The 545,787-nt window shown below is 43.4% G+C and overlaps 2 protein-coding genes, 2 long non-coding RNA genes, 1 other non-coding gene and 2 pseudogenes across 17 annotated transcripts; 3 read left to right on the forward strand and 4 right to left on the reverse strand.

Moving 5' to 3' along the window:
* Positions 1 to 18,828: 18,828 nt before the first annotated feature.
* On the forward strand, positions 18,829 to 18,901 carry TRNAE-CUC (transfer RNA glutamic acid (anticodon CUC)). Its single transcript has one exon. It is a non-coding gene; the product is annotated as a tRNA-Glu (tRNA).
* Positions 18,902 to 28,232: 9,331 nt separating this feature from the next.
* Positions 28,233 to 28,777, reverse strand: LOC101322844 (lipopolysaccharide-induced tumor necrosis factor-alpha factor homolog pseudogene; annotated as a pseudogene).
* Positions 28,778 to 40,666: 11,889 nt separating this feature from the next.
* On the forward strand, positions 40,667 to 183,141 carry ZNF462 (zinc finger protein 462). Of its 10 annotated transcripts, none has more exons than XR_004527057.2 (14): positions 40,667 to 41,287; positions 96,807 to 97,056; positions 98,246 to 103,827; positions 104,633 to 104,797; positions 106,381 to 106,667; positions 110,448 to 110,566; positions 114,938 to 115,132; positions 145,842 to 146,109; positions 148,030 to 148,166; positions 157,795 to 158,018; positions 174,419 to 174,551; positions 179,159 to 179,282; positions 179,565 to 179,710; positions 180,379 to 180,511. XR_004527057.2 is itself a non-coding variant. In XM_033858360.2 (14 exons), the coding sequence occupies exons 3-14, from the start codon at positions 96,834 to 96,836 to the stop codon at positions 180,584 to 180,586; spliced, it is 7,665 nt and encodes a 2,554-aa protein (XP_033714251.1). In that variant the 5' UTR covers positions 40,669 to 41,287; positions 41,929 to 41,972; positions 96,807 to 96,833; the 3' UTR covers positions 180,587 to 183,141. The 10 variants fall into 10 exon arrangements, 9 of the variants coding, with proteins under 9 accessions (XP_033714254.1, XP_033714251.1, XP_033714248.1 ...); XM_033858360.2 differs by lacking the exon at positions 179,565 to 179,710 and adding an exon at positions 41,929 to 41,972 and having other exon boundaries at positions 40,669 to 41,287; positions 180,379 to 183,141; XM_033858357.2 differs by lacking the exon at positions 179,565 to 179,710 and having other exon boundaries at positions 40,669 to 41,287; positions 180,379 to 183,141.
* Positions 97,560 to 97,641, reverse strand: LOC117312839 (small nucleolar RNA SNORA70; annotated as a pseudogene).
* On the reverse strand, positions 176,115 to 180,430 carry LOC117312656 (uncharacterized). The gene is made up of 2 exons (XR_004527058.1): positions 180,352 to 180,430; positions 176,115 to 177,294 (listed from the first exon to the last, which is right to left on the reverse strand). It is a non-coding gene; the product is annotated as an uncharacterized lncRNA (long non-coding RNA).
* Positions 183,142 to 207,228: 24,087 nt separating the features above from the next.
* Positions 207,229 to 406,646, reverse strand: LOC117312783 (uncharacterized). Of its 3 annotated transcripts, none has more exons than XR_012332618.1 (4): positions 406,542 to 406,646; positions 380,534 to 380,648; positions 377,559 to 377,631; positions 207,229 to 207,300 (listed from the first exon to the last, which is right to left on the reverse strand). It is a non-coding gene; the product is annotated as an uncharacterized lncRNA (long non-coding RNA). The 3 variants fall into 3 exon arrangements; XR_004527230.2 differs by lacking the exon at positions 207,229 to 207,300 and adding an exon at positions 357,271 to 357,853; XR_012332619.1 differs by lacking the exon at positions 207,229 to 207,300 and adding an exon at positions 372,741 to 372,894.
* Positions 406,647 to 406,656: 10 nt separating this feature from the next.
* Positions 406,657 to 450,811, forward strand: RAD23B (RAD23 homolog B, nucleotide excision repair protein). Of its 2 annotated transcripts, XM_019949008.3 has the most exons (11): positions 406,657 to 406,797; positions 407,191 to 407,359; positions 420,257 to 420,338; positions 423,207 to 423,286; positions 426,189 to 426,463; positions 431,310 to 431,365; positions 437,752 to 437,879; positions 441,137 to 441,269; positions 443,114 to 443,241; positions 444,800 to 444,970; positions 449,894 to 450,811. In XM_019949008.3, the coding sequence occupies exons 2-11, from the start codon at positions 407,294 to 407,296 to the stop codon at positions 450,005 to 450,007; spliced, it is 1,233 nt and encodes a 410-aa protein (XP_019804567.1). In that variant the 5' UTR covers positions 406,657 to 406,797; positions 407,191 to 407,293; the 3' UTR covers positions 450,008 to 450,811. The 2 variants fall into 2 exon arrangements, with proteins under 2 accessions (XP_019804567.1, XP_004324491.2); XM_004324443.4 differs by lacking the exon at positions 406,657 to 406,797 and having other exon boundaries at positions 406,916 to 407,359.
* The last annotated feature ends 94,976 nt before the right edge of the window (positions 450,812 to 545,787 follow it).

A 545,787-nucleotide genomic window follows, 5' to 3' on the forward strand; every position in this document is an offset into this window, starting at 1 on the left:
GGTTAAGACTCCGCCCTTCCACTGCAGGAGGTACGGGTTTGCTCCCTGGTCAGGGAACTAAGATCCCACATGCTGTGTGGCATGGCCAAAAAAAAAAAAAAAAATCACTTTTGGAATGGTGGATGAGTGGCTGAGAAGGTAAGATGGCCATCCTTCCTCCAAGACATTAATGAGAACTTCAAAAGAAGGAAACTAACCTTTGTTTGATGTCAATCATACGCCAGAAACTGTACCAAGGGCTGAACAGGCATTTCCTTATTTAATCTCATAAAATCCTAAGAGGAGGCTATTATTAACCTCACTATCCAGACAAAGGAACTAAGACTCAGTGAGGACAACTAACTTGCACAAAGTCACAAAAGTTGTGTAGAGTCAATACTCAAAACAGGGTCCATCTGACTTGAAAGGACATGCTCACTCATTTCCCTCCCTCACTCAAATCAGCATAGTGGTAATGGACACGGGCTCTGAAACTAAACTACTGGATTCCTACCCACCTCCATCCATCCTTGACCTGTCTTAGGATGGGGGCAAGTGAAACTGTGCCTCAGATCTCTCAGTAAAATGAGAGTTATTTAGAACCTATTCCAAAAAGCTGTTAGGAGGATTGAATTTAAATATGTGAAGTGCTTAGAAAAATTCCTAATACAACTTAAGCACCACACCATTCCCTTTGGTATATTCCATTGGCATTCCTGGGCTTGAGAAGTACCAGAAACTGAGATATGTTCTCAAGGTCCAGATGTCTTCAGTTGGAACTGAATCAAGGTCTCCTTGCAAACCCTATTTGCTCCAATAATGAGATTTGGAGCAATCCTATTTTGTGGCTCATTCAGCGTGCAGAGTTTTACATAACTCAGATGATCTGCTTGTCTTTTCTCCAGCCTCTGTTGATGAGCAATCTGAGAAAGAAATCGGTAGCCAATGAGGTACATACATACATACGTATATGCATAGAAGCAAAAAACGCATCACAACTATTGATATTATTATCCCCACATGGCTCTGGAGGCTATGGTCCATGAGCAGATGACTGATGCTCTGAAGAGGGAAAAAGCATTTGCCTAGATCTGGTTATCAGCACACAACAGTATTTTCAAACTAGAAAAAAATGTGTTCTAAATGTTGAAGAAATGTAAGGAAATCCAAGAGAATATACTTACCCAAGGAAACAAGCTGAATGTCTGTTAGCACAGACATTTTAGAATGAGAGTGGACCAAATACTGAAGAAGTAGAAGAAGGAATAAAATAGGCTATCAGAGTCATCTTCAGTACTGGCCCTAGGAAGATAAACTAAGTAACCTAATAGGTGTTTTCCATCTTTGAATTCTATGACTAGAATAACAATGAAAGTGTTAGCTCAGAATTGGGATGCTACAGCCAACTCAGGTCTGCAGAAAGAAGCTTTTATATTACCTACCCACACTGCGTCTGGCTTAAACTAGTGCTGATTGATTGCTATTTCTGTAAGTGCTCACCCACCATAACCATGTTTTTACACACTGTGTGCAATCCTCATGCTCACATGCATACAATTATAGCTTCAGATACACGAGCATTTGTGTATAGATAGAGTTTGAAAGGTAATGTTCATCCCTGATGCCTTGGTTCTGTTTTACATTCAATACACAGAGAATGAAAGCATATTTCTTTTAGAAGGGAAAGAAAAGTAGTAGTTTGGAATTTATGGGTCAAATATTAATTCCCTGAATATTTCAGTAAATGAGTATTATACTTGTAACTTGCAATGTTTATCAAAAAATGGTAGTGTCTGTTGGGAAAAAGAGGCCGGCGGGAAGGGAAAGCTGTAACTTCCTTCAGACTTCATTATCAACATCACTTGGCCTACCTATTAAAATTATGATGATTATGTCTTTAAAGGTAAAAATATGCTTATACTGATCACATTAATTTTCTTATGGTGGTAATGAGTTTGAACAACAAGGTAAAAATACTAAAATTAAATAACCACTAACGGTCTTGCAAAGGTTATTAAAAATAGAAGATTTCTCCAGATGGTCTAGAAATTATGCCCGTTAAATAACATATGGGTCAAATTCCATGATCTTAAAGTCAATAAAAGTATATATTTTTTGTTATACTACTTTTTAGGATATTACATGAATAGTTTAAACATAATATTAAATGAACAGATCTTATGATATAAAATGAATAGATTATTACCTGGGGCTTTCTTATCTTTTGCAAATAGGTATTTGTTGAAATGGAATCTGACCCACACGAACAAATTTATTTTTATGGATGTGAATCTGATATGGCAGAAACCCTTTCAAATTTCCATGTCACATGTTCTGTCCATTACTAAACACTTTCAAGAATATATTCTAAGTGCATGTAAAAGTTATTTCCATTGAATAAGGTGTTAAATTCTATATGAATCTCAAAAGGTGGTAAATTATTATAAAATACGAACTCAAACTGTTGCATTTAAAGACACTCATTGTAAAATATATGGGTGCATGGAAAAATACCTGAACAACTATTTCAGCATTTCATTCTAATTTAATTAAGCTTAGAATCCTTCAGTTGCAGGAGATGATTATCGCCTATTCAGCCTTTTTGTTTTTCCTTCTCCCATTGTAGTCTAGGGACATTAAAAATTACTTTCTTGCTTCGAGTCTCCCACCTTGGATTTTTCCTCTAGGTGCTTGAGTTTACAAAAAAAGTCCTAGGGCCCTATTATGTGGAGACTCTCATTGTACATTCACAACCAGGTAGGTACCTCTTCTGTAGGTACCAGCCGGATGCTGTGTTTAGAGTCTGTGCAACCCTCATTCATTCATACATTCTTTTTTCAGCTAATAGGTATTCATTGTGCCAGACCCCGTTCTGAGTGTTTCATGTGGCTAAAGACAGAATAACACTCAAGTAAGGAACAGAGAAGAAATCCTTCATTCTTGAAGCAAGGCACTGATTATACAGTGCTTCCTTTGTTAACAATAATTGCTTGTTACCTTACAACGCTATCCTTTAATTAGAAATGCCAATACAGGAAAATGTTAACTAGGTCTCACACCTATTATCAAATGTAAGATATGTCAAAATCACAAGTAGTTGTAGAAATGCACACTCCTAATAATGATGAGAATAATATAATAATAATAGTAACATCTACCACTTATTAGTGCTTCACACATTCTTGACACCATGACAAACACTTTACATTTAACCACTAGACAGTCAATTCTCTTAGGGCAGGAAACACGTATGTGTTTTGTTCGTGGCTACATCTCCAATGTCAGGCAAATTGTAAATATTCAAAGCATACTTTTGTCAAAGGAGCGAAAAGATGAATGAATGAATCTATTACCTCATTAAATTCCTGAGCGACAGGTATATTACCTATCTTTACAAATGCGTAAACTTAGGTACTCATGAGAGAGATGCAGTATGCGTGGCAAAACTAGGATTTAACTCCAGTTCTGATTTACTCCAACGTCTGAGGTTATAACTACTCTGCAGAATGTCTCCTGGTATTATGGGTCCTAAGTTTCACTTTCTCATTTAATTAAACATACTCTTGATTAAAATAAGCATATAATCCTCTTTCATTTGATATATCGTTTTGATCACCTACTATGTTTCTCATTTTTTCATCCCATCCCTCTATAAACACTAATTCAGACTTTATTCAGAACACCTATAATTAACTTTCAAAACAAATGTGTCTTAAAACAAGTCTTCTCCCTTCCACCCCCCAAATTCAATGTTCACATTACCAAAAGGCAGAGAGCCTTGAAGGGATGCACATATGGTTTCAGTAACCCAAATCACTCTTCTTTGTATTGAAACCTGGTGTAGTGAGAGTAACTCAAGCACTGGGTAAGGCCAACCTGGGCTCAAGTCCTCCTCGCTCCACTACTTCACCAGCTGTGTGACCTTCTCAGTTTGACTACGCAAGCCTCAACTCTTTGAATGTAAAATGGGAACAATTAGAGGAAATAATGGTATACTATCTGCTGAGCTCCTAGTACAGTGTGACATATGAGAGGCTCAATAAATATCAGATTCCTTCAGAGAACATGTTAAAAGGATGCAAACAACTGGAACAACCAGAAGCAGACAGAAAACACTGGCATGTAGTGGTTATGCCCCTTCTGGAGAAAAATACCAAGGAGGAAGGCAGAAGAGCTGGCCTGGGTGACTCTGCTGCTGGTCCTGACTTATTGATGGGTCAAAGGTATGCTCTTCTCCAGGAAAGATGCTCAGAGGGATGGCCCTGCAGGATGAAGTGTGGAAAGGGAGAACTGCTCCCTGACGCAGAACCTGAGCTTTACTCTTTTGGAGAGGTCAATGTCATCTCCCGTAGGGGAAGTCTTTGGGGTAGAAGCTGGTGGAAGGTCTAAGGTGTGGGACTAGACAGCTCTGAGATTCAATCCAGCAGTTATATACTATAACTCTAACCTCTGACCAATTTCCAAAAGTAATTTGAATGATCTCAAATAGCCTGTAAGTTCAGCAATGCAGAACTCCCCAGTGTTGAGGGAAAGAGGGGAAAAATGGAAATTCACATCACCCAGAATGCAGAAGCTCTAAGGCTGGTGAGATTACTTTAAACAGAACTGGGAAGCACAGCCAGACAGATTTCAGAAAGGGCACTGCTCTCTCCCTCTCGCCAGCACCCCAAAAAGAAGGCCTTCTGCGCTCACTATGTCTTCCTAAATATATGTGAATGCAGCCTCAGATAGAATATTCTAAAAGCACGCAGGAAAAGTAACCTACCAAATTTCACATTGAAAAGAGAAGGCTCTGCTCTCTGGCTTGGCAAAGAACATCAACAGTATACTGAATATCTGCCTTTTACTGGACAGAGATACAAAAACAAATAAGAAAAGGCTTCTGGGGCTTCCCTGGTGGCGCAGTGGTTGAGAATCTGCCTGCCAATGCAGGCGACACAGGTTCAAGCCCTGGTCTGGGAAGATCCCACATGCTGCAGAGCAACTAAGCCCGTGAGCCACAACTACTGAGCCTCCGCTCTAGAGCCTGCAAACCACAACTACTGAGCCCACGAGCCACAACTACTGAAGCCCATGCACCTAGAGCCCATGCTCTGCAACAAGAGAAGCCACCGCATTGAGAAGCCCACGCACAGCAACGAAGAGTAGCCCCTGCTCGCCGCAACTAGAGAAAGCCGTGTGCAGCAACGAAGACCCAACACAGCCAAAAATGAAAAAATGAAATAAATAAATTTTTTTTTAATGTGCTATGGGAAAACAAAGATTCAAAATAAGAAACTAGAAGAAAATTCCATGGAGAAAGTGTGTTTTAAATTAAGCTTTAAAGAATAAGCAGGATTTATAATAAAGAAGAAAAACACACAGAAAATAACCTCCCTAAAAAAAAAAATGGACAAAGGCCAGGGACAAGCAATTTCCTACAAAATGCAATGTAAATGACCAAAAAAATTTTTTAAAAAGAGATTAATCTCACTAACCCTCAAAAAATTTACATGAAAGTAATGCAAAATTATTTTTCATCTATCAGATTGGCAAACATTTCGTAAATGATAATATTCAGTATTGGCACAAATAGGGATACTGTGTGTGTAGTTCTTATGAGAGATCAAGCAATCTATATCAAGGTCCTTAAAAGGATAAACACAATCTAACCCAGTAAATCTAAATCTATTCAAAGGGGAAAAAAAATCAGAGAGACACATAAAGACATATATCAAGGCATTATTTATAAAAATAAAATATTAGAAACCACTCAAATGTTCAATAATATCTGTATAATAAAATATGATGCATCCATTAAGTATATTTTAGAAGAATATTAATGACATTGGAAATCTTTCCATATACATTAAAAAAGAAGGGTTCTAAATATATATGTATGTATACATAAAATATGTGTATGTGCTTTTAAGTAAAGACTAGAAGGTATATATAAAGATATAATTCTATTTCTGGATTATGGAATTATGTGATTTGATTTTATACTTAGTAACCTAGGTAATAGTCCAAAGTTTTAATCAGAAAAATAATGTTATTTAAAAACAAATTTTTAATGAGTTGGATTTAGATAAGTGGAGAAGTGAAAATGACATTTTAGGCCAAAGAATAATGTGAGTAAAGACAAAAAGACAAATGTGAAAGGCACTTTTGGAAAAGATAGAGTAGAACAGTAAGGAATATAGTTGTAAGTGAGACTGGAAAAGTGGTTGGAATTGGATTACTGAAGACCTTGACTGCTATGCTCATGAATTAGTAATACAAGTAGTGAAGATCTTTAAACAGTGTGATTGTGTGATCACACTGGTTTGTAGAAAGGCTATTTAAATGACAAATTGGGGGATGGAGGATGGAGGATGGATCAAAGGACGAAAACTAGAAGAAGAGAGATTGTTTCTATATATTCTAACCTGGCAGTGGCCTCCAAAATTTTAGACCATGACCCACACAGTAAGAAATACATTTCAGAAAAAAAAAAGAAATACATTTCATACTGTGACCCAGTACACTCATACACACACACAAGTATCCTTAACTATGACTAAAACAAAGGTTTCATGAAAAGGTCACACCCTCACCTTGTGGAATCTACTCTACTGCTTTCTCTTCTGTTTTGTCCTATTCCTTTCCACTCTATAACATTACATTTTATTTTTTTAAATGCTGGTCGCAACCCACAAAAATGATTTCATGACTTACAATGCGACAACGCTACTCTGGGAGAAATCCAAGTCTCCCTTACCTCTCCCCAGCTCCACTCCCGGGGAGGAGACCAAGCTCCAGTCATGGGTTAAGACCAAGAACCCACAGCTGGGCCGTGATACAAGGAGCTGGAACTCTGCAGAGAAAGAGACAAGAGAGAAACAGTTTTTGACCCCGTGTTGAGAAATATTTGAGGGGATCTCGCTATTTGACCTCCCCTTCTTCCTTGGAATGAATGCTTCTCTGTCCTGTAAATCACTTCCCCTAGAGCCAGTGAGATAAGAAGGCTTGGGCCTTGTCCTCACCCGCTGCCAACCTACTCCACCCACAGAAGGCCAACGGAAAACTCAGCTTAGCCCAGGAGAAAGGAGCCTGGGCAGATGAGCAGTCAGCCCAGACACAAGCAATTCTTCCAGCTGGCATGTCATCCAACCCGATTCCTAACATAGGAATTTGGAACAAAAGCCCAAGCCAACAGAAAAATATAGTAAATCGGTAGGCTGCTGTTGGTATAACTTTCCTTTGGACACAAGTTCATAGGCAGCGACTACGGATGGAAGCTGTGTTTTCATCTATCCCGACAGAGAAAGATTCAACTATCTTAGTGAGAGATGATTCAGGCCTTACCCAGGAACAGAGGGGATGACAAGTGGAAGGGAAATCCAGTAAACATCTCTGTGACATTATCAGCTGGATTTGAAGCCCAGGTAGATTGAGGAGGGGAGGAATGACAGAAAGGGGGGTGTGGGGGGCAGGGGGTGGTGAATATGGCAGGGAATAGCTCCCAGGTTTTCAATTTGGGAGACTGGGATGGAAACTGGGTGTATTCTGACATTAACAAGGATAGAAATATGGGAAGAAGAGGAGGCTTTATGGAGGAAGTAATTAGGTGTATTTTGGTAGAGGTTCATGTCGGGGAAAATTCGAAGCAAAGGGACAAAGATATTATATTCTCCTCTCCTGAAGTATTCCTATTTTTTATGGAAGGAGGCAGAAAATAAGCCAATTCATTATTACACATTCCTGGATTCAGAGTGAGCTAAGATACCCCCACTTCACATGTCAAATGCAAACAGCAATACTCAGACACTTAACCAAGTTTTCTTGTTACCTTTTCACTTACAAAGCTCACAACAACTGGGAAATACAAGGGTTATCACTTGCAGTTTGTAGATGAAAAGCCTAGACACAAAGATTTGAAGAGGCTTGCCTGAAATCACATTTAGTTCCGGCAGTCTTTACCACTGCCTGTTCTACCCTGCAGCCCCCTCTTATTGAACAGTGAGTCTAAATTTGATCATGAGAAGAGAGGGGAAGGTGCCAGCTGAGAAGGCCTAAGTGGAAGAGTCATCTCTAAAAGGAATTTGGAATATTCCAGAAGACAGGAGTGAAAGACATGCCTTACTCGGATCGTAAGATAGAATAAAATTGTGGAACACAAAATCTAGGCCATTAGAAAACATTTTCATAATTTGATGCTAGTTATGTTATGAAATACAGCCCCAATGAAATCACTCTTACAGCTTTACAATCACTCAGAAAAAAATCATTTCAGAAAGAGAAGAATAGTAAGAGAATTAAAATGTTTTTTGCTTTTGAACACTCTTGTATTTTTCTTAGGCAGAAGAAATTTTCAACCATTTTGGAAGCGTGTCAATTGACGTAAGTCATATATGTTTTAGCTATTTCAGGAAGGTTAGTGTGGATGAATGATGTTTTTATTAACAATTTGTTTAATCTTTTTGATGTAAAACAGCTGAGTCAGACTTTGCCGGTAGACCAGTGCTGGGGAGAAAGGAGAACTTTGGATTCAGGGAAGTTAGGATTCTAAGTCTGGTTCTACCACATACTAGTTTGCTGACTGCAATTGGACAAGTTGTAGCAGAATTCATCTGAGCCTCAGTTTCATCATCTGGTAACTAAAAATAACAATACCCACCTTACATATTGATGTAAGAATTAAAAGAAATAAAAATGCATACAAAGCCTTCAGTCCAATGCTTGACACACCAGAAGTTCAAGGAAGAGTCGCTATGATGATGAAAAAGAATGAAGAAAAAAACAATACTATATGCCAGCTTTGAAAAGATGTAGTAATTTTTTAGGTCACTGGGGTAAAATTCTTTCTGGAAGTTTCAATCTTTTAATAAAACACAATCAATACTTGCAAAATATATGTTTGGTTCTAACACTCACAGTTTGGGTAAGCATGAAAAAGACACCTTGTCTTCTTTGGCTCAGATTTTGCAAAACACCAGGATAAAAACACTTACTTCTGACCTTTCCAGAAATATAGTGAATATTTGCTTTTCAAAGATCAGACGGGGTTAGAAGTTAGAACAGAAGTTCTGTTAGAACAGAAGTCAGTCCAGCTCTTCTCTTCAGATAAACACATACCCACTCATAATCATGCATAGAAAACCAAACCCAACCATTTCAGGCAGATAAGAGGTAAGCCTTTTTGGTCTAGGTTTTCAGAAAGGAAATGTGGCCATACTTCCTTTCTAGAGAACCCATTAAGGTATTTATCAACCTACACTATTGGGAAATTTTTCCTTAAAAATAAACAGAATGTCTATCTTTCCAGTGTATTTCCTCATGTTCTAGCCTTAGCAGAGTTCATGTGCAATGGGTTACCACCTTCTCAATAGTACCTCTTTAAATATTGGAGGATTTATAACAGCTTCCTCTCACTCTCTTCCAGGATAAGTCATCCTGGTGCCTTTAACCTCTGCAGACCTTACTGGAATGCCCTGATTCTATTCAAGGGCTTGGCACCCCATGGATCTTAATAAAATACTCTGGACAAACTGGCTAACGGGTTGACTTTTGCCATAGATCTTATTTCCCAAACTTCTAAACATGCCTGTAGCTTTCCTGTCCAAGTTCAAATATAGTATAACACATCACAAGTGCTGAGAAGCAGGAAGTCCATCACTGGATCTGGCACTGCAGTCCTGAGTGGAAAATACCATTTGTTTCCTTGAAAATCTATCCTTGGTAACTGGCCAATAGGGGAGCAAAGGGTTAATACAGCCATGGAAGGGCCTCTCCAGCCTACCAGCTCTCAGAGGACAGGGAAGGGTGGTAGGGACTGGAATTCCTGGTACTACTGAACAGGAAGTTGGAGAAAAGGTCTAAAGGTCTAATGGCCTCCTAATTAAGAGCTTCTACTCCACAACAAGTTTATAATCAGGAGTTGTCGTACAGGAAGAAAAGGAAAGGACGACAGCAAATGGGAAAGTCACTTTTGCATTGAGAATTGGCCAGCCTAGAGGATGGAAGGCAGAAGGCCTTTCCAACATGTTAAGAGCCAAAAGAGTACCTTTTAGTGTTTGTTTTGATTATATTTGCCTGTAACCCAGCAACTGGACCCAGATGCCAGGAGCCCAAAGAGAACACTGCTGATGACTGGTGTATGGAAAGAAAAAGAAATCCTTTTGTTTTCTTACTTCTATGGTTCTTCTCAAGGTGAGTGAAAAGGGCTAGTAAGGACCTTTTGAAACTGTTTAGAACCCTTACTCATTTTTCTAACAACAGCTGGGATGATTTATAATACCACATGTTCTCATTGGTGGTTTCCTCTTTTTTATTTCTGAAGACAAGACACAAGTGGGAAATGTGAATCCTGAGCCAGAGTTAAGCTCATCTTTTAAAGCAACCGAATGAATTTTCCAGTTACCATTCTCCCCCCTCCCCCACAACCCATCTTGAGGCTTTCCTCCCTGAATCACTGAGTTCCCCACCGTACAAGGGTGATCATGGCTCAGTGTCACTCGAAACTTTTGGATTTCGAGAGCTCCATGTTGCTCAAGATTCCAAGTTGCTTTTGCTTAATACATTCCCTTTCTCTCACTGAGAGAAACAAAAGTAGTATATTTAATGTATGAAACTCATTAGAGCTATTATAAAATCACACCCAAATTATCTGAGACAAAATTACATTATTTCAATAGCTATATAGAAAAAGGAGAAAACAAAACTAGGTCATTCTTGATAATCTTTGCCACTAGGTAAGTCTTCTTTCTTCAAGCTAAATCCCTCCTCTTTCAGCATTTAATTTCTCTTGTTCTTAACTCCATGGAAATAGGGAAGAGTATGTGTGTGTGTGTGTGTGTGTGTGTGTGGTGGTGGTTATGGTGGTTTTATTTTAATTTAACCATCATCACTCAGGCATTTGAAGATAAGTATTACACAGATGCAGACGTAGAGAAAGGACTTGAGGACATGGGGAGGGGGAAGGGTAAGCTGGGACGAAGTGAGAGAGTGGCATGGACATATATACACTACCAAAAGTAAGACAGATAGCTAGTGGGAAGCAGCCGCATAGCACAGGGAGATCAGCTCCATGCTTTGTGACCACCTAGAGGGGTCGGATAGGGAGGGTGGGAGGGAGACGCCAGAGGGAGGAGATATGGGGATATATGTATATGTATAGCTGATTCACTTTGTTACAAAGTAGAAACTAACACACCATTGTAAAGCAATTATACTCCAATAAAGATGTTTAAAAAAAAAAGAAGATAAGTATTCATACAATCCTTAACCTATTCTTTTCTAGATGAATTAATCCGAATTCCTATGATTTCACCCTCCCCGCCGGGTCTTATTTGATATGGTAGAAAATAACTTTGAATTAAAATATTTTATTGTTTCTTAGTAAATTCAAAGACTCCTAGAATTTCCCATGATATGTTGATTTAAATGGAGAAAAGACAAGTAAATTTCATTTTGCTGGCTAATTTGGTGAATGGGGTTTTTTGATTAATCAAATATCCTCCATATATCAATATGCAAAAATTGTGAAATATATCTAATACTAAAATTATGTGCAACAAAAACTTAACCACTCTGATGATTCAGCTGGCATTTACAAATCCTGCATTACTTCAAAAGCTGTTTTTGAGAGTCCATTATGCAACTTCACATTGGTAACCTGAAATCAGTTGTGATGGGAGTACTTACACCACAGTAAGCAGTAAATTCTACAAAAAGACCCAATTGTTAAATATTTAGTAGTGTACCATTGGCTTCTAGGTCACTATTACAAACATAATGACCAACTACCTATAAAATTCTAATTCAAAAATCTATACCCTCGGGCTTCCCTGGTGGCGCAGTGGTTGAGAGTCCGCCTGCCGATGCAGGGGACCCGGGTTCGTGCCCCGGTCCGGGAAGATCCCACGTGCCACGGAGCGGCTAGGCCCGTGAGCCATGGCCGCTGAGCCTGCGCGTCCGGAGCCTGTGCTCCGCAACGGGAGAGGCCACAACAGGGAGAGGCCCGCGTACCGCAAAAATAAATAAATAAATTAATTAATGAACAAAAATCTATACCCTCAAATATGCTGCAACAAAGTAGAATAAATAGAGACTAAATGAATAACCAAAGTCTGCAAGTTTTGCTCATGCAAAAATGCAACCTGATTTTAATTATCATTAGTAAGCATTTTCTAAAATTTTAAAACAAACAAGTTTCCTCATTAAATGTGAGCAAAACAATTACACATGCTGAAATGACAATGTTTTAAATCCGATTAAAAAGGTTAAAGGAGCTTTACAATGTAAAGAATCCTTGAAAATCAGTAAGGAAATTTCACAAAGTAATACATACGGATACTAATTTTGAAAAAAATGTACATATTGTAATAGAGAAATATTTTTTTAAATAAGATTCTCTTTTATCTATAAGATTGGCAAAGCTTAACTTCTTTCTTTTCTTTTTTTAAGTTTTTGGCCGCACTGCACGGCATGTGGGATCTTAGTTCCCCGACCAGGGATCTAACCCACGTCTCCTGCATTGGAAGGCAGAGTCTTAACCACTGGACCGCCGGGGAAGTCCCAAAAGCTTAATTTCTTTTTTTTTTTTTTTGCGGTACGCAGGCCCCTCACTGTTGTGGCCTCTCCCGTTGCGGAGCACAGGCTCCGGACGCGCAGGCTCAGCGGCCATGGCTCACGGGCCCAGCTGCTCCGCGGCACGTGGGATCCTCCCGGACCGGGGCACGAATCCATGTGCCTTGCATCGGCAGGCGGCCTCTCAACCACTGCACCACCAGGGAAGCCCCCGAAAGCTTAATTTCTTAATAAAAACATCCAATGTTGGTGCAAGTATAGAGAAACAAACATTCCTACACAGCTAGTGAGATCGTAAAATATCAAAATTTTCTGGTGAAGTTAACAATGTGTACGAAAAGCCTTAGAAATATGTATACTCTACAACCCAGAAACCCTCTCTCCAGAACTGTATCCTAAGAAAATAACCCGAATTTTGAAACAACTAATTATTCAACAGCATTAGATTGCTAAAGTAAATTAGATTATTAAACTAATAATTAAAACAGTTTTCCATTAAACAGTTATGTTGCATTGAGTAGCTCATACAGCATTTCACATTTATGCAAACAAGGTAAAGGTCAAGTAGTTAAGTCTGACAGCAACAATTTTAGGGAGCTAAGTTCAGGGCACATCTGAGACCCACACAGAGCCAAAAATTAATATAATCCATCTTACCTAATGTTGGGCTGCACCCCGCAGGCCTATAAGGCCTGCACTTGCCCAGCTTTAAGACTGAAGAAAGAGCCCAGAGTCAGCAACAGAGACATCAATGGTTTAGCGGCTGGGGCCGGGGCTTACATGTCTGAAGAAAGGTCCCGGAAAAACACTCCACCATAAGCGGCAGACCGCGGGCAGGACAGGGCGGTAGGCTTCGCCGCGGGGGGAGGGGAGGGGAGGCAGATTGCCAGTTATGGGGGAATTGACCTCAGGTGGGCTCGTTAGTTACCACGGGAAACAGCAGAGGGGCACGCCTCTCACCGCCCCTTTGATAAGAACAATCACTAGCTGGGGCGGGGGTGAGTACGTAGGAAGGTCAGTTCTGTGAGTAGGGTGTAGGCGAAGCAGACGCTGGTTGGGCAGGGGAGGTACAGAGAGCAAGAGAACAGCCATCTTGAGTGGCCTGACCATACAACTAAGAGCCTTCATTATCAAAAAACAAAACAAATCATAATAGTGTTGCTCTGTTTTCTAAGGCTGGAAACCATGCTCTGGGTCTTAAGCGTTCTGAATTCTATTCTTCACACTATATACAGTCTTTCCTTCTACAACGTTTCCAATAAACAGTAGGTTCATCACCCTTGTAACATGTTTTTATTAAGCGGTTTTGTTTTTAGTTGTTTTTTTTTTTTTTTTTTTTTGCGGTACGCTGGCCTCTCACTGTTGTGGCCTCTCCCGTTGCGGAGCACAGGCTCGGGACGCGCAGGCTCCGCGGCCATGGCTCATGGGCCCAGCCGCTCCGCGGCATGCGGGATCCTCCCGGACCGGGGCACAAACCCGGGTCCCCTGCATCAGCAGGCGGACTCCCAACCACTGCGCCACCAGGGGAGCCCCATTAAGCGTGTTCATAGATATCGCCATGACCCCAGATCGTGCTATCACCGTCCCGCTCATCACTTCAGTAGCCTTCTAACTGGTCTATATTTCCCTTGCCCCTCCACAGTGCAGCACCAGACACCACTCTTAAATACTCATCCCTTAATACGGCCTCCATGGTCAAGTTTACATAATTGGCTCCTAAACACCTCTCCAACTTCCTCCACCTTTCACTCCAGTCCAGCATCCTTCAGCTTCTTCAGGGCACGATGCACAGGCTCTTTGCAGAAGCTGCTACCAGCGCAGCTAATGGGCTTCTCACTGTCCTCCCCACCCACTATCATCTCTATCCCCCTTAATTCTTTTTTTTTTCATCTTTTTTTCAAATCTGACTTAGTTGGGTGTTGTTTGTTTTTTTCCTTCTCAAAGAAACCTTCCATGACCTCTCCAAATATTTGAGGCTCACCTAACCTTTCCTTATGGGCCCCTGCTGTCCCACCTGTGTGGGAATTACTGGAATTTGTCCCTCTTCCAGATGCCAGCAGGAAATAGCCGGCAGAGCTCTGGCTGGCTCGTTCAGGCATCACTCACCCCTTGGCCTGGTGCTTTCAGGTAAGGCCTAACCTGAACAGCTGCGGTGGTCCTGTCCTCCTTAACAAGGATGGCAGCTGCAATTTCACAGTTTTCACGTGCAGTCATTTTTCCTTCTACTTGCCCAGCCTCTCCCACTCTACTCACTAGAATGTAAGTTCCAGAAGGTCAGTGACGGTTGTCTGGATTTGCTCACGATTGTATTCCCTCTGTCTTGCACATTGCCTAACACAGAACAAGCACTTAATAGGTATTTACAAATCAATGGAAGGAGTCTAATTTTCCTTTTTGTCATTGTTATTATTCTTTCTTCTCACCCTTTCCACTGTTGTTAATCCACACACAAAGACCATTGAAACCTACCCAGGAGGCTCCATAAGTGACTTTTTACACCAAAATTACACCAGAAATGAGAATAACTTAAGATCCTCAAAAAAAAAGAGGAGGGAACCACCATTTTCACAAGAGATCCAGCACATGTGTTATCATTATTCAGTTTCTTCATTTTTAACATGTATTTAATTTTTGGTTTTTTCTGCATTTTTAATGTACAGTGAAGGGTGGGATATTTAGGAAATGAAAGAATCAAGAAGATCTCAGTCTAGCTTGGCAAATAATTTTAAAGCATTTCTAAACTACCAAAAAAAGGGATGAGGAAGACTTACAAGAGAAATGACTAGGTCAAAATCCCACTAAGGAAAGGAAGAGCCTAAAAAGTAAAGTTTAGCAGTCAATGACCACTTGTACTTAAGATTGACTAGGGTTTGTATAAGGCTGAAATCCAGTTTTAATTCTGGCAGATCTCAAAGAAATATCAGACTTCACTGTTTTGGTAAATATGAAAAAAAAAACTGGATTTCAGCTTTAAGCAAAGAATTAAAAGAAGACAACTACATGTTTATAATTTTTAGATAGATATTTTATAATTTTCTAAATAATTTCTCAGATTAGAAATGAAGCAATAATCCGTTAAGACAGGTGGAGAAAATATAAGACAATGAACACCTATTGGTTTATGTAGAGAAAAAGAAAGAATGAGACTCCAGGGACACCTCTGGCAGTCCAGTGGTTAAGATTCTGTGCTCCCAATGCAGGGGGCACGGATTCAATCCCTGGTCAGGGAACTAAGATCCCGCATGCCTCACGGTGTGGCCCAAAAGGAAAGGACTCCATGCCTTGGGTTAATTGGATAGATGCAAAATTGGTATTATTGTCTTTCTCTCTTGATTTTCTAAAAGTAGAATATTGGTGGGTGGAAATGTTTAGGAAGAAGGGCCAGTTCAGGATTGGAAGAGGAATTTTGACTCCTTTTTGCTTCTAAGTCTAAATCCTACTGGAAAAACAATGTACCTGGGGAAAATTGGAATGCTTACAGAAAATATAATCAAAGTAGGAAGAAAAAAACCCCACTGTGTTGGTCTAAAGTGCTTTTAGATAGGTATATAAACTTATAAAATCAATTTAACTTAAACATTCCAACAGATATTCCTCCGTGAATCAAGAAATGTGAATAACAGGCAAGTTTTGGAGATTAATAATGAGAGTGAAAAACAAGTCTTTTGTCTGATTAAACAAGTTACAGCGCATATTCTATACTTTCAGAGTCAACTTAAGATCATGTAGTATTTGAGTGAGAGGGAGATAGGAGATCTTGTAGACCAACATACCCTGATTTATAGCTGGCTTATTACATCATTCACAGTATATGTGTTGGGTGCCTTTTCGTGCCAAAAACTGTGGTGGGTGCTGGGGATTCAACAGGGGACAAATCAAAACCCTGACCTCAAAGAGCTCATGTTCTAGTTGGGAGAGAAGGATCATGTACAAATAAAGAATTGTGTAATAGGTCAGATGGTGCTAACAGAGATGGACAGTGTATGTATGTATAGGTATGTATTTATGTGTGAAGTGGATGTGATAGAGTGGTGGGGAAAATCATCTCAATAAGGTGACATTTGAGTAGAGATCTTGGTGAAGAGAATGTGTCCCTGAGGATACATGATTGCAGAAAATTCCAGGGAGAGGGAACAGCAAGTACCAAGAATCAAGTAAGAGAGAGGAGGCCAGTGTGGCTGAAGCAGCCTGAGCAAGAAAGAGGGTAGTAAAAATTACAGCCAAAAGGGTAGTGGAGACAAGGTCATGATGATCCAATATACTTTGGATTTTATTCTGTATGAGTTGGGGTACCACAGCATATCAGTCACTAGATCTGACAATGTTTTAAAAGGGCCACTCAAAATAAACTTTAAGAGGTCAAGGGTAGAAGCAGAGAGGTTGGTCAGAAGGCTATTGAAATCATCCAGTCAAGAGATGATGGTGCCTTGGCCCAGGTTAGCAGTAGAAGAGGTAAGGGATGGCTACATTAAGGACATATTTTGAAGTGGAAGGATAGGGTTTGATGATGGATACCATACTGTGTGAGACAGTAATGAGTTAAACATGATTTAGGAGTTTTGGGAAATATGGAACTGCCATTTACCGCCGGAGAGAACAGGGTGAAGTGGAAATCAAGGATTCAGTTCTGAAGTATTAAGTTTGATGCCTATTAGACATCCAAGCAGAGATGTTGAATATGCACTTGGACATCAGTGTTCTGGAGTGCAGAGGAGAGGTTTAGGCAAAGATGTAAGTTTCGGAGTCACCATATATTTATGGTACTTGAAACACACAACTGGGTGAAAGTACATTGGGATTAAATAGCCAATAGTTTAAATAGCCAAGGGAGGGAGTCTAGAGACTGAGCTTAGATCCCTCCAACCAATAGAAGTAGGAAAATGAAGAGGGTCAGGCAAAGGAGACTGAGAGGTTATGGCTTGTGAGACTGGAAGAGAATCAAGAGGGCGATCTCACAGGTCAACTGAAGAACATGTTCAAGGAGAAAGCAATCTGCTGATAGAAAGATTGAGACCATTGAGAGCTGAGATTTGACTTGAGGTCTTGGTTAGATTTTCTTCTAACTTCCGTGCTTTTTCCATAACACCACCTTCCCTCTGCTCCACTGTTATCTTACCTGAGCTACAGATAGGATTCTTTCTCACTCTGGGAGTTGCTAATATAATCAAGTTCACTGACAGTTCAATAGAAATGGTGAAGGAGGAGGTGTTTCCCCAAAAGTAGACCCTGAGACAAGGATTTGAGAGAAGACAATAGGTGTATTAATGAGCATGTCATTGTTATGGGCAACTGGTTCAGTTGAATGGGGACCTTCTGAGGAAGCATGCACAATATGCTTCAGCATTGTCAAGAGGGTCAAACTGGGGTAGTTATTCATAGACTCATTGATTGAAAATTGCATTTCTTGGGTTGCCCTGTGTATGTCCTGTGGTGCTAGCAGAAGTCCCTAGGCAGGGAAACAGAAGCATGGGTACTTGCGGTAGAAAACTGTTTGCATGCCCAAGAAATGCCCATCACAGCTGCAGGTAAACCCTGAGGTGGGCCGAGGGAATATGGGCATTTGTTGTTGAGGACAGTGCAAATGTGATGGTGGTCACATTGGTCACAGCACCTAGTAGTAGATTGTCTGGACTTTGTTTCTTCTTAGACTGTGAACTAAGTCTTGTGCAAATGGTCAAGTGGTTTTTTTTCTTAAGCACTTGCTAGATTGGGGGAATATATGCTGTGGGTGAGAGATTATTCTTTAACAATATTTATCACATATTTTGAGTAATAAAATATAGCTTGATTAACATAAGAAGGCATAACACTCTGCTCGTGTTTTTGTATCTAGAAATAACTGGAAAATCTTCAAGTTTCAGCTGTATAGAAAATGACAGAAAGAAAATTATTAAAATATAAACATTTTAAATAGCATTCTTTCTTCTTTTTATTTTAAAACTTCTTATTTTGATCCACCTAGTACCAAAAAAGATTTCATCTAGCTAAAATAAATATTAATACTTTTTAATGTTTTAATAGTGCACATGTCTATGTGAATATCTCATTAAAGTGAAATTATTCATAAGTTTGTCCAGTGAACTACTACCATATCTCAAGAAGCTGTATTTCTCCCCTGATAAGCAATGGGCCTTTATTAAAGAGATGATAGATACATATCTTAGTAAGGTTTCTTAACTTTCTACAGAGAGCTTATCCACACAGATATGCCTGTAATTTGCAACACAGACCATCTGAAGTCCAGGTTCTCATTCAAGAGCTCAGCTATTCCAAACAAATAAAAAACGTGGTGGCAAGAATTCCCTGGTGGTCCAGTGGTTAGGACTTGGTGCTCTCACTGCCAGGGCCCCAGGTTCAATCCCTGGTTGGGGAACTAAGATCCCGCAAGCCATGTGGTGCGGCCAAAAAAAAACAAACAAACATGGTGGCAAGCAACGATATTAATAGGGGATTGGCTGAAGCACAAGTAGTATATCCTTTTCTCTAGGTTCTCTGGGTTATCCTGGAGGAGGTCAGACCATGAGAAACATGTCAATATAAAGGACATTACTTTTGCTTTTCTAGAACTACTTTCAACCAATCAGGATTTGACATTGTCCCTCTAGCCTGTTGAGAGGCTACAGATGAATCCACATAAGTAATGGCTCTCTTAAGTGTTTAGAAAATGAAAACGAACAAAAAACTAAAAACTTGTTTTGCCTTTATCTGCTGAACGCCACGTCACTGATCATGTGTTTTACCTGTTTGGACCTTCCCCAAACACACGTGGAAGCCTATGCCACGCATGTCTGTATGCTATCTGAGCACATATAACAATCTGTTTCTCTTACTATGTAGGTCAGATACTAACTTAGCTATGTGACTTCATCCCTGATTGAACAATAATAACAAAGGAGGATTGATTAATGAATCTATACCAACTTGGAAGTGGTCATTAGTAGCACAGTTCAAAACTCCCTCCTTTGCCTTGATCTTTCAAAGAAATCACAAAAACATTGGGCTTTGTGGATTGAGAATTCTGTAAAGCTGGGAAAGATATCTAATAAAATGGAAAACAATATCAAGACTGAAAAAACGTTGGGTAGTCTGAAATGATAAACCAATTTTAAAGATTGTACTTAATAGGGATAACAATAAAGTCTTGATTTAAGAATTAAAAAGTTTGTTTCACAAGTAAAATGAAGGAGAAAACCAAGACCTGGATAGACTAATACTTGTTAAAATTAAAAAAAAAGAAGTGAGGGGGCGCTGAGTGGTATTAACGTGACTTAATATAAGTAAATAACATGATTGCAATCAAAAGCTAGAGACACTAGTGCAAATATTAATTGAAGTTGACATTTAAGTAAAAGTCAGCTAAATCTCCTCTGTACTACCATAGCATTAACTTCATTGTTTTGGTTCAAAACCCTGTCTTTTAAAGACAGTATCAGGTACATATCCGGAGAAAGAAAATTGAGATGGAGAGGCTCTGGAAATATAGCAACAGTTGAAAGAACTGAGGATATTCAATGTGGAACAACAACAAAAAATTCAGTGAGAGGTGCAATGTTTATTGGAAGGGGTGAAGGATGGATTGTTTTCAGACTTTTGGAGGGCTCCCTGGTAGAAGAGCAGGTGACATTCTGCACTCCTCCAAATAGAAAAAGCAAGAGTATAAACTGTGTGAGGGTAGAAACCATGTCTTAAACATTTTTGCATTTGTGGTAAGTCCAATTACACTGGAGGTGTTATTTGATGCTCATTGAGGTATGTAACTGATGCTCCAGGAAGACAGATGCCAACATTATATAGGGAAGAACTGTATAAGACGTGAAACAAGAGTCTTTCAATATATTGAGTGTCTTATCATTGGAAAGGTCCCAACTGTGAAGACAGTAGGGTGTAGTGGTTCAAATTAAGAACATAGGCTCTGGGATGAGGCTGACCTGGGTTCAAATTTCAGCTCCGTGAATTAGGTGTGTGACCTCAGACAAATTACTTAACCTCTTGTGGTCTTAGTTTCTGCCCATAAATTATGAATAATGGTAACTAGCTTTCAGTTTTGGTGTGATGTTCAAGTTGAGAGAATGTTTGTGAAGAGTTAGGACAGTGTCAGGAACAATAGTAAACATTCAATAAATCATAATTATTATGTTGGCAGAAATTGTTTTACAGTCTTCCAAAAATGTTGTGGAAGGGATTCTTGCATTGGATGAGAAGTTGAATAAATGATCCCTTGGTCTTGCTCAATTCAAAAATTCTCTGATTCTGTGATTTTTCAGCACTATTCTTTTTTATATCCTTAGCATTTTACAAATGTCTCTGGAATTGCACTTATCTCACTAAACTGAAAGCATTAAATTAAAGCAAACCTCAATCTCCTTAGTAGAAAGGATGATCTCTTCTTCATCTTCACACCTCCAAGTACCTTGCACACTGGCTGACGTAGAGTCAATAACACTATATTCATTGTATAAATGAATGAATGATCAAACAATTAAATATTTAATTTATCTCAAAACATAGACCATATCTGCCATCTTTCAATGAAAATTTTAAGTACAAATGCTTGATACAATCTGCTTGATCAAGGTATGCTTCCTGTAACCCCAGCTAAGAAAAGCAAATGATAAAAACTGTAATTTACTTATCTCTAACCTCAGCCATTTAAGAAACCAGCACGGGCTTCCCTGGTGGCGCAGTGGTTGAGAGTCCGCCTGCTGATGCAGGGGACACGGGTTTCTGCCCCGGTCCGGGAAGATCCCACATGCTGCGGAGCGACTGGGCCTGTGAGCCATGGCCTCTGAGCCTGCGCGTCCCGCCACGGGAGAGGCCACAACAGTGAGAGGCCCGCGTACCGCAAAAAAAAAAAAGAAACCAACACTTACTTGTTGAGCACCCAGGTGTTTTTCATACATAATCTCATTTGATCTGTTCATGCAACTATGAAGTAAGTATTATTTTACCTAATTTGTAGATAAAGAAATTGAGTCTCTAAGAACTTAAAAATATTCAAGTCACACAGCTATTAGGTGATAAATATGGGATTTGAACCTCAGTCTGTTTTATCCAAATACTAAGCTGTCCCTTTTTAAATATTTTTAATTGCAAAAGCAACATGATACGTGTTTATTTTGAAAAATTTGAGCAGTTAGAAATGCACAGACTAAAATACTGAAGCCCCCTTATAGATAATTTTTCTCCCCCTATTCCCTGCATTAATATTCTCCAATCTATAAGAAATCATCTGTGAAAGCATCCTATTACATGCTGTTCTATGCATTTGAATGCTTATATGGTAAAATATACAAACATAAGATTTCTAAGATAAATATAATGTATAATGTAATAATGTAATATTAAAATTAGCTTTAAAAATAAATATGGCAACTTTTTTCATTTCATGATATACCTTGAAGTTCTTGCCATGTCAATACAAACAGATCTATCTTAATTGTGATGAAAACATAAAAACTTGTTAATAGTGCAAATTTACATGCTATAATTTATGAAATAATTCTACCATTGTTGGGCATTTAAGTAGCTTCAGATTTCTTCTATTAGAAATAATATTACAATAAATACCTTTGTGCACATATGCAAATATTTCTATAGGTTGGATTCTTAGAAGTATAGTTTTTGGGTCAGAAAGTATGAATATTTTTAATTTTCATAGATATCACCCTATTGTCCACCAAACCACTGTACAGGTTTACATTTCCACAAACTTAGCACTTGTATATACACATCAACACTGAATAGTATCAATTTTCAAAATATATTGATGATCTGATGAATGATTTTATTCACTTTCATATTATTTTATTATATTAATTTATCATTATATTTTACCATTATTATAACTTTCACTTCCATACTTATTATAGATAAGATGTCTTTTTAATATGCATTTTGCCCTTTTCATATGCCTTCTGTGCCTGATGATATCCTATGTTCATTTGAAAAATATAGATTGTCTTTTTCTTATTGAATCATTGGAACTCTTTATAAATTAATTTATCTTTTGTTATATATGTGGTAAATATCTTCTCCACGTCTATCGTTTGTCTTTTAACTTTCTTCACTTACAGAATTTACTATGTAGATTAACTGGTCAATCTATGTCGTTTTTTTTTTTTAACTTTTCATTTATGTGATTGGGATCTTCTATCCCCATCACATTTTCTACTTGGTATAGTGACATCCTCTGCGAGTCATCTACCAAGTAGCTCTCTGATCACTTCTCCCTTGCTAACAGAATCCTACTTTTACTTGGGGTCAGCAATGTGCCCATTCCCAGAGGATGAATCATCCATCTTTGGTCTAAACCAGTCATGGCAATCCAAATGGTTGTGACTTTTGCTACGCTCACATTCCCTGGCACCCTTGCCACCAAGACTGACCATATTACCTAGTATTACATAATGTGTGATAGGGAAATTATGATACTTTTTACTCCTTGATACAAGTAAAGCCCCTTTGCTTCTGCTCTCCTTTCTTCCTATTTTCACGGCTGATGAGCAGGAATGACACCTGACTGGGATAACCATAATGTGGCCATGAGGCCACAAATATGAAGAGGAAAAGGCAAGAACTTGAGATGATGGGGCAGAAGGAAGAAAACTGCCTAGGTCCTTGAAGACGTTATTGGGCCACTGAACATACCAGTCAGTCAACTGCTTTCTTCCACATTCCCTTTTTAGCAAAAAAGGTTTAAACCTCGATTAATTCAGTATCCTCTAACTGAAGCTGAATTCATCCAAATCCATTTAGATATTACTGGAGTACGGGAAAACGATTGATTTTTGTATGTTTCCCTACAGAATTCTGAGTTCTACTAATTTTTAAGAGGTTTGTTTGAGAGTTCCTAATTTGCAATTGCAAATAATGACAGTTTGCAAAACTGTCATTATTTCTAATGACATATTTCTAATACTTATTCTTACTATTTCTTTTTTTTTTTTTTTTTTTTTTTTTTTTTTTTGCGGTACGCGGGCCTCTCACTGTTGTGGCCTCTCCCGTTGCGGAGCACAGGCTCGGGACGCGCAGGCTCCGCGGCCATGGCTCATGGGCCCAGCCGCTCCGCGGCATGTGGGATCCTCCCGGACCGGGGCACGAACCCGTGTCCCCTGCATCGGCAGGCGGACTCTCAACCACTGCGCCACCAGGGAAGCCCCTTACTATTTCTTGAATTATTTCAAAAGCTGAGACCTTAGTGAAATGTTGAATTGTATACGTGGATAAGAGGTATTTTCCTTTTCAATTCTTGACCTTAATGGGAATGCTTCTCATATTTCAGTAGCAAGATTCTGCTGTATTTTTTTGAAACATAACCTGATAATAATTTTTAAAAATACTATTCTAGTCATGGATTAATAAAAATTCAATTTTGTTTTTCTTTTTTAAAATCAGAAATAGGTATTAAATTTTATCAACTACAGTTTGGCATCTATCAAGTTTATCACATCGTAATTCTACTGTGTTCAGTTAATGTAATGCATTATTATCAATAGATATCCTGGTTTTGAGCATCCTTGCTTTTCTAGGATAACCTTGTTTACTCATGGTGAGTCCTTTCTTTCATATGCTGTTGGATTTTATATAAAACATTTTATACTGGAACTTTGCATCTATATTTACAAGTCATATTCTTATAAAATTTGATGTATTTGGTTTTCTTTGCTGGATTGTGGGCTGACAGAGTAACACTAGACACAAAGAATGAGTATAAACTCTTTAAATAACCTAGGACTTTTACTTTTATGTTTAAAATTTCTGCATATAATGAGTTTAAAGATAAATACATACATATATTTTATAAACAGGAATTATCAGTTTCTATAAGGTGTACTAGAATTTACCTAGTACTCTAGTGTGGGGTTTGGGGATTTAGCTATGTTTTTCTTTTCATGTGATAATTGGTCATATTTCTTTTCTTCTTCCTTTTGAGTCAATTTTCATTACTATATAGATTTTTGGAAAATTAGCCTTTTCACCTGAAAATTTTAATTTTATTGATACAACATTCTTTTTTTTTTTTGGCTGCACAGTGAGGCATGCGGGATCTTAGTTCCCCAACCAGGAATTGAAACCGTGCCCCCTGCAGTGGAAGCATGGAGTCCTAACCACTGGACTGCCAGGGAATTCCCTATAATATTCTTATAACTTTAAAATCTCTTCTGTGTCTGTAGTTATATCTCTTTCCTTATCTTAATATTATGCATTTGTGTTTTGTTTTTCATCTGACTTATCTGATTTTTTGTTGATAGTTTAATTGGTAAAGTTTACTTGTTAATTTTCATAGAATTCTGCTTTAGCACTCAATGCTTTCTACTTAAAAAATTATTTTTAGCTCTTTCAATTGAGTATTTGTGGATTTTAAATATTTTGTTTTCTAACTAATACATTTAGTGATATTAATTTCTATTTGACTACAACGGGGTCATATCACGTAAGTTTCGATATCTTGTATTCTCTCTATTTTTGCTATTTAAAATAGTCTATATTTCAGTTTGGTTTTCTTTTTAACCAAAAGTTATTATGAAAGTTTTATAGTATATAGTTTGTGTATGTGTATGTTTCGGTCCTTTGGAGTTTATTTATAGTTTTATTGCATTCTGATCTGTATTCTGCTTTCAATATTTATTGAGTTTTTAGAGCTTTTATTTTTTTGGCTGAATGACTGGCCAATTTTTGTAAATGTTCTATGGGTACTGGAAAAGAATATCAGGAACACAGTTCTATACATATATCTATGACCAAGTTTAATGAATACGTATTCAATTCCTCTATATCCTTTTGTATTTGGGGGCCACTTAATTTGTCATTTTTGTTGAGGCATGTCAAAAATCTACAATTATCATTATAGTTTTGTAAACTTTTTTTGTAGATATGACAGATTATACTTCATATATTTTAAAGCTGTATTATCAGGTACAAAAAATGGTAAATTATTCCTTTTAACAACTAAAATTTTTTTTCAATTTAGTATTTTTGGTCTTGAATTTTATTTTGTCTACTTTTACCATGTTTCCTCCTTCTTTCTTTTTGATAGTACTTACCTGATTTCTGATTACTCCTTTTGATTTTCAAAAATTTCTGGTCACTTACTTTTATTTATGACCTATTTAAATAGCTGTTTGCCTTTTCTGTTTCTTAGACTGTCATGTTGTTTAACACTTCTTTCCACAAACTGACAGATTCTGTGACCCTGAGATTAAAAAAAGGATATAGAGGAATTGTACAAACCATTTAATAAATTTGATTAAAGTTTATTTCTTTGGTTTATTTGTATGAGAGTTTCTATATCTTAATAGAGAAACTTCATCCATTAACATTTATTCTGCAAATGGACATGAATATATTAACCAAACAGCTTTATTTCTGACATCTTATTTCTAACATTGCCTTTGTGTCTTCTCTTTTCATTTCTTCTTGTTTGTTTATACCTTTTTTCTTATATTTTTCTTTTACTGCATTAATTGAATTTTCTTGTTCCTCTTTGCTTTACGAATTTTGAAGTCACTGCTCTATTACCTTAACTGATTTTTTTTGGTCTTTTTAAAAAAATTTTACTGAAGTACAGTTGATTAACTGATTTCTTTTTTTTTTTAATATTTATTTATTTGGTTGCATCAGGTCTTAGTTGTGGCAGGTGGGCTTCTTAGTTGCGGCTTGAGGGCTCCTTAGTTGTGGCTTGCGGCACGTATGTGGTATCTAGTTCCCTAACCAGGGCTCGAACCCGTGTCCCCTGCATTGGCAGGCGGACTCTTAACCACTGCACCATCAGGGAAGTCCCGATTAACTGATTTCTTAGTGAGATGAAACAAAGTTGAATGGTGAAGAGTAGTGTAAGAGGTTAGACTCAGAGTACTGAACCTAACTATATTAAGGAAAAAGCTGATGTAAAGTTTTGAATGAATTTTTAATCCACTAATGTGCCTATAATTTTGTGAAATGATAAAGCCACCATTTGGGGGCATGAGCTAGACAGTAACCTGTGTACTTCTTGAGGGAATTTGGACTGAGTTATGTATAGAGAAATTTCACTCAAATATTTAATAAAATCTAAACAATTCTGTGATCTTTTTCAGTTTAAAGGGGTAAACCTGATAATAAAAGAGTATATAAGAACCAAGAATAAAACTGACACACATCTCCTAATGTAGACAGATAAATGGAAACAAATGGATAGTCTAGAACATTATGTCACTACATACAAAATTGTAGTGTAGCAATAAAGGTGACCTTTCAATTACTTGGGTAAAGGAAGGATGCTTTTTTATTTTTTCAGAGTGAACAGAAGACTTTATTTTGAAAAGCAGATAACACCAAAGTACTATGTAGTATCCATAGTCATTGCAAAAAATATTACTGGAACTTTCGAAACATCAAATGAATAAGCCGAATCAATGGGTTATGACTATAATTTTCAACCAATATACAGACTTTCGATCAAGGCCTAGGCTTGATTTCTACATAATATTATTCACATGCATTCCCTGTGCCTATTTAGTATCAAAACAGGAGCTCTTGAAAGTTGAGCCCAGCTTTGTCTTGATTTCAAAGATGACACAGCAGCGAACCAAGAACTCTGACTTGCTGCTTCAGTCCTAGAAATCATGTCTTCAGATGTTATACAACAAATTGATTTCTGAAAATAAAATCCAGACTTCAGATGCCTTTGAAACAGCCAGGTCCCCGCACTTTTCAGCACCGTGGTACTCAGACGTGCTCAAACACGCTTTCCTTTGCCTTTCCAAATATCCACCAGGAACCCAAAAGGGGACCCTCTTTAAGAGTTCCATTATGGAGGTCTTTAGGAACCACACTAAACCCAAGGGAAGGCAGTGGATGAAATTATGCCCATGACTTTTTCTGTTAAGGCAAAAAAAAAAAAGTGAGAGTGCATTGGCAAATGGGAAAATGATACCAGTCATACGGATAAGGAAAACGGTTCTATAAATCCCTCCTTTCAAAATTATGTTCAAAGGTGTTTAAGACCAAAAGGAGGTCACAAAAACTGTTAATACAAACAATTCCTCTACCAAAAATAAAAGCCCTTCGTAGAAAGTGGCTGAGGATCTGGTCCAAAGAAGGCGGATCAGCGTAAAGATCCAGCCTTCTATTCCTAGCCTGCGTTTATGACCTCATGGCTTTGTGTCTGATGGGTGTGAATAACCCCTCCCTGTACTTAAAAACGAATTAAGAAATTAAAGTGAATTTGTGTGCTATTTAAAAGCCTGCAGTTGCAGAATCTGAGCGCCAAGCCCTTAGACTGTAAGGCAAGATTTTTGTCATCAGAAGTGGAAACAGATGGCTATGACGGTAGGCACTAAAGGTTGGTTCAGCCGTACTGGGGCCAGAACAGCTTCAAAAATAAGGCAATCTGGGACTTCTCAGTTTGAGACCACCAAGAGAAAGGCCCACTGAGGCAAAAAAAAAAAAAGCCAGCCAGTGGCAAATCACCAGAAGATACTCAGACAGGACAATGGTCACAGCTGGATGGGGTGACTTGGGGTCACAGACGGGGAGGCAGGAAACCCTTGAACCAGCGCTCAAGGAGAATGTCTTTGCATGTCCTGTGCACGACACCAAGCAGCAATTTCTGGGGTTCGGAGGTGTGTTATTTTTGCGATATTTCCCTCCCAAAAGAAGACACGAAGGTAGACACCCTGGAGAGGTGAGCCCACCAAAATGGAGCCTTCACCAGGGGCGGGGCTGGGTGAGAGTCGGAAAGGCCTTCCTGCAGCACACCGCTCCCTTAAGGTCTGACTGAGTCCTACAAACGCTTGTAGGTGCCCAGGAGAGCTTTGCAGTTGGGACAGTAGTGGTCCACATCCTGCAGGGCGTCCACACAGAAAGGGATGAAGCAGCAGCCCGCCATGCACCCCAACAGGCACAGGTTCCGGCAGGAGAGCCAGGTGAGGGCGCCGGCATTATAGGACAGCTGAGTCATGATCATCTTGTTGCAGGAAGGACAACACATCTGGACCGGGCGGTCGAAAAAGGAGATGGGCTGCTGCACGCGAACTGTCTGCACAGCAGTTGCATTGGCATTGGGGACAGGCACTGGCTGGGTGTAGTACACAGGCGGATTCATGCCCTTCCCATCCGGGCCCATCATGAGCCCCGTGGCCGGCCCAGGCATGGGTGCTGGAAGTGTGGGGTAATAACTGTTAACAGAAACTGTCTCTTCATAAGACGGGGGCGCGGTCGGCACCGAGGAAGGTCCCGCAGCTGCCTGGTAGGATCCTGGAGCAGACATTTTTACCGCCGCCTCCGCAGCCAGTCGAGCCGGGAGGTCTCAGGAAGGATGCTTTTTAAGTAATGCTGAGACGATTTAGTTAATGATTTGGAAAACAATTAAGTTTAAACCCTGCCTCATATCACATATTAAAAAATAAATTGTACATAGTTTGTAGAGTTAAATGTGAAAATAAAAATCTTGGAATTAGTAAAAACACAACAAATCGTGTAAATGAATAGTTGTCCTATTAGGGGGCTTGAAAGTATAAACTATACCAATGATAGAAAGCATAGAGAAAATGATCAATAAATTTAAACATAAAAATTTTAACTTTTAAGTATCAAAAAGCATTATTATTAAAGTTAAAAGTAAATAAAAACTAAGAAAAATATTTTATTACATATTAGGAGTTAATATTCTTAATCTATAAAGTGAGCATCACAAGTCAATGTAAAGATACACACACAAAATTCACATACACAAAAAAATAAGCAAAGAACATAGACTATCAAACCACAAAGGGAGAAATACAGACAAGAAACAGAGAATAATATTAATTCTCTCTGTGTTTTGGGACTAGATATTCTTTTATTTTTCTGTATTTGCTAAATAATCAGGAAATATATCTAGAGATAGATAGATAAATGGAAAAAACATATTCCTATGTCATCTTGGGAGTTTAATACGTGACAATGAGAAAGATGATGCTATCTGGAATCAGAAGTCCTGAGTTCAAGTCCAAGCACTTGTTGAATGATCTTGGGCAAAGTCACTGGACTGCTTTGAGCCTTGGTTTCTCCAAATATAAAACAGAAGAAATAATCTTCATGTCATAAACTGCTGTGAAGAATAGATTTTAAAAATGTACATGGGAAAGGCTTTGTGAGATCATTTACAGATGTCAGAGATTCCTATTTCTGATCCAGTGCGTTAAGGCTTTTCCCAGCCTCCGACAAAATCTGTGCATCTTCTCTTACAAATACCATATCCCTTTGCCTGATGAGGGTTTATGTTCCTGAGTTGTTGTTCAGGTGACAGTTCACCTGTGATGCCTTGGATTTTGCAGTCTCCTCAGTGGATGGGACAGGAGCATCTACTAGATCCTGACTATAGTCAAATGGAACTGTAGTAACAAGCACTATTGCTTTTCTTCTTCCATGTTATATGCTTTATCATTCAGTTCTAGTATACACAGAGTTAATTTGATAACCAAGTTGACACTATAATTCCATGTTCATGATATTTAAAAAGTCCTTACTAATTTCAAATTCAGGGCTCTGTTGTAAGTCAAATGAGAGCACCAGCCTATCTCTCTTCTCAATCATAGGACTAATTCCTTTGTGAATGCTGCATGATATAGAGTGAACACAAAAGGGCCAGAACAATGAACTTTTCTTCTTTCACATGATCCCTGATAAGTAGAATAGCACTATGTTTCTCCATTTATATCTCTATATGAAATAAAAGCAGAATTATAATTTTCCGGGTGAAAGAAACCTTACGCCACCTTTGTTTTTTCTTTCCTGGTCCTAAGCCTATAAAAACCATTTTAGAGTGAAAGATGAAAAGAAAAAGGTGAAGGAAAACCCTAAACATTCCCAAGGAGCAGAAGATGTTGATATATGAAGATCACAATTAGCTGTTTGGCTAATCCTCTGGGCTAGAAAAAAAGATGAAATGAACTGAAAGTCATCAAAATAATTTACAGACAGCATAAAAATTATTTACTGGTTGACTAAGCCGTTAATTATTGTTGGTCATGTAAAGTACAGTTTCTCATTTCTGGGAACCTTAGAAAGGAAGGGAGAGAGGGAGGAGGAAGAGAAGGAGGGAAGGAAAAAAGAAGGTAACTGAGTTTTTGGTTTACTACCAGCTCAAGGAAATCTCTTTTGCTAGAAGAGTGGAAATTGCCATGAAGAGGAACTGGGTAGGTCTGGATCTTCAATACCTTAGTCTGTAATTCTGGGCAAAAGATCACTTTTCCTTGAGACCATTTTCTCATCTGGAATAGATCAGTGGTTTTCAAATTGTGCTCCAACAGAACAGTGCTGATCCGGAAGCTAGACCAATGAACAACGGTGATCTCTATACAATTCACAGAAAAATGAAGTAAAATAAAATGCTCTGCATTTGCTGTAGTTTCCTTATTTACATCTATTATAACAATTCCTGCATTGTATGGATTCTTCTGAGCCTATACAACCATTTCTTGGATTTGAGATATCAATAAAAATTTTTTCTCGATTTTAAGATTTTCTTTCCTACTTTTAGAAAACCTTTGTAATGAGAACTTACTGTATAGCTCAGGGAACTCTACTCAGTGCTCTGTGGTGACCTAAATGAGAAGGAAATCCAAAAAAGGGAGGGGATATATGTACACGTATAGCTGATTCACTTTGCTGTACAGTAGAAACTAACACAACATTGTAAAGCAACTATACTACAATAAAAATTAATTAAAAAAAAAACCAAAAAAAATCCTTTGGCCCTACTGCCACATGCCTGGTGACTGAGTTTTAGAAAATGACAAAGTGAACTAACAGAAATAAGTAGTAATAGGAGAACTTAGATACAATTAGTCATACTTAGGTTTTTTATTTTAAATGATCACTGTTGATTTTAAAGATTTGTTTAAATATAATGAATTTCTTTTGTTATGTGTACATATTCTGGTTTTGATTTCCTGGACTAGATACCTAACTTTTTGTTTTTTTAAATAATTTTACTTATTTATTTGTAAGTTTTGGCTGTGTTGGGGCTTCGTTGCTGCACTGGGGCTTTCTCTAGTTGCAGCAAGCAGGGTCTACTCTTCATGCATGGGCTTCTCATTGCCGTGGCTTCTCTTGCTGCAGAACACAGGCTCTAGGCGCACGGGCTTCAGTAGTTGCGGCTCACAGGCTCTAAAGCTCAGGCTCAGTAGTTGTGGCGCACAGACTTAGTTGCTCTGTGACATGTGGGATCTTCCCAGACCAGGGCTTGAAGACGTGTCCCCTGCACTGGCAGGTGGATTCTTAACCACTGGGCCACTAGAGAAGTCCGATACCTAACTCTTGACTTCAAATTTAGGGCTCTTCACCTCACCTATGCCACCTCACAGTAAAGCTATAAGAACATAGAACAGGGACTTCCCTGGTGGTCCAGTGGTTAAGAATCCATGCTTCTAATGCAGGGACACAGGTTCAATCCCTGGCGGGGGAACTGAGATCCCACATGTCGTGCCCTGTGACCAAAAAAAAAGAAAAGAAAAGAAAAGAAAAAGGACATAGATCACAATATTAGCTAGCAGTTACAGATTTTCATGTTCCTTATATACATTTTTTAAAAAGCCTCATAACCACAACACTGTAAATCAAATACACTCCAATAAAAATTAATTTTAAAAAATCCTCAGCAATCCTATAAGTACTTAATTATACTTCTTTTACAGATGTGGAAACTGATGCATGGAGCCCAAGGTCATCACTCATAAGAGCACGAGCTGGAAACTAGTAAGTAGATGTTCGTTGTTAGAGCTGGATTTGTCTTTATTATAAACATTGAATCAATAAATACTCACTTAAAATATGCACCCTGAAAAACATCAGAAAGATACTAAAAAATAAACTTGTTCTGCATTCCAGACACTTAAAAGAACATGTAGGGCTTCCCTGGTGGCACAGTGGTTGAGAGTCCGCCTGCCGATGCAGGGGACACGGGTTCGTGCCCCGGTCCGGGAGGATCCCACATGCCGCGCGGCGACTGGGCCCGTGAGACATGGCCGCTGAGCCTGCGCGTCCGGAGCCTGTGCTCTGCAGCGGGAGAGGCCACAACAGTGAGAGGCCCGCGTACCGAAAACAAAAAACATGTAGCCAATAAGTAACTTTTGTGACACACTGTTTTTAGCAACTTGCTGGGAAAGCACACAGGAGAGAGTATAAATAGACTCTCCTGAAAGGGCAACTCACATGAAATCTACAAGGGGTCAGTCATGGGTGATGGTTGGTGGATGCAAAGTCAAGTTAACCTTGGTGCTGGAAGTTATTACCCAAAATCTGTACTAGAAGCATTGAACTCTGGGTAAAGGCTGTTTGGGGAATCGAATGTATGCAAGGATTTCAAGGTGTGTGCATTTTCAATAATGATTAATAAAACCGCACAGTTAAAATTTTTGTTTTTTACAAATTAGACAAACATTTGGTTTGGTCAGTCTTTATGATACAAAAGAAATCTTGTGCTAGCAAAGCTTATTTGGGAGTTCTAAATCTTTTTCTCTCTAATTGCAAAAGAGAGAGATTCATTGTACAAATGTTTAAAAATCTAAGAAGCCACAGTGGAAAAAAATATATAATGTACCCGTAATTACATCACCTAGAAAAAATTACATCACCTGGAAAAAACTACCGTTAACACTTTGATTATACTTTTAAAATTATCTTTCAATGCCTAGATGCACACATACCTGTTTACAAATATGAGACAGTGTTATACATATTGTTTTGAAATCGATTTTTCCCCTTATCAAAAAATCATGTAAATATTTCACTCTCATTTAATATTTCTTACAGAATTTGATAGCTATATAACTTCCTATTACATAGATGAATATAATTTCTTTAACCAATCACTTGTTGTGGGGTATTAATGCCACAAGGAACTCCCTTGTACAAAAGTTTTTGGTGACAGTTATTAATATTTCCTAAGTCAATTTTTAAAAGTTAAATTCCTGGGGGGCTTCCCTGGTGGCGCAGTGGTTGAGAGTCCGCCTGCCGAGGCAGGGGCACGGATTCGTGCCCCGGTCTGGGAAGATCCCACATGCCGCGGAGCGGTTAGGCCCGTGAGCCATGGCCGCTAAGCCTGCACGCCCAGAGCCTGTGCTCCTCAACGGGAGAGGCCACAACAGTGAGAGGCCCGCGTACCGCCAAAAAAAAAAAAAAAATTAAATTCCTGGGTTAAAGACTTCTAATACATCCAGAAAGACTGAAACTTTTCGTATTTCCACTAACAGAGAACTAGAGGGTCTATTTTTCCATATCTTCAACAACTGAGAATTATATATACTCTTAACAATTGCGAAATATAAATATACATATAGCTACATATACAGTATATATTTCTGCTAATTTTTTAGGTGTAAAAGAGTATCAGAGCTTTCATTCACATATTTGATGAAGATAACCTTTTTTCATATGGGCCAAAAGAAAATTTCCTTTGGTAGTATTTGGCAATATTTTTGAGATTGTATGGAATTCTAGATTTCAAAACATAACAGTAAAAATTGGGAGAACTGGACTTTAGTCTTCTTTACACTATTAGTGTCAGAAGACCTTAGGTTAAATCATTCAATCTCTTTGGCCCTAAATTTCCTTTTGTATATAAAATGTACTCAAAATACTCACTCAAATCTTCCTGTTGTCCCTGTAAAAAGCAAATTAAATTATCTTTGTGAAAAACAGATACTGTGACACAGTTTTATTAGCAATATTAATAAGATCTTCAAGACATATTTATAATTACCAGACACATAAAAGTGGGTTCTATCATTTAACGTTAAAATGTTTTGAAATACTAAAACAAATATTTGACAGTTCAGTTAAAACAGTCAACTCCATGGTGTGTGTATATATGTATATATACGTGTATATATATATATATACGTGTATGTATATATATACATATATACGTGTATATATGTATATACGTGGTTTATATACTTATATAACTTATATAGATCACTTATAAGTTCTACATTTCTTAAAATTTTAATAAGTCAATTTACTATTGACACGCTGGTATATTTCCTTTGAAAGTGATTTCTGAGTGTGTGCATTATGAAAAAATAATCAGTGATCTTCACTTTATGTCTAGGTCTTTTACCTAGCATGAGGCCATTTTTCTATTTAATTACAAAAAATCTTTGTAAATAATTTTAAGCTGCCTGATATGTCATAGTGGAGATTTATTATTGACTAACCATTCCTCTTCTCCTAATCACAAGTTATTTTCAATTGTTTACTTTACCTCTATCATTTTTTTTGTGTAAATCTTTTCTACCATTTTTGACTGTTTCCTTAGGGTAGATTCTAAGAGGAGGAATTAAGGGAACAAAAAGTGTGAACATTTTAAGACTTTAAATATATATTGTTAAATCGTACTTAAAAGGCTTGTGCTAATGTTTAATTCCTCTAAGTATATATAATGAAAAGGCTTACTTTGGGGCTGTGCTAGCCACCACTAGACCATACAATTTTTTCTTAGTTTTTAAATTATAAAAGTGATTCCTGTTTGTACACACAAAAATAACTCAAACTTTCTTTTTCACCTTTCTCACTCCTTACCGTTAAGAGTTTGGCATGTATAATATCAGACTAGTTTTTTAATCCAAAATCTTTTTTCTTTATTCTAATTTTAATAATATATTTATTTTGATGTGTATTATAATTTTATATATTAATAGCCCATCGGACTTGTGATTTCATTAGTCATATTACTTTTGATGGAGCTAAGATTTTTTTTACGTTCATTTAGAAATAATATATTTTAAGTAAATAACAGCACAAGTAGTATGGAAGCATGTCAAAAAAAAAAAAAGAAATCTTGAAGGTGATATCAGAATGATAATAACTTTAGGAAACTGCCTGGAAGCATAGCTTGTAGAGCTGACTGCCTTTGACCAGCTCTGTGTTCCTGACTAGGTCACATCCCCTCTCTGGGCTTCAGTTTGAATGCAAGTAGTAGGAATCTGGAAATACTGGTCTGTCTGCTAGACGGGATACCTCAAAAAATAGACAATCCTTCAGGTGAGTCTTTCTTATGAATTTTGGTTAATCTAATCATAGTTGATCTAACACAGCTCTTTCTTCCTAAAAAGATCTTCTCTAGTTAGAATTTCACGCTAAATTATGAGTTAAGGCAAGACACTGGCTTTAAATTATTTTAACACAATATTACTTCCTACTAACTCTGTAGTATGAACAAAAATGTTCAAATTAATCATAGCCTCCTTATTGGCCAAAGTCCTGTATTGCTTTTGAGTGAGTAAAAATCTAAAGTTCTATATAAATCCAAATAATGGCATTTTAAAGCTAGTGGTTCCTGCAGTAGATGAGGCATTTAGACTTTGACTCATCTTCTCTTATTCATCTTTGTATCCCTGGTATTCAGCTGAGTATGGCATATTGTAGATGCTAAACAAATATTCAATGGTTAATGGACATTCCACATGAATGGTCCATTATAACAGGAACTAGTTTGATAGAACTGTAAATTTAACTTCTACCTATGGGCAAAAGACTTAAAAAAATTTTTTTTTTAGAACATTGCTATTGAAACATCTTCTTTGGTACCCAAAGGTATGCACAGAAAGATTCACACAGGGGAAGTTTAATATAAGTTATCGCAATTTCTCTTCCTTTGGGAGCTGTTCAGAATCATGAATTATCCACGTTTGTCTTCTTTCAGTCACTTCTCCCTAGGTGTGGATACTAGTCAACTAGTTACATATGTTTAGGTTTGGGTTTATGAAAATATATTGATTTTTCGGTAAGGGATCAGAAAGAAGGTGTGTTAGTGACTTCACTTTTTTGATATCTGGAGAGTCCATAATTATCCAATTTGAAGTCTTAAAAAAAAACTTTTCAAGGACTAGTCATTTCCAACAACAGTAAAAGATCTCAATAATTCAAAATAAATAGCCCATTGAAAATAACTGAAATAGTAAAAAGACTATATTGGATGGCATGGGAAATTAGTTTTACATGGGAAGGAAAATACCACCAAGTTCAAGAGGTGTGTGGTCAAATGTTTAAAGCCGGAATAATTAAGACTTCTGAAAAAGCCATACTCTCTATTCATCTACTCCTTGTTTTGCTAAAATCATCAGCCTGAACAGTTTTCCAACTGGAATTTAGAAAGTGGGATTATAAACTGGAAATTTTTTTTTGCATAGTTTTCAGGAAGCAGGACTTTTCCTTTTTTATATGATATAATGTAAATATTGAAACCATGACATTAAAACATCTATTCACTCTTGTTTCAGTTGAAATTCTATCTTTTTAATGTAGCCTCTGGACCAACTCTTCCTTCTTTCCATGATTCCTTCCTGTAGGGGATAGAAGTCCCCTTTCCCCCCATAAACACTTTTGAGAGGTCTGGGCACTTTCCTTTCCTAACCTTTAAAAACCAAAATGATTTATAGACTATCCCTATCCTGCTAGAGTTGGGCAAGAAAGTGGATCATATTTGCATGGGTCACTCTGATTATAGGACTCCACTGTTTCTTGAACTAAAATTGCAAGATTTATTATTCTATTAATGCTCATAAAGTCACTCTTTTGATGAGCCATAATTTCCCTTTATGAGGAGTCTGTATGCCAGTCACCCATGATAAGGGAGAAGAAAGTCCAGACTTCCCACGTACTCATACTTCCTGGAACATTAACAAAGTCTTGAAATCCCATATGACTCCAGGGGAATAATGGCATAGGGTACAGTAACAAAAGGCAAATTTCACAAAGCCAATGTGTCCCCACGAGACTTGCCTCACATTGTTGCCTGTGTACAAAACCTAAGCTTTTCCATTTTAATTAAAATTTTTAGAAATTAACCCTCCTGGTGGAGAAGATAACCCAACGAGGCTTGTATTATCTTTGTGAATATTCTTAGGGAATGAAACAGCAGGAGGTGTGAACTTTCTCCTGTATATCTTAATGGTCCGCTAATGGCAAAGCATAATTACAGTTACTTAAGCGCCAAGTTTGTCAAGGTTTTCACTAAAACCTTCAGCCACACACTTTCCTTGAGTGACCTAGCTTTTATTTATCCAAATGCCTTCTTATCATTTGAAAGAAAGCTACCCTCTATAAAAAAAAGCAGGCAAACAAAAAGCACACTCCCCCACCATGTTTATTTCTTTCATGTTAATTTCTTTCAATTATCTTAGATGGATAGTTAAGACACGTGTGACTTCAAAAAAAGTCGAAAAATTTGTGTATGGCATCGTTAACTGAAATTTTAGTCCTCCACATTAAAAAAGCAGGGCAATGCGGGAGTTTTGCAGTAGTTTGCTTCACGGCTTTGGTAAGTCAATTTGCTTCTAAACCAGAAGATGGTCTTCTAAAGACTATCCTGTATTTGGAATGGAAACTCGGCCATTGTACCTTTCGCCCAAAGCACCCACTTGAGAAGCCCGAAAGCCACCTATCTCCCCCATCGGTCTCTGGATCTCCTCGCTGCCTTTGTCCCTTCTAGACGTGGAGGCTTGGAGAGGAGGTTTAGTTTCCAAGGATTGGAGCGTTTGAAGGGCGGGGCCATCTCCAAGTCCATCTCCCCTTTTTGTCCTCTTCTCCTGGGACGGGAGGGAGGAGCCAGGTCCCCCCGCGGCCGGTTCGGGAGCTATCACGGTCGCTCGAGGTGAGTCCGAAAGGGCGGCAGCCCGTTTAATTGCAGCGCAAGGTTAATTTCTTGAGTTCACCGCAGTCGGTCCGCCAGCCGCTTCCCCGGTCTTTGCCAAGTGGGTTTATGAGGTCTGAGGCGTGTTGGGGCGCGCTCACGTTCTCGCGAAAGGCTCCTCCCCAGGGCTCATTCCGCGACTGCGGGAAGCCCTTTGGTGCCCCAGGAGTCTTGGGTTTCCTCTGACCTCGTCGCTTCCTCCTCCCTCCGCACCGCCGGGTTCCCCGCGCCCCTGCCCCCCTGCCCCCGGGGAAGGGCGGCCCCCATCTTAGGACTTCCGACCCAAGCCAACCAGAAGGAACCTTCACGTCGATGAAGATTTTATCACAGCCTCCAAAACCCAGCAGTAATAGAAGCTTTCAACCTGAAATACGATTGTTACTTTCCCGGTGCAGAGCTTGACAGAAAAAGTCAGCTTTTTATTAAAGACAAAGAGGTAAATTATCAGCCGGGGCAGTGAAGGGACGGCGGAGACCTGGCGTGCTTCCTCTCGGTGCCACGAGGAATTTATGGGGGAGCGGCGGCCAGGGCTCAGACACCCCTGGGGTCCCGGGGGTGGGGTGGGGGAGGAGCTCGGGGCAGAAGGACTATCCCCAAGTCCTTCCAGGCACCTGGACTGGGAGTCCTCCCAAGTCTGTTCAAAACCAGGGTCATTTCAGTCCTGAACAGCCTTACCGTCCTCCTCTCTCCTTTCTTCTTTCTCTTCTTGCTTTGACTACTGTTTCCCTTTCGCCTCTGAGCTTTCTCCTCTTGGTTCTCCTCTCCCTACTTTTTCTCTTCCCTCTCCTCGCTTTGCCTCTCCCTCCCCCTCCTTTCTCCTCCACCGCACGCGTAGAGTGTCATTTATTTATTTATTTATCACCCCCGCCATCAACACCCTTTTAGGGCTCCCAAGCTTTTCAATGTGAGTGGGAGGAGAAAAGGGCAGGAAGTGTTGACTGGAAGGGGGTGAAATCGTGTCTCTGGGTGAGAGATTCTGCCCCGGAATAAACGATTGGGGAAAAGCTTGGAAAAGGATTCCGATCTGTTTATAAAACCCCGCTGTCTGGTGGGAACCAACTCCGCGCGCGTCTCCTCCTCCCCTTCATTGTGTGGGTTTACAGGGATATCTTCCCGGACTGTTGTTGGGTTTGCGGGGGAGGTAGTGAGTATTACAGAGGACAGTCTTGCCCTGGATCCTCCCCACCGCGCCTTCTCCACCGGATGCGCGCTCCCCAATGCAAAGGAATCCAGCAACATCCCCCAATTCAGACGCGGACAAAAGAAACTTTAATTAAGGTCTCTGCCCCGCGCGCTGCGTGTTTCTCTCTCCCGAGGCTGTTGATGTCCAGCTCGAGGATGCGAGAAATAGAAATGGTACAAGCAGCCCATGCCCTTGAACTTCAATTGCTTCTGACTTGCTATATTGATTTTTTTATACTGTAGGCACCACCCCCGCCCCCTCCCCACCATCAGATTAAAGCCTTAGGAGACATTAGACCTAGTGAGAGAGGAGGGTAAACCCACTCCTTTGCAAAATAAACAGTTCAGAACGATTTGTGGGAAATTACACTAAATAAAAATTCAAGGTGTGAAAGCTTCATCTTGGCTCTCTTGTCTTCAACACCATGACACCTTATCATTAGGAGCTCTGATTGTTACTTTCCGAGCTTTTGGATGATCAGCCAGAAAGTGCAAGCAACGCGGGGCTGGAGAGTGTAAAGTTATTTAAGTAGGCTTTTTTTTTTCCCCCGTTTTGGTGCGCCGTCAAAACACTTCACAAGTTAGGAAAAGAAAGTGGTGGTTCCGAGGCTCAGAATGATGGGTTCTTTCCTCCCTCAACCTTCCCTTACCATATCAGAAAAGAAATAAAATGCACAACGAGCCTTTATTTCGGAGGAGAAGACTTCAAAATACGTGTCAGTAATGGACAATTTGAGCTTTTCACTGGAGATACACCGCAAGCTGGAAAGGGATTAAAAAGCCCCACGTGGTTGATCTGGGTTTAGACTTGCAACCTCTAGTTCCCAATGTGTGTTCTTTGCAAAGATTGGCCTCTAGATGGATGCGTGTGAGGGACTCTCTGGGGCCGGGGCTCGGCGCCTCGGGCAGGGCTGATGGTGGGAGCGCTATGAGCGACCGGGCAGGGTCCTCACTGGGGGCTTCCTCTGCCGGCCGGGGCGGCCGGGCGCCTCCGGGACGCGAGCGCGCACGCCTCAGCCCGGCCGCCGCGCTCCTCGCACCGCCTTCTCCGCAGGTCTTTATTCATCTCATCTGCCTCTTCCCCTTCTCCTCCTCCTTTGCCTCCTTCTCCTCCTCTTCCTCCTCCTCCTCCACCACCACCTCGTCCTCCGCCACCGCCTCCTCTCGCGTCTCACTGGCCTGGCTCTGTGTTGCTCTGAGTGACAAAGACAATGTCCCAGCCTTAACTTTGCAACCACCTTGCCTCCTTCTGGGGTTCAGCGCGGGGGGGGGGGGGGCGGGCGGGGGGGAGGGGGGACAGCAACCGCAGCCTCAGCATCTCCTCCACCTTCTCCTGCTCTTCTCAGCTCTTGGATAATTCTTCCTTCCCCCCCCCTCCAGCCCTTTCCTCATTTCTTTCTTTCTTTCTTTCTTTTTTTCTTTCTCTCTCCTGCGCGTTGTTGTTGTTATTAGAAAGGCTTCGCGCACCCCCTGGTGCTCCGGCGTTTTGTGTGGCAGGAGAAGATTGTCTGCCTTCTCTCTTTCTGTCTTGCTTTCTCTCTCCCTCTGGTTGCTCATTATTCAGAGAGAGACACAGAGGGAGGGAGAGGGAGAGAGAGAGAGCGCGCGAGGGAAAGGGAGAGGAGAGAGAAGAGGAGAGAGAGAGAGGGAGAGAGTGAGAGGGAGAGGGAGGGAGGGAGAGAGAGGGAGAGGGAGAGAGACGGATATCTCAGGTCATCTGCAGCTGCAGCGAGTCTGAAGAGCCGAGGAAGGCAGGGAAGATGGCGATCCTCCATTGCTGAGACCCGGCAGAAGCACATGAGACTCCCAAACAACTTCCACAACAATAACCCGAGCAGGAAGAGGAGAAAGAGAAAAAGGATAAGGAGGCGGTGGGGCTGGAGAACCCGAAACACCTCCCGGCGCCGGGACGCTTCTTCAGTAAGTTACTGCAATTAACCAGCACCTCGGGGTGGTCCGAGTGCTGCGGGGAGGAGAGCACGGGGTGGTGGAGGCACAAACGCGCTCATTCATTCGGCCAAGGAGGGTTGGTGGAGCGGGGAGGAGAGGAAGTCCCCTGCATGGACTGGCTGTTGGAAGAGAAGAAGCGAGAGAGAAGAGGGGGGGGGGAAGGAGGAGGAGGAGGGAGAGAGAGCTGGAGGGGGAGGAGGAAGAGGAGGAGGAGGAGAAGCGAGGGAGGAAGAGGAGGAGAAGGTGGTGGTGGCGGTGGCGGTGGCGGTGGAGGTGGCTGTGCTTTTCCTGCTGGCTGCTCCTTCTGCCGGGGGGGAGCGGAGCGCTGTGGCTTAATTAATTTCGTGTAGTTCTATGGAGAGAAGAGAAAATAAAAGATGAGTGAGGAGAGAGCTGGAGCCTTAGGACGGATGCTCCTGGTGTGGGCACAGGAGTAAGGGACAGAGAGGGGGGCGGAGGGCGGGAGTCGGGGAGACCTGAGCCGAGAGCCAGAGGGAAAGAGCGAGGGGCAGAGGAGGGAGCGCTCCCGGCCGCCCCGACCTGAGCGGGTTGACCTCTTTCTTTCTCTGTCCCTCTCCTTCCTTTCCCCCTCTCTGTCTGCTTGTCCCCAGCCCGATGGCAAAGCCGTGCGGATTGGCACCCCCCTCTTCCTCAGGTATTTGGCTCGCTCTCTTCTCTCCCCGAAGTTGGGATGCGGGGTCGGGATGTGTCGGGGGGCGGCGGCGGCGGCTGCCGGTGCTGCCGGTGAGCAGATAGGCGAGGAGCGGGGGGCGCCGGCCGGCTGGGGGGCGCAGGTTCAGGAGCAGCTAGGAGCTGTCTCCAGGCTGGGGGTTCAGAAGCGTCTGGTGGAGGAGGACAACGGTTTCTGGAGAGGAGAAGCCATTACACACGCTTGGCTCTCCTCGGAGGACGGGAGAAAAGACCCCAAGCAGGGGCCTGGGGGTCGCCTGACTCCTGGTGCAGTTCCCAGGGGTCTGTCCTCCTTCCAGGCGCGAGGGGAAGCCGCAGCCGCCCACCAGAGGAGCAGCCCCTCTCTTTCCCTTTCTTTATCTCCCTGTCCTCCATTTGCAAGCTGTCTGCTTTGGTTCCAGTCCAGACTCCAAAACACAAAGCTTCTTCTCACGTTCATTCTCCAGGCTTTTCACCATTCCTGGAGGAACCCTCATTTTCTTTTCATTGTAGCTTCTAACCTACAGAGAGGGAGGGAGGCTGCCTGGAGTTCCTTTTATATTCCTCCCCTACTGAAAAAAAAAAAAGTTTCATTTTTAAGCACGCGTCTGGGATGGGAAAAGACCAACCAGTTGGGGCTTTCTCCCAGGGCTCCCGGGGGGCTGTGTCTGAGTGTCTGTGTTGGCTGTTTGGTTTGCTTTGGTTTTGTTTCTGGAGGTGGCTTGCAGGATTTTTGAGGAAGTAACTAGTTTGGTTGAGAGCTGGGAACTGAGTCAGGTAAGCCCGTGTCATGTTGTAACTCCACCAGAAAATGGAGGAGAGCGGGTTTCCAGGAGACAAAGCTGAGAAGTGTTTATAAAATTATGGATGTCTCCATTTTGAAGCTCTGTTGGTGATGGCTGGAGGAGGAGGCCTGCCAGCCTTCTCCTTCTCCCTTTCCAGGGGGTGAATCTTGTGGTGGCTCCTCACTATCTGTTCATTATGCAAGGAAATGAGGGGCTTGGAAGGGCTGCTCGCATTTTCCTCCCACCTAAGGAGTGCTTTCACAAGTTATGGAGGCGTTTGTTGCCAATTTAAAGTAAACTTTTGGAATTTTTTTTCTCTCCTTTTGAGTGGACCTGAGGGTTTTGACCTCCTTCGGGAAAGGCAAGGAAAACCTTAAACATTTTTCCACTGAGGTCTTCACACAACTTTAAGCTGCTCCAGGTCTCCTGCAAGTCGCCAGGAAATGTGATTTCCTCATTGTGAAGATGGTGGTGGCCCTGAGCTGAGATTTTTGGAGTTCTGGGGCTTGGTTATCATCATGTTTTGATGCATTGCAAGACTTTATTGTCTGGTTGGGGTTGATTTCTGCAAAACAACAGCAGCAACAGCAAATCCTGCAAGATCTCAGAGGAACTCTAAGACTGGCTGACACCAGTTTCTTGAAGGTCTACATTTCTTTTCAAGATGCTCCATTTGTGTATTAGGCCTTCTTTTAGTTCCTTTGTTTTCCCTCTTCCCTTCCATTCTGCTGTTTTTCTCTGTGTTCTCAAGTATTGTTAAGTCTTCAGAAATGTCAGATGTCTTCTTAACAATGTCACTATGGAAACAAAATTTTAAAGTATTATGTCAGTTGAGAAAACCTTCTGTCCAGGTAGCTTCACCTTTCTAATTGGGAGGAATTTATTAGTCTTAGAGGAAGACATTTTGTGAGGATGATTTGAAGAAAGGACCCAAACCTACCCAGTCCACACACACTGATTGGAGTTCTTCACAGATTAGTTCTAGAGAATGTATGTAATTGATCCAAGTAAAGAACTAAATCCTGAAATGCTTGAGGAATTTATAAAAGCCAACCATGAAGATGTTGCTTTTCCATTAGGTAAGGTAGCCATCTTGAGGATGAGGGAAGATGTTGGAAGAATTTTAGACGGACTCTTGAAGATAGGTGAGGAAGGCTCCACAGTGGAATGAAAACTTGGAGGAGATTCAGAACCAATTAATAATATATTGTAAGGAGGCTGATTGGACCTCGTTTTCAACTAAGGAGAAATATAGCAAGGTACCAGCTTCAACAGAAATAAGGAACACATTGGTGAGCGACTTATACCAGCTTTTTTCTTGCTTTGCTTTCTCATTATGTGTCAGATTTGTGTGTGTGTAAAGTTCTTTATGTCCACAGTATTTTTGGTGCAGATTGAGGTGGTTTTTAGATTCCAGATGTAATTATATTCTGTTGAGTAACTGGGAGCAGTGTCATTCAGTAAATGCTCAGTGCTGTATATGACAACATCACATTTTTCAAACCAAACTGTTGTGTCATTAATTGAGGGTTATTGTTCTTCTGACGGGTGTGAAAGGAGAGGAGAAATACATGGTTTTTTTAGCTAATAATTGTCCATGGTCAATGGAGTAAAACCCTGTTTTTGCAGACGAAGATGTGTGGTTTTCAAGATTTGCATTTGATGTGTATGCTCATTTAAAAATACTTCTCTTCAGAGCTCTGCTTCTTTATTAAAAATCTAGGGCTTTCCAAGAGCACTTAAAAAATCTTACTTGGAATCATACCTTTCATTATTCATTTATTGAATGTTACTCTTTGATACCATTACTTTTGCTCTTAAGTAGAATGTCAGCAGTGTTATATTTAAAATTACTAATGCATGGATGTATTTGCTACATATTCAAACTCGGAAGTTCAAATGCAATGGGATAAAAAGAGTTATTTGGGGAAGTAATTACCAGATAGTTTTGCATCTAATTAACCATATATGTCTATGTAAACATAAGTACATTATAGTTGATCTTGAAGCAAACCTACATGATGTCTTTGTTGTTGATGTTGATACCAGGAAATCTGGTTAATTACTTCTTTCAGTAGGGAAAAAAGCTGACACACTGGTTGCCAGTCCAGCAACCAGGTTTTTTGACTCATAGTTTTTACTTTGCAACCAGATATTCAGCCTTAGAGCTGAGGTTTTCTGGAGGGAAAAAATTAGGTATCTAAGAGGCATTTTGGAGTTTGAGAATGTGTTCTAACTGGTTACCTAAGAGACACATCCATCTCTGATGCTCTTCACCAACATGAAAAGTACCATTATATTCAAGACATGGTTTCTTGCATTTTTCTAGATATATGCATTTGAAATGGGACAAGTATTTAGGATAAACCACTATGAGAGAAATAAAAAGTGTCCAATGGAACCTTCTCATTTGATGTCAAAGCTCAGAGATCCTTTTTGTTTTTGAGACGTCAAGTTGATGAGGCTCGTTAGGCAAGTTTTTACCTAATTTGTTCTAATATATCACAGAGAGAAATCATTCTGGAGAAGTATATGTGAGCTGTGATGCACACTGCCATAAAGAACATTCTTGTGGTCTTCGGATTCCATAATCCTTCTCACATTAGATTTATGTCCATCTAATTCATTGATCACATTCCTCCAGGACTTGTTTTTTTCCTTACTCTTTGGAGTTGGAGACAACTTTTAGATGAAATAATTATTTTGCATATATATGTGTATATATATATATATTTTAAAAATTTTCTTTCTAATGAGTCTTCTGGAAGACAGTAGGGGAAAAAAGAAATCCAACTGTACTAATGGAGTTTAAAGTACTTGTGGTCAGTTTTCCTGAAAGGAAAGAATGGTAAAGTTGCCTTGGGAAAGAGTCCCGTTTTCAGTGTGATGGAGTTTAATAGGGTCTAGTCTATCTTGGATTCTTTCCTGGTATTGAGGTTTCTTGGTTAAGGTAACCTTACTTATCTTCTTTGTGGTATGTCCTTTATCAGACTTATAGTTCACTGCCTCATGGGACAGAACACTGACAAAGCTGCTTTGAATGTTTCAAGTTGATGGCTGGGGAATAGAGAGGCTATTTCACAATGAATGCCACACTCACAAATTAGGAAATACATAAATAATGAACTAAGATTGGAAAGGACCTGACATGGGTGTATGATTGGATATTGGTATATGGAAACTAAGAAATTCAGAAGAAGTGGGGGAAATATTTCCAGTGTCTATTACTAAGATCTAGTGAGCTGGAAAAAAAAAAATCAAGTGTCCATGAGAGTGTGTGTGTGTGTGTGTGTGTGTGTGTGTGTGTGTGTGTGTGTATGTGAAAGCAAGCATCTTTTGAAGTTCACATACTTAGGAAGTTGGTGGCTTTGAGGGAAACATTAGCTGGGTGTTGGTGACCTATTAATTGATTATGAGCAAACAGAGAGGAAAGTAGATAATGTTAGAAGAAAATTCCTCTTCTTGTGTGATACGCCAAGACATCTGGCAGATGTTATGTTGGGCCCTAAGGAATGGACAGTTTAATTTTAGCCCTAGCAAGGAAATGGGAAGTTCTAAGCTCTTTTAATAGCACAAGTCTTAGTTTGGGGAAGGTTGCTTAAAAAAATAAGAGAGGAAAAGAAAAGAGGCATTGATTGTATTATGAAAGAACTCCGGGGAACATTGGAATTAAGCTGAGATTTTGGGGGTTATGGACAAATACATTATTTCCCAAGTAGAAATTAACATAAAAATCATTTAAAAATTGACTACTTGGTAACACCCTAAGTGATGAATATTAAGTGTCTGACAGTCACCTTTCAGAACTTTTCATTGAGAAGCTAGTTTTTTTGTGCCTTAGAGAGATCATCTCCTTCACATCTGCCCTTCCCCCTGCATTGTACTGAGGAGGAAACTGGCAGAGAGACGTGAGGTGACTTGCACAGGTCAGAGAGTTCATTTGTAATAAAGCCAGGCCTAGAACTTAGGTCGGCTGACTCCCAGTCCAGTGCCCTTTCCACTGCCCTACTGCCCATGATTGTAGCGGTTTGTGAAACACCAACTCTCCTCTCCAGAGTGCAAGGCTGTCTGAGAAACCCTGAAATCCCACGCTAGTGGGGCAGGAGTATTGATTTTTGGTAGCTGAGTGTAGCATGTTGGGGAGCCTGGGGCCGAGCACGGTCATTCATAGAAGTGATACGCGCCAGAGGCCAATTCTGTTCGTGGGACTTTTAGCTCTTGGGTCTGTAGCTGTGATTTTCTTCTAATTGTCCTCCTCTCTGTAGTTCTGTCATCCAGGGCTGGGGAGTCCTTTTCAAATGCCCTTCTTTGGAAGTTTGTCTGGGTCTACTGCAACTTACCAGAGTGCCCACAATTGGACTCCGAGGATCTGTTTTGCAACCTGGTACAGATTTCAGTTGGCTTCTTGCAGAGATGCCATTTTGTAATACTGATGAATGGCCAAGAGAGTGAAATCCAGTCTAAAACGATGACTGGTGGCTTCCCAGTGTTCCAGACTCATCCAAAAATGTGCCCTCTATGTATCTTCTTGAGGCCCAGTTCTCTCTTGCAGACCCATGGCTAGCTATTTCCCATGCCCCAGTAGACATGAAGTCATCCTTAAAATGCGTTTGAACAGCACGTGCAACATTTAACCATGAGAGAGGGATGGGACAGTACTTGAAGAAGGGTGATGACAGGTTTCCATTTCTGATTCCTCTTAGACAAGTGAGAGTAACTTTGTAAAGAAGAAGAGTGATGTTTGGAAGTTTCCACATTTTCTAAGCTTCTTCCAAACGAAAGCATAAATTCTTAATCCAGGAGGCAGTCTGGAGAAGGTAGGGCTGGATGTGGACTTCTGGCAGAAACACAGTTAACGCTATAAACAGTTGGACCTCAGTGTGGCATTCCTCCAGATGAGTTGACTGTCGAAAATAAAATGTTCCAGAAGAACTGGGAGAACAGGAAAGAAGTTAAAACAGCATGGTTTGCATGCCAGTACTGATGAAGAAAAAAAAAAAAAATAGGGGGGGCATTGGAGAGAAGATAATCCTAAATGGAACTGTCTCTGGGATTTATAAAACCTAGGAGGAGAAGTTTGCAAGTGAAGGAAAATGGATTTTTATGAATTTAGGTTGCATTGACAGTTTATTAGGAAGCTCTTTTGAATCTTTTGTCCCCTTGAACTTTGTATCTGGAGAACTGCACACACTGAGCAATTTACATTTTCTGCTCAGAAATGCTATTGTAAAATATATCTACTTTCTAAGGGATCCTGTCCTTATCAGTTGGTGTATACATAGGGTTTGTAGTCTTGGGATTTGTGGCTCCAACACCAAGTTGGATTTTTCAGGGCTTGGAAGGACAAGAGGCAGAGGAGTAGTGTGGGCTGAGAGGTTACCCATATGGTTCACCTGCAAGTGCATTGTCTTTTAATTTTGGTGAGCACGTGACTTGGTGTCTTCAAAGCTTTCTTGCCTAATTCGTAGCCGGAGAGGGTTTTTTTCTTGCGTTATTCTTGGAGGGAAGGTTTCTTTTTGTGCCAGGTCGTGGGTATTTTGGTATTGATTTCCTTGCTTTCATGTGTTTGCTTGTTTAGTTCACTGCGTGTTGCTTCTGAATATTAAGAAAGCACTTCTGCCGGCTCTGTCCACAGCTTACCCCCAACTTCATTGAGAGAGCAGAGCCTGCTCCAGAGGGTGAAGGGAAGGTGGGGAGGTCCTTATTTGTTCAAAAAATAAATCCTTGAAGACTGCTTAATTCAGAAAGTTACTTGCCAGGCTTTCGAGTAGACTTTTCACAAAGACCATGCAAGGAGAGATGGGGAAAATTCCACAGGCAACCAGTGGGTCCTGATGAAAATGTGTTAGGATCACTTAGTAGGAAATTAAGCATTTGTCCGAGATGAGTAGGCAAGGCTTATCTTTGGATTCAGATTGGTTTGAGTACAAAAGGAGCTCGAGGCCCCGGCGAGACAACTGTGTCAGAAGTACTGAAGCCCAGGATTTGTGGAGCAGCTTAGCTGCCACACAGCCTGGCTGGGGAAGGCCAGTTCGCTCCCTAAGCCCTCGTCTGGCCAGTCGAACCACAACACGAGCGAAGACCTTCACATTTTGGAATTCTTCTCCTCCCTGTTGAGATTTAAGAAGGGAGAGTCACTGTCCTTCAGTTTTGCTCATGTCAGCTGAGTGCTTTTCTCTTGAGCTGGTAAAGCCAGAGAGGGTGGGGGAAAGGCAGGGTGCTGATCTCCTTTGAGGGAACATTCTCCCTTTTAACGGGACAAATGTGCCTATACCATTGTACTTATTAGGCAGAAAATAATTGTTAGGGGCACAATGTGGGATACTTGAAAGATGTTTGCTACACAGAGGTTCCAATACTCACCTGCAGATTAAGAAATGGGTTTCTAAACCATCTCATTTCTATTGCTAATGAAAAGCTTTGGAAGGCACCTGTGAATCAGTGCTCCAGCTGCTATCATGGTAGGGGAAGTTAGGCCTTGAAAGGATACACGGATTAGCCCATCAGAAAAGCAAACAGTAGCATTTTTCAGCACAAGTAGAAAATAGGGTTGTTAAGCTAACAGAAAAGTAAGCTAAAGCATTGACATAATTACGTGGTGGAAACTTGCTGGGATGGAGAGACTGCTCGGATGGGAGAAGGAAGAGGAGAAGAGAGGCAGGAGAATGATCGACAAGTCAGAAGAGAAGAGGTCTGTCCACTGGGAAGAGCCTACAGGAAGAAAGGCGTTGCTTTTAAGAAAACAATAAAGCAAGTGAAAAAAGACCTTGTAATTTAGTACCTATTGCATGTGAAATATGAAGACCAGTGTTCAGACCCACATTCTTTGGTCAGTTCTTATTGTAAAACATAGAATTGGGCTTGGGAGACAATTTATGTGACTTTGGGGTTACAAATACGGCGTTGCTGCTGAAGGGCAGATGGAAACTTGCAGGAGCTGATTAAGTAAGTAGAGTTAGGTGGAGATTTTCCTGGAAAAGGAGCAAAGTAGAGAATAGAGCACAGCAGAAAGTAGTTGCATTATTAATGGGCAGAACATGTGATAGTCCTTGCTAAGGTTATCCATAGAGCTTCTCTACCTGCGCCCTGGGTGTTAGAAGAAGTGAGGAACAAAGATGTGCTTACTTCGGAGGGGAAAGGCATAGACCGTGATGACTACCTGTGTCCAGTTTGGAATTAAGCCATTTGCTGGAGCCCTGCATCACAGGCTGGTCTGTCAATCCAATCTTGGCATTTTAAAATCAAAAATAAGGCCACCGTGGTCCAGAACGTTTAGCTATTCTAATCTGTAATTACATCATCCCTCTGTGTGACCAGTTAGTCAGCAATCCCACATCAATTACCCAACCCAGATTGGACCTGATCTGGGGGTCCTACACGTGGGGTAAAATTTGAACACTGGGTTATCGGCTGAAGATGGCCAAAACATAGATACCAGCTAGATATTATGTAAAGATTTCAATAACAAGTACTTATCACGCAGAATCTTTTCTCTTCAATGGTTTCTAACTTAAATGGTCTTCACTGAAGACTGTTAATTAGTATTTCATAATGATAACTGGCAAAGGGATCTGGGTGGAAGAGACCATTTTCATTTGAATGTCAAAGTTCAGCTACAAGAACTTCTCCCCCTCGGGGGAAGGATGGACTGGGACTTTGGGGTTAGTAGATGCAAACTATTACAGTTAGAATGGATAAGCAATGAGGTCCTACTGTATAGCACAGGGAACTATATCCAATTTCCTGGGATAAACCATAATGGAAAAGAATATAAAAAAGAATGTAAATATGTATGTAACTGAGTCGCTTCGCTGCACAGCAGAAATTAACACAACATTGTAAATCAACTATACTTCAATAAAAAAAAACTTCTCCCCCTCTTCTGCTGTCAACTGAGTATCGTCCCTTCTGATGTTGGGTAAGAAGACCTTCCATAAGGAGATTAAATATGATTGCTTCATCAAAAAATTCTGCCAACTCCTCTATAGAGTGGGAATATCACATAAACCGTTAACAGAACGCTATTTCCCTTCTTGGAGTGACTCATAGTTAATATTAATACTAGGTAACATTTGTTTAACATTTAATATGAACCAGGGACTTTTCCTACGGTAGAGAAAGCTGAAGTCGGGGAAGTAATTTACCCAAGTTTCATGGAGCTGTGTAATGGGGGAGCCAGGATGCACACATGGGGGGACCACCTCCTGGCTCTCAGCTTCTGGGAACTGGCCCTGGCTATTATTTAGTTTGCTAATAGCTTATGTTTCGGATGGTTTGTCTCTTCCAGTTGCTTATGCCAGGAGTCTATCCTGGTGTTCTGGAAGGAACTCTGAGCTTAATGGAAAATTAATTGTAATATATTAGTTGATATGAGAGATATAACTTATTGTAATAGCTTGACAAAGTGTGTTTAACTAAAGAGTGCCCTTTCTTTGTTCTTCTGAGTTACAGAGGAGATGGTAAAAAAGAAAAGCCCAAGAGACCATGTAGGGGGAAATTTAGAGAATAAATTAAAAAAGAAATTGTACTGTATCAATTTCAGTAGTGTAACGTAGTTATACACGTGGCTGTTTAAAAGGCGCTCCTCCCTGTTACAAGCAGAAAGATAATGCTGTATGACTTTTTTTTTTTAAGTAGAGAAGGTGTCTTAACTTTTTCTCTTCTTAGGGCCCCTTTTGAAAGTCTGAGTGCCCTGTACTGGCTCTGGTTACTGCAAACAGGAGAAATGTTTTCAAAAGCCACGGAGACATATTTGAAAATTAGGTCCACTGTCTTAAGGGTCGTTGTTGGAAAATAGTGCAGATGCGCTTCAAAGCATGGGTGCTAGTATCTTCCACGCCCTTAGTGATCACCATGTGCTCTATTTAGATCATGGAGACATGATGGATGTTTTGGTTTTATTTGCCCCTCCCTGAAACATCACAGTACAGTAAGGAAGCTGTTGTTCAGGTATGACCACAAATGCCCTTAATAGAGTAACAGGCTGTACTAAGGGCCGTGGAGCAGGTCCAGATATCCCTCAGATATCCAGGGCAGTAGCTTTTCTGTAGGACAGGCGGTTGGTGTTAATTGCTGAGTAGACTCTTTAACCTTGAAGCAACTGGTGGTGGTTTTATAAAAATCTTAACTTTGCCATGGTCTGTTCAGGTGATCATCTGTCCCTAGACAGACTCATACCCAAAACCTGGGTAGGAGGATAAGCGTGTGTCCTGTGTCTAAAGCGTCCTAGAGGAGGTCACAGAGTCACCCACTTTTACCCATCATCCGTATCATTATCTACCAAACTTATAAGAACCATTGTTTTCTTAGATAAAGTCCTTTAATGGGAAAACGGCTCAGAAAAAAATAACTACATAGTTGAAGAGAGTAATACTGAACTGTACCAAAGCGTGCAGTCCTGCGGGTGGAATTTCTAATTTTATTCATTTATTTATTTATGGCCACACCTTGTGGCATGCGGGATCTTAGTTCCCCAACCAGGGATCAAACCCATGCCCCCTGCAGTGGAAGCACGGAGTCTTTTTTTTTTTTTTTAATTTAAATATTTATTTATTTATTTGCCTCTGCCAGGTCTTAGTTGCGGCATCTTTAGTGGTGGCATGCAGGATCTAGTTCCCTGACCGGGGATCGAACCCTGTCCCCTGCGTTGGGAGTGCGGAGTCTTTAACCATTGGACCACCAGGAAAGTCCCATGGAATTTCTCATTTTAGAGCCACAGGGACTGTCTTTGGCCTGAGCTATAGTGCCCAGCCATCTAAGATGCTCCCTCAGACCAGCCTGTCTCAGACACCAGTCCTTTACATGTTTCTTCTTCTTTTTTTTTTTTTTTGTGGTACGCGGGCCCCTCACTGTTGTGGCCTCTCCTGTGGCAGAGCACAGGCCCAGCGGCCATGGCTCACGGGCCCAGCCGCTCCGCGGCACGTGGGATCCTCCCGGACCGGGGCACGAACCCGCGCCCCCTATATCTGCAGGCGGACTCCCAACCACTGCGCCACCAGGGAAGCCCCTTCAGTCTTCTTAAATTTTTGAAGAGAAGTCTACCCGGGCTACCCTCGGGAGCACTGCAGAAAGTGAAGGTGAATTGGGTCAGTGTCTCTTTGTGGGTGCAGTGACGTCCACTTGGGAACAGGACATTGAATTTGAGAACACACTCAACATGAGAGCCAGGGACGGGAGGGAGCTTTAGAGCATGTCGGAGGAGGTAAATGTGTAAAGTTTATGTATTTAGGCCTGGTGGAGGAATCCTCTATTATCCTGAGAAGAAAATCACCGCTCCCAAGACAGATTGCATTAAAATGTGAAAAAGCACATTATATAGATCACATAAAATAGCACCCGTTTAAGAAAGCAGAATCGTATCCTTACGCTTGCGTGGAAGTTCTCCTCATTCTTTCCATCTTCTGCCGTGGCTTTGCCTCTCATTAGTAATTTTGGGAGGCTGAGCAGTGAAGGGGGATTGAAGAACAGATTTCAGATGCCCCTGAAATTTCTCCCCACCCCTTGGCGGACTCACGTGAATCCCTCACCCAGTGTTTCTCTGACCAGTGGCTGTAGCTTGTTAATAATGAGTGAACATCACCCATAGGTCCTGAACTGAGCAAGTGTTAAATGTTATGTGATTATTAAGGGAAAAACAAGATAATCGAGTCAGTGGGTTTAATTAGATTGTGATTGCCCAATTGCTGCTTCATGATAATTATATTCATAACCCCATTTCTAGACGTCAACTACAATTAATAAAATTGACCCCAGCACAGGTAAGTGTTAGCGATCTTCTCTGAAGCAGCTTCTGAACAGTGAATTTCCGATGTTCCCAGTACGTTCCTCCTGGTCCTTTGTCCCTTCTTGCCAACTTCCCATCATCTTTTTCCCCATTTTAGTAAAAAAGTTGGTGGCAACATCATCTTGTCTGTGACCACACACATATTATATGGCTCGTATTGATGTCTACAGAAAAATAAATTTTCAAGTTTTTGAGTCAAATATATCTGAAAAACATTAATAAGTCAGCACATGGGAATCTTGAAGCATAAAAAATTGAAAATTGGCTAGATTTTTTCTCAGCCCATGATACCTGTTCAGTAGATTTAATGTGATTCATTTGAATAGATCTTTACTTTATAAGGCATAGTCTTAAAATGAAAAAGAGAGTCATCTGTGTTTAAGATGCTGCCTTATCAGCATGATCATTAAGGTCTGAGGAGTACAGAGCGAGGGCTTTTAACTTTATAGGATCCCCCTTCTTGTCCAAATTCCTGACATTTGCCGCTAGTGTATTCCAAGAGAAAAAGAACATATCACTGCTGGGGGACATCCTTTACTGTTATCTCTTAAATGAAGTCAATGATTTCTAGGAAGTATAAACAACCTGTATCAGAAGTGGGTATGTCAGTGTGACACTGTGAATCACTGGGCCAGATTGTCACTTGGCAGCCTTCCCTTTCTGACATGCAGTTATATGGGAAAGTAACGCAATTAAAATCTGCACACCATGGCGGAACTTCATTGCATTGAACTGTTTGAACAATTAGGAACTCGGCTGCCATGTCTATGGGTATATGGGTATATGGGGGTATGTGTATGTATTTATGTAGAAGTATGTAAATATATTTTACATAGCTAGATAGGCAGACAGACAGGATATTCTTGCTGGGGAGAAGGCATTTACTTTTCCTGAAGAATCAGGAATGCAAATTTCTCAGAATTTCTGTGTGAGCATGCAGTTCTTTGTGCTTGGGTCTTTAAGGAAATGGTGTGTAGTGGGTGGAGCACTCTTTGGGTGTTGCGCAAGCACCGGATGAAATTTTTCTCTGTTCCTTCCTAGCTGTGTGACCTTGAATAAGTCACTTAACCTCTCTGTTCCCTTGATTTCCTACCCAATAAAATGGAGATAATAATATGAATCTGTAGAACTGACATAAAGGCTAAAAAGTATTATGTGTAGGGCTTCCCTGGTGGCGCAGTGGTTGAGAGTCTGACTGCCGATGCAGGGGACACGGGTTCGTGCCCCGGTCCGGGAAGATCCCACATGCTGCAGAGCGGCTGCGCCTGTGAACCATGGCTGCTGAGCCTGCGCGTCCGGAGCCTGTGCTCCACAACGGGAGAGGCCCCAACAGTGAGAGGCCCGCGTACCGCAAAAAAAAAAAAAAAAAAAAGGTATTATGTGTATAGGGGTTCTGGTTCATAATGGGCACTGGAAAAATGATAGTGTCTTTCTTCCTCAGGGATAGAGAAACTGAGGTAGAGGTCTGCTCTGAGGGCTTTACCAGGTGTGAATTGTCTTGTCCTTCGTCTTAGACTCTGTGTTTGGATTAGTTTTGTGCCATGTCTGTCTTATGTGATGAGTAGTCCTCGTTGCTGTTGTCCATTCACAGGTAGACTTTTCCAGATTGTGAGCCTCTGGTCTGGCTGGCTATGGACTCCGCAGCACTCTACATCTGCATGTGCGTTCAGTAGGGATTTGTAAACCACCCAAGAATGATGCCATGTCCTCTTGGAGAAGTGCACTTACTATCCCACCTTGCAGAAATATTCCCTGCAGTGGTGTGGGAACAATTTTTAATCAGTGAGAACTTCTTCAAGCATTTTCGAAGAACGATGTCATTTTTGTTCCTCTTGTTTGGCATCATTCTGGCAAAAATGCTTTGTCTAAGAACACTGTATTTGTTCAGTGAAAATACTGGCCTGTGCTGTTCCACATAAATGTTGGTTGCCTCTTTATGACTTCACTACGATAGGTAGCTCTGAGCCAGCTTGAGGGCTGTCCTGTGTCCTTGCTTTGAATTGCTTTGGTCTTCTCTGTGCAAATGTTTATTTTAATAATACATGTCCACTTGGTCTTACTAATGTACTGTAATATCAGATGCTTAGAGATCTCAGGGGTAAGGAGGCTAATTTTAGAGTGCCTTCAGGGTAGGTGATATTTCAAAATGTGGACGGGTGTTGATAGGGCCTAACAGGACTTAACTAGCCTGGTCTGTGCCGAGTCAGAAGAACATTCATTGGTGCCTCCTGACAGCGTGCTGGTGATGGTGGTGGCAGAGATGGAGAACATGTAAGTGGTTCTTGGGTAGCACAGCAGTGATTTTTTTCACCTTTCAAAGCAGATTCCCCATGACGCCTTATTTATTTATTTATTTTTACATTTTGAACATTTCCAGAGAGACAAGGGTGGCGGTGGAATTTTTTTTTAATTCTTAAAAAAATGTATAGTCGCCACTTAAAATTGTGTGCAGCGATACTTGAGGAGGAGAGGAAAAAGTAACCAGGTATTTATTTACTGTGTTCCGCTCTCTAGGATGCTCTCAAATGAGAGACTTTTTTAAAAAAATAAATTTATTTATTTTATTTATTTATTTTTCGCTGCATCGGGTCTTCGTTGCTGGGGAGAGCTTTCTCTAGTTGCGGCGAGCGGGAGCTACTCTTCGTTGCGGTGTGCGGGCTTCTCGTTGCGGTGGCTTCTGTTGTTGCAGAACATGGGCTCAGTAGTTGTGGCTCGTCTTCAGTAGTAGTGGCTCGCGGGCTTCAGTAGTAGTGGCTCGTGGGCTCTAGAGCCCAGGCTCAGTAGTTGTGGCACACGGGCTCAGTAGTTGTGGCTCATGGGCTCTAGAGTGCAGGCTCAGTAGTTGTGGCACACGGGCTTAGTTGCTCCATGGCATGTGGGATCTTCCCGGACCAGGGCTCGAACCCATGTCCCCTGCATTGGCAGGCAGATTCTCAACCACTGCGCCACCATGGAAGCCCCTCAAATGAGAGAGTTTTGGTGTCAAAGGGTGGACGCCAAAATGAAAGAAATGGAGGTTTAAGCTGTGGGTGTGGTCTTGGTTATAATAATATGGAATGCCCTCAGTAAAATAAAAAGTGTGGGAAAAGAGGAGGGGCTGAAACTAGAACTTCCTAGCTGCCAGAAAAGCTCTGGGAGTGGAAAGATTTTTCCATTTTCCTTGAGACCTCAGGGGGTGTTAGATTTGGGGATGCCACCTTCACCTGTGTTCAGTTCTTTCCAAGTTGCAGAATCCTTACTTATCTGTGACAACCAGGTTGTAGTAAAGTGATTGGCTTCACTTGGGGTCAAGTTCCTAATTTGCTCCTGACCTCCAGTTTATCTTTAGAGTGAAATCCCCTCTCTGGTGAAGGCTCAGAGGCATAATGTATGTAAAACACCCAGCACCCTGCCAGGTACTAGATGAATGGCTGCCTCTGCAGTTCATCTGCAATGATCAGTTACTGGCCATCCACTGCCTCTTGTGCAGGTGGCTTGCTCCTTGACATTTAGCCGCCGCCTGGCTTTGCGCTCCTAGTTAGTAGCTGTGGGATGACGATAGAGTTGGAAAGAATTTAGTGTCTTCACTCTCATAAAATGTGCTTTATAGATGCTGTTATATTTAAGAAATGTGTGCCCATTCATCTCCATTCATCAAACATTTATTGAGGGCCCTCTGAGCCCCTGGCACGCCTGCAGTGTGTCTAGGTGGTCGAACCCAGGGGAGGTGGGATCGCTCTACCAGTTAGGTTCTTTGTTTTGGTAATTGGAGTGATTATGTTGGAGATGGCTGTCCTTAACCACATTTAAATGAGCCAGAGGGTGGTGAACCCTTGGCTGGAGGCAGTGGGCCACGGATTCCTATTTAGATGCGTGTATTTCTGTGTCTTTGTGTGTATATATTTACAGTATAACTTGCGAACCATGTAGTTAATGCTGCTGGGGTGCGGAATCTGGCAGATCATTTAAATATTTACTGTTGGTGTGAAGTCGAGTTTCCAGTTATTTTTAGGTCATTTTCATCTTAGCAACCCCGTTGGAGATGAACCAGACACACTGCTGTAAACTGTCCCCACATTTGATAGAATTCAATAAAGTCAAGTTGAATGGTTTGGTCCCAAGAGGCAAACAGACCATCTGGTTAGCAGAAGGGTTAGGTTGAGTATTGCATGGCTGCTGAGAGGGCCACAAACCAGCCCCGACCGACACACTGGTAATATGTCCAGTTGCTGAATGCATTAAGCATTGAAATGGTGCTTTCAAGTCTGCCGAGCCAGCAGTTCTGTTACCACCGCTGTGACGCAGGAGATAATTCAGCTGGGCAAGCGGCAGCATGGGGGTGGATCCACAGTACAGGATGTGTAATGTCAACATGAAGGATTGGAGCTGGCAGAAGGAAGGGAAGCACTCATTTCATGCCAGTGCAGGAAGCCTACAGAGATGCTTCCCCCCCACCCCCACCCCCGCTTTGCATCTTGTCCTCTTCTGGAGCTTTCCCATGATGTGCTAAATGATTACCTTGTGCATGGTCCATGGCAAAACTTCGGCTGATTTTCTTTCTGCCTCTTTTGGAACCTGTCAGCATAAATGGAGTGAACCATATTTCCCACACATGTAGGGCGGGCAAAGGGAGGAGTTAGTGGCCCAGCCTGGGAGGAGGAGAAAGGGCTTCGTTAGGCTGGAGCATCTTTGCGCTTGAGATGGAATCCCATTGTACGTCCCTTTGTGTCCAGCTTTGAGACCGGCCATCCGTTCAAAGGCTGCAATCATCTCGGAACATTGTGCTGCAGCTGTAGTCAGGAGGAAGCTGCAGAATGGTTCCAGTGATTCTGCAGAAGCTCGGCAATTACATAATTGCTGTGTAACTGGAGAGAGCCATCAGGGTTGTCTAGTTCTTCTGGAAAGAAAGCTACAATTCGAAGGGGAGATTGTTTTCCCTCGTTAAACCTGAAAGCTGATGAGCGAGTAGGTCAAGCCACTAGGCTGGAATGGGGTCCTCTCGCGGGCCTGAGAGGGCACGAAATTCACAAGTACACTTGGCTGGACACTCAGTGGACTTCGCGGCTGTGTTAAAGGGGGAGAGAGAGAGAGAGGAAGTCACTGACTCTTGGAAAAGTGGATTCTCATATCAGCTGAACTTGTTTCTAGTATCTGGGACTCCGTTCTGTATGCATCTGAAGCATGGGGTATTCCAATCTTCCGTTCCTAGGAATGGGACCAGCGGAGTTGCACTTGATCACCAAGAGCCCTCTCAATTTCTGCTGCCTGCTCGGAAGGATTTCACAGCCTCTCCTGAATGAATACTCCCGGATGCAGATCAGCAGAAGCACCGTGAGGCCTGGCTCTCATCAGCTCTTCCTAAATGCTGCAACCCTGTGGTTGTCAGCCCCTGGTGCAGCGCCTCAGCAGCCCGGGGGCTGGAGCAGACTGGACAGTTTGTCTGGGAAGACCTCACAGCACAGGAATGAATTCCTTCTTTCAGCCACCTTACCACTTGTTCTCCCCAGTGGAGAAAATTTTGAGGTGGAGTCGGGTAGATGCAGGCACGAGGGTTGCATTAAACCAGTCGGAAGCCCAGGCTCCAGATTTCATCAGATACGGAGCAGTCACCTAAAATTAGCCACACCTCCTAACCCAAGGGAGGGCTTTATGTTTATTTATGTTAAGTAGCTCTAAATTTCACCAAGCCTGCCTTTCTGGGCTCAGTTTTGTGGGGCTGGTGAGTAGAAAGAGTGGTTGTCAGAGGCCCAGTTTTATTAATGGCAGAAGTTGGGCCTTTCATAACTGTGGTACTCATCTGCATTTTTCTGTGTAAATGTGTGGTCAGAACTTCTGTATACGGGAAAATTATATATGGTGTCTCCTTTGTGAATTAAAAAGGAGGAGCCAGCAGGCAATATTAGGACTTGGACTTCCAAAATGGATTAGGTCCACAGATTCCTAGACCTTGTAGACCTCTGCTTTACTCTGTACCCGCTGGGTTTAATGCTGAGGTTGACGGATGCAAAGAGTTCCTTTGAGAGGTTCGATTCCTCTGAAACGTTACTGGTGGGTTTTCAAGGAGCCAGCCTGTTGCAGCCCCGAGCTAGTATTTTGGAGTAGTCTGGAAGGGTATAGGATGACGCTTGGTGACCCTTGCCTGCGTCATTCCAGGCAGGCCTTGGCATGCTCCAGCAGATGAGTAAGGGCAAGGGCAATTGGCAGGAGGACCCGCTGAGTTCATCTTGCTTCGTATCTCAGGAACTGTCCTGACCTTTTTCCATCATCAGTGTTCGGGCACTTTGAGGGCCTCTCACCGCTGTGGCCTCTCCCGCCGCGGAGCACAGGCTCCGGACGCGCAGGCTCAGCGGCCACGGCTCACGGGCCCAGCCGCTCCGCGGCATGTGGGATCCTCCCGGACTGGGGCACGAACCCGCGTCCCCTGCATCGACAGGCAGACTCTCAACCACTGCGCCACCAGGGAAGCCCTGGACCCTCTTTGAAGGGTCCTGGAGATTGTATTGGGGGCAGCGTGCTCTCATATCGGGAAGGAACACTTGACTCTAACGCAGAGACCGCATCGAAGGGAACCCTTTGCTATCAGGATTGGGAGGCCCGTGAAGACCTTGGCAGTGAGGGCCATGGTATGTAGTGGAAAGAACATAGACCTCAGAGCCAGAGAGTAGCTGTGTGACCTTGAGTGGATGATTTAATCTCTGATCCTCAATTTCCTGATCTGGAAAAAAAACTCCACTTTGTAAACTTCTTGTGGGGAATAAATAAGATCACAAATGTGAATCTCTGGTGCAGAGCCTGATATGCTGTGGGCGCATAAAAAATACGAATTCCCCTTTCTCCCATCCTTCAGTTTTTATAAAACAGTTATTACAGGCAGGGCACTGTTAAACAGTGACTATCTGATTAGGAGTCCGAATACACTTGAGTCCACTTGAAATCCCTGGGAGGGGGCTCCTTGAAGCATGTCCTGGTGGGACTGATAAACATTTAACTTCTTGGCTTTAGGGGCTGAGCAGTATCTTTTATTATATGGTGACTTTTAAGAGCCAGTGTGCTCCTCAATGAAACACGACCCCAAAATCTGGGAAAGGGGAAGAAAAGTACCTTAACCTCTGTATGCAGTATCTTGAGCGTTCTGTAATGGATTATTTATTAAGTACCTTAGATGAGGTTCTGGTGTTTTTGTTTTGACTATGGTTATACAACGAACTCCCTGAAAACAGAAACCTGATGTTTCCCAAGAATAGCCCTGATGGGAGAGATTGGGGTGTCCAGAATGCAAAAGACTGCACAATATGGATGACTCTTACAGGCTTTTCTTTGACCTCTAGCCCAGCGTGCCATTCCTTAGGTTGGTGCTCAAGGAAGCCTTGTTGACTGTTTTCAGGGGAAAAGACCTTACTTAGTTAAAATTTAGCCAAATCAACTTGGAAGGCCAACCACTGGTTTGGCTCATGTCAGTTACTGAATGGAACTAGCTGGAAGCTGTGGAAAGGCAGGTGTGGGGTTTCCCTTGTTCATCTCTGTATGTCAGTGTCTTGCTGAGTGCCTGGGGCAGATGTACATAATCAATAAGTATGGGTTGAGTTAGTTAATCAAGTCTAGCACTTTTTAAAAGGGCATGTTGCTCCTGAATATCTGTTCCCCAAACACACCTAGATTTCTGAAATCAAACATCTCTGAAATCAGACATTTCCGAAATCAAAACTCTCTTAGTTCCTTTTAAGCGCTGGCGGCTACTGCAACCCTCCTAGGCGTCTAATCCAGCATTCAACTTTAGTTAAGTGGAGATTTGGCACTGACATTTTCATTGAAAGATGAGAGTTAGTATTAATCAAAGGAAACTGCCCAACTCTACAATCTATATTCAATATGGTTTGGAAGTAAGAATGTCTAGATTGCAGTCTAGGTTGAAGAAGCCAAGGAGAGTTTGATTGTTGGTAGTTTCTGAAGAATGCTAATTTGAGCACGACCGTTTACCGGCAGGATGACTCTTCAGGCCATTGTAAAGTTAGATTTTGTAGAGCTGAGTCTGAAACACTGGAGAGGGAACATTCAGACTCAGCAGTACTCAAGGATTCAAGGCCGGTGGTTCTGGAGGAAACTCATGCGTAGTTTTATATGACAAAAGAAGACACGTATTTTCCCAAGACTTTATTCGGCTTATCAAGTCTAAATGGATCATGGCGTGTATTTCATGGTGGTACGGAAGCTCAAGGAATACAGACAAGTTACAGAGAGAAAAGATGAGTATGTAGTGTTTCCCATCAGTTGAACAGAATTGGAAGAACGAAGCAGTGGAGCCGGGACACTAGTCATGCGCTTGGAAGATGGTCAAGCAGTTTCAGAAAACATGTTTCCTCACCTTTGCCTTTGGTTCTCGAACATCTCAGTGGAATGATTTAGACTGTTGAAAGTCTAGGGTGTGCAGAAGACCTTCTAGGTATGAGGTGACTGCAGCGTTAAAGAAACCCATGGATCCTGTTAGTTCCAACCTCACTGAAGGACATATTCTGAAGAGCCAGCTCATTAAGCGAGCTTTTGAAGGGTGTGCGCTGCAGAGCAGTTTCCTGTTATTTGGTTAATGGTTGACCTAGTTCTGTTGCCATATGCTTCCTGGAACGCATTCTAATATAAAGTATGTGTTAAAGCGAGACTAGGAGAATAGCAGGAAAGTCAAAGCCTTTCTGAAGCCGGGACCATGTGAACGTTAGCCTAGTGAGGGCAGAAGAGCGTTATGGACAGAAGATGAAAAGACTTTTCTCTTCATGGTCCTGTTTACTCATTCCAATTTTAATCTTCACATTGCATCCCAGCCGATTCTCAGGAGTTGCATTTTCCCAGGGTACCTTGTACAGAAGGCCTGCATCTGTGTCCTTAGTTATTTCTTGTGTGGGCTAAGCTAAGCTTGACGTTGAAGTACCCTGAGTACAGTTACTACTTCAAGGAAAGATGCTATTCGATGTGGCCGAGAACAGGTGATTTTGTTTTTGTATTATTATTTTTGTATTGCCAACAAGGGATTAGTCAATCTTTCGGTCTGAAATCTGGATGGAATCCAGGGTCTAAGCTCCTTTGATATATTTATCATTTTACCTGGGATCAGCAGCCTTGGCTTGTTCATTTAGGTGGATAAGGGAGCCCACACAACCACGGGGGCTGCTGAGCAAACTTTGCACCAGACACGGTGTTTGTTTTAACAGCTTCAGAATGTGAAGAATCTGTGGGTCTCGTATGCTAATCGCTGGATATTTGGGTGGTGGTGGAGGAGGCTCTTCTGTTCTCTTCATTGCTCAGAAAGCAAATGTTTGAGGAACCACAAGTATGGGGAATCAGGTGCGATGGGGTGGACAGTTCCTTTCGAATTTGTTTTTTTTTTTTAAATCACCCTAACTGTGGTATAGGGTAGTGATTCCTCACCTGGGCGGACCTTCAGAATCACTCTGAGAACTTGGAAACAAAAAGAAGGTTATTAAAAACCGATTTTTAGCTTCTACTATGGGAGAGGGATTTAGCAGGTCTGGGGTGGGACCCTGTAATGTGTGTTCTTAGAAGTCAGGTTTAGGAACCACTGGTCTTGGAAATTCAGTATCATTAGGCTGGCAAGGGGGAAAGGAACAGCTGCTTGTGCTTTACTGTCTCACATGCAGGAAAGCAGGAAAAGGAAAAGAGGTGCTGTCAGAACTTGATATTTGTAGCTGCTAATAATTTGAGCTACGGAATAGGCTTTCGTCTTTTCTTCCCTAGGAATTCAGTACCTCCAGGGCACCTTAAGGGTACAGTACACCAAGTGATACAGGTTTGGGAAGTGTCATCTTAGTGGCAGGCTACTTACTGTGCTTCACCACCACCACCATCCCCCAGTGCCCCGTCCCCTCCCTCCCACCATGGAGGCCATGTTAGCAGAATATCTGTCATTCATCAATTCAATAGGATGCAGGGTTTTTTTTCATATTATACCTTTGGCAGAAACAAAGGGATGTGACATTGTGTTGATTTCTATCTACAAAGAGATTGCTACTGACCAACCCAATTAGCGTCTGGGTTTTTTTTTCTATTAACAATAAAGAGATGCACTTGTTGACCGAGGACTTGCCCCATATGGCCGCCTGCCTGTCCTGTTTTGAAGCTGTTCCTTCTGATGTTGGGCCACAGCTCACTGACCCATTTGTGAATCAGAATGACCTTGACTACAGGATCACCCTGATCTGGGGTCTAATAAGGTGCCTGATAAGTGATAGATCTTGAGTGCTCGGTTAGTGAACGAATGAATGAATGAACCAGCTAAGTAAACATTGCCCCCAAGAGATAAGATGTGGCTTGGAGGGAAGAAGATTCCGTTTCAAAGCGATGTTGTGTGGTCAGTGTAACCTTTTTAGGATATTTTCTGCATTAATCTCAGCAGAAAGGAAGATGACCCTGTTGCAAAATTTGATAGATCAGACACTTTGGCTTCCTGAGAAAAAGCAGGGCAATTATTATTTTTTTCTTTTTAAAAATTTTATTGAAATATAGTTGATTGACTATATTTGTTGTGTTAATTTCTGCTGTAGAGCAAAGCGACTCAGTTATACATATATATATTCTTTTTCATATTCTTTTCCATTATGGTTTATCACGGGATATTGAATATAGTTCCCTGTGCTCTACAGCAGGACCTCGTTGCTCAGGGAAATTCTTTCTTTTTTTACGTGTTGTTTGTCCCCAAAACAACAATCACCACTACTGCCACGAAAAACCCTCCACACATAAAAGAGTGGGTACAGAACAAATATTGTTAAGGATGTTTGATGTCCTTCCTCCATTCTTCCTGCAAACTTTAAAGGTCCCATAGGGAGTGAGAAGAATGTTGTTTTAGAAGCAGCAGAGAAGAAACAGTTGAATAGAAAGAAGAAAGTTGAGGAAATGTCTCTTCTTGACAGTCATTTGTTAGGAACCGAAAACAGTGGTCGTGGCCTCAGAACTCATGGTCATGTCCTTGGCATGCTTAGAAGCTCCAAGAATGGAAGAAAGTCTCTTCAAAGTTATTTTGAGGAGTTGGACACTACCTGCCAGGCTTCTACCGCTTACCCAAGTTAAGAGGTTGAAGTACCTCCAAGGCTTTAAGTAGCAGCGGAACATGTGATCTTGTTAACCCCGAGATGTTGCTGAGCAGTGACTCAGATCACTGTGGCAAGCGATCCTGGCCTGTTCCAGCTGCCCCAGCAGAAATCAGCATGAGGTCACCTTTTAGGCATATGGTACAGAGCTCATGCCCCCATCAGGACTTTAGATCCAGGACAACTTGAATCGGCTCTCCTGCACGTGGGACCGATGTTGAGGACCGCTTGGTGCTCTGGACCTATCTGATTCCTAACCATTTCCAGTTCTTTCCTCCATCCCGTACCCCCTCCCCTCACATACATCACCTGGAGAGAAGGGGAAGGTGCCAGAGAGAGTCATGAGTCCTCATAATGCTTTGCTCTTTGGATGTTTCCTCATCGAGATAGACGGAGGCTTGTGTTTTCCCCAGGAGAAGGTAAAGTATGCTCAAGGTCGCCTAACAAACATGTGATGCCTGTTTGGAATCAAGTAACAGACTTGAACCGTTTGTCTCTTACTAAATGATAATCAAGAGGTGCCTCATACCCAAGAAGCTGGTGTGTTGGCTTTCGCAGGAGAGAAGGGAGCCGTGTCACGACTCGTGGAACATCTCTGATTTCGTACAAAAGACAGATGGGGGTGTGGGGTGGCAAGAAGGTGGCTCAAGTGGTTGCCTCCCTTGAAACTTTCTCTGCTTTTTCCTGACTCCACTATGTTTCTGTAAATCTGGGATTATTTTGAAGCTCGAAACGTCTTTCTGTTCAGCTGAGTGAATGTGTGCCTGTTTCGAAAGTTGATAATGACTCAAGGGTATCCAGCTCTCAGGATTCAAGCCACTGCATGTTGGCAATGATACTGGATCCCAGTTTTATAAATAAAATGCCGGGGTGCCGCCTGCAGGATCCAGACATAGTCTGTGAGCACATTCTAAATCTTGACCCATGGGTACACAGCTGGTGTCAACTACAAAAAACAGAAGGAGCCAGGGTCCAAAAGGGAAGGAGTTCCTATCTTCTGCAGTGAATGTCAAGTCACTGGTGATATTCAAAGAAATGACCTCTCAGGCTAGAAGGGACCTATGAAATCATCCTGGCTAACCCCTTCATTTTGCATCTCTGGAAAGGCTATGGTGATTTGTCCAAAGTCCACAATGTAAGAAGTTAGTTAAGAAGCCTGAGATGGAATTTCAGTTTCCTGTCTTGGCCATCTATGCTTATTCCACTACAACAGTGCTGGCAAATAGCTTCTAGTTCTTGTGTCAATTTTGATTGATTGGTGGAGACGGTCCGGAGCCCCGCTTGGAAGGGTCTGTGCCTTGTCTAGGCGTGTTGGGAAAGAGTGTGGAGATGAAGCGTTAAAGGAGAAGGCTGCGGGAGAGGGGAAATCCTTGGTTGGGAACTACTTCCCCATAGTTGCAATTATGTGTTTTAAAGTCACAGACTCCCTCCCTCCCAAACGCCTTGGTGTTCATGAGGTCTTCCTGTTTCCAAATGGTTTAAACCAAAGGAGAGGGTATTTAGTTGGGAGGAAACTCACTCATGGAGCAGCTTTTCCAAGTGACTTATCCAAGGTAACTAGGTTGTTAAGTAGCACTTTGAAGCAATGATAGGGTTTTCACTGTGGTTTTTATCAAGTAGCCTGAAGAGTTCTCCTTCTGCTTGGTTCATATAGTTTAACCCTGGTACTGGTGAGGGGTCACTCAGCTCCCTGTTTCACTGCCGCCTTCTTATTTGTTCTTACATGTTGTCCACAGTTGGCCTTTCATTGCCCACCTACTTGAAGGGACCTCCCAGAACATCTACATTAAATCCCTTCCCTCTGTAGACGGTTCAGAAAGGTTGTAAACTTGCCCAGGGTCATACAGCTAAGTTGGAGAATACAGCCAAGCTAGATCCCTATATCCTGACCATCACTGCTTCAAGATATTACCTTAGAGGTTTCCTACCTGTTACTTGTGATTTTCAAACTACAAGGAACCTTGGAGGCCATTTATTTAATCTCAGTTTTTGGAAATGAGAGTGAAATTGAAAACGAGATCAAGGACTTGCCCAAGGTAACTAAGTTGTTAAATAGCACAAAAACCCTCTAGATCTTGAGGAGCAAAGCCAAACCCATAGTGTAAATTTTTTTCTGTACCATCTCTCTTTTCTCTTTTTTAATGAGAAAAATGAACTGTTTATCACAAAATCCACAGGGGTCATGATTGCCTTGCCTCATCTTAGAATCTATAAATGTTATATAGTTAGAATGATGAAACCGTGATTCAAGAGGACTTTTGCGAGTTATTCTTACGTAGTTTACATAGTAAATTTAGAAGGAAAAACTTTGGTCCTAAATTTCCTTGTGATGTGACCCTCACAAGGTTTTAAATATAATTTTAGAACCCTTTCTGCTTCCAAAGATAAGCTGTCATAAGGACCCAGGGTGGGTATAAATGTGCCTGGCAATTTAAGGAGCGCTGTGAATTTGTGATTGTCAAACACAGCGCTTGGTTTTCCCGGCGTATGAACAAAGCGTGTGTGATAATACTTTGCCCTGAATCCGGTCAGTGTTTGGCGGGGAGGGAGCTCTGTTTCACATGCAGAGCGGTCTGTTAACATATAATTTGAGATGAATGCTGTTGATAACAACATAGCAAGGACTCTGTGATTTCCCATGCAGGTGCATCCATTGGCCCTTCTTGGCTGGTCTGGAAAACAGAATTGAGGCTGTCCTGTATTTTAGCATTTCAGCAGCCAATAGCTCCTCTTAAGAAATGCCACAGACGTCTGTTCCCATGGGCCGCTCCACATCTATCCCTCTTGCCACCATGTTAGCCGGTGAGGAGGGAGAGCCATCTAGCTTTCTAAGAACTCTTGGTATTCAAAAGAGTGTTGACTCAACCTTAACAAGTAGGCAAGGCAGCCCACCTTGGTGCTTTCGCCCTTCGCTGGAACATTTCCTTTTGAAGCACCACTGCTTTTAGAATCATCAATAGAAAACGTTTCTTCTGCTTCTGGAACCACCATCTAACCTTGAGCCTTTGTTTTGGAAGATAATGGTCTAATTTCTGCACAAACCTGGGGAACACTCCACTCTTAATTTCTTTCCCTCCCAGTCAGTTGTTTCAGCAAAATGATCCCCTTTCACTTTAACAAAAAGATTCTCTTGGAGCTTAAAATATTCCGGATATGCTTTAACTTGCCTTGGGGTCATAGCACACGTCTTCCAGGACTGATAAGTCTTGTCAGTTGCCCCAGGGTGAGAACTTTAATAGGCAAATTGCACACACCTGGTTTTGCAAAATTTTGGCCTAATGGGGAACCTAGGTGGAAGTCAGTACTTCCACTCCTTAGTACACACCCTTCCTCTGCACCCCTTTTAAAACAGAGGCCTCAGAAATTGCAGCCTTGCTGCCATTTATCTTGTAAAACTTGCCTCTTTGCTCCCCTGTTGGGATCTTTAACGAGCTCAGGCCAGCTCAGGTTGTTGTTGCTGTTGCCGATCCTGCTTCTTCTGTCTTTTGAATTTGAAGGTCATGCCAGTGATGGATGTGGTGTATGTATGGGGGGGAGTCTGGTTAAAAGGGAACAGGGCTGGCAAACTCTCTTTGTCAGATTATGCAGCCCTTGCTCTGCTCTTTGATTTGTGGCAGCTCTTGGTGTTTGCACAGCCTTTCCCGGCCCAGACTTCTCTTGGTTAGTTGAAGACAGACAGCCTGGTACCCCGATTTTAAAGGCTGGACACTGGATTGACCTGTCTTTCACCCTTATTCATTCATTTGGTCATTCGTTCAAACATTTATTGAGCGTTTGTGCTAAACTTTGGAGATTGACAGAAAGACCAGATCCTGTCTTCTAGAAGCGCATAATCTAGTGTTTCTATCTCCCATGGTTGGCAGGTGTAATGCACTGCCACACCTCCTAGGATGCACTGTAATGCGTATTCTTTGGCTTCTGTGTTCTAATTGCTGAAGATCAACTCCCCCAAGTAAAGCTGTCGGACGTCTTTCTTGTCATCCACTCTTTCAGACACGTCAGGGTACCCAGGTGATCAGGATGCAGGACCATTTCCTTAAGAAGCTGCAAGTGGTACTGATGTATAGGTATATTCAGACCAGTGAACGGGCATCACCCTTCCCTCGAATGCTTTATGCTCTAGACTAGATTCCACATTGATCATGTCCCTTCTGCCATCCTTCTAATATGCCTGCAGGATTCTTAGACCAGGCTTTTTCTGCAGTGTGCAACCTATATATACGTCATTGCTTGACATTCTACTAAAAGTTGATAAAATCTGGTGATGGCTCGTAGCTCTTTAGGCAATAAAAACTATGTATAAGGCTTCCCTGGCTCTGACTAGGCCATGGCTGACCTTATTCTCCAAATCTGTTGTCAGTCTGTGTTCCACCATCATTTGCATGTATGTACCTCAGAAATTCCAGTCATCACCCCAGCAACGCCTGAAGTTCCTCTTTCAGGAACACTGGTGATCTTCCAGTCTCTTGGTTTGGAAGAGTCTCCCAAACATCTTTTGGAAAATTTGTTCATCTACTTCTAGAGTCCCTTTTCGAGCATATAAAAAGCTAGCACACTGCACAGGACATGAAACCTTTCAATCAGGTATCATATCTGTCTTCCACGGTTCTCTCTCTGTGTCCATAAACCATGGTTATACATTGTTTTCTTACGTGGTTAGGCTAACCACCGTTGGTGATGGGAAACAGTCGAGGCTTGTCGCCACTCACACGGCCACGCTTTGGCTTACCTTCATTGTACGGGTGAATGTCTTAGGTTGGCCCCGTGTGTCCAGGTCAGAGGGCATGTGCTTTGCTATGGAATCCCAGAGGTCACTCCCTGCCTTTGTCCTCGACACCAAAGCTCATGTCACTTGCATCATGCTGTGACATGAAACAATATTGCATCGTAGGGAGTGCATAATGGGCTGTGTTGTCCAATTATCATGAGATTACCAAATACTTTTGCCTGGAAACTTGCCAGCAAGAGTGAACAAAGAGATGCCCCAAGCCACTTTTTCATCTTTATTCCTGAAGACTAAATGGCATTCCTAATACCCTCTGTACCTTTCTGGTTGAGTAAAAGGATAAGGCAGGCTTTTTTCTTTTTTTTGGACAAAGAATATGGCTAGTACAGGAAATCAAGATTTTTTTAAAGCTAATTTGATGAGAATTGGTAAAAAGTCAGAAGGTGGAACAGAGAATACACCGACTAGAAAAGGAGATGATGGATTTCTAGGAAATGAGAGGTTGATATATTTATAGTAATGAAGAAGAGTTCTTCCTGGAATAAAAGTACTGAAGAAGTAACAAAAAGAGGCAAAGAAAAAGCATTTTCCTAGCACACAAACTATGAAGCCCACGCTTTTTGTTACTGGAAATTCTGACATTTCTTGAATTCTCCCACTTTCTTGATTTTTAAAATCTAACAATTTCGTTCCAAAGTCATCTTTATCCATCTCTGTGCTTTCGCTCTCCCTGAGTTGTCTGTGTCCTCGGAAAGTTAAAAACAAGTGGTATCTTTTTTTTTCTCGTCTCTCCTGGCAGAGGCCTACAACGGGCTGCCTTTCCCCTTCTCGGTGGAAAGAATGGAAACAGAGTACGCGGCCAGCGGAGCTCCATACGGATTGACATTCCTTGCTTCTGCTTTTGAAGTTAAGATGGTCACGAGAGAGAAAAATATTTTCGGTTCCAAGCCTAAGAAAAGGACATTCCTTTCCGTCTTGGCACTCTGTTTTTCATGGTGTTGATTTCTCTCCGAATCATCTTCAGTCCCATTAATAAATCACATCTGAAGATGAAATCACTTGTGTAAGTTCTTTTCCTCGCCACACCCTTGATTATAGAGAAGGTGACGTTTTCTTAGATTTATCTATAGTAGCTTTAGGATATATTTTCCTGGCATTTTTTTTTTTTTTTGCCCTGGATGAGTTCCCATTGTTGATCAAGCACATTCAAGAGAGTTTTCCAGAGCCCTGAGAGACCCATCCATGCATTCTGTTCTGTTAAACAAGGGGAAAAAATTTTGTTTGCACCTTGCTGTAGAGAAGGAAATCTCAGAGGAATCGTTTTCCTTTCAGGAAGATTGGGGTTTGTAGGTTGAATTCCACATTATACAAATTCTCTGAAGACAAAGAAGCTATGCGATCAACAATCTTTCTTCAAAATACATTTCTCTGTTGAAAGAGGAGGGGATTCCATTTGAGGCTGTTGATTAAGACATGAAGATGAGGTCTGAAATTGGTGGTGGCTCAAGGTCGCTGGTAGAACGAATGGACCGTTTGAAAATTATTAGCAGCTGGTTTAATAGAGTTGTAACAACTACAGCTGTGTGAGAAAATCCACACACAAGGTATTTGGAATGTCCCCTTTGAGGTCCTTTCCTATTGTTCTAGAATAATCCTGGCATCCATTTAACAAAAGCACAACTTGGACAGAAGATTATGTAGCTTTATGCATGAGCGTGTAATACAGGCTTTATTTGCTTTAGGTTTTGGATCATCTTTGTATTTTTATTTTTTTTTAAATGCTGGCATCGTGACGCCTCTCACACAACCTGCATATCCCCATGTCCCACCTGCTAAACCATGACTTCAGAGGCTCACGATGTTTGAGAATTTTAATGGCTTGTCAATGGAGTTCTCTTTCTTTTCACCTAACATTTTTTATTAAAAATTTTTAATCATATCAAAGGATTTATGGGGTTTAATTTGCCAAACTCCAAGGCAGTGAAGAAGACAAAAGAAGAGATGTTGTACTTTCTACAACAACCCTTTTCTTAAAACACAATGTTGGTTTCTGGATTTATGCAACCTAATGGAATAATTTGCTTAGATCTTGGCCTTCCTTCATAGCTGGAGGCAGGCGCACGCGCACACACATGTACGTATGTGTGTGTGCGTATGTAAAAAAAATTATTTTTTTTTTTTGCGGTATGCGGGCCTCTCACTGTTGTGGCCTCTCCCGTTGCAGAGCACAGGCTCCGGATGCTCAGGCCCAGCGGCCATGGCCCACTGGCCCAGCCGCTCCACAGCATGTGGGATCCTCCCGGACCAGGGCACGACCCCACGTCCCCTGCATCGGCAGGCAGACTCAACCACTGTGCCACCAGGGAAGCCCATATATAAAAATCTGGTCTGCAAAGAAATATGCCTGTTTCCTCCGTGTATCATCTGTACCTTGCTAACCCAGAAACTTGACAGGGAAGAGAAATGCAGAGAGCATTCCACCCGTTCATGAATTCCACAGCCATGAGTCACCCTGGCCCCAGGCTTCTCGCCTCTTTGCCTCATCCTATCCCTGCTCTCAAAGTCAGAGGTCTGGATCTCCAGTTCCTAACTCTGGAACTGGGCAAAAAGGTAGGAGATGACACAACGAACATAAAGCAAGAGATCTATTCCTTATCTCAGGGCAAATTTCCAAAATACGCTACCAACGCACAAGAGTATGGAAGTCAGGCTTAGATAATTCCCTGCCTTACGTTGATTTGCAAAACTCTTTGTAAATGAGACCTAGGGCTTTCAGTACACATTATGTAAATTTGTTCTCCACCACAACTCCCTGAAGCAGATGTGCTGTCTCTGATCCACAAAGGTCAAGTGACTTCCCCAAAGTCACAGCTGGTTGAAAGCCAGGACAAAATCCCAAACCTTGCCTTCTGACCGGTCCTTTCCAGGACACCATGGATGACTCACCCATGAATGACAAATGCTTTGTTGGCTTTTAAAGGAAGTTGGGGATATTCAGGAGACATTCTCTAACCTTGTGAGGATGTCTCATTGTGGAAGGAAGTCACCATGTTCTTCATAGAATAGTCCTTCTCGGAGCCAGTGGCCCAGATGGCCTGCTATGGCTTATGTAGGATGGATTTTAGTGATGATTAAAGACATGGTAAGATAGCAGATGCCCATTGAAATAGTAAACGGTCCTGTCAGAAGAGTTTTCCTTTGCCTTTGCTTCACTCAGAAGAGATGTATCCCAACTCATTCCCAAACTAATGTGTTTCATTAGGCGCTGATGGAGAAGGGGAAGGGATGTGTAAATGGTACTCAGGGCAGGCACTATATTTTCTAAGGGCCAGATGACATACTCTGTTTGTTTTCTAATCTTTACCATTATTGTTCAGTGGATCCAATTTTGTTGCTGTTCTTATTTAGCAGATGAGAAAACAGAGGCCCAGACAGGTTAAGTAACTGGCAGGTGGTCACATCCGTGTTAGGTGTCAATGCAGCGATGTGAACTCAGGTCAGCTGTGCTCTTTCCATTGTGCAATGCTGCCTACAGACCTCTCTGAGATTGTTGAGAAACGTGATACTGGTGTTTCTGGAAGACAGAGAAGTCCATGAAAATAATGGCTGAGAATTATTGGTGATCGACAGCGTGCCCAAATAATTTTTATGTATTATCTCATTTAATCCTTACTATAATCCTATGAAATAGGCGGGGAAATAGAGGCATAGAAAGGTTATACAATTTACTAAGACCAGGCAATTAGTAAGTGGATACAAACTCAGGCAAGTGGGCTCTGAGCCCATGCTCTTAACTACCATTCTGGGTGCTGCTAGGCAGGCTAATTGCCAGGTTCAAAATAGCCCTCGTTGGCCGAAGGTGTTTTTCAGCTGATCAGCTCTGGGGCTGGTGCATTAGAAAGCCAACTTGACAATGTAGGTAGAGAGATTGTGCTTTAAGAGACCTTTGCATCTCTATTCGTATAGAAGATATCAAGATATTATTTCAATAATCCATGAAACTTAATGTGACAGACTCTCCTTGAGTGGGAGAGATCCCTAACTGGTCAGTCTTAAGGAAAGTGTAAAGACATTGCAGGGCTGTAAGCCAGGGAACTGATGTGATTAGATTAGCATTTAAAAATCTCTCACTCCAGATGTTCAGCTGCAGTAGAGACTACCTCAAGGTAAATTCCAGTGAAAACTCAATTGAATAAGTACTTTGTGTTCAGAGGGATCCTTGAAGGTTGTCTAAGTTTACATTGTCCAATACAGTAGCCCTGAGCCATTTTGAGCATTTGAAATGTGCCTGGTCCGAATGGAGATGTCGCTGCAAGTCTCAGACTGAATTTTGAGACTCAGGAGAAGAAGAATGTAAAATATCTCATGAATGTGTTTCTGTATTTGTTATATGTTGAAATAATACTTCTGGCTATATTAGGCTAAATAGGCTATATTATTGAAATTAATTACACCTGTTTCTGGCTGCTAAAAAATTTAAAATTACTACATCCATGGCTTGCATTATATTTCTTTCTGATAGTACAGGTCTGGGTAATTTCCTTGCTATCTCGTTACATAGAAAATACGTAAGAATACCATTATCATAGGTTGATGGTGTATCTCTGAGAACCATCCGGTTAAGTATTCCAACCTAAAGACTGTTGCTTCTTGGGTGATATTCTACGCCTTCACTGGCACTGTTCTTTTTAAAAATGCAGTTAAAAGTATAATTTCTCATTGATCACTGAAGAACTAACTGTTCTTGACATATGTTTAAAAAAATGAGCTTGGGGCTTCCCTGGTGGTGCAGTGGTTGAGAGTCTGCCTGCCGATGCAGGGGACATGGGTTCGTGCCCCGGTCCGGGAAGATCCCACGTGCCGCGGAGCGGCTGGGCCCGTGAGCCGTGGCCGCTGAGCCTGCAGGTCCGGAGCCTGTGCTCTGCAACGGGAGAGGCCACAACAGTGAGAGGCCCGCGTACCGCAAAAAAAAAAAAAAAAAAATGGAGCTTGGACCACATCTCATCAGTTACTCTAAATGGGTCAGAAAGTGGTGGTGACCTGGTGATTAGATCAATCCACAGAGCATTGGCTTTTGTCATTTCTCCCTTCTCCGTACTGTGTAGGCTTGACCACCTTCTCCTCACCTCCAGTACATCTTCCTGGTCCAGACCTACTTTGTCTCATCCCTGGACCATCTCAGCAGCTGCTTGAGCAGCTTGTATCTGCCCCACCCCCTTCCTCCCCTCCTCCCACCCCCAGAAGTCCTTCATAGTGCTGCCAGAATAATCTTGAGAGGACACAGCTTCATTATATCACATTCCCCTGATTAAGGATGATAAGAGTTCCCTGTTGCTCTCCCAGTGAAGGGAGGGAGGGAGGGAGGGAGGGAGGGAGGGAGGCATCTGACATTTGAGGCTCCATCGATGTTATCTTATTTCATCCCTATGAGATGGATATTTTTAGTCCCATTATACAGGTGAGGAAGCAGTTCTGTATCTTGCCTGAGGTTAGGTGGTAGGCAATAAAGCTAGATCCTAACTGCTAGGGTGAGATCCTATTATCTTTCTTTGCTCAAACCTAGGCTAGTTCCACTGACCCAGCTGGCTGCCTAGCTTTCAAGAACATTCATTATCAGACCCACAGACCCACCATGTCCTTTGCTTTCCCAGCTGTTCTCATCATCTTTGTACTTGGAAACTGTACCGTAACAATCCACGCTTCATTATAAAGTGTTTATAATTCTTCAGTCTCTAATTTTTTTTTCTGTTAGTCTTGTCCCGGCTATGTTTTAACTTCCACGAGAAAGAGCATGCCTTATACCTGCCTTTTGTCCGCCCCTGTGTTTCTTTCCGTTTTATTTTTATTTTTTTTTGACCAGGTCTAGAACCACACCAGCTACCTAGTAGGCACTCAGGTGTTCAATAAATGGATGGTGTTGGCACATGGTAGCTGGTCAATAAATATGTGTGTTGGACTCAGTTGAAAATGATTTTTCTTTTAAATGAGGGCAGAGAGCTCCAGGTCAGTGACTCCCTTTTCACTCGTCTAGATATGTGATGTAATGGCCTTTGCAATGACAGGATACTTCTAAGCCAGACTTTACCTCATTAAGTCTCAGATTTCCCACCTTATCTCAGCTGTGGGATGAGGTGGTCATGACTGGTGTCCCATGTATCTCCAGGGGCGTAATGGATTATGTTGCTTCTAATATTTCCCGGAGGGACATTTAAGATGTACCTCTTTTGAGGTATAAGATAAATGGTGCAGTCCCTGGAGGACAGTCTTTGTCTTCCTTGGGCTTCATGAACATTAAATGGAATGGTCAGTCAATGGGGTCCACTGATGGATTGATTAAAGTTTGTGTTCAAATGTGTGTTCCAGCTGAACCTTGCTTTCTCAAATTGTATGGGACACAACTGCTCCTGTCTGAAGTTCGTGGAGAAAACTAGCAAAGCGTTGACACCTGGTGCATTTGCTAATAGGCAGTTCGTGTTCTGTGGTCAGTCTTGGCTGTGCCGCTTTTGTTAGCGTGCCCACATTATTATGTGGACACATATTAAGTATTTACACACCAAAGTGATCACGCACCCACACGTTCCCTAAAATGTGGGCTGACTTGTTGGACCTGGGGATTTTTTTTTAAGGGAGACTGTTTAGCTTGTTCACTTATTTCTCTGAAAACACTCAAACGTTTAAAAATCATTTCCGGCTCGTAAAACCAACATACTAATAACAAATATACAAACATTATAGAAGTTGGAATTCAGGGAAAGTGAAAGTTCTTTTAACTCCACCCCCAGAGAAAACTTCACCGTGGAGGGTTTGGGGAATATATTTTCTTATTGTTTTCCTATATTTGTATAATATTATTATTATTATGACCATTATTATTTAACTAGCAACAGACCATGAATTCTGTTGTGCAGCCTTTTTTTTTTTTAACATCTTTATTGGAGTATAATTGCTTTACATGTGCAGCTCCCTTTTCACTTATTTATGCCTGTTAAGGAACACTTCCCCCAAGAATTCCTTAAGGAGAAGCACAGGTTTTGTGATGCAGGCGAAGGAGCTGAATGCCTGGGGTTCTTAGCTTTGGAGACAAGAGAGCTTTGCCTATGCTGTGCTCAACCTTGGCCATCAATGACCTCATTTCTCTTTAATATGTGGGTCTTCAAGGACTTATATTTTTTGAGTAATTCCATAGAAATAAACTTTTTGGAGACCAGTTCTTTTCAATCCCGACATTTCTCATCCCTCCAATACACCAGCCTCCTGGAATACAGCAATGTTTTATGAGTGAAAATGGTATTTTGTAAGGACACTCTTCTTTGTCTGAAATTTCATTGCCAGAGGCAGGGACAGTATAAGGCGCATAGTAACGTGCACAAGGATGTGAGAGAGGGAGGATGCAGGTAGAAACATATCATTAAGTTCCAAAATCTCCAAATCAACCAGGAAGTCTTAAGACAAGGGCAGCATTGAGATTAGGAAGGAGATGATTTAAGCTTGAGAATACAGAGGGAAATAGGCCAGCAGAAGGGTCCTGCTGATCTACCTTAGAGTAGCCTCCAGCCACAAGCCAGGCCCCTAACTCATGGCCATGGGGTACTGAAGCTAAAGCGTTTCTCTAATTCTTTTTTTTTTTTTGCGGTACGCGGGCCTCTCACTGCTGTGGCCTCTCCCGTTGCGGAGCACAGGCTCCGGACGCGCAGGCTCAGCGGCCATGGCTCACGGGCCCAGCCGCTCCGCGGCATGTGGGATCTTCCCGGACCTGGGCATGAACCCGTGTCCCCTGCTTCGGCAGGCGGACTCTCAACCACTGCGCCACCAGGGAAGCGCGCGTTTCTCTAATTCTGATCCTTAGCTCCTACATGAACATTCCCCCCACCGCTGCCGGGCACACAGATACATATAGGCACAAACATGCAGCCCATTGGCTCAGCCTGATTCCTTATTTCCTAGCTACCGAGACCCACTTTCCCCTACATATGTACATTTCTCAAAAAGGATGCATGTTACAATCAAAGTTTACATTGTGTGCTTGGGGTTTTTTTACCTTGAAAATCTATTAAAGTATGTCATAACAAATTTGTTTTCAGCGGGAGGAAGAAGAATATGTGGGTTCCAGACACTGGCTGGGGCTGAGGTCGAACCAAACACAGACCCTGGTGCCGGAGAACTCACACTGCAGTGTGAGGAGACAGGCAATTAGGCAGACAGTGCTGTGTGGAAAATGCTTGGGAGCTTGAGGAGCACCTAGGAAGGGTCTCAACCCAGCCCTGGAGTGCCGGACAGGGTTTTCTGGAGAAAGTGGTTCTCAGCTGCGGGTGATTCTGCCCCCAGTGTCTCCAGTGAGAGCGGCGGAAACACTTTGGTGGTTGCTACAGGGGATGATGAGGGAGGGAGATGCTACTGGATTCTATTGGGCACAGGCCGGGCGTGCTGCCAAGCATCCTACAGGGCCCGGGACAGCCCTCCCACAACAAACATCTGGCCCCGATGTCAGTGGTGCTGAGGTTGAGAAACCCTGGTGTAAAGTCAGAGTGAAGGATGAATGCAGATTGGTGGTTCTGGTGGAGAGAATCATAGGTATCCAGGGAAGAGAGTTATTTCAAGGAAAAAGTGGGCTGTGGTGGAGAATGGTGCAGAAGTTATGGTTAAGTTAAATAAGGAGAAAAAGTATTCTTTCATTGGTCCGAAGAACGTCGTTCCTGACCATGGTGTGTTTGTTTTAGCCAAATGGTAGTTACAAATGCCAGATGTAGAGGCCTGAGGGAGAAGTAAGGAGCATGAAAGCAGCTTGTCTGTGAAGAGGGGGAATTAATGGTAATTATGGCAGTTATGGTTAAGGCTTCCTACAATGTCAAATGCTGTATGTTCATTATCCAGATTATACCACCCAGCAACCCTATGAAATGTGGATTTCTTTGTATGGCTGAGGAAATAGAGATTTGGAGAATTTAAATATGTCAAGAATTCATATAGCTCATAAGGCATAGAGTAGGGATTCAACCCTAGGTGGCTTTGACTGTACCTATATTGTTTTTCCAGGGGAGAAGATAGGTCAGAGGGACATGGTGTGTGCGTGCGCGCGCACGTGTACGTGTGCGTGTGTGTGCACGTGTACGTGTACGTGTGTGCGCGCGCGCACGTGTACGTGTGCGTGTGCGCGTTGGGCGGGGTGGGCGGGGGCTGGGGAGTTCTTCCTGGATAGGAGAGTTTAAGATGGGAATGATTTAGCTGGTAGAGCGAAATTGAAAATGCAGGCCATGTGGGCTCCCAGGTGAGGCAGGAGAGCATTGATCAGGAGCCCAGGTCTCCGCTAAAAGGGAGTGGAGCACGCCTTCCATTGTGGCAAGAGAAGAGGGAAAGGATGGGTACCCGCAGGGTTGAGGAAGGGAAAGGCAGACAGAAGATGGAAACCTCTTCCTCTTCTCAGTTAGACACGGTGAAGAATGGAAGACAGGTAAACATCAGACTACTGGGTAAGTTTGAAACCGTGAATTTGCAGGGATACCAATCTCAGAGTAGGGAGAACACTGATTTACACGGATCCAAGGTTGAGATTTTTCCAGATGGTTATGAGGGAAAGACATTGGGTCGGGCTTCTTAATTTAATTATTTCAGGAGGTCATTCTCACAGTTTTCCTCCTTGCTTGAATTCCTTTGAGGAGGAGATAGAGTAAAGCTTTTTTTCCACAGAACTAAAAGACTTTTCAATGCATGGGTGGAGCAGCTTGTGTTGCTTGAGACGATTATATGCAGATAAAATCAGTTAAAAATTATCTTCCTGGGCTTCCCTGGTGGCGCAGTGGTTGAGAGTCCGCCTGCCGATGCAGGGGACACAGGTTCGTGCCACGGTCCGGGAAGATCCCACGTGCCGCGGAGCGGTTGGGCCCGTGAGCCATGGTCGTTGGGCCTGCGCCTGCGCGTCCGGAGCCTGTGCTCCGCAAGGGGCGAGGCCACAACAGTGAGAGGCCCGCGTACCACAAAAAAAAAAAAAAAAAAAAAATTATCTTCCTGACCTTAAGGCTGGAGTTCCTAAAATCACTGCATAGAGATCATCTGAGGCTATTGCCTTAAGGAGTCATTAAAGAGTCTTAAATTGGGTAGAAAATGGAACGCCAGGGCTGGCAGGAGAGTCAACATACTTGGTGAACGGAGGTGCAAACCACTGATAACAATACCGTGCCATATCACTCCAGTGCTTTACATTTGATGGTTGTTTTAAAGTTAAAGTAATAACGTCTTGTTAAAAAATTTTAAATCATTAAGTAGAAAGTGAAAGTGTTGTTCACCTGGGCCCACACCCAGGTGAATTACCTTATAAAGTTTAGAGACTCTTTTCAAATTGTTATTTCTCTTTATTTTCTTGTACAAATACATGGGCTAGGATTTCTGCAGTACTAAGTAATAGTGATGACCCTTGTCCGGTTTTTGATTTGAATTTTTATAATGTGTTAAGCATGCTGCTGATTTATATATATATATATATATATATATAGTTAAAACATTTTTATTAGAAATGGTTCTGGAATTTAATCAAATGCTGTCTAGCCTCTCTGTGTTATCAAATCATTTTTTTCTCCTTTGACTTCCTAATGTAGTAGAATACAGATTTTCTTTTCTTTCTTTTTTTTTTTTTTTTGCCGTACGCAGGCCTCGCACTGCTGTGGCCTCTCCCGTTGCGGAGCACAGGCTCCAGACGTGCAGGCTTAGCGGCCATGGCTCACGGGCCCAGCCGCTCCGTGGCACGTGGGATCTTCCCGAACCGGGGCACGAACCCGTGTCCCCTGCATCGGCAGGCGGACTCTCAACCACTGCGCCACCAGGGAAGCCCATCTTTCTTTTCAGTTTTTTTTTTTTTTTTTTGGCCGCTCCATGTGGCTTGCGGGATCTTTCTTAGTTCCTTGACCAGGGATTGAACCTGGGCCCTCGGCAGTGAAAGAAAGTGCAGAGTCCTAACCACTGGACCACCAGGGCATTCCCTAAATTTTCTGGTACTGAAATACTGCTTTCCTGCAGTGAACCCCACTTCATCATGGAGTGATATTCCTTTAATGTGCACCTGGATTTTATTGTGAATTTTTGCCTCAATATTTAAGTGCATTGGTCTGCTTTTATTATTTTTGTATTACTATTTATTGTTTGGGGCGTAAGCTTTGATATATGTGCTACACTATAATGTGTTTGGAAATATACTGGTGAAAGTCTTACACTTCAGACTTTGGACCAATTTAAAAAGCATTCTGATATACTGAATTTTTGAAGTCTCTTCTCTGGTTGGGTTGGCTCCTTTTCTTGGATTAATTTTGGTAGTATATGTGTTTCTAGACAATCATCTATGTATGACGTTTAGGTTTACAAATATAACTATGAGTTGTACAAAGTAATTTTAAAATTCTATTTTCCTTTACATCCGTGGATATTTTCTGCTTCTTAGTTATATTTGTGTTTTGCCTTCCTCCTCTCTATTTTCTTGTTAGGCTAGATAGTGGTTTTTATTTAATTTTACATAGAATTACATTTTCAAAAACTAAGTGGTTCCTCAGGCAGTTTTATTGTTTTTTGATTTTTTGAGTCCCGATTTTCGATCGTAATAAAATTCTTTCTTCGTCTTTTCCTCCTTTTTCTTTTCATTGAGTTAGATGTTTCATTCATTTAGTATTATTTCTTGATTTATAAGAAGTATTACTATTTCTTGTTTATAATTTTCATAGAGCTATGAAATTTCCTCTAAGTACAGCTTTTGCTAAATTCCACATTTTACATACATAAGATTTTTAAAGTCACATTCTGTAGTTGAGTCTTTCTGTTTATCCGAACTTGTTTAGAATAATGTTAAAAAAAAATTCCAAGTGTTGGAAGATTTTGTTTTCCTTTTTCCTCTAGATATGCTGCTGTGTAAGTAGAAATGATAGACTACTTTTTTCTATTTGTAGTTTATAATCTCTTAATTCTGGCGTTAGAGATGCTTGTAAACCTCCATGGGCATTTGAAAATCTTTGTAAATGTCTCATACTTGCTTGAAATGAAAATGTGCTTCCTGTTTCCAGGATACAGAATTTGAAATGTGTCTCTTAATTCTGTTATTTCTATCCTTAGTTGCCTTTTTCCATTTAACATATTAAATACTTATGTCTATCTCTTCTTGTATTGCCTTTTTTTTTCTTTTCTTTCTCCAATTGGTGCTGTGGGGGGGGGCAGAAATAGTCACGATCAGTCTTCATTGTGGATTGTAAGTTTTTACATTATTAAATGTTCATCTTTATTTATTTATTTATTTTGGCCGTGCCTTGCGGCGTGCGGGTTCTTAGTTCCCCGACCAGGAACTGAACCTGGGCCCCCTGCAGTGGAAGCTCAGGGTCCTAACCACTGGACATCCAGGGAATTCCCTAAATGTTCATCATTAAAACTTTTCAAAATATAATTTATTTTCCTTTACATTTGTGGAAATTTTTTATTTTTGCTTTTGCAAAAATTTAAAGATAAGCTTACAGGCTTTTTTATCTTGAATTAACCATGAGTAAAATTTATCAAGATCCCTACTTTTCTTGATATACTTTTACCATATTATTACTTTAAAGATTTTGTGTCATTTTACGGTGTATCTCTTGTAGACAAAGTGCAATTAGAGTTCATTTTTGAATCTAGTCTGGGAATATTTTCCATAGTAGTTTATTGATTTAACATATACACTTGACTAATTAATTTTTTGCACGTACTTGTATATGTCTATACACTTTTCCTTTGTTCTCTGTTTTTCACTATGTGGGCTGTGTTTGATCAAAAAAAAGATTAAAAACTAGTCTTTTTATTACTAATTAAAATTTTAGCTTTAATACCTCTATTTAGTAACTTCAGAAAGAATACTATCAAGTATTCATATTTGTCCTTCTGTGAGAGTTGAGAATTTTCTTCCACTTACATTTATCCTCTAATGCCAACCACCCCCACCTCTTTCTTTTTAACTTGTTCATTTTATAAAATGTATTTATTGAAGTATAGTTGATTGACAATGTGGTGTTAATTTCTGCTGTACAGTGATTCCATTATACTTATATATGCAGTCTTTTTGATATTCTTTTCCATGATGGCTTATTGCAAGGTATTGAATACAGTTCTCTGTGCTATACAGTAGGACCTTGTTAGTTATGTATTCTATATATAATGGTTTACATCTGCTAATCCCAACTCCCAATCCATCCCTCCCACCTCTTTATTTTTGTTGTTATGCTTGAGGATTTTCCCAATTCTATATAATTTTATTATTATATGGAATAATCTATTGTATTATAATTGTTCCCTTTAAGGGATTGTAATTTTGTTTTGTAATTATTATAAATTGATCAATCTTTGTTCTAAATGTAAGTGGATTCTGTGTTCACATCCTCTCTTTACCTCTAAATTCCCCATTCTTGAGATCTCGATTTTGAACTTTCTCTTGGTTGGATATATTACATCACTGAATAGATTTTGAAGAAGAGTCAGTAAGTGCAGCATTCCCTGACTGTGCTGATTGGAAAATGTGTTATTACTTTTATACATGGTTGTGAATTCAGTTGGGAAATGAATACTCCCATCTTGCTCTCTCTTTCTCAAGCCTCTGTAGACATCCGTTCACTCTTCTTTATCATTGAATGTTACTGGGAAGAAGTTTGTGGCTGTCTGACTTTCCCCCCCTGCAATTGACTAATTTTTAAATATCTTGATTTTGTAGTCATCAGTGTTTATCCTTGGAAACTGTACCTTTACCGAGATGTCTCAATTTTGATGATTCTGTTACTTTTCCCTGGAACATCAGATATTCCTTTATTTCGGGGAAGTTATTTTCCATCACAGATTTGAGCATATTTTGTTTTGCCCTGTTTCGTTTTACTGTCTACTCGAGAATACCTTTTATCTGTATGTTGGATCTCTGTTTTCAAACTCTCTTACCTGTCATGTTCTCTACTTGCTTTCATCTACTTGTCCTTTTCCTCTGCATTTTGTGCAGTTTTTTTGAAGACTGTTTTCCGCATCATCAACTTTGATTCTGGTTTGTGGATTTTACCTCTTATTACTTTAATATATTTATCGGTTCTGCAGTGATAATTATTTTTGTTGTCAGTTTCTTTCTTCAACTGCCAGCATCTCTTTTATCTCATGCTGATGTCTTATCATCTTATCTTTGATCTCTTCTTTTATAGTATCTCTGTTAATTGTTGTATATAATATTCTTCTGTGCCCTGTTCTTTCAAAATATATTGTTCATTGGTCTTTTCCATGCCATGTTTCTTTCTGTCACTTTTTTTGGCCTCAGTTCACTTTTTCTAACTTACTCATCTTCAGTTAGGACATGACTCTGAGAACTTTCTCTTGGCCCCCAGGTAGTGAGGATGATATCTCTCTAAATCTCCTCCTTAAATCCTGCTTAATTCTGCTTTCAGAACCTGAGTTTGGGTGTGGATGGACTGCCTTTCTTCTGTAGCCTTCAGCAATCTGCAAGGGTCCTGGTTAGATGCCTAGGTAGGACACAGTTGATGAATCTTATCTCTGAACTCTGTGATTCTAAGTTTTAAGTCCTGCTTTAGATTTGAGGGTCCCATAGATCTACTGGTTTGGTGTGACCAGTTTTTTTTTTCTTTGTTTATATTTTCCTCTTTCTTTTCCTTCACCCAAGACTTCGTTTGCAGTTTGAGACAATTAGCCACCATTTTTTCTGGAAGTCCCTTGGTTAGCTTAAAGCACATATCCGTGTTCTGAGGGATTTCCAAACACTTCTGTGTTTTCAGACGTTGATCCTTACAGTGGGTTTAACTCAGCACTGCAGCTTTAGTGTGGTAATCAAATAACCACTCCAAGTTTGAATGTTTTCTAATAAGATTTTGTTTTATTATGAAAGCCTTCTGTCATACAAGAGGCTTGGGTCCTGAGGATTTACCCAACTCTTAGTATTTTCTGTATAAAATACTCCACTTCTTTCCTTTGTGTATTGCCACATCCCACTTTAGAAATATCAAGGACACCATGTCATGAACCGTTCTTAAATTATTAAGGGAGATGAATATCAGTATCAGCATTGTCTTGGCCACAGTATTCATTCTTTCACAGATATTAACTCTGTCTTTTAAGGGTGTGCTCTTATTAGCTTCTGATGCTGGGTTCTGCAACTTAGTATTTTCCCATTAATTGTTAAATAAGTGAAATATTTGCAAACATTAGTCTTCTCCTAGGCTCTTTAAAGACTGCATAGCTATTATCGTATTCATTCAATCAACAGGGCTTATAAGTAGGGCTCCCAGTGCGATGGAGAAGGGAACTCAGCATTCCAGCTGCTGGTCTCAGGGACTAGAGGGAAGATTTGAGCTTGATCTTAAAACTGGAGTGAGCATGAGGATCCCCTTGAGGGCTTGTTAAAATACAGATTGCGTGCGGGGCCCTACCCCCAGGGTTTCTGATTCACAGAGTCTGGAGCGGAACCTGAGAAATTGCATTCCTAATGAATTCTTGGCCGGTGCTGCTGGTCTAGGGATCTCTCTTTGAGAATCATTTTCTTAAAGGATGGGAATTATGTGGATCTTCAAAACGTAGGTAAAAGTATTCTACACTGAGGAAAACGTGGACAAACATGGAGATCTCAGCATCCTCCTGATTTCTAAGTCATTCTTTTTTTTAAAAAAAAAACTTATTTATTTAATTTATTTTTGGCTCTGTTGGGTCTTTATTGTTGCACGCGGGCTTTTTCTAGTTGCGGTGAGCGGGGGCTACTCTTCGTGCGGTGTGGTGGCTTCTCTTGTTGCGGAGCGCGGGCTCTAGGCTCGCAGGCTTCAGTAGTTGCGGCATGTGGGCTGAGTAGTTGTGGCTCACGGGCTCTAGAGCGCAGGCTCAGTAGTTGTGGCGCACGGGCTTAGTTGCTCCACGGCATGTGGGATCTTCCCGGACCAGGGCTCGAACCCATGTCCCCTGCACTGGCAGGTGGATTCTTAAGCGCTGCGCCACCAGGGAAGCCCTCTGAGTCATTCTTTTCATTATGGTAAGGGACTCTTTCCTAAGAGACCCATATGGGGGGAATATTTAAAAAGTTAAAGATGATTACTGGCCTTTCGGATGCATTTAGTTTTTCATATCCAACAAATGGATGTAGATATCTACTAGGAATATAGATAAATAAGGGATAAATATATAATATAGTATAATATAAATGTATTAGTAAACGTGGTGACATATTCTAAGTTGTGGTTGGTTTCAGGATATGACGTGTAATTTGAAATGGAATCTGGTGTCCACGGTATTCTGAAATTATTGGTCCGAGCCACTGACTGGCTGTGTCACAAGGAGACAGGTTCATTTTAAATGAACTGACCCTGATGTTTCCAGACACCCCTAAGGCTCATTCAGCCAGCCTCTTCAGCCACTTTGTTGGCAGAGCACATTTTCCATAAGAAACAAGACGAAGCTTCTCATGGGGTAGATTTGGTGGGTATAAAGCTACTACATAACCTTGTTCTGATTCCATGAGGGTGGATTCTGAGGAAAGACGATTCGGTGTTATGGATCTCGTTCTTCTGTGTATACCTTTGTCAGCAACTTTCAGTCTCCCACATGTGTTTCTGAAGCAGGAGCACACTGCCTCTGTGCCTAAGAAGATCTTTGAACAGCCAGACTGCAGATGATGGAGTTTGCACCCTTTCAGTTAACCTCCTGAGTATAGAATTCTGAGCAGAGGAGGAGACACTGGGGGTTATTCTGGAATCTGCCTCCTCAGTGAAGAAAGACTCTTGTTTGTGAGAATATATGGGGCGTGGACTTCAAGTGTGAATAACTACTAATGAACTGAATAACATTTTTAGAGTGTTTTTACTGCCGATTTCCTTTCTCTAATTATGGAATTCAACAGATTTTTTTTTTTTCCTGCTTCAGAGAGTATGTTCCAGAAGCCTTGGGCAGGTTATTTTTCCTGAGACCTTCGGTTTCACTAACTGAAAAATGAAGATATTGGGCCCCATTGGACGACATGGTCTTTGAGATCTCCTCTCTAGTGGGCACGAATGAGCTTACAGATAGTTAACTTTTAGGAGTGAAGTCTTCTGTTTGAGTTAAAGAAGGCACAGGTAATTTATTGTTTCAATATTTTTTAGGGAAGCCAAGGAGAGAGAACTCTGTTCCTACCTAATTTCTTTATACTTTCCTCTACTGAAAAGGTTTATACAGTTTTGAGCTATCGGGGAGAATTGTTCCTCAGCCTTTCCAGAATCTTTGCAAACAAGAATTGAAAGGTTTTTTTGTGGAGGGAAGGCAACCAGATAAGTCTCAAGTGTAGCCCCAGGTGATGATTCCAAGTGTCACATCAGTTTAGGGGAGCTTAGCAGTGTTATAAATATGTGGGTAGAATGATGCTGCCAGAGTACCTTCTGCTTGGATGGTGAGGAAAAGCAAGGTGGCCACTTCCTCACGGATCAAGGACAGGTGGGGACGTGGAATTCCTAATATCCCAGGAGTCAGCCAAGTGCTGTGATGTGGCTTCATGAACTTTATGAGCTGAGTGGGAGCAGTGGGATATAGTGCTAAGTTTTGTTTTGTTTTTCTGGTCATGGAGCCTCTCTGGAATTGCTTAGGTTCCTATATGTTTACTTTGGGTTGGTACCACTGGTTAATTTTCTCCTGGAAAGCAGGCATGCGCACACTCATTCATCCCACAGATCTTGTCAGGGCCAGACCCGTGCTGGGCCCTGGGGATGTAAGAACCAAAAGGAGCACGGTACTCATCCTTTGAAGAGTGATTTTGAGTAGCCTGGGGCCCCGTCACTTTGAGAGAAGATAATTTTGTATGTTGGCGAGGAGAAAATGTGCATGACGTTTTTCATAGAAATTTTAGTTGGAGGCCACGTGCTAACTGTAGGACTTGACCATTTTTAATGATGTGGATCCCTCACCCACAGAGCCCACAGGGTCATCATCAGTGCAAGGGGCTTATCACTAAGGACAGATGGACCAGTTATATTCCTTAATCTTGGATTTTTCTTGAAAAGTTTATAGTAAAATACCCAAATCAGAAAAATAAAACTAAAACTCTCATGATGTCAAAGGACAGGAAGGCTACTAAGATCATTTTGAACCATGGAACCATAGAATCTTTGAGCTGGAAGAGAACTTGCTGATCATCTAGTCCTGAGATTCCCCAGCCAGGACCACATGAAAGGCTTATAAAGGCAGGTGGCTTACAGGCAGAGACTGAAAATACCTAGAGACCACTTGTGACAGGGTTTCCATCCTCCACACTCTTGTCATTTTGGACCAGATCCTTCTTCCTTATGGGGGTTTTCCTGTGCGTCGTAGGATGTTTAGCAGCATCCCTGGCCTCTACGCATTAGATACCAGTAGCACCGCTCCCCCCGCCCCCACCCAGTTGTGAGAACCAAAAGTGTCTCCAGATATCCCTGGGCTGGGGTCTGTGGGGGTAAGATTGCCCCTGGTTGGGACCACTGCTCTGTGACAACATAAGGTTAGTAGAAGAGTCTAACTCTCATAACCAATCTTTTTATGTTTGATTGGAATCTTATCACTCACAAGCTCTGCTTCATTCATTCATTTGTTCATTCATTCAGCACATTTGCTGAGTACCCATTGTGTGAACTGTCCCCAGTGCTGAAGATACCAGTGTAAATAGACAGGTGTGGGCTTGCTATCAGGGTGCCTGTGTTCTAGCAGAGGGAGATGGAGCACAAACAAACAGGTATCATAGCAACAGTGAAGGAACTTAAAAGGCAGCGTCATGTGGTAAGAGAAAGTCAGCATGGTCAGAGCTGTGGATAGGGGCTCGATTTCATGGGGATGGGGAGGGCGGGCTAATATTAGATGGAGTTGTGAGAAAGCCCCTTGGAGGATAGAACCTTTGAGCCCAGAATTGCATGAGGAGGAGTCAGCCGTGATGAAACTAGGCATTTATTTGTCTCTGAATAATAATAAAAAGTGAGAGATGAATTAAGTCAGAAAAAAATCTTTCAAAATACGAGAAGAAAATTTTGTAAAACACTCCTTTGTACAAAAGGTTGACTGGCATAATCTAATCTCTTCATTTAGTGAAATGATCCAAGTAAAGGCTTCGAAAGACTTGTTCAAGGTGAAGGTGGCAGGCGGAGCCATCACACCTGCTGGGAATAAATTATTTTACTTGCTGGAGAGGCATTTCTGGATCCTTGTCTTTTTTTTTTTTTTTGAGCAGCCCCATAGTGAATAAGCTGAAAGACCTAAGTTTGTTGGGCAAAGTGAGATTTTCATTAAGGATTTATGGAACGTGGGGCTTGGCCAAGTACCTGAGCCACTGTAGTGTTTTCACATGGTGATAAATCCCACTGTTGTGTTGGCAGACAAATGTCTTAACTTTCTGCTAAGAAGTTCTTGAGGCGCAGTGATTTTTAGGAGTAAACTTACTTGCTGAGAGTAGATTGGAGACTGCAAGAGAAAAGGAATTCTTTAGCTATCATGTAAAATAAAATATTCCTAATTCTTGGGTATCTGCCAGTTCCATACATAAGAACATAGGGTGTTTTTCCTGTTTTCTTGGAACGGGGTAGGAGAACCAATGGAGCTCAGTGGGCAGTGCCTTCTGCTATAGGTGGAGGCCAAGAGGAGAAAAAAAAAAAAATCACAATCTTCTTGAATAGGAGGACTTCACAGTGGTCATGATTCCTGATTCACACAAGCCCAGCCATTGTTTACCTTTCCAGAAAGCAGTCTGCTTAGGGCTTTCAGCCTGAGGGGGTAGTTAGATCAGGAACCATGGAGTGGCTATATTTTGTCAAATATAAGAAATTGAACTGGAAAGGTTACTGCATCAGGGCCTTGTGTGCCACAGATATAGGCAGACTCGGGACAATTCTCATTTAAAGGAAGTGACTTGTCTGAATTTTCTGAGCACAGCGTGAGCACAAGGCAAAGAACAAATCTCAGAGGGATTAGATTGGGACTTTTGTGGGCTTTTCCTCAAATAAGAGAGGTTCTTCTGGCAAAACTTTCTTATACTTTCACCAGCCCTGGATCCTTTCGTTTTGCTTTTTGTTTTTTTTTTTCCTCTCAGAAGGTAATAGAGAGCAAGGTGAGTTGTTCGAATGGTTTCTGGATTCATTCACTAAAACTGTAGAATTTAGACGTGGTGGGGTTGGCCAGACCTTCTGTGCCGGGCACAGATCTGGCTGTGAAGACATGCCCAAGGCCTGTGGTCAGCGAAGCCTTCAGACGCACAGAGGAGCTACTCAACGCGTGGTTTGGTCTTTCACGATATGGAAGATGCCTTTGACTGCAGCTTCTGCTTACTCTGCGTCTTAATCAGTTCTGTAATGAAGACCCAGCAGCATATCTGCAACTTCCCTTTAATTTTACAATTTTTATAATGAGAGTTCTTGTAGTGTGAAAAGTGTCTGTGGAAACCCAGCCAGCATGCTGAAGAGTCTACAAAGGAATACAGCGATTTTCTGTCTCTGCCGTTGGGGTGAGGTTTGGCTCTAGAGGAGAGAAATCGGGTCCCTCTTGATCTCCAGGCTCGGGCAAGAATGGCTTCAGAGTTTCCAAGGAATTTCCTGATGGACCCATGACATTTCAGAGAATGCATTCGACCCTAAGAGTGGTTTTCGCTCATTTGGAAGAACAAAATGAGCTGGGATCTCATTTGTCATGGTTGCCTTTTGAGAATTTTAGCATGTGGAGGCGTCTTCATTTTGTTTTGTTTCTCAAGGAGAATATTGTCAGGACGCTTCTCAGAATTGGACTTATCTGGTGAACTGCAGGTTCCCCTTCGCAGACAATGAAGTCTAAAGCTCCTGAGATACCACCCTGCTTCCTCCCTTTCTTTTCTAGTCCCTTCTCTCCTCTTTTATCTCCTTATTCAAATCACACGCTTCCTTTTCTAAGGACAGGAGAGCTGGCAGGCTGCCTATTGGCCGGTTGGCCTCAATTAGCCTTATATCATTGCAAAGGAATGCATGAATTCTCCAGAAGGTATGTACTATCTCTTTCTGTATTAGACACTCACTACCTGCTTTCATAACAGGTCACTCAGCCAGAATGGCCTCTTGTTTACATATCTGATATTTTGTTGGTCATTTGGATTAGATCATCTCATTTTAATAATGATCCCCGAGGTTATCTGTTATGAAATATTACTCCAACATGCTCTGTAAAACTTGAAAACTTGATTCAGGAAAACAAAGCTAAAATAAGAGAACCTGAAGGCTAGCATCCTTGGCCGCAAGGTGACTGGGGTTATTAATCTGCAGATTGCCTGCTTCAGACTCTGTCCCAGAGATGGAACAGAGGCCACACATGGGCATTGGCAGGACTCAGGCTCGCGTGGTATTTCTCTGCTACTATTTAAATTCAGTCTCATCTTGGGGGTTACATATGTGATTGCAAATTAATCCTTTCTCTTCTGAAAATTTGGTTTTGAAGAACAGCTGTGTCTCCCTTCTGAATTCCTTAATTATTTATCCTCCCTGATATGTTAAACCTTTCATTAGTGTGGTGAATTGCCAAGAGTACACAGAACTGCTTAGATCATGTAGCAAACAGTATAAACATTGGATAGGACATTTGAAGACACCACATGGTGAGCCAGGATCTATAGTTGTACCAAATGTTGTGGGATCAATGTAGGTATCTTGTTGTTGGAAGTTCTTTGTTGGTTTATTTTGTTGGCTTATTTTTTTTTAATCACTGTAACATGGGAAGAGTATGTATGTCATTTGTACTTATTCAGAAGTGTTCTAACAGAAGTGTTAAATCTGGAGGGCACATGCCCCTATCTGAGTTCAAATTAAATCAAGAAAATGAATTATTTCATATATACGTACACGTATGTACGTATATACGTATGTGCAGAGGACAGGCACCCTGTGATACATGTGTTTGCATATATATGCATGCCTGTGTGTGCATATCTACAGTCTGTATTTGCATTTGTAAGTGTGATTCCGTAACTACTGTTCCTTTTCCTGAAAGGAGATTTCTACCTCTATTTCTTGATCCAGTCCTGTTTGGAAAGATGCTTTAAATGATTTTTAAATTAGAACTCCCACTTCGACCATGACAAGAGTAAATGATAAGCAGTGATGTACAACACGTCTTGTTGCTAAAAGTGGATTAGTTAGTGATTTTTTTTTTCCCCTCATTTTTCATCCTAAGCATGAAAATTCTTCTTTCCTCCCAAACCACGTTCCTGGGGCTTGAAATAAGAGATGTTAACTTCCCAACACACCCCGCAGCTCTTTGACCTCATCATAGCAACAGTTTCCGATCTCAAATACATTTGTAGAATGATCTTTAAGTTCCTGATTTTTCTGTCTTTCTAGCTGAACGGTGCCGAAGTTTATGCATTCCACTAACTGATAACTGGTTTTTCCAATCATGGGAAAGGAAAGTAAGAAAAGCACAGACAATAGGTGCTCACTAAAGCCTTTTCTTAGAATTGTGATTCAAGAGAACGGAGGAGTTCAGTGTCTTACAAATGAAACTAGGTTTCTGGAGTGGACATAGGAAAAGCATCTTACGGTGTTTCTGGTTCTATTTCTCAAAGGCTTTGAAGCTTATAATTAGTTGCTCTTGAATCCCTGTGGCTGTGGTGCTTCACAGCTTTATTTCTGGTCTGCAGTCCTTCAGTCAGAGAACAGGGTAGGTCCAGGCAACGCCTGCACCTTTTCATTTGGACACTTCCCGGAGACAGTTGGGATTTTGACTTGAAGACCGTGTTCGTGCTCCATGCAATCCTGGAGAACAGTGCTCGCCGAGGTGACCCAGGTGAGGGTTGTGGTGGCAGGATTGTAGGAGTGCCCTCAAACACCCAGGGCGCCTCCCTTCTCCCCTCCTGTCTGGGCAGTGAGTGGGGAGGACACATGATGAACCTGTGGATTGTCCCCTTTCACCTTCACAGGAGGAAAATGGAGGCATAATGGGTCTCTGAAATTGTGAACACAGAAAGTGGGTGGGCAGACGGTAGGAATTAAAATTGGTGGGTTTTTTTAAGTTGAAGTGTAGTTGATTTACAGCGCTGTGTTACTTTCTGTGTTTTTAATTTATTTTTTAATTTTTTAATTTTTTGGCCACACCGCATGGCATGTGGGATCTTAAGTTCCCGGACCAGGGGTTGAACCTGCGCCCCCTGCAGTGGAAGTGCAGAGTCCTAACCACTGGACCGCCAGGGAATTAATTCCCTGTGTTACTTTCTGAAGTATAGCAAAGTGATTCAATTATATATATAGATCTACTTATCTGTCTTTTTTTAGATTCTTTTCCGTCATAGTTTATTACAAGATATTGAACATAGTTCCCTGTGCTATACAGTAGGACCTTGCCATCTTTTTTTTATATATAGTAGTTTGATTCTGTTAATCCCAAACTCCTAATTTATCCCTCCCTCCCCCTTCCCTCTTTGGTAACCATAAGTTTGTTTCCTATGTCGGGGAGTCTGTTTCTGTTTTGAAAATAGGTTCAAAATTGGTGTTTTTAAGATTGAGGAAGAGCAGCTGGTGGCCATTCTCTCCCTTTCCCCCTTCTCAGCTGTATATTCCCAATCCTTAACAAGATCTCTGGATTTTCTTTAAATATGTCTTCAAGAGTTTGTCCAATATGGAAAGTTGGGTTTGGGGTTTCCCATCAAAACCCCACCTCTTGAAAACTCTATAGACTTATCCATGTAAATTGCACAGACCAACACGTGGCAATCCGTAGTGCAGAGTCGTGGATAATTAGTATGGTCAATTAGTATGGTCGTCTAGAGGTTTCACATTAGGAGGACTAATCACATTAGGTGCTAGCTTATTTGGGAACGAATCCATTTTTCACCTGCCTGCCAAGGCCTCATCATGGGTGGTGGTGTGAGTCTAGTCGTCCGATGCCTGTTTGACCTTGAGGGGCCTGGAGATATTGCATTGGGAGTAGGAGATGGGGCCGGTGGGGGGGGGGGGACACGCTTGTTTGATTTGTAGATTCATCTCATGACCTTTTGAAATAGCATTTCTTTCAGTTAGTTCAGAAGCTTCCTCTTCGGCTTTTGATTTTGCTGATTTGGTCAGTGGGAAAAAAAAAAATACTGCTAATCTCATTATCGCAGTAGAATTTTTAAATAAAGTAAATAGATAGGAGATCAAGGCTTTTAACTTGAAATCGTCATTTGGTAGCAGCTCAGTGTCTGGTGTAGCCTTTTAGGGTTGCTGTTCTTTCTCGGTTGATGAAACAGTCAAATATGCAAGAGAGTATTTCTCATCTTTGTTCCCATCTTTGTTGTTGGTTTCTCAGAGGATTACCATCTGCTGCAAAAACATCCTCGAGCTGATGGATGGGTCATCCTCAGGTCCAGCTTTCTTTGTCTCTCTCCTCCCCTGTTCCGTCTCCGCCTCCCTCCTCTCACTTTTCGCCCATGTGTGCGTCCTCAGTCTCATAAACACGTCAAGTTTCTGTGTCTTTGATTGTTTAGGCCATGCAGGCAATTTCTGTTTCCTTCTGTCAGCGTCTCCAGGAGCAATGTGTGCACAAAGACAAAATGGCTTTCAGAGGAGGCCACATCCTCATCTGAGGACTCAGTGCAGACATCCAGTTGAAGGCCACTCGGTGGTAACCAGACACTGGTTCTCTCGGCAGCCTGGAGATTAACCTCTTCTAAGGCTCTGTGCTATTTTTGAGGTAGAGTCTGCAACAACATTAAAGCTAGAACCTATTAGGAAATCACTTTCATCATCTCTTCTTTTTCCAAATCAGTGGCTTTTTTTTTTTTTCCTGATCTCCTAACCCTTTAATCTCCTTTGTAGCAGAGCAAGGAGACCGTTGGTTTGTTTGCATCCAGCGAAGTTTGAATCCTTCCTTGCTAAGAGCTTCGGAAGACACCAAGATATTAGAGAACCGTGCAGAGAGATGAATTTCATCTCGGGGTGGATGACTTAATGCCAAAGGTGCCCTGCTTTCCTTGGGCAGAACTGTCATTTTTTTGGTGGATGTTGTGCGAACTAGGCTCAAACTTTCCAAAAGACACACAGCAGAAAGCCTTTTGTTGCATTATTTCTAAAGGCTTGAAGTTTTGAAGGGAAGAGATTTTGTTTTGCTCTCGGCTACACAATGGAGCTTTCAGAGAACCTCTTTTAAAAGGAATAGCTACAGCCTTTGTGTTGAAGGGTGTGCCTGTTGGCAGGGTCCGCTGATGCAGACAGACTGGCTGGTGATTAACAAAGGTCATTAGACTTTGGAATCTGGCAAGCAGAGTCGGATGGTATGTCTTCTGTGTGTGGAAGGACGACTCCCAAGAAGCCAAGGCATTCTGGAGGTTCCCCCCTCCAGCCCACCCCCAAAGGCAGCTGGAGAACAGGGTCTGGTCCAGGAACGTCCTGCGGTAACCAGGGCTGTGCTGGGATGAACGGACTAGCCCATCAGGCATGGGATAAAAGAACCTTCGGAGATCCTGGTGAATGACATTTGAGGAGGAGAGAGGTGCTGCTTTTTCGGGAAGGAGTGAAAACAGTTCCTCCTTTGTTGGGAGGAGGAGGGCAGAGGAGGGGCCCAGGCTGCTCCTCTCCTGTTGCCTCGGCCCGGCAGCCTGGCAGCATCCATCCCAGAGAAGCCATGTTGTGCTCAGAAGGGAGGCTCTGAGCTAAAATGGCCGCTCCTGAAGCTCAGAGGACTAGGGCAGCTTAGTGAGACTTAGAGCTCCAGTGACGCAGGAGCTCCTATCTCTTGAAAGTGTGATAAACACATTCAGCAGAGCTGTGGCTTGTTTGGCTGAGATGAAAGGACTAAGCTGGGGGGATGGGGAGCGCACACTGGATGATCTGCCTTTTTGCCGTGAAGTGTTCTAAATGCAGGAGTCGTCTGCACTATGGAAAAATTTGTGTTCAGGTCTAATGGGCTGTGCGAAAAGGAGAAGTGGGGTGGGGCCTCGGTGACGGCTGTAATTTGATCCAGAGCTGATAGCAACCTCTTCCACACAATTTGGGTTGGTGCTGAGACACAAAAGCTGGTGTGGCTGGGAATATGGAGGCTGAGTTAGCCGACAGGGACTCTGGTGCACAGTTCAGGGTTTATTGAAAAAAAGGAGAAATTGCTGGGTGAAAGGGGAGAAGGTAAATCTCTGTGTGTCTCACTCTGCAAGCTCAGGCTGTCCAGAGCTGGACTTGCCAGGAGTTATTTTCACAGGAGCATTCTTTCAGAGAAAATCCTCCTGCCATAGCTCCTTTCACTGCATTGACAGATTTCTCCACAGTATTCTTCCTGCAGAAATCATTGATCTTTTACAATAAAAGTATAGAAAGTTGCTGTACGATCAAAGTATCGAAAGATTTGGCTTGTGGCTTTTGTTCTTGGACATCTGGTTCTAGATTACAGTGACTCAGTAGAGTTTGCTATGAGCTCAGTGAAGTAACTCAGTCATTAAGATAATAACTGGGTATCTCAACTTAAGATAGGAAGGCGTATGCCTTCTCATACATTTTTAACTTCTTAATGGTGGGCCGCTCCATTGAGTTCGTGTGAAGCTATCTGTATCTTTCAATCACACAGTAAATAGCAGGACAGAGGCAGCCGGGCAAGTTTTACTTTATTCTGAATCAGGTTCACTGCTTGTTATGGCCAAGTATGCACTCCACATTTGTAAAGGGGAGAAGTAGAAAAAGGGAAAGTCCTGCCTTAGAAGCCCTTCTTCCAAACCACGTGCATTTCTGTTGCCTTAGTGTAAATCGAGGTACCGAGGTGCAACCTGAAACTAGAAACTGGATTGTCATCTAAAGTTGGTTGTTTAAGAATCTCTTGAGAAATATTTTATGACCTAATTAGATTGGAGAAGCTGTTAGGTTATAATTGGTAGGTAGTAAAAAGCAAATAACCATTTAGCTCATGAAAAAAAAAAAATAAACCGTTTAAAGAAGGGAAGAAGGAGGTGTACCGCAATATCAGTTAAGAGAGTAGAAGAATAAAAAGATACAATAAAAGCGCTTCCTACTGCCACTCAGAGATTCAGTACTGTTTCACCATTTGGTGATAAAACATCAATGTTTTACAGTATTAAAACAGCTAATGAAGAGTGAAGTTTGTCCTTTCTTCTGTTTGGCCCCCTCTTTACTTCTGAGAAGATTCTGGTTCAAAAATAAAACTGGTCCCAGCCGGAATCAAAGTCAGTATTAACCTACCAAGAAATCTGAATTCAGTCAAGAAATTCAGAAACTACTAAAACTTTTGAAGTATTAGGGGTTTCTTTGGCACATAGCACTTGCAGATACATCAAGCTAGAAAAAGTTTACCTGGTTTTTCCCCCCTTCTTTGAAGTTAGGAAGTCAAGGACACCATCCCTGTTATGTCTGATTTCCTTTCTTTGGCCAGTGTTCCATCTGGCAAAGTCCAGTGAGAGGAAATGGCCGATATTGGAATTTCTTCCATCAATGGACTTGTAGCCCCAGCAGCCTGGGGTACGCGATGAGCGCAGGCCTTAAGGTGTTTCGTCTGCCTTCTGCCACCGCAGGTTCCTAATGTGAGAGGGTAGACCCAGATGATGGAGGTGCTTCAGTGCGATGGCTGTGACTTTAGAGCCCCGTCTTACGAAGATCTCAAGGCGCATATCCAGGATGTCCACACGGCATTTCTGCAGCCGACGGACGTTGCCGAAGACAATGCGAACGAGCCGCGCTCTGGGTCCATGAATGCCAGTAACCAGACAGAGGTGGAGTTTTCGTCTATAAAGGATGAATTTGTGATTGCAGAGGACTTATCAGGTAAATCTGTCCTGGGCTCGGCATATCTGATGTATTTCACTGCCCTCATCTATTTTGAGCCTGTAGCCGTGGTTCTTTTTTTTTGGACAGGAGAGTAGGACTTATTGGTGGGCGTGAGTAAGGAGGGGACGGTGCCAAGGCTCTCCTGAGTGCAGGGTCCGCCGCTTGCCCAGAGGGCCAGGATTACGGATGTATTTGACCTCACAGCCATCTGGGATGAGCTGCTTTTCTGCCACCTTGTTTTCAAATTCATCTGCATTAAACTTAGTAAATGCCCACTTCTTGGAGATGTGGCTCTTCTGGTGGCCAGGGAACTTGAACTTGGCCCTGTGGAGGGCCTTAATCACATGCTCCTTGTTCTGCAGCCTGGTGCGGATGGACCTTATGACTTGGCCAGCGTGGACCCTGGCCACTGTGCCCTGGGGCTTTTCAAAGGCACCGCACATACCTGTCTGGAGCCTAGATTGGGCACAACATGCCAGTCATGAATGTCCACTGGAAAGGGCTGTCTGCAAGGTCCCTTAAGGCAACCAGTACAGGCAGCAGGCTGCATACAGTACCGAGGAGTCTGTAGCCGTGGTTCCTGACATGCATGGTTCCCACAGAGTTTCTTGCTCTCTGCGAGCCTCTTTTTTTTTTTTGGCCATGCTGCAAGGCTTGTGGGATCTTTAAAGGTTCCCCGACCAGGGATTGAACCTGGGCCACGGCAGTGGAAAAACGCTGAGTCCTAACCACTGGACCGCCAGGGAATTCCCACTTGTGAGCCATTTTTGTGGTTTGGGCATCACGTTTCTCTTCTTGAGTAGCCCAGGTTATTGTTCTTTCAGCTTCCTCTGTTTCTTAGCTTCCCTTCAGTTTGGAGCACAGGGTAGTATCTTGGAAAGTTCTAGAATGAATATTGCAGTCTGTGAAACTTGCATTTTCATAGCTCTGTGGCACATGAATCGAGATGTGGAGACTCTTGCACCTGAAGCCAAGCACTGCCTTCCGTCCGTGAGAAGCAACGTGTTTATGTTCGTTAACGCTTCGTTAATACTCTTCAGGGCCTCATCTTGAGATGTTAGGCTTTTTGAATGTGATGTTTATTAATGAAGGATAATTGAGAAGAAAATGGATTTGCATGATTGAATTTCTTGACTCGCTTTTGCTATGCTTTTCTCTTCCCACTTACCTTATGCCTTCTCTTTAGGTCAAAATGCAACTGCATTGGGGACCGGAAGTTACTATGGCCATAGTCCAGGATATTACGGTCAGCATATTGCCTCTAATCCCAAACCAACAAGCAAGTTTTTTCAATGCAAGTTTTGCGTACGCTACTTCAGGTCAAAAAACCTCCTCATTGAACACACTAGGAAGGTCCACGGAGCTCAAGCTGAAGGGAGTTCAGCGGGACCTCCTGTTCCAGGATCCTTAAATTATAATATCATGATGCACGAGGGATTCGGAAAGGTCTTCTCTTGCCAGTTTTGCACATACAAGTCACCAAGGAGGGCAAGAATAATTAAGCATCAGAAGATGTATCACAAAAACAATTTGAAGGAGACCACTGCTCCTCCCCCTGCCCCTGCTCCGATGCCAGACCCAGTGGTCCCACCCGTGTCCCTGCAGGACCCCTGCAAGGAGCTGCCGGCGGAGGTCGTGGAGCGCAGCATCCTAGAATCTATGGTCAAGCCTCTGACCAAGTCTCGAGGCAACTTTTGCTGTGAGTGGTGCAGCTATCAGACCCCCCGCCGGGAACGCTGGTGTGACCACATGATGAAGAAACACCGCAGCATGGTCAAGATCCTGTCCAGTCTCAGGCAGCAGCAAGAAGGGACTAATCTGCCTGATGTGCAGAACAAGAACGCTCCCAGCCCCACTTCTAACTCCACCTATCTGTCTGTGAATGCTGCCAGCCGGGAGCTACCCAACACTAACGTCTCCACCTTCAGGGGCTCCATCGGCAACTCCATCATGAGACCCAATTCTTCTTCCGCTTCCAAGTTTTCGCCCATGTCTTACCCTCAGATGAAGCCGAAGTCACCTCACAATTCTGGCCTCGTCAGCTTGGCGGAGAGATCCCGTTACGGAATGACTGACATGACCAATTCTTCTGCCGACCTGGAAACTAACAGCATGCTGAATGACTCTAGTTCCGACGAAGAGTTAAATGAAATAGACAGTGAGAATGGCTTAACTGCTCTGGATCATCAGACAGCAGGCATGTCCGCGGAGCAGCTGATGGGCTCAGAGGGCAACAAATTATTGGAGACCAAGGGGATCCCATTTAGAAGATTCATGAACAGGTTCCAGTGCCCCTTTTGTCCGTTCCTCACCATGCATCGACGTAGCATCTCCCGTCACATAGAAAACATCCACTTATCCGGAAAGACAGCCGTCTACAAATGTGATGAATGTCCATTTACTTGCAAGAGCTCGTTAAAACTTGGGGCTCACAAACAGTGTCACACGGGTACAACGTCAGACTGGGATGCTGTGAATTCCCAGAGTGAAAGCATCGCTTCTCCGCTGCACGAAGGTGTCGTGTCTTACGAGAGCTCGAGCATCAATGGGAGAAAGTCGGGGGTCGTGCTGGAGCCCCTGCAGCAGCAACAGCCGCCCCCGCCGCCCCCGCCGCCCCCGCCTCCGTCACAGCCTCAGCCGCCGCAGCTGCAGCCGCCCCATCAGGTGCCGCCCCCGCCCCCGCCGCCCGCGCAGGCCCCGCCCCTGCACCCCTACAAGTGCACCATGTGTAATTACTCCACCACGACTCTGAAAGGGCTGAGGGTGCATCAGCAGCACAAACACTCCTTCTGCGACAACTTGCCAAAATTCGAGGGGCAGCCCTCCAGCCTGCCAGCGGACGGCGAGACAGACAGCCACCCCTCTTCCAGCAACACTGTGAAGAAAAGTCAGACCTCAATTCTTGGGCTGTCCTCCAAGAACAATTTTGTAGCTAAGGCCTCTAGGAAACTCGCTAATGACTTTCCTCTCGACTTATCGCCCGTGAAGAAGAGGACCCGGATTGACGAGATCGCAAGCAACCTGCAGAGCAGAATTAACCAAACCAAACAGCAGGAAGATGCGGTGATCAACGTGGAGGATGACGAGGAGGAGGAGGAAGACAACGAGGTGGAGATCGAGGTGGAGCTGGACCGGGAAGAAGAGCCACCGGAGCCCATCCTGGAGGTGCCCACGTCCTTCTCAGCGCAGCAGATCTGGGCGAGAGATGCCCCTGAGCCCCAGAAGGAGCCCAGCTTCAGAACCGTCACCCACGATTACAATGCCACCAACGGGGCTGAGATAGAGCTCACCCTTTCTGAAGATGAAGAGGATTATTATGGCTCCTCCACGAACATGAAAGATCACCAGGTTTCCAGCGCTGCTCTGCTCAACACCCAGACTCCTATCTACGGAACTGAGCACGGTAATGAAAATGCGGACTTTAGCGACTCGGGAAGGCTTTATTATTGCAAACACTGTGACTTTAACAACAAATCTGCCCGGAGCGTCAGCACCCACTACCAGCGCATGCACCCGTACATTAAATTCAGCTTCAGGTACATCTTGGACCCCAACGATCACAGCGCAGTGTACAGGTGCCTGGAATGCTACATCGATTACACCAACTTCGAAGACCTGCAGCAGCATTACGGCGAACACCACCCAGAAGCCATGAACGTCCTCAACTTCGACCACTCGGACCTGATCTACCGGTGTCGGTTTTGTTCCTACACGAGCCCCAACGTCCGAAGCCTGATGCCGCACTACCAGAGAATGCACCCCACCGTCAAGATTAACAATGCGATGATATTTTCGAGCTACGTGGTGGAGCAGCAGGAGGGGCCGAACACGGAGTCCCAGACGCTGAGGGAGATCCTGAATTCGGCTCCCAAGAACATGGCCGCGTCCGCTGCCGTGGCCCGTGGCGGCGGGGTGCCAGCTCCGTTCCCTAAGAACACCCCTTCCAAGACCTTTCCTCCAGAATGTGAAAATCAGAAGGACCCCTCGGTCAGCACCGTCGTCGTGTACGATTGTGACGTTTGCTCCTTCGCGAGCCCCAACATGCACTCTGTGTTGGTTCATTATCAGAAGAAACACCCGGAAGAAAAGGCCTCCTACTTTAGGATCCAGAAAACCATGCGAATGGTGTCTGTGGACAGGGGCTCTGCCCTTTCTCGGTTGTCATTTGAGGTGGGTGCTCCAGTGTCTCCCAAAATATCCGCCATGGGTTCCCCACCCCCCCCACCGCCCCCGCCACCAGACCTCGGTACCGAGCTTTACTACTGCAAACACTGCTCCTACAGCAATCGGTCAGTTGTGGGAGTCCTTGTCCACTACCAGAAAAGACACCCAGAGATAAAGGTTACCGCCAAATATATCAGACAGGCTCCTCCCACAGCCGCAATGACGCGAGGGGCCGATGGGCCCCAAGGCTCCCCCCGGGCACCGGCCCCCAGGCAGCAGCTCAGCCGGAGCGGCTCCGAGAGAGACGGCCCTCCCGCGGAGAGTGAGATGTTCTTCTGCCAGCACTGTGATTACGGGAACCGCACGGTCAAAGGTGTCCTCATCCATTATCAGAAGAAGCACCGAGACTTCAAGGCCAACGCGGACGTGATCCGGCAGCACACGGCCACCATCCGAAGCCTCTGCGACCGTAACCAGAAAAAGCCTGCCGGTTGCGTGCTGGTCCCCCCCTCGAACGTGGAGCGGGACAGAACGAAACTCCGGGCGCTCAAGTGTCGTCAGTGCTCGTACACCTCCCCCTACTTTTACGCACTGAGGAAGCATATCAAGAAAGACCACCCTGCCCTGAAGGCCACGGTCACGTCCATCATGCGGTGGGCATTTCTAGATGGCTTGATAGAAGCTGGCTACCACTGCGAGTGGTGCATCTATTCCCACACAGATCCCAACGGTTTGCTCCTCCATTACCAGAGGAGGCATCCCGAGCATTACGTTGATTATACGTACATGGCCACCAAGCTCTGGGCTGGGCCAGACCCATCCCCTCCCTCTCTCACGATGCCAGCTGAAGCCAAAACGTACAGATGCCGAGACTGTGTTTTTGAGGCCGTCTCCATCTGGGACATCACCAATCACTACCAAGCGTTCCACCCCTGGGCCATGAATGGGGACGAGTCCGTGCTGCTGGATATCATCAAGGAGAAAGATGCTGTCGAGAATCCCATCCCTGCGCCTGAAGAGCTCGTGGGCCCCGTGAATTGTGAAAACAGTATGCCGGCCCCACTGCCCGAGCAGGAAGCTGACTGCCCCGAGGACGCCAGGCTTTCCCCAGAGAAGAGCCTCCAGCTAGCGTCAGCCAACCCCGCCATCTCCTCCACCCCGTACCAGTGCACCGTGTGCCAGTCTGAGTATAACAACCTGCACGGCCTTCTGACCCATTACGGGAAGAAGCACCCAGGCATGAAAGTGAAGGCTGCTGACTTTGCCCAGGATATCGACATCAACCCGGGCGCTGTCTACAAATGCAGGCATTGCCCCTACATCAACACCCGCATCCACGGCGTCCTGACCCACTACCAGAAGCGACACCCGTCCATCAAGGTGACTGCCGAGGACTTCGTGCACGACGTGGAGCAGTCCGCCGACATAGCCCAGAACGACGTGGAGGAGACGAGCAGGATCTTCAAGCAAGGGTACGGCGCCTACCGCTGCAAACTGTGTCCCTACACGCACGGCACTTTGGAGAAGCTCAAAATCCACTACGAGAAGTATCACAACCAGCCTGAGTTCGATGTCTTTTCCCAGTCTCCCCCGAAGCTGCCCGTGACCCTCGAGCCCGAGATAACCACTGAAGTGAGCCCCTCCCAAGTCTCCGTGACCGAGGACGAGGTGGGAGAGGAGCCCGTGTCCACGTCTCACTTCGCTACCTCGCACCTGGTGTCTCACACTGTGTTCCGGTGCCAGCTCTGCAAGTACTTCTGCTCCACGCGGAAGGGCATAGCCCGGCACTACCGCATCAAGCACAACAACGTACGCGCCCAGCCTGAGGGCAAGAACAACCTCTTCAAGTGCGCCCTGTGTGCCTACACCAACCCCATCCGCAAAGGGCTGGCTGCCCACTACCAGAAGCGCCACGACATCGACGCCTACTACACCCACTGCCTGGCGGCCTCCAGGACCATCAGCGACAAGCCCAACAAGGTGATCATCCCGTCGCCGCCCAAGGACGACTCCCCGCAGCTCAGCGAGGAGCTCCGGCGCGCCGTGGAGAAGAAGAAGTGCTCCCTGTGCCCCTTCCAGTCCTTCAGCAAGAAGGGCATCGTGTCCCACTACATGAAGCGTCACCCGGGGGTGTTCCCCAAGAAGCAGCACGCCAGCAAGTTGGGGGGCTACTTCACCGCCGTCTACGCCGACGAGCACGAGAAGCCGGTGCTGATGGAAGAGGAGGAGAGAGGCGGCTTCGAGAAAGCCGAGGTGGAGGGGAGCGAAGGGCAGGAAATCGAGTGGCTCCCGTTCCGCTGCATCAAGTGCTTCAAGCTGTCCTTCAGCACGGCGGAGCTGCTGTGCATGCATTACACGGACCACCACAGCCGGGACCTCAAGAGGGACTTCGTCATCCTGGGCGGCGGCCCCCGCCCGCAGAGCTCCGCCTACCAGTGCAAGCACTGCGATAGCAAACTGCAAAGCACGGCGGAGCTGACCTCACACTTGAGCATTCACAATGAGGAATTCCAGAAGCGTGCCAAACGTCAGGAGAGGAGGAAACAGCTTTTGAGCAAGCAGAAATATGCAGATGGTGCTTTTGCAGATTTCAAACAAGAGAGGGTAAGGATATGTTTTGCTTTCCCTTCCCCCAGGAGGCCTCTCATCACTGGTGCCCACATGCACGTCTTCGCTGCCAGCCAAACCGCTACGGGCTTCCTAGTGACTTAGCCTGCCAGAGAGCTCAATAAGTCAATTAAACATTTCGAGCTTGATTATCCCCCACCCCCCGCGTTCTACGCTCACCCTTCTCCCCGGCCCCCTCCCTCCCGCCCCTCCCAAGGTTCCCCAGGGGAGGGTCGGGTGGCCTTTCTGTATTTCTCTCTGCCAAGTAGCCTTATCCGAGGCCTAGTTACAGGACAGCGCTCGCTCTCTTTCCCAGGGCAGTTGCGGGCCGTCTCTTGGTATCGTTAGCGCTTCTCAGCCATGTCTTGGTTTGCAGTGTCGGCTACAGGAACCTAACGTCTCCAGGAGTAGAGTTTTTTTTTTTTTCCTTCTTTTTTTTTTCTTTTTTGGTCAAGAAGTTCGCTAATGGCGTAGCTATGCGACGTTTCACCTGTGTAGTTGAAAAATCGGTTTGAAAACCAGATAACTTGGTGGCAGTGACCATGAGACTTCAGCACCGAGATCTTCTCTCCTCACAAGTCATAACCTGTTTGGGTTCTGGAGACTCCTCCCGCGCGCGCGCAGTGGGCAGCGCGCCTCGCCCCTGACGAATCTGTTGTGTAAAACTGCTCGCCGTGTTAGCTCCCTTGGTTTTTAACCTGCTAATCTGCTTTAACGTAAAATCTGCTAGTAAGCTGCAAGAATAAATGCCGGCGTTGAGGGAGGGCTCGGAGTACTGATGGCTACCACTGTATTTTACCAGCCTTTTGGTCACTTAGAAGAGGTGCCAAAGATCAAGGAGAGGAAGGTGGTGGGCTACAAATGTAAATTCTGTGTGGAAGTGCATCCGACGCTCCGGGCCATCTGCAACCACCTGCGCAAGCACGTCCAGTACGGCAGTGTCCCGGCCGTGTCAGCCGCCGTGAAGGTGAGCACTGGGAAGGTCTGGATGAGGAGTCTTGTGTGTGAGCCCTTCGAGTTCCTAATTCACGCCGTTGCTCAGAGCCGCTCAGGAAAGGGCGACCCCACATGTGGGCGTTCCTGAGTTATGCTGGGATCGGTCTGGCTTGTTTTGATTTCTTTACAGGTTGGATCCTCCTCATCTTCCGTGTTTCGACCCGGTTGCGTTTCGATCTGGTTCCCTTCCACGCGGATAGTCTGGTGGAAACAGAAGATCCGGGCCTCTCGGTACAGGAGGCCTTGGGTCTCCCTTCTATGCTGCGTTTAGTGCCGTTAGGTGTTCGCTTTTGCAAGCGGCCCGGGCTCTTGAGAGGAGTCCAGTGGGTTCTGTTCCCATCCTCTTCTGCGCCTCCCACTGCCTGACTTCTTGCTGTTCTCATCTGGCGACGGTGCAGAGAGCCCGGGAGAATCTGTCTTTTACTTCTTATCCTGGGTCCCCGGAGGAGCGTTCAGAAACGTTAAATCTAAAACTGAAAGCCTCCAGGTCACAGTTGGCCCTGTGAGCCCTTTGACCTGATTTGTCTCCTCCATCCCCTCTCCCTCTGTGTTACTGGCGAGCACCTTCTCTCTGCCCCCGACCAGTATTAGGCCACCTGGTTTGAAGATCATAACCCTAAAATGAGCCACTGTTTCAGTGACCAAGCTGCCATCCCTGCCTTCCAGGGTATTGCTAACCACTTAGTGTTGAGCAGAGAAGTCAGTTCAGGGCTCTGCTCTCTCTCTCTCTCTGGATACGTGAATGCATTTCTGTCATCGGCCCTTCTTGCTCTTGAGTCCTGTTTTGCCAATGTGGCATATGGAGGCGAAGCTTCCGCTCTTCCCATTGAAGACTGAAGCCTTGTGGCTGGCGGCACAGCAGTGAGTGGCACGGGGACAGCATCAGTCAGCTTCTTGCCCGCCACCAGGGTGTGTCCCAGCCTTGCGTCCCATAATTGCTCAAGGGAGACAGCGGCTCTTCCCGTGTAATCGGTAATCCGAAGGAGCCCCCCCAAGCCAGGCTAGGCTGCTTCTTAATTTTTTGAATTGATTGTACAGCAACCTTCGGTCAAGGGGTGATGTCACCGCCTGTGAGATGGGGATGAGCGTGGTGGCAGAGAGCTGGATCTTCCAGTTTCCTTCATTTCCCGAGGGTGCTCCAAGGCTCCCAAGTGCCCATACCGCACCATTCTCCTTTTTCCCCTTCCTTTCTCTGAGCCATAACCCTAACCTGCGTTATATCAGTTTCGGTAGGATCCCAATTTGAATTTTCTCTTTAAGATAGAAGGTAAGTGAGTGAACTGTCTTCAAAGTGGGAGAGCCGCTCCCTCAGCTTTCCCAGACAGTAGCAACCTGTGTCCGGATATGTTGCCCTCACGTCACCACCACTGCATGAAGGATGGCAGTTGGGTTTGCCCTCCCTCTAGGGGGAGCTGGAGAGGCAGGGGAGGAAGCCTGAACAGGAAATGCTTAACAGGAGTTTGGGAGAATGAAGGGAGAGGAGGAGAGCTGGGAGCAATGATGATGGATATTTATTTTGTTGGTGGGGCATGTGTGTGTGTGTGGTTCTCTTAGCAGGAGGCTGAAGACCCTTCCCACTTGTTCCTGGATGGACTGGAAGCAGCCAAAGATGCCAGTGGCGCCCTGGCGGACCGGGTGGATGGTGAACACTGCTTGCTTGATGGAATGTTGGAGGATGAAACCCGGCCGGGGGGATACCATTGTAGTCAATGTGACAGAGTCCTGATGTCCATGCAGGGGCTGCGTTCTCATGAGAGGAGCCATCTGGCCCTGGCCATGTTTACCCGCGAGGACAAGTACAGCTGCCAGTATTGCTCCTTTGTTTCTGCTTTCAGGCACAAGTAAGTGTTCACCGAGTGGGTGCAAGTGGTAACTGGAGGAGGTGGAAGGCGGGAGCGCTTGGAGGCGTCTGAAGGCCCCGCTCATGGTTCAGGCCTGCCGTTCAGTTGGCTGTGTTACCTTGAGCCTCTGTCGCCCCACCTGTCAAATGGGGCTGAGAACAGGAGATTGTTTGCCTGACATCAGATTTGGCGAAATCGGGCATTTAGAAAAAAAATTGAAGTATAGTTAATTTACAAGGTTGTGTTAGTTTTAAGCGTACGGCAGAGTGATTCAGTTATACACACGCGCACACACACACACACACACACACACACACACAAACACAATACATACACGCATTCTTTTTCAGACTCTTTTCCGTTACAGGTTATTACAAAATATCGAGTATAGTTCCCTGTGCTGTACGGTAGGTCCTTGTTGTTTACCTATTTTATATAAAGTCGTGCAGCGGTCCCCAACCTTTTTGGCACCAGGGACCAGTTTCTTGGAAGACGGTTTTTTCCACGGGGCAGGGGGGTCGGTTCAGACGGTAATGTGAGCGATGGGGAGCGGCGGATAAAGCTCGCTTCACTCGCTCCCCCGCCACTCACTTTCTGCTGTGCGGCCTGCTTGGGGGACCCGTGAAGTAGTGTGTATCTGTTAATCCCAAACTCCTAATTTGGTCTCCCTGGCCCCCGCTATCCCCTTTGGTAACCGTAAGTTTGTTTTCTATGTCTGTAAGTCTATTTCCGTTTTGTAAATAAGTGCATCTGTATCATTTTTTTTAGATTCCACATGCAAGTGATATCATATGGTGTTTGTCTTTCTGTGTCTGACTTACTTCACTAAGTATGATCATCTCTAGTTGCATCCCTGTTGCAGCAAGTGACATTATTTCATTCTTTTTTATGACCTAGTGATATTCCATTGTGTATATGTGCCACATCTTCTTTATCCATTCATCTGTCGATCGACACTTAGGTTGCTTCCATGTCCTGGCTATTGTAAATAGTGCTGCTATGAACATTGGGATGCATGTATCTCTTTGAATTAGAGTTTTCTAAATTGGGCATTTTCTTAAATGATAATTTTGGAGGTGTTGCTCTGACTTACACAAGGCAAGACCAGAGAGTAGATGCGTTTACTGGTGCATCTGTCGAACATTCATCCAGAACCTAGTCATCATTTGAGGAAGTAAAGTTCCATTTGGGAAATTTTAAGCAGCTAAGGAGGTAAAATTAGGACTTTTTAACCCATATGACCAAAGGGTCATTGCTTGGCATTTTTAAAAAGACCTGGAATGGTAAAGAAGTTTATCGATGCCAGAGAGATGCTTGAGGCGCAGGGTGGGTTGAGGAGACGGAGCTTCCTGCTACCCGGCACAGCTCTGAAATTGAAAATTTGGGTTTTTGTGTGAGGCTTTTCGGGGCGATAGGAAGAGGTATGGTTCTGAGAAGAAACAACCTTTTGTTGCCTTTCTCTCGCAACTGTATGAGAGAGAAATTTTTCAATAACGTGTTCTACAGTCTTGGATGAAGGTGACTGATGGTGAGACTGACACGCTGTTTATTTTTATCATAATTGAAAATAAGTGATGGGCTGTTTGCTTCTTAAAAAAGATAAAGTGCTAGTTAGTGTCTGTTGAAAGGCAGGAAGAGGTGATGCTTCCACAGAGGTTAGGATGGGTTGCAAACTCTTTTATGATTATACAGAGCCTAGTGTCCAATCTTTGTCATCAGATTCGTGCCCTGGCCTCCAACTTGTGTAGTTCTCATCCGTTCGATGAGTATTTGTCGGACAGCAACTCGCAACGTTTTCTGACACACACAACCTCAATAAATCGTTGTGAATAAATGAATATGCCCTGTTGTTGAGGCTTTGGGGGAATATAAACATGAATAGGACATGGTCGGTGATCTCAGGGAACTTAGGGTCTAGTCGGGTTGTAAGTAAAGCAAGCACGCAAATGACTTGGCAAAACAAGGCACATGTCTTTAAAAAAAAAATATATCGATAAAATGCAGTGAAGTTTCAAAGAAGGGAGGTGGTACATCTACTTTGGAAGAATCGGGAAGGTTTTATGGAACAGGGAGCACTGGAGCCAAGTCTTAAAGTAGGAAGACAGGACCTGCCAAGTTTGGAAAGAACATGCAATGTGGAGGAAACGATGAGAGAGTAGGGCCCTGAGGAAGAGATCGATGCTTAGGAGGGACCAGTTGGCGGTCCAGTTGGACTAATTTTTAAGTGATATGTAAAGGAATAGTAGAAGGTAAAGTCTGAATACCTGAGTGGAGACTGCATTTGGGGGGTCTTTGAATGCAGAATTAGTGCTTTGTAATATACATTACTGGTAAAAGGAAGACTCTGAAACGAGTAAAGGCATCTTAATCACTAACATTTTTGAGCCTCACTGTGTGCCAGGCACTGTGCTACGTGCCTTCAAGTATTACCTCATTTTATTCTCAGAACAGCCCTATGAGGTATGGTCCCATTATCATCTCCCTTTCCTGGATAAGGGAAGTGAGGCCTTTTGATGTAGAGGGGTTATGGAACTTGCCCAAGGCCACTCGGCTTATGAGTAATAGCTAGCATTTGATCTCAGGCAGTCTGACTCCATCGCTTGTGCTTCTGAGTTGGAAAAAAGATGGGGGAGACCAATTAGGAGGCAGTGATAGTAGCTGATCCACGAAGTTAGAATGGAACTTTGGGAACAGTTGAGGGAAGGAGGATCTTCATGTCTTGGGAAAATTGGCTTACTGGAGGGGAAGAGGGACAGAGTACAGTACAAATGGCACGGAGGTTTCCAGGCCGGTTGACTGACAGCTTGGAAGTGTTCTTTCTACAAAGAAGGGAATGAAGAAGAGAATTTGTTTGGGATTTTAAAAAACTGACGCGTTTGTTTCAGGCTGGTTGAGTTTAAGATAGCTGAAGGACCTTCAGCGGGAGGTGTCCTTAGGCAGTGTGGAAAGGGCTGCTTTGGGGCTTGGGAGAACATTATATATTTAAATGGTAAGCAGTACTGTTCCCATATGAGTTATTTAGAATGGAATCTAGTTCTCCGGGGCATTGATACAAATTCAATTAGAACATCTTCCCACACCTCGTTTGGTAGATTTATTATTTTTTTAGAGTAGTAATTATTATGAAATACTGGGAAATTATAATTAAATCATTTCTTTATAAGTTGCTTCTGGAATACGGATGTACAGCAAACATGGTTTTATCAGAAGGCATGGCCAGCCTTTGGATCACATGATTTCCTGTAAACACACCTGCAGTGGACCTCCATATTTAGAAAGACCTTGAAAATAGCCCATTGCAAGTGCCCTGCTCAAGTGTTCACAGCGGAATTAAGGTTTAAGAAGGAAGTCAGCCTTTTTTACATGCAAAATTTCTCTAATTCCCTTTTTTTTTTTTTATGGTATAAGTTCAAGGACTCTTTGATAGGCACCTCATTGACTTTTCAGAAAACTTAAATTTGTCCATATTTTACCTTTTCCTTTTAGATGCCCTCTTCTACTTCACAGTGCTTTAGAGAAGGGAAAATAAGTCTACCAAGACCTGTTTCCATTGCCATGTCTCTCAAGCCAAAAAAAATTTTGATCTCTTCTTTCCTTTAGCTTCTCCAACTCTTGCCAGTTTGCGTTTGTTTGTTTCTTCCCTCCTGTAAGCACCATCCTTGGAAAGTAACAAAATGACTTTGAACCGCTTAGAAATGGGATTTCTGGAAAAGGGCAATGAGAAAATGTTGGATGCAATTTTTAATATTGTCATTTCCTTTTCTCTTCTTCTGCATCAAGTTTGGATCGCCATATGCAAACCCACCACGGACACCATAAACCATTCCGATGCAAGCTCTGCTCCTTCAAGTCCTCCTACAACAGCCGGCTGAAGACACACATCCTCAAAGCTCATGCTGGTGAGTTGGTGTTCGCGGTGCACTGGTTCCCTGAGTTTGAAATTTAATAGTCTTCAGTGAGTGAAATTTTTAAGTCTCTTGCTCCATACACATGAGAATAAGGTCCTCTTGAGATGGTTGTGTATTCAGTTTTATTTTGATCTAATTAAAAAAATAAAAGAATGGCCCAAAGGCAAAATAATACCAAGTACCATGTCACGCATGTCATAGTTGATTCGTGCAGCTAACACATACCTACTGACAGATTCTTGCTACTCACAGGTTCTGTTTTCTAGAGAAATTTCTAAATTACCTGGACTTTCTAATGGAAATGCAAGAATTGGTACATCTCCTGAAGATAATTTCCAACTAAAATAAAGTGATAGTCTTGGGGACGTTCAAAGGGACACAGAGACCTCAGGATGTGTGAGATATCTCATGAGATGCCCTTAGATGCATTTCCACATCCCAGATAAGAAATGACCGTGGGACATGAGTGTCCAGGAGTTGTGTTGATCTCCATCACTCTATCATCCCATCTCATCGTGCTCGTCTCATGAACATCCCTTACGCACCAGTCTCTGTACTAATAAGCCTGGTATGTTCATCATCTCATTTAATCTTCAAGGCAGTCCCAAAGGGTAGATGTTGTCACCCTCAGTGTCGGATGAAGCCACAGAGACTCAAAACCCAGTGTCCTGCTCAAGGCCACAGAGCCCATTCACTAAGAATTTGACTCCAAAACAAAAGCCTACATCCTTGTCACTCACAGGATGCTGCCTCCCTCTCTCTTCTGCTCTTTTCTACTTGGCATGTGATGGAGGATGCCCACAGGTGGCTAATCAGAACTCAACGAAGAGAGGAAAGAGGCATGAGTAAGAAAGGCAGTGTGGCAGGGTCTGGGCGGCCTCCTCCCAGGATGTCCCCAGTCCTCTGAGGAGCCCGACTCCGCAGCAGCCTGTGGCCCTCTCAGAGGTGTTGTCAGCCTTTGAGGAACTTACAACAAGCAAAGGAAAATTGGGAAACCAATAGCTTTAGAATAGCTAGCGATACTGTCAGAGATTCTTCTAGAGATCCCGTCTCCCTGCTGAGTTTCCTCAGCTAAGGTGTTTAGAATTCTAGTTGAATTCTAGTTTAAAATTTTTCAATCAACTAGAATTCTTCTGTCTCATTTATTTGCTTCCCTTCCCTTATTAGCTTCCCTTCCCTTATTAGCTTCTTATTAACTGCCCAGAACCCGAGTCCTTCACTTTGGTCGTGTCCTCATCCCCTGTGGAAATACAGCCATGTCTCTACTGTTTCCTGAAGGTTGGGTCCCGTTGAACTGGCTTAATGGAGTAAAACTACGGAAGCCTTCAGGATGCCTTAAGCCCACTGGGGGTGGGGGAGGGGATGGCAGATTAGCTATATGGGCTCTTCTCTATCTGTTAGTATTTTTATATCTTCCAGAACATTTTACTAAAGTCCATGGAGTAAGAGGCTTCGGGGTTCAAACCACTCTTTTCTAACTGGTGTATATTGTAAATTATTCACTCGGGACACTGTCCTGGGGAGTTTTCCCCATAGATCTCAGCCTTGTCAAAAACACTTTACCAGTGGGAGTTGGGTAAGTGATTTGGCCTGTGGGAAAGACTTTAAAAAAGTGCCACAGGCTACACACGGACTCCAGGGCATTGAGCTGAAGTGTATATTCTTGGAGCTGACCAAGCAGACTGGTCTTCTGTGCTCGCTGGTTTGCAGGAAGGAAGCATCCAGAGAGAGAGGGTGGGAGCATCGTAATCCAGTTGTACACACACCTTGAACCGTTGGTGTCTATGACTTGGTCTTAGCTACAGAGAGTGGCTTGGCTTGGAGAAAGCCAAATCATTTTCCAGAAGACTCTTGACTCGTCTGTTCTAGATGGAGTGTTTTATTTTATTTTATAGGGTAAAAGGTAGTGTGTACTAACCAGATACCTGGATTTGAGTTCTCTCTCAGGTTATGCTACTTATAACCACCCACCAAGGTTCGTATAGCCAGGTTTGCACTGAAAAACTGAGAAATGGAATAAGGAGAGCAGTAGTGTACAATATGACATATATTTATTATTTCAGTAAACACCATTATTCATACCCAGCATTATCCTGTAGCTAACAGGTCATGGTCTGAGGGGTGTGGAATTGACTGGTGTTCTCGTTTGGGTCCTCTGACTTCTTTGTGCTTCTCTTCTGCTTTGGGCTATAGTATGTTGCCTCATTCAAGGTTTTGTGTGGGTCTCTTCAAGGCTTTCTTGGAAATGCACACTTTGGGGGTCATCAGTGGTGAAAAGGAGGCATGAATGCGGGACTTCAGATGCTGGTCTCACTTCACATGAAACCACTTAGTAATTTTCGGGGTGGCAGGAAAGTAACCATCTCAGCAGGGTAAAAGCAAGAGTGGAGGTTTAGGGCTTCCCTGGTGGCGCAGTGGTTGGGAGTCCGCCTGCCGATGCAGGGGACGTGGGTTTGTGCCCTGGTCTGGGAAGATCCCACATGCAAAAAAAAAAAAAAGGGTGGAGGTTTACTAGCTCATTCTCGCTCTGCTTTAGTGAGCATTTGTCTATAGCACATCAGCGCTGTCCTCAGTTCATATTCACTGGTCCACAAAACCTTCGTTACTAACAATCCTTTCTTCTCTTATTCCTCTCCTTCCTTTCCCTCGTCTCTGGTTTTTAAGTTTCACTTGAAAATAAATTTTAAAAATACATGTTCATTAGAAAAAAATTGAAAATGAAAGAAGAAATACAGTCAAGGCATTCATAATCTTATTATCTGAAGACCACTGTTGTTAATATTTGATAATATTTCCTTTCAACCATTTCCTCTATAATTATTTTCCATAGTCATGATTATAATTTAATCTAAAATGTATTATGCTTTTCTGTTTATTTTTCTGAGTTTCAGTATTTTAGTTTTCTATGAATTGCCAACTCTTGGAGAATTTATTTTCATGAATAGTAATTTATCAAGAAGATATACCCACATTTACTTAATCACTTCCCAGTGGTTGGAAATTTAGGTTGTTTCGCCCCTTTTTCAAGCATAAATAATGTATATTTCTAAACAGAGATTTCTAAGTATTCAAGGGTATTTCCTTAATATAAATTCTCAGAAGTGGAATTATTGAGTTGCAGGCATGAACTTTCTAAGCTTATTGTTATAAAAAGCAAAATTGCTTTCCGAGTTGATCGTACCAGAGTTTGTCTGTCCAGCGACATAAGGATGCCCATTTCACACCCTTCTTAAATTGCAATTCATGTAAAAGCTGACTTAGGGCAAAGATAAATCATACTCTCATTTAACTTGATCACAGTGATCTGTGCTGTATTTCAGTGGTATAAAAACAATTAAAAGGACAATACTTTGTAGAAAACAAACTTATGGTTACCAAGGGGGCGGGAGGGGGAGGGAGGGATAAATCGGGAGATTGGGATTGAAATATACACACTACTATGTATAAAATAGACAACTAATAAGAACCTACTGTTTAGGTATTGTACAGGGAACTCTACTCGCTACTCGGTGATGGCCTATATGGGAAAAGCATCTAAAAGAGAGTTCGTACATGTACATGTTTAACTGACTCACTTTGCTGTACAGCAGGAACTAACACAACAGTGTAAATCAACTATACTCCAATAAAAATTAACGAAAGAAAAATACTTATTTTTACTTACATGTCCTTTTTATTGAAAAATATTGGAGCTAAATGCAGACACACGTTTATATATATAAACACACCTCTCTCAGTTAAAGAAATGACTTTCACCCATTTCTGTGCTATTGATCAGATAGGGAAATGGAGTTTTGTGCTGAGGTTCGTGAACTGGTCCCAAAAAACCCCACAGGTAGGATGTATGGAATCCAGGAGGCCTAGAGTCAGCAAGGAAGTAAATTATGAGGATAGCACAGCAGTTTGCACTGAGTGACTTCGTGCTCGGAAAGCCACCGATCGACCCTTGGAATAAGGATGGAGTGTATTATTTTCTGTGGATGATACGAAGGCTGGAATGAAAACTGACATCGTCATTTGTAGTACAGAGAGGGAGGGAGACAGACGGGAAGCCTTTGCCGAGGGAGCTACCTAGACATTTGGTTTCACGCTCTGCTGGGGAATCTACCGTAGGCTCATCCCTGTAAACAACGCATGAGATGGCAAAGGGACCAGGTCACTCGATGACGGAGCTCCTAAAAGAGTTCCGATCCTCCAGGAGCCCTGTGGTCGTGGCAGTGGGCAGGGGGTTGGTCTGGGAGGGTCCTCAGACCGTGCAGCTTGGGACGGGCTCTCTGGAGTCACTGACCCTGTTGTTCTGTCTCCCACCCGCCTCGTCCCCTGTCCCCTCCCTCTCCCCTGCCGCCGACCGTCTCCCTCCAGGTGAGCACGCCTACAAGTGTTCTTGGTGCGCCTTTTCCACCATGACCATCAGCCAGCTGAAGGAACACTCCCTCAAGGTCCACGGAAAAGCCCTGACCCTCCCCAGGCCGAGGATTGTCAGTCTCCTCTCCTCGCACGCCCACCACTCCTCCTCCCAGAAAGCCACCCCGGCCGAAGAAGTGGAAGATTCCAACGGTAAAACCGGGCTTCCGAGCCGCCATCAGTCATGGGTGGGGGGAGGTGGGCTGGGGTTAACGGCCCATCCTTCTTTCTAGAGGAAAATCTGACACGAAAACGTGGCGGTTCAAGTGAAGGAAGAAACGGGAAAAGGTTGGAACAGTATAGACATTGGAGTTGGAGGGTGAAGTGAACTCGGTGAGCATCTGTTTGGTGCTGAGGCCAGACGCCCCTGCACTGGTGTGCCCGCTGCTTGTGAAAAGAGCACGTGTGTGATGGGTTCGTGTTGGATTCTTCCGCCGTGGTTGTGAGCAAGGAGGAGGATGAATACCAGGCAGATTTCTTTCTTCGTTGACTTTTTTACTTATTGATATCCTGTCTTGTCCTAAAAAATACGTGTGCTGTGAAGTGTTCGGGGTGCCAGATGTGTACGTTAAGGACAGAATTCAGAGGGACTGGAATGGGCGAGTGGGTGGGGGCATGTGTCTGATGGGGTCACAAGATAATTTAGGGGTAACGTAGTGATTTCTGTTAATGGCTGAAGGATGTCGAGGAAGCGTCATTTGGAAGGAGGGTGTAACTGCCCACTTTTGGAAGCTTCAGACTAAAGCTGGGAAGCCCTGGAAGGGGTCTCCTCGCTGGCAGTGTAACTAAAGCTGTAGGAGAGAGAGAACGAGAGCGAGAGATGGCGGGTGTGGCAGAGCGAGCAAAGGACGGCTTGTTGTTTCGATCCGCCCAAGAAACAGAAGGGTGTTGATTACTCAGCTCACCTCAGATGACTGCAGAATCTCGTGCTTCGGAGAGGAGGGAGTCTGGAGAGTCTTAGTGATGTAGAAGACCTGAGAGCTGCTCTCTTCCGTGAGCCTCTCGTGCTAGAATCCCTTCTGCGGCATCTCTGGTAACCAGTTATCTACCCCCTAGCCTGAATACTTCCCAGGTCACGGAATGGACTGTTTCCCAAGGTCTGCTGCTAGGTCCTTGAGAGGAACTTAGTGGGCTGGCAAGAAAGTTCAGGGGCTCTTTGGAACAAAGGCTTGGCTTTGAATCTTACTTCTCTCAATGCCAGTTGTGTCTTCCTGGGCAATCTTAGCTTCCTAGACTCACATGACAAATTGGATAATGATACCTACTTCATGATGGCCTTGAGAGATTAATGAGAAAAGGTACATGTGTAAAATGCCTAACACAACACCTGACACATGTAGGTATTTAATAAATGGTCATGTTATTCAGCACTTTACATCCTTTGATTGCAGTTTTGGTTTTTGAGACCATTTATGACACGTATGAATTTGGGGTTGTTTTTAATGTAAGGGTTTAAAAAGATAGAATCCTCAGGTAACCTGAAGATCTGACAGCCCAACATGTCCATGTGGGCTGGTTATCCAAATAGCAAAAGAGTAAATGAGGAATCTTCATTCACAAGGTCTGGGCGAAGACAAGTGGGAGGAAAAGAAAAGGTAAGTCCTGGGATTAAAAGCTGTCGTTGCTGAGTTGTAGAACTTGGTGGCCTTTCCTTTGCATATCAGTAAACACCAGCTTAGACACAATAACTCCTTGCCGGTATTCCTGTCTTGAAGGACTTCTGTTTAACAATGAAGGCTTGTTGTAATGAATGAAGCGAGCGCGCTGTCTCCTCAGCTGTTGTGTGGCAGTTGAGCCTGTGTTTGTTGTTGTTTTCCAGGAAAACTTCAGAGTCTCAGAGTGAGGGGTGGAGAGGAGATGGGGGGAGCACATGTGAAAGGCCACAGAAGATGTCCCCTTTGCACCTTGAGATTCTGTTCTTTGTAAGAGATTGGTATATTGCAACAAAAGGCAAAATAGAATTTGATGTAAATTGTAAGGTCTTGTTTCACATGATTGTCAATGAATTGCTTTCATCTGAAATGGAAGCTATGCTTGTGGAACCATTTGGGTGAAATTGATACATCCAAACACCATTCCCAGCAAAGGCTTTTCCTGGGACATTTCTCTCCATGTTGTACCTTCTTTTCCCTTTGTCCTCCCCCCCCCCCGCCCCCCTTGGAAGGTGGGTCTTAGTCTCAGGACAAGGGAATCCCGCAGACTACTCACTGCATGGCTTGCCTCCCTCTGTGTAGGCTGAAGAAGAGTTCAGTCAACTTCCTGAGTCTGTACTTTCTGCCAGTAGGTGTGCAACGCACAGAAGAATCATAAATGGATACAGTGCCATTCTGGCCACCCAGCAGCTTAAAATCAAATGTTTAGAGGGTATTATCAGCATGGTATTGGACTAACCGCAGCCCTAAGCCTGAAGCCTAACCTTTTTGGGGCTGATTTCAGGTTCTTGGAAGCTAGACTAGGTTAGGACCTTGGGAGGAGGGTGGTCGCAGAGACATGATGATAATGATATTGAGTAACTCTCTGCATAACACCGATAGTCTGTTCAGCCCCAGGGAGGTAATTTGGCAACATATAAAAGTGTTTACCTTTCTTCTTCTAAAGAAAGAACACAATGAATGTGAAAGCTCTGGGTGACAACTCGTTAGTGAGGCCTACACAGAACTCATTGGACCTGTGCTGTTTTTAATGTATATAAATAACCTGGGTCAGTGGGTCCACAGTGATTTGTTTAATTCGGGTGAGGTAAACCCAAAGGTTTAAGGTGGGGTAAACAGAAAAAAGGCATCAAATGGGCTGTTCTCATGAATGGATAGAGTAGAAAGAAAAATTAATAGTGTGTCCGTTCAAAAGATACTTTCTTGAATCCTTCTGCTGTAGGTCTTGCAAGGTTTTGGATGCCCAAGAATGATGGAAGAGGTTGAAAATGGGAAGGCTGTCTGCTAGGGAGCTGAGTGGTGGATTCCTAGAAGTGGCTACATCTGGGGGACGAAAAAACAGCTGTGGGGCTAGACAGTAGCCTGTAAATCACGCCTTGAATGGTGTTTGAAACACGCATGTGAAATCCAGTTGCACATTTTAATAGGGGGAAGCTGTAGGGCCATTGGCCCTCAGTTAAGGTTTCCCACACTGCAGATGCCAGGACGCTCTGAACACAAGAACCGAAAATGTGTTGCAGGCCTCGGGGGGAGTAGAGATCTATAAAGCCAGGGAAATCACCAGCGTGTCCTTGGCTTTCTGATCCCCTAGTGTGGGATGTGAATAAAACGACTGGACACGCTCGCTGCTGTGTGCAGTGGTCAAATGCTTGCAGTCTTGCGGGCGAGCCAGTGTTCTCCGGCAGAAGGAAACGGGCTGAACAGGAAGGTTCTTCCCTAGCTGCTCTCCCTCGCAGTGCAGAGGGGAGCCCTATGAGGAAGGGAGGCTGGGAAGGCAGATGTGAGAAGGTGGAGGGGTGATTTCGCTCCCACTGCCTGGCCTCACACCTGTTCTGGACATAAACAGAGCTCTTAGGCTCTGGGCTATCAGTCTTGACATGTCTCACCAGCACGTGGATCCTCTATATGTCCTTCATGATTGGCGGTTGGAAAGAAAAGCAGTGCTGATTCCGTGTATAAGATAATGGGAAATGACACTTAATTGCTGTTCTAAACAGTGCATTAAGGGGAAATCATAAGGTTGTCAACAAGAGGAAGTGCTCTGCTGTGTTTGTGTTTACTGGGTTCTTTCTGCCATATAAAATAGAGGACTGGGTTTTTTCAGGCTTTCTCCGAGTCTGTGCTTTCAGTACAGAAAAACACACATATACGTACATCTATAAAACAAGAAAGAAACTAGAGCAGTGTCGTTTCATTATGAGATTTGTTTAGGCCTGAGTAGCTCCACAGTGCCTGGGCAGTGGATGTGTAATTTAAAATTCAGCTCTATCCTTAGTAAGAAGTCAGGCCACTGGTGACGTTCCATCTTTTTCCTCCCTCGAATTTCCCCTAAAGAATAGCTGATTTTATTTCTTGTCTCTGTCCAGTTATGCTGTACAGAATGGCCTGTTTTAGGGAAGTAGCTAGCGTGGTACGCTTAAAACAAAAATCGGACACGAAGAGCAGGTGCAAAAAATAAATAAGGTGTGTGAGAATTAGATAGTTTTTCAGTCTGTGCCCTATGGCAGCCTAGGGAAAACACCAAGAACTTTCGGTCATGAAATCCTTCCCCTTGTAAGATAGATCTCATTGTAGCCCACCCAGCAGAGAAGTCTTTGCTAGTATGAATTGGTAGAAAAATGTAAGGAGCTTTGTGATTTTTTTTTTTTTTTTTTTAAGAGAAGAATTTTCTGTTACAACTTCTCATTCGGCTTCTCGGTTCTAATCTCTAGAATAATATTTGATAAGCACTATTTTTATCAAGGCATCTCTCATCAGAAAACCACAGGCACTTCTCATGTCAAAATCCAAGTCCTCTGCGTTGCATTCAGAGTTCACCACTCAGTCCCACATTCTCCATCCTGAGTGGTCTCTCCGACAAATACTTACGTTTCCAGCCATCTCTGTACTTGCTGTCCCCAGCATCTTCCGCCTTCATTTGCACTTCCATGCATCTGAAGAAGCTCTGCTGGGAGCTTGGAAGGATTTCTTCCTTGTCTGCTTCTGTCTACCAGTCTCTGAGTTTAACTTCTTCTAAAGACTGACGTGTACCAGCCCCAGCCCTACTCTGATTTCTCGTCGATTGATGACCTTCTTGGTGTTCATTTGTACTTTTGGATATGCTGTTGGTTCTGTCCCCTAATTTTCCAGTGGGAATAGTTAGGTAGATACTTATGAAATACTGACTTCTCGTAACTGACCAACGATTTCTTGGAGGCATCACAGTTTTCAGTTCAGTTAATTGTACCGAGTCTCCTAGCCTGTCTGACTAACTCCACAGGACCAAGCTGTACAGCGGTAAGTTAATTTCATTTCCATTTAAGAGGCAAGTTCAAAAGACAGACGATCCAAAGATGAAACCTTAGGGATTGCTCTAAGAGAAGCTTTCTGACACATCAGTCTGCCAGGAGGAAACGATCTTCCTTGACCAAAGAGTGTTTCCAACTTTATCATTGTTCCCTGGATAACGAGACCTTCTGTACAGAAGTGGGAAACTGAAGTTTGAGACAGGGTGTAAGCCTTTCCAGTACTCAGGAGGAGACAGGAAGTGTGGTGGCACTGGGGAGATGGGCATTACCAGTGTGGTTACCTGGTAGCAGAGCGCCTTGGAGCAAGCGCACATAATCATTTGACCCTGGAGTGGACTAGCTTGTTCTCTGCGTCTGTGTCAAAAAACATACAGTGTGGGCTTCCCTGGTGGCGCAGTGGTTGAGAGTCCGCCTGCCGACGCAGGGGACACGGGTTCGTGCCCCGGTCCGGGAAGATCCCACATGCCGCGGAGCGGCTGGGCCCATGAGCCATGGCCGCTGAGCCTGCGCGTCCGGAGCCTGTGCTCCACAACAAGAGAGGCCGCAACAGTGAGAGGCCCGCGTACTGCAAAAAACAAAACAAAACAAAACAAAAACCATACAGTGTTTGGTTGCTGTTAAATCCAGTTCGGAGAAGCTGTAGAGTGAAACTGACCCACAAAACTCATAGATTAGTAAAAATCTTTTACTCTCCCTGAAAATTTTGCCCACCAGCCTTTTAACATAATATATGGGTTAGAGGAGACTTGTAGTGGTTAATTTCTACAAGCCATAAATCAAGGATTGGCACACTTTTTCTGTAAAGGGCCAGATCAAAAATACTTTCAGCTTTGTGGGCCATAGAGTCTCTGGTAGAACCAGTTAACAGTGCCACTGTAATGTGAAAGCAGCCGTAGACAATATGTAAACAGATGGACGTGGCTGTGTTCCAATAAAACTTTATGTGCAAAAGCAGGGGAGGCTGGATTTGGCCCATGGATTGCATGTTGCTGAACCCTGCCATACATGACTGGTGGGAAAAATTACAGCAATACCCATGAAATTAATCCTGTCTTTAATAAATGTCATTATAGACCTTTATATTTAACATATAGACTATTTCTAGATGTCACTTAAAATATAACTTGACCTAAATATATTCTTTGTTTCATATATGAAATGTAGGGCATTAAGTAGAGCTTTAAAACTGTTATTGTGTGAATTACACTTATGCTTGAAAGAAAATCTTCTCTAAGAATTGTATTGAGTCTGGCGCCAAACTATCAATTCATTTAACCTTGACTGCAGCAATACTTGACACTTAAAAATTAAGATCTGAGATGCCTCCTTTTTGAAGAGAAGCTTTTCAGATTTCTAAATAGGTCAGACATAAAATTCAACCTTTAAGAGGATCCAGTTAGTTGCTAGGGCATCAGACCCTTCCACACAGGTTCCAGTTGCAGTCGGATTTCTCTTGGGGTGAAAGAAAGAAGAGTGGTTTCTTTAAAAATGACTCCTGAGTGAATAATTGTGAAATACAAAGATCTACGTCGTTTATAGCACGTGGGATACAAGGCATAATTTCAGTGGCTTGGCCGTCATTAATTAATTTTTAATTTATTTTTGGCTGCGTTGGGTCTTTGTTGCTGTGTGCGGGCTTTCTCTGGTTGCGGTGAGCGGGGCCTACTCTTCGTCGCGCTGCATGGGCTTCTCATTGCGGTGGCTTCTCTTGTTGCAGAGCATGGGCTCTAGGCGCACAGGCTTCCGTAGTTGTGGCACGTGGGCTCAGTAATTGTGGCCCGCAGGCTCTAGAGCGCAGGCTCAGTAGTTGTGGCACACGAGCTTAGTTGCTCCGCGGCATGTGGGATCTTCCCGGACCAGGGCTCGAACCCGTGTCCCCTGCATTGGCAGGAGGATTCTTAACCACTGTGCCACCAGGGAAGCCCTTGGCCGTTATTGTTTAATAGGTTCTGCTGGTCTCAAAATTATCTGGCCAGAGAATACTAACCTTCCCTTTTTTGACTTCAGAATTTCTACATTAAAATCTGATCTAGAGTTTATTTTAGTGCTTATTATGAGGAGTGGCATTTCTCCTATAAAGACTTAAGAATTCTGTAACTCCAGTGGTGCAAAGTGGTACAGATGATTCCGCATCTTCTATTAGACATCCAAAAGTCTTCAGCGGTTAAATTATAGACCTTGCCCTCATCAGCAAATAGGGAGCCTCCGAAATTATCACTACCCTGTAGTCGAATATCATGTGATAGACCCTTCCCAAGAAACCCACCTGCCTGAGATTTCTGTGACTTTCTGAATTCGCCACAGTTTCATGTGCCAAGGATTGAAAAACATTTCAAATATAAGCTTTCCATGTCCTGGGAACTCAGTCAACTCGCCCATCTCCCTCTTCCCATGCCAAGAAAAACATTTGTTCCTCAGAAGTACAAGCATATACTACCCAACTCATTCAGAGCTAGTTCCTAGCAACACCAGAATTTGCTTCATAATTCCGCAGCTGACTTTTGCATGTCTTGGTTGGAGGTTACCTTAAAGTCCTCCAGAACCTCAGTTGTGGGAAGTATCTAAAAGGAAGAAGAAATTTACTTTATTCTTTGGCAGAAAATATATTCAATTGTTAGGCAAATCATCTAAAATTATCTCGGGTTTTTTCCGAAAGGAAGATTTTTTGTCTTATCATTGCCCACCTTGATTTTTTTTTTCCCCTGGAACCAGAGCTAGATATTTTAGTGCAATTTTATTGAATATAAAATCCCTTAAACTCTTTTGAGACTTCTTATGATTCATAGGTCCTCTCCTCTCTTCCAAATACTGTTCTGCACTAGAGGATTTTATACAAGCAGAGGGAAGGGTATTGGATCTGGGAGGACTAGTGTGTGTGAGCCGTGATTCAGAGGTAGATATCCTGGGGCAGCTTTGCTGGAGCAGAGGGTATGTCCCGGGCAAGATGGCCATGTGAAAAAGAATTGTTTTTAAGAGCCGAGATGAGAAGTTGCCAGAAATAACCTTCTTGAAGCAGCTATTATTTATTTTTTAAAATAAATTATGTGAGTTTTGGTGGTGTGGCCCAGCATGTCCAAATGATGTACACATTTTCTTAATTCATTCATAATCCTAAATAATATCCTATTGAAAAATTCCAGTGGTGGTACTTAATCAAAAACGGCAAGATAAAGACCGGCCAGACTGACGTGAAAGGTTCAGGTAAGTTGGGTCTGCTTGCCTTTTACTGAAGTCAGTCCCTTGCTGTTTATGCCCAGGAAGGGACGTGTTCCTGCCAGAGTGCTCCTCTGTTTTGTAAGTAGTTTCATAGTCGTCAGGGTCAACCCAAAAGAGGTGTTTGGCTAAGAGTACAGGGCCCAGCTAAGGTTTTATTTACCTGTACACTGCTCTTGGAGAAGTCATTCCAGGGCTACGCTCTCCAGCTTCCTCGGGGACACAAAATATTCTTACCTGCCTCATGGAAGCCACCTCCTATGTCATCTCTTACGTTCATGTGCTGTGAGCCCTCCACCAGAGCTGTTGTGATTGCCCCATCGGGCAACACAGGATGACCTTCTCAACCTTTCCCGGAGTCCTTGATTTTTAGCACTCCTAGTTATTTTTTTCTCCATGACCAGTTTGAAAGTCATCCATTCTGGGTTATTATAAGGTTTCTTGGCTGTCGTCTCTTGGTTTAATTCTGAAGTGGTAAAATTAATCATAATTTTTATTTACTTCGGCTGACTGCCTTAAATTTGCCATCAGATTCAATATGTCTGATGAATCAGAATTACAAATTATTATTAGTCTCATTTTACAGAGAAGGAAACTGAGACTGAAATGATGAGTCCCAAAGTCATAAAACATATATGTGGTGGACCTTGTCTGAACCCAAAGCTTATGCCCTTAACCTTTGTGCCATTTCATCAGAGAGTCGCAGCAGAAACACACATGCATAAATGAGCCAGAGTGGAGAAGATGAAACCTATTCTTACATGTCTGGGGGCCCTGGAATCTTCCAAAGGAAAATAAAGCCAAATTTTATTGTTGATTGACAGTTAGAGCTTAAGTTAATAAATACGTAGAGTTAATTAGAAGAGCAGAATATAACAAGTGAGAAATTTTGCAGTTGGATTTTATTGGCTGCAGCCATGGAGAAGAGAAGGAATTGATGAATCCTGGAGGGCTTCTTGGAAGAGGTGGGACTCAGGCTGGGCCTTGAAGGGCGAGTAGGATTTTTTTATGGGCAGATCGAAGTCTATTCCAGGTGGGAGGAGTATCAGAAGTGACCAAACTTAAAGAAGGGTTCCTGGGATGGCAAGAAGACCAGTCTGGCTAGAGTGGAGGGTGTGTAGGGAAGTTATTGGGAGGATAGTTGGCGAGATGAGGGGAGGTAGAACCAAACTGTAGGGGTAATTAACACCAGGGAGACGTCTTTTCATTGTTAAGAAGCTGGGCTAAACAAGGAAGACCAGCAGCGAGGTCCCTGTCCCCTTTGGCAGTGGGAGGGTACTTTTGAGCTATGGGTGCCTGATGTTGATACCTGTAAGTGTTCAAGAATGAATGTGCATTAAAACTAGTCATGGGAGGTACTTATCCCTTTTGAAGATGTCTGCATAGATTTTTCCTCCTGACGACAAGAGTAATACCTACTTAGGATTAAAGAACAGCTTTATGGCAGTAGTGAGGGCCACCCATAATGCCAGCCTCTTTAATAACAGTCTGCTGTAGAATCATCTAGATGTTTCTTCTTTGCATATACAGACAGGCTCTGTTTTGTTATTTTAATTTTTTTCTAAGACTGGGACCACAGTATACAAACGACTTTTTTTTCATGTTTTTGTCTTTACTTGGAAGATTCTATCACTATTTGACTCACCATAGTTTTAAAATGTGAGGGTCCATATCTCAAAACAAACCAACAAAAATGATTCCCCTTCAAATCATAAACATTGAGTACTTAAAGGCTTCAAGAATTTTTGTGTGAATGTGATATATGTGTTTAAGATGGGAGTCTCAGAATTATATAAGGCCTCTGAGGTTTCGCCAATCAAAATTTCACTCATTTATTTCACCTTAAAGGCTCATTCACCTTCTAAAAAATTATTTAAGTAAAGTCTCTCTTCCTACTGCTTAAGACTTAATACATTTGAAATACTGGCAAATGGTCCATAGTTAAATGACAAAATCAAGATTACAGACTGTCTAGACTGTTCAGAGTAATGAGCTGAAAATGAGATTTTGTTAGGGAATAAATATAAAACATGTTGGGTAGCTTCTGACCTTTGTATTCACTTCCATTACTAGACTTGCCAAATATTCTTATAATTGTCGGTTATCATATCTGTCTCCACAACTAAACTGTGTGCTCTCTGAGGTCAAGGACTATTTCAGAGTCTTAGCACTTGGCAGGCCATTCAATAAATATTTCTTGATGTGAATTAGGGTGGCAGAATAAACCACACACAAGGAAAACAGACAGACAAAACAGTAGTTTATGTGTGAAAAAGCCTGGGAATTTTAGTGACTGCGAGCTCAGCTGTGTCACACGATGTTTGGAAAAAGCCAGTGGAATTGTGCTGTGTGCACCATGATGTTGCACGTTTCCTTGGTCACACCTCCCTCCTCCAGCTAACTAGCTTTGCCCCCTACCGCCCCCCATGGCAGCTCCATCTCCCTCTCAACTCTCTGTGACCGAAGCGACTAATCCCTTTCCTCCAAGCGGCCAAGAAGAAGAGTGGGTGCAGTCCTTACTTGCTGCTACCTGTTGAGAACATTTTTGCTTCCTTCACTTTTCAAGTGTCTGCTCTCTGCTTATTTCCTTCTTATCTTCTGGAATGTTCCTTCAGCTTCCTCAGTGAACTCAGTGCCAGGCTCACAGCCTGCCTTTTTACCTCAGCCATGACCGTCGTGCTCTGGAATTTCAGTATACTAGACTCAGTGGTCATGACTCAGTGAATGTTTGGTTTCTTCAGCTAGAGAGATTCACGTCTTCCTGACTGTGTTCCGCCACCCTTCATCTGTGGCTGGACTCACCGTAGGCACTCTACTTCCAGCATCTCAAACCTGTAAATTCTCTCTGACCACTACCGATCCTTGTCTAGCCAACCCAGATCCTAGGCCTAGCCATTTCAAAGGGGCTTTCTCCTGCATCCTCGTGTCTCTGCCTCCTTTGTCCTTCTCTGGTTTCAACCCGCCAGACCCCAACGCTGAATAACCCTCACCTTGTACTTCCTCTGATTTCCACCGGTCTTCCTGGCTCTAATCTCAAGCTTTCCCAATCTGTTTTCAAGGTTATCTCTATTAACCACAAATCTGATTTACTTTTTTTTATATTGAAGTATGATTGGTTTACAAGGTTGTGTTAATTTCTGCTGTACAGCAGAGTGATTCACTTATGCATAGATATACATTGTTTTTTAATATTCTTTTCCACTATGGTTTATCACAGGATATTGAATATAGTTCCCTTTGCTGTGCAGTAGGACCTTGTTTATCTGTTCTGTATATAACAGCTTACATCTGCTGACCCCAACCTCCCACTCTGTCCCTCCCCCAACCCCCTGCCCCTTGGCAACCACAGGTCCATTCTCTATGTCTGTGAATCTGTTTCTATTTTGTAGATAAGTTCATTTGTGTTATATTTTATTTTATTTTTTAATTTTTTTTTTTTTGTACTTTTTGGCCACACTGTGCATGGCATGTGGGATCTTATTTCCTCAACCGGAGATTGAACCTCCGTCTCCTGCATTAGAAGCACAGAGTTTTAACCACTAGACTGCCAGGGAGGTCCCTGTGTCGTGTTTTATCTTCCACATATAAGTGATTTGGTATTTGTCTTTCTCTTTCTGACTTACTTCACTTAGTTTGATAATCTCTAGGTCCATCCATGTTGCTGCAAATGGCATTATTTCATTCTTTTTTTATGGCTGAGTAATATTCCATTGTATAAATATACCACATCTTCTTTATCCATTCCTCTGTTGATGGACATTTAGGTTGCTTCCATGTCTTGGCTATTGTGGATAGTGCTGCTGTGAACATAAGGGTGCATGTATCTTTTTGAAATTATCAATTTTTTTTTTTTTTTTTTTTGTGGTATGCGGGCCTCTCACTGTTGTGGCCTCTCCCGTTGCAGAGCACAGGCTCCGGACGCACAGGCTCAGGGGCCATGGCTCACGGGCCCAGCCGCTCTGCGGCATGTGGGATCTTCCTGGACCGGGGCACGAACCCATGTCCCCCACATCGGCAGGCGGACTCTCAACCACTGTGCCACCAGGGAAGCCCCTATCAATTTATTTTTAAAAATAAATCTGAGCTTATTCCGATTTATCCCTCTATAACATCAGTTGACTTATAAGTTTTCCAAGGTACTTTCTTGAGTGAAAGAGACAGGCATGGGGTCACAACCAAGTTGGTAGAAGTTGCGGATAGCTGCAGTGTTTACCTTGTCTGTCCCAAAGCTAAGAGTGAATAAATGGAGTGAGGAGCTAGAGTTAATAGCTGTGGTGTCACAAATTATTATATTGTACTTGTGAATTGTGATTTTCCTGTTACTCTGATTTAACAGTATTTTAAAATGTTGCCCATGGGGAAGTTTTTAATTAGGAATACAGAGAAGGAAAGATGGAGAAATCCACATCTAACTTGCACGCAAACAAGAATAATGCCACCAGTGTGTCTGTTAGAAGGAACAATTGTGATAACTCAATTAAAGGCAGGCAGTAAAGTGTAAGTAAACTTCCCAACTAACACATTAAAATCAGTAATTTCTATATATTGTTAATAATAAAATAAGACCATTTTTGCTGATACATTTACAGTATACTTTTGCATCTTGGTTATGTTACCTATATAATGAAAGACTGGAAAAAAACGATTGTCTAAAAAATGATTAAGTTCAGTGCTAAAATACAGGATAGAATTTTTTTTCTCTTCCTTTTTCTTCAGTGGCTTTATTATTATGTGCCTCTATCCCAGTACTTTTCACTACATTTCTGCCTTCTCTAATTTTCTGGGATATTATCTAAATCACAGTCTCCCTAGGGAAGAACGTAGGCTACATAGATGTCCACCCACTGTGTGTTGCCAGGGCAGAAAAGAGTGTTTGAGAACTACGGGATGGAAGGGTGGTAGTTCTGTGTTAAGTCAAGGGCAGGTTTAAGATTTTATTTATTTATTTAATTAACATTTTCTAAATGGCGAGATGGCAAGAACAGTGTATGAGAAAACAGCTTTCATAATATACTGAGTAAATTGGTGGTGTTTATACTAATCATCATCATCCCAGTAAAAGGAGGTGACCGTGCTTGAGCTGGTGACGTAAAGCCATATACGTTAAGCAGCACGGAGACCGGCCCCACCCCCGCAGCCCCAGACTCTCCCTGTGGACCAGGTGGAGCATCTCTCCTGCGACCCCTGGGCTTCCTGTCTCCCGAAGCGGTGTGAAGGTGATTAACAGCAACAGGTCAGCAGCATGTGAGACACGAGAGGTCCTGCTCCAGGACGTCTGGTGGCCGTGGCTCCCCTCAGGCACTCCCCCAACTCAGGACGATTTTTTTCCAGTGTAATTTTAGGGTCGCACTGCAGTACTGGTGCGGAGCGTGACTCTCCCTGTGTATCGCTGGGTGCGTTTTGATTGAGCAGATGCCAGGAGGACCCATTTTAACCCAGCTGGAGCTAGTGAAAATGAGGAATGAATGATCTTTCCAAAACCAGTTATTTGTACAGATCATCTTTCCTTAAGAGTCTGCTCGGGGATGTTGGACACCTGAGTTTGAGGTCCAAATCCAGGAAGTACCACCCACATTGGAAGCCGTGGACCATCCAGCATGTGCAGCCTCAGGCAGAGGGCCTGACTGCCTCCGTCTCACACGTGTGGGCTGAGATAAATCATTGACCTTCCACGATTTCTTATACGTAAGACAATAATGATGCCTACTTTTTGGGGTTATTTTGTGGATAAAATGAGATAGCATATGAAAATGCTTTCACATTCTAAAGTACTGTAGAAATCTTAGTATTAAAGTAGCATAGTAAAAGCAAATTTCTTGTCAATTTATGATAATTTGTCAACAACCAGAGATTGATGAGGATTTTTTTTTTTTTTAATGGAAAAGGAAAAATACTTTCACATCTTGCCTTGGAAGCTGAATGAAATCTCTCAACATCATGAATTGTTTCTTGGGAGTCTAAAATAATTCAGTGTTTGCAAAGTGGTGCTTAATCAGGAGTCCTGTTGATTTAAATTTCTTTAGACTTTGGGGCTTGATGGAACCCACCTACACAAGAAACTCCCTTGCACTTGATGTCCTGATCAGTGGGTGCAATGCAGTGATAAGTCCCAAAGTTAAACATTCTTATTATTGGCATTAATCAGTATATATTTTAAATTAATGATAACTGTCATTTATTGCGTGTCTGTTAATACTTTACGAATACTCGTTTAATCCACACAACAGTTCCATAAAATAGGAACTTCCGTAACCAGCTTCCTGCTGTTTTTGGAAGGAGGAAAATAGCCTTAAGAAAGGTCACAGTTACTACCTGGCAGGGTTGGAGGAGGGTGGAGTCGGCCTAACTCCACAGCTCTGTCTACGATGTCACACAGTCTCCCTAAATCTTCGTTCTCAGATGTGTTATTGTTCCCTTGGAGAGTCTAGAAAAGGGAGCGCTATGAACCCTGGGAGAGTGCTCTGTGTTTTGAATATTAAAACCATTCTTGGGTAAGAACTTCTGCAGTATTTCCTGCAGTTGCAATCTTAGCCTCCAGATCTCTTGAAAAGAACCAATACTTCCAACTTATTCTTCCTCACCACTCGTTCTCTTCTCAAACTGCTAGAGTCGGTGTTCTGCCTTCAGCGTTTTATTGAAACCACTCATGAAGTGACCTGCTGGCCAACCCCAGAGACATTCTCTCTGGGAAGGAGTCGTTCCTCCCTTGTTTACACCTGCTGCCGCCTCCTCTCCTCCCCGCCCTCTCTGGAATCCTTTGCAGTGTGGCTTTGGCTCCAGCGTGCTAATGGAATGGCTCTTACAGAGGTGGACAGCAACTCCGGACAAACAAGTCCACGGCCTCTGCTCCTGCCTCATCCTTCTTTTTTTGTCCGTGGCATTTAAAACTGCTGACCTTCCTCCCGGGGAAGCTCTCCTCCCGTGGTTTGGGTCCTGCTGTATGTTTCAGGCTCTCCGCTGGCCTCTCTGATGATACCATCTCTTTACCCTGTTTTCGCTGACAGCTGCCATCATGTAGACCCCAGTCTGGTCCTCAGTCCTCTCCTCTGCGCTCTCCCCCTTCACGGACACACGGAACCAACTCTCACTTTTCTGAGGATGCCACCAAAATCTCCAGGTCCAGCCATAATCAGGTTAAGCCCCAGACCGTCTTTTCCATCTGCTCTTTATTTTCTCCACCTGGGTGTGTCCCACTCAGCCTCCACCGCAGAGGTTCTAAAATGGAACTCATTAACTTCCTCCCGGGCCTGCCCCTCTGCCAGGGCTCTTGGTACCCAGCTAGAATCCACTGCGTATCCGGGTCTCCTTGGACCCACATCCCATCCGTTGCCTACTCAGTCCTGTGGTTTCCGTCTCCTTACTTCCTTTCACACCCACCCCTCCCCTCCTCTCCCCTCCCCGTCTCTTACCCGAGCCATTACCATAGCCACCCCACCTGCACACTGCTCCCTTCAGTCCACTCTAAGCAAGGTTGAGAGTCCTATCATTCTCCTGTTCGAGAACCTCTAGCAGCTCTACCTGGCCTATTAAAAAAAAATTCCCACTCGGCATTCTCCGTGCCCATCCCCCAGCTGCCCCTCCCTTCCTCTGCTTCCCCATGTCCAGACCCTGCTTGTCCTTCAAAGCCAGGTGCACGTTTCGCTTCCATGGTGTTTCCTGTGATGCCAGACATGAGTCAGCTCTCCCTCCTCTGAAACCCCACAGTGCCGTGGCCGACCTCGCCGGGGGACGCGTGGTCCGTTCTGCCAACTCCACGATATTACCAGAAAGGGAGCTCATCAGGGACAGGGTTTTTGTCCTGCCCACGGCCCATCTTTCTATTCTAAACACCTGGCATATTATATGCTGGACATCACTTTCTAGAGTAGATGTCCTGTAAATGTAAAATGAAAGTTGTGTTCTGTAGATAATCGTGACAGTGGTTTAAAGCAGTAAGTCAAGATTTGGATTTTTTTTTTCTGACCCCAGACCCACAGTGTCTTGCAGGCTCTCCGCTCACAACAGGTAGAAATGCCCGTGGGCGTTGGCTCTGTTCCTTGAGCACGCACTTATTTTCATATGTGTTTCAGTAATGTCCCCTAAGAACCAGAGAACCCTCGAAGTGTGAGCTCTGATGGTCTTGGTATCTGTCAAATACCTAACATATAGTAGATATAATATTTGTTATGACGAAACAAACCATTTATAAAACACTAATGAATCCAGGAGAATATTGAATCACTTTACAAGATAATATTTTGACCATTGAGTTGAGTCTGAGTCCAAGAAATATGTATTAAGTGTCCTTGGGTTGACACATGGGTGTTAAAATTAAGGAGTACAATACAGATTTAGAAACCTTTTGGATGTTGCTGAGATGCTGTATTTGAACAACAGACCACAAGATCTTGGCTGGCGCCTACATCTTTTTGGTGTTTGCAAACGTGTGGACATACCACTTGGTTTCCTGTGCTTCCTTGGTATTTTCTTGCACATGAAGGGTTGGTAGGGAGCAGAAAAGGCAGCCTCCTGGGTTTCCAGTTTTCCTTCCCATAGGTAGTAGGATCATCATCTATTCCAGATGTAAATGTAATGTGTTCAGTTGAAACAGTAGGAACTGAATTTCAAATGAACAATTCCAACCTGCTAGTAAAATCCAGAGGGGAAGAGTTACCACATTGGTGTTTTCTACTTGACAACACAAAGCATGGAGTCACAGGCAGCTGCTGCTGTCCCCCATCAATAAGGAACGTGCTGCTGCTTGGTTTTCTCTCATGGTGGGAATGCATTTATGCCAAGCTGCCTTCCCTATCTGAGAGACGGGGCAGGGCTCTGGGTGCAATCGATAGACCTAGAAAAGGTACAGATGCGAAGCCTTTATCTCACCTGGTTCCTGCTTCAGACCCTCCAGTGGCTGTCTGCTCTGCCTTCATAGTAGATTGAAGCTCAGCATGGAAAGCTGATATTTGGGCCCCTCTTTCTCTCGGGGTCACTCCTCACCCCTTCTTCCTGCTGCATTCTGCGCTGCAGCTGTCCTGGAGGCCCTGTCTGCACAGGGTCCTGCTCTCACCCTCCAGGCCTTTCTAGTCCTCCTTCCTGGAATGTCCTCCTCCACTTATTTTCACCTGACCTCCTCTTTATTCCATTCACTTGGCTAATTCCTACTCATCCTTGAAAACTTGAATCTTCCTAACTCTTCCTGCCTGGCTAAGGGACCTGCTTTCTGTTCACACCTTTGGGCACTCTTTAGTTCAGAGCTGATCGTACTCTATTGTAACTGTCTGACTTTCCATCCCCCCCAAGACCATCCGCTTCTGTTTTTGTTGTTGAACTATAGTTGATTTACAGTGTTGTGTTAATTTCTGCTGTATGGCAAAGTGATTTAGTTCCATATGTATAGACACATTCTTTTTCTTATTCTTTTCCATTGTGGTTTATCCCAGGATATTGAATATAGCTCCCTGTGCTATAGAACCTTGTTGTTTATCCATTCTGTATGTAATGGTTTGCATCTGCTAATCCCAAGCTCCCCGTCCATGCTTCTCCCACCCCACCCCCCTTGGCAACCACAAGTCTGTTCTCTATGTCTGTGAGTCTGTTTCTGTTTCGTAGATAAGTTCATTTATGTCATATTTTAGATTCCACATATAAGGACCATCAGCTTGTTGAAGGCAGAGGCCATTATTTTTTTTTAAAAGGGCATATCATATTTTTTAAAAAATTATTTATTTATTTGCCTGTGCCGGGTCTTTGTTGCGACACGCGGGATCTTTGGTTGTGGCGTGCAGAATCTTTTAGTTGCGGCATGCGGGCTCTAGTTGTGGCATGCAGGATCTAGTTCCCTGACCAGGGATTGAACCCGGGCCCCCTGCTCTGTGAGTGTGGAGTCTTAAACACTGGACCACCAGGGAAGTCCCAGCAGAAGCCATCATTTTATTTTGAGTCCCCAGAGCGTGGCAGATTACCTTGCACACATAGGCACTCAAATGAGCTATTTAAGTGAATGAATCTAGTCTTAAGTGCTGCTGTTCTTGGTGCTGCACACTGGCCACGACCCTCAGGAGGCCGAGACGCGTGCTGGTTCAATGGCAGGACTGCCTTTTGTCACAGACCCTTAACATTTTTCATACTGAGTCTTGGGCAGACACTCCGTGCCCAGCTGAGCCGGAAGTCCCCAAGAAAACTTAGATGCCCTCATTGGTTATGAAATAAAATCCAGACATCCATGCAAGTTAAGAAGTTTGAGACAGACCCCTCACAGATAGTGGGGAGAACCAACCAATCGACCAATACCTACGTACTGTAGATCAGGTGGTTAGAAGTACAATCGAGAGAAAGAAAACAAGGTAACGGAGAAAAGGGCAGCGGCGGCAGTGTCAGGTAGGGGCCTTTGGGAGAGCATCATTAATAATGGGGATGATCACACCCGCCAGTCGGTTACCCAGAGACCTTGCTCAAAGCTGGAGGTGATGTTGAAAAGCCTTTAAGAGGAAATAGACCCCGGAATGGTTGCCAAGAAAGCTTCTAAACTTTGGGAGTTAAATTTGCTCTGATGTGCCTTCTCGTAGCAAGTTGATTTGTGACCATTCTGTGTGCCTCGTTATCTAACAAAATGGGGGTGACTTGGGGTATTATTGGGGTCGAGCCCTGCCTCTGAGCTGAATCCAAGCCCCTCGATCAGTCCCCTCCCCACGGCAGCCATCCTCACCCACAGAGTAAGCCAGCCGGTTGTTGCCAGAAGGGGCAGTGCAGTTGGCTTTGCCCAGAATCAATCAGTCACAAACGAGCTGCCGAACACCTGCCATGTGCCTGGAGCTGGGGTGAATGTCAGTTACATCTGTTTAGAGCAGTGTAAGAGATGCTCATTCCACTCCGTCCTGCAGTCCGGCGAAGGAGATCAAATTCTTTCGTCTATAGAAAACACTCCGTAAACACTAAAAGGCAGTTTGTCGTTTAGTGCAAAATATATGATGTAGATTTTCATTGCTGTGGAACTGAGGCCCTTAAAGCACCCCCACCCCCACCCCGTGCCAGACGCTGTACTTTACACACTGCTCTCCTGTTTGCACTGCACCCTGTGAAGTCGTGGGTATCACTGTCTCCGTTTTATGAATGAGGACCCAGAGGACTGCTTAATTGAGAGTCCCCAAGGGTTACGAGGAGGCTCACATGCACGCTCCGGGGCGCTGAGAAGTTGCCTGTTTTCCAGGTGCTCCCTTGGTTTCCCCATCTGTAAAATGGGAAGTAACACATCTCATGTCATAAGGTCATGGTGAAGATCAGTGAGAGACTTGTGCAAAAGCACCTGACATACCTGATGACCTAGAGCTGCTAAGCCAGTGAAAGGTGAGCCTGGATTTGACTGCCTGATCCTTCTGCTTCTTGGAGGTTTACACCCTACACCTGAGCCCAGCATCACTAGCAATATTCCTGCCGGGGAGTTTGGAGTGGGTGCAAGAGTGTCTGTCCGAAGAGAAGAACCTACTGCTTTAATGTTATTAAAAATACAGCTTTACCCGGAGCCAGGATTTTCTTCCACTGCATGGGAAGAGGTGAAAAGAAAAGGGAAAAAACGGGTAAGAAACCCACTGGGTGTGTTGGTTCAGAGACTCCTGCTGCTGGGGGACAATTTTAGAATAACCGTGCGCTTTGAAGTGCGGCTGCGCGTTCCTGTTCTTGATCCGCCATCATTAGCCTCACCCGATTTCCATACCGTCACTTAGAGCTCGACATGTATCTAAATATATACGCTTCTCCTCAGATGTGTTCTTTCCTCTTGCTACGCTGAGCTTTTGAGAAATCTCTGCATCGTTCCCTGTGCGGGCTCTCCCTGTACTGTTTGTTGCCAGCTGGACACTGTGACCGCCTTCTTGAAGTCTGTAGGTATCTTCCCTCCGGTCAGGCCTTGAGGAGGAAGCAGGGCGGCCTTGCCCATGGCCCATAAGCTCTGAATACCATGTGAAGTTGCTAGCGAGCGCTCGACTGTTGCGGCCAAGTCACTGATGTAAAAGAGGCTTTTGTACTCCACGTTGTTGGGTGGATTTTCCGTGTGGTAAAGACATCTATACGATCTAAACGAACAGCAGGAAGCATTACTTCCTCATCACACAATTCCAAAGAGTCGCAGGTGAATTATGCATTTGGTATTGCGAGAGTGTCTCAATGAACACTGGCAGATGCCGCCCAGAGTTTCCTCCTGAACAACATTAGAAAAGGGCTCCTTCGCCTGCGTTCATTTGCTTTGCGGCAAATTTCCAGCCGGTTTCAAGGAGGGTTTTTAAGAACACACACTTTGAGTTACAAATACCATTTAGTACAGAAGGAATACCTGTGATATTTGCTAATGGCTGTGGCAGAAAAAGAACGTGTTTTCGAAACTGGGGCATGCAGGAGCCCCGGGTTCTGTTCCTGTTTCTCCACTGACTGGCTGGGTGACGTGAAGCCATCTCTGCTTTTCTGAGCCACCACCAGTCCTTTTGCAAAATGAATAGCCTTACACTACATATCTGGGAGGAGAGTGCATCCATGATGGAGGAAAATTGGTAAAACATTTCATACGGTGAGGATGCAATGCTAAAAATCTGAAAGTAATCCATGAATACCTTCTGGATTGCAGAGGCCTCTATTTTCGTGGCCTTAGGTGTTGACTATAGCAAAGTCATGGTGCATTTAAATACATGGTACCGTTACACCTGTGCATTTCACGAACATCTGTGCCTACCACAGATCTGTGCCTACCAGTGGGTACGAAAAAGGAGAGAGAGTTTCATAGTGATTCATCCAAAGTGGCTCCCAGGTGTCCTGATATCATCTGTTTTAAAGTTTAGACTTTTTGCTGATTTAGGGTGAAAGCCAGAAATTATGCCTGTGACTTCTTGGGATGGTCATGGATCATGAATTTCCTGCCATTCAAATTCTCAAATGTTTCAGAAGCCATTCTCCAAGTAATCAGAAAAGACCCAGGCTTGTTTCAGTAAAAGTGGATCACTGTTTCAGTGGGGCGGCTCTATTAACCACAGTGTTCAGTGTTCAAGGAGAGAGTGACATTTGGTTCATTGGATTTTCCTGTTAAATCTGGGTTTTGCAGAGCACTTTTTCCAGTTTGAACTCTTTTTGGATCTTTATAACACGTTCATTGAGCACCTCTTTGGGGCCAGGCCCTGAACTAAGTCCTGGGAGATAATGAACTTAAAACAAGTTATGGGTGGGTAGTTGGATGGATGGATGCGTGGATCCTGCTTGCAAAGAGATCATAGTCTGGTGGAGGCAAAATAAATTAACCTGCATGCAGCGTGAGTACTAGCAGGAAAGCCTGAAGGGGGAGTTAAATAAGTGTATCTAGAAAGATCAGGGAGGATCTTCATAGTGACAGTAAATTTGAACTGAGTTCAGTTTTGAAAGATGAGTTTGCCAGGCTGAGAAGTCGAAGGAGGATATTGCAAGAATGTACAAAGAAGCAGCGAAAACACACAGAGTGAATGTTAGGAACTTTCCTTGCGGCAGTAGCACTGAGTGGGAGCAGTGTGGGTGTGGAGTGTGGTAGGTCTGGGAAGATGAAGGTGGGCCAGGGTACTGATGTTCAGAGTTTGGACATTTTTCTTGTAAGAAGGCTTGAGTACCTTGATCATACTTGCTTTTAGAAAAGAAAGGGATCTTGGGGGAGAAGAAACTTGAAGATAGAAAGCCAGTTAGGAATGTCCTGCAATGCAGGTTCACACAAGCAACCACAGGGGTCTGAACAGAAGCAGTGGCTGTGGAACCGTGAGTGGGTCACAGGTACGGGCTTTTTGGGAGGTTGAACCGATAGGGCTTTTTCATTCAATGTATAGAATGAAAGAGAAATGAATCGAGGATTTGTTCTGATTTTATTGACTGGATGGGTGGTGATGCCACTGGGGGAAAATGATACAGAGAAACAAATGGGCTTGTCCCTGATTATAGGACCTAGCGAATTGCAAGTCCAGGAATTCTCTTTTGTTTTAGGTCAGACTTGCCTGGATTCCCCCGAAAATACAGAGAAAACGAGAACATGAAGCTTCATGCCAAATAAGGCCTTTGAGAGACCCTTTCAGTGAATTTAAGGATGGTGGGATGCTAAATCTCAGCCCCTTTTCGTTTTTTTGCTGTTTTTGTCATTTTGAAGACTAACTTTTTGTTTTGTTTTGTTTTCCCTGATCATATTTCAAGGTTTTGTTTTTACTCATCAGAATGACAGGAAGTTTTCAGTGCGTGTTTCCTTCAAGTTTGGCCTCAACCTTATTTTCAGGATTAGGCATTTGTTTTTCCGTTTGTCTCCATGACAACCAAGCCCAGAATTCCTATATATAGTCATCCAGTGCCCATTGTCCCCCCTGGCCATTGTATCATAATCTTGTACATCCAGGCCAGAGAACTCTACTGATGATAGAAGACAAGGAGGTGCCGGAGTCCTTGGCCTGGAGGTTTTCAAGGCATAATCAAAAGAAGGAAATAAAGTAACGTGGCTGCCTTTAGAGATTTCTGTTCCCCTTTAGACGCTATCCAGGAGGAGTTGAAATGGCCTGTGTTCCAAAGCTTAGTTTCTAATATAGTTTTCCTTTGGAATGGCCCCGTGTTCTATCTGGAGAACCTTTTTGAGAGTCTTCAAAGGAAATACGTGGACAGTTGAATTGGTGATTTGAAGTCGGTCATGTTCTGGATGCCACATTCTGCTCCCTGTTAATAGCAAGAAGTGAACAGCAGGTATCTTGAGAAGGAAATTGAGTTTCAAAGAAATTCAGATAGAACCTAAGAAATCTTTAAAAATAAGTAAACCTCTTGAATCTGTGAATCATCTTGACAGCTCTGTGCTACAAACAGTTCTTATAACTTCAAACAGAGAGATAGACAGAGGTACAGGATTGAATTTAAGATAGTTGTTCACAAATTCAATCCAGGAACCGTTTTCTTAAGTACTTTTTTGAATGAAAGGACCATGAGTCTCTGGCTGTGAAAGCACGTAAGATACTATTGCTGTCCATCTAAAATGTAAGCCCCACGAGGGCAGGGATCCTTGCTGGGTTTTTTCACTGATGTATCCCAAGTGCCTAGAAGTGCCCGGTACACAGAAGCCTCTCAATAAGTATTTTCTGAATTAATATAAAATAGGGTCAAACATATAGATAGATACAGTTGAAACTTACTTGATATAATCAAGACCTAGTTTCTCAGTGATATTTGCAAATTTCTTAATGCAGGGAATCCTTTTAAAAATGCTTTAAGCATTTTATTTTCACTTAAAAATGCATTCATTCACCAGGATTGTGCTGTAGGTTTCAAGCTTATGTATTTGAGTCTGGGTCTTGTGATTGGAGTTCCCCATTTTCTCTCTTGCATAAATTGTAATCACCTATACTACTTCCAGTTTCAGTTTCTTTTAAGTGGCATGATAATTTAGACATTTGTGGAACAGTCTTAGAGCAGAGTCCTTCTAGACTTTTATGTTCTCCTCAATCTTTTATCTTGCCAAAACGTAATTTGATAGTAATTTTTTTTAGCAGCTTGACTTTCTCAAATCTTTTCCAAGCACTTAATGTAGCTTTCATAGAAATGGCAACTTTTATACCCATCTTTCATCATTTTAGGTAATATTAATTAAATTGAATAAGCTCAGTAACAAATATAAATATAACAGGTACAAAGAAGTTTGGGAGAAAATAAAACTGATTTTTGTTAGCATTAACTCAACTGCTGGAAGCAGAAGTGGATGGGGCTGCTGCAGAGTGCTCCAGCAACCAGCCTGGACCCTGTTGCCATGGGATGTTTTAAGGTTAAAGGCATAGAGAGATAAGGCCAAGTTTGGCGGTGGAGGTTGCTTAAGAGAACATATGTAAGTGTAAGCTGAAGTATAATAAGATCCAGATGAAAATCACTGTGTGTGTGTGTTGACAAAGCACAGAGGAGAGCAGGGTTCTGTCTGGATTGTTGGGGGAAAGCCTCACAGAGTAGGTGACATTTCAGCTGGGTTTTGAAGGATGGGTAGGGATTTGCCGGGCATAAAGAAGAGGAAGAACATCAGGGAGCCCTTGATCAAGAATTCCCAATGATGAGATATGTAGACAGTGCAAGGAGTTGGGAATTAGCCAAAAGTGAGGCTGGAAACACAGGCTGAGACCAGACTGTGGAGCTGTATGTACCAAGGAGTAGGCTTTATCCTTGAGCCCTGAGGCATAATCATATCATACTCGTGTAAGTGATATACGTTATATGTCTATGACATGTATGCTGGCCAAACTAGAGCAGATCTTGGAGGAAGGAAGACCAGCTAGGAGGTTGTTAAGAGTTGCCCGTATGGGATCTGAGGACGTGAATGAACAGTGGGAAAGGTAGGCAGGGCCCTGGAGGAGGAATATGATTGGAGGTAAGAAATGCCGTGCGTCTCTGGGATGTGGTACCTGGTGAAATGTGCCGCCACAGGAAACATCTGACAGCCTGAAGGAGGATTCCCACAGTTTGAGCGTGAACGAAGTGGTGAGCCACGGACTCACATTCAGAACGCCAGCGGAGATGCGTGAGCAAAGATGGTGGCCATGTGCAGCATGTTGAGTTTAAGGCGTCCACCAGACAGAGTTTTTCGGCTTTAGCTGAAGACTCAGATCATGTCTAAGCTCACTGATAAGCAGGAGGATTCTCTATCTCGTCACCACCAGATACCTGGGTTGCTGTCACGTCCATGGAAATACTTGGACCCTTTTTGTCCTTTGCCTGAGTTTCTTAGCCATTGTATGATAGGAGTTGATGCCATTCCAAAAGCTTCCTGCCTGTTAACTAAAGTATGTCTTTAGCTGCTCTCTTGTCATCGTTGGTGTGCCCTTCTCAATTTTTCTAGGAACAGTGGGCAGTATTTCCAGCATATTTGGGTCCCAACCCAACCCCTATACTTTGGGCATTTACCATATTTGTTGTTAAATTATCTACAGGTAATATTCTGTTTCTGGTTTCTTATACTACAAACCTTCAGTTGCCAAATCACCTGCTTTTCTGAAGATAATTACAACCTGTGCATCATTTTGAACTCTATGCTATTGTAGGACTTGAAGATTTTCAGTCCTTCCTTATGCGATCTCCCTCACCCTCCGATGTACACATTTTTCTGCTCAGATTCATCCTCTGATCTTTATTTCTTTTCTCTGTAGGAATTAAGTCACTTTTGTTGTTGTTGTGATAAGAATGTAGTTGTTTAATTTCTATTTATGACTTAAGGTGGAGGTGTGGTGAATTGAACATTTCGGTAGCTTCACGTCTGGTAGTGATTTCATTAATTAACACACTAGCTAATACTAATTACGTTTATTAATGGAATTCAAGGTTCTCTTGACGTCCTCCCTCCATCTCCCTCACTCCTACTTCCATCAGTCACCAAGTACTGCTGGTACTGCTGATTTTGTCTTCTTCTCCACTAGGTCTTTGGAGATAAGGTGGCTCCATTGAGACTTATTTTTTCTTTGCAGTGTATCACCGTCAGTTATTTACACGTCTGTCTGAGACAGTGAGTTGCTTGAGGGCAGGGACCACGTCCTGCTGTTCCAGAACAGGGTCACCCATTGACTTAGATGTTCAATAAATGTTTGCTGAATGAATGGGTGTCATTTAACCGTTTGCTCTCCTGGCCGCCTCTAAAATTTGCTTGCCTAAAATCCTTTTGTCTTTTATTTTCTCCTGGTACTAGATTTGCCCTGACCAAAGAGCCTCCCTCCCAAGCCTGCATGAAAATCTAGCTCAAATATAATTAACTGTGGTCGCTGGCACCAAGGTACTGCTGCCACTTTTTCACGTTCACTCACACCCTCTCTGCGGAGCTGCAGAAAATTGAGAATTGATCCTCCCGTACAGCTTCCTTTTCAGATCACTCAGCGCATAAGGGAGCTGTCCTCTCTGCTGCTCCCACAATTTACTGCCCAATTGATTCTTACTCTTCCCTGTGTCTTCCTTAATCTTGCAATAGTTAAACTCTCCTGGTACTGTTCAGTTTTTCTCTTTGCCCCTTTTATTCCTGCAGTCAGTGGAGTTAAGTGTGTTAGACACAGAGCAGGCGTATATCTTCATAACAGCCAGCTACTCTGTGTTTCTCCTAGTAGATCAGGGCTCCTAGAAGGCATCCCTCGCACCTTCTTCTTTTTTGTTTTTGGCTGTGCCGTGTGGCTTGTGGGATCTTAGTTCCCTGACCAGGGATTGAACCCGGGCCCCCAGCAGTGAGAGCACCGAGTCCTAACCACTGGACCGCCAGGAGATTCCTTCCTCGCACCTTCTTTGACTTTGAGTCCCTAGAGCCTGCCTGTGGCCTGACACGAAGAGGGTGTCGAATATTTTGTTGGATCAGAATGTTCACGAGGACTTCATTCTGTCATGTTTATTGTTCTTCCAGAGTTCACTTATTTGTCGTTTGCTATAAAATAGATTTCCAGTGATTATTTCTGTGCTGGCTAATCTCTGGAGAAAAAAGAAAAGAAAACAAAACAAAACGCTTTAAATGGATACTTGCCTGGGTTTGGCTGGAATTCTGGGGGTCTGGAATGAGAGCCAGAAATTTCCCATTTCTCCAGGAACCTGACTGAATGAGAGGGGTGGGTAGGAGGTCTCATCTGGAACTCAGCCCTTCCCCGGTTTGAAATCCTGAGCTGTCCAAGAGCCCCCGGGAAACACCCATCTCCCGTTTGTATTCGTGTACCTTTCTTTCCCAGCCAGATCCCCCCTGAGGAATGTTAGAGCGTTATCTTTCTAGGGCAGTTTATCCAGCATCTGACTTAAGCATGCCATTCGGGCAGGCGCATCTCCAGTTCTGGGTATTTGCAGTGCTTACCTGCGTAGCGTGCTTATAGAGGTGTCCCCTGGGTGGTCCCTTTTTTTTGTTTTTATAAAGCATTTGAAACGTTGGATATTCTTTTTCTTTCCCAGGAATCTTACTTTGTTGATTCTTTTTTCCCATGTGCTCTGAAATGCTGGTTTTAGTGTTTTCTTTGGTATTCAGTTTAATATTATTTTCTCTTTGTGACCATTTCTACCTAGTCTGATGTTACTTTCTCAGCTATTTCACCCTTGCTGCCATCTCTCTCTCTCTCTTCTCTGCTGTGTGTTTCTCGCTGATGGAACACTCAGATATTCTTTCATGTTCTTCTGACTTGCATCAGGGGACCCTGGAGGTCAACCCATTGAGTCAGATGCCTGATAGACAAGTTTCAGATTTTAGAGTCAGAGAGATCTTTGTTCCAATCCTACCTCTGCCTCTCGGTAGCTGTGTGGCCAGCCATTCTCAGCCCCAGCCATCTCATCAGTAAAATTGGCATGAGAACCTATGTCGTACACCGTAGTGGTGAGAATTCGTTGTTGGCTGTTCAGTAACTTACAAAGCCCCACCTGGATGCGCTGTGACCATCCATTCTACAGTTCTGTTATGATCTTGCTTTTATAAAATCATTTTCCTATTATAGAAAGTTTACAAAATGGATAGCTCCATATAACTTAGCTAAATTTATTTTATAACTGCAATTATAAATCATAATTTAATTTCCAAAACTTTGCACATAAATAAAGTCACAAGTCAGAGACTGACACTCTTTTCTGAGACTGCACGTCTCAGGGGTGGGTTAAGAATGGATGGACCAATGCCCTCTTTGCTGTTGGCTCCATCGTAGATATTCTGGGCCAAAGAGGCGGTAAAGATGTCACTTGTACTCCTGTGCTTTAGCTGCTGTATGTTCCCGTGACCACAGGTCGGGCTCTGCAAGCACAGAGTGTTTTTCCTTTCCTTTTCTTAAGCTTGGAATGAAAGAAAAGAGTCTTAATGATGATTTTTAACTTATGTGACATGCCCTTCACTGCTAAGAATCTGTTTGTCTTTCTAACCTGGGCACAAAAGCATCCTCTTCTGCTCTTCTTTCTGGCTATGCCTCGTGAACAAACTGGGATTTTATGTAGCTCAGCAAATGGGCTTTTTTAGGATCAGTGGAATCAGACACACTCACGTCTTTGTCACTTTAGTGCCTGAAGTGCTAAAACTGTACATTATTCACAAACTCCAAGTGAGAGCGAGGAAGAGTGTGTCTTGGCACCAGAGAGGACAGTAAAGCTCTCAGAAGACCCAGAAAGTTATCACTTGGGCATTATTTCAAGTGTATCCTAAGTGGTGGGATTTGCTTCTTTCTGTAAGTAAACCTGTCCATCTGATTTTAACCAGGAAGGAAGGATTTTATGACACGGATACATACAGGTGTTCTCTTCACACTGCCATTTGTGAAGGCTGATGAGCTGTCCTTTCTTGGAATGCTTTCTCCACGACTTCTAGCATTTTTATTTCAAGTTTCATATCACATAGAAATACCCGTGTTAAAATTGAGGATATGTTTTTTGAGATGGGTGGAATGATATGCCATAGACCCTAGAAACAAGAAAACTGTGTTGAGTCAGACTCCTCCCCCTTTGGGGAGTTTACCCAAGGGAGCCTTACGTGTGCTCTAGGCTGGGGGGGGGCAGAAGGTAGGGGAGACGGATTGACCTGGTTTGTCTTCTGATTAGGAGCCAGTTTGTAATTTTGTTATAAAGGGACTGGAGCTGTCCAGTGCCTTGTGTCCGAGTCTTAGAGGCCGTGGTGGCTGCTTGTTGAGAAATAGGCTGTTCCTTTGTTTCGGTCTCTGGGGAGATTTGTGGATGGTCAACTGGTCAGGGCAGTCGGACCTGCCTTCGGCCTGCTGGTCCCAGGATTTCTTTCCTGTAGAGCTGAGAGCAAACCAGGACCAGCACTGGCGAGAGGGCAGGGCTGGCCGGGGCACTGGCGTGGCAGTGCTTTTCCAGCAGCTCAAGTCCCAGTTAACAGGAGAGGCGGGCAGAGCACGCGTTGTGCTTCATTGTGCGTGTGTCTGAAGCAGAAACTAGTCTTGAGAGCTTAACCAGAAAACATCTCAAACAGTCCATGAAATGGTAAGCAAACCTGCTGTTGAAAGAAAGAATGAGAAGTTGACAGTTGCATTATTGTGATCCTGAGTGGGTTCATCGGCTAGGCTAGGGTCGAGGAAGAAGGAAAACGGAGATTAAAAGAATCGGCTGAAATGATTTCAGTTGTGTTAATGTCTTTCTTCCTTTGTCTTCAGTTTACACCTGGTAATGAACCCATGGAGGCTCGGAGATATTGTTCGAGTTCCCTTTTGTTTTATTTGTGTGTGTGTGTATGTGTGTGTGGCAGGTTTGTTCACAGTTTCCAAAGGGGTTTTTTCCTCCATCCTGAGGAATATGAATTGAGGAGGGGAGGAGGAAACAGGAAGGGGAGGAATTTTAGTATTTCGAAGACAAGAGGTGACCCCACAATAAGGGAAGTGCTCTGAGGCCGATGGGATGGATGGTCCCAGTCTCATCAAATATGGGTTTTACAGAGTCCCCGCGTGTCCCGCCTGGGGAAATCACACTTTGGAAAATTAGGTGTCCATCAAATCAGGAGGAGGCTGGTACAGTTTCTGTCCCGTTTCCCCCCTGCTTTTTGAAAGGCTTAAGAAAAGAGTCCTTTGTTTTCTTTTCAAGGAAAGTTACACTGAAATTCATCTGTGTGGGATTCACAGACTCCCATTTGTGTCATTCATGGGCAGCCGTAGGTTATATAGGACAATGGTGGTGATAACGTTGGTGAATTCCTGACCTCAACATTCAGAGCTGCGTGTTGGGAAAAGGTTCAAGACCTTTTTTTCTTTTCACTTGCTCGCTCTTTTTTTTAAAAAAATTCTTATTTAAGGAAGAAACTGAGATTTTCCCACCTCCCGTCTACATTAGATTTCCCCACCACATGACATTGGGCGTCACAGGCTTAAGATTTGTGCCTGTCACTTCCAGCATTTTCCTCCGAATTGCAAACTTTCAAATACCTTTTCAGGGAAACTTGTTTGGAATTTCATTTTAATGGGATTTATGAATAAATCTCCATCTTAATGCTGACTAAGCTTTAAACATCCATTCCTGGAGAACACTATTGGATTTTTATATTTTAAAATTTAAATCACTTGACAGTGAAGGCATAAAACACTTTATATTTGTGAGTGCCATGTGCGTGAGCATTTCTGTTAAAGGCTTTTTTCCCCCCGGTTGGCTTGAATAATTCTGGGCTGCAGAAGAGGAGATACTGCATCTTCTACTTGCCTTTCTCATGTGGATGCCTGTGTACATTGTGCGGGTTTGTTTATCTCACCTACAAGGATGGGGATTCTGTGGCAGCCTGTTGCCACGCTGCAGTTTCCTTTAAAAAAAGTTTACTTTCTTCCTTCACTTGGAAACCTTTAACCTCAGAATTTTATTTTTAAATGCTGTGAACCCTCAAAGTCAGATTAAAAGAAGTGACGCTTCCTCCCTACCTGCCTTTCCCCAGAGATGCGTTGTAGAATGTAAACGAAGATGAAAGCTGGGATCATAGTCAACCCCTTTAAAAAAATGCTCAAAACTAGGGCTTCCCTGGTGGCGCAGTGGTTGAGAGTCCGCCTGCCGATGCAGGGGACACAGGTTCGTGCCCCGGTCTGGGAGGATCCCACATGCCGCGGAGCGGCTGGGCCCGTGAACCATGGCCGCTGAGCCTGCGTGACCGGAGCCTGTGCTCCGCAACGGGAGAGGCCACAACAGTGAGAGGTCCGCGTACCGCAAAAAAAAAAAAAAAAAACTCAAAACTAATGTTGGCGGTTTTCAGGTGTCAAACCTCCACTGTGTTCTTTGTGTCTGGTGTCATCTTCCCCCATCTGTCCACAGACTCATCCTACTCCGAGCCTCCAGATGTGCAGCAGCAGTTGAACCACTATCAATCCGCTGCTCTGGCGAGAAACAACAGCCGTGTCAGCCCCGTGCCTCTTTCTGGAGCCGCGGGGGGCACTGAGCAGAAGACGGAAGCTGTTCTTCACTGCGAATTCTGTGAATTCTCCTCTGGCTACATCCAGAGCATCAGGCGCCATTACAGGGACAAGCACGGTGGGAAGAAGCTCTTCAAGTGCAAAGACTGCTCCTTTTACACAGGCTTTAAGTAAGTGGCATGAAGAACAGCCTTGAAAAACAAGGTGGCAGCACCCGCTTCACCCCTCACCATACTCTTCCCTTTCACTCTCCTATCTGGAGCTCATGGGAGGCCCTGCCTGTGGGATGAAGAAGGGGTTGTTGGGTCCAGTCTTCACAAGAGGAGGCTAGTTCCAGAAGACTGTTCTGGGGGTTTGGGGAAGAGATGAAGAGCTGTATCAGAACAAATGAGTTTAAAAATCAGAGAAAATGGGTGCCCAAGGAGTGTGAGATCATGGCAAAGGATTTCCCTGACCCAGTATGTGAAACAGTGAGTGTTTTCCCTTTGGAAAACCACACCCTCACCCTCACCTTTTATTTTATTTGTCTTTGGGGGAAAAAAAATATCTTCTTGGGAGCAAAGTCAAAGTCAAGAGACAACACCGGCAGTCGTGACGCCCCTGCTACCCTTGTATAGATTTCTTATTTCTTAAGATCATGTTATTGAAAGACACCCAGAGAACCAAGACTCCACACTGGGAAGCCTAAACTTGAACAATCACAGAGAGATTGTTCCCATCTAGAAAAATATAATCCGGAGTCACCTTTGCTCCTGTGTATGAGAAAGATTGGAATGCTTCCTGTCATTTAATCTAAACCCCTGTGACTTCGTCTCATCCTGGGAGATACTGTTCAGGTTCATGGTTACGAGTGTAGAATATGGAGCCTGACTACCTGGGTTTGAACTCCAGCTTTGCCACTTACTGGCTGTATGACTTTGGACAAGTTACTAAGCCTCTCTGTGTCTCTGGTTCCTTATCTGTTAAAAAAAAAAAAAAAAAAGGACAATAATAGTACCTACCTTGTAGGGCGCTTGTGAGGAGTAAATGAAGCCGTAAAGTGCTTAGCGTAGTGCTTGGAGCAAAGGAAACACTAATAAGTGTTATTGTATCATAGATAGACAGCTTTTATAATAATATGAAATGCTATAGTACACATATAAAGCTATTATCTGCTCCTGCTGCCGTCAGGGCCTGGGCTTTAGGTCACTCCAGTATTTCAATACACACTCCACACAGAGAGGCTGGTGAGTAGACTTCATGCCCCCCCAAAAAACATGAACTGATAGAAAAACAAGTCTCTTTTCCACCAACATCTTAGTTGCTTGGATTTAATGGAAAATGTGTTACATCTCTGACTATTAATGTGGTTCAGTTGTTCTTTAGATAAATATGTATGTGACCTTAGAAGTGAGAGAAGGCAAAAAGGACCCAGATAACAAGGGCCCACTGACAGGTGTACATGTTTCCCCAGAGAGAGGCACTCGGGTTAATAAGAAGGGGACCTTGCCCGTTAAACTCTTGGTTTCATCCATTTTTATGAGACATTTAAGGCTTTGTAAATTTTGAAGTTTTGAAAAGGATGGAGTGGGGAGGCAGTGGTACCCTCCGCCTCCGAGCTGGTACAACAGCTCTGAGTTTCCTTTACGTGGTCACCAACCGTCCTGACTTCCTAACCAGCCTGCCCTCCCCTGTTCCCTGGGAAGAGTCACCGAGGCAGCTGATAAATCTTCCCAGCTTCAAAACAGTCCCTCTCCTTCTGAGCTTGATGAGAAATATATTCTCGTAGGGATTTTGTTTTATATTTTGTTTTAAGTTTAACAGGCAACTTCCAATTCTCAAGAATAAACTCAGGAGTCTATTTCTTTCTTTTCAAACTCAGCCCTGCCTGAGCCCAGCCAGGTAGCAAAATTTCCAAAAAGAAGTTACCGCTGCATGACAGTGCTTAGTTATTGCACGAGGGACCAGGGCACTTGTGGTCAGCAAACATGATGAACCACTGTAGTTTTGGCCCCCGGGTGGAGTGTCTCTGTAGTAGGGTTGCTGGCAGGGGGTGTGAGTGAGATGCTCCTTGGTTGCACTCATCGCCTCTCTCCCCACCTCCCTCCCAGATCTGCTTTTACTATGCACGTGGAAGCCGGGCATTCGGCGGTCCCCGAGGAGGGCCCCAAAGATCTTCGCTGTCCTCTCTGCCTCTATCACACCAAATACAAACGCAACATGATTGACCACATCGTGCTGCACCGAGGTAACCTTCCAAGCTCGGTTTTCTTGTGCGGGGCGGGGGAGGGCGGCTCGGGTGGCGTTAGAGGGAAGCCGTCTCAAGGTGGAAGCGGCACCTTTGCCTGGTCCCTTGCTCCCCACCGTATCTCCCCTCAAGAAATCACAGCGATCACCCTAGTGACAGCCAACAGGGTAAAAACATCTTCCAGCTGAGAGGATTTCCTTCACGTGGAGGGAGGCAAAGGTGATGGATTCTGCAGTGAACAGTTCTGCGGGGCTTCCCCCTGAGAGGGAGTTTTATATCCTGAGTCCTCCGCTCTCACGGCCTTGCTAAGGAAGGAGTGAATGAGAAGCAGAGTGGGTGGGTGAGGGCAAGGAGCTCTGTGGCTGTAAGCAGTTCTTTGGACGAACACCAAAATGATGATTTCCGAAGCAGAACGCGGAATTTCCCTTGAACTGGATGGAGAGAGAAAATTCTTAAAACTGAAAGTGGCCTGATATATGTTAGAAACCCCATAGGCTTTGCGTTTAAATTCTAGATTTAAAGCCTCCTGTGTTTAACCTCCCTCTCCTCCGTAAAAAGAGGTGACGAGTTATGCCTCTGAGGTGACGTATTGAGTGTCTAGTGTGTTCCGTGTGGGTGCATCCTGGGTGTTCCGTAACCGTCGGCTCCTCTGCTAAGCTGGGGTACGTCTTTTAGGTCCTCTTTGTTTTTTCTTTGACTGGAGTTTACTGCTGGCCAATTCAAACAGTTAAACAACAGGCCCGTCTGCACTGGAAGGAAAAATATGTTTATGTAAAACCTACTTTATCCGGAAGAGATTCAAGCCAGAGGTGGATGGAAAAAGATGGCTAGAGTACCCGTTGCCAGTCTCTCTTGCTATTTCCACCTACTGACCTTTCCATCTCTCCTTCCTTCCTCCCTGCCTCCCTCCCTCTCTCCCTCCCTTCTTTTCTTCCTCTTCCTGCCTCTCTTCCTTCCTTTACCTCTAACCTGGGAAAGCTTTTAGGTATTTGCCGAAAATACCGGAAAAAGACTCGAAGGCAGCAAGTGTCTTCTGCTGCCCTGCTGAGATGTTACTCTGAAATGCTGGGCATCGCAGGGGGCGGGGGGAGGGGGCATTTTCCAAGTTGCCAGCATTTCCGCAGAGCCGCTGCCTTTGGCCGGCACGTTTTGTGACATGTCACCCACATCTGCTGCAAACTCCGTGGACGCCTCAACCTTCAGCACCCTCAGGTCCCCCTCCTCCCCGGGCAGGCTTATGAGACGTGACATGCCTGCTGGCGAGGACGTCCGCCTGCAAGCTAGGGAAAGCCACGCAGGAGCGTTTAGGCAGGAATTCCTGGCCCGACTGCCCCCTCCTGGTGTGCCTCCTCAGCCACCTGGCTTCCGGTCCCCCGGCCCATGTGTGTGTCGCTGGCTCTGTGCCCGCACTGCTTGGGGCGAGGCCAGGCGTCGTGCTGCTGTAGAACAGACAGCATCGGTGAGACCCCACTCTGGCGGTGGATTCTCTCTCTTTTCCATGTTGCTGCCTGGTGGGATCAGAGCCTTGATGCCTAATGCGCTTGATGACTTTCCTTCCCTGAGCTGAGAATTCAAGAAACGGAGGCAGAGGGAGAGAAGCGCATAATGCCTGGAGCATGCCACACCTGACGTGGCGCTTCTCACACACGCTTACTTCATCGTCCAGCCACAGTGGGAGGGACAGTACTGTGACCCGTAGTCCTGTTATATGTACGTGAAGCTTGAAGCTGGAAAAAACTTTTTCTTCGATGTAGTGTAGTTATTTACGATCGTTTCACAAAGGATTTAAGGTATCTTAAAAATAGTTGTGCAGAACTGTAGGATTAAAAACAAATGAGAAGGGCTTCCCTGGTGGCGCAGTGGTTGAGAGTCCGCCTGCCGATGCAGGGGACACGGGTTGGTGCCCCGGTCCGGGGAGATCCCACGTGCCGCGGAGCGGCTGGGCCCATGGTCCATGGCCGCTGAGCCTGCGCGTCTGCAGCCTGTGCTCCTCAACGGGAGAGGCCACAACAGTGAGAGGCCCGCGTACCGCAAAAACAAACAAACAAAAAAAGAAACAAATGAGAAGATTGGGGCAAATGCAGGATAAGGAGAAGGCAGTTGAAAGTCACGTCAAGTATGAAAAAGCTCACCTAGAGTCTGGGTACTCGGTGTCCGCCATGAGGTGCTGTGCGTTTGTTAGCAGTGGGCTGCAGTCGTGGCCCTGGGACTGCGGCCCACGGTAGGAGAGACAAAAACGGAATCAACTGGATTTAGAGTGTTTGTTAGACTCTTGAAATTTTGTTCAGGAATCTGAGATGCTGGAACCTGAAAGGAGTTTCTCTGCTGGGTTCTCCTGAGGGGACCGTGTAGGGTGTAGTGCATACTGTCCCCACCCTGAATCCAGTGCTGAGTCCCTTGAGCCCACAAGGGCTGAAGTAGTTTAACCAAAGTCATCCAGCCGGTGAGCAGGGAAGCTGTGTGTCAATGCAGTCCTCTGACCCCATGACCCATCCATCATATTGCCTGTCGCTGGTTACTTACAGTCTCTTCTCTTTATTTATAGAGATGATTTATTTTAAAAGAGGCATCAGAGTATATAGATATTGTCCTCATTGGGGTCAGAAAGTACACAACCTGGAATGAACATGAGCATTTGAGGGTTGGTGGTAATAATGACAACATCCATGGCAACAGCAATGGTTACTATTACTGAGAGCTTATTAGGTACCAGGTGCTGTGCTAAGTGCTTTCCAGTGAGTCATTTTATGGAATTTTCACAAAACCCTAAGTGGTAGGAATTACTGTTATCCCTCACAACAACAGAAAAAACAGGTTCAGAAAGACTGAGCATCTTACCTAAGGTCAGATGACTAATAAGCAACCCAGCTGGGATCTGAACCCAGGCTTGTCTGACCCCCAGCCCATGCCTTTACCCACCAGGCGTCACTGTCTCATCCTTGGGGAGGTGGTTGGTGTCACTCTGTTGAGCGTTCTAGTGGCTGTGGCATTCGGGTCTGAGGATGGCGTGGTCTGGAGGCTGCAGGTCAGAGACGAGGACCACTGAGCTGCAGGGGGCAGGGTGCTTCCGGACAGCGTATCTGCCATCTGCATCCTGGCCTGGCTTTGGTGGCCATCCCAACTCAAAATGGCAGCTCAGTGGGAAGCTGGTCTCGACAAGTCAAGAGACAGGGCTGGGTGTCTGCCTGGCAATTTCGAGTTGGGGCTGATCTCAAAGTAACCAGATGTGGCTCTTCCTCCACCTGTGCTTTCCTTACTCTGTGGATGAATAAACATCTTTGGTCTCTAAAGCCTGCAGTATGAGATCTTTCTGAGACCGTAGTTAATTAAAATACGTGGAATGAAAGGCAAGAAAAGCAACTTCTGAACTGGCCCTGAGACTGCGCTGCTGTTTGCAGGACTGGAGTCTCCTTAGCTTTTTGTTCAGACAAATGGCTGTATTTACATAGGGAGGAAGGGAAAGAGAATCCGTTTCACTCCTGGGAAATCTGAATGAGAAATAACCATGGAATTACGTTGGCTGTGGCAAAAGAGAGCAAGCATACTGTTTGTCCATGCATTCAGCAAACATTCATTATTTGCTTGTTTCATGCCACGCCGTGCTGCGTTCTTTGGGTTAAGATGGGATACACGAGACCCAGTCTGCCTCTTCAAGGAGGTGAAGCGTGTGCATAAGTCCATATAAGATAATGAGTGATCAGTGTCTAGGAGATTCCCAGTGGCAGATATATTTCTGTTTGGGGTAGAAAAAGGTGGTAGAGGGGGTAGCTTTCAAACTGATCCATGATAACATTTCAGCAGGCAGAGAAGACTTAAGGTGGGTGTGTATTCGTTATCTGGGGGACTTAACAAAAGTGCATCCTCTTTCTGTTTTGGAGCCCGGAAGTCTGAAATCCAGGTGTTCATAGGGCTGGGCCCCTCCTCAAGTCACTAGGAGAGAATCCTTCCTTGTCTCTTCCCGGCTTCTGCTGGCTCCCGACTTCCCTGGGCTTCCCTTGCCTTGTGGCTGCATCATCACTCCAGTCTCTGCCTCATCTGCACATGGTCTTCTGTGTGTGTGTGTGTGTGTGTGTGTGCATGCGTGCGTGCGCGTGTGTCGGTGTGCCCTTTCCTCTTCTTATAAGAGCACTGGATTTAGGACCCACTCTAACCCAATATGATCTCCTCTGGACCTTGTCTTGACTAACATTGCAAAGACCTCATGTCCCAATAAGGTCACATTCTGAGGGGCCAGGTGGACATAAATTTCTGGGAGCACCGTTTGACTCACTACAGAGTGGAAGGAGAATTTTAACAAACCAGTCAGGTGAGTGGAAGCAAGACGTGTTTACAGAGTGGTATCAGACTGTTCTGAAGAGAATAGGAGACACGCCTAGGAAAGTATATTCCGGCCAAATTGAGGAGGGTTTGGGTACCAGCACAGGGGTAGAACGTTACTCTGTAGGTAGTTGGGAAGCTGCGGTACTGATGAGACACCTGTGGATTCTAATGTAGCAAAGATTGAAGCCAAGGATTATAGACCCATCTCTTGGAGGAGCTGTGAACTTAGGTCAGATCAACATTTGGTGAGGTTGACCATGATCGGACCAATTTAACTGGAGAAAAATTAAGCCCTGAGACTTCTGTTTCAAGGAGAAAGTTGGTGGTAGGAGGTTTGGTGGGTTTTCATTCATGCCACAGACACACACTGAACACCCATCCTGTGCTAGTGTTGCTTTAAGCTCTAGGGATACAGCCGGGAAGAGTCAGGCCAGGTCTGGGCACGAAGGAGCTTGAGCTTTAGTGGCAAGAGAGACAGTGAACAAAGGAGTAAACAGTTTCGGGAGTATGTTTCCACTGAGCTCTTTTTTTTTAAAAATAAATTTATTTATTTTTGGCTGCATTGGGTCTTCGTTGCTGTGCACGGGCTTCTCTAGTTGCAGTGAGCCGGGGCTACTCTTCATTGTGGTGCACGGGCTTCTCATTGCGGTGGCTTCTCTTGCTGCGGAGCACGGGCTCTAGGCGCGCGGGCTTCAGTAGTTGTGGCTCGCGGGCTCTAGAGCGCAGGCTCAGTAGTTGTGGCACACGGGCTTAGCTGCTCCGTGGCACGTGGGATCTTCCCAGAGCAGGGCTCGGACCTTGTGTCCCCTGCACTGGCAGGCAGATTCTTAACCACTGCCCCACCAGGGTAGTCCCTCCACTGAGCTCTCGTCACCATTGGAAGCACAATGCCTCATGCATCGCTTTGCCTAGACGTCCCTTGTATATGTACAGCAAACCTGGGTATAAAAAGCTGGGCACAGATTGAATTATAGGCACGAAACAGTTCTGCCAAATATTTACATTATAATTATGAAGCTCTGTAATCACCGAGACTGGTCTCCGGTTGGCTGGTTAACCTCTCTGTTTCCCAGCCTGTAACCTCAGTACGTACACAGATGCTGAGTACAACTGACCCCTGCAGGTAGGTGTCTTTTTGGAACTGAACTAATCTCCCCTAATTGATCTGATCAGTATCATTTTTCTTGAGAAAAAAAAAAATCTACGGTGAGATTGATAGTCTTTCGTTTTATTCAGTGAGATTACACGTTCCGTTCCTCCCCATCACGTGCTTTGGCCTGTTAGAATTAGAGGTGCAGTTCCCAGCTCTGTCTGGCTTGAGGGTGGTAGCCTGGCTGATGGCAAAACTTCTTACGGGAGCTGTTGTGCTTATGTTTCTGCGTGTCTGTTTATGGTTATATTTGGGGATGGTGGCTTTCTAGTTCTCAGCCTTTGTCAGTTGTTTGGCGCTGAGAGGGTAACAGGTGGGTCTTTGGTTTGGCCCAGAGAGGGTCTCGGCCCTCTACCATGGTAACCTGCATTCAGAGTTTGTTGGAGTGAATGACTTCCAGATCTCCCCCAGCTTCCTGTAGGCCTGGCACGTTGTGGGGAGGAAACCCATGTGTGTTGTGGGCTCCCTTTCGGGAAGGATTTTTCCTTGGTGATTCTGGGCTCCACAGTGATGTGGGTTTTCGCTGTTTTGAGCAGAAGTGACCCCCTCACCCCCGCCTCGGTAGTGGCGATCTTGCAGATTTTTCCACCCGGCACACGCTTCCGGGCTCTTGGTGAACTTTAGCACCCACGTGCTACAGTGTGGCGTTGCTCCGGGCTGGAGCCTCTTGGCTTTTCTGTCCAGCTGCGGTGCCAAGCCATCTTTTGAGTGTGAGGAGATGAGAGACACGATCTATCTTGTAGTCAGACTGGTGAAGTCATAATATTTTTGCAACCAGAGCTGGAAGCTGAGTCACAATGAGTGTGATTCAGGCCTTGATTTCTTACCCAAGGTAATTTCGAGAGGTGTGAAGTCAGGAAAAGACCCACAGTTGTCGCTGCCCCCGTAGAAAAAGCCCCAAGCGCTGAGCTTCTGTAGCCAAGACAGGGCTCAGGCCCCACCTGGAAACATTCCAGTCTCCCACTTCAGGACCTTCACTGGCCTCCACCGTGAATAACCTTATTGAGAAAACGCTATCGGTCCTTCACCTGCTTTTTAGAGTCTGTCTTGTTTTATATCTTGGTCATGTTAACCATGTTTGTAGAAAGGAAAAAAAAGATAACTTTTTTCTAAAATTAACATCCATATAACTAAGAGACTTGGGACATACTGTAGTTAATGTCTTAGTTTGGAAATGGGAAGTCTTACCTTTCAGGATAAGTCAGCAGGGAAATGACCTTCTATGAAATCCAGAAGATATTTGAAAGAAATACAGATAGAAATGGTTGCCTTAGACACCGATAGCTTTTGTGATTTTGAACTATTAGGAATAAAAGCTTAGCAGTGCATGGCAAACAGACTGGATGTGCCCAGAGAGCTCTTTTCAGGAGGAACAGAGGAGGGTGCGGGTAAAGGTCAGCGGACCCAGGCTCCCAGGTCACAACTTTGTGCTGAACTAGAGGAGCGACTTCGAGGAAGTAGCTTAACTGGTCCGTTCTCGGCTTTCACTGGAGATAATCAAACTGACTTTGCAGGGCGTTGTGAGAATAAAAAGTAGCTGAGAGGATCGAACACCTAACCGTGCTTGAAACATAGTGAGCCCTTAATAAACGGGAGCAGCCGTTCCCATTCATTGTTGTTGTTTCACCTCCAAGGTATTATTCTGGGTGCTCCTGACTTTGTGCATAATGCATTTAGACACACAGTGAAATAGGAAACTGCAAAGAAGACTAACCAAAGTGGCAGAGGAGTTGGAAAGGAGACCTATTAAAAAAACACAGGCTTGAAAGAAGTGATTATTTATGGGGGAGAAGGGAAGACTGGAGGGCGACCGAATGTCTTCAAGGTGTTGAGGCGTCGTTATGTGGAAAATTATAGCCAGCTGTTCTCCATCTCCACGGAGGTCGACAGAACCGGGGCCGACGGGACAGGCCAGAGCCGAAGAAGGAAAGGGGAAGCAGTAGAAATGACAAAATATAAATCAGGAGCAAACACAGAGAGCATGGGGTGGGGGGAGGGTGCGAGTCCCAACACTTCCCATGAACTCCTGAGCTGCAGGGTGGAACCGGTCCCCTCGCTTCAGCCTGCCCCCCGTCTCTTGCCGTGGGCGCCAGCTTGCTCGTAGCTCATGGCCACGCCTGTCTAACCCAGGGCAGCTGGACTGAATAGTTGGCACTTGACCTGGAGCGGTGTCTCAGTCGGGGTCCATCTTGCTTCTTCAGGGTGCAGCTGTCTGGAGGCATTTTCCGTCGGCGTGACTGGGGGGGAGGAGGTGCTGCTGGCCTTGGTGGGCGGGGGCCTGGGGTGCCGATGATACACATGCCGCACTGCACGGGAAAGCCTCCCACAGCAAAGCATTATCTGGCATCAGAACATCAGTAGTGCTGCTGTTGAGCAAACCTGGATTAGAGGAATAGAACATCACAGGCTGGGCTTTCTTAAGGCTCATTAGTTTACGCCAAAGCATTTTTTCCCTCCATTTACACCAAACCGTGGAACTGAATGGTTAGAAGACTGTTACAGCATTTACTATTCTAAGAAAATGTGTGGATTCCATTATAATCATGTGTTTCTTAGCTGTCTGCTCTACTGTGGTTTAAAAATATTTATATTTCTAAATAAGCGACTGACTCTTTGTACAGGGAAAATAACATATGCATTAGAGCTCCAGGGAGTGTGGTGCAGACACCACCTTCCACGCTTCCTCTGCCCAGATTCTTGCTGGCCAATTAATCGCTGCATTCAAGGGCTCCCACGGCAGGGACTGCCCTGCACTGAGAATGTGCTGGTTGAGAGAAAGACAGGGCTTCAGGTGGGAAAATTCCCCAGGGGCCAAACACAGGCCAGCAACAAAGGGAGGCCTCCCAGAGTGAGCGGCTTCACACAACATCTTGATGCTCTGGAAATGTTGCCACTCGGTGACTCTGAGGGTACAGCACACTTTCCTGACTTACTAATACATTGCTCTTTCTAAATAATATATGTTGTGTGTGTCCATCTGTAAACTTTCAGAGTCTTCTGAAATTCAGACACAGCATGAAAGCACACGCTATATTTGATCCTTGCATAAATAGCACAGATTTTAATTTTATCCCAGTTACGGATATCTGGCGCGTGTGCCGAAACTCTGGGCAGACTGGTGTGAAATTTAACTTGAGCAGCTAAACACAAGGGTGAGAGAGCACAAAATAAACAAGCACACACACTTCCAGCCCTACAGCATTTGGTATGTGAATGGGAAAAGCACCCAAATCCTCTCTCTCTTTTATTTTCTCCCTTGTGACAGTCAGATTACAGATTGTCTGTAAAGGCACAAATCCTCCACATCTCCCACGCCACCCCTTTCTCCCCCGGAAGGCTGCCTGCAACCGTTTCATCTGCCCGAGTTCTTCCGAGGTGCAGTTGGAGTTTCAGTGAATGAAAGTGTCCAGGATGCTTTGTTTTCAGATTTGAACTTAGATTAGAGATTCCCTTGGTTTCCAGAAAAGGAAAACAGTCTCCTTGAGAACATCTTGGAAGGGGAAACAGGAATGGAATTGGAAACGATGGGAAATAACAGACTTGCGGTTTGGTAGATGGGCATGGGGATCTCGGTTTGGGCAATTGCAGAGTTTGTGACCCCTAGAGAGTTACTTAAAAGCTCAGTTCCTTGCTTTACTAATTTGTAAAAATGGGAATAACTCCAGCCTAATAGAGTAGCTAGGGAGGTACACAGTGGTGGCACATAGGTGCTCCGAAAATGTCATTTTCCTTCCCCCTTAAAGACACCTGTGACATCCGTAAGTCCAGCCTAAATGCCACGTGCTGAGGAAGTAGGATGCGCTGTTGCTGCTGATAATCACTCATGTTGGTACAAATTCTGTTCTTCTCTCCTCCTTTAATCATCTCCATTCAGGAATTCGCCAACACCTTTCAGCCTGCCCACCCCTGTTTATAGGCCATTCTGGGTATTAAGTACACAGAGAGCTTTTGACCTTAGAAACACCTGTGTGTCCCAGCGGACTGTGTTGATTTGGGGGGTTGGAGGAGGGACGGTGGGCATGTGCATGCAGTTCACGGACCTGGAGCCATGAGAAGTAGCAACAGTGGATGGGTGAGTCTCTCCTTGTACTCCCGAGAGAGGACATCTGCCTTCCATCAGTAAAAATTCCCATCTTTATATTCAATTTGTTTCCACAGAAGAGCGCGTTGTCCCCATTGAAGTATGCCGATCCAAACTGTCAAAATACTTGCAGGGAGTAGTTTTCCGCTGTGATAAGTGTACCTTCACCTGCTCCAGTGACGAGAGCCTCCAGCAACACATAGAAAAGCACAATGAACTGAAACCTTACAAATGCCAGCTCTGCTACTATGAGACCAAGCACACGGAGGAACTGGACAGCCACCTTCGGGATGAGCATAAGGTACGGGCCTGGCCTCCCTCCTCCCACCCCCGCCCCCAGCACACCTGGGGGAGGGGCTGGGCCAAATTTAGCCACACCCATTGTGTGCAAGACAGAGACACGCGCCAAAGTAATGTTTAAAATGAGGTTCAGTTTATTCTTTTATAAAAGAACTGTAAGGTCGTTTTAGAAAAGTGGAACACGTAGGTGGGGGAGAGAGAACCACCTGTAATGCTACCCCCACATCCAACTGCTTAACATTTTTGGTCTCTTCTATGCCCACTTTCCTTTGTTTTATTTAATTATGATTCTACCTTACATGAAAGAGCATATCTTTCCTTTCTTGTTCTTCACTTACCCTAACTGGAGTATTTTTCCATGTTATTTTTTATTTTTTTGCGGTACGCGGGCCTCTCACTGCTGTGGCCTCTCCCGTTGCGGAGCACAGGCTCCGGACGCGCAGGCTCAGCGGCCATGGCTCACGGGCCCAGCCGCTCCGCGGCATGTGGGATCCTCCCGGACCGGGGCATGAACCCGCGTCCCCTGCATCTGCAGGTGGACTCTCAACCACTGCGCCACCAGGGAAGCCCTTCGTATTATTTTAAATGTACTATCACGAGAGTTGATGAACTTTTTCCATAAAGGGCTAGATCGTAATAGTTCAGGCTTTGCAGGCTAGATGGTCTCAGTGGCAGATACTCAGCTCTGCCCTTGTAGCAAGAAAGCAGCCCTAGACAAGACAAAAATGAATGGTCATGGCTGTGTTCCAATAAAACTTTATTTACAAAATTAGGCGACAGGCTGTGGACCCTTAGTTGCTGGCCCCTATTCTATCTGGTGGCTCTGCCGGTGTGTCCCTCAGTCATGTGGGTTGTTTCTGATATATTGCTGACTACAAAAATTTTCCAAGGCTTTGCTATTCATGTCTGAACATTGTAAGGACTGTGCAGTATGTGTTTTATTTGTGGAGGGAACAGATTCGTATAGGACATAAAATAAGGGGTTTATGAAAAAGAATTCTCTTCCAAAAGTCTGCTGATCAGAGGGTAAAGTCATCCCAGATGGCTTCCTCACTTCTCTGAGGACTTGTGTGGCGCATCAGGAGTTGAGACAGTTGTTTCTGGTTTTGTATATTGTCCAGAGTGTGGGGAGTGGGGGGGGGTGGCAGGGATGATCAGTATTTGTTTCATGAAAAGAGCCTATTGAAATGTTTTCTAATTAACCAACAAATCCAAAACATCTAGTGCGTGTTTACCTAAGGCACAATGAGAAGCACTTTTGATACTGTTTCCTTTTTTCCTTGCTCTGTGTACTGTCAGTGGAAATAACAGCTTCTCTTTTCTGGACTTACAAACCCAAGTTATAAAGATTCCTGTCTGAGTCATCTGCACCAAGGGTTAGAATTTTTCTGTGGGGTGTTGAGAGAGAAGGCTGAGCTTATCACCCATCTACAGTTTAATAGTTTGATGCTAACTTTTCTGCTTTGGAATGCCTTCATTTTCTAAGTGTCTCCCCAAAAATGAAAGCAGAGAAGAAAAGCCTGAATTACCTCACTTAAAAACTTCCAATACCCTTTCTTATCCAAACTTCCTGGGCATTTCTGCCCCCAAACTGAAAGGAAAATCACTTATCTATCTCAAGCTAAGCTTTCTACAGTTATGCACACGTGTCTTATTTATGTAACCACCTCGGATCTTTTCATTGTAGTGTTGAAGCCGTCAGACTGGTATTTTGGGACTGAGCAAACCAGGAAGGTAGATTCTTCCCCAGTGGTTGCACAGTAGCTGTGAGTCACTGGAGAATTCCAGAGAAGGCTAGAAACCATACCAGATGTGAAAGCAGGCAGAAACGTGGGGCTTTGGAATATGCATCAAGCAAACGGGTTACTCAGGAAACTAGGAGCCCAGTTTAGGACTTTTGGAGCCAGACAGACCTAGGTTTGAATTTTGTCTCCACCATTTACTGTACAGCAGGTTACTTCAATTTCTCTGTCTGTTTCCTGATTTCTAAATGGGAACCAGTATACTCTTCTCAGAAGTTGTGTAAGATTAAATGAAGTCCTGGTATTTCCCACACTTTGAGAGCCGCGTCTCAGTCTATTTGTGAATTGAACTGTGCTCAAATACAACAGCAACCTATCAGAAAGGCGGTTGTGTCCCTAAAGACCTAAAATGGACTATAAAGTCACTAACTCTACTTTGCATTTTAGACATGGTCTTCGATATGTTATATTTTCATTATGCCGTGTTCGATTCTTTAATCTTACTGCCTCTCATGGTTGACCAGCTTATTAAGTCCAGCAAGCACCTAATTGAGGCTAAAGAATGGCCACTCTCAGCACGGCTGATGATTTGCATCTTTGTCTCAATCGTTGTGAAGTTTGAGGCTCGTGCTTATTAACTGTTCCTTCTTTTCTAAATGATGAATACAAAATGCAATTTGAATTTTTGAAATAATTATCCAAACACTACTTTATAAACATAGACAGCAGTGCTGCTGAAAGTGAATTTTTGACTGATAGGCAGTGACAATAATTATAAACGGTCATTCGTTGGGGTGAAGGATATACAACAGCCTGATTTCAGCATTCATGATAAAGGGTGTAGGAGTATCAATAAACAGTGTACTAAAGAGAAGTTTGCTAGTGATTGAAATACAAAAGTCAAGAACCATGAGGCAAGAACAAGAAATTAAAGCCATAAGAATTGGAAAGGAAGGAATAAACCTGCTTTTGTTCACAGACAGTGTGATCTTTGTAGGTAGAAAATCCTAAATAATCTATTTTAAAAGATACTAGAATATTAGTGAGTTTAGCAGAATTGAAGGATGTAAGATCAATATACAAATGCCAGTTATATTTCTGTATACTAGTAATGGATAGTCTGAAAAAATGAAATTTTAAGAAGATCAGTTTCATTTATAATATCAAAAAGAATAAAAATGCTTAAGAATAAACAAGAACTGTGAAAGCCATATGCTGAAAACTACAAAATGTTGTTGAGAGAAATAAAAGAACTAAGTTGATGCAGTATATACCATGCTCATGGATTAGCAGACTCAATATTGGTAATGCTTCCCAAACTGATCTACAGATTCAGTGTAATCTATCAAAATCTCAGTAGGCTTTTTTCTTTGGTAGAAATTGACAGACTGATGCTAAAATGTATATGGAAATGCAAGGGACCTAGAATAGCCTGAACAGTATGAAAAAAGAACAAAATTGGAAGACTCACCCACCCTTCCTTATTTCAAAACTTTTACTGTAAAGCTACAGTAATCCAGAAAGTGTGGTATTGGTATAAGGACAGATGTATGGATCAGTGGTGCAGAAGAAAAAGTCCAGAAATAAACCCTAATATATGTGGCCGGTTGATGTTCATCAGAGGTGCCAAGGGAATAAGGAAAAGATAGCTTTTCAACAAATAGTGCTGTTACCATTGGATTTCCATATGCAAAATAGTGGTTGTTGACGCTTACGTCACTCAAATTTCTCTTGGGAAAAAATTCTTAGGTATGACACAATAGCTGTGAACATTAAAAGAAAAAAGATCAATAAATCAGATGTCATCAAAATTAAATTGTTGCTCTTCAGAAGACACCATTAAGAAAATGAAAAGGCGAGCAGCCGATCGGAAGCAAATATTTGCAAAATAACTAACAAAGGACTTTAACCAAAATATATAAAGAACTTTTACAACTCAGTAGTAAGAAGATTGACAATTTAATTAAAAATGAGAAAAAGATCTGAACAGACACTTTACCCATGAGGATATACAAAAGGCAAATGATCACATGAAAAGGTGCTTAATAGGACTCATCATTAAGGAAATGCAAATGAAGACAATTAAATGCAAATTAGGTAGTAAGCCATCACTACCTCTCCACTAGAGTGGCTGAAATTAAGAAGACCAATAGCACCGAAGTGTTGGCCAGGATGTGGAGAAACTGGAAATCTCACACAGGGCTGAATGCAGTGTACAATGATGGCACATCTACTTCGGAGCATTTGGGCAATTTGTTTAAAAGGTAAACATACACTTTACCATTTGATCCAGCAAGTCTACTCCCACATAAAGTGGTTGCGTAAACAAAGTGTGCCATATCCATACAATGGAATACTACTTATCAATAAAAGCAATTAGCTACTGGTAACATGTAACAATATGGCTAAATAGCAGAATCATCATGTTAAGTGGACAGAAGCCAGACACAAAAGACTGCATATTGTATGGTTTCTAGGAAAGGCAGAACTGAGGAGACAAAGCAGGTCCGAAGTTGCTTCAGGCTGGAGGTTTGGAGCAGGGATTGCTTGCAGAGGGTATGAGGGTATTTCTTAGAGTAATAGAAGAAGATTGTGGAGGGTTGTACAAATGCATACATTTACTAAAACTCATTGAAATGTTCATTTAAAATGGATTAATTTTATGGTAAGTAAGTTACATCTTAATACCTAAAAGATGCAAGTTCCCCAGGACCTGACACATGGTAGGTCCTCAGTAAATGTTAATTTTCTGCAGTCTTTTCTTATAAGGTTGATCCTGAGAACAGACAGATCTATAAAGATGCAGAGATCCAGAGGAACGTGTAAACTGCCAAAAATAAAATGTGCCATAGACTTAGCAGTTGGTTCTAAACTAAGGTTTTCTGTTTTCTAGCGAAACAATGTGTTGTGTGCGTTGCTCATTACATTCTTCCACAAATAGCTTTAGGTGATTTTGTGTGGTGGAGAGAATCTATACAAGAAATTAAAAGACACTGTAGGATGTATTTTCAGTCAAAGGATTTCATCATTAAACAGAAGTGGATATTCAAAACTGGACTCCTGAATTCTGCCTGCAAAGCTTGTAAACCTCAGGAATGTCTCTGAAGATGTCAGACTGTATCATTCATGGACTAGACAGAACACTGGTTCAGCAGGAAGCATCCTTGAAGTCAAATAAACCATTCTGCTGAAGAACCAAATTCACAAGTGCCCTGGATTTATACTGCTGTGTTTATCCTCAGAAGCCAAGGTGAAGTAAAATGGGTGACAATCAGCACATTCATTTTTTTCTCTTTATTTGTTTTAGCACCTTCATTTTTTTAGGTGACACAGAATCTTGTCTTCCTAGATCTTTATCTTTGGACCAGTGAACAAGGAATCACTTGTAAATCTCTTGGAATCTAAAGTAAACAGTACAGGCTATTTGAACTTTTAGTTTTTCATCCTTCAACTCCCTGTCTTTTTTCTATCTCACTAGGTCTTCTAGAGGCGGACTATTCTGTTCTTTCAGTCCCTCCCTCTCTCTCTCTCCCTCTCTCTCTCTCTCTCTCTCTCTCTCTCTCTCACACACACACACACACACACACACACAGAATGAAATCATATGTCAGTAGTGCCATTTATCAGCAATGCTGGTGCAAGATGAAGAGGTAACGTTTCTAGGAACCTTGAAGTCATGAAAAAAACCAAACCTCGCACTTCTCACATTTGGAAAAACACACATATTTTTTTCTTTGAAGAAAGTTTAAGTATATGCAATACCTTGTTAGCGTTCTTTATGGTTCTGAAGTCTCTTTGCTAGTTTAAGGAACATAAAAATATATTATCTCTAACTTGCTTTGCTCGTAAAATTGTCATGTTCGCTGTATTAAATTTAGAAGGATAGTCTATTCAGCCAATACACATTCACTAATTGAATTTACTTTGAAATGTTTTTAATTTTTTATACAAATGGAGCCTCAGGCAGCTGAACTCTAAGGAACTCGTATCTCTTTCTTTTTGTCAGTTTAGGGGAAGCAGCAGAACATTCAGCTCAGGAGGAATTGCCAACATTTGAGTTATTCCAATAAAATTGTTCCGCTTTCTGGACTAGTGAAATCCGCAGTGGCAAAAAAGTCACATAGAATATTTGTTTCCAGCAAAGGGAATGAGAAGAAATAAAACAAAGAACCTTCCCCAACTCCAAATCATAAAATACACCTTTGGCCATGGTCTTTTTGGACTGCGTTTAATTTCTGAACTAAGTACTGGCATCTCTAGCTTTATGAACTCTGTAGGTTCCTGCACGCTGAAGGTTTTTCCAGAAGATTATGTCATTTCATCTGTGCTCTCCCTCATGTTAGTTGCTTCTTGATTTGTCAGCCGTGGACCTGCTTCTATCATGTATTTTGGAAGACAAACCGGAGGTAGATGAGCAAGAGGTGTGGTCATATTCAGAGGGATGTGCCTGGCAGAACCTTAGAAGATATTTCTCAAGTAGACATTTGAAGATGTTCTTTGCCTATAACCTTTGAAACTCTCCACTAACCTCTCCAGCCAAAATGAATGGCCTCGGCTCCCAGGCTTCCAGAGAGCTCTCCTCCTTCCTCTGTTAAGGCACGTATTTCATGCTGCCTCAACTTGCACTTAACTCTTAACAAGGCTCTGTCTTGCCCCTGGATGCAACAGTCTTAAAATGGAAACCACATTATTTACCTCTCTTTTCTTCCCAAATCTAACCATAGTGCCCTGCATACAATAAAGTCTCCAGTAGCTGGTTGCTAAGTAAATAAATAAGTGAAAGCACTTTTCAAATAAGAAATTATACGTATCCTGTTTGTTCAAATAAGCAAAACATGACAGCAGCATCAGCACCTTTGCCTCTGGATTTCGAGTTCAGGAGATTGGCAGCAGCTCAGTTGGCCGACAGCAAAGTTGTTTGACTTTAATGATGCCTTTCACTTGGCTATCTTGAGTACTTGTGACTGGGGCTGTGCTGAGATTCTCAAAATGATTGATTTTGTCTGGACTTTTGCTAAGTCAGGTCTGGCAGGAGCATGTTTTCTGTTCTAACTCAATGATGGCAAAAGAAAGTAGATAGTCTCCTTGACTTCCGTGCCCCATACCCTTCTGGAACTTTACCATCCTTTATTCTTACTGTTCTTAGAAAGGTTTTTATTTTGAAGAAAATATTCTCAAAAGATTCTACTGCTTTATCCCACCAAATTTTGGATCGAATATTATTGTCACAGTACTTTTTTCTTCCTTCTTGTGTTCAGCCAGTATCCCATGGATAATGTTTCCATATTTTGTAAGCAAATTTACATTTCGACAGATGATCTGCATTCTAATGAGGAAAGCTGGAGCTATGTCATCTGAAGATGTGAGTTCTAATCCTGGCTTTATCACTTAACTTGCTTTGTGTCCTGTTTTCCTCATCTACAAATACGGAAGATAACGCATATCTTACAGAATGATCATAAGGGTTAAAGTGATACATGGAAAAACTACTGGGTTAATTTTTAGCATATAGTAGATTATTTGGTCAGCATTGAAACAAAATATTTTAGAAAATGTCCAATTTTATTCTCATTAGCAAGCAGATTTGTATCATGGCATGCAATATTATGAAGTTCTTTATACTTTATGATCGCCTGTGGGATTTTAATGTTACTGGTAGATTCAAGTAGCATGTATTGTGTGTCAACTAGATGACTGGCCTTACACTCTGCGCTGAGCCTGTAAAACTAAATAAGAAACAGTTGCTACCCTGCAAGAGTTCATAAGCAAGCAGATGAGATCGCCTTAAACAGAGAATCACAACCAGCGTGTTAAGTGCTGCATAAAGATGTCTATAAAATAGGAGGGCAGCATAATGCAAAGCAAGTATGGTGTCCTGGCTCACCTTCCATAGAACTTTAATACACTGAGCCGAATATCTTTTCTAGAAGCTTTTAATAAGAGCTCTGATAGAAATGCTCTTAGCAGAGAATTTAAGACTTCTACCTGCGTCTTTGACCACCTTCCTGTAAGAATTCATAGAGACAGTGCTTTGCTGACCCTTTCTCCCACTGATTCCTTTCCCTCATTCCCATTCTGACTTTCAGAGACAGGCAAAGAGGATGTGCTGGGCAAACCACCTGATATCATAAGTCAGGGGTGGGCAGACTCTGGCCCATGGACCAAATCTGGCCCACTGCCTGTTTTTATATGGCCCGCCAGCTAAGAATGGTTTTGACAATTTTAAATGGTTGAAAAAAATCAAAAGAGTAATATTTCATGACATGTGAAATTATACAGAATTCAAATTTCAGTGTCCCTGAATATAGTTTTATTGGAACACAGCCATGCTCGTCCATTTCCGTATTATCTGTGGCTGCTTTCAAGCTACACAATAATTGAGTAGTTGTGACAGACCATATGGTCCAGAAAGCCTAAAAAACTCGCTAACTGGCCCTTCACAGAAAAAGTTTGCCTGCCTGGGCCATGAGTCCTTTAAAATCTTTGCAGTACCACACATGGTCAGTTTGTGACTGAGATGGGCACTTCGGATGTAAGAGACAGTTTTTCCATGTTCTCTGCTGTCACTTCTTCTAGAAGTAAAAAGTTCTCTTGGCCTTTCTTTTTAACATGAACATGCACTATTAGGTGATGTGAACATCCTGGTTGGGGGGGTCTCTTTTTAAAGGTACAAGTGTTAAGTCAGTAGGAGGGGGACTCTGGAAACATTACGTGGATTTGTCTTCATCACCATCTCCCCCAGTTAATGTTTGCTAAGTAATCTGAAGACGGGGGTGTCCAACTTCATTCTTTCCGTAACAAGCAAGGTTATATCAGTCTTTCCTGCAAGGCTGGGTCTGCCCCCCAGGGCAGTACGAAAATGCATGTGCAACTTGCTTATATTTGTAAATCACGTAACACTCCTTCCCTTAGAATAAGACTCGAGTATGGAAATTCTTTCATATGCTAGGGACAGACAGAAACCATTTTGCTGAATGGTTAAAAAGCAACAAACAAAAAGACAGGTGTCGTGGTGAAGCTTGAACACTAAGCATGAGCCTTGAAGGGTTTACAGCATCTCTGCTTCAGTGTTAAGGGGTAAAGTTTTTGCTGGTCTTCGGCAGTTCATCTCATCTCCTTACTGGACAACTTTTCACACAACTCTGAGTTAGCGGCCTTTACGGGGGACTTTCAATTCCTGGGCATTCACAGATAACTTTCACGAGATGTAAGGATCTGCACATAGTTTTACAGTCTGAGTGATTGTGTGTTTGAACAGTCTACCCTTTAAAAACTTGGATGGCTTCTTTTGCCTTCAGAAGGCTCTAAGGAGCCAGGTTCTAGAACTCAAACTCAGCCTTGCTGTCTTTCTCCCTCTGTTGTGGGCTTTTGTGAAACAAGGTGATAAACTGCTTCTCATCTCTAAAGAAGAAAGTGAATGTCCCTCCATATGTCCTCTGTCTCATTAAGAAGTTGGTCGGATACCCACCAGTTTCGAGATCCAGAAAGTAATCACTACAAGTATGATCATTTTAGAAGCAAACTTAGAAATATATTGGAACTTTAATATAAAATCTGTATACCATTTGACTTTGACCCTGTAATTTCATGTCTGAGTATTTAGCCTATAAAATTAAAACTAAATATAAAAGAAAGGTTTATATACAATAAGGCTTATTACTGCATTCTTTTCTATTTTTAATTAAAAAATTTATTTTAAATTGGAGTATAGTTGAATTACAATGTTGTGTTAGTTTCAGGTGTGTAGCAAAGTGATTCAGTTATATATGTACATATATCCATTCTTTTTCAGATTCTTTTCCCATATAGGTTATTATAGAGTTCCGTGTGCTATACAGTATGTCATTGTTGATTATCTGTTTTATATATAGTAGTGTGTATATGTTAATCCCAAACTCCTAATTCATCCCTCCCCCCACCTTTTCCCTTTGGTAACCATAAGTGTGTTTTCAAAATCTGTGAGTCTATTTCTGTTTTGTAAATAAGTTCATTTGTATCATTTTCTAGATTCCACATGTAAGTGATGTCATATGACATTTGTCTTTCTCTGTTTTACTTACTTCACTTAGTACGATAATCTCTCGGTCCGTCCATGTTGCTGCAATTGGCATTATTTCATTCTTTTTTATGGCTGAGTAATATTCCATTTTGTGTGTGTGTGTGTGTGTGTGTGTGTGTGTGTGTGTGTGTGTGTACACACATACCACATCTTTTAATTAATTTATTTATTTATTTATTTAGGCTCCGCTGAGTCTTAGTTGCTGTACACAGGATCTTCATTGCAGCATGTGGGATCTTTAGTTGAGGCATGCGGGCTTCTTAGTTGCGGCACGTGGACTCTTAGTTGTGGCATGCATGCAGTATCTAGTTCCCTGACCAGGGATCAAACCTGGGCCCCCTGCATTGGGAGCACTGAGTTTTACCCACTGGCCCACCAGGGAAGTCCCTATACCACATCTTCTTTATCCATTCATCTGTCGTTGGACATCTAGATTGTTTCCATGTCTTGGCTATTGTAAATAGTGCTGCACTGAATATTAGGGTGAATGTATCTTTTCGAATTATAGTTTTCTCTGGGTATATGCCCAGGAGTGGGATTGCTGACTCATACAATAGTTCTATTTTTAGCTTTTAAAGGACCCGCCATACTGTTCTCCATAGTGGTTGTACCAGTTTACATTCCTACCAACAGTGTAGGAGGATTCCCTTTTCTCCACACCCTCTCCAGCATTTATTGTTGGTTATTATATTTATTTAATATAATATTATATTATTATTTGATTATTTGATGATGGCCATTCTCACTGGTGTGAGGTAATTCGTCATTGTGGCTTTGATTTGCATTTCTCTAATAACTAGTGAATTTGAGTATCTTTTCATGTGTTTTTTGGCCATCTGCATGTCTTCTTTGGAGAAATGTCTATTTAGATCTTCTGCCCATTTTTTGATTGGGTTGTTTGTTTTTTTTTGTTACTGAGCTGCATGAGCTGTTTGTATACTTTGGAGATTAATCCCTTGTCAGTTGCTTCATTTGCAGATATTTTCTCCCATTCTGTGGGTTGTCTTTTTGTTTTGTTTATGGTTTCCTTTGCTGTGCAAAAGCTTTTAAGTTTAATTAGGTCTCATTTGTTTCTGTTTTTATTTTCATTACTCTAGGAGACGGATCCAAAAAGATATTGCTGCGATTTATGTCAAAGTGTGTTCTGCCTGTTTTTTCCTCTAAGAGTTTTACAGTATCCAGTCTTAAATTTTGGTCTTTAATCCATTTTGAGTTTATTTTTTTTGTGTGGTGTTAGAGAATCTTTACATGTAGCTGTGCAGTATTGAAGAGACTGTCTTTTCTCCATCATATGTTCTTGTCTCCTTTGTTGTAGATTAATTGACCATAGGTGTGTGTGTTTATTTCTGAGCTTTCTATCCTGTTCCATTGATCTATATTTCTATTTTTATGCCAGAACAAAAATGTGTTTTGATAACTGTAGCTTTGTACTATAGTTTGAAGTCAGGGAGTGTAATTCTTCCAGCTCCATTTTTCTTTCTCAGGATTGTTTTGGCTATTCAGGTGGGGTCTTTTGTGTTTCCATACAAATTAAAAAAATTTTTTGTTCTAGTTCTGTGCCATTGGTAATTTGATAGGGATTGCACTGAATCTGTAGATTGCCTTGAGTAGTATAGTCATTTTGACAATACTGATTCTTCCAATCCAAGAATGTGGTATATCTTTCCATCTGTTTGTGTCATCTTCAGTTTTTCATCAGTGTCTTATAGTTTTCAGAGTACAGGTCTTTTGTCTCTTTAGGTAGGTTTATTCCTAGGTATTTTATTCTTTTTTGATGTGCTGGTAAGTGAAATTGTTTCCTTAATTTCTTTTTCTGATCTTTCAGAAAAAAGATCTAGTGTATAGATCACTATACACATTTCTAGTGTATAGAAATGCTAGATTTCTGTGTATTAATTTTGTATCCTGAAATTTTACCGAATTCATTGATGAGCTCTAGTAGTTACCGTTAGCATCTTTATGACTTTCTATGTATAGTATCATGTCTTCTGCAAACAGTGACAGTTTTACTTCTCCTTTTCTAATTTGGATTCCTTTTATTTATTTTTCTTCCCTGATTGCCATGGCTAAAACTAAACATGAAAGAAAGGTTTGTATATAATAAGGCTTATTGTTGCATTTTTAATAGTGAAAAGCCAGAAATAACCAAAGGTAGACTCACATGGGAAGAGTCAAGTAAACTATAATATATCTACTTAACGAAGGATTATGTGGTGATTAAAAATGGATGTATAGGGCTTCCCTGGTGGCGCAGTGGTTGAGAGTCCGCCTGCCGATGCAGGGGATACGGGTTCGTGACCCGGTCCAGGAAGATCCCACATGCCATAGAACGGCTGGGCCCGTGAGCCATGGCCGCTGAGCCTGTGCGTCCGGAGCCTGTGCTCCACAATGGGAGAGGCCACAACAGTGAGAGGCCCGCGTACCGCAAAAAAAAAAAAAAAAAAAAAAAAGGATGTATACAGAGATTGATATTTATGCCGTACTATGCATCGAAAAGCAGCACTGTAAATCACCTGTGAATAGAGAACAGGAATACAGAAATGTAACTACTTGTTCACAGGTATTATGTATAGGTCGTTGGATTTTATTTTTTTTATTTTTTTAATATCTTTATTGGAGTATAATTGCTTTACAGTGGTGTGTTAGTTTCTGCTTTATAACAAAGTGACTCAGTTATACATATACATATGTTCCCATATCTCTTCCCTCTTGGGTCTCCCTCCCTCCCACCCTCCCTATCCCACCCTCCCTATCCCACCCCTCTAGGTAGTCACAAACCACCTAGCTGATATCCCTGTGCTGTGCGGCTACTTCCCACTAGCTATCTATTTTACGTTTGGTAGTGGATATATGTCCATGCCACTCTCTCACTTTGTCACAGCTTACCCTTCCCCCTCCCCATATCCTCAAGTCCATGCTCTAGTAGGTCTGTGTCTTTATTCCCGTCTTACCCCTAGGTTCTTCATGTAGGTCGTTGGATTTTAAATGAGTTTTTTCTGTTTTCTAGTTTTTCTTTGTAAACATTTATAGTACAGAAAAATATAATAAATGAAAATGCAGACACCCAGTATCCAAGAGGTGAGAACCATGCCTGCTCTAATCTGGACACTGCACTGGCCAGTGTAGATCTGGCTGTGAATAAGCTGCAGGGTGTTTGTCTTCATGGAGTCTGCAGTTCTGTTGGGCAGGTGGGCCAGAAACAGTTAATTTCTGAGGGTTTTTTTAATCGCACCATTGTTGATTTACAGTGTTTGTTAGTTTCGGATGTACAGCAAAGTGATTCAGTTCTACATACATATATAGGTTATTACAAGGTATTGAATCTAGTCCCCTCGGCTGTACAGTCACTGAGTTATGAAAGGGGAGGGGAGGGTGCTGTGGTAGCCTAGGGCAAGGATATTTAACCTAGGAGGTGTTGAGGGAAGGTCCCCCAGATACAGTGACATTGGAGCGATGCTGGAAGGCTGAGGAGACGACACACCATGTGAGCGAGGCAGGCTTGAGAGAATTTCACACAGAGGACATAGCCTCTGCGGAGAGAGGCACAAAGTCAAGAGCTTGGCCTGTTCCAGAGACCTCAATAAGCTCAGGGTGGTGGGAGCAAAGGGCAGTCAGTGTGAGGGCAGGGTGGGCCAGGGGGTAAGATGATAGTCGGGGGGACATGTAAAGCCCAGTAAGAAATTGGGGTTTCATCCTCAGGGCAAGTGGAGTCTGACATGAGCAGATATAATTTTTAAAAAAAAAATCACTCAGTCAGACCACCCTGGAGGTTAGATGCAAGAGGTGGTGAGAATGGACGCTGGGAAGTCGGCAGGGAGGGAGGGAAGGGGCTTGCACTAATACAGGAAAGAGACGGTGGCTCAGAAGTGCAGCAAGGAGTCTTCCTTTTGTATGAAGATTAACCCTGGATTGCTGGTTTCGAGATTTAAAGTATAGTAAGAACTCAACCCTATAAAGAGTTTTTAATTTAAAATCCTCTAATTACATAGCAAAATTTTTCATTTTTATTTTTAAACAAAGATTTTAGAAATCTTCAGGACAGATAAATCCTCGGTGAGCCCCGGGTGAACGTTATACCATGAAAATGTCATGTACTCATAAAATTGTGCAGAATCCAAAATGCTAACAGTTTTCCTGTAAAAGGAAAAGAAACAGGAAGGAGGAAAAGAAAAAATAACATTTGGTTTGGTGACAGATCTCCTTCTGTCACTGTGAGTTCCTTGATAGGCACAGGGCCTGGCATACAGCAGGGCCCCTGGGAGTCCTGAATGAATGAATGAATGCAAACTGCTGGATTAAAGATGTTTGAGGATTGTTTTTTGGCCTTTCTTGGTTTCGTTTCTTTTTGTTTGCTGGCAATGCCCACCTCTCCTGCCCCTTCTACATGCTTATAGTTGCCCTGGCTGAAGCGGGGAGAAAGCTATTGGAAAAGGCTGCCTTTTAAAGTACTGATCATTTCAAAATATTGTTTCTTTGCATATTTTGAAATTAGGCCAGTTGGAATCTTGCCTCCTTTTCCTGAAAAAAACTGGCAACCCAGAAAACTTTTATTCACATATTTGTCATAAATGCTATTTGATTAAAATGTAGACTTTGTGGTGAAACATAACTTCATAAATATGCACTTACCACACTTACATGTGCTTCCAAAAGCCAAAATCGGAAAAGGCCACATTCCCAGAAGGGGAAGGAAACCACAATTTGGTGAACTGTTTATTGTGTTTCGGATACTATGCTGGCCCCCTTTTACAAACAAGGACACTGAGGACACTTATGTTCGGTAATTTGCCCGGAGTCTCATGGTTCACGGCGAACCCGAAACTTGCGCTCAGGTCTGTGTTATAAATTTTTAAAAATCTGCATAGGTCGGTAGGAGTGAGGATAGTAAATAGATAAAGCCCTAATTGGGAAGGTACTTTGTTCAGAAGTCCTTTGCCGGCTGATACCGTGAACTCAGAGAGGAAGAAAGATTCCAACTTGACTTCCTCCTCTTCGCCTTAGGCTATTCGTTTTTAAAACTTTTCTTCATGAGCAGAACAGGAATTCGCCTTCTCTGAGGGTTTAGTGCTGAGAGGGACGAAGAGGTCTTTTCCACCCTCATGCTGAGTTGTTTTCCAAGTCAACTGATTTCATGGATTTCATTCAGTGGATTGTTTCTCTTGCTTTAAGAGAGCTTTCATCCCGAGGGTTCTTGCTCCTTTTCAACGCGGCCGACCCCCAACATGATGTGATGGGGGCGGTGTTAAGCTTTTTCACAGCACTGTCTGTTGGCCCTGATGCTCTGAGGCTCTTTCTCTCGCATTTGTCACAGTTGATGATGATGTTTCCATCTGCCAGGCATATGGAATTGGTGGTGCTCAGCACATCTTTGTTCCAGGCTGGTCCCAGGGAATATTTTGGAACTGTCTTGTAAATTCTCCCTGTCCTCTCCTGCGCCCTCATTACTCTCTCTCTCTCCTGTAGCAGCTATGGAAATCTGCCTTGGAGTCTCAGTAATGAAGTCTGTCTTCCCTCCTCAACTAAACTCTGAGCCTCTGGAGGCTAGAACCGGGTCTTATTTATCTCCATGGGCCCCTTCCCTGGTCCCCACGGGGGAAGCACGGAACCCATCACTGTATTGGTTTGAGTCGTTTTGTTGGCTAGACTCCTGTGCTGTCGTTGCTGGTAATTCTACACATGCAACTGAAGAAGTTCTGAAAATAGATTAATTGAAGAGGTTGCATCTTGTACTACCATTGACATGAGAACCCCAAACAGAATGTCCTTACAGAGTTTTCTCAGGGTGGATTTTTATTTCTCTTGGATGATATTTTGAAGACAGTTTGGATTCCCACATTATCCTAACCACGTTTTATGTAAACAAAAATCAGCCATAGTTAACACTTTAAAAGGGTTTTTAGGGATTTGTCATCCAGATTTTTCTCAGATAATCCCCAGCTGTGATGAATAGGCTGTGGTCAGCTTCAGAAACAGTAGTAACACTAAACAGTACCAATATTATTGTCTTATATCTAAACCAGAGTTAGGAATCGAATAGCTGTCGTTTGGTCAAAGCTAGGACAGCCCATAGCCCTCCAGCTTGATAGGCTCATGGTGGAAATGTTGTGACTGCTAGTCTTCAAGTTACTTACAGTCACTTCACCTCCAGAAACATAACTTCATAAATATGCGTGTATGACACTTCTAATACATGTTTCCAAAAGCCAAAATCAGAAAAGGCCACATTCCCAGAAGGGGGAAGGAAACCACAATTTGGGTAGTTTACAGAAGGTACATCCTTGGATTCAACTCCAGAAATGTTTAGTGGACACCTGTTCTACACCCCGGGCTTCACGATGCTTTTGATTTTCTGCTGACGGTAGCTCACGCTTCTTACTGAATTTGGTAAGGAAGGTCCAGTGAAAATGAATGTGGAAGTAAACGGCAGGTACACCTCTGAGAGAGTCAGCGTGAAGAAAGGACCTCTTAGGCACTGGGGTTATCTGGTCCTGGCTCTAAAAGCACACCCACAGGAAAATGACGGCGGGAAGTTCTGTCCTCCGGGGAGAACCGCATTCAGTTGCGGTTTGTGATTCCACTGTCTGTTTGGGCCTGTTTCAGGTAAGCCGTAACTTTGAGCTGGTTGGACGAGTTAACTTGGATCAGCTGGAACAGATGAAGGAGAAGATGGAGAGCTCCAGCAGTGACGAGGAGGACAAGGAAGAAGAAATGAACAGCAAGGCTGACGGCAGAGGTAGGTCCCTCCCCTGCCCCCTGAGCCCCAGCTGGCACCCAGCCCGGCTGTGCTGAGATACAAGGGGAGGCAGAAGGTTGTTGTAGGGGCAACAGAAGGAATGGACTGACTTAAGAAACACACCAGGGGCTGTGTTCTGTAAACTAGTACCAGCTCTAGAAACTCCCAGGAAGTACATTCGGTAAAAAATACGTGGCGATGATTGGTTTTTTATTCAGGAAAACTGGTATCTTGGGAATCTGCAGAGTAAGGACAGACAGCAAGATGGATGGTCCTGTAAAAGCTACTGAGGAATGTAAATGAGCTTCCAATTGAACGCTTATTTCAAATTGCTTCTGCTGGGCTGGGGGGAGCTGCAGGGGGCTTGAGTTCTCTCCATGTGTCCTGCACGGTCCTCCTCTTACCCCCTTGCTACTGCTTTTGCTGTGTAAAGAGAGAGAGAGAGAGACCAGGGGCTTTTATTTGGCTGTGTTTACAGGGAAAGGTTTTGTGGTATTTTTGTATGAGTTTCTGTGAGTCTATCATTATTTTCAAAGTGAAGTTTTTCAAAGTATATTTAGTTGTAGACATACGTTTACATGATCTAGAGTTGGTATTCTATATTGCTCAACATAGAATCTTGTGGAAAACCCAAGACTCTACATAAAGGATATAGGTTGGGATATCTTACTTTAGTTATTGCAGATTTATCAAAAGCACATGGATAACCTAGACCTGAGAAATAAATGTGATAGACATCATCGCAGTGATGAGAAGAAGGGTACTAGTTGCCATTACTGAGCATCCTGATGTGCCAGGCCCGGCGCTCGTGGGTTTTATACCTTTTATCCTTAACGTTCCATAATGTTAGAGGCTCTGTAGTTGGTCTGCCTGGATTTGGCTCCCAGTCGCGCTACTTGTTGGTTATATGACTTTGGGTAAATTATTTTCTCTCTTTATGCATTCATCATCCTAATAACAGTGTCACTTCCTAGGGTTGCGTAAATCTTAAATGAGATAGCAGACAAACGTTAGTCCTAGAACATAGTAACCAGCTAATAATAATGATAAAACCCTGCAATGTAGATGGTATTATTGCCATTTTTACAAATGGGGAAACAAAGGCCCGGGATACTTAAGAGCTTGTTCAAAGTTTAAAAAAAAAACCACTGGAGGTTGAGTCTAAGTCTTCTGGCTCCAAAGGCAAAACGTCTTTTACACTACACACCATCTCCCCTACCCTTTGGACAGCGGGGTGATCCTCATTGAAGGGAAGCTGCCCCTGAATTCTGTCAGTCCAGTGGCCCTTAGGGCCTCACTCTAAGGGGCACTTTTGCGGAATTTCTTGGCTTTTCTTGCTTGGTCAGTCTGCAAGCCTAAGAAAGCCGACTTGGTGGCCGTTCCCCCTGCGGTTCTCCCTGTTCTTCTTCCTGACTTGCCCTGACTTCCAGCCCCATCCCCTTGCCCACCATCTTTTACCTCTGCCGTAGTAGGAGACCACAGGTTTGCTGAGTGGGGATCCAGTTTGGCTCCTGAACCCCCATGCCCGCGGGAAATGGATAAATAGAACACCCACGCCATATAGACTGATTGCCCTTGTCATGTTACAACTTTTATTAGGAGGGGCTGCAGTAATCTGTTTCTTACAAGGAAAATGGCTGTGATCTGAGAAGCATGGTTTTTAAATTTTCTTTTCCTTTATTTATTTTTTTTTAGCATTTCACAAATATGTTCTTAGTGATGAATTCTTTAGCGTCTGTGCACTGTTTCCAGAGTTCTCTGGAAGAGGATGCTTGTGACAGAGGGTACACGGGCTCCTTTTCTTCATGGTGCTCTGTGCCCTACCGTTCCTCTCCAGGAAATGAATTAGTCCTCGTTGGGTACCATGACGTTTTAATCTCTAGAGCCGAGCACACATGATTTTACAGGTTGTAAGTACTGCAGAGGCAAGAACCCCCTTTAGTCCTCCCCTCCCCTGTGACGCCTCTAAACTAAATGGCAGTTGGCTGTGAGAGCACCAAGCACGTTCCCTTGCCCAGCCTGGCCGCCCCCTCGCATGGGCACTGTGGCATCAGACCAGCTCTGTTTGCCTAGAAAGAACTTCATGGTGTCTGATCGCCTGTCCCTGGGAAGTTTAGCATCCACATTCACGAGCCTTAACAGCATGGGGGAAAAAATCTTGGGGTGGAGAAGCCTGTATTCCTCTCTCAGCGGGTGGGGGAATTACATGAGTCACTTCTAGTAACGTTAATGGGAATTACCAGCCAAAACCTTCCCGTACCCCTCGACCGATCCTTGAAAGAACAGCCTCCTTTGTTTCGTTGCCTTTGAATCAATTTTCCACCATCAGGTGTATTCTTGCCAACCAGAAGAACCGGCACACAATAGCCTCGGGGCGTTTTTGCCAGACGTCCTGTCTTCCAGGAGTGGAGAGGGGAGGTGGCTTTAGCGCAGCTCTCTCGGGCTAATGGAGAGCCATTTGATGTGTGACAGGTAATGACTGGCCTCCTCCTTTGAGGATGAAACAGCATGAGCCCTCGGAAAGAATAGGTGGCTGGTTTCATGTTGCCTAAGGGTAAGCGAGTGCGTGTGCCAGGGGCAGGCCCCGCGTTGGCAGTGTGGGTGCTCATCGGGCGCTCAGTCGGGGGGCTCACATCCTTGGAGCCACCCCGTTCCCAGCGTCCTTTCCCAGCACGAGAACCAGGGAGGGGACTGACTGTGGCCACATTGCAGGTCCTGCCTCAGAAGGCAGCTCAGAGGGAATCTGAAAGAGGAGAAACCAGGCGTGAAGAAATCAACATGAACCCAAGCAGGACCCTCCCCACCCCCTCTCATTATGCAGCTGGGAGGAGTTAGGAAGGCATTCTGCTGATTTCTTGCCCAAGATAATCCCTGCTAAGGAATTAATGCGCAGGGCAGATGGTGCTGTCTCATTTCCAATGAAAAGAATCAAGGAAGGTAGTCTGTGCAATTATTTTTAATGGCTTGTGTGGTGATCTTCTTAATTTGTGAGAAAATGTTTCATCTTTTGTTAAAACTGGCCCCATTCACAGAGCTTTTTGTGCTGAAGGTGAAGGCAGCGTAGAGACACCTAGCCTGTTAACGTCATCCTGAGGATTTTTATCAGACGGAGTGTTTCAACCAGGAGCCATCCTCCTGTAACATCTTGTAGGTACAGACACACAGCGGTCAGATACGCAGAGATGATCAACACGTCCCCGTGTGCTGCCCTCACTGCAGCGTGGCTGCAGAGCCGTCTAGGTCCTGCTATTTATTATGCACGTAAAGATCTGGCCCTCTGTGGTATGATCAAAGACGTGTGGGCTTGGGGCTCAGGATAGCACAAAGGCCATATAAGCTCTCGTCTTTGAGTTTGCCAGGAGGCGTGGCCTCTAAACAATTAGCCAGCCAGTCCATGTTTATCAGACCACTCACGTGTGCCCAGGGCCGTGGAGGAAATAAAACGACAGTCAACATTTGATGTTAACAACAGAGCTATCCAGAAACGTGTGCATATCCCCATGTTCAAGAATACACCAATTGGACTTCTCCGGTGGCTCAGCGGTTAAGAATCCGCCTGCCAACGCACGGACACGGGTTCAAGCCCTGGTCTGGGAAGATCCCACATGCCACGGAGCAACTAAGCCCGTGCACCACAACTACTGAGACTGTCCTCTAGAGCCCGCAAGCCACAACTACTGAAGCCCGTGCGCCACAACTACTGAAGCCCATACGCCTAGAGCCCATGCTCCGCAACAAGAGAAGCGACCGCAATGAGAAGCCCGCACACTGCAACGAAGAGTAGCCCCTGCTCGCCACAACTAGAGAAAGCCTGCATGCGGCAACAAAGACCCAACACAGCCCTTCCCCCCCAAAAAAAAAAAAAAAAAAAATATATATATATATATATATATACACACACACACACACACACACACACATACCGATTGAGGCATAGATGCCGGGCAGCTGGCCAGGAGCCCTTACTAGCTGAGGACACGCTTTCACATTCCAGACTCCCTGATGCCCGGGACTCACTCCTGCTAGGTTCTTTGCTTACAGATCTCATTCAGTGCTCACAGTCACCCTGGGAGGTGTTGATTCTGATATCCATGGCAGATGACCACCAGTCGTGAGTCCTCGGCCTTCCTTGGAATGTGTCGAAGCCTCGAGGTCTTACCACGCTTTTCCTGATCTGGTGCTTTTTTAGTGAGTGGAGATAAACTTGTGTCAAATAGAAAATGAATACATGCTAAACTTGAGGCACTGATACAGAGCATCACAGAAGGGAGAGATGTGATAGGGAAAAAAATGCTCAGATGCCATTGGAATGAACAGAATGGGTTCTTCAGGCAAGACAGACCCAGGTTATTTGTGATGGAAGCAACTGGGAGGTGAGGAGAAGTGAGGACACCTGGGGCTCGGGAACCACAGGAACAGTTCTTGAGAGAGTTTCAAGAAATATCCTTTGGTGAAAAGCCAGTAGGAGTAAGAGTAAGGAATCTGGAAATTGGTTTCACTGAATGGCTTTGGGACGGAAGGTAGGAGACGAGGTTTCCTAATGGATGTTGACTTCTCTTCTGCCCGCTCCCCGGCACACAGGTAACACTTCTGCTTTCTCCTCACAGATCTGATGAGATTTTCTGACCGTGGGGCTGCTATCAACACTGAGAAGCGTTTTCCATGTGAATTTTGCGGACGGGCGTTTTCCCAGGGCTCTGAGTGGGAAAGGCACGTGCTGAGACACGGCATGTAAGTCCCATGAAGGCCTTCGCCCATCGTGCGAGGTGGTGGTTTCTCCTGACAGTACATAGACCCCTCTGTGTCACACTTCCGGGCATGGGAGGAGAGGCAGTGGTAACGAACTGGGTCTCTACCTTTCCGCTGGTTTTTAAATGGTCACCCAGACACAAGGCAAAGGAGGAAAGATCATCTTTACGAATGACAGAGCCCGCTCCAGCCCTCGTGTAGAAGTGTAGCGCTCTCTCCAGCCCGTGTCCCTTCAGCTTTCATTAGCATGACGTTCTCTGATAGAGCGTGGACCGGGGTCCAAAGATCTGGCTTCTGTTCCTGCCTCTGTGATGACTCATTCCCTGAGTGGCCTTGAACCTTCCCACGCACCTCTTGGTGCCTTCAATGCTCTGCCTCGGGGACAGAGCCCGCTTCTGCCTGCCTCCCAGGTAGGTGGGAGCATACCTGTAGAGCACTCATAAGATCCTTGAACATGAAATTGTCCCCTAGATAAGGCACTTAGAGCCCAGCAGACGCTGGGAGAACCTAGGAGTTGGTCCTTCCAGCAGAAAATGCCCAGAAACGTGAAGCATCTAAACTTCAGAGACTGTAACTAAGCTCCCCAGGACATGGGTCCCATCTTCAGGTTTTTGCTTTTTGTTGTTTCTATGATTTGTTTCTGGACCTATCCATTAAATCTTTAATACCTGAGTTGCTCGTTTAGTCCGAATAAATATAGCAAATCTCCAAGCTTCTAGGTTCCTCTGATGGGTCTGAGCTTAAGGCAGTTCTTGCTATGACCGCTTATGATTTATATTGTTCCCAGTACAGGAGGGAACATAAAATAATTATGTTGATCTGGAATCAAAGCATGGTATAATCAAAACATAGTATGATAATGGATATTTTTATAGGTTCAACTTTTTGTTAAGATGCCAGAAATATATGGCCTAAGCATAACAGGTAGCAAGGATAAGTCACTCACAGTTCAGTCATACTTGTAAGACCCCAAGGCCTTTTTAGGATCAGAGAAATAAGGACATGAATGTTTTTTGTTTAACTAGAAAAAAATATATATATATATACTCACCCTTCACTACCATGAATGTTTTTCCAGGGCGTTGAATGACACCAAGCTGGTGAGCCAAGAAGAAATCCACCTGAAAGATAGCATGGAGGACAGTATTAAGGTGCCCTCTATAGAGGAGAAGGAAGATGACGAAGCAATCGGGATAGACTTTTCCCTAAAGAATGAACCAGTAGCCATCTGTGTAGTAGCTGCTGACAAATCTCTCCTGGAGAATGCAGAGGCCAAAAAAGAATAAGCGTTTGGTGAAATTCTTAATCACCTCTTACTTGAACCGTGATGAAAAAAAGTGGGAGGGCCAGCTTGGGCTGAGAAGGGGGGGACAGAAAAGAAGACAGAACAAAGCTGCTTTTTAGGACTGAACAATCTATTTTCAAAGCACTGGTACCTGTGTGAGTGAGTATGTAAATTAAAGTTATTTAAATGGTTGGAATATGTGGCTCCTTTTCCATCACTACATCTTTCCTTCCGGATCTTCATCGTGGAAGTTTCAGTTGTTGCGGAATACGAAGCACCTCCCTTGCACACGTGTGCGCTATGGTGGTCTTGGACAGTATGTGGAAACAGAAGCTCCGTGACAGTAGAAGACTTCTCTTAGGGGAACAACTTTTTGACGCACAACTTTTGGTGCGTTTTTCTAGTTTTAATACGTTAAGCTTTTTCAAGACCTAACTGCAGCCGCTTTGGGAAAAAACAAACAAAAAAACAAAAAACAAAACAAAAAAACTGCTTTGCATAAAACAGTCACCTGTTTCCTAGTACCTCAAACTTAACCAAGGGAATTCTCTGCATTTGTCAGTACTACCTGTCGTCATTGTGGTTAAATGTAGAGAGAACTGCTGGGCAAGATGGTGAATGGAGAAAAAAAAAAAAGAGTTTTAAAGAAAGGAACACAAATTGTGCTTAAAATCCCCACGTGGGTTTTATTTCTTAAAATACTGTGATTTTTTTAATTATTTTAGTAAAAAACAAAACAAAAAAAAGAAACAGACTTTAATTATTAGATAAATGTTTGTGGATTATCCTTTATTCCAGGTAAGCTGTTTATTAGTGTTCAACTATAATTTAGAATTTGGTAGATTTCATGTGAGCTAATTTTAAGGTGACTGTGGAGTTTTGTTTGCCACACGTTTATCTTCTATCAGTTTGAGTGTTACAAACACAGCACAATTCAGTTTTTCATATAAATTGTTTTTTTTGTGTGTGTTGTTGTTTTGATTTGGGGGCAAGGGAGATTTAGTTTTTTGTGAATAGGAACGTTTTTATTTTAAACATGGAAGTAACAAAGAACTTTTTTTTTTTTTTTTTAATTTAACTAAAGAACCAAACTTTTCGGCACAGCTATGCAGCTTGTGGGCCAGACGAGGAAGTCCTCTTCACCCTTTTGTTGCTGTCAAATTTTACACATTATCTGTCTCACACAAATAATTCCTGTTAGGATGGGCTGGCTTTTGTGTGTGATTTTAAATCTGTGTTCTGTTTTTGTTTGCATTGTGTTTTTTGGGGGCGGGGGGATTCTCATTTATTTTGCGGGACAAGGGGATGTGCTCGAATCCCATCCCTTTGGTGAGAGTGTTCACGAAATACTTATATCCTACAGGGAGCCTGGAGAACTACTTTTTTTTTTTCTTTAATCTAGCTGCCAGCTGCTCTGTTTCCCCATATTAGCTTTTTCAGGAGGGAGCAGCTTAGACTAAATCTAAGTCTACATTTATAATACGTTCTGATTGATTGTGAACAAAGGGTTTCATTCCAAAAAGTAGAACTTTCCTTGAATCTTAGGTTTTAGAAGCCTGTGTGCGTGTGAGCTTGGATGTGTGCGTGAGCATGTGTGTGTGTGTATGTGTGTGAGTCCTTTGGTTTTCATGTTTTGTTTTTTTTTTTTTACTTGGAAGGGTTGGGGGGTGGGGGAGAAAGGGAAGGGGAATTGCTGAGATGACAGTGTCCCACACAGCTTCAAATAAAATCCATGGAAAGATATTGCATTTGTGGAATAAGTGCTTACTTGAAAAGCATGTTGTTCTTTTACTTTCTTGCTGTTAAGAATTTTTATTTGTAGGGCGTTTGTTTTAGTTTTTTTTTTTTAGGGATGGGGGCCATCATGTGGAAACCAGAAAAAGGGAAAGTGTGAACTATCTAGACAAAGATTCATTTTGTGTCCATATTTGTTTTTAATTGGCCTCATTTCAAATGTACTAAACAGTTCCATACCTGGATTGGGTGTTTGTAATGGTTACCAAAAAACAAACAAAAAAAAAAAAAGAAAAAAAAGAAAGAAAAAAAGAAAAAAAAAAGAAAATATTTGTGACATGCTTTTATCACTACTTTATTTTTCAAATAACATGTAAATATTGTAATCCATTGGATTTTGTTTTGCTAACCTGTTAATAAAAATATGGGACCATTATCCTTTTAACAAGGCTAGAATGTCATTTTTTTTTTTCTTTTTTCAAACATATACCTGATATTTTGTGGCCGCACATTTTGGATGCATTATTATAATTCTGTTGACTGTAATGACATAGAATTTACAACTTTTTTTGTTTAATTTATACAGAGGACATTTTTTTTCAGAGCTTGAGAGAAGAAAATAAATAGCAAAATGATAACCTATTGACTCCAATAAAATCAGTATTTCCCAGTACTTGATAAAAGATAGGGAGATCCTGAGTTCTTGAAGCCAAGGGGTTTAAAAAACAACAAAAAACACACAAGTAGGTTATTCAAAGTTGTTTGCAACATACATTTTGTAATGAAATGTGAGAAATTAATAAAGAATTTTTTTCACATGTGTCTATGTGCATCTGTTGTAAATCATTTACAGATATGACTACAGATATGAAATGTAGAAATTATATAGCATTGCCTTTCAATGCATGTACGTGAGAGATATTTCAAGCCATTAAATCTAAACCGTTACGAAAAGCAAAGGTAAATTTAAGGTGAGGTGTGAGCTGGAATTTTAAAATGTTAATATTTCTCCATCAGCTATTTATAACCAACTGGGGGAATTTTATGGAGGGAATGAATGTTTTCCATCAAAAATGTTAAAGTGGTGTGTGAAGCTTCAGAAGGAGGAAATGCCAGTGACTGAACATCATCTGGGAACCCTGAACCCGTGAGCACAGTTATTTTCCTCTAACTGCAAGTCACAGCCACTGCCACAAACTATCTTACTATGCATCCTGCACCGGTAATTACCATCATTAACTTATTCTTTGAGCTACCCTGTTATAAATCAAAGGGAAAATTAATAGTCATGAAACCTGGAAGAAGGGTAAATTAAAATCAACAGCACTGATTTTTTTTGTCTTTTTTTTTTAAACATCTTTATTGGAGTATAATTGCTTTACAATGGTGTGTTCTGCTTTGTTATCAGCTATACATATACATATGTCCCCATATCTCTTCCCTCTGGCATCTCCCTCCCTCCCACCTTCCCTATCCCACCCCTCTAGGTGGTCACAAAGCACCAAGCTGATCTCCCTGTGCTATGCGGCTGCTTCCCACTAGCCATCTATTTTATGTTTGGTAGTGGATATATGTCCATGCCACTCTCTCATTTTGTCACAGCTTACCCTTCCCCCTCCCCATATCCTCAAGTCCATGCTCTAGTAGGTCTGCGTCTTTATTCCTGTCTTACCCCTAGGTTCTTCATGACATTTTTTTTTCTAGATTCCATATATATGTGTTAGCATACGGTATTTGTTTTTCTCTTTCTGACTTACTTCACTCTGTATGACAGTCTCTAGGTCCATCCACCGCACTACAAATAACTCAGTTTCGTTCCTTTTTATGGCTGAGTAATATTCCATTGTATAAATGTGCCACATCTTCTTTATCCGTTCATCTGTTGATGGACACTTAGGTTGCTTCCATGTCCTGGCTATTGTAAATAGAGCTGCAATGGACATTTTGGTACATGACTCTTTTTGAATTATGGTTTTCTCAGGGTATATGCCCAGTAGTGAGATTGCTGGGTCGTATGGTAGTTCTATTTTTTGTTTATTAAGGAACCTCCATACTGTTCTCCATAGTGGCTGTATCAATTTACATTCCCACCAACAGTGCAAGGGTTCCCTTTTCTCTACACCCTTTCCAGCATTTATTGTTTGTACATTTTTTGGTGATGGCCATTCTGACCGGTGTGAGATGATATCTCATTGTAGTTTTGATTTGCGTTTCTCTAATGATTAATGATGTTGAGCATCCTTTCATGTGTCTGTTGGCAATCTGTATATCTTCTTTGGAGAAATGTCTATTTAGGTCTTCCGCCCATTTTTGGATTGGGTTGTTTGTTTTTTTGATGTTGAGCTGCATGAGCTACTTGTAAATATTGGAGATTAATCCTTTGTCAGTTGCTTCATTTGCAAATATTTTCTCCCATTCTGAGGGTTGTCTTTTGGTCTTGTTTATGGTTTCCTTTGCTGTGCAAAAGCTTTGAAGTTTCATTAGGTCCCATTTGTTTATTTTTGTTTTTATTTCTATTTCTCTAGGAGGTGGGTCAAAAAGGATTTTTTTGTCTTTTAATATGATCTTTTTAGTGAAGAATTCAAACTACTTTAGCTTTTTAAAATTATTTGACCAGGCAAGTATTACTGTCAGAAACTAGCTCAAATCAAAATTATCATGTAACCAGTTAAACTTATTGCATTCGAATATTCAATTTCTGCCAATCCATAATCTAATCATTTCAAAATATTTTTTTAAACATCTTTACTGGACTATAATTACAGCACTGATTTTTAAGCTCAAAGCCGATTTATACTGTCTGCCTTCACCAGTGTTAAGAATGGCTTACATCCAGAGCCCATTCTGAAAATTTGATTCTCACACGTCCTTGTTTTTATCTCCTTCACAAAAGAAAGATGTTAAGAGACTTACAGAGTGTATAAAACACAATTAGAGCAAACAAAATTAGGTAAATCAAGACCTAAAGGGAAAATGACTGAATAGCAAAATCATAGTAGAGAATTGGCAAAAATGCATTCCATGAGACCATGCATAAGCTACATACTTGGCTCTGAGCTTGCCGGGAGGCATGGCAAAACAACGGCTCAGTCAAGAATCACATTCTTAGTAACTTTTTATTATTGAATGTTCAAGAGACATTCCACCTTTTCTAGAACTGCAGGTTAAGAAGTTTCTTCTGTGTGTTTTCCTAAAGGAAAGTGATGTAATCGACTTGTCCATTATAAAACATAGCTATTCCTCTCTCATGGCCTCCATCAAATATTTAATGAACAGTGTTTTTATTGCGTTCATGTCTAATCCATACTCCCACTTGGTTTTATGTAGAGGAAGTAGAATATACTGATAAATTAGTCATGGTAGGCGCTGCAACAAGGCAACTCCTTAGCACCATAGAGGTTTAATTCTTCCACAGATTGGCAGTGAGGGTCAGTGGGAATGCCCTTTCATCTAGTGGCTCAGGAATCCAAGCTCCTCCATCTGACGTTGCTGTCATCTTAACACATGAATCCTAGGGTCATTGCTGAGAGCTTGGAGGTGATCTACCCACTCAAATGCCTCATCCAGGAAGTAGCACACATCACTTCGAGTCTTGCTTCATGGGCTAGACCTGGTCATACCATCCCACCAACCCACAAGGGGCTGGAAAGTGTGTGGTCTTGTCTACCAATGTGCCCAGGAAGGACTCATGAGCTGGCAACCTCTACCACAACCAGGAACTTACAGAAGTGTTTCCTTGGAAACAGAAGGGGAGATAGAAACCCTCTATTTAGAAAGCACAGGATGCCGGTCCCATCCCCCATGCACGTCACCAATATTTTTGAGCAAATGTTTGGTGCTAGCCACCAGGTAACAACAAACAGACATGGCTCTTGTCTTCCAAGAGCTCACGAATGGTGAGGACAGATGCAACGTGGGAGAAGTGACTACCCCTGAAGATGCTGGGGCTTGCTGGACCGTCAGGCTCCTGTTGTGAAGGCTTTGCCCCCACCTCTGGGTTGCTGCTGGCAACTCTGGGGAAAGGCAGCCTTGACTGAGTATGTCTTCTGTGTCTAAAAGCACACATTTGTTTTAGGGAGGCATAGGAGAAATCGGTTACTCATATACATTTAGTGAGTCTTCAGCCCGAAGCATAACAAAAATTACTACAGGATGTGCTCTTTCCTTGCAGCTATCCAAATCTCAGGGCCAAGGGGTCTGACAGGGGACAACACTAGGTCATAAGGACCGTAAGATGCTTCGAAGTGCTGTGCTCATCATTTCCTGGAAATAGGGTTTTTTTCCCCAAACACCCTGCCCTGTACATGCCACTCCCTCTGCCTTCAGTATTGAACTCCTTTTCTTTACCGGAAATGACCTGTCCCTTTAAGAGTCAGCCTAAGTGTAACTTCTGACATGAAGCCTTCCCTGACTTCCTACATGTCATAGGTGGTCACCCTATTTACCACCCATCCCCCGTCTTAATAAACATTTATTGAAGATTCTTCGCTTCTCTTCCCCACCCCCACTCCGACTCCGACTTGAGTCTCAGACACACTGCTGTCAGATGCAGCTAGCCTTTTTAAATTCAAATATATTCCTGTTGATACCAAGTGTTAGTTCCCATCTGATTTGGCATCAATGTTACATTTTCCTTCAGAGCTTGAGATTGCTTTTTAAAATATCTAAGTAAAAATATGCAGCTCGGTAGATGAAAAATGTCTTTGTCTGAAACTCTCGGCTCTCTGGGAAAGCATCAGAGAACTGACACCAACAGTCCCCCTCAAGAGCTCACTTTGGCCATCCTCCTCCTCCTACTCTCTTGTCCAGAAGTGAACAGGAAATGGATGGGGAGGTCCACTGGCTCTGAAGATTAGGCATCAATGGTGGCCAGCCACGGGATGGGGGAGCAGAAGCCAGAACTGGCGACGGTGGCGGCAGGGATGTGTGGCAGTGACAAGTGGGTAGATGACTGGATCAAGATGCACCCTGGCGAGAGCAGGCAGGCAAGGGGGGGCTCGGGAGGCAGGTTCGAGGAAAGACTTTTTTTCGGAGTTCGAGTGATGTGGACATGTTCATTACACTGGAGCGAAGGAGTAATGGCAGCTGCAGAGTAACTGACAAGCTCATTCATGTTGGGATCCAGGGCACAGTAGAGGAACTGGCTTTGCAAAGAAGAGCGGCTCTTTCTCCCCTGAGAGGGGAAGTAAGAGGAAAGGGAATGTGCTCTCTGTGCCTTTGCAGGCGGGAGGTGCAGGGGGCACTGAGTTCATTCTGTAGAACCTCGGCTTCCAGGTGGAATCCAGAGTGAGAGATGGGGGCGAGTCAGCAGAGAGCTTAAAGATTTGCAACTGCTGCTGAGGGCCAGATAGAAGAGAGCTGAGTGGAGGGAGGCTGAACAGGACTGGAAGCAGTTATTATGTTCTCCATATGACAGAAAAAGCTTACTCAGAGGATCCGGGGAAACAGATCTTTTACTAGAACTTCCCTTACGATACCCACCCCTCTCACCCCAAGACACACAGACAAACCACCACCACCGCCACCACTACCTAGTAAAGAAAGGAAATGGAGAAAGAGAGAGAGTCAGCTCTTGGAATCAGAAGGGACACTTCCTTTCTCCGCCTACTTAATTATCCGGCTTTTTGAATTAGGGGTGGAAAGCAAACTTGCCTTATTTCTATTCACCATTGCTCTCTTGAGTTTGCTCCCATTCATGAAGCAGCTTAGTTTGGTTTAGCTAACTGCATGCATGACTTCCAAAAACCACATCACACTGTGGGAGGAATGCAGCCTCTAGCAAAGCTACAGCGGCTTCACCACATTGTTTAAAGAGAGAAGCAGCGGCAGCGCCAGGGCCTCTGAAATCCATTTAAGATGTGTGAAAACATGAGATTGAAACGCTGACCTCTCCCTGAAGCTGAAAGAACCTACTCCAGGGGACTGTTTGGAAAACTGCGGCTGCAGGTCCGGGCCCATCCGAGACTCCGCAGGCCCCTGGCTCCCAGGGGCCCGTCCAGCCGGGAAGCCCTGCCTCTGTGTCCTCTGTCCCGCACAGGGCATCAGCCTGAAGGCTACTGGGCATTTTGGAAGGGGAGACGTTGCTTAAGGAACGGTCATGGAGGCCAGAAGAGGAGGGGGTCGTCAAAGGGCAAAGAGAGGAAAGGAGGGAAACCTTATCTAAATCGCCTGGGTCCAGGTCTATGGCCGCCCACTGCCTTTTCAGATTCAGGTCAGGGAGGAGACTCTACCCAGATGGGCTTTCTGATGCTAACCCAGGTGCCAAATCGTTTGAGGCATCTCAAGGCAGGAGCTTGGCCACAGAACTTGAAATTTGATTAACATGACTGAATTTTCATTCTGCGAAATGAAAATTCACAGAATTTTGTCACAGAAAATAGCGGATAAATATAGCACAGCTGGTTAAGAGTGGAATCTCCTCCTCCCTGTCTCAAACTCCGGCAACTTCTTCAGCTGTCCACGGGTCCTTGGGCCCCCTTGCTGCCTGTGCCAGCATGCAGGGTGTTGCCTCTGTTTCAAGCGTGCAGAGGTATCGCTCTTCAGCCTCCCCTCAGGTCAAGACCTACTATTACCGAGTCCCCAGCTGATTTTCGCCCAACTGGATGTTTGATCCAACACTGTTATGCTAATCATCATAAGGGTCACATCCTTTAATCTTTTTTTCATTGAAGTACAGTTGATTTACAAAGTTGTGTCAATCTGTGCTGTACAGCAAAGTGACTCGGTTACACACATATAGACATTCTTTTCCATTACGGTTTATCACAGGATATTGACTATAGTTCCCTGTGCCGTACAGTAGGACCTTGTTGTTTATCCATCCTCTATATAATAGTTTACATCCGCTAACCCCGAACTCCCACTCCATCCCTCCCCCACCCACCTCCCCCTAGGGTCACATCCTGCAGGGAACTTTTCCTTGTATTAGTATCATCATATCGCCTGCGGCGCTCCAGCCCTATCCTTCAGCTCTATCAGCTTCTTTTCCTCTTTTGCTGGATGACGAAGCCCATTCAGGGCCAGGTCTCCTCCCTCCCTCTCTGCAGGGTTTAGGGTTTGGGACTCGGGTTGCTGGTCCTCCTGCTGGCTCTTACTCCTCTCTGTAACTAACCCAGGGGCCACCTCAGGTGCACCGAACAGGCAGACTTCCGCTCACAGGGATCTCACTGCTGCCTTTGCCAACACACCCTTTCTTAAGGCCGGATGCCACAAGCCCAGTTTTCCCTGCTTAATTAAACACCTCCTCTGCCGAATTCCCTACCCTGGAGTTAGGGGCCATCACGGATTGGGCCAGTTATACCATCTCTTTCACTGCCATCAGAACTTAATTGTGCAACACCCCCTTGAGGGGGTCCATCCACTGAAGTCCCTAACTGTGCACTCCCTTCTTATGTTTTTGGGGTATCAGGGACACTGGGAGAGCACCAGCACAGACAACTACCATTTGGCCAGACCCCTGACTGATCATGACAGATCCCTGTCTCGTCATAACATCCTAACAAAAAATGGGGGTGACTACAAGCACCCCGAAGGACTCCCCGTTAGGATGCATAGCTAGTTGGAGTGAATTTAGACAAGGTGGTTTAAGAAAAGAGAAATTAATTTTCTTTTGCAATACTGCATGGCCCCAATACAAACGAGGGGACCAAGAGATCTGGCCAGAAAATGGGTCACTGAATTACAATACCATCTTGCAGCTGGACCTGTTTTGTAAGAGGGAAGGTAAATGGGGGTAAGTTCCATATATCCAAATGTTCGTGACCCTGTTCCAAGATCCAGGAAATAAAAACAAAAGCAAAATAGAAATAAAAGCAAAAATAAACAAATGGGACCTAATCAAACTTACCAGCTTTTACACAGCAAAGGAAACCATAAACAAAAAGAAAAGACAACCTATGGACTGGGAGAAAATATTTGCAAATGATGCAACCGACAAGGGCTAGATTTCCAAAATATACAAACAGCTCATACAACTCAATAACAAAAAAAGCAAACAACCCAATCAAAAATTGGCAGAAGACCTAAACAGACATTTCTCCAAAGATGACATATAGATGGCCAACAGGCACATGAAAACACGCTCACCATCGCTAATCATTAGAGAAATGCAAATCAAAACCACAAAGAGGTATCACCTCACACTGGTCAGAATGGCCATCATTAAAAAGTCTAGGGCTTCCCTGGTGGCTCAGTGGTTAAGAATCCTCCTACCAACTCAGGGGACACGGGTTCGAGCCCTGGTCCGGGAAGATACCACATGCCGCAGAGCAACTAAGCCCGCGAGACACAACTACTGAAGCCTGTGCACCTAGAGCCTGTGCTCCACAACAAGAGAAGCCACCGCAATGAGAAGCCCGCGCACAGCAACAAAGACGCAACGCAGCCAAAAAAAAAAAAAAATGTCTAAAAATAACAAACGTTGGAGAGGGTGTGGAGAAAAGGGAACCCTCTTGCACTGTGGGTGGGAATGTAAATTGGTGTAGCCACTATGGAAAACAGTATGGAGGTTTCTTACAAAACTAAAAATAGAGTTACCATATGATCCAGCAATCCCACTCCTGGGCATATACCCAGAAAGAACTAAAATTTGAAAAGATACATGCACCCCTATGTTCACTGCAGCACTATTTACAATAGCCAAGACATGGAAACAACCTAAATGTCCATCAACAGAATGGATAAAGAAGATGTGGCACATATATATAACGGACTATATTTCTCAGCCATTAAGAAGAATGAAATAATGCCATTTGCAGCAACATGGATGGACCTAGAGATTATCATACTAAGCAAAGTAAGTCAGAAAGAGAACGACAAATACCATATCACTTATATATGGAATCTAAAATACGACATAAATGAACATATCTATGAAACAGAAACAGACTCACAGACATAGAGAACAGACTTGTGGTTGCCAAGGGCCGAGGGGGAGGGAAGGACTGGGAGTTTGGGGTGAGCAGAGGCAAACTATTATGAATAGGATGGACAGACGACAAGGTCTTGCTGTAGAGCACAGGGAACTATATTCAATATCCTATGATGAACCATAATGGAAAAGAGTATGAAAAAGAATATATATATGAATGACTGGGTCTCTTTGCTGTACAGCAGAAACTAACACATTGTAAATCAACTATACTTCAATAAAATTTTTAAAAACAAAATAAAAAACTCCTGCCAGGTATACCTGGCTCACATCCCTTAAAAGTACCTTCTTCTCCTACAGGAGCCCCACAAGCACCCCGAAGGACTCCCCATTAGGATGCATAGCTAATTGGAGTAAATTTAGACAAGATGGCTTAAGAAAAGAGAAATTAATTTTCTTTTGCAATACTGCATGGCCCCAGTACAAACTAGGGGGCCAGGAGATCTGGCCATCTGATTTTAGATGATACCCTTGTGTGGACCTCTTGAGGTCCACAACCTCGAACTCCTACCCTCCCCAATTCTGAGGGGAGACAGTCTTCCAGACCGTCTACCCCTAGCGCCCCATCTGGGCTGCTGGAAATACCACCACTTATCCCTCCAGCCCTGTCCTGTATCCTCCGTTACCAGAGGTGAGTCCTGCCAGTACTACACGAAGCAGGGCTACCTGCAAACCTCCCAAAAGCAAACTGTGTCCCTTAAGGGAAGTGCCAGCCGGCGATGGAGGAACAACAGAGGCCACGCCCCTTTTCCAGGGCTGGCCTAGCTACTTGCAAAGAGCAATCTGGATGTTCTTCCGAGGACTCCAGTTGGACCCCTTTGTGGAAGGGATTCACCAAGCTGACGATGTCCTATGAACTTACTCGGGGGGACCCATAGGTCCTCCTCCTACTGCTGCACCTTTGAAGAGAAAAGCCGGATCCTTGGGGCAGCCCGGGCACATGGCAATGAAATGGCAGCCCAAAATCAAGGACATATAATCTACCTTACAGGAGGGGATGCAATCCCTGACCAGGAGCCCCACTGGGACTGCCAACAGGGAGGTAGAGGGCTCGAACACAAGAACCACATGATAACTTGCCTCACAGAAGGCATGAAAAGGCGTGTTGTTAAGCCTGTTAATTATGACAAAGTCAGAGAAGTAACACAGGGAACAGGTGAGAATCCAGCCCTCTTCCAGGACTGCCCGGTGGAAGTCTTTAGAAAGTATACAATTTTAATCCTGACACCCCCGAAAGGCAAGTCCTCGTAAATATCCATTATATCACTCAATCTGCCCCAGACATTAGGAGAAAATTACAGAAGGCCGCTATGGGACCCCAACCTCCCATGAATCAGCTCATGGACTTGGTCTTTGGAGTATTTAATGATAGAGATAGAGTTGAGGAAGCACAGAGGATCTGGGGGCAACAATGCAGGGCACAATTACTAGCTGCAGCCCTATCTCCTGCACCTCAGGGTTACCCTCCCCGACTTCGCCACCCCCCATCCCCTGCCTTGCAAAAGCCCATGGCAGGGGCGGGATCTAGAAAATCTGGAATAGAGACACTGCCCCACCAAAAAGGGACCTATTTTAATGCAGCCAGGAGGGCCACTGGAAGAACGAATGCCCCTTGTATGGAAAAGTCCACCCGGACCCTGCTCGATATGAGAGGGCCACTGGAAGCAGGACTGCCCCCAGTCCTGACGGGGACTTAGGGCTCCCAAGACGATGATGGCTGAGAGGACTGACGGGGCCCGGGACCCTGTCTGTCTCCCAAAGGACACCTGGACACCTGGTCATTTCCCCTGAGGAGCCTCGGGTAACCCTTGACGTGGCAGCTAGGAAAGCTACTTCTTTTTTTTTTTTTTTTTTTTACTAGATACAGAGCCACCTATGCTTTCTGATTTCCCCGGACTCTTGTCCTCCCAATCCCATATAGAAATAGGGATGGATGGACGGATGGCCCAAAGCCAAATGATTCACCACACCCCTCAGCTGCTTACTAGGAAGTTTTACCTTTGCACACCAGTTCCTGTTCATGCCTGCGTGCCCCATCCCCTTGTTGGGAAGGGATTTTCTCACCAAATTCCAGACAATAGTTCAATTTGGAGACCACCTCCGAGAGGGCACGCACCAGGAGAAACAGCTGCTCTTGGCCGTGGGAGCCTCTGCCTCAGTAACACATCAGAGGAAGCCTCCCTGCCTCACCATAGTGTTTCCCAAGTGAACCCTGCTGTCTAGGATACTGAGGTTCCTGGCAGAGCTACCAATGGACCCCAGTTCAGATTTCATTAAAACCCAATGCTGATTACCCGTGGAAAAAACAGTATCCCTTGAGGCCCGAGGCCCCACGGGGTATCCAGCCTTTCATAACCAAGCTTAAAATATGGGCTGTTACGACCCTGCCAATTTCCGTGTAATATCCCCATTCTCCCCATAGAAAAACAAAGTATACAGAATACAGGTTTGTTCAAGACCTGAGGGCAGTTAATGAGGCAGTGGTCCCAGTTCACCCAAGAGTCCCTGACCCATACACCATACTGACCCAAGTTCCAGAAAACACAAACTGGTCCACAGTGTGAGACCTAAAGGATGCCTTCTTTTGTATTCCCCTGCACCCAGACTCCCAGTTATCTCTTTGCCTTTGAGTGGACAGATCCAGGCACCCAGAGCACCTCCCACCTAACCTGGACCGAGCGGCCCTAAGGCTTTGGGGCTAGCCCCAACCTGTTTGGGAATGCATTAGCAAAGGAGTTAAGAGAATGACAGTTGGTTAATGGATCTCTCCTACAGTGTGTGGACAACCACCTAATTTCCATTCCCACTAGGGAAAACTCAGATAAAAACACCACTCAGGTCCTCAGCTTCCTAGGGGAATGAGGATATCAAGTCTCTCCTCACAAGGACCAAATTTCCACCCAACAGGTTAAGTGCCTGTGATACGTGCTCACGACTGGGACGAGGACTCCAGTACAGGACCGAAGGAAGCCACTGTAACCCTCCAACCAACCGCCCTGGATACCTGGATTCAGGCTCATAGCAAAGCCTTTCTATGAGACCCTAAAAGGAGGCGACCATGAACCCCTTAACTGGGATGAAGATTGCCAACAAGCGTTTCTAGCTCTGAAACAAAAATTAGGGATCACCCCTGCATTAGGTCTCCCTAACTTAGAAAAATCCTTTACCTTCTATATAGCTGAGAGACAAGGGGTAGCCCTGGGTGTCCTCACCCAAAAACTCAGGGACCTCACTAAACTAACAGCTTATTCCTCAAAACAACTTGATCAGGTGGCCACTGGATGGCCAGGAAGTCTTACGGCAGTGGCCGCCACTGCTCCACTAATGGAAGAGTCCAATAAGTTCACCCTGGGACAATCATTGGAAGTCCTAACTCCTCACCAGGCACAAGGAGTCCTGGAAGCAAAGGGACACCAAATGGCTGACAGGTGGATGACTGCTTAAATACCAAGCCCTCCTACTTAACGTCCCAGGTGTAACTCTTAAGGTTTGCCAAGACCTGAACCCAGCTACTCTAATGCCAAACCCCCCACCCCAAGGGTCCCTTGTTCACTCCTGCGTGGAGACTATTGAAGAAGGTTACTCCAGTAGACCTGACCTCAAGGATGAGCCCCTGCCGGATCCCGATGTAGAACGATTTACCGAGGGAAGCAGTTTCATACGTGAAGGGGTAAGAAAGGCTGGCTATGCCTTAGTCAGCCTGCAGACCACTACTGAGTCTGGAGCTCTGCCCTCTCACACTTCCGCCCAAAAGGCCGAGTTGATTGCCTTGGCCAGAGCTGTTCAGCTGGAAAAGGGATTAAGAATCAATATTTATACTGATTCCAAGTATGGATTCCTAGTGCTACAAGCCCATGCTGCCATATGGAAAGAAAGGGGACTATTAACAGCCAAAAGGTCCCCTATAAAACACCAGGCAGAAATTCTAGAACTCTTAGAAGCAGTCCGGCTTCCAAAGGAGGTTGCAGGGGTCACCAAAAGGGCAACAAGTCCCTTACAAGGGGAAATGCCCTGGCCACAAAGGCCGCTAAGATGGCAACTCAACAACAGCTTGTCCTACAAGACCGGACAGCCCACCCTTCCCAACGGTGCCACCTTATACACCTGAAGAACTCGAGTGGGCTAAACGAGGGGGACTGGAAAGAGACCTCTCAGGGCGGCTGACAAAAGATAACAAGCTTCTCATTCCTGGGGCCAAGCAATGCAAAGTAATTAAGCACTTCCACGAATGCTTCCACTTAGGGCAGGACTCTCCTTATTCAAACTGGTTACTCAGGTGTTCCTGGGTAAGGGACTGTCCCAAATTGTTAAAAATATCACCAGGGCTTGCAAGTTTTGTGCCTGCAATGCTCCAGGAAGCCACCCCATACCTCCACCCCTAACTTGGCCCATACAACACCGGGGAACCTATCCAGGGGAATATTCCTGGGCTTGACCCAAACACCCCCACGTAGCAGATGAAAATACCCATTGGCATTCATAGACACCTTTATAGGGTGGATAGAAGCTTTTCCTACCTACTAGGACTGAAAAGGCAACAGAAGCATCCAAATTTCTGCTTAAAGAGATAATTCTGAGATTTCAGTTACCAAAAAGCTCACAGAGTGATAACAGACCTTCCTTCACCACCAAGCTGACCCACCAGGCTTCCCCAGCTCTGGGTATTTACTGCTTCCACTCTTCCTAACTGCTTCCACTCTTCCTAGAGGACCCAGTCCTCAGACAAAGTAGAAAAAGCAAATCACTTTCTAAAAAGAACACTTGCTAAGCTGTGCCAAGAGACCTCAGAAACCGGCGTCTCCCTCCTCCCCGTAGCCCTTCTAAGGACCAGGATGGCCCCAAAGGGAATTTTAAACTTAGCCCGTTCGAAATGACCTATAGGAGGCTGCTCTTGACCTCAGATCTCTGTTTGATGAGGAAACCCACCAGTGGTCTCCCACCTTGTTAGCTTGAACCAAGTTCAAAGGGCCCTCCAAGAACACGGAAACAAAGTGCTGCCCACCCCCCCCCCCCACAACAAAAGAAAATGTCGAGGAGTCCATCCAGTCAGGGGATTTTGTCCTACTAAAAACTTGGAAGGAAGGGTCCCCTGAGGACCAGCTACAACCAAAATGGAAGGGACCGTACCAAGTGTTACTAAGTACCCCAACTGCTGTCAAGCTACTGAGAATTACTAGTTGGGTACATCTGCCTAGATTAAAACCTGTATCTTATGAGTCCCAACAGGAACCAGAAGAGAGCTACTCCTGCGAGCCAGTGGAAGACTTCAGACACCTGTTCAAGACAACAGATAAGTGGCTTCATATGGCTGTGATGTGTTGGCCTACTCATCCTTGTGTTTCTGACTATCATGCTCTTATTCTGCCCCTTTTCAGAGCCCCCTCCCCCTGGTAAACATCCGCTTTGCCCCTGCTGGGTCTAAGAGAAAAAATACAGTAATAGCCATGATACTACTAGTAGGACTTCTGATGATGGTCTTGGCTCGGGGGAATGGGGAAATCAGGCTTTAGTAAACATATCTACAATAGTCACCTGGGGAGAAAAACTGCTTAATTGTTGGGTCTGCCACAAAAACCCTGGCTTACAACAATCATTACAGATACAAACAGGTACATACAACAAGAGCTTGACCAATTCAAACACATGGCATCCCCTCCTCCCTCCCCATACGAGCATGATGGACAATACTCCTGTTAGGCCCACTACCTTGCCTAAGTTTAACTCTTTTTAAAAATATGACTTAAAACTTTTCCATTAATAATGACTACTTTTGTCATCCAGAAAACCAGTCATGCTTCCAACCTCTAATGGTTCTCTTGGCTATAGTGAGCCTTTTTGGAATAACCCCTGGCCACCCAATGGTAACATCGCCATAGCGTTTTGGAACCTGGACCCAAACTGAATTCCCATGAATGCCTCCACTCCGTGTGCTTACAGAAATCCAGGTTGAGGGTGCCTACAGGATAGAGATGGAATGCACCAAAAATTGGGCTAAAGATTGTCTGGCCCTGTGGAAGCGGTGGGTAAAACCCTCTTAATTCACTGTCTCATCTAAGCTGAGGGCATGGAATACTCCCGACCTAACTATTTTGCATATTCTAATGGGCCCCTGTCCCTGCATTGTGTTTATAACTTGTCCCTTCCATGGGTCCGGACAGTTGCTTCCTTGTTAAATTCTTCTGTTCCCAGATCTCTTATTGCACCTTCAGGATATGTCTGGATATGTGGCACTCCCCAGAACGAGGGCCCAAAGACAAGTGCACCCCAGGGTAATATGTCCCCTATATAAATCTTATCTTTATATCAATAATGTGTGGCATGAGAGAGCCTATACATTAGGACATTTGGTCCCATTCACAGCACAATACATAATAATACTCAATATTATCCCAGGAAGGCCACTGGATTAATATTGGCAGGAATAGGACTGGCAGGGGGATGGACGGCTCCATGGGGAGGCTTTGCCTACCATTAAATAACCCGAGAAAATCTAACCAACACTTTAGAGAGCCTAGCCCTGACCACTGGAAATGTCCCAAATAGACTTTTTGACTTCTTTAAACTCACTGGCCAGTGTGGTTATGGAAAATAGATTGGCCTTGGATTACTTGCTGGCCAAGCAGGGTGGCGTTTGTGAGGTCATAGACAAAACTTTTGTACCTATGTTAATAATTTGGGCCGAATCGATAGACATCAAAAAGATTTATGAAGAGGCATCCCGGTTACACTGCTACAACCGGGGGTCAGCCCCTAAGGCCATCTGGTCCCAGGTGCCTCCAAAGCCTCGGGGCTTACTGAGGTCATCGCGCTGAGGACTCAGAATAGAAATGCTCTGCTCACTTGTGAGCCTCTCTCCCTCTCTCCCTCACTGATTGGCTGTGTCCAGTGCTCAGCACTGTGTCTGGAAAAAAGGAGGTTGATTCAGTCAGGATGCTTTGTGCTGCAAGTAATAGAAAATCCCAGTGCTAACTCCAACGGGTTTACAGCCATGAGGAAATGTATAATTTCACAAAAATCGGAAGTCCAGATACAGGGTGGGAAACAGGTACAGTAGGAAAAGCAGCTCAATGACGTCGTCTAGGGTTCAGTTCTGATTCTTTTCTCTGACCACCATCGGTATCAGCTCCACCCGAAAGCTGGTTCCCCTTGTGGTCACAGCATGGCTTTCAATGCTACATACTTTATTGTTTGCATGTAAAAGGGAAATTTCTTCCCAACCATAGTCTATAAAAGTTTCTTGTAATCTCATTGGGCCAACATAGCTTGGCCCACACATATAGCCCTGGACCTTTGCCAGGTAATCACCATCATCTGATTGTCTCAGACTAATCGTGGTTTCCATCTGGAATAGGAATGGGGTGGGGAACAAATCTGGGTTCAATGAGGAAGGAGGAAAGGGGAACTAGATGTTGGCTATGCAACCAGCAGTACTCTTTCCATAGGTGCTGAATAATTATTTGGTGGATGATATAATAAAAACAAGAGCATGGGGCTTCCCTGGTAGCACAGTGGTTGAGAGTCTGCCTGCCAATGCAGGGTTCGTGCCCCGGTCCGGGAAGATCCCACGTGCCGCGGAGCGGCTGGGCCCGTGAGCCATGGCCGCTGAGCCTGCGCGTCCGGAGCCTGTGCTCCGCAACGGGAGAGGTCACCACAGTGAGAGGCCCACGTACCACAAAAACAAAACAAAACAAAACAAACAAACAAGAGCATGGCCTGATGCTCCCTGGTGTTGTCCCAATGCAGAACAAAGTCAGAGTGGCCGAGGCTCTTGTGGTGTCTCTCTCCGCATTGGAATGTCCTCGGTTTCGGGAAACTTTTGTTGATCTAGGCACCACTGGGTCCTTACCAGTCTGATGCTTCTTTTTTTTTCCCTAAAGATTTATTTATTTATTTGGGCTGTGCAGGGTCTTAGTTGCGGCACGCAGGATCTTCGTTACGGCATGCGGACTTCGCAGTTGTGGCATCCCCGACCAGGGATCGAACCCAGGCCCCCTGCATTGGGAGTGCAGAGTCTTACCCACTGGACCACCAGGGAAGTCCCACCAGTCTGATGTTTCTACTCCTCAGCCATCCTCTTGCTCAGAGAGGATACTAGTAAACTTGCCCAGACACATGAAAACATTTCAAGAGTTTAGCAGGCGGAATCCATATCTCCCCATCTTAGACCGTTTCCTTAACTCTAGCAAGGTATTTAGCAGACCTGCTGCTCACTTTCCTTATAACCCAACCTTTTCAGTACTCATTAGTTTTCAAGAACCAGAAGTCTCTCTTTGGAGACAATTAAAGAATTATAGTCTTTCTTCCCAAGCCTGTGTCCTATAATCTATCCAATCCACTTCTCGGGGAGAAGGTAGGGGCAGATGGTAATAAGGGTCTTTGGGACCTGATGGGTCTGTCTTAGAACACCACCTCCACCACTGACTCAGAAGGGGACCACTGGGAAACCACATACCCTCCCTAAGTCTTTTTCTCCTTTTCTGTGAAATAGGGTCTTTATAAATAAAGTACTGTCTCCCCTACCCCAAAGAACGGGCTTCTGAAAACTGCCAGAGTGGGACAATTTGTCTGTTTGTTTATTTTGGGCCATGCCATGTGGCATGTGGGATCTTAGTTTCTCAACCAGGGATTGAACCTGTGCCCCCTGCATTGGGAGCGTGAAGTCTTAACCACTGGACCGCCAGGGGAGTCCCCAATGTAGGAGAATTTGGGTTTGAAGAAATTAAGACCGTACAGAGAATTGGGAGAAAGTGGGGGGCAACATCAGCAATAAGCCTATGAAAGGTTTCAAGGGGACTTCCCTGGTGGCGCAGTGGTTAAGAATCCACCTGCCAATGCAGGGGACACAGGTTCGAGCCCTGGTCCGGGAAGATCTCACATGCCACGGAGCAACTAAGCCCTTGCGTCACAACTACTGAGCCTGCGCTCTAGAGCCCGCGAGCCACAGCTACTGAGCCCACGTGCCACAACCACTGAAACCCGCGCACCTACAGCCCGTGCTCCGCAACAAGAGAAGCCACCGCAATGAGAAGCCCACGCATCGCAACAAAGAGTAGCCCCCGCTTGCCACAACTAGAGAAAGCCCGCACACAGCAGTGAAGATCCAACACAGCCAACAATAAACAAATAAATAAATAAAAATAAATTTTAAAAAAAGGTCTCATGAATATATATTTTATGAATATATATTTTTAATTTTTCCTAACATAGAGCTTAAAAAAAGACAAGATGGCAGTGACATTTAACACATATTAAAACATGAATAACAAGTGCTATCCGATTAACTTCTATTTACCATCCCTTGCTTGTCAGAACATTTTCAACATCTCCCACCCCTTAGTTTATAGGAAAATGCTGGCAAGTCAGATTGTAGGTCAGCAGATGAAGAGGCGTTTGTTGGCTCGCTTGCTCTCGACTTCAGGTCTCCATCCTACGCTCATCGTATTTCTGTTGGTTTGCTTGGGCATTGTTTTTCTCCCATTCCCCAGAGACCCAGGCTCAAGGCACCAGAAAGAACACACCTCATGCACCGTCTGTCTACACTGGGCCTGCTCCTCCCCTGGGGCTCCCAGTCTCAGGGAAACACTACCGCTTAACCAGTCACCCAAGGAGAAATCCGGGCACTGAGTCCTCCCTCACACTAGCTCCTTGGGTCCAGCTGTCTGCTGCACAGAACCCCGAGTCCATCTCCCTCTGGCCATACTCACTCCAGGTGCTATAGCTTAGCTTTCATCACTTATCAAGACCACTACAAGCACTTCTTATCTGCTTTCCTCCAGTCCAACCAGGCTACGCAAGGCAGCCAGAATGGAGGCAGATCTAATTCTGTCACTCCCTTTCTTCAAGCCTCTCAAGACCCTCTAGCTCCATCCTCCCAGGCCCCACAGCCTCCAGTCATAAAGAACATCCGGCAGCTCCCCACCCCCAAATTATTCCTCATACTCTGTGGATTCCCCACGCGGCTCCAATTGCTTGGAACATTTCCCTCTACCCCAACCTAGCTAACCCGTCTTTGCCCTTTAATACTCAGCTCAGATTTAACCCCTCTGCCTAAGTTTTTCATTCCATAAAATGAGCATAATAATAGGACCTACCTCATAGGTCCTTGGAAGGAATAAATGAGTTCTTCCATATAAAGCAAGAAGAATTGTGCCTGGTAGTTGGATAAATGTGAGCTATTATTATCCTTTCCAGGTAGCCTGAACCCTGAACCATACTCCCCAGATTAGGTGCTTCCGTATTGTCCCACACTTCCCTCATCACAACCCTTCACAAACTGAACTCAGATGGAATCACTAGACTTTGCATTCCTTGAGAGCCTACCCAGGGTCATATTTATCTCTGGCTGTGCTCAGAGTAGGGCCAGGAGCACTGAAGGGCCACAGTGAATGTTAGTTGAATGAATAAAGATTCAAAGCAAGAAGCCCTTTTACCACTGCCTGGAAGCCATCCCAGATGAGTTACAGAAACTCCCTCTCCTGGGAATTCCCTGGCAGTCCAGTGGTTAGGACTCCGCAGTTCCACTGCAGGGGGCACGGGTTCGATCCCTGGTCGGGGAACTAAGATCCCGCATGCCAAGCAGAGTGGCCAAAAAAAAACCCAAAAAACAAAAAAACTGCCTCTCCCCAGGCTTCTGACAAAACATCCTGGATGTCTGGGCTTCTGTCCCAGCACTCACTGACCAGAGACAACCCCGACAACTGGTGGTATTTGTGGCATGATAGGCGGGGTGACTCCACTTAAAAAAGGGAAAAAAAACAAAAAACACATGAAGAGGAAAATAACTTAGTCATCACTGTCAACCCTGGCAAATAAACAGTGCTATTACACACTCCAGAACTCAAGGAGCGACACGTAATTAGGCACAGGTTCAATCAGCAGCGTGAGGCAGCTTAGGTGGGGGCGCCAGGGTATGAGTGGCTCATTTGCACTCAGAAGAGATGGGGATGTTGATTTTCATGCAAACACTGTCTCTAAGATTCCCAATTAAATGCGCACATGAATGTGTTTAACGCCCTACCTAGGAGAAAGGCTTTTTCTGAGAAAAGGAGCAGGGAGGTGGTGTGGATGTTTCTGAGTTGGCAGCAGATTTATTAGGGCTTTACTTGTTTTCTGATTTTAAAAGTAATATATTTTCATTGCAAACACCTTTGGAAAATATAGAGAATAAAGAAGAAAATAAAAATCTATAATAATCTTATCACACACTTGATCCTATCACGACTTTGATTTCCTCTATTTACATTCAGTAACTCGGGAAGTGCTCTCATCCACTCCCAGGGCTTTAAATGCTGTCTTTATGCACATGATTCTCAAATTGTATCTCCAGCCTCCTCCTCTCCGCCAAGCTCCAGACTAGATGTCGAGAGATGCAGGCCTGTGGGTATTTAAAAGCATCAGAAACTCAATGTGGCCACAATAAATCTCTTGTTTTCTACCCTCTCCTTGCAGATTTCCTTCTTGGATCTTCCCCATATTAGTAAATGCCACTGTTATCCACCCAGTTGCTCAAGCCAAAAACTAGAAGACATCATGCTCTAAACTTCACGTACATTTTATCCACTGTCGAGTCTTAACTTTACCTCCAAAAAAACATCCCAATTTCCTATACATCCTCCATCTCTACTGCCATCCCCCAAATGCCAGAGTCCAATATTTGTTGCCTGGAATAGAATTTCTCTATTCTTTGTACAGCAGTCAGAATATCTGGTTATTTTCTTAAACCTGATACCTAAAAGTAGAATTGCAAAACATAAATAATTTAAGGTCTTGATTATATATGTATCCAAGTCGATTTACAGAAATCATCTCCTAATAGTCCCCACACCAACAGTATCTGAGTGTCAGCATTCTGAGACAGCATCCCCAGTTGTATCACACACCTGGCCAAGCGCAAGCCTAGATCTACATTACCGGTTTACATTTCTATCTCTGCTACTGACTGAAGCAATGATCACTTCTTTGATCATCTCATATCTATATGCAAGTATGAATTTTCAATCTTTGCCATAAATGAATCAAAAATATCATTACATTTTTTTACTCATAATTGAACTTCGTATCTATCTGGAACCCCCATGTTGTCTAGTGGCAGAAAACTCAAATCTATTTAATTCTGAATAAACTCAATCACTTAGGGGTTTTCTCTGTCACCACAAGTTTAAACTCAGTCAGTTTGGATTTTTTCTACCTCTTCCTTCAGCTCATGACCTGAAGCTTATCTAAGTTGATAGAGATAGCTGGAGAGGGAGGGGCTTTACAGTATCCTAGCCCCAGACTGAAAGAGGGGAGGGGGATCTAGTTGACAGCTGTCATCTGTCCTTGCTGGAATCTACTAAGAACTTTTTGTTTTGTGGTCTTCGAGATGTCCCCTGCCCACCATAAACTTTAGGTGTCAGTTGGTCCAAGCAGCCCAGGTCTGACTCTCTATTAACCATTGCTGAGCCCTCTTGGGGATGCAGGGAACTTTCAGGCACTTCTCCATGGCAGTGGGGGGCCATGCTTGGGCTGTCCTGCTGTCATTCCACCTCCACGTCAGTCCCCCCGTGCTGCCTCTCTTGGGTTGCATTTGGGGAGTTCTCACCAGGCCCTTACTGCAGGCTTTCTAAGCCTATCCAAGCATTCTATCAGCTCCGGGCCTGGGATTAAGCTCAGGGAGGAGAGGATTAGTGTGGTAAACGTGGAGATACACTGCTGCCCAGATCCCTTGTCACAGAAGGACTTGCAGCCCAGCTGCAGAGAGTGAGTGCAGTCAGCAGATGGTCTCCAGCTGTCAGCTCCTCTGAGATGCAGACAGCCACCTCTCTCAAGGTCATGCCCTTCCCAGAGCATCTTGTATTGATGACTGAGTAAGGTGGAGGTATAAAGGTCCAGCCATTCCACCCAATCCCAGAGTACCTGGGTGAGTAATATTTGCTCCAAGGTTTTGTCAGGCTTCCATCCCAGTTCAACTTCTCCCTCGGCCCAGTGCTGCTTTCTTTCCCTTTCTTTCTTTGATGTTAATTCCCAATCAGCATTTTGCACTCCGGACTTCATCTCGGAGTTCCCTTGCAGAGAACGCATCCTGGAATGATTGCTAAACTGAGCCACATTTAGGGGTCCCTCTCAGAAATACTCACTGCTACTCTGTTGCTTCTCCTAGGACCCCTGGGTCTCAGTACAGCCCCTGGAATCTCTATAGACTCTATACAACTAGATCATTCATTAACTTTTAAAATGTTTTAACATATTTTTATTTTATATATTTCTTTGCATTTTTATATTTTTTATTTATCATCACATACTCTCCCCAAATCTATTGTAAACATCATAGCATATGGCTTTTGGCGTAAGAAAAGCCAAGCTTTTGAAACTCAGAAACCTTTTCTATCAACCTGTTTTCTTTGCCAGGACTCTGAAAAGACTCTTTGAAACTCAAGATTGAGAATTGATGCCTTTGTTCTCTTTTGTTTGGCTATAGCCTCCCTTCCTTGAGGCAATGAGCTTTGCCTGCCTGAGCTGCTGCCTGAAATGATAGAAAGTTCCCATGGTATATTAGAAATGTGGAGGTGGCTGTGTGTGGAATATGGAAAATACTTGGGCTAACTCAAAATCTTATGCTAGCTTATACCATAGCCTCTAAACGCCAGTAAAAACGGGTGAAGCTCAAGTCTGCGCTGGTTCTGAAACCCAGACATGGGAGGTGAAGCCATAGGGAGGTGAGGTGAGACCTCCCTAAAATCATAACTGTCACTACGTAACGCTAAAAGATGTTACCAAGAAGCTGGAAATAAATTTTCTCCTCAAAAAGAGATGCAAAGTCATCTGAAATAGATGGAGTAGCACATAAAAGAGTAGGGCTCTCTTATATTTCAGTAGATATTCCTTTAGGAAATGGACTTAGAAATGTTAAAGCAATATCAAGATAAAGAATCCCAGAAGCAGATGTGGACAGTCCTATTGGAAAGTCCTTACCTATGGTGTAGGTTGACGAATGAAAAGTTGTTCATTCTGTTACAGTGGTGGCCCTCAGTGAGCACACACTGTTCAGTCCCTCCCCTAGAATCTGGGCTGGTCCTGTGACATACACAACCAACAGACTGCAGAGGAAGTGACGTTGTGCCAGTTTGGGGCATAAGGCTTGAGAAGACCTATCAGCTTCCACCTTTGTGCTCTTAGGAGCTCTGACTCCCCGTGTTAGAAGGCTGCCAACACTGCTGGAGAGAACGTATGGAAAAGCCACATGGAGAGAGAGGTCCTGACATTATATGGAAAGGGAGGAGGCCCAGTCATCCCAGCATCCCAGCTGAGCTCCCCCCGCCGCACTGCCCTGCCAACTAAAAAGTGCCACATGAATGACCTCCAGTCAGACCTGTAGAAGAACTGTCCAGCTGAGCCCAGCCCATTTTGAAGACGTATGAGAAACAATATAACACTTTCTGTTTTAAGCCGCTAAGTTCTGTGGTGGTTATCAAATATTCAATTCACCCTGCTCTGTGCTAATTCCTGGATCACCCAACAACTTTCCAACCCATCCCTGACCCTGAGCTCCTACCCTGCCATGCAGTTCTGACTTAAGGGAAAGAAGGCATAGTAAAAGGCTGGTGAGAGCTTTCTTCCTGGCTTGCAGACAGTTGACTTCTCACTGTGTCCTCACATGGCCTTTCCTGAATGTGTGCGTGCAGAGAGAGAACAAGTTCTCTAATGTCGCTTCTTATAAGGACACTAATCCTATCGGAGCAGAGTCCTGCCCTTATGATTTCATTTAACCTTAATCAACTCCTTATAGGCCGTATCTCCAAATACAGTCACACTGTGGATTAGGGTTTCAACATATGACTTTTGGGGAGACACACATGCAGTCCATAACAATGAGTAAAGATACAGATCCGTTAGGAAGCAGAGGGGAAGAGAGTGGAAGAAGTTCCTGCTTAGTGGCTGTTTATTTTCTGTGACCTAGGATACAAGATTGTCTGTTGATGATGAGTGGGATCTGGAGAGAGTGGAGGCCAGAGGAAAGGCACAAAGCTTTAGAACAGAGCAAGGAAGGAGGAGGAAGGACAGTGGAAGCCTTGGCAGGGAGGAGTGTGAGTTCTGCTGCAGGTGACGGCATAGATGTGAAATGAAGCTAACCCAGAGCGTGGCAAAGCACTTTCATTTGGGAGTCATCAATAGTTCAGGAGCAATCAGTGGTTCTGGAGCAGGAACACAGGGAAAAGAACAGTGAATTTATCCCAGGTAGGAGAGGAGTGTGTATGTCTGGGGTTGGAGATGGAAATGAGGGGGTTGAATGCCCGTGGGATGCAGGCTAGGTTAGGAAAGGAGCAAAAATGAGATGGGATCAGAAACTTTGGGATAAAAGTAAAGAGAAGGCTTAGGAGTATCTGCAAAATAGCCTCTCGTTTCACAAGAACACATGAAGGTTAATGGTTCTATTTGCATCTAAACCTGACAAAGCTGGGTTTGGTAGCCGCTTGATCCCCTTTCATACTTTGTGCCTCTCTCTCCTAGGATGGACTGCCTAGCTTGCACGCTCATCTGTTGGATCATTTTTGTTACAAAGCCACAGAGATAATGGGAGATTTGTATGAAACTGTATTTATAAAGATAAGCTCAAGAAAGAACGATTCTTGAGCATTTCACCAAATCAAAGAGACACATTTCCTTAGCAGAGGGAGATGATTAGTTGAGGTATTTGTGATATAACCATTACACACTGGTGGTGGGAGAATTCTCCCGGACTGTCCCCAGTCACTCCCATAGCCCTGGCATAGTTTAGAGGCCGCCAGCTCAGCCCCCCTAGATATGTGATCTTGGGCAATTAAACCAACTTTCCTGAGCCTATTTCCTCACCTTGAAAATAACTTCCCTTCCAGGGCTGTCATGTGGCAGAATGAGACAATGGATATGAAATCGTGTGAGGTTTAGTCTTTAATTGCTTGGTTGAAGTAAGTGCCCAGCCGTCCCAGGTTTCTCTGAGGCTGATTTTTTTTAAGAGCAGACTTACCTGGAAGATGATCTGGGAGAGGCTTACTCACTGCTTTAAATGAAGCTCCTTCAGGTCCCATTCAGGTCCACTAAGGAAAAATGAAAGACGGTTGAGTCCATGAAGCTCGCCGCCCATGTCAGAAGCAGCTCCTAGATCTACGGCCATGGTTCTCAAGCCTTAGCATGCTTCACCATCACCTGGAAGGCTTGTTAAAATACAGATGGCCACACCCCCCTCCAGAATTTCTCCATCAGCAGTTCCAGGCTGGGGCCCAAGAATTTCCATATCTAACAAGTTTCCAGGTGTTGCTCCTTTGGCCCAGCAGCTCACACTTCGAGAATCATCACTGATCTAAAAGAGCTACAGCCCTGAGACCTGGCCCCTTTTCGCAGAGAAGCCAGCTCTGCTTCCTGTTAGCAGAGGAAGACATTCTGCATTTCACAGATTAGTAAGGACCTTTTCCCCTCTTTCCCAATCAGTGGTCAGAAGTGAAAGTCACTGGCTCTCGGTGATTAAACTTGAGAGCTGGCTTGGCCAGTGGTCCAGGGAAGAGCGTTTAACCACACACCTAAATGAATGGGTTTGATCAATAATTAAGTGAGCTGTTCCTGGCATGATTGTGATGGTGAGGCCGTGGTCAAGCCGCCCGGTGAAGGAGGTGATTAGGTGCGGTTTTGCTTGTTCATGCTGGGTTCAAAAGGGCTTCTGGGAGTTAGAAACTGAGTCAGACAGAATTTATTATTATTTTATAATTTTTAAAGAAGGAAACCAGCACTACTGAGAGGTACTGGTGAAGGAAATATAAAGTGTTGCTAAGTGTTGGCTTCTTAACCGCCTTCTCCTACTTGGGAATTGCCAGACTTGTAAAATTGAGTCCAACTCCCACAAAAGAGACGAAAAATGCCAGGCACTTGCCTCCCAGGCCCTCCTTGCGTTTAGAGGACCTGATGGAGACTCTGCCCTTTGGTGCACTAACTTCAGACTCCACCAGAAGTTAAGGACCCAAGAAGCAGGCATCATCAAGAACCCACCTGTCAACAGGCAGGACAACAACACTGAGTTTCTAGAAGCATCCGGAGCAGCAGTCCAAGAGACCTCACAGGCATGCAGGCGGTTTCAGGTTTGCGAGCTGTGGTATTTAATGCCCAAGGAAGGCTACACTGGTGCCTTCACCAGGCCAGTGCTGGGCCTAGTTGGGTAATGCTATTCCTGGCTTTTGGGTTTGGGGGGCTTTTTGTTTTGTTTTTGTTGTTTTCTAACTTTTGTTCACAGTTGAGAACCCTGTGCAACTCGGAATATGTTCCAAATAAACTCTTAAATCAAAAAACCTAGTTCTGAGTTCTGCTTTTTTGTTTTTTTGGTCATTTTGAACAAATCTTTTAGCCTCTCCAGGCCATAATTTCTTAAGCTGAAAACAGGGAAGACTAATTTCTACATAAAGGAAGAAGGGGAATCAAATGAAATAAATATGCGAAAATGCTCTGAAAACCACACTGTACTATAAAAATGTCAGTTACTACATGTATATAAATATGGACTAATACCCATGGCCTCTGTATAACAGAGGCTATAATTTGGCCCTTCCTCAAAATTAGTGAGCCTTTTCCTTCTCTATGCTCATCAGTATCTCAAAGCATATCTACTTAAAGTGTTTTCACAATGAATTTTAATTAGATTTACTAATCTATCCCATTGGAGTATGAGTTCCTCAAGGGTAGAGTCTAATTAGACCTTTTATTTTCCTCTCATGTCTACTGGTACATAGTAGGTTCATAGTAATTGTCAGTTGGATAAAAAAATAAAAGAATTTGCTGGGGCCTCCGTGAGTGGACCAGGAAGTTTCTAGCTCAGATGCAACTCTCACTTTCTTCCTTTGCAACACTTTTTGAATCTGTGGCAAAAGGCCCCGATGGACAAAGGGAGCGATCTGATGGAATATGCTCGTGGCGAAGCTCCTACAGGTGCAAGTGATGGACACGGTGGTGGAAATGCGTCTTAATTGGTAGCGTGAAAAACATTTCCCAGGTGCTAGATTGGGTTGTAAATGCCATCTGTCCTGCCACAGAGGATTAGAGGGAAGAATGCCTTTCTCTGGGTTCTGGGGATAGTGTAGGCATCAAGATGAGTGTTGATATTAACTTGTCTGTGCTCCGCCTGGATAATTGCAGGCAAGGGAAACTGTCTAGGGTTTCTATCTTGAAATCAAATGGATTGATGCGGTGGCAGGTCTCCTGTTCCCAGGTGTTTGGTTACATTTGTTAAAGGGAATTCTAGGAAGAATTAGAATTCAACAATTTTTGGCCTCTCCTGGGAGGTTCTAGGTCAATACACTCCATACTATTTGATGTTTGATCCTCCAAAGGCAGAAGAAATGAAGCTTACTTCTTCACTCTGGCCCTGTCTTCTCTTAGACATCCTCTTTAATTCGGTTATTAACTCCATAATTACTGAGTTCCCATGAAGGGGCCAAGCCCTGGGTTGGGTCCTGGGGACACCAAGGAAGAGATGACATTTTTTTCTGAACTCAGGAAATTCACTGTCTTGGATAGGAGGTGGGGAGGGTGTCAGACACATAAACAACATAATGTAGTAGACGATATAATAGATATACAAAGAATTCTAGAAAGAGAGGGAGAGAGAGAGGGATATATACATACATTCATATATGATCCCTCATGGCACATTAGCTAAAAGATCCCTGGAACTTTCAGCTACTTTGGCCAATAAATCTTTTTGGCTAAGCTAGTTTGCTCTTGGTTTCAGGCATTTAAAATTCAATGAGTTCCAATAATACGGGAATCACAGAAGCCGTTGTGTTAAAGCCACATTTGAGCTGAAGTTTCTCACCTCAAGGAGGGCTGGGTGCGCTAGAGAGAATGTTACGTGCACCGCCATGAAAGAACAAGGCCTGTCTTGGGAATGTTGAGATATCTGATACAACTGCATTTTCATCACACCACCCAGATGATTCTACACATGCACAAGAACCCCCGCTTTAAGGAGTACCCAACCATTCGTATCTGAAGAATCCCAACTTTGATGCTTCATTAAAGCAGATTTTCCCAAAACTTCATACGCGTTACTCATCACACTCACCCTATGGAAATGTGCTTAAAAAAAGTTAACCCTATATCCTTGGCTTTTTTCTGGGGGAGGGGCAGCATTATATAATACATTCACGAACATTAAGATGCTAATGCCCCTTTGCCTCATTCACGTGTAAACCCCATGTCTTACACTGCATAAAGTAAAACTCAGTGAGGAACAGCGGCCCCATCTTCAGTAATAGTCATAAAGTAGTGACATCCACTTACTGTGTAACTTCTCTGTGTCCTGCTCTATGCTGAGCGCCCATATGCTTGACCCAATTCTGTTTTCAAAACAACCCTCTGATAGGCATGGTCATCCCCATTTTAGAGCTGAAGAAACTGAGGCCTCAGGTAGTTGAAATAATTTGCCTGCAGCTAATGGAAGTCAGGATAGGAATCCAGGTGTTTCCTTTCTGCCACACTTACCCCTCTGCCTCTCCAATTCCCTTATTCCCTAGCTCCAAAACCCACCCTCAGTGTTTCCTTCTTGGGGGAGTGAGTTTCTGGCCCTCTCAGCTTCTGCCGTGGGAGGTGAGCTTCTGGCAAGGAAGTCGGGGGAAGGGCGGGAATGGCTGTCAGGGAGGCGGACAGTAGTGGCCGCCCCTCCGAGCCACGTGGGACACGGCAGAAGATGCTGGAGGTGTTTACTCCTGAGGGGAGGAAGGGCATGACGACTCTCTCCAAACATCCTAAGTCACTCACTTGAGTGTTTTAAGAGGTAAACCTAGGACGGTGGCGGAGAGTTCAATAATAATCTTCTAACACCAGCGATCAAGAGGAGGGGCTGAACAGCGGGGAGGTGACCCAAGGTGTTCAGACGCAGACTGGAAGGTGGCAGTTCGTGGGGAAGAGGAAGCTCTCTGGTCTCAGACAGACCAGCTGGTTGATCCAGCTCTCCCACAGCTGAGCTCTGCAACCTAGGACAGATGATTGAAACTTCCTGTCTCCTTCCTCATTATAAATTAATATCTTAATAATATCTATTCTGCAGGCTTGTGAGAATTAGAGGTAATACATATTCAGAGCTGCCATAGAGCAATGGAAATAATAATACTACAATGGTTGCCAGAGATGGGACATCTCTCTTAGCACCACTGTTTTAGATTCAAGAATCCAACAGGAAGGGCAGAGCATTGAAATGTATTACCTGTAGAGATCCCACCAGGGTAAAGAGGTCTTTTTTAACCATAACTTCCCAAAATGTGGAGCTAGAACAGCACTGATTGGAGGGTGGGGGTAGTATTTTACAGGAACTTTTTTCTTTCTGCATGTTGTGTTGTGGGAGGGGCCGGAGAGGTTCCCATATTATGTACATTTCATCTCCAACGAGAGATCAGGTTACTCTGACGTAACCGCAGGGAGCCCGTTATTTACCCTCGATCCCTATAAAGTTCTCACTACTGAGTTTACAGTTGGTGGATTGTTCATTCCACATACTATAATTGCTTCATTAGAGGCTTCAGATGGTTCACTGTGTTGGCAACTTCCTGCAAAACTGTCTGCACAATCAGGGCCAGGCACATGCCACTTGAGTCATCAGGAATTGAAGCATTTGCCTGTTTGTGTGTGTGTATTTGTTTTCAAAAGGCAGCATATTACACGGGATTTAATCCTGAGGCTAGGTGCGACCCCGCCCGCTGGGGGGCAGCACAGGGGCAAACAGATCTCTCAGGGATCTCAGCCACTACGGTGTGTAAGTTACCATCCATTTATTAATGACTCCCTGATTTCTAGCTCCAGCCCCCGTGTCTCTCAGGAACGTCAGAACCAGATAGACAAATACCTCAAGATAGCCCCCACCCTTACTTGGATTATCCCATAGGTATCTCCAACTCAACATCCTTGATACTGACTTTCTGATGACCACTGTATCCTCACCCCGAACTCTGTATCCTCTCCTGTTCCCCATCTCAGTAGATGACATCACCATCCATGCAGTAGCAACATCTCTGCTCATCATCCACGTGGCCTCCATTTCCCTCGTGCTTACACCCAGTCACCAAGCCCAATGAATTCTTCCTTCCGTTTGCTCTCATTGGGGCCACTCCCTCATTTCCATGGTCACTTCCACTGTTTGGCCTAAACTTCCACTATTTCTTCCGCAGATACAACAGCCTCTTCTATGTGAGCTCCCTCCAGGCCACAGGAGCGGAGTCATCTTTTAAAAACTCAAGTCTGATAACATCACCACCATGTTTAAAGCCCTTCAAAAACTTTCCAGTGTCCTTAGGGGAAAAATCTTAACTGAACATGTTACACCTGGTTATACCTTTTTCTTAGCACTTTGTATACTTTCCTCTTCTTTTAAAAAAAAAATCCTTATTTCTCAGAACCCTCCTTACTCCCTGATGTCAGGAGCTGTCTTTCTTATTCACCACTGATTAACCCCAAGATTAGCAGACTGCCAGCCACAGAGAAGGAGCTGAGGAACTATCCATTGACCTGTGGCCATGAAAGAACAAGAAGGGATTCCTGTTAGCTGGCTTTTCACCCCTATTCCAAGATGACTTCAGGGGTGGAGAGAGGAATACTTCAAAAATCAAATGGGCAAAACCTAACAAATCTGCCACCCCAACGATGGGACGTAAGGTCCCTTACACATGTGCTTCTCCAGCCTCAGCTCCCCCAGATCCTACCCTTTTCTCCAACCTCCATCACAGGTCTGTGCTCAGTGCCAGAAATTTTCTCTGTTCCCCAAACACCCTGCCTTGTTCATTACCATCAGTGCCTTTGCATATAAAGTTCCTCTGACAAGAAGGCCTTTTCCCACCTTCCTTTCCTGGGAAAATTGGATTCCCCCTTGAAAAGTGATTTCAGTGACCACTTCTGTGGCTCCCCAGGTAAAGACGCTGCTCCTCCCTTGTCTTAGTCTGCTTAGGCTACCATAAAAGAATGCAACAGACTGGGAGGCTTAAGCAGCAGATATTTAATCCTCACAGTTCTGGAGGCTGGGAAATCCAAGATCAAGGTGCCTGCATGGTCGGGCTCTGGTGAGAACCCTCTTCCTGGCTTGCCTTTTTGCTGTGTCCAAACATGGTGAGGAGAGATCAAGTTCTCTGGGATCTCTTCTTAGAAGGGCACTAATCCCACCATGAGGGCCCCATCCTCACCACCTCATTTAACCCTAATTACCTCCCAAAGGGCCCACCTATAAATACCATCACACTGGAGGGCTGCGGTGGCTAGGGCTTCAGCATATGAATTTGGGGGGACACAAACATTCAGTCTATAATATCCTTCTATCCTACCTTCACATTTTACTATGTAATCATTATAAGGGCTATTAATATTCAAAACTTGCTGTAGACTTCATATTCTTTATTTCATTTAATTCTCACAACTATACCAAGAGGGTGGTAATTTTGTCCCCATTTTAGAAACGAAAAAATAGTTTCCAAGTGCCCAAAGTTACACAACAACCCAGTGGTGACCGCAAGCCTGGAATCAGGGGCTCCTGACACCACAGCCAGGGTTTAACCACTCTCCCGTACTGCCTAAACCAGAACTTGGTGAATGTCCAGGCAGACAATATTTTGGACTTGCTGGGCCATACACTCTTTGTCACAACTATTCAGCCCTGCCACTGTATGCAAAAGCAGCCACAGACAGTACATACGTGAATAGACATGGCTATGTTCCAATAAAACGTGATTTATGGACTCCAGAATTTGAATTTCATATGGTTTTCAATGTGTCACAAAATGTTCTTCTTTGGATTTTTTTCCCAACCACTTAAAAACATAAAAACCATTCCCAGCTCACAGGCTGTAAAAAACCACCTCGCCTGCTGATCCCTGGCCTAAACGACTACGACTTTAATAGTAAATATTTTTCTGAGAAGGGAGACGTTTCTCTTCTCCAGTACCTCCTGACCCGTCAGATTCCTTCCATGTCTCCAAAAGCCCTCTTAACATTTCCTACCGCAGGGTGTTTTAGCATCAGGGCTGCTCCCTCTCCTCCCTCAGGTGCCTGCCCACACACGCCTTTCTCAGCGAGGTCGTCTCTGGCTGCCCTGTCTAAAGCTGTCGCAGCCCCCTGTCCCTCCGTACCTCTTTTATCCCGCTTTATCTCTCTCCGTAGCACTTACCACCATCTACCCAAGCACACGCCCTGTTTATTGTCTTACCCCCATTAGAACGTGAGCTACGTGAAGGCGGGGCAGGCTGCTCTGTTCACAGCTGGAAACCCAGAACCTAGTAGGGGATGTAACCCATAGTAAAAGCTAAAGAAATATTTAATCAATCTATTCATGCAACTAAAGTCATTCACGAACATCCAGCACAGAACGGATTCTCAAAAATAAAAGCGTGGACGAACAGACAGAGGAGGTATGTACCCAGTTTCTCCTGGGATCTTCCATTTGGGGTTGGTGGGAAATCTCGTTTTCCATAGAGTTTGCACAGGGGGGAAAGCAGGCCCTTGCTTTTCCTCTGGCCTCGCTGTGAAGCACTGATCTGTGCTGAGATTTCTTGGAGGCGTGAACTCCTGACCCTGCTCCTTCTGGAATGCCAGGCTGGAGGCTCTCAGAGAGGAAGCAGGAGGTGACTGGGGCCTGGGCGTCAGCCCCAGACGGCAGCAGCAGATGGAGCCGGGGACAGCTGGAGAGGAAGGCCTGGGATCCCGGCGGAGGAGGGAAAAGGTGTGTGCCAGGGCTCCCGGGCCACTGGCAGAGGAGGACGGGCTTCTTGTTGGGTTAATTGAGGTAATTTTTGCTGCCACCTTTCGGATAGTGATAAAATTCTCCTACCAGCCACTGACGGTATCTCTGATGCCTGCCTTGTTCCACTGTACAGAGACAGCGCTCTAAATTTAGCCCCAGTTATTTAGCTATTCCTTAAAACTCTGTCACTTAAAAAATAATTATAGGATTTCTCTGAAAGACTGTAATACATGGAGTGCACAAATTCCAGGTATAACTTGGAGATCCAGCTGGGATCACCAAATAAAACTGAGAGCAGTGGCCTAATTCGAGCAGTCCATGTGGCAGCTAGAGAGACCTTGTTCCTTAGGCCCCTCTCCTTAATCTGTATTTTGAGCTAAAAGCTCAAAGGAACCAAAAGAAACTAAAAGAAGTGGTCTCAAGCCCGATGTACAGACCCTGGGGAAAGCCCGGTTTTCCTTCTGCTTTTGGCAGAGCCGGGAAGGCCGCCCGGGCCCCCAGAAGGTCAGACGTGCTCTCCCTGAGCGCAGAGGAAGTCAGGCTGAGCCCTGCTCTGTCTATCCACTCGGTCAAGAGCCTGACATAGTTGACCTCTAGGAGAGAAGGGGTTTGTTCTTCTCTTAAAAAAAAGGAAAAAGAAAATTCTTTTGGATTTTCTGTGATTGTAAACTGCAGAAACCAAAGTCAGTCTCTCAAAGGAAAAATGATGCCCAGGAGGAAAAGAACTGGTCCCTCTAGGAAGTGAAGACCCCACTCAGCAGAGCCCTGGTGGACATAAAAGCCACAGGGAGATGAAGAATTCTGCTTCCGATTCATTCCACAGATGGTACTGTGTTCCCACTTTGGTACAGTCCCTGGGGGACTCACAGCAAATCAAAGGAACAAGGGCGATCTATTCAGCCTAAAACCTTCAGTAGATGCTACAGAAGAAGGATCCAGGAGGGGCAGAGAGGGCCCAGGGAGTAATGCCTATAGGGAAGTAGCTGGGCCCAGAAGCAGGGAACTGGGGACGAGGATGGCGCTGCCCTGCTGGTGAGCACTGATGTCTGTGGATTTCCCACCTAAATCAGGCTTTTCAAGGATGGTTCATCATGGCTTTCCAGGAGGAGTAAAGGGCTCTCTGGCTACATATATTTCCCTAGGATGCTGGGTAGAGGCTAGGGTCCAGGGCTGTAACTAACCCTTCCAAGGTTAACCCCGGCACACCTGGTGGCTTGGAGCACATCCAGCACTAAGACAGCCAGTTGGTCCAGTTGGAAGGGATCATCTGGGCTTTTCACTCCAAGCTCTGTGTTTGTCAGAGTCGCTGACTCAAGCCCAGAGCAGATAAGTGACTTGTCTCAGGCCACAGAGCAAAGCTGCGGCCATGTCGTGAGAAGGAGCCAGCTCTCCGTGTCTCAGTCCAGGGCTACCATGTGTAAAGCAACTCCTGGGCTAGTGGAAAGCACTGGCTTTGAAGCCAGATGTTCTTAGACTAGAATCCAGACCCTGACACACAGGTGCAGATAGGTCTCTCAAAGCTGCTGTTTTCCTCTCTGTATAGTGGGGATGGTCATCCCTGCTGGGCTTCCTGCCCTGTGTGGCTCTCAGAATCGAATGATCCAACCGGAGGGAAAGTGCTCTGTAAACTGTAAAGAGCTGAGCGGATACTGCCCATTGTCACAGTTCCTCATCCGTGACTCAGATTCCAAAGGGGCCCATCCCGCCGACTTCAGCCCTAAACAGAACAGCGTGATATGGACAGGAATGGTGGCCAGGTGACTGTGTAGTCAGCGCAGCAGAAGGCAGGCCCTGCATCATCCTGCTGTCCATCCCTCCCTCTGCCCGCTTCGTCTCCCCCAGATGGGCCTGGCTGGGGGGAGCTGCAAAGCTGTCCACCTTCCCCGTGGCTCTGAGGCCCCGGCTGGGCAAAAGCCAGGAGGCAGATCTTGGGCATCTGACCGATTCTTTCCTGCCAGTGTGAACATCTCAACTCTCAGCCTCTCCTCCTGACGTCCCGAGGGACATGCAGAGGACCCTGTCCCTGGACGATCTGTCTCTCATGAAACCAGAGGTTACCCTGTATTCTGAAAGCGGTACCAGCACCCCCAGTCCTTTGGAGGGCTAAGACTGGGATGGCTGCTAGTTGGTGACGGGCCTCCAGATCTCCCAGCGCTGACCACTGCTGCCACTGAGACCAGAACCACCGGTCCCACTTTGAGGCCGCTTGGGGAGGGGATGACTGCAGAAATCTCAGGACCCTCCATAATCACAAACCCCGTGAGTGCCTGAGGGAGCAGAGGGGAGACTTGTGCTGCCCCTGAAGACAGCCCTCCTAACCAGTGGCCTCCTCTGAGTGCAACGTCCTGCATGAAATAAGGCACAAAATGAATATTTGCTGAGCGCCTACCTGGAATTCTCTAGGTACAATCACACCGGTCCTTCAACACCTGCTGACTAAGAAACTACTACTCGTGCTTTACAAAGGAGGAAATAAGAGTCCAAAAAGGTTGGGAAATATGCCGAAGGTCATGCAGCTAACAGCAACATTAACATTCGCAACGATGAGGGCTTTGAACAAGACAAACACATTCGGGGCGTCTTCTCACCAGGACCCCACAGTAACCCTGAGGTGGTGATTAGCTCGCTGTCTTCCAGATGAGAAGGCTGCAACAGAAGCAGACCCAGTCACACAGATGGCGAGGGGCAGATCCACCGTCAAATCCAGATCCCACTGCCCGGTCTCCCGCACACGTGGGCGGCCGCTGGATTTAGACACATGGCTCCGGACGCTCAGCCCAGCGTACGTGCCTCCAGCTATTAGGAATTCTCTCCGCAGAATCACGAAGGGAGCTTTTTCAGACGAGGTTCTCAGGCCCCACCCTGAAGATTCGGGCTCAGCAGGTGTGGGCAGCGCCCGTGGCTGTGTTTACACACGCACTCAGGCGCTCCCAGTACTCCCAACGCTGCCTCCCTGTCAGAGTCAGCCTCCACCCTCAACTTCTGTCCTCACCACAACTGCCGCTGTCCTTGCCCCCGTGGCCGACAGCCTCCCTTCACTGTAAACCCAGGGGCCACTCGGAGGCGCTCACCTCCATCCACCTGTCAGGGGCAGCCCGCATCACGACCACTCCTCCTTCGCGAAACTCTCCCCACAGCCTCCCTTCGCTCATGGGTTTCCTCCCGTCACTCTGGCCTCTCCTTCTTGGCCTCTCGCGGACTTCTGCGCCTCCTTCTCTCCGTTTCACCTGGCTGTTCCCGGAACTCTGCACTCAACCATCTTCTTTGGCCATTTTCTTTGCCCTGGGTGACCTCACCCACCCCGTGGCCTCAGTTACTGCCTCTGTGTGGATGGCGCACATCCCTGCCCAGACCTCCCCTAGAGCCCCAGTGCTGGAGGCCCAAATGCCTCTGGATCTTGTCCACCCGGCCGGCCCACCTCAAACATGGCGGCACGCCCGTAAGGGAACACGCCATCTTCACCTCCGCGAAGGGCTCTTCGTGGGTCACTGAAGGCATGAAACTGGTGGTGCGTAGGGGGGGGATACAGTCCCCAACTCCTCCTGTGTCCTGAGATTGCCAAGGTGTAGAGATTCGAGCTTCTAAATCTGAGAAGCACGCCAGCTCTCCCGCTGCATGGCCACCGGCCCACTTCTTCCTCTCTTCGGGGCCCTGCTGCGTTACTCTGGTGCCTTCCTGACCAGACTCTCATCCACCCAACCCACGCTCCACCCAGAGCCTATCAATCAGGCCATGCTACTTCCCTACTAAAACCCATTAAGTATTTCCCTCTGACCGTCAGCACAAAACCCAAGCCTTTTATCTCCCTTCCAAAGCACTTCCTGTGGGTCCAGGCTTTCCTTTCCAGCCACGTCTCCCCCAGCTGCCCACCAAACAGCGCTATCTACGCTCCGGGCACTTAGGCTTGAGCACGGTGCTGGGAAAGCTTCCAGGTATTTTGCTATCTTTGCACTGCTCGTCCCTCTGGTAGGGAGACTATCTCCTTCTCTACGTTTATCCTTCAAGTCTCCCTCAGGAGGCACCTCCTCCAGAAGCCCCCTCTGCCCGCGGGCTTTAGGTGGGCGCCCCTCTCTCACCTGCCACAGCAGCTGCTGCTTACCTCTCTCCCAGCACTGACCACCGATCCTGAACCATCACTGCCTGTTCTCCTCTCCCACCGGAATGCAAGCAACGTCTTGTTGCCTTCAACTTCCGTTTTCCAGGGCCCACCCAGAACCGTGCCCGTGGCACTTAGTCAATGTCTGTGGACTAATATGATGAAAACAGTATCACGCACCAAACATTTATTGAGGACTCAGACTGCCAGGCACCATGCTAGGTACATGCATTGTATCATTTAACCCATACAACAACGCTAGATGGTAACTGATTCTTACTCCCATTTTGCAGGTGAGGAAACTGAGGCACGGGGATATTAAGCAATTTGCCCAGGGTCACACGTTTAGTCAGTGACAGAGTGGAGACCAGGGCCCACAGCCCAAGTAATGAGGGAAGAAATGTGTGAGGAAACTTATTCCAGGAGGTCGAGTGACCACAGCTTCTGCCCGAAATTAGGGAGGGACCACATTCCAGTGGGGACAGTGACCGTGCGATCCTGTGTAAAAGTCACTGGGAAATGAACTCTGAATTCAGCACGGCAAACGGAAGACCACTAGCTCCTTAAAATTAACCCGCCATCCCACAACTCTGAGGGCCTGAAGTAACCATATTCCCAAGCGAAACGAGGGGACAGAGGTTTCCCTCATCAGCCTCCCTGCTCGCCAGCCCCACTCAGTCCTCTTCGGGCCCCCTGTCCACTGAGCGGTCCCCAGCAGCACGCTGCTTCCCTGGCAGCCGGAAGAAGCACAAACCCCATCGTTCCCTTCAATCACCCCAGATTCCAGGCTACGCTAGGCACACAAGAGGGCAGAAAGTGGTTTGAAATCTGTGTGCGGGAGATGTCGGAAAGGTTGGCGAGAGCAATTTTTGTTTCCCGTCATTCCTTTGTATAATGTTGTACCCTTCTGACAAGTCCGCATAATACAGCTTAACTTCACCAATTGCTGACTTAAAAGAAAACAGTGAAGACCTATCTTTAATGTCAAAAGAACAATGGGCAACCTTCCAGAGGAGGAAAATGACTTGCTCTGAAAGAGCTGGAGAAGAAAAGTGCAAAATGTTCCCAGCTTAACGTGAGGGGGGAAGAAAGTCAGCAGCTGTGTGCTGGCACGTCGGCTCCCCGGCTGCAAGCCCAGGGCGGCCTCCACCAGCCTCCTCTGACAGTCAGGCCCACAGGCTGAGGAGGAAGCCTCCGAGCTTGAGAGGGGACAGACGGTGGCTGTTTACTGCTCGGGAACGTTGAGCCAGCGGCACTCAGCCCAGGTGTGTCTGCGCGTAGATGTATACATGGATGTAGAGCTCTCCTTTCGAAGACAAGGAACCCCTGAAAGTGTGTGTGGAACCCCCTGGGAACCTCAGCCACTGGTTCTCCATCTTCTGCTGGAGATTTCTGTTTGTACCTCACTCTCCCCACGAGTAGCCACTCTCCACTGGGCACTGCGATTCTGACCAACCTTGCCATCTAAACACTATTTAAATGATTTTAACTCTTCAGGCTTTTCCCCGTGAGATAGGGAGCATCTCAGGCTGCCTCTCCAGGTTCAGATTCCATCCCTGCCACCTCATTTCTGATACTTCAGCCACATCAACCTTCTTGGAAGGTCCTGACTGTGCAGTTTTGTGCTTCTGTTCTATGCCCCCAGTGCCTTTGCACATGCTGTTCCCTTTGTCTGAAATGCCCCCTGGAAAGTCCTACTCGTCCTTTAAGGCTTAGATCAAGAATTTCCTCCTTCTGGAATCCTGTCTGACTTCTCCAGTGAGTTTGCCACTCTCCTCTTTTGAGCCGTGGGCTACCTCTATCAGAGGAGACATTACTATATATGAAATTTATCAGTTTACATGATTTCTCCTCTATTAGGTGAAAATTGTCTCAGGAGCAGGGACTTTGGCTTATTCATAGACATATACACATATACATATGAATTCACATGTACAGGGACCTAGCTCAGGGACTGGCCATACAGTATGCATTCAATAAAATGCTTGTAGGTTAGAGGGTCTAAAACTCAGCTTCTCAGTGCTGGCTGCAAATTAGAATTACCTGAGGAATTAAAAACAAAACAAAACAATGACAGCATCCACGTCACCTTGGAACTCCAGACCACCTGAATCAGAAACTCTGGGGATAGGGCTCAGCCACTGGGGCTTTTATGAGCCCGCTAGGTGATTCCGATATGTTTCCTTTGTCTAGAAACTTATGGTTAAATGACATATTTAATCCCCGCCCCCCAACACGTATGATACATGGTGGTGAAGAAAGACAAAGATAGCTACAATGAAGAGCTCCCTCTTAGAAACAGAGAGAGGGGAAAGCAACATCCTGTGGTCACAAGGTGTGGCATTCACACCAATGCATGTGTGGACGGGGATAACAGCACAGTGGACGCCTTTGCCCTGCGATGGAGGCCGACCAGCCTGGCCTCCTCTGCTTCTCCCTGAACTGCCTTGTCTATTGGCCCTGTGGCCACAGCTAGAGGGCCACGGGGTGGCTTCCCTTCTCAGGGCTGCTGACTTCCTCCTAGAGAGTTCATGGGGCTGGAAATGCCCTGGGAGGTTATCATTCGTCAGGCTTTGTGTTTTTCAGGCGTTTCAATTTTCCAAAACTTTAATAAGCTCTTGGGTGATCTGCATCCAGTCAAATGCAAAGTCAGAATTATGGGTCCCTGAATCTAGACCACTGTCTGAAGGTTCCAGTCCCTTAGTAGCAGGCCCTCCGGTTCGATCCATCTTGCTAATGATACACTGGGATGGGGATGCAGAGAGGCAAGGCTAAAATTCCTTTTGCTTCCTGGCTGCATCTCAGAGGATAGTTTTTTATGCTGTGGAAGAAAGAAGACATTGTAGAGTGCTGAAATATCATTCTACCTCTAGGTTCCAATCTTTTCTCCCTGTGTCTTTTTAGCCTCCCTCACTTCACTTATGCCAAGTTTAGCTTGGGATAGACAGTTCAGCTTTTCCAACCCACCGCACTCCTCTCTGCCCTCCTGGACAGCTGATCGAGACAGGGTGGGCTCTGTTTCCTTCCCACTCAGCTTGCTTCATCCTTACAGGATGCTACTGAAGGCTTTATGAAGTAGCCAATCCTCTCCAATAGAATTCTTTTTTCTATCTCTAAAACACAGTTTGAGTCTCAAGATAGTACATGTGACAGTTCAACCCAGCTGCTATGTAAGACATGACTGGGATTTCCAACTTTCCAGCCAAGAATAGAGGAATTCTTGGTGCTCTGCATGCTACTACGATCCAGCCAGTTCTACTTTTTAGGATTTCACTTATAAAACCCCACTTTCAGAAGGCAATGTTACAATTATTAGGACCTACTCCATAGTAAGTGAAAGAAACCCACCTTAAGATGGCTTAAGCAAAAAAGGGGAATACACTGGCTCACCCAAATGGGCAGTCCAAGGTTTCTGCTCTCTTTAGATGCGGTTGTATCTGAGGCATGAAATTATGCCATCAATCTACTCTCTCCTGTTCTCTCAAAATCTCAGCTCTGTCTTCCTTTGTATTGATTTCACTCTCTCCCAGTAGCCCCAACAAAAAGAAAGTACCACTTTTCTAATAGTTCCAGAGGCCTATTGCTGACTCTCATTAGCCCAAAGTGGGTCACATGCCCATCCCTAAACCAATCACTGTGGCTAGAGGATGCAAGACAACGATTGAGCATGTGCCCAAACTTGAAGCCAACAAATGAAAGTTAGCCCAACCTAAAACACATGGTCTGAGCATCAGAAAGATGTGTTCCCAAGAGAAAAGTCTGGTTCTGTTAGCAGAGGAGATGGTAGGTGGGCAAACCACAGAAGTTCACTTTAAGGACCATGACTGTTTGTGCTGGCTGCTGTGGCCCCAGAGCTCAGTACAATGCCTGCCACACAGGGCACGCTCTATCAATGTTTGAATGAGTGAATAAATAAGTGAATGAATTCAGAGACTAACTCTATATCCCAATTACTCTATGGGGAAGCCCAACGGAAAGAAGAGCTCTTCAAAAGCTTTCATGAGTTCTAGTGTATAGCCTAATTTTTTTCCTTTTTCTTTTTATTTATTTATTGGCTGTGTTGGGTCTTTGTTGCTGCGCATGGGCTTTCTCTAGTTGCGGCGAGAGGGGGCTACTCTTTGTTGCGGTGCGTGGGCTTCTCATTGAGGTGGCTTCTCTTGTTGTGGAGCGCGGGTTCTAGGCACGCGGGCTCAGTAGTTGTGGCACGCGGGCTCGGTAGTAGTGGCTCACGGGCTCTAGAGCGCAGGCTCAGTAGTTGTGGCGCACGGGCTTGGTTGCTCCGCGGCATGTGGGATCTTCCCCGACCAGGGCTCAAACCCGTGTCCCCTGCATTGGCAGGCAGATTCTTAACCACTGCGCCACCAGGGAAGTTCCAGCCTAATTTTAATGACCCCTGGATTTGCCTAATTGGAGATATAATCCTTTTCTCCCCACAGGGATCCTTTTTCCCAACATTGTCACCAGAAGGGAAACCTGGCAATATTTCCCCAAATTAAAAAATACAACAAATTTCTCTGAAGCAGCAAAGTTATATATTCATTCTTTCTTTAAGCCATTCATTCTACAAACATTTATTAAGCACCTCATATATCAGATACTATGCTAGGTACTAGGATATAGGTATAAAAGATCATAATCTCTTACTTTAAGAAGCTCAAGCCTAACAGAGAGACCAAGAAGTGATCAAAAAAATGGAGGCAGCTTATGGAGTAAAAGATTCCAGGCTTTGGAGTCCGAGCCAGCTCCACCACTGAATTCTGGTTCCGCCACTTGATTACCACACAACATCAAGAGAGTTACTAACCTCCTCAAGCCTCGTTTTTCCTTATCAGTAAAATCAGTTATAATAATATCACCAACCTCATAGAGCTGTCGTGTGAATTAAATGATAATATATATATGAACAGTGTGTAGCTAGAGCCTGGTACAAATGGTAGCAATTCTGTCTGAGGCTGTTGAAGACAAGAGGAAAGAGCAAGTCGTCCTCTGGGAGTCAGAGAAGGTCTGATGGAAGAGATGAGATTTGAGCTGGTCTCCGGGATGAGCAGCAGATCACGATGTAGAGTGTCTAAAGGGAGTGCATTCTAACAGAGGGACAGTTTATTTAAAGCTTTGAAAACCCAAGGAAAATTGGTACGTTTACAGAGCAGCAAATATTTCTAGATGCCTTGCGTGTTGGTGGGATAGTGATGGGAGTGGAAAGGTATGAAACACCAACATTCGGGGAAAGAACAAGGACTCTGGGACTTCTCTGTCTGACAGGAGTATAGGGCACCCGGGAACCCCTGACCAATAACCATAAATCATTGGCGCCCCAGGTAAGTGGGTGTCGGAACAGCCATTATCTCTCCTGTACGCACATCATGATGGTGTCTTTCAGACGGGCAGAGAAGTTGAGGGTCCATTTACAGTTCCTTTCAAATGATTCGCAATAAATCACAGTATTTATTATTCACAAGCTGGTTCCAACGAAGCAGGGATTGTGAGTTGGGGGTGGAGGAGGAGGGCGTGGTTTGACTCCTAAGGGAAAGGTTGGGGGGTTTAATGAGATAATATCCATGAAGCACTTAGTCTCCCAGAGGCGATAATGCGGCAGCTCCTGCTCAGGGACTGGGAGATCTGGGGAGATACTGTTTCTAAGTAGAGACGCTAGACTGAGGAACGCTAGACAGAATGGAGGGGCAAAGCCTTGCTCCTTAAGTAATTTCCCTCATCAGCATCATGGCCAGAACCATCCACTGCAGCAGAAACAAAGAAATGCCAGTTAGGGGAGTGAGGTCCAGACACTCAGGCCTCCATGGCACCAGGGAAGAGCCCACCGTCCCCACCATGACCCGTATCGGGCCCACATCACACGGGCCGCCTGGGCACCAGAGCCTCAGGCACAGCCTTGGTCCTGAGCCTTTCTCTCACCCAGCTTCTGCCCCCTTTCCCAACCTAACTCAGACTGCCAGTTGTGAGGGAGGAAAGGGGTCCAGGATCCAGAATTCCTATTTCCTGAGTAGCTGCTACTGATGTCATAGGCCCCTCACGGGCACGTACCACAGAAAGAACATCCACACTTTGCTACCACCAGGACGGGTGGGGGAGGGCTGGGCTACGTTCTGAGAGGTGAGGTCATTACTCACCCTCTCACCCTGCTGAGTGCCTCCTTTCCCCCGGATCGTTCCCTCACTCCTAACCAGCATTACACACAGGCCTGGGAGAAGCCCCGGTCCCATGAATGAAGCATTCTGGAGAGTGTCCAAAAGGATGAAACAGTAAAGGAAAGTATCCACAAAGAAGACAGAACTTTAATTCTCCTTATCTCCTCACCCTAAGCCTGCCCCTCTTCCCCGTGACCCACTTTTATGTCCCTGGTGACTCTACTTGCACATGATCCAGTTTAGAATTCCTTCTCCTTATACATTTATATTAGTCAGGATGAAACTAACTGCTGTCACAGACGAACTCCAAAATTTCAGAGGCTTAACTTCGTAAAAGCATTTAAAAAAAAATGTGTGGTCAAGGGACTTCCCTGGTGGTTCAGTGGCTAAGACTTTGCCTTCCAATGCAGGGGGTGCAGGTTCCATCTCTGGTCGGGGAGCTAAGATCCCACATGCCTCGTAGCCAGAAAAAACCAAAACATAAAGCAGAAGCAATACTGTAACAAATTCAGTAAAGACTTTAAAAAATGGTCCACATCAAAAAAATATATATATAAATACAAAAATATATACGTAAAAAATAAATAAATAAAAATTCATGGTCAATGTGTGTGTTTTTCTTCGATCATGGGAAGTGGGGCAGGGGGCGTGGAGAGAGAATGCTATGGACTCAGCGTTTGTGTCCCCCTCCCCCAGATTCATACGCTGAAGCTCTGATGGTATTGGGAGGTGGGCCATTGGGAGGCAATTAGGTCATGAGGGTGGAGCCCTCAGGAGCTGGATTAATGTCATTAGAAAAGAGACACAAGAGAGACAGTCTCTCGCTTCACCATGTGAGGACACAGCATGAAGGTGTCAGTCTTCAGACAAGGAAGAAGGCCCTCACTGGGAACTGAACTGGCCGGCACCTTGATCTTGGACTTCCTAGCCTCCAGCTCTAGGAGAAGTGAATTTTTGTTGTTTAAGCCACCCGGTCTACTGTATTTGTGTTATAGCTGCCCGAGCCAACTAAGACAGAGGGGCTTGTGTTCCCTGAAGGAATTCAAGGTAACAGGCTCTGCCATCTTCAACGGGGCGGTGGCGGGGGGGGGCTTTCAATCTCACCCTGCGTGTCAGCATCCAGTTTGCAAAGGGGGAAGAGCATGAGGGATCAGGCTTCTGGGGGCCAGGCCTTGAAGGAAATGCCTCACATTCCCTGACTAGAAGCCCGTCCCGTCCCGTCCCGTGGCCCCAGGTAAGTGCTTCAGAAGCAGGAACGGGAGTTGCCAGGTTTGCTGAGCAGCTTGCCAGTTGCCGTGATGCGGACCTGCAAGGTCCAGGTCAGGGAAGGTTCTGTGAGAGAGCAGAGACGAGGTGCTGGGAGGAGGGCAGCAGCACCTGCAGATCCCAGTGAAACCAGTGGAAAAGCACATATATACGTGAGGAAGACTGGATGCTCTGGCTCTGGAAGCGCTGCTAGCAGGACCTGGATAAGCTGGAGAGCTGGACACGGGGCTGAGGTCGCAGAGGCCCAGGGCCACAGGGAAACACATGCACTGACAGCTCTGGGCAGAAACGGCCATCGGGAACACCAGCCACACAGACAGTGGGACAAGCTTCGGGAGAAATACAGGAATTCATTTAGCTCCTTTTTGCATATTCTAAGTCTTTGAGGAAGATGACAGACACGTGGGAGGAGAAGAGGTCTGTGAGCAAGATACAAAAATCCTCTACGACTGAGGAAAGGTGGCATGGAGGTTGGTAAGTAATATTACTGGGGTTAAGAAAAGAGCAGCGGGATTGCCTTGAAGAAGGAGGAGATGCAGAAGGAAAGAGTCGGATGATATTCCGGACAGGGGAGGGGGGAGGGGGAAGGGGAGGGGAGGGAAGGGGAGGGGAGGGGGAGGGGGAGGGGAGGGGGAGGGGAGGGGGAGGGGGAGGGGAGGGGAGGGGAGGGGGAGGGGAGGGGAGGGGAGGGGGAGGGGAGGGGAGGGGAGGGGAGGGGGAGGGGGAGGGGAGGGGAGGGGAGGGGAGGGGAGGGGAGGGGAGGGGGAGGGGAGGGGAGGGGAGGGGGAGGGGAGGGGAGGGGAGGGGAGGGGGAGGGGAGGGGAGGGGCCCAACCCCACTGCTAGTCCTGAGGTGGAGGGTGTGAGAGGGTGACCGCCCTTCCTGAGAGGGTCCTGAAGGACACAGTGGGTCAGGCGCAACCAGGTCCCAGTTCAGATGATGTAGGCGGAGGGTACACAGCAGGAAGCCTGGAGGAATGGCAGGAGTCTTCCAGAGCCCCAGGGCAGGGGCACCCAAGGTGGGAATGGCTTGCACCTGGGCCAGAGTTGACCTGGGTGGAACTTTGAGAAAATGGGAGAGGGCAGCTGATCAGATGGACTGTGAGCCCTATTTTAGGATCAGTGCATTTTACTCTAGGTAAATTATACTCTAATTTATAAAAAATGGAATAAAACCCCATAAGGGCAATTTAAAAAGTGATGTAAATTACATAGGAAAGTATCAACTATTTCCCCCAAATGAAGAGGCTTGTGTCACATACACATTTTTTAAGGCACGGAGTATGAAGAAGATAAAATTACTTTAAAAAATGGACATAAATAGCTAATGTGAGCAATAATGAAGATTTAAGAAAGACCAAAGACGCAAAGAAACAAGTTATCCTGCTGTTGTTTTACTCACATTAGGCTTATCTGAGCCAGCAGGTGTTTCAGCTCAGGTTGGAAATGCCTGACAGCGAAGTAGAAAGTCCGTTTCATTGGGAAAGGAGAAGGATGGATTCCACTTTAAAGGTTAAAATTTCGATCTGGGAGCTATAACAGCACTGTCAAATAATTATCATTGTTATTTTTACAAATCTATTTCACTTTAAAACAAGTTGGGAAATTTCTGACTTAGTTTAAATGAGACCTCAATTCTCCCAGGCCTGATCGCCACCTGAGGCAGGGACTCCCGCTGGAAGAGTGCTGTGCTGAGTCATTCAAATGGCAGCTCCCACTGAGAGAAATAACAGAGCCAGAACCTCACAGCAGAGCTGCTGAACAGTAGCAGAGGGAGCAAGGAGGAAGCCGATCTTTCCAGGCAGATCTGAATGCTTCTTTTTCACAGGATCTTAGTCAATATTTATCTAGCTATTCAAAGAGTTTTAACTAATCATTTATCTTTTTCCTTTTTGTCATATTTCTCTGCCTCTTTGGTTTACACTGAACTTGGACAACAAAAGGAAGCCCTAGCTTCTTTATTTCAGACCTCAAGATATCAGAAATAAAACGTCTGGCTGAGGTATAACCAAATTGTGAAACTCAGACAGTTGGTGCAAGACCTATGAAAAATAAGGCTTATGCCCCCTCCTTCTGGGTGTTGATTTATAGAGTAGTAAGGTTTATTAGCTAGATTTATTTTTCTAGAGTCTTTTTTTTTTTTCTCATGGTACCATTTTCAGGGGTTACTAACCCAGTCCTTCTCTGACATACAACTTTCTTTGACTTTGGGCATTAGAATAGCTTCCCTGGGAGAAGAAATCTTGTTTGCCATTTTGAAGTACAGTGGGATACACAGTGGATGTTGCCTTTAGAGGAATCAGTCCCGCCTTGCATTTCTGTAATTATTAAGAGACGTGGAGGAGCCACGCCCCTGATGGGGGACACTGACATGCCTGATCAAAGTCCCTGGAGGACAAGAAGCCAGGGGACAAGAAGTCAAAGTCAAGTTCTCCAGGAAACACTCAGACAAGGCGATTTGTGCGCAGCTGTTTTCTTGGGAAGGAAGTGAAAGAAGCAGGGTTGGGTAGAGATGACGGGGAAGTTGAACTGGGATGCAGTTCCAATGGGCCCCAGGGGAGCTCTGAAGCCAGGTGACTCTTCAGAGATGTCCAAAGTTGAGCTGACAGGGCTGGGCCTTTGTATCCCACACTGACCAGTGATTGGATGGAGGCCGTCCTCGGGGAGAAGCTACCTTGGGAGAGGCAGCTCCCTTCCGCTAAGGACCATTCCCACAGACAGTCAGCAGGCAACACTCCCGGCATCTCGGGGTGAGTGCCTCAGTTCTGAAGGGGGGACCCAAGTGGCACATCACAGCATGCATTGAGGGGCCACTCTTTATGGATATGAAGTTTACCGCCGAAGCCTTTCTTGGACTCTAAGTGACTCCTCTGTTATTTGCGCGTGGATTTACCACGTGCACAACCCTGCCACACCCATCGTCTGGTTTCATAAAACATGATAGAGTGCGAGAAGGGAAAGGAGTACGATCCAGTCCAACCTCGTTTTATAAATGGAGAAATTGAGGCCAAGAGAGTAGGAATAATGTAGTCAAGGCGGTAAAGTGTAGTCATAGCAGAGCTAGAACTGGAACGCTGGTCTTCTGACGTCCAACACCCAACCTCTTTCCACTGCCCATACCTGCTGCCTCTGCCTCCATTTTATTCTCACAGTGGCCCTAGAGCACAGGCAGGAAAGGTATCATATATATGTGATAAATATATACAGTGACAGCAAAGCTCACACAGCCAGAAAGTAGAAATAGTCCAACCCAAGCTTATTTGAGGATCAAAAGGGTGCTCAGTCAACCTCACCACACTGGGGGCCTTTCCCAAGGGCCCCACCTCTATTCAGTTCAGCTCAATGATCATTTGTTGAGCATCTAGACACTGTGCTAGGCCCTGATGATACAAAGATTAATTAGACACTACATCAGCTTTCAATAAGTTCACCCCACTTAAATGGAAAAAAAATAGAAAAGTATACATCAGTTCAGGGTCACTCTGTACATGTTCTGATAGAACTAAACAATGCCATTAGGGTACAAAGGAGAACCCCAACTCAGCCTGAGGGCTTCCTGGAGGAGGCAAATGTGTTCACATTTGAACGAGAGACCCTCATTCTCCCTGCACATCCCCACCTGATCTTCCCCAGCTGCGGGCCAGGGGGAGGGGTGCGGCTCCATCATCTGCTTAGTGACTGGAGCTGGGGGCGGTGCCCAAAGAGGGGGCCAAAGTCAGAATCTCCTCCTCCTTCACCCCACCTCCAACAACCCATCTGCCATGGAGGGTTAATGAGGTTTCTCATCTCTCTCCCATTCCCATCTTTGCCTCGGTTTTGATATGACAACTTCTTAACTGGATGTAGAAAACCATCTCCCGTCTGGTTCTCTGCCCCCAATTGTTCCTTGCCCTTTCTGCCTGTGCCATCTTTATATAGGGCAAATATGACTCTGCCTTTCCCTGTTAAAAATCCTCCTGTGATCCTACACGGCTTTCTCCTGATATGAAGGTCTTGACACTTCTATGGCTTTAGATACTGCTCATGTGCCTGGAAAAGCAGGCATTAATTGAACCCTCTTCTTTACCTTGCAAACTCCTACTCTTTCTTTAAAACTCAGCTCAGACAACCATCTCCTCCAGGAAGCCTTCCCTGATGTCCCAGTCTGATGTAGGTGTCCCCACTGCACACTGTCAGCCCTTACCACACAGTTCTGGACTCACTGCTACAGCTGCATGTCTTTCTCACAAAGCTGTGAGCTCCTAGAAGGTAGGAGCTCATTTGCTCTGTATTCCAAGCACCTGGCACATGAAAGCTATCTAGTAATTGAGGAAGAGAGGCAATTTCAGGGAGCAGAAATAGCTTGAGCAAAGGCATGGTGGAGCACAACAATGGTGCTTTTGGGGGTTCTGTATGGCAGAAAGTATCATGACAATGTAAACAGGGGACAGCATACTTTTCCTGTAAAGGACCAGATAGTAAATATTTTAGGCTTTGCAGGCCAAGAGGCAAGATTGAAGATACTGTGCTGGAACTTGTGTAACCCTTTAACATGTAACTGTTCAGAAATATAAAAACCATTCTTAGCTTGTGGTCTGATCTGTGAGTGGCAGTTTTGGCTCATGAATTGTGGTTTGTCAACCATCGCCACTAAGGCTGAGTAGATAAGGTCCACAGTGAGGGAAAAGGCTGGAGAGGTAAGCGGACCCCTGACTGTGGAGAGCTAAAATGGTGGGTGGATGATCTGGTACTTGATTCTATAATCAAAGGCGAGCTATCAAAGGGTTTTAGACAGGGGAGTGAGATGGTCTGATTTGTATTTTATAAAGGTTAAGTTGGCTGCAGTGGAAGGGGCTCTGTTCAACTGGGCAAATCCACCCGGCCAGTCACCACCTTCTGACTCCAGCACGCAGGCATCTCAGATGGATCCGGACATCATCTCTTTTCCCAAGTGAGGAATTCCTGGAAAGAGATGGCCCCCAAGGCTATTATCTCTAATAACTTCCAGCACGAACTAGGGGCCTTGAGTTTGGTGGAACATTCCCAGGGGACAACTTTCCTCCTCCCTTCCCAGAAAAATAAATCGGGTCATTTAGAACCAATGGGACAGGACCCACCAAGAACATTCGCCGTGGATGTGCAGACCCACTGCTGCCTAAGTTTCTTCATGACAATGGTTATTTATCTGATCTTGACTTCCACACTGATCCAACTCCTACACTTAGTTCCAAAACAGGTCTTAAATCACTCAGGAGCCAAGCCAAGCCAGGCTGAAAGAGGAAGTAACCTTGGCCGCACACTCTACAGACATCAAAACAAAGACGGTAAAATCAGATGAAATCACCCTCAAACAATGAAAGCAAGATGCTGGCATCTTCTTCAGGGACTGGCCCAAATTAAGACTGTAACATCCATGGATAAGACAGGCGACTGAGTCAGAAGGCTTTCCAGGGGGAGATCTTAGTAGCTAATCAGACAATGACGATTACTGGATATTACAAACTTAAAATCAAATGGGTATCTGCTTTTGGACGCCTGTTTTGACTTAGGAGGCCAACTTCAGAGTGATTAACTAACACAGCCTTCTCGAGCGACCACACCCACTTTTACTGCCTATATTAATTTTCCTCTACACACTTCCCTCCAAGAAAGCAACCTTGAACCTGACTCAACTAACCAGCCGAGGTCGTGGTAAGTATACTTCACTATTGTCTTTCTGGTTCTACATTCTTACTCAATTTCCTTGGAGAGGAAATGTGTTTTCGTGCTGGTGTGAGATCCAAACTGTTAGCTCCAGGCTACAGTGAAACCAAATTAGTCATTTAAATGCTGAGTCTTCAGTGCAGCAACTCTGCCCCTCCCATCCCTCTACATTTTATTCAGGTAAAGTGTTTTCCTTGGGTTCTACAAAACTCCTCTGCAGGTGACGTTACTAAGGAAGGACGTAGGTCAGACTTCCCCAAGGTTACCTAGAGAGTTTTTGGTTTTATGAATTCTATTTAGAATCAAGCTAATATGGATCAAATAACTTGAGATTGGACTTCAAAAGTTTTAAAATTATCTTAAGAAAGCCATCAAGGGCTTCCCTGGTGGCGCAGGGGTTGAGAGTCCGCCTGCCGATGCAAGAGACACGGGTTTGTGCCCCGGTCTGGGAAGATCCCACATGCCGCGGAGCGGCTGGGCCCGTGAGCCATGGCCGCTGAGCCTGCGCGTCCGGAGCCTGTGCTCCACAACGGGAGAGGCCACAACACTGAGAGGCCCGCATACCGCAAAAAAAAAAAAAAAAAAAAAATTATCTTAAGAAAGCCATCAGAAGTACCTCCAATTCCCCCAGAATAACCTGCTCAGTATTCTGATGGCCTAATATTTTAGATGAAAAATCACAGGTTTCTAGGTCCCTAAGGATCTTATAGTCTAGGCCCTCATGTTTTAACATCTAATAGCAAACTTTTAAATGGCTATCCTGGGGTTGAGAATGTGATTGAGAGTTTGAATGAAATGGAATCTGTGTAAGATGCTGTGACTATAGCAAATTATCCTACCAAACCCATGGTTACTTTGTGACCTGCAGAGAATTCATTTACTTTCTGCTGTAGCAAAAATCCTTCTGTTCCTCTTTGAGGAGAGGACCTTGGCTGACAGGACATGTTTAGCCAGGGAGTCCTCGGAATCACAGGGCTCTGGGAGTTAGAGGTATTATAGGACATTTGTAACGGATTATTTCTGAATTGCTGAACCACTTAGTGACCTATTTTGAGGTTATCCGGTTAAGACCAGGGCACTATCTGATAGAAAGAAGAAGCTCCAGGAGTAACAGTAACCCAGACATCCCCACCAGCACTACCACCAGCCTCTCAAATCTTCTGAGAACTGGGGAAGGCCTGGTATTAGACTTCTGCCTATTAGACCAGGTATTAGAATCTGCCTTCACAAAATTCTACTAAGTCCTTATTTTCGACACGGAGGCCAGCTTTGAGGGCCTGGGGTTATACTATATTAGGGCAAAAACGAAGAGGAAAGCCTACGACTCTCACTATCAAAGGACTTTAGATACAAGAGACCAGGTGCACAATTCACAAATCAGAACTACCAGCCTTCAAATAAGCCATCATATGTGAGTTTGGGGAATATGGTGTAGAGGATCACTGGCACGGCAGTTCAAAGGGGGAACTGGGTTGGGGACATCCCTGGCGGTCCAGTGGTGAAGAATCCGCCTTCCAATGCAGGGGACGTGTGTTCGATCCCTGGCTGGGGAACTAAGGTCCCACGTGCCGTGGGGCAACTAAGCCCGCACACCGCAACTACTGAGCCTGCATGCTTCAATTAGAGAGAGAAAACCCGCACGCCACAACTAGAGAGAAGCCCACGCATCGCAACAAAGCCCATGCGACGCAGTGAAATATCCCGCACGCCGCAACTAAGACCCAACGCAGCCAACAACCTCCAGCTTGCACATCCACTAGCCATACAAGCAATGAACCAACACGCAGGAAATACACCAGTGGTAACAATCTCTTTGCCCACTATGCCAGGCTTAGTTCACCATCCAAAGTCAACCAGATTATAGGAGAGAAGTCATTTTTAGTATGTGAGTTCTCCACCAGAATTTGCCAAATGAAGGGGAAATTCTGAAAGTAACTCACTGCGAGAAGGCCCTAAGCTAGCATAAGTGCAATAAAACTTCAAAGTAGAGATTGTGCATGGACGCTTCCTGTGCCCTAAATGAGCTAAGTGGCAAATATCTCAAGTTCCTCTTGCTGAGTTCTTGGCTTCTGCGTGGCAGACTCAACTGTGTTTGGCTATCCAGGGGCAGTTCTCCTAACCAGATCTCTGGATAATCAATTATTCCATAGAATCGTCATGACTTTCCCTGGGCCACTCATTTCCTGCACTTAGAACACATGCAAGGGTTAGGGAGTTAGGGAGTGGTCTCTCAGTGGTCAGCTCTTTTGGGCTTTCTGGGTAACCCCTAGCTCTGCAGGGCACTAGTTCCCCTTCAGATGGCTCTAAGGGACCCAAGCTATGGTCCCTTAGCTTGGGACCCTACTGTGAATGAGAGTCAGAACCAAGAGCTCTGCTGGACTAAGGCACTGACCACAGCCCCACACACTGGCCAGGGCAGAAGAGCCCATTACGTGAGTGGGGTCATCACTTAGCTTTGCAACTTTGCCTTCCCGCTGAATGAGCGCCATCAACACCCAACCTGTGATTCTAGACCTTTTGCATCACAAAAATCCAGTCACTCCTTGAGGGCTACACCTTCCAGCTACACCACCACACACTCATAAACTCCCAGAGATTCTTGGGTGTGGGAAGGAAGCTAAACTTTGCAGCTGAACAGGTTCACTCAAGTGCCCTTGAGCTTGACGTAGAGGGAGTGGACTCACCTTGGACACATCATTAACATGAGAAGGTAGGCAGAGAGCAGGAAGTTCTGCTGAGTACAATAACGGCAAACGTTGGTCAAGTGTTGACCACACGGCAGACACTGGTCTAAGCACTTTGCAAGTGTGATGAAGTCATTTAAGCCTCCCAGCAATGAGTCAAGGCGCGTACTGTTTTTGTTTCTAATTTACAAATAATAAAAGTGAAGTACAAAGAAGTGAAGGAATTTGCAGGTAGTAAGTGGCCCACTGGAGAGTCGATGCCAGGCTGCAGGCTCCTGCGGCCCTGCTTCTGGCCACACAGCCCCTGCTAGGACCATATTTCACATTCTATCATCTCCCAGGTACCCTAGAGATTTACTAGCCCCATTTTATAAATAAGAAGGTGAGTTTCAGAGAGGTTAACTAATTTTTCCAAAAATCACATAGTAGCCAAGCAGGGAGTTCAGTCCCTGCCTCCAAGGCCCACACTTCCCCCCCGTACAACACACTCAACTGGTTCATTTTCCGGAAGTTTTGAAACCTATGCGGAAGAGAAAAAAAGGGAGGAGGTGGGAGAGAAACTCAGAGGAAGAAAAAAAATGGATATTTAAGGAACAATGAAATTAATGAAATATTTATTTTACACGCATGTTATGGATCTGAAGTTATATCATGTGGGGTTTGGAAAATAAAAATATATTATGTGTTACTTGGTTTGCAAATAAAATGTCCATGTCTCATTCAGTTAATCACACTAAAGCCTAGGAAAGGATTGAAACAAACTAGGACAATTAAAAAATTGTCCTATTAAATGAAATTAATAAAAATTAAAAAACAAAAAATAAGACCCTTAGGGGATTCAAAAAAATAAGAGCATGTTTTCCGCTAATTTAAAAAAATTGTCATGGTTTTTCTCCTCTTTGGTTTCACAGGGCTCTGCAGCAGTTGCACACAATTAGCAGTTAACCATTTGGGAGAAAGTATTTTGGCCCAACGATGCAGCCTCACCCACAAAGCGGGGCGCACTCCAGAGAGCGGCCGCCATCCATCCACCAGGCTCGGCTTTTAGACTCGGCTTTTAGAGCCACCCCACGGGGAAGGGCAATTGTTCCTCATGGTCCCAAGGGAAGACATCAGTTTGGCTGTGACAGTCCCCGAATTGCAGGCATGATTGTTCCAGGGGAAGTATTATAGGACCAACAAAAAGAAATCTGTGCTGTATTATTTTGTAGGTTCCAACTGGTTGGGTATAAAACAAAACAAAAAAGAAATTACATACTTGATGTGAAATTAGAGCATTTAACATTTCTATTTCTTTTAGACATTTTAATCTATTCCTCCATGAGGATAGCTAACGACTGTCTAAAAAGCTTTTGCCACTTTTCTAGCACATTCTAAGATGCCTATTTTCTTTTGCTGGTCCTTCCAACAAAACCATGTTCATTTTGTTCTTAGGATTTATTTCCAAGGATACAGTTCTTAGAGTAATTTAGGAATTATCCAAAGAATTATTAAAGGATTTGAGAGTTTTAATATAGCAGTATTAGTTTATACTAAGGGATCCTTCAAGAAAAATTTTTGAATGTCTGGTGGTGAGAAAAATCTTAGAAAAAATATCAAAGCCAAGGGCTTCAAAATGATTAATAATAAAGGAGATGAAGAGAGGTAACGTAATTGTCATAAAAGAAGTTTTCTCATATATAAATGTATACATAGGCATGTTACATTTACATCAGGCAAATCCCCTTGATGGTGTTGTGCTAATATTTTTCCTCAAATACATTATATTTTCCCATCATCATGAAGCGGTCCATGATGTGTAAGCTGATCTGCCAGGAAGGATAATGTGTTTGTTCGTGAATGCCTTTTCTATTTACAGTTCTAGTCCTAAAGCTAATTAAGTTCTCCTTTGATTGCAGGCTTAATAATAAGAACTATTTGGGTTTCAAAAGTCATATTTAATATCAGAAAACCAGTCCTTTAAGTGTTTCCTTGTGTTGGCTAGTGCTGAATGAGCCAGATGGTCTTAACTAAACAATCACCCTTGAGCAGAGAAGAGTGCACCAAAGCACAATCAGTGGCTTTGCCGGTGTTTCCGCTCCTCACCGTGCACAGCAACGTGTGTCTTCATCCATAATGTAAGAGGTGCATCATCTTCTTTACTCACATATCACCCCAATGATGAGTAGAAAATAGAAATTCTCCTCTGTGCAGCATTTCTATAATTTGTGGGGAAGTGTGGTGAAAGCTACGTATTCGGGAGTAAGAATGCGAAAGTCATGCTCAAGTGCAAGACGGGGCTCCTAACTTGCCTTCTGAGGTGATGGGTCTGTGAAGGTGGCCCACCTGTTCTTTCACTGGGCTCCAGGGCATGATTTGGAGACAGCATCTGGGGCGGAGCTGAACTATGGAAGAGGGAAAGGATGGTGACCAGTCCATTGGTACAAAAGGATAGAAAAGTAGGACCCCCTCGTGGCTGGGCAACAGAAAAGGAACCAAGGAAGAGGGAGATGTGTGAACTTAGAATTCCAAGCCCAAGGCTGTTTAAGGTGGGGTGCAAGCCCTCTTCTCTGCTCCTTACACAGTCTCCAGTCCACATTACTCACCAATGCTGTTGTACAAGTTAATTCCACAGGGGAGCACATGAAAGAGAACAGGGAAGAACTGATGTCCTGCTTACATTCTCAATACAAATAGTGATACCAACCCTCAAACCTACAGGCTCACAAAAGAGTGAAAAATTGTGGTGTGCTGCTTTCTAGAAGTGAATGGTGGAGTACTGACCCCTCCTTCCTACGTAACTCAAGTGGAGGATCTATTTTACAGTGAAAGTGTTAGAAGTTTAAAAATATTATAAATTTGTCTGAATGCACAGAATGTACATCACCGAGACTGAACCCTAATGTAAACCATGTGTTCTGGGTGCTAGTGATGCAGCCGTGTAGGTTCATCAGATGTGCCCCTCTGGTGGGGATGCTGACAATGGGGCCGGCTGTGCATGTGGGGAGCAGGGGGTACATGGGAAACCTGCTCAATTTTGCTGTGAACCTAAAAGTGCTCTAAAGTCCCTTTACCCTGTTTGATTTTTTTCATTCCATTTATCACTAAATGAATGGCTATTTTTTTTTCTTATCATTCACCATTATCCGATTTATTTATCTCTCTCTCATTAGGATTTAGGGGATGAACTTTGTCTTCTTTACCACTGTTTTTCCAGCTCTTCGAACGTATCTGGTATTTAGTAGATGCTCAATAAATATGTGTTGAACAAACAATAGTAAGACGATAAATATGCAGGATCTAAATAATAAATAAATAAATAAATATGCAGGATCCCAAATGAATGATCTTTGGTAGAATTCAACAATTCGGTAGGCATATGACCACAACCAAATCACTTCACATCTCTGGGACTCATTTTCCCATGTGTCCAAGAAAGGGTTCTTCCTAAATCAGCAGTGAGCAATCCTTAGCCTCAAGAAATGCACATGGCCTACCTCGTTACACACTGGATCTAAGTTGTGTGTTAATTTATGAAAACTAATATCATCTTTGATCTAATTTAAGCATGAAGTGAGAAACTAGAAATGTGCTTCCTTGCTGCAATTTCTCCAATATTAACATAGAAATTAACATTTTAGTGACTGAAAAGCCATGCAAAGATTTTTAATTGGCATTTTTCTATTTAATAAGCAGGTAACTTAAGTTATTAGAATACACATTTCTCCACAGGAATCAATAAAGCTTTTTTTTTTTTTTCCTTTTGACTTATAGAAAATTTGTGTATAGTTTCTCTTCCATCAGTTGGTCCCGATGCAAAAGAAAAAGGTTGCTGATACTGGGTAGACAATCTCTAACTCTTTTAGAGAGAAATGACTAGGGTTTATCAAAGTCAACGTATAGGTGGTATGTAGGCAATCAATCTCAGTCTATAGTAATTCCATTCTATAGCTAGAAATCAGGGGCTCATAACTAAATCTCCTGAATACTAGTGCTGACTACATTTTGTTAACTGTAAGGTAATGTAGAACACTGGTAAATGGTGAAAAAAAAAGGTAAAATGGTAAAATGAATCACCAGCTTCCCCGACATTAGTTGATTATATTTAGGGCGATAGGAAATGGGCAATGGAGGCGGTTGGCAGGGACTCGCTTCTTTGTTCTTATTCCATCTTTGAAGACTCACTCTTGCTCTGTGAAATTTCTTTATGGATTCTGAACTTCATGTGTAATTAAATCTCCAAAGAATTGAATGACAATTGGCAAGCTGCCACTTTAGAGAATATAATCGATTTGACAGCACATTTCCAATTGCTCTCCCCGCTTCCACACTTTTCCTCTTCCAACTCCTAATGAACACGACCAGCACGACACTCTACCCGAAGCCGAGCTCTGATCATGTTGCCCTCCTGCTCAGAAACCTATGAAGTCTCCCCAATACCTGGGAAATCCAACCTGAAGTTTTAGCACAGCCTTTAATGCCTCCTGTAATCACAGAAAGAATGCTCTCCTCAAACTTCATCAGGCCCTGAACGGATCCTCGATTTTTCCTCTCCCCACTGACTGAATGGCCCTCTCTGCACCCACCCCCATTTCCCAGAAATTCATTGCAGTGCCCTCCTTTTCTGAAAAGCTTCCTATAGACCTATACTCACACATGGGGGTATTTCCTGTCTCTCAGATTGATGTTGAATCATTCTGCCTTTTTTTTTTTTTTTTTTTTTTTGCGGTACGTGGGCCTCTCACTGCTGTGGCCTCTCCCGTTGCAGAGCACAGGCTCCGGACGCACAGGCTCAGTGGCCATGGCTCACGGGCCCAGCCGCCCCGCGGCATGTGGGATCTTCCCGGACCGGGGCACGAACCCGTGTCCCCTGCATTGGCAGGCGGACTCTCAACCACTGCGCCACCAGGGAAGCCCCATTCTGCCTTTTAATAGATTTAATTATTTGTATCTTAGGACCCTTTCAAAACTATAAACTTCTAAAACCAAGTCTCATTCATCATTCTTTCCACTACTCCAAACTGCTTCTTTCCTTTGGAGGAGCAGCTAAACCACTTGATGATCGTGTGTCTGTCTCCTTGAAATGGGAGGCATTCAACTGGTGCTGTCACTGCTTTTTAACATAGAGGTAGCCCTTAATTTTGTCTCTTGTCACCTATTAAAGAAGGACTGTGTGTCACAATGATAACACCCCTCCCTCTCTTCCCCACCCCTTAATGAGACCAGTGCGTCATAAGAATGCTCAGTAAAGACCAGCTTCATCAGCCCATCCTCCTTAGCAAATGATGTGCAGCTCAGAGAGGGCTGGAGGGAATCCCCTTCTTCTTGGCACCTGTATTAGTTTCCTGTGGCTGCTGTCACAAATGAACACAAACTGGGTGCTTGAAAAAACAAAAATGTATTCTCTCACACTTCAGAAGGCCAAAAGTCCAAAATCAAGGCATCTACATGTTCTGTCTGAAGGCCGGAGGGAAGTCCTTCCTTGCCTCTGCCTAGCTTCTGGTGTTGCCAGCAATCCTTAGCATTCCTGGCCTTGTAGATGCGTCACTTCACCCCTCCCTCTTCACATGGTGTTCTCCCTACACATCTCCTGTCTCAGTGTCTCTTCTTTTTTATAAGGACACCGGTCATATTGGATTAAAACTAATCATCTTAACTTGATTACATCTGCAGTGACCCTATTTCCAAATAAGTTCACATTCACAGGTACTAGGGGTTAGGACTTGAACATATCTTTTCAGGGGACATAATGCTACCTACAACGGCATCCAAAACTCTCCCGGTGAAGCTTACTACTCACACAGAATTACATAAGGTCATTGTCCGTACACTGCAGAGGAGATTAAACTTCTGACTCTCCACTCTCCGTGAGAGACAACAGTGACACCAAAACTCTTGAAGAAGAAACAATGATTCCTTTTTTTAAAAAATTGAGCTACAATTTTAAATTATTATTTTTAGTTGTGGTAAAACATATATAACATAAAATTTACCATTTTAACCATTTTCTAGCGTATGGTTCAGTGGCATTAAGGGTATTCACACTGTTGTACACCATCACCACCATCTCCCTTCAGACCTCTTGTCCTGCAAAACTAAAACTCTGTCCCCTTTAAACACTAACTCTCCTTCCCTTCCCCCATGATGGCTCCTGTAAATATGGAATTTATCATGAACAGCAAACAACTGAGTTGCTCTAACACAAGGTGTTTATTATATTTTATATTATACACATATATGTTGATCATAAGTGAAAACAATGGTGCTAGTGAGAAAGTCTCTATTATGGAAAGGCGTAAGAAGCTAGTCTGGGGCAACCAAGAGGAGTTTTACACTCTTTGTCCCAGAATGTGACTCAATTCCCTCGTTTGACTGATGAAATTATTGCCTAAGCAAAAGTGACTAGGGCCCCTTGAGGATGTTTGACATAAATCCTCATGGGAAGGTGCTACCGGCCCCATTTGAAAGTGCATTCAAATCAACGCTACAAACATTTGTTCACAGCTCTTACCTATGCCAGACACTACTCAAAGCACTGGGGCACAGAAATAAATAACACATCCCAGCTCTCAAGAACTCAAGTCCATAGTAGATACAGATATTTAATACCAGGAAATATCTGGTATTTTTTTTTCTTTTTTAACATATAGCCTACTTTCTAGCCTTAAAATAGTTTTTGAAAGGATGCCACAATCGGCGCAGTGGTTGGGAGTCCACCTGCCGATGCGGGGGACGCCGGTTTGTGCCCCGGTCCGGGAGGATTCCACATGCCGCGAAGCGGCTGGGCCCGTGAGCCATGGCTGCTGGGCCTGCGTGTCCAGAGCTTGTGCTCTGCAACGGGAGAGGCCACAACAGTGAGAGGCCCGCATACTGCAAAAAAAAAAAAAAAAAGGATGCCACAATCTTCCATTGGTCAACTTCTTCCTCTTCTTTACTCCTCCACTGAGTCTGTCCCTGATCCCTGGTATTCTACCTTTTAAATATTTTTCAAGGGGAATCAGCTTTGCAAGGAAGGATGAAGTGCTTGTGGGTGTCAAAGAGACACTAGAAAATGCAGATCTAAAGTTCAGGAGAGCTCTGTGTTGGAAAGAAAATTTGAAAGCGATTGGCTGGAAGTGGCCAGAGAACATCTGGTGAATACTGTTCCCCGAGCGTGCCACATCTGGTGCTTCTGCAGCTTGTCCTGGCCTAAGAAGTAATTGTGTTCCGTCATGAAAGTATATTGCCCAAAAGAATGTAGAACACCCTTTTCTAGGAAGATCTTAGACATCCTGAATTTATTCTTTCTCTGCCTATTCTTTTTTCTTTTCTTTTTCTTTTTTTTAATTTTTGGCGGTATGCGGGCCTCTCACTGTTGTGGCCTCTCCTGCTGCGGAGCACAGGCTCCGGACGCACAGGCTCAGTGGCCATGGCTCACAGGCCTAGCCGCTCCGTGGCATGTGGGATCTTCCCGGACCGGGGCACGAACCCGTGTCCCTTGCATCGGCAGGTGGACTCTCAACCACTGCGCCACCAGGGAAGCCCCTCTCTGCCTATTCTTAAATGTTAGTATTCTGTCCTGGGTCTTTCTTATGATCACTTTGTACTAGCTCCCTGGACCATCTCATATAATCCTGTGGCTTTAATTATCATATATAATCTGATGACTCCAAAATTTAAGTTACCAACACAGACTTCATTCCTCAACTTTAGAAGCACAGATCCAATTGCCTACAGACATTTTCACTTAGATGTTCTATTAGCATATTCCTTGAGCATGTCTAAAAGTTACCTATCGCTCACTGCCAAATCTCTTCATCCCATGCCATGGAGTATGTGCACACACCTGTGTATGTGTGCATTGTTTTATCTTGGTGTATTGCAGTAACATCCATCCATTTTTTTCACTCTCTCCATCAGTGAGACATGGCAGGGAGAGCAACATAAATCAGAGCCTCAACACTGTCAATGTTTCTGGAATTAGACTATCTGCTATTCAGGAATATGTAAGAACATATTAAGGATTAACGGGGCAATCTCCAATTCCTGTGCCCTTTATGTTGTGTTCCATATTTTAGTACTGCACCAGAAATCAGGCATCAGATCAATATTCCATACTCCAAACCCAGGATTATCAGAGCTGTTTCCTCATGAGTCAGTGATTTTTAGTCCTTAATTTAACTAATGGATTTTTGCAACTCTCTATGGCTAATGAGAAGAGAGAGTGAAAAATTGTCTTTATGGTCTGTGGGATTTTAAATAGGGAATCAATTTGATTCCCTATTACTTTTCAATGCTGGATGAAAGAAAAGAGGACATGAATTACCTGGAAGGGCTAATTTATTTGGATGATGAACTTGTTTCTGCTAAGATCTTGGTGGAATGTGCTACCGGAGGTTGTGGACTTTGCAAGAAAAGTACACCAAATGTTGCTCTTTGATGATTATTATTTCTGTTTGATCTCAGTGTCACAAGAAATATATTAGCCAATTGACTCTATCCCTCCAATTACGGAAATTTGAAGATATTCCTGGAGTTCAATGGCAGTGGAGGAGATTTTGAGAAACTATTCCAGAATTACAAAACCATAAATGAGCTATCAGGTCAAGAACCCAGAAGCAATGATGTCCAGAGCCCTGGAATCTGCACCATTAGAAGGGACAACTATCACCAGACCTTCATGTCCCGGATGGATCATTTGAGCTTAGCGGGTACAGGGTTTTCTTTGGGGATGATAAAAACGTTTTGGGACTAGATGGAGGAGCTGGTTGTACAACATTGTGAATGTACTGTCACTGAACTGCTCACTTTTTATACTACAGTATTAAGTGGTTAATAGAATGTTATATACCATTATACATATTATATAATATTTTACACATATTCTATAATAGTATGTATAGTATAAAGTGGTTAATTATATGTTGTATGAATTTCACCTCACTTACAGTTTTAGAAAATTGTCAGTTGATAATAGTTAAACTCTCTTCCTCCCACGACTTCCTATTTCTTTTGCAATAAATTCCAAATTTATCACCCTGTGCTATAGGACTCTACAAATCTGGACCGGCCTACTTCTCTCACCTCTCTCTTTACGCCTACTGTTGCTTCCTATACACCAGCCTTTTGGTTTCTTAAACACTCCAAGTTTGTTTCCACCCCAGGGCCTTGGCACTTGCTGTTCCCTCTTCCCAGAATGCCCTCCCTTAGCTCCGTGCAGGACCATCATTTTCTCAACAAACAGGTCTCTGCTTAAAAGCACTTCCTTAGAGAACCCTTCCTGGATGATCATATCTAAACTAGTCTCTCCTCAAGCATTATTATACCACTTGGTTTGTTTCCTTTAGAGCACTTACACCATATGAGATTATTTTAAAATTCACTGTCACTTGTTTAATATCTGTTTCTCTACATGAGAAAGTAAATTTCATGAGAAGAGGAATTTTGTAGATTTTGCCCATTATTCCATCCTCACTGCCTGGCACACAAAGGCATCAAAGATTATTTGCTGCATAACAGGTTGAAAGGAAGGAGGGGTGGAGGGGAGGAAGGAGAGAGGGAGGAATGAATGATGACATGAAGGGAGGAAGACTGTTAAGTCATATCTAGGTTCGGTTGGACCAGAATTCTGTGATTGATTAGCAATGTCTGCTATGAGTGTAGAACAGCATAGAAGCATCACGAAGGCAGTGGTATGCTGATAAAGGTCTAATAACTAGTTCTGGGAACTGGAGCTAGGGGCGGGAGGCAGTGTCCTGATTTGTAGCATTTACCAGTTTACGTGGTGTAAACATTCCAACCGTGGCTGATTTCAAGCAAACTGTAAGTTGTGAACTGGAATAAATGATGTGTATTTGCTGTCCATGAGATAGTCCTATACCTGCCTTTTACAGACAGAGAACCTGAAATCCAGAGAAGAAGAAAAAAAAAAACTGGATCAAGATTACACAGCAAGGGGCTTCCCTGGTGGCGCAGTGGTTGAGAGTCCGCCTGCCGATGCAGGGGACACGGGTTCGTGCCCCGGTCCAGGAAGATCCCACATGCCGCGGAGCAGCTGGGCCCGTGAGCCATGGCCGCTGAGTCTGCACGTCCGGAGCCTGTGCTCCGCAACGGGAGAGGCCACAACAGTGAGAGGCCCACGTACAGCAAAATAAATAAATAAATAAAAGAATATACATAAGCAAAAGAGATAATATCTCTGAAATATTTTTGAGTAATTACATCTAACACTTGGGTTGGATTTGCTTCAAATAAAAATTACAGAAACTCCCCCCATTATGGCATGGAAGCTTGCTATAATGACAAAACATGTTCTCTTGGTTGCTGAAATTGATTTCTCCATTAGCAACTTTATTAGTGCTTCTTCCACCCAGCAATGCTTGTCTGTAAGATGGAAAGGTTCACAGATTTAGAAGAAGGAGGAGGGGGAGAAGGAGAAGACAAATGGAGACTTGGTTGTGCATGGCTGCATCTGCCCTTTGAATGAGGATGGATGTGTGGGAAAACGTGCAGTGTAGGAAGGATTTAACTCAACGTCATTAACTTGAGTGGACTCTGGTTACTTGTGCAATTTGCTTCAAGATCAGCAGTTAGAGGCTTCATCTAGAACCAGAGTCTTTTTTCCTTTTTAAGGTTCTATTGCATGCAAGTTTAAACTTGCATGCAAGTTTAAGGTTCTATTACATGCAAATCTGGGCAGGGCTTCCCTGGTGGCGCAGTGGTTGAGAGTCCGCCTGCCGATGCAGGGGACACGGGTTTGTGCCCCAGTCCGGGAAGATCCCACATGCTGCGGAGCGGCTGGGCCCATGAGCCATGGCCTGGCTGAGCCTATGCGTCCGGAGCCTGTGCTCTGCAACGGAAGAGGCCACAACGGTGAGAGGCCCGCGTACCGCAAAAAAAAAAAAAAAAAAAAAAAAAGGAAGTTGTAAATTGTTATACAATTCACCATTATGAACTATAGAAAAAATAAGAAAAGAGAAGAAAAACACAAATAAAATGTCATATTTGCTTATAATGTTGTGTTTGCTTAACAAGTCAGATTTGCTTATAATTTTTATCATGCCTTTATGTAGCATTACATTTACATCGGGATTAAACTAGACATCATGCTTAATAACTTGCCTATCCTCACTTAATTATGAACAATGGTTTTCCCATATCAGTTGACATCAATGCCATCATCAATTCTTTGGCTGCTTATTATGTTGTATGGGTGTACAAATAATTATTTAACCAATCCCATTATTGGTCATTTTGGTGTTTTCAGTACTGTGCAAACCCACAGAATCACTTTGAAAGAAATTAGCCTGATCCTGAAAAGACAGACCTTAAACAAGTGGAAAGAACAGATTACAGCTGAAATAAGCTTTGGAACTCCATTCTTCCAAGCTTATGGCACTCTTTCTAATTGCAGTCTAAGTGAGAGAAGGGCTAAGGGAATTTCTGCAGCTGCCAAAAATTCTGCAAGAATTTTCTTCTTTTTAATGCCATAGACCAAGGGTCAGCCAAATCTAGCCCCCCACCTGTTTTTGTACGGCCTGAGAGCTAAGAATGGTTTTACATTTTTAAATGATTGAAAAAAATCAGAAGAAGAATATTTCATGACACATGTAAATTATATGAAATTCAAATTTCAGTGTCTATAAATAAAAATTTTTTTCACCTCACATAGTTACCAAAGTTTTATTGGAGCACAGCCATGCTCATTCATTTACGTATTGCCTGTGGCTGTTTTGTGCTACAATGGTAGGGTTTAGTAGTTGCAACAAGTATCTTACAGCCCATAGTGCCTAAAATATGGCCCTCTATATAATTTGCCAATGCCCGCCAGGGGCTATTTTCCACTCAAAATTAGAATTTCTCATACCTACCTAGTCATTAAAATCTGGGGTTTTATAATAATTTCTAGGCTTGGAGAAACCTTGGGCTTGTAGACCCACTCTGTCACTGATGAACTTATATGACTAATTTTTCTTCTCCAAGCCTCAGTTTCCCAATCTGTAAAATAGGCAAGTTGAACTAGATCTCTAAGGTGCTTCATTTATTTATTCATTTGACAAGTATGTCCTTAGTGTCTACTACATACTGGGCTCCAGACAAACTCTGAAGTGTGCTGATAACGTTTGTGACATGGGACAATATTACGTGATTTTCACTGAAATGTAAATTCTTACTGACAAAGAAAGGAAATGCAAGGAAATCTACCAGTAAGAAGCTCAGAAGGGTTCCTAGCAGTAGATGCAAGCAAACGACTTCTCCCCTGAAATTGTATCTAGAATCCTAAGGGATTCCAAATTCAATAAGTTCTTCTGCAAGAGACTTTAAAGAGAAAAAGGTATATCTTGTGCCAGTACTTTCTCCTCTCTTAACCTTTCAACCACTCCAAGCTGCCAGGAGAGACTTTCCTTAAAATACAATCATAAGATGGCACAGCTCAAAGGGACCACTTCATTTGATGGAGAGGAGCTATCACACACCTCTTTTTCCTAAAAGTTTCAGATCTTTGTGACTTTCTGATTTAATAACCACTAACTGAGCTCCTGCTCTTATGCACATCTGTGGCTTGAGGTGTGCTGTGTCTGGGGGGAAATCCTGATGTGACTTCAAAGACTAAAGTAGTTAAAACTTCTTTAGCTCTTGTATCCAAATGGGGCTTCTCAGTGGACACCAGCTCAGGTTGACTTTCTCTCATAGCCCACCAGGCTGACCTTTTCTAGAATTCTCAGGCGTTGTTAACCAAAGACCCTTTGAGGCCATGAATGCATTTTTATATTTTTAAATATGATAATAATAATACAGCTAATATTTATTGAACATCTATGTTCTAAGCTCTGTGATAAATACGTTATATGCATTTTGCATTCAATCCTCATAATAACCCCAAAAGTAAATATTACTAGTCTATTTTCCAACAAAGAAACCAGGTTCAAGGAACCTAAGTAACTTGCTTAAAGGCACTAAATCAGCTTGAGATACACCAGACCCAGAACCCAAATCTGTCTGACTCTGAAGTCCTTGCTCTTAATACTACACTGTATTACAGTTTTACTACCCCTTTTCCTTTGAATGCAAACCCTCCCAATTTCTTCCAGTTGCATCCACTTTCCACAATTTGATTCCATTTAATTCAACTGACATTTAAGTTTCTACTCTATGTTCCAATAAACAGCCCCTATCTAGTTACTTTGAACAATTTTCTACTAAGCCTTTTCATGTTCATGCCTTGATTAAAAACAGCTAGTTTGGGCTTCCCTGGTGGCGCAGTGGTTGAGAGTCCGCCTGCCGATGCAGGGGACACGGATTCGTGCCCCGGTCCGGAAAGATCCCACATGCCGCGGAGCGGCTGGGCCTGTAAGCCATGGCCGCTGAGCCTGCGCGTCCAGAGCCTGTGCTCCGCAACGGGAGAGGCCACAACAGTGAGAGGTCCGTGTACCGCAAAAAAAAAAAAAAAAAAAAAAAACATCTAGTTTGCAATAGTCACACAAAAGATCTCCTCTGATCTAGTGTCCCACATCCACCAGACTGTGCTGCTTAACATCAGAGGCTCTCTTAACTTAGCTCTATCTGCAAAGCTTAGCACATTGCAGGTGTACTCAACAAGGAAACCATGGGGAAAGTCACATCCTTGAGCCCCTCCTGATGGCTCCTGGACCTCCCACAGCCCCTGCTGAGGGTTCAGCCTTAGGCAACCATGTTTTATGACCTGATCCTCTCTTATTTATTTACTTGTTTTGACCTAGATAACAGAAATTGATTCCTCACAGTTCTGAAGGCAGGGAAAGTCCAGGATCAAGGGGCTGGCCAATTCAGTTCCTAGTGAGTACCCTCTTCCTGGTTTTCAGACAGCAGTCTTCTCTCTCCTCACATGTCAGACAGAAAGATCATCTCCCTCATGTCTCTATGATCCTCTCTTTCTTAGCACCTGACACAAGAAAAGCCAATCCGTGCCAACAATTTATGAGTTCATCTAGTTGCTAAAATAGGGACAAACATTGCTGATCAGAGCCTGAAAAATTCAAACCAGGAAATGCAGAGAGATTCACCCAATTGGAAACAGAAGCCAAAGCTAAAAATTCCAAAGAGGGAAAGTACTAGGTGCCATGAATGTGACAAAGGTATGAATAGAACAAATAAATGAGGTAGAAGGAGACATGCAGAGCAGGGGGTTACAGAGTTGGTAGGTAGAAGCAATTGCCCTTAGTGTATCTGGGCCAGGTGGATAATGACAGCAACGATCCTTGCAGCCTTGAATTCTCAATGAGTTTCCAGACAGTTTCCATGTTGGAAACAATTCTTGATTTCCTGAGTCTTTCTTGACATATGTATGTTTTCATTGAATTTACATTTCTGGAAGTAGCTGAAGTGCGTTATGATACTTTGGAACCCCAGGAGCCTAAGTAACACAGGAAACATAAAAAACTATTGATTGTCTCTTTGGTGGGGCTGGTGGTGGACTCTGGGAGGGCTCATGCCGGGTAGTACTTCCCAGGGCTTCTGCTGCTGGTGTTCTTGTCCCCAGGGTGAGACACAGCCATCCCCAGCCTCTGCGGGAGACCCTCCAACACTTGTAGCAGTGTTGTGGGCTATTTTATCTTTTATTCTGCTCGAAGATTATGGAATGCGAGAGCTCAAAGCAGGAAGCAGCCCTGAACCAAGATGGCGGAGTAGAAGGACATGCTCTCACTCCCTCTTGTGAGAACACCAGAATCACAACTAGCTGCTGGACAATCATTGACAGGAAGACATTGGAACTCACCAAAAAAGATACCCCACATCCAAAGAAAAATGAGAAGCCACAATGAGACGGTAGGAGGAGTGCAATCACAGTAAAAGCAAATCCCTTAACTGTTGGGTGAGTGACTCACAGACTGGAGAACACTTATACCACAGAAGTCCACCCACTGGAGTGAAGGTTCTGAGCCCCACGTCAGGCTTCCCAACCTGGGGGTCCGGCAACAGGAGGAGGAATTCCTAGAGAATCAGACTTTGTAGGCTAGTGGGATTTGATTGCAGGACTTCGACAGGACTGGGGGTAACAGAGACTCCACTCTTGGAGGGCACACACAAAGTGGTGTGTGCATCGGGACCCAGGGGAAGGAGCAGTGACCCCAGGGGAGACTGAACCAGACCTACCTGCTAGTGTTGGAGGGTCTCCTGCAGAGGCAGGCGGTGGCTGTGGCTTGCGGTGGGGACGGGGACACTGGCGGCAGAGGTTCTGGGAGGTACTCCTTGGCATGAGCCCTCCCAGAGTCTGCCATTGGCCCCACCAAGGAGCCCAGGTAGGCTCCAGTGTTCAGTTGCCTCAGGCCAAATAACCAAAAGGGAGAGAACCCAGCCCCACCCATCAGCAGTCAAGCAGATTAAAGTTTTACCGAGCTCTGCCCACCAGAGCAACAGTCAGCTCTACCCACCACCAGTCCCTCCCATCAGGAAACTTGCACAAGCCTCTTAGATAGCCTCATCCACCAGAGGGCAGACAGCAGAAGCAAGAACTACAATCCTGCAGCCTCTGGAACAAAAACCACATTCTCAGAAAGATAGACAAGATGAAAAGCCAGAGGGATATGTACCAGATGAAGGAACAAGATAAAGCCCCAGAAAAACAACTAAATGAAGTGGAGATAGGCAACCTTACAAAAAAAGAATTCAGAATAATGATAGTGAACATGGTCCAGGACCTCGGAAAAAGAATAGAAGCAAAGATCGAGAAGATGCAAGAAATGTTTAACAAAAACCTAGAAGAATTAAAGAACAAACAAACAGAGGTGAACAATACAATAACTGAAATGAAAAATACACTAGAAGGAATCAATAGCAGAATAGCTGAGGCAGAAGAACGGATAAGTGACCTGGAAGACAGAATGGTGGAATTCACTGCTGTGGAACAGAATAAAGAAAAAAAAATGAAAAGAAATGAAGACAGCCTAAGAGACCTCTGGGACAACATTAAACGCAACAACATTTGCATTATAGGGGTCCCAGAAGGAGAAGAGAGAGAGAAAGGACCAGAGAAAATATTTGAAGAGATTATAGTCGAAAACTTCCCTAACATGGGAAGGAAATAGCCACTCAAGTCCAGGAAGCACAGAGAGTCACATACAGGATAAACCCAAGGAGAAACATGCAGAGACACATTGTAATCAAATTGGCAAAATTAAAGACAAAGAAAAATTATTGAAAGTAGCAAGGGAAAAACGACAAATAACATAAAAGGGAACTCCCACAAGGTTAACAGCTGATTTCTCAGCAGAAACTCTAACAGCCAGAGGGAGTGGCATGATATACTTAAAGTGATGAAAGGGAAGAACCTACAACCAAGATTACTCTAGCCGGCAAGGATCTCATTCAGATTCGATGGAGAAATCAAACGCTTTACAGACAAGCAAAAGCTAAGAGAATTCAGCACCACCAAACCAGCTCTACAACAAATGCTAAAGGAACTTCTCTAAGTGGGAAACACAAGAGAAGAAAAGGACCTACAAAAACAAACCCAAAACAACTAAGAAAATGGTCATAGGAACATACATATCGATAATTACCTTAAACGTGAATGCATTAAATGCTCCAACCAAAAGACACAGGCTTGCTGAATGTATACAAAAACAAGACCCATATATATGCTGTCTACAAGAGACCCACTTCAGACCTAGGGACACATACAGACTGAAAATGAGGAGATGGGAAAAGATATTTCACGCAAATGGAAATCAGAAGAAAGCTGGAGTAGCAATACTCATATCAGATAAAATAGACTTTGAAATAAAGAATGTTACAAGAGACAATGAAGGACAATGAAGGACAAGAGACAATGAATGTTACAAGAGACAATGAAGGGATCAATCCAAGAAGATATAACAATTATAAATATATATGCACCCAACATAGGAGCACCTCAATACATAAGGCACTGCTAACAGCTATAAAAGAGGAAATCGACAGTAACACAATAATACTGGGGGACTTTAACACCTCACTTATACCAATGGACAGATTATCCAAAATGAAAATAAATAAGGAAACAGAAGCTTTAAATGACACAATAGATCAGATAGATTTAGTTGATATTTATAGGACATTCCATCCCAAAACAGCAGATTACACTTTCTTCTCAAGTGCACATGGAACATTCTCCAGGATAGATCACATCTTGGGTCACAAATCAAGCCTCAGTAAATTTAAGAAAACTGAAATCATATCAAGCATCTTTTCCTACCACAACACTGTGAGATTAGAAATCACTTACAGGGAGAAAAACGTAAAAAACACAAACACATGGAGGCTAAACAATATGTTACTAAATAACCAAGAGATCACTGAAGAAATCAAAGAGGAAATAAAAAAATATCTAGAGACAGATGACAACAAATACAGGACAATCCAAAACCTATGGAATGCAGCAAAAGCAGTTCTAAGAGGGAAGTTTATAGCAATACAATCCCACCTCAAGAAACAAGAAAAATCTCAAATAAACATCTAACCTTACACCAAAAGGAACTAGAGAAAGAACAACAAACAAAACCCAGAGTTAGTAGCAGGAAAGAAATCATAAAGATCAGAGCAGAGATAAATGAACTAGAAACAAATATCAATAAAACTAAAAGTTGGTTCTTTGAGAAGATAAACAAAATTGAGAAACCATTAGCCAGACTCATCAAGAAAAAGAGAGAGAGGACTCAAATCAATAAAATTAGAAATGAAAAAGGAGAAGTTACAACAGACACTGCAGAAATACAAAGCAACCTAAGAAACTACCACAAGCAACTCTATGCCAATCAAATGGACAACTTGGAAGGAACAGACAAATTCTTAGAAAGGCATAACCTTCCAAGACAGAACCAGGAAGAAATAGAAAATATGAACAGACCAATCACAAGTAATGAAATTGAAACTGTGATTAAAAATCTTCCAACAAACAAAAGTCCAGGACCAGATGGCTTCACAGGTGAATTCTATCAAACATTCAGAGAAGAGCTAACACCCATCCTTTTCAAACCTTCCAAAAAATTGCAGAGGAAGGAACACTCCCAAACTCATTCTATGAGGCCACCATCACCCTGATACCAAAAGCAGACAACGATACTACAAAAAAAGAAAATTACAGAACAATATCACTGATGAATATAGATGCAAAAATCCTCAACAAAATACTAGCAAACAAAATCCAACAACACATGGAAAGGGTCATACACCATGATCAAGTGGGATTTATCCCAGGGATGCAAGGATTCTTCAATATATGCAAATCAATCAATGTGATACACCATATTAACAATTTAAAGAAGAAAAACCATATGATCATCTCAATAGAGGCAGAAAAAGCTTTTGACAAAATTCAACACCAATTTATGATAAAAACTCTCCAGAAAGTGGGCATAGAGGGAACCTACCTCAACATAATAAAGGCCATATACGACAAATCCACAGCAAACATCATTCTCAATGGTGAAAAACTGAAAGTATTTCCTCTAAGATCAAGAAGAAGACAAGGATATCCACTCTCACCACTATTATTCAACATAGTTTTGGAAGTCCTAGCCACGGCAATCAGAGAAGAAAAGGAAATAAAAGGAATACAAATTGGAAAAGAAGAAATAAAAGTGTCACTGTTTGCAGATGCCATGATACTATACATAGAGAATCCTAAAGACGCCACCAGAAAACTACTAGGGCTAATCAATGAATTTGGTAAAGTTGCAGGATACAAAATTAATGCACAGAAGTCTCTTGCATTCCTATACACTAATGATGAAAAATCTGAAAGAGAAATTAAGGAAACACTCCCATTTACCACTGCAACAAAAAGAATAAAATACCTAGGAATAAACCTACCGAGGGAGACAAAAGACCTGTATGCAGAAAACCGTAAGACACTGATGAAAGAAATTAAAGATGATACCAACAGATGGAGAGATATACCATGTTCTTGGATTGGAAGAATCAACATTGTGAAAATGACTATACTACCCAAAGCAGTCTACAGATTCAATGCAATCCCTATCAAATTACCAATGGCATTTTTTACAGAACTAGAACAAAAATTCTTAAAATTTGTATGGAGACACAAAAGACCCCAAATAGCCAAAACAGTCTTGAGGGAAAAAAACAGAGTTGGAGGAATCAGACTCCCTGACTTCAGACTATACTACAAAGCTACAGTAATGAAGACAATATGGTACTGGCACAAAAACAGAAACATAGATCAATGGAACAAGATAGAAAGCCCAGAGATAAACCCATGCACCTATGGTCAACTAATCTATGACAAAGGAGGGAAGGATATATAATGGAGAAAAGACAGTCTCTTCTACAAGTGGTGCTAGGAACACTGGACAGCTACATGTAAAAGAATGAAATTAGAACACTCCCTAACACCATACACAAAAATAAACTCAAAATGGATTCAAGACATAAATCACAGCAAGATCTTTTTTGATCCACCTCCTAGAGTAATGGAAATGAAAACAAAAATAAGCAAATGAGACCTAATGAAACTTAAAAGCTTTTGCACAGTAAAGGAAACCATAAACAAGACGAAAAGACAACCCTCATAATGGGAGAAAACATTTGCAAACAAATCAACAGACAAAGGGTTAATCTCCAAAATATATAAACAGCTCATGCAGCTCAATATTAAAAAAAACAAACAACCCAATCAAAAAATGGGCAGAAGACTTAAATAGACATTTCTCCAAAGAAGACATACAGATGGCCAAGAAGCACATGAAAAGCTGCTCAACATCACTAATTATTAGAGAAATGCAAGTCAAAACTACAATGAGGTATCACCTCACACCAGTTAGAATGGGCATCATCAGAAAATCTACAAACAACAAATGCTGGAGAGGGTGTGGAAAAAAGGGAACCCTCTTGCACTGTTGGTGGGAATGTAAATTGATACAGCCACTATGGAGAACAGTATGCACATTCCTTAAAGAACTAAAAATAGAACTATCATATGACCCAGCAATCCCACTACTGGGCATATCCCCAGAGAAAAACATTATTCAAAAAGACGCATGCACCCCAATGTTCATTGCAGCACTATTTACAATAGCCAGGTCATGGAAGCAACCTAAATGCCCATCGAGAGACGAATGGATAAAGAAGATGTGGTACATATATACAATGGAATACTACTCAGCCATAAAAAGGAACGAAATTGGGTCATTTGTAGAGACGTGGATGGATCTAGAGACTGTCATACAGAGTGAAGTAAGTCAGAAAGAGAAAAACACATATCGTATATTAATGCATATTTGTGGAACCTAGAAAAACGGTACAGATGAACCGGTTTGCAGGGCAGAAATTGAGACACAGATGTAGAAAACAAAGGTAGGGACACCAAGTGGGGAAAGCCACGGGGGTGGTGGTGGTGTGATGAATTGGGCTTTTGGGATTGACATGTATACACTGATGTGTATAAAATTGATGACTAATAAGAACCTGCTGTATAAAAAATTAAATAAAATTAAATTAAAAAACAAAAACAAAAGCTATTGATTGACTGGCTCTCTGAAAGACTGAATGATGGGCCTTCAGTAGTTCTCTGTAGTTACTTATATTGGTCTTTGTAGGGACGTGGATTTTTTTCCTACCTGAATGTGTAATTGACACTAGAACCCTTGGGCATCAGGCAACCTAAAAAGCTTGTATGTTACCTACGGGACTTCTAGCACAAACCATCTTCAGTTCTGCAACAAGATCATGAAGGGCCTTATGTGCCAGGTTAAGGAGCTCGGATTCCATCTTGTTACCATAGCAGATGCCAAGAAGAAAATAAATATCCGCTGGAAAAACGGAGTCCTGATACCAACAACTTCTTTATTAACAATTATTGGGCTGAGGCCTGTTCCCAGGTTTGCCACGTCAAACTTTGGCCCTTATTACTATCAATACCTGGTATGATAGGAAGGCAAGGCTGATACCATTTCAGCAAAACATCAATCTCAAGATAAGGATGAACCTCTGTCAGCTGCAGTTGCCCTCAGGGGGTTGATATCCTTTGCAGTTGGACAAGATTTCATTTCCCTGGTTGTGTGCCTGTTCTTTTTAAAGGCTAGCAAATAACTGCTCCAAGGCTTACAGTATCCTCTATCCCTGACTGCTTGTGCTAGAAATATGTGAAATAGGAGGTGACCACCTTTGTGAAGGGTGATAGGACTCTGCAAAGTGAGGGTTTGTCACCAGAGAACTCTAAGAATAGCTCTACCCTAAGAAAAGGCTGTTTCATGTGATCCTTTCGGAGTTTCCAGCAGGGATAGCTACTCAAGTTTATCTGTTATGTTGACTCTATCAGAAACAATTTGCCCTCCCTCCCTGAAATGCTGTGTAGAGAACTGCTAACTTTTGACCATGCTCAGTGGACAGAGTGCTATTTTCAATTAATAATGTCTGCCAGGTACACAGGAGGGGAAAGAGGCAGCATGAGTGCTATGAGCTAGAGTCAAGCATGGGTTCCTCCAAATGAATAATCATTTCTTGCCTCTGTGATGATACAAGTCTGAGTCATCTAAAGTTAAAATGTTTGAGTCTTTCAAGGGCAGTTTATTAGTTTCCTCAGTTTTTCAATGATGGGAAGAAGAAGTGAGAGAAAGGGATTATTGTTCCTATATTTAGTTAACCTACAGTAATGTCTTGACCTTGTAAGAAATAACTGAATCTTTTCCCACCTACAATGCCAAAATTTTCCATTTACTGGCCATGTGACCTTCAAAAATATGTCTTAACCAGCATCTCACTTTCAATAATGGATAGGTCAACCATACAGAAAATCATAAGGAGATGTTGGACCTGGACTATCCTTTAGATCAGATGGATCTAATAGACATATACAAAACATTCCACTCAACAGCAGCAAAATATACATTCTTCTCAAGTGCGTACAGAATATTCTCCAGGATAGATCATATGATAGCAAATGATCTTAGCAAATTTAAGACTGAAATCATACCTAGTATCTTTTTCGACCCCTATAGTATGAAACTAGAAATCAATAAAAGGAAGAAAGCTGGGCAATTCACAAATATGTGGAAATTAAACAGCATACTCCTGAACAACCAATGGGTCAAAGAAGAAATTTTAAAAGGAAATAAAAAAATATCTTGAAACAAATGAAAATGGAAATACAACGAATCAAAACCTATGGGATGCTGCAAAAGCAGTTCTGAGGGACAGGTTTATAGGAATAAATGCCTACATTAAAAATACTCAAATAAAGAACTTCACTTTATACTCAGGGAACTAAAAAAACAAGAACATACTAAGCCCAAAGTTAGCAGAAGAAAGGAAATAACAAGGATCAGAGCAAAAATAAATGAAAAAAAAAAAGACCAAAAAAAAAAAAACTATAGAAAAGATCAACAAAACTAAGAACTGGTTTTTTGAAGAGATAAACAAAGTTTACAAACCTTTAGCTAGACTAGGAAAAGAGAGAAGACTCATATAAGCAAAGTCAGAAATGAAATAGGAGACAATACAGATGATACCACAGAAATACATAAGAGACTGCTATGAATAATTTATATGCTCACAAACTGGATAACCTAGAAGAAATGGATAAACACCTAAGATTGACAACCTACCAAGACTGAATCATGAAGAAATAGAAATGTTAATAGACCAATAATGAAAAAAGATGAAATCAGTTATCAAAAATCTCCCAACAAAGAAAAGCCCATGACCAGATGGTTCCCCTAGTGAATTCTACCAAACATATAAAGAATCAATGCCAAGTCTTCTCAAACTCTTTCAAAAAATTGAAGAAGAAGGAATACTCCCTCATAAACATTTTACAAGGCCAGCATTACACTGATACCAAAGACAGATAAGGACACTAAAAGAAAACTGCAGACCAATATCTCTGATAAATAAGATGCAAACATTCTCAATAAAATATTAGCAAACCAAATTTAACAACACATTAAAATGATCATACACCATGGTCAAGTGGGACATACTCCTGGGATGCAAAGATGGTTCAACAAATGCAAATTAACAAATATGATATACACAATAGAATGAAGATAAAAATCACATGATCATCTCAATAGATACAGAAAAAGCATCTGACAAAACACAACATCCTTCCAAATAAAAACTCTCAACAAATTTGATATAGAAGGAACATATCTCAACATGAAAAAGGCTATCTATGACAAGCCCACAGCTAACATCATACTCAATGGTTAAAGTTTTAAAGATTTTCCTGTAAGAACAGGAACATGACAAGGCTACCCACTCTCACCACTCCTATGCAACACAGTATTGGAAGTCCTAGCCGGGATAATTGGGCAACAAAGAGAAATAAAAGGCATCCACGTAGGAAAGGAAGAAGTAAAATTGTCTTTGCACATGATATGATCTTATATATAGAAAATCCTAAACACTCCACCAAAATACTGTTAGAACTAACCAATGAATTCAGAAAAGTTGTAGGACAAAAAATCAGCATATAGAAACAGTTGTGTTTCTATATACTACCAACAAAATGTCTGGAAAAAAAATCCCATTTGAAATAACATCAAAAACAATAAAATACTTATGAATAAATTTTACCAAAGAGATGAAAGATTTGTACACTGAAAACTATAAGACTTTGATGAAATAAATTGAAGAAAACTCAAATAAATGAAAAGATAGCCTGAGTTCATGGACCAGAAGAATCATTATTGTTAAAATCTCCATACTACCCAAAGCCATCTATAAATTTTGTGCAATCTCTATCAAAACTCAAAGGGTATTTTTTACAGAAATAGAAAAAACAATCTTGAAATGTGTATGGAACCACAAAAGATGCCAAATAGCCAAAGCAATCCTGATAAGGAAGAGCAAAGCCAGAGGCATCATCCGTCCTGATTTCAAACTATACTACAAAGCTATAGTAATGAAAACAGCATGGTACTGGCATAAAAATAAACACATCACCAACAGAACAGATTCAAGAGCTCAGAAATAACCTTCACATATACAATCAACTAATATTTGACAAGGGAGTCCAGAATACTCAATGGGAAAGAATAGTCTCTTCAATAAATGGTTCTGGGAAAAGTGGATAATCACATGCAGAAGAATTAAATTGTACCCTATCTTACACCACTCAAAAAATTAACCTGAAATGGATTAATGACTTAAATGTAAGACCCAAAACTGTAAAACTGTATATAGGGAAAAAGTTCCTTGACATTAGTCTTGGCAAGGATTTTTTTGGATATGACACCAAAAGCAAAAAAACAAATAAAACTATAAAACCTTTAGAAAAAAAAAGAGAAAATCTTCATAAGGTAGATAGAGATAGACAAAGTTCTTAGATATGACACCAAAAGCATGACCCATAGAAGGAAAAATGAATAAGTTGAACTTTATCAAAATTAAAAACTTGTTCTGTAAAATATCCAATTAGGATGAAAAGGCAAGCTACGAGTGGGAGAACATATTGGCAAACTACGTATCTGACAAAGGACTACTATCTAGAACACTCAAAACTCAACGTTAAAACAACAAATAATCAATTAGAAAATTGGAAAGGTACATGAAGAGACATTTCACTGAAGAGGATAGACAGATGGAAAATAAGCACATGAAAAGATGTTCAACATTGTTAGCCATTAGGAAATACAAATAAAACTACAATGAGATATCACTACATACCTATCAGAATAGCTAAAATAAAAAATTGGTGACACCACCAAATGCTGGTAAAAATGTGAAGAATTGCTGGTGTGAATGTAAAGTGGTCCAGCCTCTGTGGATAATTTTGGCAGTTTTTTAAAATAATAAAAACCTGCAACTACCATATGACCCAAGAATTATCCTCATGGGCATTTATCCCAGAGAAATGAAGACTTACATTGACACGAAAACTGTACATGAATGTTTAAAGCAGCTTTATTCATAATAGCCCAAAGCTAGAAACGATCCAGATGTCCTTCAGTGGGTGAATGGTTAATTGTGGTATATTCGTACCGTGGAATACTGCTCAGAAACAATATTTTTTAAAAAAATGTCAATACATGCTACAGTCTGGATGAATCGCCAGACAATTATGCTAAGTGGAAAAGCCAACTTAAAAGGTTATGTATTATATTATTCCACTTATATAACATTCTTGAAATGACAAAATTATAGAAACAGAGAACAGATTAGTGGTTTCTAGGAGTCAAGAGTAATTTCACAGTTCAAGAAAGCAAGGCTCTGAAGGGGTCACAACTGAACTCTGTTCTTTGGCCACCCATTGGTCAGTTTTTCCTCAGGAATGGGAAACATTTCCTCATGCTTCAGCTTGGTCATCAGATTGGTGGGATGGAAACACCTGTGCCCACCAAGTACCAGATCACCAGATCGTCCTTTGCACTAAGGCTCCCAAAGAAGGGGATGGGTGCAGAGAACCATGAGGGACTATGAAATATGTCCTGAAAAAGATTCTCTACAGAACTGAACAATAAGGCAGTCAGGACAAAAGATGGTTGAGAAGGAACATGGCTTCAAAGAGGTAAATCTAAACGAAAAGGAAAAAACAGGAACTCTTTGGAGGCAATTTCTGTAGCTGAAAGGTTTAGAGAGCAGTACTTGAATAATGGGAGGAAGGGAATTCAAGTTCCATTTCAGTTTCTTTGGTGCAAGAAAGAAGTCCTCGTGGACCAAGGAAACCATAGACTTCTTAGACACTGAAGTCTCCAGAGCAAAAAAAGTCTCAACTTCTTTTTTTATTAAGGCAAGAAGAGCCCATGGGATCCCACCCAAATCAGGGACTACAAGGCTTTGAGAGAGCTCCGTGTGTGTGTGTGTGTAAGAGACAATGTGTTCACCTGTCTTGGTAACCTGGTAGGTTAGAATTGATAAGCAAGACAGTGACCATGCTATACCCAGGAAAGGAATAGAGACCAGTGCCACCTAACAAAGTGGATATCAGTTTAAAGGTACACAGGTATTAAAAATGGATGGCAGATTGGCTCAAATCCAGGAAACAGGAGGTAACTTTTAAGAAAAGAGTAGTCAGAAATAAGAAGGTGCTCACCTTATGTACAAGCACTGTGGACACTTTGGTCTACCCTGTATAAATAACCCATAATAGCAGTATAATTTCAAAAAAGGATATATTTGCTGACAGCATCATTGGAACAGAGGGCGTGGTGTATCCAGGCAGAAGGAGCACACTGGTACAGGGGGTCCGAGGGTCTTTCACGTTGGACTGGCTCTCAGCTCCCCTAGAAAGGTACTGTCCTGCGGCAAACTGTCAGCTTCAGCTTCAAGAGGGAACATCTCTAAACCTGAGCCCCCTTATGGAATTAGCACCCTTGTAAGAAGAGATGCAAGAAGGCTTGCTTCTCTTTCTGCTCTCTGCCATGTAAGGGCGTAATGAGAAGATGGCCATCTACAAGCCACGAAGCACCACATGTGCCAGCACCTTGATCCCGGACTTGCTAGCCTCCAGAACTGTGAGAAATAAATGTTTGCTGTTTAAGCCACCCAGGCTACAGTAATTCGTTATAGCAATCCCAGCTGACTGAGACATATGCCTAGTCTGTAAGGCTGAAACACAAATGATCAAAAAAATCTCAATTTTGTTAAAATATAAAGATCAATAATAAATCATCTATTTCAATGCAAAATAAAACTGTGAGAAATGGGTATGCTATCTGTGCAGTTTGGGATAGTTACTGTAGATGGATTTCAGATTTGACTCTGAGCTTCCTGGCAGCCAAGGCAAAAAGGTAAGTATGTTGGATTACTTAGTTCTCACTATCTGGAAGGAGAAAGTGTACCAATTCTTTTTTTTTTTTTTTTTTTTGCATTACGCAGGCCTCTCACTGTTGTGGCCTCTCCCATTGCGGAACACAGGCTCCGGACGCGCAGGCTCAGCGGCCATGGCTCACGGGCCTAGCCGCTCCACGGCATGTGGGATCTTCCCGGACCGAGGCACGAACCCGTGTCCCCTGCATCGGCAGGCGAACTCTCAACCACTGCGCCACCAGGGAAGCCCAGAAAGTGTACCAATTCTTAAATTCTGAAACAAAGCTATTATAGTGAATACTGTGATAGCTTCAGAATAGTTCTACAGCAAATGCAGAAATGTTTTTAGGATGACTGTTCCTTGTATCTGCCCTCAATAAAGACTGAGGGCAAGATATTAAAACATAACTCTAAACCTCTTGATCATTAGGAAGCTGATATCGTTATCAAGGGTAATAGGGTCCAGTAGTTTTTGGTGGTCCAGCTGCATACAGGGACAGAATCAAACATGAACCAAAGGAACGTATTCCCACCATTAGCCATATCCAGCCCTAGACATACATCAGGAATAGCCTATGAATCAGAATCGGGGGGGCGGGGCCTGGAAATAGCACTTTCTCTGAAGTTTCTCCTAGTAATGCTGATATGAAGCCACATTTAAGAGCCACTGACAAACTACCTTAGCAGAGGAATTAAGCAACACACAACCACGGGTCAGATCCTCCCAAAAGGACCACGAAGCATTTACTGTCGGTAGCTAACTTTTATAAAAATGTAAAGAAACCATCCGTCAGCCCAGATAATTTGAAAACTCCCCCACCTGCATTTGATGAGTCCTGGCACCACCCCCTTTCCACAGTCTTTCAAACATGAGATGAGATGTTTAGGCAGTGCTACCCTCGGAAACAGAATTTTGGCATTGGAAGGGTCATGCTCTTTCATGCCTCAAGCTCTTCAGTCATGTTGCTTCCCCTGATACCTCCTTTCCCTGCTCACCCCGCCCATTCCCATCCCCCACCTTGCCAACTCCTACTCATCCTTGTGACCTCCGTTTAAATGTCACTCTGTACAGGCAGTCTTCCCTGGACACATCCCTGGACAACGCTGCCTGCCATCAGCTCCTTCTTGACCCTCCCAAGGACTGTCAGCTCCTGTGCAGTAGTGTCTTTGCCACCCTACTGTAAGCTCTACAAGGCAGATTCTCTTTGGTCTTCTTCACCCTGTATCGCTGGTTCTCGGCATAAAGCCTGGTGCATCACAGACGTCCAGTAAATATCTGTGGAGTGGATGAACGAACATCTAGCCTGCCGTATTGTATAGATACAGAACCTGAGGACCAGAGAGGCACTGATCCAGAGTTCAGCTGAGCGTCAGTCACAGAGCCAGGACCAGGAATAATGAAGATGATGAAAATGCACTGACCCTTTACTAAGTTCCTGGCACTGAGCTAAGTGCTATTCATCCATTATTTAGGTCAATCCTCATCAAATGACTATGAGGCAGTTCCTAAAACCAGATGCCATCCTGGCTTTTCTCTCCCACACTCTCTCAGCTGCTCCCTCATCAAGTTCTGCCAGCCCTACTCACCAAATAATGAGAATCTGACATCTTCTCTTTATCTCCACCATAGCCCAAACCACTGTGACTGATTACCCAGACTACTGCCACAGCCACAAACTGAGCTCCCTGCTTCTACTCTTGCCCTACCCACAGATTTATCCTCCACCAGCTGCCAGAGAGATATTGCTGTTGCCAGAGAGGCCATGCCATTCCTCTGCTTAAAACCCTCTGGCTTTCCGTCCCGTGGTAATGAAATATAAGTTCCTTACCTTGGCCTGTGAGACTCAAGGAGATCTGGGCCCTGCTGGCTTTCTGACCTCCTCTACCACCTTCCTCACCTCTTGCTACTCTCAGCCACACTGGGCACCTTTCAGACCTCCAGCTCCCTGACTTGATCAAACATGTACCTAGCTCTGGGCTTTGCCCAGGGTGTCCCATCCACCTGAAGCTCTCCTGCTCTCTCGCTGCTGAACTTCAGGTCTTGGCATAGCTGGCTCATTCTTGTCATTCTGATCTCATTCAAATGTCACCTTTTCAGAGAGGTCACCCCTAACTCACCCCAATCTGAAGTAGTCTGCTTAGTCATCACATTATACTGTTTGTTTTTCTTTATAATACTCATCACTATATAAAATTTTCTTGCATAATTCTTTATTAGCCATCTGCTTCCTTCACTGTTGTATTGGGCCCCGGAGTTATCATCAGCCCCTAAGACCCCATCTATCTCTAGAACAGTACTTGTTCACTGCTTAGCACAAACTTTTTGAATTCATGAATCAATGCCCATTTTTCAGATGAGAAAACCGAGGCTCAGAGAAATCAAGTGAGCTGCCCAAGATCACACACTTATGAAATGGCAGGAGTGGGATCAACCACATGCAGCCTCTCTTCAGAAACTTCACTCAACCCTAAAATCCAAATTCTCTAGCTTTGAGCGCAGTTCCCAACTCCCTCCACCGTTCTGGATTCTTAGAAGGGAAGGACTGTGTGGTTTTTTCCTCCTGGATGGCCGAGACCCCCAGATGAATCGGACTTAAAGAAAGCATCCTTGGGGCTTCCCTGGTGGCGCAGTGGTTGAGAGTCTGCCTGCCGATACAAGGGATGCAGGTTCGTGCCCCGGTCCGGGAAGATCCCACATGCCGTGGAGCGGCTGGGCCCGTGAGCCATGGCCGCTGAGCCTGTGCGTCCGGAGCCTGTGCTCCGCAACAGGAGAGGCCACAACAGTGAGAGGCCCGCGTACCACAAAAAAAAAAAAAAAAAAAAAAAGAAAGCATCCTTCTCAGCGTGGCCTTGGGGAGGTGTGGTGCCAGGGTTCCATCAGCCACTCCCTGCTGCCCAACCCATATGTGAAGACATTTTTGCAGCCTCTGCTCTGCCACCCAGGGAAATAGTCCTCATACGACCCCATTCCTGGGCCTCAGATGGTAAGAACCAATTCTTTCAAAAATGTGATACCTCCTGCCTGCTTTCTGGAATTTAGGAGAAGGTTCTAGCATAATCTGGTACAGGCCACTCATCTTAGAGCAGTTTGGTACAACTGTGGCCTTGAAAAGACATGTATGTGAGATGTCAGAAGCCACTCGGCCACACCCAGAGCACCCCAGTCCCTGCTGGGCCATCACCCACGGGTCAGCCTTGCCCACTTTTGGAGAGGTCTCGGAAGTCCCAGGGCCACAGTCCAGAAAGCATCCAGAGAAAGGCAGCTTTGCCACAAAGCCAAAGGAACCCATGCGTGGGCTGCCGGAGAGACCAAGGTTGCCTGCAGGAGCCGATTCTGCTCATTCTCAGGTAGAAGAGAATGTCCACCTACCCTCCGTCTGCCCCTGAGGCTGAAGGCACCACCTACGAGTCCCATAGCGGGTGCTCTGTGGATGACCTGAGGCCCAGCACACAGCTGCCCCTGACCTCTTCACACTGGCAACTACTTCTTGTACTGTTTAAGAGCACAACAGTGAGGGAGCCATGGCCTGCCCTGGGGAGAGAGCAGGCACGGGATTGATTTTCAAGATTAACTGTCATCCCCAGCTGGGAAGCAGTGCGCACGTGAACTGAGCAATCTTCCTGAGTTTTCTCCTGCTTCAGAAATCACTTTCTCTGCCAGGTGTCTGGCAAGGCTGGGTTGGTGGGTCCTAGGAGGTCTGTTACTGGCCACTGAAGGATAAAGCCCTCCAGTGAGCAAGCATGAGGAGGTGTCAAGAGACCTTCTGGTAAGAAGGGCTCACCCTGTGCATGTGAGTTTCATTTTCTTTGCTGTGTGGCCCTAGGCAAATTGCTTAATCACTCTGAAATTTCCACTCATCCAAAAATCGTAGACTGTTAACACCTACTTTACCATATGCTTGTGAAAATTAGAGATAATGTGTATAAAATACCTGGCCCATAAAGGCACTCAAAATGAATGGTGGCCATTCTTCAATTCCCATCTCTCCAGTAACTGACATCACCTAGGGCTATCCCCCCAAACTAGGTTAAATTTTCAATAGGATCTATACAAAATAATAAAGGAGGTCAAACAGGAAATGAACAAATAAATATCTTATTTGAAATAGAAAACTGTCAAGTTTCCATAGTCCACATTCCTGATGGTTCCAGACCTTGGTGGTTGAGATCACATTCTTTCCCACCAAGCTTACCTGCCCATCTTACCTCTAGATAGTCTCCAAACTGTTCTGGTCTTCAGAATAGATCTAGAGATTTAACTTATCCTGATTCTTGGGGCAGCGCCAAAGCTTTTATTAATTTTAAACCGTTCCCTTTGGAATCTTCCATGCCCCAGGAATGCTCCTTCTGGCATAAGATACCTGGTTCCCATGCTACTTGTAAGACTCTGACGTCCATCTATTGAGATCCAATGAATGGTCTGGGTTATTAGTCATGCCTGCTTGAAATGTCACAGTGCGCTCACTCCTTTGAGAATCAGCCTCCTGCCACAGTTCATAACCCAACATGGGGCCACACCTATGCTAACCAAGCCAATTCTCTAAGGGTGAGGCTAGGAATCTGCCCATATAGAAACCCTAACTCATGATTATTCCTGTGAAAGTTTAAGAACCACTCAGGTACAGTAACAGGAAGGACTCTTAAAATGTCATAGTTCCCTCTGCTTTTATCTGTTGGAAAGAAGATGTAAGCATCTGAGTGAGGCAATCCACCATGCAGAAGCATTTATTATCTATGAGCGCCCCACATGTTCAAAGAATCATGATGAGGAATCTTAGGGCAAAAGACTAGTTCCATATTCAGTTGATCTATACATCATTTCATGCAGCACAGAGCTGGCCAGCAGAACAGGTACACTGAATACAGAGTTTATGTCTACCTCCATAGGAGGGGCAAAGGGGATAGAAGCATTTTATTTTTATTTGAATGTTGCCTAAATGAATTTAGTTTGATAATACTATAGATTACTTGATATCAAAGGAAGAAGAATTTGTGTACTCACACACACACACACACACACACACACACACATTTGGCGAGCAAAATAAGGACATACTCTCTCTGGTTTGTGGTGAAAAGAAGTAATATTGAGGGCCTACTATGTGTCCAGCATTTTCATGTATCTCATATAACGTTCCTAATTGCCTTAGGTAGGTATTATTAGTTCCAACTTCAGACAAAAATTGTGGCACAGAGTTGCATGATTTTCCCTATTTCCCTTACTTATTAAGTGGCGCAGCTCATCTTCAGACTGGAGTCTGGCTGATTTAAAACCTGCGCCTTTGGTCTTTATCCTTTGTTTCTTTCTTAATTCAGGTTTGTGTGGCTCTTCATATTAAACAAAGCCTGTCTAAGGAGACCAGGGCCTACTAGGGAATATAAAGGAAATAGACAAATATCTACATTAGGACATTGACCTGGATTTGATGAGAGATATGACATTACAGGGCTTCCGAGGAGGTTGCATTTGCATCTCACTTTAAAGGATTTGAGATTGGCCTGGAAGGATGGGAAAGATTGCTCTAGGAGAGAGAGAGTGAGAGGGCATATCAGTTGGGAGGAATGGTATGAGTAATTGTGTGGAGGTGGAAAGAGGAAGGCATCTAGATTGATTGGAACAGGAGCTAAGGCCCCAGGAAGAAAGCAAGCATGGGCCTATAATATGGCTACTGGACATAATTTTATATTTCTCCAGCAATACTTTGCATCCTTGGAGACTGGGGGCAAAAAAACACCACCAGGACTTGTTTAGGTAGAAAGAGCCGAATGTCAATTCATAAGGATTGGCAGGAAGGCTCCTACTCTTGGAAAAGCTGGCTCAGGAGCCCAACTGGGCTAAAAAGCAAGGGGAATGGTAGGAGGAAATTGAAATGGACCATGGGAATGTGAAGGATTGATGATTAAGAGTAGGAGCCCATAATGAGAGGTTTAGCAATTTGGATGCCCTCAGAGGAAAGGAACAGAAAACCCTAAATAAATTAGTTTAAATGACACGGCAATATGTGAGTTAACCCGCTTAACAAAAAGTCCATGGGTAGAGCATCACCAGATGAGGGCTCTGAAGGCTCTGACTGCCTGTCTTACAACCCAGGGTCTCTGCCCTTCATGATATATATTGGCATCGTCCTCGGCTGGCAGCGAAGTGGCTGCAGGAATTCCAGAGGTCACCTTCAAAGAGCACCTTATCCAGAGGAAACTGGGGACTGTCTCTTTCTTAGGTCTCTTCTGAGGAGAAAGGAAACCTTTCCCAAAAGCCTTCCCAACAGACTTCCTCTCATGTCTCATCAGCCAGAATTAGGTCACTTACCCATGCTTAAGCCCAACACAGCAGAAGGTAAGAATTCTCATGACTGACTTATCATTGAGGGTGGAATAGATGTTGGGGACTCAGCTAACTGGCCACTATAAGGGGAAAAGGAAGGAATCATACGTTCTTTCTAAGCCTTGGTTGTCTCTCATCCACCCCTCTTTACTTCTCTCATCCACACTCCAGGTGTGTGCTGTTACCATCTCTGTACCAATAAGAAAAGAGAGGCTCTGGGAGGTAGGCAACTGCCCAGGGTCCCACATCTCTACTGTGCCCCAAAGCCCCTGCTCTTTTATTACTCTGCACTACAGACTCCGAGTGAAGTGGAAAGACAGAAGCTGTGCCCAGAGAGAGGATTTTCAGTGTCAAATATCTTACACGTGGCAACATTTCTTTTGAGGTGTCACACGCTTGGTTGGCTTCAATGAAGACCTCTAGGACTGAAGCCCGTGAGAGCAACAGTTGAAAACATTATCAAAAACAGAGTCCTCAAACAGGTAGGCTCCCCTGGGGAATAATTCTGGAAACAGCCAGTTGGATTGGGGAGGGTGGGCCAGGTACCAGACACTGAGGGGTCCCATGACAAACCACACAAAGTAAGCAGTGGGTTGGGGGGCTGGGTGGGGAGCCAGCCTGCCTGGGTAAGTTGGCTCAGACATCATTATTCTCTTTCCCTCCTCCTCTTACATCACACCAAATATGGAAACAGATACCTGCCTACCATCTGTAGGCAGCTCCACAGGTCATTCTTTGGAAGGTGGGAGCCAGATGGGGTGATGTTTTCTTTTTTCCTGGGCATTCACAGAATGAGGAATCTATGAACTGGAAGCAATATGAGCGATCATCTAGTCATTTTGAAGTGAAGAATAATCCAGGGAAGCCAAGTTACCTGTCCTGGGATGGGAGGAAAGCCAGACTTAAGAACTAAGTCTCTTATCTCCCAGACCAACGCCCCTTCCACTGAACTGTGCTACTTCCCACTGTCTAGCTGACAATAAAAACTGAAAGCAGACTTCTTCTCTCTCCCTAAGAGAGTCCCAGCCCCAGTGGATTTGCTGTCCCAGCACAGGCGAGGTTCTCCCGCGTCCCCACTGAATTGGCCGTTGACTCTTCTCAGGGCCAATAATGGCACGACAGTCTCCATCCCTCTGCCTCAGCCTTTAGAGAGCAGGGTCTGCATGGACTGTATTTCACATTTTACTCCACAGCGGTTTCCTGTTTTGTGTCAACAGTGTGCCCTCTCGTCTAGGAACTTAATGTAGTTTTGCTCTTTAGCCATTTAATCCCCACTCCGTATTAATAACCCAAGGCCAAACCATTAGGAATTACTGGAATTAAAGATGGGGAGGCAGAAGTGGACTGGACTGACAGCTGCTCTTTACTTAGGACAAACGTGATTGTAATTCCTAAAAAGCAATGAACTAGATTTTGGACTCACAGAGTCCAAGTTGAAAGAATGGGACGATCTGAAGGATTCCCAAACTTGAATTCTAAAACTTTGAAAACTACAGGGGCTGCTCTGCCAGCCTACTCTCATCTCAGGCAGTTGAACTCTTATCTAACTTGACTTTGAATCCTGGATCTTGGTGATCCAAGATGAACCTATATTGTAGGAATTTCCAGAACCAGCCTCTAGGCCTAGTGTACCAGAGGCTGGTACCTAGTCAACAGGAAAAAGCAAATGGAAGTAGTTCTCCCACCACTCACTTGAGAAGACTTGCAAAGTGCTGTTAGGAACGTCAGATGTCGAGTGCAATTGAGAGGGTGGTGGAAGGACATGGACGTAATCTGGACTCATCTTCTCCAAAGAAGCACTGATGATGTCTGATGCTCCTAAAGTCACTCCTGCATTCAGTGCCCCATATGAGTGGTTAACTGTAACTCTGTCCGGTCCTCTCTCCTCCCCGTAGTTCATCACGCTTTAAGGGTGGAGATCCAAGTTGTATTCATCCTTCAGTCCCCCATAGCACCTTCCAGGGCCTGGACTACGTTGAGGCACACCAGGCATGTAGGGCACAAAATTTAAGGAGGCATTTACTCTGAGAGTCCTTAGATTCTAGGCACCTGACCTGCCTCACCCTCTTTCCCACACCATCACCCTCCTGAATATCTGACATACAGGAGATGGGCGGTGAGTATTTGTTTGCACAATGTTCACTCCACTACCTGAAATTCTCAAATGTCTCCCCGTCACCTGCAAGTCCAAACTCTTGAATGTGGCCAACACAGCCCTTTGTGAGCTGACCCGTCTCCATCCCGAGCATCAGAGACCTCAACGCTTTGCCTTATTTTAAGCTCCAGCAATCCTCAATTCCTTAAGGTCTTGACCTCTCATGGGCTCTAGAACAGATTCCGTGCTCTGTGAAAGATTGCCAAATGAATAAATGTGAGACCTGAGACACTATTAATACACTGATGCCAAAGGATGGGAGGAGAAGGCCTAAGGAAGAGGTCTGGCGGTGACTAAGAGCGCAGGCTTGGGTGTCATCCCATTTCCATCAGGAGCTGTGTCCATGGACCACTGATTTTCCCTAAGCTTCAGTTATCTCCTTTAAAAAGAAAAAAGAAAAGTGAGAAAAGGGCCTATTTCATTGGTCGCTGTGCAGATTTTTAAAAACAGTTCACGTAAATCCTTAGCACGGTGGCTGACTCATGTAAGCGCTCAATAAGTGGTCATTAATGTTCTTACAAATTGGAAACAAAATCCAATCTCAGAGAAGTATTTATAAATCAGCTGACTGCTACTGGGTTTCAGGAGGTGACAGCGACATAAAGCTAGCACCAGTCATCCTGAAAAGTCCAAGTTCTCTCTTTGACAGGTGCCTGCCAAGACCAGGACTGAGAGACACCTTTCCATGCTGCAGACTTGTGCTGGGAGACACCACAGAAGAATAAAGGTAGAGAGTCTGGATTTCCATGTATCAGTAGCAAGACCCTGCACCAGAATTTGTTAGTTCATTACTTAGTGTCTGAGTCTTGGAGAAAACATGTAAATTATGCAGAAAGGCACCATATTGTCAGAGGCAAATGAGACCTTCATTATCCCTGTGTGAGTAGGGCTTAGCCAACAGAGCGGAGAGAAACAGTAAACCCATCAAGGTCTGGCAGCACAGATGGGTGCTCAAAAAGGTTCCAGGGACCCTCAGAGCAGGGCCAAACGCTGTCGTTATTCAAGCAGTTAACACATGGCTAGGCACGTGGTATCCCTGATGATCTGCTTCTTTGCAGCCTTCTCTAGGGGAGGCTGCTCAGCTGTCCACAACCGTTACCACCACATCCTTAAAACACAGAGCCCACATAACCCGGGTGGTTAGTATTCTCCTAGTCCCCCACTGCCATTTATAGGAATTTTCATTCCCATGTGATTCAAAGACCCTCCTGTCTCCACGAGTCACAATTATACCATTGCATGGACTATAGGCTATACCATGTCTCCTATCCCCACCTCTGTCTCACACTGACTATATTAAAATTTATCCCCTGTGTTTACCGGGCACCATGGCATCTAGTGTCTGGCATGAAGTAGATACTACACAGATTTGCCGACTGTTGGCATTGGTTCACGGCCTTACTCTCCACCCCCAGTTCCTGCTGCCATCTCAGAGGCCCTCAAGATCTATAAAACATCTCCTCTTCCAAAGTCTTGTTTAACCTACTTACATACACTTCTCTTCCATTCCAGGAACTCACGTTTATGACCTGCCAACATCTACCTCTAAAATCTTGACCTTGAAAAATCATCCATCTGACCTCAATTTTTATCCCTTCCCCTCTCCCACTCTTCACAAACTTGATCCAAACCATCACCCCTCTCAAGTCCTGTTCTACATGTGTTCTCACACTACCTCAATCATCTCTTACTTCCTATAGTAAAGGTCACCACATATAAGTTCCCCCAGATCCCTTCCCATTCACTTCCAAAATTAACTATATTTTCTTCTATTATAATTTCCTCTCTTGTGGTCCCTTAGGAAGGGAAGCTTCTTTTCAAAGCTAACCCCTGTACCCCTGCATCCTATCATTATTTTCTTGAAATAGTGCACATTTCAGCAACCTCTTTCTTCTGTCAGTCCACCTCTAAAGTCACTTCCTATTTGTCAAACCCAGTGAACTTTTAGTTCTTAACCTTAGTTGATTTACCCAAAGCATTTGACAAGGTTCTTAGAATCTTTCTTCTTAGAATCCTCTTTTTTGTCTTCTGAACTAGCATTCATTTTGGGTTTTTCTCTCATCTACATTCATCCACACTGGTAGTTGTCTCTGGATCCTTTATTTTGCCCACTCTTTAAATTCTGATGTTCCTGGAGGGTTTGTCCTGGATTCCCTTCTCTTTTCACTCTGTACGCTCTTCTTGGGTCATGGACCCACTCACATGGCTTCTACTATATGTGTATCCATGTCATGACTTGCAAATCAGTATCTCCAGCCAAAACCTCTCCCTCGAGCTTCAGACCCAAATACCTAACTATACATGGAAACCTCTATCAGGATGTCTCTTAGGACCTCAACACACTCAAGACTCTTTGCTGTCTCTTCCTCTATCATACCCACTCTGCTCCTGAATTCTCCATCTCACTTAGTGGTCCCATCACCCATCTAGCTGAGGCTCAGACATGTGAATGTCTAGGTCAATGTCTAGGTCATGGATTGACTGCAACAGTTAGCTTTAACCTGAACAAGGAGGCACTTTCAGCCAGGATGGAAAAAAGATCGTTCAACCTAAGTGTCCATCGACAGATGAATGGATAAAGAAGATCTCGTATATATATATATATATATAATATATATAAAATAAATATACACACAGTGGAACAGTACCCAGCCACAAAAAGAATGAAATAATGGCATTTGCAGCAACATGGATGGACCTAGAGATTAAGTGAAGTAAGCCAGACAGAGAAAAACAAATATCATATGATATCACTTATATGTGGAATCTAAAAAAAGGATACAAATAAACTTATTTACAAAACAGAAATAGACTCACAGACATAGAAAACAAACTTATGGTTACCAAAGGGGAAATGTGGTGGGGAGGGATAAATTAGAAGTTTGGGATTAACATATACACGCTACTATATATAAAATAGATAACCAACAAGGACCTACTGTATAGCATGGGGAACTATACTCAATATCTTGTAATAACCTATAATGGAAGAGAATGTAGAAAAAGAATATATATATTTGTATATATATGTATAACTGAATCACTTTACTGTACACCTGAAACTAACACAACATTGTAAATCAACTATACGTCAATAAAAATTTTTTTAAAAAGAAAGAAAAGAGGTTGTTACTAAGAAATTGACTGGGAGGTAGGGACTTTTGGGGTCTTAAAGAGAGAAAGAAATAGAAATTGAGAAGTGACCTCTGACATTTAACCAACAGGAGGCTCATGGAATTGACCAACACCATTGAAGAGTTTCCATCAGTGTGCTCTGTCTCCCTGACAATTTAACCATCTCTCTATAGTGATCCTCATCTTGTCCTCCCTTGTACTTTGGGATTTATACACATGTCTCAGATCCTCCAGGACACTATTGGCTCTAGAGTGGTATGGCCGAGTCTGATTCATTGCTACGCTCTCTACAAACAAGGCCTGACCCCAAGGAGATACACAAGAAATGTTTGTGAAATAGAAGGATAAACAGATAAATGGGTAAGTGAATGAATGTATGAGGAAGGGAAGGAATGAGTGAATGAACTAATGGACTGAGTTGAAAATGAGAACCCATAGATGGTGGTAAGAATCCCAAGCAGCCATTATAGACAGTGATGAGATCGTATTCACTGCAAAGCATGATGGGGAGAAGAAACACACTGAGATTAAGATGATGCTAACATGCAAATACAGTTCCAGGTCTGGGAACTGAGCAAAACACTCTTCAGGTCCCAATAAGCCCATGTTATAATCTCAGCAACCCTGGATTCACTGCGTGTAGATGTGGGTACTGGTTTTCTGGAACTGTTCACTTTTATAAGGCCCTAACTCTTCTTCCTGAACCTTAATAAACAGCTGCAATACAATAACACTGTAATGGAGAATAATTCTGGCGCACTCACAGAGTGCCATGCATTCTTCAAGTATCTCATTTAGTCCTCACAACAACAATATGAGACAAGTATTTATCCTATATTACAGATGAGGAAAATGAAGCTTAGAAAAGTTAAATAATTTTCTTAAGGTCACTCTTCTTCTAAATGGCAGAGTCAGGATTCAAACCCATGTCATCTGACTTCACAGCCATCCCTCCTAATCACTCCCATCAAGTTTCCAGCAACACGTTCCCATGGCTGACTAGGAGAACAAGTTCACGTCCATTAAGCAGTTGCTATGTGAGGCACCAAACACTCTGTGGACGTTGAATCCGCAATACGCTTGTGCTCGGGGCACCATTTTGATCCTCATTTTATAAACAAGATGCTAAAGCTCATGTGACCTAGTGACACCACTAGAAAGTGGCAAAGCTGGAATGTGAAACTGAGTCGGCTTATTCCAAAACTCATGCTGTTCACCACAACATACTCTATCCCAGCCACAGCGCTCACAGTTTCTCTCTTGCTCAGTAGGTAGTTGTGGGGGTCAGAGAAAGAGCCCTGTATGTGAAATAGGATTATTTATGTTCTAGTCTTGTTTCTTCCGCTTAGGTCTATACCTTGGGCAAGTCATTTCACATTTCTGGGCCTCAGTTTCCTCCTCCGTAAAATGGAACCAGTCATGCCCCTTGTAGAATGACTGTGAGGCTTAAAGGAGAAGTCAGTGTTGATGAAAGCACTGTGCAAGCCTTTATCTCTGTGAAGCAGAAAGGGGTCAATAGATGTGATTATGCTTGTCCTGGGAGTGGATGAAATGAGTCTCACAGAGATCAAGTGTCTGGTCTAACAATCTCACAGAGAATCCATTCATTATACCAGGAATAAAGCCCAGATGTCCCTAGGCAGAAGTCCATGTGCCTTCTGCTAGGTGGCCAGGGATTGTTATTTTGCCAGGGCGAGGTTCTGCCAGCCCCACGGTGCTACTTCAGTTTCAATGTGCATCATTTCTTCCCCCTCCCACACCCCCCAGCTCTTTCGAGGCCCCTTGACATTCAGGGTAAAAGTCTTTTTCCATCTTTCCTTGGCGTAACTGTTGAGTTAAGTGGTCTTGTTCTATCATGTTCCTCCCAGAACGAGCAGTTTCAGAGGAGGCAGCGTGAGTCTGGCCAGGCATGCTTGTCAAGTGCTTGAGACCCTCTGCTAATGAATATTGTTTTGGAGCTGCTTGGGATTAGGCCATTATCTGTGTGCTCTTCCCCTGACCCTATATGGGCCAAAATTCATTCATTCTAATTCCATGCTTAACTAGGAACGCTTTACAACTCCTTTCTCCCCTGGTATCATTTCTCTTCAATCTCCAGGACCCATTATGCAGCAATTTTGCTTTCTCCAATTTCATTTTCACTTTCAAAGTGAATGTCATTTGTAAGGCAAACGACGTATTCTTTGGATCCCAATCTGTTAAATTATTTCTGAACTTGACTTTTTTGGGGCCTCATTCTGGCTGACCTAAATTCTTCTCTGTCTACCACTTCCCCCTTCTCTCTGAAGGCAGCCATTTGTGGCTTCATTGCCTAAAGAAGCTGTTTCTGGAAGCATTTACCTGTCACCCCAGTTGGAAAGGTATCATTCCTATCTAAATTAGCAAGTGTGAACTTTTATCTGAACTCCAGGCAGAAATGATCCTTTGCACGAGAACTCCCCATTAGGTTTCAGACCCATCCACAGCATCATTCTCAGATGATTCTCTTTGGAACTAGGATTCAAATGTTTCGAATGCAAAGATCATCTCTTTAGCCACTTTTCAAAAGAACGTGCCACTCTTGCAGAGAAGATGCCTGGAATCCCAATTAGGCCATCTCTTGCCCCAAGACCATCTCAGAGGAAACGTCCTGCAAGGACCCCTGGTCTTTTCTGCCCTGGTGTTGCCAACTGCAGAGAGAATGTGCGATGGGTGACTGAGGAGGGAACAGCCTCAGTATCAAGGAATGATTTCATACAATTCACCTTCAGGAGTAGCAGCAAAGGGATTTTGCAATGAAACCATGACAGTTAACACATGTCAAAACTGATCTCACAAGGGGGCTGGCAGCCCTGCTCTGCCCCAGGTTGGACAGACAGTGGGTAGAGTGTTGAGCTGGGTTTGAAGTACCCCAATTCCAGAGGACGTGCCACAGGTACATTCCACAGAGAACAGTCAAGCTTCTGAAGAGACCAAACTGTGTGAAGGACGGTTAAAAGAACTGGCATGTTTAGCCTGGAAAGGAGACCTTTTGTGGGGACAAGCAGGGTGGAAAATTCTGTGGAAAATTCTATCTCAGACTCCTGTTTTACAAATTAGAAACCTGAGACTTGGAGAGTACAGACCCAGGGAATAAGCAGAGTGAACTTTCTAAAGAACAGATGAGATCATTTTGCTTTACTGCTTAAAACCCGCCAATGACTCTCTCACTGCTGTTAGAATAAAGGGACCACCCCAGGCCACACCCTCCAAGACCCCACATAATGGTGCTGGCCCTCTGTACTAGGGAAAGGTGGAGCTAAGATGGTACAATCAAGAGGCCCCCCTAAATGAATGGCTTAGACCAGGTACCAGTTTATTTCTTCACCTTATTAGAAGCAGCACTATAAGTTGGACACCAGACCAGGCTTCAGTAGGAGCCAGTTAGCAGAAACTGTCAGCTGAATCTCCGGGAACATACCCATGAATGAAAAAACGATGCCTGCCTACTCTGTCTACTTGGAGAAGAGTAACAAAGAGTAGACTGGACCACAAATCGGAGGGTGGCAAACAGCTCAGGTGAGGAGGAAGCACATCTTAAAGGGAGGAGGTATGCTAATTAATGCACAGGTGATACGTGCTACATTTAAGCATATGGAGACTGTTAAATTTTATTATAAGTAAGAAGTTTGAATGATGAAAAAGTCAGAGGTGCACAGTCAAGAGCAGGCTGGGAGGCTCTGTCATCCTTAAGGTGGAGCTTCTCTGTCTGGGGGCCGGGTGGCACCTCTAGGAGCCTTTATTTAGCTCTCAGTGTCTGCTTAAGCGTTAGCTCTTTGGGGAGCATTCCCTGCCCGACCTATTAAAGGCGCTTGCCTTTCATGTCTCAGCGTATCTCAGCTCAGTGCCCTGCTTGCTTCTTTCCCAGCACTTACCACAAGTTATACTTATTCATTTGATTTCATCATTTTGTCTATTCCTCCTCATCCCCACCCCACTAGACTATAACTCCATGAAGGTAGGGTAAGGATCTTGTATGTCCTGCTCGCTACTTTATTAGTTCTCTATGACTGCTTAACAAAGTGCCCCCAAACGGAGTAGCTTAAAATAACCAACATTTCTTATCCACCTTTTCTGTGCGTCAGGAACTCAGAAGCAGCTTTGATAGCTGGCTCTGGATAGGAGTCTTTCTTGATGTTGCAATCAATATGTCAGATGGGCTGCAGTTATCTGAAGGCTTGGTTGGGGCTGAAGGAGCTATTCCCCAGTGGCTCACTCACGTGGTGCTGGTTATTGGCAGGAGGCCTCAGTTCCTTCCCACGTGGGCCTCTCCAAGCACTGCTGAACATCCTTACAACATGGTGGCTGGCTTACCCAGTGTGAGAATTCCAAGAGAAAGCAAAGCAGAAATCACTGTGCCTTTTATGACCTAGCCATGGAAATCACAGACTGCCATTTCTACCGTATCCTATTGGTCACACAGGTCAGCTCTATTCATTGCGGGAGAGCGATATTCACAAGAGTGTGAATATCAGAACAGGGATTGTTGTGGGCCATCTTGAAGGCTGGCTACAACCACGCTATGCTTCAGCAGCCAACATAGTAATGGCGTAGAGTAGGCACTTAAGGTATGTTTGTTTAAAGAATGAACGAAGGGTGAGAGCCCAAGTGAACTCAGCATTGTCAGGATTAGTAACTGAACTCAGTCTTGAAATCAAGTCTTCAACCTCCTGCTAAGTGCTCTTTCCTTACACCACAAGGCCTTCTTTATGACCCTGCCTACCATGGTCTGTCTTTTCCAACACACACAACCATCTCTCCTAGCCTGTATCAGCCTGTAACCAACCCTGGTGATGGCCTTTCCAGCAAAGAAATGCATTGCTGGGATATGTCTTTACTTTAGTATCTGGCAAGGACAGAGTAGAAACCCTGGGAGGCTGAGGAGATGAGAAGGCCTGACAGATCCATAAGTAGCATTTGACAGTCTAAGGCCAAGGTTTAGAAACTTCAGCGTGCAGAAGAGTCAGCCAAGGAGTTTGGTGACGTGTCCAGAGTGGGACCTAGGATTCTTCAGTTAGGTGGGCTGGTGGGAAGTTCAAATTGCCGATGGTTACAGGACAAGCACTCCCATTGCCCTAGCTCCTTTGCACCACTGAGCACATCCTTCCTGAGGGTGTCCATAGAGAGGTGGGAAGAGGAAGCCCAGCCATAAAGCTACCAAGGTAAGAGAATTTATACAAGCTCATCAGGAAAATTAAGGCTGGGGAGGGAGAACAAGCGGGCAAGAAGTTCCTCAGTAGTTTATTTGCATGGAACCCGAGTGTTGGGTGGTTGTATTTTTTAGAGGTTTTTGCAGTGTGAGTGTGTGTGTGTGTGTGTGTGTGTGTGTGTGTGTATGTGTATGTGTGTGTGTAAGTTAGCTTCCTCTAGTATCCAACTGGGAATCTGATTCATTTAACTTGTTCAGAGTCAGTTGCAATAAACCAGGTGGTTTTGCATTGCTCATGCAAATCACTTTCTCCTCACACATGGCTACAGTCCCAGCTGCCAAAATGTTGTCATGTTCTTGTCTCCAGAGCCTTAATAAGAAGAAAAAGTATAGTCTGTAGCATATATGTTTTAAACACTCTCCCTGGTTATCCCTGGGCCTGGGTGGTCACTACTACCCCTGTCAATGGGCCAGCTCAAGGCAGGAAGAGAGGTGTACAGATGCCAGTGGGGCTGGAGGGTCAGGACTCTGGCTCCTCAGGTCACAGATTCTGCTGACCGAACTCAGAGCATCCTTTATTAGAGCCAAAAGAACCTTGAGTATATGGAGACTAAAATCCCCAATTCCAGTCCTGCCTTTGTATTAGGATTATTAGGATAATAATTATTAGGATATTAGGATTTGGGCTCAAACTAACAGTGCCCTAGTGCCTCAGTTCTTGTGAGAATTAAGTAAGACAATCAAAGTCAAGATTCTCAGTTGTTTTTACTTGATGGTGCAGAAAAAGATATTTGTACAGTACACTGGGGTAAACAGGAAAGGTTACTTATGGCCAAAGATGATCTCTAGAGTGTTCTGATCACCCCAGCCTCTGTCCATACACCCTATGGCTAAGGGATCAATGTCTCACGGTAAACTGACTGTTCCCCCACATTAATAGCCCTCTCAGCAAGAGGATTATACTTACTCACCCTGTAGACTCTTACGTGGCCATGCACCTTGCTTTGGCCAATGAGATGTGAGCAGAAATGACATGCCACTTGCGAGTGGAGTCTTTAAGAGCTAGTGCATACTCTGCCTTGCTCTTTCCCTCTATTACAGTGACCAGCAAAGTTCCAGATCATTCTGGATACCAAAGTGAACACTGTATGCTATACGGCCACTGAAGCAGAGCCACGGCCAACTCACAATGGCCATGTAGCATGAACAAAGAATGAACTTCTTTTGTAAGAGATTTGGGAGTTATTTGTTACTGCAGCAAAACTTCTGCTACCCTGACCATGCCATGGCATACCCAATGGGACAATTTGATCTCAAGGAAAGCTCTAATTAAGTGGAGATTGCAATGTGAACCACTCACATACACAAGCACCAATGGAGTATAAATAAGTGTTTTGAGTTTCTATCAGCTCTGAACTCTGTGGGGTTCAGCTTTATCCCAAGTTTGTGAAGAGATGACTGAAAATTCTAGTTATCATAATCCATACAAAAAGATATCATCTCTTTTTTTGTCTCTTTCGTAGAGAATTAGAATCTCCCAGAAGCTCTGTTGAAGTTTCTGTAGTATATAATTATAGTAATAATGAAAAGCATGGGCTGTGGAGTCACCCAGCATGAGTCTAGATCCTGACTGCGTGATCTTGGGTAAGGGGTTTAATCTCATTTTCTTTTTTATTTTTAATTAATTTTTATTGGAGTATAGTTGATTTACAATGTTGTGTTAGTTTAATCTCATTTTCTACATCTGTAAAATGGGAATAACAATAGGATTCAATGGATTTATTCAGCAGGAATAAACAAGTTAGTAGCTGTAAGGGTTTTGGGCCAGTGCCTGGCACAAAGTACATACTTTGTACGTGTTAGTAGTGGACATCTGACATACTCATGGCCTCCCATGTTATACCTTGTCATTAGAAATCTTCTAATATTATGAGTCCCACCTTCATCTCCCTTACAGCAAATTTATCTGTGGACAACTTGAACTCAGAATTATACAGGGGAGGGCATAGCTCCTGCTTAGCTAGATTGACACAAAGCACAGCTATCACAGTTTGGAAAGGTAGATCATGGCAGACTGTGCTGTCAGGCTAAGGATTTTGGGGGACAGAGTAAAGTCTTAGAAAATTTTTGTTTTCTTTTTACGTAGATGTGGCTTGATTAGCTTTGCATTTTAAAAGATCTCCTAGGTGCCAAGGTAGAGAATGACTGGTGGGGAGTGGAGACAGGAAGCAGAAGAACCAATTGTTACAGTATTCTGTAATTTCTAAGGTGCTGCTTCAAATCCTGTGGAACGAGGTGAGATAAGAATGCGCAAGCAAACAATCACTGAGGCAAATTAGTTCTAATTATTTGTGATACAATGCAAAAATAAAATATATGTACACACATCAGATTAAGAGACTTCTTTTTTAAGTGGCATTCAGTCCTTTTAACTAGTTTCCCAAAATGCAGTGCTGTTATTGATTTAATTCTGAATTTTTGCCATTGACAATGAAAGTAAGTCAAATGATCAGAATAATTCACCTATATTTTCTCCTCACGTACAACATAAAAAAAAGCTGTGAAAGATTCCGAATCCACTTACCTAGAACCAAAGAGCTTTCTGACTAATAGCTTTAGATGTATATATGAACTTCAGCTCCAAAAAACACCTCTGGAAGTAGGAGAGAAGGAAACAGTCACATCATGGAACAACCCTCTGCACTGAATATCCATCCACGTGCTCCCCCTCTCTCTCCCAGCTTTCTTTGTGATTGCTTGGGCTTGTGTGTTGAGTTCTGGCCAGCAGACTATGAACAGATGTGATGTGTCCCATGTCTGGGCCAAGGCAGCTTGGAGCTGGGGTGCCTTCATCACTTTTCTATTGGGTGACTTGGAAGCAACAAACAATAGAGCTACAAGATGAGGGGGCTTGTCTGACCAGGATGGGACTTCATGTGAATGGAGAAATGAGTTTTTATTATGAAAAATAATTGTGGATTTGTTACCTCAACATGGCCTAGCATAGCCTGACTAATATACCTGCCAAAGCCCGTGTCAGGCACTTTCACACCTGTTTTCCTCACCGAGACATCCCAATGAGCCTGCCATAAACGCAGGGCTTGGAAAGGCTGTGTAGCTTACCTAAGCTCACAGAGCTTGTGGGTGGCACTGAAGAACTTAAACCAACCGGTATGGATCTAAAACCCATGATTTTTCTATCCTGCCACACCACAACACATCCTAGTACCTTCCCACAAAGGAATCTGAAGGATCTGGCCATGGATGGACAAGAGGCACTGGGAGAGACACAAAGTTCTAGCTGGTCCCAGGTCCTCACCAAGTCTCCAGGTCTTCAGGTTTGTTCCTCTGACCTCTCCTTCAATTTCTTTTTCCTTTTAATTCTGGAGGCAAAGTAGCACTGTGGTTAAGAGCATAGATTTTTGGAGTCCTGCCACTCACAAGCTGTGTGACCTTGACCAACATACTTCACCTCAAGCAAGCTTCAATTTCCTCATTAGCAGAAATGAGGATAAAAGTACCTACCTCATAGGGTGGTTATAAGGATTAAATGAAATGGTGTCTGCAAAGTACTCAGTGTGGGGTCTAGCAGATTGGAAGTGCTTGGTGAATAGTAGCTGATAAATGTGATAGCCCAAAGCAGCCATTCATTTTAAGGTGCAATAGATTATTCTTTCCAACAAATGCTTTCTCCAGGCACTAACTGTATAAATGGCCTCAGGGCACAGTGGGACCGGAGTCCCAACCTCAGAGGCAAAGGGGACATTTTGTCAGCTTGCTTTCCTCTTTCTTGCTTACATTCATAGTTATACTTTGTTCCCATGACTAGTTGCTATTCTCCTAAAGAGCTCTGGGCTTGGCATCGAGCAGGCTGTTCATCTAAAAGAGCAGAACCTCTTCTAGAATTAGCGATTCCATCAGGAATCTCAGGACCCTCAGAATCAGTTCCTCATCTGAAAAATGGGAATGATAATCTCCACTTTACTGGGTTTATAGGAGGATTAAAGAAAATCTCACAGGGGAGAGCCCGTGGCACAGTTCCTAGCATGTAACAGGCATTTTGGAACTGAGAGTTATGTCTCATCACCTCAGGAGGGAGGCTGGGGCAAGTACCCTGTAGATAGTGGCGGAGGGCTTAGCTGTGGGAAACTGTTCTGTGGGACACACACAGCTTTTATTTTTTATTGCTATTATTTTTTAATTATGGTAAGAACACTTAACATGAGATCTACCCTCAACAAAAATTTAGGTGCACCGTTACAGTAACGTGAACTAGAGGCGCCATGTTGTATAGCAGATCTCTGGAACGTGATCATCCTCCATAACTGAAACTTGATGCTCATTGGATAGCAACTCCCCATTTCCCCCTGAGCCCCAGCTCCTGGCAACCACCACCCTGCTTTCTGTTTCTATATATGTGACGATTTTATATACCTCATACAAGTGGTATCATGCAGTATTTGTCTTTCTGTGACTGGCTTCTTTCCCTTAGCCTAATGTCTTCAAGGGTCATCCATGTTTTAGATATGGCAGGATTTCCTTCTTTTTTGATGCCTTTTTTTTTTTTTTTTTGTGGCCGCACCACGTGGCATGCCAGATCCTAGCTCCCCGACCAGGGATTGAGCCCATGCCTCCTGCAGTGGAATCACGGAGTCTTAAACACGGGACCACCAGGGAAGTCCCTAGTCTTTTGATAGTGATGAGAGAGAAATAAGCACTTTCTTTTCTCTTATATATTTAATAATTTTTAACTTAAAAATGTACATATAATTTATGTTACCTAGGAAACTTAGACAATTCAAATAAATCCAGAAAAGGGAAAAAGAAAACGATCCATAATTTGGACAGCAGAGAGACTTAGACACCGTTCCAGAACTTCTTCTAGGTGTGCATAATTTTTATTTAAGTCTCATAATGCATATGGCTTTATAATTTGCTTTCTGCCCTTAACTAGGTTTTGGATCTATCTTTCCACATCAGTAAGTATCTATAACCAGTTATTACAACAGCTGCATGGTATTCCATTGCATGGAATAAACTATAGGCGGTTTCCAATTTTTTGCTATTGCAAGCAACCCTGTGATCCTCAATGCTGAAATAATCACAGGGCAAAGCATTATTAGCTCTGCCGTCTAATTTCAGTCCCCACTCCTGAATCTCTTGCTTGTCCCTATTATAAATAATTAAAATGTTTTCCAGTTAAACCTGCCTAATTACATATTAATGGTTCCTAAGTCAAAAGATCATTGCTGAGTTTAATTACAACAGAGCCACTTGTTCACAAAAACCCGATCCTTATTTCATATCAGAAACAACCCAATAACCTACAGACTGAACTTCATAGACCCGAATGATCTTCTACAACAAAGAGATGTCTAACAGGGTCTTCTCTGGAAAGGCAGAATTTATTTCATACCTAATAATTCAGACAAGAGAAAATAAGTTCCAAAATAAGGGAATCTGTTTGTGAAAACAGTTTCTAAATTATGAGCAGTGCTGCAAAGTGGACAGGGCATGACAGAGAGTCAGACAAAATGAGGTTATCATTGGGACTGATCCTTATTTGCTGTGTGCTCTTGAGCAATTTACTTAACTTCTCTGAGTCCTAACTTCTTTATCTGTAAAATACTTACTACTCTCTACTACAATGTTGTTGTATGGATTAAAATGTTGATAGATAACACCAATGTTTTATTTGGCCACAGATTAATAGAGAAAGAAAGTAAAATCCCCTCTTCCCATTCAGAAAGCAACAGAAGGGCACCAGGAGTGAAATTTCCCCTTCTTGACCACTGAGACATGGAGAATAGCTAGAGTCAAGGCCCTCTTCAACTTACAAGAAACTGTCTCTTAGTCCAACTCTGTCTTTAATATCTCAGGCCAACAGAGTTCTCCATGAATAGGGTGGCCAAAGAACTTATATCCACACTGGTACACTTTTTTGAGACCTAACTGGGGCACTATAAATAGTAGGGACAGCAGGTGCAAACTTGAGCTTTCCCAGGCAGACTGGTAACCCTAGTATTAACTGGATAATAACCAGTCTACATGGAACGAGTAGGAAAACCAAGTCATTTCATTTCAAGTCCTCATCTAAGTTGTCTTGGCTGTTCCCTAAGTGATCAAGAAAAAATAATTCAATCACAGACTGAAGTACACACAAAGTTTATCTGCTTGTCCAGAATGACCCTTTGGCTCTACCTCTTTGAATTGTCAATTCCCTTATCAGTCTTCTCAAAGCTAAGCAAACATCTTTCTCTCCCCCATAAATCTTGTTGTGCAATTTTATAAGCTTTGTGTTTTCCATTTATATGATTTTTTTGTTTTTACACATCCATTACATGCCAAGTCCTAGCCTAAAATTATGGGAACTATAGAGATGTCTGAGCCATAGTCTCTGCTTTCAAGAAACACACAGTTAAGCCAGGGAGATGAACACAGAAGCCATCCACAAAAATGTACGATAGGAAAAATTCCAACATGGCAGTATGTGCAAAGGATCATGGGACACAGAGAAGAGGGTGACCGACTCTTCCCTAGAAGGCTTCACAGAAGTGGTATCATTTGATGCATCTCAAATGATAGTTTCTAAGTGAAGAAGTATGGGGAGTATGTCCCAGGTACAAGTTTAAGGAAGTTTGAGACTGTGGAATGTGTGAGGAGCTGCCCAAGGTCCAGTGTGGCTGGAGCCTGCTGTGAAAGAGGGCGAGAGGTTGGCCTCCAAACTCTCTCTGGGTTCCTAAAACCCTCTCCAGCAGCGGAAATCCAAACCAAGCAGACTTCTTGCCTCCTCTCTAACAGAACTCCCAACAGCCCCAGAACTTCTTGCAAAGCTCCAACACGTTTTCTTTGAACTTCTTTAACAACAATGCTACAGTTTCAATTTCTTAAAGTGTGTGTGTGTGTGTGTGTGTGTGTATAAATGTGATGCCACATGCCCGCTATACTCTACCAGATTTTTGCCATGATTTTGTACCAGTGAAAACTTTATGAATAGATGCCATACTGACTTTTAAAACACCTATAAGTGACTGGTTTTTAAAAGAATTTTTCCTCACAGTATTCAAAACTGGTCCCTTCATATGAGGAACCCATGTGAGACCGAGACGCACCCTATATTGAGTTTACATCCTTGTAAACAAGTTTTTCTGCTATCATTTCTGTAGGGTATAAAAAAATCAATGTGATTCTAAATCATTCTGACCTCTTTAGAAGGCAACACATGTTGCATTCGATTCATAACAATTCCTGTGTTAAAAAAAAAAAAAAGCAAGTGGGAAAGTGAGCAGTCCAGCCATATGGCAATGGGATGACTCAAAGCAGGGGGAGTGCTCTCATGGAGAGCAGAGTGCCATCACATTGGAGGATGGAGGGAAGGGGCAGCAGGGTGTCCCAGAGTTTTGCAAATGGGCTTCTATTAGGCCTCTGGCTTATAAGTGATAGAAACTCAATTTGAACTAGGTTCAAGAAAAGCAATTTTAAAGGGTTTATTAGATACCTTAGTTGAAAAAGTCAGGGGAAGGACTGATCAGTACTGACATGTCAGAATTTAGATACTCAAAGGATATCACTCAAAGGCATCTCTTTCTATCTCTCAGCCTTGCTTTCTTATTAGCTGGGTTCATTCTCACGGCTGTTCTCCTACCATGCTGACACAATGGTTGCCCGGGCTCATATCTTCACACCTCAGCAACCCCAATGGAAGGAGAGGTTCTCTTTGCCAAAAGTTCCAATAAAATCCTAGGATTGAGGTTCACTGGACAAGTGTGGGTCATGTGTCAATACCTAAAACAATCATCGCGTGCAGGAGTGAAGTAAGGTGATTTCACTTAGTATTATCATCCAGGCTGAATCATCCTGGATCTTAGATAAGGAGAATGGAGGGTAGGAAGCAGGAAATTCCACTGGGCCTGGTGGGCTGAGAGCTAGGGAACAATGGTTCACCACTGCTGTGGCGGTATCTGTCTCACTTTCCCTAATCTGTTTTCTCTTCTTCTTAGATACACATTCTAATGAATGATTTCAGCCTCCTTAACAGGTGGGTATATCCATATGACTAAGTTCTAGCTAATGGAAAGTGAGGAGAAGTAAGATGTATTGCTTCTAGGCCCATCAAAACCTCCCAGCTGGGACTTCCCTGGTGGCGCGGTGGTTAAGAATCCGCCTGCCAATGCAGGAGACACGGGTTCGAGCCCTGGTCCGGGAAGATCCCACATGCTGCGGAGCAACTAAGCCTGTGCGCCACAACTACTGAGCCTGCACTCTAGAGCCCGTGAGCCACAACTGCTGAAGCCCGTGCGCCTAGAGCCCGTGCTCCACAAGAGAAGCCACTGCAATGAGGAGCCCACGCACTGCAATGAAGAGTAGCCCTCACTCGCTGCAACTAGAGAAAGCCCGCGCACAGCAACGAAGACCCAACGCAGTCAGAAATTAATTAATTAATTAAAAACAAAGAGAAAAACCTCCCAGCCACCTTTAGAAGCCATGAATAGAAGACGGTAGATGCACAAAATGGAAGGAGCCTGGTCCCTAAATGTCCACCCCTTAGGGGAAAGCTGCCTACCAAACAGGAATACCCGTGGTGAATATTCCATCGTGTTTGAAACATTATGCATTTGGGGATTTGCTTGTTACAGCAGCTTGCATTACCTTAACTAACAGAGATGCAAATACCAAAAAGGGGGGATTTGTAAACTGAGCAGGCAAAAGCAGTTGATGTCTACTAAATAGCTTATTTGTGTTTGATGCTGGAAATTTCAGACATCCCGATGGGTTTAATCAGTTAGTACCCATGGCCCGATGGAAGTGCTGGCCAAGGAGTTAAAAGACCCAAGGAGTTCAAGGCCTGACTCTGCCACTGATAGCTGTCAGACCCTGGACATGTCACCTCTCTCTGACCCTCAGTTTTTTTCATCTGCAAATTGGCAATCACAACATCTACTTGACTGCCTGACTGTGAGACTCAAATGCAATTATTTGAATTAAAGTGTGTTGTAAACTATAAAACTAGCCTATAAACAAACTGAAAACACGCTGATTCACCCAGTTGGTTAGAGCAAAGCATTAATGAATCCATTTGGCCTCACAGAAAAAAAATTTTTCCCATCTAGAACTGTAAAAATTAGCACCGGGAAGAAAAAAAATGAGCAGGATATATATACATCTTGTCCCAGGGAGAGAGACCAACACAGCAGGGGGCAAGTCTGCTGGGAGGCAAGCTGAAGCCTCCCTCTTTTCTCCCTCTCTCCTTTCCACCTCCTCTCAAACCCAATCCACTCCTCAGAAGACTGTGTCTGCTTATGTTTTCCAAAGCTGGCCACTCCTCAGCTCTCTTCCCCCTCTCTCACGGACTAGTAACATCCAGTCTAGTCCAACTTCCACAAGGCTGGTTAGTGATTCTTCTTCCAAAATGCAATTTGTCATTTTTCTGGGACCAGAAACCTCTGTTTTTAATCCTGAATCCAAGATGCACACAGCCCTTTTGGCATGGCTTTTGGGTCCCCTCACGGTCTGCTCTCAGCCTCCCCTGCTGAGTCTTATCATCTCCAATCCACGTGGAAGAGACCACCTCTCCATTCCCTGGATGCTCCAGCTGCTTTCACAACTATCACCTCCACCTGGGAAGACAGAGATCCAGGCAGCAATGATTTTGGGAGCTCAGGAGGTCCCAGCTGGAGATATAGGTTGGGAGCATCTCTACAGAAGCAAGAACTGAAAACCTGGAGCTGGGAGACCCAGGTTTGGGGTGGGACCGTGAGCTAAAGGAGGAAGCTGCAAGGCTGAAAAATAAGATGCTGGTGTGGGGGAAGAAGCAGAGGAGGGCGACAGCACAGAGCAGAAGGAAGGAGAATGGGACGAGAGGAGGGAAGGGTCAGCAGGGCTGAATGCTGCAGGAAGGGCGGAGGGGCAAGGAGAGAGCAGAAAGGGGACACTGGGGCTTCCCTGGTGGCGCAGTGGTTGAGAGTCCGCCTGCCGATGCAGGGGACACGGGTTCGTGCCCTGGTCCGGGAACATCCCACATGCCACGGAGTGGCTGGGCCCGTGAGCCATGGCCGCTGAGCCTGCGTGGAGCCTGTGCTCCACAACGGGAGAGGCCACAACAGTGAGAGGCCCACGTACCGCACAAAAAAAAAAAAAAAAAAGAAAGGGGACACTGGCTTCGGCCAGTCACAGTGTCTTTTCAGTGGAACAGCTGGGGTGGGAAGTGCTCTGAGCAGGTCCAGGGATGAGAGGAGGGGAGGAAAAGGAGGTGGTGGGAGGGGCCGAGCCTTTTGGGAGGATGGCTTTAGGGAACCTGAGTCAGTTCCCTGACAAGTAACCCATTGTGCCCGGCACCTGGTGAGGGGAGTCGCTCTTGGCCTCACCCCGTGGAGATTTCAGCGGCTACCACCTGCTTCTGGTGGCCCAGACAGGCTGCAGTAGCCTGAGCCGGCTTCTGCCAGCATTTGAAAGGGACTGAACAACAGGTGCTGAAATCCCATCTCCTCTGAAGCTTCCTCCTGCACTTACCTGGCTCACAAATACCTTCCATCGTGAGCTCCTAGAGATCGCGCCCCTCCACTTGCCAGCAAAAAACCAGACCCAGTGATGACCGTCAACTGGACCCATCCTGAGCGTAAGATTTAAGGGAATCAAGACATGGTTCCTCTAAGTAGCAGCTTTGTGACCTTTGGCAAGGCACATCTGAGCCTCCGTGTCTTCATCTGTCAAATGACAACAGTTCTCTGGAGGATAGATGTGAGGGTCCGATCAGAAACGGAGTTCAACCACATGGAGAACTGAAAAGCTTTCCACGGGGGTTCATTACTACAGTTTTCTGATTGTGGAAATGCACCTTTGCCTAGAGTTTGTCAAACATTTCATCCTCAACTCCCTTCTTTCCTTCACAACCCCCATCCAGAGCATCAAAACTCCTATCAGCTCTACCTCCTAAATATTGCATGAATCTGACCCTTTCTCACCACCTCCACTGCTACCACTGTCACCCAAACTGGCATCATTGCCCTCTTGGAAAATTACAAGAGATGTGCATTTAACAATAGGCCTCACACGCCTGCCTTCCTACCCTCTCTCTTCTCTCAAAGCAGCCAGAACGGCCCTTTTCAAAATGTAGCCAGACCACGTCATCCTTCCTTCAAAACCCTCCAATGGTTTCTCGATGTGTGCAAAACAAATTCAAAGTCCCCGCCATGCCCTGTGAGGCTCCCATGACCTGCCTCCACTGCCCAGGGGCTTCTTGCTGCTCCCTTGACCACACCCCGCTCTTCCCGGTCCAAGGCTTTCCATTCTGATGTGTGACTCGCTCCTTTGTTTGATTCAGGTCTTTGCTCAAACAGCACCTCCCTGGAGAGGTATCCCTGATGACTCTATTTCAAAGGGTGCCCCCCACACCCAGCATCCAGCCCTGCTTCCACCTCATCTCTCACCCTTTAGCCCTTTGTCCTGATGCATCTGTCTTTGCAGAACACTAAACTCACGTTAAAGTGGGTTTGTTTATTATCTATCTTACCCACCCCAGCCTTTGCCCAGTCAACTGCAAGTTTTGTTAGGACAAGGGCTTTTTCTCTACTTTGTTATCCTCAACACTTAAAAGGTGATAGGCCCTTAATAAATTTCTGTTGAATAAAAGAATGACCAAATGAATGTTTTTCCTACATCTGTCTAGGTCAGCAGTGTCCTGAATTCCATCTAGCCTACTTCACCCAGGCCAGCTCCATATCCAAATAAATGGCTTCCGCTAAGTCCTAGCAGTCTTGACTCCTTGAAAGGGAAAGGAAAGGACAAGTTGCTTAATTTGATCCATGGAACTGTTTTTGCCAGTATCAGCTTCACCTTTTGAGTGGCAGTGAAAGGTGCAATCTTTGACTTACTATCTTTTCTTTAGGACTTTATTTTTTAGAGCAGTTTTAGGTTCACAGAAAAATTGAGAGGAAGGTTCAGAGATCCGCCATATCTCCCCTGCTCCCACGCATACAAAGCCTACCTGTTAACAACATCCCCGACCACAGTGGTTACGCTGGCTACAGTCGATGAACCTGCACTGACGCGTCATAATCACCCGAAGTCCATAGTTTACCTTAGGCTTCACTCCTGCTGCTGTGCATCCTATGGGTTTGGACAAATGTATAATGACGTGGACCCACCATTATGGTAGCGTACAGAGCACTTTCACTGCCCTAAAACCCTGCGATCCCCCTATTCATTCCTCCCTCCCATCAAACCCTGGCAACCACAGACCTTTTTATGGTCTGCATAGTTTTTCGTTCTCCTCTCTAGTAAGAAGTAGATATATCCTCAGTGTAAAACATCCCAACAACACAGTTATATAAACAGGCAGTAATAAAAGCTCCTTCCCTTTACCCCCACTCTTCCAGTCCCACTCCACGTCCCCCACTAGAAACTACTGTCCATGGTTTGATGTGTTTCCTCCAGGACCTTTCCTGTGCATTGGTACACATATAACTATACAGACACATACATCTCCCTTTTAGAAAATGGTATCACACTGTGCATTATGCTGCAATTGACTCTTTTTTCATCCCAATACATCTTTCCATGTCAGCTCATCTAGACTGGCTGCCTGGTATTTTTAGTGCCTGCCTGGTATTCCCTAGTATAGATATAATCATAGTTTGTTTAATGTTCTGTGGAACATATAAGCCAGCTCCTATTTTTGGCTATTACAAACACCACTACAACAAACGTCCCTGTACGTACAACATAATACACAAATATATTTCTATAGAAGAGATAACTAAAAGACAAAAGGACGTTCTCACTTAATGACATGCATGAACATTTAAAAATGTAAATAATTATACTATAGGATAATCTTTTATTAAGAGACCATTAATACAATTTCCCAAAGACTGAATATTAAATATAATGATGGGGAGAGGGAATTAACATTTAATAAGGGTCTCTGGAACTTTCCATGGCATCTGCCATTAAACCTTAGGACCACTGTACAGGATGGGTATTTTTGCTGCCTGGCCTGATGAAACTTGAGGAAACGGACGCTCAGAGAGTTGACGTGGCATGCTCAAAGTCCTCCAGCTAACGAGTGGCAGAGCTGTGACCCTCACCCAGGCCCGTTTACAAAGCCCATCATCTTTCCAACACACTGGGATTTTTTTTTTTCACCTTCCTTTTTCGGCTCAATAGAAAGGAAAAAAATTTGCTTGTGAAACTTGGTGATCTGCAGTCATGCATTCCAAGTCACTTAGGTTGTCTCACCTGAAAATCAGCCTCTGCTCTGTTGCTCATCATGAAACCAAAGGACCATCCAAAGTGCGGGTGCCCTCATAGAAAACCCCCTCCTTTCCCGGGGTGGGGGGAGGAGAGAGGGCTCTTTGGTGAGGCTCTCTCCTACCCAGGAGAAGCATTCACAAGTGTCCCAGCCCTGACTGATGCCTGGGGCTTCTCTGAGCTCGGCCCTGTCCTAGCAGGGTGCGGTGAAGAGGAAACAGATCCTTCAGGACCTCGACATGTAACCAAAGGAAGCAAATGCTTTCTCGGTAACAAAGGAGGCTCCGAGATGTCTCGATAGCTTCCCTCTCAAATAGCTAAAAGAAAAACAGAAAAGACAGGGAGGCCACACATGCATTTATGGAGACGTCCACAGTTGGGAGTCTGGAGGACAGGGGAACTTGAAAGGGAAAAGCTGGGAAGTGGCCCAATATGCAGAAGCAGAGGTCATGGAGTCAGGAGGTCTCAGCATGACATGGCTGAAAGGGGCCTGAAAGTTCTGCCAGCCGAACTTCACAGCCAAAGCCTCACGTCTTCGGCAGCTTCCCCGCCAAGAGTCAGTCCCCCTGCTCTTGCACTCGCCACTGACATGGAGAGCATCACCGCCCCAAACGCCAAGGTCCACCTTTGCACACCTCTGCCCAGTAAAGAGCTCTCCCTTCTAGGATTCTGAAACCTACCCCCTCCTTTATGTCCGCCCACTGGTCCTAGGTCCCCTCCCTCGAGACCCCACAGAACGAGTCCAGTCCTGCTTCCCAGACACAGCCCTTGCAGCCCTGAGAAATGCCCAAATTCCCCAGCACCTGTGAAACCTTCACAGCACTTCTGAAGGGGGCTGCAGGATAGAGCTCTCTCTTCTTAACAAACAGGTCTAGCCTTTCTGGTTAGGAGAGCTGTCTGGACAAAGAAAACCAATCCCGCTTGTCTTTTGAACCTGCAGTCGGATGGGGATGGGAAGGGAACAATAGCCCCGGCAGAAGTGGGGGGAGGCCTGACTCTTCACTTCTTAATGAAGGTGTGAACTTTGAAGCTTTATTATGAACACTTGAAAGCCTAGCCCTGGTTAAGCTCCTTTCCGAAGCTCTCAGTCACCCTGGATAATGAGGCCGCAGCTGTGTGGGAAGCGCTGGGGCAGGAGAAAGGGAGGACCAGGGTTATCTAGAAGCAGGAGCCTCGCTGGGCCTGGCAGAAAAGCCACCCTTGGCTGCAGGCTCTGCCCCGTGACCAGGCCCTGGTGGCTTTCAGGGACAAGGAACTCTCTGTTCAAGTGAAGGAGAGCAGTAATCCTATTAAGGATAGGAGAAAGGCCTGGGGAGTCCTTTTTATCTTTTTCTAACTTCCTAGGTAATAAAAATAATGCCTCACACCTGGATGGCATCTCACATCATCACGTCCTCTTGATTCACACAAAAGTCTCTGTGAGGCAGAAAGGACAGTGGCTTAGAGAAGTTAGTGCCCCTGCCTGAGGCCACTTGGCCAGTAAATGGCAGGTCAGCTAGCTCCAGCCCAGGTCTCTGTCCACCCCACAACTCTTCCACCCCACCAGCTCTTCTCTTGAAGCCTTCAAGGCAAGTCTCCAGGTATCCATGGAAATGTCCAATCACGATCAGTACGCAAACGACAACGAAGTTACAGTCTAATGTTAATCAAGTGCTTCCTGTGTTTCCTAGCACCAGACGTCACCTATTTACAGGCATTATCTCATTTAATCTTCCTAACAACCAAATGAGGCTGTTATTATTACTATTATTAATATTGATGGGGAAACTTGGCATGGGGAGGAGAAGCAACTTACCCAAGGTCTCACAGCCAGCAAGTAGCCAGGTCACAATTTGAACTCAAGCTATTTCAAAGCTTATCTCACGTGTCCCCATTGTAACTGTAATGCCTATTTCTTATAGAAACTGGGAAAATCCAAAGAGATAGAAAAAAAGGAAATAGAGGTCCCATCACCCAAAGATGCGTGCTGTATTCACGTCCTGGCTTTTTCCTCTGGGCACTTACGTCTCACACACATTCATTCAGTACGCACTTCTCGAGCACCTCCTGTGTGCCGGGCGCCATTCTGGGTATTGCGGATCCAAATGATCCACAGGTGAGTAAGAGCAGAGGGTCCCTGTCCTCAGGGGGCTGACACTCTAGGAACACGTTCCTGTGTATGTCAGTGTTTCCTCCACCTGCACTGCCCTCATTTAAGGTGCCAGAGGGTTATAACCATTGCGTGAAGAACACACCGGGGGGCGGGTGATTTAACTGGTCATGTGATTCACACCCAACATCTATGTGCTGGGTAGCTCTGTGCTAATGGCCAACGACGGGGCAGCAAATAGAGTGCTGACTTTTCCCTTTCCTACTCTCAGTTCTACAGAGACAGCAATTTACTCTGCATGCTCTGAAGGGCATCAGATCTGCCATCCTGTGATTGCAAGATGGCAACGTGACTGCAAGATGTAACCAGTCCTTGGGCAGAACAGGCTCACGGTTAAGAAAATGGAGCCAGGCCTGCCCTCCCAGCTGGGGCAGGAGAACAGCCTCCTAAGTATTGACCCCCGTTTTCTAAACAGGGAAAGTGAGGCTCACAGAATACATTTTCCTGAAATCACTTTGAGTTGGGAATCAAAGTCAGGCCAGCTTTGAAAGGTACCAGGGCTAGGGATTTTTCGTATCTCGGAGGAAATGACTGAGACCCACCCCGGAATGGAGGGAGTTCCACTGGGGGGATCTGGTCAGTTAGAATCCAGGCAGCAGCTGAATTCTGGAGTGTCAGATATTAAATTCCTTCCTCCTTCAATCTGTTGCGATATATTGTTTTAGTTGAAGCATATAAGAAAATAGAGCCTCATAAAGATATGTAATTGGAAAAGGGAAAATATTTTAAGAGTATTTTTTTTTCAAATAGTTGTGGTTATTCTTCATTGGTACTACACGAAAACTCAATATATGGTAACTTTTTAAACATGAGTTGCAATGTGGAATCTGAAATCATATCAGTGTACTTTTCATACTCAGCTTCATTAAAATCCATTGGTCTGCCTTGTGGTTTTTTTTTTTTTAATGTTGAGCCTTCTTTTAATTTATTTATTTTTATTTTTGGCTGTGTTGGGTCTTCGTTTCTGTGCGAGGGCTTTCTGTAGTTGCGGCAAGCGGGGGCCACTCTTCATTGCGGTGCGCGGGCCTCTCACTAATGCGGCCTCTCGTTGCGGAGCACAGGCTCCAGATGCGCAGGCTCAGTAGTTGTGGCTCACGGGCTTAGTTGCTCCGCGGCATGTGGGATCTTCCCAGACCAGGGCTTGAACCCGTGTCCCCTGCATTAGCAGGCAGATTCTCAACCACTGCGCCACCAGGGAAGTCCTGCCTTGTGTTTTGAATAGTTCTTTTACAGATTCATGTTTTGTAACATCATGCATTGGTCATTAGAAAAACATTGGCTCACTGAGTTACACAGATCTTCCAGATATTGACGCATCACATTATGATACCCTCTGGAATTCCTACTCAAGAGAGAATGAGAATGGAAAAAGACAAATAATATCTTAGTATTATTATGAAAATGGTTTTGACTTTGGGGATCCCCTGAAGGGTCTCAGTGACCCCCCAGAGGTTTACAGACCACTTTCAAGAACTACTGCTCTGGAATAAGGGACAAGTGATGACCACTGAGAAATCCAGGTGTGGGTGACTGAACTCCAACCTTCTGAAGGCAGGAAATACATGGGAAGCTGAAACTGAGACAGAAGCCCAGTCCCGTGGCTGGGAAAAAAACAGATTAAGAGGGCTTGCCCAGGTGCTCAAGGGTCATCCCCCAGGGCTTCCCTGGTGGCGCAATGGTTGAGAGTCCACCTGCTGATGCAGGGGACACGGGTTTGTGCCCCAGTCCGGGAAGATCCCACATGCTGCGGAGCGGCTAGGCCCGTGAGCCACGGCCGCTGGGCCTGCGCATCCGGAGCCTGTGCTCTGCAACGGGAGAGGCCACAACAGTGAGAGGCCCGCGTACCGCAAAAAAAAAAAAAAAAAAGAGGTCATCCCCCAGTGAGCAGTAAAAGATAATTGAGAAGCTGCAGAGGGGCCCACAAGGCAGGACCCAGGCACTGGACCCTATAGGCCAGAGAGTGCACTGAAGCCCCACTGAAGACACTGAGTCACCACCGCCTTCCTCAGCTAGACAGTGCCAGGGAGCGGAAAGGAATGCCAGCTAGATGGAGCTGGGAGCAGAGGCCAGGGATGCAGCGTCTGAGATGCATGCTGGGGACGTGAATATATGAGAAAGAACACCTTCTAATTCTAATTACCATCTCTTTTGGTGTTGGAGTCAAAATAAGAAGTGTCTAGAAAAAAACAGAATCAAGCAATAAAGGATCACAAGAGGGAAACCTCCGCAGGAAGTGTCTCAAGTCTTCATTCTCCTGCCACACTCCTATGTCAGGTTCTCAGCACCTATCTTCCTTAACTGGCCTCCGCTTTCAGGATTGCCCCCCCCCAGTCTAGCCCCAACCCTTCAGTCAGAGCTATGTTTCTACAACACAGATTTGAGCATCTTACTCCATGCTTAAAATCTTTAATCATTCCCTGCCATTTCTCACAGGTCAAGGGCAAATTCCTTAGGGAGGCACAGAAATCAGGCACCAGCTGGCCCCTCCTGCCCTACCCACTCGTCCCTTCCTGTTCCACCACTGAACCCTCTGTGCAGCCACCAGCACTTCCTGCCACCCCTCAAAGACACCAGCCTATTCCCTGCTTTTGGCCTTTGCACAAGTTCTTCCCAGGGCGTGGTGGACCTTGTCCTTCAACATCCGGTTCAGTTATTACTTCCTCTCCAATGCAATCTGGCACTTTCTCTACCTGTGTACAGTAGGATCCATGTGTTTTTCAAGATGTGATAGCCATTAGTGTTGTTCTCTAGATGTTTCTGTTCTCCCCAAAGTCCCTTCTGGGTCCACGGTAGAATTGTACTTCCTGGTTCTCGTGTGGTTAGATGGAGCCTAGTAACTAATTCCAGCTCTGGACAATGAGTTCTGTGAGGAAGTGAGAGCTAGACGGAGAATTTAATCGCCAGTAAAAGGCCATCAGGGATCTCTTCCCTCTGACACTGCAATGGGTATTATCTGAGACGGGCCTGCTCCTTCAGCCTAGGTCCCCTAGAGATTCTGATGAGCAAAGAAAGCGCCTACCCTCGCCAACACCTCCTCAGTCTCCCTGCCAACTCATGATGTATCTATAGTGTATCTTCTGAGATTTGGGGATTATTTCTTTTTTAAAAAATTTTATTTATTTATTTATTTGGTTGTGTTGGGTCTTCGTTTCTGTGCAAGGGCTTTCTCCAGCCACGGCAAGCGGGGGCCACTCTTCATCGCGATGTGCGGGCCTCTCACTATCGCGGCCCCTCTTGTTGTGGAGCACAGGCTCCAGACGCGCAGTCTCAGTAGTTGTGGCTCACGGGTCTAGTTGCTCCGCGGCATGTGGGATCCTCCCGGACCGGGGCACGAACCTGCGTCCTCCGCATCGGCATGTGGACTCTCAACCACTGCGCCACCAGGGAAGCCCTGGGGATTATTTCTTTTTTTTGCGGTACGCGGGCCTCTCACTGTTGTGGTCTCTCCTGTTGCGGAGCACAGGCTCCGGACGCGCAGGCTCAGCGGCCACGGCTCACGGGCCCAGCCACTCCTAGGCATGTGGGATCCTCCCGGACCAGGGCACGAACCCGTGTCCCCTGCATCGGCATGTGGACTCTCAACCACTGCGCCACCAGGGAAGCCCTGGGGATTATTTCTTAATGCAGCATACCCTAGCCTAACTGACTGAGGTGGTGACCAGAAATGGCCAAGCCATAAGGCTATCCTGACTCTGAGTCTTAAACAGGGCTGACCCAATCAGACCCAACAGAAGTGCGTGTGGACCCCTCTGTCTCTTACCCCCACCCCGTCCTTCAGATATCTTGGACCCTTTCTATCTGGACTTGGCTCTGTCCTTGTTCTTTGCTCCACTTCTGTGTCTGCCCGATGCACAGACTTCTCGGCTCTGCCTCTCGTTTCTAGTTTCTTTGACTTAATGGTGAATGTTTGCCTCCCTGGGTTTGCCCTTCAGTGCTCTCTAGCTGTTGTTTTCTCTTACTCCCTGTGATATGAAGGAACATGGTCCCCCAAAGATGTCCATGTCTTAATCCACAAATTCTTCCATGGCAAAAGAGGCTTTACAGATGTGGTTAAGGGAAAAACCTTGAAATGTGGAGATTAGCCTAGATCATCTGGGTGTGCCCCATCTGATTGCATGAGTCCTTAGAAGTGGAGAACCTTTCCCAGCTGAGTCAGAGAGGGAGCTATAACTGTGAAGAAGGGTTAGAGAGATACAACACTGCTGGCTTTGAGGACTGAAAAGGGGCCCATGAGCCAAGGAATATGGGTGTTCCCTGGAACCTGGAAAAGACATGGGAGGTCATACGTACATTACCACCCCCTTTCAGTCTGCTCTGGAAAGCTTTCCTATCTGACGGGGCCAAGGCCACAGGGACATTCTCCAACTTGTCCATGAGGTTGGAGGAAATGGTAGAACCATGTTGTAAGTCAAAGTCCACCCTGACTGGGAAATTATGAGAGCAGGGCTGTGCACCGTACACCATGGTAAGAGTACAGCCTCTGGAGACTAGAAGGCCTGCCTTTGTCATACTGAATCTGTCTGTTTCCTGAGTTTATTCCTGAATCTCTGAAATGCGAAGGTTTCATTTATTTTTCTAAATGATCTTCTCTGGCTTTTATTTCCCGTGTATGAGTTCTCCCAAGCCACTGTCCATTTAACTGAGAAACAGAAAAGTAAAGGCCATAATATTCAAGGTGGCTGCCACATCAGTCTCTGCTCTGCTTCTGAGATGTCTATGGGACTGGAATTATAGGTGTCAAAGGAAGAAGAACCAAAGCCAGCACAAAGATTGGGAGAAAGCCAGATGTGAGGTTTGAATGCTAACTCTGATGTGTCCTAGCTGTGTGACCTTGGACTAGTTGCTTAACTTTTCTGAGCCTCATGTCCTTCATTTATAAAATTTGGACAGTAATGCTTACTTGCAAGTTTGTTGTAAAGATTAGGCAAGATAATGTACATAATGCACCCAATAGAGTACCTGGCATACAACAGGCACACAACCTACAGCATCTTGTGGGAGTGGAGCACAGAGGAACACAGGATGTGAATTTCATGTTGGTCAACCATCTAACCACTAGGGGGTGCTCAAGAACCCCCTTCACATCATCCCCAAGGAGGAGAAATTTAAATCTTTGTTAGGCTAAGAAAACAATAGTACATCATGCCAGGGGTAGAAGTCTTCAGGGGAAGGAATGGAAGAGGTGAACACTTCTTTGTCATTTGCTGATTCTCGGTTCTCTCACCACTGGTGGCTTTTCTCTCTTCCCTTCTATATGGCTGGTATAGTCAGAAGAACCAAGGGCACTGGTGTGCTACAGCCAAGCCTAAAACTGCTAACTTTTCAGGAATTCTGCCAGCTGGTTGTCAAACAGCCATTATTAGATATTAAATTATATAAACTTACAAGTAAATAAACTGTATTAAGAACAAAGGTAATACTCAAAAACCATCATTTCCTAATTATTTTATAGCATTTTACTATGAGCTATGCTCTTGAGTTATTCGTGTCTATTGTGTCTTTATGGCAGAAATCCTATCTGATGATGTGCTACCGCACACTTCTTCCCAACCCAACATTCAGTGACATCATGTTGGTAGCCTGAAATCCTCCATGGTGGGCGTATTCACACCACACAAATTGGCAAACACTGAACATCAGGGCTTGATGTATTGTTTTGTTGATTGTCTAGAGCGAGGGCAGCAAACTCCAGTCCAGGGGCCAAATGCAGCCCACTGCCTGTTTTGTACGGCCTACTGTGAGCTCACAGGTTAGCAGTGTGAGCTGCAGAGACCCAGCTGCACCTCCCCCTCTGCCCTGGGTTGCCCCCTGCTCCCAGCACCTGCTTCCCTGGCTGGTGGCCATCCCTTGCCACTGCACAGGATCCATGTTGGTTGCCACCTACACGCTAGAAACTCTGCTCTTGGCAAGTGTGCGTACCCAGCTGTAGAACTGCAGTCCAGGAGCTGGTGACTTGGCAAGTCCCTCTGCCTCTAGTTAGCTGCCCAGGTTAAGAGGGCCAGGCTCTCTAGAAGAGAAGGATGCACCAGGATCTGGGTGTCACTGGGACAGAGAGGAAAACGGACCTTGGCAGTCAACAGGAGCTGCTGCCCTTCTCGTAGGCAAAGTCCTTTCGAAGAAGTGTGCTTCCTATACTGGAGGATGGTCTCTGGCTGGGAGAAATGTGGGGCTGGCAGCGATAGAGAGCAGCTCAGTCTAGCAGGCAAATAAATAATGATAATCCAGTTAGTGGGTCTCATAGGTTGGAGGCATGGAGGTAGCTGGCTGGATCCAAAAGTAGGGCATGAAGAGCTGGGCTAGCAAAAGGAAAAAGCCATAAGGGAGTGTGAACACACAGTTCTCCGTGGAGTTCTGCTCTGCATTCATTGGACCAGGCCCAGAGGTTCAAAGAGGAGCGCCATCTCGGAAGGAATGTTCTTTCCCTCTTTGGGGGATAGCACATTATGCTGGACTTTGGCCAAATCCTGGCTTGCCTCATCTCCCAGGATTAATTTTAATGGCCTCCCAGAAAGATTTCCATTCTCCACTTCTCGACACAATGTGTGAGGGTTCCCAGCAGAGAAGTAGAAGCAGATGCCCTCCTTCCATCTGGTGATTTATTGGCCAGGAAGACAAAAGGGGTGGGGACACATTCTTTATGAGTCTGAAAAGCCCAGGGTGAACTCCAGAACACTCCGAAAGGTGAGAATCTATCCTATCACATCTCAGATAAGGGAGTCATGTACTTCAGGTCTGTAATATGTTTCAGATTAGGCCACACTTGCCCATGCATTGCCACGCCTACCCAAACTGGAACAGAGGAATGAGCACACACTCTAGAATTACAGGTTCAAATCCTACATCTGTCACTTAACATGAGACCCTATACAAACCACTTTGTATCTCAGAACCTCAATTTCTTCATCAATAAACTGGGGTTAATTATAACTACCTGAGGGGCAAGCTGTGAAGATGAAATACATATGAAGCCCGATACACACAAGGCCCTCACCGAGTGGGACCTACGTGTGTTAGAGCTAGCAGACTCGCAAAAAGCCAACTGCTAAATACTCAGAAACCTTGCCAGCCAGTGGTTAAACCATTTGCAGCCTGAAACCATCCACAGCATTAGTGCTGACACCCCAGAAATTAGCAGGGCTTTTCTTTTTTCTGGAGATCCGGTTCACCAGCACACCATTGTTTTCATTATTATTTCCCTTCCTCTTCCTCATATCCTGGAAAGACCCCTGTGAGGTAGTATCATTACCCCCATTTTACAGATAAAAAAATGAGATTTAGGTTAAATGACTTGTCCAAAGTCAACAACAAGTCATAAATATACAAATATTTTGTCTTCAACTATAGTGCCACGTATATGGGAAAAGAATCTAAAAAAGAGGGGATATATGTATCACTTTGCTGTATACTTGAAACTAACATTGTAAATCAACTATACTCCAATAAAAAGTTTCTTAAACCCTTAAAAATATATAGTGCCACCTCCACTCTACCAGAGTAGCCTAAGTAATTTTGAGTGCACACAGATCCTGTCTTGGCTTCTGGTACCCCTTTTCCAGACACTTCAGAGGAGATGTGACCTTTCAGGGCCCCCGCTCCCCCCTGGACAATTTGGTTTTATCGTCACATTAGAAAGCTGAAGCTCTGTGCCTCCTGCAGGAAGGTCCCACCTCATCTTCAAGGTTTCCCATTTGTTAATTTCACTGTGTATTCATCACTGCATTTCTACAGATACTTCACCCTCTATACAGCATCCTTAAGCTAAGTGGCTTCAAGGGCTCCAGAAACATTATTTCATTGTCCCCTTACATCCCAGTGGAAAGGGTTGGAGACTGGAGCCCTTATTTTACAACTGAGAAAAGTGACTTGGCCAAGGTCACCAGAGGAATTGGAGGCACTGGCAGCCTGGCTCTCCTTTCTCTCCAGCCTAGGCTGCCCCACCCACTAGCAAAGAGCAGAGGAGCAGCTGCAGCCTCTCTCCTGAAGGAAGAGAAAATGTCAAGGGCTATCAAGACTCTAGCTGCAGGGCACAAACTCATTACCAGCTAGGGTTAAGGATGAAAAAAAAACCCCCTACATGATGTACTACCATCCAATTACGAGCTTCACCCAGGCTTGAAGCAGTTGACATTGTCCACAATCAAGATGCTAAACCCAGTCTGGATGAGGACATAGTTTGCATTCTCTGGCTGTGGGATGATACTGAAGTAGATCTGGGAAAAATAAATAAATAACATGGAGAGAGGTTCACACTGCCAGATTATTCAAGCTGACATTATTACTATCACGCCCAGTGATTAAGAAGAAAATACAGGCAGAGTCCCACTTGTCTAATTTGATTATCAGAGAGGCTTTGTGTTGATTACTAACGTCTGCTTGTAATTGGGGACAGAAAAGCGGTATCCAACCAGCTGAGAGCCAGGAAATCACACACAGGGACCTACGATCTGTGTAAATGAAATTTAATAATAAATGGGATGTGCTCCCAGATAAAGTAGTAAATAACAGGCAGAGAAAGAGGAGGTTCAGATTATATAGGTGGGAAGGGGATTGTGGCCAACCTGGCATATGTGGAGAAATGGCCTGTGTTGAGAGGGGAAGATGGGCTCAGGAGTAAAATGAAGGAGACAGAGAAAATGAAAAAGAAGACAGTGAATTAGATACGAGATTATGGTGTTGGTCTCAGGAGAGGTGATTATAAGTACTGTTGGGGGCAGTATACAAGAAGACTTCTGTGTGTAGAGAGAAAAACGTGGCCAAATATGAAGGACCCCAGAGCCAAGCAGAGAAAGATTACAAGATGGGGGACAGCATCTCCGTGAAAACCACTGGTGAGCTGCATAGGAAAGCAGGGGCGGTCTCAGCATTCTCTCTGGCCCAGCGTGTTAGGAAAGACCCGAGGTGGCCCTGTAGTAGTACTGACTGGGCACCTGACTCCCGCGGTGGCCATGCCATCGCCTAAAGATACTGACAACATGTGCAACCTACATGCAGATGGAGCTGTAGAAGTGGTGCCGTTACTAGGCAACAAATGCTAGGCTTGAAGTCAGGAGCCCAGGCGCTGTTCCTCGTCATCTGTAAAATGGGGATAATAGTGTAGTTTGGGGGCGGAGTTTGTAGTTTGGAGTTTGGAGTTTGGAGTTTGGAGTTTGGGTACTTGGGGGCGGAGGGACAGGGGAAGAACACAATTTAAAATAAGGGGAATGAGGGCTTCCCTGGTGGCGCAGTGGTTGAGAGTCCGCCTGCCGATGCAGGGGACACGGGTTCGTGCCCCGGTCTGGGAAGATCCCACATGTCGCGGAGCGGCTGGGCCCGTGAGCCATGGACACTGAGCCTGCGTGTCCGGAGCCTGTGCTCCACAACGGGAAAGGCCACAACAGTGAGAGGCCTGGGGGGGAATGAGGTAGCCCTATAAAGACTAAAGCTGTAAGATCAGCATGTTACAGGTCACAGCAGAGACAGGCAACGTCACATTAAAGTAGCAGAAAAGGCACTCAGGCAGAGCAAGAGCCTGACTAAAAGTGGTAAGACCTCCATAGAAGGAAACTGTGCAACCAAAGGGGGCTTGATGGGAAATGGAAGAAAACAAGAAGGACCAAGCTCAGTGCCTCTGCCAGTGAGTTCATATGATGCCTTACCACAGACCTAGAGAATGACGGTCCCATAAACAAGAGCACACCTACTGTCACCATCCTAGGATGAGGTTATGAAATTTCCCAGCCATCTAACTCTATGCCTTGGTTCTGTGTTCAACAGCCAATCCTCAACTCAGCTTATTCTACTGGGGAACCACTCTGCTAATTTAGAGTTTCCCCTGAGTGAGCCCCAGGAGGATGTGCTGGCCTTCCTTGGACAGCAAGACCACTGTGTTCACTGAGCTTTTTCCAGGGGAGCAGATACAGAGGAACCCTGATCTCTGATGCAGCAGTGACGTTCTGTTCTGCCAGGAATCTGCCAGGCTCCAAGGTATGGATTTGCACCAGACATTGTCCTTGCCTTTGAAGAAGCAGTTGATGGGAAAGCCAGGCATAGCAATAACAGAATGTGGGAAATGCTCAGGGGAGATCTGTAGTTAAATGACTCTGGGCCTCTGCATCCCTCAACTGTAAAATGGGGTTATGGCATAAATGAGTTTATACATGGAAAGCACTCCAAACAGTGCCAGGCACACAGCAAGTTCTCAGTGAATGTTGGCCATGAACAATTAATTACTGGACACAGTAGCATGCGTCTCCACTTCACTGTACCTACTGTCCTCTTGACTTCGGAAACTTTTATTGCTTAATGCCATTTTTACAGCTGTCACGTGCTTTCTCATTATTGTTATGTGATTATCAGAATATAAACACTATGCAACATGCAAAAGAAAAAAAACAACTTTGTTCAAGACTGAAATAATAATTTATAAAGTAGGGAACAGAAAGATCTTCTAACACATTCACAAGTTATTTTAATACTTTCCAAATAAATGCCAAGGAAGGGAATGTTTATATATAGCATTCAAAACAGGCCCCTCCACTTTCTCGGTGAATATGCACCAGCTTGTCAATGTCCCCATTGTGCAGGGCCCAGAGCTGGATATAATTAAATCCTATTACCCAGGAAAACTTGCAGCATAGTTGGTCTGACACATTTAATGATTTGTTAACTCAATCTGCAAATGTAATTAGAATAACTCTGTGTCTGGGAGATGGGAGATGAATCTGAGGATATGATGCCATGTCTGCCCTTAAAGAGCTTAAAATCCAATGGGTGGGCTCGATATGGAAATGGCTAAATATGGTCTCAGGCAGAAATACATGAACACTAAGTAGACATTCAGCAGCTAGAAGCACCAATCTCTGAACATTTTGAGGGCAAGGTTTTATCTGTGCCTCTTCATCTGTCATGAAAAGATGTCCTAGCACAGCAATTGGAAATCTGAACTCTGGGTATAAATCCCAGCCCGGGCTCTTGCCAATTGCATGATCTTGGTTGCGTGAGCTCGTTAACTTCTCTAAACCTCAGTTTCCTCATCTTTAAAATAAGGATAACAACAGTAACTATATCATAGGGCTATCTCATTGGGATAATATCTCTATTATCTCACAGCAGTAGTAAATATCTCATTGGATTAAGGTTGGGATAATGGATCGAAAACATGTACCGCAATACCTGCCACATAATAAATTAGTACTATTCTTTCTCTGCTCACTTCCCCTAACACCGAGCATAGAGCTAATCCATAGTAAGCACCACTAGTCAATTTTAAAGAATAAAAAATGCAAGATTGAAATAAAGAGTAAATGAATTATTTAATTAACAAGAGAAGTTATTGTGTGGGAATAAAGGTGGAAAAGTAATTATTCTTGCTTGGGGAAGCAAGGTGGTTTCTTTGAAGATATGGCATTTGAGAGAGCCCTAAAGGCCGGACTCACAAGAGGCCTGAGCCTGCATGGTATGTTTGGAACAGGATAGACATGCAGAAAATGAGGTTGAAGCCTTGGTAGCAATCTAAGAATTGTGGAGCTTCTCTTTGGGGAAAGAAAGGCCAGTAGAGATTTTAGTGGAGGGGTTTGGTATAATATCTGTTTTCTAAAGTCATTCTGGCCACACACAAAGAATGAAGTCGTGGGGGACAAGAGAAGTTTGGAAGAACAATGAAGACATCAGCACAATAGTTCAGGCAGAGATGGTGGGAGTCTGACTAGGGCAACAGCAGTGGGAGTGGAAATGAGGAGAAGGCATTTGAGAACGGATGGAATGTGGATGTAAGAAACAGCAGGGAGTAAATGAAGATTTGAGGTTTCTCACCTGGGTGACTGACATAGCCTTTATTATAGAAAGATCATTATTAAGTCATAGAGAGAAAATGGTGCATCATGTTCTCCCGAATCATGTAATCCTAGATTACAATGGTGGATGAGACCAGGCCCCCAAATATTCACCACCTGCCACATCAATGTCACTCATCTGTGTCCTAATTCCAAAGCAGCTTCAGGACATATCTTATTCTTTGAAAGGTCAGACTTATACCGAGTTAAAGTCTGCTTTCCCATAATTTCCAACCTTTAGTCCTAGTTTGGCTTCTGGAATCACAGATCAAATTTGGACCTTCTTTTCTAAGGCCATCTTTTGAATTCAGCTGGCTAAATAAGAATTCCACCTTCATTTTTCTAATTTTTCCATAAAAATAACATGAAGTATTTCGTCAAATATTTTGCTGAAATCAAAATACATTGTCTGCTTCTCTCTACCTTATTATTCTGTTAAACCTGTCCCCCCAACCCCTGCAAAATGTGGAGAGGGTCTAGTTATATAAGTGGTCACAAACCAGACACTAATGACCATCAATTTTTGTACAGGTGCTCAAAAACTACTTATTTAAAAATCTAGCCTAGAATTTTCCCCAAGATCAGCAGGTTGGCTGCCTAATTTCAACTGCAATGGAAAAACGCCTCTGGAATCTCACAGAGCCACCACCAATCTAAGGAAAAGCATATGCTCCTTTTGTGTCCTTGACCACACCAAGCCAGATCTACCCAGCATTCCTTTGTGTTTGCTGGTCGTTCTCATGACACGCTTTTTGTATGCTTGTTCTTTCTCATCACTTGAATTTCAGCTCAAATATCCCCTCCCCCAGGAAGGCTTTCCCTGACCACCTGATCTAGACTCACTCCACCCCCAGCACTTTCCCATTACCTGTTTTACTGTTGGTGTAGCCTTTTTAACTATCTGAAATGATTCTGTTCATTTGTTTGCTTGCTGTAAAACATAAGCCTCCCGAGAGGAGGGATGTTGCCTGTTACATGTTGTAGTCCCAGTACCAAGAAGGCTGCCAGCCCAGAGTCTGTGCTCTATAAGCTGAATAAGTATGTGGGTGGTCACTGGCTTAAAATTCTAACTGCCCAGCCTCCAATCTTTTCAGCTTTCACAAACCCCAGGATGACGTTGTTGCTTTCTCCCAGGGTTTCTGTCACATTCACTTTGCCAAGCAACTTTTCCTAGTTGGTCAGAATTAGGTCTAGGATAGAAGTTCCCCAAGCCTCTTCCGCTTCCGGCTGAAAGATGAAATTCTCAAAGTCGAGCAAGGCAAAATGGATCAGATGCCCTGTGCGAGACTGAAGGGAGCTTCTAGCAGTTACTGCCCCCCGCACTGTTCTTCGTATAGGGAGGTCTCATCCCCCAGCTGTCTCCTACCGTCATACATGCTCCCCAGCCCCAAGAAGAGGCTGGATCTTCTCCAGCATCGTCCAAGCAACTTCACCACGACTCACTGACCTCCTTCTCTTCCCTGACTCTGGTTCTTGATTCCCAGCTTTAATGACTCACATTAGACCAGACCCTGATAGCAGATGACCACGGAGTTACAGTCAATGGATATCACTGGTTGCATGAGTCAGAAAACACTCCAGCTACACAAAATAAGAAGAGGAGTAATTAGAAGTCAGCAGGGAGTTTCATGGAACCCAAGAGTAGTAGGCAAGCTATTGTCCTTGTCTCTGTCCCGCCCCCTCTCTTCTTCTTCCACACAGCTGAGTCATGCTCCCCTTTGCTTAACAGCTGGCTTCCTCTCCTTGATCACGGTTTATGTGCTCTCCCAAAACTCTGACTTACATGTGCTATGGCTTTCCCTCTGTCAGGTCGCAAACTTCATCTCAAGTCGATATGACCTTTCAGCTCATATACTCACCACCGAATGACTACAGCCTCTGGCCTGTTGGTTCAATTACTCAATAGAAAAAAACCTGAAAGGCCACTAGCCAGCCAATGAATTGTCTTGTTATTTGAGGTTTCTAATCTTTTGAGGGTAGGGAGTGGGACTTCCTAAGGGGGGGTGGTGTAGGAAAGTGAAATATCTCAGAACATTCTAAGATGCATAGCATGATATCGTTGCTAAAGTGACTGTTCCCTGCTTGGCCCTGCTTTATCTCTCTGGATTGGGGCCCAGTTCAAACTTTTGTACCATCCTAGACCTGAACCCCTCTCCCCCTGCCCCCAAAAGTGGGCCCCGTCTCTGCAGCATCAGCTGGATTTCTGATGCCTCTAGCATCAGCCAACATGCTGACACACCTGGGTGCTGACACCCACTACATTGAATGCAGTTAGTCTCAAGCATGGGTGGCACCACCACCACAAAGGTTTTCGGAGAGGTGTAAGAGTGACTTTGGGTTGACCCAATGGCTGGGGTCAGCTACCACCCTTTAGTGGGCAGAGGTCAGGGATCCTTAATTTCCTGCACCATGCAGGAGAGTCCCTCCTAACGAAGACATGTCCTATCAAAATGGCAGCAGCGCCTCTATTGAGAAACACAAGTAGACTGACAAATCCACCTAATCAATCATCCATGTATATGTTCAGCATCTTTACTGCCCGCTACTATGCTAGTCTGGGAATACAAAGATAAATATATGATAGATTTATTTATTTATATATGATAGACATAATCCTTGTTCTGGAGGCTCTCAAGCCTAAAGGAGAAGAAAGTCACATAAAAATAATACCAAATAGGAAAACATTAATTCTAGATTAAAAAACAATCCCAACTGTATAAGAAAGGAAACATAATCATAGTACAATATTTGACTCAGCAGGGAGTGATATATAATCAGAATAACGTAAACTCTAATTACTGATTTAACAAAAAAATGTGATGTAACCATTTTGGGAGGATGAAGGGAAAAAGAAGTGGGGTGGTGGTTGTATCAGAAAACCTAATCTTCATCCATTGTCAAAGGAAGTCAATAGATAATTCCAATAAATCGCAGCATAGCTGTATAAGCACATTACTTAGGAATACGGAGGTAAATTCCAGAAGACATAAGTAGGAGAACTGGGAAACAAGGTGGTAAGACGGAAGTCAGCTGTTGTTTGATAATAAACCTTTCAATATTATTTAAATTTTATACATATATTATCCTTTAATGCAAAATTTAATTTTAAAATTATTACAATACAGGCTATGCAATTATTATGAAGCCTATATTGGAGAAATGTACATGATGCTATGCATTTCTTCTTTTTTTGTGTGTGTGTGCGGTACGCGGGCCTCTCACTGTTGTGGCCTCTCCTGTTGCGGAGCACAGGCTCCAGACGCGCAGGCTCAGCGGCCATGGCTCACGGGCCCAGCCGCTCTGTGGCATGTGGGATCTTCCCCCACCGGGGCACGAACCCGTGTCCCCTGCATCAGCAGGCGGACTCTCAACCACTGCGCCACCAGGGAAGCCCTATGCATTTATTCTTAATGTTATAATGTCTGTAATTGGTAAAGCCATGAAAAGGCTTTACTAGACTAAGTACGTAGGTCTGTGGGAATGCACCAGCAATACCCAGCATATGACTAAGGCGTGCTTCAAATGCTCATATATATTTTCTTAGCACCTCTGTTGGAAGCTTCCCAATCAGCCCACCTGGGGTAGTCAGCAGAACCTCCAGAATCCCAGCATTGGCTGCCACTCAGGGTGTGGAGGAAAGAGAAAGCTATAATACGTACTAGAGGGAGAGGAATTGGGAACCCAGGAGAAATTCAAGAGAGAGGGGGTGAGGAGAGAGAAGAGGCTGGGAAAGGAGGCCCAAGAGGAAGCAGGTAAGGATATGAGTGTCTGTGAGGCCCCCAGCTGATTTCAGGGTTTTCCAGTTTTACCACGGTGATTGGTAATTTATCTGCCACTCCTCCTCCATCAGTAAGCTCCTGGCAGGCAAGGACCACACCTCAATCACATCTGAATCCCCTGCATCTAACAGGGGATCGTGCCTGTGCTCCCTAAATAGCAGAGAGTTATTGAGCATTTATTCCTGTTACGTGCTGTTCTAATATATGAGCATGCACATATAACAGAGATACTGTTTCTACATATGAAAACATTTAGTCCTAACAGATACTCAGTGAGGTAGGTATCATTAAATACATTTTACAGAGGAAGAAACTAAAGCACTTAGAGATTCAGGAACTCTGATGGAAAGATGTTATTTCTTTCCATTTCACTGGTGAAAAAATCGAGCGTCAGAGAAGTGAATGGATTTTCCCAGCATCCTACAGCTGGTCAGCTGCAGAAGGAAAATTTGAGCCCAGGTCTATATGATGACCACACCTTCCAAGGTAGCCAGCCTCCTGGGCAACCTAGTGGCAATTCGGTCCAACTTTGCCAAGCTAATGCTGGGTGATCTCAATGCTGGTGATATTGGTTTTGGGGGTGCAGTTTTGGGGTATCTCCTCTCATCTGTGATTCAAAGAGTCTCTGGATGTTGGTGGAGGGATCACCTCAACATTTAAGATGTTTCTTCTAAATGCTGTACAGTTCTCTGGGCAGCCAAGGCAACCCCTGAACCTATGGAAGCCTGGTGTTCTGCACACTGGACCAGGTGTCAGTTACAAAACCAACACAGTGGGCATTTCCCAATTCATGCAAATATGTTAAGCTAATGGTTAGAAACGTTTCAATTAAAATTTTTTTTACCTATGTACTTTTCAGTGCTTGTCCATGTTAGACTCTAGTGTTGAATGATGTCTTATATACTTGGCTATTTTAAGTTTCATATATCAATATTTTATGGTGTTCCACAAACAGTCCCATTCAAGACATAGATAATTCCAACCCCACTGCCTCTCCTGTCCATCTTTGCCTGCTCAGAGCTCAGGATAATAGTAGCTGTGAATGAGGAAAATGACTCACAGATTTTTTTTTAAAGGAGGGGGGAAAAGTCATTGTTATGTCCACCTTCCTTTCTAAGCCTAACTCTTCCATTTGTACAATGGATCCCGTCCCTTCCCATCTACTCGATGACTTCACTTCTCTCCATCTAATGCCTATGTTTCAGGTATTCTTTATACAAAAATTTATCAAAGGGTCTGTCAAGGCTCACTTTCACCTCTTCCCTTTCTCTCCTGAAGTCACTCGAATCAGGTTTTAGGTCCCACTATTCTTCTGGAAGAGCTCTTGCAAGGTCACCAGTGACTACACATGGCAAACCCCGACAGTCAATCCTCAGTTCTCTTGTCAACTCTCAGCTCACTTCACCCCCTCTTTCCTGAAGCACTTTCTTCACTTGGTTTCTAGGCCATCACTCTCTTGTGGTTCTCTTCCAGCTGCTCCTATCACTCATTCTGGGTGTCCTTCACTTGCCCAGAATGGAAACCCCTTATGCCCCAGAGCTCAGTTCTTGGGATGTTTCTCTTTTGTATCTAATTTCACTCCCTGGATGATGACCTCATCCTACTCTGTGCTTTAAAATGCCACCTGTACTCTCGACAATTCTCAAATTTATAACTCCAATCTGGACCCCTCCCTGAAATCCAGATTTTTATCTACAAGTGCCTTCTTGACATCTCCTCTTGGATGTCTAAATAACATCTTAGACCTAATGGGACCAAAACCAAACTCCTGGTTTCCCCATTTAAAACTTCCCTCCCACGTGTTTGCCCATTTTGGAAATGGCAACTCCATTCTTCCAAGCAGCCAAACTTGGAGTCATGCTTGCTTCCTTCCAGCCCATCAGCCAATCCTGTGAGGTCTACCTTCAAGATGCGTCCAACATTTTATCATATTTCCTGCATCCACCCTGGTGGAGCCACTCCCATCTCCACCTGGATTCCAGCAACAGACTCCTGCCTCTCTCTCTGCTTCCCCATGCTGCTTCTCATTCTGGTCTCCCCCTAGAAGCCAGAGTCATCCTGTTAAAATATATCCTTCATATATATATATATATCCTTCATATACATATATAAATATATCCAGCATATCCTTCCTTTGCCGAATATCCTCTGCATGGTTTGCTCCATCAGTCCCTCAGATCTCTGTTCAAATGTCAGGTAATCAGAGAGCCCGTCCCTAACCACCCTATTAAGAACACTAATCTCCACCTACCCACTGCACTCCCTATCTCTCTTACCCAACTTTACATTTCTTTCTTTCTCTCTCTCTCTCTCTCTCTCTCTCTCTCTCTATATATATATATATATATATATATACACGCATGTGCACACACACACACACATATTTATTTATTTTGTTATATACTTATTTGTTATCTCCCCATGAGTCCCAACACGTTGCCTTTTATACTCACTGCCTTATCCCTAACACCTAGAACAGGGCCAAACTCAAAGTAGGTCAATAAATATTTGTTGAATGAATGAACGACCTCAGTGCAAGAAGTGCCAAAACAGAAGTGTGAACACAAAGCAGGGCAGGATCACCTGTCTGGAGAGGGAGAGGCAGTCAGAGCAGCCTCCTTGGATGAGACCATATGACATTGCTTGGCACAAGTTTGAGAAAGATTGTCCAATAAGAAAGTAGGAATTACGTTGAGGCTTGAACCTAATTCCAGTTCAAATGTCACTGTTTACAGGCATTCTTTTCTTTGGTAAAAAGTCAAGTGTGCCTCACGTCCAAACTCCTTTCACATAAAAGGGATCCTGCCTCTGGGCTTCTTCCCAGTGCGCAGCAGAAAAGAAGGCTTATGGCTGTCAGCATGGGGCAACTTCACGGTCATGGTTCAGCCACAGAGAGGATGGGCAATAAAGAAAACTGGCTCAGAGATTTTAAAGAGCATGTTTAGCCAAACCGGACTCGCAGGAGGTTTACCATTGCTGAGGATGTTTTGTTCTGTTGGACTGGCTGCAACTAGTAATGCTCTGAGAGAAAGGAATAACCCTCATTCACAGAGGGGCCACTGCCTGGGCTCTGGAGAGAGCAGGCTAATTCCAGCAGCTGCCACTAGAGGTCCATTCACAGCTAGAAATAAGAAGAGGCATCATTCCTGCAGCCTTTTCAGGGCTCCTGCGGAGTTGCCTGCCAGAGGGTCTGCCCCCAGAGTATGTGGAGCTCACATCACAGCTTCCAGTCCTTCTGCTGTGGCTTTTTTTTATCCCCCAAAGACCTCATGTTGGGTCCTCTTCCCCCCCAAACTGTGGAAGGACAACCCCTTCAAAGTGCTGGCTGTCGCAAGCCCATGGCTTGAGGGTGGACAGATGAGGAGGTGGTTCCTTGTCACTAAATAAACATTGCTACATTCAGTAGTAGCACTGCAATTACCCTAAGCAGGTCACCTTCCTGCTTCATGCAATAAGTATTTCACAAAGATCTACCTAGGAATAGAGTCGTTTTCATACAGTAGAGATGAGTGCCCAGTCTGAAGGAATCCATCAAGAATCCTATGAGTGGTGAACTGACAGCTCGAATAATATACCTGTTCGGTAGATTCATGCCTCAGTGTGGCTTTATACGGTTCTCAGGTTCGTCTGTAGGTGAGTTAGAAGTAGCAGCCCTGTGGGTTTCAGAGTCCAGTTATCCTTTACTGGCAGATCCATTCTATATTTTTAATCAAAGTTAAATCTACATAACATAAAATTCACCATTGTAACCATTTTAAAGTGTACAATTCAGCGCCTTCCATCACATTCACAGCACTGAACAGTCATCACTACTATCTAATTCCAGAACATGTTTATCACCCAGCAGAGAAACCTGTGTCCATTAAGCAATCTCTACCCCCTACTTCCTTCAGCTCCCTGTAATCATTAACCTGCTTTCTGTCTCTATGGATTTAATCTATCATTTTATATAAGTGCATTTAAATAAATGGGCATTTTATATAAATGGCATCGTACATTGTGTGGCTTTCTGTGCCTGGCTTCTTTCACTTTGCGTAAAGCTTTGAAGGTTGAGCCAGGTTGTGGCAGGTATCAGTACCTCATTCCCCCGATGGCTGAATAATAGCCCATTGCATGGATATGCCACATTTTGTTTACCTACTTACCAGCTGATGGACATTTGGGTTGTTTCCACCTATCTTTTACCTATGAAATAAATAGATAATATGAATAATGCTCCTATGGACACTGTTGTACAAGTCTTTGAACACCCTTTTTCAGCTCTCTTGGGTATATACCTGGGAGTGGGACGATTGTGCACTTTCACACTGAGTACCCACTCTCTACCAGGCATCGAAGTACAAAGAGGAATGAGATATGGTCCCTCCCTCCCCCAAGTAATCTCCTTCCATGCTTTCTGCGTGCTGTTCATTTGTTCACTAAAGGTGTACCAGGCCCTGGAAGTATATCCATGAGCAAAACACACGAAGGTCCCAGTTCTCATGGCGCACACAGTTGGGTGAGCAGATAAGAATGAAGAAAAAAAACCTGCAACCGATGATCAAATAAGATAATTTCAGATGACAGTGGAGGGCAATTTTAAGTAAACACTAATATTCAGTTGCCTACTAGGAAGCTCTCAATTGCCACAGAAACATTTAATAATTAGCATGTCCAAAACTGGGCCCAGCACCTTTATCCCATTCTCTCCCCACCTAACCTGTTTACCTTCCTAGTTTCCCTACCTCTGTTCTTGACCTATCTAACCAGTGATTCAAGCCACTGTCCTAGAGTCCTCCTCAACTCTCCCTTCTCCCAAATCCCCACATCTAAGAGGTCCCCAAGTCTTCCGTGCTCTCCCTTCCGTGTCTTGAGTCAGTCTTCTTTGCCCCATTACTCTCGCCTCTGCCTGGTTCAGACTAGTATCATTGCTGGATTTTGCAAGGGCTTCCCATCTCTCACCTTTAATCAAGTCTTCACCTCAACGCCAAAATTATCTTTCTACTGTGCAAATCCAGTCCTGCCATCCTCCAATTTAAAATCTTCACTAGCCCCCCATTCCACTCAAGATGAAGTCCCAACTCCAGCCTGGCATAAAGAAACCTCCGGCGGCCAGACCCTGCCGACCCCTCCAGCCCTCTATCCTGCTGATCCTGGCATCACCTTCCCTCTAACAGAAATAAAATCCTTTGTTGTCTCCTAATGACACCACAGTTGCATGCTGTCCTCTCTGCCTAGACTATCCTTCCCCCTTGGACTTGACCTTCCATTCTCACCCACCTCATCCTCTTAGAAGCCTCCGCCTTCTTCCCTCCACCCCCACGAGACTGAATTAAATGCTGTCCTCTGTCCTCTCCAAGCTTAAGCTGATTAGCAATCACGTTTACTTGCCTGCAAGGGCTGATTTTCCTGTAGAATGGGCACATGTCTGTTACTTCTATATCCCTAAGGCTGAGCACTTTCTACAAGGTGTATGCTTAGACGAAGATGTTAGCCCCTCTGAGCCTCAAGTTCTCTTTTGCAAAAGGGAGTTACTACCCACCACAGATGACTCCTGTGAGGATTAAATGAGCAATGCTTTATAAAACAAATAAACAAGAAACAAACAAATTAAAAAACTGCCTAGAGGGCATCCCTGGTGGTGCAGTGGTTAAGAATCCACCTGCTAATGGGTTCGAGCCCTGGTCCGGGAAGATCCCACATGCCGCGGAGCAACTAAGCCCGTGCGCCAGGACTACTGAGCCTGCGCTCTAGAGCCTGCGAGCCACAACTACTGAGTCCACGTGCCACAACTACTGAAGCCTGCACGCCTAGAGCCTGTGCTCCGCAACAAGAGAAGCCACAACAATGAGAAGCCCGAGCACCGCAACAAAGAGTAGCCCCCACGCACCACAACTAGAGAAAGCCCGCACATAGCAACAAAGACCCAAGGCAGCCAAAAATAAATAAATAAATTTATTTATTTATTTATTAAAAAAAAAAAAAAAAAGAGTGTTGTTGATGATTTCCTGAAGCTGGAGGAATTCTGTTCTTCCAAGCCTCCTGTTCAACTTTTGGTTAGTCTTATGAGTGCATTACAGAGAAGAAATGTTAACCAAATTGCAAACGATTAAAAAGTCAGAGGGATAGCCAGGGATAGTATGATGGGTATTTTTCCTAACTGTCTAGAATGTTGAGTGAAAATGACTAAGGTGTTGTGAGTAAGGATAAATGAGTTTTCTCTTCAGATTCCAAAAACCAATTGCATACATGCCAGGCCAGGGTGCTCTTACTTAAGAACAACTCATGTGAACAGATGGGTAATGTGACTGCTAAACAAAATGTGAGTCAGTGTGAGCTTGGTGTTGCAAACTCAGGAAGTAATAGACCCATTGTTCTTAGCTCCAAGCAGATGATATTTGGAATGTGTGGGACCACATCTGAAGAGGAACAATGGTCAAGTACAGAGTATCCTTGAATGAGCAATCAAAATAAAGAGGGGTGAAATGCCAATAATGGAAAATAGACGTCACCATTTATTTCCAAATAGCAGATGGAATCTCAGATGAGTCTAGGTTACATCGTTATACTAAAGGCCAGTTTTGCTCAAAGTCCGTAAAAAGCAAGCACCTGAACACAGGTAACGTGAAGGGCCACTTTGGCTGGTCTAACAATGGCATCTCAGTCTTACCTGTAACCCACTGCCATTGCTTCTGTATTTGGGTAAAGTTAAATATGCATTGTTATTTTTTCCATTTAACTGAAAAAGTGGAAATCGACCTTACCGTCAGTTAGACTGTGATGTATAGTGTTTCTAACCAAACAGAGGCAAGGCCACACTGGAGCTGAAAAAATGACTTCCAAGAGATTGTTGCTTTCTTACCAGTGACATCTCTGGCCCCATTTTGTTCTTTCTAATTCCTGAGCAAGGATTTCTGAAACGCCAATTTGCTGAATTTCCCCTCTTTCTAATAGCATCCAATACAAAGCTACTTCCTGTTTCTCTAGTCCTTCCTTAGAATCACCCACATCCTTTAACAAACCCCTCCAATGCTCTCTTACCAAGGCACCAAGAGCTCTCCCCCATGGCAGTAAACCTACATTTGTTTAACTATAGATATGCTCCCAAAGGTCTTTGACTGGTGGAATCCAATACAACAAATTTTTATTGAGAATCTATTATGTGTTAGGTACTAGGTACTTGGTGATGAAGGAAAGTAAAGACTTGATTACAGACAAGAGAATAGAGGAATCTGGATCAATTCCAGAGCTACTGATGATAAGAAGAAAAAAGAGAAATAGGAACTAGGCCAGAGTAGTAGAAATTGGACAAGCTATGTGCCAGGGCACCTAGCCTGCCCAAACTTCCTACTGCAGGTCCCTGTTACACAGACATAATCAGACTCTGTACCAAGTGACACAAAATAAGGGTGGACACCAGCCCCCAATGGGACCTTATAGTCCAGGAGCCCATGACTTGTGTGGCCTTGCTCAAAGAAGATATGTTAGACCAATTATATTCCTATTTCAGGATGCTGAGTTGAAATTCACATAGACCAACCTCAACTGACAATGAAAGTCAGAAGGATTATCAAGAGTTACCCCATTGTAGAGGTAATTGGGTGACCAATATGGACCACCTGCTTCTGAAGGCAGGAAGAAACTGATCAGCAGACAGGTGAGACTAGAGGTTATGCACAGAGGGCAGCAGAGCTGTCTAAAGTGAGGCCATGAAGCCATCAAGAGATAGCCTTTTTGTGCAACAATATCCCCATTCAAATCCCCATGAAACCTGGAGGAACTTGGGTTCTTGTCCTGGATTCTCCTGAGCCTGTCTTTACCACTGATGCCCCTTTTGTTAAGCTAGCTCTTACTACTACAATTAGAGCACTATCCAGGACAAGAAAGAAGGAGCAGGGGATCCTTAAACAACAGCCCAAGACTAGTAACCTCAAAAGCAAAAAGACAAAAGAAGGCAATCAGAGTTCACATGGTGCCTTCTGAGTTCAGCACGGGACCAGGTGAGGGGAGGAGCAGGTGATCAAGGCAAGAAGCAGGTTGCAGATGGGGCCAGTGACATGCCAAGTGGTACCACATCTGTGCTGCTGCCATTGCCTTGCCTGTCATGCCATGGCTTGGGAGTCAACTCCTTTAGGGAGCAACTCAAGTCTCTCCTCCCCACTCCTCCCAGACTCTGTCAACAACTCCTCCTCTCAGTGGACTTCGCTCGAGCTGCATTTACATTTGTGTGAGCATTTGACTGTTTACCTCCCTCAGCAGATTGGAAGCAACCGGAGGGCAAGAAAGAGGCTCGGCTTGTTTACCTCCCTATTCCTGAGGCCTAGTACAGGGCCTGGCACAAAACAGGTGTTCAGTACACATGTGTGTACACAACCAAATGATGAATGGCCCGCTAGGGAGTGTATTCATCACAGCTCTCCAGAGAAACAGACCAGTAGGAAAGATAGATAGGTAGCTAGATAGATAAATAGATGCATATATATACACATGTGAATATAATACGTATCTATAGTATACTATTTATATGAATATATATAAAAGAGATTTATTACAAGTGATCATCTCACATGATAATGCAGTCTGACAAGTCCCAAGATCTGCAGGGTGAATTTCCAAGCTCGAGACTCTGGAGAGTTGATGGTTTACCTCCAGTATCAAGATCTAGGAAGAGCCATTGTTTCAGTTCAAGCCCAGAGGCAGGAAGAAAGCCAATGTCGCTGTTTGAAAGCAGTTAAGCAAGAAGAGTTGTCTCATATTCAAGGGAGAGTCAGTCTTTTTGTTCTGTTCGAGGCTTCAACTGATTGCATAAGGCCCATCCACATGACAAAGGGCAATCTGCTTTAGTCAGTCTATGGATATAAATGTGAATCTCATCCAAAAACACCCTTGCAGATAATGTTTGATCAAACATCTAGCGGCTCCATGGCCCAGTCAGATTGACACATAAAATTAACCATGGGAGAGGTGGAGCTGGGGAGATTGGAGGGGAAAAGGAATTTGTCTTGCTGGGTTTGTATTTAAGTAAAATTTTATTGTAATTAGGCAAATCATTTTTGTTTTTTGGGTTTTTTTGAAAGGACTTTAGGAGCTGTCCCAACTTTGCCTGGGCTCACCCCTTATCTCTTTCCTGGAAGGAGACAGGAAAGAACAGGAACAGGATAAACTCCATCAATTCTGGTTCAGCACATGAGTCTCCTCATGGGACACTGAATACTGTGATTGCTGCTGGGCTTCCATTGGCTCACTCAGATAAAAGGAGGGGTGGAGAGACCACTGGGAGTCAAGCTACCACGCCCTCAAAATTCTGAACCACAGAAATCTGGGTCCCCGGGCATTCCTAGGTATGGTCATTGCTAACCCCGATACTGTTGTTTTGCATAAGACTAAATGTTTTCATAAACAAAATGTTTTGCTATTTCAAGAACTCAAAGACTCTGGCCTGCCAGCTTAGAAAGCCACTATCTTAATTCCGCCCCTGGTAAGATGCTCACATTCTTTGTGCTTGGGACAAGACTGTGGCACGCTCCTGCCACCTGGTGGCCACAGTTGTGCAAGCTGAGAGTTGTGCAAAGGCTTTAACCTTGAAGTTCTGATTTGGCCAAAACACAAGACAGAAAGGGCACGCTATGGGACTCACATTAGTGAAACAGAATTATGGGTTAACAGAACAATAAGCATGGGAGAAAAATTAGTGATTACTGAGTTCAACCACCACAATTTCCAGATGAGGAAACTAAGGCTTAAAGATACTTTGTGACTCACTCAAAGATACACAGGCAATAAGTGACCAGAGCCACCTCATCATCAATAATCAAGTGTCATTTCCCTCCAACTCAACACTGGAAAATAATTCTTTCTTTATTTAAGGCAACTAAAGACTTGATTAATTAGCAGAATGGTGAGCAATTAAGCGTACAGTTGACTCTTGAATAACACAGGTTCGAGCTGCGCAAGTTCACCTACATGTAGATTGTTTTCAATAAATACACTGGAAAACTTTTTGGAGATCTGCGACAACTTGAAAAAACTCACAGACAAACCACGTAGCCTTAGAAATATCGAAAAAATTAAGAAAAAGTTAAGTATGTCATGAATGCATAAAATATATGTAGATACTAATCTATCCTTACATAAGCGTAAAGTGAGTGATATTTAATATAAAATTAATAATGTGCTAGTTTTCTTATAACTTTGCTTTCAAGTAATTACATTACCGTACAATATGCCTCTCTTGTAATTAAAGAAATTGCATATCAGCCTATCATCACAGGTACGTCATTTTTAAAAAATGTAACAGTGTTTCCAATACTGTATTATGAATATGACTGTAATACTGTGTGCCATAAAACCTTATAATGATTCATTCATTAGAGCAAAGGCTTAGCTACCATGAAGCAATCGTATCAATTGCACTAGGCTACCATAAAGCAGTCATATCGCTGCTTCTTCATTATCAGTGCCTGAATCGTTACATCTGTACATGAGTATCAATTTCTTTTTCATATTATCTTTTCATTTTTGATGTCAAGTGTTAGTCATACATACAAGATCTACAGCGTTTTGTATGCTATAAGACAATATTGATGTCCGTACTGACAGTTGATTCGTCTTATAAGGAGACAACATAAACTTATGGTACTGATAAATACAGTACAGTGCTGTAAGCGTATTTTCTCTTCCTTACGATGCTCTTAACAACGTTTTCTTTTCTCTAGCTTACTTTATTGTAAGAGTACAGTATATAAGACATATAACATACAACATATGTAGCTTAACTGTGTATGTTATCAGTCAACATACACAGTAGTTGAGTTTTTAGTAGTCGAGGTTTGAGGAAGTCAAAAGCTATACGTGGATTTTCAACTGTGTGTGGGGTTGGTGCTCCTGACCCCATGTTGTTCAAGGGTCAACTGTAATTACAAAGCAAACAAAGGGGACAAACGTCTACTATGATACCTCTTCTATAATGAGCACAGTCTTTGTAAAAAAGGCTGTCTTTTCAGAAGTGACAAAGTTCTGCCAGGGCTGAATTCTGCTTTGCTCTTTCAGTTTAAAGGAACAGAGACGGATGTGTATCAGCAAAATCAAGTGAACGAGCACTTCCCTCTACAGGAATGGGATATTATTTGTATGTTTACGCTTTTGTTCATAAAATATGTATTAAATATTGCTGTGTTGTACTAGGTGCTGGGGATACAAGGAGAAGAAACACAAATGAGATTTCTGCTCTCCTGGAGCGCACTGTCTGGTGGAGAAGGACAAGTTAATACTCAAGTGCCATGGAAGGTGGTAGAAAGGATGCTGCACATGTGCTTAGGGAAGAGGAGCTAGGACTGGAGGAGGCAGCTGTCAGCAGAAACAGAATCTACGAGAGCCACTGGTCCTGGAGAGGGAGCTGAATTCCAAGGGTGGTCAATGCCAGAGTGGCCAATAGGAACTATAAAACGGTGGCACTGCCAAAGCTGAAGAGTCAGGTGAGCGTGGGCGTCAAGAAGAAGATCCATAGGGCCCATTATACCTGCTTGGCTACGGGGAGCTCACCTCTGGAACGCCAGGCACTGGATGTGGCTGCCACCAGAAACAGAAGGAAGGGCAGAGAGATACGGTAACAGAGGGTGGACCACTGAATCCCAGGTCAGGGAAGCCTCGCAGACCGGGCCAAGGGATGGAGATTATTAATACGCATCTTGCCTCTGTCAGGATTGGCCCAGGGACCAGCATGAGGCTGAGCCAGTAGGGAGGGGGGCAGGCAGCACAGGTGGCTTCTGTAGTGAGGATGCCAGCAGGGGTCAGATGGAAGCTCTGACCGTAATGCTAATTCATTTCTCTGTGGGTTTCTGTTCAGACAAATGTCGCTCTCTTGCGGGTTTAGTTTAAACCTATTGGCTGTGTGGGGTCAAAGCTCTACATCCTTGATTTCTTTTAATTTCTAAGTCCCTGATCACCTGAGTTTAAAGGAAGAGATGGTCAAGGTCTTGGCTGCTGGGAAGACACCATAATGCTTTGGAGAGCAGTTGGGAAAACGCTACTAGTTTCCCCAGAGCTGAGGAACATTCCAGCCTGTACTATCATTCTGTACTATTCAAAATGCAACATCAGACTGTGAGGTTTTAGGGCAGGTAGTGAGCCTGTGACCTTTAACATGTCTAATCCAACCTCTCCTTGGGAAAAATATTGACCCTTCCAGGTGGAAAGCGGGCTTGGAGCAAAGAAAGATGGAAGATGGAGCTTGGTAGATTCATGGTGTCGTGATGCCTTGCCCGTCTGTTGGGTTGGGACACCCTGAGGAACTTTCCACACCCCAAATCTACCCAGGGACATTCAGCTGGACCCTCTGAAGTGAACTTTGGCCTAACTGGCAAGAGTTTTGCTTCCACCAGCGCTTGGCCACACACCAACCCCAAGACCCTGAGATAGTTCTCACTCCCTGACTCAATTTCCTCAACTACTCTTGCTATAGTTTCCAACACTAAGAAGAAAAACTAGTGTTGTGGCCAAAAATGAAAACACCATGCTAGATATTAAATGTCGTCCAGGAGACACTAATTTAATGGCCCCAAAGTGGTTTCATGCCTCCGAGAGGATTTTACTTCCTGGCCTTGGAGAAGCTAAGTGCTGCCTTCTACTTCTGCTCTGCATTCGAAAAGTCATAAATAGTTCACTGTGTTAAGTCCTGTTTTAAAACCTCCCCAGAGCATCTAAAAATAGCCTCTGGCGGCTCCATGCATGTTTCCTCAGGTCTTCCTCTTAGTCTTTCAATATTGGTGGCGACCATTTACTGTTATTGCCACACACAGACTTGCAGAGACAAGAGCAGCTAGGCTGGAAGGCAGAGAGGCAGTGTGTCCGAAGGGCCCCTTGAGAGGTGGAACCTAGCACTGATCTGCTACATACATCCCGGGATGAGAGATGTCGCCTCTTCTTGCCTTGGTTTCCCTGCTAGCAAAAGGAGAGTGGCGGGGGAGTCTCCCTCTCTCCAGGGCGCAGCAAGAATCACCCTTGAGTGGGAAGTGTCAGCAGACTCTTCAGCAAAGCGAGGCCTGCCAGCCGCCAAGTGCTCTTACGACCAGCCAAGTCCACGCTTGTTAAGTGCCTTTGCAGTGCGCGTCACTCCTGTCGTTTCCTATCTTCAGGCCAGAGTGGGGCTCTCCTGCCAGTTTTCCAGCCCTGGGGCATGACCCGAGGCTGAATGTCCATCATAAGCTCCATGGACAAGGGCCAGGAACGGCCAAGCCCAACTCAGCCACCTGCCTGTTCTTTGCATCCATGCCTCTGTTTTCTTTACACTTAACTCCAACAGTAAAGACCACCTCTCTCTGACTCTCAGCCCACCTCCTTCGGGGACGCACCCCCTGCAAACAGACCACCAGCTCAGAGCACTCCTGTCTAGCCAGAAGGAAGGGTAGGACAGCACATCCTAGGTGGTCTCTGTGGCCTCTGTCTTCTCTCCAAACACTCCCAACAATGCACAGTGATGAGCTGCGTCTCGGGCCCCCTGACACCCCTTAACCTGCAAAAAATCAGGCAGATATTTCGCGACAGCAATCAGCTCCCAGACACATCGAACCGTAATGTGATTATGCCATTTACCAAAATGCAAAGAGAGATACTTGAGGTGTTTCTGATTAGGGATGACATTACCCCTCTAATGGGCCACTGCATTAATCAAAGCTGTCGCTATGACAATGGCGATGGTGGGGAAATAACCCCAGCTTGATTCAGGGCTTAGCAAATACCACCAAGGAAGAGGTCAGCTTTTGTGAGGGGCACAGCAGAAGAACTGCTTCTTCCTGCTCGAGCAGGGCTTTTTATTGAAATCACACCAGTAACCAGAAAGAGAGGCCTCTGTTTTCTTCCACTGCATTGGGGTTTTCTGGTTCCACTGCTCAAGATGACTGGATAGCACTGTCCTGCGAGGAACTGGGGGAGGAGGTGTTGGTGGGGAGGAACCGAAGGCTGATTTGTGGGGCTGTCAGAGCCTTCTGGTTTCGAGAGCTGTGTGTTAATTGCTGGTGGCCCCCTGGGAATCATGTGGGGCATGAGACCCTGGGGGCAGCGGGAGAGATGACCTGTGGAAAAGCCCAGCTTGTCCCGTGGCGTGAACACTTAGCTCATGCCGCTGTCTCCATCCCAGAGCCTCTGAGGCGTTTGGCAGACACAAGCCCGCCCTACACACCCTGGGACAAGACAGATGGAAGAACAGAGGCGGGAATGAAATGGATCTGACGGGCCCCGGGGGGAGACGCCTCGGCCTCTGCTCTGTGCTGCAGGGAACCCAGGAACTGCAGGCGAGACCAGGGCTCTCAGGAGACTGGCTCTGGCTCGTTAGCGGTAAACTACTCCACCAACCCAAGTTGGCCCTCTCTCAGGCACAGACTTGCCCGGAAAGGGAGCCTGTGAGGTTGGCAACGTGGCACGGCCTCTCCCCCACCACAGGGACGGGACATCGGAGCGGACGCAGGAAATCTGATTTACAGTCCAGGTCCTTCTAGAATTGTTTCTGAGCCTTGGTTTTCCCATCTTCAGAGTGAGGACAGTGAAATCTACTCTGCTGTCCTTACGGGGGAGTAAAAGTTCAAATCACTTCATTTGGGGGAAAGCGACTTGTAAACTCTAAGAGCACAGATCTTCAAACTCGGCTGCATTTTGGAGCTGCCCAGGGAGTTTTATAAAGTCCTGTTGCCTGGGTCCCAGTGCCAGACGTGCTGGTTTCACTGGTCTGCGGGGTGGCCAGGGCATGGGGACTTTTCAGCTCTCACATGCAGCCAAGGTTGAGAACCGTTGCTCTCAAGTGTTGTGAGGTGCCGTACCCCCCTTTTTTGAGCCTCATTTCCAAAACTAACTTATACTTTTAATGAGGATAAGAATTTTTTAAATAAAAGGATCTTGTGAGGATAAAAGTAGAAAATGTACATGAGCGTGCATAAGGTGGTACACACCAGATTCCTAATTAAGCCTCCAGACCCTCATTAGAGGCTGCTGTCTCTATTTCAGGGGAAAGAGCTTGTCCCCAGAGCTGAGACCCCAGACGACACCTTGCCCCTTAGCTGTGCCACTGCATACACGTCGCTGGATCACGGGGAACATCTGCGACACCTGAAGCCTTTCACACGGTTGATCTCAATTATAGCAATAACCCGACAAGGTGGCTCGGACTGTTGTTACCACCCTCTGAAGCCACATCATAGGTGATTCAGGCAGTCAGTGATGGAGTTGGGATTGTAGTCCAAATTTGTCTTGTTCAGAAACTGGAGTTCTTTCTACGACCTTCTTGGTTAGAACTGACCTGAGCCAATTTTGTCATTCAGCGCGTACACGCACGAGGTCTCTGGGCTGCAGGTCTCTATGTTATAATGAAAGCAGTGTCGGGTAGAATTGTGCCACCTAGACTCTCATTTATTAGCAAGCAGGGGCAAAAACAGGCATGTGGCTTACTCTGTGAACTCAATGGTATCTCGAATCAAGGTCCTTTTAGGTGCCCCAGCAGAGCCTGGCACAAAAGCTTTGCTCGGGGCAGAGGTGACATTTTTTAGCACCAAGATCCAGCTAAACTTGCAGTCGGGTCATGAGAAAAAAAAAAAAAATCTCTGATAATCAGTCTAACAAACATGGGATCCATTTGGAGTCCTAAGCTCACAGCACTGTTCTACTTAACTAACATACCGACCAGAAGGCTACCAGGACGTTTACAACCCGGAGTTGCCAGAGGTCTTTCCCAATGGCTGTGAGGAAGGAGGAGGGGTTAGATTATTCACTGAGCCACAACCAAACATGCTGGGCGCTGGATCAGCCTCCTGGGGCTGCTGAAACAAAGTACCACAAACTAGGTGGCTAAAAACCATAGAACTTTATTCCCTCACTGTTCTGGATGCCAGAAGTCAAAAATCAAGATGTCAGCAGGGCCACACTCCCTTAAAAGGTTCTAGGGAAGGTCTCCTAGCAGCTGGTGGAGGCCAGCAATCCTTGGTGATCCCTGGCTTGTAGCTCCATCACTCTAACCTCTACCTCTGCTGTCACATGGCCATCTTCTCTGTGTGTTTCTGTGTCTCTGTGTGCCCTTTCTTCTTCTGATAAGGACACTAGTCATATGAATTAGAGACCCACCCTAATACAGTATGACCTCAACTAATTACATCAGCAAAGACTTTATTTTGAAATAAAGTCACATTCTGAGGTTCCAGGTGGACATGAATTTGGTGGGGGGCGGCGGACACTATTCAACCCAGTACAAGCACCTACACTGTGCCAAGTGCTGTGGAGAGAGAAGATAAAGGGGACTAAACTTGCCCTGCACTTGGGTTGCTCACCCTCCAGCGATGGAGACCAGCAGGTATGTGAGCACCCTGAGAGTGGTAAACATGTTGCGGGCGTGGCACGAGGGAGGTGTCGCACCCAGCATAACAGGGTCATGGAGGCAACCTGCAGGCTGACTTTGGGAGGTCTGGCAGGAGGCACCAGGTAGAGGAGGATGGGAGGGCAGCAGACAGAGGGAAGGACATGTAGATCCAAGGGGCTGGTCATAGAGGGAACAGGACTGGTTCACAGAGACAGGAATGTGGGATCCGAGATAGGCAAGAGGGACAGATGAAGCCAAACCGTTGGATAGGGGCAGGTCAGGAAGGTCCCATGTGCTAGTCTAAGAGAGCTGGGATTTGATCCTAGGGAGCTCAGGGAGACACTGGCATCTTTTAATCAAGGAAGGAATGTAGTCATATTTGCATGTTAGAACAATCACTCTGGAGCAATGAAAAGGATCCACTGGAAAGGTTAAGATTAGAAATCGGAAGTCTACGCAAAAGGCAAGGAATGATGAGTTTCTGGCATATGGCAGCAACCATGGGGGTAGAGAGAAGAGAACTGATTTAATGTTTATTCAGAAGAGGGAATCGGCAGAACTTCTCGATAGATGGAATGCTGGATGCTGGGTGTGAAAAAGGAGTTGGTAATGACATCCACGGTGCTCTTTTTGGTTTTTTGTTTTATTTTAATTTTAGTTATTGGGGTCATCCATGAACTCTCTGGGAATGAACCAAGGACAGAAGCCTAGCGACTTCAATATTTAAGAAGCAGGAGGAGAAAAACCAGCTAGGAAAGGATTCATAGAACAAAATAGTCAAGTGACAGGAGAACTGGAGCTACACATGGGGAGAACTAGCAGAGGGCCCCTGCGACACGGTCGGAATGGGGGCCTGCGTGGCGGTATTAGCCTGAGGAGGGGGATCCCCGGGAAGGAAGGCCCCTGGGCAGGCCGCTTGGAGACCCAGGAAGGAGGTGGGGTGGAGACTAGGACCAAATAACCTTACATTGGGCAATTTGCCCAAGTCTTGATGTCCCCAGAACAATGGGTTCAGGTCAGTTCATTCATTTGTTCAATTAACTAGGATGACCAATTGTCCATTCTGGTTTTCCCAGAACTGTTCTGGTTTTAACACCGAAAGCCTAACATCCCAAGAAACCCTTCTGTCCTGGGAAAACTGGTTGGTCACCCTAGTTAACAAGCATTTCCTGCGCTTCTGCCACATGCCACGTATGATGTCGGATGGCACGGAACTTAATAATACTTAGAGCAGGCTTTTGAGCACCCCACAGCCTGGAGGGGAAATAATGGGTTACAAGTGCTTAAAAACGGGCAGAGGGTGGATTGAGATTCCTCTCTCTCACTGCCAAGGGCAAGTTAAAGGAAGGTGGTTTGGATATAACTTAGGCCAGGGATGGAAAACACTTTTTTTTTAAAGCAAAATAAGGCCGTGACATGAGTCTATAAGAGAGTATGTCAGTAGGAGAAATATTAATTTCTTGTATAAAATAAAGACGAGCAGGAGTGAAGCCTTTTCTGTTGTTTAACCCAATAAAAGCAGTGCGAGTTTTCAAGATGGTTATGTTATAGTGAGAAATAATTTCTTTTATAAAGCTGCAGACAGCCGGGTTCAGAAGGAAGGGAAGAAGTCCACGCAGGGTAAAACGTGCTTGATTTCTGATACTGCAGGAGAGAACCAGTCACAGCTTGGAAAGGAAAACCCTTGTCGAGTCTCCCCTTCAGTCCCTACCCCCTCACCCCTGTATTAGCTTCCCAGGGCTGCCAACAAACGACCACAATCTAGGTGGCTTCAAATAACAGAAATCGACTCTCTCACTGTTCTGGAGCCCAGAAGTTAGAAATCAATGCACTGGCAGAGCTGTACTCCTCTGGAGTCTCTGTGGGGGAGGGTCCGTTCCTTGCCTCTTCCTGCTTCTGATAGCTATGGGGTCACCTGATGTTCCTTGATGTGTAGCCGCATAACCCCAATCTCCATCCTCACACGGCCGTCTTCCTGTGTTTCTCCATACATCCTCCTCTTCTGTCTGTCTGATGTCCCTCTGCCTTACTCTTATAAGGACAGCTATCATTGGGTTAAGCTTGCCCCACCCCCCAGGCAATCCAGGATGATCTCATCTCAAGATCCTTAAGTTATAACTACATCTGAAAGAATTTTTTCCCAAATAAGGCTATATTCACAGGTTCCATGGATTAGAACTTGGACCTATCTTTTTGGGGGTCACAATTCAACCCACTACACTTCTATTAATATAATCCAAGCACACTTCCCCTCCTGTGTGTTGTGAGGGGCAAGGAGAGCAACCTGACTCTGACAAAGAGCCCACCCTCTCTCAGCCCCAGCTGTATAGCAGCAAAAAAGCCATTCATAGGGCCTCCATGTATGGTTGTCCGATGTGTGCACTGCACAAAAGCCCTTGGCTAGGGGGTACTGAAATACAGCCCACTCTCTGCAGGTCAAACCATGTGCCTTGTCAGTACTGCACCCACTGGAAGAAAGGGACACCTTTTTCCTTCCGGGCAAAGGGACTGCCTACATCCCAAGCAGTGTGCCCGGCTCAAACGTGGCTCCTTTTTCTGATTTGAACAAAAGTGCTATCTGGGCTAGAGGAGAACCTGGCCATTGACATTCATTAACTCAACTGTGTTTGCCAGTGGCCAATTAGAAGTGATGGTACAAGCTAATGATGGAAATTTTTCAGGACCACGTAAAATGTGCCAGACATCAGGCAAGATGGAGAAGGGACTGATTATTTCTTTAGGAAGCAGCACGGTGAAGAGGGAAGCAAGGGGGATCATTGCAACAAGTCGTGAGTTAAAGGGAGAGATTTGCTAGAAGCGGAGGGAAGGTCCACAGCCTGGATAGCCTCTATGTGAGCACACCCTCATCCTTACCCCAGCATCCTAGGCAGCGAGGCTTCATCCCTTCTGTGATAGGAGGGGGCAATGCAGCCAGACTGAGACCTGCTCTCCAAACCCACCTACCCCTGTCCCACTCTCTGTAAGATGTTGAAGTAATCACCAGAACCCCCTGCTTGGTAAAGACGTGCTTGAATGTTCACTGAGAGCCAATATGCCTTCGCTTTGAAGAAAGCTGAGTGCTCTGGTATCTGAGCCAGATGGAGAAAGGCAGTGGCGTCCTCATCGAGGCCAACTGTGTGTCCAGCAGCAGATGGCCTCGGGCAATGATCCCCCAACTCAGACTGCCCAGAGACCAAGCCACCACCCACCCTACAGGAGAAGGGGACAGGGAAAAGGAAGCCTCTCCTTCTGGTGACACTGCAATCCCTTAGGTGTGTACAACCCCCAAATCTTTCTATATCCACTATTTTATTGGAGCCTCACAACAATGTCCCATGACGAGCCAATTTTATAGATCTGGAAACTGAGTTTCAGAGATATGATAGTCTTTCTCAGAGGCAGGGCTCCCTACTCCCGGTCGGGTTTTGCATTCACAGTAGTGATTTTCTGCTTCCTGTCTTTCTGCACAAGACATGTTGAGAATCTGAAGGCTGGGCTCTAATCTAGACCCCCCTTGTAGAGGTCTCAGAGCATGTCGCTTAACCCAGCAGGAGCGATTACTCTGTAAATAAAAAGGAATAACAATAATCTTCCCCGTGATGTCACTGTGGACTAGCCAATAAAAAAGATTAAAAAGCAATTGTCAACAATTGAAATCAAATACATAAGAGTAATTAGCTATGTCTGACTAACTTCCATGGGAATTTAGATATAATTAAAAAACAAAAAAAGACCAATCCCTAGATATTCATGAGAGTTAGAGGGAGTCATTAGTGAGGTGGAAAGAAAAGTGGATTTTCTTGATAGTTTTATTAATAAGAGAAAGAGTATATGTGTATTGTTTGTCCAAAAAATGAGATTTTTCAGGAGCATATGGCAAATTAATCATTAAGACTCTCTTATGGCTCAGACCCACTTAATATGTTCTCTGTGGTGTGTGTATGACAAACCTGTAAAAATTACATTACAGTGACTATTAAATGATTCATCAGGGTCACTTCCCCTGTAGATTTAGAATCTGGTGCTTATTCATGCTTCCCCTTTGGTAGGCTTTATTACCTCAACTGTTTGCCAGTGGCTAATTAGAGGTGATGGTACAAGCTAATTGCTAAAATTTTTCAGAAACATGCAAAGTATTTATTTTGGGAGGAGGGGGAAATTACAGTTCCATCTTTGGCAGCAGAGGGATGCATTGTGATTTTAACAAATGGTATGGCCGCTGGTCCTAAAGAGTTCAGGATCAGTTTAATATGCAGAGTGATGGGCTAACAGCGTGGACCCGGGAGCTGAGATGCTATTGTTGCTCCGGATACCCCAGAACACGCAGGCTATAGTGGGCTCATGCTTTGTGTGGCTTTAAATTCCCATGGCTTGGATTTGGTCCCTGAGGACTTTTTCTCTCTTGTAACCCTTAACCATAGCAGGATGGGGAACACCATGGGGGTGGCAAATTGAACCGGGTTCATCTGGGATGTCAGAGATTGGCGAGACCAGCACAGATGGGCTCCAGGTGATAAGAAAAAGTGCAATCTGTAGGTAAAGAGTAGACTTCAAAGAGCAGAGGATAGTTATTTGACAGTAGAACACAAAGACAAGGGATTCAGGAGAGGCAATGCTTAGAAATTCAGGAAGGTAACCCTGGGAAGTCTGACAACCAATAACCAAGGCTTGTACCCTAGAATGGGGGTCATGGTTGAGACTGGCCCCTAGGGAAGAAGAAGGTAGAAGGTGGGGGAAGAGAAGAATCAAGGTTGGTCTCAAACACAAAGAGTACCCTAGCAGTAAGAGAGATGATGCTGAGTCCTTGAGAACAGAAGTTGGATAATGCACTCTTGATCCAGACAGCTACCTTTACAGCAACCTATACTTCATGAGATTCTGTTGGGTTGAGCAGCATCCAATGCCCTCAGCATCCACTCCCACTCCTGGTGCGCCTTCTCATGCAGAGGAGGCTGGAAATAGACGTTACAGATCCATGGCTCGCTTGCAGCTAGGGTTTGCCGTACAAATTAGGTTCTGCCAATTCGATGCGCTCATGCCAGATTGGAGTGGGGGAAGTGAAGTGCAGACCAGTTGCCTGCTGTCTTTACTGCTTCTCCAGGCAAGAAAGATCATGGGGATATACAACTGTGGCAGCCCGGAGAATGCACTTCCCACTTTTCCACTGCGGGACTGGCATCCATCCACCCAGCACCCTGCTGCTGTGCTCTGAAATCAACCATCACATTGTCACATTCATCCCGGAAGCCACACTTCCCATGGGCTGGGAATTATCTCATTCTATTTAATTCTCACAATGAAGCAGGTCTTCTTACTACTAGCCCCATTTTGCATTTAAGGACATTGAACTTAAAGAGATTATGTAATTTCCATAAAGTCACAAGGCTAGTGAAGGGCAGGTTCTCCTGCCAGATTTATTATGCATGTACCATGTACCACAGGCCAAGCTAGAGCCAACAGACAGGTTATTTCACACGCTCCTCACTGTAAAGGCATTGCCAGAACCAGGAGTTCAGCAGGGGTGGGCTTAGCTTAAATGGCTCTGATTAAGAAAGCTTCATTGTTGCATTTTTCAATGTTGTCATATCTATAATAGTTAGGATTCTAGATAAAATATGGGACACCCAGTTAAACTTGAATTTCAGATAAACAATGAATAATTTTTTAGCATAAGTATTCCCAAGACAATATCTGAACACATTTAGACTAAAAAAATGATTTGTTGCTTATCTGAAATTCAGATTTACCTAGGTGTCCTGTGTTTTTGTTTGTCAAATCTAATGAGTCTAACAATTAACAAACCCCTTCCAAACAGAGGGAATGTTGTCCAAAGCCACGATGCAAAATTAATTTCTAAGCATTGCCTAAGGAGCAAAGCCAGGAATTCTTAGAAGAAAGATAACAATAACAACAATAGCTGATTTATTGGACACCTTTCTACTTGGCAATAACTTTCCTAAGGCCTTTCATGTAATAACTCACTCTAACCTCACAATGAGCAATGTGGCAGGCGTTACCATCATTCCTCTCTCACATACGACTGAGACAGAGAGAAGCCTGCCCAATGACAGCTGGCCAGCAAGCCGAAGGGCTGGAACTCCAGCCATGGTGGTCAGTTCCCGATCCTGGGTGCTTAACCACTACCCATTCGCATAGTCAGCAAGGCTCAATTTACCAAATTAGACAAGGAATATCCAACTCAGGTTGACACAAATGTTATAGATTCCCTTGTCATTTGTTCTTTTCCAGTTACCCCCAATCTAGGCGTCATCTCCCTAACTGGCGTCATACCCATTCTCTCCTGGTATGGCAGCAATCTAACCAGAGCCTGTATTTTTAAACTACAATTTTCTTTTTAAAAAGTATTGTATGTTTACCTTTTGAAATTCTGAAATACAACAAAGAAGAGGGAAAACTTTTTTATAGAAAGTATAAAGAAAGTTAAAAGCAACTTTATTTCCATTTTTTAACATGCTATATAAAGTCTTCTTGTCTTCCTTTAGACACATATATGTTCTTCTAATTTGTTTTTTTAGACAATATCTGAATCATACCATATACAGTTTTGTGGCTTCAATGAACATTGAATATTGTGAACATCTCCTCTTTCCCACAAGTGGTCTTTGAGAATGCTATGGACTGAATTCTATCCCCACAACATTCGTATGTTGATGCCCTAAGCCCCAATGTGACTTATTTGGAGTAAAGAAGTAATTAAGGTCAAATGGGGTTGTAAAGTGGGGCCCGAATCCAATGGGATTTGTGCATTTATAAGAAGAGACACCAGAGAGCTGGCTCCCTCTCTCTGCCTTGTGAGGACACAGCAAGAAGGCAGCCATCTGCAAACCAAGGAGAGAGCCCTCACCAGAAATCGATCCAGCTAGATCTTGATCTGGGACCTCTAGCTTCCAAAAGTGTGAGAAAATAAATGTCTGTTGTTTAAGCCACATAGTCCTTGGTATTTTGTTATGGCAGTCTGAGCTAATACAGAGAACATGGGTATTTCAGAACTATAATACTCTGTCTGATGGATATACAAAAATTTATTCAACATATTTCCTTATGCTAATCCTGTAAACTGTTTCCAAATTTGCACTTTTCACAAGTAACACATATTATAAGTAATCTTTCCAGCCTCTTCACCTTAGGAAAAATTTCTAGAGGCAGAGTTAGTGGTAGGGTGATAGACTGTCTCAGTTTGCCCTGGACTGTCCTGTTTTTGCACAGACAGCCTCACATCCAGGGAAACCCCTGAGTTCTGGCAAATCAGGACAGTTGGTCACTATACCCTTGGGTCAATAGCAATGTACTTTCCAAAGCCTTCTGACATGTACTGTTGGATCACCCACCAGACATGTGCTAATTTCCACAGCTGCCATATAAGAGGTTTCCCTTCTGAGGTATAGAACCTTATCTGTAATTTACAGTAACATGCTTCAGCATAGATAGGAGAAACATGAAGTATAAATTAAAAGTAGTCTATACCCTAGAAACGGTTAATTAATATGTGAAGTACCCTAATCATGAATCCATATTGCAGAGGTAGCTGGTTAGCATTTGAAAGACCCTAATCAGGAGCCCGCACTCCAACTCCAGTGCCTGCTACAAGCACCGTGACAAGTGCTTGCTTTAAATACCACTATCTGAAGCTGCATATTGAGCTTGTTAATTAGCATAAGGAATATTAGAAATAATGTTTCATCAGTGAAATGCAAGCTATTCAAGAATCATTCTGCCTTAAATTAACAGATATTTTGAAAAACCTGGTATCAAAAACCAGCAACCTTGGGAGTAATACTTTACACCTTTGGAGTGATACTCTAGGTCAAGAACTCCATTTGATCCCATCACCCTTACATTTATTAGAGGATCACAGAGGTTTGGAAATGGGGTGCCTTTTGGGGTTATCACAGTGATTAAGGGGTAGTGAATGGGGAGGATGGCTAGCAGAATTCAGCGCCTGGGTCCAGGGTTGCTAAATATCCTACAATGCCCAGGAAAGTAGAACACCCAAAATGCCAGGGATGCTGGAGAAGTTTAGCCAATGAGCAGAACCTTGTGGCATTTTTGCCTCAACGTGAACCTTCTAGGTTGGAGAACCCCAAGGACAGAGGGTCCACACTTCAGTGGGCTTACAAAGCAGACTGACCAGTCTTTGTGTCTGTTTTCCGTTATCGTGTTGGGGTTTTTTTTTGTTTGTTTCTTTATTATTTTGTTGTTGTTACATGTGGTTGAATTTGGACCAAGACTTGCTAGTATTGTAACACATCACCTAGAAGTGAGGTTTAGAGGAGGAGACCTACTGACTTCACTGACCTCTAATCATTGGAAACCATGAACATTCAACAAAAAAGAAGCTGCTCATGGTGGACAGGCAAATCAGCCAAGGTCAGGTCACAAAAATGGGTATCTTTAAGGTCTGCTTTAACACGTCATTATCCCTTTTAGTGCTCTTAAATACCAAGAAAAATGAAATGCAATGAAAATAAAGCTGGTAAGTTCCTCTGTTTTATTTAAAACAATGCATAAGGCATAATTGTCTGATGCTGTTTACTGAAAAATATGCCAGATGAATGTGACAGTGTGCATATGTGCATTCTCCTTGGTAAATCCAGTTATACATGTGCCCATCTTGTTTAACTGATGGCCCAGATTTAAATTCAGTCTTCAAGCAAGCAGAGTGAAACTCAGAAGCAATGCCACTGCTGGTAGGTAAGATCCCCACAAAGAGAGGTCTTCCCCACCACCACTACCGCCACCAAAGACAGCCAGCAGCGGCTTATGTGGATGAGGGCAAATCCCCTATGACAGTGAATCTCAAATCCAATAGGGAATCCAAATCCACTGGAGGGCTCCTTAAAACACAGATCACTGGGTCCCACACGCAGAGATACTGATTCAGGAGGGCTGAGAATCTGCATTTCTAACAAGCTCCCAGACGCTGCTGACGCTCCTGGTCCTGGGACTACACTTTGAGAACCATTGCTCTGGTCCTCAGCCTTAGCTGTACATTAGAACCAGCTTTTAAACCAATCAAGACTCAGCCACACCCCAAGAGGACTGTGTCAGAATCTTGGGGGTGAGGCCCTGGCCCCAGGATTTTCTTTAGCCTTCCTTAGGGAATTCCAGAGTAAAGCCAAGGTTGAAAACTACATTTCTAGAAGGAGGAAAGAGTCAAGCTATATCCAGCTTGGAAGTCCCAAGTTCGATAATATCAGCAGTAATAATAATAACAATAGATGCTCTTTATTGCCTCTGACTGTATGCCAAGTTCTGTCCTAGGCCTCCTTTAAGCATTTTAATTAATCTGTACAACAACTCTATGAAATAGGTATCTTTGACGTTTTTCGTAACAGATGAAACTCAGACTCTGAGAAGCCAAGCAGCTGACCAAGGAAATAAGTGTGCATTCAAACCCAGGAGGATGTGATTTCAAAATCCGTCTTTCTTAACGACCACATAATGCTTCCTCCTGTCATCCAATCCAAGGGGTAGGTGGAAGCCAGAGCGAACATGAAGGATTAAAAAGGGGAAAAGGGAATTCCCTGGCGGTCCAGTGGTTAGGACTCCGTGCTTTCACTGCCGAGGGCCTAGGTTCAGCCCCTAGTTGGGGAACTAAGATCCCACAAGCCAGGCAAAACAAAAGTGGTGGGTGGGAAGGGGAACAAACCTAAGAGGACTTGAGAAAAGGAGAAATGAGCAAACAAGAGGAGGCTGGGGCAGTTCTAGAGGTGCTGCCAATGCCTAGGGCGCCACCTTTGGTCATCCTCTTATAGACCGCAGACAGATGGGGTCCATTCGAAGGGCCTCTGTGCACAGGATGTAAAGAACAATGACGGGATGGTGATCTTCACACCCCGACATCCCACGTTCCAGGTCAGGTAGAGACATCTACAGAGTTGAGGCCATAGTCAGCAGGGGAAAATCCAGGTGACCTCGTTCCCTGCCCACAAGGAGGATGAGGACTTCACGCAGCCTGGGTAGGGGTGAGGGGGGCAGACATGGGTTCATGACTTTAAAGGAGGTCTGGGATGAAAGGATGTGAACGGGGTCTGGGAGCCTTCGGGAGAGAAGGGGAGTTGGCATCTGGAGACTGCCGGGTTCCCCTGATGCCCAGAGCCTGGGAGCCTTCAGGGAGCTAAAGCGGCCCCTGAGAACCATGGGCAGTGCCCCTCGAATCACACAAGTGGGAGGGCCTCGGAAGCTTTTCTCCTCGTGGGGCTCCTACGTTCCGCTGCCTGCAGTTGTCATGCATCTTCCATCACAACGGACCTGCACCTGGTTGCAGTTAGAGTCACTTCGAAATGTTTATGATAGCAGTGCTCAGGCCCCTCACCCATAGATTATGATTTAATTGGTCTGGGGTTAGGTCCAAGCATCTTTTTTTTTTTTTTTTTAATGTTCCCCAGGTAATTCTAATGGGCAGCCATGTTCTAAGATATCCATAATTTACTCTAAAATACCTCAGCAGACAGTGTGGTGTTATTACATTTTTGGATTAAGCCAGTAGTTCTTGACCTGGGCTGCATGCTGAAGTCACCTGGGCATCTTTAAAAACATGAGTGCCTGGATGCCACCTCCAGCGAGTCTGATATACTTGGTCTGCAGGTGCAGCATCAGCATCAATGGTTTTAAATTTTCCTCCAGGTGACACCAATAGGTGGTCAAGGATGAGAATGACTGGATCAACTTCTAGCCCAGAAACTGATAGTATACTGAAGTGTGCAAAGTTCGGGGGTGGTCAAATGGCATTCTAATCCAGATACTCATTCTTCAAGAGTAGCCTATCTCAAGTGCTTTGGGCTTCCCTGGTGGCTCAGTAGTTGAGAGTCTACCTGCTGATGCAGGGGACACGGGTTCGAGCCCTGGTCTGGGAAGATCCCACATGCCGCAGAGCGGCTGGGCCCGTGAGCCATGGCCGCTGAGCGTGCACGTCTGGAGCCTCTGCTCCGCAACGGGAGATGCCGCGGCAGTGAGAGACCCACGTACCGCAAAAAAAAAGTGCTTTGCAAATTAGCATACTGGACATCAAAAATGAGTTTTATGAAATAACATGAGTATTACAAATCGGCTCTCACTGGTGAAATTATAGTTATAGAATATATATGTATTGACTAATAATATTTTAGAGACACTTTGCATGAATAGGGTAGGAGAATCCAGTGAGGCCGATAACCTTTAATTTTAGGGATATTATATTAGGGATATTATGTTAGGCATATATTAGGGATATATTGCCCTGAGCTAAATCTCTTAAGTGGTTCCATGCTCAGCAATGAATTCTCAAAGATTCTGCCTAATGCCAGCTGTATGGGTGACAGGAGCACTGCCTTTACATCAAATGAATCTTTGATGCAAAGTGTTGATTGAGCACCTAAGAGCAGACTTCCTTAAGCTTACAGAACAGATCATATGATTTTGGTGGAGGGACAGGGGGTGTAACAGCTTGCTTATAAGCATTTAGTTAGTAAATGTATGTACATCTAGCAGAATTTGCATATGTCCAACTCATCAAATTGTATCCATTAAATATGTGCAGATATGTGCAGTTTTTTGTACATCAATTATACCTGAATAAGGCTGTAAAAAATTATCATATAAAGACCTTTCCACTCCCTTCCAAAAAATCAATTAGTTAACTAACATTGCCATATCTTAAAAAAAACCAAATGTATTAGTGAAGTTGAAGAAGTATCTAACTCACCCACCCACCCCAGGGCAGCCCTGATGGCTGTCAGCTTAGAGCTGACCTGGCTCTAACAGGAAACCCGTGCTGTTCTCCTGCGGAACACAAACAGGGCCACTCTGACTGTGGTGGGTGAGACAAAAAAAAAGGCCACCCTGGAACCATGTCTGAGCACAAAGATAGGAGTGCCGTCCAAACCACAAAAGTGGCCAAGCATCCCGCTTTCCCTGCTAATGGAGTGACTGGGGCCTCTTCATCCATTCTGGCTTTAGCCCCACTATGTTCTTCTCACCTCAGAGATAAAACTTACTAGGCTACTCAACCACAGAATAGTCCCTCCTTCTTTCTGATAGCACCCAAACCAGAGCAAAACCATGCGTCTTGAACTCTCGCCCAAATCACCCAACATAAACCCAGATTCTAGGACCAGCCCTTCCATAACCTCCTTACTGAGACCCTCCAAGGTTCCCCATTTTGTTCTGTCCCCCTTGTTGCAATGAACCAAATGCATTCTTTTTCTATTCTATGTTACTGCATAATAAATCACCATGAATTTAGAGGCTTAAAAATAGGAGAGATGCATCATTTCATAGTTTCCCCGGGACAGGAGTCCAGATGGTTAGCTGGGTCCTCTTCTCAGGCTCTCACAAGGCTGAAATCAAGGTGTCAGCTGGGGCTACATTCTCATCTGCAGCTTGGGGGTTTTCCAAGCTCATTCAGATTATTAGCAGAATTTGGTTCCTCCTAGTTGCAGGACTGAGGTCCTGCTGTTCTTGTTGGCTATTGGCTGCTGACCTGGGGTCATTTTCAGCTTTGAGAGGTCACTCCCACATCTTAGCCACATGGGTCCCCTCCATAGGCAGTTCACAACATGATTGTGATGCTGTATGAGCTCCCTGATGTTTTACCTTCTCTGATGAGTTCACCTGATTAGATCAGGCCCACCCAGGATAATCTGTCTTTTGACTCATTAGTAACCTAATCATGGGAGTGACATTCCAACATAGTCACAGGTCCCACTTAGATGGAGGGGGGAGTAGAGGGGAGGGGGAATGATACAGGGCTTATCCACCAGGGGGCAGGAATCTTGGGGGGGCATCTACCTATCACACCAAGAAACACTTTTCAGCTCTCATTTTCTATCAAAATGAGCCTAAGACTCGTGCACAATCAGACTACATCAAGTCACTTCATAACACCAGGATGGGAGACCATGGGTCAGACTTGCCAGGAGACTTTACTGAGCTTCAACCAAACAGTCTGGGTGAATCATTCCCCTTTTTCAATGGCAGAGACATTGAAAGCCTCTTCCACCAAAGGCAGATAGAGCTTGATACCCAAGGGAGTAAAATGAAGCCTATTTGCTCAGTGACCTAGTCACTGAATTTAAACTGCTTTTTAAATGATGTATTCCCAAACTATACCAACTTTACCCATTTACTTAAGTTAACCCTAAAGAATATTCTTCTTGAGTATATTCAACAAATATTAATATTTTCTGTTAGATATAAGAATGAAGAGCCCTTCTCCCCTTCTATTAGAAGCAAAGAATACTTGCTAAGTGAGCAAATAAATGGTATTTTCATTATCTACAATTTTAAGCACCTCCTGCCCCATGAGTCCAATTTAAATTATCCCTTTGGCAGAAAATATCAGAATGGTTGGGGACCTGGAATTCACATCCAATTGAAGTCTCTCTATGAACTACAACAGGTTGATTTTCCCGAGGAGGTGTCCCTATGACCCCAATTATCCTTTAACTTGTGTGAATTCTCCAATTATCTTCCTTTAAGCTTTTACTCAAATTATCAGGATTATTCATTTATTCATTTTTGAATAAATATGTTTTGAGCGCCAACTATATGCTAGGTTCTCAGTATGGAGATCCAGCAGTGGACCATAGAAATGTCCTCCCTCATGGAGTTTTCAATACAGCAGAGACACAGATGTTCAACAAAAAATCCAAAAATTAATATGTAATTACAAATTCTGATGACTACTAGGAAGGAAAAGAATAAGAAAAAACCATGTGCTTGTGATAGTTACAGTAAATTTGAAGTGAAAATTGTGAGTTTGGACATTTTCTCTTTTCTCCTATCGCTACAAAGATTGTTTAGGAAATATGCCCAATAAAATAAAATCACTATCGCAAAGAGATGCCTGCACTTCCGTGTTCATTGCAGCATTATTCACAATTGCCAAGACATGGAAACAACCTAGGCGTCCATCAATGGATAAATGGATAGATAAAATGTCACACACACACACACACACACACACGCGCGCGCGCGCGCGCACACACGCGAATATTACTCAGCCATGAAAAAGAAGGAAATTCTGCCATTTGCAACAACATGGATGGACCTTAAGGGCATTATGCTAAGTGAGATAAGTCAGACAAAGACAAATACTGTATGATCTCACTTATATGTGGAATTTTAAAAAGCCAAACTCATAGAAACAGAATAGAGTGGTGGTTGCCAGGGCTGCGGGGTGCTCAAAATGGGGAGATGTCTGTCAAAGGGTACAAACTTCCAGTTACAAGATAAGTAAGTTTTGGGAATGTAATGCACAGCATGGTGACTATACTTAACAATACTGTATTATATACTTAAAAGTTGCTAAGAGCAGATCTTAAATGTTCTCAACACACACACACACACACACACACACACACACACACACACACACACCCCTAATTATGTGAGTTTATAGATGTGTTAAGTAACCTAATTGTAGTAACCATTTTGCAATATATAAGTGTATCAAATCGTCACATTGTATACCTTAAACTTACAACGTGTTATGTGTCAGTTATACCTCAATAAAGCTGGAAAAAACGGAAGAGACATCCACCTTTCTGGGAAATGCAAAGGATAGTTTGGAATGTCCTTTACCCAGCGGTTAAGGGATCCACTTGATCAAGTTTATTTCAGAGATAAAAAAACAGGTCAGCTGTGTGACCATGACTTTCCACTCACCTCATTTCAACTGGAAAAGCTAGAGCTCCATCAATTCAAAGGTCTCCACTCCTAATATTACTTGCTCCATCAATCTTTGTTTAAAGTCAGCTAAACAAGAAGCACTTTTCCCCCTTATGGACCAAAAAAGTAAAGAAATCTACTCTGCTTATACTTAATGCCCATTAAAATTGTGTATGAGAATCAGGAATACCTCCTGTTTAAATATTTACCAAACACAGATTAATCTTAGGTCTTAAATTGAACAATATAATTTAGTTCAGTTTCATTCACTCTAAAATAAGGATTCTCCACTGTAATTATCCAGGTAAAGTCAGTTACTCTCTAAAACCTTCTTTGATTCCCCCAGGCACAGTTATTAATAGTTACGTCCTTCTCTGTGCTCCTGCAAGACTTCCATTACAGCTCATTTCTGCATTGTACCGTAAATAACTTGAGGTCTTTGAAATTATTTTTCTGGCTTTTTTACTCGACTGAGGCCCTTGAGGAAAACAACTTGGTCTTATTCATTCATGTATCCTTGGTACCTAGCAGAGTGCCAAGGTCATAGTGATAAAACTCAATAAAAGTTTGAGTGAATAAACAAAAGGCATTGCACAAATCTAATATTATTATAACAAGTGGAGAAGGGTGACAGCTGACTCTTGACTTGGACCCGGAATGAGGAGACAGCCATGCAAAGATCTAGGCAGGAATAGCATTCAAGAAAGAATCGCCAGTGCCAAGGTCATGAGGGGAGGAAAAAAGATATGGGAAGAAGGCTACTGGGAGAGTGAAAGAGAGTAGAGGAGATAAGGTTAGAGGAGAGGGGCAAAGGCTGAACAATGAGGTCCTTCTAGGTCAGGATAAGAAGTTTGCATAGTGTGCTACGTACAAGGGAATTCACTTTCAGCAGAATTACATGATATAATTTATATTCTTAAAAGATCATTCTGGCTATTGTTTGGAGAATGGACTATAGAGGGTGCATGTTTGGGAGCAGGGAAACCCTAGAGGCCTACTGCAGAAGTTCAGGCAAGAGAATATGGTGCCCGCGCACTGCATCCCAAGCTGCCCCTTGATCACCGGCTTCCCAGCTTTGCTGCTCTCCTCCCTCCTCCCACCCTCTGGCCCATCTGAGTCTGGAAACAATTGCAAAGGATTATTGTGTTGGGGGTTTATATAATATGGAGTGAAGTGTAGAGCACAAAAAAAAAAAAAAAGAAGAAGAAAAAGAGAAGATGGTGCCCAGTTCTAGAGTAGAAGCCATTGAGGTGGACAGAAGTAGCTGGATTTAAGACATGTTTTGGATGTAGAGGCGACCGGACTTGATAATCTGGATACGGGAAGGGCTGCTGTTTCACTGCTAAGTCCCTAAAGAGCCCACCCAGTGACCAAAATATTGAAATATTCTATACTAGTTGGTAAACAGTCACTGCCAAAAGCCCCCAAGTGGTGCCCCACTTCAACACCCTAACACCCTCAGACTTCCCCTAAAACCAAAAACCAAGATATCAATGCCTGGCATGGTAGAGACCCCCTTAGACAGCTCTACTGCCTGACTCTGTTCTGATTGGTGGGTCCCATGCCACACTGTTTGCTAAAAATCACAATTGGATTTAAAAGACAGGGAAAAGAGAGGAATGGAGCTCTCCTAGGCTTTTGGCTTGAGCTGTTGGATGGATGCATTGCTGTTGGCTGACTATGGAGGGATAGGAGATGAATAAGTCTGGTGGGAGGAAAACGATGATTCTGTTAAATTTTATTACTTATTAAACTTCCAAGTGGAAAGGACTAAAGGCCAAGTGAAGGTTCCCAGTCACTATGTACACCACAAACTTCAATGCAACAAAACTCTAGAATGATCAAACTTTGAAATAATCTTGAGGATTATTTTATTGTGAATAAATCTATAATGCTCTGGATTCCATTAAAACCTTGAAGGACCTCCAAGCCTTTTATAAATCCAGGCTCTTATGATCCATTTGGCTGACCAGTGGTAGGCTGAATAGTGGCCACCCAAAGACACAAGGTCCTAATCCTGGTACCTGTAAATACTGCCTTATTTAGAAAAAGGGTTTCTATGGATGTGATTAGGCTAAGTATCTTGAGATGGGTAGATCATCTTGGATTATCCTAAATGCAATCACATGTACTATGGACTGAATTGTATACCCCTAAAATTCATATGTTGAAGCCCCAGCCTCCAATGTGACTATATTTGGAGACAGGACTTTTAAGAGGTAATTAAGGTTAAATGAGGTCATGAGGGTGGGGCCCTAATCTGAGAGGATTGGTGGCCTTATAAAAGAGGAAGAGCTTTCTCTCCCTACACCCCAAAAAATGTGATGACACAGGCTGTCTGCAAGCCAGAAAGAGAACTCTAACCAGGAACAAAATTAGCCATCACCTTAATTTTGCACTTTCCAGCCTCCAGAACTATGAGACATACATTTCTGTTGTTTAAGCCACACAGCCTATGATATTTTGTATGGCAGCCCAAGCAGACTAATACAGTATGTATTCATATAAGAGGGAAGCAGAGAAAGATTAGAAACAGACCAAAGAAGACAAGGCCTTGTGAAGATGGAGGCAGAGATTGGAATAATGTGGCCACAAGCCCAGGAATGCCAGCAGGCAGCAGATACTGGAAGAGCCAGGGAACAGATTCTCCCCTAGGGCCTTCAGAAGGAGTGTGGCCCTACTGACTTTGATTTTGCCCCAGTGACACAAATTTCAGACTTCAGACCTACAGAACTGTGAGAGAGTACATTTCTGTTGTTTTTAATCAGCATGTTTGTGGCAATTTGTTACAGTAGCCACAGGCAACTAATATACCCACTAAGATAGGTGGGATGAAAAGTGGTGTCGCGTCCCTCTCACAAATGAAAACCCAGAGACAGGAATGTTTATAACATTTTGCCAAACTTTCATGACTTCTAGGGCAGCACATCTGCCCCACTCCTGCTTTCCTCAGTGGGAGTAGGGCAGATGGCTTTCCCCAGGCTTCCTTTTTTTTTTTTAGCGAAAACTTTTATATTTAGAATTGGCCAGCCGGACTCAGTTTAGATGATCCCAATTTTGTTGGCAATATCCAAAGCGTCATAGTCAGGAGCCAGTCGAACATATTCCTTCTTCTCTCCATCAGGCCTGATCAGGGTGATGACCTTAGCCAGGTCAATATCATAGGGCTTCTTCACAGCCTGTTTAATTTGGTGCTTGTTGGCCTTGACATCCACAATGAACACCATTGTGTTGTTGTCTTCTATTTTCTTCACGGCTGACTCAGTGGTGAGGGGGAACTTGATGATGGCATAGTGGTCAACCTTAGCCAGGCTCCTCAGAGCCCTGTTCTCAACTAGGCCTTGATCTTGGCCCCCATCCTGTCTTCAGTCTGCCTACCCAGTCTTAGTAAGAATCCTGCTAAGTCAGTTTACCGAGAATCCCCACACCCTTGATATCTGATCACTCAGATACCCCCACCCTTGGTATCTGATAAAGTTCCCCATTCCCCACCTTTGATGTCTAGGTTCTTGGCCTTCCTTTAGCAAGAATCCTAATAGGTCAGTTTAGCAAGAGTTCCCCTACCCTTGATGTCTCTTCTTAGTAATTTTTTATCCACTGACCCCTTCATTCTGCTCCTTGGCTATAAATCCCCATCTGTTCTTGTATTCAAAGTTGAGCTTGATCTTTCTCCTCTATTGCAATAGAGTTCACCCTTATTGTACAAGCCTTGAATAAAGTCTTCCTTACCATTTTAACAAATGTCAAAATACTTTTTTTCTTTAACAGACGTGGCACTGCTGGTATATCAACTATTGGCTTCCAAAAGTGAGGGAACTTTAAACGGCTCTCCCTTCCAAATATAAAGGTTGCTGCTGTCACTAAAAATGTTGCACAGGATTAGGACAAAGAGGAAATATCCCTACTCTCTTTGGAGATACTTGTCTTTGAGTTGAAACCATCGTAATTTTTGTATTACAAAGAAGATATAAGTAAGCTAAACCTTTCATATCTTTTCTCTTTCCTCCTCCCTTCTTTCCTTCCTTCCTTTCACTCGCTTATTCATTCATTCATTCAGGAAGCATTTACTGAGCTGTGACTATGCACAAGGCTACATGCTCTGTGCCTTAGGGTTAGAAACATGTAGACATTGTAGTCATTGCCCTCAAAGAAGAAAAGAAACCACAGTAAGACTCTGAGCGGCTGCCATGTTATCTGTCACCATTTTTACGTGTATTGTCACATTTAATCCATCCACAGGACCAGAGAAATAGCTGTTATTTTTCTTTTTTTTTTTTCTTTTTCTAACAGATAATAAAACTGAGTCTTAAAGAAACTGAGCAACTTATTCAAGACCACGCAGCTACTGAGCTTTGGAGGTAGCTCTCAAAAACAGATGTCAGGGGCTCCCCTGGTGGCGCAGTGGTTGAGAGTCCACCTGCCGATGCGGGAGACACAGGTTCGTGCCCTATCCGGGAGGATCCCACATGCCGCGGAGCGGCTGGGCCCGTGAGCCATGGCCGCTGAGCCTGCGCGTCCGGAGCCTGTGCTCCGCAACGGGAGAGGCCACAGCAGTGAGAGGCCCGCGTACCGCAAAAGGGAAAGAGAAAAAAAACAAAAAACAAATAGATGTCAGACATCAAAATCTGTGCCTTTTTTTCTCTCACTGTGATATATAACAATTAAGATATACACCCACATAACTATGATACAAGGTAAAGAAGAATAACTTTGCTGCCCTAGAAGAAATAAATACTCTTGGAATTCAAAGAATTATAAAATGTAGAAAGGAAAAAAAAATACTGTGTGTCTAGTGTTTGCTAGGCATTTTACTTTGCATATCCATGTGCATAATCTTTTCATTTTATTGTGGTAACAACACTTAATGTGAGATCTACCCTTTTAACAAATCTTTAGGTGTACAACAGTATTGTTGACTACGGGCACAATGTTGTACAGCAGATCTCTACAAGTTATTCACCTTGCATAACTGAAACTTTTGCCCATTAGGAACAACTGTCCGTTTTCCCTTCCCCTCGGCCCCTGGCAACCGCCATTCTACTTCTGTGCATAGTCTTGTTCAATCCTTTCAACAACCCTGTGAAGAGAGACATCCCACTTTCAGCAAGAGAGACCGGGGAAATCTTCAAGGAAAAGGTAATGCCAGTCTAGGCTTCGGAAGATGAGGAGAGCAGAGCATGCGCAACTAGAGAGAAGACACGTTCAAAGGGAAGAAACGGGGTGCTCTAGAAAAGGAGGGTACGTTCTCAAAGCAGCTGCTGGTGAAACTGGCTGGAGCAGAAAGAACACAACAGGAGGGAACAAAAGGCAGAGGGCCTACAAGGCCATGCTCAAGTGTTTGGCCCTTGTTTAGTGAGCCATGGGAGCTCTTGACCTGGAGGCCAGAGCTGAACTTTGGGAAATATGTGGTGTGAGGGTTGAATTGAAAAGGATGGAGGGAAAACCCGGGGTCAAGAGAACAGGTGGGAGGCTATAAATAACCTAATGAGTGGTTTATCTCCTAAGGCAGAGAGGCTGGGTAGGAGGGACAGGAGAAGCACATAGTGAGACGAAAGTACACATCATTTTTCAAAAACGGCATTAAAGAGAGGAAAAACTGTGGCTCAAGATAAATAGTTCTCTTCTGGAACAGAGGTAGCAGTGGGCCTATGATGCTTTCATTTAAACCTATATTTGTTAGATGGCAAGGGCGGAAGCTGGCCAGCAGTAAATTGCCCCTTATCTCTAGATCCAGGCCATTTCACTCCTCTGCCCAGAGTCTGAATAATAAATATTCTATTTTTCCAAAGAAAACAATGTCATTGAATGAGGCAGAAATATCAGAAATAGGACGGTTTGATTTTTATGGACAGAGTTTCATATGATACATCAGAACTCATCTGTTTCTTTCCCAGTTGACCCAGAGCCCAAATACCTGACCTTAGAAAGTCATTTTCTTCCTCTTTTCAGTACAGTTTAAAAACATCAAAGTGTTTTTAGAACTGGAGAGACAAACCTAGGAATGAAGCTTGCAGCAAAGAAAGGATAATCGATCTATTCAAAGGACCAGAGTTCTCCTGATAAGACTGAATGGGAACAGCTGGAAGTGGGCCAGCAAAGGCTACAGATTAGGCAGTGATGGGAAAGGGAACTAATTTATTCGTACCTGTTTCTCTTCAAATACTGAGCTTGGTGAATTTAACAATGAACAAGATGATCCCTGCCCTCAAGGTGCTCACAGACATACAGAAAAATCCCCATACAGTGTGAGGTGAGCACCAGTATGGGAGCAGAGGTTTGGGGACCCAGGGAAATTTCCCAGAGACCTGAGTAAATACACATGATCCAAGGCTCAGAACATCAGGCCTCCATAATCAATGTCTCCTAAACGTCCACATCACACTTACTGATTTCAAACTATATCACAAAGGTATAGTAATTAAAGTAGTATGGTACAGGCATACAAATAGATACACAGACCAATGGAACAGATCCAACAGCCCAGAAATAAACCTTTGCATATACGATCAACTAATATCTGACAAGGGAGCCAAGAATACTCAATGGGGAAAGGATAATCTTGTCAACAAATGGTGCTAGGAAGACTGGATAATCACATGAAGAAGACTGAAATTGGACCCCTATCTTACACGACTCACAAAAATCAACTTGAAATGGATTACAGACTTAAAACATAAGACCTGAAACCATAAAACTCCTAAAGAAAGCATAGGGGAGAAGCTCCTTGACATTTGTCTTGGCAGTGATTTTTTGGATTTGACTCCAAAAGCGAAGGCACCAAAAGTTAAAATAAACAAGTGGGACTACATCACACTATAAAACTTCTGTGCAGCAAAAGAAACAACAAAATGAGAAGTGCTGTTACAAAATGGGATGGACTGTCTTGAGAGGATGTACATCCTCTTCTTTCTGCAGACGTTCAAACACAGGTGGGATGAGCACTGGGCAGGGGGATGGCAGAGGGGCTCAAACGGCAGGAGGTCATTTAGAACAGATGACTTCAAGCTTCCTTCCAAGCCTGACATTCTGTGACTCTACATTGAAGGTTCACGCTAGATTTGCTCCAATGCACTCTTGATCCCTACAGAGCTCCCTGCCCGGAATCATGCTATGAGGAATGGTAAGTGGCACCTTGGATGGGCCAGGCCCAGGGCTAGCTGGAGATAAGTAAATAAACACATAAATATATAAAATCATAATAGTGCCAAACATTTATGTATGATACGCCTTCAATCCACTCATGGAAGGTAATCCAATGGCAACTTTATTTCTGTTTCCTTTCAAATTGTATTCAGTGGGCTAAAAACTCAGGCAATCTCGTGATATTTGGATCAATTTCTGATCAAAAGTCTGACAACCACTTTGAGCTGCAAACACAGTATAAACCCTGAGGTTACAAAGACCAGCCTCCTGTAATACTAATCAAAGCTGCCTCCTCATTTGAAGGAAAGACTTTCCCCTACTTCCCAGGGAGGGCGGGGACTGGAGGAAGGGGAAGGAGTGTGGTAGCTCTTCCCCCTGCCAAGACTCCCCTCCCCCAGCTTGTCAACGGCAGTTTCTGATCCCCTCAAGGTTGGGGTAGGGAAAGATCAGGTGGGGATAGGGGGTAGGAAAAAAAGTAAGAGCGGCAGGAATGTTTTACCTGCCTATCATAAGCAGGTTAGGCCCTGGAGATGGACTGATATTAAAGTTGTTTTCTGGGGCAGTTCACTGATGAGCTCTCACAGGCCATGCCCTTGACCCAGGCAAAAGCCCTCTGGTCTACCATTGCTCACTCTCTCCTCTACCTCTAGGAATCCGGAAGCACGACTTCGACTTAGCCTCTACTGAAGGGCACTTCTCTCACCTTGGTGACTCTACTGGACAGCACACCAGATGACCCCACCCAGAGTTGCCAGATAAACCATCTTGTCTTTGCCCAAAATCTAGGAGTGAAGACCGATCTCCAAGCAGGAGCAGTTCTCCTTTGCTTTGCTGCTACATCAGCTAATAGCCCAGGTTTCATCCTCTGACATCCCGGGTGGGCACAGTGGTGTGGGACCAGACAACAGGCCTGTGTGTTTCCCTAACTGCTCTCTGGTCCCAGTGAAACTCCTCTGCCTTGACAAGATGAGGGGGGAAGCTCCCTTCAACCCTTTTCCTTGGATGGGGTAGGAGGACTCACCGCACAGCCACAACTCTCCAGGGAAATCCTCATAAATTTCTCTAACTTTCCACTCTTCTAACCTTATTGTATCCTTGATATGGCTGGGGGTTTGGTGAGCTGTGTTTTCCAACTTCTCTGTAATTTCTGCACATGGCCTAGACTCTCCTTTACATTGTATGGTATTGCATCAATTGAAACTTCCAATACAACATCCTGTTTAATTTTCAGTGACCAAATTGGTAAGAAACTATAGAATTTATTTATAGCTATCTAAGTGCTTGATGCTCCAAAGCAAAGCCCTTGTAAGAGAACAAAGAATGCAGGTGAGGCCTGAAGCCCCTTGCTTCCCACTCATGAATCTCTGCCTCTTCTATTCCCCAAACCCAAGGGTAGGATGTTAATCACTGCTGTGCAAAGAAAAACCACAGTGAACCACAACTACCAGAGGAAGTGGAGCTAGTCAAAGCACTAAAAGGACCACATTTGATCCCAAACCTAGTGCTGAGTATTCCAGGCACCTTTTTGTGGGACAAGAACAGTAGACAAGGTCAGGTTGTCATTGGGGAGAAATTCAATCCAACTGGAGACGGCCAAGTCTCCTCCAACACAGTAGAGAAAGACCCAATCATTCAACTAATCCTTGGAGTAGGAAGTAAAAGAGGAAGGTGCAGGAGAGCCTATCATGCATAGATTCAAGAAGTAAAAGAGAAAGAGGATGGCTTGGTCCCTGCCCCTGAGTAATCCAGAGCTTCCCAGTGGGCCAAGCTGCGGTGCCATGAATGGGTTCCAGATGTGCCACAAGGCCTTAAATCCCCAAGCCTTTGGGGGCTGCAGGAAACCCCAGACAGGTCAACTCTGGTCATGAGCAGCCTTATTTGGGGCTCTACAGAGGGGGGTTCCAGATAAGCAGGACCTGTCTGTACATCCCACAGTCCCTACAGGCAGAAGTGTACTGAGTACCACTGAGCATGAATGGTCAGCCTCAACGTTCTGCGCAGAGCTAAGCAGGAGCCCTTCGACGTGGACAGTCAGCAACTAAGCATGGAGCCCAGACTGCCCATCATGGACAAGCGGCCCATGGAGCTTCTGGGGGAGTTTGTATTCCTGGTGCCCAAGGAGCATGGTGCATAGCCCAGGGTGCCATTTGTCTATGTTGAGAGAAGGTAGACCAGGAAGGTTGAGCTCCTGGTGGTGGCCTTCCCATACATTTGGGACTTCTGCCCATTTGTAATTGATGTGTCCTGTCAATGATGACTGCTCTCGTGATGTGTGGGAGTTTTGCACATTAATATTTGGAAGTACTAGATGTGAAAAAGTTCTATTATATTTAAAAACATTTGCGTTATCACAAGAAATTTCAATATTAAGTTTGTCAATAAAAGGATGGGCTGCTATAGTCCCTAAATATAATTTCAAGTGCTACAGATTTTGAGACAGTTGTAAAACAATGGTTAAGTAACTTTTTATGACCTCCTCATGCAAAGTTTCTAATTGATGGTGAATAACCAAAATTTGAAGAGATTGTTATTAAAGACTTTTGATCAGGAATTGAGTTCAGCCATTTCAAGCATCAAACTTGATATTAAAAAGTTACATTTCTAGAAGCAAACTCATTTATTTTCTCATTTTGAAAATTGACAATGCTCAATTTGGATGTTTTTATGCAAACCTAATACCCAATATCTTTCTCAATTTAAAATTTTTCTTGTAATTCCATGATGTAAAAAGAAATGATTTTTTTTCACCTTGCCCCACATAGGTGCCCCTGGAACCCCTTCAGTCTACCCACAATGTGCTGTAAGAATATTGCCATCTTCTGTATGAGCCATGACACAGAGGTAATCCTTGAGTTTGAGCACATGGTCTAATAATCAGATTAGGTAAGGGCTCCTTCTAACACTCTCTTGAGCTGGGTGAGGAAGCTTAGAGGGAAATTTTCTAACGAGGAAATTGCTTTGACGTACATATTTTTAAGTTTGCATGCTCTATCAAGGACATATCCATTGTGTATAGTGTGTCAAAGGTGTTTCCTAAAACACTGATCCTCAACTATGGATCTCAGCTCTCCAAATTGCTGCGTGAACCCCATCTTGGGAGCATTGTTCATGGCTACCTCCTTCCTCAGGATTCTCCCTCCCGTGGGAAGACAGAGAACAATCTGGGCTCTTCACTCTCCCAGGTGTTTCATATTACCAATCCACGTTTTCTTATTTGGTCGTTTGGCCACCTCAAAAAAACAAAACCAATTTAATCTAAGTCTAGCATACTCTTTGGCTAATTTTACTATTTTCATTATTTTATCTTTAAAATATTTTCTCTATTCTTTTAACTTATTTGTAATATTTTATCTCTTTTCTCCTAGTCCTTCCCCATTGTGGAATGGGAAGATTGGAGAGATGAAGGTGTGACTCACATAAGTGACCCAGGTCAGAGGACAATGTGTAGTCAGGCCCAGGCCTCAGGAAACCTTGCTGAGTTTCTCCCACGCCCTCATTCATTGTTCACCTGCTATGTGCTAGGCACACACACATGCTATCGCTAGTCAGTACAAGGACCCTGCAGTACAGGTATTAGTAGGTCCAACTTACAGATAAGGACACAAAGGCTCAAAGTGACTTAGCAATTGCCCAAGGATACATCTCTAGTGAGTGCGTTAGTGTCAGGAGTTACAGTAAGATCTGTTTGATTTTGAACCTGTGCTCTTTGTACTCTGACAGTGCTTCTCAAACTTCAATATGCTCACAAGGACTTCCCTGGTGGCGCAGTGGTTAAGAGCCGCCTGCCAATGCAGGGGACATGGGTTTGAGCCCTGGTCCGGGAAGATCCCACGTGCTGCGGAGCAACTAAGCCCGTGTGCCACAACTACTGAGCCTGTGCCCTAGAGCCCGCGTGCCACAGCTACTGAGCCCATGCACCTAGAGCCCGTGCTCCGCAACAAGAGAAGCCACCGCAATGAGAAGCCCGAGCACTGCAACCAAGATTAGCCCCTGCTCGCAGCAACTAGAGGAAGCCTGCGCACAGCAACAAAGACCCAATGAAGCCAAAAATAAATAAATAAATAAATAAATTTATTAAAAACATATATATGCTCATAGGTCACCTGGGTGTCTTAAAATGCAGGTTGGATAGGTCTGGGGTGGGGCCCCAAGAATCTACATTTCTAACAAGCTCGTAGGTGAGGCAGATGCTGCTCCTTGACCTCACTTGAGTTAAAATCTGCCCATGGGCTTAGCCAGGCCCCTCTGGGTACGCCAGCATCAGGGAGACACCCCAGACAGAGCTGTCGAGGTTATCATTTACAGCTGATTTCTCCCTCTTTCGCTCACTGGCTTTTGATCAGGGTTCCAATGGATGGCTAGCAAAAGCTAATTACAATCCCAACTAATTCACTGTGTCAGTTGTTATTCATTAACAAATTATGTTCCTGACAAACTGCTCTAGTGTGGTACCCTAAGTACTGTAATTAAAATCTTAGAAAGTTGCATGTGGGCCTAATTGATTTCCTTAATGTATTACTCAGACTAAACATTCCATTATTTCCTGTCTTGATGTTTATGAAGGGGTGGAACTGCCGCTGCCACCCAGGCAGCAGATAGATGGGCTCTGGCTTAATGGGGAGCTTGCCTGCTCTTGGGGACTGCCCACTTCCCCAGCAAATGACAGTGGGGACTGCTCTCCACCAGAAATATTCACGGAGAAAGGGATGGAGAGTAATTTGACTTGTGTCTATAACTAATTTGTGTCCTTGGATTTCCGGACTTTGGGGATGTTATAATGATTCCCTAGTGTACCGATGGAGAAACGGAGAGATGCTCCCTGAGGCTGTCATGGCCCCATGTCAAATAGCCTCTCCCTTTTAGCACTGAGCACCACAGGGCAGAATTGGAGAGGAAGCTGGAGACAATGTTTATATTCCATCTAAAGGTGTGTGTGATGCAGACAAGTCCAAGTGCATTTGGCAAATTTGGAATGTTACAGACAGCCAATATGCATACTGCAGGCCATTGAATTAGACTACATGTACTCATTCATTCATGTTTTCAATAGCCTCTTAATGAATACCTAGGATGGGCCAGGCCCAGGGCTAGCTGGAGATAAATAAATAAATACATAAAATCATAATAGTGCCAAACATTTATGTATGATATGCCAGGCACTGTTCTAGGAACTTTAAACATATTAATTCATGTAATTCTTGCTCAGCTCCTGTTTAGTAGGTATACTTATTAGCCTTGTTTTACAAATGAGAAAACAAGCAACAGAGAAAGTGACGAATTTGCCTAAGGCCACACAGCCAGGATTCAGATCTGAACAGTCTGGCTCTGACTCCTTGCTTGAACCCCTGAACTATACTGCTTCTCTTCAGTATAATAATAATAATTAACAAGGACTTAGTGTGTCCTCATGAATAATTCTAGACTCACAAAAACCCTAAAATGGGGTAGGTACTGTCATTCTTCCCATTTCACAACTGAAGACACTGAGGCATAGAAAGGTTGCTTAACTGCCCCAAGGTCTCACAGCTGCTAAGGGGCAGAGTCAGAATTTGGGCCCAGCCCAGGACCACAGCCTATTCTTAATCTCTATGCATCTTAGATAAAACTAGCAGAGATCTGAGAAATCATATGGGGGTTGGGAGCCTGCATAGGTCAGCCAATTTAAATAATTAAACTCCAGGTGGCCCTGCCCTAGATTTCCAGTGGATGAAAGTACAGAGCTGGATGTGAAGGCAGATGGTCCGGTGCCTAGGGCTGCCCCTGACCTCTATTATCACGCCTCTTGACACTATTCCCCTGCCCTCCGCCTTACTCACTCAGCATCCCGCACAACAGGGGTGGACCACACATGTCTAAGGATAAACACATTTCTAAGGAAATGTGTTGCATTATTTGCTGCACACTGTACGTTATGTACTTAATTTTAGAACTTCACTTTCATTTTTTATGAAGGCAGACATCAAAAACTGCAAACTATAAAAGACAGATGTTTCTTACATTTTCCTGATTTTGAAAAAAAAAAAAGGTGTCAGTTGTGAGGTCGTTGGAAGAACTAGACTATTTTGTTTGCTGGAACAGGAGACTGGGCTTTTCCATAGGTTATTTCTCACACTGCAGCGATGTGCTCAATGAGGACTCCCATTACCCACCCACTGCCCTAAGTGTGAAGTGCTTCCTTAGTACTTTCAAGCTCTCCCCTCAGTTCTGGAACCACAGCTTGACATGACTCATCCCCGCTACCCTCTGAGTCACTTCCTGTGTCACTGGTTCACAGGCTCCCTCATCGTAAATTGCATTATTTCTGCTTCTCTCAGACAAGTGCCTTTGCGTACACCCTAACCCAGAGTCAAATAATCTACACCCCATAGATCATTTGACTCCCACACTTCTGCTCCAGGAATCACAAACTCCTTTCCCTCTGGTTTCTCTGACTATGTGCCATCTTTGCGGAGCTCCTTCTCTCAGCAGTTTCCGCTCATTATTAGGCATGTTTTCCTCTCAGTAAACTGATTGTATATCCTTCCATTGGACTATCCCACCAGTAGAACAAACATTCATCCCTTTTAACACATCATGTTCTCCAACTATCTTTAATGCACACATATACATATATTTATATTTTAATATAAGCAGCCAATACTGTAAATTTTTGTCATATTACTAAGTTCAAAGAAATTTGAGTTTAAGTTCAAAGAATCATGTAGACATATATGCATCCCTGCAAACTCCATTTTTCACTTCTTATGCAGGACCTTGGAGCATTGATGACTTAGCTAATAGAAATGCTGTCGAAAGCTAAAAGTCGCTCCTTGGGGTAGTGCTACCTTTCTCTAAGAAAGTCCTTAAAAACACTTGACAGAACTCGGTTGCCGATGACAGATTTTCCCCTCTGCACTAGTTACCATTTGCAAGCAGAGAAGGAGGCAATGCAATCATCAGAAAAGCTTCAACCATTCTTTTCAATTTATTTGATATAAAGGAAAACATCTGGTTTAGGGTATGTGTTCAGAATACAGACTATCTGTGAGGCAGGCATGATGCCGGTACCTAGGAAAGACAGAGTCTCTTTTTTCTTTGCTGGAACTGCCATTGGGAGGTTGCTGGCAGCTTCTAGCTTGGGGAGGCTGAGAAAGCTCTCAGAATTTCTGGAACCGATTCCTTTTGTTTTTGGAAAATTACCAGGATTGGTTCCGTAGTTATATAAATATAAAGCGAGTCCCCACCCTTTGTCCTTGGCCACCGCAGTGAAGTCACCACAAATCTGAATGCTGATGCTGCAGATCCAGATGCCAAGCATTCTGTCCAGTGATGTAAGTGGGTATCTTCAGCCAGAACCATGCCCTTGAAGAGGGTGAGAAATGTTTTGCCTAAATGTGAATCTAGAGCAGGACCACTGGTATTTAAAGAGTAAATTAACACCAACCTTGTGAAATGTATTTTCAACTATTTGAGTGTTTTCAACTTTTCTGATTTAAAAAAAAGACATTTAAAAAGATATTTTATATTTTACATAGTATTCCAGTGAACATATGCCACAAATCTAACAAATAAGTTTCATAAAGCAACACCTGTCCTTATTATGCATAATGCTGATATTTCCATATATTCTTTGCCATTGTTTTTGATGGTGGTCATGTCCCACTGAATTCATATTAGGACCTGTTAATGGGTCGCAATTTGCAGTTTGAAAAACATCCAACTATTGGGTCCAGTGGTCAATCTGTGGAATCCAAGAGATTGGGGGCCTTAGACTTTGAGGTTTGGGGACCTATAATGATGACAGCATTTTACTTTAAAACACTTCAACATAGATAGGGAGATTTTATATATGTGCCAGTTAGTTTCAGTTTTAACTCTCTGGGTAGCTGGGGCAGTCAGCTAGCATTCTGATATAAAGTCCATCCACCAGTGCCCCTGCTGTCTGTATCTCAATCAATAGTCATACACAGCTTTGTTAATTTGCACATGGAATGTAAAAAATTGGTTTTTATTGTGGAAAATGGGGTCCTGTTGATCAGCATAACAGATACCAGAAATGGGCTCCTTTTAGTGAAATTAAAAGGATTTTTTGTCAAATATATTTCAATTTAAAAACGTAAAAAAAAAGAACATTTATAGTAAAGATGTTTCTAAGAATGTTAAAAAAAAATGTTCTTAATATTTGGACTAGTTTAAATATCTCTACCCTCTCTACACGAGCAGCGTGTCAGAATCCAGAGAGCTGGGCAGCCTACAACCCTTGGAAGACTTAATTGCTAAAGGTTCCATATGCCACACCGGTGTGTGGCCATCGATGTGGAATGTCCTTGTTGTTGGATATTGACGGAAAGGGTGACAGAATCCTGCCTCTGCGGTCTTGGCTTTTGTCTCCAGTGAACAGAAGTTTATGCAAGTTCATCAGACCATCCAAAAGGCCAGACAGAGGCTGTGACTTCGTCAAGCTTCCAGAATGACAGTGTGAGCTGCTTTGTGCCTGCTTGTTAGGGAACGTCTGCTGTGTGGCAGTCGTGGTCTGAGACTTGCTTTCAGTATAACACAGTGGTGAGTTACATGAGAGTAGCAAATTGTCCCCCACCTCAAACTTTTTTGGGTTACCATGTATTCTTTCACGTATATTAAAAAAAAAATGAGCTGTGTTACCAAATTGATTAAATCCAGTTCATACGCCCCTTCGGCTCTTGCAAATCTATACAGAGATCAAGGCATCCCGGAGAAGCAGGTCACCTCAGGGGTGAATGGCTGACAAACACGACCAGAGAACAGATATGTAGAGCATGTGAGTGTCCTCTTGACGCCCAGAATTCAGTTGGTAGAAAAACTCAGCAGAGGAAGGATCTTCAAAGGATGAGGACTTAGGGTCATTTTACTTTAGATCATAAAAGGAAATATGACCTTCTTTGGTAATCAGAGGCTAGTGAGGCCTGGAAATCCTTAAGTCACCTTTGGAACCACGGTCTATAACAAGAAGGATTTTGTTCCTGTTCCACTCTATTTAAATGTTGGTGTTTTCACTGTGAAGTTCATTTTCTCAGGATAATATGGTGGGAGGAAAAGTGGCAGGACTCCCATTTGCGCCTAAGATACATCCACTGCTGAGCTTCAGACCATCCTGATGAGCCAAAGAAGGGGACAGGCCATAACGGAACAACCACTGAGGAAGGGGCTTTCTGAATTATGGGGTTATTTGGAAATAGCGAGTGGAGGTTTGAAAAGGGCCCAAGAGCAATGAAGATGAAAGACTTGGGATCCTCCTTGTACATCACTCCCTGGCCCAGCCCATGAACTATGGGTCTGGTTAGATCTCTCAGGGCTGCAGGCAGAAACAAAAGGAGACATGAGAATATTGCTCCCAGTGTATTAGACCCAGGGAATTAAGTGTAGCCCAGATGGGAAGAAGGATCTTCTCTTCATTGTTGTTTGGATCCAACATAGAGAAGATTCAAGGGAGTGCAGAGCCACTTGGGAGCTACAGAGCTGGGGTCTGCACCTTGGGTATCACTTGGAGAACAGACAGTGCTGTCACCCAATGCCCTGGGATCAGTGACAGTACTGGAATATGGCCACTGAGGGGCTTTTCCATTGGTGCACATTGATTATGTAAGCCAGAGAAAAAGAATTTGAGATCAGTGTCTGTAGCCTCATGCAGTTTGGGGCAAAGACAAAAAATTTTGGTCATTACCCATGCTGAGCTCCACTGTACCTATTTATGCAGGTAAGACCTGAGGAAACTTGAATTAAATTTAGGACTCTCATTAGAATTGTGGTGATTCTGGGTTCTCCTTCAAAAATAGAGCCCGAGACGAGGTCTTGTGTGTGAGCAGTTTATTTGGGAAATGATCCGGAAAAGTGAGGCCAAGAGGGAATGGCAATACCAGAGTATATTATCAAGTTGGTCACTCTGAGTTACTAGGGCTTGACCCAGTAAGACCCTCTGAGAAGCCATGTAGAATATGCCTCATTTATCCACCAGCTCCCATCCCCCATTAGAAAAGAGATGCCCATTGGCTTTAACTCCCCCGCCCTTTCGGGTTCCACGTGCCTGAGTGGGTTTCCATAGCCATCTCACGGCGCAGCATTAGAGAAGTCCCAGGGCAGGAAGACATGATGCAGATGAAGTGAGGCGCTGTCAGAATGTTTGCACAAAGCTAGTTGCTACAACACCAGCTGGAGTAAAACGTGGGCTGAGAAACCTCGAGGATGTGCAGTGGCAGACACACAGTGATACGGTACATCTCTTGCATGGCTCAGATCCACTCTCGTCCGACGTTAGTCCCATTCATCAGACAGCCTTCAGTGTGACGGCTTTCTACAGTCTCTACAAAAGACTTACAGGAGGCTTCCTGGAAAAAGCTATAGTCGCTCCTGATACAACCGGCATTGCAGGAAGGGGTTCCATAGAGTCAATCTGCTACCAGATGCCTGGCCAATACTTTCCCCATACCTTCACAAGAAACGGAAATTCTCAATTATGCGAATTGCAATTCAGTTTCAAGTAATAGATAACTGACCCAAAGTGGTTTAAACTAAAAAGGGAATTTATTGGCTCATCTAACTGAGCAGTCCAGGAGTAGATCTGGATTCAGATAGGGCTGGATGCAAAATATATGTGGTACTCTTGCCATAGAACAGAAGGAACTGATGCAAGGCAGGAAAAAAAACAGGTGTATATTACATCAACATTTTTAAATTTTGCCAATACAATAAATGAAAAAAATAGCATTTTTATTTGCATTTCCCCAACTACTGCTGGTCTAGTGGTTGAAGTGGAATTTGAACACAAGTCAGTTGACCCAGAAATTCATATTTTTTTTTTACCAATATCCTACACTATATCTTTCACATCAGCTCCATTTGGAATCCTGAACTAGAAAAAGGCAGGAAAGAAAACACTGTCTATAAGATCTAAGAAGATGACAAAATATTTAGAAATTCTGCCTGGGAAAATTTAATGGAAATGGGGATTTTCTCACTGTTAAATTTGTAAAGGCTATGAAATAATGTAACTTCTCAAGAACATTTAAGGGTTTAACTGTTGCCTTTTATTGACAGAGAATCATGAAAAGATTCTGACCAGCTGGCAGAAGAGGAAAGGAATTAGCCAGAGGGAATCAGTTTAGTCATAACAATTACATTTCTCAATAGAAAAGGTATAACACAGGGATGGGTATAGTAGACACACGTTGTCTGTCTACCCTGCATCCTCCCCTGGCCATGTGGTCCTAACGCAACTGTGAATAGTGATGCCACCCTACCCTCAACTCAAGAGTGGTCATGCAGCCCAGGCTGACGAATGAATATGCTCATCCTTCTGGTCATGGTGAATGGTTCAAAGATGGGCATGTGATATAAGCAGAGTGATGATTAGTGAAGTAGAAATAGAAAGCATATAACATATTTAAGGAGATTTAAGGATCTATACCCAGGCCACAAAAAAAGAGAGAAAGGAAGACGAAAGCAGAAAATAAAATACAAGTAATACAGTTACCACGTGATTTCTGTAGTATGTAATAGAATGCATATGCAATAGTGCAATTTTCTTTACTAGTCCAGCAAGGCAAATCTAAGCGGAGTCCTCCCCAAGACTTTTCTGCCAGAGTAACCAGAATACCTCCTTTTCATTGGGGTTGATAACCTGGCATCTAAAATCAGCATTATCCCTGAATTTCCAAATCTTCTGAGCCAATAAATTTCCTATTTTGCCTGAGTTGACTTGTTCAGATTTCTGTTTTCCAACAAGAAGTTTTCGACCAATATACTAGCTCACTCTCAAAGCTGTTACAGCTCCTTCTTCTGAGTCTGTTTATGTGAGAGGCTTCGTGTGTGGAAGGACGATGGCCAGTCGACACCTTTAGACACCGGTCCCTTCACCAGGTCCCATGGAGAGTGTAATGGAAAGAAAAAGGAATGCAGGGAAGTGTGAGTCTCACTTCAGATTCCGGAAAGTGCATTCGTTCCCCCCACATTCATTAAATATGATTCCAGAACCCGTAGGCGAAGGATATTTAAGTGATTTACAGTGTGTAAGCTATAATCCTTTTTCCTTTGTCGCGTGGGAAATGGAAAGTTGATTCCTATGTACAATCATTTAAACAAAACAGATTCTGGACCGAGTGTCAGCTGTTATGCTATCAGCCAATACTGCGCTTTTTAAACAGTTCTTCCTACAACTCGTCCATTAGAGCCAATTGATAAATCAGGATGTGAGTTGGAAGCAAGGCTGTGATGAATAAAGACTAACTGCAGCCCAATTAAAGCCTTTCTGAGGAACTTTGTAATGTGGGGTTTCAAAGGAACAAAAAAAGGAGTTGAACTGAGTCTCTGACCCAAAGGTGCTTAAGTTCCCTGGAGAAGGGGAGGGACATCAAACCACAAGAAGAATGGCCACCTTTTGTGGAGCTGCTTCTCCATGCTAGGCACGCTGCCTGCTTTATCCCACTTGATCCTCACAACTATTTTATAAAAGAGGCATTTTTAATCCATGGATATTCACACGGAGAAACAGAGGCTCACAGAAATCAAGGTTTGCCCAAGGTTGTATAATTGGTCCACGGAGGATCTAGGAGTCAAGCTCAGTTCGAGCTTGTCCAAGGCCTGTGCTCTTCCCAAAAGCCTGTATTTTTTTCCACAGCATTATGTGGCCATGTATAGCTGTGTTTATTAACAGTTTTGCATTTAAGGCATTCCTTCCAGAACTAAACTTCTAGTTAAGACCTCTGAAGGAATCAAATCACACCCACAGTTATTACAGTATTGCTTGGTCTTCTTTTCTAGAAGGATGCTCTTCTAGAGGAATTGTTTACTGCCTTGAAATGCTCTCTTATAAAATCTCAGTTCAAAGGCTGTGTGTGTCCCAGTAAAAAAAAAAAAAAGCTTTTAAATCTTTTGCCACCGGCTTAAATAGTGCATTATTGTCACTCACGAGTCATATCCTAATCTATGGTAAATCACACGATATACTCAATTTGTATTATAGCTAGTGCCCTAATTATATGTATCCTTAACTGTTTATACAATCGTGATGGAATCAATTCTATTAATTTTGCAGTACCCACAGATTTCCCCTCTTACCCAGTCTGCCAAAGAGATCCTGTAGTTAATTATCTGCTCTGTTCTCCTCCTTAGGAGACACGAGAATATGAAAAAATTCCTCTAATTATTTTGTGCTTATTTGTGCCTCTATAAATCCAACCCTTCTCCAGAACTGAAGCACCTGGGACACAGCTTCCATAGCGCTGCACGACAACACCTGTGAAAAGCTAGCAGTACACCAGGTACAGAATCACACATGCCTGGCGGCGTGGCAAGGTGGGATGATTCCTGGAGCCTGACCATCCCTTATGTGCTCTTCACAGCATTATCGGGGGATTACATGAAATAATATACATGAACATCCCTTCTTAACTACAAAACACTGTGCAAATGTGAGCTGTCCTAAACAGGTGGTGTGTGCAATGGAGATTACCTTTTGCCAGGGGGTAAGCATTTCAGTTTATATAACACTTTTCATTCCAGGAGCCCCAAACCCTTGCGAATATTATCCTAAGAAATATCACTTGAAATAAAGTGCACATAAATAAACAGAGTCTAACAAACGGAGAAACCAATTATGATGACAATGATGAAGGTCTTAAAAAAGATCGTCAATATTTTGACAAGTCAACTCTCAAGGATGCTGCCACTGTAATCACAACACCTTCTGAGGGGAAAAATCAATTCTCAACATTAAAGTTTCCCAGCAGTGTTGACTGTTTGGGTGAGGGGGGAGGACGAGGGGAACAGAAGTGGGAAAACATTTTAAAATGTGAATTTTATTTCCCATAGCAGTATACATCAGAAAACTGAAATGTAAATCCGCGACTCTTTCAAGAGTTTCTTTTTGTTTTCCGATGGTAAAGGGGGAAAAAATAAACTGTCATTATCAGAATGATCAAATGCAGGGAGAAAAGAGGCAGAGGTAAGGAAAGCACCAATTACAGTGCTGCCAATCTGTGTGCATTGGGCTCCTTCCAAACAACAGTGCAAATGGATCAGAGGATGTGGGGAGGGGATGGTGCGGGTAGGGAAGGGAGAGCTGCCAAAATACAAGACGGGGGGCGGAGAGAAATTGCCCCCTGGCGCTCTGGCAGCAGTTTAATCAGCCAGAGCCCCTACATTCCCAGGCACCGATTCCACTGTGTGTGTTCACTCGCGGATTTGGCTTCTGCCTCAGTCTCTTTGTTTGGGTAGCTAGGCATGAAAAAGAATCATCGGCAACCAGAGCTCCACTTGATTCCCAGTTCCTCTCTGGAAACTCTCTGTCCACTTAATTCCCAGTTCCTCTCTGGAAACTCTCTGTCCACTTAATTCCCAGTTCCTCTCTGGAAACTCTCTGTTGGCATCGTGTAATGTTCTGTGTAAAAGGCCAGGCTTTGGCAGGTCAGAAGAGAAATTTCAGACCCTCCATCAGGATCCTCATGGATAAAGCTAAGTGAATTCTTGGAAACTGACAGAAGAATCTGCACCTCTGGAATAATGTGTTGCCCCGGCATCTCACTGTTCTTGACAGTGACAAATAGGAACCCCTGACAAATGTTCCTCCCTCTCCTAGCGTATGCAATGGCGGCACAGCTGTTTTCTCACTATAAAAAGACAGTTACTCCTCTCTCACTCCAGACTATAGCAAAAGTTCAACTTACACTAGTGATTGAACTACCATGTGTCATATGAAGAAATACAAAAGAAATTCACCAGGAGATGCTCTAAGATTTCTAATCATTTTACCTACTTTCCAGTACCTAAATTTAAGCATGATGTTCACAAGTTTTTGAATGAGCAAAAACCAAGAAATCTGGATAGATATTGCATTACCTGCTCTTTTCAGAAATCTTCATGCAGGGTAATTTTAATCCCTGCCTTTTGTCCCCATGGGTCAGGGAAGCCACTTTGTCTTATTATAACTGCTTTGATTTGTATCAAGTACCTATTGGGTTCAAGATACATTGAAGAGTGCTCTGAGAGACATAAGAAAAACTGGAAGAAGGAATAAGTGAATAGACTTCCAGTAAACATGAAAGATTATACACATAAATTTGCCTTTCCCTTCCCAAACGCCTCTAAAATGACAGTAAAAATTAAAAGAAAAAGAAAACATGAACCTACAAAAACAAAGAAAAGAGAAAAGGAGATGACAGCAGATTATAGACAGCCACAATATTTTGGAAATGGAAACCCAAGGAGGGAAAGGAAAGGAGGTACGGGAGGAGGACTTAACCAGAAACACACCAGTTCATGCCTCAGAATCCCTAGAAAGTCTCAGGATTTGAGGATGCCAGGTGCCTCCCAAGGAAGAAGTGCTGAGTGGGTTTGAAAGCAGGACAACTGACCGCAAGTTTTGTAAGGAGTGAGCAATCCCTCCAACCCCTCACCAGCCCTTTGTGGCCAGGCAGCCACAATCCCTGCCCCAGTGGAACCTCAGCGCTGTCCCCCGGACATGTCGTGCAGAGGTGTCTGGACTTGGGAACATCAGACACAGCTGACAATGGAATGAGGCACCACAATTAAATAAGGAGACTGTGTGATAAATCACACAATAAACAGACAGTCCAACCAAATCCATCCCCTTCTTCATGGTAGTTCTCAGAAATATTGCCATTTAAGCTTCAGATTGCAGACAAGACGGGAGTTCCCTGGTGGCCTAATGGTTGGGATTCCGGGCTTTCACTGACGTGGCCCAGGTTCCATTCCCTGGTCAGGGAACTGAGATCCCACAAGCCATGCAGCGCAGCCAAAAATAAAATAAAAATAAAAAAATAGAACTACCAATAACCAAAAGGACCTACTGTATAACCCAGGGAACTATACTCAATATCTCAAAAAAACCCTGCAGATAGGAGAGAGAAAACTAGTCACAAAGAAGTAGGGATAAGAATGGCATCATCTTCTCAATAGCAACACTAGCACCTTGACCCTGGTTTACTCTCCTTCAATCCCACCCCACATCACTCCACATGCTTGGTTCTGCAGCTTTGACTTCATGCAGAGGCTCCCACAAAATATTAGTGTTCCCCTCTGTAAGTGGTTGGTATGGTGTATCCACCCAGCCCCCTCTTACCAAAGAAATGGCCTTGGTTCTCAACCCACAGAGATAATGAGGAACTGCTTTAGCAAAGGGAAGAACCAGCATGGATTGTTTCCCTGGTCTCTCTGCTCTTTGGATAGTACTTTACTCTCAGTTCCCTGTCCTCCTCTTGTGATTATAACCTAAAGTGCAACGATGGCAGCCAATCCCAAATATATTCCTGATTCCTGCAATGTAGCCAAAGACTGATTTCATCACCCTTTCCTTTTTTGCTGGTGATTGGAGGAACAAACGGATCATGGGCCTGGTTTGATGAATAAATATATGGCCTGGTGACATCTGGAGTGGCAGCCTTCCAGATCTGCAACTGGCATAAAACACACATAATGAACCTGGGGTGGAGACACTGGGTTTAGGGACCATAGATTTGATATTACCTCACCATCTGGACATCAGCCTAGATTTCCCTTTCTTGGCTGCGTTCAGGGGCTAAATGCCAGTTCCTCATCAACTATGCAGTGGAGACAAGAAGATGATGCCTGGAAAGTCCACCATAGTTTAGGAAGCCTGTCGCAGCCAATTTGCTGTGTCCTTTTAATTAAAAAAAAAGAAAGAAAAAAGAAAAGGAAAGAAAAGAAGAATAATCTCATTGTTAGGTGACTGACAGAGAAGATGATTGTTTTTGCTTTCAGCAAACCAATAGAAGAGAAAGTCAACCCACATGGTCTGAAAAGGAAAATGAGAACCTCACTCATATACTAGGAAGAATTTAAGAAAGACAATTTCCAGGCACTTGAATGGATACAACTCTGTTGTGCCTCTGGTTCCTGGATTTTGTGTTTGAGCTTGGTCTCTCTGCCTTTTGAACTTTCCACTGGTAAGGCCGGCCCCACCTCACTCATGAGGAGGAAATTTGCACATTTCCAGGTTCAGATGCTGAGTGAATCATGGAAGATAATGTTATTTGCAATAGAGGAGAAGCAGCCATTGAAGGAAAGAAGATGATAAGTTTGCTTGGGGGCATGGCGAGTTTGAGATACCTGCAGAAGGTTCAGGCTGAGGTTCCTGTGGACACTGAGAGTGTTACAAGGTAACTAGAAACCTAGATCCTGGGCTCAGGTGATCAATTAAGTTCAGTTCAGTAGATTTGGAATTCATTTAATTAGAGGATAAAGTTAAAGCCACAATCTTGGATAAACTCATCAGGGGCTAAGGTGAAGAGTTTAAAGAAAAAAAAAAAGGTTATTTCAGTCAGGGTAGAGCTAGATTATGCTGTAGAACAAATAATCCCCAAATCTCAATGACTTAATACCTCAAAGGTTTATTTCTCATCCATTCTTTATGTCAAGGGTTGACTAGGAATGCTATTCAGTGTCATCTCACTCTGGGATTTGGACTGATGAACAACCACCCACTCGCAACATTGCTGGTCTCTGTAGCAGGTGGAAAGCTGGGTCTCATACTGGCAGTTAACTGTTGTAGCCCAGAAGTGACAGACATTGCTCCTGCTCATAATTCAAAGGCCAGAACTCATCACACAGCCCCACCCAACCGCAAGGAAGGCAGTACTCGTCATCCAACCATGTGTCTGGAAAGAGAGGAGTGCTGACATCAGGAGCCACATTAATGACTACCCCAAGGCCCAGGACAGACTTTGTATAAACATGTCACTACAGAGATGCAAGAACTAAGAGTCGGCACAGAAAAAAGACCGGGAAAGAACACTTAGGCATAGGAGGAGGACCAAGAAAGCAAGAGTCATAGATGACCAGGAGGAAGGAAAGAGAGTGAAGAAAGGAGCAAGTCATCAATGCAGAAATTTCTAATAGAAGGGTACACCATGCACAGTAAGGCAGAGGGATTTAACACATCCAACTGGCTATCTCACAAGAGACCCTTCGAGATGGTGCTCATTTCCTTGATGATTTTCTCAGTCACAATTTCTGTCCGTCAGCCTAACCCTAACCCCACAACTAATCTTAATTATAATGATGTATACATAAGGCTGCCTCAGCCTGTGGCCACCAAACATTCTAAAGGTCTAATGATTTCATTCTTTTTAAGCAAACTTCTGCTTATGATTTGGCTTTCCTTGAAGGTCTATCTTCAGTAAGAGCCGTGTGTTAGTTATCGTATATTAGAGCATTTGGGACCATGTGACAACTCCACTGCTCATTTGGGTAAATTTAAAAGACAACATTCTGATTCATCAGTGGGATGAACATGGTATATATGAATCTCTCCCTAGATGGTTCCACCCTTGATATGCAGGTAAATGTATGATATGTAGGCAAACATAAGGCCTGCAAGCCCTATGTGCAATACTGACTTTTTTCTACAATGAGCATTTAGCAGGAAAAATCCAATAAAAATAAACTTCACGTTGAAGAGAGACAGAGGAAGGAGTATGAAGAATTCAACAGAGGAAAAGGAGTTAGGAAGTAAAGGAAATGGGGAAAAGAGAGACCCTGAGAGGAGATCGCAATTTCAGCAACCTAAAAACTTTGGTGGCCTTTTAATTTTTGCTGAATTTAAAACAGGACTACAATTGTTTGCAGACTATGAAGTCTACAGTTTGGCAAAGTTTAAGTTAAGGTTATTGATGGTGGGATGAAGTATCACAACTGAACACATGTCAGAAGCCAAGTATATACCATATTTTTCTATTTCTAGAAACAAGCAAGCTGGGAATTATTAAATAAATTATAATAGAACCAGATTGTTTATTTTAATATTACATATAACATGCATTATAATATAATAAATTATAACAGATTATAATATGATGGAATATAATTTGGTCACCAAAATTAGATCATTAGATAGTATTAAATAGCACAGAAAAAAAAAATGGCCTCAATAGAACGTTCAGTGGGAAAACAGCAGGGCTTTGAAATGTGTGTGCATTATTATACCCAGCTTGAAAAACAGAAAAGCCTAGAAGATCTCCAGAATGGGTGGGGAAGTAGTGCTGTGGTTATGCTGATTTTTATTTTAGTCTTTATATTTTCCTGTGATTTTCAAATTTTCTATAATGAACTTAAAATTCCTTTAGATAATGTAAATGACTTGTATAGAGAAGCACGCTTCCACTAGCAACTCAGTTTTTAAATTATTTTGTTAGTTATATTGGAATTAAAACCTCATTAGATACATTAAATGTAGCATATTTAAATGCTCAGGGTATATATGTTCCCAACTGCTTTTAAAATGAAATTGTAATTAGATGGAATAAGAGAATTGAGACTAGAAAAGCTCTCTGAGGGTAATGGCAAAGGCATGAAATGCCCTATTTCAAACATTATAAAATACCATACAAATGGTAATCTTGTGAACATATTTTGCAGAATGCAATACATATAAATTAAAACTTGACTTTAGATTGTCTCATAAGTTTTAGTATGAACAGAAAAAGTTTTCTAAATTTCAAATTAAGCTCAAGGTTTACTTTTACAATATATGAAAATGAGATGATAAGCAAACCAATACTGAAAATAAGATTATGGAGAAAAGAGTTTACCTGCCTAAGAGAATATACGATTGTCAAATAGTGGAACCATCCTTTACATATTTACAATATATGTGTTAATTAACAATTAATACTCTAAGTACAGTTCTAAGCTCCATTTGGGGATGCAGAAGAAATGAAGAGTTTCCTCCCTTCTGATGAATTCTGCTCTTTCTGCAAAGACTGAAGCAAGATCATCTGAGAGTAAGGGGGCAGTGTGAAGCTCAGGGAGCAAGGAAGGTCGAGAGGCTCAAGGTAACTTTGCAGAGAATAGGAGGGTGTGTCCACCTATATTGCCACCTATATTGCTACATTGCCATGGCTTGAAAGTCTCGACCTAGCTTTGGATTGAGATTATTTCAATGATATAATTGAATGATCTCACTGAGCAAGATGGATTCCTAGGGTGCAAAGAGAAAACAATTTTATTCACCCCCAACTGCCCATTTGAATTCTCTTTTTTGAGCCAGCTCTTCCTTACCTTTCAGATGAAATATTAGGAAGATCTTCTAACTCTCTGATCATCTCAGATAATAAAATGTCCTCTGGTCACTTCATCCCCAAATCACAGCTTCAGTTTATAAATTAATATGCCAAGAACTATTGCAACAAAACTCCAAACTTCACTGCAAGCTTGGATATGCTTTAGAACAAAGGGCCTGCCGTGGGGAATGAGGTTTCACTTCTATTTCCCCATTAGTGCTACTCCTCCCGACCCCTCTCCGATCTCCCACCGCTTGGCTACCAAAAGGTCTTCCAAGATGGGAGCAGAGACGGCAGGAAGGTAAGTGGAAGGAAGGCCTTATCTGACTGACACAAATATAAGTTGGGGTAGCTTCCCTCTGGTTCTGGCTGCTGTTTTAAGCTGGCATTTTTTCTCTCATTCGAGTATCTGTGGCCTCCCCAGACACCCGCCTGCTGGACCCTTCCAGTTGGAATTCCTTTGCCTCAGGCAGTGCCTCTCCTCTAACCAGCCACCTACAATCCCTCTCTGCTTGTCTACCTAGTAGAACCTCCAACCCCTTTTTGCTGAGGACATCTCATTGACTGCAGGAAGTCCTTTGGGTCACAATTCCTTTTAAACAACCCAGACTCACATTCCTTCTGTGGGTTTCACATTTGGTCCCTGGAAAAATACAGCTTTGGCCTGGCATAGACCAGAATGTGGTTATTTCCTAAATGCAGCCCTCGGCTGTACTGACACAGTTCATTTCAGTCAGCCCCTCATTAAAGACTTTCTTCCTGGGCTTCCCTGGTGGCGCAGTGGTTGAGAGTCCGCCTGCCGATGCAGGGGACACGGGTTCGTGCCCCGGTCCGGGAAGATCCCACATGCCGCGGAGCGGCTGGGCCCATGAGCCACGGCCGCTGAGCCTGCACGTCTGGAGCCTGTGCTCCGCAACGGGAGAGGCCACAGCAGTGAGAGGACCACGTACCGAAAAAAAAAGACTTTCTTCCCTAGGCATGAATCTAATGCCTGTCTGTGTCCCCCAAGCTTCAAAACATACCTGTCAAAGATGCCTGTGAAGCTCCCACATGGCTAAGGTATGGGGAGGGAGGGAGTGTCACATAGGAAGAACTCACAGCTCAAGGTAAGTGAAAGATAAAACTCATAAAACCTGTTTCCACCCACTTTCTTCTCAAGTCATGTATAGGTGGGCCGAATGATTTGCCTTGGAATATGATAGTATTTGGCATCCTTGGTCTTCGGGCCTCAGTGAAAACTGGAACAGAGGATTCTATTCTACTTTTATCTTCCCTCTGTGCAATTTTTTCACTACTGCTCAGCCTCCCAGTTGAAGAGAAACAAGATGGTTGGGATCACGTTATGTCAAAGAGAAATGATGAAAAATAGAGCAGCAAGGGGATTTGGGCTCTGGTAAGAGTGACCGAATTGATGCAGCATGGAACCAAGGCCGGATAAGGAAGGAAGTAAAGGAGGTCAGTGGACTAAATGGTTCAGGAGGTTGAAGAATGAAGAAGGAATGGCTGAGTAAACATTCTGGAAAGATACTTTTAGCAGTTGATTGACTAAAGGGAATGGAGATGAGAGCAGTTGAACAGTCTTTGGGGTTTGGAGCCTTGTGGACTGGTCAGTGATTATGGAATTATTGGCAGGGTTGGAGTATTGGAGAGGAGAGCTGGTTTTCAGACCAGAATGATGAACTCTACTTTGTTGAACAAGCTGAACTTGAGAGGTTAGTGAGACATCCAGGTAACGTGACTGGAGGGTTGGAGCTCAGAAGAACAGCATGATCCATGATGTGCCTTTCAAAGTTAGGACCAGAGGTAATTTTGGGAGTCATAGGATTCAATGATGTCTCCAAAGGAGAAAGAAAGACTGAATGCAGAAATCAAGGACCACTTGGGAAATGCATCTTGTTTGAAGAAAGGGGCATAAAAAGAGACTGTTAACAGAGAAGAAATAAAGCTCTCTGCCATCCCAGAGAAAGAGCTGCATCTGGAAGTCAGGCTAATCTGTTCTGAAGAATGCTTCATCCAAGAATACCCTTTCTTCTGCTTCCTTTCTAATCAGATTTATTGCCTGATTATGCAGCTAAATCTCCTCCTACCTCTATGCTTAGTTTCCACATCCATAAAATGAAGTTAGTAACACTTTCTGCCTCTGGGGCTGTGGTGAAGATATAGTGAAACAAAGGGTGACACGCCTGGCATAGAGTATAAACCCAGCAGATGTGAGCTATGATTATTATTATCATTTTTCTCGTATCTGTCTCTGCTTCATCAATAATTACTCCTTTACAGGATGAGTATATCGAACTTGTTTCCAAAGGCTTTGTCTTTTTTTGCCTCTCCGTTAGCTCCTCCCTCTAATGCGAACGGCACTGGGAAAGAGAGAATAACTCAAACGTCGCACTCCTGATGCCCTGGCATGGTTAAGAGAAATATGCTGCCATAACGACACTGGCTTGATTTTCAAATCTAATGTTCAGAAGTCACTATTTCCTCTTAGGGACTATGCCTAAGGTTTAGACACATTGTCCCCAACTGGACGATGATGGCTGAATTATGACATTTATTTACCGTATTAGTTTTCTATTGCTGTGCAACAAATTACAACAAACTTGGGGGCTTAAAACACCACTTCTGTCTTAGTTCACAGCTCTATGGGGCTGAAATCAGGGCACTGCGTGGGTAGGTTCTCTGCTCAGGGTCTCACAAGGCTAAAATCAAAAGTCAGCTGCAGTCCTCATCTGGGGCTCAGAGTCCTCTTACAAGCTCACTAGTGTTTGGTAGAATTCATTCCTTTGTGGCTGCAGGACTGAGGTCCCTGTTTTCTTGCTAGTTTGTTGTCTGGGGATCTGTCTCAGCTTCCAAAGGCTGCTCCTTTCCACTGGCAGTTCACTACATAGCTGTACGTATTCTTCCAGGCCAGCAGGAATGTTTCTCTCCGATGTTTTCCTTTGCTACCAGTTGGAGAAAACTCTGCTCCTAACAGACTCGCCTGATTAGAGCAGGCCCATCCAAGAGAGTTTCCCTTTTGCCGTATAACATACCCTAACCACTAGACTGATGTCTCATCATTTTCATATGCTCCGCGCACACTCAAAGAGGAACGGATGATACAAAGGCAAGGGTCACCGGGGGTGGCCTTAGAATTCTGCCTCCCACGCTCACTTATGGAACAGCAACTATGTCTCATGCGCTGCCCGAAGCACCGTGGGTACACGATAGATTAGATACTGCCTTTCAGTTGCTCGTCCTCTACCCCCCACTGTCCAACACAGGAGCCCCTGCCACATGTGGCTATGTAGCACTCAAACATGACTAATCCAAATTGTGGTATGCTGTCAATGAAGCATGCACACTGGATTTCAAAGAACTAATACCCCCAAAAACCTGTGAAATACCTATTAATATTCATGTATTAAATACATAGCAAATTGATAATATTCAGGATACATTGGCTTCAAAAAATATATTATTAAAACTAATTCTACCTGTTCCTTTTTACTTTTTTAAAGTGTCTACAGTTGAGCCTTGAACAACGCAGGTTCGAACTGGGTGGGTCCATGTATACACGGACCTTTTTCAGTAGTAAGTCAAACAGTATTACATGGTCTGTGGTCGGTTGAATCCACAGATGCCAAGGAACCTTGAAAAGGGAGGGCCGACTATAAGTTATACACAGGTTAACCCCCTGTGGTCAAGGGTCTACTGCTTAAGAAAACTTAAAATCACAAATGTAGCTGGACAGTACTGGTCTAGACCAAGAAAAAGACAAGCACTTCCATGCGTACCAGGTGCCAACAGAGGAGAAGCCAATGATGTTTTGCGCACACAAGGAGGAGTGGTCAGTTCAGCTGGGGAAGAGAGAGCAAATAGGAAAGGCTTCCATTGCTTGGCTTCCCATTCACAGCAGACGAGGTAGAGCACACTGGTCCTTTTCCAATAGATAGCAATTTATATAAAACTGCAAAGCAATTACTAGTGACTTTTTAATTTTAGAAGGCACACTTCAGAGCAAGATTTTAAAACAAATGCAAATGCCCAAATACAAGTGAACGCTTCCTGACAAACTTTTAACTGTTCTCCATCCAGCTGCACTTTCCTCTTTTCCTTGGACCCCAGCAGACAGAGCCAAGTCTCTCTTTGAGCTATTTTGCAGGGTGAGAACTTCAAGGCTGTCGTGGCCTGTCTTCCAAAGTCCTCGCCGGCAGTGATTCTCTGGCTTTTAATCTCTCCGATAGAGGGCGGCTATTACCAGCTTAATTAGAGAGCCGTTAATTACCCTCTTGGCCCTCGCAATTAGTTCAAAGAGCTGTCTTTGGCTTCCTTGACTTACGGCAAATGAGAAAAAGAAATGCTGAAATGTGATTTATAACATTTTGTCTATTATGGTCTTCATTCCCATTGGGAGATTCCCTGTCAATTATCTTTTTAGACTATATTCCACTTCCTATAAAGACCCCTGTAAATAATGTGTACTCAGACAAATGCTTTTATATGCAGATAGTTAATACCCTTTAAGCACATGTTATATATCAGATGTGCTCAGCACTTACATCATCTCATTTAATCTTTACAACTCAAAAAGGTAACAATAATAGTATGATACTAACAATTATTGAATGCTTGCTAGGTGCCAGTTACTTTTCTAATCTCTTTTTATTTGTGATGAAGTTAATTTAAGGATTAAATGAGATAAAATATGGGAAGTGCTAAGAATAGTGCCTGATACCAGAAGAAGTGCTCAATAAGTGTTAATATTTAATCCTCACAAAGGTTTTGTGTCATCAATATTATTGTTATTATTTCTATTGCAAAATAAAGGTAAGTAAAGTGAGGCTTAGAGGGCTTAAATTCCTTGCCCTATATCAGTGTAACAGAATCACCTGGAGGGCTTGTTAAAACAGACTGCTGCCCCCACTCCCCACCCCGCCCTTGAGTTTCTGATTCAGTGGGTCTGGGGTGGGAGGCGGGAATGTGCATTTCTAGCCAGTTTCCAGTGAGGCCCATGATGATGCTCAGGGATCTCACTGCTCTGATCACACAGCTCATAAAGACTTCGCCTCTGCTGCCCATGCTCTTCACTACTCAACACTCCCTCTTTCCACCTGTGTTAATGAAGCTTAAAGTGTCTAAAAATCAAGCTAATGTCAGAACTCAGACAGCTTTAAACAAATTATAAGAGTTTTAAAGGACAGTATAAAATGATTGACTCAAACTACATACTGGGAAATCCTGAACCAAATAGGGCGTCAGTTCTTCTGAGGACCATGCTATCCATAAACGCTCATTAGTAAGGGCCTTTTGCTCACTTCCAGCCACCATGTATACCAGCAAAGATGAGTACTGTCTTGTCTAAACACGCATGTAGATGGGTTCTTTCCGTGCAAATTATGGCTCGTTCTTATCATCTTCATGATAAGGGTTTTCTCCAGAGTGCAAAGGAGGGCTATGGGATTGAGAGGAATTCACAAAGGTTTTAATTAGAATACCAAAGTTTTTGTTCTTTAAAAAAAATGTGAAACAATTCTGGCAAAATGTTGAGATTTGTTAAAGCTCATTGATGAGTACACAGGTGTTTATTATGTTATTCTCTAAATTTTTCTGAATCTTTGGACTATTTTTTAAGCATATATATTTAAAAGACCCTATGCCTACTAGTTAGTAGGGAAATCTCATAATGGAAAAACAGACACAGACCCAATTCCCATAGGAGTAACTGTCCAGTGAAGGAGGTGACCCTGAATCAAACAATTATAGATAGAGTTTCAAACCGCAGTTTGTTTTACAAAACTAAGGTTTAGAGCACAAGGAAAGCTTTCAACTCTGGTACCTGACCTAGACTTGGAGTCAGGGAATGCATAAGTTCAGCTATGAGCCGAAGGACTTGAAACTGTTGACTAGGAGCAAGTGGGTTGGGGCACAGAGAACACTGCAGAAAGGCCAAGTGCTGGGAAGGAGCAAGGAGTTTTCAAAGGAATGAAAGCGTGTCTGTGGGTCTGAAGAGCTGGGAGCAAGTAAAAGGGTGGCATAAGACGCAGCTTAAGAAGCAGGCAAGGGGCAGGTCATGCAGAACCATATTTAGGATTCTGGACGTGATCAGGGCCCTAGCAGAATGTAATGTGCCTTCATGGTCACCTGGAAATAGGTTGAAACTATAAATATTAAAGCCTTGACTACTAAGCATCTATAGTTTAACAAGTGGTATACTGGCAAACTGGCTTTCCAAATTAAAAAAAAAAAAAAAATTCCTGGTTGAAGTGTTTGCCTATGTCTGTGGTGGAAATACTCCCTCCATGTCTGATTTCAGGTCACTCACGTGATGTTACAGAAGAGATGTGTAGCCAGAGCTGATACAAGCTGGCTTCTGTTCACCACCATATTGTAACTTAGTTCTAGACACATTCTAAATGGAAATGATATTGTGTACTTTGGTATTAGTGAGAAACAACAGTTGTTGAGAGCAGATAGAATAGAATGCATTTTTTTCACAGAGAATATAAGATGTTCTCTTATTTCCTGAAACAAGTCACCACGGTGAATTTTAGGTTTTGTCACTTAATGGAATCAAATCAGAACCGACCATGATTTCAATCTAACCTTGAGTTTATAAGCTTCGTTCATCCTTTGTTTCCTCATGCATAAAATGTGGAATCCCTTGAAGGGATAAAATCTTTATTATTTTATGAAATGAGGTCTTTTATAACCAAGATCTAAGTTATGCCCATTAAGGGTTATAGCTTTCTAGTTTCATTGTCAGGGTGTGGGGACACAAAAAGTCAACCATCTGCTGCTTGCTAGTGGTTTCTGACTCATAAATCAAAATTTCCCTCATCTCTGTATGTCAGAGAATCACCACTGAGGTTGGTTAAGTGATTTGACTTGGCATTTTCAGCACTTAGTCCTTAGCCTACTATGAGGAGGCATCTTTTAGGTCAAATATCCGTGTAACTAATGCAAGCAGTCTTTATGTCCAAAATTTACTCCACCAGGACTTGGAATTAATTCTATAATTAAAATGTTAGACGCCTGATTTCCTACAGCTACTCTTGGTGATATCCCACTGTGTATGAGGGCCTCTGGAATCCCTGACTTTCTAAAGAAGTTTAAAAAAAATCAGTATTATCTCATGAATCCCAATTTGGTATACCATAGGTATTTATAAATCAGATTATACAGAAGGGAGAATTTCCTGATTGTGAAGTTTTGTTTTGTTTTGTTTCTTTTCAAGAGTGGTCTCCTTAACAAAAGGTATAAGACAGTATCTTCCAGCATCATTGGCAAGGGGCTATGATAATTTCCCTTGTAAAATATTCCTGTATGATTCATTTATTTCATGAAATAAAAGTGAATGGTGGCACACACTTGCATGGAATATAGTTTGAAATCTCTCCAAGGACTGCTATTACTTTAAAAACATTCCATTACAATATTTATCGTGAACTCTTATTCATTCAAGCTTGCTGCAAGGGCTGTACTTGGAGCCCCAAAGAACCAAGTAGGAGCACATGGCCACGTATTGGCCATATTACTCTGAGAAACTTTCTAAGTTTTTATTATAGACAGGCACTTTCATACATATCCCAAATGAGGGAAAACAGCAGAATGAATCACCAGGTACCCACCAGCTACTTCAATAGTTATTGATTCATGGCTGATCTGGTTTTATCTTTACCCCCACTCCCTTTTCATTCATCCAACCCCACACTGAATTCCTGAGAGCTTTCAAAGGAAGTTGCGGAATCTTAGCCTGTGGCAATAACAACTGCTCACATTCCTTCCTGGAAACTAGACTTTCTTGTAACCTTACAGTTTCAGCACAGCCATCAAAGAAGGAATGAACACATTTTCCAAGGCATTCTATTTACATGCTCTGGGTTTTTCATCAATCATGTAAAACAGAGTGACATTTTCAATTCAAACTAAAGTGACTCATCAAGCCAGAGGGACGGGTCATTGAGGACATACGACACCTTCCAGTTTAACCTGCTCTTTGACTGTGAACACCTGTGTAGTCATCTTGCCATAAATCTCTCCCTGACCTTTCTGTAATGAGAGACCCTGTTTACATAATCCTGAGTCTTACCAGTACAGTAAGAAATGATTTCAAAATTTATTGCAGGAAACCTCAATTTTTGGAAAGTATAGATTTATGTCAAATTCAACAGCAGGTCCATACTTTTACTTTAGAAGTAAAGCAAGCCACCGGGAAAAGCAATGGGAGAGAGTTTGATTCTTTCGACTAGAAATTTTTCTTAAAGAAACAATCAAGCAGTTCTTCAAAAATGTATGTTAGGGTGTTGAGTGCAGTAGATTGAATATACAAAAAATATTGGAAACAATTAATTATCCAACAATAGAGGATTGTGGAAATAAACTCTGGAACACCCACACAGTGGAATATTATGAAGCCTTGAAGAATAATGGGGAAATGTTTGTGATATATTAAGTAAAAGAAAAATGTTATCTTTAACAAATAAAGTGCTAAAAAATAGATGGAAGAACCTATAGATTAAAAGAAACTTAAGAGAAATATTAACCAATTGCAGTGTATTGTATTGTCCTTGTAAGTCTAAGCATGCATATGTGGGCATAGAACTGAGGAAATCTGAACAGTGACCAGTTACTGAAAGACACTATGGGTTTTTTTATAACTATTTTTTAAATGTAATAGTGGTATATTTTTTTAAGTTCTATGTTTAGAGATGAAATGCTATGCTGATGGGGTGTAAGGCTATAGATGAAACAAGTTAACAAAATTTGAGAGTTCATTACACTCTCTACATCTGCACATGTTTAAAATTATGCACTGTAAAAACCTGTTTAAGTTTGAAAACAGTATACACTCTGTGACTCTGTTTATTAATTTTAGCTATCTTTTTTCTCATTCTGTATGAAACATGATAATCTTTAAACACTTTTTGTAATAAATTATTTAACAACTTGAACGAATGAGACAGGAACGAATGGGGGCAGGCACAACCGTTAAAAGAATGACACAGCCATTGAGAAAAACGGGATACGACAAAGACTGGTAAAAACCGACCAGGCCCAAGATGGCAGAAGATTCAACCTCCAGGAGACCTTGAGCCTGAGCATCTGCTCATTGTAACACATCAGCTAAATGACACCCCCACAGGCACCATGGCAGCTCTGAGGCTGACCATAAAAGGCCAAAAAGTGGGCGGTAGCCCGATTTCTGAAGTCCCCACCCCTTCCCCAAAATAGTTAGAATATTCCTCCCACTCCTTAGCATATGAAATTACCCAGCCCATAAAAACTAACAACTCCATACCCCGGGCCGCTCTCACTTTCTGATACAGCTGGCATTATGCCTGTGGAATATGTCTGTCTCTAATAAACCTGCTTTCACTTTACTTTCGCTCGCTCTTGAATTCTTTCCTATGAGAGACCAAGGACCCTCACTTGGTGGCCTGTCCCAGGAACTCGCCCGAGACTTGGGACATGACCATTCTCTCACTCCCCCTTCTCCTGCAACACTAATTTATGATAGACGTTAATCACCAAAATTTTGCCGTTTTCTCATTTTTGCTAGTAAACCACTGTGTTCATAAACTGTTAAAAATAGCAATCTAAGATGAAGTCACATATTGTCTCAAACTGAATTTGGTGATCTTCTATTGACCTAAGGCCCATACACCAGTTATGAAGTGACTTTTATCCCGTGGCCTGGGAGCAATTTATGCCTGAAACAAGCAAAGAGACAAGCACAACTCTTTTGAAATGCTTGGCTTTCAAGTTTCAATACGAAGCTAAACTTTCATAAACAAAACAAGTAAGCAAACGGAATCTCCTAACAGGTGAGTGTAGAGAAACAAACAAAAACTTATTTTATATAAATGATTTGAATAGTCTATAACATTTTAGGGACAATTCTGCCCAAACTGATAAGAAAATGCAATTTTTCCAGGTACCAATTTTGCTTTTGCTTTGTTAAGGTGGCAGGATTTATCTTATGTAGGAAAAACTAAGTCACCAAGACATTGAACTTCCAAGCTCCTGAAAGATGCAGTTAAGCCTGAAATGGGCTTTCCAGAAAGTGACCACAAGCATACAAAATGGAAAAAGGAAAAATCACATATAAGTACTTACCATATCAGAACCCCTGTGGATAGGTGTGTGGCGCTTTGTAACTTGATCCTGCTTAAAAACTCAACCACAGACCCTGTGTGCAGGAAAGAGAACAGTCTGGAAACTGGATTTTTGTGATCCTGCTTGAGTCCTCCAAGGCTCCAAATTGTTTAACTGACTAGAAAATTCTGCTTCGCTTCTAGTATTGGTCTCTCCTCCCTGGCCCTCTCAACTACAGGCCCTGAGCCCCATTTGGGGTAATTTAAGTTCTGTCCCACTCACGCTCCTGAGCCCTCTGTCCTGTTCATCCTCTGTCCTGGGTGAGTCTCCACCCCGCCCAGAGAGTGGGGTCTGGAATGGGCCTTGCTGCCCAGTTGCCAGATGGGTACAGGCAGCAGGAGGCTTCTCCCCTCACTCCTTCTCCCATGGCACCTCAGGACTTCTGTTTTGCTTTCCTGACTGCTCCCCTGGTCAATACCCAGGAAGAAGCCCTGAGTCTCAGCCTTCTGCCCCCAGATGTGGCCCTTATCCTTCTTCCTCTAGTAACTGCAGGCTGAGGTCTGGCTCCCTCTATGAGGGACCACCTGGAAGCACACTGCCCCCTGGTGGATGCCATTCTTCCTGCTTGGAGATCCCTGCAGCCAGCCCACCCCTCGTGCCAGGTGGCTACCCAAATATCTCCTTAAGTGGGGATTAAACTGTAATTTGCCACACCTGTAAAAAACATAATTAGAACTGTGGGACGTTCCTCGGTGGTGTGCCAACTGATACATTTTTAGGCTTTCTACAAGTTGTACTGTTAAACACTGTCATTATTAAAATTGGCCACTGAGCCTGCGCGTCCGGAGCCTGTGCTCCGCAATGGGAGAGGCCACAGCAGTGAGAGGCCCGCGTACAGCAAAAAAATAAATAAATAAATAAAATTAAATTGCATAAACTTAAAATTAACTTACATTAAAAACAAAGGCCATAAACACTCAAAACTCATCCCTTCTTAATAATCTTACTAAATTTTACTATTTTCTATGCTCGTGAGTTGTTTATATCTATTGGTATCTGGGTGGTGGAAATTACTCCACTTGTCAAATCATAGTTGAATTGCAACCAGAGGTTGGCTATGGATACAAGAGTTCAGCAAAAAATCAATGAAGACATTCAGTGTGAATCAACTGGCTATATGGAATTTAAAATAAAAAGCATTGGGGCTTCCCTGGTGGTGCAGTGTCTGAGAGTCCGCCTGCCGGTGCAGAGGACACGGGTTCGTGCCCCGGTCTGGGAAGATCCCACATGCCGCGGAGCTGCTGGGCCCGTGAGCTATGGCCGCTGAGCCTGCGCGTCTGGAGCCTCTGCTCCGCAACGGGAGAGGCCACAACAGTAAGAGGCCCGCGTACCGCAAAAAAAAAATTAAATAAATAAAAAATAAAGAGCATTGTATATTTTATTATTACTTATAAATGGTGTGCTGCATACCCTTTACATCAGTAAAAATTTATAAATGGACATAGTTTTTTTTTCTAGAGAGCTAATTGTTAAACATTTTGAAGCACACTACAGTGTCCCTTCCTCCCACTCCAGGGCCAGTTGTAGAGTCTCATTAATTCTCCCAGTTCTGCAAACACCCCATTACTGACTTTGAGAGCTGGTTGGAGGGTGGGAAGCTCATACTCCCACCCCCACCCTCACCACCCCCGATTAATCCTGTCCAAGTGGAGGGACATCATTAGCATACCACACCTGGCCTCTTCTGCTTCCTGACACATTCCTTCCCTGCGGAAGGTGAACTGACTTCCCTGGTTGGTGAGTTTAGAAGGAGAAAGAAATCATGCATGGCCTAGCTCCTGCTTCTGTTCCTTTTCTTAGAAGCCACCACAGGGGGCCTCTCTCTCCACATGGGGAAGTCTGCCATATTCTGGTATTGCCTGAGGCTGATGAGCAAGTTGGTCAAATTCTGGAGTTTGGTATTAAGAAGCCCACTTGCTCAAAGATAGAAGCTATGCTCTGTAAAGTAGCATTGATCATAATGAGGGCCATATATTGGCCTCCATCTGCTAACTCCTTTGTCTTATTTCTCACTGGTTTAAAAACTGAATGGGGAAAAGGAGTGCTATTTACTGGGTCCCTCAGAAACTCACAAAGGCTCCTCTTCCATCAGCCTTTGCTCCTGAGGTCACAGAATGCCTTGTGGCTGTACCCATTTGTACTGGTATGCATAAGCCTTTTCTAAGATGAGAAAACTTGACTGGCAAATTTATTTGATTCTAATTCCTTTTATTACCTATACGTGTATGTGGAATAATAATGCTTACACAGTTGAGCACCTTGTATATGCCAGATATTGTACATAGGAAAACAGATCTTAGAAAGCAAGTATCAATGACCTAGAGTGTTAAAGTAACTTTCCCAAGGTCACAAAGTAACAAGCTAGTTGTCTGATTCCAAGGCCCTTGCTCTTTCCAGTACATTTTCCCTCATTCCCCTTTTCTTTCTCTTTCCTCCCACCCCCAGCCCTCTAGTCTTCCCTCCTCTCCTCTCCTCTCCTCTCTCTCCTTCTCTCTTTCACCCATCCATCCTTCCACTACTACCTTCCCCCATTTCCACATTTTCTAGCCCTTTGACACTACAGAAAACTAAGACAGTATCTGAAATCTCGGAGGATTTTTTTTTTTTTTTTTTTTTTTGCAGTGCGCAGGCCTCTCACTGTTGTGGCCTCTCCCGTTGCAGAGCACAGGCTCCGGACGCGCAGGCTCAGCGGCCATGGCTCATGGGCCCAGCCACTCCACGGCATGTGGGATCCTCCCGGACCGGGGAACGAACCCGTGACCCCTGCATCGGCAGGCGGACTCTCAACCACTGCGCCACCAGGGAAGCCCTCTCAGAGGTTTTTATACATATATATAATTTTAGAATTTATACATATAATTATATATAGCTCATATATAATTATATATAAATTCTAAAATATAATAAAAATAAATAAAAATTCTACAAAATCTTACCCCAACAGCTGGGCCCTCAAGAAACTTGGCGGCAGGCATGAGGAAAACTGTGGCTGTCTTTTTAGTATCCTCCTCGGGTTTCTCATGAGCAATGTCTAGCATCCCATTCAAGATCCTGGGGGAGGAGGTCACAAAGAAATGAGTGTGTGTCGAGAGAGACCACAGGATTGCATCAAGCTAGAGTCTGTGCAGGCTTGACCAGGGGGCTGGGCTCTACGTGGAAAATGCAGCCTTACCTCAAATTGGAGTGTTTTCTGTTACCTCCACATCAAGCTTTCTTTCCCTGGGGTCAATAGTTGTGCAACAGTTTCAGAGGTTGAGCAAACAGTTTAGAAATTATTTGGGGAATGATTACAGGAAGGGGAAAAATAAATACATATATATACACATATATACCTATTATATATATTAAAAAAAATGCATTCTCTATGGGAGGTAACATCATCCCCAAGGGGGTGAAAATTTGTTCTCAGGGGAGAGGGTGAAAAAAATCTCTCTTTTTACATATAAAGCACAGATAATACTGACATACATATAGTGCCTAAACAAATAGAGTAAGTCTTTGGTATTAAAATTTCATGGAGGGGATATTAAGAAAAACATGTCTAAAAAGGCTCCTTAGGGGAACAATAATCTTTTTAAAAATGGTTGAGAAACAGTGATGTATATTGAGAGCCTAGCAGACTATGTGACACATGGTAGGTATTCAAAACATGAGACTTGTAGGTGCTATTATCATGGTTAGCTGTTCTTACAGTTGTCCAACAAACTAACTAGAGAGCCATGCCATCCCATCATGGTTACGGTGGAGAAGGGGTACTGTGGCCAGTTCCCAGATGAAGTTAGCTTAGGGTGGATCCTGCATGAGCTAGAGGTCCAAACTGCCTGGAGTTCTAGAAAATAAGCAGATTCTTGCACACCACTGGGATGACCTCTGGGATGCTCAGGAACACTTGTGCAGGATGGTGTTAAAATCCAAAGAACAAAGCATGGCACAGACGTTTGTGAGCAGCGCAGAGGCTACCACAACGCCCATGTTAATCCTCTGGGGAAAGGACGTACTCCTAAATTCAGTTTCTTCCTGGCTAAGAACTCGACCACCGAGTTTTGTGTGCCTGCCTCTGTTTCTCTTTAGAGAATCTGGCTTCTAGGAGGCACTCAATATTTGAGTTAATACAGGGTTGGAGCAAATATTGAGCAACCTCTCAAGGCTGCTGAATGTGCTCTGCAGGTTGAATTACCCAATGATTATTCTTAAGACCTGTATTTGTGTTCCTTTCAGCGTACACAGTGGTCTCATATATAGTATCTTATTAAATCATCATAATAACCTAGTCATGTTATTATTCTATCACTACTTGAAGGATGAAGAAGCTGAGGCTTGGAAAGTTCACGTATTTTAGTTATTTGTTGGGTTTTTTTGGCCGTGCTGTGCAGCACGCAGGATCCTAGTTCCCCGACCAGGGATCGAAACTGTGCCCCCTGCAGTGGAAGCATGGAGTCCTAACCACTGGACCTCCAGGGAATTCCCAGTTATTTCTCCTCTTTAGCTGCCCAGTAATAAGTAGCAGAGCAAGCCTCCTTTCTACTACGCTACACCACCTTTGATATTCCTTTCCCACAGAGGAGAAAGACACACGAATGGTAAAGCTACAGAGGAGAAGTCATATGCTGGAATTTGGGGACTCCGAGCGAGGGATATGGTAATATCTCTGAATTGTCACAATTAAGTCATGCAGGAAGAGGAGTTATCTCGCGGAATACGAATCTGGCATACGGCAGAGCCTGCTGAGGCTGGTCAGACTATCAACTGCCAAGTTACAGGGAAATGAAAAGCCGTCAAAATAGAGATGGAAGCATCTCAAGATGCTGTGAAATTTGAAACATAGAAGACTTAGGGCACAAATGTGGAGAACGAAAATGTGACATGAAAAATGAATGGCCAGGGGACTTCCTTGGTGGGGCAGTGGTTAAGAATCCGCCTGCCAGTGCAGGGGACACGGGTTTGAGCCCTGGTCTGGGAAGATCCCACATACCGCAGAGCAACTAAGTCTGTGTGTCACAACTACTGAGCCTGTGCTCTAGAGCCCGTAAGCCACAACTACTGAGCCCACGTGCCACAACTATTGAAGTCCACATGCCTAGAGCCCATGCTCCGCGACAAGAGAAGCCACTGCAATGAGAAGCCCGCGCACCGCAACGAAGAGTAGTCCCCGCTCGCCGCAACTAGAGAAAGCCCGCACGCGGCAACAAAGACCCAATGCAGCCAAAAATTAAATAAGTAAATAATTAAATAAATTTTTTTAAAAAAATGAATGGCCAGGTACACACTTGGTGCAAATTTTCATTTCAGGGCCACAGCTTCAAATGTAGGAATGAAGGATATTTGACTAAGAATGGAGAACATTTTTCAAAGAGTGAAAAGAATGTGTTTAGTCAGAGACCAACTCATCTGGCCAAAAGGGCTGTAAATGGAAAACAGATGGGAAAGGAGAAAAAAACACCTACATAAAACTGAAATGGGTTTCCATGGATGACATGAAGGAAGGCCTGGGAAGAATTTCAACAGTGAGGGAGGTGCCGAGTGATTCCATGAGAAAACTATTGGGAAGGACATCAGAAACAAACTAGACAGCAGATGTCCTGATATCATGCACAGAACATAGTAACCTTGAGATTACAGCACAGGGTGACAAACAAGACCTCACAGATACCAAGAGAGTTGGCAGGATGGAACAGGTCCATGGGAACATAGTGATAGAGGGTGTGCTGTGCACAAAAGACCCGTTGAGAGGAGATGGAACAGCACTGTAGGCTGTAATAACAATAGATTCAGAGGAATCCCTGAACAGTTGGATGAAGATGAAAGGAGAGAGGAACAGAAGTGATGTTTTTATGGAAACTGAGCTGAGCCACATGGGGGAAAGCCACAAAATTGGCAGAGCACACACGCTGGGGATAACATTCTGGATATCTCATTCAGATAAAAGCAGAGTTTTTTTCACTTGCCTTCACATCCTAGAAGGTAGAGGAAAGAATAAAAATAACTATGCTCTGACTGATTCCAACCAATGGGAAGAAGCCATTTGTTAGAGTGGAAGGGATGAGACCCCGGGAGAATGTGGCCATGTCGTCTTCAAGGGAAGACAAGGATGAGCTGGATAAAATGCGTACAGAGGACTTAAGGAAGCCAGACTTCAAAATATCTTTTAAAATAGGCATAATTCCACAAGTTTCCAAAAGAAGACAGTACCAGGAAGTGCTCAGAAGCATGACTTCGGGCAATTCCAAAGAAGAGAAAAGAGGTGCGGATATTCTTAAAGAAATTAGAGAGATGGCACAGAGCTCTTTAAACTAGAATATAGAATGAACACTCAAAAAGACGGAGGCAAGTGATCAGAGTGACAGAGAACCATACAAATAGTAGCAGGAATGTTAAAATCCTGGAGGAATCAAAGCATGCAAAACTGGCAAGGACCAGAGGATGTGTTACAGGTACCAGGGAATTATGATAATGGATGGTAGAAAGGATGTACTATTTCTCAAATTTCTCTTTTAGGGTCTGAAAAAGACTGCAATTGTGGGGCTGCAAAGACAAAAGTGGATAAGAATATGTTGAAATCCAAGGTTGGGGAAGATGTTACTGATCCCTTTTGAAAGCTAATACAGGATCAAACTTGGTGGTCCACAGTCTATGGATCAAGTGGCATTCATTTGCCTATCTCCACACATTCTTCCTTCTTCCTAAGTATTACCAATAGCATGTTAGCAAGTTGATCTCCAAATTCTTACAGGAGATTGGGGGTATCACTGTTTCGGATCAGAAGAATTGATTCCATTTGGATCATCTGCATACTCTCCTATTATCAGAGTGCTTTTAGTTGAAATATGTCTAGTTCAAGGCTTAAAACTAGCTAACTAATTACAGAAGAATAGTTTCTAAAGTCCTCAGCGGCATACTGTTTATACTTCTTGTAAGGTGGTCTACCTTTACCAACACAAAATGAAATGTGTTGGAGTTTTCCAAGGGTTGTCTAGAGTGGTTTCTCTTAAAAGAACTTGGAAAAATGAGTGTCACTGTCTTATAAAAATTATGGAGTTAGCCCATAGTTAATACATCATTTTATGAAATTATGGAACAGGCAAAACTGATCTGTGGGGAGAGAAATCATGATAGTGGTTGCCAGGATAGATAGGGCCAGGGATAGAATGGAAGAGACCGTAGTGAACCTCCTAGGATGATGGCATACTCAGCTGGAGTACTGGTTACACGGATATCTGCAGTTGTCAAAACTCATCAAATTGTCACTGTCACTGTATACAATTACACTTCTATAAAAATATATAAAAAGTATATAATAAATCTGGGCAGTGATATGAAGTGAAAAAAGAATGATTTTCTCCCATGACTTGACAGCGATCGAATGAAGTTAAGAACATCAGGGAATCAGAGAAAAGCAGTCTCAGAGTTTGAAATGAGCAGTACTCTACCAGTAGATTTAGTGAAAAGTCAGTCTTACCAACACCCTTGACCTGTTAATTTCCTATTGGCAAAGTCTCCCATATTGTAGAAAAGGGGCACCACTACCCTTTTTCCTGGTTACACTGGAACCAAGTACTGCTGGTTCCCAAACTTCCATGCACATAAATATCACCTTGGATGTTCGTTAAAAGTGCAGACTCTGGGTCCATACCTGGAGATTTTGATACAGTTAATCTAGGTTAGTGTCTAAGAATTTCCATTTTAGTGAACATCCTTGGGGAGACTGATGGAGGTAGTCAATGGACTTATACTTTGAGAAACACTTTAGATAATCAAATCATAAAACTAGTTCCTAATTCCTCTAATTTCAGGCTCTCCAGCCCACCTTCTGATAATATAGCCTTCTTCCATTCCTTCACAAAGAAAATATGTTGCTTATAGCAATACGTGTATTCCAGCCCATGTGACCAGAACTTTCTTATTCAGTAATAAATAGGCATTGGTTTTGTACCTCAATCTGACGGACCTGGTATTTAAATAAATACAAATACCCTTATAAATGTGGTAAACGTTTCACATGATACTGAAAAACTGTACTTCTTGGACTGAAGGACAGATACGTGCCAAATTTATGCCAAATTTACCAAGATAAAGGGTATTTACAAAATTCCTTCCTTAAAGAAATCCTATGCCTGACATCATTACGGTTGCTGTGTTCTTTTTTTTAAATTAATAGACTTAATTTTTTTAGAGTAGGTTGTAGGTTCACAGCAAAACTGAGTGGAAAGCACAGAGAGCTCCCATGTATTCCCTGTCCTCTCACACACACAACCTCTCACATTGCGGACATTCTGTGCCACAGGGTATGCTCTTTATGAGCAATGAAACTGCACTGACATACCGCTATCACCCAAAGTCCACGGCACAAATTAGGGTTCGCTCTGTGTTGTACATTCTATGGGTTTTAGCAAGTGTTGTGTTCTTCTAAGCCAGTAAGCTTAACAATAAACATGTAAATATAATATTTCCATTTTAAACGTAACTCAGCAAATATTTAAATAATTTGTGTTGTGGTTTACTTTTCTAATGTTAAATAAAAGTTCTTTATTGACATTTTGGAAAAATGAAAACATATTTAAAAACCACAAGTGGAACTTCCCTGGTGGTGCAGTGGTTGAGAGTCTGCCTGCCAATGCAGGGGACCTGGGTTCAATTCCTGGTCCGGGAAGATCCCACATGCCACAGAGCAACTAAGCCCGTGCACCACAACCATGGAGCCTGCACTCTAGAGCCCGCGAGCCACCAACTACTGAGCCCACGTGCCACAACTACTGAAGCCCATGTGCCCTAGAGCCTGCACACTGCAACTACTGAGACCACATGCCACAACTACTGAAGCCTGCACACTCTAGAGCCTGCACACCACAACTACTGAGCCCACATACCACAACTACTGAAGCCCATGTGCTCTAGGGCCCGCATGCTGCAATTACTGAGACCGCGTGCTGCAGCTACTGAAGCCTGCACGCCTAGAGCCTGTGCTCCACAAGAGAAGCCATTGCAATGAGAAGCCTGCACACTGCAACAAAGAGTAGCCCCTGCTCACCGCAACTAGAGAAAGCCTGCACGCGGCAATTAAGACCCAACGCAGCCAAAAATAAATAAAATATTTTTAAAAATTAAAAAATATTTTTTAAAAATAAAATTAAAAAAAATGAAAACCACAACTTATTTTACTACCCTGGGCTAACCATTGTGAATGTTCTGATTCTTTTTTTCTTCAAGTCATTGTTCTGTTTTTATGTACATATATTTATCATGGTGGTGGTAATGGTGGTTGTTTATTTATTTACAAAACCAGGATTATAATATATAAACAGTTCCTAACACTGTATCATTCTATCATATTTTAACAGTATTAACCCTCCTCTGCTCTGATTTTATTTTTCTTCTTGGCATTTATTGCCACCTGACATAATACGTTTGCTTTTTTATTTTCTGTCCTCACTGAATGTATGTTCCAGAACAGCAGTTGTTCCAGAAGGGAGTTCTGTTCATTATGAAAACACAGCACCTATAACAGTGCCTGACACGTGTTAGTTATTCAATACATATTGGCAGAATGGACAAATAAATGAATAAGTGGCACTTTATTGTGTTAGTAAATATGCTTCAAAATCATGATTTACAATAATTAAGCAATTCCATCAAATGTATACATTGTAATTTGTTGAATCATTCTTCTAAGTGATCAACAGTTGGGCTATTTCCACCTTCTAGTTTTTTACTATTGTAATTAATGAGGATATATAAATCTTGTTTATAAAAGGGAGTTCATATTTCTGATATTTCCTTAGGACTAATATCTAGAAGTAGAGTTATTATATGAAAAATTATAAAAATCTTAAAGATGTTTTTACATATTGCCATTTAACTTTCCAGGAATATTGCAATTCATTTGTCTATAAACACTGTAAGAAAATGGCCACCTCTTTTCATCTTTGCTAATAGTGAGTACTGATATTTTATTTCAAAAAATTCTGTCCTGAGAAAGAAAAATGGAGATGTGGGAATCAGGCTCTCTGACTTCAGACGATACTACAAAGTTACAGTAATCAAAACAGTATGGTACTGGCACAAAAACAGAAATATAGATCAATGGAACAGGACAGAAAGCCCAGAGATAAACCCACGCACCTATGGTCAACTAATCTATGACAAAGGAGGCAAGGATATATACAACGGAGAAAAGACAGTCTCTTCAATAAATGGTGCTGGGAAAACTGGACAGCTACATGTAAAAGAATGAAATTAGAACATTCCCTAACACCATACACAAAAATAAACTCAAAATGGATTAAAGACCTAAATGTAAGACTGAATACTATAAAGCTCTTAGAGGAAAACATAGGCAGAACACTCTTTGACAGAAATCACAGAAATAGTTTTTGGATCCATCTCCTAGAGTAATGAAAATAAATACAAATAAATGGGACCTAATTAAACTTAAAAGCTTTTGCACAGCAAGGAAACTATAAACAAAACGAAAAGACAGTCCACAGAATGGGAGAAAATATTTGCAAATGAAGTGACCGACAAGGGATTAATCAGAATATACAAACAGCTCATGCAGCTCAATATCAAAAAAACAGACAACCCAATCTAAAGGACAAGTGTTCTTTTCTCTTGTGTTTAGTTGAAATGTAATTTTTTTTAATGTGTATATTGACCACTTGTGTTTTATATTTGTTTATTGCCTGTCCATATCATTTGGCAAATTTCCTATTAGACGTTTTCTTATCAATTTGTAAGCATGCTCTATTACTTAGAGATATTAACATAGCACATGGTTTATTTTTGTCTTCATTTTAATTCTGCTCTTTTTTGTGAATGAAGTTAGCTGGAGCACTGACCCCTTTCTGTAACTGGCCTAATTTCTGCAGTACAAGCTTACTATTATTGAAACATCCATTCTTCTCCCACTGATTTGAAATGGTCACTTTTATCACATTCTGTTTATATGGACCAGTGGTTAATAGTGAAAACCCTGGGATCAGACTGCTGCCGTCCTCTTTGTCACCGTTTTTTATGAGGTTGTGAGTGAACTGGGGCAGTGGCCTTTAGCACATAGTAAATGGTACTTAAGTGATAGCTGTTATTATTACACTGGCTAAATGATCTCTCCTGTTGTGTTTTTTGTTTGTTTTCACATCCTGCTTCATTTGGTGAGATCAATCTCAGTAAGCCTTGACCTTTGCTCTTGGAATATTTTCAGCTACACACCTCCCTAGAGACAGTTTGGAAACTCTCTCAAGTAAGATAAATGGAGTTCTCTAAATTCTTTGCTTTGATGCCCTCCCTGCACCATTAAAAAATTGCCAAACATGCCAGCTTCTGTCCTTGGATATTAGAGATATTGCAGGAGGTTACTGCGGTGGTGATATGCTGGACTTGTCATGACATGCTCAATTTACCATGGCAACCTGAAGGGTCACTGCAGCCACCAAACCCCTTACTGCCCGATCCAGGAGCTGGCTGTGGCACACCCCTCCCTTAGCCAGCACGCCTAGCAAAGTGAAGGTCCTTAAGTTCACAACCCCACCCAATTCTTTGCATCTCAGGGCTGGCTCCTGATAGCATTGCCTCTGCTCTGAGCCTGGAACACATATAGGAAGGTCTACCTGCGTTTGTTTGTTTACTGTCAGTCCATTTCCGGATGCTTTATAGCTTCTACAATGATAGCCAAGTATCAATCAACCCAAAATTTCATGGCTTAACACATTAACTTATTAAGATCTCTCATGACGGACGTTATGTGTTGACTGGGTTCAGCTGAGCAGTTCTCTCGCGCAGTTACACTCAGACGGCTAAGCTGCATGGGGACATCCGAGATGATCTCACACATCTGGCCCCTTGGTGCTTCTCCAAATGGCCATACTCTCCATTCTCAGGGGTATCTCATCCTCCAAGGTCTTTCTACATGGCCTCTCTCTATAGCATGGTAGTTGGACTTCATACATGGTGGCGAGCTTCCAAGAGTGGGTAGGGGCCAGAATATGCCACCCTGAAATATGCCATTGGCATAAGGATTATTTTGAGCTAGAGGCAAATGAGAATTGACAAGTGCAGAAAGACACCTTCCAGGAGCTTCCCTTACCTGACAAAAAGCAGAAACTTCTGAGAAATGAGAGCTGCCATAACTCCCTCTCCCAGGGAAGTTTTATGGCCATGAAAAAGATGGAAAGTCAACACCGATATGGACCTGCAGAAACCAACCTCACTCCATTAGCTTCCCCCACATTTTTACCTTCCCATAGTTTGTCACCCTTGGAAGCCTAAAACTATCTCCCTTTGTCCTGTCACTTCTCTACAAATTTATTGTTCTTTGCTAAGATCCCATACAAGCCCAAGTTCTAGCCACTCCTTTGAGCAACTCATCACTGAGCATACACATAATGCAAGTGTTAATAAAATTCTTTTGTTCTTCTCTCTGTCTTTAGGCAGTTTAATTGGCAGGGCCCCAGTCAATGACCTAAGTTGGATACAGAAAAAAAGTTTTTCTTTCCTTCCCTGCAAGTGTAAAAGAGGAAGCTGCCAGGACTTTTAAAGGCTTAGATACAAAATGGTCCAGTACCACTCTTGGTATTCTATTGGCTAAAGTCCTGCTTCAATATGAGAGGAGAACTACACAAGGACCTGAGTACCAATGTGCCTGTTTCACTGGGAACACTTTTATATAACTATCACATCACCTTCCTGGTTTTCCAGAGCTCTTATTTAAAAAACAAAACAAAACTAGATTATTTCAAAAAGATTTCAAGGAGAGAAAAATGGTGAATTCCTAGTTTTAATTCATCTTCTTCAAAGTGGAAATATTTGTTTTGAAGATGGCTATGCAAATTATTTTTTGCTATTTATGTCATCCTCCTTTTACATATGTGTATTATGTAATACAACATTTACAATACTCTACTCATTCTCCAATCCTCTCAATATCACTTAATTGAAAAAATAACCTTTCTTTGACAATGAGATCTCTCGGAATAAGAATATATTTAATTCTTATTTTAATAAACATTTTAAAAATGCCAATTATGTGCTGCGTCCTAACAATTAGGGTACAAACAGACTAATATTTTCAATTCAATTCAATAGTCAGGAACAACAAAGCATTTTTTTAGAGGGCATTAAGCTGTTGTTAAATGCCTGGTACTGTAAGGGATATAAAGAATTATAAGACACAGTGCTGTCCTCAAAAGGCCTTCTTGCAATATGGAAAATTAGCAAATGTAATAAAAATGAACATCTAATATCCACGTGCAAAAGAATGAAACTGGACTCTTACCTAACACCGTATACAAAATTAACTCAAAATGAATCAAAGACCTAACCACAAGCTCTAAAACTATAAAACTTTTAGAACTGGGGAAAGCTTCATGACATTGGATTTGACAATGATTTCTTGGATATGACACCAAAAGAACAGCTACAAAAGAAAAAATAGGCCAATTGGACTTCATAAAAATTAAGAATTCTGTGCACCAAAGGACACTGCTATGTTTGTGTCCCCTCAAAACTCCTATGTTGAAATCCTAACCCCCAAGGTGACGGTATTAGGAGGTGGGGCCTTTGGGAGGTGACTGGGTCATGAGGGCACAGCCCTCATGAATGAGATTAGTGCCCTTATAAAAGGAACTCCAGAGAGCTCCCTCATCCCTTCTGCCACGTGAGGACACAGCAAGAAGACTGCTATCTATGAACCAGGTAGTGGGCCTTCACCAGACACTGAAGCTGCTGGCACCTTGATCTTGGACTTCCCAGCCTCCAGAATGGTGAAAAGTAAATTTCGGTTGTTTATAAACTACCTGGTTTATGGTAATTTTGTTATAGTTGCCCAAATGGACTAAAACAGACACTATTATTAAAATAAAAAGGCAACTCACAGGAGAAAATATTTCTGGATTATATATCCGATAACGGAATAACATCCAGAATATATAGAGAACACCCAGAACTCAACAACAAAAAAACAAACAACCCAATTCAAAAATGGGCAAAGGACTTGAACAGCTGTTTCTCCAAAGACGATACACAAATGGCCAAAAAAGCACACGAAAAGATGCTCAGCATCACTAATCACTAAGGAAATGCAGCTCAAAACCACAATGTGATACCAGTTCAAATCCATTATGACGGCTATTATTTAAAAGAGGCTTTGGCAAGGACGTGGAGAAGTTGGAACCCTTGTACGTTGCTAGTAATAATGTAAAATGGTGCAGCCACAAGGAAAAACAGTATGGCAGTTCTTCAAAAAATCAAACACACAATTATCATTTGATCCAGTAATTCCACTTCTGGTTATATACCAGAGTCCAAAAGGACTCAAAGTAGAGATTTGAACAGATATTTGTACACCCGTGTTCACAGCATTATTCACAACAGACAAAAGTGGAAACAACCCAAATATCCATGGGCAGATGAATGGATAAACAAAGTGTGCTATATACATAGAATGCAATATTATTCAGACTTAAAAAGGAAGGAAATTCTGATATGTAATACAACATGGAAGAAGGTTGAAGAAATTATCCTAAGTGAAATAAACCAAACACAGACCAAACACAGAAGGACAAATACTGTATGGTTCCATTTAGATGAGGTACCTAAGGTAGTCAAGTTCATAGACAGAAAGTAAAAGGGTTGCTAGGGACGAGGATGGGGGGAGGAGTCGGGGGGGCAAGGGCAGAATGGAGAGTTATAGTTTAATGGGTACAGAGTTTCAGTTTGGGACGATGAAAAGTTCTGGAGAGGAACAGTGGTGATGGTTGCACAACAATATGAAAGTACTTATTGTCACTAAACTATATATTTTAAAATGATTAAAATGGTAAATTGTTATGTTGTGTATATTTTGCCACAATAAAATAAATAAAATAAACATATAGAATAGAAAGTGATAAATGCTATAAGAGAGACACAAGTAACCTTTCCCTAGGATTTCCCTCAGACATGGAATCTAAAATTTCAATCCTGGACTTCCCTGGTGGCGCAGTGGTTAAGAATCCGCCTGCCAATGCAGGGGACGTGGGTTCGAGCCCTGGTCCGGGAAGATCTCACATGCCGCGGAGCAACTAAGCCCATGCGCCACAACTACTGAGCCTGCGCTCTAGAGCCCGTGAGCCACAACTACTGAGTCCATATACCACAACTAAAGAAGCCCACACGCCTAGAGCCTGTGCTCTGCAAAGAGAAGCCACTGCAACGAGAAGCTCACGCACCACAACAAAGAGTAGGCCCTGCTCACCGCAACTAGAGAAAACCCGCGCACAGCAATGAAGACCCAATGCAGCCAAAAATAAATAAATAAATTTAAATTTTCAATCCTATTTCCACTCTGATACTTCTTACCCCACCCCCACGTGTGCTTTCTTTGTTCTTACCGCTATTTAATATTCTATAAATTTAACTTTATTTTTATTGTCTGCCTTCCCCCTTAGAATGTAAGCTCCATAAAGGTAGAAATTTTTGCCTGATTTATCCATTGCTTTAACTGCAGTGACTAGAACATACAGTAAATGCTCAATAAATATTTGTTGAATGAGTAGATAAAATGATAAGGGAATTGAGAGGAAGGAAAAATGATTTACTGAGCAGTTGAAGGAAATCTTCAAGGAGACCGTGCCTTTAAGGATGAATAGGATTTGAATTCTTGAGAGGCAAGAGTGATGTGCCCATCAGATTGGCAAAAAAGAAAATTATAGAACCTATGAAGTGTTGGCTGGGGGGCAGGGGAAACTGGTACTCTCAAACCGTGTTGATAGGAATATACATGGCAATTTCGATAGAACTTTGGTAGGCTCTATTAAATTGAAAATCCACATTATCTGTTGACCTAGCAATCTCACATCTTTGCATCTTTCGTGGAGTAATTCTCAGACATGTTCACGGAGGAGGGAAACTGAAAGGCACAGAAAGATTAAATAACTCGACCAGAGTCATCTCATAATGATGTGAAGATTAAAAGTTAATATATTAGGCATTTAGAAAAGGACCTGAACACATAATAAGCACTGTATAAACAACGGCCCACGGGACTTCCATGGCGATCCAGTGGTTAAGACTTTGCCTTCCAATGTAGAGGGTGCAGGTTCGATCCCTGGTCGGGGAGCTAAGATCTCACATGCCTCGCGACCAAAAAACCAAAACATAAAACAGAAGCAGTATTGTAACAAATTCAATAAAGACTTTAAAAATGGTCCACATCAAAAAAAAAATCTTAAAAAGAAAACAACAATGGCCCACATTATTATTTACTGGCTAAATGTACTTTTCCTGCAAATTTTCTGTATAAACCATTTGTGCTTTTGCCTAATTGGATTGTAATGTTTTTCTTTTTAATTTGTATGAGTAATTTATATATTAAGGCTATTAAATTTGTCACATGTTGGGAATATTTTTCAGTTTGTTGCATGCTTTTTATTCTGTTTATATTGTTACCACATGATGAGATAATGAAATCTTTATCTAGTCAATCCATTATGGCTATTTTTTTTAACTTGGATATTTGCTGCCAACCAGAAATTTGATAAATATATGCACCTTATTTATTCTGTTTCCATAGTCTGACTTTTTATATTTACTAATCAATCCATCTGGAATTGTTGTTAGTGTTCCTAGAAGTTTTGGTATTAGTTTCCTAGGGCTACTGTAACAAATTACAGCAAACTGGGTGCCTAAAACAATAGAAATGTATTGCCTCACAATTCTGGAGGCTAGAAATCTGAAATCAAGGCGTTGGCAGGGCTATGCTCTCTCTGAAGGCTCTAGGGGAAGATCCTTCCTTGTCTCTTCCTAACTTCTGGTGGTTGCTAAAAATTCCTGGTATTCCTTGGATTATGGCAGCATCGCTCCAATCTCTGCTTCCACTGTCACATGGCATTCTTCTCTTTGTCTGTGTCTGTGTCCAAATTTCCTCCTTCTTATCAGATCACCAGTCGCTGGATTAGGGTCCACTCTAATCCAGCATGACCTCATCTTAACTGGATTATATCTATAAAGACTCTTTCCAATATGGTAACATTCACAAGTACTGGGGGTTAGAACTTAAACATATCTTTTGGGGAGACACAATTCAACGCATCATGGTTTCTACATAGCTAACCAATTATTCTACTGCTAACACTTTTCCCTATTAAAGATTATTAAATAGTCTTTTATTGCGCCATCAGATCCTAAATTGAATGGGTATATACTAAAGTCTCAGGCTGTCAGTTTTTACTCTGTTTCTTATACCAATATGAGAGGTGATATTTCTTTAAGTGGCTTATAATCACTTTTTATAAGTAGCTGAATATGATTCCTTTTTAAAATGTCATATAATCCAACAACACAAACAAATTATTTCCCTCTGCCAAAAACCTATACTTTGACCAGCAGAGTCTTCTTCATTCCTAACTTTCTCAGAGCCAGTGGTTTCATCATGAAAGCTACATGGAAGAGCAAGAGGTACAGCTCTGCTACGTTTAGGAGCACACCCTATTCACAGCCCCCGTATTTTTTGGTTTTATTTTATTTTTAGCCCATATTTTATGTAGCCCATAAACTACAACATGGGTTACAACTACTTTATAATAATTTGGAACTGGCAGTAAGGAGACTCAATAAGAAATGAGACAGATTGGGAATACCAGTAGGAACTAAAACCATAAAACCAATTTCACTCAACAATGAATATGCAAGAAAAGATGTATCAGTGCGACAACTATCTAAGCTTCAAACACTTTGGGTCCTGGGACTCTTCTTAATTAATATATAGTGCAACAGCTCTGCAAAACACATGTATTGCATGTATTGCAAAACCACAAATTATAAACATGGGTCTGGGAAAAGGAACCCATACTTTCTATTTAAAGTAGAAAAAAAATTTTAAATGCTCTAAAGTTTCTTTAGAGAAGCCCATAGGATTATATTAATTTATTCATAGTTTCATTTGTGACAATATAATATTATAACTCTAATATAATTTTCAAAACACTTGACCAATATATAGATTAGATAACCAGCTGTGAAACAGAGACAGACAGAGAGCTGAAAAGATGCTGGATCCCTGTGTCCATCTCCTACCCCATCAAGAGCCAATCAAGCCTTACTGCCTTCCTGGAATCTACCTCAATCCCAGCACATAACAGAGATCTTGGACTTGTTTATTTCTCTTAGTAACCTCCTGAGGGCAGAGATTCAGAGACTCATCAGACATAGGTAGGGCCTGGCATATAATTGCTTCCCAATAAATATTGGAGAAAAAAATGACAATAAACTAATAAACACATAAACGTGATTTCAACAAAAAGCCAGCTATGCTTTTTAGCTCAAAAGACAAGCCAGGTATACTTGAAATAAATCATAAGTAAATCAGCTTTAGCTAGTAATGAAAAAACCTGCTGAAAGAAAAAGAATGATGAACTGGGAAAAAACAAAAGAACCCAAACTATTTAAACATATTGAACTTCAGCAAAAGATCTATTTCACAACTTGTTGCTAACAATTTTTCGACTCTCTCTTGCAAAATTAATGAGAAAATCAGTTCAAATGAAAAAAAAAGAAATTGGAAAAGAAGTAAAACTGTCACTGTTTGCAGATGACATGATACTATACATAGATAGTCCTAAAGATGTCACCAGAAAACTACTAGAGTTAATCGATGAATTTGGTAAAGTTGCAGGATACAAAATTAATGCACAGAAATCTCTTGCATTCCTATACACTACCAACGAAAGATGTGAAAGAGAAATTAAGGAAACAATCCCATTCACCATTGCAACAAAAAGAATAAAATACCTAGGAATAAACCTACCAAGGAGGTAAAAAACCTGTACTCAGAAAACTGTAAGACACTGATGAAAGAAATCAAAGATGATACAAACAGATGGAGAGATATACCATGTTCTTACTTTGGAAGAATCAGTATTGTGAAAATGACTATATTACCCAAAGCAATCTACAGATTCAATGCAATCCCTACCAAATTACCAATTGCATTTTTTACAGAACTAGAACAAAAAATCTGAAAATTTGTATGGAGACACAAAAGACCCCGAAGAGCCAAAGCAATCTTGAGGGATAAAAAATGGACCTGGAGGAATCAGACTCCCTGACTTTAGACTATACTACAAATCTACAGTAATCAAGACAATATGGTACTGGCACAAAAACAGAAATATAGATCCATAGGACAGGACAGAAAGCCCAGAGTTAAACCCACACACCTGTGGTCAACTAATCTACGACAAAGGAGGCAAGGATACACAATGGAGAAAAGACAGCCTCTTCAATAAGTGGTGCTGGAAAAACTGGACAGCTACATGTAAAAGAATGAAATTAGAGCACTCTCTAACACCATACACAAAAATAAACTCAAAATGGATTAAAGACCTAAATGTAAGGCCAGACACTATAAAACTCGTAGAGGAAAACATAGGCAGAACACTCGTTGACATCAATCGCAGCAAGATCTTTTTTGACCCACCTCCTAGAGTAATGGAAATAAAAATAAACAAATGGGACCCAATGAAACTTAAAAGTTTTTGCACAGCAAAGGAAACCATAAACAAGACGAAAAGACAACCCTCAGAATGGGAGAAAATATTTGCAATTGAAGCAACTGACAAGGGATTAATCTCCAAAATACACAAACAGCTCATGCAGCTCAATGTCAAAAAACAAACAACCCAATCCAAAAATGGGCAGAAGACCCAAATAGACATTTCTCCAAAGAAGACATACAGATGGCCAAGAGGCACATGAAAAGATGCTCAACATCACTAATTATTAGAGAAACGCAAATCAAAACTACAATGAGGTATCACCTCACACCAGTTAGAATGGGCATCATCAGAAAATCTACAAGCAACAAATGCTAGAGAGGGTGTGGAGAAAAGGGAACCCTCTTGCACTGTTGGTGGGAATGTAAATTGATACAACCGCTATGGAGAACCATTTGGAGGTTCCTTAAAAAACTAAAAATAGAATTACCATATGACCCAGCAATCCCACTACTGGGCATATAACCAGAGAAAACCATAATTCAAAAAGACACATGCACCCCAATGTTCACTGCAGCACTATTTACAATAGCGAGGTCATGGAAGCAACCTAAATGTCCACTGACAGACGAATGGATAAAGAAGATGTGGTACATATATACAATGGAATATTACTCAGCCATGAAAGGGAAAGAAATTGGGTCATTTGTAGAGACGTGGATAGACCTAGAGACTGTTATACAGAGCGAAGTAAGTCAGAAAGGGAAAAACAAATATTGTTTATTAACACATATATGTGGAATCTAGAAAAATGGTACAGATGAACCGGTTTGCAAGGCAGAAATAGAGACACAGATGTAGAGAACAAATGTATGGACACCAAGGGAGGAAAGCGGGGGTGTGGGGCATAGTGGTGGGATGAACTGGGAGATGGGGATTGATGTATACACACTAATACGTATAAAATAGATAACTAATAAGAACCTGCTGTATAAAAAAAAAATTAATAAAATAAAATTTAAAAAAAAGAATGTTTGGTTGCATAAATGATACTGTTTAAACATAAAACATGTGAATGCTAAGCCTTCGCCCTAGTGGCTAGCTGACTGCACCATTGTATCAACTTTTCAAATCATAGTTAGATAGCTAAGCTGAGAAAAGTAGTTTCAGAGGTTTCATGTAGTGTGTACAAGAGTTGAAATTCCAGAAGTTAAGAACCACCTATATGCTAAGTGGCTTTCCAAAAGGTTGTAACAAATAGTAAAATCACCAGCAAACTATGAAAAGCATTTTTCCCATATACTTTTTGATATTATTGGAGGTTATTAAGCCTTAAATGTTCATTTTAACATGTAACAATATCACCTTGTTTTACTTTGCTTTTTTTTGATGGGTGGCTAAATTTTCCTTTCATTGCTTAGTTCTTTCTGTTTCAGGCACTCTTCCTGGTGCTTAAAGAATGTAAGTAAAATAGACAAAGATCCCTGTGTTCTAGCAGGGGAGACAAACACTAAAGAAGAAACATAATAAATAAATAATGCACTGTGTTAAAAGAGGAGGAAACAGGGTAAGGGGTATAGGGAGTGCTGGACTGGGAAACGGGCATTTTGTCACATTACATAGGGTGATTAAGGGGTTAGAGCAGGTTTCATTGAGAAGGTGAAATTTGAGCAAAGGTTGGAGGAGGTGAAGGAGAGGGCCGATATCTGTAGAAGAGTATTTCAGGAAGAGAGAACAAAAGATCAGGTAGGAGTGGACCTGTTCAACTCAGGGGACAGCAAGGAGACCAGTGCGGCTGGAGCAGATTGAACCTGTGTAGCTGATGACGTCAGAAAAGTAAAGAAGAGGATGGGGGAGGGGGCAATGTGAAGATTTGGGATTTTACTGATTGAAGTGGGTAGCCAGGGTAGGGTTTTAAGCATGAGCGAACAGATCCATGTTTTAAAAGAATGTGGCTATTGTATCTAGAATAGACTATAGGAAGCAAGAGTAGAAACATGATGAGTGGAGTGACCATGGTGGCAGAGATGGGGACTATGTATGGCCTCTTGGCATGAACTCTCGGTAAGGCTAATCTAGCCATCATCACCTCTGAATGTCCAACCTGCCGAATTCCCAATGTGGTACTATTCTCTGAGGGACCAACTGGTCCCTTGGTGACAAGTTGACTTCGTTGGGCCCTATGCATGCTGGAAGGCCAAGCGATTCATTCTCACAGGAATAGACATTTATTCTGAGTACAGGTTTACATTTCCTGCCAGCAGAGCTTCAGCCTATACCACTCTACAGGAGTTTACAGAGTGCCTGATCCATAGACCAGAACCCTACCTATCACAGCATCCAACCAGGAGACCCACTTTGCAGTGAAGGAGGTTTGGGAGTGGTCCCATGGTCATGGGACATGTTGGTCTTATCACATACCACCCTTCCCCAGAAGCGCCAGCCTGAGAGAGTGACAGAACAATCTGCTGATGGTGCAGACGAAGCACCATCTCAGGGGCAATATTGTGTAAGAACAGGGTCTCATTCTCCAGGGTGCAATCTACAAACTGAATAAAAGTACCCTCTAGGCTCTAGAGTCTAGGGCACGGTGTCCCCAGCAGGAAGACTAATTGGGTCCAGGAATCAAGGCAGGGAAGCAGAATGGTCTCATTTACCACTCCCAGTGACCTACTGAGGATTTTTCTGTCCCCACAATTCTGGGACCTGTGGTGTTAGAAGTCTTGGTCCTCAAAGGGGGAGTACTTTGCCAGGGGACACAGCAATGGTCCCACTGAACTACAAGCTTTGTTGCTTATATTAAGAGACCAAAAAGCAAGAAGAGTCATCAACTTGGGAGGGGCAATTGATCCTTATCAGCGAGAGAAGGTAGGACCACCTTATACTCAGAACAAGAAGGAATATATGTGCAATTGACTTGGATGCCTCTTGCTACTCCCTTGCCCAGTTGTGACTATGAATGGACAAGTACAGCAACCAGACCTGAGAACAGTGGAAACACCAAAGGCTCATCCTCTTCAGGAGTAAAGGTTTGGGTCACACCACTAGGCAATGCACCAAGACCAGCAGAGGTAACTGACGAGAAAAAGGGGAATTTAGGATGGATAGTGGAGGAGGGAAATGATGAGTACCAGTAGTGGCCCCGAGACCAGCTGCCAGTATGCAGTGTGGGGTTTGTCCCACTGTCCCACTTCATTTAGGTTTCCCTTTAGTAAGAGAGGCTCAATGGGCCCCTGGAACAGCTGTTTCCTGAGTGTGTATGGAGAAGCGGGTTTACATGGTGCGAGCAGAGGCCTATTTCAGCCAAAAAAGTGCACTGCCTGGATAGCCCTTCAAGAAAAAAATTACCTGTGAGAACTTAGCTATGAGGAGTACAGTTAGCTGACAGCTCTTCCTGGGCAGCCTCTAGCCACTGAACATGGCAGGGATACCAGAGTCTGGCAATTTCATCCAAAGAGTGACTGCTCTAACAGGTAATCTGCACACCATTTACTCCCGTTGGGTTGGCTAATACTTTGTCAGATCTACATCACAATCTGAGTCTTTCTCTACCCAACGTTTCCTTCTCTCTTTCCTTTCACAGCAAACATATCAGCGTTGTGCTCTGAAGCATTCTGCTTCCTCCCTTGTATTCTTCACAGTTGATATCCACCAAAAAAACTTCTTGTACTCCTAACTCCATTTCAGTGTCTGAACTGACCTAGTGACTGAACAATGAATGAGACTCACAGGGCTGAGAAACTTGGGGTGGGGGAGGCAGGGTGGAAAATGAGGAAGGAAGGCAGAGCTAGAAGACAGAAGAAATTTTCAAAGCTCAATTGTTATGGGCTGAAGTTGTTTTTAAAAGTATATTTAATTGCAAAAGGAAATACTTTTAATAAAGAGTTGAAAACTTTAATTACAATAAGGAAATATTTGCACCACTCTATAAACATCTAGAACTTGGAAAGAGGTTCTATTAACATAAAGCTTACATCATAAATCACCAATAGGTTTTATAACCAATGGAGATGGGAGCCATGCGCCTTGCCTTTGGAAGGGCTTAAGTCAAACACTGCTATTTTTTTGAATAGGATCCCTAATCAGTCTTTATCCATTACTGTATATCCAACACAATGCCTGGCACAGAGTAGATGCTCAGAGAGTATCTGCTGGATAGGGGTGTGCCACACGGAACACCGTCAGTCAGGACAGACACTCTTGAGTCAGGAGGACCAGAGAATTCCAAGGAAGTTTCCTAATGTGAAACTCATGTGCAGTGAGCCTCTTTCTCTCACATCCCACATCAACCCCATCAGCAAAACCTGTAAACTCTATTTCAATAAATTAAGAATCCAGCTACTTCTTACCACTTGTAAAGTTTCCACACTAACACAAGTCACCAGTCTCTTATGGATTACTGCAATAACCTGCTAACTGGTCTCTTTGTGTACATCCTTGCTGTCCCCCCAGCCCACACCAAGAAGTTCTCCAGGCAGCACTCAGAGTAATCCTTTTAAAGCCTAAGTCAGATCCTGTCACTCCTCCCCCTTAAAATTTCTAATGACTTTCCAAGTTACTCCGAATAAAAGCCAAAGCCTTTACAGTGGCTTTGTGCTCACTGCCCCACTTCCTTTACACCTCTAATGCCACCAGCTACTCTCTCCCCACAGCTGTCCCAGCTCCTTCACCCGACATCCTGGGTATTTCTCCAATATGTCAAGGATACTTCTACCTCATGGCCTTGCACCTGCATGTGACAAATGCTATGTGAGTGTGAACATTTATGGCTATTATTGTTGTTCCCTCTACTTAGTCCCCTCTAATTCTACTCAGCAGCTGAATGTCTCCCTTCCTCACTTCTCTCTACTCTAATATCAACCATCAGGAAGACTTTCCTTGATTGACCCATATATCAGGCAGTCTCAGCAGAAAAATATACCACATTCAAATGAGGTATTGTTACAGATTGAACTGTGCCCCTCCAAAAGATTTACCTTAATTAGTTAAATTAAGTCATACTGGAGTACGGTGGGTCCTTAATCCAATATGACTGCTATGAAATAATAAGAAATATACCTATTGGTCTCTGCCCCTGGTTCTTGCTAATATTTGGTCTTTGACCTTGGTTCCTGACACAGGGCTCTCCAAAACTCTTATAATTTTCTGAGTGATAGCAGTTATCTGACACAGAGCTCCTAACCCCTTGGAATTTCCTGAGTAATAGGAATGTCTTTTGTTGTAATGAGGGGACTCTTGGTGGGCTCCTGGATGGGGGCTGGTCACCAGAGAGACTAAGCCATGATTAGAAGGTTGTAACTTTCAGCCCAACCCCCCATTCTTCAGAGAAGAGAGAGAGGTTGGAAATTGAGGTAAATAATTGATCACCCCTGCGTGATGAAGCCTCCATAAAAATCCCCAAAGTGCAGATTTTGGAAAGCTTCTGGGTTGGTGAATGTATCCACGTGCCAGGAGGGTGGGGCACCCCAACTCCACAGGGACACAAGCTCCTGCATTTGGGACTCTTCCAGATCTCACCCTATATATCTTTTCATCTGGTTGGTCATCAGTATCCTTTATCATATGCTTTATCATATAATAAGCTAGTAAACATGTTTCCCTGAGCTCTGTGAACTGTTCTAGCAAATGATCAAACCCAAGGAGGGGGTCATGGAAATCCCAGTAGGTAGCTGCTCAGTTTGAAGTACAGGTGACAAGTTAGGACTTGCAATTGGCATCTGAAGTAGGGGCAGTCTGGTGGGACTGAGCCCTTAACTTGTGTGATCAGGTGCTAACTCCAGGTAGTGCCAGAACTGAACTGAACGGCAGGACACCCAGCTGGTGTCTGCTGAGAACTGGGGAATTACTTGGTGTGGGAAAAAAGCCCACACATTTGGTGATCGGAAGTAAATATTAAGAGTAGTAATTGTGCGGTGAGTAGAGGAGAAACAATAGAGTTTTTCCTATTCTACTGGTGTCCTTATAAGAAGAGACACAGAGGGACAGACATACAAGAGTTGAACGTCACATGACGATGGAGACAGAGACTGAGGTGATGCAGCAAGCCAAGGGATGCCAATGACCGCCAGCAAACCACCAGAAGCTAGGAAGAGGCAACAAAGAACTCACCGTGACAGGTGTCAGAGAGAGCACTGCCCTACCAACACCTTAATTTTGGACTTCTAGCCCCCAGAACTGTGAGACAATAAGTTTCGATTGTTTTAAGCCACTCAGTTCATGGAGATTCAATTAAAGGGACTCTTCACAATCATGTAGGGAAGCATACAGGGACACTGCAAGGACAGTACAGCACCCTGGAGTGAGAAGTAGGGGCCCTCTAGGCATGAAGGGGCAAGGTGGGGAGCAGGTACCAGAACCTGGAAGGAGAGAATCACCTGGAAGGTCAGGATACAGAAGCAATGACCTTGTATCAAGAGCATTGCCAACCACAAAGAGGAATACATGGCCTAACTTCATTCTCCTCCCTTAGTCCTATCTCCTGCTGGGACTCCCCAGGAAGCCAACTGTGGTAGCCCATACAGGGCAGCCCTCTTGGGGCCAACTGCTGGGTGAAAAAGGGGTAAGAAGATGGGGGAGGGGAATGAAAAATATCTGGCACATTCGCTGTAGCAATACTATTTCGGCTCTGTACTATTGATCTTCTTCATGTTTTTTTTTTTTTAAAAAAAGCACTTATCAGTACCCCATATACTATAAATATTGATAACTTTGATTTTTAGTTTATTATCTGTTTATCTATTTTTCCACTAGAATACAAACTCCATGAGGGCAGGGACTTTGTTTCTTGTTGTATCCTCAGCACCTAGAACAGTTCCTGGCATGGAGAGAGTCTCAAGAACTATTTGATGAGTGAATGGCTTGGAGTGTGGCATTTTTACCCTGGTATTTTCTAAGTCAGCAGCTGCTGCATCTCTGCTTGCTCATCTTCTTCCCTGAAATTACTTGACTGATTTCCAAAAATGCAAGCAAAATTCCCTGGCTTGTTACCAAGTATTTGGAATCAATGACTCCCTCCTGTCTTTTTATCTTGGCCCAATAGCTCTTGAAGAAGCCCAAGGCCTATCCTACAAGGCCTTGCTCATAAGCACCCTCATCTTGGTGGCCTTTGCGTTGGGGGGTTGGAGGGGGTCTTATCATCTGTCATGTGAACGGTGGGACTCTTGGCAAACACATCTACATCAGACGAGGAGGCATACAGGCTGTCCAACCTGTACTATTTAGCCAAGCAAATAAAAAGTAATAATTTCAGGTAGAGCCATGAAAATCTTTAAACCAGGGTACTGTTGTACTATCACATGGAGTTTTGTGGGGCTCAGATGAGATTATCCATGGAAAGTGCCTCAAATGGTGCCTTGCCTAAAGCGTTAATGTATGTTTATTATATATTATTAAAGTTGTTGAAGAAGTCCTCTGTGAGGAAGTAAATTATGACTTGGACCCTGAATGATGAAAAGGAGATAGTCAATTAGAGATCTGGGAAGAGAGTTTCAGGCTGAAGTAACCTCAGCTGCAAAGGCCCAGAGACGAGAACCAGCTTGGCCTGTTCGAGGGATGACAGTGAACAAGAGGGAGACAGAAGGAAAGAGATGGGGCCAGAGGGTTTGGCAAGTATCAGATCATGTGAGCTCCCCAAGGCCAGGTAAAGAGTTTGAATTTTATTCTTAAGTATAATTAGGTATTAAGAGTAGATGTGACATGATTTATATTTGAAAAAGACCACTCTGCTGGGGAGGTTGGAAAAAGAGTAGAAGTGGAGAGACCAGTTGGGAGGCAGGGGAAAGATACTGATGCACTAGCCTAGGGTTGTAGAAGTAGAATTGGGAGAAATGGCTGAATTGGGGATATAACTTGGAGAATAAAGTTGATAGGACTTGATAATGGATTAGGTGTGGTGGTTGGCAGGGGTGGGGTGGGGGGAGGAAGAGAGGGAAGAGATTTATCAGGGATGATGACTAGATTTTTGGTCTGAGCACCTGGGTAGATGGTGGTGCCAGGAACTAAGATGGGGGAAAACTGGGAGAGGAGCAGGTTTCAGAGGGAGGGGAGGTCCAGAGGGAATCAACGGTTCTGTTTGGCCATGGTAAGTTTCAGAGGCTTACTATATTTCAAGTGAAGATATTGTGTAGGCAATTGGCTAACTCTATCCATAGCTAAGGGGAGAGGTCCAGGCTGGAGGTATTTCAAAACAAGGGGCAGGATGAGATCACCTGGTGACTAGCAGTAGATATACAGGAATACAGAGGGCGGAAGGTTAGATACTGAATTACAATACAGGGAGATATGTGCTGTGAATGGGGCAACACCAGGTTAGTGGAGAGGGAGGCTGGTCAGCAAAGTTCCGTGGAAGCATTATATCCACAGAAAACCAAGCAGTGACATTTTATCAGTGAGGATGCTGGTCCAGAGAGGTAATTTGCAATTAGTCACACAGCTAGTGACCTAACTGTAACTTTATACTTGAACTACTTTAAGTCAAAACCTATTAAGAGGCAGGATAGTCAGGCACCTAGGAACACAGGCTCTGGAGTCATTCTGCTTGGGTTCAAATTCTGGACCTCCCACTTACCAGGTGGGTGACTCCAGGTACATTACTCATCATCTCTATACTTCAGTTTTCTTATCTGTAAATAGGCATACTACAAATAGCTATCTACTTAGGGAATGCTTACTATGTTTCTGGTACTAAGATTTTACATACATTATTCAACACCCCCCTCCAATAATCAATGAAGTTGAATGCTATTATTATCCTCATCTTACTGATGAGAAACCGAAAGCATATTTACGCATTCACAAATATTTACTGTGCCTGCATTACATGTTTCTTCATGCTAGGGGTACATCAGGAGATACAACAAAGTCCTTGCCTTTGTGCAGCTTGTCTGTGATTTACTGAAAGGAGAAAGATGATAAACCTAATAAATATGTATACTATATGGCAATTAGAAGATGATAAATGCTATAGGAAAAACACCAGGGTAATGGAGCTAGGAAAGTTGCTATTTTAAGTCGGGTATCCAGGGTAGACCTCTCTGAGAAGGCGACATTTGAGCAAAGATTTGAAGGAGGTGAGACAGCGAGCCACCCAGGTAGCTAGGGAAAGAAGACTCGGAGCGGAAACAGCAAGGGCGAAGGTAGGCTCTCAGGTGAGAGCGTTTGTCTAACATCCACCAACAACGCCTAGGGCCAGCCGTGAGAGTAAGATATGAAAGGAAGGGGCTGTGTATCCAGTTCTAAGAACTTTGACTTTTACTCTGGGTGAGATGAGGAACCACTGGACAGTTCTGCCCGGGGGAGTGATATAACTTGACCTTGTATTTAGGCTCAAGGTCCATCAAGGCAGTCTAGCGCTGGAGTCAATGCTCTCAGAATAAAAGAATCAGTCGCCGGCACAAGGACTCAGCCACACAGCGAGCGCCCTGCAAGCGCCGGCCCACTACTGTGGCTGTCACAATCCTTTCACTTAAACCCCGCCCCGACCTACCGCCCTCTAGTTCCCCAGCTCCAGGGCTCCGCATCCACTCAGTCCGGTCTCCACGTAGCGCTTCCCCGGCTATGGATTGCGCAACTCAGACAACAGGGCGGAGCCTGGACGTGGGCGGAGTCTGGACGTAGGCCGAACCGCGGCGGGCTTGGAGAACGCCCGGGCCGAAGACTCTCCATGGAAGCCCCGAGAACCCCGAGACGCCCACTGACTGCGCCTGCGCACGCGCAATCCAGGCCGCCGACATTCCAAAACGGTAATCCGCGCCGCCCCGCCCCAATTCCGGGGCGGAGTTCTTGGCTGCGCCTGCGCACAGGCTCGCCGCACCCTACGCCTGCGCGTTCAGCCAGCCCGACCCCATCCCCCAGGTTTTTCGGGTGGGGGAGGGGGTGCGTCTCGGCGAGTCACGATGATGGCGGCCACCATCCTGTGGTGAGGTAGCGGATTCTCTGCTGATCTCGCAGAGCCCCTGGCGCTTCCTGCAGACTCAGTGGCTGGCGCCGGGCTCGTGAGGAAGCACGGTGGCTCGTGCTCGCGAGGAAGGCCGCAGTCGCGGAGGCAGCGGCGCGGCCCGGGGCCAGGGCTGGGGGAGAGGCCGCTCTGCAGGGCGAATGTGACAAGCCCCCACCCCCACCGCTTTCCTCCCTAGTGCGCGAGGAGCGCGGGCGACCCCGGGGCCCCGCCAGGCCACAGACCCCGCCCAGCGGCCAGCACCCGGAGCAGGCCCGGCAGCGGAGCTGCGCGGCGGCACCATGCTGGTCACCCTGAAGACCCTACAGCAGCAGACCTTCAAGATCGACATCGACCCAGACGAGACGGTGAGTGCGGCGGGAGCGCGGAGCCCGGCACCGGGCAGGGGAGGCGCGCGAGGCGCCCACCGGGCCTGGGCTTGGGGCGGTGCGGCGGGGCCGTGTGCGGGGCCCCGGCCTCAGCTTCTAGAGGGGCCCGGCGGCGCGCCCGAGCGGGGAGACCTCCGGTACACCCTAGAGGGCCCGGCGAGCGGGGTCTTGGGCCCCGGGCGCTGGATGAGGCCTGCGGGCTCCGAGCGCGGGCAGGGCCCGGGGGCCCGGCGGCAAGCGGCCCACCGGACCTTCAGAGTTGGCTGTGGGCTTTGTGGCAGGAGTGAGGGGAAGCAGTGGTCGGACACCGAAGCCCTGGTGGCAGATGGCGTGGAGTACACGCCCGCTGGGCACGGGAGGCCTCGGCCTGGGCGCTCTCGGCGGAGGGGCCAGAGGGGGAGGGGAGGTCAGGGCTGCCTCGGCGGTCTAGCCGGGCTCCCCGATGGTGGGTGCACGGGTGGGGGAGGGAGATGTCGGCGTCACCACTGTCCCTGAGTGGACCTGGTTAGGCGCTGAGGTCTAGGAAGCGCTAACTGGAGATAATGAGCCTTAAATAAAAAGTATCAGATTCCGTCTGCTGCACAGTGAGAGGCGAGTGGTGAGGGGTGGTGAAAATGCATTCTTTGCCCCCTTCGCCGCAGAATTGGTGACCCTTTTATTTGCCTATATCTTGAATCGTTTCGCTGCAGTTCTCCCGCCACCCAACCCACACCCATGTGTAGATTGCCCTTTGAGCCCTCTTTGGTGGTGAAGTTTGTTGGGTTAGAGCCCTTGAAATCCAGGCTCAAACTTAACTCCAGATTAATGAGTTCCCTGTGTTAGAAGTCTTGAAGTTGTAGGAGTCGGAACTCTGCACCCAACCCCCAAGTAATAGCCTTTCAGGGGAGAAAAAAAGAAAATAAAAACTTTGAATCTCTCCTGTAAACTCTTGAACACCTCAGAAGTTCACGTGTTAAATTCTCATGTCATCCTGTGTATTTGTGAGTGCAAAAAGGCACTGTGTTGAAATCAGTACAACTTTTTGCCAAGATCTAAAAATGCCATTCAGTGTAAACTTATTTGTGTTCTGGAATTGTGATGCTGTACACCATTGAGGTTGTCATAAGGCTGTATTTAAAGCAGCAACTTTCAGCCCATCTGTATTTTTAAGAATAGGTGATTCAATTTTGGTGGAGATCTGGGGCCTTAGTGTTAGTTAATTAAATAATCCTGAGCTCCCATGTGTGGCTCTAACTTATTTGCTATGTGCCTGTTTTGCAAAGATGTGAAGATTAAATATTATTTAATTGGTGGTCAGTAAATGGAATCGATTATTAATCACTCCATACCTTCGAGTGAGGGTATAGTGTTATGTTTTACCTATATCATTTAATCTAAAGTTTTCTACACCTTTAATTATTTAAAAAAAGTAGTTCCCAACCTTTTTGGAATTGTGGTACTAAATGATTTTAGTTCAAGATATTTAATTATATGTGTAAATATGCTGTGTGGTAAATTCTTAAAGGTGCAGGAGATAGCAATTTTAGATGAGAAATTCAGTGTTCTCAGAAGTAATTGACAACACCCTGTGGATTGCTATTACTAACAAAAATCATATTCTTCCTGAGTATTCCTTTACTGCTTGGTGTATACTTGGAAGTTAAAGGATGAAAGTTAATGCAGCTGTTTAATGTTTTCAGACGAAACTTTTCATAAAATGTTATTGACTTTGGATTTTTGTAGTGACACGTGTTGGTGCTGCAGGAACTTTACCAGCTTATATTCACAATTAATTCCAAGATTATTGAAACCTAAAGGATTTTTTTTTTTGGTCAATATCTGTGGATTTATTGAAGTTATGCAGTGACTTTCTACAGCTCCACTGAATTATTTATGTTCTATAAAGTTTGTATAGCTCTTTAGGCATTTTATGCATTCTTTATCTTAGAGCCAATATTGTATTTGTATAGATTCTTAACTGTACTTGCTGTTTTCCAGTTTATTTCCAAGGGGATTTAAGTTATATGAAACATACTTCTAGAGGTATATTTTCAGAAAGCTCAGTTGTTACAGAGAGTTGCTTCTTTAGCTTTTTATTGCTGTTTGTCCAAATATAATTTTGTTGCTGTTTATGTAAATATAAAAGCTAACATTGTTAGGCTGGGACAAGAAATGAAAACACTTAATCTGGATATACTGGAACATTTACATTAAAATGACTTGTGGGTTTTTACTTTAATGGACTTAAATTTTAAAAATGGGAAAAATGTTAGAACTATTTTAATTCCATCTTTATAGTGATTTTTAATTAAATATTTATTTTTGATACAGTATTTGAGAAAATTCCAGTAAGAAAAGAAGCAATGAAAATTACATAAATAGAGGGAGGCTGTAAGTGTCCTGTTTATAATTTGTGAAAGCTAGATAACCAAGGATATTAGAAATAGATCTAAAATAAAGGGGAAAAAATAGGATTTTACTGAGACCTCTAGGGAGATTCACATAAAATGAACAGATTTTGGTCTCTAAGACCTCTATTTTGGCTGCTCAAAGGTTTTATTTTTACCTAGAAGGAACTAAGAAACCTTAAGGAACTTAAGTAACTTGAGGTGGCCGGTATAGAAACTTGTGAGCTTGAGATGAGCAGGAGCGAAAATGAGTGAAAGGACTCAGAGATAAGAGGAATCATGGGAGTGAATCATTTGCTCAACAAGTGAATGTTCAGTGAGCTTTGACTGGCAGAACTGGAGGAGTACAGGGACATGGGAGACATGGTCTGGGTCTTCTTGGGAGCCATATCGACATAGTCTTAGCTCCGTCAGTGGCTATAGAGTAGATGCACAAAGTAGAAAAAGCAAGAGGATTTGTTTTTAAGGTGTTTGTATTTGCTTTAGTGTTTGAATGTTGAAAGTCCTCCCTTGCCTCTTTTTTAACAAGAGAAACTTTCTTAACATTCATTTGCCATTTTGTACCATTTACTTGACCATTACCATGCACTGCCTTTAGTGTTAACCATTACAAAACAGTGATTTTATTATTACAATAATAATTCATCTCCTCATAGAATAACTGGGGAAAAAACCAACAGTAAGTTTCAGGTGAGACTTTAAATGCATAAGCTGAAATATGATTGTATTATATAAGTGACATCAAAGTTATGTGTATACATTGGAAGTTTTTGGTAAGAGAATTGTGAAGATACAGTAGTTTTAATTTCTATAGACAGTATATCTAATATGCTATGCAGTAATCTGCAAAGAATTAACCTCACTTTGTGGTATATTTGTGTAATGGTGATTATGCTATAAAATACTACTTGAGTACTAGTCTTGTACATGGGATTTACTAGCCATCATTTATTAGCAAATTGTTCCCATTGTGGCTTATTGTATTTTAACAGAGTTGTGCTGAAGATAGTACCTTATTATGGAAGTTCCCTAGATTATTAAAACATTAAGTAGTAAACATATTAAAACACTGTATCACAGAGGTAAAAACTAACGTTTCTTGGCATATTGGTAAAACAAAATACTGTAGTACCTGGGAAGCCTGGTATGGTTTGTATCAGACCTTTGCTCTTTCTATACTTGGCACACAGTAGGCATTTAATAAAGATCTTCTGAATGAATTAAATACATTTTTTGGTGAATTGCCAAGTCAGTGATCCCTCAGTGTTTGCATGTTGATTTATTTAATGTTTGTTGAATACTTACTAAAAATATCAGGTCTTGCTGTCATGGTGTGTACATTATAGTGGAATAAATTAGTCGAAAGCAAATTTTAAAAAACAGATAGTGGTAAGAGTTATGTAGAGAATTGAAATAGGGTGAGGTAATTTGATAGTGTATGACTGGGTGGCTACTTTTAAATTGGTCACAGAAGGCCTTTCTAAATAAGGTGACATTTAAACTGAGATCTGAGTAGTAAGCACTCAGAGATGGGGAGAGTGTTTTCTGTAGGGAAAGACCTTTAAGAGTGTGTTTTGGGAATCAAAAAAAGGCCTGTATTGTTGATCTAGTAGTTAAAGGAGAAGAGAGGTAAGGGATTAGAGTTAGGCAAGGGGCCAGGGCCTGTAGGGCTTTGTAATAAACTGAAGGTTTTCAGTGTAAAATAGGAGGCCTTTGGGGGCTTTTAAGCAGAGGAGAAAAATTATTTCTTTTATGATTTGAAAAGGTTACTTTGCTGTATGGAGAATAGATAGTAGGAAGACCATTTAGAAGGCTTGCACAACAGTCTTAAGAGGTCAAGGCTTTGACCAGGGAAGTAGGAGTGGAGATACAAAGAGAGGTGGAGGGATTTGAGATATGATTGGGAGGATAGAGTTGAGAGAATTTTTTGATGCGTTGGAGTGGGGAAAATTGAGAAATCAAAGATTAAACATAGGTTTTGGTTGTATAACTTGTGTGAATACTTGTGTTCTTTCCTGAGATGTGGAGGGATGGGAGAGGGGCAGGTTTAGGGGTTGGGGTGGAAACTCAAGACTTAAGTTTAAGATGCCTATTAAACATTCAGGTGGAAATGACAAGGAGATTTGCTATGAATTTCCGTCCCAAAGGGGCATTTGGGCTGGAGTTAGAGACATGACAATAAGCAGCATATATGTTTGACCTCAATCCATTGGACTGGATGAGACCATCTTGCCACAGTCTTTTTCAGTGTCCATGCCTTGCAAAATTGAGTCCAAGTGCCTAGATTATCCCTTATGTGTAATTAACTTCTCTGCTACTGGAATTGAGGAACCCTGGTGAGAATGTAGTGGGATGGGGCTTAGGGCTGAAGCCTGGGATGCTATAACACGTGGAGATTGAGTACTGAAGAGGTCAGTTAAGGAGCAACCTTTGAGGTAGGAAGAATCCAAGAGAAGAAAAAAGTTTCAAAGAGGAAGAAAAGGTCAAATGTATCTACTGCTTGAGAAATCAGAAGTAAGATAAAAACAAGAAACATGACTTTTGGTTTTGGCAACTTGGAGGTCATTAGTGACCCTAGTGAGTAGTCTCCATGGAGTGTTAGGGCCAGAATTTAGTGGATTGAGGAATGAGTGGGAAACATGTGAAAATGATCACAATAATTCTGAGCGTCACAGCCTATGGTAGGCATCGTTTAAAACACACACACACACACACACACACACACACACACACACACACACACACACACACACACACACACACACACACACACACACACACACACACACACACACACACACACCCCAGAATTGTGGAAAATATGTAATAGTGTATGTTTTAAAAAGAAGAAATGGAGACCAGCATGATTGGTAACTTGCCTGGGGTCATACAGCAATGGCCTTGGTAGTTTTACTGTCTGTGAATGATGTTCTTGCCCATACTCTGACCTTCTGTTCCTTAATTGCTCATGCATTGATCTTTCCTTCTACTCTACCTCAGTTATTCAGACTCATGACTGGTAACCACCTCTTATCACAACCAGTAACTGTAGCTCTTCCCCCCATCCACAGTAATCAGTTTTTAGTATCCCACTTTAACTTCCCTCTGATTCCAATGCTAATGAAACTTACAGTCTATTCCATCCATACTCCTTTTCACTGGCCTTCCCCTCGTGCCCAGCTAAGATAGAGTCAGTGACTATAATCACTCCCTTGCAAGGGTCAGGTATAGCATGTCTCTTGAGCCAGGCTGCCTAAGTTTCAATCCTGGCCTTAATACTTGCTGTGTGATGTGACCTTTGGCAAGTTACCCGATTTTGTGCCTGTTTCCTCATCTGTGAAAAGAGAACACAGCCATGGAAGTACTAACCTCACAGGATTGTTTTGATGGTTATATGAGTTTGATGTGGTACACAGAGTGCTTAGTGATAGTGCTTAACAACATGGTCCCACTCTCAGTCCATTATTCTTGTTTGAAATACTCCAAATATGATTAAATTCAAGTCTGTGTCTGTACCTGTGCAGCTAGAAGGCGAACACATAGGCACCTTGACTTGTCTCACTTAAATTCCTGAACAATAATCGTAATCAGGCCCTTGTAGTGACAGTCATACATTTCACTATTCACTTTTCCACTGTCATAGGCAGATTTCATATCATCTTCTCTCTTTATTTTCAATCAGTGACCCTAGATTTTAGGTTTTATTGAAAATATAGAAACAGTCGGGACAGAACTTTTACAAGATCCTACTGGAACTCCCTACCTGCTAGCCTCCTTTTATTGTGGAGATAGCTATGTATTGTGGATGGTGCTATCTAAGGCCAATCCCCCCCAACTTTAACACAGCACCCTAAACTCTTGTCGTTTATGAAGGACATCACTCCATCAGTTCTCCTTTTCTACAATCATTGATTTTTCCATTTCTAAATTTATTTAATTTATTTCTGCATTGGCTCTTTGCTGCTCTGCGCGGGCTTTCCCTAGCTGTGGTGAGCAGGGGGCCACTCTTGTCTGTGGTGCTCGGGCTTCTCACTGCAGTGGCTTCTCCTGTTACGGCGCACAGGCTTAGTTGCTCCGTGGCACGTGGGATCCTCCCGGACCAGGGCTCGAACCCGTGTCCCCCTGCATTGGCAGGCAGATTCCCAACCACTGTGCCACCAGGGAAGCCCAATTTTTCCATTTCTAGAGTATCTAAACATTTTCCTTGTCTTAATAAAACCCTCCCTTGTCTCCACATTTGTCTACTCCTCCATTTCTCCCTCTTCCTCACATCAGAACTTAAGAGTAGCTCTTGAGTCTGTTTGCTTTTTTTTTTAACATCTTGCTCTTTCAAATACATCATGCTATTCCTAAACTAGAGGAGAGTTTTCTCCCACTTTATAGTTGCCCTGTGCCCTTGAGCATAGTACTTAAATCTCTTTTCTTGTGAGTAAAATGGGAGTAATAATACTTTACCTGCCTTCCTCGTAGAGTTGATCTGAAAATCAGATGAGATTATGGATCTGAAAAATTTTTGGTGAATTGTGAAATCAGAAATCTATGCAATTTCTTTTTTAACAAGTCCTGTTTACCGTTATTTTGATCAGTATTTTCACTGTCCTTTTTGAACAAGGTTTGTGTAAGTGAGATATCCTCGTTTTCTTAGCTTGATGTAATCAGCAATTTCAGTGTTGAGAGCAGTGTTCTAGCGTTAGCTTGGAAATTGAGATTATTTGATAGATAATGTATAAAATTTCTGTTGCCTTTGGAAAGAAATGTGCTAAATTTAAGCCTGCTGTAGAACAGTGAATCCTGCTGAAGGACACCATGTCTGTTGCCTATAAGTTTGGATAAATACATTCCTTGTATAATGTCTCAAAGAGCTAATTTTATAATAGAATGAACTTTATAAACCCTTTAACATTACATATACCTATTCCAGCAGAGGAAGTAGACCAACTACAAATGACTAATATGTACGAATAGGTCCTAGATACTTCAACAGGTAGATAAAAATTGTTATTTGTCTCTCCCTCTGCCCTCTCCGCCACACACTTCTGGTTGAATGAGGTAGGTGGCTTCTTTGTAGTATGTTAGATCCATTTTCTGCCTATATAGAAACTTGAAAATTTACAAGTAACTTGGGAGTTTCTACTTTTCAGTCTTCAAAGTCTGTGTCTGTTTTGATTGTTGAAACCATACGGTTAGGGATATATTTTATAATAGAAGAGATTAAATTGGCGTAAATAGGTAGGTTTAGGAGCCTGAATACCATAGTTTCTGTGGGGGGAAATTAATTCTGTATTTAAAATTATATTTTAAAAAGTAGCCTTTTGGATCATAACCCTAATTTGAGAATTGGTTGCCTTTGTTTACTGTTTATCCACATATTATTAATACTGTAGTCTTAGTTATTTCAGTTAAAAAAAAAAAAACTCTTGTGCCACATTTTTTTCATTCCTTGGGTCCAGTGGGGAGATTTTTCCTGTTGCACTGATGTCAACCAACATCTTCATAATTCTGTTTTTAGAATTAGCAGAAACCAACTTTGTGGAAGAGATTCAGGAAATACTCCTTGGTGCCTGCACCAGTTTCTCAAATGGAAGGATACCACCCAAGGAACCAAAGAGGAAAAAGCTTTGCCCATAGCGTAAATCTATGAAATTCTTTTGTAAACATATTTGGCTTTAGGTCTCTGTTTCCTTTTGCTAATCGTTTAATTGCCAAAACTTATTTGCTCTTACTAATTTTTTTTTTTTTTTTTTTGTGGTACGCGGGCCTCTCACTGTTGTGGCCTCTCCCGTTGCGGAGCACAGGCTCCGGATGCACAGGCTCAGCGGCCATGGCTCACGGGCCCAGCCACTCTGTGGCATGTGGGATCTTCCTGGACCGGGGCACGAACCCGTGTCCCCTGCATCGGCAGGCGGACTCTCAACCACTGCGCCACCAGGGAAGCGCGAAAGAACTACTTTTAGTGGTGGTTGGCCTGAACTAGGGTAGTGCCATGGGATGCAATATAGTGTTCACATTGGGAAGTAGTTAGATGGTAAGTTGGAACAACTGAATAAATGATTTAATGTGAGGAATATAGGAGAAGGAAGAGACAAATACCTCACAAGGGAATGGGATGAAAAAGGATAACTGATCTGCTTTTGTGTTGGCACTTTTTCATAAGTGATTATCTCCCTTTTGGGGAAAAAATAAAAACTACGTCAACTATGTTTAGTATTAGATGTTGAGTATATTTTTCTTTTAAAATGCACAATTTCGTAAGAGAGAAGTATGTGGCTAGAAAAAATTTGACTTCTTGAGTGTTAACCATGCATTGTCTCTAGTTGAATCAATGGTAAACTCCCATTCTTTATCTAGGGGGAAATAAGCAGCAAAATGAAAGTTTAGTTCCTGCTTCTTGTTTGTTAGCCTTGGAGAAGCCTGGTTATTTACTGGGATCATAGTGCTCAGTTTCAGATCCATCCTGTTGAGATGACTTATTGGAAGTATTGGCACGGGGCTCAGCACAGAGGAGTCATAACTACATTAGCTGTTGGACATAACCTTTCCAAGGGAAACCATGTGCAGAGTTGCTACCTTTTCCTTCTTTGCAACATCCAGAAAGAAGGCCTTTCTTTATAGCTGTTTTAAAGTATGCTCAATTTGATTGAGTTAGGGAAGACTTAGAAAGAGTAGTCTAGAAACCATCTTTCAGCAATTACATTATGGTTGAGATGCCTATGGGACATCCAGTGAAGGTGTCAAGTAGAGTCAGGAGAGAGCTGGGCTAGAGATACACATGACATATGAATGGTTCTTAAAACTAGGAGTAGTTGAAATGGATTATCCCAGAAGTCTGTGTAGAAGAAAAGGCAGTCTTGGGCATAGCCCTAAGTAACACTTAAAGGTCTCGGCAAGGAAGAGGATTTCAAAAAGGAGTGAACAAAGAGATAGGAGGAAAACCAGAAGAGTGTGGTGTTATGGAAGCCAAAGGAAAACAGTGCGTAAAGGAGAGATGAGTCAGTACTGTCAAATGTGGCAGAGAGGTCAAGTAATACTACAGAGGAGGACTAAGAAGTATCTGATGATGATGTTGCTGAATTTAGTGGTACTGGTGAGGGCAGTCTTAATGGAATTGTGGGAGTAGCACTACTGCAGAAAATAAGCTGCAGAATGAGAACAAAGTCTGTGCCTCAGTTTATCAGCATTGTGTTGCACCCTGGAGTAATAAGTGTGGGGTTATGAGTAAGTAAAGACAATGTATAGTTAAGTTTTTGAAAATTACTTGAGACTAAGAGGAGGAGGAGACTGTGGGGGATTTTGTGTGTTTTTAAGATGATAGAGAATTGGGTCTGTTTAAGTGTGAATGGAAATGAAGTGGCTTTGAGGGAGAGGTTGAAAATACAACTCGGCGGGGTGGGGGAGTAGGAAACAATGAATCTAGCAAGGTACTGGAGAAAGGAATTAGATTTGAAGAGAGGGATAGCTTTCATTTAGTAGGGAAGAAGATTGAGATTAGGTGGATCTGGACGCAAAAAACCATGTGTCAGTTTGGTAGCAGAAATTTGAGGGTGTGAGTTCCTGTGGTGTCTTCTGTACCTTGAAGTAGAAAATGGTCATCTGCAGGGGGTTGCGGGGGAGTGTTGGGAATCAGATTTAGAGGAGAGTACAGGTTTCAAACAACCTCTTGGAGGAGGGAGAAGAGGGCTAACCAGGGGAACAGAAGGATTGGGGGTGTCGTTCTTTTTCTCCAGTAACATTTAGAAGAATGGATATAAATGTGGATAGGCAGCTGGTTAGACATTAAAGGTGAGATGTGTTAGATAAGTGAGGTAGAAGAGTATGACACCACAGTGGTTGAAGTAAATTTTATTTTGAGTACTGACAAATAAATTCAACTGTGCTGGTCCAGATGTGCAGTTTTACCTGGTAGGAGCAACAGAAAGGCAAACAAGTCTGTGATGTTAGGAAGAAAGTGATAGAAGCAGTGGCATTATTGTCTAAGCTGAATAGAGCTTGCAGTAAAGATCAGAATGAATGAAAGTAGAGGCTCAAGGAACCAAAGTTGTAATGAGATGCAAGACCAGGTGTAGTGAACAGTTACTGAGAGAGCTGGTGGGAATAGGAGATTGGCACTTACCATTTCAAAGAGCATTTTGGGGATGATGAGATTCAGCCTGTGTCCTGAATGACTGTGAGTAGATGACTTAAGTGGATTGGAAGTAAAGATCATTGGGTTGAGGTTAAGGAACAATGCCAGAAGTTTGGACAGGTCAGGGAACCTGGTTCCAAAGTCTGGTTCACTTCTTTTCTTTTTTTTTTGATGCCGTTGTAAACAGGATTGTTTACTACAAGGTATTTTTTTCATCTTTATTGAGATATACTTCAAATACTACAAAAGTTCACGTATTTTCTTTGACACATGACCCAAGGTGGTTTTGCTGCGTTGAATCCACACACACAAACACACACACACACACACACACACACACACACACACACACACACACACACACACACACACACACACACACACACACACACCCTCTGCCCCCAAAATGTCAAGGTGTCCTGGCATATTGCCCACAAAACATTATATCATTTGATACCCTTGTTCTGAATGTGTCTCTTCACACTTATCACCAAAAATTGTTCAAGACAGTCTTTTCCAGTATGACCGTCTATTGGATTAATGATGTCTGACATTAAAATTTGTGCTTTTGGTTACTAATGATGTTGAGCTTTTCTTTTCATTGGGTGTATAATTGTGAATTGCCTGCCCCTGTCATTTGTGCATTTTTCTGTTGGCACAAGAACCATTTTCTACCATTTCTCTTAACTTTTTATTTGCATTTTTTCTTTTGTTATGTGTCTTGTTATTTCTATTTGAGTTGCGTGCTTAGTTTATTAATTTTCCTTCTTTAATAATAAACATGTTTAGTGTTAGTCTATGATTACTTTTTTAACCGCATCATATAGGTATTGTTATGTAGAGTTCTCATTGTTATGTTTTAGTATTCTTTAATCACAGTTTTGATTTTTTGAAGCAATGTTATTTAGTAGTAAAATGACTAGAGGGTTTTTTTGTTGTTGTTTGTCCTCCTTTCCCACTCTTAATCATATATATAGCGGGTTGAGATTCTTGTGATGGATTTCCACTTTGGGGATATCAGAATAGCAGTGATGCTACTGGCCCACTTCAGGAAGATCAGTATAGCAAGGGTGATTTATGTGGCATTTGCAAAATACTCTGCTCTAAAGCTTGGAGTCAGAAGAGCTGGTTTTGGATTTCAGCTACTACTTAGAGTAGCAATGTGATTTGGGGAGGAACCCTACCTTTTGTATCCCTATTGTGACAGTTTTCCACTTAAAGCTCAGAGCTATCAATTCAGACATTTTTTTTTTTTTTTTTTTTTTTTTTTTTTTGCGATACACGGGCCTCTCACTGTTGTGGCCTCTACCATTGCGGAGCACAGGCTCCGGACGCACAGGCTCAGCGGCCATGGCTCATGGGCCCAGCCGCTCTGTGGCATGTGGGATCTTCCCGGACCGGGGCACGAACCTGTGTCCCCTGCATCGGCAGGCAGACTCTCAACCACTGCACCACCAGGGGAGCCCCAGACAATTTTTAGAAGAATTCTGGGAACTGAAGGAAATGGAATTTTCCCCCTTGATTCTTGGTCATTTAAAGTAGTGAAATTTAGTTCCATTATGTCTCCTTGCCTTTTTTTTTCCTACTCCTGTGCCACCCTACTTCAGAAATTGATTGCACTCTTTTTCTAAGTATCAATACTTCATAATGAACCTGTGGTCATGTAATTTTAGGGATGGAAGACCATAAAGATCATGTATTCCAGTCCCTCTTTATAGATGAGACTGATGTTGAGAAAAACTGAGCTACCTGTTCAAGATCATTGAAGTAATACAGTGGTTCTCAAGTTTGGCTGAACTTTGAAACCAACTGTAAAGCTTTTCAAAAATATTGATGTCCAGACCCACCCTCAGAAATTATATTTTAATTGGTCTTTGTAAAGCTCCCGCAGGTGATTATAATGAAACATTAGCCACTTTTAAAGTGAATAATTTGCCTTTTAACATTCACATTTAACTTTTTTTTATTATTGTGGACAAGACCACTTTATTTCTTAGACCTTTTAGATTAGAGAGCTTTTCTTTACTTTCTTACTCTGTGAGAAATAAGCCCATAAACTTTATAGTGAGAATCAAAACTTTCTGCTTTTGAAACCTTCATTTTGAATAGACTTATAAAGTCAACTGATAAAGTCTTTTTTTAAAAAACTGTGTACGTGGAACAGATGGTAAAACAGTTTATACTTCTACCTAGTAGTATGGGTTGTTAATAATAGGTCTTTTTGACGTAATATTATAAAGACATGATCTTTGAAGTTTTTGGAGTCATTGATAGTATGTATAAAATTTTTATCTTGCATCATTTGTTCAGATTCTGGATTTTCATTTGCTTAGACTTTTTCAAAAATCAAAAAATTTTTTCCTATAGGTAAGAGCACTGAAAGAGAAGATTGAATCTGAAAAGGGTAAAGATGCCTTTCCTGTAGCAGGTCAAAAATTAATTTATGCAGGTATGCATTAAATGCTGAAATTAATATGCCATTTTCTTGTGTACTGTGACATTCTTTAGTTTTAGAAATTGCCATCTTACAAACTGTAGTGTATACAAATTGATTGTCAGAAACATTGTACAAATAAAAGCAGAGAATGAACAGTCATTTGAATGTTATTAATATTCAGTCCTCTGTTTTTTCACATTTGCTTTATATATTTCTCCATGCAGTGATGTTAGATAGTTTTGCTTATTAGTTTTATCTTTTGTAAGTATTATGTAACTGGCTGTATTTGTTTTGTTTTGTTTTTTGAATTTAAAAATTTTTTTATTGAATTAGTTTGTGTGACATTGTATAAGGTGTACAGGGTGTTACTCTGATACACTTATATATTGTAATATGATTGCCAGTGTAACGATCTTTATCAGATTACATGGTTAGCAGTACAGTGTTATTGTCTGTGTTCATTATACTGTGCATTAGATCTCTATGGCTTATTTACTACTCATTAGAAGTTCGTACTCTTAAACACCATCACTCTTATCTCCCCCCAAACCCCATACCCTTGGTAACCACCAAGGTAAAATACTTTTTTTTTATAAGTTTAGGTTTTTAGAGTCCACATATAAGTGATATCATACTTAGCATAATGTTCTCAAGGTTCATCATGTTGTCGCAGACGGCAAGATATCTTCTTTCTCATGGGTGAATGATATTGTGTATATGGGTCACGTCTTTTTTATTCATTCATCCATTGGTGGGCATTTTGGATTGTTTCCATATCTTAGCTATTGTGAATAGTGCTGCTGTAGAGATGGGAGTGCATATGTCTTGTCAAAATCCTGTTTTCATTTTCTTTGGGTATATACCCAAAAGTGGAATTGCTGGATCATATGGTAGATCTATTTTTAATTTTTTAAGGAACTTCCATATACTCCATAGTGGTTGGACCAATTTACATTCCCACCAACACTGTATAAGTATTCTTTTTTCACCACAACCTCACCAGCCCCTGTTGTTTCTTGTCTTCTTGATGATAGCTATTCTAACAGGTGTGAGGTAATACCTCGTTTTGATTTGCATTTCCCTGATGCTTAGTGATGTTGGGCATCTTTTCATCTGTCTGTTCACTATTTCGATGTCCTCTTTGGAGAAATGTTGGTTTACTCTGATGATTTTTAATCAGATTGTTTGGTTTTTTGTTATTGAGTTGACTGAGTTTTTTATGTATTTTGGATATTAACCCCATATCTGATATATGGTTTTCAAAAATTTTCTCTCATTCTGTAGTCTGTTCCATTCTGTGGAATTCTTTTCATTTTGTTGTTTCTTGCTGTGCAGCGCTTTTGAGTTTGGTGTAGTCCCATTTGTCCATTTTTTTTTGTTTTATTTTTTGTGCTTTTGGCATCATGCCCAGAAAATTATTGCCAAGACCAAAATCTCTGACTTTCTTCCCTACACTTTCTTCCAGGAGTTTTATGGTGTCAGACCTTATGTTTAAGTCTTTGATCCATTTCAAGTTAATTTTTGTGAGTGGTGCAAGATAGGGGTCCACGTGTTTCTTCAGTTTTCCCATCAAGCTGAGCATCTTTTTTAATCTATTGGAATGAAACCATTTATACTGATTATGTGTATTAATGTACTTGGAATCATTCCTGTGAAATTAAATTTCAGTTTATCTGTTTTTTAAATAAAATACCAAAATTGAAGAATACAGAAGACCTTATATGTCAAAAGACACTATAAATAAGCGACAGGAGAAGAAAGATTAATATTCAGATTATATAAAGAGCTCTTACAAATCAGTAAGGAGAGGATGACCCAATTAAAAAGCAACAAAGGATATGAATAGGAAATTGTAAATTAACTAGCCTCACTAGTAACCAGAAAAATGTGTGTTAAAAATAGACTTGATATGTGAATTTTGTGGAGAAAATTCTTTTCTTTGTTCTTGAGAAGAAATACTGAGCACTGTCATTGTAGATGTCGGTAAGGTGAATCTTGAGTTGCCCATGGATTCTTGTCTCTTCCTACATAGAGATTTTAAAGTATTTTCTTAACTGAGGTGGTTTAGAGGAAACACCAGCCCTGTGATGAGGAATCAGAAGCCTGAAGAGATGCATGTAGTTGATGGCAGACATAAAACTAGAATTTCTGCTTCCTAGTCTTGGCCTGTTTTTTCAATCCTATGCTGAGTAGAGACACTATTCCCTTTTGTCTTAATGCTTGCAGCTTTTGATTCAATAACTTTTTAAAAATGGAAAACGAATTTCAAGGAAAAGGAAGCCTGAAGGAATCCTGACCTTTCATTTGTCCTTCTGCATGACTAAAATCTTACATAGTCTGTGTGCCTTACTCAGTTCTATATTATCTTACCATTTCTGTGTATCAGGACACTATGAGTATCTTATTTTTATAGCAGTGGAACATTTCTGTGTTGCAGGTATCCAGTATTTGTGGGAGCAGGCAGTTCGTTCATTTTTTCTTCCATCACGAGGGATTATAGGTTATTCCGGGGAAGGGGTGGGGAATCCTTGAGCATCTCAGAATTGAATTTTGTTTGTCTAAATGATCTCCTCTTTCTCAGGACCTAGTTAATATTTCCTTACCCAGCAAGTCTTTTTTATTATAAGTAATGATTTTTAAGAAATGTTTGGGATTGAGATATCTACATACAGTATATGAGTTTGCTATCTTTTAGTCAAATGCTTATTTATGCCTTCTTAACTAATCATGTATCCACTTATGTTTATCTTGGCTGACTGGTTAATCTTTTTCTTTGGGGAAAGTTTTAATAGAATTGATGTTGGTGATTGTTTTAACCTCAGTTAGTGTAAGACAAAGTTACGGTGCCTTCAGTAATATGTTTTTTTCTTAATGTGCTAGGCAAAATCCTCAATGATGATACTGCTCTAAAAGAATATAAAATTGATGAGAAAAACTTCGTGGTAGTTATGGTGACAAAAGTAAGTTTCAACCTCGTTGTATATATCTTTATGCATGTGAGTTTAAAAAGAAAAAAAAGATGATCCCAAGTCTTGCTTTACACTTTCAAGTGAAAACAGTTTATACACATCCATAGTGGCATGCACTTAATTGTTATTAAAGACTTTAACAGTTTGCTTTGAGTCAACTATAAAGTTAATAGTTTCATATATTTGTAGTTTGAGCATAATTTTAAATATGTCAAAACAACTGATATGTGAAGTGTCATGTTAAAAATTATTAGGTATTGTTGGATTAGTAAAATCACTAATTGTATAATTATTAGAGAATGTGATTCTTAGAAATTGAATAAGTGTTTCTCATTTTGTAGTTTTTAATAAGAGTGCCTTAAAAGGACTTGCTAATTGATGTACTAGACCTAACAAATACTTCAGGGCCAAAAAGACATATAGATTAACAATTTCAGTGATATTTCTTAGCCAGTGGGATAGATTTTTAGAAACTAAAAAAGGGAAAAGACAGCTAAGCGAACGATGGAATGATTATTGTGAGAAGGTTTTTAACAGGAACTTTTTTGTGATTTATTGGACTGAAATAAAAGTCAAAAGTTTTTCTCTAAAGCAGAGAATGAATATGGATTCTCTCAGGATTTTTGTTTTATTTATATACTTGTTTAAAGATACGTAAACATGCAGTAGAGAGTTAAGACAAATAGAGGAGTGGTGGTGCTCATGATACTTTTAGGACTGAATTATGATCCTAAATTCTAAACTCCTAATAATCTCAGAAGAGTAGTGTTACTTGTAGCACCCAAAATAAATTTAAATAGGTAATTGGAAACCAGTTTGTCAAAGACTGTAGATAGAATAAATGTGAGTTTCTTTTAAAGTCTCAAAGTAATTGATATATGCAGTAGAAAACAAAGTTGAACAAGTAAATTTTTTTTAACATCTTTATTGGAGTATAATTGCTTTACAATGGTGTGTTAGTTTCTGCTTTATAACAAAGTGAATCAGTTATACATATACAAATATCCCCATCTCTTCCCTCTTGTGTCTCCCTCCCGCCCACCCTCCCTATCTCACCCCTCTAGGTGGTCACAAAGCACAGAGGTGATCTCCCTGTGCTGTGCGGCTGCTTCCCACTAGCTAATCTATTTTACATTTGGTAGTGTATATATGTCCATGACACTCTCTCACTTTGTCCCAGTTTACCCTTCCCCCTCCCTGTATCCTCAAGTCCATTCTCTAGTAGGTCTGTGTCTTTATTCCCGTCTTGCCCCTAGTGAACAAGTAAATTTTAATTATGGAATACTTTTGTAGTGAGAAATGAAAAGCAGCTGAACAGTTTACATGTACTGGACTTAATTTTTTTTAATCTATTAAGAACCATATTGATTTTGCTATATTTAAGCACTTATTAAATGTTAAACTTTAAATACACAGGAACAGAATCATATGAGGAAACTTTGCCTCATCTAGTTTTTTCAAAAACTGTGGTACACAACACAAAATTTACAGATTTAACCATTTTTAAGTGTTTGGTTCATTGGCATTAAATGTATTCACATTGTTGTGTAGCCATCACCACCATCTGTTTCTAAACCTTTTTTCATTTTCCCAAACTGAAACTGTACCTGTTAAACAGTAACTACCCATTTCCCCTGCCCCCCAGCCCCTGACACCACTGTTCTCCTTTCTATGAACTTGACTACTTTTCGTACCTCGTATAAGTGGAATCATACAGTATTTGTCCTTTTGTGACTTGTTTATTACCCTTAGTATAATGTCTTCAGGGTTCATCCGCATTGTAGCATGTGCCAGAATTTCTGTCCTTTTTAAGGCTGAATAGTATTCCCTTGTTTAGTTTTATCATACATAGTACATAGTGGAAAATGTGGTAGCCACATATTTGGGTATGTATTTGTTATGGTCTTATTTCCTTTATTATTATAGTAACGTTGACTATTTAGAACATAACTAAGAGTTAAGCAGGATAGGTAAGTCCCATCCCCCTACCTTGCACAAGGCACTTTTTTCCAGTACACTCTATACTAGCTCAAATAGAACAAGGCACAAATCCACTCATTGCATTTACAGTTTGTTGATTTATACTTGGGGCAAATTATGTTGAATTTTAATCTCATCTTCCATCAAATCAGTTACCTTTTCACCTTAGGTAAGTTATGAGCTAAGCAGGTAGTGAGTATTGATAGGCTGGAGAAGAATAAAACTCATATAATATGATTTTTACCCATATGTAATTGCTTTTTTGCTTGGTGGGAATGTTTATGGCTCTGATTCTAGTTCAGAAAGTGCTGAGCATGCGGTTATAACTTTATTTGGCCTTTATTTGTCGGTTTAACTGTATATACATCTCAAAAGTTATGTTAATCTCTTTGTACTTACACCTATTGGCTTGTAGTCAATATTGGGATTTTCTTCCCTCCTCTAAAATACAGTAGACTTTCTGGCATGTTCATTAATCATACTTCTGTTTATACTTTCATTTCAAGAAAGTTATTTTTGTTGCTTTCAAATGACGATAAATACTTTGAAGTTGTAACCAAGAAACTTTAATTGTGAAGTTTTGGGGGGGAATTATGTGGTTCTTTTTCTGGATACACATTCTGTACGTTTTAAAATATTTGCTTCTTTTGGTTCTTTTTCATAATGATCCGAAGACTGAAACCGTTGGCTAAAGCTAATGGAAGTTGATAGTTAATGTATATGCTCTCATCAGCTTTGAAAGAATAACATAAATAGTGATTCAGATTGCCGCTATTGATCACTCATTATGTCACCTTACAAAATTATTTTCAAGTTACAAACTTGTATTAGTGTTATGTTTGTAGCATCCAGAGATCAGGTAATAATGCAGTGTTTTATCATAATGCATTATTTTGATTTGTAATGTGTTTAGCCCAAAGCAGTGACAACACCAGCACCAGCTACAACTCAGCAATCAAATTCTGCCACCACTACCACAGTTAGTTCCTCCACAGCACCAACTGTGGTTCAGGCCCCAACCCCTGCCCCCACTTTGGCTCCCGCTCCCGCTCCCACACCTGCATCTGTCACTCCAGCATCAACGACAGCATCTTCTGAACCTGCACCTGCTAGTGCAACGAAACAAGAGAAACCTGCAGAAAAGCCAGCAGAAACACCAGTGGCTGCTAGCCCAACATCAACTGACAGGTAAGAACTGGATTCTAGGAAATTGTATAGGAATATGTTTATAACAGTGACTTTACGAATGTATTTATTTTGATTATTGTTTTGATCAAACTAACTTTCTATCTACTATGTTAAACTTTTTCTAAACTTTGAACCCTGACTAAAGCAGTATGCTTGTGTCTGTTCGGTAATCTGAATTTGTATACTCTGCATTGTTTTTTTTCTCCCAGGGTGAAGGGAAAGGGGTCAGTCATTATTCATTTTGTGTAGAAAAGTTAGGAAATACAAATGACCAAAAAGAAGAAGAATTATAAAATAATCTGACAGTATATTATAGCTTGACACATTATAAATAACTTGACATTTGTCCCCCAATCATTATTATATTTGACCTATATTCTTTGACTATTGTCACATCTATCATAAACATCCTTCCATGTCAGTAAATTTTTCCAGTTGCTACGTAGTATTGTGTTTGGGTCTAACATTTGTTAGGTCTTAACCTTAGAAAAGAAATTAACGTCTTTGGATTTTTCCTCATCTGCAAAATGTGGATGACAGCAGGACCTATCTCATAGAGTTGTTATAAGGATTAAATGAAATAAGTAAAAGATATGATATAGCACATGGCACACAGTATGTGCTGAGTAAGTATCTACATCTTTGTGAAGTTGTATAGAAATTTAAGTTTTTGCCTATGTAGATCTTTAGAACAGAAGAAAAAGTGCTGGGATATTTGGGGAGCAAAAAAAAGTTCTTGTGGGAAGTTGGCAGTTAGGATTATTGAGTAGTTTGTGACAAAGGTTTTTTTCCCCAATGATAAATAAAATAACCAAAACAATGCTTCAGTTCTCTTGGCTGGAAATCATACACGGGAATCTCTTCTTTATCTGAGAGCCTGAGTTGCTTTGTGTCCAGTATGTATTGGCACTGAAGCAAGCGGTTTGTATTTTGTGACTTTGGTGCAACTCAGGACCTCAGTGGCAGTAGCGTCCTGGAATCAGGACCAGTCACAATGGAAAACTATGCAGCATTTGGAAACACTGACATAGAAGGATGTCTGTGATAAATACAATGATGAGAAAGAATTTAGTCATGAATTCTTCCTCATCATCTTTCACTTTAGTGTTTTGTCTTTGAGTGCCGTTTCTTTGAGTCAGTCAGCCATGTTGGGAGGGGTTTGAGTCACCTGGTTTGTTGCTGCTTCGGGCCTCTTTTCAAGGATTTAATTCCCCAAGAGAACACAGGTTCAGGTAGTAAAATATTTTCCCTATGTCAGCCTGCTGTACTTTGCTTTAGGCATTCTGAAACACTGTTGCCTAATTTGGTACTTCTCCCATGTGCAGCTAGAATTGCATACAATCACCCTTAACTAGTGGGAGACAACCCAGAGTCGGCCTATGCTATTGCATCTAAAGGCTGTTACATCTTTTCTGTGTATGGGAGGGAACTTATAAATTTCACAAATTGGTTTTCCAAATCATTTGAACATTGTAAACTTAATTAAATATGTCTTGAGTTGGTACAGTATATCATATTTTCTTAATTGCTTTAAGCTCCTTTTAAAAAGCTCCATAGTGTAAGAATTCCCAAATTGATCAATCCATTTTAATGTGCTAATATCATCAATTCAAGTTTCTTTATTATCTCTATTCTTTTTATTTCTTCTTGGGGGTACAGTTTTATTCATCTGTTCTCAAGAGTCAGGATTATCTTTTCAGACCCATAGAGATTACATAAAGGAGTTGATGGTCAGAAAAGCAGACTCCAGAGTTGCCTACTTACTTGGGCTTTGTACACCAACCTTTTACTCTTTTTTTAAAAAATATAAATTTATTTATCTATTTATTTATTTTTGGCTGCTTTTGGTTCTTTGTTGCTGTGTGTGGCTTTCTCTAGTTGCGGTGAGCGGGGACTACTCTTCGTTGCAGCGTGTGAGCTTCTCATTGCGGTGGCTTCTGTTGCGGAGCACAGGCTCTAGGCGTGTGGGCTTCAGTAGTTGTGGCACGTGGGCTCAGTAGTTGTGGCTCACGGGCTCTAGAGTGCAGACTCAGTAGTTGTGGCGCACGGGCTTAGTCGCCCAGTGGCATGTGGGATCTTCCCAGGCCAGGGCTCAAACCCATGTCCCCTGCATTGGCAGGCGGATTCTTATCCACTGTGCCACCAGGGAAGCCCAACCCTATACTCTTATTTCCCCAAACTATACACCTCAGAGAAGAATAGCACAGAAAGGGAAGGGAGGGAAGCTCAGAAAACCAGCTGCTTAAATGTGCCTTAGTTTCTTCATTTGTGCTATAAAACATTTAGTGTCTTAGAAAGCACAGAACTCAGTGAGATAATTATCAGGAGATACGCTGGTATGAATTTTGAGGAGTGTCAGAAAGTTTGTTTATCACCCTGGCCTGACATTTCATTATTAGGGACTTGTTTTTTTAGGTCAGTTTTGTTCTTTTAAAAACCACATATTGCAGTGCAAATTCCACTTGTTGATATCTACATTAGAGAAACTGCACTTGTGCACAAGGACTGCATTGCTTGTAATTGAGGACAAATTGGAACCAACCTAAATATCCATTAGTAAGGGCATGACTCGACATGTTATTTGTATTAGAGAACTGTGCTATTCAAGTGTGGTAGTGAATAGACAACATCGGCATCACTGGGAGTTTGTTTGAAATTAATTGTTAGGCTCCACCCTAGACCTCTAAATAAGAATTTCTGGACGTGGGTCCTAGAAATCTGTATTTTAACAAGCTCTCCTGGTGAATTCTTGGGCTTCCTAAAGTTGGAGGAGCTCTGATATCCAATACTACAGGCCAGTTAAAGTATGCAGTGTATATGCATATTAAATAAATGTGGTTTCAAGGCTTTGTTATCAAGTGAAAATAGCAGATTGCAGAACAGTATAGGCAATAACCACAAACCAAACAAAAGCCACATAACAACATTGCATATTTTCTGTGGGTGGCATATTAATGTGTAGAAAAACAGTAGCAGAGGGACAACACACTAACTGATAAAGTGGTTTCCTCTGCGGATGGGGAGGGGAGGAGTGTTGAGGCAGAATCAAGATTGAATGGTGGTTAAACGGTATCTCAGTCTTATCTGTAATGTTTAAAAAGAAATTTTAAAACATTGTGCAAAAATAGCACAAATTGTTCTATAAAAGAACAGTAACAAAGGGGTCTAATTCTACCAGATAGGAAAATGTATTATGCATGGTAATGATTACAATTTAGTATGGCTCTTAACTAGAAAGACTGCTTGGTGAAATAGTAGTCTAGAAACAGACCAAAATACATACAGGGACTTAATATAAGATAAAAATGTAATTGCAGACCACTGTGGGGAAAATGCTATTAGGATAAATGTCTAGCCTTCTGGAGGTAAAAAAAAGATGGATCACATCTTACACTCATAAAAATAAATTTTAGATGGATAGAGATTTAATGTAAAAGTGAAACCATAAACTAGAGGAGAGCATGGGAAAATAATCTTAACCCAAAAAAGTCATAAAAGGAATGATTAATACATTTGACTACAGAAAGAATTTAAAGGTTGGAAACCAAACAAAAAATGTCTTTATAGTTTGATTTGGTCAATTAAATGGAATACTATGCACCCCTGGGGAAAATTTAGGCAGTTGTAGTTCTGCTGACATGCAGTAATTGTTCAAACACACAACAACAAGACACAGGTCAGGTCTAAGGCAGGAGAATTTGTTTTCCTGTATATATAGTATAGAGCTGTAGTATATAGTTCTTTTTGATATTTTGCCTTCTACATGTTAATTTTACTATCTAGTTGATGAAGATATGTTAAAAATTATACCAAAGTATTGTCTTAATCATAACAATCATGTTGAGTGTTATGATACCAGGCACTTTGCTGAGCACTTTACCAGCAGTAACCCTACCCACAGCACTTAGGGATACATGGGTACCATTGTTGACCTCATTGTATTGGTGAAGAACTGACTGAGGCTTACAAAGTAATTTATGAATTCAAACTTAGGTATTTCCGTTACTCTTACTATGCTGTAGGGTTTTCTCAGAACTGAAGTCTACTGTGTTTTGTTTCTAAAATTGGGACAGAGGTATATGTGTGTATTGTGTTGTGTGTATGTTTTACTCCAAACTGCTAACTGCTGTCTTTACCACTTTTGTAAACCTCAATTTATTTTTCTTTGGCCTTCTCTTTATGGTCTTTCATTATTGTGTTTGTGTCTTCTTTGTTTTCTAGACTCATCTTCTGCAATTGCCTAACAAAACTTAGTCCTTCTAAACTGGCTTAAAACTTGGTTACAGCTTGGGTCTGTCCTCCCTCTGCATCTTTTTGTTTATGCTGCGTTCCTTGACCTGAAGGCTTTCTTGCAGTTTCTGTGTTCAGAACTTAACTATAAGACCTAATGAAATTCTACTATGTAAAGACTTCCCAGGCCTTTCCAGCCTAATGCAGTTTCTGCATGTGCTGTTTATCATATACAGCTTTTGATATTTCTTTTACTGTGACTTGACTTATAGATTATTTAATTTTTCTTGTAAATTCTTTCAGGGAATTAGTTGTATGTTATCTTTTTTGTATTCCTTAAATGGTAAGCTCTCTGTAAGGATGTTCTTTTATATCTTTGGACATTTTAAATGATGGATTTGCAGAACAGAATGAGTATTAAAATTGAAAATTCTTCCCATGCCGTAAATGTTATGGATAAAGCTTTGGGGTTTAATCTGGAAGCCTTTTTGAACACTGTAGGCAGACTTCTACATTCAATTAAAATCAAAGAATCTCTACAAATTGGATAGCTACTAAACTTTAAGGTAGATTTTACATACTTTCTGATACATGATTTTCTAAAAACATTTTACAGTACATCAGGTGATTCTTCTCGGTCAAACCTTTTTGAAGATGCAACAAGTGCACTTGGTAAGTATCTACATTGTAAATTACCTTGTAAGAGACAGGGAGGAGGTTTAAGTTTCATTTTTCTAGATCACGAAAATGTTCATTTTCATGGTTGCTTACAATCAAGTGGCTAAATGATTTAGATAATTCAGTTGATGTTACTGAAGACTTTTGTAAGTTAATGTATTATATATTGAATCCTTTAAATTGTATTGTTAGAGTTAAGCATACTTCTTGCCTTAAAGCAGATAGTTTTCCATTTTCCAAATGTGGGTTTTAAATGAGGTTTTAACAAAGTTTGATCTGTGTACAGGTTTATTACAAAGTATCTTTGAAATGAGTATAAGATGTTACTAAATCTGTCTCACATTTCATCTTTATTCACCTCCAGCCTTCATTCCACCTTGTAGCCTTATAGGTCCCCATCTGCATCTTGTTGCTTGTATTGTACTTGCAGTGAAAGTGCCTTTTTATCCCGACTTTCAGTTTTACCTGTTGAATAATGTCTTTCCATCCTTCCCTTCACATCTAATCTGTCAAAATCAATTTGGGGTTTTTTGCCCATTTTCCCACTGTAACTATACCTGGTACAGTGCCTGCTATAAGTACTCATTATTGGTCTGTTGGGTGGCAACCCCATTCCTTCCCTTTGGTACTCTTCTGTACTACATGAAATGGTAGGGAGGTAGAAGGCTGGGAACAGGTGGGAATGGCAGCTTCAGTAGAGTATGGGCTTCTGGATTCCTTGTTTAGCTGCTACAGCAGCAAGGTTCCAACAGCAGTAGTATCTCACAAGATATGGGATTGGCCCTCTGACCTAATTGAACTTGAACTCCATGGTGCCCTCATTGCCATGGAAAATGGCTGGCTGATTTCCCATAGCACATAGGGGCAAAATAGTTGTTTAATCAACTTAAGATCACCTGGATGTACCAAACCCACATTCCTATCTTTGAGAGACTGTTCTCTGGGATTACTCTGCTTCATATGAGTTAGTATCCAACAATCAGGAAAACAGAAATCACTCTATTTCAAACAGGAAAAGGCTTAATCTTAGGAGATTGTTACAGAGGTGCTGAAACAGCTCAAGATTACCCAGAGATGAGTAAAGGGCTCTGTACCCTCAGAGCTGAAACCAGCTAGCACGTGCCCCTGCTGCTGTCGGAGGCTGTGGCTGTTGCCGTTGCTGCTTCAGCTGGAATGCACTGATGCTGCTGGGCGGAAGCCCAGGAGTCCACAGCTCTAGCTGCTCCTGCTCTAGTCTCTGGTGGTGGTGTCTTACCTTTTACACCTTGCATCTCTTAGAACAGCAGTTCTCAACTGTATGGTCTCGAGACCCCTTTACTCTTTCATCTTTAATTTATCCAGTCTTTGTGTTGATACCTTGCTTCTTTAAATATTTCTTCTTTGACTTCTGTGACACCACTCTTTTCTTGAACCGTACCTCTGACTATTCCTTCTCAGGCTTTCTGGTTAATTCTTTCTATCTCACCTGGCTTTTAAATGTATGAGTTTTCTTTGGTTCTGCTCTAGGTCATAGTTCAAAGTTCAGACATGGGAATGGCAAATACCACCCATATACAGTTGACACTTGAACAACACAGGGGTTAGGGGCGCCAACCCCATGTAGTCAAAAATCCATCTATAACTTTACAGTCAGGCCTCTGTATCCACGGTTCTGCATCTGCAGAGTCAACCAACTATGGATCATGTAGTAGTGTACTAGGAATAGACTTAATCTGATTATTAGTGGATCTATGCAGTTCACACCCATATTGTCCAAGGGTTAACTGTACTACAAGTGTTCTCAAAATTAAAACTCTAGTACATATCTCCCTCTGACTTCCCAGACTCATTCTTTAAGCTGCCAGCTGGAAAACCTATAACCTCCACAAACTCCTTAGGTTCTAAATTTATTCATTTTTAATTCCCCCATCTGATTCTTCTCCTTTGTTCCCTTCTTGCTTGCATCATCTTCCACTCTCTACCAAAGTATTGGCATCAACCTTGACCCTCTGCCTCTCTTGGCCCAGTGAGGCCAGGAGTCCTATTGATCCTCCTTCCTAAAGTCTCCGGAATATTTGTTTCTACTGCCACTTAATTGCCTTGGTTCATGTCCTTACCTTACTGATGCTCTTCTGTTACCCTCTTTTAGCTGTTCTATTCTCTGCCACAGTGGAGTTTCTAAAAGGCAAATCTAAATGAGGTCATTGTTCCTTTCACAGCACCTCCTAACCTAGAAGATAAGTACAAGACTTTTTTTTTTTAAATATTTATTTATTTTTGGCTGTGTTGGGTCTTAGTTGCGGCATGTAGAATCTTTCATTGCGGCGTGCAGGCTCTTTGTTGCAGCGCGTGGGCTTCTCTCTAGTTGTGGTGCGTGAGATCAGTAGTTGCATCATGCGGGCTTAGTTGCCCTGCGGCCTGTGGGATCTTAGTTCCCCGACCAGGGATCGAACCCACATCCCCCAACCAGGGATCAAACCCACATCCCCAGGGATCAAACCCACATATACCTCTGTGTTGGAAGGCGGATTCTTAACCACCAGGGAAGTCCCCCAAAACTCATTCTTAATGACATCTTCTTCATCACTTCATCATTAGCTCTGTCTCATGTTGTTCATTGCCCCTAATTTTTCTAGGAGTCATTTCCCTCATACTTTCAGGATCTAAAGAGTATCAAACTTGAGTGTAGGCATTTCTTTTTGAGTTTTAATAACTTAGTCGACTAAGAAGTGTGATTTTAGGACGCATAGCATCAAGGAGAGGCATGGGAGCTCTGGAGTCTAGACAGCTTGTGTTTGTGTCTCTGCACCATGACTTAACAGCCGTTGATCAAATTGTTAATCTTTCTAAGCCTCAGCCTCATAATCTTTAAAAGGAAGGGAAAATAAACCTTTCTTATAGAGTTCCTATAAGAATTAAATGAGAAACACTACGTTAAAATAGTACAGTTATGGTTTATTATTGATAATATTTTCTGTTTCTGGGAACTAGATTACTGAAAGTGTATTGGCACCTGAGTGATTTGTGCTAGAATTATATCAGTGGGTATTTCAAAAGATAAAAATAGCTTAAATACTTTATGGAATAGGTAGGGAAAAGTCATTACTCTAAACCAAGGTATCAAATGCTAAATTTGCTCAGTGATACTTAGTTTTTTAAGCTATGCTTTCGTAGTTACTAGATAACTTTATTGAAAATTTTGCCATCAACAAAGTAGAAAGGCAACTTATGGAATGGGAAAAAATATTTGCAAACCATGTATATAATAAGAGGTTAATATCCATGATATATAAAGAACTCATACAACTCAATAGCAAAAAAAAAAACCAAACCAATTTAAAATGGGCAAAGTACTTGAATAAACATTTCTGCAAAGAAGATATACAAAAGACCAACAAGTATATAAAAAGATGCTTAACATCACTAGTTGTTAGGAAAATGCAAATTAAAACCACAATGAGATACCACTTCGGGCCTGTTAAAATGGCCATCATCAAAAAGACGAGGTATAGCAAATGCTGGTGAGGATGTGGAAAAAGGGAACCCTTGTAAACCGTTGGTGGGATTGTAAATTGGTGCAGCTACTATGGAAAACAGCATGGTGGTTCCTCAAAAATTAAAAATGGAACTACCATATGATCTAGCAGTTCCAGTTCTGGGAATCTATCTAAAGGAAATGAAAGCACTAACTTGAAAAAATACCCGCATCCCCATGTTCATAACAGCATTATTTACAATAGCCAAGACATGGAACAAACCTAAATGTCCATCGATGGATGAAGAAGCGGGGTTGTATATATGTATGTGTGTGTGTGTGTGTGTGTGTGTGTGTGTACACATAATGGGGTATTACTCAACCATAAAAAGTGAGGAGTTTCTGCCATTTGCAACAACATGGATGGACCTTGAAGGTATTATGCTAAGTGAAATAAGTCAGAAAGACAGCTCCTATAGGATCTCACTTATATGTAGACTCTTCAACAAAACAAATCATCAAACTCAAAGTGGTTTCCAGAGGCAGAGGATGGGGGATAGGAAGTTGGAAGAAGATGGTCAAAAGGTACAAACTTCCAGTTATAGGATAAATACTAGGGATGTAGTGTACAACATGATGACTAGGTAGCTAGCATTGCTGTATGGCATATAGGAAAGTTTTTGAGAGTAAATCCTGAGTTCTCGTCACAAGGAGAAAAAATTTTTTTCTTTTTTTTGTATCCATATGAGAAGATGGATGTTAGCTGAACCTGTTGTAATCATTTCACAATATACGTAAGTCAAGCCATCATGCCCTATGTCTTTCACTTATACAGTGATGTATGTCAATTATTTCTCAATGAAACTGGGTTGGGGGGGTAGATAGACCAGAGTTTTAGTGTAATACACTATATGAAATAAGAAAAAATTCTGCAGAAAAAAATCATTCAACTGATTTTGTCACCTGTATATCAGGGAAACAGTAAAGCAAAAATGGCATGGTCCCTAGCAAGGTTGAACCTGTGATGGGGGAAAGAAAATAGAGTGAAACATAAAATAAATTGCAAATCATGATAAATGATATTTTAAAAATTAATGGCTTCCATAAAGAAGAACAAAAGGCACTTATATTTAGGCTAGTCAGGCAGTACCTCTCTGAGACTGTAGCGTTTAAATTGAGAACTGGAGCATGTAAAGGAACAGACCATCAAAGAAGCCTGGTGTGTGTGAAGGTCCTGGGGCAGAAGCTGTGACTTGTGAAGCAAGAAATGGATTGTTTGGAGTGTGGCACATGCAGGGTTGTTGAGGTTGGGAGCCCAAAATGAGATTAGGTTTTCTTTCTTAAAAGCTCACTTTTGCAACTGGCTGAAGAATGGATTGTGGGCTTGGGGGCAGAAGAGGAAGCAGGGCATAATCTAGACCAGAGATTGTTGTGGACTGGTCTTGAGTTAAGGCAGGGAGAAAGAGGAAGCTTGATAGGTTTGGGGTATATTTTAGAGATAGGACCTACCAGGTATGCTAGTGGATTAGATGCAGAAGGAGGGGAAAGGGAATTGAAATCACCAAGGTTTCTGGTTCAAGCACTTGGATGGATAGAGGTGCTGCTAATTGAAGTGGAGAAGGCAGATGATAAATGGTGAGGCATGTTTGAGGGGGAATCTTTGAGATCCAAAGTCACATGCTGGTATTGGTTGTGGAGTGAGCAGAATGTGAGAAGTGGACACCGCGTGTACAGACAGCTATGGCTGTGAAGGGAGGAGAGCAGACGGATGGACCAATTCCTGAAAGAGAATTGGGATGCAGTCAAGGGAGGCGTGTTTTTGTTTTTAGGATGACATTCTAGGACATAGTTAACTGCTGATCAAGATAATTAGGTGGGCAGGAAAGGGTGGGAGATGGACAAGAAGTGTGGTAGCTTTAAGTTTAGTGGGAGAGAGTTGGCTTTCTTTAAATCAGAGTGTCGTCTGACATTTCCATGAAGAGTGAGTCAGAGTTGGAGAGATCCTGTGGGAAATGCCTTACAGGGATAATTGTACCAGTTTTATACGGTATGGGACATTCTAACTTTCTAGCTTCCAACCTCCTTTTCCCCTCTGCTTTGATAACGGAAGGTGTCCAAGGAAAACAGCTTATTACAGCACAGTTGATTTTGTGAAGTGTCCCTGCTACTTGTTCTCAAAAATCAGTTCATCTGTCTCTTCTTCCAGTTTGCCTGCCCTGACTTGCTAATTCTTTTCTATGTTTGTGCTACACTTGTACTTGATATTTTTATTATGTGTATTAAACATACTGTATTTTCCATTGCTGCTCTGTACCACAACTTAGTGGTATAAAACAACAGGTTTATTATCTTATTATAGTACTGTAGGTTAGAAGTCTGGTATGGAGTTCACTGGGCTAAAATCAGAGCTGCATTCCTTTCTGGAGACTCTAGGGGAGAATTTGTTCTGTGTCCTTTCCAACTTCTAGAGGCTGACCACATACCTTGGCTCATATCCCTTTCCTCTGTCATCAAAGGTGGCAGCATAGCATCTCTGACCCTGCTTTTGTCCCTCTCTTCCTTACATCTATTTCTCCGACCCTCTCATCTGTTTCCCTCCTACTTTTAAGGAGCCTTAAGATTACATCGGACCCACCCAGGTAATCCAGGATGATTTCCCTATCTTAAAGTCACCTGATTAGCAACCTTAATTCCCTTTTGCCTTGTAACCTGACTTACTTAATAGTTTCCAGGGATGGGAGGGGGTGGATTATTCTACCTACCACATATATGTTGTAGTTGATAACTGTTACTCATCTTTGTATTCCTGGCACTGTAGTGCCTGAAACAGTGTATACGTATATGCACTCACATTACATGGAGATTGTTTATTTATTAAATTTTCTTTTTCTTTCCCCTTCTTCCACCCACACACACCTTATTTTAGTGACAGGTCAGTCTTATGAGAATATGGTAACTGAGATCATGTCAATGGGCTACGAACGAGAGCAAGTAATTGCAGCCCTGAGAGCCAGTTTCAACAACCCTGACAGAGCAGTGGAGTATCTTTTAATGGTGAGAAACATTTTGCTTTCTTTGTTCTAGTTGTTTAAGAACAAAATCTCAAAGAAACAGAGATTTTAAAGGGATAGTAACAATTCAGAAGATAATAATGATGTATGCTAGATAATTTACATAACGCTTTTATTTTTCTTAGTATGTTAACATTTTGTGTTAATAAAATGTAACCTCTTCTAAAAGATTTTGATAGGATTTTCAATTAGAAAACAACGTGGCTAAATGGGTTGTAAAATTTGCTATCCACTTGGAGTAGTACCCTCAAAGGATGACAGCTGTGTGTTAGAGGGGTAGGGGTGGGGCAGATTTTAAATCTAATTGAATCCAACATTTTAGTAGCTTTTTTGCCTGCCAAGCATAATCCTGGATGTGCTATTTAGAGCAAAAGTTTCAAGTTGGAAGCCCAAGCCAAATTTTGTACTATGTGTAAATTTCTTAATTAGTTGCCAGCTTTTAAAAACTGGGAGATTTCACTTAAAAGTTCAGATAATCTGGTTTATCTGGACAACTCAGATCCCAGATTTAGGAAAAGTTTTAGGTTGTAGACTCTTTAATTCACTGTCTTCCTGTCCATTCCCTATTACCTGACAGCATCATGCATTTAATTTAATGTATGATATTATGACTGGTTCTGTTGGCATTTGAATTGTTAGCTTATTTATAGTCAGTAGCAGTCGAGGGAATTTTGAATAAATTATTGGGTTTTGTTTTCTACTAATGAAGGTTTTTGAGAAATAGATTGTTGTGGGCATGGACTGAAACCCGTGATATTTTATGACAATGAATGTCTGTTTTACAAATGTGACATGGGTCAAAAGCAAAGTGTAGAAGTTTGCAATAACATTGGATTAACTTTTTAGTCTTAACATTTTATTCTATAATTCTTTGGTGTGTTGGAATATTATCAAAAGTGTCAATTACCTTAAATATCATCTCAGATCCTAACTCTTTGGGGAATACCATCTACAAGTTTAATCCATTCCTTTGTTTCCAGTTGTACTTCTGTTAGAAACTCCTTTTGAGAGCGTAGTTTCAGGAGAGTCCCTGTCATGAGCAGATAACTGTGCTTCTCTACCACCAGTCATTTGCCTACTTATTTGCATGAGAGTCACAAAACCTTTTCTTAGCATATCATTTGAATTATTTTTCCCATTGTCCTCTTGAGAGTCTTTAAAATGCTGGCAGTTCATTTAATTATCATTTTGTTTGAAATTGAGGAATCATACTGGATTGATAGTTACTGTGGATCTGTTTGTGGTTGCCGCTCATTCCTCCCCTCCCCCAAAAAATACATATTATGTTAAAATATTGCCTTTCCTTTCATAGAATGGCTCTAATTTATACCTGATTTGGAATTCTGCATAAATTTAATGATATCAAATATTTTGATCTAATAGATTTGAAATTTTGAGGTATAAAAAAATGGATCACTCTTCACAGTTGCTGCTATTTAGCATCAAATACAAATGAATAGATGAGAGATAAGTTCATGAAACAGTTTAAAGTTTTATATATATACTGTTTGTTTCATAGACTGGAAAAAAGGGGCTACCTTTAACTGTTACTAGTTTTTGACACTTCTGTGTAAGTGAGGGTGAGTGTATGGGAAAGGAGAAATAATGATCTAATAAAGGGCTAAATACTATGAGAATTTGAGGTAGATCTGTAGCAATGGTGATTAACTTTTTAGTTTAACAGATTTGTTTGAGAATTTGATGGAGGCTTTTGGATCCTCGGTCTATATAGTTTGTTAGCACTTGATAGCTCCTCATCTAAGGGTTTGAATTGGTGGATTGTGAAAAACATTTGTTTGCAATGCCTACAATAAACTTCTAATATAGGCAGCCATTATCCTGCTGTTTATTACCGTTCATTCTTCGTATGTTTATGATTTTGGCTTCTGATTTACTGGGAAATGGAAGCAATTACTATTACCATCTCATATTCAAATACAATATTTTCTCCTTTCTTCTCCTTCCAAAATCTATGAAGATTTCATAAAGACTTTAATAAGTTATATATGAGAAGTCTTATAAATCGTTTATCAAAATAGGGTGTTCCAAAAATCTTAGTGCAGTTTTAAGTTATAATAACTTCAGAAGATAAATGCCACAAACTTAGAAAAAGCATTACCTAAATACTTAATTATTTAAGATTCTTTTATACCTATTTACTTTTTTTTTTTGGCTGCGCCATGCAGCTTGTGGGATCTTAGTTCCCTGACCAGGGATTGAACCCATGCCTTTGGCAGTGAAAGTGTGGAGTCCTAACCACTGAACCGCTAGGGAATTCCCTTTATTTTTTGTAATTTTTGAATAATCAATTTTAAGTTTTTGTATGTGATACATTTCTGGATGACGCTTTCTCAGAACCATGGATCAGTAGAGGACATCCTCCTCACTTGGCCGCTGTCATCACCTGCTCTGTCTCCATTAGACTCTTTTTCCAGTGATCACTTCACAACTGCCATGTGTGCATCAAAATCTCTTTGGATGATCTTAAGGCTAGGGTTAAAAATACAATCCTTTCTGTCATTGAGCTGGTGAAAGTTTCTGTGAGGTTCAAAAATCAATTAGAGTGATATATAACATAAAAGCCAGATATGTCTAATTTTAATAAGATTTGTGTTGATACTTTGAAAATTTAAATAATTAGCCTTATAATGTTAGACACCATTACTTCTATGTAAGTTTAGGGTCTTGCCCAATACTTTGGTGTTAGATGTTAACATGTGTTGCTGGATAAACATTTCATGATTTATTTTTTTAATTGCAAAATTATTTACTTCATATCCTAGATGTACACTGTCTAGTAGGGTAGCTGTTGAGTACTATCAAGTACAAGTAGCTATTTAAATGTAAGAAAATTAAAAGTAAGTTAAAATTTTAAGTGTCTTAGTACCATTAGCCACATTTCAAGTTCTCAGTAGCTACTTGGGGCTAATGGGTATTTTATTGGACAGCATAGATATAGAGCTGTTCCGTCATCATGGAAAGTTCTGTTGGACAATGCTACTGTATATTATAGCAGTATGGATTTATCTATACCACATTGAGGCCATTTCTAATCTGATTTAAATATGTGAAGATTTCAGATATGTCTTGATCCTTTACATTTAATTGAAGCAGACATCTGTTTGATGCTTTTAGAAATTAGACAAGGATATTAAATAGATTCATAAGTCTCTTACTCTGTGTAATATTTAACTAACTTTGAATGATGAGCTATGTTAAAGCTTGGAAATTGTGTTATAGGGAATTCCCGGAGATAGAGAAAGTCAGGCTGTGGTTGACCCCCCTCCAGCAGCGAGTACTGGGGCTCCTCAGTCTTCAGTGGCTGCAGCAGCAGCAACTACGACAGCAACGACTACGACAACAAGTTCTGGAGGTAAAGTGGAATCTTTCAATGGGGAGGAAATGGTCCTGAATCTTTAGTAAAAAATAATTTAATCTAAAATACTTTTGAGATGAGGTTCATTCCCAGAGCATCTCAGTAACTCTTAAATCCTCTATTCAGTGTTAGAGAAGGGCCCAAAAGAAATTATAAAAGATATTCTCATTTATATTAAACATCATTACTACAGTTTTGGTAAAGGGCATATTCTGTTTAGCTTATTCTAAGGAAGAGATGCTTTCCAGTTTGCATTTAGTGTTATATTCTGAAGCCGTTTGGAACGGTTTGCTCACCTTGTCTCTCTCTCCCAGTAAATGTCTTCAAAGCCAGTAGGATCTTAATGGTTATTATAGAACCAAGGAAATAAAACCTGGGAGGTTTAATATCTTGAATCTAGAGGTGAAAGCAGAGCTTGAATTCAGGTGTCTTTACAGCACCCACTCTTCCATTGGCAAAGGTTTGACTAGAAAGCAAAGCCTGGAGCCCGTGGTAGTCCTAGGAATTATTTAATGCTCTCTTTCATTATTTCTTTGTAAAATTGATAAAGTAATTCAAACTGTTACTTTTATTTTATTATTTTATTTTATTTTATTTTTTTTGCGGTACGCGGGCCTCTCCCTGTTGTGGCCTCCCGCTATTGTGGCCTCTCGCGTTGCGGAGCACAGGCTCCGGACGCGCAGGCCCAGCGGCCATGGCCCACAGGCCCACGGGCCCAGCCGCTCCGCGGCATGCGGGATCCCCCCAGACCGGGGCACGAACCCGTGTCCCCTGCATCGGCAGGCGGACCCTCAATCACTGCGCCACCAGGGAAGCCCCCAAACTGTTACTTTTGAAGAGACCATTCTTTTATGTATTTCCTAGCTCTAATTGTGGCAGTCATCTCTGGTTGACAGAAATCCCTAAGCACTTTGTGTGCAGTCTCCCGGAGGATAGGCTCTCATTTCCTGAGATTCAGCATGGAAATAGAAGAGGAGGCCACAGCTTTGGTTCAGATTTGGGGTGCTGTCCCATTCAGTGGCAGTTATTGGGTAACTTAGTTTCTGAGTCTTGTTTTCTTCTTCTGTAAAACTGGTGTTACACAAAGAAGAATAAATAACCATATGATGTGGCCTTTTTTTTTTTTTTTTTTTTTCCTTGGCGGTACGCAGGCCTCTCACTGCTGTGGCCTCTCCCATTGCGGAGCACAGGTTCCGGACGCGCAGGCCCAGTGGCCATGGCCCCCGGGCCCAGCCACTCCGCAGCATGCGGGATCTCCCGGAACCAGGGCACGAACCCGCGTCCCCTGCATCGGCAGGTGGACTCTCAACCATGGCGCCACCAGGGGAGCCCGATGTGGCCATTTTTAATTTGAATGATTGTCTTGAATAATTTAGATGACAGTGTACATCTAAAAAATTCTCATTACTCTTAGTAACCTGAAAAGCATAATTCTTTTGAATGCAATTAAAGTAGGTAAGTTTTTTGCGTTTCTTAATCCTGGTATATATTTTTCTTAGGAACTTTTGAGCATCAAGAACAACTTTTAATACTTTTTATTTTGATAGAGTGCACGAAGGGCACAAGTTCTCCGTGTTACTTGATAATATTGAGTGCCCAGGGCAATTGTAGGAAAACTTTGTTTTTTTAGTGTTCTGTACTCTCTACCTTAGCTAATAGGAATAATTTCTGCAGTATGAGACTTGCGAGCTGGTGCAGTTTGAAGATGTTTTCATTATTTACTTCATTTTATATACATCTGAGAATTCAAATCATATTTTTTCTTGACAGTGTTTGCTGTCTAGATTATGTTTGTATATGTAATTGCTATTTTTGTTTAAAAATGTTCATGTGTATTTTAGGACACCCTCTTGAATTTTTACGGAATCAGCCTCAGTTTCAACAGATGAGACAAATTATTCAACAGAATCCTTCCCTGCTTCCAGCATTGCTACAACAGATAGGTCGAGAAAATCCTCAGTTACTGCAGGTGACTATTTAATCAGTTAATTTCCAAAAATGGGTTTAGAGTATATCACATTTTGTAGAAGTCCATGAGCACCCCTTCTCCTTCACCAAGTCTATAAACTGTTCTTCTAAGCTGCACTTAGTAGAACATGCTATAGATAGATGTACTGATAAAACGAGAATTGGGGATGGGGATTGGGTTAGATATTTGTTTGGGAAACACTTTATTAAAGAATCTGAGAAACTCTAGCAAAAAGACATGTTTAACTGTCTAGGTCTCTCTTTCCCAAGCTTATTACTAGTGGCGCACTACCTCATAGAAAACATACCTGTGGGCTTATTTTATTTTATTTTTATTTATTTATTTTTTTTGTGGTACGCGGGCCTCTCACTGTTGCGGCGTCTCCCGTTGCGGAGCACAGGCTCAGCGGCCATGGTTCATGGGCCTAGCCACTCCGCGGCATGTGGGATCTTCCCAGACGGGGGCACGAACCCGTGTTCCATGCATTGGCAGGCGGACTCTCAACTACTGAGCCACCAGGGAAGCCCTGTGGGCTTATTTTAATGCTCAGGTCATGAAATATTTGAGTTTTGTATAGCAGCAGTCCCCAACCTTTTTGACACCAGGGACTGGTTTCGTGGAAGACAATTTTTCCATGGACCAGGGTCGGGGGATGATGGTTTCGGGATGATTCAAGCACATTACATTTATTGTGCACTTTATTTCTCTTATTATTACATTGTAATATATAATGAAATAATTCTACAACTCATCATAATGCAGAATCAGTGGGAGCCCTGAGCTTGTTTTCACTTGCCACTCACTGATAGGGTTTTGATATGAGTCTGCAAGCAGTTGATTTATTTTGGTCTCTGTGCAGTCAAACCTCTCTGCTAATGATAATCTGTATTTGCAGCCGCTCCCCAGCGCTAGCATCACCACCTCAGCTCCACCTCAGATCATCAGGCATTAGATTCTCATAAGGAGCACGCAGTTCATAGTAGGGTTTGCGCTCCTATGAGAATCGAATGCCTCTGCTGATCTGACAGGCGGAGCTCAGGCGGTAATGGGGGGCAATGGGGAGCGGCTGTAAATACAGTTAAAGCTTGGCTCGCTTGCCCGCCACCCGCTTGCTCGCTCACCTCCTGCTGTGCAGCCCAGTTCCCAACAGGCCACAGACCAGTACCGGTCCATGGCCCGGGGATCACGGACCCCTGTTATAGCATTCTACTGCCTACTAGTGTGGAGGATAAAATATATATATATATATATATATATATATATAACTTCTATTTTTTCTTATACATCAAGTAGTTTTTTAACAATGACGGGGGTGGTGGGAGTGTTTATGAAAGAGAATTTGGATTCTTTTAATTCTTCACTGTTTACCTCAGAAATACGAAGTTTCTTTAATGTACAAGAAATCATATCCTTCCAAAGACTGAATAATCCAGAATCATTCTAAAATAATGCAGTTGCAAAGTTATAACTTTCTCTCTTATTTGTATTAGAATTCTTATTTTCCTGAAGATACTTTATATCAATGTCTTGTTTTTCTCTGTCCTTCAAATCACTGCAGCAAATTAGCCAACATCAGGAGCATTTTATTCAGATGTTAAATGAACCAGTTCAAGAAGCTGGTGGTCAAGGAGGAGGCAGTGGAGGTGGCAGTGGAGGAATTGCAGAAGCTGGAAGTGGTCATATGAACTACATTCAAGTAACGCCTCAGGAAAAAGAAGCTATAGAAAGGGTGAGTTTCAGTAAAACTTAGAAATTCAGTTCCTAGTCACACTAGCCACATTGCAGGTGCTCAGTAGTCACATGGGATTAGTGGCTCCTGCACTGGATAGCCCAGATATAGAGTATTTCCATCACAGTAGATAGCTCTTACTGGACAGAGCCAAATAGAGCATTACTAACCTAGGGACTGCAGTGGAGACAGTCTCTTCTCAGCCCTGCTCTCTATTGTGTTCTTTGTGAAGCCAAGGGACTAGCACTGAATACCAGTCTAGCATGAAATAGTTATCAATATATCAAGAAACTAAAATTTTCATTCATGTTTTAGAAAAATGATCTTAAAGTATATGCCCAATTCAAGATTATCCATTTTTAATTTATATTTAAAATTTTATTTCACTGTTGTCTCTAAAATGTAAATAGATATGTATATGAATATTTTCATAAAATACATGTGTAGTAAACATCAGAACCTGGTATCCTGATTCTCTTTTCATCCTATGTCTGCCCATACATGTGTCACTGCAGTAACCTAGTTTTTATGATACTGTGACTAGTCATTCATTTTTCTCTAGGCCCCATTGTTAACATTTGTAAATAGGAAATCATAGTACTTGCCCTGTCTTATCCTACAAAGTGTTTTGAGATGGAAATCAGAGAAAGTGCATTTTAACTCAATACTTAGAAAATCATTGGAACTATAATTAGTCTTTGTTTATGACAAACATATCAAGTGTTCAGGTTTGTAACTATGTATTTCAAAAAAGATACTTTATATATTGCAGTGTTATTTTTTCCCCCTCAAATAAATAGAAGTGAAAATAGACAATTGCCTCACTTGTTCTAGAGCAACTTTTTTTTGAGGTTATAGTTATCAAATCTTGATTTCTGTGTTGGAGAAATTTTTTCTTTTGTTGCTTGTGCTTTTGGTGTCATAGAAGAGAACATTGCCTAACCCAAGGTCAGAAGATTTAAGCCTCTATTTTGTCCAAAGAGTTTTATAACTTTATTACATTTATGTAATGTAAAATGCCTATAATCCATTTCGAGTTGCTTTTTGTTTACGGTGTGAGGTGTAGGAGCCTAGCTTCATTTCCTTTGCCTGTGTATATCCAGTTGCCCCAGCACCATTTATTGAAAATACTGTTCTTTCCCCATTAAATTGTCTTGGCATCCTTGTTGAAAATATGTTGACCATAAATGTGAGGGTTTATTTCTGGGCTTTCAGTTCTGTTCTGATCTATATGTTTATCCTTATGCCAGTCCTTCATTGTCTTGATTGCTCTGGCTTTGTAAGTTTTGAAATCTGGAAGTGTGAGAGCTCCATATTTGTTCTTCTTTCCCAAGATTGTTTCGGCTCTGTGGTTCCCTTGCAATTTCATATCAATTTTAGGATTAGCTTGTCTAATTTCTGCAAAAAGAAAACTGGCTAGAATTTTGATAGATACTGTGTTTTTTTCTGTAGATCAATTTGGGGAGTATTGCCATGTTGGCAATATTAAGTCTTTACCAAGCCGTGAACACAGAATGGGATGTCTTTCCATATTGAATTTCCATAATTTCTTTCAGAAATTTCTTTAGTCTTCAGTTTGCTAAATTTATTTCTAAGTATTTTTATTCTTTATGATGCTGTTATAAAGAGAGTTGTTTTTCTTAATTTCATTTTTGGATTGTTCATTGCTAGTTATATAGAAATACAATTTAATTTTGTGTATCTTGCAACCTTTCTGAACTCATTTATTCTGATAATTTGTGTGTGTGTTCCTAAGGATTTCTATATGTAAGATATCATTTGCAGGTAGACGTAGTTTTACTTCTTTTTCAATCTGGATGTCCTTTATTATTAATATGTACATATTTTATATATATATAAATATATATATATATATTTGCTTAATTGTTCTATCTAGAGCCGCCTCTGTATAGTTGAACAGCAGTGGTGAGAGCCAACATCTTTTATCTTGTTCCAGATCTTAGAGGAAAATAAAACATTTAGTCTTTCACCATTAAGTTTGATGTTAGCTGTGCATTTCATTAGATTCCTTTTATCAGGTTGAAGAAGTTCTATTCCTAGTGTGTTGGATGTTTTTATCACAAAGGGTGTGGGATTTTGTCAAATTGTGTGTTGATTGAGATGGTTGTGTGGTTGTGTCCCTTTTTCTGTTAATATGCCTTATTACGCTGATTGATTTTTTTGTATGTTGGCCTAACCTTGCATTCCTGGGGTGTTGCTGGAATTGGCCTGCTAGTATTTTGTTGAGGATTTCTGCATCTGTATTCATAAGGAATATTGGTCTGTAGTTTTCTTGTGATGTCTTTGTCTGGTTTTGGTATCAGAGTAATATTGGCCTTACAGAATGAGTTCCCTCCTCGTCTGTTGTTTGGAAGAGTTTATGAAGAATTGGTGTTAATTTTTCTTTAAACGGCTGGTAGAATTCACCAGTGTAGTTATCTGGGCCTGGCTTTTGGGGAAGTTTTGTGACTACTAATTCAATCTCTTTGTTTGTCATAGGGCTATTCAGATTTTTCCTTTTTTTCTTGAGTCAATTGGGGTGGTTTTTATCTTTCTAGGAATTTGTCTATTTCATATATGTTATCTAGTTTGTTGGCATACAACAACTTAGTTGTTCTCAGTATTCCCTGATAGTAGTTTTTATTTCTATAAAAAGTGGTAATGTTCCAACATTTATTTTTGATTTTAGTCATTTGAATCCTCAGATTTCTTTTTTTTTCCCTGTCAGTTTAGGTAAAGGTTTGTCAGTGTTGTTGATTTAAAGAAAAAAAGTGAGAATTTTTGGTTTTGTTGATTCTGTGTTTTTTCTAGTGTCTATTTTATCTCCTTCTGCTTGCCTTGGATTTAGTTTTCTCTTTTTTTTCCTAGTTTCTTAAGGTTGAAGCTTAGATTATTGATTTTATATCTGTCTTAATACATAGGCATACCTCTTTTTATTGTACTTTGTTGCATTTTGCAGTTAATTGCATTTTTTATAAATTGAAGGTTTGTGGCAACCCTGTGCTGTCAGATGATGGTTAGCATCTTTCGGCAATGAAGCATTTTTTAATTAAAGTATGTACATTGTTTTTTTTAGACATGATGCTGCTGCACACTTAATAGACTACAGTATAGTGTAAACGTAACTTTCATATGCATTGGGAAACCAAAAATTCGTGTGACCCGCTTCATTGCGATATTCGCTTTATAGCAGTGGTCTGTAACCGAACCTGCAGTATCTCTGAGGTATGCCTGTAGATAATTTATAGCTAGAAGGTTTCCTCCAAGCACTGCTATAGCAGCATCCCATAAGTTTTAGTGTGTTGTGGTTTTATTTTCATTCATCTCAAACTATTTTCTATTTTCTTCTGTCATTTTTTTCTTTGATCTGTAGGTTATTTAGGATTGTATCAGTTTCTACATTTATGAATTTTCCAAATTTCCTTCTATTGTTGATTTCTAAGTTCATTCCATCGTGGTCAGATAACATAATTTGTATAATTTTAATCCTTTTAAATGTATTGGGGCTTGTTTTATGGTTTAACATGGTCTTTATGGAGAATGTTCTGTGTATTCTTGAGAAGGATGTATAATTTGCTGTTGTTAAGTGTTCTCTAAATGTCTGTTAGGTCTGGTTGGTTTATAGTATTTTTCAAGTCTTCTATATCCTTGTCAGTCTTCTGCCTTCTCGTATGCATTATAGAACATGGGGATATTAAAGTCTCCAACTATTGTTGAATTGGTTATTTCTCCCTTCAAGTCTGTCAGTTTTTGATTCATGTATTTGGGGGCTCTGTTGTTCTCTATGTTTATAATGAAGTCTTTCTGATTGTTTTATCATCATAAAATGTCCTTTGTTTTAGTACCAATTTTCATCTTAAAGTCTGTTTTGTCTGATATTAACATAGCCACTTCAGCTCTCTTTTTGTAACTGTTTGCATGGTGTATATCTTTTTCCATCCTTTTACTTTCAGCATATTTGTGTCTTTGAATCTAAAGTGTGTGTCTTGTAGAAGCAATATAGTTGGATCGTGCCCTATCTACCTTTTACTTCAGCTAGCCCAGCTTTAATCTGGACAAGACCTAGGTAACAAAATCATTTTTGAGTTTCTTCTCCTTTCATGGATGAATATAATCATGCTGAATCGGGACTTTTGCCCAGTTTTTAGAAGTCATTTCTTGATATAGTCTAATGCAAGACGATTGAGACAGTTGAGGAAGGGGGTTCATAAATAACATTTGGCTGACATAATAACATTTGGCTGTACCTAGGGAATTAGACAGTTGACCTGAGTGTTTAAAGGCTTTTAATAGCAGCAATTACTGAGTTACAAGTGATTTTTAATAGACTAGGAAGACAAAAATTAAATGGGTCGTATCACCATTTAAAATGCTATAAAAATTAAGCAAATAAAAATCAAACACCATATGTCTTGATTTCAAAAATATATCATATAATATTACTAATAATTGACCACCCATTTTTGTAGTATGAAGTGTTTCATAAGGCAAGGAGGTTGAGTAATATATGACCCTAATGAAAGATGTGGCTCTCTTTACAAATAATTAGCAACCTCTGGTTGCTCTCATCCATAGCTTCACCACTTATGTACTAAAAGCCATTTGATTTACAGATTTCTGTAAAGTCATTTATTTTTAAACCACCACAGAAGCTAATTTCTAGTGTTAATGCCAATGAGTGTTATCAAAGTATCTGTTAGCCTAATAGCTTTAACTAGGAACAAAGAATTTGTAGGTGGTTACAGGAAAGGGCCTGGGTTCTGTCTACCCCCTTGAATTGGACAATGACTCCATATTCAGATAGGGGTGAATTCATGTAAAATTCTCAAGCTTCTTTGTGTCCTTTATAGTATGTTTTCAAGTGATGATCTGTCAGTAGTGCTATGCTGGACTCCATAATATGTTTTCTTTCTTTTCTTCCAGTTAAAGGCATTAGGATTTCCTGAAGGACTTGTGATACAAGCATATTTTGCTTGTGAGAAGAATGAGAACTTGGCTGCCAATTTTCTTCTACAGCAAAACTTTGATGAAGATTGAAAGGGACTTTTTTTTATCTCACACTTCACACCAGTGCATTACACTAACTTTGTTCACTGGATTGTCTGGGATGACTTGGGCTCATATCCACAATACTTGGTATAAGGTAGTAGATTCTTGGGGGTGGGGAGGGGGGTCTAGGATACAGGGCAGGGATAAATACCGTGCATGTCTGCTTCAATTAGCAGATGCCGCAGATCCACACAGCGTGTAAAATATTATACAACCAAAAGTCAGCTTTTGCAGGTCTTTATTTCCTCTATAAAACAGTAGGTAACTTTTCCTAGGTTTCACTCTTTTTAGTGTACTAGATCCAGAAATTTAGTGTAATGCCCTGCTTTATATTTCTTTGACTTAACAGTGGTTTCAGAAAGAATCTTTGCTACCTAGAATCTACAGTCCCTGTTTTATGGCAACACTGGATAATGGCTTTGTGAAATTAAAAAAAAAAAAAAAAATTGGAGCAACTGTAAACAGAAATGCCAAATTATTGATGGTTATTGTTGCTGCTTCAAATAAGTATAAAATTAATGTGTAAGAAAGCCCATTCTTTCATGATAAATACTTGGGGTTGAGGGGGGAGAGGGGGGAATCTTTTCTTAAAATGAAAATAATTACTGCTATTTTAAATTTCTTGATCATTGAATGTGAGACCCTTATAACATGATTTGAGAAGCTGTACAAGTATAGGCAGAGTTATTTTCCTGTTTACATTTTTTGGGTTTGTTTTGGGGGGGAAATTGGTAGGTGTCTAATTACTGTTTACTTCATTGTTATATTGCAGTAAAAAGTTTTAAAACCACAGTTGCATGTTTGCTTTTGATGTATCCCGTTGTGGAATTAGCACTTTGGGGCCAATGGAGAAATGCAGCATTCACTATCCCTGTCTTCCCCTTCCCTCAGCAGAAATGTGTTTGTCAGCAAGTCATGAATTCCAACTGCTGCCTTTTTTAAAACCCACAAAATGCTGATTCAGTTCAAAATTAATGCAAATGTCTCAAAACTGGGTTTCTGATCTTTGTAAATGTTTTTCCTTATTAGATAAGAATGTATGACCATTAAAGTCATTTAGGATTATTTGCTTTCGAAAAGAGAAGGTGGACAGAACTATAATCTAGCATCCTTTATTGCATTGGACAGACTGGAGAAATCTTTTGGAAGGGCTGGGAGATGCGGCTGGAAAAGTACTTTGGAAAATATACAATCAAGATATCTCATGGCATATTAAAAGAAAAATCTTAATAGCAGTGTTGGCTTTTATTTGGATTTTTTTCATCTCAGCTTTTTTCTTTGGAATCTCCTTCATTGTCATTGTTATTTGATCATAAAGAGGGAGCAGGTGTCTACTTGTTCAGTTTTTCAAATCTGTTTTCCTGAATATAAAAAAAACTGTTTAAAGAAATGTTTTTTTTCTACTATCTGATACTGAGTGAAGAAGATGAATTTGCACAGATTTCTTCCTGCATAATCTCTTAATAATACTTAGCACAGTTTGGTGACAACTTTTAAGCTTTTACGTCATGCACTCATGAACTATCTCATGAAAATAAATGAAACCATGATTTCTCCCCATGGTGTCATCATGTAGTTTAATCTTCACGTGTTTATTCCATAAACAAAACAGGACCTTTGGATTTTGTATTACCTGTATGTTTTATAATGGATTATGCAGAAATGTCTCAGAATAAAATGAGGATTTCTAAATATGTTCATCTTTCAAAGCAGAACAATGAGTTGGGAAGAGGGCTGGCAGTTCTGGTGGGAAAATGGGATACTTTATTTTAACGATATTTTATCTGCCACTAATTGCTTAGAGCATAGTGAAAGCTGGAAAAGGGAAAAAACAACCAGCAGCAGCCTCTCTTTTCTCTGGAAAGTGACAGCAGAAGGTGATCGATCACATGGAGCTTTTGTCCTTGGACAACAAAACTACAAATAGTGGGATTAATAATTACCAGAAGACAGTTCAAGCCAAGTTTTGACCATTCTTTACAGTACTTTGTTTATCTGCATAAAGAATCACCCGTGACGCTATGAAAGAAATAGGCTTTTTGTGACCTTTTGCTGTTATCTTTTAATTTACAAACAATTTTGGTTAATCTAAGTGTCTACATGACTTTGGAATTTTGCATTTGAGGTATTCTGTCATCTGTTTCCTGAAATATATTTATTGTTGAGTTGCTTTGTGGAAAATGAGGAAGCTTAGGTTTATATTTGTTCAATTCTTATTGCCATCCCCTAGTCAAATATGTCTTTACATTGTTTAAAAATACTGAAGTGTTCCACCATACAATTTTTTCTTGTACTAGATGGCTAGGATTCTAGAGAATTAATTATAAAATATTTTCAATATATCCAACATGGCATTTCTCATTTTTTAAATGATTTTACCATATGGAATCTTAGATTGGAAATTGATGGTGCCTCTATCACTTATCCTTCTGTTTTCTTCACTAATTGGTGAACATAGTGTGTAGGAGGCCAGGCACTAGGTCGATTTTATTGGGTCTCCTGTTTGTGTTCTCAGCTGAAATATCAACACAGAGATGGGATACTTGATAGAATGTAATCAAAGTTCATGAGAGCTTTTAGAGATTTCAGTGAGTTCCCCCTTTTCCATACTTCTTTTCTTGTATCAGCCAGCCTAAGATAGCTACAAAATATTAAACCCAAAGTAAGCAGTTTCGGGGAGTCTTTCATGACCACGTCTGTGTTCTGGTGAGGTCCCTAGCTGTGCATCTCAGGTACAATGTGTCCTTCCAATTGACGGCCCAGTGTCCATTTTGTTCACTTTGTTCTAAGCCAGGGGCTGGCAAACTGCAGCCCCATGAGCCAAATCTGGCTCACCGTCTGTTGTATGAGCCATGAGCTAAGAATGGCCTTTACATTTTTTAATGTTTTTTGTTTTTGTGTTTGTTTTTACAAAAAGGATTTTATGACATGTGAAGATTGATTCAAATTCCAGTGTCCATACATAGTTTTATTGAAACGCAGGCATGCTCATTTATTTACATATTGTCTATAAGCAGCTACCTTTGTGCTAAAGAGGTTTGCTGTTGCATAGTTGCAACAAAGACTATGGCCAGCAAAACCTAAATAATTATTATCTGGCCCTTTACAGAAAAAGTTTGCCACCCCGTTTTAAATTGCAACCAAGGGGCTTCCTTGGTGGCGCAGTGGTTGAGAGTCCGCCTCCTGATGCAGGGGACATGGGTTCGTGCCCCGGTCCGGGAAGATCCCACATGCCGCGGAGCGGCTGGGCCTGTGAGCCATGGCCGCTGAGCCTGCGCGTCCGGAGCCTGTGCTCCGCAACGGGAGAGGCCACAGCAGTGAGAGGCCTGCGTACCGCAAAAAAAAAAAAAAAAAAAAAATTGCAACCAGGTCCATCATGTGTTAAATTATGATTTTGTGGGGTTTTTTTTTGTTTCATTTTCAGATGTCTTTTTTTGTCAGTAAGGCCTGCTTCTGCTTGTTTGACATCATTTAAACTACTTTTTATATTATCTCCACTTGTAAGGAAATTACGAAGGAGAGAAATCTTTTCACTAATTTATTGTTACTTTCATTGTAAAATATTTTTGTATCTTAAATTTTGTTGTTATAATTTTTATACCATTTTTGCAAAAAGCCTTAATTTTTTCATCCTTACACAATTTCAGGCTTCCAGAAAAGTTTTAGGAACAGCACAAAAAGCTCCCAATTACCCCCACCCCATACTTCCCCAAACCCATTTAAGTTTTGCAGTTGTCCTAGTAATGTCCTTCATAGCAGAAGACTTCAATCCAGAATAATACACTGCATTTAGTTAGTCTCCTTCAATCTGTACTCTTTCTCAGTCCTTCCTTGATCTTTATGAGCTTAACTCTTTTTTTTTTAAGATTACAGGGCCCTTGTTTTATACCACGTCCCTCAATTTATGTTTGGTGTTTCCTCATGACTAGACTCAAGTCATGCATTTTTATAACTCATTATATTGATGCTCAAATGTCCCATTGTTCTGGTTCTCAAAGGTAACTTCTGTGTTTGGCGTGTCTTTATCTCTTGACTACTTCCTTATTTTCTGGCACAGTAATATATTTCAGGCTCTTGTACTTTCTGTGCACCAGCCCTGGAATTCACCATTTCTCCAACGAGCTCTGTTCCCTTTCAAGTAGAAACCAAAACTTTGTTCTAGGTGTGTTCATTGCTACTGGAGTCTCACTGCTCCCAAGCATTTCAGTAAATGGATAGAAAATAAATACACAAACATCACATCTGTATTCCTGCGTCTACATATGGGTACTGAACACCTCAGTTCACACTGGCACCTTTTTTTCCTAACAAGTTGTCATCTCCCTTTATTTTATTGAAGTATAGTTGATTTACAATGTTGTGTTTCTGGTGTACAGCAAAGTGACTCAGTTATATATATATGTGTAATATATTTTATATATATATTTTTTGTATTTTTTTCCATTCTACTATTTCTTTTCCAAACTACTGTATATAATAGCATCTCTAGGTCCATCCATGTTGCTGCAAATAGCATTATTTCATTCTTTTTTATGGCTGAGTAATATTCCATTGTATACATGGTACCACATCTTTATCCATTCTTCTGTTGATGGACATTTAGGTTGCTTCCATGTTTTGCTATTGTAGATAGGGCTGCTATGAACATTGGGGTGCATGTATCTTTTTAAAAATTTTTATTTATTTATTTACTTTTGGTTCTGTTGGGTCTTTGTTTCTGTGCGAGGGCTTTCTCTAGTTGCGGCGAGCGGGGGCCACTCTTCATTGCAGTGCGCGGGTCTCTCACTATCGTGGCCTCTCTTGTTGCGGAGCACAGGCTCCAGACGTGCAGGCTCAGTAGTTGTGGCTCACGGGCCCAGTTGCTCCGTGGCATGTGGGATCCTCCCAGACCAGGGCTCAAACCCATGTCCCCTCCATTGGCAGGCAGACTCTCAACCACTGTGCCACCAGGGAAGCCCCAATGTATCTTTTTGAATTAGAGTTTTCTCCAGATATATGCCCAGAAGTGGGATTGCTGGATCATACGGCAACTCTGTTTTTAGTTTTTTAAGGAACCTCCATACAGTTTTCCATAGTGGCTGCACCAATTTACTTTCCCACCAGCAGTGTAGGAAGGTTCCCTTTTTTCCACACCCCCTCCAGCATTTATTATTTGTAGACTTGATGATGGCCATTCTGACCAGTCACACTGGTACCTTTAATTCTAGTCCAGCACCACAAGGTTCATTCTAGCTTCTCCCTTTCATTATTTATAAGTCCTTTCTTGCACAGTGAGAGACTTAGCTCCCATTATGCTCAATGTGTTTACTTATTTGTCATCTCCCCTGCGTGTAACCCATCTTCGTAGGCACTCAGCTGCCTAAGTGTGTTTCAGGTGCTAGTGGTGGTCAGGGAGACTGCAGGAGGAGCAGACTAACGGACAGGAGTGCAGCCCACGTGCTACACTAGTCACGCTTCCCCTGCAAGCATTGCGCTCTGTGGTGTCTTTGTCTTGGCACATGCTACCACCCTGATTCATGCATTCAGCAACTAATGAGCAATTGCCTAAAGCCAGGCAGGCACTTGGTTTGGAATTGTTCCTACCGCTTTTATCTTGCTGGTTCCTCTGTTCAAAACCATACAAGACCCCTCTTTCAGGAAGCTTGCCCACGACCCCCTTTGCCCTCCAATTTGGGCCAGAGACCTCTTTTTCTCTATTCCCTCAGCCACTTGTACGTACATATCTATCATAAAAGTGAAAACCCTGAATTGAAAGTGTCTATTTGTGTCTCCCATTAAACTGTACAGTGAATGAGAGAACACCTGACAAGCTCTTTAAAGGCAATGTGCCTTTAATCTCTGTACCCCCAGAACAAGTGAAGGGTGGAAATGCCTGGTCAGTTTTGGATGGATAAACAGGCAATGAACAAATAGTTGGGACAACCTTTGTCATCTTTACTAGGGCTCCAGGCTCTCCTTACCCTGTCTGCCATCCCTTCAGTTCTAAAAGCCGACTAAGAAGCTGAGGGACAATGAACAGAGTCCCAAAGCCTGCTCTGTTTTTCTTTCCTCAGCCCAGGGACCTTGGCACCAGATTCTGAAGACCTGACACATAATACAGTGAGCTGGCTGGTTGCAGGGACAGCGGGATTCTGTTGACAAATTCCAAATGGGCCTACATCTGAGACTTAAATGGAGAGCAGAGCAACAGCTGCAGTCCCAAGAATCCCATGCTGGGGCCAGGTCAGAGGGTCTTGGGGGTCAGGGTTTGGACTTAGGCCTGGATTTCTGTCTTCACACCCCATGCCAGCTGTGTGATTTCGGCCATGTGTCCCGATTTCCTCATCTGTAAAGCAGAGCCCGCCTTACAGCTTGCTAGTAGGGGTCAAATTAGAGAATGGATTGGTGAACATCCCTCCCAAGGCCAAGGCTTTAATGTGGCTGCAGACTGCCTGTCCTGAAGGCTGGGAGAAGTTCTCTGCCTTTCTGCAATGATGAGGCTTGTCCCCTAAAGGACTGAGAGAGTGACTGAGTTCTTTTCAATGATGCTGAGTGCGCCTCTTTGATCTCTGGGTGCCTTGGTCCTCCCTCCTTCACTGTTGGCCCCTCACATTCCCAAGGGGCTGGGGGGCTTCCCCCTCAGCGGGGGCAGCGCGGCACAAACATTGGCATTTCAGGCACAGAAAGCTTTAATGTCTACGAACTTTCTGAGCAATGCTGAATTTTCTCCTGTCCATTTCTAGGCCAAGGAATTAGCAGCTACATCTCATCTCTGGATCAAATTTGGCAGAGAACCCAGCAAAAATGCCTGGCGGAATGCCCACTGCCCCTTTCACCCACCCCTAGGGACTCTCAGTGTTCCCTTTTGATTTCCTCTGACGGTCTCCGAGGTGCCAGAGGCACAGGAACTCAGACTGGGAAGGGCCTATGGGTGCCACCCAGTGACCAAGCACAGGGCCTCTTTCATGCCTCATCTCCAGCCTCCACTTGGACACTTCTAGTGATGTGGCCCTCACTACTGCCAGCTCTGACTTCCTACACTCTAGGGATTGTCAAGCTCCCCTCTCCCCTCTGCCTGTCCGGACAGGCCATCCTCAGGGCCTAATTCATTTCTGGGGGTCACCCTGAGCCAGTGTGCCAACCTCTCAGGTCTTTTAGAAGAGTGATTGTGTCTCCCTGACCGCCTCCCCACCTCTGGCCAAGTCTTCTCCATGCTGAAAAAAATCCCTCACTTGGAGTGAGTTACACAGAGTGCTTTGCCCATCCTGACGAACACAATACTTGAGGGGGGGTCTGAGCAGTGCAAAGTATTGGGTTGGCCAAAAAGTTCGTTCAGTTTTAAGTAAATAAAAGACATTTTTCATTTTCACGAAGAACTTTACTGAACAACGTATTCACTAACCAAACGAACTTTTTGGCCAACCCGATACTAGAGGAGCTCTCACCTCCCTTGTTCTGTGCATGGTGTCTCCATGAATGCACCCTGAATTTGAGCTTGCTGGTTTGACAGCCACATTACACTGTGGCCTTGGACTGAGCAGCTGTGCAAATAGTACCAAAGTTTTCAAGGTGCCCGTGCATTTGGAGTTCACGTCTGACCCATGTTACAGAAGCAAAACAGCCTATCCCAGACTTACATGTATGTCTTAGCTACTGAACCAAAGCTGTTTTCACAAAGTCCTCTTTTGGCCCAGGAGGAGGGAGCTAACCTTCAGAAGTCCAAATGTCTCACCCTGTGCTGCATGCTTTACTTATACTAGCATTATTGCCATTTTACAGATGGGTTAACTGAGGTCAGTCAGGCCAAAGCTACACAGTTACTTAGTGGCAGAGCCAGGAGGCAAACCTGTGTCGCCCTAGGTGACACAGCCTTGCTTTCACCCCTGCCTCTTCATATCCCCTGAATTAAGTCTTTTTCCTTCCTGTGATTTTTTTAAAAGCCCCTCCTTGCTGTTCTGACAGCTATTTGCTCCTCTGATGATTTGCCTGGCAGTTCTTAAAATGTGACTTGAAGACCACTTGCAGGAGGGGTCTATGAGATAAGAGCCATTTTCATAATAACACTGACTCTGCTTGCTGTTTTCACTCCCAGTCTCTCATAGGTGTATAGTGGAGTTTCCCAGAGGCTGCATGGCATGTGATATCACAACAGATGGAATGAAGGAGCACATGTGGAAATCCAGCTGTCGTCTATGAAGCCAGATAACAGAGATTTGCAAAAATCAAATACAACACCATTCCTGTCATTAATTCCTTTAACAATAATTATTTTTCATAAAGATTAAAAAACACTTCAACATACACTATGTTTATTTCAAATGAATTAACTTTTAAAATTTCTCAATTTCTAATCAAGTAAATATTGATAGAGGCAAGCCACACGAACAAAACCTCTTGGGTTGCTCAATTTTTAAGAGGGAGAAGAGGCCCTAAAACTGGAAAGTTTGAGAACTGATGGTTTTTCCACTTTAGACTTGTTAAATGACCCCAAAAACACTACTTGGGATGGTCACTGGGTTGCTGGTGAAAGGTTCCTCCTGTCTGCTGCAGATATGGTTGGGAAACTGATACCCGGAGCTCGTTTGGTGCCCCTCTGCCATAATGCCCTCCATTCCTGCTTTCAGGGTAATGAACTCCGAACTCCTCTCTTTGGCTTTCAGCGCCCTTTACAGGCTTGCTTCAGCGTATGCCTTCAGCCCGTCCCCCTCCCTCTCCACCCCATACCACACGACTCCATGACCCAGGCCTTTCCACAGCTGTACACACTTACACGTGCTGGTCACTCTGCCTAGAAATTCTCCCATATTCCTCTCTCCTCATCTGAACTCCTACTCCACCTTTAAAACCCACTTCAGCGTTACATGCACTGGGAAGGCTTTCCTACCCAGGAGCCAGCAGAGGACTGCTCACTTGTTCTACTGTCTGAACATGTAGTGCACTGACTGCATATCTGACCATAATTGTTTATGTGCACATTTGTTTTATGGACACGTCAAAGCCAAAAACAAAACTTGCCATATCAGTCAGCAGCAGTAGGAGCTCGGCACTCACAGCCAACAAGGGAACTGGAAGGAATCGTGCTTTGAAGCCCTGGCTACAGGTTTGGGGTGGAAGGGAGGCTGGTCGGGCCCTGGAGAGGGAAAGTAAAATGCAAAGCCCAACTGAGTGATGGGGAAATGCCAGGACCTGACGGAACAGGTTGGGAAGGGGAATGGAAATAATGGAGAATGCTCTCCACCATACCCTGATACGCCCCCTTGTGGTGAGGGAGAGCCAGCAGTGTTTTAGGTGGGAGCACAGGATGGGGAAGAAATGGGCCCGTAAGGGGGAACCAGCACCTCTGCAACATGGAAGAGTTGAAGGCACCTGTGGGGAATCTGGCTCAGGGGAGAAGGGGGAAAATGCTGGTCTAGAAAAGCCAGCCCACACTGGCCCTCTGTTGCCCAGAGGAACGCTGGGGTGCTCTGTGGGGGGGGGGGTGGGGAGGAAGGAAGGGAACTAAACCTACAGGACCGTGGGCACTAAGCTATATCTACATTGACTCATTTAATCCTGCCATGCAGATGAGAAGCTGAGGCTCAGAGAGGGTGACATAACTAGAACATAGCCCAGGGAGGATGGGGACCTGTCTCCAAGCCACCCCCCATGTCCCCCTTTATGCCGATTTTCTGTCTGTAGGAGCATGCGAGCTGGGGAGACAGTGGGATTTTCTTCATCTGACATGTTCTTGTACCTTTGCCCTCCTATGGCACACCCGGAGGGAGCAGCGCAGGGAAAGCTCTTGGGATTTGGAGTCAGATGCGTTTTTTTTCTCCTTCAGATTTATATTACTGTACATGAAGCAGGGTTGGCGTGGAGAAGACCCTCCCTTTAGGAGAATCAGCCTATTCTCCTTCAAAACCCATCCACACAGAGACTTCTCCAAGGGGCTGTGAGGGAGACATCCCAGGCGGACACCACCGGAAGCTCCCTGCTCCCTGCTGTCTGGTCTTGACCCGTCCATGTGCCACTCTCCAGCTGGAGCGATAGGCCTCTCTTAACCATGTGGATTCTTCAGCCAGAGGCCCCTGTAGCCATCAGTATTTACTGAGCACCTACTGTATGCCAGGCACAAGGAGGAGGCTGAACAGACCACTTGCCTCTAAAGCTACACTTTAATGTTTTACATTTGAGGCTTCTGTATATTGTTCTGTTATAGGAAAAAATAGGGTCATTGGCTAATAAGAAACACAAAAAGAAAAAACAAAAGTCTGTACCCTATTGCTTCCTTGGGGAACCACTGTAGGTTTTGTTTTTTCTTGCTGGGGGTGGGGGGGGGTAGTGTCATTTGTTTATTTTGTTTTTAGCAGAGGAGACAGATGTGGTCAGATCTATTTTCAAAGAAATGAAGACAATTCTATGGCTTCTCAGCCCTTCCTCACAGCCACAGTACAGGAAGCAGGAAGCCCACTGCCCACTAAAGTGGAGGCTGTTCCTCTGGGTCCTGAGCTCGGGACTGGTCCTCTTGGCCCTGCTGGGTGCTCCCAAGGGAAGACAACAGTGGCAGATAATGTGGCTTCTCTCTGGTTCCAGGAGCCAAAGGAAATGTCAGTTGCTTCTGGGACGGAACATGACCTCCTTTGAGGCAGGGAGCATGACGCCAGTGCGCTCAAACTACCATCGCAACCAACCCCTTCTGCTCCCTGGGAAAGAGACAACTCTGAGGACAGCCTTGTGGAGTGGAAAGATCCCAGTCTTTGAAATAATGCAGACGTGGGTTTGAATCCTGATGTGGCCACTTATTAGCCCTGTGATCTTGGCCAACTCACTCCAACATTCCGAGCCTGAGTGCCCTCATCTGTAATGATAATAATTCTTGTTTACACCTACCTCACTTACCAGTGATTAAGATGCATTACAAAGCCATAGCCCAAGAAGCAGCACAGGACAAAGCAAACGGAAGAAAGCCGCAAATCCTGAAGCAGATCTAGGAATATAGGAGAGCCTCACATGCGAGAGAAGTTAACACCAAGTATCTGTGGACAAAGGATGGAATATTTAGTAAATGCTGCTGGGGAGACTGGCTTCTATCTGGACAAAAATAAAGTCATATGTATGCGTGTCTTCAGTTATCTTTGGTTGATTAAGACCTAAATGTGAAAGGGAAAACTGAAAACAAATAAAAGGACATTTTAGGGACCTGTCTGAGCAGAAGGCGCCATCACGGGAGTCGATATCCACCACAAGGAGGACCAAAACTCTCGCTGCACGGAACCCAGGAGCCAGGACATCTACAGAAGCTGTTCGCAGAGCTGCACGGTTTCTGGCCCGGAGGAAACAACTCCACCTTCAACCAGTTTGTGCTAAAGAGGTTGTGCATGAGTCGCACCGCCTCGCCGCCTCTGTCCCTGTCCTGGATGATCCGGAAGATGAAGTTCGCCGGCCGGAAAAACAAACAGCTGTGGTTGCGGGGCTATAAAGGAGGTTGGGCGTGTCCGGAGGCGCCCACGCTGAAGGACTGCGCCGCGCGGGGGCAGCCGCGCCGGAGCCGCACTCCCGGAGTGAGGATGGGGAGCGGCGCCGTCCTCACAGCCGCCCGCCGGCTCCGCGCTCCGCCGGGGTGCGGCCCGTCCCGCTCTCTGGTCCTCGCAAGGGCCGAGAGGTGCACAGGCCTTCGGGCAAGGCCTGGGAACCCGCACAGCCGGGAGTTCAAGAACGCCCGCCCGGAGGCCAACGCGCCAGCGGAGGCTACAGAAACTAACCCCAGAGCCTGCCTTGTTATGAAAAAGATTTTGGATGCTGGGGAGAAAACAAACACTAACAAAAGGAATATGAGCGTCATTTTAACCTCAGGGAAGGTAAGGATTTCTTTTTTTTTTTTTGCGGTACGCGGGCCTCTCACAGTTGTGGCCTCTCCCATTGCGGAGCACAGGCTCCGGACGCGCAGGCCCAGCGGCCATGGCTCACGGGCCCAGCCGCTCCACGGCATGTGGGATCTTCCCGGACCAGGGCACGAACCCGTGTCCCCTGCATCGGCAGGCGGACTCTCAACCACTGCGCCACCAGGGAAGCCCCTGGCAAGGATTTCTTAAAGGAGATTCCAGACAGGCAGAGGTGGGCTCTGAGGAGCGAATGTTGCCTTGTAGGAAGGGGCCTCTGTACCGTCTTTGGGGGGGAGGGGCGGGCTGCACCAGGCTTCTGGCTTGGAGGGTTCAGTGGAGTCTGGGGAACTGACACATTCAGTGGCCTCTCCCCAGATGTCCCTATCTCATTGGTCGGGATCCCAGGACTTTACCTTGCCCTCACTGGTCTTGCCCTGGTAGGCCGTTAACTGTCTTTGAAGTTCAGCCACTCAGACTATTACGTCTTGGGCTTGTGGGCTTGCCCTGGATAGAAGATGAACGGTTCCTTGTATGCAATTAAAGAGGCCCTGTGGCTTCCATCCCTGGCTTTCCACTGGCTGCCCCTAGGCCTCAGCTGTGCATTATCTCTCAGTGGGAGTATCAACAGTACTTAGCCATGGCCGTTTAATACTGGTATCTTTAGGGTTACTATTACTCCCCACCCCACCGTCACTCTCAAATGTCCAGTACGCTCATGGCCTGCCTGCACACTCCACCCACAGGTACACCGTCCATTCATCACCCTTGTGCTTGGGCCTGCCTGTGCTTCCCCTGCCACCAGGGATGGGGCCCTCCTTGCCAGCTGAGAGGGGAGTGCTGCAGTCCCAAGCACCGTCTAACCACCTGCTTTCTTGGACCCCTCCCAGAACCAGCTGCCGCAGGTAAGTTTCTCGGGAAGCAAAAACTGCAGTGGAGTTCAGGGGGCAAGAGGTTTGTTGGGGACCAGCACCTAACTGGGCCGAGGAGGGAGGCAACTGCGATGCAAGCCTGACAAAGCCTCGGCCAGTCCGTGGGGGAGACCTGGCGCCAAGCTTGCTGGGCAGAGCTGTCACACATCTGGCTGAAGTGGCTGGGCCTTTGTGCCGCCCTCCCCTCCCCCATCACTCAGTCAGCAGGTGCGGCTGCCCCAGGAAGGGCTGCTCTCTGCAGCTTGGCAGCAAGTCCTTCCACGAAGGGGCATCTGGGAGCGGTCCCGATGTCTTCCACAACCCGGGAACGTATTGATAGTTTGTGTGTGAAGGCAGACTGTGTGGATGTAACAATAGCCCATGTTTATTGAGTATTTACGGAGCCAGATGAGGCTAAGTGCCCTTTGTACTCTAAGGCAGGGACCATCATTATCCTCATGTTTCTGTGCCCAGATGAAGAAACTGAGGCACGAAAAGCGTAAATGATCTAGTAAAGGTTGCATAGCATGCAATGGAGTTGAGATTCCCTCTGGAGAATTTTTTTAAACGTTTAATAAAACGTTTTTGGAGTCATTTAAAATTTTCAGAGAACGATAATGCAGAGAGCTCCTGTATACTCTTCTCGCAGTGTTTCCTGATGTTATCATCTTACAACCATGGTACATTTGTCACAGCGGAGAAATTAGCACTTTACTGTTGACAAAATCACTGGCTTGGTGTGCATTTCCACTAATATCCTTTTACTGTTCCAAGATCACATCTAAGATACCACCTTGCATTTCACATCCCTGAGATTTGAACTCTTAGGTGTAAACTTTTGACCTGTCTGCCCTACTGCCTGCTGTTCCCACAGAGGTTTTGTGGCCATAAACCGTTCAGGTGCCGCTCGCTGCCCCAGGTGTGTGTGTGTGGGGGGGGGGCAGCCCCAGAATGTGGCATGCTGACTAGCTCACTGCTTTCTTTGTGAGTGTCTCTTCTCTGCTGGCGTGTGGAGAAAACTCCCGCCGGGCCCAGCTCAGTGATGTGCTTGTTTTGCTTTGGCCGTTCCGACGTTTCCTGGTGCTCTCCGGTGTGTGTGGGGGTGGGGGCTGTACCAGGGCGCCCAGAGCTGCTGGGGGCTTGGTGCTGCCCTCCCGGAGCTCCCAGCCAGCTCACCTCTGCCTCTCTCACCCGGCCACCCCCCGGGCTCACTGGCTCTGAGGTCTGGCGTGAAGCAAAGAGGAGTTAAGTAGGGGACCCCTGTTCTCATCCCCACAGCACTCAGCTACCTCACAGACCTCCTAGGTGCCTGCTGTGTGTCCGTTTGGGTCCGGAGCCCCCTGGCAGCTGCCCACTGAAAACTGTGGCGCTCTGAGCACACTGCCTTTATACTATGGAATGAAAGAGACTGAGCTTTACTGGTTGGGAAGTGGGGAAAATACAGATTATTGCACTCTCTTCCCGGCTTTGCTGCTTACTACTTGTGAGGACTTTGCATTATTCCGGGTCCAGTTTTCTCATGGAACTCACTAAAACAGCATCTTGCTTAGTGGTTAAAGATGGTAGGCTGAAGACAGATGAATTGGGTCTCTGCTTATTGGCTGTGTGACCACTGTCATGTTACTTAACGTCTCTGGCCCTCACTTTCCTCACCTGTGACATGGGGACATAACATCCACTTTATAGGGCTTTTGTGAAGATGAAGGGAATTAATAAATGCACGGCGTCTAGAACCATGCCTGGCATGGATAAACTCTCAACAAGCATTAGTTGTTATCGTCTAATTCACATGGGTGTTTAGAGAGAATCGAATGAGATCATTATTGTAAAGGTGCATTGTAAGTGGCAAAGCATGCTAAAAAATGATTAGTGTTATTTTTTTCTTTCAGTTTTATTCTTACCGTTTTTTTTTTTTTTTTTTGCTGTACGCGGGCCTCTCACTGCTGTGGCCTCTCCCATCGCGGAGCACAGGCTCCGGACGCGCAGGCTCAGCGGCCATGGCCCACGGGGCCCAGCCGCTCCGCGGCACGTGGGATCCTCCCAGACCGGGGCACGAACCCGTATCCCCCGCATCGGCAGGCGGACTCCCAACCACCGCGCCACCAGGGAAGCCCCTTCTTTCAGTTTTATTGACATCAATGACATATAGCACTTATAAGTTTAAGGTGTACAGCATGGTGATTTGACTTACACGCATAGGAAACGATTATCACAGTAAGTTTAGTGAACATCGTCATCTCATACAGATAGAAAATTAAAGACAGAAAAAATTTTTTTCTTTGTGGTGAGAACTCTTAGGATTTACTGTCTTAGCAACTTTCACGTATAACATACAGCAGTGTTCACTGTATTTATCTTGCTGTACATTACATCTCTAGTACTTGTTTATCTTAGAACTGGAAGTTTGTACATTTTCACTGCCTTCATCCAGTCCTCCCGCCCACGCCAGCCTGTGGCAACCACAAATCTGATCTCTTTTGATATGAGTTTCTTTGTTGTTTTTGAAGTATCATTGACCTACAACAGTATGTTACTTCCTGGTACACAACATAGTGATTCGATATGTTTGTACATTTCAAAATGATCACCGTAAGTCTAGTTACCGTCTGTCACCATACAAAGATATTACATAATTAATTATTGACTATATTCCCTACATTTCATCCTTGTGACTCATTTATTTTGTAACTGAAAGTTTGTGCCTCTTAATCTCCCTCACCCGTTTCTCTCTTCCCCCCACCTTAGTGCTATTATTTTTTAAAGCTACTTTATTGTATCAGGAGACACAAGTAGTCAATAGGAAATCATTGTTCACCTGGGTCAGATTACCATGGCCAGGTGCAACTGGAAAACGGAAGAGTTTGTGAAGTCTACCATCCTCTATGGAGCCCCTATGTGCTGTCTGTATTTTTAGGCATGTTTACTTACATTTTCTCACTTAATCATCACAATCCAACTTGAATGGCTATTTTTATCCACACAATGGCTGTCGAAACTAACCCTCAGATATGTTCCAGTCCCTCAAGAAGCAGGAATCAGCCTCAATCAGTTGGTATTTACTGAAAGCCTCTCACGTCTAGACACTTCTAGGCACTGGGGAGTAAACATGATGGGTCCCTGCCCTGAAGGAACCTGCATTCCAGGGGAGGTTCAGTGAGCTGTGGACCAGTGTGCCAGTCCTTTGCCTGTCTGCCCCTGATCCTTCCCTGTCCTCCCCTTCCTCCCCTTGCTCCACGGAGGGCTTCCCTTGAAAAGTAAATTTCCCTGCCTGTCCAGTCCAAGTGAGTTTCAGGACCCTGGCGGATGGGCTCAGACTTCGAACCCCCTAGACCTGGGTAAGGGTAGGGCTGGAGTTGCCGCAGCCGGGAGCCTACTTGAGTGAGGTCAGCAGTTACTTGGAGAAAAACTGTCTTGATGATGTCTTTCTCATCTTGAGCCCAGCTGTGCCTGAAGCCGGGGCTCCTCCTGGGCTAACAGTCTCATTCTGTCTGAATGATGGCCTGAAACAGTCCTCACTGATTCATTGCCTCCCTGGTCTGCTGTGAGGATTAAGTGAGAAATTCCACGGAGGGAATTTAGCCCAAGGCCTGCACCTAAGCCCCAGCCGCGGTCAATTATTAGGATTAGTTTAATAAAAAGTCACTGTTAGGGCTTCCCTAGTGGTGCAGTGGTTGAGAGTCCGCCTGCCGATGCAGGGGACACGGGTTCGCGCCCCGGTCCGGGAAGATCCCATGTGCCGCGGAGCGGCTAGGCCTGTGAGCCATGGCCGCTGAGCCTGCGCGTCCGGAGACTGTGCTCCACAACGGGAGAGGCCACAACAGTGAGAGACCGGCATAACGCAAAAAAAAAAAAAAAGTCACCGTTATTGTTTCTGTTGCCGTTGTCGGCTGTGTCCGGGTGTAGCCGGCTTGCAGATGTGGCCCAGGCAGAACTCCAGCTGCAGAGATCTGGGGTAGACGAGGCGGGAGCTCCCCAGGGCTGCATTTGTTTGGAAGCTGCATCTCCGTGTTTGCTCTCCGTGGCTTCCCTGCGTGCGTGTAATGCCGTAATTGCAGCCTTCCCAGCTGTCGGCCACGGAGACGGCCCAGAAAATGAGGTTGGCTCGGTAAATATTGAACTAAATGATGCAAATGAGCTCCACGAGAGACTCAGCTGCAGAGACAGGGTCTGATTGGTGGGTTCTGTCCCAGCTTGCAGGAGACCCCTCCTCTTCCCCCCTACACCCCACTCCCGGCCCCCCGACTGTGCTGTCAGCCAGAGGCAGCCACCTGGGGCCCTCCAGAGAGGCTGGGGCTCCCGATGGCCGTCAGGGTTGAGGGCTGAACAGCGTTGTGGGTGAGGTTAGGGGGAGTGATGGAATGGGGGGTGTCGGCAGTAGTTTACCTCCTGCCACATCCTCATCTCACCCGTGAAGAGGCTGCCTTGGCAAATGAGTCTTTGAGGGCACAGACCTGGCCTCTCTGCTCGGTGTGTACAGCTGCTGCAGGTGGGAAGAGGGATGATGGGCTCCCTCACCCCCAGGAGTAAAGCATTGCAGTGGCCCATGCAATGCTGGCAGACCAAGGTCCTGAAAACCCCCATGGTAGCCAAGTTCACTGTGGAGGAACTCGGGGTTCTAGAACCATGGATTAGGGAGCAGGTGAGGGAAATAAAACTGAAGTTCTTTTGAGGTCGTGGAAGGGGGTCCCTGTGGCCTTAGCGGGGATGAAAATACATCTGGACACGTCTGGCAAGAGTGGGTGTGTGTGCGGGAAGTTCACGGGTAGGGGAAGGGTGTTTGGCTGAAGGAGCAGGGCAGGTTGCGGCGACAGCCTCGGGAGAGCCAGGATGGGATGGGTGGCCGGGGTGGGATGGTATAACTCCTGATCCTTCCCCAGAGACTGCCCCCTGAGGGAATAGGGATGCAGCTGAAGGTATCGTACAGGGTCATGGGCAACACTTCCATGAGACCAGATGCCCAGGTAAAAGACGAAGTGGGGGAAGGAGAATTCCCTCAGCTCCTTCCTGGACAGTGTACAGTTTGAAGTGCTGAGGACAGCAGGGACAGAGTGCCGCTTTGGAAACGCAAGCAGCTGATGCTCCGTGTGTCCTGCAAGGTGATCCCCTGGGGACAGGCCTGGGCGCTCTCAGAGGGCACCTGTGGCAGTAGATAGCATGGCCCAAAGGTAACAGAGGCATCACATATCACCAGAGGAGCTGGAGTGGAAGAATGTGCGGGATGTTTTTACGAGTTCTCATGAGTCAGCCCGGGACGCCTGTCCAGAATAAACAGTGAGACCTGGGGTGGGTGGAGAGGGCTCAGCTCCTGGGTCAGCAAGTAAGGGCATTATATCAGTTTCCCATTTCAGCTGCAACAAATCCCCACAAAATTAGCAGCTTAGAACAACACAGATTTAATATCTTACTGTTCTGGAGGTCGGAAGGTCTCACAGGGCTAAAATCAAGGTGTTGGCTGGGTTGTGCTTCTCTCTGGAGATGTCAAGGGAGAATCTGTTTCCTTGCCTTTTCCATCTTCTAAAGGCCGCCTACATTCCTTGGCTTGTGGCCACGTCACTCAGGCCTCTGCTTCCATCATCACATCTCCTCCTTCAACTGACACTTCTGTCTCCCTCTTATCTGGGCCCTTGTGATTACACTGGGCCTACCTGGATTATCTCCTTATCCTAAAGTCAGTTGATTAGCATCCTTTTTAAAAAAAATTTATTTATTTATTTGGCTCTGCCAGTTTTTAGTTGCCGCACCCAAGAACTTTGTTGCCGCCTGCGGGATCTTCATTGCAGCATGCAGGATCTTTATTTGCAGCATGCGAACTCTTAGTTGCGGCATGTGGGATCTAGTTCCCTGACCAGGGATCGAACCCGGGCCCCCTGCATTGGGAGGACGGAGTCTCAGCCACTGGACCACCAGAGAAGTCCCTGATAAGCATCCTTAATTCCGCTTTGCCATATGACTAACATATTCACAGTTTCTGGAAATTAGGACGTGGACATCTGGACAGGGGGAGGGGAGGCATTATTTTGCTTCCCACAGGCATAAACTGAAAAAAATTGAGTTTTTACTGTTCAGTGTAACCCCAAGACTACCCACAGGCTGGCAAGGTTATGCTTATAAATATGTTCATGAAAATATGTTCATGAAAATAAAACAATGAAGACGGCATATCAAACAAAGCAAGTGCTGGTGCACATTGTATGTGTACAATTGGAAATTACGTGTACTATGCTATTCTTTTCTATGTACCATCTCTCGTTCAATATAAACTTTAGAGACTTTTTCTCCCCACAGTTTTAGTAAGAAACCTATCGATTTGTTTCGCTGTGTTGCAGACAGGCCATGCTAAGAGGCAGCTTTCTGTTTGTTTTGTTTTTTCTTGTTTTAGTCTGATCCTTCCTTCATCCCAATAATCAAAACCTTTCTGATTTTACAATTGAATATTCCTAAGTGTTTCTCCTCCCAAATTCATAAGGGATCATCTTTATCTGAAATTTTCCTAGCGGTGGGAAGCATAGACGGGTAAATCTAGGGAAAACAGAATTATCCATAAGGAGCTTGCTGTTGGGAAGAGAAACAGATGAGTTCATCCAACAACAAGAATATTGTTCTTGCTGCCAATCAGTTGTTGGGTAGCTGGAAGCACTCAGAAGTTCTGGGGTTAGAAAACCATAATTCAAAGAGTCATGTACCAAAATGTTCACTGCAGCTCTATTTACAATAGCCAGGACATGGAAACAACCTAAGCGTCCATCATCAGATGAATGGATAAAGAAGATGTGGCACATATATACAATGGAATATTACTCAACCATAAAAGGGAACGAAACTGAGTTATTTGTAGTGAGGTGGATGGACCTAGAGTCTGTCATACAGAGTGAGTCAGAAAGAGAAAAACAAATACTGTATGCTAACACATATATATGGAATCCAAGAAAAAAAGAAGGTCATGAAGAACCTAGGGGTAAGACGGGAATAAAGACACAGACCTACTAGAGAATGGACTTGAGGATATGGGGAGGGGGAAGGGTAAGCTGTGACAAAGCGAGAGAGTGGCATGGACATATATACACTACCAAACGTAAAATAGGTAGCTAGGGGGAAGCAGCCGCATAGCACAGGGAGATCAGCTCGGTGCTTTGTGACCACCTAGAGGGGTGGGATAGGGAGTGTGGGAGGGAGGGAGACGCAAGAGGGAGGGGGTATGGTAACATATTTATATGTATGACTGATTCACTTTGTTATAAAGCAGAAACTAACACACCATTGTAAAGCAATAATACTCCAATAAAGATATAAAAAAAAAAAACAACAGAAGTTCTGGGGTTTTCCATCCTGCTTAAAATAGCCTCAGACTTAGAGGTCTGGTTTGACCCCCATCATGGACCCACCCCAAGCCATAAGCCAGTTTTGTTATCTGTTCCCCTTGCACTGGTCCCTTTTAAGCTCCCTAGGCTTAGCTCTCCCTGTGCCCCCTCAGGCCACCTGCAAGGTCCAGACACATGGGAAGCCATCATTTTTGGCAAACCCCAGCACTCTCACACCTGCTGGTTTTGGCAGCCTCTCCCTTGTTCGTCTGACTAGTCATCCTTCATGGCCCAGCTCAAGATGTCAACCGTTCTGTGCAAAACAGTGCCTCAAACTCAAAGACTCGGGAGTCTAGGCCTCTGTCTGCCAGGAGCAAGGGAGGAGAACTGGATCTAATAAGTGAGTTTTTGAGGTTTTTTGTTTTTTGTTTTGGCTGCACCGTGCAGCTTGCGGGATCTTAGTTCTCCGACCAGGGATTGAACCTGGGCCACAGCAGTGAAAGCCCCGAGTCCTAACCATTAGACCACCAGGGAATTCCCCGGTAAGTGAGTTTTTAAATCATCATCGACAGCCTTTACTGCTCACATCCCACCAAGCCCTGAGATGAGTGTGTGCTCTGTGCATGTTCTCGTTTCATGCTGTGACCTCACAAGGGCCTTAGGATTTGTCTTAGCATCTCCACTTTTCAACTGCGCAGAGTTTAGAGTGATTGGGAACGTGCCCTAAACGATAGAGCTGGCAAGTGCAAAGCCGGGCCTCAACGCCCTTCTGTTGATTCCCAAGCCTGAGGCCTCTGCATAATCCTGCCTGCACGCTAGAGGCCGAAGCCAAGGGCATGGGCGGTCCATGGAGGTGGCCTGGGCCACCAGACCAGGCATGGGAACTGGCAGGAGAAAGCCACGTGCACGCTGTGGCGTCTTAGGCAGGTCAGTTGGCATCTCTGAGCCACCCTCAGCTTCCTTGTGCCTGTCTTGTGAGCTTGCTGTAATGACCAGGTGAATGAAGCCAGGGACACCCAGGTGCTCTTCCTCAACCAAGTGTCAGGGGATTTTCATCAAGGGGCATCAGGAAAAGCTTCCCAGCAGAGGAAGCAAAACAGACACATGAACAGGCAGCCTCTGTTCTGAGGCCCTGGGCGCAGCCACGGGCAGAGAGATTGGAGGCACAGGAGGCCCCGCTGCACAGGCACTGGCCTTCCCAGAAGCTCCAGCTGCAAGAACGTGGGCGGGACAGTCTTCGGGGAATCAGCTCTGGGGCAAGGAAAAGAAAAAAGCCTCTGGGGAGAAAAATCCAGGCTTGCTAAAGTGATAAATCAGTGGGATGGGTGAGTGTTTGCTGTAGAGAAGGGTTCCTTTTATTTATTTATTTTTTGGCCACACCATGTGGCCTGTGGGATCTTAGCTCCCTGACCAGGGATCAAACCCGTGCTGCCTGTAGTGGAAGCTTGGAGTCTTAACCACTGGACCACCAGGGAAGTCCCTAGAGAAGGGTTTCTGATCACCTCCCTTTCGTTGAGCCACTGGGTGAGCTCATTTGCTGCATAGAAAGCCAGCCGAGTAGACCTGGGGTCCGATCCATGGGGGACCTGGGCCAGGTAGTGTTTAGTCTCTGAATTTTGGCCTCTGCTTCCTCATGTGTAACACGGGCTGGGATCTGTCTACTGCTTTGTGTGGTGGAGGAGTAAATGGAGTAAAGAAAACCAAAATTATTTATAATTTGTAAGGTACATATATGAGAAGCCAGTAACAGTGGTCTTCTATGGGGTGGGGAACCAGGCGGCTGGGAGACAGGAGCAGGAAGGAGGCTTTCCATGTGTGCCCTGTATACGTTTTGATATTTTGAAACATGGGAAGGCATTCATTATTGAAAAAGTAACTTAGAAAAAAACCGATAAAGTTAGTAAGAAAGTCAAAACCAATAAATGCAAATAATGGCCGTTAGCAGCAGCAGCACTGACATCATCATCATTTAAAAGGCTCTTTTGCCATAATCTTCATAGTTTAGTCTCAGCTGGTCTAAGAAAACTAGGTCCTCAGTCTCAAATTCCTGGTCTCCCCCTGTACCACACTGTCTTCCCAGTGCATCTTCAGAACTCTTCCACATCTGCAAGGATCAGAGTCCTTGGAGAAAGTGGGTGGAGAAATTCCAACTTAGTGCAGGTTTTTGCCATAGAATATTAAGCAGCCATTTAAGAAGAGTTGGAGCCCTTCCAGGTGACCTGGAGGGATTTCCAAGAGCACTGATGACAGACAGAAGACGCAAGGAAACGGGTGATCTCATTTTCTAAAACAAAGACCAGTAGAGCATGGCCATAGATAGCAAACTGTGTAGGACTGTATGGCTGTGGAGGAAGAGAAGGACACGTACCAGACCGGGAACAAGGATCACTGGCGGGGCACGTATGGAGTAGGGGATGGAAGTGGAAAGGGTTGATGATTAAAAAAATTCACAATACCTTCTCATTTATGGAAACTTATATCTACCTGTGTGTATATGTGAATGCATAAACAGGTGCAAGAAAGCTGGTCACCAGTATTAGCAGTAGTGAGCTTAGAGTGTGAGGTTTTAGGTGACTTTTCTTTGTCCAGATATTTATATGAATAGTTATAATTATTAAAAATCATCATGTTATTTATGTAATGAGAAAAAATCTAATTTCAATATGAAAGATAACTAGAACAAATAACTGAAACTTACCACTTTTTTTTTTTTTTTTTTTTGCGGTACGCGGGCCTCTCACTGTGTGGCCTCTCCTGTTGCGGAGCACAGGCTCCGGACGTGCAGGCTCAGTGGCCATGGCTCACGGGCCCAGCCGCTCCGCGGCATGTGGGATCTTCCCGGACCGGGGCACGAACCCGTGTTCCCTGCATCGACAGGCGGACCCCCAACCACTGCGCCACCAGGGAAGCCCGAAACCTACCACTTTTAACAGCTGGAGTTACAAATAAAGTCAGATTTCTTTTAAAATTCAAATGGAATGATTCCAAGACTGCTTCCCACCCCACTTACTGGTTTCCCTGTTCTGGTAAATTCAAAATCCCAGAAGTAGGGTTTTGACCCCAGGGGCAGCCCTGGGGTATCCTTGCTGCCACCTACAGGGAGCAGGGCCGCCAGTGCCTGCCTCTATGTGTGGGCTGCAGGGAGGGCTGGGTTCTCAGGCGGCTACCAGGCCATCTCCAGCACTGCCGCCTGCCACTGCCCTCTCTTGGTCCAGCATCGCGTGGAAGTTCTCAGTAAGAGTTGAGGCATGCATCGCTGATTGCTGCCGCTGATGCTAGGTCCCCAGGCCTTTTCTCAGAATGGGAGGCTGTCTCCCTCAGGGGAGGGACACACTGCAGAAGCAGGCTTCCAGGGGACAGTGCTTTAGGCTGTTTTAGCTCACACACACACACACACACACACACACACGTACACGCACGGCAACCCCACAGTGCCACAGGGCTCAGTGCTACTACGACAGCCCATCCTACCACCTGGGGCTGCTCAAGATCACTGTGATAGGCTGAATGTATTATTGTTTAGAACATTTGCACGTTCCCCTTATGGAGGATGGCACTTTCTGCCCCATTGATGGCAGACTTGTCCATGTGACTTGCTTTAGCCAATGAAATGCAGGAAGAAATGACACATGCAGTTTCCAAGCCAAAGGACTCTTGCCTGGTCCCATCATCTTCCTTTATTCCTCTGCTGCAGAAATGGCAACGTCCCTGATGGGGGCTGCTCCTTCAGCCGGGATCCCAGGACCATGGCCAAGAATGGCCAGCACATATGCATGAGTGCACAACAAATTTCTGTTGTAAGCCACTGCGATTTGGGTTATTTTGTTACCACAGCATAACCTGACCCAGGTTGACTAATACAATTGCACGGCTAGGAAGAGCTAGGCTGGGATTTAAACCTGTGCCAGTCAGGACCCAGATGAGAGACAGAAGCCACATAGGCTGCTATAACAAAATGCCGTAGAATGGGTGGCTTAAACAACGAATATTTATTTCTTACAGTTCAGGAGGCTGGGAAGGCCAAGATCAAGGTGCTGACAGATTCCACGGCTCCTGAGGGCTTGTTTCCTGGCAGAAGGGGTTAGGGAGCTCTGTGGGGTCTCTTTTATAAGGGTACTAATCCCACAGATGAGGACCCAACCCTCATGACCTAATCATCTTCCAAAGACCCCACCTCCTAATACCATCACATTGGAAATTAGGATTTCAATATATGAATTTGAAGGGAGAAGGAACAAGTTTAATCCATAACAATACCTCAGACATGTGAAGAGTGCATTTAACACAAAGAATTGATAACTAGGTAATTGAAAAGTAAAAAGAAAAACTCTAAGGAATTACAGAGTAGCAATTGCAGGAAGCAACTACAAGAGTGGAAATCTAGAGTGGAGGGAAGAAAGGGAAGATGCTGTAATTATTAAAACTTAGAAACTCAGGGGGATTTCCCTGGTGGTCCAGTGGTTAGGACTTGACGCGTTCACTGCCGAGGGCACGAGTTCAATCCCTGATCAGGGAACTGAGACCCTGAAAGCCACGTCGCATGGCCAAAAACAAAAAACAAAAACAAAACAAAAACAAACAAAAAAACCCAAAACTTAAAAACTCAGAAGAGGGACCCCATGGAACTGCAACACAGATCTCTGAGCAGGGGGTGCCAGCCAGCTGGCGCTGACATGTCTGAGGTGGACACAACGAAGCTGGACCTGCGAGCGTTGGAAAACTGCAGCCGGGATTCAGGGGCTGCTACAGGAGGAACAGCCACTGTGCGGGTGGGGGTGGGCTGCAGAAGCAAGGCTGGGTGACTCACAGGGTCAGGAGGCAGACAGGAAAGAGCAAGTCCCTTCCCACTAGCGCCCCCTATGGACAGGACTTATCATCGGCAGAACCAACTGGCAAAGCAGAAATGAGGTTTGCAGGCTCCCAGCCTGAGCGTCATAAAGAAGAGTGGAGAAGCATATGGGTTTGGAGCTGAAAGACACAGCACAATACCATGAATCCGAAGCATAAGCACTCTTTAAAAATTAAAAAAAAATTAAATACAATTTTAAAGGTTCCTTTCCATTTACAGTTGTTACAAAATATTGGCTATATTCCCCGTGTTGCACAATACATCCTTGAGCCTACCTTACAACTAATAGTTTGTACCTCCCACTCTGCCACCCCTAGATTGCACCCCCCTCCCCACTGGGAGCCACTAGTTTGGTCGCAGCACCAGCACTCTTCCCGCCCCTCAAGGAGAAGCGATTTTCCAAAGGCTCAGAGCTTTCACGAGATACTACCATGTCGATCCTTAGGCAGTTTACCCAGAGCAGAGGGAAGGGAATGATCTTTCTGCCTGTTGTACAGACTGGGAAGCAGGAATGGCCAGCCATAGGCCCTGGACCCCCAGTGTTCCATCAGCAGATGCAGTTTCACCCCCTGGAGATCCAGGGGAGAGGGCCTTGCTCTAAGCCCCACGCTTTAGAGGACATTTCACAGACACAGTTGCTAAAGAACATGTGGGTGCCTCTGTCACTTGAGACCCGGTGCTCAGTGCCATCAATATGTGCTCTCATAACTAACTCCATTTAGGCCTCAGGAACTATGTCTTCAGATTTCCTGACCTGTGTCCTCAAATCAAAAGGCACCCGAGTCCAAACACTCTGAATGTTTGTGGATGCACTGCTGCTGATACTGGACGTGGGTACTGCTCTGGAGCGTGGGGAGGAGCTGAGTGTGAAACTGCCTAGGTAAAAGAGGAATGAATTCACGTTTAAGAGGCTTCTCTTGCTGTGCACAAGCTTTCTAGCTTGTGATAGGCCCACTTGTTGATTTTTGCTTTTGGTGTTTGTGCTTTTGGTGTCAGAGCCAGAAAATTATTGCCAAGACCAATGTCAAGGAGCTTTCCCCCTGTTTTCTTCTTGGAGTTTTATGGTTTCAGATTTTATGTTTAAGTCTTTAATCCATTTCAGGTTAATTTTTGGGTGGTGTTAGCGGCCCGTTTTCATTTTTCTGCATGTGGTTATCCAGTTTTCTCAGCACCATTTATTGAAGAGACTGTCCTTTCCCCATTGAGTATTCTTGGCTCCCTTGTCAAATATTAGTTGACCTTATATGCAGGGGTTTATTTCTTGGCTCTCTATTTTGTTCCATTGGTCTATGTGTCTATTTTTATGATAGGACTATACTGTTTTAATTTAAAAAGCTTCGTAATATAGTTTGAAGTCAGGAAGTATGATGCCTCTGGCTTTGTTGTTCATTCTCAGGTCTGCTTTGACTATCAACAAGCAGGACTACATCAAACTAAAAAGCTTCTGCACAGCAAAATAAACTATCAACAAGCAAAAAAATCGACAGAATGGGAGAAAACATTTGCAAAACATATATCAGATAAGGGGTTAGTATCTAAAACATAAAAAAAATTCATACAACTTAATAACAAAAGACAGAAACAATCCAATGAAAAAAATGGGCAGAAAATTGAATAGACGTTTTTCCAGAGAAGAATGGCCAAGAGGTACATGAAAAGGTGTTCAACATCAGTAATCATCAGGGAAATGCAAATCAAAACCACAATGAGCTACCACCTCACACCTGTTAGAATGGCTGGTCTCAAAAAAGACAACAGATAACAGGTGTTGGCAAGGAGATAGAGAAAAAGAAAACCTTGTTGGCTCTTGGTGGGAATGTAAATTGGTATAGCCACAATGGAAAACACTATGGAGGTTCCTCAAAAAATTAAAAATAGAGCTACCGTATGACCCAGCAATCCCAATTCTGGATATATATTCAAAGGAAATGAAAACAGGATATCAAAAAGTTAGCTGCACTGTCATGTTTATTGCAGCATATTCACAATAGCCAAGATGTAGAAACAACCTAAGTGTTCACCAGTGGATGAATGGGTAAAGATAATGTGGTACATATATACAGTGGAACATTATTCAGTCATAAGAAAGAAGGACATTCTGCCATTTTGACAACACGAATGCATCTTGAGGGCATTATGCTAAGTCAGACAAAGACAAATACTGTATGATTTAACTTATATGTGAAGCCTAAAAAAGCCGAACTCAAAGAAACAGAGAGCAGAACGGTGGTTACCAGAAGCTGGAGGTGGGAGGGGGGAATTGGAGAGATGTTGGATCACTCTGATTCTGTTTTGAGAACAGACTAAGCAGAAGAGGGCAAAGGTAGAGATAAGGTAGTATCAGGGAGACTAGATGAGAGGCTAGTTAATAATTCAAGTGAGAGATGATGGAGGCCTGGACCAAGGTGATAGTACTGGAGGGGGAGAGTGGTTGAATTCTTGATATCTTGTGAAGGTGGAGCCAGCAGCAGTTCTGAAGGATGAATGTGGAGTGTGAGAGGAAGGGAGGCATCAAGGTTGACTCCAGGATTTTTAGCTTGAGCAGCTGAAGGATGGGGTTCCTGTCAACCGAGTTGGGAAAATCTGTGGGTGGAGCAGACTGGAAGAGCAGTTCGTTTTGGTCATGTTGAATTTGAGAAGTCTATTAGATGCCCAAGGAGAGATGTCAAAAGGTTTGCAGAGGAATCTGGGCTGAAGATAAACATGTGGGAATCATTAGCTTAGAGATAAAATTGAAAATAAGATCACCAAGGAGTGAGTGTAGATAGAGGAAAGGAAAAGAAAAAGTACTAGGCCCTGAGGCCATTCCAAGGCAGGGGGGTGGGGACGGGGTGGTTGGGGTGGTGGTGGACAGAACCAAGAGAAACTAAGAAGGAGATACTGGGGAGGTAGGAGGTGGAGAATGAGAGACAGACGACCCAAAAACCAAGTAAAAAAAATATATCAAGGAGGAGGGAATAAATAACTATGTCCAATGCCACTGATAGGTTAAATAACAGAAGGAATGAGAATTGACCACTGAAATTTGCAACATGGAAGATGTTAGTGATAAGAATGTTTTTTCCTGGGGCAACTGGAGAGGAAGTCTAATTAGGGTTGGTTTAAGAGAGAATGGGAAAAGAGAAATGGAAGACAGCAAGAATGGATGACCCTCGCAAGGAGCTTTGCCTGCAAAGGGGAAGCAAAGAGGAAGGGAGACGGGGAAATTCTTTTTTCAAAGATGGAAGAAGAGCAGCATGTTTTTTGTTTTGTTTTGTGGTACGCGGGCCTCTCACTGTTGTGGCCTCTCCCGTTGCGGAGCACAGGCTCCGGACGCGCAGGCTCAGCAGCCATGGCTCATGGGCCCAGCCGCTCCACGGCATGTGGGATCTTCCCGGACCGGGGCACGAACCCGTGTCCCCTGCGTCGGCAGGCGGACTCTCAACCACTGCGCCACCAGGGAAGCCCAGAGCAGCATGTTTTTATGCTGATGGGAATGTGCCAGTGGAGAGTGAAAAACTGATCCTGTAGGAGAGAGGGGGCAAGAATTGCTAGAGTAATGTTCTTTTAGTGCACGAAGGGAGAGACTGCACCTCGGGCATTCATCACCCGTGATCCTCAGAGTTGGAAGGCTGGGTTGTTGGCATTTATTCAGTGTCATGGAGCTGGCATCTGAGTGCTGGGGCTATGCGTCTATTTCGTCTATTTCGGATATCTCCACCCTGGGAGGAAGGAGTCTGGGAACTTGAAAGACAGCTTGGAGAAGGAAAAGACATGCATCATTTTCCGTAGTACTTAAACACCTGGACACACCATCCTTAGCTCCTGAGGCACCTCTGTGCTGGGTTTGCCAAGCTCTTGGTTCACAATTCATGGGATTCTCTGTTATTCCCAGTAAGCAACATCACTGGGACCCCATGTTTCATGGACTACCTCTAATTACTGGTGTTGTCTCTCTCTTGTCATCACGAGAGGATGATTTAACCGTGAAAAAGAGTAAGATGCCAAGAAGGTAGGAGGAGGACCTTGAGAGAAAGGTGTGGAGACCCAGGGAAGTGAGTTTCCTGAAGAATGGGGTGATTAACATGAGACTCTCAGAGAGGTCAAGGGAGACAAGGACTGGAAAGCGCCCACTGGGATTGGCAGAAGGAGGCCATTGACCTTTGTCAAAGCAGTTCCGGTGGAGAGGTCAGGAGGAAACCAGGTTGCTGTGGGTTGAGGATGTGCGGGAGGTGAGGAAGTAGAGACAGGGTGTGAGGGATATTTGTTCAATTTATTTGGCTGTGAAGTGAAAGAAAGAGATGTGATGAAAACTTAAGGGCAAGGCAGGGTGAAGGGAAAGCCATTTCAATATGGGAGATTTTTGAACCCAGAGAAGGAATAATTGAAGCTCAGAGGCAGAAAAAGAGGGAAGTCAATGGGACAGAGTTTTGAAGGAGATGGAAGGGGTTCAGAGCACAGGTAAAGGAAAAGAAAGAAGATAAGCAAAACTACAGAGATACTTTGAGATGGAGAGAATCAGGCATTCCCTGGGTAGAGAAGGAGACAACGTTCTGTAGGATGAGCGACTTTGGGAAAAGTCTGGGGTGTGAGAAGAGGAAAAACTTTTTTTTTTTTTTTTTGGCTGCACCACACAGCATGCGGGACCCCAGTTCCTCAGCCAGGAATCGAACCCGGGCCCCCTGCAGTGGAAGCGCGGAGTCCTAACCACTGGACCGTCAGGGAAGTCCCAGCAAAACATTTTTCAAAGGCTCGAGCCACAAAGATGCAAGGGCTGGATAAAAGAATTTTGTAGCAGCATCATGGGTCCACTGACACTGTCAGTTAAGTTGAGAGCCCGGTGAAGTTCCCTGCTCCTCCAGAAAGGAAGCATGTAGGTGTGGAGAAGGACAGGGCGTGGTAACAAAGGATCCCTAGAGTAGGATTAATCAAAACCATAAATAAGGAATTGTCACATATTATAGATGATTTTTACCCAGCCAGAGATAGCCCCTAAGAATCAGGCTTACCGTCTTCCTCTCTCTGACCTGCTGAGATGTGGTGGGATGACAGAAACTCAGCTTCCTCTTTCCATCAAAGAAAAAATTGGGGGAATCAGAGAGGAAGTATTTAGAATAGTTCCAGATATGCCAGTCAGATAAAACATTCAGCGAATGTGGGGCTCTTTGTAATAAAAGTAGGCCAAGGAAGTTCCTTTGAGCACAATAATGACAGGGCTATAGTGTTACGAGGAAAAGGGTTAATATTTTCTTAATAGATGAAATATATATTCATCCTATGAGATGAGACTGTTCCCTTTGGAAGAAGATTAATGGTTTCATTGGAGGGGTGTTGCCCTCAGGTAATTCAGAAGGAACTAGTGAAAGCTTTCTCTGTTGGGGACTTCAGACTATAATTAGAGCATTCCAAATCTCCCCACCCCTTTCCTCCTCCCAACCGGCAGGACCGATTCAGAAAACAGGTAGAGGAGCACTTCTGGCAACAGCTGGTGAAATTGGGGTTCCAGAGTTTGCAAGATGCAAGAGCTAAGAGTCAGAACTCTACCACGTGAGGATGATGGAATTCCGCAAGTCAGGGAGGTGAGGGGACCCTGGACTGAGGGGGTGGCTTAAGGAAACTGTGTGGGAGGAATTAGACAATGAGAGACTGAGGTTCAGAGAAAGATGGGGACTGAGTGTGTGTTTATGTGGATGGCGGGGCAGTTTCCTGGGCCTGAGACCCGGGCATTCTCACAAGGCCTCTTGCTCAGAAGGCCCCTGTCCTGATCTCTGATGTCACCTTCTTGAAATGCTTAATATTTTTTGAACAAGGGGCCTCACATTTTCAGTTTTCACTACCACCTGCAAATGATGCAGCTGATCCTGTGGGCAGGTTTCTAACAATCCAAACAGGTTGGTTAAGTCATCGTTACTGTTTTGGGTGGATGTCTGACACTTCAGTAACAAAGCCCGTTGTACACCACCAGGCAGAAGGCACCACACAGCAGCCAACATCGCCTCTAAGACGAGAGACCCTTAGCCTGACTTTCCTGATATCCTCCCTCAGGATAGAAGGGGACAATGCTTTCTCCCCACCTGACATCCCCATCATGACATAGAATAGAATGGCCCAGCTACACCCTGGTAACCAAGGTAACACCCTCATGCTTAGTCCTCAGGGGATGGCATTGTGTACCCCTTGGTTCCTTTGAAGTAATTCCTTTAGTTTCTCTCACTGCTCTGTCCTTCATTCAACAACCATTTATTGTTAGTTACTGTGTAACCGAGCGTTCCATCGCCAACCCACCCAGCAAGAGTTCAGCATGCCCCAGCCACCGATCAGCCTAAAGGAGCCCAACAGACAAAGACCTGGAAAGAAGAGGAAGGAAGGAGAGGCCGTGCAGAGTGTTTCACGTTCCATTTCCCCACCCACTTCTCAATTCAAAGTCAAAATCCCCTCTTCTCGTGTGCCAGCTTCACTGTAGCAATTTATCCTGCAGTATGAATTTAAAACCCTATCATAAATTTCCACGTTGGAACCTACAGTGGACTGTGCCCTTCCTAGGCACTGGTGGAGGATGGAAGTACAGAATAATGCAGTTGAGCTGATCACTTGACATAGCCAAGGACAGAAGGAATCGTTGTGTGAACATCCATTTCCAATACATTCTCAATGCAAAAGATTAGAATGATATGAAATTCCCTCTTTAACATTACGTCTTCATACCTTCCTTTCTCCTCAACCTGCATCCACAGTTTTGTGTACATTCTCCTCATCCTCTTCGTTTACATGTAAAGTCATATGTATCTTGCATATACCTTTTTTATGTATAAAATTTTTTTCTATTTTAACCATTTAACTGTAACCAGTATACAGTTCAGTGGCATTAAGTACATTTATATTGTTGTGTAACCATCACCACCATCCATCTCCAGAACCCTTGTCATCTTGCAAAGCTGGAGCTATAGATCCTTTAAGCAATAACTCCCCATTCCTCCCTCCCCCTAGCTCCTGGTAACCACTGTTCTATTTTCTGTATCTACCTGTGATTGTGACTACTCTGAGTACCTCATATGTCTCAGTCCATTTGGGCTACTCTAACAAAATACCATAGATTGAGAAGGTTATAAACAACAGAAATTGATTTCTCACAGTTCTGGAGGCTGGAAGTCCAAGATCAAGATGCCAGCAGATTAGGTGTCTGGCGAGAACTGCTTCCTCATTCATAGATGGCTGGCTTTTTGCTGTGCCCTCAATGGTAGAAGGGGCAAGGGAACTTTCTGGGGTCTCTTTTACAAGAGCACTAATCCCATTCGTGAGGGTTCCACCCTCATGACCTAATTATCTCCCAAAGGCCCCATCTCCAACACCACCACATTGGGGGTTAGGTTTCAACATGAAAATTTAGCCGAGACACAAACATTCAGTCCATAGCATCATATAAGTAGAAGCATTATATGTGTCTTTTGTGATGGCCTTATTTCACTTAGCATAATGGCCTCAAGGTTTATCCATGTTGCAGCATATGTCAGGATTTCTTTCCTTTTTAAGATTGAATAATATTCCATTGTATGTATATACTACATTTTGCCTATCCATTCACATATAACTTTTTAAATTAAAAAAAATTAATGGGATAATAGTCGCATAATGTTCTGAATATTACTTTTTTACTTAATGACACCTATTTTCATTATAGCTTCTGTAGATCTATGCAGTTCTTTTTTAATGGTAGTCTGTTACATTGTGCAGATGTGTCATAGTTTAATCATTCTATTTTTTGCTAGATATTTAGGTGGTATACAGTGAATATTATCAATAATCCTACTATGAGTGTTCTTGTTCATACATATTATGCCCATGGGCAGATGTTTTGTCAGGGAAGATGCTTCAAAGAGGAATTTCCAAATTCCAGGTTCTGCTTTTTCTTGCAACTGCCAAGTTGCAATTCAAAAAATCTTCACCAGTTTCTTCTCCCACCGACAACGTGTGAACGTGCTCCCTTCCCCAGATCTTTGCCAATATTTGATATTGACCTTTCATTATTCTTTTAATATTCATTTTGCTAGTTACTAGCAAAGTGGAACGTCTTTTAATTCTTTTGTCGGCTGCTTGAATTCTGTGAATTGTCTATACATATACTCAACACATTTTTCTTACTTTATCCTAAAAACTGCAACCCTATGAAGGAGGTGCTATTATTATCCGTATTATACAGCTAAAGAACTGAATATCCAATAGCCAGAGAATGATAAAGTAACTTCCACTTGACACTAAAACATAGTGGGAAGAGCTCAGCCTCTGGAATCAGAATACCACTTCTGGGCTGTGCTACCCCAGACAAATTATTTAACTTCTCTGTGTTACAGTGTCCTCATCTGTAGAATGGAAATACTAATAGTATCTATCTTATAAGGTTATTGTGAGGATAAAATGAGACAATCCTCGATAATGTTTGAATCATATAATATAGTGGCAGAGACCCTCAATATATGCCAGCTATTATTAATATTATAGAAAAATATGTAGATCTGGAGTAACCAGGAAAATATTTATGACACAATGGAAAATGCAAAAACAAAACACCCCACTAAATAGTATATATTCTATGATTGCAATTTTGTGAAAACTACTTCTGCTCATGGAAAAAGACTTGAAGGAAATATGCATACGTGAAAAGAATTTCTTTGTTAGGGTGATGGGATTGTGGTGGCTTTTTAAATATCATTTTATAATCAACAAAAAAGGAGGAGAAGAAAGGAAAGGAACTAAACTCTGGCTATGGGCTTTGTCCCTGAAGATGTGAAGGAGGTTCACAGGCCCCCCAGACCAGTGCCTCACCTCTAAAGAATATGGCTCTGATGGGCCTGAGCCATGCTAGGCTAGCTCGCCATGCTCTTATCTCTCCAAAGGCTGCCGGATGGCTTTGTCTCTCTGAATTATAAACAGCAGCACTTTGTCTCCTTGTTCATGCATTCATCCATTCACTTCATAGGTATTCATGGAGAGCTTCCTATGTGCTAGATAGACACCATTCTGGGCACTGGATATACGATGGTGAACAAGACAGGGAAGGTCTTGGATCCCAGTTTATAATGAGGAATTGAAGACAATAAAGCAACAAATACATAAACAAGAAACAACCAGATAGTAATAAGTGCTACGCAGAGAATTAAAATTCAGGGCTGTGATAGTGGCTGACTGTGTGGTTCCTTTAGACTGGTGGTCAAGGTAGGCTTCTCTGAGGAGATAGCTCTTCAGCTGATGGCAAGAAGGTACCAACCTGGGAAGCTCAGGGGAAGAATATTCTGGAGAGTGGGCAGCGTGTTCAAACGCTCTTGGGCAGAAGCCCATTTGGTGGGTGTGAGATATGAAGGAAGGCTAGTGTGGCTGGAGTGTGGTGGGTGAGGGTAAAAGCAGCGTGAGATAAGGTCAGATCAGGCAGGGCTCCAAGGTCAGATCAGGCAGGGCTCCGTGAGGGAGGACAAGGATTTTGGAATTTATTCAAAGCGAGATGGAAAATCACTGGAAGGTGTTTACGTAAGAAAGTGACTTGATCAGATTTATGTTTTTAGAGAGATCCTCTGGCTGCCGTATGGCAAATGGACTGCAGGAAGATTGGAAGCAGGAACGTCAGTTCCAAGGGTATTGCAGTGATTCAGGCAAGAGATGCTCAGGGGTTTGGTTGGGGTGTTGGCAGTGAAGAAGGAGAGGAGTGGATGTTGGGGTATCCTGTGGAGGTAGAGGTCATAGGACTTGCTGAACGATTGGGCATGGGCTGTAGGAGAACAGAGGAATCAAAGATATTTCCTAGATTTTTGGCTTGGGTAACTTGGTGCTGTTTACTTTGATGAGGAAAATTGGAGGAGAAGCAAATTTTTCAGGGGAAAATTACTAATCCTATTAGCTGTCTAAGTAGAAATGTCAAACAGAGAATTGATTGTGTGAGTCTGGACTTCCAGAGAGAAGTCAGGACAAGAATTGCAGGTTTGGAAACCTCCATACGTGGATGGTATTTTAATCAGGAGATTGGTGGCATCACCCAGGCAGAGTGTAGATGGAGAAGAGAAGAATGCAGGATTGAGTCCTGGGTCCTTTAAAGTGGGGAGATTAAGCAGAAAACAGAGAATCTGATAAGGAGACTGAAGAGGAACAGCCAGTGAGGCAGGAGGAACATCAGCAAATGAGAGTTCATAGTAGCCAAGAGGGCTTCCCTGGTGGCGCAGTGGTTGAGAGTCCGCCTGCCGATGCAGGGGACACGGGCTCGTGCCCCGGTCTAGGAAGATCCCACATGCCGCGGAGCGGCTGGGCCCGTGAGCCATGGCCGCTGAGCCTGCGCGTCCGGAGCCTGTGCTCCGCAACGGGAGAGGCCACAGCAGTGAGAGGCCCGCGTACTGCAAAAAAAAACAAAAAACAACACACAGTAGCCAAGAGAAGACAGTGTTTCAGGGAGGACATAGACCAGCTAAAACATCAAGTACAATGAGGACTAAAGTCACCATTGGATTTGGCAACAAGGAGATCATTGAACCTCATTGCAGACATTGTGAACATGGGAGGCATGCCAGTTGGGGAGCCAAATAGGATTTGGTTTGGACTGTAGTTCCACCACTTACCAGCTGGGTGACCCTGGACAGGTCATGTAACCTGTCTATAAATTTAGATAATGACATTCACCGTGTAGGATTGTTGTAAGTATAAGTGAGGTAAACTATATGAAATTGCACAGCACTTAATAGGCACTCAATACATACTGATTCCCATTTTTTAGGCAGCTGTGGAAAGGCAGGGAACTTGGGATGGCCCCAGGGAAGAGGTCTTGGTGTCCTCAGGATCTGTTTTGGAAGCCTCATCAGTGCTTGTTTTCAAAGAAAAGAGAAGGGTTATTGATCCAGAGGCCTGAGAGTTGAATAGCTAACTCTGTCCAAGAAGGAAATGAGGGCAGGGTTTTGGGCCCCATGTTTGGCCTCAGGCATCCTTACTAATCAACTCCTAGGTCATAAGGTTTCCTACTAGCTGGTCACCATCCTCACTCCTAGTAGGTACTGGGCTGAGCAGGACAGATTGAGGCTGAAGGTGACTGTCTAAATCCTTGAACAGTGTGTTCTGAGCAAACTTGGTGCTTAGGGTAATGCCCCTGTGACTTGGATGAGTTTCCAGGACTCGTGAGAAGTCCCAGACCCTGTGGTAAGAAGACCATGGTTCCCCCAGTCTTTGCATGGAGAAAAGTGGATCAAACAGAGCAGGGGAGCCCATTTCAGAGTCACATTTGTGCTCTCCTCCTGTACAAATGTAGCTGGGACCATGGGGTAGAAGGAGGTCAAAACAAGGAGTCACTGCCCACGGGGCTGTGAGCAGGTGTTGGATTTAGTCCTTATTCCAAATGGTCAGGTCTGGAGACATCCAGTTCTCAGTCCCCCAGGAGTTACTGGAAATGCCAAGGGTTAAGTGGGGAAACTGCTGAGAGAGATAAATGAGACTGAGCGCCTGGGACAGGGAGGGCAGGTACGGGACACATGTGGCCACCTCGACCCCCTTGGTGCAGGGCAGACACAGCTACTCCATCACAGCCCGTTTCCACTCAACCTAAACTCAGTCTCTGAGCCTAACCCAGCCCATCCTCAACACAGAGCTGCATGCAGCCACTAGCAATAATTGAGCCTTGGCTTTCAAGGCAGACTTAGCAAATTTTTTTTTTTTTTTTTTTGGCTAGGCCAGTTTTACTAATCTCTCTAACTAGTACTCAAATAACTTTTTACAGCCTGAGAAGAGGAGTGCTCTGTGACATTTTAATAGTATCATGTAGCACTTGGCCATCATCTTCAATCCTCCATTACATGAAACTTATTTTAGGAGGCGATGGGGGTTTGGAATTGAACTTTCCTGGACCTCTAGAGCACTTCTTTGCAAACTTTATCATCTTAGTAAAGGCAGAGTCTGATTTAGCTAGTCGAGGGTGGGACCTGAGAGTGTGCATTACTGACAAGCTCCCAGGTGCTACTGATGCAGCTGAGCTGCAGTCCACACTTCGAGTAGCAAGGGAATGGACCCCGTTAGGCATTGACTCACAAGACAGCAGAGGAAAATTTCAGACAAACAGGAACCTAATAGGGCTCACAGTGTTCTAGAGACAAGTTGGCAAGATCCTGCAGCCACCTGGACAAGCAATCCAGGATGATGTAACTCTGCCATGGAGACTCATGTTATGAAATAGGGGAGTAGCTTGAAGAGAATTTACACTCCCAGCTCCCATTGCCTTGTGTGCAAGTTGCTGTTCATGGGCAGGACAGGGTGATGGCTACTGGGCCCCTTGCCTTGTCAGTTGGGAAGAGAGGCAGTGAGTGGGCCTCCAGAAGACTTCTTGGAGTTTGCTGGCACGAGGACAGGATAAGAAGCAAACCACAGTATCCCAGGAGCAGAGATAGAGCCAGGGGGCTGTGCCCTTTACATTGGCAGCTCCAGCTTTCTCAGTCCCAGTGGTAGTTCTGGAACTGCAACCAACCAACCAACCAGAGATCTGTAACCCACTTCTTTGCCTTCTCACTCAGTTTCTGCAGAACCTGTCTCTTCAAGCAGCCTCCCTGCCGGAGGGGAGAAGTTGAGTGCAAGATGGTTCCATGTACATTTCCTACTGGGCACAACTCTGGCTAGATTCAAAGCATATTTAGATACGTGCCTGAAGGCTAAAGCTGTACCTGGTTACTAAAGGGGGCAGACAAGAATGTGGGGGAACAGCTACCACCACCCAGCACGGACCTCCTTGATAACCTGCGTCCCAGGAGACCAATATGAAGGCGTGATGGAAAGGGAGTTTGGATTTGAATCTCAGCTTCTCACGTAACACCTCTGTGACTTTAGACACGTTACTTGATTTGTCTGAACCTTGTTTTCCTTATTAGCCAAATACGATCTCCTTGCAGGGCTAAAATGGCAAAATTAAATGAGGCAATCGTGCAAGAGCTGAAGGCAAGACCTGACTTATTCCCAGCACTCACCTATAGAGGCCTCCTTTCTGGCTCCCCCTGGCACTTTCCCTCTTATGACGCAGTCCCTGCTGCCCATGAAGAGCTGGGCAAGGGAGCTGCTGACCCCACCCAACCTCTGCTGGACCAGCTGCCTCTTCCATCCCCGGCAGCACCCCACCCAGATAGAGTCAGCTAACAGGAAACACAGGTTTCTCCTGGACCGTCACATGAAAATAGTAAGATCCACCTCCAGGCCGTGAGGGTTTAGTGAACCACAGGATTTGGAAATATCTAGTATGACCATGCATCACAGTGTGTCCCAAACCATTTCAGTTTAGAGCTGATGTCCAAGTGTCCATCTCAAGGGCTCCACTTTGGATGGTAAAGTGTAAACACATAAATTGCAAGGGGCTGTGCAAATCCTAGGCAGTGTGTGTGTATTTGTGGTTGGAAGCTCTTGTTGCTGACAATAAATGAAGGCTGGAAACACAAGAGTTGCAATGGTTTTCTCTTCGCCTTCCATATTTTTTTAATTAATTTTTTTTTTTTTTTTTGGCCACACTGCGCAACAGGCGGGATCTTGGTTCCCCGACCAGGGATGGGACTGCGCCCCCTGCAGTAGAAGCGTGGAATCTTAACCACTGGACCACCAGGGAATTCCCCTTCACCTTTCATATTTGACTAGGCGCTTTTTCCTACCCTTGTCTTTTTGGGGACAAGAGGAAATCCGGGGAGTTTTGATGATTGGAGGGAGCCTTGGGATCTGGAAAAGCCCCCTGACCAGAAGAATACCCTTCCAGGATCCCCTCCACCCGTGCCCCCTATCAGCTACCCCGCTCCCTTCCAACCCTGCCAACCCCCAGGCCACTGACTCACTCCCATCCAGGCCTAGACCTATGCTCACCCAGTGTGTGGAGAACCTACTCCCCCTCGCCTGTGAGGATGGCAAAGACTTCCCTGAGAATATGAAGCCCACGTGGGCCTCTGGAGTTGCTCAAGCATCTGTCTTCCTTCTCCCTGTCTCCTTCTCCTCTTTTTTTTGCCTCTTATGGAAGCTATACTGAGATTAAGCAATGCTCAGGGGTAACTGGGTCACGTCAGCTGTGTGTGGGGAGGAGGAGACAGTGGGACCACTCAGGTCACCGTGTATCAGACAGCAGCCGACGCCTCCGTAACCAAGCAGGAAAATCGGGAACTTCTGTTCACTGACTGCTCAACTACCCATCACTTACTGCATCAAGCTCAGCTCCACTCAGAAAGCCAGGTAGCCTTCACCACTATGTCCCCCCATACCCCAGTCTTCAGCCACATGGAACTTTTCAGTGTCCCCTGGACTTACCAACTCTTCAGGCCTCTGTGCGCTGACCCACGCTCTTCCTTTTCCTCGCAGTGAAAGGAGCTCTCCCTCTTTATTGCTCTGAAAACTCTCTACATCTGCTTCTCTGAGAAGGTTTCTCCAGGCAGAGTTGGTTTCTTTCTCCGCTCTCCTCCCAGAGCACAGCACTTGCATTGCCATGAATGCTTCACAGATCTGCCAACCCATCTTTGTATTTTCAGAGCCCATCACAGTACTGGGTTCATGTGAGTTGCTTAGTAAATGCATGTCCAGTGGCTGAATGAGTGAATGAATGAGTAATGGTAAGAGGGTTGGCTATGGGGTCAATTACCTTGACTGGTACCAGCAACCATTGTGTGCTCTTGACCAAGTCACTTAACCTCTCCTAACCTCAGATGCCTCACCAATAAGATGATAATAATTACACCCACACTACCTACCTTGTAGGGCTGCGGTGAGGACCCAATGACATAGTTTATGGGAAAGCACCTTATAAGCTAAAAAGGGAGATACATGCACCCCAATACCATGAAGTTTACTAGACCGATTGAGTTTCAAAACCCTCACTCCTGAGCGAGGTGAATACTGGAAAAAGAGACTCTCTGAACTCTCCAAGGAACTGTCAGCAGAAGCAGCTTTCAGTGCCAGCACAAAGACAGATGTATGTGCTTATATGGAAATGTGTTTTTAACAAATATAACATGAGAATGGAATTCTTTCTTCCCCACATCAAGCCTTGATAGCTAATTAATTCCACCTGGAGGAGGGAGCCAGCCATTGGGCAAAGAGAAGTCCTCCTTCCATGTTTGGGAAGGAATCTACGGTAGCTATCTCATGGGCATCTGGAGAAAGGCAACGGATAAACCAAGTCATTGGTTTTGAAGGATCTCAAAGATTACTTAGTCTGACCTCATCATTTATAGGCAACCCAGAAAGGGAACATGTTTAGCTCGGGAAACTGAGAAATGGCAGAACTGGGCATGACCTCCTCTCTTTCCACTGCTCTTTCTCCTACGTAGCCAATTTTCCTGATCCCAGACTGTGATGGCATCTCTTAGCTAGAGTCTGTTGACAGTTGTTAGAACAACCTGTGGACAAATTAATTATCCAAGGAAATACTCTTTATAGCAGGCTTTATTCTCCTCTCAGCAAATATCGTGCCCAGATGAGTGCTTTCAAGCTGATGACCCTTGGCGCCTTCTTGCCTTCATAATAATTGCCTTATAAATTAAATCCTTATAAATTGCCTTGGACGCACTGAGTGCCTGGGTAGACGCTGAGCGCTGTGCTGAACTTTGCAACAATGAGACTCAATGTCTAAACCTGCAATGAAGGACGCTGCAGACTGCTCCCCAGGGGACCTGGATTCTGACTCCTTGATCCTGCCACCAACCAGCTGTGGCACCTTGACTCCATCCTCTGAACCTCACTTTTCAAATCTCTGAAATAACATTGAACTCCTTCCCGATTTCAGGGCTATAGGATGAACTGGGATTCTGGATGCCCACCTGAAAAGAACAAGAGGATGTTGCCCCCAGATTTATTTTCTTAACTCAGGTGCCACTCCTAACTCAGGCTCAGGCACACGGTGGGGTAGGGGCAGGGACTGCATCTCTTACAATATTTGAGCAGTATTTTAGGCACGATAGCAGCTCCAGCTGGGAGCCGATTTAGAGAAGCCATTGTGCGTTCACCTCTTCTCTGTCATAACCTCCAGGATACTGAGGGATAAAAACCCTTGGCCTTAGCCTCAGTCACCATTTTTGTTTGTTTGTTTAATGTTATTCCGTTATTAATTCTTTCCCATTTGCCTGATGTTCTCGACTTCGTTGCTACCTTCTCCCCTGGCCATTCATCAACACCTGTGGTTTCAAATACCACCTAGATGCTGAGGCTTCTCAAACTATTCTCCTGGTCCAGGGAAGATCCGTGTACTCTTGCCCTCGGGCATCACCTCTAAGCTTTAGACATAAATTCAACGTCTCCTGAGTGTCCCACGGTCCTGTCACATTCAGCATCTCCTCCCGGCCCCCTGACTCTTGCTTCCCTCCCAGTCTTCCTCGTCCCGGTAACGATGCCACATTCAACCACTTGACCAAACAGAACACAGGAAATCATCCTCTTTTTTTGAGGATGGCATGCGGGGTCTTAGTTCCCCGACCAGGGATTGAACCTGCGCCCCCTGCAGTGGAAGCACAGAGTCTTATCCACTGGACCGCCAGGGAAGTCCTTGGAAATCATCCTTGATGCCTCTCCTGTCCTGCCTATCCTAGTCGTCTCCTTCTTTAACCTAGATCCTATCCTTCCTTTCCTGTTTCTACCACTTTTGCCCTGGCTCCTGCCTTATCATCCCTCCCCATGACCACTGTATCAGCCTTTAACCTACCTTCCCTGCTTCCTCCAATCTGTCCAGACTGGAGTCTGGACAGTGGTTCTCATCCTTGATGCAACTGAGATCATCTGGGAAGCTTTCACCCACTGATGCCTTCGTGGCACCCCCAGGGACTCTAATGTAATTGCTCTGGGGTGTGGTCCAGTATGGAGAGGCTCAAATGTTCCTCAGCTGATTCTAATTTAAAGTCAAGGTGGAGGGCTACTGTGCTAAAATAATCTTCTGAAACTACTTGCAGGGTAAAGTCTAAACTCTGTAACTGGCGTTACCTAACCATTCCCAAATAGGACGCAGCCTCCCTCATCTATTAACTTTGCAGATGAGTCCAATATATGGGCAAGGATGAGACCACTTCTCTTAGCTGTAGCGTGGAGGATGGGGAGAGGCAGCAAGGCTGATACAGTGGTCCAGGTGAGAGATGATGGACAAAAAGAAGGGCAGATACAATGGAAGTGGTGAGTTCCACTGACTCTATTGTACTCCCTCAAGCCCAGACGTATAATTAGTAAAGATGTTCTTGGACACAGAGTCGGATATCTCTTCTCCCATTTCCACCTCACTGTACTGTACATCCTTACAGCAAGAGTGAGTTTGATTAAGCAAGCGTAATACCTCAACTGTTCTCCTAGTGAAAGGGAGGGTAGGGAAGGACAGCCTGATACCAGAGGGGCCCGTGGAAAACTATTACACATACACACTAAGTCCCAAAGATGGTAAAAAACAGTTCTTTACTTTCCCTTCAAGTAGCCTCCTGCCCTTCTAAACCCACCTAAGCTAGACATTGAGGTTGTCTTTCTCTTTCTGCTTGCCCATCTTTCCTTTACATCAAACAGTCCTCTTGGTTTTTTATTTGTTTGTTTTAACATCTTTGCCTTCCCCCCAGGGTTCTGCTCCTTTCTCTTGGCTCTGATCTATGCTTAACCAATTGTGTACATCTGGTTTCTCCTTGACTGAGCTGATGGGAGGTGAGGTTTAGGGACTCTTGGAACACAGGTCTGTATGACTCCAGAGTCCATGTTCTTTCCATTGTACCAAGCACCCTTTACTAACTTTTGTTTTCTGGTAAATCAAGGCTTTTCCAAGAGCAACCTAACTTGAACGGTATGAGGTGAAAAGTAGATGTGACCTAAGGAGTGAACACTTCCAAAGCCTTGTGTTTTCCAGATCAACATCTTGCAGTGAGGGATCACAGTTCTCATGGGATTTCTTAGAGGAACATTCTTTAGAGTCAGCATGGGTGAGGAGGAAGTTCAGGGTTAGGAATCAGTACAACGGCAAGAGTCCTGAATAACAGGCCAGGTCAGCTTGAGAAAGTCACTTACCCTCTTTGAGCCTTGTTTTTCTTGTCAATAACTGAGGATAATATATTTGCTTTTGTTCAGTTTACTGTGAAGATCCTATGAAAGAATGCCTGGGGAGGTGCTTTTTAAACTGTGCAGAACTCTGTTGTTGTTGTTGGGTTTTTTTTGTGGTACGCGGGCCTCTCACTGTTGTGGCCTCTCCCGTTGCGGAGCAACAGGCTCCGGACGTGCAGGCTCAGTGGCCATGGCTCATGGGCCCAGCCGCTCCACGGCATGTGGGATCTTCCCGGACCGGGGCACGAACCCGTGTCCCCTGCATCGGCAGGTGGACTCTCAACCACTGCGCCACCAGGGGAGCCCAACTGTGCAGAACTCTGAATGCATAAAGCATTGCTATTCTACCTGCAACTACAAACACTTGATGCCTGGAAGTGAACGATGAGATAGAGACGTTAATTTGAAATGCCAAAACTGACCAGGCATTGGATTCATCACGTAGTTCGTATGGTTTTCTAATAAGGGATCATAATTTGTCTTGGGACATCCAAGAACTCTTGTAAAACAGTGCTGTACAGGATGTAACATATTGAAGATTAAGATGTATGGGCATGATACCCAGATTTACAACATACTGGCTGTTTTGCAATTTGAAAATCTAAAACCAGATTTTGGAAAGAAATATTCCTCTTCCAGCCAAGCAGCACAGCCAAAGACAGAATCCGAGGGAGAAGGTCCAATGGGTGCTTCTAGAGTCCAATCTGGGTTGACAAACCCAAATGTCCACAGGGTGAGGCAGTAGCGGGGGCGGACTGGGCTTCTGAAGGACCATTACAGGAGGCAACAGCTACTCAATATCCATCCATTGTGGCCACGTAGGAATTGGGCTGCATGCACCAGATTTTCTGATTTTTTCAAGAGAAGCAGGAAATATAGGTTTTTGTCTGTGCATATATATGAAATTTCCATTTTTAAATGTTGGCAGTGGAACAAATTCAAAACATGTGGGCCAAACCAAACAGATGTGCTGATTGGATTTGGCCCTCAGGCCACCCACCTGTAACTTCTGATCTGGGCCAACTGGCTACCCATTAGAACTACCTGGGGGAGGTTTTAGAAATCTCAGTACTCAGGCCTTACCCTGAACCAATTAAATCAGCATTTCTGAGGGTGAGACTCAGGCATGTGTCTAAATTAAAGCTGACCAGGTGATTCTAGTGTTTAGCCGAGTTTAAGAACCAGTGCTTCAGAGCCTTCTTAAAGTCTAGTCCTCACTGTAAAAACTATAGGGCTGACGAAAGAAACTGAAGACGACACAAATAAATGGAAAGACACCTCCTGTTCATGGACTAGGATAATTAATGTTGTTAAAATGTCCATACCACCCAAATCTATAGCTTCAACGCAATCCCTATCAAAATTCTAACGACATTTTTCACAGAAATAGAACAAACAATCCTAAAATTAGTATGGAACTAGCAAAAGCATTCTCGAGAAAGAAGAACAAAGCTGGAGGCATCATACTTCCTGATATCAAACTATACTATAAAGCTGTTGGAATCAAAATATTATGGTACTGGCTTAAAAATAGACACACAGACCAATGGAACAGAATCAAGAGCCCAGAAGTAAACCCACACATATACAGTCAACTAATGTTCAACAGGGGGACCAAGAATATTCAATAAGGAAAGGATAGTCTCTTCAATAAATAATGTTGGCAAAGCTCTATATCCACATGCAAAAGAATGAAACTAGACCCCTATCTTACATCATTTACAAAAATTAACTCAAAATGGGTTAAAGACTTAAAATACAAGACCTGAAACCATAAAACTCCCAGAAGAAAACATATGTCAAAAGTTCTTTGACATGGGTCTTGGCAGTAATTTTCTGGATACAACAACAAAAGCAGAAGCAGCAAAAGCAAAAATAAACAACGGGAACTACAGCAAACAGCAAAGCAGTCAACAAAATGAAAAGATAACCTATGGGATGGGAGAATGTATTTACAAATCACATATCTGATAAGGGGTTAACATCCAAAATTTGTAAGGAACTCGTATAATTCAATAGCAGAAAAAGCAAATAACCTAATTTAAAAATGGGCAAAGGACCCGAATAGACATTTTTTCCAAAGAAGGTATGCAAATGGCCAAATGGTACATGAAAAGCCACACAACATCACTGATCATCAGGGAAATGCAGATCAAAACCACGGTGAGATACCACCTCACACCTGTTAGAATGCCTCCGATCGAAAAGACAAGAGCTAACAAATGCTGGCGAGGATGTGGAGGATGTACACTGTTGGTAGGGATGTAAATGGACACAGCCACAATGGAAAACAGTATGGAGCCTGCGTGTCCGGAGCCTGTGCTCCGCAACGAGAGAGGCCACAACAGTGAGAGGCCCGCGTACCGCAAAAAAAAAAAAAAAAAAAAAGAAGAAGGAAATCTTCCCATTTGCAACAGTGTGGACTTTGAGGGCATTATGCTAAGTGAAATAATTCAGACAGGAAAAGAAAAATATTATATGATCTCATTTATATATGCAGTCTTAAAAAAACCGAACTCGGGCTTCCCTGGTGGCGCAGTGGTTGAGAGTCCGCCTGCCGATGCAGGGGACACGGGTTCGTGCGCCGGTCTGGGAGAATCCCACATGCCGCGGAGCGACTGGGCCCGTGAGCCATGGCTGCTGAGCCTGCGCGTCCGGAGCCAGTGCTCCACAACGGGAGAGGCCACAACAGTGAGAGGCCCGCGTACCGCCAAAAAAAAAACAACAAACAAACAAAAAAACCAAACTCATAGAGACAGGGAGTAGATTGGTGGTTTCTAGGGGTGGGGGGTGGTGGGGGAAATTGGAGAAAGTGGTCAAAATGTGCAAACTTCCAGTTATAAGAGGAATAAATTATGGGGTCTATTATATAGCACGGTGACTACAGTTAACAATACTGTATTGTACACTTGGAAGTTTCTAAGAGAGCAGACCTTAAAAGTTCTCACTCCCTCAAAAAAAAAAAAAAAGGTAACTATGTGGATGTGTTAACTAATCTTATTATGGTAATCATTTCACAATATATACATATATCAAATCATCACATCAAGAGGGAGAGGGCCAAGATAGCATTATGCTAAGTGAAATAGTCAGGCAGAGAAAGACACATGTGTGATTTTACTTATATGTGGAATAGATACAGAACAAATAGGTAGTCGCTAGAGGGGAGAGAGGTATAATACGTAATAATAGGTGAGGGAGATTAAGAGGTATAACTTTCTAGTCATGAAATAAATGAATCATGGGGATGAAATGTACAGCATGGGGAATATAGTCAATAATATTGTAATAACTTTGTATGGTGATAGATGATAACTAGATTTATGGTGGTGATCATTTTGTAATGTATAGAAATATCAAATCCCTACGTTATACACTTGGAACTAACATGGTGCTGTAGGTCAATTATACGTCAATGAAAATTTTTAAATAAATAAAAATAGAAAATAATCACATCAGATTTCTTAAATGAACTTGACTAAACTAATTCTTGGGGTGCACGCGTGGGTGGTAACACTAAAAAAATACATCATGTCTTCTGCTGGGAGGCTGTTGACTGACTCGTGCCTGCACTGTACCTCCTGGTAACTTTCTCTGCCACCTGGAAGGCTGTTCTTTTCCACTAGCGTGTGACAAGTCTCTTTGCCACCAGTAGGTTACATAATCCTGTGGCAGCCATGTGCTCTCCAAAGATACTTGAATCTCAGCCTTGAAGGGGGGAATGGTGGGTGGGAAGAGGAGTCCTTCTGAGTTCTGATTCTTTCCTGGTCCACTCTCTCTCAACTTTAGAGGTAGTAACTGCTCTCTGCTTTTGCTACTTCAGTATTCTTTAGAGTCCCCTTTTATCCCTTTTAATAATTAACTATATTTTACTAGTTAAAAGTCCTTTATAATTATATAGATATCTCAAGTAGTCAAATCCGTAGAGACAGAATATACCATAGTGATTACCGGGGCTGGGAGGGGAGAAGAAAGGGGAGTGATTGATTGATGGGTAGGTTTCCATTTGGGAAGATGAAAACATTCTGGAGATGGATGGTGGTGACGGTTACACAACAATGTGAATGTACTTAGTGCCACTGAACTGTACACTTAAAGATGGTTAAAATGGCAAATTTGAGGTTATGTATAATTTACCACAATTTTTTTAAAGTTCTTTATATTAAATTTCGAAGTTATAGATGTGGCTTGTCTCCTGGTCGGACCTTGGCTGGTACACAAGGCCTTTTGCAGCAGCCTCCTCAATGGCCTGTCCTCCTTCTGGCCTCTCACATTAATGCATCTTTCAGCCCTGCAACAAGGTGCATGTCCCTAGGTGGAGCTCTTTTGAATTCATCTCTGTTCTAGGGCAATTGTAGCTAAACAGTTTTAGTCTTGCTTCCCTATCTAATCAATTAGAAATGCTGTGTAGCCTCAGGGGAAAAGAGTGCACGATTGATTAGTAATGTCTGTTGTGAGTGCAGGATGCGAAATGGCAGCAAGCACAAAGCAGATGTGACGTTTTTGTTCTAGGTGCTTGGCTGCACTGATTGATTATGATTTCTTTGGAATGTATGCACAATTCAAAGTAGAATTTCAGGATCAGGAAAGACAGAAAATTTTTTCCCAAAGGAAATGTAGCTTCTTTATTCTTCTATGAATCTTTTGACAAGTTCACATTCCTAATTGGTAATGGGAAAATTGCATAGGCTCAGTCATATCCATCAGTTTTTATCTAATCCAGTTGTACCTGTACAGATTTAGTTGTACAAAGAAATACCTTAGCTATTTTAAGTAAAAAGCAATATGTGCGGAAGAAATAATTGATATTTCAATTACAAATAATTGATAGGGGTGAAAGGCAAACTCTGGGCTGAAGTGGTTACCAGAGCACCACCACAGAACTGGGCTTCCAGGGGAGCTGCTACCTCTGTCACAACCAAGAAGGTAGATAAACGTCCATTCAACTTCAAGAACACCATCTCAAGCACCGTTCACAGTTCCAATGCTCCCTCTTTGTGTGTTCTCTCTCTTTCCTCCTCCCATCTGATTCTGTGCCCTGGAGGGCCTTCTTCCCATCCTTTGCCTAACAGTGGGGACAGTGGGGAAGCAGGAGAGTCTGCCCATATGAGTGATGACCTGTGGAAGGAAAGAAGGTATTGCTGGCTGGTCTGGCTCCCATTTTCATTGTCATCACTCTATCCTGACCCAGGTGATGATGTTGTAGGGCTCAGTCATGGCTGGGTGCCTTAGGGGTGAGGGCAGGCGTGAGTCCTTAGTCTTCATCTGGTTCAATCCATGATCACAGGACTTTGCTGATGAAATGGCCTTGGCATAGGTGGTGAGTGTGGTTTTCTCAATCAGTGCTCATTATCAGAACACTCACATGTGTCAGGGCACTCCCATATAAGCAGCTGCTTTGATCCTACCCACAGTGTGCAGCCTGCCCCATTCCCAGTGTGTGTCCCATAGTCCAGCCTTACATGACTTCTGATCCTCCAGTAACCAGTGTTCCCACATGTGCAGTGGATCCTCCTTTACCTCAGTAAGAACCAAGTGGGCCTGAGAGGTGGGCATCCATCCTAAGCCCACTTCACCAGCACAGGGGCCTCACAAGTCTCCAGAGAGGCAGAGGAGCCCATGTACTTTTGCACAAGTACATCCCCAAACTTCAGGGATCCCCTGGGAGAAGGGAGACAGGAATACATAAGTACCAAAAGGCTTTAGTCACTACAGACTGCATTTCTCATATAAGACTGAGAGGAAACATAGACATCAACCACTGCCAAGGTCACATAAAGAGACAGTGGAATTGACATGCCTCCTATAACCTATGCTGCTGATAATCTTGCTGAAAGGATTAAACCCGATCCCATGTCTGGATTCGGAAATTTCCAGGAAATACAAAGGATAGAAAAACATGAAGAACTACACCAAGAGTGTGCAATCAGCAAAACTCTGGAAGCTCTATGGGTCAGAAAGCCTGGGTTCATCAAGTGAGAAGTTGTAATAAAATGAATGAGAAGGAGGAGAAACATATAGATTCAAAAACATTTAAGAGGGCTTCCCTGGTGGTGCAGTGGTTGAGAGTCCGCCTGCCAATACAGGGGACACGGGTTTGTGCCCTTGTCCGGGAAGATCCCACATGCCGCGGAGCGGCTGGGCCCATGAGCCATGGCCGCTGAGCCTGCGCGTCCGGAGCCTGTGCTCCGCAATGGGAGAGGCCGCAACAGTGAGAGGCCCGCGTACCAGAAAAACAAAAACAAAAACGAAAACAACATTTAAGAGACACATCCCTTTTTTCAAATGGTCTAGCTAAACTAAATCTTGGGAGGCACGTGTGGGTGGTAACACTGTTTTAAAAAATACCTGGGGGTGATATAAACAGTGCACAAATTTTTTTATGGGGAGAGGAAGGAGATTGCAACAAAGTTCTTCTTTCCTTGACTCTGACAGGGATCCTTTTATTATAATTAATTAGACAATAATTTGATTTGTGTGGTTCCCTGTATTTGTGTTTTATGTTACAATAAAAATATTAAAAAAAAAAGAAAAAGCCAGAAAGCAGAGAGGGTACTGGACCAGACCGGGAGTCATGGGTTGGAAAGCCATCAATCACGGTCTCCGAGAAAGCACCAGAATCTCGGCTGCAATATCCCTTCAGGTGTATTGCCAGCCTCTCTCTGTCCACTCTTGGGAGGGGACACTCATTATGCCCAAAGCACCTCCTCAAGCTCTAGACAGCTCTGCCTGTTACCGTGTTTTCTTCTGGGCCGAGTTGAAATCTGCTCCTCAGAGCCTCCTCCCAGAAGCCAGTCTGTAGCATTTTCTGAACTGCTTGAGCGCTGCCTCCCTGACTTCTGAGCCCTTTGCACAGCTCTGCCCCCCCAGCCCACTCCGTCTCCGGCTCCCTGGAGGAGAGCTGCTCTCTGCCAAGGTTACGGCACCAGGTGATCCATCCCCACTGCTCAAAATTGGGTCCAGAGAAGCCATTCCACACGGACCTACCCCCTAGGAGTCCAATGCCCACAGACAGCTGAATCTGGTCTGCAAATGTGGGTTGTTGTTCTTTTGTTTTCTTTTTGCCCTCACAGTGTTTTCTAAAAAATGGAATTAGTAGGGACGTCCCTGGAGGTCCAGTGGTTAGGACCGGCGCGTTCACTGCCGAGGGCCTGGGTTCAATCCTTGGTTGGGGAACTAAGATCCCACAAGCCGCACAGCTCGGCCAAAAAATAAAAAATAACTTTAATGGAATTAATGCCAACATTTAGAAACCTGAAGATTTCACATTTAAAAAATCCAGGTTCTTCAAACATATGGACACCAAGGGGGAAAGTGGCAGGGAGTGGGATGAACCTGGGAGATTGGGATTGACACATATACACTAATATGTATAAAATAGATAACTAATAAGAACCTGCTGTATAAAAAAATAAAATAAAATTTATATTATTAAAAAAAATTCAGGTTCTTATGGAACATCTGGCAAAACCAAGTCTTCATTCCTGTACTCCAGGAGTTGGCTAGAGATGAGTAGAGGCCACCCCAGACACAGGGGCTTAGTGGTCTGCTGTTCACCATGTTCCCCACCTCTCCTGACTGTCTTACACTCACTGGCTCACCTCATTTATATTTAATACCTGGCTGCTATAGGCATTAGGGTCTACCACCTGTGCTCTGTTCAGCAGGCCCTCCCTTGTACATAAACAGTTCATTTGCAGCCAAGATCAAGGTAACCACACCCCAACAGGCAACTTGAAAACTGCCTAGGGAATTCCTTCATAATTTTTGGATACCACCTTTAAATAGTCATCCTAAAGAAACACTTTCACACATGTTCTAAATAGCATAATTAAATATTTCATCACAGCATTGCTTATAATAATGAATATCTAGGAATAGCTTAAATGCCTGGCTACTGGAGAGTTGCTAAGTCCACCACAGTATCTGCAGGTCATAGAGTGCTATGCAGCCATAAAATACAAAAACAGTTAATGAGAAATCAAATATGTTCAGACTTGGAAAAATCTCTAGTATATATTCACTGAAAATAGTAAGTTACAAGGTAATATAAAAATATGATGCAATTTATGTTTAAAGACAACATATTTACAAATATATATATTTATGTAGATGGATAGAAAAGCTCTAGAAGGCACACATCAAACTTATAGTAGTAGTTACTGCTGAAATGGGACTAGAATTGGGAACAATAGTCAGGAAAGACTTTGGCGTTACTGGTTTTGTTTTAATTTTGTGTGTGTGTGTGAGTTTATTTATATATTATTTGGCTTGTTGAAATGCAATTAAAAAGACAATTTGCGGAGCAGAAGCAAGAAGAACTACAATCCTGCAGCCTGTGGAACAAAAACCACATTCTCAGAAAGATAGACAAGATGAAAAGGCAGAAGGCTATGTACCAATTGAAGTAACAAGATAAAACCCCAGAAAAGCAACTAAATGAAGTGGAGAGAGGCAACATTTCAGAAAAAGAATTCAGAAAAATGATAGTGAAGATGATCCAAGACCTTGGAAAAATTATGGAGGCAAAGATTGAGAAGATGCAAGAAATGTTCAACAAAGACCTAGAAGAATTAAAGAACAAACAAACAGAGATGAACAATATAACTGATATGAAAAATACACTTGAAGGATTCAGTAGCAGAATAACTGAGGAAGAAGAAAGGATAAGTGACCTGGAAGACAGAGTGGTGGAATTCAAAGCTGTGGAACAGAATAAAGAAAAAAGAATGAAAAGAAATGAAGACAGCATAAGAGACCTCTGGGACAACATTAAATGCAACAACGTTCCCATTATAGGGGTCCCAGAAGGAGAAGAGAGAGAGAAAGAACCCGAGAAAATATTTGAAGAGCATAGTCAAAAACTTCCCTAACATGGGAAAGGAAATAGCCACCCAAGTCCAGGAAATGCAGAGAGTCCCATAAAGGATAAACCTAAGGAGAAACATGCTGAGACACATAGTAATCAAACTGGAAAAAATTACAGACAAAGAAAAATTATTGAAAGCAGCAAGGGAAAAATGAAAATAACATACAAGGGAACTCCCATAAGGTTAACAGCTGATTTCTCAGCAGAAACTATACAAGCCAGAAAGGAGTGGCATGATATACTTAAAGTGATGAAAGGGAAGAACCTACAACCAAGATTACTCTACCTGGCAAGGCTCTCATTCAGATTTGTGGAGAAATAAAAAGCTTTACAGACAAGCAAAAGCTAAGAAAATTCAGCACCACCAAACCAGCTCTACAACAAATGCTAAAGGAACTTTTCTAAGTGGGAAACACAAGAGAAGAAAAGGACCTACAAAAACAAACCCAAAACGATTAAGATAATGATAATAGGAACATACGTATTGGTAATTACCTTACACGTGAATGGATTCAATGCTCCAACCAAAAGACACAGGCTCACTGAATGGATACAAAAACAACACTCATATATATGCTATCTACAAGAGACCCACTGCAGATCTAGGGACATATACAGACTGAAAGTGAGGGGATGGAAAAAGATATTTCATGCAAATGGAAATCAAAAGAAAGCTGGAGTAGCAATACTCATATCAGATAAAATAGACTTTTAAGAATGTTACAAGAGACAAGGAAGGACACTACATAATGATCAAGGGATCAATATAAGAAGATATAACAATTATAAATATATATGCACCCAACATAGGAGCACCTCAATACATAAGGCAACTGCTAACAGCTATAAAAGGGGAAATCGACAGTAACACAATAATAGTGGGGGACTATAACACCTCACTTACAACAATGGACAGATCATCCAAACAGAAAATTAATAAGGAAACACAAGCTTTAAATGACACAATAGACCAGATAGATTTAACTGATATTTATAGGACATTCCATCCAAAAACAGCAGATTACACTTTCTTCTCTGGTGCACATGGAACATTCTCCAGGATAGATCACATCTTGGGTCACAAATCAAGCCTCAGTAAATTTAAGAAAATTGAAGTCATATCAAGCATCTTTTCTGACCACAGCGCTATGAGATTAGAAATCAGTTACAGGGAAACAAATGTAAAAACCACAAACACATGAAGGCTAAACAATACATTACTAAATAACCAAGAGATGACTGAAGAAATCAAAGAGGAAATCAAAAAATACCTAGAGACAAATGACAATGAAAACACGATGATACAAAACCTATGGGATGCAGCAAAAGCTGTTCTAAGAGGGAAGTTTATAGCTATACAAGCCTACCTCAAGAAACAAGAAAAATCTCAAACAATCTAACCTTACACCTAAAGGAACGAGAGAAAGAAGAACAAACAAAATGCAAAGTTAGCAGAAGGAAAGAAATCATAAAGATCAGAGCAGAAATAAATGAAATAGAAACAAAGAAAACAATAGCAAAGATCAATAAAACTAAAAGCTGGTTCTTTGAGAAAATAAACAAAATTGAGAAACCATTAGCCAGACTCATCAAGAAAAAGAGGGAGAGGACTCAAATCAATAAAATTAGAAATGAAAAAGGAGAAGTTACAACAGACACCGCAGAAATACAAAGCATCCTAAGAGACTACTACAAGCAACTCTATGCCAATAAAATGGACAACCTGGAAGAAATGGACAAATTCTTAGAAAGGGATAACTTTCCAAGACTGAACCAGGAAGAAGTAGAAAATATGAACAGACCAATCACAAGTAATGAAATTGAAACTGTGATTAAAAATCTTCCAACAAACAAAAGTCCAGGGCCAGAAGGCTTCACAGGTGAATTCTATCAAACATTTAGAGAAGAGCTAACACCCATGCTTCTCAAACTCTTCCAAAAAACTGCAGAGGAAGGAACACTCCCAAACTCATTGTACGAGGCCACCATCACCCTGATACCAAACCCAGACAGATACTACAAAAAAAGAAAATTACAGACCAATATCACTGATGAATATAGATGCAAAAATCCTCATCAAAATACTAGCAAACAGAATCGAACAACACATTAAAAGGATCATACACGATGTTCAGGTGGGATTTATCCCAGGGATGCAAGGATTCCTCAGTATATGCAAATCAATCAATGTGAGACACCATATTAACAATTTGAAGAATAAAAACCGTATGATCATCTCAATAGATGCAGAAAAAGCTTTTGACAAAATTCAACACCCATTTATGATAAAAACTCTCCAGAAAGTGGGCATAGAGGGAACCTACCTCAACATAATAAAGGCCATATATGACACACCCACAGCAAACATCATTCTCAATGGTGAAAAACTGAGAGCATTTCCTCTAAGATCAGGAGCAAGACAAGGATGTCCACTATCGTCACTATTATTCAAGACAGTATTTGAAGCCCTAGCCACGACAATCAGAGAAGAGAAAGAAATAAAAGGAAAACAAATTGGAAAAGAAGAAGTAAAACTGTCCCTTTTGCAAATGACATGATACTATACATAGCTAATTCCTAAAAACTACTAGAAAACTAGTAGCCACCAGAAAACTACTAACAACCAGAAAACTGTCCCTGTTTGCAAATGACATGATACTATACATAGAGAATACTAAAGATGCCACCAGAAAACTACTACAGCTATTCAATGAATTTGGTAAAGTTCCAGGATAGAAAATTAATGCACAGAAATCTCTTGCATTCCTATACACTAATGATGAAAAATTGGAAAGAGAAATTAGGAAACACTACCATTTACCATTGCAACAAAAAGAATAAAATACCTAGGAATAAACCTACCGAGGGAGACAAAAGACCTGTATACAGAAAACTATAAGACACTGATGAAAGAACCTAAAGATGATACCAACAGATGGAGAGGTATACCATGTTCTTGGATTAGAAGAACTAATATTGTGAAAATGACTGTACTACCCAAAGCAATCTACAGATTCAATGCAGTCCCTGTCAAATTACCGAAGGCATTTTTATGGAACTAGAACAAAAAAATCTTAAAATTTGTATGGAGACACAAAAGATCCTGAATAGTCAAAGCAGTCTTCAGGGAAAAAAACGGAGCTGGAGGAATCAGACTCTGTGACTTCAGACTATACTACAAAGCTACAGTAATCAAGACAATATGGTACTGGCACAAAAACAGAAATATAGATCAATGGAACAAGATAGAAAGCCCAGAGATAAACCCACGCACCTATGGTCAACTAATCTATGACAAAGGAGGCAAAGATATACAATGGAGAAAAGACAGTCTCTTCAATAAGTGGTGCTGGGAAAACTGGACAGCTACATGTAAAAGAATGAAATTAGAACACTCCCTAACACCATACACAAAAATAAACTCAAAATGGATTAGAGACCTAAATGTAAGACTAGACACTATAAGAACTCTTAGAGGAAAACGTAGGAAGAACACTCTTTGACATAAATCACAGCAAGATCTTTTCTGATCCACCTCCTAGAGTAATGGAAATATAAACAAATGGGACCTAATGAAACTTCAAAGCTTTTGCACAGCAAATGAAACCATAAACAAGACGAAAAGACAACCCTCAGAATGGGAGAAACTTTTTGCAAACGAATCAACGGACGAAGGATTAATCTCCAAAATATATAAATAGCTGATGCAGCTCAATATTAAAAAACAAACAACCCAATCCAAAAATGGGCAGAAGACCTAAATAGACATTTCTCCAAAGAAGATATACAGACTGCCAACAAACACATGAAAGAATGCTCAACATCATTTATCATTAGAGAAATGCAAATCAAAACTACAGTGAGATATCATCTCACACCAGTCAGAATGACCATCATCAAAAAATCTAGAAACAATGAATGCTGGAGAGGGTGTGGAGAAAAGGGAACACTCTTGCACTGCTGGTGGGAATGTCAGTTGGTACAGCCACTATGGAGAACAGTATGGAGGTTCCTTAAAAAACTACAAATAGAACTACCATATGACCCAGCAATCCCACCACTGGGCATATACCCTGAGAAAACCATAATTCAAAAAGAGTCATGTACCAAAATGTTCATTGCAACTCTATTTACAATAGCCCGGAGATGGAAACAACCTAAGTGCCCATTATCGGATGAATGGATAAAGAAGATGGGGCACATATATACAATGGAATATTACTCTGCCATAAAAAGAAATGAAATTGAGCTATTTGTAATGAGGTGGATAGACCTAGAGTCTTTTATACAGAGTGAAGTAAGTAAGAAAGAGAAAGACAAATACCGTATGCTAACAAATATATATGGAATTTAAGAAAAAAATGTCATGAAGAGCCTAGGGGTAAGACAGGAATAAAGACACAGACCTACTAGAGAATGGACTTGAGGATATGGGGAGGGGGAAGGGTGAGCTGTAACAAAGCGAGAGAGAGGCACGGACATATATACACTACCAAACGTAAGGCAGATAGCTAGTGGGAAGCAGCCGCATAGCACAGGGAGATCAGCTCGGTGCTTTGTGACCGCCTGGAGGGGTGGGAAAGGGAGGACGGGAGGGAGGGAGACGCAAGAGGGAAGAGATATGGGAACATATGTGTATGTATAACTGATTCACTTTGTTATAAAGCAGAAACTAACACACCATTGTAAAGAAATTATACCACAATAAAGATGTTAAAAAAAAACACATGGGCAGAAGACCTAAATAGACATTTATCCAAAGAAGACATACAGGTGGCCAAGAAGCACATGAAAAGCTGCTCAACATCACTAATTATTAGAGAAATGACAATCAAAACTACAATGAGGTATCACCTCACACCGGTCAGAATGGCCATCATCAGAAAATCTATAAACAACAAATGCTGGAGAGGGTGTGGAGAAAAGGGAACCCTCTTGCACTGTTGGTGGGAATGTAAATTGATACAGCCACTATGGAGAACAGTATGGAGGTTCCTTAAAAAACTAAAAATAGAATTACCATATGACCCAACAATCCCACTACTGGGCATATACCCAGAGAAAACGATAATTCAAAAAGACACATACACCTAATGTTCATTGCAGCACTATTTACAATATCCAGGTCATGGAAGCAACCTAAATGCCTATCGACAGACAAACAGATAAAGAAGATGTGGTACATATAAACAATGGAATATTACTGAGCCATAAAAAGGAACGAAATTGGGTCATTTGTAGAGACCTGGATAGATCTAGAGACTGTCATACAGAGTGAAGTAAGTCAGAAAGAGAAAAACAAATATCGTATATTAATGCATATATGTGGAACCTAGAAAAATGGTACAGATGAACCGATTTGCAGGGCAGAAATTGAGACACAGATGTAGAGAACAAACGTTATGGACACCAAGGGGGGAAAGCGGCGGGGGTGGTGATGGTGGTGTGATGAATTGGGAGATTGGGATTGACATGTATACACTGATGTGTGTTAAATGGATGACTAATAAGAACCTGCTGTATAAAAAAATAAATAAAATTAAATTTAAAAAAAATACAGTCTGTGCTCTGTACAGTAGCTCATTCCTATGCTCGAGTCTGCAAGTATGGAGAAATCAATCACCCTGAATCACATTCTGTTTGTGAACTTAGTGTGTCATGCATTTCTAGGGAGTCCATACCTCTGAGGAGTTTTAGTTGAGTTCCAATTTCAAATATGCTGTGTCCCAATAAATACACTCATTCCTGCCAGACTTAGGTCTGGAAAATATTGTCACTGTATAACTTATACAAATTGCTGTTTCTAAGCAACTACATATCAAGGATACATCAAATTTACCAAAAATATACTCTGGAATTCTCTGTGTCCCCAAACAGGGCTCCATAATGTGTGACTTCTGACCAATATAAATTCTTGTGGCTTCAGAGCATGAAGGAAATTTATCCAAGTTTTCCATCTCAGCTCCAAATGGCATAATGGCAGCTCAGTTGGAAACAGCACTCACAGGCCATCGCTCTGTGGAGCTGTGCTGCCTGCTGGCCCTCACGTTCCTTCAGAGGCTGAGCACTGAAACCTTGGCTGCTGCCAGCCCCCCTTCACCTGTAGACAGATGGCTGGATCCATGTGAGGCTGGCCCGAGGAAAGGCTGTTTGGGTATTTCCACATCTGGCAAGAGCCTCTGATCCAAGCCGTCCAAGACAAGATTGAGACCTGGTGTCTGAAGTTGACCTGTAGAGGAGGGAAGTGCTGCTCATAAAATCGCAGACTCTCTGGGCTAGACCTGGCCTTGGGGTTAGCCTGCTATCTAAAGGAAGGCCTGTGTCCCTAGCAGACCAAGACAAGCCCAGTGGGCAGGCTGCCCCCAGAGAAGAGGCTCTGCCAACGCAGTGGGACCATATTTTGACTGAGTCAAGAGGGGTGGCACAAATGCAAATCAAAACCACAATGTGATACTACGTCACATCCACTAGGATGGCGATTATGAAAAATAGCAACAATGAAAAGAAAAACAAACAAGCAAAACACCCAGAAAGTAACAAGTGTTGGCAAGGATGTGGCGAAATTGGAACCCTTGTGCATTTCTGGCAGGAATGTAAAATAGTGCAGCTGCTGTGGAAAACAGAATGGCAGTTCCTCAAAAATTTAACATAGAATTACCATATGACCCAGCAGCTCCACTTCTGGGTATATACCTAAAAGAATTGAACAGAGACTTGAACGGATATTTATATACCAATGTTCATAGCAATAGTGAAAAGGTGAAAGCAACAAAAATGTTCATCGTCAGATGAATGGATCAACAAAATGTGATATATCGATACAATGCAATATTATTCAACCTTAAAAAGGAACAAAATTCTGATGCATGCTACAACATGGCAGAACCTTGAAGACATTGTGCTAAATGAAATATGCAGGACATATTGTACGATTCCACTTATATGAGATAGCTCAGATAGTCAAATATTTTTTCTACTTGCTTTATTTCTCTAGTCTTATTTGAGCTGTATTTTTAAACATGAGTAAAAACATATATTGCAACTTATAAAATGTAAATTTTTGGTTCTTGTATCCCTGGGAAAGTCTTTCATCCTGTTCCAGCATCATTTTCTTTTTTTTTCAATTTTATTATTATTTTTTATACAGCAGGTTCTTATTAGTTATCTATTTTATACATATTAGTGTATATATGTCAATCCCAATCTCCCAGTTCATCACACCACCACCACCCTGCCGCTTTCCCCCCTTGGTGTCCATACGTTTATACTCTACACCTGTGTCTCTATTTCAGCCTTGCAAACCAGTTCATCTGTACCATTTTTCTAGATTCAACATATATGTGTTAATATATGATATTTGTTTCTCTTTCTGACTTACTTCACTCTGTATGACAGTCTCTAGGTCCATCCGTGTCTCTACAAATGACCCAATTTCATTCCTTTTTATGGCTGAGTAATATTCCATTGTATATATGTACCACATCTTTATCCATTTGTCTGTCCATGGGCATTTAGGTTACTTCCATGACCTGGCTATTGTAAATAGTGCTGCAATGAACATTGGGCTGCATGTGTCTTTCTGAATTATGGTTTTCGCTGGGTATATGTTCTATTTATAGTTTTTTAGGGAACCTCCATACTGTTCTCCATAGTGGCTGTATCAATTTACATTCCCACCAACAGTGCAAGAGGGTTCCCTTTTCTCCACACCCTCTCCAGCATTTGTTGTTTGTAGATTTTCTGATGATGGACATTCTAACTGGTGTGAGGTGATACCTCATTGTGGTTTTGATTGTCATTTCTCTAATAATTAGTGATGTTGAGCAGCTTTTCATGTGCCTCTTGGCCATCTGTATGTCTTCTTTGGAGAAATGTCTATTTAGGTCTTCTGCCCATTTTTTTTATTGGGTTGTTTGTTTTTTAATATTGAGCTACATGAGCTGTTCATATATTTTGGAGATTAATCCTTTGTCCATTGATGCATTTGCAAATATTTTCTCCCACTCTGTGGGTTGTCTTTTTATCTTGTTTATAGTTTCCTTTGCTGTGCAAAAGCTTTTAAGTTTCATTAGGTCCCATTTGCTTATTTTTCTTTTCTTTTTTTTTTTTTTTTGTGGTACGCGGGCCTCTCACTGCTGTGCCCTCTCCCGTTTCAGAGCACAGGCTCCGGATGCACAGGCTCCGGACGTGCAGGCTCAGCGGCCATGGCTAACGGCCCCAGCCACTCCGCGGCATGCAGGATCCTCCCGGACCGGGGCACGAACCCGCGTCCCCTGCATCGGCAGGCGGACTCCCAACCACTGCGCCACCAGGGAAGCCCCTATTTTTCTTTTTATTTCCATTACTTTAGGAGGTGGGTCAAAAAAAGATCTTGCTGTGGTTTATGTCAAAGAGTGTTCTTCCTATGTTTTCCTCTAACAGTTTTATAGTGTCCAGTCTTACATTTAGGTCTCTAATTCATTTTGAGGTTATTTTTGTGTATGGTGTTAGGGACTGTTCTAATTTCATTCTTTTACATGTAGTTGTCCAGTTTTCCCATCACCACTTATTGAAGAGACTGTCTTTTCTGCATTGTATATCCTTGCCTCCTTTGTCATAGATTAGGTGACCATAGGTGTGTGGGTTTATCTCTGGGCTTTCTATTCTGTTCCATAGATCTATATTTCTGTTTTTGTGCCAGGACCATGTTTTCTTGATTACTGTAGCTTTGTACTATAGTCTGAAGTCAGGGAGTCTGATTCCTCCAGGTCCGTGTTTTCCCTCAAGACTGCTTTGGCTATTTGGGGTCTTTTGTGTCTCCATACAAATTTTAAGATTGTTTATGCTAGTTCCGTAAAAAATGCCATCAGTAATTTGATAGGGAATGCATTGAATCTGTAGATTGCTTTGGGTACTGTAGTCATTTTCATGATATTGATTCTTCCAATCCAAGAACATGGTATATCTCGCCATCTGTTTGTTTCATCTTTGATTACTTTCATGTTTGATTTCTTTCATGTCTTCAGTGTCTTAAGAGTTTTCTGAGGACAGGTCTTTTACCTGCTTAGGTAGGTTTATTCCTAGGTATTTTATTCTTTTGTTGCAGTGGTGAATGGGATTGTTTCTTTAATTTCTCTTTCTGATCTTTGTTGTTAGTGTATAGGAATGCAGGAGATTCTGTGCATTAATTTTGTATCCTGCGACTTTACCAAATTCATTGATTAACACTAGTAGTTTTCTGGTTGTTAGTAGTTTTCTGGTGGCTACTAGTTTTCTACTGGTTTTTAGGAATTATCTATGTATAGTATCATGTCATCTGCAAACAGACACAATTTTACTTCTTCTTTTCCGATTTGTATTCCTTTTATTTCTTTCTCTTCTCTGATTGCCATGGCTAGGACTTCCAATACTGTCTTGAATAATAGTGGTGATAGTGGACATCCTTGTCTTGCTCCTGATCTTAGAGGAAATGCTCTCAGTTTTTCACCATTGAGAATGATGTTTGCTGTGGGTGTGTCATATATGGCCTTTATTATGTTGAGGTAGGTTGCCTCTGTGCCCACTTTCTGGAGAGTTTTTATCATAAATGGGTGTTGAATTTTGTCAAAAGCTTTTTCTGCATCTATTGAGATGATCATATGGTTTTTATTCTTCAAATTGTTAATATGGTGTCTCACATTGATTGATTTGCGTATATTGAAGAATCCTTGCATCCCTGGGATCAATCCCACTTGATTATGGTGTATGATCTTTTTAATGTGTTGTTCGATTCTGTTTGCTAGTATTTTGATGAGGATTTTTGCATCTATATTCATCAGTGATATTGGCCTGTAATTTTCTTTTTTTGTAGTATCTTTGTCTGGGTTTGGTATCAGGGTGATGGTGGCCTCGTACAATGAGCTTGGGAGTGTTCCTTCCTCTGCAATTTTTTGGAAGAGTTTGAGAAGCAGGGTGTTAGCTCTTCTCTGAATGTTTGATAGAATTCACCTGTGAAGCCATCTGGTCCTGGACTTTTGTTTGCTGGAAGATTTTTAATCACAGTTTCAATTTCATTACTTGTGATTGGCCTGTTCATATTTTCTATTTCTTCCTGGTTCAGTCTTGGAAGGCTATCCCTTTCTAAAAATTTGTCCATTTCTTCCAGGTTGTCCATTTTATTGGCATAGAGTTGCTTGTAGTAGTCTCTTAGGATGCTTTGTGTTTCTGCGGTGTCTGTAGTAACTTCTCCTTTTTCATTTCTAATTTTATTGATGTGAGTCCTCTCCCTCTTTTTCTTGATGAGTCTGGCTAATGGTTTATCAATTTTGTTTATCTTCTCAAAGAACCAGCTTTTAGTTTTATTGATCTTTGCTATTGTTTTCTTTGTTTCTATTTCATTTATTTCTGCTCTGATCTTTATGATTTCTTTCCTTCTGCTAACTTTGCATTTTGTTTGTTCTTCTTTCTCTAGTTCCTTTAGGTGTAAGGTTAGATTATTTAGAGATTTTTCTTGTTTCTTAAAGTAGGCTTTTATAGCTGTAAGGTTCCCTCTTGGAACTGCTTTTGCTGCGTCCCATAGGTTTTGTATCATCGTGTTTTCATTGTCATTTGTCTCTAGGTGTTTTTTGATTTCCTCTTTGATTTCTTCAGTCATCTCTTAGTTATTTAGTAATGTATTGTTTAGCCTTCATGTGTTTGTATTTTTTACATTTGTTTCCCTGTAATTGATTTCTAATCTCATAGTGTTGTGGTTAGAAAAGATGCTTGATATGACTTCAATTTTCTTAAATTTACTGAGGCTTGATTTGTGATCCAAGATGTGATCTATCCTGCAAAATGTTCTGTGCACACTTGAGAAGAAAGTGTAATCTGCTGTTTTTGGATGGAATGTCCTATAAATATCAATTAAATCTATCTGGTCTATTGTGTCGTTTAAAGCTTCTGTTTCCTTGTTTATTTTCATTTTGGATAATCTGTCCATTGGTGTGAATGAGGTGTTAAAGTCCCCAACTATTATTGTGTTACTGTCGATTTCCTCTTTTATAGCTGTTAGCAGTTGCCTTATGTATTGAGGTGCTCCTATGTTGGGTGCATGTATAGTTATAAATGTTATATCTTCTTCTTGGATTGATCTCTTGATCATTATGTAGTGTCCTTCCTTGTCTCTTGTAACATTCTTTATTTTAAAGTCTATTTTATCTGATATGAGTATTCCTACTCCAGTGTTCTTTTGATTTCCATTTGCATAGAATATCTTTTTCCATTCCCTCACTTTCAGTGTGAACGTGTCCCTAGGTCTGAAGTGGGTCTCCTGTAGACAGCATTTATATGGGTGTTGTTTTTGTATCCATTCAGTGAGCCTGTGTCTTTTGGTTGGAGCATTGAATCCATTCACGTGTAAGGTAATTATCGATATGTCTGTTCCTATGACCATGTTCTTAATTGTTTTGGGTTTGTTTTTGTAGGTCCTTTTCTTCTCTTGTGTTTCCCAATTAGAGAAGTTCCTTTAGCATTTGTTATAGAGCTGGTTTGGTGGTGCTGAATTCTCTTAGCTTTTGCTTGTCTGTAAAGCCTTTGATTTCTCCACAAATCTGAATGAGATCCTTGCCAGGTAGAGTAATCTTGGTTGTATGTTCTTCCTTTTCATCACTTTAAGTATATCATGCCACTCCCTTCTGGCTAGTAGAGTTTCTGCTGAGAAATAAGCTGTTAACCTTATGGGAGTTCCCTTTTATGTTACTTGTTTTTTTTTTTCCTTGCTGCTTTCAATAATTTTTCTTTGTCTTTAATTTTTGCCTATTTGATTATTATGTGTCTCAGCATGTTTCTCCTTGGGTTTATCTGGTATGGAACTCTCTGCGCTTTCCGGACATGGGTGGGTATTTCCTTTCCCATGTTAGGGAAGTTTTCGACTATAATCTCTTCAAATATTTTCTTGGGTCCTTTCTTTCTCTCTTCTCCTCTAGGACACCTAAAATGCAAATGTTGTTGTGTTTAATATTGTCTCTTATGCTGTCTTCATTTCTTTTCATTCTTTTTTCTTTATTCTGTTCCACAGCTTTGAATTCCACCACTCTGTCTTCCAGGTCACTTATCCTTTCTTCTGCCTCAGTTATTCTTCTATTGATTCCTTCTAGTGTATTTTTCATATCAGTTATTGTATTGTTCATCTCTGTTTGTTTGTTCTTTAATTCTTCTAAGTTTTTGTTAAACATTTCTTGCATCTTCTCTATGTTTGCCTCCATTCTTTTTCCGAGGTCCTGGGTCATCCTCACTATCATTATTCTGAATTCTTTTTCTGGAAGGTTGCCTATCTCCACTTCATTTAGTTGTTTTTCTGGGGTTTTGTCTTGTTCCTTCATCTGGTACATACCCCTCTGCCTTTTCATCTTGTCTGTCTTTCGGTGAATGTGGTTTTTGTTCCACAGGCTGCAGGATTGTAGTTCTTGCTTCTGCTGTCTGCCCTTTGGTGGATGAGGCTATCTAAGAGGTTTGTGCACGTTTCCTGATGGGAGGGGCTGGTGGTGGGTAGAGCTGACTGTTGCTCTAGTGGGAAGAGCTCAGTAAAACTTTAATCTGCTTGACTGCTTATGGGTGGGGCTGGGTTTTCTCCCTGTTGGTTGTTTGGCCTGAGGCAACTGAACACTGGAGCCTACCTGGGCTCTGTGGTGGGGCTAATGGACTCAGGGAGGGCTCATGCCAAGGAATGCTTCCCAGAACTTCTGCTGCCAGTGTCCTTGTCCCCACAGTGAGCCACAGCCACCCCCCACATCTGCAGGAGACCCTCCAACACTAGCAGGTAGGTCTGGTTCAGTCTCCCCTGGGGTCACTGCTCCTTTCCCTGTGTCCTGATGCACACACTACTTTGTGTGTGCCCTCCAGGAGTGGAGTCTCTGTTTCCCCCAGTCCTGTGGAAGTCCTGCAGTCAAATCCCAGTAGCCTTCAAAGTGTGATTCTTTAGGAATTCCTTCTCCTGTTGCCCGACCCCAGGTTGGGAACCCTGACGTGGGGCTCAGAACCTTCACTCCAGTGGGTGGACTTCCGTGGTGTAAGTGTTCTCCAGTCTGTGAGTCACCTGCCCAGCAGTTATGGGATTTGATTTTACTGTGATTTCACCACTCCTACCTTCTCATTGTGGCTTCTCCTTTGTCTTTGGATGTGGGGTATCTTTTTTGGTGAATTCCAGTGTCTTCCTGTCAGTGGTTGTCCAGCAGCTAGCTGTGATTCTGGTGTTCTTGCAAGAGGGAGTGAGAGCAAATCCTTCTACTCCACCATCTTGGTTCTGGGCCTGGTTCCAGTTTCCCATAGGTTTTGGATCATCATGTTTTAATTGTCATTTGTCTCTAGGTAATTTTTGATTTTCTCTTTGATTTCTTCAGTGATCTCTTGGTTATTTAGTAATATATTGTTTAGCCTCCATGTGTTTGTGTTTTTTACGTTTTTTCCCCTATAATTTATTTCTAATCTCACAGCATTGTGGTCCGAAAAGATGCTTGATATCATTTCAGTTTTCTTAAATTTACCGAGACTTGATTTGTGACCCAAGATGTGATCTATCCTGGAGAATGTTCCTTGTGCACTTGAGAAGAAAGCGTAATTTGCTGTTTTCAGATGGAATGTCCTATAAATATCAGTTAAATCTCTCTGGTCTGTTGTGTCATTTAAAGCTTGTGTTTTCTTATTAATTTTCTGCCTGGATGATCTGTCCTTTGGTGTAAGTGAAGTGTTAAAGTCCCCCACTATTTTTGTGTTACTTTCTATTTTCTCTTTTATAGCTGTTAGCATTTGCCATATGTATTGAGGTGCTCCTATGTTGGGTGCATATATATTTATAATTGTTATATCTTCTTATATTGATCCCTTGATCATTACGTAATGTCCTTCCTTGTCTCTTGTAACATTCTTTATTTTAAAGTCTATTTATCTGATATGAGTATTGCTACTCCAGCTTTCTTTTGATTTCTATTTGCATAGAATATCTTTTTCCATCCCCTCACTTTCAGTCTGTATGTGTCCCTAGGTCTGAAGTGGGTCTCTTGTAGACAGCATATATATGGCTCTTGTTTTTGTATCCATTCAGCAAGCCTGTGTCTTTCTGTTGGAGCATTTAATCCATTCACATTTAAGGTAATTTTCGATATGTATATTCCTATTATCATTTTCTTAATTGTTTGGGTTTGTTTTTGTGGTCCTTTTCTTCTCTTGTGTCTCCTACTTAGAGAAGTTCCTTTAGCATTTGTTGTAGAGCTGGTTTGGTGGTGCTGAATTCTCTCAGCTTTTGCTTGTCTGTAAAGCTTTTGATTTCCCCGTCGAATCTGAATGAGATCATTGCCAGGTAGAGTAATTTGGGTTGTAGTTTCTTCCTTTTCATCACTTTAAATGTATCATATCACTCCGTTCAGGCTTGTAGAGTTTCTGCTGAGAAATCAGCTGTTAACCTTATGGGAGTTCCCTTGTATGTTGTCATTTTTCCCTTCTTGCATTTAATAATTTTTCTTTGTCTTTAATTTTTGCCAGTTTGATTACTATGTGTCTTGGAGTGTTTCTCCTTGGGTTTATCCTGTATGGGACTCGCTGTGCTTCCTGGACTTGCGTGGCTATTTCCATTCCCATGTTAGGGAAGTTTTCGACTATCATCTCTTCAAATATTTTCTCAGGTCCTTTCTCTCTCTCTTCTCCTTCTGGAACACCTAAAATGCAAATGTTGTTGCGTTTAATGTTGTCCCAGAGGTCTCTTTGGCTGTCTTCATTTCTTTTCATTCTTTTTTCTTTACTCTGTTCCACAGCAGTGAATTCCACCATTCTCTCTTCCAGATCACTTATCCTTTCTTCTTCCTCAGTTATTCTGCTACTGATTCCTTCTAGTGTATTTTTCATTTCAGGTATTGTATTGTTCATCTCTGTTTGTTTGTTCTTTAATTCTTCTAGGTCTTTGTTAAACATTTCTTGCATCTTCTCGATCTTTGCCTCCATTCTTTTTCCAAGGTCTTGGATCATTTTCACTATCATTATTCTGAATTCTTTTTCTGGAATGTTGCCTATTTCCACTTTACTTAGTTGTTTTTGGTGGTTTTATCTTGTTCCTTCATCTGATACAAAGTCCTCTGCCTTTTCATTTTGTCTGTCTTTCTGTGAATATGGTTTTCATTCCACAGGCTGCAGGATCCTAGTTCTTCTTGCTTCTTCTCTCTGCCCTCTGGTGGATGAGGCTATCTCGATAGTCAAATTTATAGAGATAGAAAGGAGAATAGATATTGCAGGGAGGAAGTCAAGGGAGTTATTGTTTAATAAGTGCAGAGTATGGGAAGTTGAGAAGATGAAAAATTTTGATGATAGATACATGTGATGGTTGGACGACAGTGTGGAGGTACTTAATGTCACTGAACTGTATGCTTAAAAATTATTAAAATCGTAAATTTTATGTTAAATATATATTACTAAAAAAAAAACACAAAAAAACAAAACAAGGAAGAGGGGTAATACCCAGGGCAGAGAAGGCCACTGTGGTGGCAAAGGGATGCAGCAGAGGAAGCCAGAGTCACCCCTGAAGGCCCTGGGCTTTCATCTGTTGCCATTCAGGCTTCAGCCTCCTTTTAGCGGATGGGGTCATGTGCGTGAAGTTTTACAGCAGGCATTAAAGCTGGTTCTGTGCCACTCTGGACCAAATGTCATCATAAATTCAGAGGGAGTAGAAGCATCATAAGCTTTAGTCAGGTTGAGTGCAGCTCTTTGTTCTTGCTTTGGTGGCTGTCAGAGGGTAGGAATTCACATTCAAGTTGACAAGTGTATGCTGTGCTCATTTTCCCTTAAAAGGTCATGCTTTTCTTCTTTGCTTTTTTTTTTCTCTCTCTCTCCTTAAGGGATAGTCATATGTTAAATCCATGTGCCTGTGTTAATGCAAAGGTGGAATTGCATATGGTGGCATGACCACTGCACAGGGTGGGAGGGACATAAGAGCCAAGGCCCTTAGGTGGCTTTGAGGGATGGGATGAGTTACAGAGGCCTATTGTATGGCTCTGTGAGATGGGGGGGCACGTGAGCTGAGACAGCCATGTGACTAAGAGGGATAGGGTGTGACTGCTGAAGTGGTGGGGAGGTGGTAGTACATGTTTACAAGAGCTGCAATCTAGAAATTCTCATACTGACCCTGGAAGGTGGACATGACTATAACTATCTCCATAAGTCAGATAAGAAAGTGAGGCTTAGAGAGAAAGGAACTCATCCATTTTGCTGCAGTGGAGTTGGAACCAGAACCATGTTTTCTTGGCCCAGGTCCAAGGCACTTAGTACCTGTTCTCAGGTACTATAACAATTGAGGTCCCAAACAGCTTATTGGTCTTCTCTGATGCATTACATTGTAAATTTGCAATATAGACATTCTGACCTAAACCAGAGTTATCATTGATATGAAGAGTGTAGCCATAATTCTGAGATGGCCCCTCTGGTGTTATGCCCAGTATAATCCCACCCCTTGAGTTGGGTAGGACCTGTGATCTGCTTCCAACCAATGGAATATGGTAAAGGTGATGAGAGAGCACTCCTGTGATTACATTGTGTTATATGGCAAAGGTGGTGAGCTTTTGCAGATGTAATGAAGGTCCCTAATCAGTTGACTTTGAGTGAAGCAAAAAGAAGAATGTCCTGGGTGGACCTGACCCAGACACTCCAAGCAGCAAAGCCTTTCCCAGTCACTTTCTGTCTTTCCCTCTCCCTCTCCCTCTCCCTCTCTTTCTTCATTGCTGGCTTTGAAGAAGCAGGATGCTATGAATTCTACAATCACAGGGAAGTAGATTCTGCTAACAACCTAAGGGATTTTAGAAGCAGATCATCCCTTAGTCCAGCCTTCAGATAAGAACAAAGTCAGACAACACCTTGACTCCTGACCTGGGAAAACCATGAAATAATATGGGTATTGTTTTAAGCTGATACATTGTGATAATTTGTTATGCAGCAATAGAAAAATAATTTAATAGATAAATAAATTGGATCTGTTAAAAAAATCTAGAAAGGAAAACAGTATTCTAAGGGGTAACCAGATGAACATAACATCAGGAGGTATCAGAACCCACCCACCGAGCTATTTCCTTATCCTCTTCAGCTCCGCTTAAATTTATATAAAGTTGTGGAGTCCACAAAGGGCTTTGGCACATACGATTTCTTTGAGTCTTTGTGACAACCCTGCAATGTATATATTTAAAATATACCCATTTCACAGATGAGGAAACCAAGACTCAGGTTCAGAGAGTAGTTCTTTTAAACACATTTATTAATCACTTTCTCTTTACCAGGTCTTATTCTAGGTACTGATGATACATCAATGAAAAGAACAAACAAAAGGAGCTTACATTATATGTAGTGGTGTTTAGAGCAGTGATTAAGTGATATATCTACAGATTAAAAGACCCAGTCAGCGTCTGGGTGAGCAAGGGGAAGAGTGAAAATCTGAACCTGGTCTGTCTAGCTTCAAAGTCTATGCTTTTTGCACTATAATAAAAATATTTCATTTTGATTCACTGCTCTGGTAGAAAAGAAATTTTTAATGTGTATACACATACTTTTCCCCACTCAACACTGTACTATATGGAAGGAAGTCACTATACACAGCCCACACTTAAGGAATGGGAGTTATGTTTCCCCCTCCTTTAGGGTGGAGTAACTATAAAATTTATTTGGAATTCTACTGCACAGGATATTTGTCTCTTCTCTCCTATTTATTTGTTTATTTATTCAGTCATTTACTTATATCAGTATGGACTCATAGATATTTATTTTACACTTTGGTTTATAATTCACTGCTACTTTATTTCTTGCTCAAATTGCTCCAGCTTTGGCCCCTGGGAGCTCTTTCAGTTGGCTCCTCCTGTGTCCCTTTGACATACCCCCATCACGGTTGTTACTGTTGTTTGAGCACTCCCTTACTTTCTGGCACTACAAGGTACTTCAGGCTCATTTTGTATATCTTTACCCCAGTCCGATAACCAACATTGCTCCAAGGAGCTCTGATTCCTTTTCTCGGAGAATGGCATTCAAAACCAAGATCTGGGTGCTAGGTGTGCTGATTGCTCCCAGGGCACTTCCCACCCCAGCCACGCCCACATGGCATATGGGATCCCAGTTCCCTGACCAGGGATCAAACCCGTGCCCCTGCAGTGGAAGCGTGGAGTCTTAACCACTGGACCTCCGGGGAAGTCCCCTCCCAGGGCACTTTTACTTTGTATTTTCAGGTTGAATATATTTGGTCCAGGTGCAGTAATCATGATTAAGTCTGCCATATTTTGAGTACAGGTTGATTCTAAAAGTTAAAAAATCAAACAGCAAAAGCATGAATTTGGACCCCTGCCTCACACCATATACAAAAAATTAACCCAAAGTGAACCAAAGACCTAACTATAAGAGCTAAAATTACAAAATACTTAGAAGAAAGCAATAGGCATATATCTTTGTGACCTTGGATTAAGTGATAATTTCTTAGATATGACACAAAGAGTACAAACAACCAGAGGACAAAACAGATAAGTTGGACTTCATCAAAATTTAAAACTTTTGTACTTCAAAGGGCACTATCAACAAAGTGAAAAGACAGCACATAGAATGGGACAAAATATTTGTAGATTATATATCTGATAAGAGTCTAGTATCCAGAATATATAAATAACTCTTGCAATTCAGCAATAAAAGACAACTTAATTTTCCAAACAAGATATACATTTTTAATTTTGATAAATGTTGTCAAAGGACTGTGCATGGAGGCTGGAGCAATTTACACTCCCTAGAGCAACCCATAGGAGTGCCTTGGCCCCACACCTTTTGCCAGCTGGGGGTGTTGTCAAACAATTTAGTCCTTATGAATCTCAAAGTGTCTCGCTATAGTTTTAATTCACATTTCTCTTAGGTGTAAGAGTGAGCATCGTTTCAGATATTTCTAAGCACATTTTCCTTTTCTGTGACTTGTCTGTCCGAGTTCTTTTTCCAGTTTTCTATTGGCTTTTTGGTCTACTTATTAAATTTTAGCGCTGCTTACATTATGTATATTACTAAAATTAGCCCTTTATTGATTTATGTGTTCAAATAATCTTTCCAATTGCCAGTTGTTTCCAATAAAACAATTTTCAACTGTTTTAAATTTGTTATGGCATTTTTTGCCATGCAGAGGAAAAATATTAGTTTTCATATAGTTGAATCTACCAAGCCCATATTAAAAAAATGATTTTTAGTTTTGTGAACGTGTACCTTCCCAACTCAGAGATTTACCCCAAAAAATTATATATATTTTTCTAGAACATTTTTATTTTACATTTTAAAATGTCCTCATATTTTATTCTAGAACATTTGCAAAAAATTTTTTCTGCTTAACTTTTATTTTATTTTATTTTTTTCTGCTTAGCTTTTAAATGAATAGTTTCTTACACTCTTTGCAAGAAATATAACATCACATATAATGTAACCTCTATGTAATAAAAGAGGGTGTTCCTTCAAGTGTTTCCAGAAACTCCTCTCTTGAGATTTCTTATTCTCTTGCTCCAGTCTGGTCTTGCCTCTCCAGGCCTCTTGTTACCTGGGAACTTCCTTCACTGCTTTCCTAGGTTGATGGAACTATTCATGGATCCCATGTCTTTTGTTTCTTTTCTCCCTCATTTTACTGTTGTATTTCCTTTTTGTCCCCCTACTCCCCTGGCGGAACTTGGACTCTTTGGAGCTTTGTGATTTAGGGCAAGTTATGTGACCTCCTTGGCTCTCAGCTTTCTTGCCTGTGAGGAAAACGCCTTCCCCACAGGGTGAATTGAGATGAGGGAATGAAGAGGGCTTAGGACAGAGGCTGGCATGTTGCGGCGGATCAAACATGGTGGCCAGTCCAGAGCTAACCACTGAGGTGGGTAGCATGGTGCTCGGCGCTCATCCTTCCTTTCTGCTCCTCCTGCCGCGCCCAGGACTTGACTCCTTCCATCTCTCACCCTCAAAGAAGGGTTATATAGGTATTCACACCAAAGCTGAATTCAAGGTGTCTCCAGGAATCAGAATAGTTCATGAAGTTTTTAAAAACTATTTATTATGGAAAATCTCAAACATACACAAAACTAGAAAGAACAGTATAATAAACCTCCATGGACCCAGCTATAGCATGTATCAATTCATAGGCAAATTTGTTTATTTATTTTTCAATTAATTTATTTATTTACTTTTGGCTGCATTGGGTCTTCGTTGGGTTGCACGGGCTTCTCATTGCAGTGGCTTCTTTTGTTGTGGAGCACGGGCTCTATGCTCAAGGGCTTTAGTAGTTGTGGCTCTCGGGCTCTAGAGCACAGGCTCAGTTGTAGCACACGGGCTTAGTTGCTCCCCGGCATGTGGGATCCTCCCCGACCAGGACTCGAACCCGTGTCCCCCGCATTGACAGGCAGATTTTTAACCACTGTGCCACCTGGGAAGCCCTAGGCATATTTATTTTATCTATACCTTCATGCATTCCCCATATCCCACTCTCCATACATATAGAATCATTCTGAACCAAATCTCAAATGATTTCATTCATAAATATTTCAGTGGATACCTCCAGAAGATAAGAATTAAACACACACACAAAATGCCATAATTGCACCTAAAAAATTAAGAACAATTTCTTAGTACCATCCAGTGTTTACATTGCTTGATTACATCACTGTTTTTAAAAAATAGTTGGTTTGGTCCAATCAAAATGCAAACAAAATCCACGTATAACATTTGGTTGCTGTGTCTTTTCTGGATTTTTTAGTCTAAAATTTCCTTCTCTGTCTTTTTTTCTTCCTCTTGCAATTTGCTTGTTGTTGGTTTTCTCTGGCAAGTATTGTCCTATTACCTAGAGTTGGCCGCATTCTGGAGATCACTGATTGCAACCCCAGGATATCATTAAACTTGGAGGCTGGTTCTTTGGTGCCTTTGGTCCAGTGCTCAGGCAGGAGAGGGCAGTCGGCGCAAGGAAAGTGCAGTGCTGTTGCTTTTTCTGTCCCTTGCTACATCAGTGCACTGACCAGACTTGCCACTAAAATGGTCTGGCCCTCCTCAGCATGCAGGGCTCCAGAGCGGTCACTGAGCTGGTGGAGTACGGGGAAGAAAGTTTCGGATCAGCTTGAGGAAGAAGCTGCTTGTAGCTTCTGAATGGAATTTGAACCAAAGCAATAATAATGTCAGGTGTCAAAATGACCTTATAATTTACGTAAGTCATCCTATTTAACCCCATGTGGTCCTATGATCTAGGTGTTATGAGACTGTTTTACAGATGAAAAGACAAACTTAGAGAAGGAAAGCAACATGACCAAGATCACAGACTAAGTGGTGGAGACAGAAGTTTCCTGCCCTCTGAAAACGTCCAGCAAAGCCTAAACTGTCAGCTCGCAGGGGTGCCCAGGAGGAAATTCAGACACCAGATGATGGATCTCCTTTCCTACACTAGAATGCTGGAACTTTCCATATATTGACCCATCCACCCATCCACCCATCCATCCATCCATCCATCACACTTTTCCTCATCCATCCACCAGACATTCAATGAGAGGATCCTATGACCCAGGCACTGAGCCAGGTGCTGGGGACACAGGGACGGATGGGACCCAGTTCAGGTCCTCAGGGTAGTCAGGGCCAATGTAAATACCAGTGGAGCAGCCAAAGATGCTGGTATTGGGCCTTCCTGCCGTGTTCTTCTCACGGACATGAGCAAAAGGGAGCTTGTAGTAGGGGTTCTGCCTGGGTATCAGAAAGCTCATCAGAGGATATGGCTCCTGAGATGTCTGTTGAGGGATTCATGGGAATGAGCCAGGCGAGGTGGAGAGGGTGAGGGGTGCGGACGGAAAAGAGAGGGCATTCCGAGCAGAAGAACTGCAGGTGCACAGGCCTGGAATCCAGGGAAAGTGAGCCCGTGGGAGGAACAGCAAGCATTTCAGAATGGCTACAGCAGAGGGTGTGAAGGACAGGGATGGTGTGAGGCCTTGGAGGCCCCGGGCGTGGTTATTTTCCAAGGCCCCATCCTCACACCATATCGTGCATGTTAAAATTCACCCACATTGCATATTAAATATGAGTTATATATAGCTATGAGGCCAGCTGCAAAGACAGTTGACATAAAGTTACATTTTGTAGACATTTAATTAATTGCACATGTATTAAACTTGGTAGTCTTCTTGTTTTATCATTTTTGGTGAATGTACCTCTATATAGAAAGAGAGGCTCTGGAAATACATCTTTCTGTAGCTACATCTGCAATACCTAATTGATAAATTAGTCCTGGAGAGTGGATCGCTATGAAAGTGAGTCTGGAGCTGTGTGTGAGTTGCCATCCCAGTGGGCCTTGGGCTTCCTCGGGGGAGCTTTGCACCGGAAGCCTGGAAGGGTTTTAGGCAGGGGCAGCCTAGAAGGGCATCGGTGGGGGAGTCTGGAGGCAGGGAGCCCAGAGAGGAGGCCCAGGCAGGACCTGAGAGGCAAGATTAGAAAGAACGGTCTACATCTCCCCGAGCTGGCATGCATTTGCAGGCTCAACACTTTTCTCTTGTTCTGGAGCTGGGGCCTGGGATTCGAGGCCAAGCACTTGGCAGCAGAGGAAAGGGAGCCCTGCTTCCTCCAGAGGGCGTCACAGGACCACTTTTCGGGGCTGGGGGGCTGGGGCAGAGTGGCTGGGAGGTCCCTGAAAGGAGCTGGGCCAGCCAGAAGGGCTCCACCTTCCAGAGCAGGGCGGAGACTCAAGCTTGCCCAAAGCAAAGACCCAAGGGAATCCCGAGCCCGGCTGCTTCCAGCACCTGCATGGAAATCACAGATTAACCAGACGCCTCATCTTACCTAAGAGGAAACTGAGGCCTGGGAGTGGTGGGGCTTGCCCAGAGCCCCAGAGTATTTCAGGGGCAGGTCAGGACTGGAGGCCAGCTCTGTCCTGACACTTGCCCTCCCTTAATTAAGTGTAGGGCTCAGTACGTTGCAGTGGTCAGAGACATTGCACACAATCATAATAAATATTGAGCACTTGCTACACGCCAGACACCTTGCTAAGCACTTTATATGTGTCTCCTTTCATCCTTATAACACCCCTGGAAGCTGGGTACTGTCACCCTCACAAGAAAACAGATGCCCTGAAGGTTAAGGCCATGCCTTGCCTGAAGTCACACAGCTGTGCTTAACAGAGCTGGGACCCCCAAAGGTCTCTCGGACTCAGCCCCACTACTTAGTTTTAAATTTGAGAGGGAAACAGCAATGCCTCCTTAATACTTTCTAAGAATACGTCATTGTATTTAATGAAGTAACTTCCTAGAGCTGGAAAATGGCTTCATACACTATTCATATTTTCAGTAAGGATATTTTTGTTAGTTGACACTTAGCCAGGAAGTTAAATGAACCAGGACGCCTCTTACCCCAAGCACTCTGGCTAGTTGGTTAATGGAGACTGCAGTGCCGGCAAAGTGGCTTTGGAGTGCAGGACATGGCGAACTGCCCTTCGCAGGGGCCTAAATCCAAACACCCAAATCCTCACGTTGGGGCAGGAAGGACCCTTAGAGATCAGCGCTTAGGGGGCACTGGGGCTCCAAGGTAGACCGTGACCCATCCGGGGTCACAGACTGATGAGTAGAACCAAAACTAGTACCCCGTGTACCTAAAGCCTGAACTCTTAACCTTGAAGCTCAACTGTAAACCAGCAAAGGAAAGCACTGTGACAGTAATGCAAATTCAAATTTGCTTTTCCATTTCCCAGGACAAGTAACAGAAAAGGCAAAACAAAGGAGCAATGAGAATGTCTATTTAAGACACACAGATGAGAATCTTAGCTTTGGCCATCTTGAAGGCAAACAAGGCACTTGAAGGATATCCCCCTCTCAACATTCATTCAATAAATATTTACTACGGGCACCGAGGAGACCACAGTGACAGGCTGTTCAAGGCCTCAGCTCTCAAGGAGCTTCTGTTCTAAGGATGAAGAGACACTGGGTTGTTTTCTTTTTGGGGGGGATGGGGGTTGGGGGGAACAGTAAACACAATATGAAAAGAGTGTTATGTGCTGTGAAGACAATACAACTGGATAATATGATGCGAGGAGGATAGAGGGGGACTGTTTAGCAGTCAGGTATGAGAACTTTGAATTGAGATCTGAATAAGGAGAAAGAAGGGTGTCCTGCTGGAAGAAAATCATTCTAGTCAGAGAGAAGAGCAAGTACAAAGGCCCTGAGGCAGGAAAGAAGCTTGGCATGTTGGACTATAGAAATACAACATGAGCCATGAATGTAATTTTAAATTCTCTAGTAGCCACATTTTTTTAATGAAACAAAAAGGTAAAATTAACTTTAATATATTTTATTTAGCTCAGTGTACAAACGTTTTTATTAATAAAATAATTACTTTTTCCATACTGATTCTTTGAACTCTGATGGATTGGGAGTACATTTCGGGTACTCAACAGCCACGCGCTCCTAGTGGCTAGTATTGGGCAGGCCTGTGGTCGGTGATGGGAGTCTTGGGAGGGCTTTAAACCCCAGGGATCACACTCATGGGTTATAATGATTCTGAGTATCTCACGACTAATCCTTAGAATCCCTGCGAAAGCCCCACTGGGGCTCTTTGGAGCAGCTGCTTCCTGGGGCAGGACGCTGCACACAGAGGGAAAAGCCCCCTGCTTTCCTCTCTTGGGGAGACTTCCTCCCTTCCTGGAGTCCGCTGGTTCTAGGGAAGCGAACGCCTGCCCACGTGGGAAAGCAGCGTGGCTGGCCCTGAGCCGGGAGCCACCACCTGGGCCCCCTCTGCCAGGCCTTAGTTCCAGCCGCCGGTGTCCGCCCAAGTGAGGTGGGGCCTCTCCGCCAGCGGCCCGGCCACGCCCCTTGGACTCGGTTTTGATTTTCGGGTGCAGACAGGTCTACATTCCTCCGAAGAGGCCAGCCCAGGCATCATCAAAGCTGCTGAAATCAACAGTAACAGTAAGCCCGGACCTCGGTCTGCAGTTCCTGCGGGCGCCACGAGGGGCGCAAGAAGCTAAGGCCGGCGCTGGCTGCTCCCCAGCCCGTTGGCAGCCTCTCCTTCCCCACCTCCGCGTCTAACGCAGGCCGGCTAGCGCGACTCAGACCCCACCTCCCTCCAGCACAATGTTCCCTCCACCAGCCTCGCCCGGCAGGGCTACGTCCCCAGCGGTTGCTAGATGCCTTCATTTTCTAGGCCTTGGGCCTCTGCCAAAATGGCGGCAGGGGTGCCAGCTGTGAAGCAGCCAGAAACACAGGATGCAGGAGAGTAGATGTGCCTCTGGAGGCCCTTCTGCCTGCTGTGGTGATTGGTGGAGACAAACAGTGGTGAATCCAGAGTCTGCGCAGTTTGAACTGGAGCCAGGAACAAAAAAGATTCCACGGTTCGGGTGTTTTCACCCCGGAGGCTGAAATAACGGCAGAGGCCTGACTACCCACGTGGTGTCTGTGGCCAGAATAGGACCCACATAATAAAGGCTTAGATCAGGGAAGAGCCTTTCCCGTTCCGTGGGGCAATATCGTCATCAGGGCAACATCATCACTCTGCGAACTGACGTAGGTTCTTAACGGATGCCTTGCCTCTGACCTCGCCACATTTCTGTGTACTCCAAAGGCATCCCCCGCACATGGTGTGGTCATACCCTGACTGCTGGCAAGTGCTAGACCCTGAAGGGACCTAGAGTTGGCCGATCCCCAGAAGACTAAGAGATTAGCCCAGCTGGCTCATCACCTCTTGGTTCACCCTCCCTCGAACATTTGTCAGCAAGAGAGGGCTGTTTTGGGTTTCTGGTAGGACAGTGAGCATGTTCATCTTTCTAAAAAAAACTTGGGTTACATGTGACCATGCTTTTGCAAGGAAGCACCCTAGCTTACCTCCAAAAGACCTGAAAAATGGTACAGGCCAGCTGACTGGAGGGCGTACAAGTTGACATTTCCAAGCTGGAGGATGAGATCAAAAGACTGCTTTTCTGGAGAGATTCCAGTTAGGAGAATGTGAAGAAAGCAAGTCTTGGTCTGGGAGGAGCACATTCAGGAAATGGGTCATGAACAGGAAAGTCAAAGAAGACAGTTTGGAAGGAGCCGGAGGAAAATGTAGGATTTGGAAAAGGGAGGAAGAAGGAAGGGCTGCCTTTTGTTAAGTACCTTCTGCTCCTCCAGTAGTATCTGCTCCTCCTCTCCAAAGTATTTGCATGTACTTCGAGTGTATTTAGTCCTTGTGGTTACACTCCGAGGCAGGTACACATCCATAATCTCCATTCCAAATTCCAGAAAGCGTAACAAATGAAAACACTTCTGTAACTTCTTTAGTGGTAGAATCTAACTTGAAATAATACGAGTCTTTATCCCACTCAGTATGAATATCTAGACTCTTGCTGCAAAAATAGTAGTGTGTTTGATTTTGTGTTGCAGACTCCAGTGGGATGTTACATAATACACAGTGTGTATGCTTGTCACCTTTCTAAAGTCTGAAACGCTGAACTCTGAGACACAGCTGGCCTGGAGGGTTTTAGGTAAGAGATCGTGATGCTAGAGGATTCCCAGGGAAAGAGCTGAGGCTTAGCAAGAGAAGCCAATTGTCTTAGGCCGCAGAGGTGCCAAGTGACAGACTGAGAATTCCAGCTCTGGTCCCGTTTCAAGCAAGGGACTGTGATTCCATGAGGCTAAGCAAAGGCTGAGCCTGAATGGCAGTGAAATGGCCTGACTGGAGAGAAGATTGCATGGGTCATTCATGGTCTACAGACGCAAAGACCAACTAGCTGAGAATGAATCTGGAAGTCACGGGGAACCGCTGTACGCTTGAGAGACTTCAGTATTTCTAGAAGGCTGGGACCTAGGCTTTGGGCACTGCCAGGTGCTTCAGCAGAGCAGCCCTGAGGTCTGGATCCAAAGATCCACAGCTCATTAGCAAAATTACTCTTTTTCTCTATGTATTAGTTTCTTCTTCTGTAGTGTGGAGACGATAATAATATTTGCCTCCTAGATTTGGTGTAACTATTAGATAAGAGATGCGTGAAAGCAATTAGCATAGTGCCTGGAACTTACTAAGCATTCAGTAAAGGTTAGCTGTGACTGTTATTCTCAAAATGGGGTGTGCACACCGCTCAGAGAGTTCCAGATCTCAGTATGGATGTGAGAATGTTCTTGGATTTGCCAATTTTGCTTGTTTCCTAGTAATTTATTTTAATTTATTTTTTTAATTAATAAAGGCAGAATATGGTTTCATTTTTATTTTATTATTTTATTTTATTTTATTATTTCATTTCAGTTCATTTCATCTTATTTTTTGGCTGTGCTGCATGGCTTGTGGGATCTTAGTTCCCTGAGCAGGGATCGAACCTGGGCCCTCGGCAAGGAAAGCACGGAGTCCTAACCATTGAAATTCCCTTGGTTCCTAGTAATTTAAATCATTATTTTTTCACTATTAAAACTGTCACAGAAGTGAATATGCTCAACTGAAGTGAATATACTCAACACTGAACTGCACACTTAAAAATGGTTAAGATGGTAAATTTTATGTTATGTGTATTTTACCACAATTAAAAATTAACATTAAAAATAAAAACTAACCTGGCACAAGTATATGAGGAAATAGAATGCGCAAGTACATGGATAAAATATATGAGATGGCAATGACTTTCTGGCTATTTGTGGGGCGGGGGAGGGGAGGATAGAGATTGAATGTGGGGGAGGTAGAGAGGCCAAGTTCACGAATCACAGATTGATGAGTATGAGAAACCCTCCTAGAGGCCTTGTTGTCCCATGCTGCTGAAATTGGTCCAGGGTTCTAGGGTTTGATGTTCTTTATAAATGTAGGCAAATGTAAGTTCTACAGATCTTCAGGACATGAAGGTTCATGGGCACATTCATCACATGTTTTGGGCCCTACTCTGGGCACTGGGGCAGACACAGACTTGTGTGACCAGGTCCCTGGCCTCAAGGCTCTCCTGGCTAAAGTGGGAACATAAGTGTGAAGAGAGAACAATCACAGACACTGGAGGTGGTCAGCAGCGCTAGGAGGTGTGTTCAGTGTTCAATGAACACTTTTTCTTTTTTTTTTTTTGCGGTACGCGGGCCTCTCACTGTTGCGGCCTCTCCCGTTGCGGAGCACAGGCTCCGGACGCGCAGGCTCAGCAGCCATGGCTCACGGGCCCAGCCTCTCCGCGGCATGTGGGATCCTCCCGGACCGGGGCACGAACCCGTGTCCCCTGCATCGGCAGGCGGACTCTCAACCACTGCGCCACCAGGGAAACCCTCAATGAACACTTTGAGGAGCTTTGAAGAAGGAAGCATTCCCTCTGCAGAGGGTGACAGGGAGTTGGGAAGGACATCCTAAAAAAGCAACACCTGATCTTAGTTGAGTCCGCTTTCACTAGTCAGCGGTTCTCAAACGTAATGGTGCATCAGAATCCCCAGGGGGACTTGTTGAAACCCACATTGCTGGTTCCCATGCTCAGTGTTTCTGATTCTGTAGGTCTGAAGTGGGGCCCAAGGATTTGCATCTCTAACAAGCTCCCTGGTGATGCGGTGGTCCCTGTGGTCCAGGGACCACACTTTGGGAACCACCAGGCTAGATCAAGAAGAGGAGGAAGGGTGGGCCAGGAGGCAGGGGAGGTTTGTGCAAAGACGTGGAGGAGTGAAAAAGCAGCAGGTAATTTAGAGAGCGGCGAGCAATTTTGGGAGGCTTGAACATGGTGGGTTGCCGGGTGCAGCTGATGGTGGACTTGTGTCCAAAGTCCGGAGTTTGGACTTGATCCTGGACATGAAGGGCAGCCGAAGGAGGTTCTTGTGGAGGAAAGAACATGAACAGATTGGCCCTTCATCGAGATCCCTTGGGAGGGCAGGTGGAGTGGGGAGGAGAGGAGAGAATTGAGGCAGAGAGACTAGTCAGGAGGCTGGCACAACGAGCCTGTCAGATCCCACTAGTCTTGGTCTTCTTGGTCCCCAAAGTTCCCGAGTGGAAGTGATCAGAAACCTAGATAAGCAGCCGTTCATATAAAAACAGCCACGTGGGGCTTCCCTGGTGGCACAGTGGTTGAGAGTCCGCCTGCCAATGCAGGGGACAGAGGTTCGTGCCCTGGTCCGGGAAGATCCCACATCCCACGGAGCGGCTGGACCCGTGAGCCATGGCCGCTGAGCCTGCGCGTCCGGAGCCTGTGCTCCGCAACGGGAGAGGCCGCAACAGTGAGAGGGCCCGCGTACCTAAAAAAACAAACAAACAAAAACACAGCCACGTGGACAACCACGCATCAGCAGTAAGCACGGGACCCAGCATTTTAGGTGCATCATCTCATCAAATCCTCCTAACACCCCGTGTTCAGACGTTGAAAAGGAAGCTCAGAGAAATTCAGGAACCTGCCCAAGGTTAGGACAGAGCCAGATTCAAACCCAGGGGTGAAGCCCATTCTCTCTCCCTCTAAGCATTTCCCCACGTCTGGGCTCCTCAGGAGTTTGCCTCTTTCCTCCGGGGGCTTTGTTGCTGTGTGTTGTAAGAGCTCAGTCTCTTGTGTGGTATGTGCTGGATGCTGTGATGTGGTTGCCCCCAGCCCCTCCCCTCCCACCTGTCACAAGGTAAAGTGTCTCCTTGGATGTCTTCATGGGGATGGAGAGAGCCAGGAAGAAAGGACTTTGCTGGGCATTCAATTCCCTGCCCCCGCCCCCCGGGGCAATAAATCAGGCACTGTGGGAGAAGGATGTCACCCTGCCTGTCAGCTCTAGTGACATAACTTGGAATAATCCTCAGGCACTCCCAGGTCAGTGGGAGAGAGCATAAAGCCAGCCCTGCCCAAATCCCAGGGATAACGAGAGCAGTGAGGAGAGTTCACTTGCCAGGTAGAAAGTAATTTTTTTTTTTTCTGATGCACTCAAACAACCCGGTAAGGAAGCAGGCACAGGGAAAGATGTGGGAGAATGAAAGAAAGGATGGCAGAGAGGGAAAGACTTGTGAACTTGGAGACAGAAGAGCTGAGTTCAGGAGTCCCAGCTGGCTGTGTGACCCTGGACAAGTCCCTTCCCCTCTCTGGGCTTCCATTTCTTCAACCAGTACAATTAGGTAGACAGATTAGATTATCCCTAAGCTCCCTTCCCACTTTGACATTCTATGCTTTTTCTTTTCATAGTACCTGAGCGTGACTTTTCCAGGAAAATGTCAAACGTTTCAAAGGGCAAACTTCTAAGTTTGCCAGACATCTTTTGTCACTCTTCAGCTGGTCTTGTCTACGTTCACGTCCAGGGGATTTTCTATGATATATACATTTTCTTATTTCTCCAGCTATATTTCCTTGTTTGCATTGGTTGATTGTTGCAGAAACAGGGCACGGTTTTTCTAAGCAAATATTCAGTTCCATGCCAACAGGAATATCCTGTTTACAAGAGCCTCTTTTTACAAGGTACCAGCTGTTTGAAGACATTTGTGTATTGCCACATCAGAATAATCTGATAAGCAACTATCTTTTTTCTAGTAACATAATTTTCTTTAATGTAATCATTATAGTGGTATAGATGCTCCTTAAACAGTGAACATCCTATGTGATGATCGTGATAACCTGTTTCTTCCTCTCCTATATTAGTTTGCTAGAGCTGCTGTACAAAATACCAAAACCCAAATGGCTTAAACAACAGAAATGTATTGTCTCCTAGTACTGAAGACTACAAGTACAAGATTAAAATGTGGGCAGGGTTGGTTCCTTCTGAGGGCTCCGAGGGAGAAACTGTTCCGTGTCTCTCGCCTGGCTTCTGGCAGTTCGCTAGTGTTTGACGTCTTTTGGCTTGTAGAAGCATCACCCATCTCTAACGTCTCTTCACACGGCATTCTTCCTGTGCGCGCGTCCCGGTCCAAGTTCCTCCTTTTTATACGGACGCCAGTCATATTGGATTAGGGGCCCACCCTACTCCTGTATGACCTCATTTCACTTAGACTTCCAACTACAGAGAGAGTAATTGGCCGTCCCTGACCCAGTGCTGCTGTGAAATCCAACACTGTGTTTGTACATCTGCCACAGGTGGTTCCCAACCATTTACTGAGTGCAACAGGCATACCAAGGCAGCCCTGTTCCTGGGAGATACAGGACTCTTCTGTGAGGTGCCATTGGTTCAAGGACTCCCCACAACCTTGCCGAATCTTCCTTAGATAGTATAGACGCGTGATAGTATAGATAAGTCTACCCAAGCTTCTATCCTCGTCTCCTTCACTGGGGTCAGACTTGTGTCCACCCTTGTGCCACCTCTTGAGATAGCATGTAGACACCTCTATTCCCTTCCTCACATCCCCCCACCGCTCCCAGCTTCCTCAGCCTCCCACTGCCCCCTCCTGGTTTCTCCTCACAGGTGTTTTTCCTAATAAAATCCCTCCATGTCTAATCCCACCTTAGCACCTGCTTCATGGAGGTCCTGGTCTAATACAAGAGGTAGCAAAGACTTAGTGACTTCAGAACCACAACGAGATACTACCTCACACCCATCAGGATGGCTGCCATCAAAACAAAACAAAACACCCCCCCCCCACCCACGCAAAAAAAAAAAAAAACAGAAAATTACAGTGTTGGTGAGAACCTAGAGAAATTAGAACCCTTGTACACTGTTAGTAGGAGTGTAAAGAGGGGCAGCCACTATGGAAGACAGTGTGGTAGCTCTTCAAAAACTTAAATATAGAGTTACCATATGATCCAGCAATTCCACTCTTGGGTATATACCCCAAAGAACTGAAGTCAAGGTCTTAAACAGATATTTGTGAACCCATGTTCATAGCAGCATTATTCATGGTAGCCAAAAGATGGAAGCAACTTAAATGTCCATTAGTGGATGAGTAGATAAACCAGATGTGGTCTATACATACAATGTAATTTTATTCAGCCTTTAAAAGCAAGGAAATTCTGACACATGCTACAACACGGATAAACTTGTGGGCATTATCCTAAGTGAAACAAACCAGTCACAAAAAGACAAATAATGTGTGATTCCACTTCCATGAGGTACCTACAGTAGTCAAATTCATAGAGATAGAAAGCAGAGTGGTGGTTATGAGGGTCTGGGAGGAAAGGGAAATGGAGACTTAATGTTTAATGGGTGCAGAGTTTCAGTCTGAGAAGAGGAAGAAGTTCTGGAGATGGATGGTAGTGCACAACAATGCACAACAATGTGAATGTACTTAACACCACTGAAGTGTATGCTTTGAAATGGTTAAGACAGTACATTTTATGTGTATTTTATCACAATTAAAAATTACACAGGGACTTCCCTGGTGGCGCAGTGGTTAAGAATCTGCCTGCCAGGGCTTCCCTGGTGGCGCAGTGGTTGAGAGTCCGCCTGCCGATGCAGGGGACACGGGTTTGTGCCCCGGTCTGGGAGGATCCCACATGCCGCGGAGCGGCTGGGCCCGGGAGCCATGGCCGCTGAGCCTGCGCGTCCGGAGCCTGTGCTCCGCAACGGGAGAGGCCACAACAGTGAGAGGCCCGCGTAACGCAAAAAAATAAATAAATAAATAAATAAAAGAATCTGCCTGCCAATGCAGGGTTTGATCCCTGGTCCAGAAGATCCCACATGCCACGGAGCAACTAAGCCCAGGCACCACAACTACTGAGCCTCTCTAGAGCCCGCGAACCACAACTACTGAGCCCGTGAGCCACAACTACTGAAGCCCACGCGCCTAGAGCCCGTGCTCCGCAACAATGGAAGGCACTGCAGTGAGAAGCCCTCGCAACGCAATGAAGAGCAGCTCCCACTCGCCACAACTAGAGAAAGCCCGCGCACAGCAACGAAGATCCAATGCAGCCAAAAATAAAAAATAAATAAATAAATTTAATTTTTTAAAAAAAGTTCAGGGGCTTCCCTGGCAGTCCAGTGGTTAAGACTTTGCCTTCCAATACAGGGGGTGCGAGTTCGATCCCCGGTTGGGGAGCTAAGATCCCAAATGCCTTGCAGCCAAAAAAAAAAACCAAAACATAAAACAGAAGCAATATTGTAACGAATTCAATAAAGACTTAAAAAAAAAAAGAAGTTCATCTTTTTAAAAAAAATGGCATACAATAAAATCCTTGCCTCTTAGTGCAAAGTTGAAAGAACACCAAATCCTGTTGACGAGTGCTTGGGGTACCTGGGTGAACGGGCCAGAGAAGCACAGGGCAGGGTGTTTATTCTTCAAAAGACCTAAATGGTCTGAAGACTTCCAGTTACCACTTTACAACTTTAAAACCTAAAGTTTAAACTTGTCATTGTTGGGATGGTCCTCATTCACAGCTCATTTTCAAGGAGCTTTATGACTCACCAGACAGATGGTAGTGAATTGAAAAATATGTTTACAGTTGAGGCTGATTACTTCATAAACTTGGGAGTTCTTTAGGTGAGAGAAAGACAGAGAGAAGCAATAGCTCCTAGCAAGGAGATTCCCTCATAATGAACCATTCTGATCATTTTTAAATGCATCCTTTTGCCCCAGCTATACCGGGAAGGTACCAGATGCAAAAACGGCCAGGCTTTTCCATCTGAAACTTCCTGTCATCAGAGAGAGAAAAATAGAGATTCAGGCACAAGTCAAAGTGATTTGGCCAAATACCCAGCAGGCAGAAAAGGAGAAAATGCTTTCTGAGTTTAATGCTTTGCTTTCAGCCCCTCATCTTCAAACTGCAGTTAGGGGCTTGGGCTTGTCAGAGTTCAAATCTTAACTCGACCGTATACCTTGGGCAAACTGTATAATCTCTCTGTGCCTCAGTTTCCCTATCTGTAAATTGAGAATACGAATAGTGACTCCTTCATCAGGGCATATTAACAATGGCTAGAAATTACTCCACATCTTCGAAGTGCCAGGCATTGTGCTAAGTCTTTTATATACATTGACTCATTTAATCCTCAAGCCCAGGATGATCTCATTCCAAAGCTTATGATCCTAACCGCAGCCTGACACCACAGTGTATTCATTGCCCAATGACTGTAAGAGATGGAAGCCTGGCCCCATTCAGGCTTAGTAGCATTTCCCTTCTGTTTTAGGGATGCAAATCTGAGCTTGGGAGAGACGAGGAAACGTTTTAAAATCCCAACACCAGGGGACAGTAGAGTGGGGCTTAGCGTTGAATATTTCCTCCCTCGGCCCAAATGAAGCATGCAGAGATGCAGGGGAGACTGGCTGTCAGGCCGCCCGAGAGGTGGAGCTTTGAGCTGGGCTTCAAAGAGAAGAGATGAGAGGGAAGAGGAGAAGTAAAGGCATTCCAGGCATGGCCGAAGGCCTAGAGGCAGGAAGTACATGGCAAATCAGCGTTCTGGGAATGGAACACAGAGCGCTGGGCTTGGCGGGGGTCATGGGGGCAAGACTAGAGGGTATTCTGGGCCAAATCAGAACCTCATAACCCAGCAACCCACTTCTTGGTCTATACCCTAGGTGGAGCCTGCTTGCGTACACCAGAAAATACACACAGAGTGTTCATAGCAGCCTTGGAAATAAGGGCCAACGACTGGACACAGGCATAATGTCCATCCACAGGTGAATGAACAACAATGACCATATATTCACCCAAGGGGCATGGGTGAGTCATAGCCACGCGCAATGACATGGAATTAATGAGTAAAGAAAGCACGCTGTGTAGGATTTGATGGAGTAGGACACCTTTTCATGAAGAGCAAACCAAGCAAAACAAAATAAACTAAGTAATAGATCGTTTCTTATTCACTGGGAGTGAAGTCATTAAAAAACAAAGGGAATAAGGAACAGAAAGTTCAGTAGAAATGCCATGAGAGGTCTGTGACAGTCTGCAAGAGGGTGAGTTAGGAAAGGCTCACCCAGGTGGATGCAGCAGTACTAGAAATGCTCTATCGTCAACTTGGGTGGTGGACTATAGGTATTCATTTTTAAACTGTAGTTCATAATTTACATATATAGTGTATAAATGTTTTCTATGCATTTTGCCTCCTAATACTAGTAATAATTTTAATAAGAAAATGCAGGGGCTTCCCTGGTGGCGCAGTGGTTAAGAATCTGCCTGCCAATGCGGGGGACACGGGTTCAAGGCCTGGTCCGGGAAGATCCCACATGCCGCGGGGCAGCTAAGCCCACGCGCCACAACTACTGAGCCTGTGCTCTAGAGCCCGCGAGCCACAACTACTGAGCCCACATGCCACAACTACTGAAGGCCACGTGCCTAGAGCCCATGCTCTGCAACAAGAGAAGCCACCACAATGAGAAGCCCATGCACCACAATGAAGAGTAGGCCCCTCTTGCCACAACTAGAGAAAGCCCGTGTGCAGCAACAAAGACCCAATGCAGCCAAAAAATAAATAAATAAATACATTTATTAAAAAAGAAAATGCAGAGGTGCCCAGCAGAAATACTCAAATAAATTAAATGAGATCTAAATTAGAGCCACATGTAACTCCTGAGATACAGGGTGTCAGGGCATGTGGTCTTCTATGGATGTGGAATCGTCTTCTAACCTTTCATTCATTCAACAACCATTTTCTGAGTCCCTACATCATGCCAGGGATTTGCAGATGGAGAGGAATTGGTCCTTGGTCTAGAGTTGCTCAGAGATTTGGGAGGGTGTGAACTGTAGGGACCCGCAGTCGTGGAATCAGGCACTGGCTCTTCTGGGCCTTGGTTGGTGGCCCCAAGGATGTGCTTCAGAAGCGGTCATGGTTGGTGGGAATGGAGCTCGTTTCGTCGCTGGCGTGGATGGCCTCCTCTGTGCAGTTCTCCCTTCTGGCTCTCGACCCAGGCAGAGGCAGTCCTGGCATCAGGCCTCATCACAGTCTGCCTTCCTGACTCTTCGCTGCATACACGCTCTCCTCCTCCGACCCCCAGGCCCTGCCTAGCACTCGACAGGCAGTGTTTGCTGCCTGTCAGACTGTGCTGATGTTGACTCTGAATTTCTTGGTAGCTTAGATCATTGTGCAGAACACTCTGCTCAACCCGGGGTGATGCTGGGAAGCAGGAGACGCAGCTCCAGCCCTAAGGTGGGCTCATGATTTAGCTGTGCCTTTTGCTGCCAATCCGCTGCTCTACCCAAACACTTAGGCAATTTTAAGACACCTCTGGAAAATAAAGACATTCTATATTTCTTTGTAACTCATGTATAAGATGATTAGTAAGGTAGTATTTCACTTCCTTCATCTTAAAACAACTTTCTCATCTGCCTTGTAGGGAGCTCTGGCGCCCCAGGATTTGGGGGCTACATCTGGGAATTCCTGTGGTACCCTGGGTGCCGTGAATCCTCCTGCCATCGCTGGGCATGGAATGGCTTATTCACAGCAGGTCCTCCCTGCTGAAATAGATGCTTGTTGAGGGCAGAGACATATCCTGTATCTCCCCGTTGCCAGGGCCTGGCTCACAAGAGCTGCTCAAGCAAGTGCTGTTGACTGTCGGAAGGGAAGAAACTGTTTCTGGATTTTGATCGTGTGTGTCTCCTCTCAGCCTTTGCCCTTCCAAGCTGTCGAGTCCTAATCGTCCTCTCTGAGCTACTTGCGTGTGCTGGATCTCAGAGAGGCCTCAAAGCCACCTTCTGTAATCAGGGTGTGTGCGTGTGTGCACGCATGTAGGTACAGATGCAGGAACGTGCAATCCGGTTCTTCTAGTTACACAGCATCATACTGAAAACCCCAGAGCACCAGCCTGGCCTCATTTATGAGTTTAAAAATAACAACCCTTTCCATTCATTCACAAGTGTTTTATGGTTTCCAAAGTAGTTCTGCAGCTGTTCACTCAGGGCAAAACTCACAGCCACCTTGGGAGGTGGGTTTTACTCCCCTCTCCCACTTTACAGATGGGGAAACTGAAGCTCAGAGAGGAAAACTGATTTGGCCAAATGCAAACAGATCCAGGTCTCCCGGTGCCGAGTTCAGAGACTTCCTGGCACACAGCGATGGCCTGGACAGACCAGGTTGGGGTCCAACAGCACACGGTGGTTGGTGCCTGTCCAGGGTGAACGTGGAGATGAAGTGGAATTGCTCCCAAGCCCTGGCTTGTTGCTAAGATTTTGTTTTGATCAGGAGCTCGTTTCTCAGGACAGGCTGAACCCCAGACAGCAGCCTCATGGTGAAAAGCAGTGGTTTGTGCAGGCCGTTCAATAACGACGACTCTTCAAAGCCTCTGCTCTGTCCCGCGCTGCCAGGCAGTTTTACTCCAGGGTTCACTTAGCTGCGTGTCCCGTCTCCTGGAATTCACAGAGGAAATGCTTGACCCAGCCTAGGCTCGAAGAGGGGGTGGGGGTCAGAGAAGCTTCTGCAGGAATGAAAACCTGAGCTGGGTTTTCAAGCAGGAGTAGGCATCAGCGGGGCAAGGGGTGCCAAGGCTGAGGAGACAGGGAGGCAAGCTGGGGAGACAGGAGGACCAGGCAGAGAAAAGGCATCAAGACGGAGAGTAAAGACCTATTTCAGGCCTGTGTATATCACCTTCACGATCTGTACTTCCTCTGACTACCATCTATCCAATATCTAGATAATATTTTTAATCAACTATTTCTTAAATGCACATAGTTGAAAAGGATGCACTAGGACTTCCCTGGTGGTGCAGTGGTTGAGAATCCGCCTGCCAATGCAGGGGACACAGGTTTGAGCCCTGCTACGGGAAGATCCCACATGCCACGGAGCAACTGAGCCTGTGCTCTAAAGCCCGTGAGCCACAACTACTGAGCCCACGTACCACAACTACTGAAGCCCGTGTGCCTAGAGCCCGTGCTCCGCAACAAAAGAAGCCACCGCAATGAGAAGCCCATTGCACCGCAATGAAGAGTAGCCCATTTGCCGCAACTAGAGAAAGCCCGTGCACAGCAACGAAGACCCAACGCAGCCAAAAATAAAATAAATAAATTTATGGAAAAAAAGGATGTACTACATTGACAGATGAATGAATAAAGAAGATGTGACATACATATGGGTACACACACACACACACACACACACACACACACACACACGAATATTAGCCATAAAAAAGAATGATTCTTGCCATTTGCGACAACATGGATGGACCTGGAGAGTATTATGCTAAATGAAGTAAGTCAGACAGAAAAAGACAAATACTGTATGTTTTCACTTATGTGTGGAGCCTAAAGAACAAAACACAAATATAACAAAACAGACTCACAGATACAGAAAGCAAACTAGTGACTGCCCGAGGGGAGAGGTTGGGGATGGATGAAGTCGGTGCAGGGGATTAAGAGATGCAAACTACCAGTTATAAAATAAATAAGTCACAGGGATGTCGTGTACAGCACAAGGGAATATAGTCAATAATATTATAATAACTTTGAATGGTGCATAATCTATAAAAATATCGAATCACCTTGTTGTACACCTGAAACTAATATAATATTGTAAGTCAACTATACTTCAATTAAAAAATGTAGGGCTTCCCTGGTGGCGCAGTGGTTGAGAGTCTGCCTGCCGATGCAAGGGACACAGGTTCATGCCCCCGTCCGGGAAGATCCCACATGCCGCGGAGCGCCTAGGCCCATGAGCCATGGCTGCTGAGCCTGTGCGTCCGGAGCCTGTGCTCCACAACGGGAGAGGCCACAACAGTGAGAGGCCCGCGTACCGCAAAAAAAAAAAAACAAACACTTCTAACAACATTACAATCATCAAAGTTGCTAAGAGACTAGATCTTAATTATTGCAACCACTAAAAGGAAATGAAAATTATGTGACATGATAGGGGAGTTAATTATTGCTACAATGGCAGTCATATTACTAGATGTGAATGTATAAAACCAATAAGACACATACCTTAAATTTATACAATGTTATATGTCAAATATATTTCAATAAGAAATTAAAAAAAAGTAAAAAGTTTTAAAAATTAAAAAAAAATAAGGGCCACACGATATTGTGGGGTTGCTTGCTAGTTTGTTTTTTCCTAATACACGTAAAAATAAATACCTAGGTATTCAAGTGAAAAACAGTCATCCTTTTATCCCCCTGCAATCATCTGGTAGAATGGGTACCACATTTGGCAAACAAATGAACAAAGGCATGGCTATGAGTAAGAATGTGGGGTGTGGAGGAAACTCTGAAAGAGTAAACGTGAGGCGGGAGGATTGTGATGTAAGATTGGAGGATTGAACGGGGCCTGAACTTGAAAGGGCTTGTGTGCCTGGCTAAGGAGCCGTACTGGATCATCTCAGAGTCAAGAATAGGCAATCACTGAAAGGCTGTGCTATGAGTAACTCACAAGAGAAGCCATCACCTCCTTCTTGTGGCTCACTTTGTCCTTTAAAGGTCTTATTGTAAAGGGTTCCCATAAACCCTAATTATCAGGAAACCTTGAGGCAGATCTCTAAACAGAATGAGCCTTAGAGTCAGAAAACCATCTCCCTGATTGGGATTGACATATATACACTAATATATATAAAATAGATAACTAATAAGAACTGCTGTATAAAACATAAATAAAATAAAATTCAAAAATTCAGAAAATAAAAAAAATTTAAAAATAAATCACAATGAGATACTTAAAAAAAAAGAAAAGAAAAGAAAAGAAAGCCATCTCTTTGACAGCTCAATGACATTGGGCAAGTCCTATAACCTTTCATAGCCTCAAGCATTCCGTCTGTACATTGGGCACATGCCAGGTTGCCCGGGCAGATCCTACAGGTCGCAGGTCACAGCCTCCTTGCCCATCTCCCTCTAGATTGGGTTTCTCAACCTTGGCAGTATTGACACTTTGGGCCCAAGAATTCTTTGCTGTGAGAATCTGTGGAATGTTTAGCAGCATCCCTGGTCTCCCCACTAGCTGCCAGTAGCCTCTTCCCAGTTACGACAACAATAACAAAAATCTCCAGACATTGCCAGATGTCCCCTGGAGGAGGAGGATGTCACCCAGACTTGTCTTTAGAAAGGTGGAGTGTCGGACAGGTCCTGTGGCCTGTGGTCCTGTAGAGTGTTGGCTAAAGATGGACCTTGGAGAGCAGAAGGCTTCCTGCAGATGAGCCTGCACCCCCCAAGTTCAGAGCCTCAGATGGGGAAGGAATAGTTGATGGAGTTTTTGTCATTGACTTTATCACTGAGAGGGTCACTCATGGATTGATTCACCCTCACATGGATTACCTAGATTCTCTATGTAATGTCTCCAGGGAAGGATACCCCAAAGAGGGTCACATGCTCCCAGCACTCAAAAGTGTGACCCAGGGCTTCCCTGCGTGGGCCCGTCCTCCTGGATAAGGCAGACCACAGGAGCCTTAGCGCAAGACCACTGGGCTCAGAGCAAGGGTGAGAACAATCAGAGTGACTACCCAACGTGGCAGTGCACTCACACACTTTCCAGGTCCTAGAACCCTGCCAACCTATTCTTTATTATTACTCCTAGGAATAATTATAGTAATAGCCTCAGTTGAGCATCTCCTGTATACCATTGCCCACATTTATCTAATCCTCACAATATTTTATCCTGATTTGATACATGAGAAGCTTGAAGCTCTGTGGGATTGGGGAATTTACATAACATTGGGACTATAAAGTAGAAAGCAACAAGTAAAAAGTGCAGACAGCAGGCTTTAGCCGAGGTCTGTCTCATTCCAAATCCCTTATTTCTCTGTGTCAGGCTACACGTTCTCCTTCCTGGTGATGCTGTGAGAAAAGACAACACCTGCGAAATGGTGAGGGTTTTTGAAGGATCACAGTCATTGACTCCTTGACGGTTGCTTTGGATGCCAGAGCTTAAAGCCACCTGCACGTAAACTGGAGAACGCTGCCTCTGATATTTTTAACCTTGTAACATAGAGCTCAGGCACAGCAAGCCGCACAGATGTATAGCTTAGTGAATTATTATTATAAGGCACACATCTTTCCAAACTTCACCCAAGTCAAGAAGCAGAACTTTGCCAGAACCTCAAGAAGCCCTCCGCATGCCTCATTCTAATCATAGCCCGAGCCCTCCCTCCAGAGTAACCACAATTCTTGATTTTTAGAGTAGTTACTTCCTTGAATTTATCATCCAATTAGGCATATCTAAACATGATAGTAGTTTTACCTTTTTTAAAAAACTTGCTGTATCTCTAAAGTCTATTTTCATCTATGGGTTTCCCATTCATTCTTTCCTTTCCATACACTTTATATATTGAAGAGCTCTACAGGTTGACCTAGAAAGTTTCTCAGTCTGGATTTGGTTGGGTGAATGCTCAGGATGCAGCTCAGTATTTCCCTCTGTCCTCTGTATTCCCAGTGACAGCTGGACCCAAAGGCTTGATCAGACACAGGAGTGATCCCTTTGGCAGTCCTATGGGTGGCATTGCATTCTTTCATCAGAGGACACATGATGTCTTGTTTTCATTCCTTTTTTGATGTTAGCAGACATTGATGCTCAATGCCTAGATCCGTTGATTCACTGGGGGTTGCAAACTCATGATATTCTCATTCCAGCATTTTGTTCTCACATATTAGAAAATCTTAGAAGGAGACACGTTCCCTTATCTGTTAGTTGGTTGCACAGTGGTGGGTTCATCTATCACATCTGATTATGGAGGGGAAGTAGGTGCCTTTTTATACGAGACTGATTTCTCTGTCTACAGATCTTCCTCGACTCATGATGGGGTCATGCCCCGATAACCTATTGTAAGTAAGTTGAGAATGCATTTAACACACCTAGCCACTATAGCTTAGCCTTGCTTACCTGAAATGTGCTCAGAACCCTTCCATTAGCCTACAGTTGGGCAAAATCATCTAACACAAAGCCTATTTTATAATAAAGTGTTGAATATCTCACGTAACTTACTGAATACTGTACTGAAAGTGAAAAACAGAATGGTTGTGTGGTTACCGAATGGTTGTAAGTGTATCTTTTTTTCCCCTCTGTGATCACGTGGCTGACTAGGAGCTGTGGCCGCCGCTGCCCAGCATCATGAGAGAATATTGTACCGCATATCGCTAGCCCAGGAAAAGATCAAAATTCAAAATTCGAAGTACGCTTTCTACTGAACGTGTATCACTTTTGCACCATCGTAAAGTGGGAAAATTGTACGTTGAACCATCCTAAGTCGAGGACCGTCTGTGTGCGTTTTCCCATCTTTCCCCATTTGAATTTCTTCTTTTGTGTCTTCAAATTCAACCCGTCCATCATTTCCCATGCTCCATCTCTCTCATCTCAGTTCAGTACTCCTTAACATAGCCCATGCTACAGTTACTACCCTGGTTCTCCCCTGCCTTTCGGGATGTGTTTTGGGGAAGCATTTTGCGCTCACTTGCTCCATGTCCTTTTCTCCTCTCATTCCTTGTCTCCCTGGTGGCTGCTTTCCCTCCCCACCCTCCAGGATTTACTCTCTTTTCTTGTATTTTTCACTGTAGCATTGTTTTTAATAGTTGAAAAAGAGAAATTATCCACATGTTTGTGAAGAGATGAATGAATAAACTGGGGCATATTATTTTTTATTATTATTAATTAATTTTTGTTGGATTATAGTTGCTTTACAATGTTGTGTTACCTTCTCAGGATTTACTCTCTTCATAACTTGCATAAATAACATAAAGGAGTGTTAATTATATTTATCATTTTGTACATTACATCCCACGTTATTAGGTTTTTATTTTTTAATTTTTATTTGGAAATAATTTCCAGCTTACAAAAGTTCCAAAAAAAAAAAAAGTACAAGTCACCTCACATACCCTTTACCCAGATTCACCTATTGTTAAGATTTTACTGTTTGAGATGAAGTTACATGCATGATGGCCTTTTACCCCTAAGTACTTCAGTGAATATTTCCTAAGGTTGGGGACATTCAACTCCGTTCAACTTCAATGATCAGTTACACGTATTTCCGTACAGGACTTTGGCTGCTATATTGTACATATGTCAAGTTTTGTCAGTCACTTTATATTAGGTTTTGACTGTATGGAGTCTTGTCTCAAGGTGCCCGATTTGGTCCTTGGAATTCACAGCTTGCAGCCATGGTAAGGTTAATTTGGATTCTTTCCTGCTTTCAGGGCAAGGAATTGGAATAGGATAGGAGAGAAATGAAGACTTTTTTTTAATGAGGTCCTCCAAATTGTAGCAGAGAGCATGCTCAGCGCTGTTAGAGACCTAGACCGGTTCCTTTAATGAGCAGTATGGGGATGGTGGGTGGGAGACTAAGGCCAAAAGATGGGGAGGGGCTTGCCTTAGATCCCGAGGTCACCGGGCCAGTGATTAGATGAGCTAGAGCCGGAAACCGTCAAACATCGGAGGCCTGAAGATTTCACTCCAGCAATCTCTTCTCTGAGATGGCATTATCAGCATTATTTAGTAATGGAACCTCAGCTTGCATTCTTTCTCCCAACACCCAGGAAATTGGACCCAATTAATAATGGTGATAAAAATAGCCAACATTCATGGAATGCTTGCTATGAGGCAGACACTGAATTATCCCATTTCATTCTTATTAATAGTCTTACTTTTAACAAGTCCTATTGTCTTCCCCCATTTTACAGATGATGAAACTGAGGCTTAGCCAGGTTAAGTAACCTAACCAAGGTCCCATCCTTAGCAAGTAAATCTGTCAGCACTTGAGTCTAGGCTTCCAGTGTTGGATTTCTTTAACCACAGTACCATGAGGAAGAGAGTGAGAACCATGGGCCTTTGGGGGCCGGTGTTTTGGAGAAGTTTGAGAGGGTCATGTAGAGCTTCTCAAATATGCTCCAAAGTTCACATCAAAATAGCCAGGTGTGCACTGATACTTCCCATTGGCTGTCTCCTTTTGTCCCTCTAACTGCCCATCTAAAAAAGTACAGACATAAGATTCAAAGTGGTTTGGTGAATTCCACAAGGTTCCATGGCTATTCTGACTAAGTAGAGATTTGACCCAGGGCTGCCAATTTTTTCACTCTGCTACCCAAGCAGGCATGTGATACATGATCAGGCATAGAATGACGTATTTTTGATGATCAGCCTGCTTGGCATTTTGTAAAGAAAGCCCAAACAACTGTGTTGCCTGGGCAAACCTGAAAGCTGCTTGCTGGTTTCAACACTGTTTCTTAAATGGCATGACAGTACAATGGTTACTGCTCCAAGTCCTGAAGTTTTCAGATCATCTCACATTTAACAGATCACCTTTTTGTTCAATAGCTGCCACCATCGGCAACAGTCAGCAGTCGGGGGCTAATTTTAGGAAGGAACAGCCTTTTAGCTGTGCACTAGGCTGTGG

The sequence above is a fragment of the Tursiops truncatus genome, chromosome 6, assembly GCF_011762595.2.
Source record: "Tursiops truncatus isolate mTurTru1 chromosome 6, mTurTru1.mat.Y, whole genome shotgun sequence".
Taxonomy (NCBI): domain Eukaryota; kingdom Metazoa; phylum Chordata; class Mammalia; order Artiodactyla; family Delphinidae; genus Tursiops; species Tursiops truncatus.

Bases quoted from the DNA above. Each gene is read 5' to 3' on its own strand.
- RAD23B (XM_019949008.3), top strand. From the start codon at position 407,294: ATGCTGGTCACCCTGAAGACCCTACAGCAGCAGACCTTCAAGATCGAC. The intron at 407,360-420,256 runs GTGAGTGCGGCG...TTTTTCCTATAG, and splicing joins ACATCGACCCAGACGAGACG to GTAAGAGCACTGAAAGAGAA. The intron at 437,880-441,136 runs GTGAGAAACATT...ATTGTGTTATAG, and splicing joins CAGTGGAGTATCTTTTAATG to GGAATTCCCGGAGATAGAGA.
- ZNF462 (XM_033858360.2), top strand. From the start codon at position 96,834: ATGATGGAGGTGCTTCAGTGCGATGGCTGTGACTTTAGAGCCCCGTCT. The intron at 97,057-98,245 runs GTAAATCTGTCC...CCTTCTCTTTAG, and splicing joins GATTGCAGAGGACTTATCAG to GTCAAAATGCAACTGCATTG. The intron at 106,668-110,447 runs GTAAGTGTTCAC...TTCTGCATCAAG, and splicing joins GTTTCTGCTTTCAGGCACAA to TTTGGATCGCCATATGCAAA.